Source organism: Erinaceus europaeus, chromosome 5 (genome assembly GCF_950295315.1).
Source record: "Erinaceus europaeus chromosome 5, mEriEur2.1, whole genome shotgun sequence".
NCBI classification, from domain to species: Eukaryota; Metazoa; Chordata; class Mammalia; order Eulipotyphla; family Erinaceidae; genus Erinaceus; species Erinaceus europaeus.
In genome coordinates this window covers 60,641,887-61,061,665 of record NC_080166.1, presented here as the reverse complement: position 1 = coordinate 61,061,665, position 419,779 = coordinate 60,641,887, and the positions used below count along the sequence as shown (strand labels likewise).

Below are 419,779 nucleotides of genomic sequence, written 5' to 3'. Positions count from 1 at the left end.
GTTTCCAAGAGTCTGGAACAGAGAAGTTCAGTGTAGGTGTAGGGGACCAGATTGGGTGACGAGAAGTCAAGCGTTGGACAGGGTGGGCGAAGATATCCGCGTATATTTGCAGGTACAGTCGAGCGTAGACGTGGGAAATGAACTTAGATGATGCCACATCCCGACGAATATCTGGCGGGGCGATGTTGCTAAGAACTGGCAGCCATGGAACCGGAGTGGAACGGATGATTCCAGAAATTATCCTCATGGAGGAATATAATTTGGAATCGACCAAGTAGACATGGGGGCTACGGAACCATACTGGGGCACAGACCTGCTTCACCGCCTGTGAACTGACTCCCCTGCAGGTGTGGAGCCAGGGGCTCAAACTGGGATCCTTAACGCCGGTTCTTGCTCTTTGCGCCATGTGTGCTTAACCCACTGTGCTACCACCCAGCCCTCTTTTTAACACTTAAAAAAAAAAAAGTTTTTACTTATTATTGGACAGAGAGAAATTGAGAGGGGCAACAGAGATAGACCAGGGGCTTGTGTACTGTAGTGTGTGCACTTAACTAAGTGCACCACCACCTGGCCCGCTTTCTCTCTATCTTGAAAAGGGAGTAAGGTGACTGGGCCTGGTGCAGCTGGTAATATGCATATAACCATTGACACAAGGATCCAAATTCAAGTCCTCAACCTGCACTGAGAAACATGTTGATGGTGAAGTAGTGCTGCAAGTCTCTCTTCCTCCGTCTCTTCTCTTCTCCTTCCCTTTCTACTTCTCTCTCTCATTTATTTATTTATTTATTTATTTATTTATTTATTTATTTATTTATTTATTTATTTGTGAGAAAGATAGAGGAGGAAAGAGAGAAAGAACCAGACATCACTATGGTACCATATGCTGTCCGGAACAGTACTACTACGGAACTCCTGCTTCAGAGTCCAGTCCTTTATCCACTGTGCCACCTCCCCGGCCATTACTTCTCTCTTTCTGTATCAGAAGAAAAAGAGAAAAATGTCTACCAGGAATGGTGGTGTTGTTGTTCAGGCATCAAGCCCTAGAGGTAACCCTGGTGACAAAAAATAACAAATAAAAATAAAGTCTACAGTGGGCCAGGCAGTGGCACACCCAGTTAAATGCACACACTACAGTGTGCAAGGACCTGGGTTCAAGCCCTTGGTCCCCACCTGCAGGGGGGAAGCTTCACAAGTAGTGAAGTAGGGCTGCAGGTATCTCTCTGTCTCTCTCCCTGTCTATTTCCCGCTCCTCTCTCAATTTCTCTGTCAATATCCAATACTAAATAAAGATAAAGCCTACAGATTCCATTTCTAAGCTGTGACCCTCAGCTTCCCTCAAATTCCTTCTGCCAGGAGTCCGGTGGTTGCGCAGCAGGTTAAGCACAAGGACTGGTGTAAGGATGCTGATTTGAGCCCCTGGTTCCCCACCTGCAGGGGAGTCTTTTCACAATCAATGAAGCAGGTCTGCAGGTGTCTTTTTTCTCTCCCCCTCTCTGTCTTCCCCTCCTCTCTCCATTTCTCTCTGTCCTATCCAACAATTCTTCTTCTTCTAGCATTTGCCCTTCTTCCGTAGCCAGTCAACAGCGTCAGGTTGAGCCTGATGTAAAGTTTCGAGACCTCCTTTGAATCTGGAGAGGTGGCGGTCGTTGACTATAATGACACAAAAAACAACAATAATAACTGCAACAATAAAAAACAAGGGCAACAAAAGGAAAGAAATAAATATAATAATAATAATAATAATAATAAAGTGTTGTTAAAATTTTCAGAGGCTCTGGCCGGGCTTGCTTCACGGCGGGTAACAGAGACGCGGAGACAACGGCTGGGCAGGGCAGCTGTATTTCTTTATTCAGGAACAACGATTCACAAACTAAGACAAACTAATCACCAAACAGAACTCTGCTGTCTCTTTGCGGCGGCGCAAGCACTCTCTCTTACTCTGGAACTCAGGAACCCTCTCCCTTACTCTCGAACTCAGAAACTCTCGCACTCTCGCACTCTCGAACTCCGGAACTCAGGAACTCTGTCACTGGGGAACTCAGGAACCCTCTCCCAGGGTCCCTTGGGGCGGGGCCAAACAGGCCCGCGAAATTAACAGGACTCATCCAATTCTCTTGGCGGGGGAGGGCTAGAACAAGCCAATGTAAAGCATACGACAATTCCCCCTTTTCTTTTTAACTAAATGACTATAGTATCAAGGGTGTGGGGTGAACAGAAACATATATAACCAAAACCAGCATGTTGCCAAGGGAAGGCCTGAGGGGGCCATATCTGAAAAAAAAAACATTTCTTGCCTCTGGGGGGCTACTTGCCTCGACGGGCATTTGCATGGGGGCGGAGAACGGCCTAGGGTCCCACAGGCAGCTGGCTGCAACTTACTTACTATGAAACAAAACTTGTTATTAGCATATCTACTGCACGATCTAACATTTCTAATAGAGAAGGAATTTGAGACTTTTACATATCAACAACGTCTTTTAACCTTTTGTTACACCCATTCAAGATGGAGACACACCCTAGGTGTGGGCCGGAGAGGAAACCTCAGGCATGAGAATAATTAGCATAGCCATTGTGCGATCTACCATTTCTAATAGAGAAGGTAGTGTTTTACATATCAACAAGTCTATTTAACCTTTTGTTTAGACCAACTTAGTTGAAATATATTGATTGTTAACTAATTTTTACCTCAGACTTTAAATGTAAGTTAATTTTTATCTTTATGAGAATTACGTTGAAAACCTTTTTCATTTATCTTTGACTAGTAAGAATTTTAGCCTTAAAGCTACTGTTTACCAAACTTTAAACATACACATAAACATAGTCATTAATACACGAGGAGAGAAACCTTTGTTACGAAGACATGTCATTTTAAACACGAATTTAAATCTATATTGTCTTAGTTATTGGGGGGGGGTTCACCATCCGGAGGTGGCTTCCCACCACCTCCGGATGGTGAACCCATGGAAATGGCAGCTCCATTTCCGAGCAGCTCCACTTCTAGGAATTGCAGGTTGCGATCTCTGCACAAATCTCTGCATACTCCAGCTTGTCTGCCTTCAGACCGGACCGGCGGCTGGAGATCTCGTGTGCCCAGTTTTGGCAGGGAGCCCGGGGGTCCGGGAGGCCCGGGATGGTTCCAGAATTCATAGAAAGAGGGCAGGCAGGCCATCTTTGTAGAAGGCGTGAGCCTAGGTGCCCAGGGGTGGCGGCCATGATAGAACGCCGCGGCCCTGCCCCATGGCCCTGCCATGTCTGCTGCCCTGTTTGCAGTGGCCGAGCAGCGTGGAGGGATCAAGCGTCCAGTGCCCTGCACCACGCGGTGGAGAGCCGGCTCCTGTGGGCTGGCCTCAGGCTCCAGCATGTTGGCCTCAGGCTCCAGCATGTTGGCATCGGGCTCCAGCATGTTGGCATCGGGCTCTAGCGTGCTGGCATCGGGCTCTTGCATGGTGGCGTAGGCCTCCTGCGGGCTGCGGGGCTGCGGGGTTGCTGGCGCGGTGCGCGGGGTTGTCTGGGCGCAGCCGGCTGGCTGGCTGTTTGACCAGGTGGAAACAGCAGCTCCGCGCCTTGCCTCCCGCCCGCTGGCTCTTCCCGCTGGCTGTTGTGAGTTCGCCAGAGCGAGTGGAAACCACAGAGTGGTCCAGAGATAAATGTTCCAGAAACAGCAAAACAGTCTCGTGAAGAAAGAGCAGAGGCCTTTGGAGATCTCTTCACAAGCAGAAGAGAAGGCCATAGTACATAGGTAGCCAAATTGTCTTTACTTATCTGAGAGATGCGCAGGTCAGGTCCACGTGGGCGCCATTTGTTGTTAAAATTTTCGGGGCTCTTGCCGGGCCGGCTAGCTTCACGGTGGTGAACAGAGACGCGGAGACAACGGCTGGGCAGGGCAGCTGTATTTCTTTATTCAGGAACAACGATTCACAAACTAAGACAAACTAATCACCAAACAGAACTCTGCTGTCTCTTTGCGGCGGCGCAAGCACTCTCTCTTACTCTGGAACTCAGGAACCCTCTCCCTTACTCTCGAACTCAGAAACTCTCGCACTCTCGCACTCTCGAACTCCGGAACTCAGGAACTCTGTCACTGGGGAACTCAGGAACCCTCTCCCAGGGTCCCTTGGGGCGGGGCCAAACAGGCCCGCGAAATTAACAGGACTCATCCAATTCTCTTGGCGGGGGAGGGCTAGAACAAGCCAATGTAAAGCATACGACAATAAAGAAATTTAAAAGAAAATTCCTTCTGCCACTGCCCCAAGCTAGGGTAAGGCTTCTTTTCTGGGACCGGGCAATGGCATACTGGCTTAAATGCACATAATATGAAGTTCAAAGACCCTCACAAGATTCCCAGTTGGAGTCCCCAGTCCCCACCTGCAGTGGGGATTGGTTGCTTCACACGCAGTGAAGCAGGTCTGCAGGTGTCTGTCTTCCCTCCTTTCTCAATTTCTGTCCTAACAAAAAAAAAAAATTGGGGAGTTGGGTGGAAGAGCAGCAGGTTAAGCGCACATGGCGCTAAGTGCAAGAACCAGCGTAAGGATCCCGGTTCGAGCCCCCAGCTCCCCACCTGCAGGGGAGTTGCTTCACAGGCGGTGAAGCAGGTTTGCAGGTGTCTATCTTTCTCTCCCTCTTTCTGTCTTCCCCTCCTCTCTCCATTTCTCTCTGTCCTATCTAACAACGACGACAACAATAATAACGACAACAATAAAAACAACAAGGGCAACAAAAGGAAAAATAAATAAATAAAATTAAAAAAAAAAGTCAGGAGTCCGGGTGGTAGCTCAGTGGGTTAAATGCACATGGCGCAAAGCTCAAGGACCAACTTAAGGATCTCAGTTTGAGCCCCCAGCTCCCCACCTGCAGGAGAGTCGCTTCACAGGCGGTGAAGCAGGTCTGCAGGTGTCTGTCTTTCTCTCCCCCTCTCTGTCTTCCCCTCCTCTCTCCATTTCTTTTTGTCCTATCTAACAATGACAACAACAATAATAACTACAACAACAACAATAAAAAACAACAAGGGCAACAAAAGGGAAAATAAATAAATATTAAAAAAGAAAAAAGTCTTCTTTCCTTTTGGCCTAAATAAATGACTGAATCCAGCATTTGTGGCTTTGGTCTGCCTTTACTTCTAGTTTTTCTCATTTTGGTTTATTTGTTTTCTCTCTTTCTTTCCTCCTTTTAATTTGTTTTATACTAGATAGAGAGGGTTTCATAAGAGAATGAGAGACAAATAAAGTAGGACCCTGTGGTGAGATGGCCTCAGGTTCTCCCAAGAGAGCTCACATGTTGCTGTGGGTGGGGATCAGGGTTGAAGCCCCGATCACCACATAGGAACACCTGCAGGGGGGAGCTTCCCAAGTGGTAGAACAGTGCTGCAGTGTCTCTCCTCTCTCTATTTCTCCTTCTTTGGCTCTCTCACTTTGCATAGGAGTAGAAAGAAAAAAATGGATGTCAGGAGCAGTGGAATCATGCAGGCACTGAATCTCAGCAATATCTCTGGTGGGAGAGAAAGACAGAGACAGAGAGAGAGGCAGAGAGCGGGAGAGGTCAGAGTACCACTCAAGCATATAAGGAGCAGGTATCAGCAAAACCCTGGTGTGTGTGTGTGTGTGTGTGTGTGAGAGAGAGAGAGAGAGAGAGAGAGAGGTCAAAGCACCATTCAAACATATAAGGAGTAGGGATCAGCAATAACCCTGATGTGTGTGGAGGAGAGATAGAGAGGGAGAGAGAGAGGGAGATAGGTCAGAGCACCACTCAGACATATAAGGAGTAGGGATCGAACCTGGAACCTTAGTCATGTAAGTCCTGAGCTACATCAGCTGAGTGATTTCCCCAGTTTAGTTTAGTATTGTTCCTGCCCCCAAACTATTTTATCCTACAAATAACAGCTTACTGAGTAGTTGTTGGCACAGGGATACAATTTCTTTCTTTCTTCCTTTCTTTGTTTCTGCCTCCAGGATTATTGCTGGGCCTTGGTGCTGGTACTACAAATCCACTGATCCTGTGGCCATTTTTCTGTTTTCTTGGACAGGACAGAGAGAAATGAAGAGAGGAAGGGGAGATAGAGAGGGAGAGAGAAAGAGAGACACCTGCAGACCTGCTTCACCACTTGTGAAATGACCCCCTGCAGGTGGGGAGCCGGGGGCTCAAACCAGGATCCTTGTGTGGTCCTTGTCCTTTGTGCCATGTGCACTTAACCAGGGGTGCCACCGTCCGGCCCCCAGGGATACAATTCCTCATCTCCTTTTCACAAACATCTTCACACCACACCCACCACCCACCCAAGTCTCTCTTCACCACCGTGTCTTAGAGACCTGGTTCCTTCTCACCCTACAGACATATTTTTTGTTTATTTTGTTTTTCTTGTAGATTTATTTTATATGAGATAGTCTTTCTATTTCTCCCTCAACCCTTCTTTATAATTCTACCAATTTTCTTTCATTTAAAAAAAAAAAAAAGAAAAAAAAGCACTTCATGGGGACCAGAGTTTGAACCTAGGTCCTTGTGTACTATAGCATGTGACTCAACGAGGTGTGCCACCACCCAGCCCCAAAGACTAGGAATTTTTTTTTTTTTTTTTGCCTCCAGGGTCATCGCTGGGGCTCGGTGCCTGCCCTACGAATCCACTGCTCCTAGAGGTCGTTTTTTCCATTTTTGTTGCCATTGCTGTTATTGTTGTTAGTACTGATGTCATTGGTGTTAGATAAGACAGAGAGGAATGGAGATAGGAGGGGAAAACAAAAAAGGGGAGAGAAAGATAGACACCTGCAGGTGTCTGCCTGCTTCACTGCTTGTGAAGCGACCCCCCTGCAGGTAGGGAGCCAGGGGCTCGAACCAGGATCCTTAAACACCAGTCCTTGTGCTTTATGTCATGTGCGCTTAACCCAGCATGCTACCTACCGCCTGGCTGCCAGACTGGGAAATTTTATTTTATTTTTATTTTATTTTTTAAATGAATTTATTTATTTATTTATGAGAAAGATAGGTGGAGAGAGAGAAAGAACCAGATATCACTCTGGTACATGTGCTGCCGGGGATTGAACTCGGGACCTCATGGTTGAGAATCCAATGCTATACCCACTGTGCCACCTCCCGGAGCACTATTTTTATTTTTAATTAATTTATTTATTGGATAGAGACAGCCAGAAATCGATAGGGAAGGGGAGTTAGGGAGGGAGAGAGACAGAGAGACACCTGTAACCCTGCTTCACCACTTGCAAAGCTTTCCCCCTGCAGGTGGGAACTGGAGGCTTGAACCCAGGTCCTTGTGCAGTGTAATGTGTGAGCTCAGCCAGGTGTGCCACCACCCAGCCCCGACTGTGAAATGTTACACATGCAGCAACAACTGTATTTACTGTTGACTGTAAACCCTTGATAGAATAATCTTAAATAATAATATTATTATTAAATAATAATAAAATAATAATAATAAAATTAAATAATAATAAAATTAAATAATAATAATCTTAAATAATAATCTTAAAAAGAAAGATGAAACCAGTTCATGGGGGGCCAGGTAGTGGTGCACTTGCTAGAGCACACACCTTACTAAGTGCAAGGACCAGGTTAAAGCCCCCAGTCCCCACCTGCTGGGGAGGGATTTCACAAGTGATAGAGCAGTGCTGCAGGCCTCTCTCTCTCTCTCTCTCTCTCCCTCTCATCCCCTCTCAATTTCTCTCTGTCCTAGCAAATTAAAAAAAAAAATCAGTTATGTTATTCTCTTGCTTTTAATTCTTCCAGTGACTTCTGCAAATGTTTGAGCAAAAAGCCTCTCTTGGGCATAGCATAATAGTTATACAAAGGGACTCTCATGCCTGAGGCTCCAATTAATTAAAAATTAAAAAGCTCCTGTGCTATAAAATATAGCAGGCTGATTATATATCCTAAATCTGTAGGATGAATGAAAAAAATTAAGCCATTAAAATATGACAGCTTTCCAGAACTTGCATTAATAAATACTAGCTCCACAATGGAAAATATGTATTTAGTATCTGTAAACTTTTATAAAGCTAGAGGTCATTAATTCTGAGCTATGTCAATGTCCTAACACTGACACTCTGTTTCTTCCCATAAGAGAATGTAATTATGGAATTATGGAATGTGATTCTTTTCAATTTAGTTTGACTCTGGAATCCTATGTTTATAAAAAAAAAAAATGTGTTGGGCAGAGGGTAGATAGCATAATGGTTATGCAAAGTGACTCTCATGCCTGAGGCTCCAAAGCCCCAGATTCAATCCCCTGTACCACCATAAGCCAGAGCTGAACAGTGCTCTGGTAAAAAAAAAAAAAAAAAAAAAAAAGTGTTAAGATATCATGAAATGAGGGTTACAAAAATAAGATTTAATAACTATAAAACAAGAAAAAATAGGGAGTCGGGCGGTAGCGTAGCAGGTTAAGCGCACGTGGCGCAAAGCACAAGGACTGGCGAAAGGATCTCGGTTCAAGCCCCCAGCTCCCCACCTGCAGGGGAGTCACTTCACAGGTGATGAAGCAGGTCTGCAGGTGTCTGTCTTTCTCTCCCCTTTCTGTCTTCCCCTCCTTTCTCCATTTCTCTCTGTCCTATCTAACGACAACAATAATAACTACAACAACAATGAAAAACAACAAGGGCAACAAAAGGGAAAATAAATTTAAAAAATAAATAAATAAATAAAAAGCCTTTCTCTGACAACATATTTCTGTTTGTTTGTTTGTTTGTTTTTAAAGCAGAGCACTGCTCATCTCTGGCATGATGGTGGAGCCAGGGATTGAAACTGGGGACTCAAGAATCTCAGATGTGAAAGCTTTATGCCATGATTTCTCTTCGCTCTTACCTCTCCCTTAAAAAAAAGAAATTAAATAAGTCATTTATTTATTACTGGATAGAGACAGAGAAATTGTGAGTGCTGGGAGAGATCGAGAGGGAGAGAGACACCTGCAGCCCTGCTTCACCACTCGTTGTGAAGCTTCCCCCCTGCAGGTGGGGACTGGGGGCTTGAACCTGGGTCCTTGTACACTGTCACATGAGTGTTTAACCAGGTGTGCCACTGCCTGGCCCTGCTCCTTCTTCTCCACCCAGCTTGCTGGCTTTCTACTCTTCAAGCTCAGCTGAAGCAGATTCTTGTCCAGGAAGAATCCTCTGGTGTCCTCCTTGAGTCTGGGTGTTTTTCCTGTGTGCTCTGTACCACACTGGGTCTGCACATGGAACGGTGACTTAGTTGATTGGAGAAATAGCTCAACTGGTGGAGCTATGGGTTCTTGTGCCTCTGGCAGTATATGGGAGCCCCTGTGGGGGGGGTGCTGCATTGTCTCTCCTCTCTGTTTCTCACCTTCTATAAAAAATATAAGAAGTCCCTGGGAACAGAGTTATGCTGGCACCAGACCCCCAGGAATAGTCCTAGGACAAATTTAAAAAGAAGATAAAGAAGGAGGAGAAGGAGGATTATCATTGTCACTGAGAAAAAAAATTGGAGGTAGACTTCACTTCTATTTATTTATTTTCTCCTTTTTGTTGCCCTTATTTTACATTGTTGTTGTATTTATTATTGTTGTTGTTATTTATATCGTTGTTAGATAGGACCGAGAGAAATGGAGAGAGGATGGGAAGACAGAGAGGGGAAGAGAAAGACAGAAACCTGCAGACCTGCTTCACCACCTGTGAAGTGACTTTCCTGCAGGTGGGGAGCCAGGGGTTCGAACTGGGATCCTTATGCCGGTCCTTGCGCTTTGCATCACCTGCGCTTAACCGGCTGCACTACGCCCGACTCCCTAGACTTCACTTCTATGATAGGATTGAATGAAGGGACCTGGGAGGTGGTACAGAGGATGGAACACTGGACTCTCAAGTTTCAAGTCCTGAGTTCAACCCCAGCAGCACATATGCTGAAGTGTTGCTCCAGTGTTTCTCTCACTCATTAATAAATAAATCCTTTTAAAAGGGGGGGGGGCTGGGTGGTGGTATACCAGGTTGAGCACACATGTTACAGTGCTCAAGGACCCAGGTTAGAATCCCCAGTCCCCACCTGCAGGGGGAAAACTTCATGAGTGGTGACGCAGGGCAGCAGGTGTCTCTCTTCCTCTCTACCCACTCCCCTTCCATCTCAATTTCTGGCTGTCCCTATCCAATAAATAAATAAGTAAATAAATAAATAAATATAATAAAAAAATTTAAAAAGAGAGAGAGAGAAGGAGGGTGGGAGTAGATAGCATAATGGTTATACAAAGAGACTCATGTCTGAGGCTCCAAAATCCCAGGTTCAATTCTCTGCACTGAGCAGTGCCTGGTGAGAGAGAGAGAGAGAGAGAGAGAGGAGACAGAATTTGAATTGACTAATTGGACAAAGGCTAAAGTCTGGCTGCCAATGCTGAGATTGTCAGGCCCATGTATGGAAAGTGGTCAAGTGAGGCAGATGCATCCCCAGGGGCTGGGAGGTGACCCAGAAGCCCCACCCTCACCCCAGACCTCACTGGCTCAGGACCAGGAAGCTAAGGAGCCCTTCCAGTGCTCTGTCCTTCTAACTACCTGGCTGGTCTTTATCTTGCAAAGCACTTAATGTCAGCGAGGCTGAGGCTTTAATGACTGTCATTACCTTGCCACTCGATTCTCTCTCCGAGCCTGTTTCTCCTATTCCCCCGTGGCATATGAGGAGCAAGTTTCCTCTATTTCTACCCCTACCACACTTGGCTGATGCCTGACTCACCACCAACAATCCTGGGGGGCTCCTCAGCTCAGGTGATAGAGAGGAAACTGAAAGACCACTCTTGTACTCTTTCTTCCTGCCACCCCCAAAGATTTTTCTTTCTTTCCTTTTTTTTTTTTTCTTTTTTACTAGATAGAGACAGCCAGAAATCGAGAGGGAAGGAGGTGGTAAAGGAAAGAGATTCCTACAGCCCTGCTTCACCACTCACAAAGTTTTCCCCCTGCGGTGGGGGAGGGCTCGAATCCGGGTCCTTCCATATTGTAACATGTGCGCCCAATCAGGTGCACCACCACCCGGCCCCCGAAATATTCTCTTATCTAAAGTCAACTTTTAAAGAAATCAACTGAGGTGGTTGGGCTGTAGTGCAGCAGGTTAAGCGCACATGGCATCAAGCACAAGGATCCCAGTTAGAGCCCTGGCTCCCCACCTGCTGGGGAGTTCTCCAGAGGTGAAGCAGGTCTGCAGGTGTCTGTCTTTCTCTCCCCCTCTCTGTCTTCCCCTCCTCTCTCAATTTTTCTTGGTCCTATCCAACAACAACAACAACAATAATAACAAAAACAATGATAAAACAACAAGGGCAACAAAATGGGGAAAATGGCCCCAGGAGCAGTGGATTCATAGTGCAGGCACTGAGCCCCAGCAATAACCCTGGAGGCAATAAATAAATAAATAAATAAATTCCATTGAATAAAGTGTTTCTTATACCTCTCCTTAACTTTTTTTAAAGATTTTATTTATTTATTCATGAAAATGATAGGACATCACTCTGGTACATGTGCTGCCAGGGATTGAATTTGGGACCTCATAGTCGAGAATCCAATGCTTTATCCACTGAGCCACCTCAGGACCATGACCCTACCCTAACTTTAACATCAGATTCTAACCAACAGGGACAGTCTTACCAGCTGTAGTAGAAAGTCTTTGAAGTTCCGGGGCTGGATTTTCAAAGTTTATCTCTGTGCTGAACTCATGGAATTGGAAAGACAACCTCAGGCCCAGCTCAGGAACTAGAAGACAGACGTGTACAAGCTCAGGCACTTGTCAACCAAAACAGTGTGACCTTTAAACTGAGTAGGGCATGGCTCAAAGCCAGAGGAATGACACCGGGAACTCAAATAATTAAAAAAAAAAAAGTTAAAGAAATTAAGGCTCACCCTCCCTTTGAAAAGAGATTAGGGAAGAACTCATTAAGATTCACCAGCCTCTGAATAGCACTGAGGATTGAGATGCTACAAAGCTATTTGACCTGGTGTCAAGAACAGGGGGGAGATGATACAATCAGATAGGCCAGAGAGGGACACTCCAGGAATTCTGAGAGGAATTTTGGAACAGATGAGTAGAAAATGAGGCCTAAGCAACTCAAAGGGCTGGCTCTCATTCTCAGTGTCTAGAATAAAGCTGCTTTGCAGATAAACACATCTGAACTGAAGAGGGGGCTGCAGTGGCAGACAGGATTCTTCCAGTTCCTTTGTAGCCTTACCCACCAAGCACCAAACTCACTAGCTAGAGGTTTGCAAAACGGCTCTTCCTAGAATGCACTCCTGTGGCCTTGATAGCAAGCTGGCTGGAGCTGAGGCAAAGCAGGGGGAAGTGCTGCAGGGGGGCAGAGGCCCTCCTCCCACTCCCACTCCCACTCCCACCCCCATTCCCACTCAGGGTCAAGCTGCTGGACTTTTTCTAACCTGGGCCAGGAGATTCTTAAGCCTGATGTTTCTGGTTGATAGCAATAACCAGTAGGCCTCTGGTCTCTGTCCTCGGGCTCCTGAGAGAGATCTGGGCAGGTCTGTTACAGCAAGCACATGATGGCCACTTCCCTAGTGCCTAGGACAGGTGGCTAGCCTAGGAGACCTAGAAGGAGAGGACATGGTCAGGCGAAGAATGTCCACCCTAGCTGTTGACAGTGAACCCTTAGTGGAGCTTGGGCTACTTGCCTTTAGTGTCCTGGAGGTTGGGGAGTTAGCTCAGTGTGTGACATGGGGCTCTGGGTCCCAGCCCCAGCACCATGTGGTTGATGGTACTGAGGGCAAAAACAAATGGGTTTCTAACAGATGGAGGAAGAGTGCTTTGGTCTCTTTTCTTCCTTCCTTCACTACTTTCCTTACTTCCTTCACATAATACACATAGCTTTTTTTGTATAATGTATACTTAAAATTTGCACACCTTTGTAGTTATAATTTAGTTACGTAACATTTACTTACTAGGAGCCAGGTGGAGGCACACCAGGTTGAGTGCATGTTACAATGTGCCTGGTCCCCACCTGCAGGGGGAGAGCTTCGTGAGTGGTGAAGCAGGGCTGCAGGTGTCTCTCTGTCTCTCTCCCTATCACTCTTTTCCCTCTCAATTTCTGGCTGTCTCTATCCAATACATAAATAAAGATAATACCAAAAAATGTATTAAAAGAACAAAATATTTAGTTACTGCTTTTTAAATTTTATTTATTTACGTATTTATTTGTTTTTACCAGAGTACTCTGGCTTATGGTGGTGTATGTGGGGGATTGAACCTGTGACTTCAGAGCCTCCAGCATGAAAGTCTTTGGCAGTACCTTTATGCTACCACTTCCCCACCCAGTTTACTTAAAAAAATATTTTAACAATTTTTTAAATTTTATTTATTTTCCCTTTTGTTGCCCTTGTCTTTTTATTGTTGTTGTAGTTATTATTGTTGTTGTTATTGATGTCATCGTTGTTGGATAGGACAGAGAGAAATAGAGAGAGGAGGGGAAGACAAAGAAGGGGAGAGAAAGATAAGACACCTGCAGATCTGCTTCACCGCCTGGCTTGAACCAGATCCTTACACCGGTCCTTGCGCTTTGAGCCACGTGCACTTAACCCGCTGCGCTACCTACCGCCTGACTCCTAAGAATTTATTTTAAATATATTTTTAGTGCCAGTGAAAGAGCTCACTTGCAGTGTGCTGGGTTGTGCTATATGCAACCCAAGTTTGCATATAGCACAGCCCACCACACTGAAAGAAAGAAGCCTCTGTACTGTGGTCTCTTTCACTCTTTCTCTGTCTCTATCTAATGTATGTATGTATATGTATAAAACATCCCAGAGCTCAGGAGGTGGCTCAGTTGGTGGCAGTCTTAGAAAAGTGAGGCCCTGGGTTGATCCCAGCAGGGAATGTGCCAGACACTCTGGTTCATGTTCTTTCTTTCTTTTTTTAGTTTTCTCTTTTTAAATTATTATCTTTATTGACGTATTGGATAGAGGCAGCCAGAAATAGAGATGGGAGGGGGAACAAGAGAGGGAGAGAGACACCTGCAGCCCTGCTTCACCACTCACAAAGCTTTCCCCTGTAGGTGGGGATGGGGGCTTGAACCAGGTTCCTTACACATTGTAACATGTGCAAATAACCAGCTGTGCCACCACCTGGCCCAGTTTGTATTCTCACTCTCTCTCTCTCTTTCCTTTCATGTCAGTATATAAATAAAACATTAAATATATGTTTATAATAGATAATGTATACTACACATTATATTGGAGGGGTACCTGGTTGCTTCAGCCAGGTACATGCACCCTGGTTAAAGCCCCTGGTTCCCACTTGCACAGGGGAAGCTTCAGGAGTGGTGTAGGGCTGCAGGTGTCTCTCTTTCTCCTTCTCTGTGTCCCTTCTCTATCTCTATGCAATAAAATAGACCAATAAACATTAATATATCTCTATGCAATAAAATACACACACACACACACACATATATATTCTATACCAAGTAAGAAAATGGACCAAAGCACTGCCGCACCCTGGGTCTGACTCCTGACACTGCACTGCAGATTATTTAAACTATTTGCCACGTTCTCTCCCAATATAGTACCACCTGTCATCTCTGCCACCTCCTTCCCCAAAGAGCTGTCTGTCTGTCTGTCTGTCCTTTGCTGTCTGCCCCAGGCATCACTCCCAATAGTCTTGCTTTGCAAACTATTCAAAACTCCTAAGCTTCCCAGGGCCAGTGTAGGTGGCACTGTAATCAGATTATACACAGCATGGCAGTGGGGAAAAAGTTTTCCCATTGGAAGATGACAAAGAAGCAAGGGCAGGGAGGGGCTGGGAAGACAGCATCATGGTTCTGCAAAAGCCTTTCATGCTTGAGACTCTGAGGTCCCAGGTTCAATCCCCAGCACCATTGTCAGCCAGAGTTGAGAAGTGCTTTAGTTTCTCTCTCTCTTCCCTCCCCTCCTCATTAAAATAAATAAAGTGAGCCAGGTAGTGGCTCATTTGGTTGAGTGCACATGTTACAGTGCACAAGAACCTTGGTTCAAGCTCAGTTTAAGTCCCCACCTGCAGGGAGGAAGTTCCGTGAGTAGTGCTACAGGTTTCTCTGTGTTTCTTTCCCTCCCTCCCTCCCTCCCTCTCTCTTTCTTTTTAAATTTTTTAAAATCTATATTTATTTATTTTTAATAGAGACAGAGAGAAATTGTGAGGGGATGGGGAAATAGTGCGGGAGAGAGACAGAGAGACACCTGCAGACCTGCTTCACCACTCGTGAAACTTTCCCCCTGCAAGTGGGAGACCAGGGGCTTGAATCTGGGTCCTTGCACACTGTAATGTGTGTGCTTAACCAGGTGCACCACTGCCTGGCCCCATCTCTCTCTTTCTCTTTTTAAAAATTTATTTATTTATAAAATGGAAACACAAATATGACCATAGGATAAAAGGGGTACAATTCCCACCACCAGAGCTCCTTCCCTGATAGCTTTCCTATTCTTTTTTTTATAACTTTACTTATTCATTTTTCCCTTTTGTTGCCCTTGTTTATCGTTATTGTTGTTATTGTTATTATTGTTATTGCTGTCATTGTTGTTGGATTGGACAGAGAGAAATCGAGTGAGATGAGGAAGATAGAGAAGAAGACAGAAAGACAGACACCTGCAGACCTGCTTCACCGCCTGTGAAGCAACTTCCCTGCAGGTGAGGAGCCGGGGGCTCAAACCTAGATTTTTATGCCGGTCCTTGGGCTTTGAGCCACATGTGCTTAACAACCGGTATGCCACCAACTGGCTCCCTGCTTTCCTATTCTTTAACACCCTGAGAGTATGGACCCAGGATCATTATGGGGTGCAGAAGGTGGAAGGTCTGGCTTCTGTAATTGCTTCCCCATTGAACATGGGCATTGGCAGGTCAATCCATACTCCCAGTCTGTCTCTCTCTTTCCCTAGTGGGGCAGGGCTTTGGGGAAGCAGGGCTTGAGGACACATGGTGGGTTCGTGTGCCCAGGGAAGTCATGTTGACATCATGGTAGCATCTGGAACCTGGTGGCTGAAAAAGAGTTAACATATAAAGCCATACAAATTGTAGATTAATCATGAACCTAAAGGCTGGAATATTGCAAGTGAAGATTTGGGGTCTCCGTTTTACAAATAGCTAGTAGGTCTATTCTAGGTCTTTACTAGTTTTTGCCTGAGCCTGACATCTGATATGCAGGTAGACCCAAGTTATTGTCTGGGGAGATCATGTAATGGCTGTAAAAAGGGCTAGAAAGCTGTATCAGGGAAGAGAATGGCTCCCACATATGGGAAAAGTGTATAAATATTGTTAACTGTAAACCCCATCAATTTGATCTGGGGCCCACATTCAGCATAGGAGCCTCTGTGACCTCTACATGGAACCTAAGACTTTGCAGCCTCGGGGGAGAGGGATAGATGGCCTACTAGTTATGCAAAGAGACTCTCATGCCTGAGGCTTCAAAGTCCCAGGTTCAATTCCCTACACCACGATAAACCAAAGCTGAGCAGTGCTATGATAAAAAGAAGAAAGAAAAAAGACTTTGGAGCCTCAGGCATGAGAGTCTCTTTGCATAGCTATTATGTTATCTGCCTCCACCCTCTCTTTCCCTCTCTGTCTCCCCCAATCCCTCTTGATATCTCTGTCTCTATCAAATAAATTATTGAAAAATGAAGAAACAAAATATTAGAAAGAAAGAAAGAAGGAAGGAAGGAAGGAAGGAAAGAAGAAAGAAAGAAAGAAAGAAAGAAAGAAAGAAAGAAAGAAAGAAAGAAGGAAAGAAAGACAGAAAAACAAGGGTGGCAGTGACATAAGGAAGTAAAGTGATACATGCACCATTTCCCTTCTGCTCCCTGCCTGCCTTGTGTGCCCTCTATGCCTTACATGGAACAGGGGGCCACCTACATGTGCAACTCCATCTGGGTAGCATTTAGCTTGGTGTCAAGTAATATGAACTTGATAACATCATGAAAACAGGAACCAGTGGGGGGTAGATAGCATAATGGTTATGCAAAGAGACTCTCATACCTGAGGCTCCAAAGTCCGATCCCCCACACCACCAATAAGCCAGAGCTGAACAGTGCTCTCTGGTGAAAAAAAAAAAAGGGGGGGGCGAATGGCGTGAAGTGCAAGGACTGGTGTGAGGATCCTGGTTAGAGCCCCTGGCTCCCCACCTGCAGGGGGGTCGCTTCACGGGGGGGGGGGGGGGTCGCTTCACGGGTAGTGAAGCAGGTCTGCAAGTGTCTGTTTGTGTCTCCCCCTCTCTGTCTCCTCTCTTCTCTCAATTTCTCTCTGTCCTATTGAACAACAGCAGCAGTAACAACAACAACTAGAGCAACAAAAATGGGGAAAATGGCCATCAGGAGCAGTGGATTCGTAGTGCTGGCACTGAGCCCCAGTGATAACCCTGGATGGGGAAAATGAAAGAAAGAAAACAGGACACAAAAGCCGGATACAGCTGAAAGATGAAAGATGAAACAGGCACTGCTGAAAACAATCTCAAAGACAAAACAAGAAAACACAGAAGTCACTAGAAAGTAGAAATTAAATGAAAACAGAAACGCAAATCTATCTGATTTCGATTTTCTGTTTCTATGCTTGTTTTTTCTTTGTGACACCTCTGTCACAAAGACACTCAGTGCACTGCTTTGCCACATGCATGACTCAGGTTCAAGCCCGGCCCCCATCACATCATCGACAGAAGTTTCTGTCTCTTTTATTCTCTGTCTCTCTACCAACAGGAGATGAAGGAGGAGGAGGAAGAAAAGGACGGGCAAGGAAGAAAGAAGAAGAAATTTAAAGACAGAGAAAGATGCTAGGCTAGGGAGTCAGGCGGCAGTACAGCAGGTTAAGCTCAGGTGACACAAAGCGTGAGGACCAGTATAAGGATGCTGGTTCGAGCCCCTGGCTCCCCACCTACAGGCGAGTCGCTTCACAGGCAGTGAAGCAGGTCTGCAGGTGTCTCTCTTTCTGTCCCCCTCTCTGTCTTCCCCTACTCTCTCCATTTCTGTCTGTCCTATCCAACAACAAGGACATCAATAATAGTTACTACAACAATAAAACAAGGGCAACAAAAGGGAATAAATAAATAAATATAAAAAATTATTAAAAAAAAAAGAGGGAGAGAGAAAAGTTAGGCTGAAGATATATATTGAGTAAGGGGCCAGGTGGTAGCACACCTGGCTAAGTGCATACATTACAGTGTGCAAGGACCCGAGTTCAAGCCCCCGGATCCCTATCTGCAGAGGGAAAGGTTCACAGATGGTGAAGCAGGGCTGTAAGTGTCTCTTTGTCTCTCTTCCTCTCTATCCCTTCCCTCTCTATTTTTAGTTGTCCCCATCCAATAAATAAATAAAGATAATACCAAACAATTTTTTTTTTTTGTCTCCAGGGTTATTGCTGGGGCTCGGTGACTGCACTATGAATCCACTGCTCCTGGAAGCTATTTTTCCATTTTTGTTGCCCTTGTTGTTTATCATTGTTATTGTTATTATTATTGTTATTGCTCTCATTGTTGTTGGATAGGACCAAGAGAAATGGAGAGAGGAGGGGAAGACAGAGAGGGGGAGAGAAAGATAGACAGACACCTGCAGACCTGCTTCAAAGCTTGTGAGGTGACTCCCCTGCAGGTCAGAAGCCGGGGACTCAAACCGAGATCCTTCCTCCTTACTCTGCTCCTTGCACTTTGTGCCATGTGCACTTAACCCTCTGTGCTACCACCTGGGCCCCACCAAACAATTTTTTAAAAAGATATATATTGAGTAAAGTATGTTCTTTAAGACTTTATGATGGCAGAAAGGGGGTTGAGAAACAGCTCAGGATGTTTGAGTATGGCATTTACATGCCTAGGGTCCCAGTCCCAACTCTTGGAGCCACCATAAGCCAGAGTTGAGGGGTACTCTGGTCTCTCCTTCTAATAAAAAAGATAATCAGTCAATCTTTAAAAGACAAGACTTGTGACCCAGGAGAGGACACAGTGGATCAAAGCACTGGACCTTCTAGCATGAGGTCCCAAGTTTGATCCCCAGCAGCGCTTGTGCCAAAGAGATGCTCTGCTGGGAGTTGGGAGGTAGTACAGCGAGTTAAGCGCACTTGGTCCAAAGTACAAGGACCAGTGTAAGGATCCCAGTTCGAGACTCCAGCTCCCCACCTGCAGGGGGGTCGTTTCACAAGTGGTGAAGCAGGTCTGCAGGTGTCAATGTTTCTCTCTCCCTATCTTTCCCCCCTCGCTCCATTTCTCTCTGTCCTATCCAACAACAACAATAACAATAATAACTACAACAATAAAACAACAAGGACAACAAAAGGGAATAAATAAATAAGTATTTTTAAAAAGTCTTAAGGGGCTGGGTGGTGGCACAACTGGTTGGGTGCACATGTTACAGTGCACAAGGACCCAGGGTCAAGCCCCTGGCCCCCACCTGCAGGGTGGAAGCTTTACAAGTGGTGAAGCTGGGCTGCAGGTGTCTCTCTGTCCCTCTCCCTCTCTATCTCCCCCTTCCCTCTCAATTCCTGGCTGTCTCTATCCAATAAATAAAGATACAAAAAAAAAAAATTTTAAGTAATTAAAAAAAAGAGATGCTCTGCTATTCTCTTTCTCCTTCTCCCTCACAATAAAATAAATAATTTCTGAGATTGTTGGAAGACACAGATAACACTGGGGTTCGGTGCCTGCACTAGGAATCTGCATACTCTGATCTAAGACTGGGAGCCAGGTGGTGGTCCACACTTCACTCAACCAAGTTTGCTGCTGCCTGGTCCCACATAATCTTAAAAATAAATAACTATCCTATGCAGCTATGAAGAACAATGAACCTGGGAGTCCGGCGGTAGCGCAGTGGGTTAATCACAGGTGGCACAAGCACAAGGACAGGCGTAAGGATCCCGGTTCGAGCCCCTGGCTCCCTATCTGCAGGGGAGTTGCTTCACAGGCAGTGAAGCAAGTCTGCAAGTGTCTGTCTTTCTCTCCCCTCTCTGTCTTCCCCTCCTTTCTTGAATTCTCTGTCCTGTCCAACAAAAATGACATCAATAACAACAACAACTACAACAACAATAAAACAACAAGGGCAACAAAAAGGAAATAAATATTAAAAAAAAAAAAAAAAAGAACAATGAACCCACCTTCTCTGACCCATCTTGGATGGAGCTAGAAGGAATTATGTTAAGTGAAATAAGTCAGAAAAACAAAGACAAGTATAGGATGATCCCACTCATAAATGGAAGTTGAAAAAAAAAAAGGGAAATTCAAAATAAGATCTGACTGAATTTTGTGTAGGGCACCAAAGTAAAATCTCTGAGTAGTGGGTGAGGGTGGATATTCAGCTTTACTGGGGGGTGAGGGGGATGGGACGGGACGGGACACAGTCTTTTGGCGGTGGGAATGGTGTTGATGTACACTCCTATTAACTTGCAGTCTCATAAATCACTATTTAATTAATATGAATTTTCCCTAAAAAGTGATGGAATGTCTCAAACCTTTTAATGCACAGACCATAGGCTGAGTATATATTCTTTCAATCTAAACACTTAAAATTTCAATTGTGTTATCAGACTGAATATTAACGGTGGTCTCAAATTGTTAATACATTTTTTTTTTTTTTGCCTCCAGGGTTAGGGGCTGGCACCTGCACCAGGAATCCACTGCTCCTGGAGACCATTGTTTCCCCTTTCCTTGCCCTTGTTGTGTTAATACATTTCTTTTTTTTTTAATATTTATTTATTCATTTTCCCTTTGTTTTTGCCCTTGTTGTTTTATTGTTGTAGTTATTATTGTTGTTGTTATTGATGTCTTCGTTGTAGGACAGGACAGAGAGAAATGGAGAGAGGAGGGGGAGATAGAGAGGGAAGAGAAAGATAGATACCTGCAGACCTGCTTCACCGCTTGTGAAACGACTCCCCTGCAGGTGGGGAGCCGGGGGCTTGAACCAGGATCCTCTAGCCGGTCATTGTGCTTTGTGCCACCTGCACTTAACCGCTGTGCTACCACCTGACTCCCGTGTTAATACATATCTAACAATGACTTGTTCTGTGAAATGTTGACTCTTCTAAAAGCTTAGGCCAGGGAAAAAAGAAGCAACTGGAGGTATTACTTTTTTTTTTGCCTCCAGGGTTATTGCCGGGCTTTGTGCCTGCACCAGGAATCCGCTGCTCCTGGAGGCCATTTTTTCCCTTTTGTTACCCTGGTTGTTTTACCATTGTTGTGGTTATTATTATCATTGTTACTGATGTCGTTGTTGTTGGATAGGACAGAGAGAAATGGAGGAGGGGAAGACAGAGAGGGGGAGAGAAAGATAGACACCTGCAGACCTGCTTCACTGCCTGTGAAGCCACTCCCCTGCAGGTGGGAAGTCGGGGGCTGGAACAGGGATCCTTAAGCTGGTCCTTGCGCTTTGCGCCTCTTGTGCTTAACCTACTGCACTACTGCCCAACCGCCTGAAGGTGTTACTTTATAAGACACAGCGATATATAAATAATATCAAAGAACATAAATTATAGTGATGTGTATGATACAGCAAATCCTAACAATGGGATTTTCAAAGTTAATCCAATTGCCAAATAATTTGATCATAGCAATAACTATCTATTACCTTCTTAAATCCTAAGACAAGGAGCGGTAGCACAGCGGGTTGAGCGCACGTGGTGCAAAGTGCAAGGACAGGCGGAAGGATCCTGGTTCAAGCCAGGGCTCCCCACCTGCAAGGGAGTTGCTTCACAAGTGGTGAAGCAGGTCTGCAGGTGTCTTTCTCTCCCCCTCTGTCTTCCCCTCCTCTCTCCATTTCTCTCTGTCCTATATAACAATGACATCAATAGCAACTACAACAATAACAAGAGCAACAAAAGGAAAAAAAAAAAAAAACTAAGACAGCAGGAACCTCCCATTTCCTCTATAGAGCCCATATTTCCCCTAGTCCTGGAACCTCTAGGGTGGGGCTCACTTTCCTGCATGCTTCTCTCAATTCATACCAACTGATACTGCATCTGCTGATCCCAACCTAATCAATTCAACAAGTACCACCTCAGCATGCTTCACTTCAGACTGTGTCCAGAGACCTCAGGCATGGAACGTCATCCCTTCAGCCTCATTACTCGGCTAAGACCTTTCCTTTCTCATAGGATTCTCTAATTCCATTTTAGGTGGTTCACTTCCTAACAAAGTCCCAAAACCTACTAGATATAGACCAGGTCCCACGAGATAGGGCATATGTTCACATGTATCCATAAGTTAGGGGATAATATATACCTTAAAGCAGAAGTGCACAATAGTCCACAGTGAGTCAATTAATATATGCAGCAAGCAAGTAGAAAGACCTAAAAAGATGCCATAAAGTTCCTAATGAACTAGTTTTTACTTAGACTTAAATACCCTCCTCATCTACTTCCTCAGAGTCCACAGGCAGAGTCACTACACCAGCTCATCAGTCTGCCTCACCTAATTCCTGTTACACTTCCCTCAGTTGCTCCAAAGCTAACCTTATTAAAGTGAAGGCTGCAAAAGTTGAATAAGGGCAAGAGACTGGCATACTTTAATGATGACTCTTTAGTCACTATCAGGCCACCCCATCAGCTGGGGCCCTAGTTGGGAAGTCCTGAGGTTCCCAAACAGACATGATGGGCCTAGACCTTGAATAAATCCCTCTCTTCATTGTTACTGGTCATCTCCATCGGGAACAACACAATGGACCCCTTTGTGGGCCCCCATAGGACCTTGCCCTCGATGTGGATTGACAATGGTAGAGAATGCTCCATCCTCCGAAGGGAGGCTGGACAACATACTCTGTGTTCCACTTGAGGAAGATGGGTCCTGAAATTGGGGCAGCTTGGAACGTTCCTACTCATGACCACAGAATGTGAACTCAGATCTACAGAGGTCACATAGGCTCCTAAGCTGAATATGGGCCCCAGATCACACCAAATCAATGGGGTTTACAGTCAACAATATTTATACACTTTTCCTATATTTGGGAGCTACACTCTTCCCTGATCCAGCTTTCTGGTCCTTTTTCCAGCCATGACATCATCTCCTCAGACAATAACTTGGGTCCACCTGCAAATCAGATGTCAGGCTTAGGAAATAAAAATAAATAAAAATTAGTATAGTCATGGGCCCTTTGGAATAACTAAAATAGGTCTACAAGCTATCTACAAAATGGAGACAACCACATCTTCATTTTCAATATTTCAGCCTTTAGGTTCATGATTAGTTAACAGTGTGTTTGGCTTTATATGTTAACTTTTATTTTAATTTTTAAAAAATATTTATTTCCTTTATGTTGCCCTCGTTTTTATTGTAGTTATTATTTTGTTGATGTTGTTGTTGTTGGATAGGACAGAGAGAAATGGAGAGAGGAGGGGAAGACAGAGAGGGCGAGAGAAAGATAGACACCTGCAGACCTGCTTCACTGCCTGTGAAGAAACTCCTCTGCAGGTGGGGAGCTGGGGGCTTGAACTGGGATCCTTTCACCAGTCCTTGTGCTTTGTGCCATGTGCACTTAACCGCTGCGCTACTGCCCGACTCCCTATATGTTAACTTTTTTTTCAGCCACCAGGTTCTAGATGCTACCATGATGCCAACTGGATTTCCCTGGGCAGTCGAACCCACCAACGTGTCCTGGAGCCCCACATTCCCACTAGGGAATGAGAGAGACAGGCTGGGAATATGGATCGACCTGGCACTGCTCATCTTCAGCGGGGAAGCAATTACTGAAGCCAGACCTTCCACCTTCTACACCCCATAATGACTCTGGGTCCATGCTCCCAGAGGGATAACGAATAGTAGTGCTTTCCTGACAACAGCAAGGGCATGATGGACAGGGAGTCTCGCAGGGGTGGGGAGTGGACCAGTCTGGCAGTTCACCAAAGCCCTGGGCCAGTGGACTGGGAGAGGACAGCTGGTAGGGCCAGGAGGGCAGATGGGAGACAAGGCTTGAGCACCAGCTCTCTCACCCAAGGCAGAGCCAGGGAATAGAGACGTGGTTGAATGTAACCTTGGAGACCATCAGTCAGTATCTGCTTTATTTTTTAATTTTACTGGATAGAGACAGAGAAATTGAGAGTGAAAGAGAGGTGAGAGAGAGAGAGAGAGAGAGACTCCTGTAGCATTACTTTACTGCTCATGGGCTTAGCCTTTGCAGGGGGGCCTGTGGGCTCTGGTTATTTCTATTTTTCTCTCTGTATCTCACTATGTTAATAAAAAATTAAAGGGGACAGGCAGTGGCACACCTGGTTAAGTGAATGTACTACAATGTGCAAGGACCTGGGTTCAAGCCCCCGGCCCCCACATGCAGGGAAGAAGTTTCATGAGTGGTGAAACAGTGCTGCCAGTGTCTCTCCCTCTCTATCTCCCCTTCACCTCTCCAATTCTGTCTCTATTCAATAATCAACAAATACATTAAAAAGAAACACAGTGTTGGACGCCAAACAGGAACCTCAGACATGAGTCCAGTGCTCTGGTTCTCTTTCACTTACTAATTCATAAACAAGTTATTAAAAAAAAAAAAAAAGAAGAAAAAAATTAAAGAGAAAGTAAGTCATGTGATGAAATAATGGTCACATCCACTCCAGCGCTGTATGGTTCTGCAACAGAACCAAGGAGTGTGTATGTCAGGCTGGTTACTCAGAGGCAGAGAAAGGTCTCTGAGCAGACGAGAGAAGCACTGGAGAGAAAACTCAATGTACAGTTAGAAGGCCCGGTGTCTACTCCTGGTTAGTAGCAGTGATGGAAGAAGCCACCTCCCGATTTCTTGCAGTCCCTCCAATGTTCACACAAAGCAGACATGCATATACTTTATTTTCTCAGACATGAAAGCCCTTTGCATAACCATTATGCTGTCTCTACAGCCCATCTTTTTCTCCTTCCCTCTCTCCTTCCCATTGCTACCAGGGTTGCTGTTGAGGCTGTCAGCACTATGATTCCACCATTCCCACTGGCCATTTCTTTTCTTTCTTCCTTTTTCTATTTTATTTAGTAGGACAGAGAGAAATTGAGAGGGGAGGGGGACAGAGGGACAGGAGACAGACACTTGCATCCTTCTTCACTGTTACTAAAGTTTCCCTCCTGCAGGTGGGAAGCAGGGGCTCCAATCTGGGTCCTTGTGCATGGTAATGTGTGTGCTCAGCTGGGTGCACCACTGCCTGTCCCCTTACTTTTCTTTTTAGAGAGAGACAGGTGGAGAGGGTGAAAGAGACCACAGCACCGAAGCTTCCTCCAGTGTGGTGGGGGCTGGGTTTGAACCTGGGTCTCTCACATGGCAAAGCAGCACACTATCCAAGTGAGTGATTTTTTTTAACCAGAGCACTGTTCAGCTCTGGTTTATGGTGGTACAGGGGATTGAACCTGGGGCTTTCAAGCCTCAGGCACGAGAGTCTGTTTGCATAACCATTATGCTATCGAGTCCTGGCACCAAGTGAGCGATTTTATAGACTAGGCTTTTTTCTTTCTTTTTAAAATTATTTTTTAAGTATTTATTTATTCCCTTTTGTTGCCCTTATTTTATTGTTGTTGTAGTTATTATTGATGTTGTTATTGCTGTCATCATTGTTGGATAGAACAGAGTGAAATGTAGAGAGGAAGGGAAGACAGAGACGGGAGAAAGACAGACACCTGCAGACCTGCTTCACCACTTGTGAAGTGACTCCTCTGCATGTGGGGAGCTGGGGCTCGAATTTTAACAAAACAGGATCTTTATGCCGGTCCTTGTGGTATATATATTTAATGTTTGCTTTAATTTAAAACATTTCATTAGAAGAGGGTATGGGCTGTTTGGGCGGTGGTGCAGTGGATAAAGCATTGGACTCTCAAGCATGAAGTCCCTGGCTTCCACATGACAGAGTGATGCTCTAGTTCTTTCTCTGCCTCATTAATAAATAAATCTTAAAAAAAAAAAAAAGAGGATGTGAAAAATGAAACTTGTGGCAGTTAGGAAAATGAAGTACTTGTCACTTTTGAGGTCATCTGAGATTAATGACTCACAAACATAGAACAGTTGAGAGAACATATAAGCTATTTGTGGTACTAAATACTTGTTTTTTACCAGAGCAGTGCCCAGATCTGATTTATGATGGTGCCAGGCACTGAACCTAGGTCCTTGGAGCCTCAGGCCTGAAAATCTTCTTGCATAACCACTATGCCAGCTTCTTGTCCTGTGTGCCTGCTTTTAAGGAAGATGGTACAACTAGCGCCAGTGTAGGAGGTGAAAGCAGGAGGCCCAGCAGAAAAGCTAGGGCCGGGCCAGGCAGAGTGGGATCTCAGACCCACAGGGATAAGAGTGGCAAGCATCCAACAGTGACGAGATTCTAGGAGACATCCAGAATATGGGTCTGAGGCAGTTCCATGCGGAAGGTGGGACAGATGTTCAGGTCAGGGTCAAAGAGTCTGAGTTCAGTGCCACCAGAGGCGGGTCCAAAGGCTGGGCTCTCATTGGAAACTGGAGGAAGGGGCCACATGTTAGAGCCATCTGGACTGTCTGGAAAGGCAAGGAACCATCAAGAAAACTGCCTGGGTGCTAGGGAGTCTGGGTCCACAGGCTCTGCAATGAAGGGGTACTGGGGTCCTGGAAGGGGTACAGTGGCTAGAGCACTGACTCCCAGCAGGAGGCCCGGAGGTCAATCCCTGCCATCACATATGCCAGAGTGATGTTCTCCTCTCTCTCCTCTTTCGAATGTAAATAAATACATCTTAAAAAAAAAAAAATCCAGGGAGTCGGGCAGTATCGCAGCAGGTTAAGCGTAGGTGGCACAAAGCGCAAGGACCAGAGTAAGGATCCCAGTTTGAGCCCCTGGCTCCCCACCTGCAGGGGAGTCACTTCAAAAGCGGTGAAGCAGGTCTGCATGCATCTATCTTTCTCTCCCAGTCTGTCTTCCCCTCCTCTCTCCATTTCACTCTGTCCTATCCAACAACGACATCAATAACAACAATAAAAGCAACAAGGGCAACAAAAGGACATAAATAAATAAATAAATAAATAAATTAAATAAATAAATCCAGGTGCTAGACCGGAGAAGCCAGGTGTAATGGTGGGGTGGGAGATGGGATGATGGACATGAAGTGGCGTCCATGCCTGGCAGTGGTCACAGAGGGAAAAGCAAAGTTCAGTCCGTGTGAGGGGAGGCAGCTGTGAGGGTGCACAGGGCCAGAAGGTGCGTCCTGTCCTGTCCTCCCTGCGTGGGGCAGGCGGGTGGCACCTGGACACAAGGACACAAGGTTCGAGCCCCCCATCCCCATCGGCAGGGAGGTTGCTTCTTCAGGAGTGGTGGAGCAGGTCTGCAGGTGTCTGTCTCTCCCCTGCTCTGTCCTGTCCAATAAACGGGGGAAGGGGGAGAGGAGAGAGTCAGAGAGGGAGAGGGAGAAAGAGGGAGGAAAGGAGAGGGACAGAGAGAGGGGAGAGAGACAGAAGGAGGGACAGAGTGGGAGTGAGACAGAGGGAAAGAGAAAAAGAGAGGGAGACAGAGAGAGGCAGAGAGAGAGAGAGAGAGAGAGAGAGAGGAGAGAGAGAGGGAGAGAGAGACAGAGAGGGAGAGGGAGGAGAGGGGGCGCGGAACATGGAGGGCGGCCAGAGAGGCTGCGAGGAGGCAGCAGCCGAGAGTCCGGCCGTCCTGGGCACCGGCGGCCGCGCACCTCAGAGAGCCGCAGCCCGGACTCTTCTGCGGGGCCGGGGCGTGTGGCTGCGCTGGGGCGGCGCGTCGCCGCGCTTTTCCCTCCCGGCGGCCCGTCCCTGTGTCTCCGCAGCCCGCCGGCCTCCAGCCATGGCCGCCGCCGCCCGGCCCGGGACCCGGGACGACACTCTTGCCCGCGCGGCCGCTCCTCCCGCCGCCCTCGCTCTCGGGACCGCCCTCGCCGTCCCTCCCGGCCCGCTGAGTCCGCCGTGGGCTCCGTGGGCCCCTCAGCCCCGCGCCCTTAGACAACCCAGCGCCCCCAGAGCCCCCGCGTCCCCCAGAGTTCCCCGCGCCCCCCAATGACCCTGCGTTCCCCAGAGTTCCCCGCGCCCCCCAGAGCCCTCCGCGTCCCCCAGAGTCCCCGCGCCCCCCAGAGCCCTCCGCGTCCCCCAGAGTTCCCCGCGCCCCCCAATGACCCTGCGTTCCCCAGAGTTCCCCGCGTCCCCCAGAGTCCCCGCGCCCCCCAGAGCCCTCCGCGTCCCCCAGAGTCCCCGCGCCCCCCAGAGCCCTCCGCGTCCCCCAGAGTCCCCGCGCCACCCAGAGCCCTCCGCGTCCCCCAGAGTTCCCGCGTCCCCCAGAGTCCCCGCGCCCCCCAATGACCCTGCGTCCCCCAGAGTCCCCGCGACCCCCAGTGACCCCGCGACCCCCCGAGTATCTCACGTCCCCCAGAGCCCCCCGCCCCCCAGAGTCCCCGCGCCCCCAGAGCCCCCACGTTCCACAGTGACCCCGTGCCCCCAGAGACCCCCGTGCCCCCCAGGGACACCCGCGTCCCCTCAGAGTCCCCGTGCCCCCGAGTTTCCCGCGTCCCCCAGCCTCGCGCCCCCAGGGCCCCCGCTCCCCCCAGAGCTCCCGCGTCCCCTCAGAGACCCCAGCGCCCCCAGAGACCCCGAGTCTCCCAGAGACCCCCGCGCTCTCCAGAGACCCCTCACCCCCAGAGCCCCCCGCAGTCCCCCGCGTCCTCCGCCCGGCCGTCCTCCCGGGGGCGCTGTGCTGCGCCGCGCTGCGAGGTGCTGTGCGGGCCCGCCGGCTGGCGGCGGCGGGCGCTTGTTGTGGTGAGGGGCGCCCCGCCCGCCCGCCGCCCCGCCCCTCCTCGTGGCGCCCCTCCCCCGCCCCATCTGCCGGCGCGGCGGCGGCGAGCGCGGACATCGAGCGGCGGCCGGCGGGATGGGGCGCGCGCGGGGAGCCCGCCGCCTGGCGCTGCGCTGACGGGGCCGCCGCCGCCGCTGCCGCTCCGCCGCTGGGGGCCGCCTGCCCGCCCGCGGCGGCCGCGGACATGTGCCCCGAGGAGGCCGGCGGCGGCGCGGCCGGGCTGGGCGAGCTGCGCTCGTGGTGGGAGGTGCCGGCCATCGCGCACTTCTGCTCGCTCTTCCGCACGGCGTTCCGCCTGCCCGACTTCGAGATCGAGGTGAGCGGCCGGCCGGCCGGGCGGGCGGGAAACTTGGCGGCCTCCGGGCCGCGGCCGAGCGCGGCGGCGGCGGCGGCTTTGTGCGGCTCCGCGGGCGCCAATGTGCTCGGCCGCGCTCCCACCTGCGCCGCCGCCTCCGCGCAGGCCACCGGGTGCTGCGGGCGCCGCGGGCGGGGTGCGCGCCCCGGCCTCCCGAGCCCCCGAGTCCCCCGAGCGTTTGGACTCGGGCCCGGCCGCACCTTTGTCTTTGGCGGGGGGTCGGGCGCGGGAAGTCGGAGCGGGGACCCCCGGAGCCGCCGGCGACGCGGCGCATGTGGCCCGGACCCCGGGACGGCGGACTCGGGGCGCACCGGCCCGGACGCTCAAAATGGTGGCGCGGGGGGAGGTGTCGCCGTCGCCGCCGCCGCGCGGGGGGGTCCGTGCTGACGCCAGGGGACGCGCCCTCCGCACCCGGGGGTCACGGGGGGTCACGGGGGAGTGGGGACACAGGGAGACACGCGGGCAGTGGGGGACTCGGGCAGTGTGGGACACAGGACAGTGGGGGACACGGGGACACAGGCAGTGGGGGACACGGACAGTGAAGGGAACACAGGACGGTAGGGGGACATGGGCAGTGGGGGACACGGGCAGTGGAGGGGACACAGGGCAGTAGGGAACACGGGACACTGGGGGACACGGGACACTGGGGGACACGGGCAAGGGGGACACAGGGCAGTGGGGGACACGGGACACTGGGGGACACGAGCAGTGTGGGGACACGGGCTGTGGGGACACAGGCGTGGGGGACACAGGTAGTGTGGGGCAGTGGGGGACATACAGGCACTGGGGGGACACAGGGAGATACGCGGGCAGTGGGGGACACAGGACAGTGGGGGACACAGGCAGTGTGGGGGCATGGGCAGTGTGGGTTCACTGGGGGACACGGGGCAGTGGGGGGGCACAGCCATTGGGGGGAAGGAGGGAGCAACTCTTTTCCTTTCTATTTCTCACTGTTACTATCTCCAAGAGTTCTCAGGTCCTCTCCCACGTATTAGAAATGTTTTCATAGGATGAGAATCGATTTATAACCAAAAGCCTGCGGGATCGCGGGGAATTATTGTTTTTTCAATTGCAGAGAAGAAGGGGTTGAGCTGTGGATTGAGAAGCCCCAGATTAAATATCTAAATCCCACTCCCACTGGATTGTGAACCTTCAGAAACATGACTGACTCCGCAGCAGAAGGGAACTGTGAAGCTTCAGTTGGGATTCTCCTTGAGTATTACTGAGAGGGGGGAAAGGGAGAAGGAGAGGGAGAGGGATTTACTTGGCCAGGAGGACTTTTTGTTGTGGCTCCCTGGGGGAGTTTATGACGGGAGGCCCTTCTTGAGGGGAAGACACCTCAGCTGTACCTGTTGGAGCAGCTGGGAAGAGGGGACCTGCTGCCAGCTTCATAGATTTGAAAAATGGAAATGGGGTGGGAGCAAGCAGCTCAGCACAGCTCCTCCTCTTCCTCCCTCCTCTACCTCTTCTCTTTCTTTCCTTCTCCTCCCCCTCTTTTCCCCCCTCCTCCTCCTTTTCCTCCTCCTCTTCTTCCTCTCCCTCCCACTCCTCCTCCTCCTCCAAGGAGACTAGTTTTCAGCTGTGGGAGAGAGGTCTCATTTTGGCCCTGCTGAGCAAAATGTCATCCTAGCGGAGCCTAGTGGGTTTATTAGCCCATCTGGGAAGTAGAATCCTCCAGAACTTGACTTTGATTTGTCTGGAGTGAAGCAATCTTTCTCAGTAGGTGAAGGTTGAGAGAGTTGGTGCCTAGTTCTGCAAGAGAGCTTAGAGAGCTGCTTCCAGCATGTGGGAAGTTTGGTTACTGCACAAGGAAAAAGAAAGTCAGCCTGGAGTCCAGACAATGTCTTTGAGAAAGGTGCACTTGGTGCTTGGTTGGGACTAAGTCCGGGTCCCTCTTTGTACAGATGAGGTGTCTGCAGAAGACACTTTGATTGTACAGTGGTTGTGTTCAGAGCCTCAGACATGAAAGTTCTTTGTATAACCATTGTCTCTCCTGCTCTTTCTTCCTTTTTCTTTCTTCTTTGGGGGAGAGAGGAGGAGAGACACCTGCAGCACTACCACTCTGCAGTGGGACAGTGACTCATTTTTTTTATATTTATTTTCCCTTTCGTTGTCCTTTTTATTGTTGTTATTGTTATTGATGTTGTCGTTAGATAGGACAGAGAGAAATGGAAAGAGGAGGGGAAGACAGAGAAAGGGAGAGAAAGATAGACACCTGCAGACCTGCTTCACTGCCTGTGAAGTGACTCCCCTGCAGGTGGGGAGCTAGGGGCTCGAACCAAGATCCTTGCCTGGCCTTGCGCTTTGCGCCACCTGCGCTTAACCCGCTGCGCTACCACCGCCCGACTCCTGGGACAGTGACTCATTTAACTCATTAGGGTTCAAACATATCCACAGACACTGCATAGAGAACTTGGAGGGGAGGCAGAATTCAGGGAAAACAGATGAAAGCTCATGATCCCACCTGTCCAAAAGATGAAAGCTGCAACTCATAACATTGTATCCCCCCCTTTAAAAAAAAACAAACAAACCAGGAACAAAAATTGGGAGGGAGCAGGTGTTTTTTTGTGGTGAGGAGCCCGAGGTGGTCACCCGGACCAAGTGCTGCAGTTGGCAGTGTGAAATGGCATTCTGCTTGTTTTCAGTGTGGAGGGGTGCCAGGGTCAGAGGCTTTGACTCTGCCTCCAGCTCGAGGCCAAGGCCTGTGCTCCTCCACTGAGCTGCCTCCTGGCCCTGTACCACGTGAGAGTCAGACCTGAGACGAGTGGTACTGGGGGCTGTGGCTGTGTGGCTTCCCCAGGAGATACTCACTGAAGTAGCTGTGCTTCACTGTGGGACTTGGGGAAGTGTTTTGAGCATTCTAAGGTTGGCCAAGCTGGATTATTGGCACCGCTAGGCTAGGTGGATTAAATGCATTTTCTCACTTATTTTCAGTTCCTGAGGCAGAAAACCCATCATGAATAGAGGACGATTGAATATATATTCAATATATAATACAATATTAAAAATCTTTTAAATTTATTTCTTGGGAGATGTTATAAAATGAGAGAGAGGACCCACACCAAAGCATCATTCTGGCATATGCGCCACAGGACCTTATGCTTGTGAGTCCAGGCTCTAACCACTGTGCCAGCTCCCAGGCTGCAACCCAAAGATTTTAAGAACTATTTTTTTTTCTCCAGGGTTAGCGCTGGGGAATGGTGCCTGCACTACAAATCCACTCCTGGAGGCTATTTTTTCCCTTTTATTGCCCTTGTTGTTTATCATTGCTGTTGTTCTTATTTGTTGTTAGTATTATTGTTGTTCGGTAGGACAGAGAAATCGAGAGAGGAGGGGAGACAGAGAGGGAGAGAGAAAGATAGACACCTGCAGACCTACTTCACCACCTGTGAAGTGACCCCCTCCAGGTAGGACATCTGGGGCTCAAACCGGGATCCTTACATTGGTCCTTGTGCTTAACAACATGTGCGCTAAACCCGCTGCGCCACCACCAGGCACCCAGAGTTATCTTTTCCTTTCTAGTCAAACGCTTGTTACAGTGATTATAGTGTCTTTATCAAAGTAAGGCAGGAGAGGTTAAGAACCATTTTTAGTGACCTGGCCTGGCGTTACTCACGAGGAGAGTGGACTTGGCAGCAGAAGGCCTGTCACAAATACTTTTGGCATATGTTCTCTGGAGAAGAGGCTGCGGTGCTTCCAGCTGGTTGTTTGAAATGAACCATGTGGAGTGAGGTGAACACTTTCTCCATCAGCTTGACACCACACAAGCCTACAGCTTCTCTTTTGCTTTTCCCTAAGCTGTCCCTTTTTATCTTCCATCTATCTCATTGCTGGTTGTGATTGTGTGGGGGATTTTAAGCCCCTCGCCTTAATAAGTATACTGATCCGGAGACAGATTCCTGGATTCTACTCTTGGTATCTCTCTGGATCAAGAGCACCTGGATCTAACAATTGCAGAGAGTGAGTGACTTTGTGTTTTAGAAAGAGGCAGAGACAAAGTGAAAGAGACCCTACCACCGAAGCTTCCCCCCCCCCCCCCCCAGTGCAGCAGGGCTGGGCTCCAAGCTGGGCTGCACCCAAAGCAGAGAGAGCTGTGTCCCAAGTGGGCTGTGTCCCCAGTCCCCAAACTTGGATCTTATCCTAGTGCCACTAAGTAGCTCTGTGGTTTTGGACAAGTCAGAAGACCCTAGTGACTCTGCTCATCCATCATCTCTCTAGATACCTGTTTTCTTTTTTTTTTTTTTTCTAAGTTAAAAAAAAATTTTTTTATTTAAGAAAGGATAAATTAACAAAACCATAGGGTAGGAGGGGTACAACTCCACACAACTCCCACTACCCAATGTCCATATCCCACCCCCTCCCCTGATAGCTCTCCCATTCTCTGTCCCTCTGGGAGCATGGACCCAGGGTCCTTGTGGGATACCTGTTTTCTTAGCAGACACACACGCACACCCAGCACACTTCTTCAGCACACTTGAGCAGAGAGTGGACTCCAGGGGACCCATCCACTTTGCCATCACCCCATCTCTACCACACTTGCAGAATGGCCTTGCGTCAGTCCCTTGCAGAGGAGCAAGTAGTTAGGAGACACCAGCGCTCTCTCACTGGATCCAGGATCTTGGCTGCCAGATCCAAAGTCCCCCGTACCGTTGCGTGGCATTCTTCCCAAGTGGCTTTTCAGGACTAGACGCTAGGATGGCATCTGCACAGGCCCCACAGGCCAGGTCTCGAGCTCTCGGGCTGGGTAGAGTGGCTATAGAGGGCCTCCTGCTCCAGAGAGAGTGGGTGCACCAGTCAGCTCTCCCATGGGCACTTAGCTGTAGGCCAGGTGCTAGACTCCCTCTTGCACGTGCATTGCTGGGTTTACCAAGCTTCAAACCCCAGAACCAGGTGCAGGGCACAGTGGATGGTCCCAGGGGCACTGACTGCATGGATGGTGGAGCAGAGCTGTATTGTGTCTCTCCTCTCTCTCCTTCTCTAAAGACTTATGAGAGAGAGAGAGAGAGAGAGAGAGAGAGAGAGGAACCAGAGCCATGCAGAGTACACAGAGCCAAGGATGAGCCCAGGACATCTCTCTTGCAGAGAGAGTCCCTGGGCTGCTGCTCTGCTCTCAGTCTCCTGGGCCACTTCTTCTCTGCTGCTCTTCCAAGGAGGCCACTCACTCATGGGGTCATGCAGGAGACTGTTGTTAAAAATTCGGAAGCTCTTGCCGGGCGGGCTAGCTTCGCGGTGGTGAACAGAGACGCGGAGACAACGGCTGGGCAGGGAAGCTGTATTTCTTTATTCAGGAACAACGATTCATAAACTAAGACAAACTAATCACCAAACAGAACTCTGCTGTCTCTTTGCAGTGGAGCAAGCACTCTTACTCTGGAACTCAGGAACCCTCTCTTACTCTCAAACTCTGTAACTCTGTCTCTCTGGAACTCTGGCGGGGTCCCTAGGGGCGGGGCCAAGCGGGCCCGCGAAATTAACTGAACTGATCTAATTCTCTTGGCGGGGGAGAACTAGAACCCAATGTAAAGCATACAACAGGAGACTCTGAGGTTGTCTACACGAGAGATGGGCAAATAGTTTATTAGAGGGTGATAGGAAAGAAGAAACGGGGTGACAGGGGAGGCCTCTTGAGGGGTGTGCTTTTTTTAAAAAAAATATTTTATTTATTTATGAGAAAGATAGGAGAAAGAACCAGACATCACTCTGGCACATGTGCTGCCAGGGATTGAACTTGGGGCCTCATGCTTGAGAGTCCAAAGCATTATCACTGCGCCACCTCCTGGACCATGGGTGTGCTGTTTTAAGAGCTGACAGATCGGACCTCACTGAGTAGAAGTGATTGGAAAGTAAGGGGTTTGTTGGGTGTGTGTAACGCTTGAGACCAGCTGAGATCCGAGATCAGCTTCTTTCCAAGAAGAGGACTGGACTTGGAAGTGGGGCATCTTTATGTACGGCAGTTCAGAATCCTGAGAAGCCAAGGGACCACTGTGTCAGAATTCCTCTGAAAGAGACACCTGCCTCCTCCTGTTATCTTCCAGTACCTCCTCGTCTCCCTTGAAGGAGGCGCCCACTAGCCAGAGCTTCTGCCCCCTGAGAAGGTGAGGGAGAGGGAGAGGGCAGTCAGTGCCCACTCTCTGAAGGGCAGCCCGTCTTAGTGCTTGGCCTCCTGTTCAGCGAAAGTTCAGTTCAGTCATGGTAGGTAGCTGAAAATACCACTTAGCAGTGCTCAGCATGACCTTGCCTTTTTATGAGGAGCAGCTCAGCAGGGGGTTCTTGCAGGAGTTAGGGGCGTGGGTGGGGTGCCAGCAAGTCCAGAATCTGCTATGGACACAGCAGTCTGTTACAGTCTAGTTGATGTAATTGAGCTTGAGTGAGTGAGTGCTGCTGAGGATTGAACCCCAGGTCTCATGTATGCAAAATATACACTTCTGCTGAACTACATCCCTGGCACTGAACACTTAATTATTCGTCCTCTCTCCAGCACTGCTGGAGAATTGAACCTGGGAGCTCAGACCTAAGGCCTAAGGGTCTCTTTGCAGAGCCACAAGATTACCTTTCCAGCCCTAGACATTGTCAAGAGATCAAGCAGTCAGGATCCTGGGCTCTGTCCTTCACTTGAGTTGTGTTCTCACTTTTCGCTGCCAGGGTTTGATTTGTAAAATGGGAACTTGAACCTAGGTGATTCCTGGGTTTTGTTTTCTCTAAGTATTGGGTTCTGTGACTCTAGGAATGGCTTGACTTATTTTATGTATTACATCTGAGAGAGTTTCACATGGGGCAGAGAAGAGAGAGCAGAAGTAAGAGCCCACTCTGCATGTGCTGTGTTGGGTGCTCAGGCATCAAAGCCCAGCATTCTGCCCGCCACTGCACCCTTAACGGATTCAGACGGTCACCCCCTTTGCTGCTATAAACCAGCTTACTCACTGTACCAGCTGAAAGCTGAAGGTCCTTGTTACCACTGTGGACTTGGTGACTTCATTTGTCCTCCTGGGGAAATCTTGCCTGCGAGTATAGCATTTTAAAAAAAGGCTTTCAGTTGAACATTTTCACTATTCTTAAGATCCTCAAACTCTGAGCTAAGATTTTGTAGTTTGAAATTGGAGCAATTCCAGAGGATGAGACTTGAGTTATGTTATTTCTTCTTGCGATTCTTAGTTAACAACTAACAAATTCTATGCCCTGGACTTCAGAAGTAGTCTTCCTTGAATGTGTTACTTAAGTTTCACCTTGACCTCTGTCATTAATTTATGTGTAGCATGAAGGTATAGGGCAGGGGCCTCACACACCCCAGGTTCAGTCCCTGATACTAACTACCACATGCCAGAGCTGAGCAGTGTGTTCAGTCTTCCTCACAAAGATAAAGAGCCAGTTAGGTAGCTCATCTAGGAAGGCACTTCCTTTGCCACCAGCATTACCCAGATTCAAGCCTGAGCCCCACTGCACTGGGGGCAGCTCCAGGGGTCGCTCTGGTGTCTTTCCCTAATTCTCTGTCTGTCCACCAGAAAATGTTGGCCCAGGGTGGTGTAGCAAAAGAGACTTCATGTGAGAAAGCCTTTTATTTTTAAGTAATGTCCTCCTCTCTTCTCCACCTTCTCTCTCCCAGCACTGCTCAGCTGAGGCTTAAGGTGCTGGGGGGTTGAACCTAGGACCTCAGAGCCTCAGACATGAAGGAAAGTCTTTTTTGTGGAACCATGATGCTGACTCGCCAGCCCTTCAGTAGTTCTCATGATTGAGAAAGCAGTTGTCAGGGGTGGCATTGAGATCAGGATTTTGTGCACTTTATGCTCAGGTTTCTTAGCCACAGTGCTGTTTTTGATATTTTTGAACCAAATATATAGTTTTAAATTTAGCTTCTTCTTCGTCTTTTTTTTTTGCCTCCAGGGGGCTCAGTGCATGCACTACAAATCCTTTGCTCCTGGAGGCCATTTTCCCCATTTTGTTGCCCTTGTTGTTGCTGTTATTGTTATTGTCATTGCTGTTGTTAGATAGGACAGTGAGAAATCAAGAGAGAAGAGAAAGACAGAGAAGGGAGAGAAAGACACCTGCAGACCTGCTTCATCGCTTGTGAAGCAACCCCTCCCTGCTGGGGGCTCGAGCCGGGATTCTGATGCTGGTCCTTGTGCTTAGCACCACATGCACTTAACCCGCTGTGCTACCGCCTAACCCCCTTAGCTTGCTTTTTTTCTTCATATATAATTTTTAAAAAAGATTTATTTATGAGAAAGATAGGAGAGAGAAAGAACCAGACATCACTGTGGCACATGTGCTGCCAGGGATTGAACTTGGGACCTCATGCTTGAGAGTCCAAAGCTTTTTTTTTTAAATTAATTAATTAATTAATTTTCCTTTTGTTGCCCTTTTTTATTGTTGGTGTAGTTATTATTGTTGTTGTTGGATAGGACAGAGAGAAATGGAGAGAGGAGGGGGAAGACAGAGAGGGGGAGAGAAAGACAGACACCTGCGGACCTGCTTCACCACTTGTGAAGTGACCCCCCTGCAGATGGGGAGCCGGGTGCTCAAACTGGGATTCTGATGCCGGTCCTTGTGCTTTGTACCACGTGTGCTTAACCTACTGCGCTACCGCGAGAGTCCAAAGCTTTACCACTGCACCACCTCCTGGACCACATCTTGCTTTTTTAAACTGCATTTAGCTTGCTGTTTTTCTTCTTGGGGATCACGTAGGGAGAGGACTGGGGAAGTAGAAGTAGAGGAGGTTGAAGCTGCCTGGCTTTGTTGTGGGAAGGAGGTATTGCAGCCTCCAGCTGACTTGGGGGCTTCTGCCTGGTAGAGGCCTATGTGTGTATGGGGGCAGGGACCTCAATGGGGGGAATCATGACCTGGTCAAAAGTTCAGTGGGATCAGCTGAAGGGTGTGTGTGCACGTGTGTTCACTGTTCACACTGTGTTCACCCACATATTAGGTAGGAGCAGAGGTGTTACACCGAGTCTTGTCGCATGTGTTATCATGATTTTCATTTATAGCAAACACCCTGGCCACAGGACCCTTCTTGAAGTCACTCAAAATATTTTCCCTGATTCCTCCTCTTGGGTTTTCTTTTTGGTCAAGTATAGCAAACACTTTATACACTTTGTTTTTGTTTTGTTTTTCACCAGGGTTTCACTGCTCTGGGGTGACTTTTTTTTCCCCTCCAGTGTTATTGCTGGGGCTCCTTACCTGCACTATGAATCCACTGCTCCTGGAAGCTACTTTCCTCCTTTTATTACCCTTTTTGTTTATTGTTGCTATTTAATATTATTGTTGTTAGTATTATTGTTGTTATTGCTGTCATTGTTATTGGATAGGGCAGAGAGACATTGAGAGAGGAGGAGAAGACGAGGAGAGAAAGACAGACACCTGCAGACCTGCTTCACCACTTGTGAAGTGACCTCCCTGCAGGTGGGGAGCTGGGGGCTTGAACTGGAATCCTTATGTTGGTCCTTGTGCTTTGTGTCATGTGCACTTAACCCATTGAGCCACTGCGCAGTGCCCTCTGAGGTCACTTTTAAAAAATATTTATTCCCTTTTGTTGCCCTTGTTTTATTGTTGTATTTATTGTTGTTATTGATGTCGTCATTGTTGGATAGGACAGAGAGAAATGGAGAGAGATGGGGAAGACAGAGAGGGGGAGAGAAAGATAGACACCTGCAGACCTGCTTCACAGCTTGTGAATCCCCTGCAGGTGTGGGGAGCCGGGGGCTGGAACTGCCATCTCTGCGGCCAGTCCTTGTGTTTCCCACCATGTGTGCTTAACCCGCTGCATTACCGCCCGACTCCCTGAGGTGACTTTTTTTAAGGGGGTGTGGGTGGGGGGACAAAAGAACGAAGGCATCCGTAGCACCTGCGCCTGCTTCAGTGTGTGCGTGGGGCTCAGACTCGACCTGGGTTGTGTTCCTGGCAAAGTAGTGCACTGTCCAGGCTACTAGTTCACTGATCCAAGGATAGCAAATGGTGTTGCGGGTCTGAGCTTATCCTGGCTTTGGTTTGGAGGTGAAGGTATGTGATGATGGTGAGCAAGCAGTTCACAGAGTACAGAGAAGGGCTCTGAGCAGAGAAGGGGAGAGATGAGCTTGGAGCTTCAAGAGGACGTGGCTCCCAGAGGCCCCTTGGCTTGCGCGTGCCCACCTTAAAGCAAGTCTTGAGCACCTTGGAGGCGTTTGGTGCCCACAGGAGCCCAGTGCCTTATTTTAGTATTTTTTATCACTCTATTAGGAGGTTAGTCGTTTCCAGTACAGTCTTTGACTTGACCCCCTCCCCCCCCATTCTCTCTAGCCTTTTCGACTAGGCAGTGTGGCTTGATGACACTGTCCCCTCTCCCCCCTCATTGTTGTGCTGGCCGCTGAAGTCCAGAGCTTGTTTTGTGAGGGCTCCCTGGTGGGGGAGGGACGGGCTTTCTGGCCTGCACTTGTGGCCTAGGCTCTTAGTCACTTGCTCCTCTCCAGGGAGTCGTGTCCACCCTCTACAGACCTGTGTGGAATGGATGTGGTTCACGCCCCAAATACACAGAAAACAGTATTTGATTCCCTTGTCTGGCTTAAGTCACTTTCTTCTTTAAGGTTCCACACTGTCCCCGGGAGCTCCCTGGGCTCTCTCTGGGGGCCTCTTTCCCTCAGGCGGGCTTTCACCATGTCACTGAGGCATGTGGCCACCTGAATGAAATGCTCCAGTAGTTGTCACAACAGACTGTGTGTGCCCATGTGTCCAGGCGTGTGCCCCTCCCCCACCACAGACTCCCAAAATAAGTGAAAATAGAGGAAGTGATAGGGTCACGATTACACTTCCCCACTTCCTATTTTCAGTAGCAGACCTTTGTGTCACCTCCAATTTAATAACTCCCGGGAGGGGACCAAGTTCTTACAGTTGGAGATGCTGTTAAGTGGTCCCCTTGGTTGCAGGAGAGTTTTGTTTTTTAATCTCCTGGCCAGTTCCTTTTAATGAACACCCTTCCCAGAGTGCCCATTGTCTCAGCAACAATGGCGCTGAGGGCAGTTGATTTGCTTGACAGAAAATGTGTTAAATTAACAGATCTACTTCTTTAGCAACTCTTTTCTCTTCTCCAGCTCCCATTGTGTCTCTCCTCTCTCCCTGAAAGGTTGTGTTTGCAGATTTTTAGGTGTGGGAGACAGTTTTTATCCTCAGTATCCTGGAGGTCTTTGTTCTGGGGGGACACTGCTGGGGTGGAGAGGGGCGAGAGGTGATTAAGAAAAGTTTTACCTGTTACCAAAATTAGAGGATTTAAGTTTGGAGTTTTCCCTTACACTTGGACTGTTATTATTTGGGGCTCAGTGTCTTTACAGACCTACTGGTTATATGCCTTTCTTTCTTTTTTTTTTTTTTTTTTAACTTTTTGTTTGTTTTTAAGATGGAAACTGGCAGGGAGGGAGAGAGATCACAAAGCACCAGAATTTCCTCCAATGTGGTGGTGGTGGGTGCTTGAGCCTAGGCCGCACTCACAGCAAAGTAGTGCACCATACAAGTGAGCTATTTATTACACACACACACACACACTCTTTTTTTTTTTTTTTTTTTTAAACCAGAGCTCAGCTCTAGCTTATGATTGTGTTAGGAACTGAGCCTGGAACTTTGGGGTCTCAGGCATGAAAGTCTTTTTGTAGAACCATTACACTGACTCCTCCATCAGATTTTCATCATTTCCTTCCTTCCTTCCTTCTTCAGGGCTATGACTGGAGCTTGGTGCCTGCATTACCAATCCACTGCTCCTGGCAGCCATTATTTTCTCCCGTTATTGTTGTTGTTGGATAGGACAGAGAGAAATAGAAAGAGGAGGGGAAGACAGGAGAGAGAGAGACACCTGCAGACCTGCTTCACTGCTTGTGAAACGACCCCCCTGCAGGTGGGGAGCCGGGAACTCGAACCCAGGTCCTTGCAAGTAGTACTTTGTATGCTTAACCCAGTGTGCCTGACCTCTTGTTTTTGTTTAAAAATTTTATTATTTTCAGTGGTGGGCAGAGCCCGTTGCTGTTAGTGAACCTGAATTTCATGAATAGACAACTTTGAAAAGAAGTGGTGGAATTAAAAAGAAAAGAACACACCCCAAAATCCCAGTCTCCCTTTTGTTTGTTACTATTCTTGTTATTAGTGTAAAGCTTGCTGTAGTCTCTTGCTGCCCTGGAGTGTATGCAGAAAGAGAACACACACACACACACACACACACACACACACACACCCCACACACACCACACACACACACAGTGGGGTGGTGCCAGTGAGAGCACAAAGCCTGCCTGTGTTAACCTGGTTATTGTTGGGCTTCCCCAGCAGGCAGTGACCCTGAGTGAGATGCTTCTTGCTTGGGTAAGTCAGATTTCTTCAGTAGAAGGTGCAAAATGAGCTCCTGAGACATTGCAGCACACCTTGAGTGGTGTGTGAGTGTTGCCACCAGGGTTAACCCTGGGGCGTTCTCTCCTGGCACCCATGTTTCCACCACCCCCCTTCTGTCCTTATTAGAACAGAAATTGAGAGTAGAAGGTGAGAAAGAGACACCTCTCTGCAGGTGGGAAAATGCTTGTTTTCAGAGGCAGAGGCAGAGAGGAGCACAGCACCAACGCTTCCTCCAGCATGGTGAGGCTTGGATGGAGCCTGGGTTGTGTTCATGGCGAAGCAGCGTGCTCTCCCAGTGAGCTCTTTCATTTGCCCTCGCCTCACTAGTGTTCATTTTGCTCAAAGCATCCAAAGTTTAGACAGAGTGCCAACACAGTTGGAGACATTGGATGTGGTACAAGTAAGTGTTTTAGATTCAATCTGGCATTGGTAGCTGGAAGAGGAGAGTGGTGGAGGCAGGACCAGCCTACTGCGGAAATGGGGAGGGGATGGTATGGGGAAGGGCAAAGGCAGGGCTAAATGGTTCACATTATTGGGCGGCATAAAGAAAGCTTCTGGGGGCCAGGTAGTGGCGCACCTGGTTGAGCGCACATGTTACAAGGACTCCGGTTCAAGTCTGCAGTCGCACCTGCTGGGGGAAAGCTTCACAAGTGATCAAGCAGGTCTACAGGTGTCTATCTCCCCTCCCCCCTTGATTTCTGGCTCTATCCAATAAATAAAGATTAAAAAAAGCTTCCAGAGATGTGTTTTTTTAAAAAAACATTTATTCCCTTTTGTTGCCCTTGTTTTATTATTGTAGTTATTCTTGTTGTCATTGTTGGATAGGACAGAGAGAAATTGAGAGAGGAGGGGAAGACAGACGGGGGAGAGAAAGACAGACACCTGCAGACCTGCTTCACCACCTGTGAAGCGACTCCCCTGCAGGTGGGGAGCCGGGGGCTCGAACCGGGATCCTTACGCTTGCCCTTGCCCTTAACCCAATGCGCTACCGCCTGACTCCCTTCCAGAGATGTTTTGGGGTTGCAGGTAGCAGGTGCTGAGCTAAATGCAGTTCTATTTACTGATTTACCTACCAGAACACTGCTAAGCTCAGGCTTATGGTGGTGCTGGGCATTGAACCTGCTGGTACCTCGGAGCTTTTGCAGAACTGTTATGACATCGCCCTGGCCTGCTAAAAACATCTTTAAAAGAAAAAACAAAACAAAACACAAGGGCAGTGGTAGATAGCATAATGGTTATGCAAAGAGACTCTCATGCCTGGGGCTCCAAAGTCCCAGGTTCAATCCCCTGCACCACCATAAACCAGAGTTTATGATAAAAAGAAAGAAGAAAAAAAAAGAAAATCTGAACAGGGTGGAGGGTAGATAGAACAATAGTTATGTAAATAGACTCTCATGCCCGAGGCTTCCAAATTCCTGGTTCAATCCTCCACCCCACCATAAGCCATAGCTGAGTAGTGTGCTCTGGTTTAAAAAAAAAAAAAAAAAAGAAAAGAAAAGAAAATCAGAACAATGGACCAAGATGCCTTGTGTAAGAAGTGGGGACCTCGGTGATGAATATTAAGTCCCTAGGCAGTGGCCTTGCTCCTGGTCGCTGGAGGAAGGTGATTTCACCTCTCCAGGGTCCTGTTGCCCCTACCCCCACCCCCACCCCCCATTGACAGAGTCTTTGGGAGCTAGAATTGAACCCAGCCTCTGGGGTGGCGATTGATTGTGAGGTCAGAGATGACCTGAGATAAGGCTGTGCCTTGAAAGACAAGAATTGTTTCTTCTTTTTTAAGCCAGAGCACTGCTCACCTCTGGCTTCTGGTGGTGCAGGGGATTGAACCGGGAACTATAGAACCTCAGGCATCAGTCTTTTTGCATAAGTATTATGCTGTCTACCCCTTGCCTGAGCAAAAGCTTCCAAAGGAGAGTTTCTCCTAGAAGCTCCAGGGTATGATGGAAGTGAAAGTCTAAGGAAGCCTTCTCATGAATAATGCAGTACCTACCGGTTTAGTCCCTAGAGGCCAGTTGGATGAGGTACCCTTCCTCCCTGCTCCTGACTCCCAGGACTTTTGAGAAAAATCATCTGGACCAGGCAGGAGTTGTGCAGTGGGCAGTGGATAAAGCACAGGACTTGCAAGCTGAGGTCCTGAGTTTAATCCCTGGCATCAAATGTGCTGGAACAGTGCTCTGGCTCTCTCTGGAATAGGTAGAAATTAAAAAGAAAAAGTTGGCTTGCTTTCAGACTCTGTTTCGTGCCTTACCAGTAGTCACCTGTCTTTTAAGTGTGGAGTAGGAGGCAGGCATGGAGAGTAGGGTTTTTACACCTTAAGACTGGGTTGTTCAATATTTCAGTTTTTTGTTGCTTTCTGTTTTTATAAAAGTAGAGACAGGGGAGTCGGGCAGTAGCGCAGCGGGTTAAGCACACATGGCGCAAAGCGGAAGGGCCTCCTTAAGGATCCAGGTTCGAGTCCCGGCTCCCCACCTGCAGGGGAGTCACTTCACAAGCGGTGAAGCAGGCCTGCAGGTGTCTGTCTTTCTCTCCCCCTCTCTGTCTTTTCCTCCTCTCTGTGTTTCTCTCTGTCTTATCCGACAACGACAACATCAATAATAACAATAATAACTGCAACAGTAAAACAACAAGGGCAACAAAAGAGAAAAAATAAATATTAAAAAAAAAGTAGAGACAGGAAGGTGGGGAGTCCAAAGAGACCAGCATCAGTGTTGTAGGAGTGGGGCTCAAACTTGGGTCATGCACTTGGCAAAGCAGAGCACTATCCAAGTGGGCTCTTTCTCCAGCACTGCTTTAGCTTCTTGCTTAGTAAAATGAAAATGACAGTCTGTGCAGAGCAGTGACCCCTTTTTCATGGTTAGGATGTTTACTTTTGTTCTTCCTTAACCATCCATCAGAATACATCAGTTTTTCTTTTCTTTCTTTTTTCTTTCAGGATCTGTAAGATTACTTACTTAGTGGGACTCTGGCCCTTTTGTGCTGGGAACTTGTGTACAAATAAGATAGGGATTAATGTGAGGTGTTGTCTGTAATAGCAGGTTTCACATGCCCCAGGAGGCTGGAGCTCAAGAGAAAGGCCTGTTCCTTTGTTTGTGTGTTCGCCCGACTCCCCACTGGCTCTGCAGAAATGCTGGGGGCACAGCTGGCAACTCTACCTGGCCCCTGCCTCCTCCCCCTCTGCTCTGCAGGCTGGCCGGCCTGTTGACGCCTGTTGACTCTCTGTCCTGGCCAGAGAGCTGAACTGGGTCAGGCACTTTCCCATTCTTGGAGTGTCACCCCGGAAACAGGAGGCGATCCAGTTCATGTGGCAAAGAAGCTGAAAGGTCACAGTGAGAAGTCCGAATCTCTGACAAGGGAAACTAAGACACCCCTCTCTCTGACTTACCCGCCTCCGAAGCCCCTGTCTTCTTGGGGAGGGAGTTCTAGGCCTCCTCAAAGCTATGCATTTTCTTTTAAAAAATATTTAATGGTCCGGGAGGTGGTGCAGTGGATAAAGCAGCGGACTCGGCAAGCATGAGGTCCTGAGTTCGATCCCTGGCCGCACATGTGTCAGAGTGATGTCTGTCTCTTTCTCTCCTCCTATGTTTCTCATTAATAAATGAATAAAATCTTTAAAACATTTTAATTTCACGTGGTGCAAAGCGCAAGGACCGGCATGAGGATCTTGGTTCGAGCCCCCAGCTCCCTGGCTCCCCACCTGCAGGGGAGTTGCTACACAGGTGATGAAGCAGGTCTGCAGGTGTCTGTCTTTCTCTCCCCCTCTCTGTCTTCCCCTCCTCTCTCCATTTCTCTCTGTCCTATCCAACTATGATGACATCAGTAACTACAACAACAATAAAAAACACAAGGGCAACAAAAGGGAAAATAAATAAATAAATAAATAAATTTATTCATTTGTTGGTTAGAGACAGAGAAATTGAGAGGGAAGGGAGAGATAGAGATATATAAGTTCATGAAGCTTTCCCCCTGCAGGGCCCTTGAACCCAGGGTCTTGAATTCAACCAGGTGTGCCACTCCTGGGCAGGGTCTCCTCACTCCTGTGTGCCTGCCTGCATGATATACTTTACACACCTGGGATTGTACTTTCACACACTTGCCCGAACTGGGCTTTCTTTCAGAAGACTCTGTCTTCCAACAAAATGTACTCTTTTCATCTCATGCTCTGTTGCTTTGATAGATGCAGAATATTGGCTTTGATTTGCTTAACCAATTATTTTTGAGGGGAAAAAAAAAGTGGGAGGAGGGCACTGAAATAGTTCACGTAGCCAGTGGCACTGCTTTGACATATGCACAGCCCAGGTTTGAGCCTGGCCCACACTGCATGGAGGGGAGCTTTAGTCCCGTGGTGTCTCTCCCTCTTGCTGTCTCTATCTTGAAAGAAAAAAGAAAGATTGATTTAATAATAAGAGAAAGGAGAGGCGAGAGGACCAGAGCTTCACTCTGGGGCATGTGATGCTGGGGATTGAGCCCAGCTTGAGAGTCCAGTGCTTTATCTGCTGTGCCATCTCTCAGGATGCTCAGTTGTTCAGTCTGTTCTCTATGGCATATTCAAATTATTTTTAGTCGAATATCTTAACCATGAATAGATGAATCCCCCCCAGATAAGCTTTAATCACTAGACTTTTTTTTTTTTTAAAGATTTTATTTATTAATGAGAAACATAAGAGGAGAGAAAGAGCCAGACATCAGTCTGGTACATGTGCTTCTGGGGGTTGAACTCAGGACCTCATGCTTGAGAGTCCAATGTTTTATCCACTGCACCACCTCCCGGACCACATCACTAGACTTGAGTCACTACTACCTTTTACATTTGAAATTTTAAGTTTGAACTTTTCTTAGTCACTTTTTATCTTATATTTCAAAGTGAATAAGAATTTAGTGTCCATGGCTTTGAGTATTTTTCATGCCTCAGTTCATGCGGTTAGTTTCAGGTATATAACATAGTATTTGATATTTGCCTCTATTGGAAAATACAAGTACATATAGTGCCTTTTTTTTTTTTTTTCTTGTGATGAGAACTTTAAATCTGCTCCCCTAGGAACTTTGAAATGTATAAGACAGGGAGTCCGGCATTAGTGCACCGGGTTAAGCACACGGTGAGCGAAGTGTAAGGACCCTTGTAAGGATCCCAGTTCGAGCTGCTGGCTCCTCACCTGCAGGGGAGTCCCTTCACAGGCAGTGAAGCAGGTCTGCAGGTGTCTACCTTTCTCTCCCCTCTCTGTCTTCCCCTCCTCTCTTCACTTCTCTCTGTCCTATCCAACAATGATGACATCAACAACAACAACAATAGCTACAACAACAATAAAAAAGCAGCAAGGGCAACAAAAGGGAAAATAAATATAAAAAATTATAAAAAAAAAAAGACTAGCTTGAAATGTATAAGACAGTAATGTGTTTTAAATGGGGTGGAGGGAAGCAGCACTGGAGAAGGTCTGTAGTCTGGTCACCCTGAGCTGGTTTTGATTATTCATACTTCTGAGAGAAGTGCGTGTAGTGGAGAGGACAATGGAGCAGGACAGACACAGGGTACCTCTCCACCACCCAGGGAGCTGCCCCATGCTGTCCTGGCTTCTCTGCGGTGGCAGCTGGCATTGAACTGGCCCCCACAACAGGGCACACAGTTGGCCCAGCATCACCTGCCTTGCCACAGTGCCAGCTGAGATGAGCCGCCCCACACCTGACTCTCTTCCAGAGGGGAGTTTGTATCCGTGGGCTGCCATCACCCCTGCATACACCAGCTTGTACTCTCTCCCTGTGACTTGGGTTTTGTTTAGTTTACACTTCTGGCGCTACTCAGGTGCCCTCTTTGACCATCCATGTGTGGGAGCAGAACCGAGTCCCAGCCACCACCTTGGGAGTACCACACGAAGGGCAAGCTTTGCTGTGGTCTCTCTCCCACTCTTCCTCTTTCACTCTCTATCAGGAAACAAAATCGAGTCTCATGATTTTTTTTTCCCACGATCGAGTGGAACTACCCCAGCAAAACCATGGTGGCCAAAAAAAAGGGAATCTCCTTTGGTAGTAGAGACCATTACTTATTAATATGTGAGTCTCTGGCTGGGTCTCTGCAGGTCCCCCCACCCCCTTTTTGCTAAAGTTTTTATTTATTGATTGATGAGACAGATAGAGAATGAGAACCAGACATCACTTTGGTACATGTGCTGCCAGGGACTGAACTTGGGACCTCATGCTTGAGAATCCAATGCCTTATCCACTGTGCCACCTCCTGGATCACATCCCTTTAAGATTTTTTTTTTTTTAACTTTTATTTACTGAATAGAGACAGCTAGAAATCAAGTGGGAAGGGGGATAATAGAGAGGGAGAGAAGGAGAGAGACACTACTAAACCACTTGTAAAGCTTTCCTCCTGCAGGTAGGGACTAGGGGCTCAAACCCGGGTCCTTGCACACTGTAACGTGTGTGCTCAACCGGGTGTGCCACTGCCCGTCCTGTAGCCCCCTCTCAAAATTAATGTATGAGACCATTCAGTCCTTGTCTTTCTGTGTGACCTGCTCACCTACTGTAATGCCCTCTGGGTCCATTCCAGGTTGTGGCAGATGGCAAGAATGCATTTTTTTTTTTTTTTTTTGGCTGAATACTCTACTGTGGGCATACACCATGTGCTCTTTACTCACTCCCAAATGGACATTTGGGTTGTTTCACTCCGAGTAATCAGGAAAATGCGTTTTTCTTCCTGGTTCCTGGTTTGAAACTCTGGGAACCTTTGGAATGTCCTGAGCAAGGAGGGGGTGGGGGTGGGGGTGGGGGTGGGGGGATGATGATGATAGTGCCTTTTGTCATAGTAAGATGCTGTGGGGAGTGAAGCCAGCCTTGTGGTGAGAGGGTTAGGACTCCCAGCCAGCCACTGAGCCCACCCACCACTGGCTAGGGAGACGAGGCCCCTTCAAGAATGGGCACTGTCCTGGTTGGGGGGGGGGCTGGAGGGTGCACCTGCAGAGGCCATGGGCACTTCCCACCCCTTTCTCAACCTTGCTACTGTCAAAGCCAGATCGAAGCTGCATTTCAAAGTAATGGACACTAAGGAGAAGGGTCCAAGAGCTTCAGACAAGCCTGAGCCATGCACAAAGCCTGCTCATGCTGGATGCTCCGAGGTCTCGGGTTCAGTCCTAGGCACTACCACAACCAGTGCTGAGCAGTGAGTGCTCTGGTTAAAAACCAAGATGAAGCAAAACAAAACAAAAATGCCGGGGTTTCGTGTCAGGCTTCTATAGGGGTGTGTGTGTGTGTGGGGCAGGGAGCAGTGATGTAGGATGTGCTGTGCTGTCTGTAGGTGGGCAGGGAGGTAGTACCAGAGTTAAATAGGATGGCAGGTTGCTGTCCTGTCAGTAGAATTGGCTCTTGAAGGTGGAGAGAGGTACAGCCCCACACCTCTGCTGCATCACGTATTTGTGTGCCTGTGTGTGTTGGCATCAGGTCCAGGAAGCCATGCCGAAGTCTTGCTTGTCGAGAACACTGCAGTGCATGTGGGTGCTTTATCCCTGACAAATGCCTAGAAGAGGGACTACTTACTGGCTCCTTGGTTCATTCTGCTTCTCCTGCTGAGGGGCCGCCATGGCCCAGGCCCCTCGCAGTGTTTGCCCGGGGCTCCCTTTTCTCTGCCTCCTGGCCAGCACCTGTTCTAGCTGGTCCGTCTGCAGTGGCCATCCAGTAGGTGAGGTGTGACCTCATGTGGTCTCTGTTTGCTGGCTTGCTTATTTTGCCGCCAGGGTTATTGCTGGGGCTTGGTACCTGCATAACAAATCCACCACTTGCAGTGGCTGTTTTCCTCCCTGCTCCACCTTTTTGACAGAGAGAGGAATTTAGGGGTGGGCTGAGAGTGAGAAAGAGACCCACCTGGAGCACCTCTCCACTGCTCGGGAAGCTTCCCAGGGCTTTGAACCTGTGCCCTCAGGCCTGGTAATGTGTGTGTTCATGTGCCCGTTGGCCGCCTGTGCCTTTGGGAACACGTCTGCTCAGATCCTCTGTGCGCTTTAAGCCAGATTTCTGAGCTTGTCCACTGAATCTCCATATTCAGACAGTATTTACTCTGTGACTTCTCTCCGCTTACTTTGTATATCTCTTGCTTTCTTGCTTTCTTTCTTTTTCCCCAAGCTCATTCCCGTTGAAGCCAGTATCAGCAGTAATTCATTCCTTTTTACGGCTGAGTGATAAGTCATTGTGCACAGGCTGTATTTCACTTACCTGTGTGAGCTATTTCCCCAGCCCTAAATATTTACTTTTTGGGCAGGAGTGCTGGGTGGGGGGGACCTAGGATTTCATACCTAGCAGGCATGCACTATGCCCTGACTCCTGCCCATCTTAAAACTGTTTTTATTGTTGTTGTTGTTTGTAACTTAGAAGAGTTCTGTGTTATTGATATAAGTTGCTTATCAGATATATAATTGTTAAATATTTCCTTCTATTCTAGGAGTTGTCCCTCCCCCATCACTCACGTACCGAAGCTTCCTTCAGTGTAGTGGGGGCCAGGATTGAACCAGCTATTTTGCTAGCCCAGAATCAGAGGTTTAGACTGTGATGTGTTTAGACCAGTTCTTTTTGTGTTTCTTTTGTTTGGCTATGCTTTTGGTCTAGTTGATCATGCTTTTGGATGTCACAGCGAAGAATCCTTTGCCAAACCAAGATCATGAAAACTTCTTATATATATATTTATTCCCTTTTTGTTGCCCTTGTTTTTATTGTTGTAGTTATTATTGATGTTGTCATTGTTGGATAGGACAGAGAGATGGAGAGAGGAAGGGAAGACAGGGAGAAAGACAGACAACCTGCAGACCTGCTTCACCACCTGTGAAGCGACTCCCCTGCAGGTGGGGAGCCTGGGGCTCAAACCAGGATCCTTACGCTGGTCCTTGTGCTTTGCGCCATGTGCACTTAACCCACTGCACTATACCTGACACTCTCCCCCCCATGAAAACTTCTGTATCTTCTTTGGGGAATTTTAAAGTATTAGTTTTGAACTCCTCTTGCTTTGATTTTCAGACACGGACATAGTAGTACAGCTTTGTTCTTTGACTGTCTTGTCCCAGCACCATTGGCTGAGACAACTGCGCTTTTCCATTGAGTGGCCTGGCACATTGTTGACAGCCAGTTGTCCATGAGCGTAGGTGGGTTTCTTTCTAGACTTCGAGTTCTGTGTCACTTATTACATGTCTCTCATTGTGCTGTGGCGATCCTGTCTTGATTAATGATGAGTTTACTAAGTCCTGCTTTTGTCTGTTTTTACTCCCTAAGTCCCCCCTCCCCCTTTCTCCAGAACCCTGCTCAGCTCTGGCTGATGGTGGTGCTGGGGATTGAATCTGGGATTTTGGAGGCTTGGGCCTGAAGGTCTTTTGTACTGTTCTCTAACCCCCACCCCTCTGTTCTTAATTAGGATTGTTTTTGGCTGTTTAGGGTCCCAGCAGAGTCAGTTTGTCTATTTCTACAAAGATAGCAGTTTTAGAGATTAGATAGTGTCAGTCAGTTTGGGATATGTTTTTTCTAAACAAAGTTAATTGTTGGGTTATCAGAAAATTCATGATGCATTTTTGCATGGAAAAGCATACATCGTGACCTTTTAACAACCTAGAAGCTTAAGCCAGGAACATGGGATGTTTTCCTGTTTATTTAGAGCTTTAATTTCTTTAGTGATTATTTTACATTTTTAGAATGTAAATTTTATCCTGAAATACTTTATTGTGCTTTACGTTATTGTGAATAAAATTATTTTTCTTTGGTTTTCAAATTGTTCAGTGCCATCCTATTTTCAGAAATACTTTATTCTAAGGAGAGATACAGGGAGAAAGATTTCACATGTGGGAAGGAGGGATGGATGAGTGGGTGGAGGGCCAAGTATGCACCAGAGGCCTGCTGAGCTCTGACTGATGGGGGTGTTGGAGACTAAAACTGGGACCTTGGAGTCTCAGGCATCAGAGTCTTTTGCAGAACCATTATGTTGTCTTCCCAGCCCTAATAACATTATTTTAAAATAAATTTTATTTTTACTTTTGCTCAGTGGGAAAGGAACCCAGGACCTTACACATGCATGATATCACTTCTGTGTGGCCTTCCTGGCCATTTGTTGTTGTTGTTGTTGTTTATTAGAGGAGGAGAGAGGGGAGACAGATATCACAGCTCCACCCCACCACCTGCCTTGAGATCAGATGTTTTGTGTATGTGTCTGCTAAGTCTATCTCACCCAAGGCAGCATTCAGATCCATCGGATGGTCTGTCTAGTGCTAGAGACACCCTGCCATCTCCGTGCCCACGTGTGGTGCCTGCTTGGTGAGTCCCTGGATCTTCAGTAGTCTTGAAGAAGGTTGAGCGCCATAATCTTTATGTATTAACCATCTTTGTCTCTTACTGTCTTTTTGTTCGGAATCTTTAGCAACAGGGGTGTGTTTTAAGAAATGCATCCCTAGGTGGTCTCATGGCTGTGTGGATGGTATTGTGTGTCTTATTTCTCAGCCAGTACTTGTCCAGATTGCAGCACAGTGGCTTAGGGTGGCATCCTATAAGACCAGCAGGCCTCCATGACTTCTCAGTGTGGCTTCTCGGTTCCACTGCCTTAACGTTCTCACTGTGTCAAGTCTGGAAGGGCTTCAGTTTTAGCCTTGATCCTTCCCCCAAATAAGATAGTCATGTGCCTCTAGAGCCTTGGGACCTGGCATTAACCTGGCCCCTTAGGAATGAAAGTGGTTTGGTGCAAAAAGACTCAGGCCTGAGGTACCAAAGATCCAGGATTAATCCCCAGCACCATAAGGCAGAGCTGAGCAGAACTCTGGTAAAAAAAAAAAAAAAAAGAGCCAGCGATCTCTTCCATGTTGAAAATATGTTTTAACAAGTACTTTTTTTCCCACAGTCGGCTTATTTGGAGTGGCCACCCCCCAAAAAAAAAAAATTTCATCAGCACTCCTCGCCATTCACTTTCTTTCACATTATGTGGTGGCTGATGACTTGGAAGGTGTTGTAAATACTCAGAGCTAGTTCAGTGCCATTGTGCTGTCGGTAAAGTCAAGACACATTTTTGCATAGGAAAAAACATAGGAAAATATGTCATGGCTTTTCAGCCTTTGCTTTCAGCATCACAGCCAAGCTCATTGCTTTGGCAATTGTGGTTATAATGTTGACTAAATGAAAATAATAATAATAATTATAGCAATTATTTTGTCATTACCAGTCCTGCTTCAAAATACTCTGAACAGACATTTTTATGCAGCTATGATGTCGATGTCACTCTTGGACCATTATATCTTAAGAAAGAGATGTTCATTTATACTGATGACATTTACTCTTAAGAGTTCAGTGTATGTTGATTAAGAACAAGAAAAAAATAAGAGCATTATCAGGACTGGAGAGGTAGCATAGTGGTTTTGCAAAAAACTCATACCAGGGGCTCTGAGGCCCAAGGTTCTAATCACTAGCACTGCCTTAAATCAGATTTCAGCAGTGGTCTGATTGCACGTGCGTGCATGCGCGCGCGCGCACACACACACACACACACACACACACACACACACACACACACACACGGCCAGATGGTAGCACACCTGGTTGAATGCACATGCTACAAGGCACAAGGACCTGCGTTTCCACCTGCAGGAGGAAAGCTTTGCGAGTGGTGAAGCAGGGCTGCAAGTATCTCTTTTGTCTCTTTCCCTATCACTCCCTTCCCTCTCAATTTCTGGCTTTCTCTACAGTAATCCAATAAACAAACAAACAAAACAAATAAAAAACAAGAAAGAAAAGCTTAAATACACACACACACACAAATACAATATCTTTCATACTTCTAAGAAAATTTTGACTAACTTTTAAAAAATATTTATTTTATTTATTCCCTTTGTTGCCCTTGTTGTTTTATTGTTGTAGTTATTATTGTTGTCGTTGTTGGATAGGACAGAGAGATGGAGAGAGGAGGGGAAGACAGAGAGGAGGAGAGAAAGACACCTGCAGACCTGCTTCACCGCCTGTGAAGCGACTCACCTGCAGGTGGGGAGTGACTAACTTTTTAAAGATGTATTTATTAATGAGAGAGAGGGGAGGAATAGAGAATAGAGAAGGAGACCATCACTCTGACACATGTGGTGCTGGGGATTGAGCTTGGAAGCTCCAACGCTTTATCCACTGCACCCCCTCCTAGGCTGCTCCAAGGAAAATTTAAAAGTTTCATAGTATTTTTAAAAAATTTAATTTATAAAACGGAAATATTGACAAGACTATAGGCTAAGAGGGATACATTTCCACACAATTCCCACCTCCAGAATTCTGTATCTTATCCCCTCCCTTGATAGCTTCCCTATATATATTTTCTCTGATTGTCAGAGAAATGCAAATCAAGACAACAATGAGATATCACTTCACTCCTGTGAGAATGTCACACATCAGAAAAGGTAACAGCAGCAAATGCTGGAGAGGGTGTGGGGTCAAAGGAACCCTCCTGCACTGCTGGTGGGAATGTCAATTGGTCCAACCTCTGTGGAGAACAGTCTGGAGAACTCTCAGAAGGCTAGAAATGGACCTACCCTATGACCCTGCAATTCCCCTCCTGGGGATATATCCTAAGGAACCCAACACACCCATCCAAAAAGATCTGTGTACACATATGTTCTTGGCAGCACAATTTGTAATAGCCAAAACCTGGAAGCAACCCAGGTGTCCAACAACAGATGAGTGGCTGAGCAAGTTGTGGTATATATACACAATGGAATACTACTCAGCTGTAAAAAATGGTGACTTCACCGTTTTCAGCCGATCTTGGATGGATCTTGAAAAAATCATGTTGAGTGAAATAAGTCAGAAACAGAAGGATGAATACGGGATGATCTCACTCTCAGGCCGAAGTTGAAAAACAAGATTAGAAAAGAAAACACAAGTCGAACCTGAAATGGAATTGGAGTATTACACCAAAGTAAAAGACTCTGGGGTGGGTGGGTGTGTGGGGAGAATACAGGTCCATGAAAAATGATGAATGAAATAGTGGGGGTTGTATTGTTAAATGGGAATCTGGGGAATGTTATGCATGTAAAAAAAAAAAGAAGTAGAAACGCAAAGCAGAAATTGACTGAGTTTGGAGTATGGCACCAAAGTAAGAAAGCAGTACACTAGAGTTTGCAGTGAGTACCTCCCTAATACTTCCTCTCCACTTTTCCAAGCTTCCCTATTCTTTATACCTTTGGGGATATGGACCCAGGATCATTGTGGGGTGCAGAAGGTGGACAGTTTGGCTTCTGTAATTGCTTCCCTGCTGAACATGGGCATAGGCAGGTCAATCCATACTCCCAGCCTGTCTCTCTCGTTCCCTAGTGGGGTAGGGCTCTAGGGAGGCGGTGGGGTCGTCTGTCCAGGGAAGTCAGGTTGGCATCATGGTAGCATCTGGAATCTGGTGGCTGAAAAAGAGTTAACATATAAAGCAGAGAGGGAGTTGGGAGGTAGCGCAGCGGGGTAAGCACAGGTGGCACAAAGCACAAGGATCCTGGTTCAAGCCCCCAGCTCCCCACCTGCAGGGGAGTCTCTTTACAGATGGTAGGTGAAGCAGGTCTGTAGGTGTCTGTCTTCCCCTCCTCTCTCCATTTCTCTCTGTCTTGCCCAACAACAATGACATCAGTAACAACAATAAATATATATTTTTAAAAAGGTACATAGCAGAGCAAATTGTTGACTAATCATGAACCTAAAGGCAAGAATATTGCAGATGAAGATTTGAGGTCTCCGTTTTGGAAAAAGCTAGTAGGTCTGTTTCAGGTATATTCCAAGGGGCCAATGACTTTACTAGTTTTTACCTGAGCCCAACAGCTTAGGCAAAATATATGCTGGTGGACTGAAGGTATTCCCTGGGGAGATGGTGTCATATTGGAAAAAGGACCAGAAAGCTTCATCAGGAAAGAGAGTAGCTCCCAAATATGGGGAAAGTGTATAAAAATATTGTTAATTGTAAACCCCATTGATTTGATCTGGGGCCCATATTCAGCACAGGGGCCTATGTGACCCTGTAGGTCTGAGCTCACATTTTGTGGTCACAGTTAGGAACGTTTCAAGCTGCCCCAATTTCAGAACCCATCTTGCTCAGGTGGAACATAGAGCATGTTGTCTAACCTCCCTTCCGAGAATGGAATAGTCCTTACCATTGTTGACCCACATTGAGGGCAAGGTCCTATAGGGGCCCACAAAGGGGTCGGTTATGTTGTTCCTGATAGAGATTACCAGTGACAGTGGCGAGAGATCTGTTAGAGGTCTACGCCCATCATGTCTATGTGGGAATCCCAGGACTCCCTGACTAGGGCCCCAGGTGATGGGGTGGCCAGGTAGTGACTAGAGAGTCATCATTAAAGTATGCCAGTCTTTTGCCCTTGTTCAACTTTTGTAGTCCTTACTTTGTCTACCAAGGTTAGCTTTGGAGTGATTGAGGGACCCATAATAGGAGGTAGGTGAGGAGCATGTCTAGGTCTAAGTAGAAACTGTTTCATTTGGTACTTTAAGGTATAAAAGTTTCATAGTATTTACTTACCACATTGATGATAATCTTTCATCACTGTGTGATTGTTTTTTTTTTTGTTTGTTTTTTATGGTCAAGGCTCTAAGGCTTTATAGTGGGTATATAGGCATTTCTTCTTCTTTTTTAATATTACATTTATTTGCTAGAGACAGCCTGAAAGGGGATGTATATAGAGAGAGACCGAGAGACACCTGCAGCCCTGCTTTACCAGTTGTGAAGCTTTCCCCCTGCAGGTGGGGACCAGCGGCTTGAACCCGGGTCTTTGTGCACTGTAACATGTGCACTCAACCAGGTGTGCTACCCTGGCCCCCAGGTATTCTGTTGAATAGTTGTCTTGACTCTGTGGTTTCTGGGACCCTTTGATACATTCAGGTCAGTTATCCCAGAGAACATTGTATGGTTTGGCCTTTTCTGTTTCCTTACAGTGTAGATTGAAGTTCAACACTTTTTAGCAAGGCCACTTTATAGGTGTTGAGTACTGTCTGCATCACAGTGGGCTTTTTATCATTCCCCATAGTGTCCTGGGAATTAATGGGTGAATTCTGGGGCGATTAGATGGGAAGGCAGTGTTGTTGTGTAGTGGGAGCAGACTTGCTAGGTGTAGGGCATAACCAGCAGTGAAGAATTCACTTCCACCCTCAGAACCTTGCTGTGCATAGGTTAAGAAAAAACCTTGGAGAGTGTGCCTGGTCTGAAACTCATCGTTGAGTCAGGCTCCTACCACACTGGAGGAAACTTCAGTGTTGTGGTCCCTTTGCCTCTCACTGCCTGTCTGAAAAAGTCAGCCTGGAACTTGTCCTCCCTATAAAGCAACAGTGGCAGGGACTGCCCCACTCTTTGAAGGGAGGCTGGGTCAGCCTATTCTGCCACTCAAGGAAGACTGGCCCTGAAATGAGTGCAGCCTAGAAGGTTCCCAGTTGTGACCATGGACTGTGAGCTCGTACTGACTAGGACTCAGGTCACAAGGCTCCTGTGCTAAATATGAATATATATATATATATAGGCTCTAGGTCAGGTGTATTTTATTCACATTTTCTTCAAGTCTGGGAGCTACTCTCTGCCCTAATCCAACTTTTGAGGCCTATTCTCTGCTCTTGACACCATCTTCCCAGACAATACTTTTAGTCCACCTACATGTTAGCTGTCAGGTTCAAGCAAAAACTACAAAAGTCATGGACCCCTGGGAACACACCTAAAATTGACTTCCTAGCTTCCTTAATATCCCTATTCTCAGCTTTTCTATTTCTACATCAAGATCCCATCCTGATTCCTTGGGCAGACAACCTCATCTCCCCAGAGTCCTGCTCCACTAGGGAAAGATAGAAACAGGCTGGAGTGTGGATCCACCTGCCAACACCCATGTCCAGCGGAGAAGCAATTACAGAAGCCAGACCTTCCACCTTCTGCACCCCATAATTATCTTTGGTCCATTCTCCTAGAGAGGGGGAGAAATGCTAGGGGAAGATAACCAGGACCCAGAGAGAGAGAAGAGAACAAGAGGAAGGTCATTTGAAAGTAGTGGTAAGTATGGGTGTGACTAGGCAGGGAAGAAAAGGCAGGACCATAGGGGAAAAAAATGGGTATATATATATATATAGTTAAGGAAATATAGTCAGCCCGTATCTGTGACCTTAGGAGAACTGCTGTGGTTTCCAATAGAGGGAATTGGGGACACACAACTCTGGTGGTGGGAATGATGTAGAATTATACCCCCGTTATATTTTATAAATCAACATTAAGTCACTAGTAAGAAAAAAAAGTTAGCCTGAAGCAGTGAAGCTCCTTCAGTGACTAAGGAAGGAAGGAATCTATTTAAATATAAATGCAGGCTACTATTTTACATTTAAATGGTCTCTTTTGTGATTTTTTTTTTTTTTTTTTTTTGTAAATCTCCCTTTTGGAATGTGGCTCTTGTGTGGAAAAGGGGAGCTTGTATTTTTTTGTGTTTGGGACACTATCCTAAGTGTTTCTAATATGTTTCTAAGGCAGTGGAAAGCCTTCTGCAGTCAGGGTCTTCATCAAGGGTTGCATTTGCCTTGCTGGTGCTACAGCACTGCCAGTCTGCATGTGTGCATTTGGTTGTATGGGTCAGACTGCATCTTCTGGAAAGATCCTGCCTACAGGCTTGCAGTTTTTAAATAATGCATTTCACTTTATGTCTCTTTTTGACTATAGTTAAGTAATGTTTTTATTCTTGGATGGAGGAAGGGTTATATATCAGTGTTCTTTTCACGATGGTAAGGAGAGGGAGCTAAAAAAGTATACAGGGGGCTGGCAAAAGACAGCATAATGGTTCTGCAAAAAGACTCTCATGCCTGAGACTCCAAAGTTCCAGGTTCAGTGCCCAGCACCACCACAGCCAGAGCTGAGCAGGGCTGTGGGTAAAGCAAGCAAGCAAGCAAGCAGGTGTCTGGGCCACAGAATGGACAGAAGGCCAGCTGAGGAACCTGCCAGAAGCTAGGGTGGCTCTCAGGATCCTGTTTTGGTGGCAGCTGAGATACCACTGCTGTTCACTGGGATGGGAACAGAGGCCAGGTGAAACTGCGCAAATGTGGGCGTTGAGTTTCGGGCTGATGGGTAAGACTGAAGGAAAGAGGCTGATAGCTAGTTATGGACAGAGGGGAATTGGGGTCTCAGAAGAGGGGGCCAGGCAACATGAGCAGTAAGCACCGATTCAAAGTCGGGGCTTAGAAACACAGGTCTGCGTTGGGCTTCTCCTGACATTGGGCAAAGTTCCTTAACTGTTCTTTTTTTTTTTTTTCCTTAACTGTTCTTAATAGTTTCCTTAAAAAAAAAAAAATGGGGCTATGACACCTGTTCATTAATTTATTAGAAGAAGTAAAATGCCTTAGAACATGTAAGATGCCTGCATACGCTGTAAAAGTTGTACTCAAGGGAGTTGGCGGTAGCACAGCAGGTTAAGCACAGGTGGTGCAAAGTGCAGGATCCCGGTTCAAGCGCCAGGCTCTCCACCTGCAGGGGAGTCGCTTCACAGGCAGTATCTTTCTCTTCCCCCCCTCTGTCTTCCCCATCTCTCTCCATTTCTCTTTGTCCTATCCAACAACAATGACATCAATAACAACAACAATAATAACTACAACAATAAAACAACAAGGGCAACAAAAGGGAATAAATAAATAAATAAATAAGAAGTTGTACTCAAGCCACTCACTATTTACCATATGTTCAGTACCTACTAAGAACTGGGAGTTACTAAGCAGATTATCTCATTAGCTTCTATTGGGCTGTTGGAAAGGTCATGACGTATTTTTCTTTTCTTCCTTCCTTCCTACCTTCCTTCCTTCCTTCCTTTCTTCCTTTCTTTCTCTCTCTTTCTTTCTTTCTTTCTTTCTTTCTTTCTTTCTTTCTTTCTTTCTTTCTTCTAGAGTACTGCTCAGCTCTGGTTTATGGTGGTGTGGGGATTGAACCTGTGACTTTGGAGCCTCTGGCATGAGAGTCTTTTGGCATAATTATGCTGTCTACCTCTGGCATGAGAGTCTCTTGGCATAATTATGCTGTCTACCCCCACCCTATTTATATCTTTTTCTATGAAAAATGTGTCTTGACTTTTCCAACAACCCAATCCAAAATAATTTTCAAAGTTTATTCATGAGAAAGATAGGAGGAGAGAGTGAAAGAACCAGACACATGCTGCTGGGGATTGAACTTGGAACCTCATGCTTGAGAGTCCAATGCTTCATCCACTGCGCCTCCTCCCCGACCACACCAAAATAATTTTAAGTTTATTATTTTTAAATTTTTTTATTATCTTTATTTATTTATTGGATAGAGACAGCCAGAAATTGAGAGAAGGAGGGTAGATAGAGAGGGAGAGACAGAGAGACACCTGCAGATCTGCTTCACCACTCGCAAAGCTTTCCCCCTGCAGGTGGGGACTGGAGACTCGAACCTGGGTCCTTGTGCACTATAATATGTGCACTCAACCAGGTGCGCCACCACCTGGGCCCCCAAAATAATTTTTTAAAAAATATTTGCTTATTGAGGGATAAATGGTGTCACACCTGGTTGAATGCACACGTTAGCATCTCAAGGACCTGGGTTCAAGCCCCCTGTGTCTACCTGTAGGGCGGAAACTTCTCAAGCATTAGAGAAGTACTGTAGGTGTCTCTCCTCCTCCCTATCTTCCCCTTTCCTCTTAATTTCTCTCTATCCTGTCAAATAAAGATAAATATTAAAAAAAACAAAAATATTTATTAGAAGAGAATTTTTTATTTTTATTTTATTTATTTATTCCCTTTTGTTGCCCTTGTTTTTTTTTTTTATTGTTGTAGTTATTATTGTTGTTGTTGTTGGATAGGACAGAGAGAAATGGAGAGAGGGAGGGGAAGACAGAGAGGAGGAGAGAAAGATAGACACCTGCAGACCTGCTTCACCGCCTGTGAAGGGACTCCCCCTGCAGGTGGGGAGCCGGGGCTCGAACCGGGATCCTTATGCGGGTCTTTGTGCTTTGCGCCACCTGTGCTTAGCCCGCTGTACTACACCCCGACTCCCCGAAGAGAATATTTTAAAGAAAGATTTACTTATCCCCATACTTATCAGCTTCACTGGCACATGCAGTTCCGGGGACCAAACTCAGGACGTCATGCCTGAGTGCCACCTCCCTAGCTGCTGCAAACAGTATTCTTATGAGAAGACAGACTTGGAGGACTGAATGGAGATTTGGGAGCCACCAAGCAGAGAACAAGCTTAAGGTGACCAGGGTTGAGTCTAAAGCCACCTGGCCTGTGTTCTCCATGCATGGGCCCCACACACGTGGGCTTCGCTGCAGTGGCTCCCGCGGCCTCCTGGAGCTCTGCTGCCTATCCTAGACCCACTGTTTAAGCAGAGGCTCCAGATGATTCTGTGCACGTTTGAGTACAAGAAGTGCTGAGCAGAGAGACCTGAGGTCAGGTTCAGCAGAGACAGTCACAGTGCCAGGTTCATTCAGGAGAGAACACTGGATTCAGACCCAGGATTGAGCTCTAGTTCTTTTTGCTGAGTTGGGAAAAAACCATGTTTTTTTTTTTTTTTTTTTTTTAAAGCCTGTGCCCTCTGCTAAGCTCACCCCTTCCAGCATCCCTTTGTAGTTTCTGTGAAATTCCTTCCATAGATGCTCACATACCCTGTGAGCAAGGACAGTTCTGCCGCTTTCCTTCTGATTTCATCACCTCTTCTCTTGCCTTATTGCTGAGCAAGGACAGTTCTGCCGCTTTCCTTCTGATTTCATCACCTCTTCTCTTGCCTTATTGCGCTGTCTAGAACTCTACAGGAAGTATCAAAAGGCTGTGGCCAGCACAGACGTCCTTTCCTGGTCCTCATCTTAGGGAAGAACAGTGAGATTTTAACCACTTCACCATGCGTGGCTTATTCAGTTGGAAAGATCCCCCCCTACCCTTCTGCTATGGATTTCTAATTGAATTTCATTTGGTTTGACAAAATCCTCTTTCTGGCATTCTTTCAAATCTGAGATTTGTTCAGTGGCCCAGAGTCTGGTCTCTTGGTAAATGTTACCATGTGCGCTGGAAAAGAATGTGTATTGTGCTATCTCTGGCCTCAGTCTTCTGTAACTGTCACTTCAGGCACTTGCTATCTTTTAATACAATAGGGTGGAATATGAAATGGATTTGCTCCCCTGTCTTCTAATTCATAGCTTGAGTCCTTGGACATCCTGCCAGTTCTTTCTTCTCACTGAAGAGCAGTCTCCTGATTGGAGTGACAGCTTTGAGCTGGAAGACATTATTTCATTAGCGCCCTAATCAGCCACAGAGATTACCTGATTGGCTACTTAATAATTAAATGAAGTTGCTTCTCATTCTTTGAGCATACACAGAACTAATTAAATTAACCCTTCATGGCCCAGTATGTCTGGGGTAGTCTGTTATAGAAATAGAGGAGCCTAAAGTCCTTGAAAACTGCTGAGGTAACAGCATCTATTTGAGGGAAGTGGATTATTTCAGAGGCCTGCTAAAGTACAAAGAAAACAGGGCCAGGAGCTACAGACAATCAGGATCGATCCTTCCTTCCTTCCTTCCTTCCTTCCTTCCTTCCTTCCTTCCTTTTTTAAACTTGTTTACTTATCCATTATTGGGTATAGACAAAAACTGAGATGGAAGGGGGGCCAGAGAGAGAGAGAGAGTGAGAGAGAGGTACCTGCAGCGCTGTTTCACCCTTCAGGTGGACCAGGGGCTTGCACCTGGGTTTATTCTAATTCTTTTTTGGGGTAGAGGCTTCCGATGACCCCTTTTCATAGTTAGACCTTCTCAGAGGAGACTTCACTATAAAAGAATTTCCTGGGAGTCGGGCGGTAGCACACGTGTTAAAAGCATGTGGCACAAAGCTCAAGGACCAGCGGAAGGATCCCGGTTTGAGCCCCTGGCTCCCCACCTGCAGGGGAGTCGCTTCACAAGCGGTGAAGCAGGTCTGCAGGTATCTCTCTTTCTCTTCCCCTCTCTGTCTTCCCCTCCTTTCTCCATTTCTCTCTGTCCTGTCCAGCAACGACAACATCAGTAACTACAACAATAAAACAACAAGGGCAACAAAAGGGAATAAATAAATAAGAAGAAAAAAGATATTAAAAAAAGAATTTCCTTACTATTTCATCATGTCTGTAATAGCCTGGAGAGCATAGAGCAGGGCTGGCACACTAGGTTAGAAAGCACAGGTGATAAACAAAATATAACTAGCCCTTCAAACTTGGAAGACAGCTTGAATAAGATAGCTTGATTTCAAGGGCCAGGTGGTAGTGCATCGCGTTAAGTGCACATAGTGGGAAGCGCAAGGATCACGCTTAAGAGTCCAATGCTTTATCCATTGTGCCACCCCGTAGGTTGCAAATCTCCAAAACTCATCAGTGACTTACTTACACAGTCTTGTCTTTAGCTAAACTCTACCATTTTGGCATAAGAGGTAATGTTCTCAAAGCATAAAATCAACCACTGGCCATCTTAGAGTGCCTGGTTGAAAAGCCTTTTTATTTCAGTCTGTTGTGCATCCATGGCCTATCAAGCTCCAAGACATTTTTATCACTCTAAAAGGAAATCCTGTCCCATTACAGCCACTCTGTATTTCCTCTTGCTTTCAGCCCCTGGCCCCCACTGCCCTTTCTTTCCCTGTGGAGTCTCAATTATTCTTGTGGTTTTTTTGGTGGTGTATTGAGAAGAAAAGTGCACGAGAAGCCAGAACAGTAGACCAGGGACTCCTGTTTCCCTGCTCTTCCTCTTCCTAACTGTGATGTGGGTTAGTCCCATGTATTTGCCCCCAACCTCAATTTCTTTTTTTACCAGAAGTTCTAGCCTACACTTTATTTATTCGGAGTCTTTTTTTGGGGGGTATCTGCCTCCTGATTTTTAATCCTGTACTGATTGTCTCGGGGCAGTTCTGAGCCACTTCTCCAGGTAATGAATTAAGTGACTTTAGGATTGACGTGCTTAGAATTAGAAACTAATTTTAGTATCAGCTCAAATAAGATTAGGGAGGTAAAGATGCCTTCAAAATACAAATTTATCTCATAAATAGAGACATGTTTTGGGTGACCTAATTAGGCACCTGACTTGTATTATTTTATAAACTAAAAGACAATTTTCCTATATTCTCACTTCTGCTTCAAACCCTCCAGTGGCCCCAAGACTTGCTGGGGTTCATTTGCATAGTGCACTCTTTGGCCTTGTGTACCTCCCAGGCTTGAGCCCACCTCCCACCCACTGAAGGAAGCTTTGGTGCTGTGACCTCTCTCCCCCCTCCCTCCCTGCCCCCTCACCCCCTACCTCTCTCTCCCTCTCTACTTCTGTTTGAAAACAATTATTTATTTGCTTATGAGAAAGGGGGAGGGAGGGAGAGAGAGATCCAAGCATCACTCTGACAGGATTGAGAGTCCACTGCCCCACCACCCAGGTCAGGTTGCAAACAATAACAAACTCCTGTAGTTCGTAGGGTTTTCACAAAGTCTTTCTCTCTACCACTTTTTCTGTAGCTCACATGCTGTAAACATAGCCCATAAACACAAATATTTCTAAGTCACTGCTTCCCTCTGCTGACCATGGGTTTGTTTACATACTAATAATCTTCAAGCACTCTCTGATGGAAGAAAAGAAAGTGGCCTCTTTTTTGTTTGCTTGCCTGTTTGTTTTTTCCCCCCATTTACTTTCTGATTCTGCTGTGGGAATAAGTACAGACTTCTTACTCATTACAGACTTTGTCCCTTGCTAGAGTCGTATTGCTTTTAATCTCCATGTTGTCTGCTTCCAGGTAATTTGTAACATTCTCTGGAGGGGGTCACATTTACCTTTCTTTAATCTCTTGTTTCTTGAACTACAAAAAGTAAGAGCTGGGCAAAATGTCTGGTAATTTAGATCTGACTCATGGATTTACAGGTGAGGACATTGCTCGGGCTCATATTGGCAATGAGTGGGTCCGACTGGGCTCTGAACGGAGAGAGCCAAGCCTAGCAGCTAGTAGTCATCAGACTTTGGTTTCCTCATTGTTCCCCTTTTGTAAATTCAGCCATACCAGTTAGATTCTCAAGGCCTTTGTCATCAGAGCTCATGCTCTTTTAATGTCTCCCAGAGCTTTATCCTCTAGGCACAGGGCAGCATTTTCAGAACTAGACAGTAGTGTAAAGCCACAGCTTCACTGGAGAAGTCATTTGATCTAATATTATACCTCTGCCTGCGTGGTGGAAGAGACATCTAGAGGGCAGATCTTGATGAACTTGTGCAAAGGGTATTTAGAAAGAATCGGGAGTGGGACAGCTGAGATGGAGAGGATTAACAGAAGGCTGCAGATGGTGACTTAGCACTTTGGAACGAGTCCATCAGTTCCTGCTGTCCAATCCAGTGTGAAAGATCCATCTGGGCCTCCCCAGAGCACAAGAATGTGATGTAATGGCCCTGGGACGTGAAAGCTGGGTTTGCTGAGAGTTAATTTCAGGTTGGATCAATAGACTCGGAAATGTTAGCTATAGAATTAAGACACAAAGGACTGAAGCCCTGAATTAGACGGGTGCCAATATGACTCCTGTTTCCATTAGCACAGAAAATCCAGACCCTTGTACCTTGGCCCCTTTTTAAAAGATCTTCCTTTTTTTTTTTTTTCCTCCCCAATCCAAAAGAAAAATTAAGTAGATGTCAATATAAAACAGCACCTCTCCTCACCACAGTTGATTGTCAAAACATTTTTAAAGTGGTGTTTTTGATTGTCAGAGCCAATAATTTAATAACCCGCCTCATTTCTTCTGCATGTCAAATAAATTATGCTCCATCACTGTTGTTACAGTTATGGTGTTACTTATTATAACCAGAGATGATGGGTCATGCAGTCCAGTTTGCCAACATAAGTAATAGGATTGTCGCCATAACATCTTAGTAGTGTGATTAAGTCCAGTTAATAAACTGTTCTATTCTTTATTATTTCCCTCTTTTTTTTTTTTATTAGTGACTTAACAGAGTTTTACAGCACTGTTAGATTTCTGGAGTGTAATTTTATAACCCTATACAGTCTTCTTTTCTCACAAGAAACATTTCATTGTTAACTTTTTAAAAAAAATTTATTTATTTATTCCCTTTTGTTGCCCTTGTTGTTTTATTGTTGTAGTTATTGGTGTTATTGATGTTGGATAGGACAGAGAGAAATGGAGAGAGGAGGGGAATACAGGGGGAGAGAAAGACAGACACCTGCAGACCTGCTTCACTGCCTGTGAAGTGACTCCCCTGCAGGTGGGGAGCCGGGGGCTTGAACCAGGATCCTTATGCTGGTCTTTGCGCTTTGTGCCACCTACGCTTAACCCGCTGCGCTACCGCCCGACTCCCGTTTCTTAACTTTTTTTTATATTTTTATTTATTATTAGATAGAGACAGAGAAATTGAAAGGGGAGATAGAGACAGAGAGACACCTGCAGCCGTACTCTACCGTTTGTGAAGCTTTTCCCCTGCAGGTGGGGACCTGGGCTTGAACCCAGGTCCTTGTGTACTAAAATGTGTGCGCTTAACCAGGTGCGCCACCACCTGGCCCGTTTCTTAATTTTTTTCTAACGTCATACCCCTTGCTTATACTCTTAGGGTGTGTGTGTGTGTGTGTGTGTGTGTGTGTGTGTGTGTGTATGTAAATTCCTAAAAGCCGGCCTGAGTTTGGCTCAGCTCCCATTTTGGGGGCTAGAGAGAGAGAGAGAGACCTTTGGTTCCTAGTTTATAATTCTATAGCTTCTGCTGATTATCACAATTGGGGAGGGAACATGCCAGTAGTTTCGACTTGCTCTGCCTTTAGCAGTGATTACTGGTAGAAGAGGGATATTGCTGTGGGAGGAAAAAAGAAAAAAAGGTAAGGCTTTACTTCAGAGAAGGTTGAGAAAAGTTTTTACACGGCCCTCAGGATACCGGGTGAACTCTTTGAACTAATCTCCACAGATTAGATATAATTAGCCCTGGTGGGCCTTTATGTATGGAGACAGGTGGGCTCTCTTGCCTGCTAAATGGGGACACCGTCCCTTCTCTAGAAAGGAATCCAGAGCTGCCTCCCATCTCCTGTCATTCTGGGGTGACCCATCTACTTTTGCGTCTGGTTCTTTATATCCTTTTGCAGTCTGACTTGCCAATAGCCACTCACATCGTGTTCTCCAGGCAGTGCCTGACTGCTCTCTTCAAAGCTGCCTGAAGGGAGAGTGTGTGTCCTGCCTCCAATCCCCTCTCAGAACACACAGATGTTTCTGTCACTTGGCTGCAAACACACACACTTTTTGCTGAGGCTGCAGTGTGGTTTTGTGAGGCCGGTTTGAAATGAGAGAGATGTGGTGGTGACTGAACCTCCTTATAAGGGGATCAGAATCAGAAAATTACTTTTGTGGGGAGACTAGGTAGAGAACAAAGATAGCTCCTTTTTGGTTCTGGCCTAAGAAGCCGGCTTGTGAAAGACTGGTCTTTATAAATGTGCAGATTGAAGAGACAACAAGGTACCCCTTGAACCATTAAACTAGAAAGGGCTGGCCTTCCTCAGTGTGGAGGGGCTGAAAGGCTCCTGCTGGAGGTGGGAATAGCCCGGTCAGTCACAGAAGTTTGCCCGCTTGCTTTACTTTGGGGACAGGGGCTGGGGGGGTGTCACCACAGAGTCCTCCATTGTATGGGGGTCAGTTTGGAATCGGGCCACACACATGGCAAAGCAGTGTGCCATTCAGGTGAGCTATTTATTAGTAGCCAACCCCAAACTGGACGCTAACATGTCTGTCAGGGACTGTGTGGATAAATGGTGTTAGCTCCATATGGCAGTGCACTACCCAGCAATAAGCAGGAATGCTCTGTTGTTGGATGTAACAGCTGTAACAGAACCCAGGCATTTCTGATTTACAGAGAGATAGTCTGGGCCAGCAAAGTAGCTTACTTGGATAGTGTGCGCTGTCGTGTTGTCTGTCTGTCTCTGTCTCTCTCTTTCCCTCCCTCTGTATCTCTAAAACATCTATAGTAGCTTTAAATGATAAGTAGTCTCTGGCTGCTTGGTTAAGGGGAGGGAGAGAAAAAGGGTTTGAAAAGGCCACAAGGAACCCTTTAAGAATGGTAGCTGTTGGGAGTTGGGCGGTGGCACAGTGAGTTAAGCTTAAGGATCCCGGTTCGAGCTACCAGCTCCCCACCTGCAGGGAAGTAGCTTCACAAGCAGTGAAGCAGGTCTGCAGGTGTCTGTCTTTCTCTCCTCCTCTCTGTCTTCCCCTCCTCTCTCCATTTCTCTCTGTTCTATCCAACAATAATGACATCAATAACAACAACAATAATAAACACAACAATGTTAAACAAGGGCAACAAAAAGGGAGAATAAATAAATAAATATAAAAAAATTTTAAAAAGAATGGTAGCTGATTGTCCTAGTGTGGTGATGAATTCTTTTTTTTTTTTTTTTGTTTTTGTTTTAAGGTATTTCATTTATTTTATTTTTGAGAGAGATACAGAGAGAGAAAGACACAGAGAAACACCAGAGCACTCAGCTCTGGTTTATGGTGGTGCAGGGGATTGAACCTAGGACTTTGGAGCCTCAGGCATGAGTCTTTTTGCATAACCATTATTCTATCTACCCCTGCCCCGCCCATGGTAAATTCTTATCTGAATACGCACGTTCACCTGTGATCTCACAACTATACATACACTGAAGAACATGCATCTGTGGACACAAGCCAGTTCATTGACCTGGAATAGGTGTCAACTGTACCTTATTACGGCGTGAAGGGAAATGGACTGACCATTCGTACTATCTGAGGATATTGTTATAAGGATGGGGGGCATATCTGTCATCCCCCCATCCTAAGAGTCTGTCATGCATAATCTCTACAATGAATTGAGGAGAGAGCATGATTATTCAGGTGAATTAAAGCTTTTATTGAAAACAAAGCATGTTAGGGGGTGAGAGAGATACAAGACTGACTTAGATTTGCTCACATGGTAGAGAAAGAGAGCGAGTCAGGGCAGGATAGACAACGTAATGTTGATGCAGAGACTCTCGTGCCTGAGGCTCCGAAGTCTTAGGTTCAGTCCCCCCTCCCCCCCCAACAAGCCAGAGCTGTGCAGTGCTTTGTTGTTTTTCTGTGTCTTTCTCTCTGTATCTCTCTCAAATAAAATAAATAAAATACTTAAAAAAAAAAAGACAGTACTTCTTTAAAAAAAAGGGAGGGGGTCGGACAGTAGCGCAGCATGTTAAGCCCCCCGGCTTCCTACCTGCAGGCAGTAGCTTCAGAAGCAGGTCAGCAGGTGTCTCTCTTTCTCAACCCCCCTCTGTCATCCCCTCCTCTCCCCATTTCTCTCTTTCCTATCCAACAACAACAACAACGTCAGTAACAACAACAATAATAATTACAACAATAAAACAACAAGGGCAACAAGAGGGAGAGAGGAAAGCAAAATTAAAAACAAACAAAAAAAAGCATAAAAGAAAAAAAAAAACATGAGCCAAAGGTCAAGTTTTTTAAACCCAGAGGCCCCTCCTACACTTGTAACCATTCCCATTTCTGGGTGGTGCTTCTCTCCCTCAACATTAGGAAGCGTTCTTTTGTGAGATTTTTATTTATGAGGTGGGGGTGGGGGGGATTACACGCAGTGTAAACCTTTGAATATAGTGCTGGGTGCCGAAATCCTTACACAGACCTGCATCTTATTCTTTGTAAGTATATGTGAACAGCTACCCAAATGTCCCAGCCACAGTTCAGAACGCGTAGCCAGTCCCACCTGAGCCAAGGCATAGAATTGTGTATGTACAGACTTCAAATAACTGCCACCAGAACTTTTTTGTTTTGCATTTTTATACAGTTGTTCAATCTGAATTCAGTAAGTTGAAATAGGAGTAGTGAGTGGCTGGGGATATTCCATCAGTGGTGGAGCACATGCTTCCTCTCAATGTGAGGCCCTGGTTGAATATCTGACACACAGTACCCTCCCTCCATGCACCCCAGTTCTGAACATTGGAAAGCCTATTCCTCTATGTGTGTGTGTGGGGGGGGGGGGTCGGGTCTTGGAACATGATGGCAGAGGAGGACCTATAGGGGTGAGAGTGGAGTGGAAGTCTGAGAAATGTTACTCATGTACCAACTGCTGTATTTTACTATTGACTGTAAGCCATTAATCCCCCTAATAAAAGAAAAAAAAATTCTGGGCATGGGGAGATAGCACAATGAATACTCAAAGACTTTCAAGCCTGAGTCATCAAAGCTCCAAGGTTTCATCCCCAGCTCTAGATTAGAGAGAGAAGAGAGGGAATTTAGCCAAGGTGAATCCAGCAGGTCATATACAAAGACCATATAGGAAGTCCATGGATTGTGAGCGGTCCAAGTGTCTTTTTCACAGTAGCTTTCATAGGCTTTAATCACCTGGATTCTCTGTGGTTTCTGTAGATGTGATACATTTCTGTTACTTACAATTGTTGACAGTGGGCAGGAGTGTGGGAGTGGGTGAACTGCTAAGGAGTCCATCCATAAGTATCTATATCTATGTATTTGCCCATTTTTTTCTATTTCCTGCCTTCTCTTCCTTTTTTTTTTTTTTTAAACCAAAGTACTGCTTAGCTCTGGCTTATGGTGGTGCAGGGGATTTAACCTTTGATTATGGATCCTCAGACATGAGAATCTCTTTGCATAACCATTATGCTATCTACCCCTGCCCCTTTCTCTTTCTAAGTCACACTTAAACTTATTACTACTTACAAATGCCCTTCCTTTTTTTCCTCTCCCTGGGTCCTGATGGTGTTGGGTTTTCGGGCACTCTAGCCATCTTCCCCTATCATTTCTCTTCCTCTCTGGGAATATGGACCAAGGATCTTTATGGGTTACAGAAGGTGAGCAGTGTGGCTTTTGTAATTGCTTCTCCACTGGATTTGGGCGTTGGCAAGTGGATCCATACCCCCAGCCTGCTTCTGTCATTCTCTAGTGGGGTAGGATTTCTGAGGAGGTGAGGTTCTGGGACAAACTGGTAAGATTGTCTGCCCAGGAAGTCAGAATAAAATCACAGTAGCATCTGCAAAGGCAGTTAAAATATTAAGCAGGACAAATTGTTTAATAAACAGGAACCAGAAAGTAGAAATAGAGCAGGTGAGAATAGGGATTTAAAGATTTTTTAGGAAGTCTATTTCAGGTGTGTTCTTAGGGGCCTATGACTTGAGTAATTTTTGCTTGAGCTTGACAGTTAACACTGAGGTTAGACTAGAATATTGTCTGGGTAGATGTGGTCAGAGTTGAGCACAGAACTAGAAAGCTGGATTAGGCAGAGAGTAGCTCCCAAACTTGAAGACAAAATATAAACACAGTTAACTGTTTATCCCATCAATCTGAAGGTATTCTGAGTTCTGTCAGTAGTAACCCATATGCCGACTCAACTTAAGTCATGGTCAAAGAAGGTAAAAGTAAACATTGTCAAACACAAGACTGACATATTCCTCTTGTCACTGTGTAGTTGTTGTTCACTGTTGAATGCATTCCACATGAGCAATGTTTCCCCCAGGGGTAAGACTTGGTTCTTTTGGGCATGGGAGGGTTGTTATTACAGTTGCTGAGCTTCTAAAGGGCCTAGTACCAGACCAGAGAGGTAGCTCACCAGGTAGGGCACCTGCACTGCCAGTGGCATGCCTCAGCTTCAAACCCTGGCAGCTCAGCTACAGAAAGTAAAGCAGAGTCGGTGCTGTCTCCCTTCTTTCTGTCTATCTCAGTGAAACAAAAGTGTTCAGATAAGGGAGTGAAGTGAAGTAATTGGCTTCTTTGAAAAGATGATTGTTGGCTGTTGTGTGAAGCACCGCTGTCCAGGAAGATAAGAAGTGTGGAAGCCTTTTGCTTCTGTTGGGGGAAGTCTTATATGTAATTAAACGTACCGTGAATACTGCTTCAATTGCGGTGGTCTGTTCAAGGATTGTGAACAGGGCACAGGGTTAGCTAACCTGGGAGAAACAAGGTTGGGGCCAGGTGGCATCGTCCCTGGTTGAGTGCACATGTCACAATGCACAAGGGCTTGGGATCAAGCCTCTAGTCCTAACAAGTGGTGAAGCAGGTCTGCAGGTCCCCCTCTACCACCCCCTTCCCCCTCGATTTCTGGCTGTCTCTATATAATAAATAAATAAACAAACAAACAAATAAATAAAATTTTTAAAAAAGAAAAGAACCCCACTAGGTTGTGTGTTTAAGTGTACCGTTTGCAGTCCCAGCCCAGGTGTGTAGTTAGGCTGTAGGGGTTCTGATGCAGGTAGCCCAAGAACTTTGTTTTGGGCAGTGCTATACTTTCAGGGGACTAACGGTGGTTTAACTTATCTTTGAGGGCTATAACCCAAGTGACAGCCTCCCATCCTTTCCCCAGAGTTCTGGAAATAAATACTCCCCAGCTTGCTTGCCCGCCCTCCATCCCTCCCTCCCTCCCTCTCTCCCTCCCTCCCTCCCTCCCTCCTTCCCTTCCTCCTTCCCTTCCTCTTCCTCTTTCTCTTTCCTTCCCTAGTTAAGCGCAGTCACTTCTTATCTTCCTGGTTTGGTTGTAGTTGTGTTCTGTTTTTCTCCAACAGTTTCTTTTTGTAGTCATTTGCCTAGCCCTTTTAAAATGAAGGCAGTGCAGATTCCGGCCTTTTCTTTTTCTTTTTTTTTCTTCACTTTAATATTTATTTTAATATAAGAGAGGCAGCACTCTTTAGCTCTGTCCAATGATGGTGCTCTGAATTGAACCTGGGACCTCAGAGCCTCAGTAGTGGCTGTTCACAGACCCATTATGCTGTCCCCCCAGCCAGGTTTTGACTTAACAAGCTAGAGGACATTGGCTAGACCCACATGGTATAGGAGAAATGATAGTGTCCGTATCACTTGAAGGGGAGAGCACAGTCTGCCAAGCAAGGTAGGATTCAGAGGTAGGGTTGTCCCATCCCATGAGCATCCATCTCCATATGTCTGTGCATTCTCGATTTGGATTAGTCTCCAAATGCAGCATGCTTTCTCTCATCTCTGCTTGGAGCTGAGGACGTAGGCAAGTTTTTATGGCATTGGCCAGTAAGAACATCCATTTTTGTTTAATCCAGGGGCAAGCTAGTTTGAGCAGCCCTGTCTACCTTAGCCTGCTTGTCTTCTCATCGCTGTCCTGCCCCCTTGCAGACTGACTGCATGGTGTCTCTCCAGCCACTAGTAGCTGTGTCGCTGTTCAGAGACATTCTGTAAATTGGGCTTACCACCACATCCTGTCAGCCAGCCTGATCCGCCTGTAGTATAGGCTTGAGACCAGGTAAATCCCCAGCTGCATTCTTGGGATAGTGTGCATTGGGCTTTAGGTAAGCCTGGTTCGCGTCAGCTCTGGGCTGCTTCCACCCGAGGCTTTGCCTCCCTCCACCCACCCACCCACAGTGCCCTGTGCCTGGAGCACAGCACACACAGCTGCGGGAGCTGGAGACTCAAGGCAATTAAGAATTCTCCACATGCCACTCGTCTGTTTCCACCTTTGACATGTATTTTCGTAAACTTGCCTAATGGTCTTTCACCGGATGCATGCGCTCCGTCCCCCTCTGAATAATTAATGTCCCCTTTGCATTAATTAATTACTCTTTGGGTAATTGATTTTGAAAAAACCTATATTGGTACCATTACTCCTTCTGACAATGCTTTTCGCAAATTGAGATGTCCACTGCGTCTACTTCCCAGTGTTGACTGAGTTTGTCACCGCTGAGGTCCCCTTCCTCTACAAGGAAGTCCTGTGGGACCAGCCTCAGACTCCAGAGGAAGGGAAGGAAAGGGGAGGGGGGAGTTGGAGTGTGGGGCCCCCAACATGAACAGCGCCCACTTTTGTTCTAGGGCGCTTCACGCTTCATCGGATTGAGCTGGAACATGTGCTCTCGCTTCCGGTTGGTTCTGAATTGTTGGACTTTAAGCCCACAGGCCCTGTGTGTGGGGGTGCTGTTTAATCACCTGTCACCCCCAGATGGAAGCGAGGAGCGGCCTGTCAGCATGGACTTGAGGCTGGAGTGTGGGCTCTGGAGGCTCTTAGAGACAGGCCTGGTGGATTTGGTGGCATCTGGAATGTTTGTGTGATAAGGTGGGCCTCCTCCTGGCTGCCCCCTGCCCCCTGTCGTCCCCTGCCCCATGCCTTGTGAATTAGATACATTCCCTCCTCTGCTCCCAGACGGCTCCATCGCTGCCTTCTTGACAGAGCCATCATTTATCAAGTTGTTTCACGCGTTGTCAGGGAGGGGCCACGGGGACCGAGGTTTGTTTCGCCCCTTTGTTGCAACGCCGCAGGATGGTCCAGCTTCGACTCCAGCCAACCGCTGAGACGGCCGCTGTGGAGAGAATGTTCAAGGGCTGCTTTCATCTAGCCCTGCGCCCCCTTTATTCTGCACCCCAGCTTAGTGGGCTGGGCCGGGCTGCCTCTCACAGCTCACTGTCTGCCCGGGCATGTGATGGGAGGCCCCTTCCCCTCCTCAGCTCCCCGTCCTTGAGGACCTGGGCTTTACTTCTTCTTGATTGTGAATATGGACAGATTTTTCCAAGTGGAACTGCCTTTATAAAGTGCCTTAAAAAAAAAAAAAACTTGCGGGGGAGACAGCATAATGGTTATGCAAACAGACTCTCATGCCTGAGGCTCCTAAGTCCCAGGTTCAATCCCCCGCACCACCATAAGCCTGAGCTGAGCAGTGCTCTGGTGTTTCTCCTCTCTTCATCTCTCTCAAAAATAAAATTAATTAAAAAAAATTTTTAAAAAAACTTAAAAAAATATTTATTTATGTATTCCTTTTTGTTGCCCTTGTTTTTTCATTGTTGTAGTTATTATTGTAGTTGCATAGGACAGAAATGGAGAGAGGAGGGGGAAGACAGAGAGGGGAGAGATGGAGAGACACCTGCAGACCTGCTTCACCCCCTGTGAAGCGACTCCCCTGCAGGTGGGGAGCTGGGGGCTCGAACTGGGATCCTTACGCTGGTCCTTGCCGCTAAGGCCAGACCCCCCCCCCCCCTTTTTTTTTTTTTTTAACTTATCAGGAGTTTCTTTTACCTGGTTACAAGTCTCAGTAGACATACACACAGTGGAAGCATAGACAGGTTTCCATGATTGTCAAGCACTAAGGCACCAAGTGAGAACCACTGTTTGCTGCCAGTGCTGGGGCAGCTTCCCGGCCGGCTCCCAGAGTGCTTGGCCTGAAGGATATGGCGAACACCAACTAGTGCTCATCATGGAGCTCGAGCTGAATGGCCAGGCAGACCTTCGGTGCTGTAATGTGATAGCAGGGAGGATGAAGTGGACTTTGGGGGGGGGGTATTGAAAATCAAGCTACTGTCTTTTTGTTCTAGTTAGGATTATGGATTTGTTTCTATGGCCCTGCAATATTTCCCCTCCTCAATATTTTTATTATGAAAACTTTCACATGAGCCAGAAAAGCTGACTACACGTTACATTTGGAACTAAGTGTTTTTCTCTAAGAAACTGAACAAACATTAGTGTTAGCATGATGTACTATAAAGTCATGCTAGGGGAAAATTTCTTAAATGTGAGAAAAAAAATACCTCAAACAACATTTTTAAAAAACATTTATTTATTTATTCCCTTTCTGTTGCCCTTGTAGTTTTTTTTTTTTTTTAAATATACCTGCAGACCTGCTTCATCACCTGTGAAGCGACTCTCCTGCAGGTGGGGAGCCGGGGGCTCAAACCAGGATCCTTATTCTGCTCCTTGCGCTTTGCGCCACGTGCGCTTAACCGCTGCGCTACTGCCTGACTCCCCCTTGTTGTAGTTATTATTATTGTTATTATTGATGTCATTGTTGTTGGATAGGACAGAGAGAGAAATGGAGAGAGGAGGGGAAGACAGAGGGGGAGAGAAAGATAGACACCTGCAGACCTGCCTGTGAAGTGACTCCCCTGCAGGTGGGGAGCCAGGGGCTTGAACTGGGATCCTTACGTCGGTCCTCATGCTTTGCCCCACATGTGCTTAACCTGCTGCACTACCGCCCAACTCCCAATATGTTTTTTTTTTTTAATTTTCTGTATTTATTTATTAGACAGAGACAGCCAGAAATTAAGAGGGGAGAGGATGGGAGAGAGGGAGAGAGAAAGAGAGGTGTTGTATGCTTTACATTGGGTTCTAGTTCTCCCCCGCCAAGAGAATTGGATCAGTCCTGTTAATTTCGGGGGCCCGCTTGGCCCTGCCCCTAGGGACCCCGCCAGAGTGCCTGAGTTCGAGAGTTGGAGAGTTCCACAGTTGGAGAGTTCCTGGGTTCCAGAGTGGAAGAGTTGCAGAGTTCGAGAGAGTTCCTGAGTTCCAGAGTAAGAGAGAGTGCTTGCGCGCTGCAAAGAGACAGCAGAGTTCTGTTTGGTGATTAGTTTGTCTTAGTTTATGAATCGTTGTTCCTGAATAAAGAAATACAGCTTCCCTGCCCAGCCGTATGTCTCTGGTCGTCTCTGTTACCCGCCCGTGAAGCTAGCCCGGCCCAGCTAGAGCCTCCGAATTTTAACAACAATGTTTTTTTAAAGCTGATAAAGTTTAGCCCACAGAGGCAGATATGGCCCCCTCAGGCCTTCCCTTAGCAGCACACTGGTTCTTGTTACTTGCTTGCATGTTTCTCCATGTTTGTGCCAGTTTCTTTTTATAAAAATGCCTGTATGATATAGGTTTCTGTTCACCCCACACCCTTGATACTGTAGCCATTTAGTTAAAAGAAAAGGGGGAATTGTTGTATGCTTTACATTGGGTTCTAGTTCTCCCCCGCCAAGAGAATTGGATCAGTCCAGTTAGTTTTCGTGGCCCGCTTGGCCCTGCCCCTAGGAACCCCGAGAGAGGGTTCCAAAGTGGGAGAGTGTCAGAGTTCCAGAGTTGAAGAGTTGCAGAGTTCAAGAGTAAGAGAGAGTGCTTGCGCCGCCGCAAAGAGACAGCAGAGTTCTGTTTGGTGATTAGTTTGGTTTAGTTTATGAATCGTTGTTCCTGAATAAAGATACAGCTTCCCTGCCCAGCCGTATGTCTCTGGTCGTCTCTGTTACCCGCCCGTGAAGCTAGACCGGCCGGCAGGAGCCTATGAAATTTTAACAACAGAGAGGAACTTGGTAGCCCTGCTTCACTACTAGTGAAGCTTTCCCCCTGCAGGTAGGGACTGGGGGCTCAAACATAGGTCCTTGAGCATTGTAACATATGCACTCAACCAGGTGTGCCACATACCAGCCCCAAACGGTATAGTCTAAATTCTGATGATCCTGTTCTCAGATTATAGTAAGCAGTTGATATGCAGAAAATTTTATGGTATTGCTAGTCATCAATTTAATTGGGTGGAGTGTTTCCCTTTCCTATCAGATATTTTAAGTTCATCAGACTTGTCAACTGAAAAAGAGTTTACAGTAACCTGCAAGTGTGTGTGTGTGTGTGTGTATGTATGTATGATTTGGTGCCAATATGAAGGGTCTAAAGCAAATGAGAAATTTAATTTTGAAGCAAGACTAAAATGCCCGGAGACAAGTTCTTATTGTTGGGAGTATTTTCTGCTGTAAAACTGCAATGTAGTTCTCACCAGTGTGATGTAGCTTTCATCATAGATGCCTAATGAAAAGGATTTTTCTAATGTAACCGTTGACTTCAAGTACCATTAGTACTTAGCCATATTTTAGGTTAAGACTAAAAGAGCACAGAGACCTTGCATTCATTCTGAAGATTTAATTTGTCCTGTTTGCCAGATGCTGCTGGCACACAGCAATGAATAAAACATACAGAGGCTCCTCTTGGAGTTGACATTCTGTGGTGGTGGGGGAGGCTAGACATAGCAGGTTCTTCATTTGCCTGACATTCTGTCACAGAGGTTAGTGGTCTCTGTAAAGGGTCACTCTCTGCTGCAATTACTTTGTGTATAAATGATTGGACAGGACTGCGTTTCAGTAACATTTCTAACAAAGTGGCAAGCCACAGTTAGCTGAGCCCTGTTCTCATGTGGAAAAGAAAGACAAGCAATAAACCACAACAGTTTTTTTTAACCATCTGTTAAAATAAATAAGTAGATCCAAATAGATAATAAGTCAGTGGGGGCTCCATGAGGCCTAAGTAAAGAAGTCTTGACCCAGTAGATAACAGGAGCTGATATAGTCAGTAGACGTATATCTTTGAGGAACAGTGGGCAACGGAATCAGAACCAATCGATGTGGCCACAGACCTCAGCAAAGAGGTTCATCTAGCTGGCAAGGATTACAGTGAGTGGAAGGAACCAGGTTCATTTTGTGTTGTTCCTGGAGAACAAGATCAGTGGTGCCACTTTGATATTTGTTTATTTTTCCCAGAGTACTGCTCAGCTCTGGTTTATGGTGGTGTGGAGAGGACTGAACCTGGGACTTCAGAGCTTCAGGCATAAGAGTCTCTTTGCATAACCACTACGCTATCTACCTCTACCCATGGTATCAGTTTGACAGTCAGTTAAAATAAAATGGTATTTAGGGCCCACATACTGCATTCAGTGCCACACACACAGTTTGTCACTCCTGAGGTCCCACATCTGTAGGAATACAATGAATAGCAGGAGGGTGTCAGGCAGTGGTGTCATCTTTTCTCTCTGTCTGATTTGAAAGGTTGAGGAGGAGACTCCATAGAGAGCAGCAGAATCATGTACTGTTCTCCCCTCTCTTCCTCCTACCTCAAAATGAAGTTACCTGGGCTTTGCAAGGGTGTTGTGAGTGACAAGGCATTGTGGTTTTATTTTTTTCCCCAGATCTTTTTTTTGCATAACTTTAAAAAAATATATATCTTTACTTATTGGATAGAGACAGCCAGAAATCAGAAATTAAGAGGGAGGGGGGTGATAGAGAGGGAGAGAGACAGAGAGATACCTGCATCCCTGCTTCACCACTCATAAAGCTTTTCCCCTGCAGGTAGGGACCAGGGGCTCGAACTCGGGTCCTTGTGCACTATAATACATGCACCCAACCGGGTGCACCACCACCCACCCCCCTCCCCAAATCTTTTAATTGTCAAACACAACTTAAAATATTGTACTAACCATTTGTTAAGATCTTTTATTGTTGTTGTTTAAATCATATACAGAACATTGGATATACTTTTGCCTTGTTTTATTCTAAGAGATATAGAGGGTGATGCTGGAGGTGGCACCATGGATGAAGCATTAGAGGCTCAAGCATGAGGTCCTAAGTTCAGTCCCCATCAGCACATGTACCAGAGTGATGTTTGGCTCTTTCTCTCTCTCCTCCTATCTCATAAATAAATTAAATAAAATCTTTAAAAAGAGAAGAGTCATCTAGGTATAGGTCTTGAACTGTTACATTAAGAAAAATCTAATTTACAGGACTTGTCACAGGTACATGGATGGCCACCTCTCCTCAACTTAGGTGTCAGCACACTTCACCCTCCACAAATTGTCCCCCTCCGCTGTGGGTCTCTGAGCTCCCATTGACACCCCCTCTTACTCCTTCGCACCCCTCTCTCTCCTCCAAGATGTTGAGTAGTCCACAACTTATTGACAGTTCTCCTTGCTATTCATTTGCTTTTGTTTATTACGTGATATTCATCTATAAGTGAAATCATCAGATATTTGACCTTCTGGTTTATTTTACCAACTATGCAAACGAGAGGCCCTCAGATCTTACATCTAGAAGGACTCCATCATGTGCTTGTGGCACCGCTGCCCTCACTACCCCGCCCATTGTTGGACACTTGAGCTGATAATTGAAAATTGAAAAGCAGTTGTCTGGGAGGTACCACAGTGGATAAAGCACTGGACTCCCAAGCATGAGGTCCTGAGTTCAATCCCTAGCTGCACATGTACCAGAGTGTTGTCTGGTGTTTTCTCTCTCTCTCTCTCTCTCTCTCTTCCCATCTCTCTTTCTCATTAATAAATAAAATCTTAAGAATAAATTGAAAAGCATTGGGCGGAGGGTAGATTATGCAATGGTTATGCAAACAGACTCTCATCCCCGAGGCTCCCAAAGTCCCAGGTTCAATACGCCATACCACCATAAGCCAGAGCTGAACAGTGCTCTGGTTTTAAAAAAAAAACAAAAACTGAAAAGCATTTCAAATAAACACCCCAACTTTTTTTTTTTTAATATTTATTCATTCTCTTTTTGTTGCCCTTGTTGTTTTATTGTTGTAGTTATTGTTGTTGTTACTGATGTCATTGTTGTTAGATAGGACAGATAGAAATGGAGAGAGGAGGAGAGAAAGATAGACACCTGCAGACCTGCTTCACCGCTGTGAAGCAACTCCCCTATTTGGGGACTCGAACCGGGATCCTTATGCAGGTCCTTGCGCTTTGTGCCACCTGTGCTTACCCTGCTGCGCTACCGCCCAACTCCTTTGTTTTGTTTTTCTAATGTGGTATCCTTTTCCCATTGAGTAGTTTTGACAGCCCTATCAAAAATCCACTTCATTTCTGGACTTGTATGTTATACCATAGGCCCATGTCTTTATGCTAATAAGGTAACTAAGCTGTGTTTGCTAAGTTTTAGTGTAAGGAGCTACAAGTCTTCTAGCTTTGTTTTTCTTTCAAGGTTGTTTGGAATCCTTTAGACTCTTAATTTTAGGGCGAATTTCTCTTTCTGCAACTAGACATAGGTATCACCGAATTCGGGGGTTATCTAGACAGTTCTGACATTTAACAATGTAAGTGCTTCCAGGAACATGGGATGTGGGATGCATCTCCATTTATTTAACTTCTTAAACAATATTCTGTTTTTCTTGTACAAGTCTTTACCTTCTTGATTAATTGCTAAGTATTTCATTCTTCTGGTAATATTATTATTTTTATTATGTTTATTTATTTATTTGGACAGAGACATCCAGAAATTAAGAGGTGAGTGGGAGATAGAGAAGGAGAGAGACAGAGAGACACCAACAGCCCTGCTTCACCACTTGCAAAGCATTACCCCTGCACGTGGGGACAGGGGGCTTGAACCTAGGTCCTTGTGCATTGTAATGTGTGTGCTCAACCAGGTAAGCCACCACCCAGCCCTAGCACTGTTATAAGAGGAATAATATCTGTAATTGATTGGCAGTGCACTGTGCATAGAAATGCAATTTTTGGGAGTCAGGCGGTAGTGCAGCGGGTTAAGTGCATGTGGCACAAAGCACAAGGACCAACATAAGGCTCCCAGTTCAAGCCCCCGGCTCCCCACCTGCAGGGGGGGTCACTTCACAAGTGGTGAAGCAGGTCTGCAGGTGTCTGTCTTTCTCTCCCCCTCTCTGTCTTCCCCATCTCTTTCCATTTCTCTCTGTCCTATCCAACAACAACAACATCAATAACAACAACAATAATAACTACAACAACAATAAAAAGACAACAAGGGCAACTAAAGGGAAAATAAATAAAAATAAAAACTGTAAAAAAAAAAGGAAATGCAGTTTTTGTGCACTGACTTTGTATCATGCTCTTTTGCTGAATTTCTGTATTCTGATATCAACTCTAAAACATGTTTGTAAATGAAATATTTCTTTTTCTACATATAAAATTACTATTTGCAAGTGGAAATCTTATTTCTCAACTAAAAAGTACTTCCTATATCTTTTTGAATAGAAATAGTGAAAGTGACCTCCTTGTTTTAATTCTTGATCTTCAAGGAAAGGTTTTTGGTCTTTCACCACTGCTGAGATCTTGGTTCATAAGGGCAAAACAGCAGGCAGGGTATCTGCATAGGAAGCTCATGGCATCTTGGCTTGGAATAGAGGAGAGCCAAGGAAATCACTTTCCAGTGGAGGAGCTTGAGTCTCCCAGGGACCTAGCCACGCGCTCGTGTGTGTCCTCCTTTGTGGAGATGGATCCTGTGCATGACTGTCCATCTAGAAGTAACAAAAAGCAGAGATGGGTGGTAAAGGCACAGCAGGTGTATCCTCCCACTCCCCTCCCCTCCCCTAAATGGTCAATTGATTTAAAAAAAAAAAAACTTACATGGAGGGGGGCAAGCAGTAGTGCAGCAGGTTAAGCGCACATGGCGCAAAGCACAAGGACCAGTATAAGGATCCAGGTTCGAGCCCCCGGCTCCTCACCTGCAGGGGGGTTGCTTCACAAGTGGTGAAGCAGGTCTGCAGGTGTCTATCTTTCTCTCCCTGTCTCCCCTCCTCTCTTTATTTCTCTCTGTCTTATCTAACAACAACAGCAATAATAACAAGGGCAACAAAATGGAAAAAATGGCGTCCTGGAGCAGTGGATTTGAAGTGCAGGCACTGAGCTCCAGCTATATCCCTGGAGGCAAAAACAAAAACAAACCTTAAATGAATTGTTTTTATATCTGTATGTGTTCATTTACATTTTCTTTCCCCAAGGAAAAACACTGCCACTCTAGCACATTGACACAGGCTTCTGAGCTTCCAAACTTGCTGCTTTAAGATCTCCTGTGTTTGCTGTGTACACCAACCTGTTTTCCTTATCTTGTTGAGTGAAGATGCTTCAGCTCTGTGACACCATGTGGCACTTATGGAAAGCCAGTCTGTCTTCACACCCTACAGCAGACCCTGCTGCCTGTTCTTTTGTTTCCTGATTCCCCTGGGCCTCTGCTGATATCGCTGGGTGGCTGGCTCATCTTAGAATACATATACAGCTTCCCTTGAGAAGAAGCAGGGGGTACTGATATGCCACCAAGACTTGTAAGAAAAAGAAGAAAGATGACTGAGGAGGGGTTCAGGAGTGGAATAACTTTAGCCTCTCTCCATCCCCCTCTCAATATGGAACGAAGAAGCCAAAACTGACTTTAAAAATATTACACCATAGGACCAGACGATTTAGCAGGTATACTTTTGTGTCCATCTTCCGTGGCCACTATCTGTTGTGTTTGTATCTATGCTAGTCTGAAAAAGCAGCTACTCACTGTGACAGTTACACAGTCATTGGGAGCTTACCCTGTGGTTTCTGGCATATTTATCCTTAAGTATAAGAAGTTATTTTTGCTAAATGACCATGTGTTCAGTCCTGTGGTCATTTAGAGGATCGTCATGTCTTACACATGGAAATGGTATGTGTAGTAGCAAGTCTTGAGTGCTGTTGGGAGTCTAGAATGGTGCTGGATGAGTTAGAGCTTTGTCATGAGCAGAAAATCAACTGGAGGGGAGGCACAGGCATGATAGCACACGGGTGGTCTTCATATGTGAGTCATTTTCTTTACCTTGCCTTATTGATTACGGAGCAGGCAGTGAGAGAGACCACGCAAGGTCGAGCATTGGTGCTGCATATGGCTATTTCGCCCAGTGTCCACCATTTGTAAGCAAGGATATGTCAGGTCTTCAGACTCCACAGAGGCTTTCTGTTGAGGGTTGCCTGGGGAGCCTTAACGAGGCCTTCATGGTTTCCTTGTGTCTTCACTGTCTTGCTCTGACCTCTTCCTTCCTCCCCCAAATGAGTGCATATACTTGTGTGCATATTGCCAGAGGATAAATTAGGTCAGTCCTTCTTCAGTGTTGGATCTATGACTGCTCTGTTTTTCTTGGAGGAATTTTTTACGGAGATGGGATCAGGATAAGCAATAAGAAGTCAGTTAAAGTGCTTTATGAAAGAAAGCCTTATGGAAATAAGATGGCAAAGTTCACCTTAAAGATTTGCTAAGATTTACCCATGTGTGAGTTGTAGAGTGCTAGCTCACCCAACAGGTTCTTGCCCTGGCCCGTGTGGGAAGTGCCTTGAAGCTGGGGCAGCTCTATTCCAGTCTTATTTACTGGTCAGCCTTTCTCTAGTTTGGTTTCAAGACCCCATGAAAAATCCAACAAAGGCAAATAAAATTAAAAACCATGACCTGCAGCTCCTGTGGTAACCTTGTATTTGCAAAGTTGCCATTAGCCTAGTTTAAGTTAGGTTAGTTTTTGTTTGTTTGTTTTTAGGTTAGTTTTATATCACATATGTAGTGTTCCACAGGCTAACTTCCCTACGATTCTAATACTTGGCTATAGTTAGAAATGGTAATCAATATTTCTTTCTGGGGCAGAGGGTAAATAACATAATTGTTATGCAAACAGATCCTCATGCCTGAGGCTCCAAAGTCCCCGAACCACCATAAGCCAGAGCTGAACAGTGCTCTGGTGTAATCTATACATGTATATGTATATGTATATATATGTGTGTGTGTCTTTCTGTTTTCATCATTCATTCATTCATTCATTCATTCATTCATTCATTCGTTTTTGCCCTCGGTTTTATTGCTGGGGCTACATGTCTAGACAATTCCATTGCTCCAGAGGACTCTCACTTCTTTTTAGATAGAGGAGGAGAGGCACCACAGCTCCACCCCACCACTTGTGAAGCTTCTGTGCTGATGTTCCCAGGGGCTGGCCCATGGCTTAACCCAGGTCTTCACACATGTACTGTCTACTTGGAGAACCACCTCCCAGTTCCCAGTGGTAATCACTGGTTGTAAATGGGTTTATATCCTTTGAAATCAGTCTGGGGAAGATTCAGAACTGCAGACATTACATAGAGTCCCTGGGAGCCCGAGGCAGATGTGGAAAGGGTCTATCATCTCTGTTCTCTTTTGGATTTGGTGGCTCCCTCCTGGTTGGACCTACCTCATCTTGAGATTTCTGCCTAATCCTGGGAGGCATGTAGATATGCCAGCTCTAAAGTAGGAGGCTTTTGGCTGACACTGCGTGCAGGAGCAGAAATAGACAGGGTCAGGACAGGAAGGCATCCTGCAATGTGGGGCAAAAGAGGCTGCAGTCTCCTACTGCTGAAATGGATTCACTGGCTGATGGAAGTTGACTTGGGTATTTGACCTGTTTTTCTTGGGATTTCAAAGACTGCCCAAATGCTTCACAATTCAGACTCATCTCAGTGATTGCCGGCACAGGCACACAGACTCACACTGAGGGGTGCTCATATAAAGGCAGGAGTTCTTTCCATTCCTTTGATTAATCACTTTCCCCTCCCATCCATCCATCCATCCTTCCTTCCTTCCTTCCTTCCTTCCTTCCTTCCTTCCTTCCTTCCTCCCTCCCTCCCCTCCCTCCCTCCCTCCCTCCCTCCCTCCCTCCTTCCTTCCTTCCTTCTTTCCTTCCTTCCTTCCGTTGCTGCTGATGTTTTTCTTTTAAACCCCAAAAAGAGTGTAAGTGGGCACTTCCAGTTAGAGGACTCTTGAGTTACCTTTAATCAGGACAGCATTTTGTTTTACCAGAGCTGGTAAGTTCCATGAAAAGTTCTTTCTTTTGGGTTGTTGCAAAAGTCATATGTATTTCTTCTTTTTTTGGTAACATTTTTCTTTTCTTTTTTAATTATCTTTATTTTATTTTATAGAGACAGCCAGAAATCAAGAGGGAAGTGGGGTGATAGAGAGGTAGAGACCTGCAGCCCTGCTTCACTATTCGCAAAGTTTTCCCCTGTAGGTGGGGACCAGGGGCTCGAACTTGGGTACTTGCACACTGTAATGTGTGAGCTTAACCAGGTGTGCCACCACCTGGCCCTCCTTTTTTCTGTTTTTTTCTGTGCAAAATCTCTCATGACTTTTCCTGACAACCAGCGGTATTTCCTGGCCTGCGGCCTCACTCTTCTCAGTGTAAGCATCATCTCAGTTAGATTACTCAGACTCTTCCCACAGCCAGTAAGTCAGGACCAGCACAATGGACTCAGGCTCCTACCTTTGATGCTCGTGGCAGCACACTTGCTCTGGAGGAAGAAACACGGTGATATAAACCTCTGAACAGGATTGGCAGGGGTGGGGGCACATTGGGAAACAAGGGCCAGTGCTCTGAAGACCTGGATAGGCCTTTTATTATTGTTTAAGAAGTGATTAAATAAGCCTTGTATGTCCCTCTGACTCAGTCAGTGATGTCTCTCACCATCAAGGACATCAAGATGACTGTCCTAGGTCATGGGACATAGGATGGCAGAGGACCTAGTGGGGTTGTATTGTTATGTGGAAAACTGAGAAGTGTTATGCATGTACAAACTAGTGTATTTACTGTCGACTGTAAAACATTAATCCCCCAATAAAGAAATTAAAAATAAAAAAAGATGACTGTCCTAAGAATTATAGTTTCTTTTCAGAAGCATTTTTTTGGGGGGTAGTTGAAATCTAAATGTCGGTAGTTTTTTGGATTCATGATGAAGTTTTAAATATACCTTAGAAAGGAGCTGATCTCATCTAGTTCTCGCAGAAGTGTTCTGATTTTGACTAAGTGTTGGCCTTAGGATCAAGTTCTTGGGTGCCAGGTATCATGTCAAGCTTAAGTTCTAGCCTTAGGCCACTCCCCCCACCCTCCTCTTCCTCCTCTTGTTCAATATATTTTTAGTTTACTTAATGGGTGACAGAGAAAAGACCAGAGCACTGCTCAGCTCTGGCAGATGGTGCTTGGGATTGAACTTGGGACCTCAGAGCCTTAGGCATGAAAGTCTTTTGCAGAACCATTATGCTGTCTCCCCAGTCCCATTTCTTCTTTCTTTCCCCCTATTTGTAAATGTACCAGGTATAGACACTGCATGTTAAGAGTGCCCACATGTGTCTGTTACATACTTCCAGCTTAGTATGAGTTAGCTATTACTGTCGCCCACTGAAACACTAACTTTGGATATTTTATACCAGTATGTTTTGCTTTGTTCTTTAAACCAGAGCATTGCTCAGCTCTGGTTTATGGAGGTGCTTGGGATTGAAACTGGGATCTTAGGGTCTTAGGCATGAAAGTCTTTGCATAACTGCTATGCTGTCTCTCTGGCCTGTCATTATCTCGTACAGCTGCATGGAATTCTCTCCTGCATCTAGGCCACAACTCCCTTAGCCACGCTTCTGTTGGACATGTAAGTTGTTTCAGTACATTGGCTGTTCTAAATAGCACTGCTGTGAACAGTATGCTTGGATCTTTGTGGGTGGATGTTTGTGTGTTCTTTGGCTGGCTGCCTAGAAGAGGAATTGCTGGGTTGTAGAGGAGGCTGATTTTGCAATGGTTGTCAGGGACCCCCAAACTGTTTTCCACAGAAGCTGCACTAATTTGCATTCCCACCTGCAGTGCGGAGTTTTCTTCACATCCACTTGTTGTTTCTCTGCTTTTTGATGTGGGTCATTCTCACAGGGGTGAAGTGGTATCTCTTCTGTATTTGCATCTCTCTGAAAATCAGTGGCTTTGAGCACTGCTTGTTGACCCTTTGGTGAAGTGTCTATTCAGTTCTTTCTCCATCTTTTTTACCTTCCTTTCTTTCTTTCTTTCTTTCTTTCTTTCTTTCTTTCTTTCTTTCTTTCTTTCTTTGTGTGTGTTCTGTGTATACTTTGGTTACTTATATATTCTTGCTGTCTCTCTTATGTAATACTACCTCATGAAATAAGTAAATCTTTACAGAGAGAGATACCATACCACCAACACCACAGCACCCCAGTGCTTCCAGAGCCAGGCCTCAAACCTGGGTTGCACTGCCAACAAAGCTGGCACAGTCCGGGGGAGCTATCTTGCCAGCCCCTTTCACCCTTCCTGACAGTCCTCTGCTCTGGAGCTCCCTTTTCACTCAGGTTTTCCAGATACACAATGTAATGCAACATTCAAGAAGCAGATCCACTGCTTCCAGCATCTTTATTTTGAGAGAGAGTGAAAGAATGCAGTGCAATGAGGGCAGGATTCAAACTTGGGCCAAACATTTGGCAAAGAAACATTTTGTCCAAGCAAGCTACTTCACCAACCCTGTGACTCATTTATTTATTTATTTTAAAGATTTTATTTATTTATTAATGAGAAAGATAGGAAGAGAGAAAGAACCAGTCTGGCACATGTGCTGCTGGGGGCCGAACTCAGGACCTCATGCTTGAGAGTCCAAAGCTTTTTTTTTCTTTTAAAGATCTCTTTTTTTATTTTTTATATTTATTTATTCCCTTTTGTTGCCCTTGTTTTATTGTTGTAGTTCTTATTGTTGTTGTTACTGATGTTGTCATTGTTGGATAGAACAAAGAGAAATGGAGAGAGGAGGGGGAGAGAAAGATAGATACCTGCAGACCTGCTTCACCGCTTGTGAAGTGACTCCCCTGCAGGTGGGGAGCCGGGGGCTTGAACCAGGATCCTTTCGCTGGTCCTTGCACTTTGCACCACCTGTGTTTAACCCGATGCGCTACTACCCGACTCCCAAGAGTCCAAAGCTTTATCACTGCAACCACCTCCCGGACCACGACTCATTATTATTATTTTTTTTAAGTGCTGTCAGCATGGTGTGATCAGGGGAGGCAGGCCAGCTTGGTAGTGGGACTTGTGGGAGAGGACTCCCCCCCCCCCCCCCCACACACACACTGTAAGGCTTGGGGTCCTTATCAGTAAGGCTCTGTGCTCCAGGGAAGGTTACCATGCTCTCCCAACTCCTGGCCTCCAGCAGCTTGACTTTCTTGTCTTAAACTCAGAGCCCAGCTAGTTTTCCCTGGAGAGGGGAAGGGCCATACAACTTTGATTATGTGATTACTAAACCTGAACTTTTTTTTCCCTCTCTGTCCTACACAGGACAGTCTTCCCTCTGGAGTGCCTTCTGATGTTGATGGCCTTGATCTCCGCAGTGAGGAGATCTGGTTGGTGGGTTTGGTTCAGTCTTAATTAGCCTTTTGTCCCACCCGGAGGCCCAGGGTGGGGCAGGCTGAGCTCCCTGTGCTTTATCTAGTCTTGGGCTGCTTTCCTAACTCCCAGCCTCAAGGAAATGCCCATTGCTGTGATGAGTGTTCTCTGCCTAGCCAAGCAGCTGTGCTGGCCACCTGTGATAGTCATCTGCAGAAGCTCAGTGCAGGGGGCCACTTGGCCTTCTCTGTTGTTTCAGTTCAGGCTTTTCCTCCAAAGCAACTTACAATCAATAGCCTTAGTGTTGATTTCTGCCAATCTTCTAAAACGATGGCAAATTCAAATTCTTTTTCCTCCGTGCTCTTTGGACTATATTCAGTTTAAACATTTGTTCCCCAAGCATTTGTAACTGGGATTACAGCCCTCCTCCAAGAAATAGACATGGTTAATCACTACACTAAACTCTCGGACATTTGTCTTGCATCGGTGCTGTGCCATTGTGTGTGGGAAAGGTTCTGTTTCTCTTGAAAGCTCGGATGCAAGTGGTTTTTGTGGGGAAGTTAGTTTCATTACTGACAGACCAGTTGTCCGAGTGAAAGCATTTAGTAGTTTGCAATTAAAAGATGTCTTTTGCAGCCAGGGAGATGATGCAGTGGATAAAGCATTCGACTCTCAAACATGAGGTCCTGAGTTTGATCCCCAGCAGTGTGTGTCATTGATGCTCTGCTTTGCCCGCCACCCCCCCAGATGGTCTGCCATCATAGTAGAGCCCCTGGAAAACCTGAATTCCTTCAGAAAGAACTTGAAAAGGTCAGCTCTTAGGTGTTTTGAGTACATGCTTGATTTGGTGAGTTTCACTGTCTAAAAAAAAAAAAAGTGATAAGGAAAAGGAATCTGGCAACTGATTGATTAGGTCAATTTGCATTGAAAGGAGAGGCAGAAGTCCAGGTGAGAAATGTTGTGAGTGTTAGAGCAGTTACCACGGAGAAGTGTTTGCGGACTTAAGAACACTTCAGCATCTCTGACCGGGTGAAGTATTTCCTGCCTGTATTTGCAGTCACACTCAGCTTCCTCATATAGTAATCCTCATAGATCTGGGTAAATGTCATGTGGCTTCAGACCACACTGGAGACCAGTCACACTGTTTCCCACTGAACAAGATTCTCAGTCACAAGGTCTCAACTTTGGTCCTCACCATCACATGTGCCAGAGTGATGCTCTGGTTCTGTCTCACCCCCTTCTAATAAGTAAATATCTTTTTGGACTATTTGTATTAGTGATTTAATGTTGATCTATAAAATTCTAAGATATTAGGGGTATAATTCCATAATGTTCCCACCACCAGAGTTCTCTGTTCCCACCTGTTGTAAATTAATTTAAAAAGAGGTATGGGGGTTGGGGCTGCTTGTGGCGCATATAGAAGAATTCACAGCGGGAGCTGGGAACTGCTTTAATCAATACACGGTTTATTAGGGTGAAACAGGTAAAAGGCAAAATAAGCACTTATCATCAAGGGTTAAGCGTACACTAGGTCTATAAAGACTGAATATGGTTATCAAAGTTTAGTCCCATAAGATAAACAATTATATGCTTTGGTAAAGGTTGCTCATGGCTGTAGAGGGGTCTAAAAGTTTACCCGCTAGCAGAGTCACACGTGCTCAGTTACCAGGAGTAGACATGGCGGATGGATTCCTGGGGCACCTCTGCTGAGAGGCATCTGACCAGGAGAAGCCGCAGCCAAAGAGAGCCCAAGAGTTCTGGCTGCTGTCCTTTTAAGTCTATTCAGCCTACCCACAATGCTTTGCACACCAGCAGTCTGGATTCACCTATAGTCCTCCATACGCCTGTGCAGATCACTGTATACTCTGTCAGCCTTCTGTCGCCAAAGCTGACGTCACCACTGTGTCAGGGCATATAGCATCACCACAATTCCCCACTTTTGATTATAGACATGGACAAGATGTATAGTCTGTATGAGCACAGGAGAAATAAGCAAATCTTCAGTGATTCTAGGGTTACCCCTGCAAGCTCTGCCTTCACCCCCCAGAGTGCGGGCACAATAACTGGGTATCAGATAAGGCCCTATTAGCCTAAAGACTTGTGGTCTAGTATCTGTGTCTAACCCAGAGATGGTCCATCACTCAGGGAGGCTCAGAACAGAATCTTACAGTGGCGTCCCCAAGTTCAAGTAACTCCTGGATGGCAATCATGGCATATCCAGGTTGTTAGACTGTTGCAATCCATGCTTCATGGGAGGAGTTCACAGATGAGAGGGGCTTATCTGCTCAGCATGGGTCCAAGCAGGACCTGTGAATGAGAAACTAGAACAAACACACCCTATGCCCCAAATTAGTAATTTTATTTCAATCACAAAGACTAGACAAATCACGAGGCATCCGCTGGAGAAGAAATAGCTCTGTGGAGAAAAGTAATGCTTAGCAGCTATCTGATTAGAATTATGCAGCACAAAATTTAAAATATATAAATCTCCTTGTATTCTGTTCATGTCTGAGAAATAGCTCTTTAAGGGTACATATGGCCTTCCACAATTACTCATCTAGCGTGGTCATAGTCAGTCTAATAAGAAGCACCTCAGCAGCAAAGGCAGAAAAAGTGTTCACAAACATGGGTTGCTTTCTGTGTGAGAGGTCGCATATAAAGCCTGTAACAGTGTCCACAGAGATAGGAATACATTTCAACTTAGCAAACTGAGCGATGTGTGAAACATCCATTTTTCAGAATCAACATTAAAAAGGTATACTGAGTTAAACACCCATAAAGGGAGGAGTCACACCAGTCTAGGCATAAAGAAACAATGACTCATGCTATACTAGAGAAATATCCAATCATTTAATTAGAGCTCAACACTTAGGTTCTAGAATGTGCTTGAACTAGAGAGGTTAACTAGAGAACAGTAGCAAAACATCTTTAAAAGCTATGGGGAAAGGACACCAAACACTGGTGGATACAGTTTCCATTCCTTCACTTTTGGTTAAACGACTCAGGTGTGTATAACAGCATACCACGATCAACAATGGTTTTAGGATAAACTTGTGTCAATACATACATACATACCTCATCCTCAAATCACTCTTCTATAGAGAGACTAGAAGGTTAAAGACAAGTTACACAGTTAAGCCAACCGATCATTCAGAAGGCTAATTAATAAGCAATAAACGAGAGATTACTTACTTTACTAAGAAAGTGTTGACTATCTCCAGACCCCCAAGATTAAGGCCAGTCCACTGCGCCCTCAGCCAAGCCCCTGGCTCCTGGCAGCACAGGGTCCCTGACCCAATCTCCCCTCTTTCTCCTTGTTGCGACAAAGGAGTGTGCAGCCACTGCAGTAGGAGGTTGTGAGATAGAGACACGAGACGGTGGGACAGAGAAGCTGGGAGAGGACAGCTAGTTTCCGGGTCTCTCAAGGCAAGAGAAGGGAAGTCGGGATGAGAGCAAGCTGCTGGCAGAGCAGCAGGAAGGTGCTGTTGGCTAGACTGGGCGCCCTTGGGCCACTGCCAAGGCCAGCGTAAGGGCTTTGAGAAGACCTTCGTGCCTGGGGCTCCAGGTCCCATCTCCACCATAAATAAGCCAGGGCTGTGCAATGTTCTGGGGAAATATATGCATATGTATTATTTTATTTTATTTTGTAATTTTTATTTATAAAAAGGAAACACTGACAACCATAGGATAAGAGGGGTACAACTCTACACAGTTCCTACCACCAGAACTCCATATCCCATCCCCTCCCCTGAAAGCTTTCTTATTCTTTATCCCTCTGGGAGTATGAACCCAGGATCATTATGGGGTGCAGAAGGTGGAAGGTCTGGCTTCTGTAATTGCTTCCCCACTGAACAGGGGTGTTGGCAAGTGAATCCATACTCCCAGCTTGTCTCTCTCTTTCCCTAGGGAGGCAGGGCTCTGGGGAAGCAGGGCTCCAGGACACTTTGGTGGGGTCATCTGCCCAGGGAAGTCCGGTTGGCATCACCAGAAGCATAATTTTATTTTATTTTTGCCTCACTGGAGCTCAGTGCCTCCACTATAAACCCACTGCTCCTGGAGGCCATTTTTTCCATTTTGTTGCCCTTGTTATTGTTGTTGGATAGGACAGAGAGAAATGGAGAGAAGAGGAAAGACAGACACCTGCAGACCTGTTTTGCCACTAGTGAAGCGACCCCCCCCCCCCACAGGTGGGGAGCTGGGGGCTTGAACCAGAATCCTTATGCTACGTGCGCTTATCCCCCTGTGCTACTGCCCGGCCCCTGCATATGTACATAATTATAATCTGAGTGGTGACTGCTGTAGTAGAGCACATGTGTTACCATGTACAGGAACCTGGGTTCTAGCAGGTTCGTGAATCGTGGTGTAGTGCTGCAGGTGTCTCCTCTCTCTCTCTCTCTCTTCTTCCCTCCCTCCCTCCCTCTACTCCTCGCTCTCTTCCTTCCTCACACCACCAATCAAAAATGAGCCACCAGGAGTGGTGCAGTCACAGACATTGAGCTCCAGTGATAATCCTGATGGTAAAAAAGGAAGTCATCAGGAGTCGCGCAGTAGCGCGTTAAGCACATGTGCCACAAAGCTCAAGGACCGGCATAAGGATCCCAGTTCGAAACCCCGGCTCCCCACCTGCAGGGGAGTCACTGCACAGGCGGTGAAGCAGGTCTGCAGGTGTCTATCTTTCTCTCCCCCTCTCTGTCTTCCCCATCTCCCTCCATTTCTCTCTGTCCTATCTAGCAACGACAACATCAATAACAACAATAGCTACAACAATAAAAAACAAGGACAACAAAAGGGAGAATAAATAAATATTAAATTTTTAAAAAGGAAGTCATCATCAATATTACATATTTTTTAATATACGAAGGTACAGGTCCAGGGCTGTAGCACAGCTGTATAGCACCAAACTTTCATGCATGAGACCTGGAGGTCCTAGCTTCAATTTCCAGGTGCATGACAAGAGCTGAGCAGTGCTCTAATCTCTCCCTTTCATTCAAATGAACATTTACAGACCAATGATCTAGCCTCTCTGGGAGGGGCCTGCTTTGTCATGCGTGCTGCACAGGTGCCAGCCTATCCCATTGCACTGGCAGAGACTTTGATATCATGGTGTCTTCCTCTCCCACTGTCTCTGTCTCTCTCCATCTATGCGATTGACCCAGGGCTGGCAAAATAGGTCACTAGGGTGGTGTTTGGGTATCTGCTCACTACTTGAAAGAACTTTTCAGGGTGTGTGTGTGTGTGTGTGTGTGTGTGTGTGTGTGTGTGTGTGTGTGTGTGTGTGTGTGTATGTGTGTGTGTGTACATGAATCCCTGTAGATGATCAAGAACTAGTAATGGAATGAATGAAGGTAGATGAACCCATGAAGGCAGTAATTTCTGACCAAACACGTTGGTAAAAGAAGTTCAAAGGCTGGACCTTCTTGGAGGTGTTCTTCAACTTTCATGGGATCAAAAACACATTCTTATTCTTCAGATGAAAGGGAAACTGGTATATTCTAGAAAAGTAAGACTTAGAGGTTTTTGAAGTGGTTTTAAAGATGATGAAGGAATTATTTTGTGTGTGTGCATGCGTGCATGTGTGTTTGTGTGTGTGTGAAATGATTATTTCTGGATTAAAAATGCAAATGTTTGTGGCCTAGGAGGTGGAGTGATGGCTATAGCTTTTGATTATACTGGCACTTGGCACTGCATGTGCCAGAATGATTCTCTATTTCTCTCTCCCTACCATTCTCTCTATCTCTAAATAAGTCAATCTTAAAACAAACAAAACAAACAAACAAAAAATCACCAACTTTTGGCAGTAGGGAAATGAATCCATCCAGGGTCAGGACATAATCATCAATCTATGCTTATGACAGCGAACTATAAAGACAAACTTCACAGGCTGCAATTACTGAATCATGATAAAGTTGTTGCTGTATGTGTGTGTGTGTTTTCAATCAAATCACCTCAGCAGTCATCTCAAATGAGCTTTGAGTGAGGCTGTTTCAGGCTGTTGTCCTCCTGATTTCTGTGATCAGTGAAACAAGATGGGTGAGTGTCTAGTAGTCAGTAGGCCTTGCCTTGCAGAATGACACGTTGATCCTTTGAAATTGGCCATGTGGCTTCCACGGTCTTTATGTCTGCCTGTGCCACTTAGCCTGCACCACCTTCTTAGTGCCAAGACCCGGTGACTAATCCCGGAGCTGGGAGTCCAAAGAGGATGAATTAGTCGAGGCGGTAATTTCTTCTGGCCTGATGAAATACTCTGTTCCCAGAGCAAAGTCTCCTCCCTGGCTCTCCCTCAGGACTGGCTGGCTGGATAATTGCACCACTCCCATTTCAGTCAGTGTACAGGTTATCCCCTCTGGGTCAGAGCACTCTCTTCTCTTCACAGAGACCTCACTGTCTGTGTATTTGTTGTTGTTAGTTACAGTCATACCCTGAGTCTTCCTAGCTTGTTGAATATTTTCCAGGTTTCTTTCCTTTTTTTTTTTTTTTGCAATTATCTTTATTTACTTACTGGATAGAAACAGCCAGAAATCAAGAGGGAAGGAGGTGGTAGAGAAGGGGAGAGAGAGACACCTGCAACACTGCTTTACTACTTGCAAAGCTTTCGCCCTGCTGGTGGGGACCGGAGGCTCGAACCCCAGCCCTTGCACATTGTATAACGTGTGCTCAACCAGGTGTACCACCACCTGGCCCTAGACTTCTTTTTCTTTATCATGAGAGGGACAAAGAGACCAGAGCCATCTCTTCATCATTTATGTTGACCTGTGGGCTTCCCCATTCTTATTTTGATTTTTTTGTTTTGTTTTGTTTATTGAATGATTCATTTCTGCATTGCCAGGCCTATGCATCCTGTTACTGAGCCGCACCCCAAGCTCCCAGGTTTCATTGAAAGGTTTATTTATTACTGGGGGGGGGGGGGGGGCAGAACATCACTCTGGCACAGGCAGTGATTGGGATGGAACTTGGCACCTCACGCTCGAGGACACAGCGTGCTGGATGCAGTGTGCATGGGAGGTACTTTTCAGTACCGAGGCCTCAGCCTGTGTTGTCATGTCATCATTGTTAAGGTTTTCCCGAGCTCTTAGAGGCAGCTGCACTGTATGGAGACCCACCTGTGCCTCCCTCCCTGTGGGTTCCAGCAGCCCCTACTCTCCTCTGAAGGCAGCTAGCTGTACTGGTTTTTTTTTTTTATTATTATTATTATTTTGTTTTGACCATCTTCTCTTTTAGATTTCAAGCTGCTTCCTCTTGCACCTCACTTCTTATTATGACAGAGCCTGGCAGCAGTATTTCTTCACATGCCAAGAATCTGTTCACTTCTGTGGCACCCTCCTGTCATCTGTATGTCCACAGTCGAGTGAACTCATTGCGTTTAGAGAGGCTTGCAACAGGATCAGATCTCTGGGTGCTGGGGGCTAGCTCACCTGGTGGAGCACACCCTTTACCGTGTGTGTGTGTGTGTGTGTGTGTGTGTGTGTGTGTGTGTGTGATTACATACACACACGTGTGCTTGTGCTTTGAGCACCTGCAATAGAGAAGCTTCACGAGCAGTGTAGCAGTGTGTGGTGTCTCCCTGTGTCTTACCGGCTTCCTCAGAAGGAAGGCCAGAAATTGCAGGTGTGGAGCCCTTGTGTGCTCCTCCTTCACCCCACCCTTTTTTTCCCGTGTATCTTGATTTTTGCCATATGCACATAGGAGACCGGGCATAATCAGATGTGAACAGCAGGACTTAGGGTATTAAACATCTCAGACCTTAGCTCGTTGTCTCTAAAGCCCAACCCATCTGGCCTCCATTCCACTATGCTGTCTGTCCTCACGTCTGTTTATCAAAGAAAGATAGCATGCTCTTTGCAGGCACTGAGGGGTGGGGTGGGGAGGGGAGGTGGTTAAAGCTCCTTACCTAAAATTTCCTTGTTCCTTTTTCTTTACATACAACCAGTTGTGAAATCGTACTGACCCTGAAGTTCTGCCTTTCAGCTTATCCTTTCTATTGCTGTCATATGTGTGAGAGAGAGATGGACAGAGAGAATCAGAGCAACACTCTGGCATGTTTGGTACCAGGCACTGAACTCCGGACCTCGTGTCTGAGAGTCCGGTGTTTTATCCACTGTGCTACCTACCTGGTCACTCATCCTTCTATTAAAGGGCCAGATTAGGTGTCCCCTCACCTCTCTACCCCTCCTTAACTGTGTGGTTGCAGGCCACATCCAGGTCACCCTTCTAGGCTTAGTTATTTAACTCTTTAAAAGACAGACAGACTGAATGACTGACTGACACATATATGAGGAGGAGGGGGTGGGGGGAAGGAGAATCAGAGCATCACTGTGGCATTTTCACTGATGGGAAGTGACCTTGGGACCTCATGCTTCATGTCCCAGCACTTTGCGTACTGCCCCACGACCCAGGCATCCTAACTTATTTTTAACTACAACACCACTCCCTTCTGGTGGTGGTGGTAACCACGGATCGAACCTGAAGCCTCTGGCATGAAGACGTGTTACGCCATCTCCCCTGCCAGCCCATTTGATTGAAAAAAAAAATCAAATGACTTGTAAGAAGCTGACATTAGTGCCATTTGGCTGCTAGTGCAGCCTTCTGCCTTCAGTGTGTCCTGTGTCCTGGGGGCACAACCTCTGAGGAGCACCCCTCGCCAGGGGTCATAGACTGGGACCAGACATCTGAAGCTGTATCTGCCTGCCAAGGACCTGAGTCCAGGTCTCCTCTCTGCCCAGCACGAACACCTGGGACATCTGAGAAACTTCCCAGCATGCCCTTGCCTTACAGTTTACACTCCACGGTCATTTCTTATGGACTCAGAGCCCCAACACTTTGTTGTTTGTTTGTGTTTTGTTTTGCCTTTAACTTCTGGCATCAGTTTGGGCTGTTGCTGCCCTTTCAGGAAACCCCACTCTCTTCGATACATTTTGTGGGCGTCCCTTGTGTTTCCAGGTGTCCTGCACTGTGTTCCAGCAGTCCTGCTCGAGGGGAAGAGCTGTCAGTTTCCTTTTTGTTGTCACCCTCTAGCCTCTCCAGTGGCACAGCTGTTTCAAGGACAGTTGCACCGGGTGGCCTGGTTGCGGCCAAGCAGGCCTGCTAGCCTTGGGGGACTCCTGGGACAAATCTGCTTGGCCAAGTGAAAGTGTGATAATAGGGAGTTTCGGGTCCTTCCCCATTATGCCCACTCAAGCTGATTTATACTTTACAGTCTAAATTGGCACGGGGCAGGCCCTTGGGATTAAATTAATTTATACCAAGTTAGAAAGCATCAGCTGCCCAAGTCAGGGGTGCCTTCTGGGGGCTGGTGTGCTTAATTCTTGGTGCATTCTGAGCCCACAATCCAGGCATTCTCTCTGGGCTAGCAGCTGGGGCAGTCCTTCAAGGGGGCCTGCTTTGCATGTCCTTTGTGCTCGCTTCGTTCTGGGTCCCACACAGAAGCCCGGATCTTGAAGACACTTGCTCCGTTTCAGTTGTTTGCAAATGAGGAATCAAACACAATATAACATCCACGACTCTTTTCCCTGGGTCTCTTTACCAAAATGCATGGCAGTGGTGCAGATCTGCCATCTTGGCCTTTTTAGGAAAAAGATGAAAGAAAGTCTCTACACGGATTAGTGTATCAAGCAACAACAATAACCTTTAATGTTAGCTAACAAAAGGTGGCAAGTGGGTGGTGGCTGTACGGGAAAGGAGCTAGCCGCATTCTGTCACTTGACTGCCTCTAGCCTGGACATTGTCTTTGTTTATCAAGCAGGAGGGCTCTCAGAAGGGAAGAATTGTGTTTTCCCCCAACTCAGGCCACAGCCCCCAATTCCTTTCCTCTGTTGCCTTGTCAGACTTGGGAGCTATTCCCTTGCTGAGTCCCGAGTTCTTTTTTTTTTTTTTTTTCTTTTCCCAGCAGCCACTGCACAGCTCAAAGGATTTGTTCTGGAGGGTGGAGGAGGTGAAATGATGTTAAACAGACTTGTCCCTAATGAGCTGTGACGCCAGCTGCAAAGAGGGCAAATCCTGTTACTCCCTCCAGCTACTCTCTGAAGCTGAGGATTCAGAAGAAGCCCAGCACCCCGGCTCCCTTCTCTGCGCTCATTTGCTGGCTTCCCGCCCTCCCTCCCCCCCTCATGTCTCAGTGCATCTTGGCAGAGTTCAGATTTCTGCGCTCACAGCTCAGTGCTCATGGTGAAAGGAAATACAAAAGGGGAGGAGAGCGAGCGGGTGGAGGTGATGTGGGATTTTTTTTTTTTTTAAGAGGGTATTCCTTATTGCCTTAGTCTGAGGCTTAAGCTGTGGGTTGAAGCAGCCTAAATAGTAGCGCTTTGAATAACCTGGATTTCCAAAATAGCTCTTCGGAGGGTAGTCTTATTGGCTCACAAACATAGTAGGCTGGGTATTAAGAGCATCTGAGTTGCTGTCGTTGAGAAATCTCCAAATCTTTACATCAACCCGTGGTGGTAGATACTTTTAATAGAGTTTTTTTTTTTTGCCTAAATTGTTTTTATGGCACCTGCCCTAAATTAAGTCTACAACTATCTTACCCGGATGATTCAGTGTTGTGAAGTAGTTGTTTTCATAATGCTGTGAAACAGAGCTCCAGAATCTTTTCACCTTCCAAATCTGAAGCTCTGTCCCCATCCAAGCAGGAATAACTGAAGAACTGAGAAGTCAGCTCTCGTGTTCCGCACGATCAGGACTTCCTACTTCAACAATCATTTATAATTGAATCGTGTATTCATTTGCTTGCCTCTTTGTTTATTTGAAACTGTCGGGTTAACAGTTACTAAGTGGGGGTGGAGCTCCCCCCCCCCCCCCCCCCCCGTTCATTCTAGTCTCCACTACTGCTTCATTACAAGTTCAGAGCTGCGGGGGGGGGGGGGGGGGGACAGTCAACGTTCTCGAGTAATGTGGTCACCTCCAAATTAGTGTGGGACTGCATATTGTTTGGTAATTCTCTATGCAGCTTCTGACTCGTGAGGCCTAAGAGCATAAAAGTGCACTTTAGAAGCAATTACATATTTTATGTCCGTTTTCTTAGGGATTTAGAATGGCTCTTTTCTGTGGGCAAGATGGCAGGTCAAAGACAGGGTTGAATGGTATCTCTAAACATCACGGGGCTCTTCTTGCCTCTGCTGCCCTTGGAGAGGTGGTGAGTAAAGCCCTCTAGGTTCTAGTTGGAAGGATTGTGGGGGAGATTTTTTTTTTTTTTTTTTTTTTAAGATTTATTGAGAGAGAGGAGGCAAGAAAGAGCCAAACATCACCCTGGCACACGTGCTGCTGGGAAACGAACTCAAGACCTCATGCTTGACAGTCCTGTGTGGCATCCACTCTACTACTTCCCAGACCACCTAGTTGGAAGAGCTGATTCAGTAGTCCAGCTGCTCTGCCCAGGGAGCAACTCTCTGTAGTTGCTAACTCACTGGATCATAGGCAAGCCTGTTTCCTGGCGGGGGGGGGGGGGGGAGTATCAGTCCTGCTTGACCTGCCTGCCAGGCTCGAACAACAATGAAACCTTTAGGGTTTTGGCAAAGTGTGCTAGAGAAACTGTCACTTCTGCTGATAAAGTTAAAGCAACTGTGACTGAACCCAGTCACCGGTGGCCTGAGTATTGTGGAGGGCAGGAGATATGGCCTGACAACTCTCATTCTTTACTAGACCTCAGACTTCCAGATTCATATTAACTGCAGTTGTTGACATGTTCTCATGTGGTCAGGAGACATCACTTTATCCTCTTTTTAATTTTTTAATATTTATTTATTTTCCCTTTTGTCGCCCTTGTTTTTTATTGTTGTTATTATTGTTGTTATTGATGTCATCATTGTTGGATAGGACAGCGAGAAATGGAGAAAGGAGGAGAAGACAGAGAGGGGGAGAGAAAGATAGACACTTACAGACCTGCATCACCACCTACTCCTGCGGGTGGGGAGCCGGGGCTCGAACTGGGATCCTTACGCTGGACCTTGCTCTTGGCGCCACCGCTCGACTCCCGACTTTATTCTTTCCTCTGTAAGTTATGTCATCATCTGTAAACACAGCATCTTACAGAATTAGGACATTAATTTACCCTTCAGTCCTCTGCCTCCCAGCAACCTAGAAGGGAGGAATTAAAACAATAGCTTAGGTTTGTGAATAAAAGATTGACTTGCTGCAAATGTGAATAGTTTAAAACAATTCTTAGACTTGGAAAGGCTGTACAGGGTTGCTAACTTGACCTCCACTAACTTCTACAAGTGACCACGATCTTAGTTACTCCAGATTGGAAACTCCCGGTTTACCTGAGAGTAAAAAGTGGGATTAAGGCCATTTCCCTCTTGTCACTCTTGTCTTTTTTCTTTTGTAAATTTTTTAAAGTATACATTTTATTTATTTATTTGCTAGAGATAGAAATTGAGAGGTAGGGGAAAGACAGAGAGATGCCTGCAGCCCTGCTTCACCACTTATGAAGCTTTCCCCCTGCAGGTGGGGGACCAGGGGTTTGAACCCAGGACCTGGTACACTGTAATGTAATGTGTAACCAGGTGCGCCACCGCCTGGCCCTTTCACTCGTGTTTTTTTGTTTTTATTTTAGCCTCCAAGGTTATTGCTGGGTCTCAGTGCCTCCAATACGAATCCACTGCTCCTGGAGACCATTTTTCCCATTTTGTTGCCCTTGTTGTTGCGTTTGTTGTAGTTGTTGTTGTTGTCATAACTATTGTTGTTGTTGGATAGGACAGAGAGAAATGAAGAGAGGAGGAGAAGTCAGAGAGAAAGCTACTCCCCTGCAGGTGGGGAGCCGGGGGCTTGAACCAGGATCCTTACATCGGTCCCTGCGCTTTGCACCATGTGTGCTTAACCCACTGGGCTACCACCCAACTTCCTTTTTTTTTTTTTTTTAAATAGTGAGCACAGAGTAGATGCTTGGTTTACTTGAACAGGTGGACAGTACATTTCAACAGGTTTCACAGCCCAAAACAGGAACTGTAAATCCTGCCCAACTGTCATCTACATAACTTGGTTATAATCACAGATCATAACTAGACAAAGGTCTGTGACACCTGCTCTTAGTATTATCATTTGAACATGCTTGATTGAGGTCACTGTAAAGATGTGATTCAGAGTCTTTATGTTAAAGATGAAGCTGGCTTCTGAGAGTTCCGTTTTGTATTTGAGAGCATTTCATGTCTTTTTTTTTTTTTTGCATTATTCTACTTCTTTTTTAAAAAAGATTTTACTTATTTATTAGTGAGAAAGATAGGAGAGAAAGAACTAGACGTCACTCTGGTACATGTGCTGCTGGGGACTGAACTCAGGATATACTGTAGAATATACTGGGGAGGTAGTAACACAGTGCTTATGTGGCAGACTTGATCCCAGAGGCTCTGATGTCTGAGGTTCAATCCCCTACACCACCATAAGCCACAGCTGAGCAGGGCTCTGGTAAAGATAATAATGTTGTTTTCTTAGTCCTAGGATACATGTTTCCATTCACTCAAATCTAACTTCTTCAGTGCAGTTTGTGTTGCTTTTACTTGTGCTGATGCTTCTAGCAAGTTTCTGTCCCATGATGTTTTTAGAGCATCTCAAACTTGAGGGGGTTTCAAAAAATAGAAAAATCAGTGGCATGATTATCCCTCTTTTAATTACTGGCTTGTAGTTCATGTTCAAGCCACACACCCTATCTTCTACGTGTCTCTTGTCCTCAGAGTGATTAATGAGATGTTGAATTTTTTTATTCTTCTGAGAAGGACAGCCCCATTTGTGAGCTTATAAGTATAAGCAGAGTGGGAAATGCTGTCCCTCCAGTGGCTAGCCTGCACTGAGAATGCATGCAAACTCAGCATCAGGAGACTATGGCTTGGGACATAGTCTGCCACTCCAGTCAGCCTGAAATTTCACACTGTCTCCTGTTGTTCCAGTGACTCCTGTCAGCTGACCTTTGCTAAGAATACAGTGTGAAGACCAACTTGAGTCTTTATTATCTACCTGAACCCCAAGGAAGACAAAACACATCTCACCTAGGAGCAAGGCAATTTTCCTAGACATTACCTCATTTTTCTCCAGATGATGTAAGATTATTCCCAGTTCTGGCAATCCCTTTTTATCAGTTAGGTTGTATAGTAACCCACAAATAGAAATCTCCCGTCGCTTACTATCCGTGTGCGCCTCCCCCCCCCCCCCCAAAATGTTCTGTTAAGGCTTTACAGGTGGCTGACCTGTTGAAACACTCAGGTCAATGAAAAAGTATTTTCTAATTCATTGCATGTATGCTCTTGATTCTCGTGCAGCTCAAATAGAAGGAAGGCACCAGGGTATGTCACATCAGTTATGTGCTCTGGTGGTGTGCAACTAACGCTTATGCAAAGATGTGTGTAGCTTTGTTGTGGTGTATGCAGCTTGTTGAAAACAGTGGGAGAAAGAAACCCCAGGGGCAAATGAACCATGAGCTCTTCAGTAACTGAAAGGAGGGCAAATCTGATCCCAGTAGCACTTCTGCTGCTCTGATCAACCATTTGCTTGCCGGTGACTGCAGTGGGGGGTGTTGAATTCTAACACGCTTCTCACCTGCTCATCTCCCTGTCCTCTGCAGGAGTTGGAAGCTGCTCTGCACAGAGATGATGTGGAGTTTATCAGTGACCTGATTGCCTGCCTACTCCAGGGTTGCTACCAACGAAGGGATATCACGTGAGTGATTCTGCTCTGGCTACGTATTTCTTGCAGAGAGCATTGATTAACCAGTCGCTGGGTCAATCTACCATAACAAACTGGAAGTGCTTGTTAGCCAAGATGAACAAATGGACCTCCATGCTGGTGTTTGATTCTTTCTGCATTTGGTTTTAGTTTGCCGTCTTAAATCTAGATCCCTTATTTTTATATCCACCAACTAACATACTCAAAGTATAGATTTTTTCCCCCCTCACTATATAATTTTTATCTGACCTATCGGTAAAATGTTACCATAAAATTAAAAATAGGGAGTTGGGTGTTAGCGCACAAGGTGCAAAGTGCATAGGCCAGCATAAGGACCCCGGTTCGAGCCCCTGGCTTCCCACCTGCAGGGGAGTCGCTTCACAGGTGGTGAAGCAGGCCTTGAGGTGTCTTATCTTTCTCTCCCCCTCTCTGTCTTCCCCATCTCTCTCCATTTCTGTCTGTCCTATCCAACAACAACAACATTAATAACTACAACAACAATAAAAAAACAAGGGCAACAAAAGGGAAAATAAATAAATATTAAAAATGTATAAAATATTTTTAAAAAATTAAAACTAGCTTTGCTATAGTGCCTGTGTAGACAAGGAAGCTCCCTTGTGTGGTTGCATTTTCTTGATTCCACACTAATTTCATATTTTCTCTTGCCTACTACATTCCTATCCTACTACAAGGCACACTCGAAGCTGAGACAAAATCAGAGTGTCTACTGTTTGACTGTGCAGTGTCACTCGGGGGCTTTTCAGACTCTTAATGTTGGTTCTTTCTCTTAGATGTCTGTTAGGGCTGGGAAACTAGGCCCAGTACAGATGTGGCCAGCACTTGTACTTCTTAGTTGAGTAGAAGGTTGAATTGCCCGTTCCTTCTCAGGCTGAACGCTTGCATTCCTTGAAGAAAGATTATTACATTCAAAATACATTGTCCTCTTCATTATCCAGATTGTGCTAAACATAGAAAGAAAAAGAAATCGGGAGTCGGGCGGTGGCGCAGTGGGTTAAGCGCGCGTGGCGCAAAGCGCAGGGACCGGCGTAAGGATCCCGGTTCGAACCCCCGGCTCCCCACCTGCAGGGGAGTCGCTTCACGGGCGGTGAAGCAGGTCTGCAGGTGTCTATCTTTCTCTCCCCTCTCTCTCTGTCTTCCCCTCCTCTCTCCATTTCTCTCTGTCCTATCCAACAACAAAGCAACGTCAACAATGGCAATAATAACCGCAACGAGGCTGCAACAACTAGGGCAACAAAAAGGGGGAAAAATGGCCTCCAGGAGCGGTGGATTCATGGTGCAGGCACCGAGCCCAGCAATAACCCTGGAGGAGAAAGAAAGAAAGAAAGAAAGAAAGAAAGAAAGAAAGAAAGAAAGAAAGAAAGAAAGAAAGAGAAATCATCTAACATCTTTTTTCCTATTTATTTATTTATTTCCTTTTGTTGCCCTTGTTGCTTTATTGTTGTAGTTATTATTGTTGTTGTTGGATAGGACAGAGAGAAATGGAGAGAGGAGGGGAAGACAGGTGGGGGAGAGAAAGAGAGACACCTGCAGACCTGCTTCACCGCCTGTGAGGCAACTCCCCTGCAGATGGGGAGCCGGGGGCTCGAACCCGGCGCCTTACACTGGTCCTTGTGCTTTGCACCACGTGCGCTTAACCCACTGCGCTACCGCCCGACTCCACATCTTTTCTTTTGATCATTTTTACTTATGATTAATAATAGGTCACAATATTGCAAGATTATAGTGTCTAGTTCCATAGCATACTCCTCACTAAAGTCCTGTATCTCCACCTCCCCACCTCCCAAAGAGAGCCACCACAGTTCTCACACAGTCTTGGAAATAGCTTGCTTACTTCTGTTCCACCCCCGCCTCAAATTCATGTGTATCTGATCTCTAGATTCCACATATCAGTGAAGCCATCTAGTAGTTGTTTTTCATCTCTTATTTCCGTAAGCTTCATCACCTCCAGTTCCATCCATTTTTGTCCCGAAGGACACAATCTCATCTTTTTTTTTTTTTTAATTTTTTTTTTTTCCCACCGCCCAATCTCCATATCCCACCCCCTCCCCCAATAGCTTTCCCATTCTCTATCCCTCTGGGAGCATGGACCCAGGGTCATTGTGGGTTGCAGAAGGTAGAAGGTCTGGCTTCTGTAATTGCTTCCCCGCTGAACATGGGCGTTGACTGGTCAGTCCATCCTCCCAGTCTGCCTCTCTCTTTCCCTAGTAGGTTGGGTCTCTGGGGAAGCTGAGCTCCAGGACATATTGGTGGGGTCTTCAATCCAGGGAAGTCTGGCCGGCATCCTGATGACACCTGGAACCTGGTGACTGAAAAGAGAGTTAACATACAAAGCCAAACAAATTGTTGAGCAATCATGGACCCAAAGCTTGGAAAAGTGGAGAGGAAGTATTAGGGAGGTACTCACTGCAAACTCTAATCTCATCTTTTTTTCATTGCATAGTATTCTCCAGAATATATAGCCCATAACTTCTTTAGCAAGTCATCTCTTAGTGGGCATTTTGGCTGTTGTGAATAATACAGCTCAGAACACAGCATTTCAGTGTCCATTGGATAAATGCCTAACAGAGAATCAAAGGTAATTCTGTTTTTACTTGTCAAAGGGTTCTTCATATAGTCTATGGGTGGCACCAGTTTGCATTCCCACCAGCAGTGTAACAGAGTTCTACCATCCAACTATTCAAAAGGTGCTGATTGAGGTTTTAATATTTTTCTACCATTATCAATACTTTGCATCCAGCAGTTGGGTTTTTTCAAAAAATATATATTTGTTTATTTTTGAGAGTAGGGGGAGAGAGCCAAAGCATCACCTTGGCATATGTGATGCCCAAGGATTAAACTCCAGACCTTCTACATGAGTGATCAACACTTTACCACTCCAGGACACATATTGTGTTTTTTATTAGAACAGTTCTTATAATCACCTTTATATATGTTGCTAGCCAGTTCTTATAATCACCTTTATATATGTTGCTAGCCAGTGGACACTTGTCTCTGTGTTCACCGTCATGAGTACGCTGTATTCCATAGCCTTGGGTACCCAGGCTTGTGCCTCCAGCAGCCCGTCCCTGGTTTACATTGCTGAACCTTAACAGATGTGACCAGTCAGGATTTTTTGCCCAACTGCTAGGCTTCCCTGCAGTGATTTCTCCACTTTACTTTGACCCGCCCGTGCATGAGAATCCGTGTTTGCACAACCCTCACTCTGGACGTTGCCCACTGTGTGCTGACTGTCAGACACTGACTGAGCAAGCAGGCACACATGTGCTCAGGGTCTTCCTGACTTATATTGGGGAAGGTGGGTCACTAACTATTATAGTAATCGTTGCAACAGCTGTGACAAGTGATCTTTTTCAAAGAAGATGTACTTAGTAATGCCAGAGGGGGAAGGCAAGAGAGAGAGAGAGAAAGAGAGAGAGAACCAGAGCATCACTCTGGCACTTGCAATGCCGGGGATCAAACTCAGAACCTCACATTTGAGAGTTTTGACTTTTTCCCTCTGCATCACCCCCCAGGCTACTATGATAACGGTTCAGAAGTAAAAATGCAGAGTGTTACAGAAAAGACTATTTTAAAGTAAAAATACAGATGGTGTAATATAGGTATGTGATCTGAGCTGGACCCCTTCTGGGGGAAAGCTCAATTGCTAGTGAATGCAGGAACAAATGAATGAATTCATCACAGCATTGTCGACAGAAAGAATGCTTACTTGGCATTTTGATTCCCTCAAGGACTGAGTTGAATCGGGTTTCTGACACAGCTTTTGAGCTGCATACTTTGCCCCCACATGTTAAACTTTAATTTGTTGGTAACATCAGAAATGTAAGTTCACATTGCCAGTCCCCGTCCATGGCTTTTTCAGAAAGATCTAGTGGTCTGTCACGCATCGAGGTTCTTCTAAGCCAGAGGACAACAGGGCCTTGTGTTTGTCCTTTGAATGATTCCTTGTTATTCTTTCCTGCCAAAGGCCGGCTGTCATCACTCACTATCGGGTTTCCTCACCCTCCTTAGTCTTCTCTTTACCTACTTGTCTCCAGCAAAGACTGGAGCTCCAGGGACCCACAGCACAGAAGACAAGGAGGCCAAATAGGGTGGGTCAAGGATTGGGAGGGTGTGATTTGAGTAAGCATTGGGGCAGATTTGAGTAAGCATTCTGGGCAAAGGGAAAAGCAGGAAGAAGTTAAGCAAGAGAATAGAAGTGGGCAGTCAAGGGCCAACTGACTGGACTTGGCACCTCTGATCTGGACCCAGCATTCTTCTGCAGCTGAGGAGCTAGCTCAGTGGGGAGCACCCAGGGCCCACATGCATATAACCCTGCATGTGTTGAAGCTTTGTGTGTCTGTCGGCCTATCTTTGCATCTCTCATAATGACAAAAATAGTTCAGGTAGATAAATAAAATTGGTCTTGATGCACTTAATCTAGGAGACGTGGTGCTTCGATCTTGCCATTTTCTGTGAGGAATATGCTGGTGCTGCAGAGTCAAGTGTCTGATGAAGCCCACAAGCATCCTTCCAGAGTTGCTTCTGTACACCTTCATCAAAAGCGTGGCTTGTTTTATCTCGGCTCTTTAACGTTCTGGGGATTTTCATTTTTGTTGCTGTTAGTCAAATCCTGTTGATACTCCAGTGCTATCGAAAGGGCCCGGGATGACGCTCTGTAGTGGTGCTGAGCACGGTCGGAGGACATGACGCCACAGCTCCACAGGCCAGAAGCTGAGTGCCGTTTGGGTGGGTGTGTCTGGCCTGTGAGGTCTAACTGCCAAGGCAGTGATCAAGGTGGACCCACGGGCGCGTTTCGCCAGACTCGGCTGAGGCAGGGCCCGTCCATGTGTGTGCTTCTTAACTGCTGAAGCAGTGACCGATAGAGGAGCAGAAGTCTGTGTACTCATGCCTTACCTGTGGAGGGCTGCCTGGGGTGCCATCAGAGCCCAAGTCTGCAAGCTGCTGAAAGGCAGTTATTCTGTCTTTGTGACACACAAGTCCTCCTCCCGCCCACTGCTGGCCCCCATTGCCAGCTCCACGGGTCACCCCAGCCCCTCTGCTGCTTTGCCCCCTCAGCATGGCCATGTGTCCTAAGGCCTGGGACTCTGATAGGACACAACCATGGGACCCACACTCCTTTACCACATTCTGTTAATTAGAACAAGCAATGGACACGTCCCGCCTCTGAATACCAGGAAGCAGACATCATCTGGGCCTCTTAGAGACAGCATATTCCAAAGGTATATTTATCTATGAGAAAGAGAGACAAACAGCATCTCTCTGCAGTGTCAGGAATTGAACTCAGAACCTCACGCTTCCCAATCCAACATTTTATCCATTGCACCACCTCCCAAGACACACGTGTGTTTTATTACTACAATATTGATCATATCTTATTACAAACGCCAGAGTAAAATCGTAAGATGTATGTTTGCATCACTCACCTTGGTTACAAGCATTGCAAAACAGGTACATTCTCCAAGAAGCTATTTGCCCCGTCCTCCCTCCACAGAGGATTTTTAGCAAAGATGCAGTCTATCTTTTAAAGATTTATTTATGAGAGAGGGGGGGGGGGATAGAAGAGGGAATCACAATGCCACACTGGCATGCATGATGCCAAGGATCAAACTCTGGACTTGATTTTATTTTTTCCTTTGATGCAGTCTTGTCGCAGTATCCATTATCTTTCACCTGCATTTGTTATTTATCAAGTCAAGTAGTGTGTTAATTAGAATTACAGAACTAAAGTACATTGATCATGGACTAATTTACAGAGAATTAAAAGATCTTCCATCTTCATAAAACTTGAACTCAGGCCTCTAACTCAGACCTTTTTATAGTCTCTTTTCATATAAAATCAATTCATCAGTACAAAGGGGAAAAAAAAAACCCTGCTTTTAACAGCCCAATAGAACAGTATAGAGCGAACCTGCCCTCCCGTCGTCAGAAATGGGACACAGACTGAGGCACACTGCCCAGCACTCTTGCTCTTTCCTGTTCTCCTACCTCAAAGGAGTGACTAGTTGCCTCACACTATATCTTCCTATCAGATTATGCCAGCTCATCAGTCACATGCAAATTTCCTATTCCTTTCTGTCATTTCTTTCTTTTATTTTTATTTTCTGTTTTAGCTAGAACACTGATCAGTTCTCATTTTCGATGGTTCAGGGGATTAAATCTGATACCTCAGAGTCTCAGGCAGGAGAGTCTTTTTGCATAACCATTGTGTCATCTCTCTGAGGCCTACTTGTTTCTTTTATGCCATTTCCACAACTTCTGCCTTTGTACATGTAGACATTAATATTTGGCAGTGGTACAAAGTTTGCCTAATCTAAGCAGTTCTTTTATTTTTCTTCGTTTCTTCTTTTTTCTCTCTCTTTTTTTTCTTTTATGAGAAAGAGACAGAGGAGAGACCAGCACCTCTCTTTTTAAAATCAATTAATGTATTTATTGGATAGGGACTGGGAAGAAGGAAGATAGAAAGGGAGACAGAGGACACCTGCAGCCCTGCTTCACAACTCGTGAAGCCCCCCCCCCCCCCCCCCCCCGTGCAGGTGGGGACCAAGGTTTGAACTCAGGTCCTTGCACACTGTAATGTGTTTGCTTAACCAGGTGTGCCACCCACACCCCTCTTTTTTTTTTTTAAAGATTTTTATTTCTTTTTTTATAATTTATTTCTTTATTGGGGAATTAATGTTTTACATTCAACAGTAAATACAATAGTTTGTACATGCATAACATTCCCCAGATTCCCATTTAACAATACAACCCCCACTATGTCATTCATCATCTTTCATGGACCTGTATTCTCCCCATCCACCCACCCACCCCAGAGTCTTTTACTTTGGTGCAATACGCCAATTCCATTTCAGGTTCGACTTGTGTTTTCTTTTCTAATCTTGTTTTTCAACTTCGGCCTGAGAGTGAGATCATCCCATATTCAACCTTCTGTTTCTGACTTATTTCACTCAACATGATTTTTTCAAGGTCCATCCAAGATCGGCTGAAAACGATGAAGTCACCATTTTTTACAGCTGAGTAGTATTCCATTGAGTATATATACCACAACTTGCTCAGCCACTCATCTGTTGTTGGACACCTGGGTTGCTTCCAGGTTTTAGCTATTACAAATTGTGCTGCCAAGAACATATGTGTACACAGATCTTTTTGGATGGATGTGTTGGGTTCCTTAGGATCTATCCCCAGGAGAGGAATTGCAGGATCATAGGGTAGGTCCATTTCTAGCCTTCTGAGAGTTCTCCAGACTGTTCTCCACAGAGGTTGGACCAATTGACATTCCCACCAGCAGTGCAGGAGGGTTCCTTTGACCCCACACCCTCTCCAGCATTTGCTGCTGTTCCCTTTTCTGATGTATGACATTCTCACAGGAGTGAAGTGATATCTCATTGTTGTCTTTATTTGCATTTCTCTGACAGTCAGAGACTTGGAGCATTTTTTCATGTGTTTCTCGGCCTTTTGGATCTCTTCTGTGGTGAATATTCTGTCCAGTCTTCCCCCCATTTTTGGATGGGGTTATTTGTTGTCTTGTTGAGTCTGGCAAGCTCTTTATATATGTTGGTTATTAAACTCTTGTCTGATGTATGGCATGTAAAGATCTTCTCCCATTCTGTGAGGGGTCTCTTGGTTTGGGTAGTGGTTTCTTTTGCTATGAAGAAGCTTTTTAATTTGATGTAGTCCCATAGATTTATACTTGCCTTAGTCTTCCTTGTAATTGGATTTGTTTCATTGAAAATGTCTTTAAAATTTATGCAGAAAAGAGTTCTGCCAATATTTTCCTCTAAGTATCTGATAGTTTGTGGTCTAACATCCAAGTCCTTGATCCACTTGGAATTTACTTTTGTATTTGGTGAAATACAGTGGTTCAGTTTCATTCTTCTGCATGTTTCAACCCATTGTTTCCAACACCATTTGTTGAAGAGACTCTGCTTTCCCCATTGAATAGTCTGGGTCCCTTTGTCAAAGATTAGATGTCCATAGGTGTGGGGAGATTTTTATTTCTTAATTCACAAGAAAGACAGGAGGAGAGACAGAAAGAACCACACATCACTCTGGTACATGTGCTGCCGGGGATTGAACTCAGGACCTCAAGCTTAAGAGTCCAATGCTTTATGTATTGCACCACCTCCTGGACCACCCCTCTTTTTTTTTTTAATTTGAGACCAGCACCTCTCTGGCATATGGGGTGCTGGGGTGGAACCTGGGCCCTAATGCCTGCAAGTTCTTTGCCCTCCCCAGAACCACCTTCTTACAGACACCAGGTCACAGTCCCATTGCACCACTGTCAGCTCATGCTAATATTATCTCTTTTGAAATAAGAGGTTAAGTTTTGTGTGTGTTTTTTTTAATCCTTTGCTTGACCCCCGAGAGGTTAAGATTTACTAGAGAGAGAACCAGAACACCACTGTGCCACAGACAGTGCTAGGGACAGAATTCAGAACTTCATTACCCCGCCCCATCATCTTAATTCAGGAGCTCCTATGGAGCATTCTCTGCACGTCGGGTAGTGTGAAGTCTGCACGTCCCTCAGCACTGCAGCTCAGCTAATGCGTCTGGTACACATCACTGCTGGCTAAGCCTTCCCGCTCGCAGCGTGTTGTGTGCCGGTCAGTGTGATGTCTGCACTATTCATCCCACTCCTGTGTGTTCCAAATTGGGAGAGAGGGTCTAAATTACACTCCGATGTACAAATCTATCGCCGTGTGTGTGTGTGTGTGTGTGTGTGTGTGTGTGTGTGTGTGTGCGCGCGCGCGCACTTGTTGCTGGAGTTCTGTGCCGCTTTGCAGTTTGAGACCAGTATGAGCAAAGCCACCTGAGAACATTGATGTGCAGATGTAGAAGTATTTGTTTTCATTTCTCTTTTTTTTTTTTTTGTTTTCCCCAGCGCCCTGCTCAGTTCTGGCATATGCAGGTGTGGGGCAGCGTGGGGGGGGGGGGGTTTTGAACCTGGGACTTTGGAGCCTCAGGCACGAGTCTGCAGAACTGTTTTCATTTCTCTAGGAAATCGCTGGGTCCGATGCCTAGAGGGTGTCTACACACCAGACGATTCCCAAGCCACGCTACTAGTCCTACGCCATAGGAACGACTGGTTGTTCCGTGTTTGTTGTCTTGAATGTTGCTGTTTTTAATTCTGCTGATACTCCCTGCTACCGTTGGGGAGCCACCAAGGAAAAACAAGCAAAGTTGCACAAAGGGTAAAGCAGCAAGTTAGACTTCTGTGCCGGAGAGGCCCAGGAGGTGGCAGCGCGGATAAAGGGTTGGATTCTGCAGCCAGGAGAGGGCCACAATGAGTGACCTGTTGGAGCCCCAAGCGTGAGCTCAAGCATGAGTTCAGTCCCTGGCCAGAGTTATGCTCTATCTGTCACAAATAAAAAAGAATAAATAAATAAATAAATAAATCTCTAAAAAGGGAGCAGGGGTGGTTCTGAGTTTGATCACATGTGCAAGAATCCTCTGTTTCTCCCTTTCCTTTCTCTATAATCACAGCATTTGTGTGTAGATGTAATCTGACTTCTGGAGCAGTTTGCTCAGCTTTCCCAGAATAAATATGCCAAGTTTCATTCCCTCTGGAGGACTATAAGGGTTTCTTTGTGTTTCAGTCAACACCTGTTGTATGATGACCCTTGTGTGTATTTGATTTTAGTTATTCTGATAGATATGAAGTGACATCACAGTGTGCTCTTGATTTATATTTCCCAAAGGATCAAAAGCATCTTTTCCTATGTTTCTTTTTGATTTTTTGTTCCTGTGTTGGTCGTTTTTTAAAAAAAACATTTTTTATTTATTTTTTAAATATTTACTTATTTATTCCCTTTTGTTGCCCTTGTTTTATTGTTGTAGTTATTATTGATGTTGATGTCATCGTTGTTGGATAGGACAGAGAGAAATAGAGAGGAGGGGAGACAGAGAGGGGGAGAGAAAGACAGAAACCTGCAGACCTGCTTCACCGCCTGTGAAGTGACTCCCCTGCAGATGGGTAGCCGGGGGCTCAAACTGGGGTCCTTAGGCCAGTCCTTGCGCTTTGCGCCCCTGCGCTTAACCTGCTGCGCTACTGCCCGACTCCCCTTATTTATTTTTTTAAAAATATTTATTTATTCCTTTTTTTGCCCTTGTTTAAAAACACTTTATTTATTCCCTTTTGTTGCCCTTGTTGTTCTATTGTTGTAGTTATTATTGTTACTGATGTCATTGTTAGATAGGACAGAAATAGAGAAGGGGAGGACAGAGAGGGGGAGAGAAAGATAGACACCTGCAGACCTGCTTCACCGCTTGTGAAGTGACCCCCCCTGCAGGTGGGGATCCTGGGGACTCAAACCGGGATCCTTATGCCGGTCCTTGCGTTTTGCACCACGTGCGCTTAACTCTCTGTGCTACTGTCCGACTCCCTTTAAGAAACATTTTTTACGTATTTATTATTGAATATTGTATCCCTGGAGAGTAGCTATTACTTAAATCAATGTTATGCCCTGGAAGCCATTTCATAACCATTAAAATTAAGCATTTTATCAAACGCTTCTTATAGAGCTGCTACCAGCTGCTTCACTTGGACCCAGAATCACTGCCCAGTACCCGTGTTGTGTACGCCAGCCTCACCTGGTGTATGGCTTGGATTCTGTTTACTTCACAACAGGCTGCAATCCACGTTACCAGGCCTTACTTCTCCCCTGCCAGTAGTGCCTGAATACCCTTTTTTTATTGTCAGTCTTCTAAGACAGGATGCAGATGCCTAAGTTTGCTGTTCTACACAGAGGAGAGAGGTCTGCCAGTTCCAGCCAGCTGAGACTTGTGTTAGAATCTTGTCACCACTGACCTTGCCAGAATCATGTTCTGCTAAAGCAAACAGAATTGCTCTGCTAGGGTTCTGAGACCGACCGTGACTAACTGGGAGTTTGGAAAGGGAGTGTGTGTATGCATCCCTCCACCTGCCACTAGTGGGAAAGGTATTTAGGGGCACTTGGAACTGTTTTTAGACAAGTAAGTGGGTTCTGTTCAGATCTTCTGATTTCCCTTTTCTTTGGTTGCCATTATTTGATTTTTTAAAAAATATTTTATTCATTTTACTTTTGAAAGAGATGCAGAGAGAGAGAGAAAGAGAAAGACAGAGAGAAACACCAGAGCACTGTTCAGCTCTAGCTTATGGTGGTGTGGGGAACTGAACCTGGGACTTTGGAATCATTTGATTTTTTTTAAATGCTTTTTTATTCCATTTTGTTGCCCTTATTGTTTTGTTGTTGTAGTTATTGTTGTTGTTATTGATGCTGTTGTTGTTGGATAGGACAGAGAGAAATGGAGAGAAGAGAGGAAGACAGAGATGGGGAGAGAAAGATAGACATCTGCAGACCTACTTCACCGCTTGTGAAGTGACCCCCCTGCAGGTGGGGAGCCAGGGGCTCAAACCAGGATCATTACACCAGTCCTTGTGCTTTGTGCCACATGTGCTTAGCCCGCTGGGCTGCTGCCCTACTCCCTTTTTTTTTTTTTTTAATTTTTAAGGAATGTATATTAACACCATTCCCACAATCAAAGTTCTGTGTCCTTACCCCCACCTCCCTATAATGAAGAGGGGAGAGAGAAAGAAACAAATATCACTATGGTACATGTGCCGCCGGAATTGAACTCAGCACCTTGTGCTTAAGAGTCTAATGTTTTATCCTCTGGGCCACCTCCCAGACCTCTAGCCTGATTTTTATTTCATTTTTGCTTTGCTGAGGCTTCTTTCTGATTCAACAGAAACATTGACCACCAGTGTGCACCCCCCACACACACTCACACACAGCCAATTATGCTTTGCTTGTAAAAGCCCCACCCGCCTCCCTTGGGTTTGCTTGTGGGTTTGCCTCTACACAGGGGGAGGGGGTTTCTTGAGTTGTAAGCTTTCAAGTATCTCTCTGTGATGTGATATGAAGATGCCTTAAAACATTTAGCGGGCGTCGGGTGGTAGCGCAGTGGGGGAGTCGGGCGGTAGAGGAGTGGGTTAAGCGCAGGTGGCACAAAACACAAGGACTGGCCTAAGGATCCCAGTTCAAGCCCCTGTCTCCTCACCTGCAGGGGAGTCACCTCACAGGCAGTGAAGCAGGTCTGCAAGTGTCTCTCTTTCTCTCCCTCTCTCTGTCTTTCCCATCTCTTTCCATTTCTCTCTGTCCTAACCAACAACAATGACATCAATAACAACAACAATAATAACTACAACGATAAAACAACAAGGGCAACAAAAGGGAATAAATAAATATTTTTTAAAAAACAAGAAAAAACAAAACATTTAGGAAAAGTGATCTTATTGAAACACAGTAGAATAATGGGCCTATTGGAAAGGAATCTCAAACATGTGCTTCTTTGAGACGAGAGGGGCATTCAGGAAAACTGCACACAAAGAGCAGCACTGTAGACTGGCGGTGTTTGCTGGGATAGCTGCTTCTGCTTCCTTTACCTTCCTTCCAGCCATTTCCAGCAATGCTGCCGTTCTCAGGGCATGAACTCAGCATCACAGGCGAAGTTTTTTATTGGATAGGGACTTTATTTATTGGACAGCCTGGGGCTGGAACCTGGGTCCTTGTGCACTGTAATGTTTGCGCTCAAGCAGGTGCGCCACCATTGGCCCCTGATTAGCATGTTTTTCTCCAAAGAGGCCTCAATAAATTAAGGGGAAATAGAAATTGTTTCCTGTTTGCCTAGAATCTGTGTTGATTTTTCCCATAATATATATATATATATTCATTTTGAGAGACCTCAACTAGAACACTGTTTAGTTGTGGCATATGGCCATGCTAGACATCAAACTTGGGGCCACTGGTGTGCCAATCCTGTGCTCTAATGCCAAATGAGCCTGACAACCCTTCCTCTGACTTCCTCTACAAATACTGGCTTATCAGAAGTCGTGACATGTTTTTCTTTTTTTTTGTAACATGTTTTTCTATGCATCTTTCTCCTCAAATTATTTGACAAAATACATCTGCCCACGTAACAGCACATGACCATGATGCGTTGGTGAGGGCTCTACAGTTGGTGTTCCCGTCCCCGTGCCCCCCCCCCCCCCTTCAGACTTCTCAGCTCTCAGCCCATCCACTCTCCCCCTTCCACCCCTCCACCCCCCAATATAATGTATTTCTATGTTTGGGGTTGCTTCTTCAGGCCGCAGACATTCCACAGCTACCTGGAAGACATCATCAACTACCGCTGGGAGTTAGAGGAAGGCAAGCCCAACCCGCTTCGAGAAGCCAACTTCCAGGACCTGCCCCTGCGCACCCGTGTGGAGATCCTGCACCGGCTCTGCGACTACCGCCTGGATGCTGATGATGTCTTTGACCTTCTCAAGGTGCCTGATCAGAACGCTGGCTCTGGAGATGCTAAATGAAGCCGAGCTTAGCTTGCATTCCCATTTGAGGCCCTTGACTCACGCTGACAATATATACAAAGCCATATCCACTGTCTGCTAAGCAAGCCCTGCCTCAGTGGGACTGATTGCATGTTACTCTGATTCCATATCTAGGGAGGTTACTGAACTACAGATTCTCACCCCCAACTTGGGTGCTCCCCACCAGGATCCTAATGTGTTCCCTCCCCACCCACTCCCCTCCCCAGAGTCTTCTACTTTGGTACAAAACACGGCACGCAGACCAAGTTTCATCTTGTAGACAAAACAAAAATATTGGGGCCCAGGCAATGGCACAACAGGTTAAGTGCACATAGCATGAAGCACAAGGATCCCAGTTCAAGCTTCCGGCTCCCCACCTGTTGGGGAAGCCTCACAAGCGGTAAAAGAAAAAAGATATTAGCCATATCTTTGCATTCTTACTCAGATTCTTTTTATTTATTTGTTTGTTCCCTTTTGTTGTTTTTATTGTTGTAGTTATTGTCGTCGTTGTTGGATAGGACAGAGAGAAATGGAGAGAGCAGGGGAAGACAGAGGGGGAGAGAAAGACAGACACCTGCAGACCTGCTTTACCGCCTGTGAAGCAACCCCCTGCAAGTGGGGAGCTGGGGGCTCGAACCAGGATCCTTACGCCAGTCCTTATGCTTTTGCGCCACATGAGCTTAACCTGCTGTGCTACCGCCCCTCTTATTCAGATTCTTAAATATTTGATTTATTTCTTTTAATGAGAGAGAGACAGAGCACTGAGCACTGCTCAGTTCTGGTAGATGGCGCTGAAGGTTGAACCTGGGGCTTCAAAACCTTGGACGTGAAAGTCTTTTTTGCAGAACCATTATGCTGTCTCCCCAGCCCTTTCTTCTGATTCAGAACCTCAGCACACTACATTTCCTGCATGGATTGTCTCCTCAGTCATTGTCCACAGGACTCTGAGAAGCTGCAGGAAGAAGCAGGTCCCCAGCACTGTAGAAAAGGGCTAGTAGGTGATTGGGCAGAGTCCCGTACTCCCTGGGAGAATGACATTGCAGGGGTGTCCCCGTCAGAATGACTTCCCCATTCTGTTTCATATGCCCTTCTTGAAAGTTGCATAAGATACTTGAACATTTATCCCCCTTGCAGAGCCAGGGCTTTGGGTAGGTGTGATTACCCCTCCCCTCCCAGTTCCCTTTCATTTAGGCAGAAAGAGGAGAGAGAAAGAGCCAGAGTTGCTCTCACGCGGTGCCAGGCTCAAACCTGGGGAGTACCCACACACTCAGTGAGCCCACTCTTGAGTGTTTTTAAAAATATGAGTAAAACTGGAAGTTGGGCAGTAGTGCAGCAGGTTAAGCGCAGGTGGCGCAGAGTACAAGGACCATTGTAAGGATCCCTGTTCAAGCCCCTGGCTACCCACCTGCAGGGGAGTCCTTCATAAGCAATGAAGCGGGTCTACAGGTGTTTATCTTTCTCTCCCCCTCTCTGTCTTCCCCATCTCTCTCCATTTCTCTCTGTCCTATCCAACAATGACGACATCAATAACAATTATAATAACTACAACAAGGGCAACAAAAGAAAAAAAATATGAATAAAACTTTTCCATTTAGTTTTCTTCCGGTTAAATTTTCCCCCTTCTGTTACTTGTGATTAATAGCAGGTTCCTCTTGTGGTTGATTTCATTCTTCACCTCTTTGCTGCCCTCAGGGTCTCGATGCCGACAGTCTCCGCGTGGAGCCGCTGGGTGAAGACAACTCCGGGGCTCTCTACTGGTATTTCTATGGGACGCGGATGTACAAGGAAGACCCGGCCCGAGCAGCACCCAATGGCGAGCTCTCTGCCTGCAGGTGCTTTGCGTTGAAATGAACAACATCAGAAGTCATGGCAGGCCTTGCTTTTTTGGAATATCTTTGAAAATATGTATTTGTTGATGACAGAGAGACCCTGAGTGCTGCACATGCAATGCTGGGGCATGAACTCAGGACCTCCTGCCTGAGGGTCCAACATTTCTCTCTCTCTCTCTCTCTCTCTCTCACACACACACACACACACACACACACACACACACACACACACACACACACACACACCACACACCCCACCTCTGTGCCACAGATTCTTTTCTTACTAAGCACCTGGCTGTGACACATACCTATGAGGCCATGGCAGGGAGTCACATCATCACAGTGAAGAAACGTTGATCTCTGTCTGTTGTCCTGATGGGGTTGAGCCCAAATCTGAAGATGACTCACCTAGCTGGGTGCATGTGTTGCCACGAGCGCAGCTCAGGTTTGGGCTGAGCACCATGTGAGAGGCTATAGTACTGTGCTGCTGACCTAGCGCCTCCCTCCCACCACCGAATCATCTATAATTAAAGAGACAAAAAGTCACCATAGGAGCAGTCTCATTAGGCAGACACACACACACACACACACACACACACACACACACACACACAGTTTGGCACAAAGCCCTTGATGTATGTAAAGTGTCATCACCTTCCCTTTAGATTGTTCTTTTCAGCACAACCCTTCTCACCACAAGAATCTCCCCTGCACTGGCAGTTAGAACTGGGCTTCTGTCCCACAAGTGAAAGGACACAAGACCTTAGCAAGTGCCTGAAAGGGCAGGCTTTCCCAGTTCCAGAGCAAAGCCACTCTGGTGTTGAGCTTTCCTTACCACCCCAGAGCAGTGCCTACCACTACAATAAGTTAGGTCTTTGATTTCCATTGTTTAAAATGTAGGTTTTCCTTGTGTTTGTTTTGGGAGCATCATGGGTACACTCAGGGTCTCTCGTGTACAACACTGCAACAAGCCCTCCAGGGACAGTTTCCTAATTTTTTAGAGAGCAATAGAAAAGACACTGTCCCCTATGCCCCAGCCCCATCCCTCAACTCCATGGTGTTCAGATTTGCTGCTGGGAAGCCAGTCCTGGACTTTGCACATGGTAGGACACGCCATCTACTAGGTGAGCTTTCTCCAGGGCCTAGTTCCACCCCTAGTAATGCAAGCCAAGAAGTTTTCCCTTGCCTTTCCTCTGTGACTATGCATTTAGCTTTTTGTTTTGTCTTTTCTTCAGTAAACTTGCGGACCAAAAGGCTATTACTTCAAATGTGAAAGTCCTGTTAGGACATTTCTATTCAGTCTGCTATTTCTTAGGGATAGTGAAGGACAGAAAAATGCCTCAGCTGTTCCAGGAAAAACAGGGAAAAGAAGAGGAAGACCTCCCAAACGGAAGAAGATACAGGAGGAGGTCGTAGTGAGGTAAAACCATACATTTATCTGTGAAAATCTGTGTTCATTGTCGGCCCTCGTCCTGGAGGGGACCTTGATGTTCCTCACGTCTTCATCCTTAGTCTCTCTTGAGCCATGGGAAGGACATGAGGCAGATCATGGAGACCAGGGCTAGTGTCCGTGTGAAGCAGTGCCTGTCTGTGGTAAGGAGTAGGGAAGCCTCCACTGCTGGTGCTAATGGAGGTTAAATTGAACAGGACAGCGCTCTGAACTGAGGACCCATCATGACCCACAGCAGTGCTCCATGTGTATTAACTGTTAACATTTGCTTAGACGTATATGGATTATGTATCATTCACAGCTCAGTTTAGGAGGTAACTCTTTCCCAGTAGGTAAGTTTTAGTAGTAATTGAAAAATCAAGTTAGTGTATGTTTTGTTTGTTTAGAACGCAGTTAATGGGAAAAAGAAACCCTCAAGAATTTTTATAGTTTTCATGGTTTTTTTTTTTTTAATCAAAGAAAATTAGACCCCATTACATTACAGAAGTCTTCCTTAGTCTCATCAAGAGCTTTCGTAATTTGACCTAGACTGTGTAAGTGTGCTCTTACTGAAGGGTCAGACCCGTCCTTGTGTATGATGATATGTAGACAGGCCGTATCTGTGCCAATTTTAGGAAAACAGGGCACAGAGACCCTTTTCTGATAGAGCTGTTTGACAATGTAAATTACATCCAGTGGGCCAGGCTGTATGCTTCTTTTTTTATTATTATTATCTTTATTTATGGATAGAGGCAGCCAGAAATCAAGAGGGAAGGGGGTGGTAGAGAGGAAGAGAGACAGAGAGACACCTGAAGCCCTGCTTCACCACTTGTAAAGCTTTCCCCCTGCAGGTGAGGACCAGGGGCTCGAACCCGGGTCCTTGTGCATTGTAATACATGCACGCTTAACCAGGTGCGCCACCACCCGGCCCCCGTATGGTGCTTCTAGATATCAGATCATGAAGAAGGCCACCAGAATGGCAAATTTTTTATACTTAGCAATCACTGTTCTACCACAAAACTGACTACTGATGGCATCTCCCCTCAAAGCAGTGTTTACACACATCTGTTTCCAGATTTTGTTACCACATATAGCCCAAAGCCATTTTGTACCTGTTTCCACTTGCCTACAAGTGGTAAGAATTAAGTCCCTTAGGGCTGGGAATACAGAATCATTTTAATACAAATCCATGCACTTGTGCTACCCTCTACTGGCGACTTCATTCTCTGGACTTTAGTATCCATTACAGCACTCCAATAATTTCTAACTCAACGAGACTCAGATTCGAAGTGTTTAATTTAACAACACTGCATCTGTTCAGTTGGCTCCCATAGTAGACAGCTATAATGTAGAAGGATTTTTGTTGTTGTTGCTGTCAGATAACTTGACAGAAAAATACTTCTTTAGGTTATTTGACAAGAAACCAGAAAATGCAGAGAGCACCGTGTATGATTCAGGACTCCAAATGCCAACCCTTAACACTGTTATATGGAACTGGTGGAAGGGGGAGGGCTTGGCTATTAACTTTTTTTGTTGTTGTTGTTATTGATGTCATTGTTGGTTGGATAGGACAGAGAAATGGAGAGAAGAGGGGAAAACAGAGAGGGGGAAGAGAAAGACAGACACCTGCAGACCTGCTTCACCGCCTGTGAAGCGACCCCCTGCAAGTGGGGAGCCGGGGGCTCAAACCGGGATCCTCACGCTGGTCCTTGCGCTTTGTGCCACCTGCACTTAACCGCTGCGCTACTGCCTGACTCCCGGCTATTAACTCTTAGTGACTATTTCTCAAAAATTAAAAAAAAAAATGGATTCTGATATTTCAGTTCTTCCCTTCATACCAAGATACCTACTTTTTATTTACTTATTTTACCAGAACAGTGCTTAGCTCTGCCTTATTGTAGTGCTAGGATTGAACCTAAGACTTTGTATAACCATTATGCTGTCTACCCCACCACAAGACACCTACCTCCTGATTTTAATTTATTTTAATGACCTGACCCTCATGCTATGCCTCTCCTTCCTTACCATGATCATAGGAAGCCAGTTGGTGTTGCCTTCTGGGCGAAGCACAGAACAGTTTTTGAATATGTCCTTATTTTAATCGATTTCTTTGTTCTAACTGATAACTGCTTTTCCTGTATTGCAGTGAAAAACAGGAAGAAACCTCCTTGGCATCCGAGCCTAACACAAGAAATGGTAATGACCTTAGCTGGAGTTTGGAAAGATTATCAAGCTCATTTGCATTAGTGTGATTCACTCTCTTGTTACATACAGTGACTGTCATTGTCCAGAGCATTTGAGATGATAGCAGTAAACTTGTGACTAATGTTTTGTTCTTCAGTTTGAACTATGCCTTACTCATCTTTTTTTTTTTTTAAGTTTATTTATTTATTCCCATTTGTTGCCCTTGTTGTTTTATTGTTGTAGTTATTATTGCTGTTATTGATGCCATCGTTGTTGGGTAGGACAGAGAGAAATGGAGAGAGATAGGGAAGACCGAGAGAGGGAGAGACAGATAGACACCTGTAGACCTGCTTCACTGCCTGTGAAGCGACTCCTCTGCAGGTGGGGAGCCGGGGGCTCAAACCGGGATCCTACGCCCGTCTTTGGGCTTTGTGCCACATGTGCTTAACCCACTGCACTAGCGCCCGACTCCCAACTTACTCATTATTATTATTGTTTTTATTATTATTATTATTATTATTAATGATATTGCCTCACAAAATGGTAAAATTGCAGGGTATAGTTTCACACCCACCACCAAAGGACTATTAGCATCCCTTGGCTCTCCACCCACCCGAAGACTTCTCACAGAGGTGGAGAGGCACTTTAGTTGCCTTTTTTTTTCTTTCTCCAAGTCCAGATGATTTTTTAAGTTTTTTAAAATATTTATTTATTTTCCCTTTTGTTTCCCTTTTTTTTTTCATCTTTGTAGTTATTATTGTTGTTGTTATTAATGTTGTTGTTGGATAGAACAGAGAATTGGAGAGAGGAGGAGAAGATGGGGAGAGAAAGACAGACACCTTCAGACCTGCTTCGCCACCTGTGAAGTGACTCCCCTGCAGGTGGGAAACCGGGGGCTCGAACTAGGATCCTTACGCCGGTCCTTTTTCTTTGAGCCACGTGTGCTTAGCCTGCTGTGCTACCTACCTCCCGACTCCCAAGTCCAGATGTTTTAACTCTATAGTCAACATATAAATGAAACCACTTAGTGGTTTTCTTGCATCCCTTTACTTCATTAACCATAAGTACTTCCAGTTCCATCCATTTTGTCCCAAAATATAAAATACCAATTTTTTTAAATTGCAGTATATTACTGAACATATTTATCCTATAACTTCTTTATTAAAAACCACTTATTTATTACTAGACCACTGCTCAGTTCTGGCTTATGGTGGTCCTTGGATTGAATCTGGCACCTCAGAGCCTCAGGCATGAGAGTCTCTTTGCAGAACCATTATGCTACCTACCACCACCCTTCCATAACTTTAGCCAGGCATCTGTGCTGGGCATTTCAGCTGCTTCCACTCTAACTTTTGTGAGCAAAGTCCCTATGAACATAGGGATTCATGTGACTCTTCAGAGTAGTGTTTGCATGTCCTCTGGGATATGCAAATGGCATTACTGGGTCATAGTGTTATTTTCAGTTTGACTTGTTTACAAGCTCTCCACACTGGCTCCACTGGTGTTCCCACCATTAGTGTACCAGAGTCCCCTGTCCTCCACATCATCACCAAAACTTGTTGTGTTGATCTGTGCCATCCTCCCAGATGTGAAATTGCCTTGCCCGTGCTTCAGTGTGCTGGATGTGAGGTCAGCATTAGACCTTCCCCAAGCATAGTGCAGTTGGAACCATGCGGATGGATAAGATTTGTCAGGAAGATGCCCTCTTAGCGCAGACTATCCTGTTATGCGTGGCTTTCCCACTCAGCCATCAGATCTGAGATCTAAGCACCTTCAATTTGGGGGAGTGCCAGCTTCCTGAAAGTCAGTATAAATGAAAAAAGGAATACTCTTGCAAACACTCAAATCCACACCATCTGCACAGAAAAACTTTTCTATTCAGACAAGTTGAGGGTTGTAAAATGAATCTCATAAAGGTCACAGTAATTACTGTTTGTGTCACCTGCAGGCATGCTTTTAACTTACACTTTGTAAACAGTGATAGAGATAGCAAAATCAAAAAGAATGCATTCATCACCATCTAAGTTAAAATATATATATATTTCTGGGGACCAGGCGGGTTAAGCACACATGGTGCAAAGCCCAAGGACTGGAGTAAGGATCCCGGGTCAATATCCCCACCTGCAGGGGGGGGGGGTCACTTCACAAGCGGTCAAGCAGGTGTCTCTCTTTCTCTCCACGTCCCCCCCATCTTCCCCTCCTCTCTCGATTTCTCTCTGTACTATCCAACAACAACAAGCAACAGCAATAACATCAAGGGCAATAAAAGTGGGGAAAAATAGCTTCCAAGAGTAGTGGGTTTGTAGTGCAGGTGATAGCCCTGGAATAAAAAATATATATATTTTTTTTTTATTGTGGCCTGGGAGGTGGCACAATGGATAAGGCACTGGACTCTCAAGCATGAGGTCTTGAGTTCAATCCCCGGCAGCACATGTACCAGACTAATGTCTGGTTCTTTCTCTCTCCTATCATTTCTCATAAATAAATAAATAAATAAATAAATTCTTTAAAAAAAATCTTTTTATTTCTGACTCCCTGACTTTTAGAGATAAAATTTAGGGTCAGCAGGAAGATAAGATGTTAGTGGGCTCTCTGTAATGAGACCGTTTCTTCTAGGGTCTCAGGGGCCGGGGCAAGGCACTTGGTGGCTCCTGTGCCAAACAGAAGAAGAATGGAGGCAGGTGACTGAGAGCTTTCGAGAAAGGACTTCTCTTCGAGAACGGCAGCTATACAAGCTCCTCAGTGAGGATTTCCTGCCAGAGATCTGCAACATGATTGCCCAGAAGGTATGCCAGTGGGGGCTTCTTCCTCTCCAGTGGGTATGAAGGTGCGCTACTTAAGGATTATTCTAGAACTCAGTACTTTGCACTGTGGCACAGTCTTTCATCCTTTGTCCCATAACATCCTTCAGGAGGTTATCCTGTAACCCTCAAGGGTATGTCATATCACTGTTCAAACCTACCTTCAGAGAGAGATTTCCCCCAGCGCACCGCTCATAACTGCTTTGTGGTGACATGGGGAGATTGAACCTGGGCCCTTGGGGGCTCAGACATGAAAGTCTTTTGCGTAACTATTAGGTACTTTGTCTTTTCTTTTCCATCATCTTTTATTGGCCAACACCCAGCAATGATGGGTGGTACAGTAGGTCTCAGGGATAAAAGGATGAGAACCACCGGGATCATAATCTAAAGCATCTGGAAGCACTTTTAATGAACTTCGTGAAGCTGTGAAGCTTGCAGGGGAGCATTAGTGAGGAAATTGGTAAGACGTGGAAACTTTAGCAGGTTGATATCTAGTATCCTGATGGGCAGTCGGTGAGAGGATGTTGGGAAATGAAGCAAATCATGAGGAAACAGTAGGCGCATGCTTTACAAGACTATCAGTTCTGAAACTGGAGAAAAGGCACAGAGAACTTGGCTGCAGCTGATGGGAGCTACAAAGGGCTGCACCCTGGCTTGATTGGAGATATGGCTGTAAAGGATGATGCAGAGAAGCCACTGAGTACGGGAGGCTAGCAGGTATTTATTCCATTTGTGTGGTGCATTTCAGTAATGCTGACCCTCGGACCATTTGGACATGGTCACAGGCGGCAAATACTTGGCCACCTGCCAGTAGAACCTGAGAAAAAGGATCAGATACTGCAGTACCTCCAGGGCAGTACAAAATGGCTTATGTTCGGCAGTTTCTTGTGAACCCAGTGATGCTTCTGATGTGTGCTTTAGGGAAAATTCTTTTTAGGTACTTTCACAGGTAAAGTTATCTAAAACTTCCTAGGAATTTTTTCTAAATTCTGATAACAAACAACAAAAAAAAAAGATGTGGAAATTTGCCCTACCTGTGTGTCTATGTACCATTCCTGATTAGATTAGGTCCACTCATCATTCAGTAATGTGATAGCAAATTCTTAATACAAGAATGTAAAAAATCGCCTCTTACATCAAAAGCCATGGTATGAAGCTGGTGATGATATCTCTGGAAGTTTCATGCATTGTTATATAACGATTAAGAGGATTGAGAAGAAAGTTTTAGAAGACTGTTTTGCTTGGAGGAAAAGAGATGCATTTACTAAGTATATTAATCCTAACTTCACCCTAATGCTCAGGGAGTGGGTTTGTCCCACCAGCACTTAGCATGCTCATTAAAAAATTCATATTCGGAGGTCAGGCGGTGGCGCAGCATGTTGAGCGCATGTGGCACAAAGCACAAGGACCAGCGTGAGGATCCCGGTTTGAGCCCCTGGTTCCCCACCTGCAGGGGAGTCACTTCACAGGTGGTGAAGCAGGTCTTCAGGTGTCTGTCTTTCTCTCCCCTTCTCTGTCTTGCCCTCCTGTCTCCATTTTTCTCTGTCCTATCCAACAACGAACGACATCAACAATAACAGTAATGACTACAACAGGCTACTACATCAAGGGCAACAAAGGGGGGGAAGGACGGCCTCCAGGAGCAGTGGATTCGTGGTGCAGGCACTGGGCCCCAGCAATAACCCTGGAGGCAAAAAACAAAAAAACAACTCATATTCTTGTTGTGCCATTCCCAGTCCCCTTTCCATCGGAAAGCAATAGAGGTTATCATGTCCATCTGCAGGGGTGATTGACAGGTGATTCTTGTGCATACTAAAGGTCAAACAGCTCTGAAGATGGCATAATGGTTTTGCCAAAGATATTTGTGCCTGAGACTCTGAAGTCCCAGATTGAATCCCTGGCCCCGGACATAAACCAAACCTAAGCAGTGTTCTATAACTAAATAATAATCTCTGAATATAAATCCACTTACTTTAGCAACGAAATCAGTTTTGCTGTGAACTTGAGCCATTTTACATACTCATTAGGGCTGGAAACCAGGGGCTGGGAGCACTTGTGATGAGAGCATCGCCTCATCTGATGCAAGACTCTGGTTTGAATCCTGGTGCCATGTGTGAGCACCAAGGGAAACACCACAGATGACGGAACCTTGCAGTGTTGTCTCTCCTCATTTCTCTGTCTCTCTCTCTCCCCTGCCTTAAGCATTTATACACTTCAGGTGAACACTGGGGCCAGCTATATAGCTCACTTCATAGTGCTCTTGCCACTCACATGTTAATAGGGCACCGCCCCTTTGCAAGAAAGTTCTACGGTAAGTTACAGATTTATTTGGAGAACTTTTTCTGTCAGGAATTTAAAGCGATAAATGATTTGCTCCTAGACTGTCTGAGGAAACTAGGGACAGGTGAAAGAGGCCATATTGGGGGTCGGGGGCTGGTCAGGGAGACCTTTGGCAGCCAACTGAGAGTGGATTTGCACTGTGTTCTAATGCTTGTCTTGTTCAGTCCTGCCACCGGTTCTTTGCAGTACATCTGAGTTGTTTAAACTGCCACCTTACTGTTACGGCTTCTTTCTCTTGTTCCTTTTGCGTTCTTGGTCTCTCAGATTTTTCAATTGTAAGATCCTCAACTTAGGTAATTCTTATACTGCAGAAGTAGCCCCCTTTAGCTACAAAGGGACTTGGTCTTTCTAAAAAATTCCAAAGCATGGCTAGGGGAAAGCTCAACTGGTGGAGCCTAAGGTCCCTGGTGCTCTCACTAGTCTCTTCTCTGTCTCATGTGACGCTCCCTCACACGTCACACATTTTTTTAACATCTTTTATTATTATTATTTTCTAAACTTAGGGTCTTTGTCATCATTTCCTGGCTTTAGGTAGTTGTCCAAAAAAAAAAAAAAAATCTTTGAAATTTCATGATAGGTCAGAGGTACCGGTAGCACTGCTTCACTGCCTGTGAAGGGGCTGGAACCCAGGACCTTAACCAGGTGTGTCACAGCCCAGCTCTCTTAATGGCTTAAGTGGAGTGGGGATTGAGGAATTGAAGCAGAAGACACTCTGCATCAAAGGAGTAATACCTCTTGACGACACAGAAAAAAACCTGCACACACGGTGGTCAGGGGACAGTGTGTTTTTTAAGGCAATTGGCATATAGATAGGTCATAACAGTGAAAGAAAAGGCTTGGTTGGTCGATTTTAAAGTGCTCTGTTAACACTTACAGTTTCCGTTCTTTCATTGCTCCTCCATATCCTCCGTTTTTGATAGAATGATAGAGACCACAGCACCAAAGCTTGCTTATTTCAGTGCAATGGGGACCGAGTTCAAACCTGGGTCACACCTGTGGCAAAGCATGTCTGCTTGTATTTTCGGCAGGCAGTGCGATGAGGTTATCTTAGAGCTTTGTTTGTGAAGCTAGCTCTTCATCACAACACAGCACAGTATTTTGTGATGATAACCAGCGTGTCAGAAATCAGTGAGCAGTTCTCATAGCAGAATGTAGAGAAGGGAAGAGGAAGTGGGACTGGTGGGGCTGTGGCAGGTTCCATCGGTATTTCCAGTAGCCCTGGCTTCAGCTTGTGTTGGTATGAAGAAGTGGGATCATATCTCAAGTCTAAGGGAAGCAGTCAGTGAATGTGATGTCCAGGGCAACAGCCATTTGTCTTTGGGGGTAGTAAAGGATGTCTGTGACATGGGTGATGTTATAAAGGGAAACATCTTTAAATTGTTGGCTGACAAAGGCAGGCCTATGGTGGCAAGACAAGATACACCAGTTAAGTGTACAAGAATATGTGAATGTTGTTAATTCACATAGGTTGTATATGGAGGAACTTCTGATAGTTTAATACCTTACCATATGAACAGATGATTCTTCATATGAAGGCTTGATAGCTGTAATCACTTAATTGTGAAAAAAATAAAACTTGTAACAAGTTAGAGGTTTACTATAATTGATACCTCAATGTTTATAATTGGTTTAAATATCTTTATGATTTTGTTTGAAGTTCATCTAATGTTACCTCTCGTAGCAGTCTCTACAGCAGGATCTTCAGACCAATTTTGGTTAAAATATATATTTTGATTTTTTAACTTTTTACTTTGGACTATAAACAGACTCAGGTTACTTAAACAGTTAACGCATGTTAGTGACAATGGTTTTAACATTTACAGTGCCAGATAGATGCCAGATCTGTTGTGAATTAATTTCCACAAGATAGTTTACAGGGCACTTTTGGGGGCCCTCCAAAAGCGCCCTGTATAGAGAATTTGCATTTTAGTTTTGGGGATGTATTGTCACGTTAAATATTTAGACTTTACCTTAAATAGTTAGTTATTTTTAGCAAATTAATTTTACCTTGCCTGGTAGTAATGTAGCTTCAAGGTTACACTTTTAACCGTTAAGGTAATGTTTACCAAACTTGAAACATACCTATAAACATTTAGTTATAACACACAGGAGGAGAAAAACTTTTGTTATAAAAACATATCATTTTAGGGAGTCGGGCAGTGGCGCAGTGGGTTAAGCGCACATGGCGCAAAGCGCAGGGACCAGCGTAAGGATCCTGGTTCGAGCCCCTGGCTCCCCACCTGCAGGGGAGTCACTTCACGGGCGGTGAAGCGGGTCTGCAGGTGTCTATCTTTCTCTCCCCTCTCTCTCTGTCTTCCCCTCCTCTCTCCATTTCTCTCTGTCCTATCCAACAACAAAGCAACGTCAACAATGGCAATAATAACCGCAATGAGGCTGCAACAACTAGGGCAACAAAAAGGGGGAAAAATGGCCTCCAGGAGCGGTGGATTCATGGTGCAGGCACCGAGCCCAGCAATAACCCTGGAGGAGGGAAAAAAAAATCATTTTAAAAACAAATTTATATCCGTCTTTACTCACACAGTTTAAGACAAAGCAGGGCTGCAGTACACATTGATGGGGTCATCTGTCCAGGGATGTCTGGTTGGCATCATGTTAGCATCTGGAACCTGGTGGGTGAAAAAGAGTTAAGATATAAAGCAGAACAATTTGTTGACTAATTATGAACCTAAAGGCAAAAATATTGCAGATGAAGATTTGAGGTCCCTATTTTGGAAAAATCTAGTAGGTCTGTTTTAGGTTTATTCCAAGGGACCCGTGACTTTACTGATTTTTGCCTAAGCCTGACATCTAGTATGCAAGTGGACCCAGGTTATTGTCTAGGGAGGTGGTGTCATAGTTGAAAAAAGGACTAGAAAGCTGGATCAGGAAAGACAGTAGCTCCCAAATATTGTGAAAGTATATAAATATTGTTAACTGCAAACCCCACTGATTGGATCTGGGGTCCGTGATTGGTTTTAAGTGCCTCACTTAACCATCTGAAAGCTTTAAAGACCAGTGTTGTATGCTTTCATTTAGATGTGCAATACAGGTGAACAAAGCACCAAATTGACTCTTGTGACACTGTGGTGAGGGGAAAGGTACAAGAACTTTGGAGGGTGTGGTGTATTGTACTCATAAATGTGTGCGTATGAAACTGTCAGTGAAATCCTACAGCTTTGTAAAGCAATGTTGAATCAGTAGTACATTCTAAAAGTTCTAGCCTCTCAGTAATCTTAGTAAGGATCAGGTAGCTCACCCAACAGAGTACACAGGACCTGGGCTGCAGCCCTGAACATCATGAGAGCGCCGAGTAAAGGAGAAGCTTCATGAGTGACACTGCTGTGCTATGGTATCTCTCCTGCTCTATCTCTGTCTCTCATTCTATGTCTGGAAAAAAAATTAACAAGTTTACTAAGAATGGTAAAATCATGTATATGCTAAGTCCTGGCAGCCAAAAATCCATTTAAAAAAAGGGGGGGGGGGTCGGACGGTAGCACAGCGGATTAAGCATACAAAGCACAAGGACCAGCCCAAGGATCCTGGTTCCAGCCCCCGGCTCCCCACCTGCAGGGAGTCGCTTCACAGGCGGTGAAGCAGGTCTGCAGGTATCTGTCTTTCTCTCCCCCTCTCTCCATTTCTCTCTGTCCTATCTAACAACAGCAACAGCAATAATAACTACAACAGTAAAAAACAAGGGCAACAAAAGGAAATAAATAATAAAAATAAATATATTTTTTAAAAAAGGTAAATCTCAATGTGAGCAAAGAACAGGCCTTGTGTTGCTGTGTTGGTGACTCTCAGCACTTGTTGGCTCCTCACAGGAAACCCCTGTGCTTACCAGAATAGAGAAACAGAAGCGCAGAGAAGAGGAGGAAGAACGGCAAATTCTTCTGGCTGTACAAAAGAAGGAGCAGGAGCAGATGCTGAAGGAAGAGAGAAAGAGAGAGCTGGAGGAACGGGTCAAAGCGGTAGAAGGTAGGTGGGCATGCTCTGCGGTTTGGACTCAGTTCTGTCAGTCACTGCCGCTGCCAGCCCAATTCCTCTAGACCCGGCTCACTGTCTTATAGTACTGGGTCTGTCTTTCCTGTTTCCTGCAGTGCCTGGTGTGTTGCTCTCACCTAAGTCTTAGGCATCATTTTCCAGGTCTGGCACTATTGTGAACTTAGAACGTGAGTGTTGATGCCAGTAGGACAAACTGTTTTCTCAGGCTTAGTTGGAGGTCTTGTCTTGATGAAATCAGACTTGTGTATCGTAGAAGCAAAGGCTGAACACCATCCCTGGTTGTCTAAGTAGCAGTGGTCTTCTTATGCTTAACCTGCTAAATCATCTAATAACAGATTGTTTTACTTGGCTAAGTAGAACAATGTTTCTTTTAAGTACAAGTATTAAATTCATTCATTCAGTACTCTTCTTTTAATTTTTTAAATTATTATCTTTATTTATTGGATAGAGACAACCAGAAATTGAGAGGGAAGGGAGTGATAGAGAGGGAGAGAGGCAGAGAGACACCTGCAGCCCTGCTTCACCACTTGAGAAGCTTTCCCCTTGCAGGTGGGCAGAGCCAGGCCTTGAACCTAGTTCCTTACTTGTTGTATCATGTGTGCTCAACCGGGAACACCACCACTACCCAGCCCCACCAGCCCAGTTTTTCATTCAAATGTATATATAGAGAGAGAGCACAGCACTGGAGCTTCCCCTCAAATCCCACCTGCCATATGGTCCTTGGGCTTGAACCTGGGCCAGCAACAATATGTCTGGATTACTGTATAACAGTACATGGGATACATCAAAGGCAATATTCTATAGATTTGACTTCTAATAACAAAAATGGGACTGGAAAAAAACATTTTAACAAGGGGAAAAGTTTGAAACACTGTTAGCTGTTAGATTAGAGTGTTTACAGAAGAAGAAAAGGACAAGTTTAGACAAGATAACCCCCATAAAGATCTGTTAGGAACACTCATTCTATCAGCTAACAAAATGAGAGTTATAGGAATGAAAGACTGAGTGATACTGACATAGTGAAAGATGTAATAGGCAGTGGTGTATCCAATTGAAGATATTGAATGACCCAGGTTCCAGCCCCAAGTCTCCACCTACAGAGTGGGGGAAACTTCATATGTGGTGGAGTAATGCTGCAGATGTCTTTCTCCCTCCCCTTTAATTTCTCTGTCTCTGTCCAAAATAAATGAATATATATGAGACATAGTAAAATAGAATATTCTCTCTGGTTGTTCCAATTTTAGGTTTCTATCCTAGAGAACTCTCACACCTGGGCACAAGAAGATACTAAAGATGGTCATTATAACAGTGTTTATATTATAAAATACAAAGTAGATGCAGACAACTGGAAAATGGACTGTTGAGCTGTAAGATGGCGTCTGCAAATTTATATAGTAAACCAATGTTGCCCCTCTGGATAAAGTCCCATATGAATTACTTTCCCAAAAGTTAAAGCAAATGATAAGATTTGGCAGTTTTAGCTTGAAATCACTCTTTATTTGTGAAATGATGAAGGAAAAGATCCAGGTGGTGACCCTCATGGTTTAAACGCATGTCTGAGACCTTGAGTAAGATGGAACACATCTCTTGAGAGCACTGTGAACGGCACCAAGGTAGCTCCATGGATGGTGGTGCAGTGCTTTGATCTCTGTGTCTAAATTTAAAGTTAACCCTGGGTTCTCTTCCTGTGTGCACAGAGCTGTGAGTGGGTCCACAGTGGAGTCATATGACTTACACTAGGCCTTGGGCACTATCTGTCACTGCATAAACAGAATTGAGACAAACTCACAATTTTGAGCTTAAATGGCAATGGAAACTGAAGAGTGAACACCGTTTTCATGGTTCTGTCAAGCTCAAAGCTCATAGCAACAGACAGATGAAAACTGGGGGGGGGGGGGGTGGATGGAGAATCTGTCCTGTGTTTTCCAGCATGCTGTTTTAAATTGCTCTGCACTTTTCTCCCTCTTCCCTTGACTTCTGGCCTTGTTCCTTCCAGCACCAAGTATCCATCCCATCAGGCCAATAGTGGAATAGCACATCTGTGTCTATGGTCTTAACCAAGAACAGTCTCCCTTACCGACTCCCACCAAAGTGACTAGGCAAGCACCAGACACCAGTCCTGGTAGTGGGGTCAGAGAGTAGAGACAGTTGGAGTTGATGGGTTCATTTGTTAATGCAACACTTAGAATTCAGATAACACATGAAATTCAGTATGTTTTTGAAAGTCTGAATGGTGTTTTTGTTTGTTGCTTTTTTTTCTTTTAAGAAATCCATAAAGGCCTTTATGTAATCAAAAATAATCTTCCTTCACTCTTCCATCCTTTCCATTTCCACACAATTTAGTTTTTCTCCTGTCAGCCCACCTAATGCCCACTCTGCTTCCTTCACCCCCCCCATTTGAACTCTATATGACTAAAGCGATGAATCCCACTTATTATATATGTTTCATGAAACATCTTTAGCTATATCTTAGTTACAAAAACATGTTACAAAAAGAAACTATTTATTTTTATGCTATATTAGTGCTCTTTCTTTCTTCTCTCAAAACAACTAACAAGTATCTAATTGCCCAGTAAGTACATAACTAACACTGTGTTTGTTACAGATCGAGCCAAGAGGAGAAAGCTCAGGGAAGAGAGGGCATGGCTGCTCTCTCAGGGAAAGGAGCTCCCCCCAGAACTTTCCCATCTGGACCCCAACTCACCCATGAGGGAAGACAAAAAGACTAAAGACCTGTGAGTATCTAAGGATGGCTAACAGCATCAGCCAGTAAGCTGATTAAAACTCAGGCATTGTGTGAATTCCTGTTCTCACTTCATCCTTAATCCAGCCTTTTGGGGCCGGACAAAAGCTCAAGGACCCAGGTTCAAGCCCTCACTCCACACTTGAAGGCGGAAAAGCTTCTTGATCGGTGAAGGAGGGCTGCAGGTGTCTCTATCTCCCTCTTTACTCTCAATTTCTCTCTATATATATCCAATAAATAGTAAGTTTAAAATAAATTTTTTTAAAACTCACCTGGTAATCAGTGGCATCTCATCCTGCTGTGCCATTATTATTATTATTATTAAGATTTAATTTACTGTTGTGAGATGGGGGACACCAGAACCTCAGTCTGGTGTGTGCACTGCTGGGGATGAACCTTGGGGCCTCATGCTTGGAATTCCAGTGCTTTACACCCTGTGTGCCATCCTGGACCCTGTACTCTTGTCTTTCTGGAGATTTCTTTAGGTCCCAGAAATATTCATTAGTGAGCTGGGTTGATAGTATGATGGTCATGAGGAAAGTCTTTATTAGAGTCAAACAAAATGGAGGTTACAGATGGAAACAATTTAAGAACAAAAATACAATCAAATGAGGCTTGAAGAGTGAGCACTCAACAGGTTTAAGTCACACTTGGAGCAATAGACAAGAAGCCTTTCCTGAAATATACCAATCAATTAAGTTCCAGCTCTTCTGGGCCTGTCCCATCCTTCTACTGATAAGGAAACTACCATTTCCTGTGTTGTTAAGCATACTGAATCATGTCTTCATATTTATTTTGGATGACCAGTCATACTGGAAACGAATAGAGCCTATTCCCTATTACCATCTAATTCGCTCTGTCTGAAGTTGAACGAAGCGCTAAGTGGCGCTATTCAGACTCACTGTTAATCTCTAGTTTTCTATCTTACAGCTTTGAGCTGGACGATGACTTCACTGCCATGTACAAAGGTTGGTTCCCACCCTCCACTCTTGTCTTTCTGCTGGAGACACTCCTGTGTGAATCTTAATGAAGCTCTCTTCTTTGGTGCACAGTTCTAGACGTGGTGAAGGCTCACAAGGACTCCTGGCCCTTTTTGGAACCCGTGGATGAATCCTACGCCCCTAGCTATTACCAGATTATTAAGGTAGTTATTACCCCTGCCATGACTCACTAGTTAATTCTTTGGGGGCTCTTGAGCAGTTCATAAAGGCCTGGCTCCTTTGTCTCTTAGAAATTGCGAGATGCCTTGTCCCCCACCATTGTAACATTATCTCCCCCTGTAGGTTCCCATGGATATTTCAAGCATGGAGAAGAAGCTGAATGGCGGTTTATATTGTACCAAGGAGGAATTTGTGAATGACATGAAGACCATGTTCAGGAATTGTCGAAAATACAACGGCGAAAACAGTGGTAAGTATGGGAGGAGTTTGCTCAGGATACTTGCTGCTGCTGCTGCTGATTATTATTATTATTATTATTATTATTATTATTATTATTATTACCAGGAATAAAATTCTGTTTCTTCTTATACACATTTTGGCGATTCAGACCTTTCTTTGGGAGTATAAAAAGAGTGTACATTGGGGGCTGGGTAATATTGCAGTGGGTTAAGCACACATAGTATGAAGCTCAAGCTCCAGCACAAGGATTCTGGTTAGAGCCCCCGGCTCCCCACCTGTAGGGGAGTCGCTTCACAGGTGGTGAAGCAGGTCTGCAGGTGTCTGTATTTCTCTTCCTGTCTCTTGTCTTCCCCTCCTCTCTCCATTTCTGTCTTGTCCACAAACAATGGCAGTAACAACAACAACAAGGATAACAAAAGGGTAAAAATAGCCTCTAAAAGCAGTGGATTCATAGTACAAGCACTGAGCCCCAGTGATGACCCTGGAGGCAAATAATAATAATAATTTAAAAATTAAAAAAGAATGTACATTAAAAGCCAGTGGACTGACCCCTCCATGCATACCACAGCTTCTGTGGTTGGGTTTTTGGTGGATTTGAGCCTCCTGCCTGATTTTCTATTCAGATGGATTGAGGGGCTGTCACAGCACCCCAGCTTTCTTCCTGACCATCGCATCTCCCATGTGGCCTCTGAGCGCTGAGCCATGAGCTGTCATTCCAGCCCCAGACTTTCATTTTACCCCACAAAATAGCAAACAGAGCATCAGGTGGCTCACTGTGCCTAGACATAGAGATAGCTATTTTATTTAGCCTACACTTTTTTAAATTTATGGACGTGAGAGAGAGCTAGCACATCATTCTGGCATATGCAGTACTAGAAAGCAAACTTAGGACCTCCTGCCCGTTTTAGTCTTTTGTGGTTCCGTATAGATTTTGGTATTTTTGGTATATTTCCTTAATACCACTGGACATAGAACTGGTGTCACTATAGGAAAGATGGCAGTTGCGGCCACAGTCTTCTCAGCCAGTAAAGCACAAAATCTGGGGACTGGGTAGGGGCGCTCCTGGTTAGCACACACATTTCCGTACATGGTGACTCGGGAGGGATGCCTCACAGTTTGCGAGGCAGATGCAGGTGTCTGTCTTTCCCTCTCTTATCTCCCCTCCCTACTCAGTTTCTCTGTCTTATCCAATAAAATAGAAGGAAGGAAAAAGAGAAAAAATAAGAGAAAAAAATAAGGAGGAAAAATTGGGTGCCAGATGTCTAGTGCTGGCACCAAGCCCCAGTGGTAGCCCCGGGGGCATTTACAAAGGTTCTCTTTGTCTCATGCTGTAACTTTTAACAATATTCTCCCGCCCCCATTTTTTTAAATTTGTGATTGATAGTAGGTTATAAGAGTTTATACTTTAAACTGTACAGGTCTCTAACCTCCTTTGTTAAGTTGATTCCTGGACAGTTAGCCCTTTGCCATCATGAATGAAATTCTTTCTTCATTTCTGTTTCTCACTAGTTTCCACAGTAAAATGACACTGGTTTTTGTTTGTTGATTGCACCTTTACCGGACTCTCTTTATTTCTAACACCTTTCTGGAGTAATTATTAGGGTTTCCTATGTATGTCATCATGTCTTCCTCAGATAGTGATGGTTTCATTTCCTTTTCAAATTTGACTTTTATTGGACAGGGGAGAGAGCATAATGGTTATGCAAAGAGACCGTCATGCCTGAAGTCCCAGGTTTAATCAAACTCGCTTTGCACAGGTGGCAAAGCAATGCACTATCCAAGTGAGCTATTTTGCCTGTTCAGTTGGAGTCATTTGGACATGAGCCCAAAATGTTTTTCACTTACACTTAACAGTTACCGTGTCCACTGTATGTCCATAGCTCTAAAGCGGCAAACATTTCACTCATGTTGAGTTGGACTCCGAATTTGCCCACCTCGCACTGTTAGATTTGGGTTGTCTGTCCCTATTCGAGGTGCAGAGCTAAGTCCTTTCCTCTTTCTGTAGAATACACCAAGATGTCAGACAATTTAGAGAGGTGTTTCCATCGGGCGATGATGAAGCATTTCCCTGGTGAAGATGGAGACACAGATGAAGAGTTCTGGGGCCGGGAAGATGAGAAAAGGGAGAAGCGGCGCAGTCGTGCAGGGCGGAGTGGTGCAAATCAGGTCTGGACACGGTCCAGGGACTCCGAAGGACCCAGCAGGAAACAGCAGCCTGTGGAGAACGGAGGGAAAGCTTTACCACCTGTGCGCCGACCTGCCTCTTCTGGGGAAGGTCCCAGCAGCAGCTCTACACAGCTCCCTCGGGACCCAGGCACCTCCAATGGGCAAGGCTTCTCCCGCCCCCCACACTATGGCGGGATGCCCACCCAGGCCCCACTCTTGAACCAGGTGGTAAGGGATGGCTTATGTTCTGTTCGTTTCAACTCGGCTCCACTGCCACAGGGATCGTTCCATATATGAACTTCTCCCCTCCTATGTTTTCTTTTTCAGGGTTTATATAAGGTGAGGGGCACCTGGTGAAGCACACATACAAGGACCCAGGTTCAAGGCCCTTGGACTACCTACAGGGGAGAGAGCTTCACCAGCAGTGCTGCTGGTGTTTTGATTTCTGTCTCTATCCACAATAAAATTTATAAACTAATAATAAAAGTTAAAAGAAAAGACATAAGAGAGCCAGTGTATCTCTCCAGCACATTTGATGCTGGGCACTGATTTCAGGACCTCAGGCTTGAGAATCCAACACTTTATCCATCCACTGCACTGCCAGGCCACAGCCACATATGTCTTTATGCTTCGTTTATTTTGAATTCTCCTTTCTCCTAATCATTTGAACCACTCCTCAGTGTGGGCAGAAATTCAGGCTAGAAAAACCTCTTTGTGATAAAGCACAGAGGCCGCAGTGGAGCTAGGGGCAGAGGTGACTAAGCAGGCAAAGAAAGTGCAAGGGGTTGGGGCCTGTGCCAGAGCAGTGCTCTAGTGTACCTCTCTACTTCATTAAATAAATGAATGGGTTCTTTTCAAAGAATGTTATTGATTTATTTTGGATAGAGACAGAAATTAAGAGGAAATGGAGGGCATAGAAAGAGGTAGACACCTGCAGATGGGGACCAGGGACTTGAACTGGGATCCTTATAAGTGGGAACGTGTGCTCAGCCAGGTTTGCCCTGCCTGGCTCCCTGATAAACTAATTAAATTTTAAATACCAAAAATATAACACATATTAAAAAATAAAATAGTAATGCATGGTGATACAAAAAATACATGATGGGGACCAGGCAGTGGCACACATGGTTAAGTGTACACGTGACAGCACAAGGACCCAGGTTCAAGCCCCCGGTCCCCACCTGCAGGGGCAAAGCTTCACAAGTGGTGAAGCAGGGCTGCAGGTGTCTCTGGCTCTCTCCCTCTCCGTCTCCCCTTCCCCCTCTCAATTTCTGGTTGTCTCTATCCAATAAATAAAGCTAATTTTAAAAAAAAAAAATTTATAAATCCACGATGAGGACCATTATGGACAACCCTGAGGAATGCAGCTGACGTGCCAGCCCCAGCCCTAAAGAGGGAACTGCTTTCAGACTCAGGAGGTGTCCTCAGGCACCGAGTGCCTGCATTCCTTCCTGTCTTGGCCCTCTTGCTATGCTTAAGTTACCAGTGATTATAGTGCTTGTCTTCAGGGAAAGTCCGTGCTTTCTACCTAATATTTGTGGCCCTCTCCCGTCTCCCTCCTCCCTCTCCTCCCTCTCCTCCCTATTGCCTTCACTCACTTCCCCAGAGATCAGCAGTGCCAGGACCGTTTGGGCCTCTTCGAGGCTCAGACCCTCCCAGCTTTTGCGTGCCCACCAGAGTCCCAGAGCCACACCCAAGGGAGCCAGGACAGCAGCACCCCCCTTTCCCCATGCAGGTAAGCCACCTCCGCAGAAAGCATAGGTGCAGAGAGCCTCATGGTGACTTTCAGAATGTCAGGTGTGAAGCAGGATGTCCTGCTCTTGAGCGTCAGTTCCTGTAGATAAACTTAGCACGGTACAGAGTGCACCGTAAGTCTATGTAAAGGTCTTACAGACTCTGTCGTCTTCACTTGTGTCATTGCAGCCTTCAGTTGGAATGAACAACCACCGAGGGCCCAGGCTCAGTGCATCCGAAGAGAAGGCAGTGTGCAGGGGGCTGACACATCTTTCCAACATGGGCTCACATCTCCCTGGATCTTTGCCCCTCGGACAGATGAGCGGCCCCAGCCCCGATGGGAATATTTATCCTCCAACTCAATTCCAGCCAGGGTTTATTCCTCCCAGACATGGTGGGACTCCAGCCCGACCTCCTGACTTCCCAGAGAGCTCAGAGATCCCTCCCGGCCACATGTATCGATCGTACAAATACCTGAACCAAGTACACTCTGCTGTCTGGAACGGGAACCACGGTGCTGCCCACACGGGACCCCTGGGGCCAGATGAGAAGCCCCCCATGGGGCCAGTACCCCCCCACCAGCCTCACCCTCTTGGTCACATGATGAGAACACCACTCCCCCCCACCCAGTGGACTGAGCAATCAGGCTTCCTACCTCATGGAGTTCCCTCTTCAGGGTACTTACGACCCCCCTGCAAAGCCGCTCCGCATCAACCAGCGCCCCCACCAGCAGCCCCCGCACCCAACTCTCTGTTTGGAGCGCCCAGCCAGGCTCTGCGGGGGGTCCAGAGCGGGGACTCCATGATGGACAGCCCGGAGATGCTTGCCATGCAGCGGCTGTCCTCCCGCGTGTGCCCACCTGGTGTGCCTTACCACCCCCGACAGCTGACACCTCCTCACCCACCTGGCCCCTTCTCGCAGGCGGCTCATGCGGCCTCCACCAGCCTGCCGGTCCCCAAGCCCCCCGCTGCCACCTCTGCCAGGACGCAAGACAGCAGTGAAGCACAGGAGCCAGCAAACGATTCGGGTAACGTGCACTGCCCCTTCCTGACTCTGAGCCACTAGGCTGTGATACAGGCGCCCCTCTCAGTTGGCATCAGCTGGCTTCCATACTCATGAGCTAAAGTTGAGTTGGTCACAGAACTGCCTTCAGTCTATAGGACCACAAGAGATGTAGTGCTTCCTCTTCCCTTCACTCTTTCTGAGACTCTGTATCACCTCATTTAATCTTCTGAGTAGTCACTGGTTCTAGCCTCCCTCTACTTTTTTTCCTTTTTTTAAATATTAATTTATTTTCCCTTTTGTTGCCCTTGTTGTTTTTCACTGTTGTAGTTATTATTGTTGTAATTGATGTCATCCTTGTTTGATAGGACAGAGAGAAATGGAGAGAGTTGGGGAAGAGAGGGAGAGAAAGACAGACACCTGCAGACCTGCTTCACTGTGAAGTGACTCCCCTGTAGGTGGGGAGCCAGGGGCTCAAATCGGGACCCTTATGCCGGTCCTTGCGCCTTGCGCCATGTGCACTTAACCCCCTGTGCTAACCACCCAACTCCCTCTAGCCTTCCTCTTAATCTTTGTGTCATCGTGCCACCTTTCAGAAAATCGCAGTTGTTAAAATTGTCGTTGTGAGCTAAGACCTATTGAGATGCAGCAATTCTTGCATTATTTTTTTTTGTTTTATTTTTATTTATTTTTAATATTTTTTCTTTTTTTAAATATTTATTTTTATTTTCCCTTTACTTGCCTTTGAACATTATTACTTATTTTAACATGTTGCTTATTTGTTGAACAGAGAGAGAAATCAGGGGAGATAGGAAGGGAGAGAGGAAGACACCTGCAGCCATTTCATTGCTTTTGAACCTTCCTTCCTACAGGGGCCAACCAGGGCCCTCATGCATTGTAACGTGTGCTCAACCAGGCAAGCCACCACCTGGCCCCTTTTTGTTTTACTTTTTTAGAGAGAGAGTGAGAGATCACAGCACCAGAGCTTCCTTCATTGTGATGGGGGCTGGGATCAACTTGGGCTGTGCACCTGGCAAAGCGATACTCTGACCAAGTGAGGAATTTTACCAGTCCAGAGAGAAAGCAGATCTTGAAGGGATGTCTTAGTTATGTCCAGTAATTAAACCAGAAACTGGAGAAGGAAGATGAGCTGAACCTATTTTGAAAAGAGATGCCTAGTGGGAGAGAGTGGAATCCTCCGTGTTTACCTAGAGAAAGGAGATAGATGCCTCATCTCTTGCCAAAGATGCAAGGGTTTCACGTACAGTCCCTAGTGGACCTAGAACTTAAACTCGCTTTTCAGTTTTTCCTTAAGGGGAAAGACGACTAGCAGAATTTCTCACTGTATTCGGTGACTGGACGCAAGGTGAGACCAGATTGCTGTGCCCCACCGTGGACTTGTTCTTACCTCCCATTTTGTGCTCTCCGCTGGTGCCGGGGACTGAACTCAAGTCCCCGTGCTCTAACCATCCACTCAGCTACCTCTGGGACTCCCCAAAAGGGTGGGTTTTATTTATTTCCTTATTTATTTTGTACAACATGAGTGAGCCTTTGTTGTTGGTTGGTTTGTTTTTTCCTTCTCTACTTTTATTTTTTTAATGTGGCACCAGGGGCCTTTGTAGTATTGCTAGGTCAGAAGGTATTTCCACGTTTATTTGCTTAAGGACTCCCCCTGCACTTGCCACAGGGACTTGCACCAGTCTGCATTTTCCCCTTAGCCTTGTACCAGAGGTGCTTTCTCTTCACAGCCTTGCCAATACTTGTCATCTCTTGACTGGCTGATGTATGCCAGTCTCAGGTGTGGAGCCTCTGTGGTGATGGGGCAGTGCCATTCTCAGCTTCCCAATCGTGTCCTCTGGTGGTCACTGTGGCCTCAACTCGCTGATTTGCAGTTGTAGTGAAAACCACACGTTCCTGACAAAATTCACATACATGGAGGCCCTGTGGCCTTAGCTGACTGAAACTACACAGCAGGAGCAAGGCAAAGAAAGCTCCATTCGTGGACTGATGAGTCAGCCTAGATGTGCTGGCCATAGCTCCTTCTTATGGAGCACATGCCAGGGCCTCCACTCTAACCTGAGAACACCATCCAGCTAAGGTGTATGCGTCCCTCCCACGCATACACTCTCCTACCATCTCCTCCCAGTCCTGTCTTTTGAGCTACAGAACTGACATTTTGCTCTCTGTTTTTCTTACAGCCGACCACATGCCTGGGCTTGAGGAGAAACCACCAAGCGTTGGTGCTTCGGAGGGGGTGTATCTCAAACAGCTACCTCACCCTACGCCTCCCCTACAGACCGACTGCACCAGGCAGAACTCCCCACAGGAACAGGAAACAGAGGGCCTGGAGCTCAAGAATGAGTCCTCAGAGCCTAGTGATAGTTGTAAAGCAGCGAAGGGCAAGAACGCCTGGCCGTCAGACAGCAACTATGGCAGCCTGGCAGCCCCAGGGTGTGTGCGAGACCTCGCCACACTGGCAGACCCAGGAACTCTTGCTGAGAACGGGGTGATTGCTGATGTCTCCCCCTGTGGATCGGAAGCAAAGGGCCTTGGATCAGAAAAGCCACTGTGCCCTAGAAGTAAATCGGTACAAGAGACCATACCATGTTCAGGACAGAACGCCGCCTCACCAGCCACTGCAGACCCCGGTTTGATGGGGGGCACACTGAACCCGTTCTCTTCCCTGTACGTGCCGGGCCTGGAGTACCCCAACTCTGCTCCTCACTACCATCTCAATCCAGGCCTGCGGGGTTTGGGGCCTGTGATGGGCGGGAAGCCCTCCATCTCCCATCCTCAGCATTTCCCCCCCAGGGCCTTTCAGCCTGGCACCCCTCACTCAGGGGTCTTCCCCCAATACCGCCCCCACCAGGGGGTGCGCTACTCCTACCAGCCCCCCCCTCAGCCAGCCTACCACCACTACCAGCGAACTCCTTACTACACGTGTCCCCAGGGATTCTCCGACTGGCAGAGACATCTCCCGGCCCCAGGAATACCAAGCGGACTCCCTCCCAGCCAGCCTCCCCCACCTCGGCCCATCTTCTCCGAGAAAAGTGCCATGGCCAACCTCCAAGGCTGTGAGACCATGAACGCTGCCTTGACCTCCCCTGGCCGGGTGAGTGCGGCCGCTGCTAAAGCCATGGGAGGAGTGGAAGGGCCGAACCCTGGGGTCGAGGATGAGAAGCTGGACGAGTCGATGGAGAGGCCCGAGAGTCCCAAAGAGTTTCTAGACCTCGACAACCACAACGCAGCCACCAGGCGGCAGAGCGCCCTCTCGTCCAGCGAGTATCTCTACACGCCGCCACCTGCCCCTCTGAGCTCTGGGATGGGCTTTGCTTCTCCCCCGTTCCCACCCCCTGCTGTGTTGCCCCCTTACCCCCCACAGCGCCCGCCTGGTCCCTTCCAGCCTAGGGCCTACTCCTCTCCGGTCCCCGCTCACCCACCCCACCACCCGGCAGCCGCCCAGCCCAATGGCCTCGCCCACGAGGGCCCCCTCTACCGCTGCCAGGAAGAGGGCCTGGGCCACTTCCAAGCTGTGATGATGGAGCAAATGGGCACCGGCGGTGGCATGCGAGCTCCATGCCAGGAGATGTATAGGCCGTCCGGGTAAGGCTGTGTCAGGCTCAGTGCTCTGGGAGGAGTGTTGGTTCCTAGCAGTTGGTTTCAGGTGTACGTGCTATGTGCACTTAACCCACTGCTCTAAGGCCCGCCTGCCAAGTCCCCTCCTCTCTTCACCACCTTTCTAGCGACAACTTGTTCTTTTCAAACTTTGCTCTTTTAAGAGCTGTTCCCATTATTATTATTATTATTAATTTGGTTTATCTTCCAAATAGGAGCAGAATGCTGTGTGGTATCTTGTTGTACATTTTACTAAGCTTAATTGTCTACACTCATGCCCGTGGCAGAATTTTATCTTTTTCCAGACATCAGTGGAACTGTGTGTGTCTCTTAACTCTTGGCTCCAGGAATAATGCTGCCATGAAGGGGGATGGGGAAGTGAGCATAGGTCACTAAGCGATGCTTTCATGTTCTTCCCACAAATGTTCAGATAAGGGTGGCTGAATTACATGGTACTTTAAATTGTTTTTATATGTTTACATATTTATGTGGGGAGAGAAGAGAGGGAGGGAGGGCGAGGGAACCAGATCATGTGTCACACTGACATACGCAATGCCAGAGATTGAATTTAGAATGTCATACCCCATGCTTAATCCACTCTCATAGCAGAAGATAGTTTCTTTTCTTTTTTCTTTCTTTCTTTTTTTTTTTTTTTTTATCAGAATCCTGCTCAGCTCTGGCTTATAGTGGTGCAGGGGATTGAAGTGGGACTTTGGAGCCTCAGGCAAGAGAGTCTCTTTGTATGACCATTATGCTATCTTGCCCTGCCCTTGAGATAGAGTTTCACAAGAGAGAAGCCTCAGGCCTACAAGCCCAGCACTTACTATTTGAGTTACTTCCCAGGGCCTCTGCAGTTGAAGATTTATCTTAATAAAAAGCAGGATAGACAGTGGCTTTAAACAGAAAAGTGACCTGAGGATTACAAATCTACCAAAGTGTGACTTGTTGATGGTGGAGACATAGAAATATGTTAACCTTCAAATTCAATTTATCTTCACTTTTTCCCTCGTGAAAGTGAATTAATTGGCACTTAAATGCCTTAATTTAAAACTTAATATTGAACGCTGAGCAGCTAGCTAGAATTTGAGAGCTGTCCAGATACTCTAACCAAGGTCAAATGAGTCTCTCTTTGTAAGCCTGAGTTTAAAATAAGGTGTGTCAGGGGTGTAGCACAGTTAGATGAAAACTCATTGCCCAAAACACAAGGTTCGGCGCAAGGATCCCGGTTCGTGCCCCCAGCTCTCCACCTGCAGCAGGGTCACCTCACAAGTGGTGAAGCAGGTCTGCAGGTGCCTGTCTTTCTCTCCCCCTCTCTGTCTTCCCCTCCTCTCTCCACTTCTCTCTGTCCCATCCAACAACAATGACAATAATAACAAAAAAAAAAAAAAAGGGCAACAAAATGGGGAAAATGGCCTCCAGGAGCAGTCGATTCGTAATGCAGGCACCAAGCCCCAGCAATAACCCTGGAGGCAAAAAAAAAAAAAAAAAAAGTGTGTAATACTGTAGGTAAGACCCACTCAGGCTGTTCATTAATATGAAATATAGAAGAAGTTAGCTAAGACTTTCTATTCAATTTATGAAGACTTAGCATAAACTCAGTATGTTCCAACCCTCCACAGCAGCTCTCCCCACCACAGTCCCAGTGCTCGCCCAAGACCTGACGAACGCAAGGCCTCAAACATACACCGTATCTGTGAACCAGCCCCACCCCAATATTTCAGACAGGGAAGGGGGGGGAGAGACCCTAGAGCACCTCTCTGCCACCCCAGACTTCAGTACTACATGTATTCATTTTATTTTTCCTAGTGCACTGCTCAGCTCTGGTTTCTATAGTATGTGTGCTTATCCAGGTGCACCACCACCTGGCTCCAGCTCTGGTTTCTGGTGCTTCAGGCGTCTGCTACCTCCTTGGCTCCATCATGTTTCTTTTCTCCACCTATGTTTGTCCAAGCATAGTCAACATGAGTCTCCACCCCTATGTATTAGCATGTGTCTGCTATGGTTGACATTCTCCTTAAGTAAAATCTCCAACTATTGTCACACCCAAGGGGAAAACAAGCCAGTGGCATCTGATTTAGTTTCTCCAGTCAGATCAAACTTCTTTGGTTTTTCTCCCTTCCTTTTTCACCCAGGGCTTGCATATGCCTGACCCCGGTACTGCTTCTAAGGGAGAAGGAAGGAGAAATACCATAGCCTCTCTCCATTATTCACAGAGATGTACCCTTGGTGCTTCCGTATGCTGCAAGGGTTCAAACCTAGGGCATTTCTTATTAAACTATTTCCTGGACAACCTTCTCCCCCCCCACCCCCCAAAAAAAAAAAGCCTATGGGTTTTTTATTTGTTGAAATTCATTTATTTTAGATCCAGAGCCAGAGAGAGATAATGAAAGAGACCACAGCACTAAAGCTTTCTTCACTGTGATGGTAGCTGAGCTCAAACCTCGGTCACACACAAGGCCAAGAAGCAGTGCACACTGCAGATGAGCTATCTCACTGGCCTCAAAAGAGTCTTTAGTAGTTTCCTTTCTTTGGTTTTGCTTGTTATTTTATTGTTTGTTTTTCTTCCGCTCCAGAGTTCAGACATTTGCATGGGATTGTTGTGTCCACTTTGACTCTTACTTTACAAAATCTGTTGTGTTTTCTGTCTGTGTCAGACTCAACAGACCATTTCCCCCCAGGTTTTGAATTCTGTTTTTCTATGATTTAGCATCAGATGTGGGTCAGAGTGGAAGCTCATCAGGTAAGACTAGTATCTTGCAGTGCTTGTGGCCCAGGTTCAAGTCCCAGCACAAGCTGACCTATGGTCCCAGTTAAGATCACAAAGCCAAATAAGCACACGGTAGAGTCAAGTGCGGGGTGCTCTGTAGGAGGTTTCCTGTACACACTCTGAAGCAGGCTGTGTTAGGGAGCTTCATGACGGGCCAGTCTCCCCTTGCTGTGTCCTCACCAGCTTTCCCCATGCCCTCCTTGTGCTTCTAGATTGCAGATGCAGCCGGGCCCACCGCAGTCCTCGTTCCCAAAGACCCCAGCATCAGCAGCGTCACAGGAAGAGCTGCCACCACACAAGCCCCTGACGATTCCTCTAGACCAGGTAGACATCCTAGAATGCTGCTCACTCCTCTAGGGGGTCGGGGGCCAGCACTTGCCTTCACTGCCATTGTGGGGGTTGGAATAAAGGTGTGTGAGTTTTTTTGTTGGTCTGTTTGTTTTCAGTGACCTAATTGCTTAGTGTGTTCATGTCAAATTCTAATAAGATACTCCACATTTTTTTTAAATAATTATATTTATTATTGGATAGAGACAGAAATGGGGGAGTTAGAGAAGGAGAAAGGCAAAGACACCTGTAGCACTGTTTCACCATTTGTGAAGCATTCCTCCTGCAGGTGGGGACTAGGGTCTTGAACCTGGATCCTTGTGCGCTGTAATGTATGCACTTAACCAGCTGTGCCACCGCCTAGCCCCTAAATACAGGTGTCGTATAGACACTAAAACAAAAGTGCTCCCAGTTTTTGTTACTTGGAAAACTGGGAAATGTTATGCAGGGACAAACTATTGTGTTTATTGTTGACCATAAAGCATTAATTCCCCAATATAGAAAACTTTTAAAAGGGGGGGGAGCTAGGCGGTGGCACAACGGGTTAAGCAGAGGTGGAACAAAGCGTAAGGACAGGCATAAGGATCCCAATTCAAGCCCCCTGATCCCCACCTGCAGGAGAGTCGCTTCATAGGCAGTGAAGCAGGTCTCCCCTTTCTGTCTTCCCCTCCTCTCTCCATTTCTCTCTGTCCTATCCAACAATGACATCAATAACAACAACAATAAAACAAGGGCAACAAAAGGAAATAAATATATAAATAAGTAAGTAAACAGATAATCTGGAGGCCTGGAATGACCAAATAGATCCCTTGGGTAGAGTACTGTCTGGCCAAGTGCAGGACCGAGGTTCAAGCCTACCCCCCGACACACACACACTGCATTGAAGTAACTTTCAGTCCTATGGTGCATTGCCGCCGCCCCCGCGCCCCCCCCCCCCCACACACACACACACACACCTCTTTCTCAAGTAAGAGCACCTTTGTTCTGATGTCTTACTTTTCTTTGCTCAGAGTTAGTCCAAGGAGATGAAAGCTGCGCATGAAGACTAGAGGCTGGAGCGTGTGGGACGTGGCCCCACACCCCTTTCTGCCCTCGCCGTGCCCTCCACCGAATCTCGAGGCCCCAGCAGCCCTGCTCCACAGACCACCAGCACAGCCTGCAGAGGTCCCGACTTGGGAAGGCATTGCCCTCCCTCACAGCTCACAGACAGTGCGAAGGGAACGGCGGTAGCCTTCCCCAGCCTTGAGACTCTTGTTCAGGGAAAAGCCTCTTAGACTGTGGAGAGGCCCACTTAGGAACAGAGCCATGCTCGCTAGTGCACGAGCGGCTCAACTCAGGTATATCTATTTGGGAAGGGACTCCTTGTAGTATTAACATGTTCAGAGCTGGGTCCAGTTTACAGATTTTTCATGTTGCCTTTAAAATGAGTCTTGTTGGTGGTGAATGTATTGTATGGAGTGGGGGGGCTGGCGGGGGGCGGAGAGCTGGGAACACTAGCTGCGGCAGGCACAGAGCACTGGAGTGACCTGACTGTTTACAATCATGTCACACTGCAGACACTCAGGAGCGGGGTCTGAGAATAGGAGAGCTCTGCTCTTGGCAGAAGCCACTGTCTTTCTCAGTGGTTCCCCCCCACCCATCCCCTCCGGTCAACCTCAGGGTGTGCTTGCACTGCACCTGCCCCTTCAGTGCCTCAGTATGGAGGCAGAGTGCTCTCACACCTCCTCCTGGAAGTCTCGGCCCAGAAGACTGGCTGCCCAAGTCCTGAATTGGAGAGAGCAGTGCCCTTCCTGATTTGGCCCACCAGCCCTCCCAGATAACTGTAAACCAGCACCAGGAATTGGGATCACTAGAGTGTTTGGCTCCTTAGAAGACAAGGCGCACAGTCCTCTCCTAGGCCTGCTGGGCCTGACATCTAGAAGGCATCCCATAGAGCTTTCTGGCACGAATCACATTTTACGGAAATGACTACTCAGGTTTGTATGTTAGTACCAATAAAGATATTGCACAGTTTTTGAATAGGAGAAATGTATTCTGTAGGTTTACGGATGATTGTAGGGATATTTCCATATTTAGTTTTCTTCATTTCAAGTGAATGGTAGGTAGTAAAAATAAGTCACAGTGAGTTGAAGTAGCTGTCAAGAACAAGTTTTTGGAAATCATTTCTCATACCTGTGATAGCAAACGTGTTTTACAGTATTAAATTACTTGATGGCAGTTTTAGAAGTGACTTACACTGGATTCGCCCTGTTGAGCATTCTTGATTTTGTTCTAGCTGAGATACCACCCAGAGCTTAAGACCCATGTCTTGTAAACTTTTAAATATCTCACGAGGGGGGTGAGTGGGGAAGGAAAGCACCCTTTGTAAAAGTATTTCTAAACATGCTTTGGGAATAATAGAAAAGTGTCCTGAGCAGTTGAATCTGCCTGCATTGGTGAGTTGAACTGTGTGGAGGCCAAGAGAACTCAGTTTCTCCCCTTTCCCTCAATTCCTGTTGAAAGTGCTCTCGGTGGGAAACAGCGTCATCCTGCAGCTGGAACTGCTGGCTCCCAGCTCAAGCCAGCTTGACAGTTAACACAAAGGCTTCTTGAGACGCAGGGCGCCAAAGACCTCGCATAGTTCTCTGATTAATTTGAAACTTGGAGTGCAACAAGGTCAGGTGGGGCTGCAGCCTGTGTTTTGAGGGGTGAGACCAGCATGACTTCTGCGGGAGAAACGTGCCATCAGGCCTCCCAGCTAATTGGAGCCTGCTGGAACCTGGGCAAAGCCCAGTCTTCTGCTCGCAGCTTTTCTCTTCTCACAGGGTTGTTGGCAGGAAGAGCTGCAAGCGCAGGGCCTCTGGGTCTGGTGCTGCACTGCAGTAGGGGGAGGGGGCTGTACTGCGCAGGCCCAGGGAGGAGTGCCCCCCAGCAGTAGCCAGGCTGCCTGGCTCCCTTCCTCTTGCCCTGGTGGTGTCTGAGCAGCTGTGCACATGTGGTTCAAGGACGATCTCCTCCCTCGGCCCTGGTTGCCCATTGCTAGAGTGGAGGCCAGAGCAGTACAGGGTGGTATCCGGGGCCACCTCTGGGGGGTAGGAGGGGTGGTAAGACATTCAGGAAGAGCCAGAAGCTTGAGCTGCTGGGTCATGTCAGAAGCCTGTGGACCAGGGCAGTGGTAGAGCTGTGCCGGAAGCCTCCTGTCTGGGGCGGTGCAGCTCTCAGCATTCGGGAGCTGCACGTCACACACAAACCGCTGCTCACCACAGGCAGGCACACCCTGCCCACCTGCTCTCCAGAGTGTCCTCAGCATATATACATGTGTCTATCCTCTCCCTTTGGGAGTGGCAGCTGTGTGGTACCCTGTAGCCAGACATCAGCAGTCCCGGGGAGGGACAGTCAGACATGCTGTCAGTCACACCTGTTTGTGGAGCTGGGAATCAAGAGACTGAGAATGCAGAGCCTTCCAGAAGACTTGTGACCTTGGTGTCATATTTCCCACCTCCGAATGTATTTGTTTAAAATAGTAACTATTGATAAAGCTGGCTGTCCTGCGTGCATGTAGGGGAGTGAATCCAAAGTGTTCAGATCCAGTTTCCTAGGGCTGCCTCCATCTCTGCCCTCAGGAGGGCTTCTGCCCTGCAACTTCCTGCCAGTGTGTCCACATACAGCCCTGGCTCAGTCAAGCTGCACCACTTGCTTAGACTTGACCTTTTGTCTCTCTAAGGTCATCTCAAAGCCATTCATGATAATATATCTCTGGGGCTTCACGGGGAGTCTCAATATGAGGTCAGTCCTATGTTGTCCAAATCCTGATGTCTCTCAGAGAGCTTCTGTTCTCAGAGACATGACAGGCCTGTCCCTTCAACCCCTGCCAGAGAGTGAGGCTCCACACAGGGACACGGACACCCTGTGAAAGTCCCTCCTTTGCCTCTGTGAGTCAAGGACTGTCTACCCTGGGAGTGTGTGGCTTCAGGGAGAGGATTGGGAGCGTGGACAGAGCATAGCGATCCTGACTCCTAGGCTCACAGCACTGCCCCGGAACTAAGAGTGTGGTGGGGCCTTGCCATGTGAGGACAAAAGGCTCCCCGTTCCGGATAGCCTTAGGACACTGTTTCCCTTTGAGGGTAATGGCTTGGGCCATGCACCCACACATCTTCACCTCCGTGCCACTGCTCCCCATCTCCCTAGTAGGCCTTTGCTAAACAGACTTTGGGGGTGGGAACATTCTCCCTCTTATTCTGTCCCAGGGACTGCAGCTATTCTTGCGTGTGTGTGTGTGTGTGTGTGTGTGTGTGTGTGTGGTTTCTCCAGTGCAGGCAAGGTGGGGAGCACAGGGAGATGGACTCTGAGGGGCTCACTAGTGCTGAGCCCCATTTGGTATCCTGGGCCTCTGGCCACACATTCTCAAGCCTCTTACCAGTCCCAGCTGCCCGTGGGTCATAGTGCCAGGAACCCTGCACTCCTGCTCTAACCGCTGCATGAACTTCCTCTTCCAGCTAGTGCTGGAAGAGGGGGATATGCTATTTATTTTTCTACTCTGTATATTTTGTCATGATCTGCTGATTTTCCTGTTTCACCAAGAGTGACACTTACCTCAAGAGTGAGTTAGATACTGTGTGTTGGATGGTTTTTTAAAGAGAAATTTTTTAAAAGAGCTTTCTGATCCTCTGGAGGTCTGTAGATTTATTTCCATATGAACTGGTTATTTTGTATAAAGTACATTCTTAAAAATAGCTAAACTCCTGCATGTGTGAGTTGTGTGTGTCCATGTGTCACTCTCATGGCCAGGCCCAGCACCCAGCAGGACAGAGGTGTGGACGAGCCTCTTGGTGAAGTCGGGCATAAAGCACTCTGTCCCAGCAAGGCTTGGCCAGAAGCAGCCCTTGGAGACCCCCGACGTAACGTTCACACGTCCCCAACTTCTGGTCTATCACCTTCCATATCTACAAGACACTCATTTCCCTCTTCTGCCAACACAGCAGCCCGGGTGGTGGTGCAGTGGAGACATTGCATCTGCAGGCATGAAGTCCCGAGTTTAATCCCTGCCTCTTAAGTCCAAGTCACTAACAAATAAATCTTGGGATGGGGGCGGGGGTTTCAACTGTTCCACCACTAGGAAAAGTGCACAGTTGGTTCTAGGAGAGGAATGAGCATATACTGGGTATCTGCCCACTCCTGCTCTTTCCAGTTCCTGAGAGCTTTTTAAAGACATTTATACAATTTTTAAAATTTTATTTATTAGTGGATAGAGTCACAGAGAAATTGAGAGGGGCGGGGGGAGCTAGGAAGACACCTGCAGCACTGTTTCACCACTTGCTCATGAAGCTTTCTTCCTGCAGGTGGGGACCAGGGGCTTGAACCAGGGTCCTTTATAATCTAATGTGTGTGTTTAACCAGGTGCACCACCACTTGGCCCCCTCTAATTTTCTTTTTTGCCACCAGGGTCATTGCTGGGGCTTGGTGCCAGCACTATGAATCCACTACTCCTGGAGGGCATTTCTGCCCTTTTTTTCTTTTCTTCCTCCTTCAATTTTTGTTTGTTTAATATATAAAACAGGAACATTGACAAAACCATAGGATAAGAGGGGTACAACTCCATACAATTCCCACCACCAGACCTCCGTATCCCATCCCCTTCTCTGATAGTTTTCCTATTCTTTATCCCTCTGGGAGTATGGACCCAATGTCATTTTAGGATGCAGAAGGTGGAAGGTCTGGCTTCTGCAGGTGTGGAGTAGGAGCTCGAATCTGGGTCCTTCTGCATGATGACAAGCATTTAACTGTGCGCCACCGCCCAGCTCTCTAAGATTTATTGCTTATTGATAAAAGATTGAGAGAACCAGCACATCACACTTGTAATGTTGAGGGTTCATCTCAGGACTTCATGTTCCTAAGTCCAGCACTCTATCCACTAGGCGACCCTTCCTGTTGCTATTTAAAACTGTTCACTAGTTGGAGAGTAGATAGCATAATGGCTATGCAAATGCTCATGCCTAAGGTACCTAAATCCCAGGTTCAATCCCCCTCACCACCATAAGCCAGAGCTGAGTAATGCTCTGGTAAAAAAAATAAAATTAAAAAGAAAAAACTGTTCAATGGTTATTCTGCTAAGAAATGAAAAATAGAGGTCCTGCAAGTGGTGCACCTGGCTAAGTGCACTCACCATGCACAAGGACCCAGGTTCAATCCCCTGGACACCACCTTTGTGTGAGAGGTGAAGCAGATCTGCAGGTGTCTCTTTCTCCTCCCCTTCTTGCCTTCCCCTCTCAATTTCTCTCTGCCCTACCAAATAAGTAAAGTTTAAAATAATTTTTAAAAATAAAATAAGCAGGGGGTTGGGTGGTAGTGCAGCGGGTTAAGCACACGTGGCATGAAGCACAAGGACCGTGTAAGGATCCTGGTTCGAGCCCCCAGCTCCCCACCGGCAGGGGAGTCACTTCACAAGCAGTAAAGCAGGGCAGTCGCTTCACAGGTGGTGAAGCAGGTTTGCAGGTGTCTTATCTGTCCCCCTGTCTTCCCCATCTCCATTTCTCTCTGTCCTATCCAACGACATCAACAGCAATAACTACAACAATAAAATAAGAAAGGCAACAGATGGTTAAATAATAAAAATAAACAGCCTAGGGAGTCGGGCGGTAGCACAACAGGTTAAGTACACATGGCATTAAGCGCAAGGACCGACGTAAGGATCCTGGTTCAAGCCCCTGGCTCCCCACCTGCAGGGGAGTTGCTTCACAGGCGGTGAAGTAGGTCTGCAGGTGTAAGCATGAGACTTCAAGGATCCAGGTTCAAGTTGTGGGTTCACCAACCGCAGGAGGGATGCTTCATTAGTGGTAAAGCAGGTCTGCAGGTGTCTCTTCCCCCTGCCTCAATTTCTTGGTCTCTATAGTTTTTTTTTTTTTTTAAGGAAAGGAAATTCAGGAGGTAGATCACTGCATAGACCTCATCCCTTCCATGCCCGAAGTCCTGGGTTCTATCCCTAGCACCACATGGGAGCACTGAGGTCAGAACTGGATGGCCCCACATGATGAGAGCTGTGGTAATATGGTGCACCCTCCCCAACCTCTTCTATCTTATATATAAGTCTTTGTCCCATGGGGTAGGGTGCATGGCTGCAGGCTGTTGGTCTGGCAGCTTCCACACTTGCGTGGCTATCAGCCCTCTGCTTCTCAAGGCTTTAAATACACAGAAAGGGTGGCAAAATAGCCACTTTGGACAGTGGGCTGCTTCGCCACGTGCGCAACCCAGGCTAGTCTAGACCTCATCATCTGTTCTCTCTCTAGCTCCTCTGCCTCTTTTATAAAGAAGATAAAATAGGCTGTCAGACCTGGGAGATAACATACCCAGTGGAGTGTATCTTGTTAGGTGCAAGGCCCCAAGGTTCAAGCCCCGGCAAAACGCAGAGTATTGTGAAGCTACATACATGTTGCTGGTGTGATGCTGTTATGTCTTCTGCTCCATCTGGATTTTTTTTCTTAAATTACCTTTATTTACTTATTGGATAGAGACAGCCAGAAACAGAGAAGGAAGGGGGAGATAGAGAGGGAGAGAGACAGAGATACCTGCAGCCCTGCTTCACCACTCGTGAAGCTTTCCCCCTGTAGGTGGGGACCGGGGGCTCGAGCCTGTGTCCTTGCACACTGTAACAGGTGCACCACCGCCAGGCCCTCCGTCTGGATTTTTAAAAGCATGGGGCCTGGGTAGTGACACACCTAGCTGAGTTGAGTGTTGCATGGATCCAGGTTCAAATTCTGGCCCCCACCTGAGAACAGACAAGTCTTCCTTCATAAGCTTCACCAGTGAAGCAGTGTTGCAGGTGTCTCCCTCTCCCTCTTCCCTTTGGATTTCTGTCTCCATTAAAAAGCAAGTGAAATAGCAGCCCAGAAGTGGTGGAGTCTGCACCACAATAAAAGCCCTTGTCAAGTTCCTGGCTCTTGAATTCCCAGCCAGAGCCTCTCCCATTGTAACTTGAATCCTCATCAAATGCAAACTTTAAAAAAATATATTTATTCCCTTTTGTTGCTCTTATTTTTTTTATTGTTGTAGTTATATTATTGTTGTTATTAATGTCATCATTGTTGGATAGGACAGAGAGCAATGGAGAGAGGAGGGGGAGAGAAAGATAGACACCTGCAGACCTGCTTCACCTCCTGTGAAGGGACTCCCCTGCAGGTGGGGAGCCAGGGGCTCAAGCCAGGATCCTTATGTTGGTCCTTGCGCTTCGCACCATGTGTGCTTAACCCACTGCGCTATCACCTGACTCCCTTTTTTTTTTTTTTAAAGCAAGTATTGATTGTGCTTTTAGGTTTTATCTCCTTGAACTGGGCAACTGTTTTAGAACTTAGTCGTCTCACCAAACTAGTCCTCAGAATTTAGGTGCCAATGTTAGTCTCGCTCTGTTTAGGGTGTTATTTGCCACTGAACTGATGTTTAGCCCCCAGGTAACATACTTGTGCTGCACATGGCCCGCCAGGCAGAGCTCAGGTACCAGCACCACATGGGAAGCACAATAAACCCTACCAAGTAAGCTGCTTTTATTTTTTTTATTATTCCTGGAAAGCTTCTAGTTCACTGTACAGTTGCCAACACATGCATAGCCTTCCTCATCTCAGTATGATCACTGTCTGCAAAACACCCACCCCCAACATAGCTCCTTTTCCATCAAATACACTAGGGCCTCAACCTCACCTTCCCCATCCCTCTCCTTCTGCAGGGGGGAAGCTTCTTGAGTGGTAAGCCAGGTCTGCTGGTGTCTTTCCCTCTCTATTTTCCCCTCCTCTCTCAATTTCTCTCTGACCTATCCCATAAAAAGGAAAAAAAAAAATGTGGTCAGGGAGGTGGGGCAGTGGATAAAGCACTGGAGTCTTAAGCATGAGGTCCCCAGTTGAGTCCCTGGCAGCACATGTACCAGAGTGATTTCTGGTTCCTCAACTCTCTGCCTGTCTTCATGAAAAAATTAAAATAAAAAAATATTTTAAAGAAGGGGGAAAATTGGTCCTGAGGAGCAGTGGATTTGTGGTGCCGGCACCAAGCTCCAGCAATAACCCTGGAGGCAAAAAAAGAAAAGTTTCAATTAAAAAAAAAAAAAAAAAACCTAGGGGCTGGGTGGTGGCGTACCTGGCTGAGCTCACACATTACAGTGCACAAGGACCTGGGTTCAAGCCCCCGGTCCCCACCTGCAGGGGGAAAGCTTTGCAAGTGGTGAAGCAAGTGTGCAGGTGTCTCTCTATCTCCCTTCCTCTTAATTTCTGGCTGTCTCTATTCAATAAATAAAGATGATAAAAAATTAAAAAATAAATGAAAAAAAATACCTAATCTTGAGAGTCCTCCATTTAGAAACACCCAAATGTGCTTCTCTTTTGGCTCAAAGCCACTTCCTATTACAGGGAGAGAAATGCCTTTACTCCTCAAACATTCTAGGAGCTCAGTGTGGCAATAATGTCAGCGCCTTCTTGAGTGCAGCCAACAGAGCTTCAGAAGCGCAGCCTTCATCCTGCATTCCCTGGAGCCATCCCCCAATCGGTCTGGTGACAAGGCCTTTGTGAGAGCTGGCGCAGGGCCTCCACAGATTTCAGGTCTCCCGGAAGTCCAGAACAGTGGGTGCCCTCTGCTCCAAGCCCCACTGGGCTCCGCTTGGCCACACTGCTCTATGTCCCTGGTTTCCATCCAAGGAAGATATCCGGTTATCTGTCTAGCCTCCTTTCTGCTAGCGCCTCTGAGTTGCTGGGACAATATCAGCAAGACTGGGAGCAAGCTGGCCACTCAAAGACCAGCTGGGGAAATGCCCAGCGTGGGGCCATTGTGTGCCTAGGTCCCACCCCTCCCGAGTCCACCTCACGCATACAAATGTGGGGGCCCTGGAGGCGTCCCCAGCTTGGAAAATCCCAGCCGCCTCCTAGAATCTCACACTCCACCAGCACTGCGCACAAGACCCGAGTAGCTGCAGTCTGACCAGTTGAAGCTAGGAGAAAAAAAAAAAAAACTGAAGCCACATAATCCAGTCCTTGGGCTGTAGCCAAGACTTTTGCTTTAGAGAGGCGGTGAGTCCGCACACAGTAGAGAGGTGTCTGGCCCTCCAAAGGCCGCTTGGCCTCTGCATGGGCTCCAGGAACTAAGACGACGCAGCAGGCCGCCTCACCCCTGCTCTCAGTGAGTATTGATTGCTACGTGCTCCAGGGGCCTTCCTAGGCCTTGCTCTGACAAAGGGGAAGGGGCTAGACTAGACAACTGCTCAGTCACATCAGGGCACTGCTCTGCTCACTGAGACAGAGTGCTACTTTGCTACGTGTGTCACCCAGGTTCTAGTTCTCCAGTGACCCAGTTTCTAGTTCTCCAGTGCTTGGAGGAAGTTTCTGGGCTGTGGTCTCTTTCACTCTCTCTGCCAGTCTGTCTATATCTTTAAAAAAAAAAAAAAGTTAAACAGCAAGTTAGGAAAGGCCTGCTTAGACCTTACCTTTATTGTTTGTGGGAGGGGAGAATGGTCTCAACCTTTTCAGGACACTAAGGACCTGGCTGGGTTGAGCCCCCCCCACCCCCCCCCACCCCCCCCCCCCGCATTCTCAGAGCTGTACCACTCAGACACTCTCTGTCTCTAGTCGTCCAAGTCCTTATCCTAGGGTTAGTTTCCCACACTATGCTAAAGTGATGAGGATATGGTGCAAAGAGGAAAAATAAGTCGGGCCGGGTGGTGGTGTACGTTACAGCATTACAGTGCACAAGGACCTGGGTACAAGCTTCCTGTCCCCACCTGCAGGGTGGAAACTTCAAAACTGTTGAAGCAGAAGACTACAGGCTCCTCCTGTCCTCCTCCCCTCTTCCTCCTGCTCCCTCTCCCCCCCCCCCTCTCAATTTCTCTCTATATATCCAAAAAAGATAAGGAAGGGAGGGAGGGAGAAAGAAAGAAAAGTTCAGGCCATAAGTGGCAGACAAAGGGGGTACTTCCTAAGATGGCAAAGTTCTCCAGAAAATGGGACTTGCTGGGGAGAAGTCAGAGCATGTTGTTCTCACTGCCTTGCGTCCCTGACCAGCCCCAGTGACCGCAGGGTCACCGTTTGTTAGGATTCTAAGCCAGTAGCAAAGGCAGCATTGGCTTTAGCTCCCCCCCTTTTTTTTAATGCTTGTGCAATGTTCACTTCCTTTTGTTGTTTTGTTAGTCCTTATTTCCACCAGAGTTATTACTGGGGCTCAGCTTCTGCACGATGAACCCACCATTCCTGGTAACCATTTTTTTATATAGAGATGGGAGGAGGCCGGATGGCGGTATATATAGCACTAAGCACAAGAAAATGCACTCAAGCATCAGGATTCAAGTCCCAGGCTCCCCATCTGCAGGGGGGAAGCATCACAAGCAGTGAAGCAGGGCTGCAGGTGTCTCTCCCCCTCTCTATCTCCCCCTCTTCTCTCAATGTCTTTCTGTCCTATCCAATAAAATAGAAGTAAAAGAAAAAACGGTGGTAAGGGCGGGAGTAGATAGCATAATGCTTATATACAAAGAGACTCTAATGCCTGAGGTTCCAAAGTCCAGGTTCAATCCCCCACACCACCATACGTCAGAGCTAAGCAGTGTTCTGGTTTAAAAAAAATACATACATATATATGAAATAAAGAACAGGAACAGTGGAATCATAGTGCTGGCACCAAGCCCCAATGATAACCATGGAGGAAGAAGTGGGGGGTGGAGGGGCAGGGGGGGTGCGCCTGGTTGAGCACACATGCTACATTGCGCAAGGATCTAGGTTCTAGCTCCTGGTCACCCCTGCAAGTGGTGAAACAGGACTGCAGGTGTCTCTGTGTCTCTCTTCCTCTCTACCTCCCCCTTCTCCGTTTCTTTTTTTTTAAGCTTTTTTTTTCTTTTTTTAGGTTTTTTTTTTAATATTTATTCCCTTTTGTTTCCCTTGTTATTTTATTGTTGTAGTTATTGTTGTTGTTATTGATGTCATCGTTGTTGGATAGGACAGAGAGAAATGTAGAGAGGAAGGGAAGATGGGGAGAGGAAGACAGACACCTGCAGACCTGCTTCACCGCCTGTGAAGCGAGCCCCCTGCAGGTGAGGAGCCAGGGGCTCAAACTGGGATCCTTACTCCAGTTCTTGTGCTTTGCACCATGTGTGCTTAATCTACTGCGCTACCACTGGATTACCCCCTTCTCCGTTTCTAAATGTCTCTAGCCAATAAATAAATAAAGATAATTTAAAAATTTTAAAAAGAGAGATGAGAAAGACACCTGCAGCACTACTTCACTGCTTGTGAAACCTCCTGCCTGCAGGTGGGAACTGGAGGCTTGAATCCAGGTCCTTGCACACTGCAATATGTGTGCTGTGCCAAGTGTGTCACCACCCTCAAATACTTCTTTTCTGTTTTAGTGAGATACAGAGACCAAAGTACTGCTCAACTCGGGCTTAGAGTGGTGCCAGGGACAGGGCAAGGGCCTCAGGCATGGAAGTCTTTTTTTAATTTATAAAAAGGAAACATTAGGAGTTGGGCAGTAGCGCAGCGGGTTAAGTGCCCGTGGCGCAAAGTACAAGGACCGGTGTAAGGATCCCGGTTTGAACCCCTGGCTCCCCACCTGCAGGGGAGTTGCTTCACAGGCGGTAAAACAGGTCTGCAGGTGTCTATCTTTCTCTCCTCTCTGTCTTCCCCTCCTCTCTTCATTTCTCTCTGTCCTAATCAACAACAACGACAACAATAATAACTACAACAATAAAACAACAAGGGCAACAAAAGGGAATAAATATTAAAAGAAAAAAAAGGAAACATTGACTAAACCATAGGATAAGAGGGGTACAACGCCACACAATTCCCACCACCAGAACTCTGTATCCGTTCCCCTCCCCTGATAGCTTTCCTATTCTTTATCCCTATGGGAGTATGGACCCAGGGTCATTGTGGGATGCAGAAGGTTGAAGGTCTAGCTTCTGTAATTACTTCCCTGCTGAACATGGGCATTGATAGGTCGATCCATACTCCCAGCCTGCCTCTCTTTCCCTAGTGGGGAAGGGCTCTGGGGAAGTGGAGCTCCAGGACATATTGGTGGGGTTGTCTGTCCAGGGAAGTCTGGTTGGCATCATGCTAGTATCTGGAACCTGGCGGTTGAAAAAGCCAAACAAATTGTTAAACAAGTATGGACCTAAAGGCTGGAATAGTGCAGATGAAGAGTTGGGGGCCCCTTTCTTTTGCAGATAGCTAGTAGGCATATTTTAGTTATATTTCAAAGGGCCTGTGGCTATACTAGTGGTTTTTTGTTTTGTTTTGTTGCCTGAGCTTGAAATCTGATATGCAGGTGGATCCTAATTATTGTCTGGGGAGGTGATGTCATGGCTGGCAGAAGGACTAGAAAGCTGGATCAGGGAAGAGAATAGCTCCCAAATATGGGAAAGGTGTATAGATATTGTTGACTGTAAACCCCATCGTTTTTATGTGATCTGGGGCCCATATTCAGCTTAGGAACCTGTGTGACCTCTGCATCCCTGTAGACCTGAGCTCACATTCTGTGGTCATGAGTTGGAACATTCCAAGCTGCCCCAATATCAGGACCCATCTTCCTCAGGTGTTGTATAGAGTATGTTGTCCAGCCACCCTTCGGAGGATGGAACATTCTCTACCATTGTTGGTCCAAGTTGATGGCAAGGTCCTATGGAGGCCCACAAAGGGGTCTTTTGTGTTGTTCCTGCTAGGAATGCCTGGTAACAATAGAGAGAGGGATTTATTCAAGGTCTAGATCCATCATGTCTGTCTGGGAATCTCAGGACTCCCTGAATAGGGCCCCAGCTTTTTTTTTTTCTTTTCTTTTTTCAGGTATTTTAAGATGTTATTCAGGGAAAGTGAAAAGAATAAGCACATGGGCAAAAAAAAAAAAGAGGGTCGTGGAATAGCATTAAAGCTGGGCTCTTTAATGAACTTTGAAGGCCCCACATTTACTTCCTTTTTAAAAAATTTCTTTATTGGGGGATTAATGTTTTACATTCGACAGTAAATACAATAGTTTGTACATGCATACCATTTCCCAGTTTTCCATATAACAATACAACCCCCAATAGGTCCTCTGTCATCCTTTTTGGACCTGTATTCTCCACCCCACCCACCCCCACCCCAGAGTCTTTTACTTTGGTGCAATACACCAATTCCAGTTCAGGTTCTACTTGTGTTTGCTCTTATGATCTTGTTTTTCAACTTCTGCCTGAGAGTGAGATCATCCCATATTAATCCTTCTGTTTTTTTTTTCTTTTTTAAGATTGTATTTATTCATGAAGAAGATAGGAGGAGAGAGAAATAGAGAAAGAACCAAACATCACTCTGGTACATGTGCTGCCAGGGACTGAACTCAGGACCTCATGCTTTATCCACTTGAGAGTCCTGTGCTTTATCTACTGCACCACTTCCCGGACCACAGTGGAAGTCTTTGTAGAACGAGTGTGTTGTGCTCCCACCCACTACCCAGACCTACTCAATGATGTGAAGCCAGAGAGGGCTTCATGTCCCCCAGTACAGTGCTGATCGAGAAGGCTGTTGAGGCTAACAGATGCCGTCAGTCCTGCTCTGAGGCATCCTCATTCCCACCAGATGCCAGAGCACCCCGGAAGAGCAGGCACCTCATGGCATACCCTGCTGGGTGGCAGGGTCACAGAGACTGACTGGGTACACCTCTGCCCCACACCTAGAGGAGGAGGAGGGCTCCAGGACTGAGAAACCTCTCGCCACCTACCCTGTCCCCCTTGCATTGGTCATATCTGGGGCAGGCAGTGGCACACACCGATAACACCCACATAGTACTAAGCGCGAGGAGCCATGCAAGGATCTGGGTTTTGAGTCCCCGCTCCCCACCTGCAGGGAGGCCGCTTCACAGGTGGCAAAGCAGGTCTGCAGGTGTCTCTCTCTGTCTCCTCCTCCTCTCTCAATTTCTGTCTTACCCAATAAAATGGTAAAAATGGCCACCAGGAGCAGTGGATTTGGCATGCCAGCACTGAGCCCCAGCAATAACCCTGGAGGTAATGAGAGAAAGAGACAGATACCTGCAGCCCTGCTTCACCACTCTTGAAGCTTTCCCCTTGCAGGTGGGAACCAGGGTTTTGAACCTGAGCCCTTGCACACTGCAACATGTGCGCTTAACCAGGTGAGCCACCACCTGACCCCTCATTTACCCAATTTTTCAATTCATGCCTGCTAGTTTTATTTATGGAAGAGAGGAGTGGAGAGAGAAGCCAAGCATCCCTCTAGCATATGTAGTGCTAGGGATCAAACCAGCAGCCTTGTGATCCTGGGTCTGCTCTTATGGCACCTTGTGAAGATCAGATCTGGCTGGGGGCATCTTGGGAGGTGGGTGGCTCCTCATCCTGGCTCTGTAACCACACTCATTGCAGAAGTAGCTCTGAGTGACTAAGCCCTGAGCCCAGCCTCTCACTCTAATGCTCACAGTCTCACTTGTCTAAGTGGGGGCTTTCTTCCCATCCCCTTGTCTGCCAGCAAACTCCCTTTTCCAGAGCTTACCCTGCACTCTGGACTCCAGCTCCTGCCCACCCCAGCTGAGTCTCCCACAGTCCCATGGGGCCACCCTAAGTCTATCCTACCCACCTGCTACCCAGCCCCGCTATCCACTGCTCTAATGTGCCTGGTCTGGGAACTGGTATCTTCCTCCTGGTCCATGTGACCCAACACTGACCCCTCTCCTGGTTGTTTAATCACCTGCCAGATCCTACTGATTCATGGAAGACACACACACACACACACACACACACACACACACACACTCTGATCGCAGCACTTCCCTTTATCTACTGCCAGGATGACTCTGACCTCCCTGGACTGTTCACACCAGTGGACACCAGCATCAACCTGACAGTACTTGCCTGGCTTAGCTCACATAATACTGTCCCTTCAAGCTCCATTCAAGATGAGGCAAAGGAGATAGTCTTATGATTTTTAACAACTGAGTAGTATTCTGTTGTGTGTGTACACACACACATTATACCAAGAATACCAAGAATTTCTTATTCCTCTCCTCCACCTCCTGCACTGTTCAGCTATGATTTATGGGATTAGTTTTATGGGACTTTGGAGTCTCAGGCATGAGACTCTTTTGGCAAAATCATGCTGTCTTTCTGATCCTACCACAGTTTCTTTCTTTCTTTTTTTTTTTTTAAAGATTTTATTTATTTATTAATGAGAAACATAGGAGGAGAGAGAAAGAACCAGGCATCACCCTGGTACATGTGTTGAACTGGGGATTGAACTCAGGACATCATGCTTGAGAGTCCGATGCTTTATGTACTGCGCCACCTCCTGGACACAATTTTCTTTCTTTTTTTTATGGTGTTTAATAAATATATATTTTTATATTTATTCCCTTTTGTTGCCTTTGTTGTTTTATTGTTGTAGTTATTATTATTGTTGTTGGGTAGGACAGAGAGAAATGGAGAGAGGAGGGGAAGACAGAGAGAGAGAAAGACACCTGCAGACCTGCTTCACCGCCTGTGAGGGGACTCCCCTGCAGGTAGGGAACCAGGGGCTCAAACTGGGATCCTCACACTGGTTCTTGTGCTTTGCGCCACCTGTGCTTAACCCGCTGCGCTACCACTTGACCCCCATAAATATATTTTTATTTGTTTTGGACAGAGACAGAGATTAATAGCAAGGGAGAGAGGAAAGGAGGAGAGAGAGAGAGAGAAAGCTGCTTGTGAAGCTTCTCTCTTACAGCTGGGGACCTCCCAGGTCCTTGAACACTGTGATGTGTGTGCTTAACCAGCTGTACCACCACCTGACCTCTGTTTTTATTATTATTATTTTATTTTTTTAAAGATTTTATTTATTTATTTGTTAATGAGAAACATAGGAGGAGAGAGAAAGAACCAGGCATCACCCTGGTACATGTGCTGCCGGGAATTAAACTCAGGACGTCATGCTTAAGAGTCTGATGCTTTATCCACTGTGCCACCTCCTGGACCACTGTTTTTATTATTTTTAAACAATTTTATTTATTATTGGGTAGAGATAGAAATTGAGAACGGAAGAGGAGATAGGGCTAGATAGAGAGAGATACCTGCAGCCCAGCTTCACCACTCTTGAAGCTTTCCCCTACAGGGGAGACCCAGGCTTGAACCCAGGTCTATTTATTTATTTAGAGTAGAAACAGAGAGGAATTGAGAGGGGAAGGAGAGAAAGAGCAAGACAGCTGCACATGTGAAGATTTTTCACAATATGTGAAGCTTCCCCTCTGCAGTTAGGAACTAGAGGCTTCACCACTTATGAAGCTTTCCCCCTGCAATTGGGGACTTAAACCCAGGTCTTAAACCCAGGTCCTCGAACCCTGAAATGTGTGTGCTTTACCAGATGCACCACCACCCAGCCCCTACCACAACTTTCTTAGCCGCCCATCTTGTCCTTAGGCATCTGGATCACTTCCATGTCTGGGATGTCACAGACTGTACTGCTCTGAAACTGGGCGAACATAGGTCTATTTGGATGGGTGTGCTTGTTTGTTTTGGATTATCCCCAGGAGAGAACTTGCTGGGTCATAGGGCAGGTCCATTTCGACTGTTCTGAGGACTCCATACCGCTTCCCACGGGGGGGTTGGAACAGTGTACATTCCCACCATCAGTGTAGAAGGTTCCAGGTGCACATTACAGTGTGCAAGGACCCAGGTTCAAGACCCTAGTCCCCAAATGGAGGGGCAAAGCTTCACAAGTGGTGAGGCAAGACTGTAGGTATCTCTCTGTCTCTTTCCTATCTCCCCCTCCCCTTTCAATTTCTCTCTGTCCCTATCCAATAATAAAAATAAATAAATGTATTTAAAAAAAATTAAAGGGTTTCTTTCTCTGCTTCCTCCTCTAGCACCTGTAGTTTCTGTCCTTTCTGGAACACAAAAAGGCACTCAGTCTCAGGACTGAGTAGATGGGTAGATGGCATAGAGGCTATGCAAACAGACTCTCATGCCTGAGGCTCCAAAGTCTCAGGTTCAATCCACTGATCCTCTGCACCACCATAAACCAGAGTTGAGCAGTGTTCTGGTAAAAAAAAAAGAAAAGAAAAAAACAACAACATGGCACTGTCTCTTGCCTAGCTATTAACCTGAATGCCCAAACTTCACCTGGGCCTCCACAATGGTGTCTGTCCATGCTGCCCCAAGTCCACAGCATGGTATTCACCCCCCCACACACACACACACACCATTATTCCCCTCTCCCTGGCCCCAGAATCTCCTCTGTCCCCAGAGGGAAGCCAGCCTCTGCTGTCACCCTTGCTCCCCAGCCGGAATCAATGCTGCCTCTCTGGCTCTGAAAGTCTGCAGGGAGGCTGCCTGTGTGCAGAAGCAAATGGTTTAGATCTGTTGAGAATCCCCTCCCCCAACCTGGCAGTATTTGCCCTGGCATTGATCTTCCGCTGTTTGTCTTCCCATCTGCCTCTGGTCTCAGGAGTGGGGAGTCTCCCCGGCGCCACCCCTAGCCTCCAAGCCCATGTCCTTGTTCTGCTCACTCTAACAGCCCGATGGGAGTGTGGGCAGCCAGCTGGGTGCTGGCCTATGCCCACCTGTGAAGGTGGCAGGGCCCCTCAGGAGTGAGGAAGGGACGCCAGGAGTCGCCACCTCCTGGTTCAGTAGTGAGCGTGTACCCAACACGGAAGGAAGCTCCTACCTGAAGGCAGGTGAGTGCTTGTCTCTGTCTGTGCCCAGCTTACAGCTGGAGGAAAAGGCTATCTAGCAGATAGGGAAGGACACAGCAGCACAGGGAGGATGTCCCGGACCATCAGGTGCCCCCAGCAAGTGACAGAGGGGCATGGATTGTTTGCAAGTCAGAGCTGGTGGAGGGGTGCCCACCTGTGGTCTGGGGTGTTGGTGACAAGATCTGGAGCCCAGAGGGCAGCATGGGCTGCAGGGCTGGCAGGGAAAGCCCAGTCCTGGCCCCCGGGGGTATTGTGAGCAATTTGGGCACTAGAGTCAATGGCTTGTTCCTGGAAGTGGCAGATCAGAATGGCCGCAGGGGGTGGACACTCACACTTGTGGAGCAGCTGACAGGAGAGCCAGTCCAGTAAGAGGGGCAGCACCTCAGGCTGGGTGGGGAGCTGGGGAGCACTCCTAGCATGATGGAGAGGTCAGGAGCACCTCAGGCAGGACGAGGAATACATAGGAACCACCTAACAGCCTCCTTGGCCCGGTCCTTTACTGTATTTAGGAGAAGGGGATGCCATAGCACAGCTGCACGGCCTGTGGGGCTCCACCCCATTTCATCCATGATGCTGTTCCCATGTGTTGTTGGGGCTTGAACCCAGAACCTTATGCATAATGAAGCAACACTGTTGAGTGGCCATGGGAGGTGTTTCTCTGTCAGAAAGGAGCTGCCATTTTTTTCCCCACTGTGGACTAATAAAATATATTTTTAAATTTTTAAAAGATTTTTATAATATTTATTTATTCCCTTTTGTTGCCCTTGTTGTTTTATTGTTGTGGTTATTATTGTTGTTACTGATGTCATTGTTGGATAGGACAGAGAGAAATGGAGAGAGGAGGGGAAGACTGAAGGGGAGAGAAAGATAGACACCTGCAGACCTGCTTCACCAACTGGGAAGCGACTCTCCTGCAGGTGGGGAGCTGGGGGCTCCAACCAGGATCCTTGCCGGTCCTTGCACTTTGCACCATGTGTGCTCCCTCAGCCCTCATTCTTCAGGAGGGAGAGACAACACAGCACCACTCCATATCCCTGGAGCTCCCCCTGATGCTGTGCATGTGGTTACAGGGCTCAAACCCAGAGCCTTTCTTTTTTTAATTCTTACTTTAGTGAGAGAAATATGGAGAAAAAACATGCACACACACAGAGAGAGAGAGAGACCAGAATACTGCTCAGCTCTAGCTTATGGTCATTTTGGGGATACGGTCCTGAGTCAGTGATAGTTCCCTTTGATAGTGCACTGTGGTGGTCTGGGAGGTCGCACAGTGAATAAAGCACTGGACTCTCAAGTATGAGGTCCAGAGTTCAGTCCCTGGCAGCATATGTACCAGAGTGATGTTTGTTTGTTTGTTTTTCCCTCCAGGGTTATCACTGGGGCTCAGTGCCTGCAGTATGAATCCACTGCTCCTGGAGGCTATTTTTCCCATTTGTTGCCCTTGTTGTTCATATGTCTGGTTCTTTCTCTATTTCCTCCTATCTTTCTCACTAATAAAGCAATAAAATGTATTTTTTAAAAAGGTAGTGCACTAAAAAAAAAAAAAAAAAAAAAAAGGTAGTGCACTGCACTGCTATGAATGCAATCTAGTTTTGAACCCAGCCTCTGGACCTTTGGAGTAAGTTTCAGTGCTGTGGTGTCTCTCTCTCTCTCTCTCTCCCTTTCCCCTCTCTCCCTCCCTCTCTCCCTCTCCGAAAAACAAAAGAAAAGATACAATGCTATCAATAATCAATGAATTTATTTTATTTTATTTATTTTTTTGCTTCCAGGGTTATTGCTGAGGCTTGGTGCCTGCACTATGAATCCACAGCTCCTGGAGACCATTTTTTTCCCATTTTATTGCCCTTGTTGCTTATCATTGTTGTTATTGCTGTCATTGTTGTTGGATAGGACAGAAAGAAATGAAGATAGGAGGGGAAGAGAGGAGAGAGAAAGATAGATACCTGCAGACCTGCTTCACCACCTGTGAAGTGACTCCCCTGCAGGTGGGGAGCTGGGGGCTCGAACCAAGATCCTTGCACTTTGTGCCACATGTACTTACCCCACTACACTACCACCTGGTGCCCAATCAATGAATATTTTAAAATATTTTATTTACTTTATTTTTTATTTATTTTTATTTATTTTTTTAAAAAGGAGACATTAACAAAACTATAGGATAAGAGGGGTACAACGCCACACAATTCCCACCACCAGATCTACGTATCCCATCCCCTCCCCTGATAGCTTTCCTATTCTTTATCCCTCTGGGAGTATGGACCCAAGGTCATTGTGGGATGCAGAAGGTGGAATATCTGGCTTCTGTAATTGTTTCTCCTTTTTATTTATTTTAATGACAAACCTACAGAGAGAAAGATACAGAGAGAGAGAAATACTAGAGCCCTGCTCAGCTCTGACTTACGGTGATGCTGAGGATTGAACCTGGGACCCCAGAGCTTCAGATGATCTGTCTTCCCCATCTCCCTCCATTTCTCTCCGTTCTATCCAACAATGATGTGTGTATGTGTGTGTGTGTGTGTGTTTGTGCGTGTGTGTGATGTGTGTGTGTGGTGTGTGTGTGTATGTGACACACTACCTAGCACCTATGCCCCACCCCTTCCCTCTACAACTACTGTGGTTCTGTTTTATTTTTTTTTAATATTTATTTATTCCCTTTTGTTGCTCTTGTTGAAGTTTTATTGTTGTTATTGTTGTTGTTATCATCATTGTTGGATAGAACGGAGAGAAATGGAGGGAGATGGGGAAGACAGAGAGGGGGAGAGAAATACAGACACCTGCAGACCTGTTTCACATCTGTAAAGCGACCCCTCTGCAGGTGGAAAGCTGGGGGCTCAAACCGGGATCCTTATTCAGGTCTTTGCTTTACACTATGTGCGCTTAACCCGCTGTGCTACCGCCTGACTCTCCTCTTTTCTTTTTTTTTTTAAAATTATTTATTTATTTATTCATAATAAAGATAGGAGGAGAAAAAGAACCAGACATCACTCTGGCACATGAGCTACCGGGGATCGAACTCAGGACCTCATGGTTGAGAATCCAATGCTTTGTCCATTGCACCACCTCCCGGATCACGCCTCTCTTCTTTTTAAGTTTAAACTTTATTTAACTAATTATTTATTTCATTGCCAACATGATTAGCTCTGGGGTTTAGTGCCTGAATAACAAATCTACCACTCCTGGTGGTTTTTTTATTCTTTTTTATTAATTTATTGGATAGAGATGGACAGAAATTCATAGAAGAGAGGGATATAGAATGGAAGAGAGACAGAGAGACATCTGTAGCCCTGCTTCACCACTCATAAAGTCTTCCCCCTGAAGATGGGGACCAGGGGCTTGAACCTGGGTCCTTGTGCACTGCAGTGTGTGCGCTTAACCAGGTGCACCACCGCTCCTGCCCCCCACCGGTGCTTGCTTTTTTTTTTTAATAGAGATAGAGAAAAATTGGGAGGAAAAAAGAGAGAGAGGGAGTTGGATTTTAGCGCAGTGGATTAAGCGCACATGGTGCAAAGCACAAGGACCAGCATAAAGATCCCAGTTCAAGCCCCCGGCTCCCCACCTGCAGTGGGTTCACTTCACAGGTGGTGAAGCAGGTCTGCAGGTGTCTTTCTCTCCTCCTCTCTGTCTTCCCCTCCTCTCTCCATTTCTCTCTGTCCTATCCAGCAATGATGACATCAACTACAATGGCTACAACAACAATAAAAACAACAAGGGCAACAAAAAGTAAATAAATATTTTAAAAAAGAGAGAGAGAGAACAACACTGCTCCACTGCTTGTGAAGTGACCCCCCTGCAGGTGGGGGCTGAGGACTTGAACCGGAGTCCTTGTGCCGAGTGACATGTGTGCCATACTGGATGTGCCACCAGATGGTCCCCATCTGCCATAGTTTTCAGTGTCTCAGAGACACTTGGGTCACTTTTTGTTGCTGATTCATTTGCTCCAGGTATCCATAGTTCACATCACAGGGACTCCATCTGGCAGTAGAGTTGCCCACATGTCTTCTCTCCGGGCATGCTTGTGTCTCTCTCTGTTTCTCTGAGGACTGTATTCCTGCCTTTCATGCAGATCCAAGTGTCAACATGCTCTGGATCGGATCACCCTGGGACAAGCCCACTGTTTACATTTTGTAGACCGAGCACTCTGGTGTCAGCTTCCCTCTGCCTTTGTCTCTTACACCTGAGCAGCCGAAGTCCTGTCCACACAGATCCTGAGCTGAGCAGTGACGCCAAACCGCAGCCCAGGGAAGCTGTGAGCTGCTGCAGAGGCTTAGACCAGTGTCCACTGCTGGCTGCCCTCGCCACGGCCACTGCAGGCCAGAGCCAAGGCCACGGACTTCCCTCTTCAGGATGTCCAGCCAAGACTCCAGGTAAAGGACTGACAAACCCACTATCTCTAGGCCGGGGAGCGGGGGCGGGGGAGTTGCAGTGATGACAACACAACACTGGCTTGGGGAGGAGACTCATGTTCTGACACCCATATGAAAAGATCATGTGAAGGGCTGGGGAGATAGCACAATGGTTCTGCAACAGACTTTCATGCCTGAGGTACTGGGGCCCCAAGTTCAGTCCCCAGCTCCACCATCAGCCAGCGCTGAACAGCACTCTTGTGTATATAGATATATGCTCATACTCGCATGCACGTAAAAAGCATGTATATAGCATATTTATATACACACATGTACATGTAAGAAGTGTGTGTCTGTGGGCCTGTGAAATCGCTCCCTTGGACAGTACAGTTCTTTGCCATGTGTGTGACCCAGGTTGGAGCCCAGCCCCCACCGCATTGAAGGAAGCTTTAATGCTGTGGTCTCATTCTCTCTCTCTCTCTCTCTCTCTTTGCCTCTCTACCTATAAACATTTTTTAAATAGGGCTTGGGAGACAGCATAATAGTCCTGCAAAAAACTTTCCAGCCTGAGGCTCCCAGGTTCTTGGTTTAATCTCCAGCACCACTATCAGCCAAAGTTGAACAGGGCTCTGGTCTTTCTCTCTGTATTTCTTGCTCTCATTAAAATAAGTAAAAATAGAGATAATAGGGAGTCAGGCACAGTGGGTTAAGTGCAAGTGGCCAAAGCGCAAGGACAGGCGTAAGGATCCTGGCTCAAGCCCCAGGCACCCCACCTTCATGGGAGTCACTTCACAGGCAGTGAAGCAGGTCTGCTCTCCCTCTCCTCTCTCCATTTTTCTCTGTCCTATCCAACAACAACATCAATAAAAAATAGAGATAATAATAATAAATATTTTAAATAAAAATAACTTAAAATGTGTGTACATTTTATGTGTATATACATATATGCATATTTACATATTGTTGCAATTAATTTACATTTTATAATTGTTATATTAATATAAATATAAATAATATAATATAATTAATTATATATTAACATATATTATAATATATTATAATAATATGATATATAAAATTAATATAAAAGTGTGTATATGTAGTCTTTTATATATGCATATACATATATATCTGGGGCCAGGTGGTAGCACATCTGGTTAAGCACACATAGTATGAAGCTCAAAGACCTGCACGAGGATCCAGGTTTGAGCCCCTGGTCCCCACCTACAGAGGGAAAGCTTCACAAGCGGTGAAGTGTCTGTCTCTCTCCCTCTCTATCTTCCTCTCCTCTCTCAACTGAAAATAATGGCCACAGGGATCAAACTCAGGGCCTCATGCTTGAGAGCTCAATGCTTTATGAACTATGCCACCTCCGAGGCTGCAAAAGAATACCTATTATCTGCTCTCATCACTTGTGAGTCATGCAGCTAGTTTCCTCACCATCAGCCTCTAATCTGGAAGAAAAAAAGAAAAAATATATTCAGTTCCCAGGAACCTGATAATTAAAAAAAAAATTATTATCTTTATTTGCTTATTGGATAGTAGAGACAGCCAGAAATTGAGAGGGAAGGGGGTGATAGGGAGAGAGACAGAGAGACACCTGCAGGCCTGCTTCACCACTTGTGAAGCTTTCCCCCTATAGGTGGGGACCAAGGGCTCAAACCCGGGTCCTTGCACATTATAACGTGCACTCAACCAGGTGCGCCTCCACCTGGCCCCTAGCTTGACAATTTTTAACTCCTTATTTCCTTCTTCCCAAAGTCCTGTACTGGACTAGGTTGGATGGATGAGGGTACCATGAGGAGTCACATGGGGTGTCTTGCCTTTACCTAGAATCAGTGGTACAAACACTTGAGGGGTGTGTGTGTGTGTGTGTGTGTGTGTGTGTGTGTGTGTGTGTGTGTCTGGACCGGAAGTTTCTAGCCCAGAAGCATCAGGTCAGTAGCGTGGATAGATAACATTTACCACACGCATCACTTACCTACTCTTCAACCTTCTTGAAGCCGTCGTTACAGAGGTCAGGACATATGTATGTGCATCTGCAGGACAAACAGCAATGTTCCCTCTCAGTTCTACCCCTGTGGCCCTAGAGATGCAGTTGGTCTGGGGACACTTCCACACCTAAGGGAGGCAGAAACCAGGCTCCATGGGGGCTCACGAGGGCCTGCTGGAGGCGCCACACATGGCCACTGAGGGGCAGAGCAGTGGCTTCCCAGAAGCCCTTGCAGCCTTCCAGCTTTCTTTTTCCTGTGGGGCCAGACAAGATGTCTCAGCCATTGTGAGTGGAGGCCCAACTGCCCTCCGGAACTTTGGGAAGGGGAGTGGCAGTCTCAGTCTCTATCTCTTCCCCCCCAGCCTATGTCTCTGGCGCTGTGATTTTGTCTCTGTCCTCTCAGTCTGTGTCTCTGGTCCTTCAGATTGTGTCTCTGTCCCATCCAGTCTGTGTCAGTACCATCTGTCTGTCTCTGCCTTCCCCACCTCACCAGACTATGTCTCTATTCCCCTCAGCTCGTCTCTGTTCCACTCAGTTTGTGCCTCTGACCCCCTCAGACTCTCTGTCCCCTTGATTGTCTGTCCTCTCAGTCTGTGTCTCTACCTCCAGTCTGTGTTTCTCTGTCCACCTCAATCTGTGTCTCTGCCTCCAGTCTGTGTCTCTGTCCCCTCAGACTATGCCTTTGCCCAAGAGTCTGTATTTACACACCTCACTCTATCTCTCTGTCCCTCAGTCTGTGTCTCTGCACATCTCAGTCTGTCTCTCTATCCCTCAGTCTGCATCTCTGTCCTCTCAGACTGTGCCTCTGCTCCCAATATGTCTCTCTGTCCCTGTCTATGTCTCTGTCTCCTCAGACTGTGTCTCTGTCCCTCAGTCTGTGTCTCCTCACACCTTAGTCTGTGTCTCTGCATACCTAAGTCTGTGTCTCTGTCTCCTCATACTGTGTCTCTGCACACCTCAGTCTGTGTCTATCCTCAGACTGTGTCTCTGCCCCTCAATCTTGTCCTTCTCTCCCCCCATACAGCATCGTGGCAAAACTCATCAATGGCGGCGTGGCAGGCCTGGTGGGGGTGACCTGTGTGTTCCCTGTGGACCTGGCCAAGACGAGACTCCAGAACCAGCAGGGAAAGGACATCTACAAAGGAATGTAGGTGTGGGGCTCCCCAAATGTGGGGCTTCATGAACCCCATGCTCCCTTTGTGAATGTGCCAGGTGGGGGGAACCCTGAGTGTGCCCAGTGGGGTCAGAGGGGCCTCCTCCCATGTTCTGGGGAGGCCAGATGGGGGAACTGTAGGGGTCCCCTTGGGGTTGGGAGGGCTCATCACATGCTACCTTTCTCCTGGCCTTGCTCCAGGATTGACTGCCTGATGAAGACAGCGCGTATGGATGGCTTCCTGGGCATGTACCGAGGTGTGTGTCTGGTGTAGGGGGATGCCTGGCTGGGGACAGTGAGAACAGAGAGGTGGCATGGGGATACAAGACTCTGTGGGTCTCCAGAGCAGGGCTGGCGAGGGCCCCTCTGCTCAGGAGCTCCTGGGATGAAGCCTGTACCACCAGATTCTGGGCCCTCTGCCTCTCATTCACCCTCACGTGTCACTTCCAGGGGCCGCAGTGAACCTGACCTTGGTCACCCCCGAGAAGGCCATCAAGCTGGCCGCCAATGACTTCTTCCGGCAGTTCCTCATGAAGGATGGGTATGGCTGTTGTGTGTGGGGGTGGCTGAATAGGGGTTGTCACTGTGTGTCTGTGAGCTTTGGGGTAGGTAGCAGGGAGAGGGCTACAACTGGGCCTCATTTTTCATGCTGTATGGCTGTGTACATACATGACAGGGCTAGCATGTGTTCTGGCAGATGGAGAGAGATCTGGTGTGACTGAGAGATAGATGGCAGACACACACATAGCTACACAGGCAGTTGGATGACAGACACACAAAGCTAGACAGGTGATGCATGCTTGCATGCGTGGGGAGATACATGATGATACATACATGATAGACACATACATACATAGGTAGGTAGATAGGTAACAGTTTCTGCTTGGTCATGCATGTGACCTAGGTTCGAGCCTGGCTCTCAGCACATTGAAGAAAGCTTCAATGCTATGATCTCTCTCTCTTTTTCTCTCTTTCTACCTCTCTGTATCTAAATTAAAAAAAATAGTGCAGGGGTAGATAGCATAATGGTTATGCAAAGAGACTCTCAGGCCTGAGGCTCCAAGGTCCCTGGTTCAATCTCCTGTGCCAACATGAGCCAGAACTGAGCAGTGCTCTTATAATAATAAAAAACAAATTTTTACATTTTTAAAAAAGGAAAGCAACTCTCTCTGCTCAGGTGGGCCGGTCAGCATGTGAGTAAATAACTCCTCCCTCACCCTGTCTCTCTCTCTTTCATGACTCCAGCCTCTGGGTGTTCTTAATTTTCATGTATAAAGTTTAAAATTCCTGCAAAAGGGGAGTCAGGTGGTTGCACAGTGGGTTAAGCGAAGGTGGTGCAAAGCGCAAGAACTGGCTTAAGGATCCCGGCTCCAACCCCTGGCTCCCCACCTGCAGAGGAGTCGCTTCACAGGCAGTGAAGCAGGTCTGCAGGTGTCTTTCTCTCCCTCTCTCTGTCTTCCCCTCCTCTCTCCATTTCTCTCTGTCCTATACAACAACGATGACATCAACAACAACAATAATAACTACAATAATAAAAAAACGACAGCAAGGGCAACAAAAGGGAATAAATAAATAAATATTTAAAATAAAATAAAATTCCTGAAAAGGATAGGCCAGGTGGGGTGCACCTGGTTAAGCACACATGTTACAATGCACAGAGACCCAGATTCAAGCCCCCAGTCCCCACCTACAGAGGGGTCACTTCGCAAACGGTGAAGCAGGTCTGCAGGTGTTTGTCTTTCTCTCCCCCTCTCTGTCTCCCCCTCCTTTCTCAATTTGCCTCTGTCCTATCCAACAGCAATAACAGCAGTGGAAGAAGAGAAAATGGCCTCTAAGAGCAGTGAATTTGTAGTGCAGGGCAGAGCCCCAGTAATAACCCTGGAGGCAAAAAGAGAGAGAGAGATTGACCACAGCACTAAAGTTTCCTCCAACATGGTGGCGACTAGGTTCGGGGTCATGCATGTAGCAAAGCAGCACACTGTCTAAGCGAGCTATTTCACCAGTCCTGGTTTGCAAGTGAGCCTGTGGCTTTATTCACTCAGTGTGATGAGAGACAGTGGGTGGAGACCAGACCAAAGGCCCAGGCCTGGATCAGCCAGACAACAAGCAGGGCAGAGGGTGGCATGTGGCTGATGTTGACATGTGTGCCCACAGGAGGCAGAGGGACCTGAAGTTGGAGATGCTGGCCGGCTGTGGGGCTGGCGTATGCCAGGTGGTGGTCACTTGTCCTATGGAGATGCTCAAGATCCAGCTACAGGACGCTGGCCGCCTGGGTAAGTTCACACAGGGCTGAATCCCCCAGTCCAACCTGCTTAGTGGCAGGCCGAGCATCTGGTCTACCACCAAGTCTGCAGCTAGTGTGTGTGTGTGTGTGTGTGTGTGTGTGTGTGTGTGTGTGTGTGTGTGTATGTGTCCAGGCATCTGGTCTACCACCAAGTCTGCAGCCAGTGTGTATCCAGGCATCTGGTCTACCACCAAGTCTGCAGCCAGTGTGTGTGTGTGTGTGTGTGTGTGTGTGGTGTGTGTGGTGTGTGTGTATTTTGCCATATCTGTCCTCATGTCTGCATGATTTCATTGCTCCAGACTGATTTTTAAAATTTTTTTATCTTTTTTTTATTTATTGGATAGAGATAGCCAGAAATCTAGAGGGAAGGGGGTAATAGAGAGGGAGAAACAGAGACACCTGCAACATTGCTTTGCCACTCACAAAGCTTTCCCCCTGCAGGTGGGGACTGGGGGCTCAAACCTAGGTCCTTGTACATTGTCATGTGCACTCAACCAGGTGTGCCACCACCCAGTCCCCAGACTGATTTCTTTTTTTTATCATGAATTTTTTTTATTGGGGAATTAATGTTTTACATTCAACAGTAAGTACAATAGTTTGCACATGCATAACATTTCCCAGATTCCCATATAACAATACAACCCCCACTAGGTCCTCTGAATACTTCTTGGACCTGTATTCTCCCCACCCACCCACCCCAGAGTCTTTTACTTTGGTGTGATATGCCAATTCCATTTCAGGTTCTACTTCTGTTTTCTTTTCTGATTTTGTTTTTCAACTTCTGCCTGAGAGTGAGATCATCCCATATTCGTCCTTCTGTTTCTGACTTATTTCACTCAACATGATTTTTTCAAGGTCCATCCAAGATTGGCTGAAAACAGTGAAGTCACCATTTTTTACAGCTGAGTAGTATTCCATTGTGTATATATACCACAGCTGAGTAGTATTCCATTGTGTATATATACCACAACTTGCTCAGTCACTCATCTGTTGTTGGACACCTGGGTTGCTTCCAGGTTTTGGCTATTACAAATTGTGCTGTCAAGAACATATGTGGATACAGATCTTTTTGGATGGATGTGTTGGGTTCTTTAGCATATATCCCCAGGAGAAGAATTGCAGGGTCATAGGGTAGGTCCATTTCTAGTCTTCTGAGAGTTCTCCAGACTGTTCTCCACAGAGGTTGGACCAATTGACATTCCCACCAGCAGTGCAGGAGGGTTCCTTTGACCCCACACCCTCTCCAGCATTTGCTGCTGTTACCTTTTCTGATGTATGACATTCTCACAGGAGTGAAGTGGTATCTCATTGTTGTCTTGATTTGCATTTCTCTGACAGTCAGAGACTTGGAGCATTTTTTCATGTGTTTTTTGGCCTTTTGGATCTCTTCTGTGGTGAATATTCTGTCCATGTCCTCCCCCCATTTTTGGATGGGGTTATTTGTTGTCTTGTTGTTGAGTTTGGCAAGCTCTTTATATATGTTGGTTATTAAATTCTTGTCTGATGTATGGCATGTAAAGATCTTCTCCCATTCTGTGAGGGGTCTCTTGGTTTGGGTAGTGGTTTCTTTTGCTGTGAAGAAGGTTTTTAATTTGATATAGTCCCATAGGTTTTTACTTGCCTTAGTCTTCTTTGTAATTGGATTCATTTCATTGAAGATGTCTTTAAAATTTATGCAGAAAAGAGTTCTGCCAATATTTTCTTCTAAGTATCTGATAGTTTGTGGTCTAACATCCAAGTCCTTGATCCACTTGGAATTCACTTTTGTATTTGGTGAAATACAATGGTTCAGTTTCATTCTTCTGCATGTTTCAACCCATTGTTTCCAACACCATTTGTTGAAGAGACTCTGCTTTCCCCATTGAATAGTCTGAGCCCCTTTGTCAAAGATTAGATGTCCATAGGTGTGGGGGCTCATTCCCAGACTGATTTCTCTTTCTCTTTCAAGAATTTATTCACTGGGTGGGTGTAGATAGCATAATCATTATGTAAAGAGACTCTCATGCCTGAGGCTCCAAAGTCCCAGGTTCAATCCCCCACACCACCATAAACCAGTGCTGAGCAGTGCTCTGGTAAAAAAAAAAAAAAAAAAAAAGAATTTACTTATTAATGAGAAATATAGGAGGAGAGAGAGAAGTAACCAGACATCACTCTGGTACATGTGCTGCCAGGGATCAAACTCCGGACCTCATGCTTGAGAGTCCAACACTTTATCCACTACGCCACCTCCTGTATCATAGGTTGATTTTTCTCATTCAGATATTTAGATAATTTGCTTGTCTGAGGCTCCCAGTTTGATTCCCAGCACCCTATGTACCAAAGTGATATTCTGACTCCTCTCTCTCTCTCTTTAATTTTTTTATTACCTTTATTTACTTGTTTATTTTTTCCAAGCCAAACTGTATCCAGCTTTATTAAAGATACTTTTCATAAACAATTATGGTATTTCAGGCATGACATGGGCAGACAACCATTAACAGTAGACAACAACTTTCAAACTCCCTTCTTCAATGGAATACCAAAATCAGAAAGCCACTATAAAGCCTGATGAAGGGAGTTGGGCGGTAGCGCAGCGGGTTAAGCACAGGTGGCGCCAAGTGCAAAGACCAGCATAAGGATCCCGGTTCAAGCCCCTGGCTACCCACCTGCAGGGGAGTTGCTTCATAGGCAGTGAAACAGGTCTGCAGATGTCTATCTTTCTTTCCCCCTCTCTGTCTTCCCCTCCTCTCTCCATTTCTCTCTGTACTATCTAACAACAATGATGGCAATAACAACAATAATAATAACTACTACAACAATAAAAAAGGGCAACAAAAGGGAAAATAAATAAACATAAAAACATTTTTTTTTAAATTAAAAAAAAAAACTTGATGCTCTAAACAGGGAAAGTTTAAAGTGAGGGTTGACATTTCACATTTTGCATGTTGTTTAACAAGTTTTCACAAGTCGACCCTGACTTTCAGATAATTAAATGAAAATGGTAGAATTATTCAATCTGAAAATCTGCAATCTAAAAAATATATATGTATCGCAGCTCTTTTGAGGGATGCCATCTCAATGGTGACACTGTGAAGTCCAGATTGCCTGACATACTGGTAACCACTTTTTTTTAAAGGACAATTTTTAAAATATTTATTTATTCCCTTTTGTTGCCCTTGTTGTTTTATTGTTGTAGTTATTATTGTTGTAGTTATTATTGTCATTGTTGTTGCATAGGACAGAGAGAAATGGAGAAAGGAGGGAGAGACAGAGAGGGGGAGAGAAAGATAGACACCTGCAGACCTGCTTCACCGCCTGTGAAGCGACTCCCCTGCAGGTGGGGAGCCAAGGGCTCGAACCAGGATCCTTATGCCAGTCTTTGTGCTTTGCACCACCTGTGCTTAACCCACTGCGCTAACGCCTGATTCTCTGGTAACCACTTTTTTGAGTCTGGGCTCAACAGGTCTCTGGGCAAAAGGGAGTCAAGTCTATGCTGAAGGCAGAGAGGGACAAGAGGACATAAAACGAATTTTAGTTTCTCCACACCATAAGGCGTTTGGGCCAAAGTGGTTAATGTGTCTCAACATCAAGAAATTCCTCCTTCTTCAAGCCAAAGGAAATCTCTCAGAACTAGAAGGGAAAGTTGTTTTCCCCTGTTAAAATCTAGTTTTGGAGACACTATTAGTGACATATGCCATCTCCCCAAAAACAATGAAGTGTTCTGTGTGCTAACAGCATAGCTTTAAAAAAAAAATGAAACAGGGAGTCAGGCGGTGGCGCAGTGGGTTAAGCGCACGTGGCGCAAAGCGCAGGGACTGGCGTAAGGATCCCGGTTCGAACCCCCGGCTCCCCACCTGCAGGGGAGTCGCTTCACGGGCGGTGAAGCAGGTCTGCAGGTGTCTATCTTTCTCTCCCCTCTCTCTCTCTGTCTTCCCCTCCTCTCTCCATTTCTCTCTGTCCTATCCAACAACAAAGCAACGTCAACAATGGCAATAATAACTGCAATGAGGCTGCAACAACTAGGGCAACAAAAAGGGGGAAAAATGGCCTCCAGGAGCGGTGGATCCATGGTGCAGGCACCGAGCCCAGCAATAACCCTAGAGGGAAAAAAAAAAAAAAAAGTGAAACAAATTTCTGCATTTTTATAAAACTTGATAAAAAATAGTATTTCAAACTGTACAGTCACCAGAAGTACACAGTTATCAAAAATCCACACACTTCATTTGGCATCTCCAGCACCTTCAGCTTTCTGTGCCTGGTCTGTTTTGGCATCTCCATTTTCTGCAGGATTATTCCCATCCTTGCCAGCATCAGCTTTCCCCTTTGGGTACCTTCTGTCCCTTCTTTGCAGGGGCCTTCTTAGGCTTGGGCTCTGGCTTTGGAGGTGCAGTTTTAGCAGATAATCTTGCAGATCTTCTCTGTGGCTCGTCCTTCACCTTGGCTTTATCTCCCTTGGCGTCCCCTTTGGCCTTTCTCTTGGGCATGGTGGCGACGGCGGTGGGACATGGGCACTGGGTGCGGGGACGCAGTGGCACATGGGTTGTGGTCGGTCCAGGGTTTGTACTCGCCACTTCTTCACACTGCTCCTATTACCTTAATTTATTTATTGGATAGAAACAACCAGAAATTGAGAGGAAGGGGGAGATAGAGAGGCAGAGACACCTGCAGCACTGTTTCACCACTCATGAAGATTCCCACCTGCAGTTGGGGACTGGGGGCTTGAACCCAGGTCCTTGTGCACTGTAACATGTGTTCAACCAGGTACATCACCACTTGGCCCCCCCATATATATTTACAGATATATATATAATAAGTTCTCTAATTCATATACAGTATCATTTAAAATTTTATTTATTGGGTTGTCAAAAAAGTTGTAGACCAAAAAGTCACATTTTTGCATAGAAAAGATACTTTTCTGATAATCCAGTATTAATATGAGACAGAGAAGGAGAGAGAGAACCAGAGCATCACTCTTGCACATATGATGCCAGGAATCAAACTCAGTTTAGGCCTAATGCTCTAGCCACTCTACTGCCTCTCAGGCCACTAAAATAAATACAAAAATATTTTTAATTTTGTTATAGTTTTTTTCCCCCACCAGGGTTATCGCTGGGGTTTGGTGCCAGCAATATGAATCCACTGCTCCTGGTGGCCATTTTTTCCAATTTTATTGGATTGGACAGAGAGAAATTGAGAGAGGAGATGGAGACATAGAGGGAGAGGGAGAGAGAGAGAGAGAGACACCTGTAGACCTTTTTCACCACTCATGAAGCAAACCCCCTGCAGGTGTGATGCAGAGGGCTTGAACCCAGATCCTTGAGCTGTTTGCTATATGTACATAAGTACTATATGTGCATAACCAAATATGCCACCACCAAGGCCCCAATACAAAAAAAAAAAAAAAGATTTAGAAAGAGGATTGGAGAGACTATATGTTGGTGCCTTGTCATGTGCACAGTCCAGGTTGGAACCCTGACTCGTATCAAAGGTGCCATCGCATCAGGGGAGGCTCTGATGCTATGGTGTCTTTCCCTCTCCCTGTCTCTCATTCTGTTTGAGTGAATGAGAAGAGTGGACTGGGAGCAGTGAAAGCATGCCAGTACTACAAGGTCCTGCCTCTGGGGGAAGAAAGGAAGAAGAAAACAGGAACGAGAGCTAGGGAGGCATCTCAGTGGTAAAGCACCTGCTTTGCTTGTGTGGGGCTCTGAGTTCCATCTCCAGCACCGAGCTAGAGTAACAAGGAGACCTGAGAAACGGAAGAAGTAAGTGAGACAGAGGCTGGGTGAATGGAGGAGTTAGTTGTGACTTCTTTATTATTTTTGTTTTGTTTTGTTTTTAGTGACTAATAATAAAAGAGAGAGTGAAAGGGGGAAGTAGAGAGGGAGACACAAAAACAGACACCTGCAGACGTGCTTCACTGCTCATGAAGCGTCCCCCCTGCAGGTGGGGAGCGGGAGCTTGAACGATGGTCCTACACATGACATTGTGTGCACTCAACCAGCGGCGCCAACACCCAGCCCTCACTGACTGTTATCTTAAATCTGGGCCCCTGCCATCTGCGCTGAGATTGCTGCCCTGAGAAACAGGATCAGAGGCTGACAGGAGGAGTGTTGGCAGTGCCCACTGGGACCAGCGTGGTGACAAGTGTGTCTTCCTCCAGCTACCCACCACCAGGGCCCGAGCCCAGCACCCACCCCATCCAGGTCCCACACCACCGGCTCAGCCTTCACCCCCAGGCGCCCATCCGCCACCCTCATTGCTCTGGAGCTGCTTCGCACCCAAGGCCTGGCTGGGCTCTACAAGGGGCTGGGCGCCACTATCCTCAGGTAAGGCTTCCCTCTCGAACCCAGGCCCTGGAGAGAGGGCGGGGGAGGACTCCAGGGAGTGCATCCGCTCCTGTCAGCTGTATGTACCTTCTTGAACATTAGTTAATTATTAATGAGAGAGAGACCAGAGCCCTGCTCGGCTCTGGCTGATGGTAGTGCTGAGGAGTGAACCTGGGACCTCAGAGCCTCAGACAAGCGAGTCATCTGCAGAATCATGACCTTCTTTCCCCAGTATTTTATTTTATTTTATTTTATTTTATTTTATTTTATTTTATTTTATTTTTAAGGAAGAGAGAGAAGCAAGAGCAATACTCTGGCACATGACATGCTGGAGATCAAACTCAGGACACTAAGCTTGAGAGGCCAGTGCTTTCCCCCCTGCACTACCTCCTGTGTTCATAGAATGCTTTTTTATTTATTATTTATTTATTTGTTATTGGATAGAGACAGAAATTGAGAGGGAAGGGGGAGATAGAGAGGAAGAGAGACAGAGAGACACCTGTAGCTCTGCTTCAGCACTCTCGAAGCTTTCCCCTTGCAGGTGGGGAGCAGGGGCTTGAACCCAGGTCCTTGCGCACTATAATGTGTGCACTCAACCAGGTGCACCACCACCTGGCCACTTAATTTCTTTATTTTTCAGGGTTTATTTATGAGAGGAGGAGGCAGTTGGGGGGGGAGAGAGACCTAGAGTATCACTCTGGCACATTCAAAGCCAGGGATTGAACCTGGGACCTCCTGCTTGAGAGTCCACCTCACACTCTACCCAGTGCACTGCCTCTCAGGCTGCTAGACTTACTATTAATTCAAGGGAGAGAGAACACCAAAGCATCACTCTGGCGCATGCAGTGCCGGGAATTGAACTCAAGACCTCATGCATGAGAGTCTAACTTTTTTTTTTAATATTTACTTATTTATTTATTCCCTTTTGTTGCCCTTGTTGTTTTATTGTTGTAGTTATTATTGATGTCATTGTTGTTGGATAGGACAGAGAGAAATGGAGAGAGGTGAGGAAGACAGAGAGGGGGAGAGAGATAGACACCTGCAGACCTGCTTCACCACCTGTGAAGCGACTTCCCTGCAGGTGGGGAGCCAGGGGCTGGAACCAGGATCTTTATGCCAGTCCTTGCTTTGTGCCACGTGCGCTTAACCTGCTGCGCTACCGCCTGGCTCCCAGAGTCTTAACATTTTATCTGCTGCGCCTCCTTCCAGGCTTCCAAGAAAGGCTTTCTGGACTATGGGGGGGGGGTTTTCCTCCACCCCAGTACTGTCCTCCTCCCTCCCCACAGAGACATCCCCTTCTCTGTCATCTACTTCCCGCTCTTCGCCAACCTGAACCACCTGGGCCACAATGAGCTGGCCGGGAAGGCCTCTTTCACCCACTCCTTCCTCTCGGGCTGTGCAGCTGGCTCCATTGCTGCGGTGGCCGTCACGCCTCTGGATGGTGAGTCAGGGGCTCCTGCCTATATGGAGGGTACTCACGCTGCTCTTTATTTTAGGTATTTATTAACAATTTTTATTACCTATATTTATTGGACAGTCAGAAATCGAGAGAGAAGGGGAGATAGGGACACCTGCAGCCCTGCTTCACCACTCGTGAAGCTTCTCCCCCTGCAGGTGGAGACTGGGGGCTTGAACCCTGGTGTTTATGCACTGCAATATGTGCGCTCAACCAGGTGCGCCACCACCCAGCCCCTATTTTTTTTTAAGGCTTTGTTTATTAATGAGGATAGGAGAGAAAGAACTAGCTAATTTCTCTCTGTCCTATAGAGAAACCAAACCAAAAGAAATAGCTCTCCTGGACAGTGCTTTCATATGTGTGACCCAACTTCAAGCCTGGCCCCTACTCACTGCACTGGAGGAAGCTTTGGTGCTGTGGTCTCTTTCCCTCACTGTCTGCCTCTCCTCTGCCTCTGTCTCTAAAATAAAGTCAGGGAAGGCCACTACAGGAGAGTCAAAGCCCCAGCAGTCACTTTTTTTTTTTTAATTTCTTTATTGGGGAATTAATGTTTTACATTCGACAGTAAATATAATAGTTTGTACATGCATAACATTTCCTGGTTTTCCATATAACAATACAACCCCCACTAGGTCCTCTGTCATCCTTCTTGGATCTGTATTCTCCCCACCCACTCACCCCAGAGTCTTTTACTTTGGTGCAATATGCCAGTTACAGTTCAGGCTCTAATTGTGTTTTCTTTTCTGATCTTGTTTTTCAACTTCTGCCTGAGAGTGAGATCATCCCATATTCATCCTTCTGTTTCTGACATTTCTGTAGTCACTTCTTAACTTCCACTTCCTCTAGTTTTGAAAACCCGGATCCAGACCCTCAAGAAAGGCCTGGGTGAGGACAGCTACAGTGGCATCGTAGACTGTGCCAGGTGAGGCCTCTGTCACCCGCCCACCTGTCCAACAGGTGCCCAGCCAGTCCCTGTGAGAGGCTGGCCCCCAGCCCCACCCTGCCACTCAGGGCTCTGCTTTCTCCCTAGGAAGCTCTGGATCCAGGAGGGGGCGTGGGCCTTCCTGAAGGGAGCAGGCTGCCGGGCGTTGGTCATCGCCCCGCTCTTCGGCATTGCGCAGGGTGTCTATTTCATCGGCATCGGGGAACACGTCCTCCAGTGCTTTGATTGACCTGGCCGGCCGAGCTCGGACCCTGCCGACCTGGGACGCACGGCCTGTCTGTGCTGCCTGTCACCCTTCCTCTAACCAGTGGCGCTACCTCAGTGTCCTTATTCTAATGCACAAGCAGGTCCAGCCCTCCTCGCCCCTCACCCCTCTTGTAGCTGCTTGGGGGCCCCTTCAGAAGCCAACCCCTTGACCAGTGTCACCCGTGGCCTTTCGCACCACAGATAGTAGGCCGCTTCTCAGGTTTACATTTCCCACCACACACCGGGATGCAGCATGTGTGGCATCGTTCGAGTTCACCTCCTTAAGGCTGACTTGGTTTAATGGCTGGACCAGAGCACTGATCTGGGTGGGGAAGAGGAGAGTGGTGGAAGTCCTTAGAGCTGGCACTCAGTAGTCTTGTCACTAAGAGGGGCTGAGGGGTCAGGGGGAGCTGAGCAGTCAGGCCTGTCCCCCCTCTACCTGGAGTGCAGACTCTCATGGACCAATGTACCTGAAACACTGTTAGAATAAAGCTTGACTAGTTCAACACCTCGTCTTGGAATCACTGGGAAAGCGACTGTGGCAGCTGAGGAGCTCTGTGTCTGAGTCGACCTGAGGCTGTGTAGGGGGCACCTCAGGCTGCCATGGAGATGACAGGGACGCTTCCTTTCTTTTTTAATATTTTATTTATTTTCCTTTTTTGTTGCCCTGGTTGTTTTTATCAGTTGTGGTTATTATTATTGTTAGTATTGATGTTATTGTTGCCGGATAGAACAGAGAGAAATGGAGAGAGGAGGGGGAGATAGAAAGGGGGAAAGACACCTACAGACCTGCTTCACCACCTGTGAAGCGACTCCTCTGCAGGTGGGGAGCTGGGGGCTCAAACCAGGATTCTTATGTTGGTCCTCGAGTTTTGCGCCATGTGCACTTAACCCGCTGCGCTACCGCCTGACCCCTGGGTGCTTCCTTTCTAAGCTATACTGGACTTGACACCTTAGTTCTCTCTATCCACAGTGGGGGTGCTGGGGCGGGGTGTCAGCGCACCCCCACTGTGCCAGGACAGGGTGCACTGACACATCCTCTCCCAGAGAACAGCCTTTGTAGCCATTCCGCTGCTGGTACAGGTCCTAAAGACAGGCCTGAGTGAAAGGCCCAGCTCTACCCTTCAGCAGCTGCAAGACCTGATAAAATCTTTGTGGCTGTGTGAGGACCCAGAAGTGGAAGGAAGAGAAAGGCCTCTGTGAAGGGTTCAGGCTGACACAAGGCCACCCTCTTCCCAAGCCCACCCAGATAGATGACACTGGACACCTCTTGGGGCAGCAGCCAAGAGGAGCAGGAAGGAGATTCTGGGGGTGTGGACTCAGTTGCCCAGTACTGCCGTCCGCCAACCAGCAGGTGCTATGGGTCTCTGGGAGAGGCTCCTCTGCTAAACCCCTCAGTGAGAACATGTCCCCCTCCTCTCAGCCACTGATCTGCAGCACCTCACACACAAATGAGTGCCAGGATCAGGCAGTGGTGCACCCTCTTGATATCTGGCTGTCTCTATCCAATAAATAAAGATAATAATAATAAAAAAAATGACAGTGACATGCACATGACCATTTAATAAATAAAGCACATCCATGGCTTAGCGTTTGCAATCACATTTACAGATTAGGGACGCAAGTAGGCCCAGACGGGCAGCAGTGAAGCGGGCGGGTGGGGAGGAGTGCAGGTGCTGCATGCATCCCAGCCTAAGGAGCAGAGGTTGACAGCAGGGACCACCACACACGGTGGCCCAGGATGGGGCCGCCGGAAGGAAGCAGAGAAGCAGCAGCTGGGCCAGGGCTACCCCCTCTGAAGCCCTCAGCTCTGTGCGCATGAGCAATGGGCAGCTGTGTTCCTTTCAGATGAGCTATAGGTAGGTTTCCTGATCAGAAGAAGCGAGGTTCTCTCCCAATGTTAACAACTAGGCCAAGGGCATTAGCTACAAAAAAGTATCCACTGATAACCATAGACGACTAGGACGGCAAAGTGGAAGCAACACAAATCATAGTGTTTCTCCGAGGATCAGAAATTCCTATTACGGCAGCTGGGGCAGCCGACAGGCTCCATCTCCCACCGGCTTAGTCCAGAAACTTCCTGTTGGCGTTGGCACCGAACAAGGCGCCCCGTACTTCTGGCATCATCTGTGAAGACATGAGTGCTTAGACAAGTGGGCACTGCCCAAGTCACCAGCCCCGGCATGGCTGGGAGGATGACTGGGAAGCTGAGATGAATGGGTAAAAGGGAAACCACCTGGCAGGGGTAGATAGCATAGTGGTTATGCAAAGGGGCCTTCTTGCCCAAGGTTCTGAAGTTGCAGGTTCAATCCTCCATGCCATCATAAACCAGAGCTGATTAGTATTCATGTCAACTAAAAGGTGGTCTGGGGGAGTCGGGCAGTAGCGCAGCGGGTTAAGCGCACGTGGCACAAAGTCAAGGACCGGTGTTTAAGGATCCTGGTTCAAGCCCCCGGCTCCCCACCTGCAAGGGAGTCACTTCACAGGCGGTGAAGCAGGTCTGCCGGTATCTGTCTTTCTCTCCCTGTCTTCCCCTCCTCTTTCCATTTCTCTCTGTCCTATCCAACAATGATGGCATCAATAACAACAACTACAACAACAATAAAAAAAAAAAAGGGCAAAAAAAAGGGGAAAATAAATATATATATATATATATATATATATTTAAAAAAAAAAAAAAAAAGGTGGTCTGGGAGGTGGTGCAGTGGATAAAGCATTAGACTCTTAAACATGAGGTCCTGAGTTCGATCCTGGTAGTACATGTATCAGAGTGATCTGGTTCTCTATCCTCTTACCTTTCTAATAAATAAATAAGTCTTAAAAAAATAAAAATAAAGGAGAACCACCTCCCACAAGCAAGCAGGCAAACACTCTAGAACCAGTCAGTCACTGTGTCTTTCAGGGCAGAGTGGACAGAACTGTACGGAGCGTGTGAGGGCAAAGCCCGATGGCTTCCCTCATGTGTGGGCTGTCAATAACTCAAACATTTAAAAATGTTTAAAAACTAGTGATAACTGAGGGTTGGGCGGTAGCACAGTGGGATAAGCACACATGGCATGAAGTGCAAGGACCAGCACAAGGATCCTGGTTCGAACCCCTGGCTCCCTACCTGCAGGGAGTAGCTTCACAGGTGGTGAAGCGGGTCTGTAGGTGTCTCTCTTTCTCTCCCCGTGTTCCCCTCCTCTCTCCATTTCTCTCTGTCATATCCAACAACAATGATATCAACAACAACAACTACAACACCAATAAGAAAAAAACAAGGACAACAAAAGGAGAAAAAAAAAAAACTAGTGATAACTAAATTGACTCCCAGTCTCAGTGAAAATTATGGTGGTTACTGGAGACAGGAAAGGGGGTTTCAGGGTGGGGGCAAGGATAGAAAATCTTTGGTGTAATGGCCCTGGAATTTAAATTATCTTTATTAACTGGATATAGAAAGTCAGAAATAAGAGGGAAGTGGACACAGAGAACAAGAGACACCTGCCGCTGGTGGGGACTGGTGGCTCGAACTAAAGGCCTTGCCCACTGTAACATGGGCTCAACCAAGTACGCCACCGCTCGGCTCCCTTAATGTTAATTTTTTTTTAAATATTTTTTTATATTTATTTATTTCCTTTTGTTGCCCTTGTTGTTTTATTGTTGTAGTTATTATTATTGTTATTGATGTCATTGTTGTTGTCGTTGTTGGATAGGACAGAGAGAAATGGAGAGAGGAAGGGGAAGACAGAGAGGGGGAGAGAAAGACAGACACCTGCAGACCTGCTTCAACGCTTGTGAAGAGACTCCCCTGCAGGTGGGGAGCCAGGGGCTCGAACTGGGCTCCTTACACCGGTCCTTGTGCTTTGCACCATGTGCACTTAGCTCGCTGCGCTACCGCCCGACTCCCAATGTTAATTTTTACACACACGCACACACACACGCACATGCACCTCAGTAGCCCAGGAGGTAGTGCAGTGGGTACTGTACTCTCAAGCATGAGACCCCAAGTTTAATCCCCAGCATCATATGTGCTATGGAAGGAACTGGTGTCCCCCCCAATATGATGATAAATATCAGACTTTCCCCTCCACCTTTACCAGAGCACTGCTCAGCTCTGGCTTATGGCCAAGCTGGCAGACTGAAACTGGAGCCTCTGATGCTGCAACCATCATGGTACTTACTCAGCCCCAACAGATAATATAAATCTTTTCCAGAAGTGTTGATGAGATGGGGGCCTGGCAGTGGTGCACCCAGTTAAGCGCACATATTACCAAGTGCAGGGGTCTGGGTTTGAGTCCCTGCTCCCCACCTGCAGGGAGTCTGCTTCATAAGCGATGAAGCAGGTATGTAGGTATCTCTCCTTCTCCCTCTATCTCCCTGTCCTCTCAACTTTTCTCTGAGGCGGGGGGGGGAGGCAGTGGCACACCAGTTTAAGAACAGAAGTTACAGTGTGCAAGGACTCAGGTTCAAGCCCCCTGGTTTCTGCCTACAGGGGGAAAGCTTCATGAGTGGTGAGGCAGTGCTGCAGGTCTGTCTCCTTCTCCCCTCTCAATTTCCCTGTTTCTATCCAGTAATAAAGATATTAAAAAAAAGAAATATATAAGTAAGAGTAAATCCTTCTATCTTCTCAACACAGTCTAAGTGAACACCTTGGACAATACCTGGTACAAGCAAAACACTCTATGTTAGTTACCACTGCTGGGTAAAATATTTTTTAAAAAAGGAAAAAAAATGGTCACCAGGAGCAGTGGATTAGTAGTGCCAGCACCAAGTCCCCAGCAATAACCCTGGTGGTAAAAAAACTAAAAATTAAAGTGGTCTGGGAGGTAGTATAGTTGATGGGGCACTGAACTCTCATGCTTGAGGTCCTGGGTTTGATGCCCGGTGGCACATGTGCCAAAGTGATGTCTGGTTCTTTCTCTCTCTGCCCTCCTGTCTTTTTCATGAATAAAGAAATAAAATCTTAAAAAAAAAAGAAAGTATTGTGGTCCGGAAGGTGGCGCCGTGATAAAGCTTTGGACTGTCAAGCATGAGGTCCCAAGTTTGATCCCCGGCAGCACATGTGCCAGAGTGATGTCTGGTTCTTTCTCTCTCTATGTGTCTCATAAATAAATAAATAAAATCTTATAAAAAAAAAAGTATTGGGGCCAGGTGGTGGCACATCTGGTTGAGTGCACACATTCTCATGTGACAGGCCATGGGTTCAAGCCCCTGGTTCCCACCTGCAGGAGAAGCTTCATGAGCAGGGGAGCAGTCCTGTGGGGTGTCTGCGGCACTCTGCTTGTCTCTCACCCTCTACCGTGTGTGTGTGTGTGTGTGTGTGTACGTACGTGCACATCTGGGGAGACAGCATAGTGGTTATACAGAAGACGCCCTCCTCTCTCCCTTCCCCCTCAGCTTCTGTCTCTATCCAAATAATAAATAAAAATTAAAATTAAACTTAGAAGACAGGCTGTCTCTCCTGGGAGAGAGAAGCTCAGCGTCTTGGGACTACTGACTTTTCCTGGTTGTTTTCTAGCTCATCTACGGAAACCTGGAAATAGCTCAAGGTCAGGCAGGGGGAACTACGGCAATTCCTCTAACCAATCTGGTAACCAACTGCTTCTCTCTTTTTAAAAAATTTTTTAATTTTCCCCTTTGTTGCCCTTGTTGTTTTATTGTTGTAGTTATTATTGTTATTGTTACTGATGTCGTCGTCGTTGGATAAGACAGAGAGAAATGGAGAGAGGAGGGGAAGACAAGGGGGAGAGAAAGACAGACACCTGCAGACCTGCTTCACCACCTGTGAATCAACTCCCCTGTGAAGTGCTTCTTTTTTTTTTTTAACCAGAGCCCTGCTCAGCTCTGGCTCATGGTGGTGTGGGAGACGGAACCTAGGACTTTGGATCCTGAAGCATGAGTGTCTCTTTGCAAAACCATTAAGCTATCTAACCCTGCCTGGTAACCAACAGCTTTATTGGAAGGATATGAATATCTGTAAGACAGTTGCTGTCACCTGAGAAATTTGTTTTTCTATTTTTGCCTCGAGGGTTATCACTGGGGTTTGGAGCTGGCACTATGAATCGACTATTCCTGGCGGCCTTTTTTTTTTTTTTTTTTCCATTTTATTGGACGGGGCAGAGAGAAATTGAGAGGAGGGGGGAGACAAAGAAGGAGAGAAAGGGCTGGGGAGATAATGTAAGCGTAATGGTTCTGCAAAAAGCCTTTCATGCCTGAGGCTCCAAAGTCTTAGGTTCAATCCCTAGCACCACCATAAACCAGAGCTGAGTAGAGCTCTGGTTAAAGAGAAAAAAAAAAAAAAAGAGGGAGAGAAAAAGAGACACCTGCAGACCTGCTTGTAAGGTTCCCCAATGAAGGTGGGGAGCCCGCAGCTTGAACGAGGATCCTTGCACCAATACTTGCTTTTCATACTATGTGCACTTAACACAGTGCGCCACCGCCCCCCCTCCCCAGAACAATTTCTCCTCCCACCATGGGAGTTGTCTGCACACCAGCTCCCATCATAACCCGACTCGCCCTCTACCACTGTGACATGTATGTCGTTGATGTGTCCTCATTCTTGCTAGAGAAAGGACTCTGAAGTAAGGACTCAGAAGATGGACACATCAGAATCCCTGCCCTGCTCCTGCACCCTTCCAGTGAGGCAGAAAACTCCCAATGCCAGTGTGGGTGTCTACAACTAGAAGCCTGCTCCACACTTTTTTTTTTTGTCTCCAGAGTTATTGCTGGGGCTTGGTGCCTACACTAAGAATTTGCTGCTCCTGGAGGCTATTTTCCTATTTTGTTACCCTTGTTGTTGTTACTGTTGTTATAGCTGTTGTTGTTGTTATTGGATAATAAAGAGAGAAGTTGAGAGAGGAGGGAAAGAGAGAGGGGAAGAGAAAGACACCTGCAGACCTGCTTCACTGCCTGTGAAGCGACTCCCCTGCAGGTGGGGAGCCGGGGGCTCGAACTGGGATCCTTACTCTGGTCCTTGTATTTCGCGCCATGTGCGCTTAACCCGCTGCACTACCGCCCAGCCCTCTGACACTCCTAAGAGAGCCTCCTAAGTGAGTGATCAGCCCGTCCTCAGTGGCTCCTAACAGAGAGAGGGCAGAGGGTGGATGTCTCCACACTCACCTGCTGGGCTATGAGATCCAGCCGGCTCTCCAAGGTATTGGAGACCTTTATCTTCCGGTCCCCGCTGTAGATCTCCACTCCACCGGCTCTGCAAAGCACACAGGGGTCATGGGTCTTTCACATAGAAGAGTCAGACACATGGTAAGTGAGCTGTCTTTCTCCTCTTGGAGCAGAAGCATTCTGGTGCTGTGGTCTCTGGCACATACTCTCTCTCTCTGCCTGCTCTGCTTCTATCTTAAAAAGGAAAAACAAGGGGCCGGGCAGTAGTGCAGCAGGTTAAGCACACATGGCACAAAGTGCAAGGACTGGTGTAAGGATCCCTGGCTTCCCACCTGCAGAGTGGGGGGTCACTTCACAGGCGGTGAAGCAGGTGTCCATCTTCTCTCCCCATCTTCTCTCTCAATTTCTCTCTGTCCTATCCAACAACGACAGCAGTAACAATAATAACAACGATAAACAACAAGGGCAAACAAAAGGGAAAAAATAAGTCTCCAGGGGGAGTCGGGCAGTAATGCTGCAGGTTAAATGCACGTGGCACAAAGCGCAAGGACTGATGTAAGGATCCTAGTTCGAACCCCTGGCTCCCCACCTGCAGGGGAGTCACTTCACAGGCAGTGAAGCAGGTCTGTAGGTGCCTATCTCTCCTCCTTCTGTCTTCCCCTCCTCTCTCTATTTCTCTCTGTCCTATCCAACAATGACATCAATAACAACAACAATAATAACTACAAAGATAAAACAACAAGGGCCAACAAAAGGGAATAAATAAATATTAAAAAAAAAAAAAAAGGTCTCCAGGAGTAGTGGATTCGTAGTGCCAGCACCAACTTCTAGTAATAACCCTCAAAGCAAAAAGAAAAAAACAAACAAAACAACCTTAGGGACCCAGGTAGTGGCGCACCTGGTTGAGTGCACATGTTACAATGTGCAAGGACCCAGGTCAAGTCCCTGGTCCCCACCTGCAGGGGGAAAGCTTCACAAGTGGTGAAACAGGGCTGCAGGTGTCTCTCTGTCTCTCCCTATCTCCCCTTGCCCTCTCAATTTCTTTCTGTCTATATCCAACAATAAATGAATAAAAATATCAAAAATACGCAAAGCGCAAGGACCGGCATAAGGATCCCCACCTCCCCACCTGCAGGGGAGTCACTTCACAAGCAGTGAAGCAGGTCTGCAGGTGTCTATCTTTCTCTCTCCCTCTCTGTCTTCCCCTCCTATCTCCATTTCTCTCTGTCCTATCTAACAACGACAACATCAATAATAATAATAACTACAACAACAATGAAAAACAACAAGGGCAACAAAAAGGGAAAAAATATATATATTAAAAATAAAAACAAAAAAACCACCTTAGCCACACAGGATCTACTGACTAGCTATCCCTGGCCACTGCCAGTAACATGACGGACAGGTACAGATGATTCTTCCTCCACATCTAACACAGGGACCTACATCCTGGGCTCCTGGGACAAAATCCATGCTGTCTCCTCCTCAGTGAGCACGAGCAAAGTGTATTTGGCAGGTCAGCAGCAGAGAACTGACAGGGAAAGAGAGGGAGTAGCAGGTGGAAAATCTGCCAAAGCCCCTCCCAAAGGCCAGCCCCCAGCATGCATGCGAGGTGCAGGAGACAGGAGGGAGCAGTCCTTACATATCCTCAGGCAGGTAGGCCTCCTGGTCGATCTGTACGTCCACATCTTTCTTGGTGGCGATCTTGTACATGGGGATCGCCTTCTGTACCGCGGCCTGGACCGACAGGAAGGAGATGTCTTATCAGAAGCCAACATTCAACAGGCTGAACCTGCAGGGCATGTGCGCCTGCGTGTGTAACTAGGCTGCTGCCGTGGGCAACAGGGTGTTGGTTCCTCAAATAATTGTGTAAGGACACACCTGAGAGAACCACGGCGTACAGTGTAAAGGGTGTGAGAGCAATGGGCAGGGTGGTGGTGCAGCTGGTTGAGCGCACACATGACAGTGCACAAGGATCAAGCGCCTGGTGCCCACCAGCAGGGGGGAAGCTTCCTAAGTGGTCAAGCAGGGCTGCAGGGGACTCGATGTCCCTTCTCTCTCCTGCTATCGCATCCTCCCCTCTTAATTTCTCTCTGTCCTATCAAGTCATGGAAATCAACAAAGGTGGAGGAGGAGGAGTGAGAGCAGCTACTCAGATAGCTCTGGAGCCCAGGTTCAGGCCACACAACCAGAAGAAACTCCAGGCTGTGACTGGAGCTGTTGGGAATTGATCCTGGGCTCTCTGGTATGTAAGATGCACACCCAGCTGAGCACACACATCACCATATGCGAGGAAAAGCATTTGAGCCCTGATCCCCACCTCCAGGGTCGGGGTGGGGGGCACGGGAGCCTCAGGAGTGGTGAAGTAGGTCTGCAGATGTCTCTTTGTCTCTCTCCCTTGCTACTCTGCCTCCTCTCTCAATTTCTCTTGGTCCTATCAAATCAAAACAGTAAAAAAGAAAGCAGTAAGAAAGCAAGTTTTGTTTTAGTTCTCTCTTTTTTAAAGATTTTGTATATTTATTAAGGAGAGAGATCGAAAGGGAGAAAGAACCAGACATCATTCTGGTACATGTGTGGCCGGGGATTGAACTCAGGACCTCGTGCTGAGAGTTCAGTGCTTTATCCCAGACCACAATTCTCTTTTATTTTGCCTCCAGGGTTATTACTGGGGCTCAGTGCCAGCACTACAAATCCACAGCCCTTGGCGGCCATTTTTATTACACAGGACAGAGATTGAGAGAGGAGGGGGAGACAGGGAGGGAGAGAGAAAGAGAGACACCTGCAGATCTGCTTCACCACTTGTGAAATGTCACACCTGCAGGTGGGGAGCCGGGGGCTCCAACTCAGGTCCTGTGCTCCATACTGTGTGCAGCACCACCCGGCCCGACCACAGTTCTCTTAGCTCTGTACCTTTACCAGAGGGAAGTCCTGCTTCCTGCATCGAACAATCATGCGGGGCTCCAGCAACTGGTACAAACCCTGCCAAGACACAAGCGGGTGCATCAGAACCACATTTGATCAATAAAAACAAGGTCACAACAGAGTGAGACGGCTTTTCTTTTCCTGCTGAGCTGGGCCCATGTGCATGTGTGACTTCAGGGCTCCAGACTGCCTTTCTTATTTGGGTAGAGAGATAGAGAGAGATGGAGAGACACCACAGCACCAGAGCATCCCCCAATCTCATCATATCTCCTAGAGACCTGGCAAGGCATGCACCCTACCCAGTGAAATGTCTCTCCTGGCCCTAAAACACTTAAGTCATCTACTGGGTTGTTGGAAAAGTCACGATGGATTTTCTTTTTTTTTTTTTTAATTTATTTAATTTATTTATTCCCTTTTGTTGCCCTTCTTGTTTTATTGTTGTAGTTATTATTGTTGTTGTTGTTGGATAGGAAAGAGAGAAATGGAGAGAGGAGGGGAAGACAGAGAGGAGGAGAGAAAGATAGACACCTGCAGACCTGCTTCACCGCCTGTGAAGTGACTCCCCTGCAGGTGGGGAGCCGGGGTTCGAACCGGGATCCTTATGCTGGTCCTTGTGCTTTGCGCCACCTGCGCTTAACCCGCTGCGCTACAGCCCGACTCCCGGATTTTCTTTTTTTCTATGCAAAAATGCATCATGACTTTTCTTTTTTTTTTTTAAATAATTTATTTCTTTATTGGGGAATTAATGTTTTACATTCAACAGTAAATACAATAGTTTGTATATGCATAACATTCCCCAGATTCCCATTTAACAATACAACCCCCACTATGTCATTCATCATCTTTCATGGACCTGTATTCTCCCCACCCACCCACCCACCCCAGAGTCTTTTACTTTGGTGCAATACTCCAATTCCATTTCAGGTTCGACTTGTGTTTTCTTTCCTGATCTTGTTTTTCAACTTCGGCCTAAGAGTGAGATCATCCCATATTCATCCTTCTGTTTCTGACTTATTTCACTCAACATGATTTTTTCAAGGTCCATCCAAGATCGGCTGAAAACGGTGAAGTCACCATTTTTTACAGCTGAGTAGTATTCCATTGTGTATATATACCACAACTTGCTCAGCCATTCATCTGTGCATCATGACTTTTCTGACAAGCCAATGGGTAGTTTAGGAAGCACGAGCATTCTACCAAGTGTGGCATCCATCCCAAAGACTGCCTACAGAGTACGAGAACATGAAAAGACCCTGACATCACTCATGAGATCAATACCCTCAGTGTTCTGGTGGGAGAAATAGGCTTCACGTGGAACTCAGCTTGTTTGTTTGTTTCCTTAATCAGAGCACTGCTTAGCTCTAACTTTCAGTGGTGCTGAGGATTGAACTCAGGACCTCAGAGTCTTTATGCTTTAGGCATCAAAGCCTTTCTCCTCTTCTTCTTTTTAAAAATATTTACTTTGTTTATTCCCTTTTCTTGCCCTTGTTGTTTTATTGTTGTAGTTATTATTGTTGTCGTTGTTGTTAGATAAGGCAGAGAGAAATGGAGAGAGGAGGGGGAAGACAGAGAGAGGGAGAGAAAGACACCCAGGAGTCGGGCGGTAGCTCAACCAGTTCATCGCACTTGATACAAAGTACAAGGACCGGCATAAGGATGTCGGTTCAAGCCCCCGGCTCCCCACCTGCAGGGGAGTCGCTTCACAGGCGGTGAAGCAGGTTTGCAGGTGTCTATCTTTCTCTGCCCCTCCTGTCTTCCCCTCCTCTCTCCATTTCTCTCTGTCCTATCTAACAATGACGGTATCAATAACAACAACAACAATAATAACCACAACAATGAAAAACAATAAGGGCAACAAAAGAGAAAATAAATAAATAAATGTAAAAAATATTAAAAAAAAAAAAAGATAAAAGAAAGATAGACACCCACAGACCTGCTTCACCGCTTCTGAAGCGACTCCCCTGCAGGTGGGGAGCCAGGGCTTGAACCAGGATTCTTATGCCAGTTCTTATGCTTTGCACCACCTGCACTTAACCTGCTGCACTACAGCCCGACTCCCTTCTTTTTTTTAAATCAGAGCATACTCAACTCTGGCTATGGTGTGGGGACTGAACCTGGGACTTTGGAGCCTCAGGCATGAGAGTCATAACCATTCTGCTATCTACCCCCACCCCACCCCATGAAAGCCTTTCTGCATCACCATTATACTGTCTCCCTGGCCCAGGTTCATATTTTATATCAACAGGCTGAAGACAAACATAAGGACACACTGTAGACTTGCAGACAATTGAAATGTACACAGCACTTAGTCTGAAGCCCAGTAAGGGCGGGAGCTGGGCATGCTGCACCCTGCTAAGCACACTAAACTGAGTTTGAGCACTCGTCCCCACCTGCAGGGGGGAAGCTTCACAAGTGGGGAAGCAGGGCTGCAGGTGTCTCTATGTCTCTCTCCCTCTCTATCTCCCCCTCCTGTCTCAATTTCTCTGTCCTGTCCAGTAAAATGGGAAAAATGGTCACCAGGAACCATGGATTTGGAGCAGTGGATTCATAGTGCTGGCACTAAGCCCCATTGATAACCCTGGAGGGGAAAAAAAAATGAGAGAAGCTATAAGCTGGGGGTTGCAAGCAACCTCGCCAATGATTTAGGGTCTAATGAGACCCTTGAAAATGGGGGGAGCCTGGAAACCTTGCCTAACCAAACCCCAAGCCTCCTGGCCAGTGAACACTTCTCAACTGAACAAGGGCAAGAACCAAGGCCTGGGAGAAGCAGGGGAAGGCAGGGCTGCCCCAGGCTGCCTCGTGGAGGGGTGACACGGCCACTGTATCAGTCTTACCTGAACCACCAGTCCATCCAGCAGCACCTGGTACCGGGTAGTGTCTTTCACCACCTTGCTGAGTCGCTGCTTGGCTTCAGTCAGCAGGTCCTGCAAAAGGTGGAGAAGAAAGAGGTCACCTTGAAGTCTGGGTGTTGGCCTAGGACCCATCCAGGACCTGGCCTGACTTGGGCACACCACTTCACTTCTATTGCCATGCTCCCTTGAATACACGTTCTCTGAGGTGTAAGAATAACACAAGTGCAGAGCTAAGGTTGTCAAGGGGGTGTGGGGTGGGGAGCTGTAAGGTGCAGGGAGTCCTGTGGACTTTGGTGGAGGGGTGCTTGTGCTTTGAAGGTGAGATGTGACACCATTTCCTGGAAAAAGCAGGAAATTGTGCTTCTGAAATATTTACAGTTGGTTTTAGGGTGCCAGGTGGTGGCGCACCTGGCTAAGTGCACGCATTAAAGCTGGCTTTGACCAGAGCACTGCTCAGCTCTGGTTTATGGTGGTGCAGGGAATTGAACCTGGGACTTCAGAGCCTCAGGCATGAGAGTCTCTTTGCATAACCATTATGCGACCTACCCCTGCCCAAGACATATTTTTCTACGCAAAAGTGTATCATGACTTTTCCGACAACCTAATACAGTTGAAATAAATAATAAATATATTTTTAATTATTATCTTTATCTATTTATTTATTGGCTAGAGACAAGCCAATAAATAAGAATTATTCCCAATAAGAATTTATTAAATTTAATAAATTTAAGAATTTATTCCCAATAAGAAATTAAAAGGGAGAGAAAGAGAGAAGACACCTGTAACACTGCTTCACCACTGGTAAAGCTTTCCCCCTGCAGATGAGGACCAGGGGCTTGAACCTCGGTCCTTGTGCACTGTATGTAGCATGTGCGCTCAAGCAAGTGTGTCACCTCCCGGCCACTAGAATTTCTAGGTGTAAGGACAACATTTCAGTAAGGGCTAGCAAGATGGCTGGTCTGCAGAGTGCTGCTCGGCCACGTCCACAACTGGAGGTTGGCTTCAGTGTGGCACTGCCTCTCCCTCTCTTGCTCTTTTCTTTCTTTTTAAATTTTATTTATTGATTTATTTTTCCTTTTGTCGCCCTTGTTTCTTATTGATGTAGTTATCATTGTTGTTATTGATGACCTCGTTGTTAGGACAGAGAGAAATAGAGAGAGGAGGGGAAGACAGAGGGGGGAGAGAAAGACAGACACCTGCACACCTGCTTCACCGCCTGCAAAGCGACTCCCCTTCAGGTGGGGAGCCGGGGGCTCCAGCTAGGATTTTTGAGACTGTCCTTGGGCTTTGCAGCACGTGCACTTAACCCATTGTGCTACCACCCGACTCCCCTCTTGCTCTTTCTGTCTGAAAAAGTCAGCCCAGAGTGGTGAGGCTACAGTAACAAAGAAGAAGGAAGGAAGGAAGAAAGAAAGGGAGGAATGAAGAAATACAGCCACAGGATATCCAAGTTGGCTTTCATTAACTTGGAAACAAGGACTAACCACACTCACAGTGAGTTATTTGCACTAAAATGCTCGATTAAAAAGAAAAAAAAAAAAAAACGGTTGCCCAAATTCTCACATTTAGTCATTAGAATTCTAGAATTCTTTTTCTTTTTTTAAAAAAATTTATTTATTTATTAATGAGAAAGACAAGAGGAGAGAGAAAGAATCAGACATCACTCTGACACATGTGCTGCCAGGGATCGAACTCAGGACTTCATGCTTAAGAGTCCAAAGCCCTATCACTGAGCCAACTCCTGGACCACAGAATTCTAGAATTCTTTACTGTAATTATAAAAGTAAACTTAAGCGAGTCGGGTGGTAGCGCAGCGGGTTAAGCTCAGGTGGCGCAAAGCACAAGGACCGGAGCAAGGATCCCAGTTCAAGCCCCCGGCTCACCACCTGCAGGGGAATCGCTTCACAATCGGTGAAGCAGGTATGCAGGTGTCTATCTTTCTCTCCCCCTCTCTATCTTCCCCTCCTCTCTCCATTTCTCTGTCCTATCTAAAAATGACAACATCAGTAACAACAATAGTAACAACTACAATAATAAAACAACAAGGGCAACAAAAGGGAATAAATAAAATAAATTTTTTAAAATTTATTTTATTTATTCCCTTTTGTTGCCCTTGTTGTATAATTGTTGTAGTTATTATTATTGTTGTCATCATTGTTGGATAGAACAGAGAGAAATGAGAGAGGAGGGGAAGACAGAGGGGGAGAGAAAGACAGACACCTGCTGACCTGCTTCACCGCCTGTGAAGTGACTCCCCTGCAGGTGGGGAGCCAGGGCTCGAACCAGGATCCTTACGCTGGTCCTTGTGCTTTGCGCCACTTGCGCTTAACCTGCTGCGCTACAGTCCGAGTCCCAATAAATAAATATTTTTTTAAAAAAGTAAACTTAAGCTCTAAATGTAAGGATCTCAATTCTTAAGGAACAAACGCCATTTCTGTTCACTTTGGAGACCTGTAGGATTTAAACACTGTTTACTTACTCCTGCTTCAGTAGACACTGTAACACATACTCTGTCTCCAAACCCAAACCTTTTTTTATTTTCCCCCAGATAGAGACAGAGACAGTCAAAGAGACCAAAGCACCAAAGCTTCTTCAGTGTGGTGGGGCCCAGGCTAGAGCCTGGGTTGTGGACATCGCAAAGAAGGTCCCTAGTAACTGCTCTTTAAAAAAAATACGTGATTGAAACAGAGAGAAGTGGTCCGGGAGGTGGCGCAGTGTTTATCAATAAAGCATTGGACTCTCAACCTTGAGGTCCTGAGTTTGATCCCCGGTAGCACATGTACCAGATCGATGTCTGGTTCTTTCTCTCCTCTTATCTTTCTCATGAATCAATAAATTCTTTTTTTTTAAATAAGTAAATTCTTAAAAAAAAAAAGAAAGAAAGAAACAGAGAAATTGAGATAAAAGGAAGAGACAGACAACGACACCTGCAGCCTTGCTTCACCACTCACAACACTTGCAGGTGGAGGCTGGGAGCTTGAACACGGGTCCTCGTGCACTGTAACATGTGCACTCAATGGGGTGCAACGCCGCTTGGGCCTTGTAAGAGCTCTTTAAGATCTAGAAGACTATGCCACCTGTTGCCATCTGTTAACTGGAGGGATGACATTATCATTAAACTTGACAATACAGTTTGGATATTCCAATGTCCTTTAGCATATCGACATCCTACACAGAACCAGGCAGGTGAGTAAAAATCCTCAAGGGGACTTACAAAATTTTACTTGTCAGTAACAACAACAACAACAACAACAATAATAATAATAAAGAGGGGCCAGGCAGTGGTGCACCTGGTTGAGCGCACACAGTACAGTGTACAAGGACCCGAGTTCAAGCCCCAGTCCCCACCTGCAGTGGTGAATCAGGGCTGCAGGTGTCTCTCTGGCTCCATCCCGCTCTATCTCCCCATCTATCTTGTTTATCTCTCTACCCAATAATAAATAAAAAAATAAGAGATTAAAAAAAAAAGAAACTTTGGGAAATGGTCTTTCACTATCTTCCTAGTGTGACTCAAAGCAGAAAACAATTCCTAGGAAAGTTTATTAAAGAAAGGGGCTGTCAGGCAGAGATGTAGATAGCATAATGGTTATATAAGGAGACACTCACGCCTGAAGCTCTGAGGTCCCAGGTTCAACCCCCTGCACCACCATAAGCCAGAACTGAGTAGTGCTCTAATAAGGAAAAAAAAAAAAAAAAAAAAGAGGGGCCAGGTAGTGGTGCACCTGGTTAAGCACACACACTACAATGCAGGCGGAGAGCTTCCCAAGTGGTGAAGCAGGGCTGCAGGTGTCTTTCTCCCTCTCTTATCTCCCCCTTCCTTCTCAATTATCTCTGTCTCTATCTAATAATATATAAAAAATAAATTCAAAAAGAGAAAAGGGGGAGGGGGGCTGAACCACCAGAGCACACAGCATATTATAATCTGAGCCTTGACACAGTATGTCTATGCTGATTTACCTGTCAGGCAAAACCAAGAACAAGTCATGTAGTGCAGAAAAGCAACAACTCTGGTCCCTGAATACAACCTGCACAGGCTTCTCTGTGTCTTTAGATGGTGATACCTCCCGCAGAGGGTTTTCTGAGTCAGTTAAAATCAGCCTGGGCATCTAACCTCTGCTTGGACGCTGACTTCTGGAGATAAACACAGCTCTCGAGCTCTGCAGGCCTGTATTAACCTGTTCCTGTGGGTGGAGCCTGTGAGCCGTGATTCCCTTCAGACGCCATGCACACCTCATGTGCAGCGTGACCACCGGCTGGCAGACGAAGGAGCTACCCACAGGGCACGTATACCATAGCTGACTTACCAGCACGTCCACCACACACAACCCCAGCTATTCTAAAACCGACCCCCCCACCACCACCACCACCAAGCTAATGGCAGCCAGTGGATTCTCTCCGAGGTGAGAAAGAAAACCGCTTGTCTGACTTGACAACTGCCAGGCCCCGAATACTCACTGTGATCAGGTCATCTCGGGCTCGGAGGACTTTAAGCCTGGCTTGATTCATCAAGTTGGACATCTGACTGCAAAGGGTATGGAAAATAGTCTCAGTACAGCAGCAAGATGCAATCTGGAGACAGGACACCTCACTCTCTTTCTCAATATTTTTATTTAGTACTGGATAGACAGAGACATTGAGAGAGGAGGGGAGATAGTGAGGGAGAGAGACAGAGAGACAACTGCAGCCCTGCTTCACCACTCGTGAAGCTTTCCCACTGCAGGTGGGGACAGGGGGCTTGAACCTGGGTCCCTGTGCACTGTAATGCGAGTGCTTAGCCAGGTGAGCCTGGCCCCCTCTGGTTCTCTCTCTCATGGCCTCCAGGAACTTTCTAAATTACTTACTAACAAGGGTGGGGGGTGTCTCTGACGTGCAGGATTCCACCAACTAACCTCCCCAACCAGTATCTTTATTCCATACACTCAGGGGAAGAGGAAGAAAAAAAGAAGAAAGAGAGGGGGCAGAAACAATTCGAGAAAGGGGAGAGGGCTCCCAGGTGCAGTCCCCTGCGCCACCAGAAGCTAGAGCTGAGCAGGGCTCTGGTGTTTCTCTCTGCATCTCTCAAAAATGACCTGGGAACTGAGAGTCTCAGGCATGAAAGTCATTTGCATGAGCACAAGTCTCCCTAGCCCTCACTCCTATTTCTTAAAACCACTTAATGTATTTACTGAGGAGAGAAGGACAATCATGCAACACCAGGGATCTAACTCAAGACCTCATGCATAAGAGGACAACACTTTATCCACTGTGTCTCTTCCCAGTCCATTCCTTCTTCTCCTTTAGAGACAGGGGAGACAGTATGCCACTGCTCTACCATCCATGGAACTCTACTATTGCCACTCATGATGCTCCCATGTGGTGCCTGGGCAGGAAGCCAAGGACTTCCCACTGTAAGGCTCGCACACACCTGGTACCCTGGACCTACCACCCCAGCTTTGGTGATGACTGCTATTGCTTTTGCGATTGATTTATTTCAGAAGTCTGGGACGTGGCACCATGGATGAAGTTTGGGCTCTCAGGCATGAGGTTCGGAGTTCCGTCCCTGGCATCACATGAGCCAGAGTGATGCTTTCTCTAGCTCTTTCTTTCTCCCTCTCTCACTAATAAAATCAAACTTAAAAATCTTTATTCAGGGGTCGGGCGGTAACAAGTGGGTTAAGCACACATGGCACAAAGCGCCACGAACAGTGTAATGATCCCAGTTCAAGCCCCCAGCTCCCCACCTGCAGGGGGGGGTCACTTCACAGGCGGTGAAACAGGTCTGCAGGTATCTTTCTCTCCCCGTCTTCACCTTCTCTCTCCATTTCTCTTTCCTATCCAACAACAGCAGCAACAATAACAACAATAATAACCACAACAACGATAAAACCAGGGCAAAAAAGGGGAAAAATAGCCTCCAGGAGAAATGGATTTGTAGTGTAGGCACCAAGCCCCAACAATACCTCTGGAAGCAAAAAAAAACAGAAACAAACAAACAAAACAAAAAAAAACCCACAACTTTTTTTCCTTCATAAATTTTTTAATTATCTTGATTTATTGGATAGAGACAGCCAGAAATTGAGAAGGAGAGGGAGATAGGGAGGAGGAAAGATAAAGACTCCTACAGCCCTGCTTTGCCACTTGTGAAGCTTTCCTCCTGCGGGTGGGGGCCGGGGGCTGGAACCCAGGTCCTTGTGCACTGTACTATGTGCGCTCAACCAAGCGCACCTCCACCCGGCCCCCTGAGATAATTTCCCATGACAGAGAAAAAGAATCCAGGAAATGTGGGGCCAGCCAGCCTGTGCTCTCCCTGCAGAGTTTCAAGGGCTGAGTGAGGCTTCCTTGGCCTGAGGCTGCGACCGGAGGCGACTCACATTTTCTTCTGCTGCTCAATCTGCTTTTCTTTCTTCTCATAGTATTCCATGATCTTCAGTCTCTGGGTCTGCACCAGGCGGCCCTTCTCAATGTTGAACTCTTCCTCTGCCTGCCAGAAGAGTCAACACTCATTTATTGTGCTGACCTGTATTTAAGGAGCGGGGGGTATTTATTTTTCTTCCTTCCCTTTTTTAAAAAACATTATTATTGGGGGTCAGGTGGTGGCGCAGCAGGTTAAGCGCACGTGACGCGAAGCACAAAGACCAGAGTTAAGGATCCCGGTTCAAGCCCCCGGCTCCCCACCTGCAGGAGGGGTCGTCGCTTCACAGGCGGTGAAGCAGGTCTGCAGGTGTCTTATCTTTCTTTCCCCCTGTCTTCCCCATCTCTTTCCATTTCCCTCTGTCCTATGCAACAATAACAATAGCTGTGGCAACAATAACAATAACAGCTAGGGCAACAACAAGGGCAACAAAAATTGGGAAGAAAATAAAACATTGTAAAATAAACAAATAAATGGGGGAAGAAAAAAAAGAAGCCATAGATTCTCCCCCTTCCCCTAGTCATTTTAACTATTCAGATACTAAAAGTACAAATTTTAGATTATGAGAAAGTTATCCATTCAATGCTTTCCTTTTTTCTTTTTTTATAAAAAGATTGTTTCCCTTTTTTAAATTTTTTTATATTTATTTATTTATTTATTGAAAAGAGACAGCCAGATAACAAGAGGAAGGGGGAGATAGAGAAGGAGAGAGACAGAGAGAAACCTGCAGCCCTGCTTCACCACTCATGAAGCTTCTCCCCCCAGGGGCTTGAATCCAGGTCCTTGCACATGGTGACATGTGGGTTCTACCAGGTGCACCAGCACCAGTTCTCAATAGCTTTTGAAATCTAGAACGGGGACTCTCACCTTTGCATCTATTTCTTCTGCTTTCTCATTGGCTTCTTGTTCGATAAAAGCCATCATGTGCTTAATCTGTGAAGAAAAAGAAAATATTTTTTACTTGTTTTACTTTACTTATTATTATTTTACCAGGGCACCGATCATTTCTGGCTTACTGTGGGAGAGGGGTGTTGAACCTGGGACTTTGGAGTTGTAGGCATGAGAGTCTCTTGGCAGAACCATTATGCTACCTACCCCCGCCTGAAAAGATTTTTATTTTATTTATTCTTTTTTTTTTTATCTCTAGGGTTATTGTTGAGGCTCAGTGCCTGCACTACAAATCCACTGCTCCTGAAGGCTTCCCCCCCTTTTGTTGCCCTTGTTGTTTATCATTGTTATTATTGTTATTGTTGTTGGATAGGACAGAGAGAAATGGAGAGACAGGGGGGTAGAGAAAGATAGACACCTGCAGACCTGCTTCACTGCTTGTCAAGTGACTCCTCTACAGGTGTGGGGGGGGATGACTCAAACTGGGATCCTTACACCGGTCCTTGTACTTTGCACCATGTGCACTTAACCCGCTCCCTGCACTATCACCAAGCCCCCAAAGATTTTATTTTTGATGTAAGAAAACCCAAATGATACAAATAACAATAACTACAACAACAATAAAAAAGGGCAACAAAAGGGAAAATAAATAAATATAAAAAAATTAAAAAAAAAAAGAAAACCCAAATCCAGAGCTCCAGTCTAGGCAATCACTATGACTTGCTCAAAGGGTCTGTGTCTGTGCTCATGGGAAGGATAGTCTCCCTCCACTTCCCTCTGCAGCTTCACTGAACTAAAGCTGGAATTTGAACACTTCAGCCGGCACGTTTATGAATGCTACAAGCCACATCTGGCTTCCACAGGGGAGTCCTGACTCAAACCTGTAGGACCTGCCTCTGTCACTCCGGCTGAGCTGATGCTTCCAGACCTGACCAGCTCGGCACCAGCTCAGCACCGCCTCAAGCAAAAGGCACCCTACCCTCCCTTTCAAGCCCGGGTCCAAAGAGCCTGTTTGCCTATTTACAGCAAATACAACCTTCTTCTGCTTTTAAGGGCTTGAGCAAGAAAAAGTCATTCCCTTAAGGACAATTTACTCCACCCCTGAGACAGGAAAATTTTGATCTTTGAAAAAAAAATGCTTTTCTCTCCACCTGCAGGGGGAAAGCAGATGTGTGGTGTTAAGAGGATGGAATGAACAGGAAAATAAAGGCCAGGCGGTGGCGCCTGGCTGAGTGCTAGCATCACAGTGTCCCAGGACTTGGGTTCAAGCCCCTGGTCCCCACCTAGAGGGGAGAAGCTTCACAAGTGGTGAAGCAGGGCTGCAGGTGTCTCTCTCCCTCTCTATCTGCCTCTCCCCTCTCAGTTTCTCTCTGTCTCTATCCAGTAATAAAGTAAAAAACCAGGAAGATCACTGGTACTGCTATTACAACACTACAGTATGGAAAAGGCACTGGAGTAGCTCTCTGCTGCGTCCAGTCTTTTTTGTTGTTGTTGTTGTTTCTTTTACAATAAAAATCAGAAGCAGCAGTGATACATGAACACACACAGAGTCACTGGTCTGAAGGGGTATTTTAAGATTTCTTAAACTTCTCCATAGATGCTACTTTGCTCCTTCTATTTCCCCTTTGCACAAGAACCACAAAAAAATGAAGAAATCCTCCACCTGTAAGCATATCTTAGCTTATGAATGAGAAGACATTGTTTTCAAGAGGATGGAAATAGGGAAACACACATACACACCATTGATTGCTCATCTAAGATAAGCCAGTGAGTGTACTGGGGTCAGAATTTTCCTAGTTAAAAAAAAAAAAAATCCCTAAGACTTAGTTCTCTAAACTGTGCGGATTCAATGTCAGCTTTCAGCTTCCTTCTTTAAAAATCACCTGCTTTGGGGGGACAAAGAACAAAACAAGGAACTCTTAAGCTAGAGGCTACAGATGCCACTGTAAAATGTTAAGAATTATTTTTATGGAGTAACATTCTAAAGCCTGCAAACCAGAAGAGTCACCTCTTCCAACAAAACAGCAACAAAACCCACTACCCCAAACTAATCACAGCCTGGCACAATTGCCAAGCGGTTCCGGTTTCCCTCATGACCTTAACTTCTTTATGCCAAACACTGAGACTTTGGAGGCCCTGGAGAAGAAAACCCAGCCTGCTAGAGCAGCGACCTGCAGGCTTGAGGCCCCAGGTTCAATTCCTGGTGCCACCTAATGCTGAAGGCCCCCATAATGACAAAAACAAAGGGGAAACCAGACAGAACACACTAGTCGGCCTTTTGACAAACACTGACTGCAGACTAGGGGTGGGCCTGGCCGGCCAGTAAAATCCAAACTGGCAGGAGGACAGAATAGCACAAGCTGGTGGAGCGGCAGTTTCTGCAATAAGACAAGCTTATCTGTCAGAAAAGAAATATGCACAGGCGGTGGAGCACCTGGCTAAGCGCACGCATCACAGTGCTCAAGGACCCGGGTTCAAGCCCCCAGTCCCCGCCTGCAGGAAGAGAGCTTCACAAGTGGTGAAGCTGGGCTGCAGGTGTCTCTCCCCTCTCCACTGCTGGCTGTCTCTGTCCAATAAATGAAGATTTTAAAAAATTATTTGTTTATTCCCTTTTGTTGTCCTTGTTTTATTGTTGTAGTTTTTATTGTTGTTGTAATTGATGTCGTCGTTGTTAGATAGGACAGAGAAATGGAGAAAGGAGGGGAAGGCAGAGAGGGGGAGAGAAAGGCACCTGCAGAGACCTGCTTCACCGCTTGTGAAGCGACCCGCCTGTAGGTGGGGAGCTGGGGGACTCGAACCAGGGTCCTTACGCAGGTCCTTGCGCTTTGTGCCACCTGCGCTTAACCCGCTGCCCTATCGCCCGACAACCTTTTTTTTTTTTTAACTTGCTGTGGCGGGATGAAAGCGGAGAGCTCGCAGCGAACAACCTTAAAACAGCTGTGGGGGGCTGCTCTGTGCCACAGCAAGGCCTGCAGAGGGAGCGCAGAGCAGGGCTGCTCCCCGGTTTAACTTTGCTGTACCAGGCGGCGCCTCGGACCCGGCACCCAGGGGCTCCCTCCCCTCCCAGCAGAAAACGCCCAGTACCCGGGATCTGGGACCCAGCACCCGGGGGCCCCTCCCTCCAGCAGACAGGGCCCAAGACCTGGGACCCAGCACCCAGGGGTTCGGCTCCCTCTAGCAGCCTGAGCCCAAGACCCTGTACCCAAGGTCCCGGGCGGCCCTCGGACACTGCGCTGCCCGCCGCCGCGCCCCATCAGCAGGGCTCCCATCAGTCTGCCCGCGGCGGCCCCAGACCAACCCTCAACCTCTACCTGCTTCTGCACGTCGGCATCGCTGAGGGCCATGGCGAACGACACGCTCGGCTAGCAGCGGGCTTGATGCACAGATCTAGAGGGAGGAAGACCAAGAGGAAACGCCGGGACAGAGAGCCGCCTCCTCGGCTTTATAACCCCGCTTCCGATTCCTGTCAGGATGAGCCTCTTTAGCCAATAGGGAGAGAGTAGTCCAGGAAGACCCGCCCCCGCCCCGCCCTCTCCGGTCTACACGCCTGCGCGGGCCTCCCTCCCGTGTCCTTTTACGTGCTCGCTGGGCGCGTGACTTCTGGGCTCCGGTCATTGCTGCGGTTCGGTGGGCACAGACCGGCGCCCGGCTTTCTGCGTGGGATCAGCAGGGGCGGCGGCGTCTGCACCGTGACAGCCCTGGCGTTCTGGAAACCTTGAAATGTTTCATTTACACCCCGACCAGGACTTATCCCCTTTCTTTGCTTATATTAATGGGATCAAGTTAATTGATGTTTTAATAGGTTTTATGTTTAGAATATAAAACTTTTTTAAAAATTTGTATTATCTTAATTTTATTTATTTATTGGATAGAGACAGCTAGAAATACAGAGAGATGGGAGAGATAGAGAGGGAGAGAGACAGACACCTGCAGCCCTGCTTCATCACTCTTGAAGCATTCCCCCGCAGGTGGGGACTGGGGGCTTGAACCTGGTCCGTGCACTTTGTTAACATGTGCACTCAACCAGGGGCTCCATCACCCGGCGCTAGATTTTAGACTTTAAAGAATATCTTTATTTGGGGGCCGGCGGTAGCGCAGTTGGCGCAAAGCACAAGGGCCAGCGGAAGGATTCCAGTTTGAGTCTCTGGTTCCCCACCTGCAGGGGAGTCGCTTCACAGGTGGTGAAGCAGGTCTGCAGGTGTCTGTCTTTCTCTCCCCCTCTCTATCTTCCCCTCCTCTACATTTCTCTCTGTCCTATCCAACAACAAGGGCAATAAAGAGGGAAAATGGCCTCCAGGAGCAGTGGATTCTTAGTGCAGATGCCTAGCCCCAGCTATGACCCTGGAGGCAAAAAAAAAAGAAGAAGAAGATAATACTAATGCCTGGATAACATTGCCCTTTTGGTTCCTGGAAAACAGCATGCTGATTTTTATTTATTTTAAATATTTATTTACGTATTCCCGTTTGTTGCCCTTGTTTTATTGTTGTAGTTATTATTGTTGGCGTCGTCGTTGGATAGGACAGAGAGAAATGGAAGAGAGGAGGGGAAGACAGAGCTGGGGAGAAAGACAAACACCTGCAGACCTGCTTCACCGCCTGTGAGGCGACTCCCCTGCAGGTGGGGAGCCGGGGGCTCGAACTGGGCTCCTTACACCCGCCCTTGCGCTTTGCGCCATGTGTGATTAACCCGTTGCCGCTACCGCCTAACTCCCTATTATTTTTTATTATCACATTCTTTATTAATGGGAATTAATACTTGCTAAATTTACCTTAAAATTTCATTTGGTGGTACACTCGGGTGAGTGTACTCGTTACAGTGCACAAAATCCGGAGTTCAAGCCACCACCTCCCATCTGCAGGAGGAAAGCTCGAGCAGTGGAGCTGGGCTGCAGGTGTCTTTCCTTCACTGCGCTTTCATTCTCAATTTCCCTGTCTATGAAATAAATGAATTATAAAAATTAAAAAATCATTTTAAATAAAAGAAATGTTGGGATGGTGAAATAGCATAGTGGTTATGCAAAATGTCTTTTTTTTAAATAATTTATTTCTTTATTGGGGAATTAATGCTTTACATTCAACAGTAAATACAATAGTTTGTACATGCATAACATTCCCCAGATTCCCATTTAACAATACAACCCCTACTATGTCATTCATCATCTTTCATGGACCTGTATTCTCACCACCCACCCACCCACCCCAGAGTCTTTTACTTTGGTGCAATATGCCAATTCCAGTTCAGGTTCGACTTGTGTTTTCTTTTCTAATCTTGTTTTTCAACTTCTGCCTGAGAGTGAGATCATCCCATATTCATCCTTCTGTTTCTGACTTATTTCACTCAACATGATTTTTTCAAGGTCCATCCAAGATCGGCTGAAAACGGTGAAGTCACCATTTTTTACAGCTGAGTAGTATTCCATTGTGTATATATACCACAACTTGCTCAGCCACTCATCTGTTGTTGGACACCTGGGTTGCTTCCAGGTTTTGGCTATTACAAATTGTGCTGCTAATAACATATGTGTACACAGATCTTTTTGGATGGATGTGTTGGGTTCCTTAGGATATATCCCCAGGAGGGGAATTGCAGGGTCATAGGGTAGGTCCATTTCTAGCCTTCTGAGAGTTCTCCAGACTGTTCTCCACAGAGGTTGGACCAATTGACATTCCCACCAGCAGTGCAGGAGGGTTCCTTTGACCCCACACCCGCTCCAGCATTTGCTGCTGTTACCTTTTCTGATGTATGACATTCTCACAGGAGTGAAGTGGTATCTCATTGTTGTCTTGATTTGCATTTCTCTGACAATCAGAGACTTGGAGCATTTCTTCATGTGTTTCTCGGCCTTTTGGATCTCTTCTATGGTGAATGTTCTGTCCATGTCCTCCCCCCATTTTTGGATGGGGTTATTTGTTGTCTTGTTGTTGAGTTTGGCAAGCTCTTTATATATGTTGGTTATTAAATTCTTGTCTGATGTATGGCATGTAAAGATCTTCTCCCATTCTGTGAGGGGTCTCTTGGTTTGGGTAGTGGTTTCTTTTGCTGTGAAGAAGCTTTTTAATTTGATGTAGTCCCATAGGTTTATACTTGCCTTAGTCTTCCTTGTAATTGGATTCGTTTCATTGAAAATGTCTTTAAAATTTATGAGGGAAAAAGTTCTTCCAATATTTTCCTCTAAGTATCTGATCGTTTCTGGTCTAACATCCAAGTCCTTGATCCACTTGGAATTTACTTTTGTATTTGGTGAAATACAGTGATTCAGTTTCATTCTTCTGCATGCTTCAACCCATTGTTTCTAACACCATTTGTTGAAGAGACTCTGCTTTCCCCATGTAATAGTCTGGGCCCCTTTGTCAAAGATTAGATGTCCATACGTGTGGGGCCTCATTTCTGGGCTCTCAATTCTATTCCACTGGTCAGTGTGTCTGTTCATGTTCCAGTACCAAGCAGTTTTGATGACAATGGCCCTATAATACAGTTTGAGATCTGGGAGTGTGATGCCTCCGGTTCTGTTCTTTTTTCTCAAGATTGTTTTGGCAATTCTAGGTCTTTTCTGGTTCCAGATAAACATTTGTAGCATTTGTTCTATTCTCCTAAAAAATGTGCTTGGGATCTTGATGGGGATAGCATTAAATTTGTAGATGGCTCTGGGTAATATATTCATTTTGATGATGTGAATTCTTCCAACCCATGAACATGGAATATCTTTCCACTTCTTTGTGTCTTTTTCAATTTCTTTGAGTAGTGACTCATAATTTTCAGTATACAAGTCTTTCACTTCTTTGGTTAGGTTTACTCCTAGATATTTTATTGTTTTTGTTGCTATAGAAAAAGGAACTGATTTCTGGATTTCAATTTCTTCTAACTTAGTGTTTGCATAGAGGAATGCCACTGACTATTGAATGTTAATTTTATAGCCTGACACATGACTGTATTGCCTGATGATTTCCAAAAGCTTCTTGCTGGATTCCTTAGGTTTTTCCATGTATACTATCATGTCATCTGCAAATAAGGAGAGTTTGACTTCTTCTCTTCCAATCTGTATGCCTTTAATTCCTTGCTCCTGCCTGATTGCTATGGCAAGAACTTCCAACACTATGTTGAATAGTAATGGTGATAGTGGGCAGCCCTGTCTAGTACCTGATCTGAGGGGAAATGCTTCCAGTTTTTCACCATTGAGTATGATGTTGGCTGTAGGTTTGCTATATAGGTTTGCTAGACTCCACTATCTTCAGGAATTTTCCATCTATTACCATTTTTTGTAGTGTTTTGATCATAAAGGGATGTTGTATTTTGTCAAAGGCTTTCTCTGCATCTATTGCTATGACCATGTGGTTTTTGGTCTTGCTTTTGTTGATGTGGTGGATCACATTGATTGATTTACGTATATTAAACCAACTTTGCATGCCTGGGATAAACCCCACTTGGTCATGATGAACAATCTTTGATATACTGCTGTATCCGGTTGGCTAGAATTTTGTTCAATATTTTCGCATCTATGTTCATCAGAGATATTTTTCTGTAGTTTTCTTTTTTTGTTGTGTCCCTGTCTGCTTTTGGTATCAGGGTGATGTTGGCTTCATAGAAGCTGGCAGGGAGTATTCCAGTGTCTTCAATCTTCTGGAAGACTTTTTTTTAAAAAAATATTTATTTTATTTATTCCCTTTTGTTGCCCTTGTTGTAGTTATTATTGTTGTTGTCATTGTTGGATAGGACAGAGAAAAATGGAGAGAGGAGGGGAAGACAGAGAGGAGGAGAGAAAGATAGACACCTGCAGACCTGCTTCACCGCCTGTGAAGTGACTCCCCTGCAGGTGGGGAGCCGGGGTTCGAACCAGGATCCTTATGCCGGTCCTTGTGCTTTGCGCCACCTGCGCTTAACCCGCTGCGCTACAGCCCAACTCCCTGGAAGACTTTTAAAAGTAGAGGTATTAGTTCTTCTTTGAAAGTTTTGTAGAATTCATTTGTAAAACCATCTGGTCCAGGACTTTTATTTTTGGGAAAATTTTTGATAACTGTTTCAATTTCATTAGCTGTGATGGGCCTGTTCATGTTATCCACTTCCTCTTTACTTAGTTTTGGAAGTTGGTAGGTATCTGGGAAATCATTCATTTCTTCCAGGTTCTCTAGCTTGGTGGCATATAGTTGTTCATAGAAGCCTCACATGATATGTTGAATTTCTGCAATGTCTGTTGTGATATCTCCTCTTTCATTTACTATTCGATTTATTTGGGTCTTCTCCCTTTTTTGTTTTGTGAGTCTGGCTAAAGGTTTGTCGATTTTGTTTACTCTTTCGAAGAACCAACATTTACTTTCATTGATCTTTTGTATGGTTTTCCTATTCTCAATGTTATTTATTTCTGCCCTAACTTTAGTGATTTCTGTCCTTCTGGTTGCTTTAGGATTCCTTTGTTGTTCTTCTTCTAGGTCTTTAAGATGTGCATTCAGGCTGTTTATTTGTGCCTTTTCTTGCTTCCTAATGTGTGCTTGTATAGCTATGAACTTCCCTCTTAGGACTGCTTTAGCTGTGTCCCAAATATTTTGATAGCTTGTGTCTTCATTTTCATTGAACTCTCGAAACATTTTGATTTCTTCCTTGATTTCTTCTTTGACCCAGAAGTTGTTAAGAAGTGTACTGTTGAGCTTCCACATTTTGGGACTGTTACTAATCTTTTGTTGATTGTTAAGTGTTAGTTTAATTCCACTGTGGTCTGAGAAGATGCTTGGGATGATTTCAGTGCTCTTGAATTGGCTGATGCTGTCTTTGTGGCCTAACATATGGTCTATCCTTGAGAATGATCCATGTGGATTTGAGTAAAATGTGTATTCCAGTTTCTTGGGATGCATGACTCTGAAAATGTCCAATAGTTCTAGTTTATCTATCTCTTCATTTAGCTCCCTTATGTCTTTACTGATTTTTCTTCCTGGATGATGTCAAGTTGAGATAGTGGGGTGTTGAAGTCCCCTACTATGATTGTGTTACTGTTAATATATTGCTGTAGCTCTTTCAGTAGAAGTTTGATGTATTTAGATGGCTTCTCATTGGGTGCATAGATATTAATAATTGTTAAGTCCTCTTGATTGACTGATCCTCTGAGCATTAAGTAGTGTCCATTCCTATCTTTTTTAATCTTATCTATTTTAAAGTCTGTCATGTCAGATATGAGCATAGCTGTTCCTGCCCTTTTTTGTGGGCCATTGGCTTGTATGATAGTTTTCCATCCTTTCACTTTAAGTCTGTGTTTGTCTTGTTGAGTTAGGTGAGTTTCCTGTAGACAACATATTGTTGGGTTGTGTTTTCTGATCCATCTTCCTACTCTGTGTCTTTTAATAGGTGAATTCAGGCCATTGACATTTATTGATTTCAAAGATTGAAGATATTTTAACGCCATTCTTGTAGAGTTTTAGAGTGTTTTGATATATGTCCTATTTGTGGTGGTCTGGTTGTTTATAGGAGACCTTTCAGAACTTCTTTCAGGGCAGGCTTGGTGATGGTTGCTTCCTTCAACTGTTGCTTGTCTGAGAAGGTTTTGATGCTTCCATCTAGTCTGAATGACAGTCTAGCAGGATATAGTATTCTTTGCTGAAAGCCTTTCTCATTGAGCACTCGATAGATATCTTGCCATTCTCTTCTGGCCTGTCGTGTTTGTATGGAGAAGTCTGCTGCTAATCTTATGGGTTTTCCTTTGTAGGTGACTCTTTGTTTTTCTCTTGCAGCCTTGAGGATCCTTTCTTTATCCTTATTCCTTTCCATTCTAAGTATGACATGTCTTGGTGTCTTTAGGTCTGGGTTAATTCTGTTTGGGACCCTCTGGGCTTCTTGAATCTTTATGTCTTTGGTGTTGTCTAGACTAGAGAAATTTTCAGCTATTATGGCCTGGAGAATGCTTTCTTCCTCTCCTTTTCTTTCTTCCTCTGGTAAGCCAATAATGCGTATATTGTTTCTTTTGAAGTCATCCCATAGGACTCTGTTGTTGTTTTCAGCATCTCTTAATCTCTTTTTGGGATCTCTTACTTCTTTTTTAGTTGTCTCTAATTCATCCTCAATCTTGCTAATTCTGTTTTCAGCCTCATAGATTCTTTTTTTTTTTTTTTTTTTTTGAGTTGTAGGCAGTATCTCTTTATTCATGCAGGACGCAGCACTATCTAAGCCGAGCTGAGTTAAACTCAAAGTACCTCAGCCTCATAGATTCTATTCTCTCTGCCCTCTACTGCTTTCTGGAGTTCATCTATTTTGTTGCCCTGCTCTGATACTGTTTTAGCTTGTTCAGCTAGTTGCCTTCTTAGCTCAGCGATTTCAGCTTTTAGCTCTCTAATAACCATGAGATAATTAGAATTTTCTTCCATATTCTCATTTGTTGTTCCTTCATTTCTGATTACAATTTTTTCAAATTCTTTACTCACTCCTGTTATTATTTCCTTAGCTAATGTTTGGATGTTGAACTCGTTGTTTTGTGCTTCACCCTCTGGAGGACTTTTAGCTGGACTCTTGTCCTGGTTTGAGTCTCCAATGTTTTTTCTTGTTGTTTTAACCATTTTATATATTATGTTATGAGTTCCCTTTATCAGTACTTTTCAAATCATTGATCACTATTGCCTGGATTGACTTGTGTCTAAGTAATTTAATTAAAGGTTTTACCGTGGTGGAAGTTAACAGGTTTTTCAATCCCTGAGTTGGAGCTCAGTTGTGTAAAAGCCTCTTTTTTTTTTCTTCCCTGTAGGCTATGGGAGCCTGAGGGCTTTTAAACTATCAATAGGCTTCTTAGCTTAATCACTGACTCCTGACCAAGAGATAAAGCAGGGTGTGGCAGAGATAATCCAGTGGTTATGCAAAGAGACTTTCACAGCCCCTCAGCTATGCCACCAAGGTATAGGTCTTCTCCTGAGTTTCCCCGGTTAGATCTCTGTCCCCTGGTGTCCCTCCCTATTGCTGCTCCAGATTCTGAGGGTAGTAGCAATGGAGACTCAGAGTTGCACTTGGTGAGTCTCTGGGGAGTCCTTTCCTCCCTTCAGCTGTCCCCTTGTTGTGGAGCAGACTGGAGGTGGTGTCTCCACTGATAAACTGTTGAACTGTTAGCAGTCACTTAATCTCTCCTTAGGCCCCTCTCTCCTCTCTGTCACCAGCCACGCGTGTTTGTACTCATGGGTGATTTACTGGGTTCCTGTGGTCATTCTAGTCCTGTCTTGTTTCGGTCCGGGTGGTCTCCTTTGGTATTCCTAGTTGATCCGGGAAAGGAGAGGAGAGGAGAGGAGAGGAGAGGAGAGGAGAGGAGAGGAGAGGAGAGGAGAGGAGAGGAGAGGAGAGGAGAGAAGAGGAGAGGAAGCGATCTGCTGCTCGTAGGTCCGCCTCCGGAAGTCGAATCCAAAATGTCTTTTCATGTCTGAGGCACCAAAGGTCCAAGATTGATTCCCAGCACCACAAGCCGGAATCTAGCAGTGTTCTGCTAAGAAAGGAGGAAAGGAAGAAGGAAAATCTCACTCATAGAAGCTGAAAAAATAAGAACAAATGGAAAAAAAAAAAAAGCAGAACTTGGATTGGAGTTGGTGTATTGCACCAAAGTAAAAGACTCTGGGGTGGGGGGACTGTTCAGGTCCTGGAACATGATGACGGAGGGGGACCTAAATGGGGGGTTAGACTGTTATGTGGAAAACTGAGAAATGGGGTTAGGGGATAGCATAATGGTTATGCAAAAAGACTTTCATACCTGAAGCACCAAAGTCCCAGGTTCAATCCCCAGCATTACCATGTGAGAGATACTTAGGTCTTCTCTTCAAAGGAACAACTGTGTAGTATAAAAATTCATTTTTTTTTTTTTGCCTCCAGAGTTATTGCTGGGGCTCGGTGCCTGCAGTATGAATCCACTGCTCATGGAGGCTATTTTTTTCCCTTTTGTTGCCCTGGTTGTTTTATCATTGTTGTGGTTATTGCTGTTTTATTGATGTCATTTTCCATTTTGTTGCCCTTGTTTTTTTATTATTGTTGTAATTTATGTCATCATTGTTAGATAGGACAGAGAGAAATGGAGAGAGGAGGGGAAGACAGAGAGGGGGAAAAGAAAGATAAGACACCTGCAGACCTGCTTCACCACCTGTGAAGCAACTCCCCTGCAGGTGGGAAGCTGGGGGCTGGAACCAGGATCCTCACGACAGTCCTTGTGCTTTGCACCATGTGAACTTAACCCGCTGCACTACCCCTGAACTCCCACAGAAATTCTTTTTACATATTGTTATGTATGACCACCTGTGACCAGTTGTTCTATATTTTTTAGGTCAGGTCATAATTCCTTGCAGTGCTTGCTAATCCTCCAAGAGACCCTCCCACTCTCTTCCTCTCCTTATTTAGGCAACGGGGAGGTTGTGAGCTCTGCAGCCCAGCATAGGGGTGGAGGAGCCAGGGGTGGAGGAGACAGTTCTGTGTCAGGTATAAAAGACAGGTATAAAAGATGCGAGAAGGGTGAATGGGTCGCGCTGCTGCCTGACAGCCACTGTCGGTGGCATGCCCTTTTGCAAAAGAATAAATGCCTTGCTTCAACTGCTTATCTTTTGCCTGGAAAAGTCATTTTAATTGGACATCATTTACGGCAACCACAAGCCAGAGATGAGCAGTGCTCTGGTAAAAAACAAAAAACTGAGAAATGTGACACATGGGCCAACTACTATATTTTACTGTTGACTGTAAACCATAAACCCCCACCCAATAAAGAAAAAAAAAATGAGAGAAAAAGAAAGGAAAGAAAGAGTATTTGAGGGAGTCAGGCAGTAGCACAGCGCAGGTGGTGCAAAGCGCAAGGACCTGCATAAGGAATTCAGTTCAAGCCCCGGGGTCCCCACCTGCAGGGGAGTCATTTCACAAGTGGTGAAGCAGGTCTTCAGGTGTCTTTCTCTCCTCCTTTCTGTCTTCCCCATCTCTCTCCATTTCTCTCTGTCCTATCCAACAACGACAATAATAACTACAACAATAAAACAACAAGGGCAACAAAAGGGAATAAGTAAAATTTAAAAAAATTAAAAAGAAAGTATTTGACTATAGTTAAGGCCCTCTTTTGTGCTTCTTCACCACTCCTGCATTAAGGTCACTCACAAGTAGTTTCTGAAGCATTTTGCTGACTCACCAAGGAGCAGGTCTAGTCTTGTTTGATAAGAAAGCTTCCCAGAGACAGTTCTGGAGTAGCAAGGTATTGTGTGAAAGATATAAACAAGGGGACTGGGCGGTAACACAGCGGGTTCTCACATAGCGAGAACTGCAAGGACCAGTGTAAGGATCCCCATTCGAGCCCAGGCTCCCCACCTGCAGGGGGGTTCACTTCACAGGCGGTGAAGCAGATCTTCAGGTGTCTATCTTTCTCTCCCCCTCTCTGTCTTTCCCTTCTCTGTCCATTTCTCTCTGTCCTATCCAACAACAACTATAGCAGTAATAACGATAAACAAGAGCAACAAAAGGAAAAAAATAGCCTCCAAGAGCAGTGGGTTTGTAGTGTAGGCACACCTAGCCCCAGCCATATCCCTGGAGGCAAAAAAAAAAAAAAAAGATATTATAAATAAAGATCAATCACCTAGTAGTTCTCCAAATGCAGTGTCACCCCATGAAATTCAGCTTAGGGGAGTTGGGCGGTAGCGCAGCGGGTTAAGCGCATGTGGCAGCAAAGTGCAGGGACTGGAGTAAGGATCCCTGTTCGAGCCTCCGGCTCCCCACCTGTAGGGGAGTCACTTCACAACTGGTGAAGCAGTTCTGCAGGTGTCTATCTTTTTCTCCCTCTCTCTGTCTTCCCCTCCTCTCTCCATTTCTCTCTGTCCTATCCAACAATAAAGACATCAATAATAACTACAACAATAAAAATCAAGGGTAAAAAGGGAATAAATATTAAAAAAAAAAAAAGAAATTCAGCTTAGATCTGGGGTAAGAAGGTTTACTTAAACAGTTTTTCAGAACAATTCCAAACATGCCAGTCCTAGAGAAGACTATTCACTTAGGGTATCACCAGAACCACTGACCCTAGATTTCCTGTGAGGTGAGTCACAGAAGCATGCTTTATGTGGTCACCATGTCGCCTGTTCCCAGGCTGTGACTTCAGACTGTGGCTTTGAAAAGTCTAGCCAGTGGACAGGCTGACACTTGAGTTTGTCCGGCAGGGACAGAGGGAGACTGGAGGCACATCTCTTTGAATGTGGAAGCTTTTGAAACTGCAGCCCCAGGAGATGGTGCAGTGGACAAGGTGTTGGACTTTCAAGCATGAGTTCCCAAGTTCGATTTCCAGGGCACTGCATGTAGCAGAGTGGTGACTTTTCTTTCCTTTTATTTTCTTCTATTTTTCTTTTTTAAATATTAATTTCTTTATTGGGGAATTAATGTTTTGCATTCAACAGTAAATATAAAAGTTTGTACATGTATACCATTTCTAAGTTTTCCATATAATAGAACCCCCATTAGGACCACTGACCTGTATTCTCCCCCCCCCCCCATCCACCCCAGAGTCTTTTACTTTGGTGCAATACGCCAATTCCAGTTCAGGTTCTACTAGTGTTTTCTGATCTTGCTTTTCAACTTCTGCCTTTGAGTGAGATCATCCCATATTTTTTCTTTCGTCGTCCTCCTCCTCCTCTCTCTCTCTCTCTCTCTCTCTTACTCTCTCTCACACACACACACACACATATATGTGTGTATATATATATATATATATATATATATATTGTTTTAACAAGGGTTTTTTGTTTAATTTATTCTCTTTTGTTGTCCTTGATTTCTTTTTATTGTTGTAGTTACTATTGTTGTCATCGTCACTAGATAGAACAGAGAAAAATCAAGAGAGGAGGGGAAGATAAAGATAGACACCTGCAGACCTGCTTCACCACTTGTGAAGCAACTCCCCTGCAGGTGGGGAGCCAGGGACTCAAACCGGGATCCTTAGCCAGTCCTTGCGCTTTGCACCACCTGCGCTTAACCCACTGCACTGTCGCCTGACTCCCTCTTTTTTTTATTTAATTAAAAAACTTCATTTTATGTTGGTATTCTTCATATTGTTTTGCTCCTCTTCCCCCTACCTCTGAGAGATTTGGTTTGGCCCCTGCTAGTTTCGGGGGGGCCTGCTTGTCCCCGCCCCAGAACCCCTACAGAGTTCCAGAGTTGTTGGTGAGGAGAAGGATGCAGGAGACATCTGTGTGGTGATTAGTTGGGTTAGTTTATGAATCATTGTTTGTGAATAAAGAAATACAGCTTCCCAGCCCAGCCGTGTGTCCTCGAGTCTCTGTCTCTGTCTACCGCTGCCAAGCTAGCCCGGCCTGCTGGCGCCCCCGAACTTGACAACAAATGGCGCCCACGTGGACCTGTCCTGCGCATCTCTCAGATAAGTGAAGACAATTTGGCTACCTATGTACTATGGCCTTCTCTTCTGCTTGTGAATAGATCTCCAAAGGCCTCTGCCCTTTCTTCACGAGTCTGTTTCGCTGTTTCTGGAACATTTATCTCTTGACCACTCTGTGGTTTCCACCCAACGCCAGCCCACAGGAGCTGGCTTTCCGCTGCTGGGCATTGGGCGTGGGCTCCCCCCACGCTGCTCGGCCGCTGAGAGCAGGGCACCAGACATGGCAAGCAAAGCTGCAGCCTCTCATTCTCATGGCCGCGCACCTCGGCCCGTGCCTTCTGCACGGCTGGCCCGCCCGCCCTCCTCCTATGAAGTCTGGGCAGATCCTGGACTGCCCGGAGACCGCGGGCTCCCTGCCGAAACTGGGCCCCCTGGCCAAGATCCTCAACTAGGGTCTGAAGTCAGAAGAGCTAGAATACGCAGAGATTCGTCCAGAGATCGCAACCTACAATTCCTAAAGCTGAAGTTGCCCAAGAGGCCACCACTGGACAACGCACTCCCCAAACGGCTAAGACAGTACAGATCTGAATTCGTGTTTGAAATGACATGTCTTCGTAACAAAAGTTTCTCTCCTTGTGTATTGAAGACCATGCATATGTGTGTGTTTAAAGTTTGGTAACATTAACTTCAAGGTTAAAAATGTAACTTTAAGGCTAAATTCTTACTAGGCAAAGTTAAATGAAAAAGGTTTTCAACATAATTCTCATAAAGATAAAATTAACTTACATTTAAAGTCTGAGGTAAAAATTAGTTAACAATCAATATATTTTAACTAAGTTGGTCTAAAAAAAAAACCTGTGCACACCTAGGGTGTGTCTCCATCTTGAATGGGTGTAACAAAAGGTTAAAAAGATGTTGTTGATATGTAAAAGTCTCAAATTCCTTCTCAATTAGAAACATTAGATTGTGCTATGGTTATGCTAATAATTCTCATGCCTGAGGCTTTTTTTTTCTATGGTTCCTGTTTGCCTTTCCACATTTTATTGTTTGAACTTTAAATAGCCTTGGAATCGTGCTGGAAGGGACTTCCAATTGTAATAGAGTTATCAGTTGTGGTAAACTTCTAACCTGCTACAAGTTTTGTTTCATAAGTAAGTGAATTGCAGCTGTCAAGTTCTCTACAGAAAAGCAGAATTCTGATGGCTGACATTCCCCATAGAGATAGACGTACAACAATTCACCCTTTGGCAATTCTTTGGTGGACATCTGCTTTGAACTCGCACTTCTATTGGACTCACTGGTACACTTCGGACACTTTGCACAAAACTAGCAGCTTCCCTTTATGCTGCTGGGTTTCTCAAAGACTGACTGTAGCCAGCTGCCTTGAGACTCTAGGCCTCACCCTCCCCCCATGCTAGAAAATGCCCGTCGAGGCAAGTAATGCCCCCCCAGAGGCAAAAGAAGCCCCCAGAGGCAGGAAATGTTTTTTTTTAGCTGATAAAGTTTTGCCCACAGAGGCAAAAACGCCCCCCTCAGGCCTTCCCTTGGCAGCACACTGGTTCTTGTTACTTGCTTATATGTTTCTCCATGTTTGTGCCAGTTTATTTTTTTGAAAATGCCTGTACAATATAGGTTTCTGTTCACCCCACACCCCTGATACTGTGGTCATTTAGTTAAAATAAAAAAAAAAGAAGAAGAAGGGGGAATATGTTGGTATTCTTCATGTTGGTTTGGTCCCCTTCCTCCTACCTCTGAGAGATTTGGTTTCGCCCCTGCTAGTTTCGAGCCCCTCTTTCTCCCCGCCCCCTATGCTAAGGAGGGCAGAGTTCCAGCAGCAGCCGCTGAGGAAGAAAGATGGGGAAGCACATGGTGTGGTGATTTGCCCGCTAGTGAATAAAGATTAAACTGCAGCTTCTCAGCCCAGCCGTGTGTCTTTGGTTGTCTCTGTCTACCGCCATGAAGCTAGCCCGGCCTGCTGGAGCCCCCAAATTTAAACAATTTTATTTGACAGGACAGAGAAATTCAGAGGGAATGGGTATAGAGAGGGAGCCAGAGACACCTGCAGCCCTGCTTCACCGCTTGTGAAGCTTTCCCCGTGCAGGTGGAGACCAGGGACTTGAGCCCAGAAACTTATGCAGTATAATGTGTGCACTTAACCAGGTGCACCACTGCCTAGCCCTTTATCCTTCCTCTCTCTCCCTGCCTCCAAGGTTATCGATGGGACTTAGTGCTGGCGCTACAAGTCCACTGCTCCTGGCTACCATTTTTTTCCAGTTTATTGGACAGGATGGAGAGAAACTGAGAGGAGGCAGAGATAGAATGAGAGAAGTGGGGTAGGTGCAGTGGTTTAAGTGTACATGGCAAGAAGTGCAAGGACTAGTGTAAGGATCCCCATTCGAGTCCAGGCTCCCCACCTGCAGGGGTGTTCACTTCATAGGTGGTGAATTAGGTCTGCAGGTGTCTATCTTTCTCTCCCCCTCTGTCTTCCCCTCCTCTCTCCATTTCTCTGTCCTATCCAACAACATGGACAGCAATAACAACAACAAAGACAACAAAAGGGAAAATAGCCTCCAGGAGCAGTGGATTTGTAGTGCAGGCTCTAGCCCAAGCAATAACCCCGGAGGCAAAAAAAAAAAAAGATGGGGGGGAGAGACATGATAGCCATGACAGCACTGCATTACCACTCTTTTTAAAAATATATATATTTATCCCCTTTTGTTGTCCTTGTTGTTTTGGCCATCACTGTTGTTGCCATTGATGTCATTGTTGCTGGATAGGACAGAGAGAAATGGAGAGAGGAGGGGAAGACAGAGAAGGGGAGAGAAAGGTAGACACCTGCAGACCAGCTTCACCGCCTGTGAAACGACCTCCCCGCAGGTGGGGAGCCGAGGGTTCAAACCAGGATCCTTCTGCCAGTCCCTGTGCTTTGCGCCATGTGTGCTTAACCTGCTGAGCCACAGCCCAACTCCCTCTACCACTCTTTTTTAAAAATTATATTTATTGGATAGAGACAGCCAGAAATTGAGAAAGGAGGGGTGATAGAGAGCAAGAGAGACAGAGACACCTGCAGTCTTTCTTCGCTACTCGTGAGGCTTTCTGCTTGCAAGTGGGGACCAGGGGCTCGAGCTCGGGACCTTATGCACTGTAAAGTATGCACTTAACCAGGTGCACCACTGCCTGGCCTGTTCTACTGATCTTGAGGCTTCCTCTTAGCTTTATAGGCAGGGGACTGACGCGGGCGGTGGGGGTGGGTCCCCTGTATATAGTAGGCTAGTTACTAGGTGAACTATCTTCATGCCCCCAAATCTTTCTTTTATAAAGAATTTCAGGGGTGGTCCGGGAGATGGCACACTGGATAGCATACTGGATTCTCAAGCATGAGGTCCTGAGTTCAATCCCTGGCAGCACATGTACCAAATGATGTCTGGTTCATGAATAGACAAACAAAAAAAAAATTTTTTTAATTATCTTTATTTATTGGATAGAGACTGTCAGAAATTAAGCAGAAGGGAGAGACAGAGAGGGAAAGAGACAGAAAGACACCTACAACACTGCTTTACCACTCGCAAAGCTTTCCCCCTGCAGGTGGGGACTGGGGGCTCGAACCTGGGTCCTTGTGCATTGCAACATGTGCACTCAACCAGGTGTGTCACCACCCAGCCCCAATAAGTAAAATCTTAAAAAAAAAAAAAAATTCAGGGCAGGGGAGACAGCAGAATGGTTATGCAAACAGACTCTCAAGCACGAAGCTCTCAGGTCCCAGGTTCAATCCCCTGTACCACTATTACATAGAGCCTAAGAGAGCTCTAGTAGTAAAAAAAAAAAAAAAAAAAAAAAAAAAAAATCAAAATTTATTCTGAAGCCAGAGTGGGCAGTGAAAACAGCATTGGACTCTCAGGTGTGAGATGACAGAGCAGCAGCCCTTTGGTACAGGCAGTGCTGGGGATCCAACTGGGACCCTACTCGGTGCTAGTCCTGAGTTCTATCAGCTTAACTATTTCTCCACTTACTGAGGTCAGTCTCACCTTTTTTAAAGTTATTATTAACATGTTACATCATTCATCCACTTAAAGGCTTTCCAAGTTAAACGGGAAGCACACATTCCTTTTTAAAAATATATTTAATAAAACTTTTTATTAACTTTGTTTATTGGAGAGAGACAGCCAGAAATCGAGAGAGATGGGGAAGATAGGGAGACGGAGAGACACCTGCTGCCCTGCTTCACAACTTGCATTTTTACCCCTGCAGGTGGGGATCGGGGTCTCAAATCCGGGTCTTTTGAGCACTGGAACATGTGCGCCACCACCTGGTCCCCTCCTAAAGAGGATTCTGAGTCTGCACATCTTTCCCTTTTTTTTGCTGGGGCACTGCTCAGCTTTGGCGTATGGGTGGCATGAGGGAATGAGCTGGGGACATGGGAGCTTCAGGCATGAAAGTCAGTTTGCGTAGCCATTATGCTATCTACCCCACCCTGCACATCTCTCTCTTTCCTTAGAGAAAGAGATAAAGACATACAGAGGTGGTCCAGGAGGTGGCGCAATGGATAAAGCAGTAGTCTCTCAAGCTTGAGGTCCGGACTTCAATCCCCAGTAGCCTATTTACCAGAGTGATGTCTGGTTCTATCTCTCGCTCATAAACAAATAAATAAAACTATTTTTAAAAAGTCATACAGAGAGACCAGAGTACTGCAGAGCCCTGCTGATCGTGCTGGAGACTGAACCTGGGTCCTCACAGCTTCAGGCAGGAGGATCTTTTGAGAACCACCAAGCTGTTGCCCCCAGCCCTATTTTGCTATTGTTATTATTCAAGATTTTACCCAGAACCCTGCTCAGCTCTGGCTGATGGTGGTGCTGGGGATTGAAGCAGAGCCTCAGGCAGAAGGAGTCTTGCAGAACCCCTGTGTCTCCCCACCCCACCTATCAATCTGCATAAGGGTTCCATTCCCCCGCCTTGTGCTGATCAGAGTGGCCCCCACAGGTAGAACACCCCTATCCCGGTTCTGCACAACAGCCCGGTCCGCTCTGGCCCTAGGAGTCTCCTCCACAGCAGCCGCGCTCTGCAGCTGAACAGACACTCGGCCTATGAACCCCAAAGGACGAGAGAACTCGGACCTCCATGTTCAAGCCCAGAGAGCATGTGCGGAAGTGACTCGTCAAACTTCCGGCTTCCGCTCTCTATGCTCCCGCAGCCCGGAGCCGCAGGCTACGAGACCCCGCACTTCCGGTCACTTCTGCGCGCAGACCTCCACGCCTCTATGGTCGCTGCTTCCGTTCAGGGGCCCGGCTAGCCCTTTCCCCCCGACGTCCGCATGACGCAAGCACGCCGTGGGTGACCTCACTTTCCAACATGGCGGCGGCGGTAGATTAGGGCCGTGGGTCGGAGTAGTCGCCGCTGCTGGGGACTGTGGGAGACACCCGCCGCTGCCGCCGCGTCTTTCCTCTTCTCCGGGGCAGGGCCAGGTGAGGGCAGCGGGGTTCCGGGCAGGCAGCTGCCCAGGGCGCCGGCGGGAGGCGCAGGGTGGCCGGGGTGGGGTGGGTGGCGGTGCCCAGGCCGGCGGCTCCGGGGTGCGGGTTCCCAGGTGCAGGGTGGCGACCAGGGCGCTGCGACGTGAGGTTGCACTTGGCCCGCGGCTGCTTTTTTATTTTTCTTTTAACCGGAGCCCCGCTCAGCCCTGGCTGGTGGTGCCGCGGGGGCGAGCCTGGGGCTTCCGAGCCTCGGGCAGGAGAGGTTGTTGAAGCGCCGCCCTGTCTCGCCCGGTTCTCGGGCGGCGAGCCCGCGCCGCCGCGGAGGACGGGGACCAGACTTGCTGCTGTTATGTTCTTTTGTCTTTACTCATTATTATTACTATTTTATTTATTTATTTATTTTTTGAGTTGAGACGGTCTCCTGCTTGAACTATCGGGCCAGTGCTGCTCAGGCCCCTTCCTGCCCCGGTCGTTCACCATCTCGTTTTTAAGAGGACTTTATTTATAAATTAAGACAACTTTAAAGTCCGCAGACAACAAACCGACCCTTCGCTTCTTGTTTTTTTTTTTTTTTGTTTGTTTGTTTGAGCTTGAGTTTGCTTTATGTTGCTGTAAAAGAAAACCAAAAAAGGGTTTTATTTATTTATTTATTTTATTTTTGGCCCTTTTCCTTTTGCGAAATTGGCAGTGAGCGGTCCCCTGGCGGGCTTGTGTAAACCAGAATGTTGATCTCTGCCCTGACTTGTTGTGTGACCTTGGATGAGCCGCCACACCCTTTTGGTGCTCCCCCCCTTTTTATTTTTTTTTAATCCTCCCAGAAAATTAAACACATTTTTGTGTTTGGAGAACAGAAGAGTAAAATGCCCATTTTCTGCATGTTTTCTCCTGCAAAGTGAAGCTGTTTTCCATTTGGTAATGGGCCATTAAGGGTCTCTAAAAACCCTTTCACTTGGGTTATCATGAAATGTTTTATTTCCTTTCCTTTTTGAATGAGAGATACAGAGAGAAGTAATAAATATATGGGGAGACCAGGCTACTGCTCACCTGGCTTATGTGGTGCTGGGAATTGAACCTGGAGCCTCAGATGTGCAAGTTTTGTCTTGTTTTTTAATTATCCTTTTATTTATTTATTGGATAGAGATAGCTAGAAATTGAGAGGAAGGGGGAGATAGACAAGACACCTGCAGCCCTGCTTCACCACTCGGGAAGCTTTCCCCCTGCAGGTGGGGACCGGGGGTTTGAACCTGGGTCCTTGTGCACTGTAACATAGGAGCTCAATCAGGTGCACCACCACCTGGCCCAGATGTGAAAGTTTTTCAACATGCTAACTCCTCAGCCCTAGGGCTGACAATTTCTTTACTTTTCTTACTCTTTTTTTAATTTTTAAAAATTGTTTATTGGATAGAGACAAATCGAGAGGAAAGGGGGAGATAAAGAGACAGAGACACCTGCAGCCTTGCTTCACCACTGGCAAAGCTTTCCTCCTGCTGGTGGGGAACTGGGCTTGGAACCTGGGTCCTTTCACCTTGTAACATGTAAGCTCAGCCAGGTGGGCCCCCCCCCCCCCAATTTAATTTAATTTGCCAAAGCCCTGCTTGACTCAGGCTTAGGGTGATGCTGGGCACTGGACCTGGCACTTTCGGGGCTTCAGGCATGAACATCTTTTTGCATAACCTAGTTTCTTAAAGTGAATCGCATACTCCACAGGCAAATCCAGTTGAAGAATATGAAAAGTTAGTGGTCTGGGAGGTGGCTCAGTGGATAAAGCGTTAGACTCTCAAGCATGAGGTCCCAAGTTCGGTCCCTGGCAGCACATGTGACAGACTAATGCCTGGATCTTTTTCTCCTACCTTTCTTTTTTCTTTTATTTCCTTTCTTTCTTTCTTTCTTTCTTTCTTTCTTTCTTTCTTTTTTTAAAAGAATTCATTTATTTATTCATGAGAAAGATAGGAAAGAGCCAGACATCACTCTTGTACATGTGCTGCTGGGGATTGAACTCAGGACCTCATGGTTGAGAATCCAGTGCTTTCCAACAGTATCATCTTAAATACAGGCTTCTCTTGTGGAGTATTCAACACAGAAGAGGTGTTTGAAGCTTTTGCATGGCCATTTTGTTTTATTTAAGCATGATTTTGATTGGCATCTTATTTTCACTGAATTTGTCAGCAGATTTCTTATTTCCTATCGATTACAGAATGAAATGGAGGGGGCTGTTTTCAAAGTAGTTGGTCTTTAAATAGCATTGGTACATGATTGGCACTTCAGAAATCAATCCACCAATTGTATGACTTAGTAGTTTTAAGGATGTTGGAGTGTGCGAAGCACCAGTTTTCATTGCCCAGAAATAAGAAGACCCCTGGCTATCCTGCCAATCCTCAACAGTTCTTCTTTGGTTAACATTTATTATTAGACTGAGAGGGGAGGGGGCTTGACTTCAGTTCTGTGAGAGCTGTGATGTGTGCCCCTCAGCAGTCGTTCCTGTTTCCAGCTTCCCTACCTTGGCAGCCACCGACGGACTTACTATCTGTCTTTAGAGAATACTGATTCTGGATAGTTTGTATAGATACAGTAATCCAATATGTGGCCTTTTGTTCCTGGCTTCCCTGGCATATGTTTTTAGAGCTTAGCCATGTCGTAGCATGGGTCATACTTTTTTTTTTTTTTAACATTTATTTATTCCCTTTTGTTGCCTTTGTTTTATTGTTGTAGTTATTATTGATTTTGTTGGATAGGATAGAGAGAAATCGAGAAAGGAGGGGGAGAGAAAGATAGACACCTGCAGACCTGCTTCACCGCTGTGAAGGGACTCCCCTGCAGGTGGGGAGCGCAGGGCTTGAACTGGAATCCTTCCGCCAGACCTTGTGTTTTGCACCACCTGCGCTTAACCTGCTGTGCTACCGCCCGACTCCTTTTTTTTGGCCACAAAAATGCCCCGTGGTTTAACTATGCCACATTTAAAAAAATACTTTAGTGAAGCTTTCTGTGTGGATATGTTTCACTTCTCTCTGGCCTCTATCGAGGAGGGGAACAGAATCACTGAACTTACCGGCTCCCTCTTCACACAAGCCTTTACACTACTGTGGGAGCCTTGATTGTTTGGAAATCGGACTTAGTGGGGAGGGCCAGAGGCTTTCCTCTGGAGGCAGCACACCACTGCTCTTGCCCACAGCTGAGTAAAAAGGTTTCCGGGCAGCTCAATACAAGATTGAGCTAGAGTGTGTCTGTCCACTACACAGGTCTTAGCCGGAAGGGGATTGTCCACTCTAGGACCTTAGTGGCTGTAGACTTTGCGTGCTAATTGGTTCTATCAGCTGCATTTCTCAGCTGGGTGGAGTGACTTTGCAGCTCCACAGCCTTTGTTTTGAATTAGGTTTACTTTATTGGCTAGAACAAAGAGACATCTGCAGACCTGCTTCTCCACTTATGAAGCTTTTCCCTGCAGGTGGGGACCAGGAGCTCGAACCCGGGTCCATGTGCATTGTAACATGTGAGGTCAACCAGGTGTGCCACCCCCCCCCCCCCAGCACCAGTACTTTTTATTTCACAGGAGGTAGACATACACACACGCACACACGCCACAGAACCACATAGGTTACTGGAGACGGAACTGGGGGCCGGGGGGAGGTTCAGCCATGCACGTCCTGTGCTCTGTCCTTTGGAGTATTTACCCAGGCTGCTGTGAATACTTTTCAGGGTTTGTGACTGAGTTATCTGTGGATTGTTCTTGCTCTTCATGCACTGGGACTCTAGATCTGCTCAGCAGATCCATCCGCTCAGCTCCTCTGTTCCATCTCATGATTTTAGGTGTAGGAAATGATCTGAACACAGTAAGCTTCCTGAGAACGTCAGCACTAATTGAAGCTGCTAGACTCTGCTCTCTGTCCTACAGGGCCAAGAGGGGCAGCACAGCTCTGCTGGGGGAGGGGGCAGGTGCCAGTAGGCTACTTGTACCAGGGATGGCTTCAGGAGCCTCAGTCCTGAAAATGACACTTTTACCAACTTCACTGGAGGGATTTCAGTCTTTCTCTCCACCCCCCCCCCCCCCCCCCGCCCAGGGTCCTTTATCGCGGGGGCTCAGTGCCTGCATCAAGAACCCACCCTTCCTGCATCCATCCTCTTGATTTTTTAGAATAGGATAGAAGTTGAGAGGGGAGGGGGAAACCCTGCAGACCTGCTTCACCACTTGTGAAGTGTTGTCCCCCACACACACACAGGTGGGGAGCAGAGGCTCGAACCCAGATCCTCGTGCGAGTCCTTGGCTTCGTACTGTGTGTGCGCTTGACCCAGTGCACCACCGCCTGGCCCCCTTTCATTTTTTTCTTAATTTGTTAGTTTTTCTCAAATTAAATTTGAGAAATGAGGAGGGAAGGCAGAGATAGGGAGAGAGAGACACTTGCAGCCCTGCTTCACCACTTGGGAAGCTTCCCCTTTTGTAGGTGGGAGCTGGTCCGGTCCTTGTGCATGGTCACGTGTGCTCAACCAGGTGTGCCACTGCCTGGCTCCTAAGTTTATTGGTTTTTCTTTTAAACACTTTTAAAAATAAAATACTTTATTTTAATGAGAGAGAGAGATACAGAGAGAACGAGGTAGGGGATCAGAGCGCTGATCAGTTCTGGCTTAGGGTGGTGCTGGGGATTGAATTTGGGACCTCAGTCCTTCAGGCCTGAAAATCTTTTTTCATAACCATTATGCTGTCTCCCCAGCCCTAAATTTCAACTGTTAACAAACATACATGGTCAGACAAGTTTGGGAACCAGTTTCTTATGAGTGTGAGAGATAGCATAATAGTTATGCAAAAGATTCCATGCCTGAAACTCCCAGGTTTAATCCAGCACCATAAACCAGAGTTGAGCAGTGCTGTAGTAAAAAAAAGTATTATGAAGATTGTTTTCTTTTTTCCTTTTCTAATTTTTAAAAGTTTAATTATTTTATTTACCAGAGCACTGCTCAGCTCTGGCTTATGGTGGTGCAGGAGATTGAACCTGGGATTCTGGAGCCTCAGGCAGAAGAGTCTCTTCACATAACCGTTAGGCTATCTACTCCTATGCTATTATTGAGTAGAGAGAGAAATTGAGGAGGGAGCAGGAGATGGGGAAAGAGGTTATCTGCAGCTCTGCTTCACCACTCATGAAGCTTTTCCTCTGCAGGTGGGGACCCTGTGCATTGTATTGTGTGAGCTTAACCACGGGAGCCACTGTCTGGCCCCCCTTTTTTCTTTTTCCTTTTTTTAAAATTATTGGAGACAGAAATTGAGGGGGCAGGGGGAGATAGAACGAGAGAGGGCCAGGCAGTTAAGCTCACATAGTACGAAGTGTAAGGATCCAGGTTCGACTCCCCACCTGTAGGGGTGTCGCTTCACAGGCGGTGAAGCAGGTCTGCTGATGTCTATCTTTCTCTTCCCCTCTCTGTCTCCCCCTCCTCTCTCCATTTCTTTCTGTCCTATCCAACAAGGGCAACTAAATGGGAAAATAGCTTCCAGGAGTAGTGGATTCATAGTGTAGGACCAAGCCCTAGTGGTAACCCGGGAGGCAAAATGGATGAGAGCTGCCTGCAGCCCTGCTTCAGCACTGGAGGCTCCCCTGCAGGTGGGTGAAGAGCCTTTCATGAGAATCTAAGGTAGACAGACTCACCTGCAGGGGCAGCTGGGGAAGCACTGCAGTACCGTCTCCCTCTCCCTTCTAAATTTCTCTGTCCTATCAACATCAAACAAGTGAATAAAAATTAAAAAAAAGAAAGTGGAATTGAATAGTATTTTCTGGTTATAGCTCATAAAATGTGCGTAACTCCTGTAATACAGTGTTTTTTATATCCTGGAATCATCACTGCTACTTTTTTTTTTTTTTAAATATACCAGAGGCCTGCTCAGCTCTGGCTTCTGGTGGTAGGGGGACTTTGGGACCTCAGACAGAAGAGTCTCTGTGTATAACCATTATGCTATCTTCCTGAGCCCCTACTCTTTCAAAGAACTTTAAAAAAGGGTGGGGGAGACAGCATAATGGTTATGCAAACAGACTCTCATGCCTGAGGCTCCTAAATCCCAGGTTCAGTCCCCCGCATCACCATAAACCAGAGCTGAGCAGTGCTCTGGTGTTTCTCTGTGTGTGTCTATCTGTCTCAAAAAAAATAAAATAAATAAAATGTTTAAAAAAAAAGAACTTTAAAAAAATTATTACATATGAGAGACTTTCACGTGAAGCAGACAGGCGGGAGAAAGCAGACCATCACTCTGGTGTATGTGGTGTTGGATTAAACTGAGAGTCTCAGGCCTGACAGTCTGGCGCTCTGGCTCTTGAGCACGCTCTCTCTTTCTTTGCCTCCAGGGTTATCTCTGTGCTTGGTGCCAGCACTACAAATCCACTGCTCTTGTGGCCATTTCTTTGGTTCATTGGATAGGACAGAGGCATTGAGAGAGAGGAGCGGGAGATAGAGGAGAAATACAGAGAGACACCTGTAGACCTACTTCAACACTTGTGAAGTGACCCCTTTGTAGATCGGGAGCCGCGGGATCGAACTGGGATCCTTCTGAGGGTCCTTGCGCTTCGCACTATGTGCACTTACCCCTGTGCGCCGCCACCCAGTCCAGCCCCCTGTTGGGCTCTCATAGCCGCAGCACTGGTATTTATTTATTTAGTTATTCCCTTTTGTTGCCCTTGTTGTAGTTGTTGTCATTGGTGTTGGATAGGACAGAGAGAAATGGAGAGAGGACAGGAAGACGGGGAGAGAAAGACACCTGCAGACCTGCTCCACCGCCTGTGAAGTGACTTACCTGCAGGTGGAGAGCTGGGGGCTCAAACCGGGATCCTTAATGCCTGTCCTTGAGCTTCACAATTACATGTGCGTAACCTCCTGCGCTACCACCTGACTCCCAGCACTGGTACTCTTAATAGGGATGTGTTTTCTCCCAGAGCCAGGGTCCCCCAGGCTGCCTTTTCATTCTGAGACAGTGATCCCTCTGGTGGACGGCAGGCCTGAGCCCTCCCTAGGGCGCTGTCACTCTGGTCCTGTATGTGGGTATCTATTTTTCAAGTTTTTTTTTTTTAATTATATTTATTTGTTTATTGGATAGAGACAGAAATCAAGAGGAAAGGGAAGCGATAGTGTGAGAGACAGAGAGACACCTGCAGTGCTGGTTTACCACTTGTGAAGCTTTCTCCCTGCAGGTGGGGACTGGGGGCTCGAACCTGGGTCCTTGCGCATTGTAACGTGCACTCAACCAGGTGCGCCACCACCCAGCCCCTTTTTTAAAATAAATTTTTAATAGCTTGTTTTTATATTTATTTTTATATATATATTTTTTTATATATTTTTATATATTTTTTTTATATATTTCCTTTTTGTTGCCCTATTTTTTTATTATTGTTATTGATGTCGTTTTTAGGTAGGACAGAGAGAAATGGAGAAAGGAGGGGGAGAGAAAGAGAGACACCTGCAGACCTGCTTCACCGCTTGTGAAGTGACCCCCCTGCAGGTAGGGAGCCTTCCGCTGGTCCTTGCGCTTTGCACCACGTGTGCTTAACCTGCTGCACCACCGCTGACTCCTGTCTATTTACTTTTTACAGCGCATTCAGTTGACGGGGAGAGGAGGCCGGAATGTCTCCCTGCCCTGGCATCTGGGCACTGGGAGTTGAATTGGACTGAGTGCCTCAGGCTCACACATGCAAGTCCTGTGCCATGCCCCCAGTCTCCACCTGCAGGAGGGAAGCTTCATGAGCAGGGCTGCAAGTGTCTGTCTTTGCCTCTCACTTTCTGTTCTAGCCAATAAAAAGAAAAGAAGGGAATCTGGCCGTAACGCAGCGGGTTATACACACGTGGTACAAAGCACTAGGACCAGTGTAAGGATCCCGGTTCGAGCCCTCAGCTCCTCACCTACAGGGGAGTCCTTCACAACGACATCAATAACAACAACATAAAACAAGGGCAACGAAAGGGAATAAATAAATATTTAAAAAATTATATAAAAAATCCTGGAGCGGTGGATTCCTTGTGCCGGCACGGAGCCTCGCTACAACCCTGGTGGCCACTAAAACAAAGAAGAGGAAAGGGAAGAAGAAAGTGTGTATTGGATGCACACAGATCAGTAAGGCTGCGCCTGCCACACCAGCCACTGGAATTCCTAGCCCGAGTGTGACCTTTGCCGCAGGCGAAGACTCCTGAGCTCTAAATTGGGTGTGGTGACCATCACATGAAATTAACGTGTTGCCACTGCCCTAGAAGCTTTGAGAGAGGTGTTTGGTCATGAACAATGCAAAGTGAATCTAGCTCCAGGCAGACTTTATTTATTTATTTATTTTAATATTTTTCACATCTTTTTAAAAAAATATTTATTTTCCCTTTTGTTGCACTTATTTTATTGTTATAGTAGTTGTTATTGATGTCGTTGTTGGATAGGACAGAGAGAAATGGAGAGTGGAGGGGAAGACAGGGGGAGAGAAAGATAGACACCTGCCGACCTGCTTCACCGCCTGTGAAGTGACTCCCCTGCAGGTGAGGAGCTGGGGGCTTGAGCTTTGCATCACCTGCGTTTAACCTGCTGCGCTACTGCTCAATTCCCCAGACTTCATTTTTTAGAGGGTGGGAAACCAAGAAAGAGTTTATAGCACAAAACAAATAAATCCCCCAAAACGATTGGGGACCAGGCACCCCCAGTTAAGCACACACATTACATTACTTTGCCCAAGGATCAGGGTTTGATACCCCCCCCAACACCCCATCTGCAGGGTAGATGCCTTACAAGTGGTGAAGCAGGTCTGCAGGTCTCTCCCCCTCTCAGCCTCCCCCTCTTTCAATTTTTCGATGTCCTATCCAACAAAATAGAAAGAAGAAGAAAGAAGGTTCCCAGGAGCAGTGGATTTGCAGTGCCAGCACCAAACCCCAGCAACAGCTGGTGGCAAAATAAATAAAAGGTTTATTCAATTACTAATTAATAAGAGAGTTAACCAGAACACCACTCTGGCAAATGTGAAGCTGAGAATCAAACTGGGGACATCATGCTTGAGAGCCAATTCCTGTCACTGCCCCCTCCTGGGCCACCCAAAGCTGACTTTTATGTCACCTTTTTTGCATCCAGGGTTATTGCTGGGGCTCGGTGCCTGCATCCATGAGTCCACTGCTCCTAGAGGCTATTTTGCCCTTTTTTGTCCCCCCCCCTTTCCCTTTTTCTGTCTATTAAAAATAAAAAAGCATGGGGTTAGATAGCATAATGGTTATGCCAAGAAACTCATCTGAGACTCCAAAGCCCTCGGTTCAATCCTCTACACCACCACAAACCAGAGCTGATCAGTGTTGTGGTTAAAAAGAGAAGGGGCCGGGTGGTGGTGCACCTGGTTGAGCACACATGTTAACAATGCACAAGGACCCAGGTTCGAACCCCTGGTCCCTACCTGCATGGGGAAAACTTTACAAGTGGTGAGGCAGGGCTGCAGGTGTCTATCATTCCCTTCCCCCTCAATTTCTATTCAATAAATAAAGATAATAAAAAAATAGAAAATCAAAATTATTAGAACTTTTGTTCATATTCCTCTGGCTCAGGAGTCCTGAGGCAGATTGAGCCGCACAAGAGACTAGAGAATGCATCCTGCAGCTATGGTCAGCTAACAGGCCTTACGTTCTAGCTTTATTAGCAAGAGATGAGAACTGATGCTGAAGTGGGGGTGAGGTGGGAGTGTAGCCTGTATTTTTGCCACAGAAATGACAATACAGAAACTAGGAAGAGACAGGGAAATTTGATTTTGCTCTGAAATCCACACAAATATATTTCCCACTTGGGAGAAAATTAAAGTTGTGGACCAGTGAAGTAGTCCACAGCTTTGTCATGTGCACGATGCAGGTTCAAGCCGGCCCCCACCACATTCATGGAAGCTTTGGTGCTGTAGTGTGTGTGTGTCTGCCTCTCTGTCTCGGTATTCAAAAAAGAAAGGGGGGTAGGTGGTCATGCACATGGTTGAACACTCATGTTACAATGCTTAAGGGCCCGGGTTTGAGCCTTTGATCTCTGCCTGCATGGGGACAGCTTGATGAGTGGTGAAGCAGGCCTGCAGGTGTTTCTCTGTTTCTCTTCCTATCTCCACCGTCCCTCTTGACTTCTGGCTGTCTCTAGCCAATAAAGATACTTTAAAAAACGAGTAGAAAGTAAATGAGAGTCATGGAAGGCGTACTGAGCAGAGAAGCCAGAAAGGTCCGTTTTGATGGTGCAGATGGTGGGCATCTTCGGGAGGATGCACGGCCTGAGACAGATGCTGACTGGACACTTCCTGCTCCTAGGTCTCCACCACACCTGTAAATACACCTGCCCTGGAGCTCAACCGCCGCACCGCGCCCATGGCGTCCTCCACTGCCGTGCCTCTAGGATTTCACTACGAGACTAAGTATGTCGTCCTCAGCTACTTGGGACTCCTCGCTCAGGAGAAGCCGCAAGGGCAATACCTTTCACCCCAAGGTATCATTGGTTTGGGGCAGGGAGGCTTGTATCAAGCAGCAGTAGTGACTTCACGTGTAAGACTGTGTAGCTTTAAGTAATCATACCAGTGCTAGCTAATAAGAGCAAATACTACTAGCATTTTTTAAAAAAAAAATATTTATTTACTCCCTTTTGTTGCCCTTGGTTTATTGTTGTAGTTATTGATGTCGTTGTTGGAGAGGACAGAGAGAAATAGAGACAAGAGGGGAAGACAGGGCGAGAGGAAGATAGACACTTGGCAGACCTGCTTCACTGCCTGTGAAATGACTCCCCTGCAGGTGGTTCGAACCAGGATCCTTATGCCGGTCCTTGTGCTTTGCACCATCTGCACTTAACCCACTGCACTACTGCCCAACTCCCACTAACATGCTTTAAAGAATAAACCCTCTCTTGGCTCAGCTACTAAAATAATGAATTCACCTTCTTCACCTCATCCTGGAGGGAGCTTGAAGGAATCACCCTTTGAAGTGAGAACAGCCAGAAAGAGAAGGATGAATATGAGATGATCTCACTCATAGACAGAAGTTGAGAAAGAAGAACAGAAGGGGAGACACAAAGTAGAACTTGGACTGAGTTTGGTGTATTGCACCAAAGTAAAGGACTCTGGGGTGTGTGTGTGTGTGTGTTTCTTTTTTTTTTTTTTTTTTTCAGATCTTGGCCTGATGGTGGAAAAGGAACTAGGACGGGGTTTGTGGGGGAGTGTTTTCCAGAAACTTGAGAAATTTTACACATGTACCAACTGTATAAACCACTCATCTCCCCAATTAAAACAAATAAAACAAAACAAAAAAAAAACCCTCTGTTGGGCTAGGTGGTGATGTACCCAGTTGAGCCCACATTACCATGTACAAGCCCCAGGTCCCCATCCAAAGGGGGAAAGCTTTGCAAATGGCAAAGCAGTGCAGCAGATCTCTCTCTCTCTCTCTCTCTCTTAGTCCCTCAATTTCTCTCTGTATCCAATTAAATAAACAGGGAGTTGGGCGGTAGCGCAGAGGGTTAAGGGTATGTGGCGCGAAGTGAAAGGACTGGCTAAGGATCCCGGTTTGAGCCCCCATATCCTCACCTGCAGGGGAGTCGCTTCACAGGTGGTGAAGCAGATCTGCAGGTGTCTATCTTTCTCTTGCCCTGTATCCCCTCCTCTGTCCATTTCTGTCTGTCCTATCCAACAACAATGACATCAGTAACAACAATAATAACTATAATAATAAAAACAAGGGCAACAAAAGGGGAAATAAATATTTTTTAAAAATGTTAACAAAAACAAATAGAATAAACTTTTTTTTTCCCACCCCAACCTCCAATCCATTCCCGGAAACTACTCCATTTCTTTCCCTCCATCCCTCCCTTCCACAGAAGCAGAGAAAAACAGGGAAAGAGATCATAGCACTGAAACTTTCTGCAACGTGCCAGGGCTGGACTCAAACCTGGCTTGCTCAGAGCAGCCGACTACCCAAGGGAGCTGTTTCACCCACCTAAAAGCTCCTACCCTAATAAATTTTAAGGAGCTTGACCATCTAGACAATCGCCACTGACTGGCACAGTTGGAGAATGCACTAACTAGTAAGTACATGCAGATAACCCAGCTTCGGGAGAGCAGTAGCGCTGCGGGTTAAGGGCACATGGGGCAAAGCGTGAGGACTGACAAGGAGCCTGGTTTGAGCCCCTGGCTCCCCACCTGCAGGGGGTTGCTTCACAGGCAAGTGAAGCAGGTCTGCAGGTATCTTGTCTTTCTCTCCCCCTCTCTGTCTTCCCCTCCTCTCTTCATTTCTCTCTGTCCTATCTAACAATGACGGCATCAATAACAACAATAAAAACTACAATAACAAAAAATGGCAACAAAAAGGGAAAAATAAATTAAATTAAAAAATAAATAAACCCAGCTTCTATAGACATGCTTGCTTCAGTCTCCTCAGAAATGGCAGGCCGAGGCCGCCCCCCCCCCCCTTTCCCCCCTGCACGGAAGGAAGCTTGGAGGCTGTGGTCTAGGCCTGCTTTCCTCCCCCCGCCCCCCCCCCCCCCCGCCTCTGTCTCAAAAGAAAAGGATAGGAAGGCAGAAGAGTGCCACATGAGAGAAGAGTGCCACATGAGAGGCAGAGAAGTGCTCCAGTGCCCTCTTGCACACAGATGAAGTGAAAGCCACCTGAGTCTTGCTCAGTGTTTCTCTTGTGTGAGTGTCCTAGCAAGGAGCCCAAACTGCTCATTGCTGTGGGCACGTTAGTTACAGTGAACTCCACTCATTGTCAGTGACAGGAAAGAACACTCCAACTCTTTTCAGTTACTTGCTCTTGCTAAAGTATTCATTGTCAAACTGCTGCATCGAAAATAAAATAAATAAACCTTTTTTTGGAGGGTGTGGTTCTGCAAAAGCCTCCCTCGCCTGAGACTCTGAAGTCCCAGGTTCAGTCCTAGCAGCACCATAAGCCACAGCTGAGCAGAGCTCTGGTTGCAAAGAATAAAAGTCTTTACATGGGGGGGTTGGGCAGTAGCGCAGTGGACTAAGTGTACATAATGCAAAGTGCAAGGACCAGCATAAGGATCCGGCTCTCCACTTGCAGGAGGGTTGCTTCATGAACAGTGAAGCAGGTCTGCAAGTGTCTTATCTTTCTCTCTCTCTCTCTGTCTTCCTCTCCTCTCTTGATTTCTCTCTGTCCTATCCAGCAATAACAACAACAACAAACAACAAGGACAACAAGAGGGGAGGAAAAAGCCTCTAGGAGCAGTGAATTCATAGTGCAGGCACGGAGCCCCAGCAAAAACCCTGGAGATAAAAACAAGTCCACACTGTCATTTAAGCTAGTTGATAGCTTGTTTCTGCAAGCTGCTGTTATTTTAAGATCTAAGTATTTAAACTAAAGTGGCAGTGCTCTCTATAGACCAGCTGTCTCCCGTTCCCTGGGCAGCTCCTTTCTGGAGGCCCCAGCAAGGGAAATGCAGGCCAAGGGTATTGGGAATATTGGCCAACAGCAGGCCTTGAAATTTTAGATTGAATGCATGAAGAAACATTTTCAAGTCTACAGTGAAAGTGAATTTTCCAGAGGTATTCCCTGTTTGAGAGTAGCAGCTCTTACTCAGAAGCTCCAAAGTCAGTCAGACACTACCGCCTCTTACCCATTCGCATGCTGTGAGGTTGTCTACTTAATGGAGTCGATGATAGTTGCTACGTAGATGGCAGGTTAAGCCTAATTCATTCAGATATTTCCCTGGTAGTAGCTCCTGATGAATTATGAAGACAGAGAAGAAGTTGAGAGGGAAGGGGGTCTAGAGAGGGAGAGAGATCCTCTCACTGTTCACTGGTGGTGACTCCTGATGCTGACCTCCCGCCCAGGCGCCCAGGAGGAGACTGCCTTCAGCTTGGGCTGTCCGCTTCAGGGAGATGTGACAGTTCAGGGAGATGTGACATGTGCTCTGTGGCAGTCTGCTTTCTCTGTGCCTGTCACTTCCCTTTCTTTCTTTTCACTCCCTCCCTCCCTCCCTCCCTTCCTTCCTTCCGTACCAAAGCACTGTTCAGCTCTGGCCAATGGTGATGGAGGGGATTGAATCTGGAACTTTGGAGCCTCAGGCATGAGAATCTCTTTGCATAACCATTATGCTGTCTCCCCCACACAACCCAGACATTTTCAATCTCTTTTTTTTTTAATTTTTTATTTATTTATGAGAAGGATAGAGGGAGAGAGAAAGAACCAGACATCACTCTGGCACATGTGCTGCCGGGGATCGAACTCGGGACCTCATGCTTGAGAGTCCAAAGCTTTACCACTGCGCCACCTCCCGGACCACATTTTCAATCTCTTGTGATTTACTAAATTTATAAGGCCTGCAGGGATTATGTTTGCCCCAATTGGTCAGGGTTTTTTTATTGTTGTTTCTGCCCTGAGCATAGACTTTTACCACCTGAACATCATCGAATCTGTTACTTTTTTTTTTTTTTTCACCAGGGCACTGCTCTGGGGACCCAGGAGCCTCAGGCCTGAGAGTCTGTTTACACAACCACCATGCTGTCTCTCCTGCCCATGGTTTGGTTTTTGCAATTTGGTTATTCTTATTTAAACACAAGTACAAATTCATAAATGTAAACATTGTGCAGCTAACATCTTAGAGATCATTTTTTCCCCCTTCTCTTCTTGCTTGCTTCCTGTCCTGTCACCTAGAATATAGTATAGGGTTGGTGTGAGAGGTCATTTAAGCCCTGAGCCCCCACCCCCACCCTTTCCCTGTGTTGTCTCTACCACTGTTTTTCTATCTGAAATTTGTCAGCTGGCAATCAGTGAGTGAATGAATGAATGATGTAGACCTCACTCCTCTGCCATGTTTCAGAAAAGTTTGTTGGTGTGGCGGGGCGGGTCATGTCCAGGTTCCTGAAGCAGCATGAGAGAAAGAGGTGTTGGGGATGACTTTTGTCTTGCTTCTGGCTCTGTCACACTTAACATCTTCAGTTTTCCTGAGTTATGAACATGGCACAGACTTTTTTTTTTTTTTTCCCTTTTCATTCAGTAGGACAGAGAAATTGAGAGAGTAGGGGGAGGTAGAGGGATTGGAGAGGAAGAGACGTGCAGCCCTGCTTCACCACTCCTGAAGCGTCACTACTGCAGGTGGGGAGTGGGGGCTCGAACCCAGATCCTTTCAAGTATCTGTAAGTACTGTATGCACTTAACCAGGTGCAGCACTGCCTCCCCCCCTCCCCTTCCTGGGCACAGACTTTCCCCTTTTACTCTTCACTTTGCCAGACCTACTCAGCTCTTGCAGACAGTGTCACGGACGGTGAGTGCAGTTACCCCTCTTGAGGGTGAACATCCCTCGGCAGTCCTGCCGACATGCATAGTGCTGTCAAATAGTGACTTGTCAGGTTCACCTTGTCATGTGTAAAGAGAGTGCCTTGAGGCCGGGGTGGTGGTTCAGGGTCTGGTGGCAGCACTGTTGCTTAGGGAGCAGAGTAAGCTCAGATGTGATTAGTGTTGTCACTGTCAGATGATAAATCTTGTTGAGATACTGGATGCTCATTCAGCCATTAACAATTGCCTCCCAGGCCAGGCGGTGGCATGTGGTTGAAGGAACACATTTAAAAAAATATTTTATTTTGGGTGGGGGTATAGCATAATGGTTATGCAAAGAGACTTCCATGCCTGAGGCTCTCAAGTTCCAGGTTCAATCCCCCACACCGCCATAAGCCAGAGCTGAGCACTGCTCTGGTAAAAAAAAAAAAAAAAAAAAAAAAAAAAAAAAATATATATATATATATATATATATTATTTTAATGAAAGTTTTTGTGTGGATATGTTTCGTTTCACTACTCGAAAAGCTTTCCCTTTGTCAGTGGGGAGTTGGGGCTGGAACCAGGGTCCTCTTGCATTGTGACGTGTGCTCAGCCAGGTGCGGCCCCCCCCCCTCCCCTGCAGGTGTGTGTCTGTCTGTCTGTCTATCTATCTATCTACCTATCTATCTATCTATCTATCTATCCTATCTTCCATTCCCTCTCAGTTTCTCTATTCTATCAAATTAAAAGACAAGGAGTCGGGCGGTAGTGCAGTGGGTTAAGCGCAGGTGGCGCAAAGCGCAAGGAACCGCTTAAGGATCCTGGTTTGAGCCCTTGGCTTCCCACCTGCAGGGGGTCACTTCACAAGTGGTGAAGCAGGTCCGCAGGTCTCTCCTCTGTCTTCCCCTCCTCTCTCCATTTCTCTATGTCATATGCAACAACAACGACAGCAGTAAACAACAATAACTACAACAATAAAACAGAAGGGCAACAAAAGGGAATAAATATTAAAAAAATAAAATATTGAAGAAAAATTTTAAAATGTTTACCTTTGGAAGGAACAATAAAGCTGTCTTCTAAAGTGGTGTTACCATTCCTCACTCCCACTAACGATGCATGAAGGTTTTCATTTCTCTGCATCCTTGCCCAACGTGTGTGTGTGTGTGTGTGTGTGTGTGTGTGTGTGTGTGTGTATTTGACTGTGGGAACTGGAGCCTCCTGCTTGTTGGATTTCACTGTCTGGGGCCACTTGTTTCATTCAGATAGAGATGCACATGCAGAGGGAGACACAGGAAGAGACACCCGTCACCCCCACCCCTTCACACACATGATGCTAGGGTTTGAACCTGGATCTTGTGGAGGGCCTGGCAGATGACCAGGCTGTCTCTGAGGCCCTCTGCTTTTTGCTGTAGCTATTTTAGTGGATGTGCAGTGGTATCTTTCGATGTTGTTATTATTGGTGGGGGAGGGAGAGGATGACTCTTACCTATCTGAGGCTCCCTGCTAGGTCCCTGGTACCCCTCTTGTATTGCTGTTACACTCTTGACTTCTCTCATGTCAAACTTCTTTTTTTAAAACAATACCATTTAAAAATTTTATTTTATTTACTTAATGGATCAAGGCAGAGATAAGTTGACAAGAGAAAGGAGAGCTAGGGAGAGGGAAAGAGAGAGGCCTGCTGCCCTGCTCCGCTGCATGCGAAGCTCCCCCCTGCAGGAGGGGAACAGTCATTTAACTTGAGTCCTTGTGCACAGTGACATGTGCCTTCTATCAGGTGTGTTACCACCTGGCCTGAAACTCTCTTTAAAAAAAAAAAGGTGACATTTGGGGCTAGGTGGTTGAGCTCCTGGTTAAGTGCACACTTAACCAGTGCACAAGGATCCAGGCTTGAGCCCCTGGTCCCCACCTGCTGGGGGAAAGCTTCACGAGTGGTGAAGCAGGGCTGCAGGTGTCTCTCAGTTTCTACCTCCCTCTCTCCTCTTAATCTCTTTTTTTCCCTCTCCTCTTAATTTCTCTCTCACTTTATCCAATAGTGAATAAATAAAACAAAGGTTTTCTTTATTTTTCAAAATTTTTTGAATTTTTTAATATTTAATTTTCCCTTTTGTTGCCCTTGTTTTTTTTTTTTTAAATATTTATTTACTCCCTTTTGTTGCCCTTGTTTTAGTGTTGTAATTATTATTGATGTTGTTGCATAGGACAGAGAGAAATGGAGAGAGGAGGGGAAGACGGGGAGAGAAAGATAAGACACCTGCAGACCTGCTTCACCACTTGTGAAGCGAACCCCCTGCAGGCCATAGGCCGGTACTTGGGCTTTGCACCACCTGCGCTTAACCCGCTTCACTACCGCGCGACTACTGAAACAAAGATTTTTTTTTTTAATTTATATTTATTTATTTATTTATTTATTTATTTTATTTTGTTGTTCTTGTTTTTTTATTGTTGTAGTTCTTATTGTTGTTATTGATGTCTTGTTGGATCGGATAGAGAGAAAGACACCTGCAGACCTGCTTCACTGCCTGTGAAGCGACTCCCCTGCAGGTGGGGAGCTGGGGGCTCAAACCGGGATCTCTACACCAGTCCTTGTGCTTTGTGCCACCTGCGCTTAACTGGCTGCGCTATCGCCCACCTCCCGAAACAAAGATTTAAAAAAAAAAAAAAAGGAGAAAAACCCTTGCAGCCCTGCTTCACCACTGACAGGTGGGCACTCGAGGCTTGAACCTGGATCCTTGCAGATTGTGCTGCTGCCCATCCCCCAGGTTGCTCGTGACTGACTGACCTAAGTTGCCCTTATCACTCAAGTGTTAAGCTGCTTTCCATCTGAGTGTAATTACTTGGGTTGTCAAGATGAATTTCCCACGTTCTCACTCATATGCAGCTCATGCTGCCCTACCCCGGATCTCCACAACTCGTTGATCCACACCAGGCCTGGGGTGTCTGTGCTTTGGCTATATCCTCTGGGCGTTTCATAGGACTCCCAGCTTGGGGAAGTCCCCAGTTTACATATTCACACAAAGGGTTTGTCTGTGAAGAGTCTAGCTCCCAGCCACCATTTTATTCTTAAACATTTTTATTTGTTTACTTATTTATTTGATAGAGACAGAACTTGAGAACGGAGGGGGGGATAGAAAAGGAAAGAGAGAAAGCCAGGCAGTGGTGCACCTGGTCAAGCACTTACATTACAGTGCACAAGGACCCAGGTTCAAGATCCTGGTCCCCCACCTGCAGGGGGAAAGCTTCATGCATGAGTGGTGGAGCAAGGCTGCAGCTGTCTCTGTCTCTCTCCCTCTCTAGCTTGCCCTTCCTTCTCAATTTTACTGTCTCTATCCAATAATAAATAAATAAAAGCCTATAAAAAATAAAAGAATTTGGGGGTCAGGTGGTGGACCAGGTTAAGCACACATAGTGCGAATTGCAGGGACCGGCTCCCAGTTTGAGCTTCCCCTTCTCCAGCTCCCCACCTAGGGGAGTCGCTTCATAGGTGGTGAAGCAGGTCTGCAGGTGTCTGTCTCTCTCTTCCCCTCTCTGTCTCCTCTCTCCATCTCTGTCCTGTTCAACAGCAGCAACAATAACAGCAGCAAGCAACAATAACAGCAACGGAAAAAGGTGGCTTCCAGGAGCAGTGGATTTGTGGTGCAGGCACAGGCCCCCAGTGATAACCCTAGAGGCAAAAAAAAAAAGAGGGAGAGAGACAGAGAGACACCTGCAGTCCTGCTTCACCACCTATGAAGCGACTCCCCTAGGTGGGGAGCTGGAGAAGGGGAAGCTCAAACTGGGAGCCGGTCCCTGCAATTCGCACTATGTGTGCTTAACCTGGTCCACCACCTGACCCCCAAATTCTTTTATTTTTTATAGGCTTTTATTTATTTATTATTGGATAGAGACAGTAAAATTGAGAAGGAAGGGCAAGCTAGAGAGGGAGAGAGACAGAGACAGCTGCAGCCCTGCTCCACCACTCATGCATGAAGCTTTCCCCCTGCAGGTGGGAACCAGGAGTTGAACCTGGGTCCTTGTGCACTGTAATGTGTGAGTTTAACCAGATATGCCACTGCCTAGCCCCTTAAATAGTTTTCTTTTTCTTTCTGATTCTTGTAAATTTTTATTTGATAGAGACAGAATGTGAGCAGGGCGGGGGAGATAGACAGCTAAACCACAGCTCTAAACTTTACCCAGTAATGCATTTTGAAAGCTGTGGCCCACTTGACTTTATTTTGCTCTGAGGTGGTTGAGGTTAACGGATGAAGGCCTGTTTGTCTGTGGGACGCTTTGCCTTAGCGTGGGCACAGGGCTTCCGGGGTGTGAGTGCCACTGTGTGACTCTGTATTTTGCTGAGTCCGGCCGGGATGCTGGCTAAGTGTGGATCACCGAATCTGAACAAACAGCCTTTGTGTTCTGACAGCACAGCCTTCCCTGGTTCAGGTTTTCCACACGGCTTGTGATCGAGTGTGACAGCGTGTCGAATGCAATCAGGATCACATTAGCCTCGAGAGAACGGGCCTCCTTGCAGCAGCTGCCTGTCTTTGGTCTGGCAAAGGAGGCGAGGAGAGAGCAGGACGTCCATGTCTCTTACTCTGGCCTGGTGGTAGCATCAGTGCTGCTGTGAATGGAGCTGTCCCCTTCTAGGTGCAGGAAAAAAAAGGGGGGGGTGGCGCATACACTACAGTGCACAAGGTCCCGGGTTCAAGCCCCCAGTCCCGACCTGCAGGGGGAAAGCTTCACGAGTGGTGAAACAGCTGCAGGTGTCTCTCTGTCTTTCTTCCTCTCTATCTCTCCCTCCCACTCTCAATTTCTGGCTGTCTCTGTCGAATAAATAAATACTTAAAAATTATTACTTAATTATTATTGGATAAAGACAGAGTTAAGTAATTGAGAGGGGCAGGGGAGAGACAGAGAGACACCTGCAGCTCAACTTCACCACTTGTGAAACTCTCTCCAGGTGGGGAGCAGGGCTTGAACCTAGGACCTTGCACTCAACCAGGTACAGCACCACCTGGCCCCTTAATTAGAATTCTTTATCAATAAATAGCCCCCGTGGTCCGGGTGGTGGCACAGTGGATAAAGCACTGGACTCGCGAGCATGAGGTTTGGAGTTTGATCCCTGGCAGCATATGTACCAGAGTGATGTCTGGTTCTTTCTCTCTCTTCCTATATTTCTCACTAATAAAAAAAATATAAAAAATCTTAAAAAACAATTTTAAAAAAAGAGTTTATTTAAAAAATAAATAGGGATTCGGGCAGTAGCACAGCGGGTTTAGCACACATGGCGCAAAGCGCAAGGACTGGCTTAAGGATTCCCGTTTGAGCCCCTGGCTCCCCACCTGCAGGGGAGTCTCTTCACAAGCGGTGAAGCAGGTCTGCAGGTATCTTTCTCTCCCCCTCTGTCTTCCCCTCCTCTTTCCATTTCTCTCTGTCCTATTCAACAATGACGATATCAATAACTACAACAATAATAACTACAACAATAAAACAACAAGGGCAACAAAAGGAAATAAATATTTTAAATAAATAAATAAACAAATAAATTGCCCACTGGGTATGGTTGCCCTGTACTCTTTATTTTCCTTTTTTTTTTTTTTTTTTTAAGAATTTATTTATTCATTCATGAGAAAGATAGGAGAGAAAGAACCAGCTATCACTCTGGTATATGTGCTGCCAGGGATCGAACTCGGGACCTCATGGTTGAGAATCCAATGCCCCATCCACTGTGCCACCTCCCAGACCACTTTTTTCTTTCTTTCTTTCTTTCTTTCTTTCTTTCTTTCTTTCTTTCTTTCTTTCTTTCTTTTTAATTCTTTATTGATTTTGAATTGAGACAGAGGGAAATTGTGAGGGGAGGGGGAATAGTGCAGAAGAGAGACACCTACAGCCCTGCTTCACCACTCCTGAAGCTTTCCCCCTGCAGGTGGGGACCAGGGAATTGAACCCAGATCCTTGTGCACTGTAATGTGTGCACTTAACCAGGCCAGTGCCTGGCCCGTTTCTTTTCTTTTTAAAATTTAGGATAGAGGTGGTCTGGGAGGTAGTGCAGTGGATAAAGCATTAAACTCTCAAGCATGAGGTCTTGAGTTCAATCTCCGGCAGCATAAGTACCAGAGAGATGTGTGGTTCTTTCTTTCTCTTATCTTCCTCCTCAGTCAATCAATAAAATCTTTAAGAATACAATATTAGAAAAAATTTAGGATAGAAACAGAAAATTGAGGGGGAACAAGGACATAAAGAGAGAGGGCCACCCCTGTGGTGCAGCACTGTTTTTTTAATTTCCTTTAACTTTGTCATTGAAGCTAATTAACTTCAGAATATAAAGATTGATTTAATAATTTTATTATTAATCGTACTATTTTATTAAAATCATTTTTCTCTAAATTATCATTTTGTCTGCTTTATTTATTTTTGCCTCCAGGGTTATTGCTAGCGCTCAAATCCAGTGCTCCTGGAGGCTATTATTTTTCCATTGTTGTCATTGTTGTTGGATAGCACAGAGAAATTGAGAGGGGAGGGGAAGAGAGAGGGGGAGAGAAAGAGACACCTGCAGATCTGCTTCATTTGTGAAGCAGCCCCACTGCATGTAGGAAGCCGGGGGCTGGAACCGGGATCCTTGCACGGGTCTTTGTGCTTTGTACTATGTGTGCTTAGCCCCATGCGCTACCGCCCGACCCCTTGTCTGCTTTATTTGCTTCTTAAGGCTGATTTATTATTATTATTTTAACCAGAGCACTGTTCAGCTGTAGTTACTGGTGGTGTGGGGGATTGAACCTGGGATTTTGGAGCATAAGGCACAAGAGTCTTGTTGAATAACCATTATGCTTTCTACCCCCACCCGATAGTGTACTTGCTGTGCTGTGGGCATGACCAGGGTTAAGCCCAGCCCACACCATATGAAAGGAAGCTTAGTGCTGTGCTTATCTCTTTATCTCTGTCTCTGTGTCTGAAAGAATGGTCCTGGAGCAGTCAAGCCCCAGTCATGACAAAAAAAGACTTAACTTACTATTATTTTCTGTCTTCAGTATTAACTTTATTAAGGAAATGCTGATTCACATGATGGTTGTCATGAGCTCCACTTCCATATTTCTCTTCAATGAATGTCAGTACATTAGTCGTTATTTATTAACTTTTTGGCTTTAACAGTACCCATGTTGCTTTATTTATTTTTAATTTATTTATAAAATGAAAATATTGACAAGATCATAGGATCAGGGGGGTATAATTCCACAAAATTCCCACCACCAGAACTTCGTATCCCATCCCCTCCCTTGAATGTAATCATTTCTTTATTTTATTTTATTTTTTATATTTTATTTATTTATTTTCCCTTTTGTTGCCCTTGTTGAATATAATCATTTCATTACCCTTGGCAACCCTCGGTGGCTTCTGTGATTGATTCTCCACTGGACATGGGCGTTGGCAGGTAGATGCACACCCCAGGGCTGGTGTACTGGTAGAGTGTATCAGCTGTAATGTTTAGGACCCAGGTCCAGGCCCCCAGACCTGGGGCTTCACGAGCGGGCAAACAGTGCTGCAGGTGTCTCTCTTTTTCTCTTTCCCCACACCCCTCTCAGTTTGTCTCTATCCAGATTGCCCCCCTTCTGCACCCCATAATGACCCTGGGTCCATGCTCCCAGAGGGATAAAGAATAGGAAAGCTGGGAGTAGGGCAGGAACACAGCAGGTTAAGGACCCTGGTTCCAGCCCTTGGCTTCCCACCTGCAGGGGAGTCTCTTCACAGGTGGTGAAGCAGGTCTGTAGGTGTCTATCTTTCTCTTCCCCTCCTCTCCCCATTTCTTTCTGTCCTACCCAACAACAACAACCTCAATAACAACAACAGTAAAACAACAAGGGCAACAAAAGGGAATACATAAATAAATATTTTTAAAAATTAAAAAAAAAGAATAGGATAGCTTTCAAGGGAGGGGCCCTATTTAATTTGTTTTGTCTAACTTTCACGTGATACCAGAAACTGAACCCAGGGCCTCGGGCATACAGGTATGCTCTCTAAAAATTCTTGGGCCCTCCTTAAATACTTAAGTATTCTTTCTCCCCAACAGGACTGTCTATCTCTTCATAAGTTTCTGGATTTTTTTTTTTTTTTACCTCACCTGAGAGCCAGAGTCCCTGCTCAGTATTAGTTTGCAAACAAAGCAAGGGAAACACACAGAGCCCATGGAAGACTCTGGCCTCCCACTGCAAATCTCAGTGTGTGTGTGTGTGTGTTTTAACAAAGGGGACTGGGAAGAGCGTGCGTGTGCGTGTGTGTGTGCGTGTGCGTGTGTGTGTGTGTAGACCAACATTTCCTCAGGTCAGGAAAGAAATGGCAGGAGAAAATGTCACTGTCAAGGAGCTGGGCGGTAGTGCAGCAGGTTAAGTGCACGTGGTGCAAAGCACAAGGACCGGCATAAGGATCCCAGTTCGAGTCCCCAGCTCCCTACCTGCAGTAGAGTCACTTTACAGGTGATGAAGCAGGTCTGCAGGTGTTTTTCTTTCTTTCCTTTTTTAAGATTTTATTTATTGATTCATGAGAAATGATAGGAGAGAGAGAGAAAGAACCAGACATCACTCTGGTACATGTGCTGCCGGGGATTGAACTTAGGACCTCATGCTTGAGAGTCCAATGCCTTATCCACTGCACCACTTCCCGGACCACCAGGTGTCTTTGTCTTCCCTTCTCTGTTTTCCCTTCCTCTCCATTTCTCTATGTCCTATCTACCAATGATGACATCAATAACAACAATAATAACTACAACAGTTGTCGTTAAGGTTCGGGGCTCCAGCAGGTTGGGCTAGCTTCGCGGCGGTAGACAGAGAGGACCAGAGACACACGGCTGGGTAGAGAAGCTTTATTCATGAGCAGGCAAACGTGCTCTCCTGTCTTTCTGCTCTGGCGGCAGAGAGACCCTTAAACTAATCACCACACAGATCTGTCCTGCATCCCCTCACGCGGCCGCGCCAAGAACTCTCAAACTACTTAGCATAGGGGGTGGGGAGAAAGAGAGGCGCCAAACTAGCAAGGGCCAAACCAATTCTTCCAGAGGTGGGGGGAAGGAGACCAAACCAATATGAAACATACAACAACAGTAATAAAAACAATAAGGGCAACAAAAGGGAAAGTAAACATAAAAGATTTTTTAAAAAAGAAAGTGTCACTGTCAGATACAGATTGCTCAGAGATAGGAGCTCAAGCAGCAGAGTGCATGATCATGAAAGAAAGAGCTGGAAAGAGAGAGGGAAAGACACCACCCCCCCGAAGCCTTCCCAAGTTCTTGCCAAGAGGGTGAGGAACTAGAGCAAGGCTGAGACTGAGAACCCACAGCACCCAGTACTTGGGAAGCTTGCATACTGCACGATGCTCCAGGTGTGGCCAGGGCTTGGGTCCTCAGGCACGGTGAGGTAGGAGCTCAGCCTGGAGAGTGGGAGCCACTGTCTCTTGAGATTTTTCTGTGGAGTGGAGGGGCCCCACACCAGACTGGGGCTTCTTTCTTGCTTTTTAAGGTAGAGGCCGAGGGCGAGGGAGAGACACTCCATCTCCAACTTGGCATGAACCCAGATCCTCATGTGTGGTGAAGTGCGTGCTCCACTTGGTGAGCTATCTCCTGGCCCACACTTGAACTTTTTTTGATGTGGTTGAATGTAATCGTTTCCTTACCCATGTCAGCCTCCCTCTGTGGCAGGGGCTTGTCCCATATTTATGTAAGAGGCACAAGAATGCTGTTTTCTTTGCCCAAGGTCACATGCAGTGATAACCTAGGATCCTCGACGTCACAGCGTATTTCTTTTCCGCTAGAGTAGGGTGAGCTGCCTTCCCGGAACCGGAGGTTCCCGGGGAGAGGTAGTTTCATTGAGAGGAATTTAATTGGCCTGAAACCAATTTTCTGCAGAGTATTTACTTGAATAATGTCACATTATATCCGGAGGTCATTTTATCTAGTGGAGAGATAGTCCCCAGTGTCTTGCAGTGTCATCTAAGACTATGAATCATACCCAAGAGAAAGACTTAATCACAGCAGCTATATTGTCTGGGGTTTATGCTGAGTCTGTCGGTAAATAGAATAAGCCAGTTCCAACAGGATGCTGTAGGTCTTCCTTATTACTATTTCACTTTTAAATATTTTGCTCCCAGGATCATCACAGGGACTCAATATCTGCACAAGTTCTCTGCTCCTGGCAGCCATGTTTTCCCTCTAAATGGATACTGAAGGATGAAGATAGAGAATCAGAAAGAGAGAGCGAGACCACAGCACCACCTCCCCCCATTCATGACCCTCCCCTCCTGCAGGCTTTTCCAGGTGGCTCAAACCTAGTTCCTCACACATAGCAATGCCGACTGTGCCCACCTGCTGGCCCTATCAGCTTGCTCGCTCGCTCTCTGCCTCCATGGTTATTGCTAGGGTTCAGTGCTTGCACTACAAATCCACTGCTTCTAGAGGCTATTTTGTTTTCCCATTTTTGTTGCCCTTGTGTTGTTGTTATTGCTGTTGTTGTTGGATAGGACAGAGAGAAATGGAGAGAGGAGGGGAAGACAGAAGGGGAGAGAAAGACAGACACCTGCAGACCTGTTTCACCGCCTGTAAAGCCACCTCCCTGTAGGTGGGGAGCTGAGGGCTCGAACTGGGATCCATAAGCTTGTCCTTGCACTTCATGCCATCTGTGCTGTTAACCCACTGCACTACTGCCTGCCCCCATTCTTCATTTTTAAGTAATATTTTATTGATTTTTTGTCTTTTACCTCCAGGGTTATTGATCCAGGGTTATTGCTCAGTGCCTGCACTACTGCTCCTGGAGGCTATTTTCCCCTTTTGTTGCCCTGGTTGTTTTATCACTGTTGTGATTATTGTTGTAATTACTGTGATTGTTGTTGGATAGGACAGAGAGAAATTGAGAGAGGAGGGGAAGACAAGTGGGAGAGAAAGACACCTGCAGACCTGCTTCACCTCCCGTGAAGCAGCCCCCTTGCAAGTGGGGAGCTGGGGGCTTGAACTGGGATCCTTACACAGGTCCTTGCGCTTTGTGCCACGTGTGTTAACCTGTTGCACTACCACCCAACCCCCTATTGATTTTATTTTAATGAGAAATAGAAATACACAGAAAGACCAGAGCAGTGCTCAGCTCCAGTTTATGGTGGTGCTAGGTATTGAACCTGGGACCTCAAAGTCTCTTTATGCTGTCTAACCCTGCCGCCTCATTATTATTATTATTTATTATTATTATTACATAAAGCGTTCATTATTTTCTGTGAGCGGAAGAGTCCCATTCTGCTCTAGCACTGAGCAGCAGGGATAGGCCCAGGGTCTTAGGCCTTCCATCCGGCTTTGCCTGCTGAGTCACCTACATAGTCAGATGTTGTTTTCGACGGGTTAGGTTGTTTTCGCTGGGCTGGCTTCATGGGCAGGTGACAGACGACCCGGGACTCATGGCTGGGTTGTAGGCAGTATCTCTTTATTCATGCAGGACGCAGCCCAATCTAAGACGAGCTAAGCTAAATTCAAGGTACTGTACTGTAAAACTCACAATGCTGTCTTTATATATACTTCCCAAGTAGGGTGGAAACAGGATGTGACATAGAGAGGGTGGAGAGAAAAGTGACTGGTGAAAATCAGGGTGTGATAAAGAAGGGATCAGGGTGTGACAAGGAGGGGGGGGTGGAGCAAAAACATATCATGAAACAGTGGGGATTGAACCAATGCCCTGGAGGGAGGTGCTTGTTAACAGGGGTTATGTAAATAGAATGAAGTGGTTATGTAAATAGAAAATAGTGTTAAGCAGGGGGGATTTAAACTAAATAAAACAGAAGGGGTCTCATGCATACCAACAGTCAGAGTGCACTGTGGGGAAGTGCTGAGAGGAAGCTAGACCATTGATTGGGGCTACAAGTGGTGTGTTATGTGCTTGCACAACAGGGTGTGTGTGTGTGTGTGTGTGTGTGTGTGTGTGTGTGTGTGTGTGTGTGTGTGTGTGCGCGCGCGCGCGCGCGCGCGCCTGCGTGTGTGTTTAACTTATTTGACTGCCACCAGGATTCTCTCTGGAGCTCAGTGCTTGCAGGATGAATCCACTACTCTCAGAGGCCTTTATTTATTACTGGATAGAGACAGAAACTGAGAGGGTGGGTGGGGGTAGATGGCATAATGGTTTTGCAAAGAGACTCTCATGCCTGAGGCTCCAAAGTTGGCCCAGGTTCAGTCTTGCACACCACCACCAGCCAGAGTGAGCAGTGCTCTGGTAAAAAAGAGAGAGAGAGAAACTGAGAGGGGAGAGGGAGATAGAGGAGAGAGACACCTGCAGCTTTCCCCTGCAGGTGGGGCCTAGCGACTTGATCTGGATCCTTGCATACGGTAATAAGTGTGTTCAACAAAGTGTGCCACCCTCTGGTCCCTTTAGAGGTCTGTCTGTCTGTCTGTCTGTCTTCATTCTTTCCTTCCTTTCTTTTCTTCTTTCTTAATAGAGATGGATAAAATTGAAAGAGTGAGGTGTGAGGAGGGAGGGAGAGACACACATCTGCAACACTGCTCCACAGCTTATGAAGCTTCCCTCCATGTAGGTGTGGACCAGGGGCTTGAACCCAGGTCCTTGAACATGATAACTTGTGTGTTCTATCAGATGTGCCACCAGTACCACCACACTTTTTTTTTTTTTTTTTTTAAAGCAGGATCTTGATTTATTGTGACTGATTAAGGGACATCTCCGAGGCTCTCAGGATTGCAGGGCCCGCCACTTGTCCAGGGGACCGCGGTTGGGGGTGTATTTGGCTCCACAGCCATCTGGGATGAGGCGCTTTTCAGCCACCATGTCTTCAGATTCATCTGCATTAAACTTGGTGAAGGAAGCCCCACTTCTTGGAGATTGGCATTCAGGGAACTTGAACTTGGCCCTGCACAGGGCCTTGATCACATGCTCTCTGTTCTGCAGTTTGGTGCGGATGGACTTGATGACCTAGCTGTGTGGACTCTGGCCACGGTGCCCTGGGGCTTCCCAAAAGCACCTCGCCTCCCTGTCAGGAGCCTAAGGTTAGGGACAGCAGGAGGTCAGGCATAAAATGAACACAGAGCAGGAAAGGCTGTCTACAGGGTCCCTCAGGGCAGCCTGTACAAGCATCGGGCTGCATACACTACCTACGAGGCTGCTGTTGGTGCCATGGGGAGGGCAGCATGGTCGGCTTAATTGGTTGTAGGTTTTTGTTTTTTTCTTCAAGATTTACTTATTTGTAAATGAGAGAGGGAGAGAGAGGTGGGGGGTGGGGTGGGGACCAGAGCATCATGTTGGCACATGCAGTGCTGGAGGTTGAACGTGGAACCGAGTGCTGAAGAGTCCAGCGCCTACCCACTGTGCTCCCCACCAGCCCTTCCTTTTACTTTTTTTTTTCCTTCAAGGTTATTGCTGGCGCTCGGTGCCTACACCACGGAATCCACTGCTCCTGGAGGCTATTTTTTTCCCTTTTATTGCCCTTGTTGTTTTATTGTTGTGGTTATTATTGTTGTTGTTATTGATGTCATTGTTGTTGGATAGGACAGAGAAATTGAGAGGGGAGGGGAAGACAGAGAGGAGAAGAGAAAGACAGACTCCTGCAGACCTGCTTCACTGCCTGTGAAGCAACCCCTTTGCAGGTGGGGAGCCAGGGCTCAAACCGGGATTCTTAACACCGGTCCTTGCACTTCACGCCATGTGCACTTAACCCACTGTGCTACCTACCGCCCGACTCCCTCCCCCCCTTTTACTTTTTAATGATGTCAAAGTGTCCTGAGATAGGTAGGAGGTTATCATTCCTAACTTTTATAATATTAAAAATCAGTGCTAAGTCAATAAATAGATAAAATTGAGACAAGGTGTCTCTGAGACATTTCCTCCATGGTGCCCAGTCAGAAGATAAAGAGGGCATACATAGCCTGAACCGGTTTTGCTCACAACTCCTGAGCAGCAGCACGAGCCTGCTCAGGCCTCGGCTCTCACCGGGGAGTGGCCCTGCCATCTCGGTCCTCATGAAGTCAAAGTGGCAGTTCAGTGCAGTGAGTGACGCATGAAAGATCTAACACAACACCTGTCTAAAAAGCAGGCCCGGGCGGGGAAAAGCTGCAGCGCTCAAGCCCAGGTGTCCACCGCACAGGCACGAAGCCTCAGGAGTGGTGGAGCAGTGCTGCTGGCCTCTCTCTTTCTCTCTCCTCTCTCTCCCCTTCCCTCTTCAGAATTTTCTCTGTCTCAAATAAAAAAAGAAAAATGTATGGCCGCCAGGAGTGGTAAATTCATCCTGCAGGCACCGAGCCCCAGGCATAACTGTGTAACAAGATAGAAAAAAAAAAAAAGAGGGAAAAAAAGCCAGGCACCTTGTAAATAAATACTTTCTTCCTGCCCTTCCCTCAGATAAGCTTGCTGCTCAGGACAATATCTGCAAGTAGCAGACACTTGGTAAAGGGCCTTTCAAGGTCTATTTATATATGAGAGAGAACAAGCTCATAAGTAGATAAATCTTTCTTTAACATACAGGATTTACTCAATTCTTAGAGAGAAACCAAGAGGGGGTAGGGGTAGATAGCTTAATAGTTATGCAAAGAGACTTTCATGCCTGAGGCTCCGAAGTCCCAGGTTCAATCCCCCTGTACCACCATGAGCTAGAGCTGAGCAGTGCTGTGGTGGAAAAAGAAACTGAAAGGGAAGGGAGGGAGACAGAGACATGCAGCACTGCTTAACTTCTCCTGAAACTGCCCCTGTAGGTGGAGACCAGGGCCTTGCACATGGTAACCTGGTCACTCAACCAGTTGCACTACCTTCTGGTTCCCTTCATAAATAAATATTAAAAAAAATTTTTTTGGGTGGGGGAACCCGTGTGGTTGTGCACCTGGTTAAGTGTACTTATTACCGTGCACAAGGGCCCGTCGCACATGGTCCTCTGCCCCTCTGTCCCTTTCTCTTCTGTCTCTCTCCTCTAAGTAAGAAATATGAAAAGCCTCAGGTCAGCATTGTGCCCTTATTGGACTGCTGGGAAAAGCAGGATGTTTTTCTTCCTTTTCTTTCTTCTTTTTTTTTAATTGTCTTTATTTATTGGATAGAGACAGCCAGAAATCAAGAGGGAATGGGGAGAGACACACATGCAGACCTGCCTCACCACTCGCACAATGTCCCCCAGCAGGTGGGGACAAGGGGCTCGAACCCAACCCCTTGTGTCCTGTCAGGTGTGCCACTATTGGCCCCAAGCAGGATATTTTCTGTGCAAAAATGTGTTGTGACTTTTCCAACAATCCATTACAAGGAAGCCCCAGGGTTCATTCCTCAGTGCTATATCAAAAGCAGGTGCGCAAAATAAATAAATAAATATTTGATAGCATGGAATTAATATCAGTCTTCTCTCCAATCTTCGTTTTGTTGATGGTTTTCTCAGGATTCTGATTATTGTCGTCTGGGTGGTGCAGTGGACAAAGCACTGGATTCTCATGCATTAGGCCCCAAGTTCAATCCACAACTGCACATGTACCAGAGTAATGTCTAGTGTTCTCTCTCTCTCTCTCTCTCCTTCCTTGCTATCTTTCTCATTAATAAATAAATAAAATCTTTTAAAAAAAAGATTCTGGGGATTCAGTGGTAACCCAGTGGGTTAAGTGCACATGGCACAAAGCACAAAGACCGCCTCAAGGATCCCAGTTGGAGCCCCCGGCTCCTCACCTGCAGGGGAGTCACTTCACAGGCAGTGAAGCAGGTCTACAGATGTCTGTCTTTCTCTCCTCTTCTCTGTCTTCCCCTCCTCTCCATTGCTCTCTGTCCTAACTACGACAACATCAATAACAACAACAATAAAAAACAAGGGAAAACAAATAAATATGTATTTAAAAAAAAAGGTTGTGGTTATCTTCCCCCCTATCCTAGAAGAAACTTCTGGAGAGATGTTTATTCTGGTTTTTTTTTTGGTCTGTATGTATGAATTTGCTAGGACAGAGAGAAATGAAAGGGGAGGAGGTGGTTGAGGGAGAAGTGCTTGAAGTGCTTGCAGCCTGCTTCACCCTTCGGGAAGCTTCTCCCCCATGGGAGCTGGGGCTTGGCCCCGCCCGTTGTACATGTGCACTTCACCAGCCATGCTGACTCTTAGCCCCCACATTCTTTTACTGATGCTTTTTCAAAAGAACTACTGCAAAAATGTGTTTCCTATTCCTTTCAGCCTTGAATAATGATTTTGTGTTTTCTGTTTCCTGACTTGATAGTTAAAGCACTACCATAGTCTTTATCATTTCTTTCTCCCTCTTTAAATGGTAATAAACTCTTGTGTTGGTTTTAGGGGCTCAGCCAGATGTAGCTTCACAATCTCTGGATAAAGAAACTTTATTGAAAGTCAAAGCCGAAACTGAAGAGGAGTTAAAGTCCTTGGATAAAGAAATTTCTGAAGGTCTGTCTGTTCTTGCTTGTGCCCGTTCACTGATATACTATTGTTTAGTGTGGGTTACTGTTGGCTTACTTTGACATTCGCAGCAGAGCGCTCTACTTACTACACTTAATTAGCATGGAACCACGAGTGGTGAGGTAGAAGGTATCCTTTGTCTTCCTGGCGAGAAGATATTTGGACAGGTTTTCCAGCTGAGCCCAGCTGTTCCGATGTATCCTTTCAGGCGCAGAGGACTAAATGGCCCTGTTCGATGTGGTCTGACTTGTTTTTCACTTGGGTTCCTGCGGATTGATTTCCCACACTCCGGAGTGTGTCTGGAGGCTCTCCCCAGCCAGCATGCAGTTCTGGGACACCCACGGGATGTTTTAAGTCTTGCCCTGCCCACCCCAAGTCACATAGGCTCCACAGGAGAAGGAGACCCTGAGTCTCCACAGACAGCCCTCCACCTCAGCTACCAGCTGCAAGCTCAGAGTGCTAGCTGTGTCTGCACTAATGATCATAGAGCAGAAGGTCCCCTCAGGGTCAGTCTGTTAGCTGGAGCAGCTCACAGAACTGAGGAAACCTGAGGTATGACAAGGAATGCCTAGAGCCAAGCATGGGTCAGGCCAGAAGCCTTCGTCCCTGTTCCAGGCTTGCCATTCTCTCCCCCAGTTTCCATAGGCCTGCCTGCTTGGCTGCTCTCAGAAGGCCTTTCACCTTAGGAGCCTGGGCAGGTTTCCACTCTAAAACAGGATTGACTAAATCAGGGTCTTTGGCATGTGAGCTCAACTTTTAGTCCTCAGTCATCCCCCCCCCCCCCAAGAAATCAGGGGGCAGTACTAAAAGCCTTCCCTCATGTGCATTGCTTTCCCTGGCAACCAAATCCCACCCCCTGGTGTTTCCCAAATGTCACCTTTCTTAATGTAGCAGAAGAGGCCTTTCTTATTCTCAACACTTAGGAGATTCCACGGCTCCTGGGAGCTGGGAACCAGGAGCCACAAACAAGGACCAGATACGTATGAGAAAGTGTATCTTGGTCTACTGACATGACTGATCTCGGTTACCCAAATCTGTTTTTTTCTTATAAATCACAGTATTGCAATTTGGCATCTTTATAGTTAGTGACATTAAGGGGGAAAATGTAAGTAAACTGCTCTCATTTCTGTATGCATGTGTTCTGTAGCTTCTTGGTAGAGACGGAGAGAAACTGAGAAAAAGAGACACCTGCAGCATTGCTTCACTGTTGCTGAAGCTCCCCCATGCAGGTGGGAACTGGGGGCTTGAACCAAGGTCCTTGTGCCTGGTGACGTGCACTCTGCCACCGCCGGCCCCTTATTGGTACTTTTTAAGCAGCATGGGGATGGACTCAGGATCTTGTGTGTGAGAGAGACACCAGGGAGCAGTCTCCCAGGCAGGCCCACTTTCCTTCCATGTCTTTCATTCCAAGAGAAGGGGAGGAGGGAGGTGAAGAGAGGGAGCCGTGGGAGAGTGACCCCTCAGCGCTGCTCCACCTCCACCATCGGGCTCCCCGCGTGATGCCCATGGTGCCGGGGCTCAGACTAGGGCCTCCTGCATGGGAACACCTGAACTCCAACAGCCAGGCCATCTCCTGACCCCTCTTGCAACTTCCAGTGTCATGCACTAAACCTGTGTTTTTTTCCCTCTTGCCTTCTTGTCTTTAGCCTTCGCCAGCACTGGCTTCGACCGTCACACTTCTCCCGTGTTCAGCCCTGCCCACCCAGAAAGTTCTGTAGAAGACTGCTTGGCTCACCTCGGAGACAGGGTGTCACAGGAACTGAGAGAGCCTCTCTACAAAGCCTTGCAGAAACTCCTGAGCCAGTGAGTGCCATTGCCGAGTGGGAAAGGCGGCTAAGCTCAGGAGCGCATGGCCCCGCGGTGGCCCAGGCTTAGTCCTAGGTGAACAGTGCCGCCTCTCTGCTCAGCATGCTCTTCTGCACGCCTGTCTTTTGCTTTCCCCAAGTGTTCCCCTGCTTTTGTTTTTTTTTGCATCAGAGCATTGATTTAACTATTCCAACGTGGATGTGATCACCTGTAGTGACTTGTTGAATGGTTAAGCTTTAACACATGCTTTCACTGAGCAATAAACACAAGCTTTCACCCGTCCTGACCACGTTCCCTCTAGTGGCCATCATGCACAGAGTGGCTAGGGCTAAATGCCTGGCACCCAGGAGGATGGCGCTAAACTTAGGGGTCCTCTACCTACCTGTGCAATGTCTGCCACATACTTGCAGCGGGGAGACACCTCTCAACCAACAGAATGGAACGGTTCTGTTCAAATGAAATGTGACAAACTGTGTCTTGAAAACATGCTCAAATAGAGTCAAGTCACTTGTTGCAAATGATTCATTTTCTTTCCTTAATTCTTTGCCGAGAATCATTAAGGTGTTGGTATGAATTAGGAAAACATTTGTTTTAATGAAGAATGATGGTTCTCTCTTTTTTATTCTTTTTTTGATTTTATTTATTTTTTTAAATTGTTGTGAACACTGTATTTTTTTTAAAGTTTTCTTTTTGCATGTTTTTTTGTTTTGTTTTGTTTTGTTTTTGGATAGAGACAGAGAGAAATTGAGAGAGAAGGGGGAGATAAAGAGGAAGAGAGAGAGACACCTGCAGACCTGCTTCACTGCCTGTGAAGCAACTCCCCTGCAGGTGGGGAGCTGGGGTCTTGAACCGGGATCCTTGCACTTTGAGCCACCTACACTTTAACCTGCTACGCTGCCGCCCAGCTCCTCTCTTTCCCTTTCTATCTCCCCCTTCCCTTCTCAATTTCTGGCTGTCTCTATCCAATAAATAAATAAAGATAATTAAAAAGAAAAATGCACTGTTTGGTGGGGGTAGATAGCATAATGGTTCTGCAGAGACTCGTGCCTGAGGCTCCAATGTCCCAGGTCCAGTCCCTTGCACCACCATCACCCAGAGATGAACAGGGCTCTGAGAACTATGTATATAATAGCTGCGGCATCTGGGACTGGAGAGACAGCTCAGCCTGCAGAGTGTAGGACTTGCATGCCTGAGACCCCACTACTCTGAGTTGTGCTGAAGTACTGCTCTGTCTCCCTGTCTCTTCTCATGAAATAAATATTTTATTTTGAGGATTTAATTTTCTATGAGAGATAGGTTAATATTTAGAGAGAGGTCTAAGTAGCATCCTGGCCAAGACATTACTGGGGTTGAACTCAGGACCTCATAGCCAAGAGTCTAACTAACACCTCATCCACTGTACCACCTCCTGGGCTGCCTAAACAGTTTCTGTGGATATTCCACTTCCCCCACAGCACAGTCATTTCACATGCCTGTTAACTATGGTGGCATTTCTCCATCAGCGTGGCAGGTGTGGAAATTGTGGCTTAACCCAGGAGCAGTGTGGCCGTGGGAAGCAGAGCTGTGCTGCTGCTTGCTGGCTCATTTGGATAGTCTCTGAGCAATTCTGAGCCTTTGCTCCCTAATAGATGAAATGGTAGGCAAAATATATCATTTTTATAATATAAAATACAAAAATATATTTTTATAATATAAAACAATACCTCAGAATATAATAAACCCTAACAACAGGCTACTGATGAGTCAGTGGTGGCTGTTACCAACGTTCTATCTTCACAGCCTTGAGGGGAGACCTCAGAGCAGAGGGGTATTGTTGCCAGGGACCAGGCCCCAGGGCTTCTGTCTGTGCATTGGTGTCATAGTGACCATGGGGACTGTCCTATGAGTTTATGGAAGGCTTTCTGTACTGGTCAAAAGACAAGACAGCCAGGGCAACTGAGGGAGAAAGCCCAGAGGGGCTGCTGTGCTCACCTATCCGCTGGCCTGGGAATCAAAAGTTTCTGGGTAGGGGGTAGATAGCATAGTGGTGATGCACAGAGACTCTGACGCCTGAGGCTCTAAAATGCCAGGTTCAGTCCCCTCGCACCATCATAAGCCGTAGCTGAGCAGTGCTCTGTTAAGTAAATTTTTTTCTAGACCACTAATTTGAACTGTATTCTTATATGATAGGGATATAGATACCCCCAACCCTTGATAGTGTGTGTTCCTCCATTTAGGCTGCTCCTGACATGGGAATCACTAGGCCATGCCTCCTTTCCCCTGAGCAGCGGCCTCTCAGTCTGCATTCTGTGCCATCCCTGGGCAGCAGGCACTGGCCCCTGCCATCCAGTTAAAGCATAAAAGGCTGGGGACAAGGGGGTAGCGCCGCAGGTTAAGCGCATGTGGCACAAAGTGCAAGAACTTGCGTAAGGATCCCGGTTTGAGCCCCCGACTCCCCACCTGCAGGGAAGTCACTTCACAGGCGGTGAAGCAGGTCTGCAGGTGTCTATCTTTCTCTCCCCTGTCTGTCTTCCCCTCCTCTCTCCATTTCTCTCTGTCCTGTCCAACAACAAAAGTACCAGCAACAACAATAATAATGGCAACAACAATGGGAATCGGGTGGCTGCCAGAAGCAGTGGATTCGTAGTGCCACCAAGCCCCAGCAATAACCTTGGAGGCAAAAAAAAATAAATAAATAAAGAGGGGACATCATATTATATGTATTGCCCACTTGTGAGGGTCCTGGCTTTGCCATGTGTGAGACCCAGGCTTGAGCAGTACACCACCTGGGAAGTTACATGGCAGCATGGGAAGATGGAGCTGTGGTTGGTCTCTCTCTCTCTCTCTCTCTAACTTGAGCACTGCTTAGCTCTGGCTTATGGTGGTAGAGGGGATTGAACCTGGGACTTTGGAGCATCAAACAAGAGTCTCTTTGCATAACCATTATGCTATCTACCCCATCCACTTTCTCCCTAGGCTCTCTGTCTCTCTCTTCATCTCTCTGTTGCTATCTCTTTTGGTCTGCAAAAAGCCTGCCCAGAGTGGTGAAGTCCTCCTAATGACAGGAAAGAATCCAAGCTCTTGATGCCATCATCTGTGACTGGCTACTGAGCATTGCTTCCACGCTTGCTGATTTACACACACAACATGGCCTTGAACATAGTTTGGGGGCTGAGTGATAGCTCCCCTGTAGAACACATGCATCACTCTGTGAGAGGACCTAGGTTCAAGTCCCTGGTCCCCACCTAAGGGGAGAAGCTCTGCGAGTGGTGGTGCAATGCTGCAGGGGTCTCCACCTCTCATCACAAGTCAGCGACATAATAAAGGACTACTAGGCGCAGTGATATCACAGAGGCACCTAGTCTGCAGTAACCCTGGCGGAAAAAAAAAAAGCAGTATTTGGGGGTTGGGCTGTAGTGCAGTGTATTAAGTGCACATGGCACGAAGTACATGAATCGGTGTAAGGATCCTGGTTCGAGCCCCTGGCTCCCTACCTGCGTGGTCCGCTTCACAAGTGGTGAAGCAGGTCTTCAGGTGTCTATCTTTCTCTCCCCCTTCTCTCTCCTATCCAACAACAACAACAATGATAACAATAACAACAATAAACAACAAGGGCAACAAAAGGGAAAAAATGGCCTCCAGAGCAGTGGATTTGTAGTGCAGGCACTGAGCCCCAGAGATAACTCTGGAGGCAAAAAAAATAATCACTCTCTCAGTAAACTAGTGAGTGTTATCCTCACTCATTGGTTGTTTTAGTTATAAACAGACTTAAATGGAAATAACCAGAGTTCCATTTCTTGGTCCTCTGGAATTGGAGTCACAGAACTCTATTTTATGAAGAGAACTTCTTCCCTGGCCGCCTTCTTATTATCTTTATTATTTATTATTATAGAGACAGAAATTGAGAGGGAAGGGGTGATAGAGAGATACAGACAGATACCTGTAACACCGCTTTACCACTTGCAAAGCTTTCTGCCTGCAGGTGGGGACCGGAGGCTCGAACCATTGTAGTATATGCACTGAACCAGTGCGCCCCCACCCATCCCCATGGCCTTCTTTATTCTGACTTGAGTTTGAAAAGTCTTTCAGTGACATATTTCATAACATCTTTTTAAAATCAAAAGATATTTTTTCACTGCTTAAAAAGTTCTCCTTTGTTGTAGCTTTATCCATGAGGCTTGTTTGTTTTGTCACCAGGGTTCTCACTGGTGCTTACACAACCCACTGTTCCCACTTTTCTTCTCCAGTGAGGAGTAAGAGACGTAGTGGGAAGAGAAGAGACAGCATGACCCAGTGCCACTCCACCGCTTGAGAAGCTGCCCCTGCAGCGCTCCCCTGTGGTGGCCCAGGTCTCTGCACTGACCACATGTGTGTTCTGTGTGGTGTGGTAGTTTTTGCTCACCAGCTAGTCCTCTCTTAATAAAGCGGGTCGGAATGATGATGTTTTGTTGTTTTGCACCATTAGCGACTGCTTTCCCGGCCGGCCGCTAGCCTGCCCCTCAGCCCAGGGGGATGCGTGAAGAGAAAGCCCTCCTCCTACCACATGTTAGAAAGCCCCATGGCACACAGAAACATGCGCTAAGATTTGTTGCTTGAGCCAAGAGTGGAGCCAGCAGGGTGGTGACTGTATATTTATTGATCTGTAAATTTAGGATTTTCCTTCTTTGTGACAAGAGACTTTTAAAAAAATCTCTACAGGCCACTGACATATCAGGCATACCGGGAACGCACACTGGAGGCGGCAGCCCAGGCCGGCGGCTGGAATAAGGTACTACCCGGCACCTCTTTTTCCTTCTCAGCTTTTAGTGTGTTGATGACTTGGAGACAGGCCGCTAGCTTCCTCTTGTGCTGTTATGCATATGTTAACATATGTTAAGCATATGTTAATCATAGTTTAGGAAATAAATGTGTATTAAATGCATAATGTAAATATTAGCTATTTATACACACATTTATGAGGGTATTTATACATGAGGCATGCCAATTACTTTTTTATCTTTATTTTAATTTTATTTTTTAAAAGAATTTATTTATTCATGAGAAAGGAGGAGAGAGAGAAAGAGAGAGATAAAGAACCAGACATCATTCTGGTATATGTGCTGCCGGGGATTAAACTTGGAACCTCACATTTGAGAGTCCAGTGCTTTATCCACTGCACCACCTCCAGGACCACTATCTTTATTTATTTATCTATTGGATAATCTATTGGCTAGAGACAGTCAGAAATCAAGAGGGAAGGGGAAATAGGGAGAGAAACATCTGAAGCCCTGCTTTACCACTTGCAAAGCTTTCCCTCTGCAGGTGGGGACTAGGGACCGGAACCTGGGTCTTTGGGCATTGTAACATGTGTCCTCAACCAGGTGCACCACCACCCGGCCCCTAGAGTATTACTTCTAACTGCTGATCAGTAGTACTCTCCCAAGTCCTCTAGAGCTGATGTTACCGGCAGCTGAAATGCCAGTCTCTTCCCATCCCATCCTCTGAATAGAATCAGATCGGTTCATGTCAAACAGCTGGCTCCTAGCTTTCATGTCACGTGTGTCCACAATTTGCTAACATTGCTGTATGAATCTGGCTGTCTGGTAAATAAAGGAGGCTTAAATGGAATACTCAACAGAGAGAAAGAAGCAGATCCCCGCAAAACTTACACGGCTGGGGGCACACTGGATATTAGGGGGTCTTATTTTAAAACTATTGTTGTTGCCTCCAGGGTTATTGCTGGAGCTCGGTGCCTGCAGGGTGACTCCACTGCTCCTGGCGGCCTCTTTTTTTACTTTCCTTCCTTCTTTCTTTCAAGACAAAAGTGGTGAGGGGGGGAGAAAAGGGAAAGGGGTACCTGCAGTGCTACTCCACCACTCTTGGAGCCCCCTCTACATAGGCAGGGACTGGAGGCTCGAACCCAGATCCTTGCATATGGTAACATGTGTTCTTCACTGTGTGCTATTGGCTGGCCCCAAATTTCTTTCATCTGATTAATGTTTTTCCTGCTGTTCTCTTAGAAAGGGGCTATAAAAATGTCTCGGTAGAATACCTTTTAAGCATATCAGATGAGTGGCCCAGGAGGTGGCACAGTGGATAAAGCATTGGCTTCTCAAGCATGAGGTCCTGAGTTCAATCCCTGGTAGGACATGTACCAGAGTCATGTCTGGCTTTTTTCATTCCTCCTTTCTCATTAATAAATAAAAGTCTCATTAATAAATAATTTTTTAAAAAAGTATTAAAAATAAGTATATCAAGAGAATTGGAGGAATAAGCTGACCATAAGCTTGTACAAATTGTGGTGGGGTAGACAGCATGATGGTTATGGAAAGAAACTCTCCTGCCTGAGGCTCCACCAAAGTCCCAGGTTCAGTCCCCTTCCCCCCAGATACTATAAGCTAGAGCTGAGTGGTGCTCTGCTAAAAATAAATAAATGAGTTGATTAAAGATACTTGTACAGTCGGGTATTGTAATGTATCTGTCATAAATGTAGACTGTAGAACATGTGTGTGATATGTGTGTGTGTGTGTGTGTGTGTGTGTGTCTAGATAAATAAATGGAAGATGTGCCCAAAGATTAAACCATCAAGTAGCTATCAGAGTCACGGGTGATTTTTTTTTTTTTTCTTTTGCCCTCGTGGGTATTTTTCATATGAACTTAAATCACTTATAGAAAAAAATGAAAGTAGGGGAGACAGCATAGTGGTTATACAAAAGGCTCTCATGTCTGAGGCCCTGTGGTCCCAGGTTCAATCCTTACCACCAGCCTAAGCCAGAACTGAGCAGTGCTCTGGTCTCTATCTTTCTCTCTTTAATTAAAAATAAACACTTTTTGGGAGTCGGGCAGTAGCGCAGCGGGTTAAGCACACATGGCACAAAGCGCAAGGACCGGCAGAAGGATCCCGGTTCAAGCCCCGGCTCCCCACCTGCAGGGGAGTCACTTCCCCCTCTCTGTCTTCCCCTCCTCTCTCCATTTCTCTCTGTCCTATCCAACAACAGACATCAAGAACAACAACAATAACTACAACAATAAAACAACAAGGGCAACAAAAGAGAATGAATAAATCTAAAAATAAATAAACGCTTTTTTTTCCCTCCAGGGTTATTGTTGGGCTCAGTGCCTGCACCATGAATCCACCACTCCTGGAGGCCATTTTTTCCCCCTTTTTGTTGCCCTTATTGTTGTACCTCGTTGTGGTTATTATTATTGTCATTGTTGATGTTGTTCGTTGTTGGATAGGACAGAGAGAAATGGAGGGAGAGGTGAAGACAGAGATGGGGAGAGAAAGATAGACACCTGCAGACCTGCTTCACCGCCTGTGAAGCTACTCCCCTGCAGGTGGGGAGCCGGGGGCTCGAACTGGGATCCTTAGGCTGGTCCCTGTGCTCTGCGCCACATGTGCTTAACCCACTGCCCGACCCCCATAAACACTTTTTAAAAGAAAAATGTGGGCTGGGCAGTGGTGCTACCAGTTAAGTGCACATATTACAAAGCACAAGGACTCACGGCAAGGATCCGGATTCAAGCCCATGGCCCACACCTGCAGGACAGTCTCTTCACAAGCAGTGAAGCAGGGCTACAGGTGTCTGTCTCTCTCTGCCTCCCCCTCCTCTCTCAATTTCTCTCTGTCTTGCCAAATAAAATGGAAAAAATGGCCGCCAGTAGCAGTGGATTTGTAGTGCTAGCACTGAGCCCCAGCAATAACCTTGGAGGCAAAAAAGAAAGGAAGAAAGAAAGAAAAATGAAAATTACTATGAGAGTGTAGAAGCCAGCTGGAATGTCTGGGAACTGCATGTATATAAGCAGACTGTAGAAAAACAATGGTTCAATAACAACAGTAATAACTATAACAAAACAACAGGGGCAACAAAAGGGGAAACAAATATTTTTTTTAAATAATAAAAAAAAAAAAGAAAAGACAAATTATGGCAAAGAAAACAGAGATTTCCTTTTATTCCTTTTGGTGACATTTTGAGTCACTGCTCCTTTCAGTTTTATATCATGTCTGGCGCACACCAAACAGGCAGACCAAGTCTAACAGATGTTGTGCATCAAGTCACTGAGCTCCAGGAGCCGCCAACATAGCATTGGCCTCGGGGCTTCTGTTCCCTCCGGCCCTCCCCTCCCAGCTCCCCCTAGTTTGTCTTAAGAAGTCAACCCCAGACGTCAGATCGTTTTAGTTGCGAATGGATCAGTATGTATGTCTGAGGATGCTGTATGGCCAAACCATTGTCGCACCTCCAAATACTAACAGTAAGTCTAATAGTACATGGCCCATGCCCAGCTGTCTCCTCCACACATAAGCTGATTGGGTTGACTCTCTCCCAAGTCCACATCTTGCATTTGATTGGGTTGACTCTCACGTCTTTCTCATGGTGTTTTTACTCTTATTTATTTAGGAAGTGTGCCTGGCCCTCGAGCTTGAGGCCAGGCCGTTCCCACTGAGCTACACCCCAGCACAGCCTTGCTGGCTGTTTCTCATGACCACGTGACCCATAACCACTGTGCCACCACTCATGACCGCTCTCTGCCACTCTCATGCAGTGCTGAGCATTGAACTCAGGACCTTTCATATGCAAGTTGACCACAAAGCCCCAGTTCTCTCTCTCTTTTTTTTATTGAAATTACATTTCATATGCCATAAGTTTCTAAAGTATATGATTCAGTGCTTTTTCTTTTTTTCTCCTCCTTATTCTGTGCATTCACAGAGTCATGACTGCTGGTAGCTAGTTCTAGGATTTGAGTCTTCCAGAATCAGGAAACTCAAACCTGTTAGTGGCTGTTCTTCATGTCATGCTCCCCCCGCCCCTCTGGTGGCATTCTCTGAATCTGCCTGTTCTGAGCATTCCATCTACATGTAGTCATATGATGTCTTCTCTCTGTCTTTATTATCTTTATATATTGGATAGAGAGAGCGAGACATTGATCGAGAGGGTAAAGGGGAAATAGGGAGAGAGAGATACCTGCAGTCCTTCTTCAGCACTCCCAAAGCTTCCCCCAACCCCCAGTAGGTGGGGACAGGGGCTTGATCCTGGGTCCTTAGACCTAATCAGTTTTAGGCCATCCTCCCCGCAACACTTGATTGTATTTTTGACCTGGGAAGTAACTTGAGGCCTGGCACCATGGACAGCACCGGGGGGAGGTCCAGGGGTGGCCATTGTCTCTCCCCCTTTGTCCTCAATCAGCCCCCCTCCCCGTATGCTTTCCCTTTCCCAAGGAATAGAGAACTTGGGTTCTTGGACTCCACATTTGAAGCCCCTGGGTTCGTTTTCCAGACGCGTAGTGGATGAGAGGGCATATCATCAAGGTCTCTGCTGAAGGCAGTCAGGAAAGAGGATTACAGACTTATCGCTAGATTACTGCGGAGAGAAAGTAGACACGCACGAGTTGAGCCCTTCCAGCTTTGAAATGCTGCAGGATGTGAGGGCGACCTGACCACAACATCTGTCACCCCACTGACTGCCGGGACTGATTCAGCTGGTCTGACTGGCTAGGTGGGTGTCCCCATCCTCCCTCAACGCTGCACGTGTGGCCCATCGGAAGCTGCGCGCTGGGTCAAGGGGACCACCTCCCCCAATAGAGACAGGCCAGTCTATGGCCGAGGGTGTACAAGTAGCTATGCTCCTTGGTTGGACCCTCCAGACAAGCCCCCAATACCCGTGCCGTGCCAAACAGGAACGGATCACGATGGGAAGCGGCACAGTTTCGGGTCACAGAACTTACCGTGTCTTCGAAGTTGTCAGGATTCAGACAATACTGCTTTGTCTCTTAAGATAAAACCCTGGGGCTGGTTTTAGGATTCTTTTTATGGGGCTGGCTGAGGGTGCACCTGGCTGAGCACACCCATTACCATGCGCAAGGATCCATGTTCAAGCCCTTGCTCCCCACCTGCAGGGGTACGTTTTGAGAACAGTGAAACAGGTCTGCAGGTGTCTCTCATTCTTGCTCCCTCTGTATCTCCCCCTCCCCTCTCAGTTTCTGTCTGTCCTACCTAATAAAAAATAGAAAGGGCAACAATAAAACAGCAAGGGCAACAAAAGGGAATAAATAAATATTTTTTAAAAAATAGAAAAAATGGCCACCTAGAGTGGTGGATTTGTAGTGCTTGCCCTGAACCCCGGTGAAAACCCTGGAGGCAATTAAAATTTATTTATTTATTTATTTGAGAGAGAGAGAGAGAGGAAGAGGAGAGCGAACCAGACATCACTCTGGCAAATGTGATGTCAGATACTTAACTCAGGACCTCACATCTAACGCTGCACTGCACCACCTCCAGGACTGCTACAGGGTGTCTTGTTGCTTGGTTTTGTTTTCAGTAGTGTGTAGGTGGAAACTGTGGAAAAAGTCTAACTTCTCATTTCTTTCAGTCAGGACCTCCTACATGTTTGATCTCACCTTTCTGGGCCGCTTTCCCATTAATTCACTCACCCATTCATTCATTCATTCATTCACTTACTCATAGATAGATAGATAGATAGATAGACAGACAGACAGACAGACAGACAAACAGACAGACAGCACCCCCCATACTGTGACTCAAGCCTGGGCCTTGTGCGTGACATTGTGGGCACCCTGCACTGTGATCCTTGTTCCCAGCCCCGACCTGGTCCTGCCTCCAGTCTCCTGTCCTGCTCCCTTAGCGACCACAAGGGGCTTCTGGTAGCTTTGGGCTAGACTTCTAGGATGCCAACCTGTGTGGATGGGGCTGTGTGGCATTCCTTCTTTCAGACAGTCACATAGCTCCCCTCAGGCTGTCTCGAAAGCCAGAGGATATTAGAAGGATATATTTCCTGTCCATGGGCCTCTGCAGAAATATTCTTTAATAATTTCCTTGGCAATTTGGTAGCAAGGAAGTAGAATTGATTTCATTTCCTTTAGCATATTCCTTTTCCAGTCACGAGGTGACCTTTTGCTGTGTAGACAAAAGATTGCATGCAGACAGTTAAATGAAATTTTTTATTTTTTTGCCTCCAGGGTTATCGCTGGGGCTTGGCTCCTGCGCTATGAATCCACTGGTTTTATAGGCTGTTTTTTTCCCCTTTTGTTGCCCTTGTTGTTTTATTATTGTTATTGCTATTGTTATTGGATAGAACAGAGAGAAATCGAGAGAGATGGGGAAAGAAAAACACCTGCAGACCTGCTTCACCACTTGTGAAGCAACCTCCCTGCAGGTGGGGAGCCAGGGGCTTGAACTGGGATCCTTGAGCTTTGTGCCATGTGCGCTTAACCCACTGTGCTACTGCCTGACCCCCCCAAAAAACAGTTTTTAATATGCAAAGTTTTGCAAGACATTATTATTTTCTAATATTTTGATGATTTTTTAAAAAAAGATTTACTTATTTTAATGAAAGAAAGTCATATAGAGAGACTTGGGGGTGGGGGAGAAAGAGAGACCCAACTGACCAGAGCCCTGCTCAGCCCTGGCTGATGGTGGTGCTGGGGATTGAACCTGAGACCTCAGAGCCTCAGGTAGGAAAGTCTTGCATAGCCATTATGCTGTCTCCGCAGCCTGGCTTTCACAAGTTTTTTTTTTTAATTTTTTATTTATAAAAAGGAAACAGTGACAAAAACCATAGGATAAGAGGGGTACCACTGGAAGAGTTTAATTTTCAAATCTGTTAGTTGTCACAAAAGTCATGATGCATTCTTACATAGAAAAACATGGAAAAATGCATCATGGCTTTTCTGACAACCCAATGTAGTAAAGCACATGGTATAGGTCACAATATCTATAGCCAGGGTTGTGGCCCAGTGGTAGAGAGCCTGCCTTCCATGGATCGGTCCCAGGTACCCCGAGAGTGACATATAATAAGTGAAGAAGAAGAGCTCCATGAATGGTGGAGTAGTGCTTGGCTCTCCCTCTCACTGTGTTTTCTCTCATAAAAGAAGTAAACACGGAGCTGAGCCGGTGGCTTAGCCATGGATGCATGAGAGCTCGAGTTGTGCACGGCATTTAAAATAAGTACAGAAAGATGGACAGAGAATGCTTTCCACCTTGTTGCCAGCAGCCCAGTGTCCTCTTCTTGGGAGGCCACTGTTAGCCAGTTTTCTTGTATATTTTTTAGATAACATAGAATAATACAAACGTGTGTATTTTGCTTCAGTTTATATATATATTTTTACATCCAAGTTTATCACTGGAGCTCAGTGCCTGCACTACGAATCACTTCTCCTGGAGGCCATTTCCCCATATTCTTAACCCTTGTTCTTGTTATTGTTATTGTTGTTATTGCCATTGCTCTTGTTGGACAGGACAGAGAGAAATTGAGAGAGGAGGGGAAGACCTCTGTTGGATAGGACAGAGAAATTGAAAGATGAGGGCAAGACGGGGGCCGGGGGGAGAGACAGACACCTGCAGACCTGTTTGATCTCTTGTGAAGCAACCCCCTTGCAGGTGGGGAGCTGGGACTCAAACCCAGATCCTTACACCGGTCCTTGCACTTGCTGCCATGTGCGCTTAACCCACTCACCGCGCTACTGCCCAGCCCCCTGGCTTTTGTGTTTTTTACAGAAGTGTTACCACATACTCCTGTAGCTTTTTTTCCTTCTTTCTTTTGTATTCTTGTAAATCATGATTGACTGGTCAGTGACCTAATCTTTTGACTGATATTTTACTGCTTCAACAAATTCATACAACTGAGCCCCACTGGGTCCTTTCTGGTCTTTTGCTATTAAAATGTCTATGGCCCAGTGGTATAAGAGCTATGTGCAGGGAGTCGGGCGGTAGTGCAATGGGTTAAGCACATGTGGCGCAAAGCACAAGGACCTGCGTAAGGATCCCGGTTCAAGCTCCCTGCACGCTCCCCACCTGCAGAGGAGTCACGTCACAGTTGGTGAAGTAGGTCTGCAGGTGTCTATCTTTTTCTCCTCCTCTCTGTCTTCCCCATCTCTCTCCATTTCTCTCTGTCCTATCCAACAACAACAACATCAGTAACAACAACAATAATAACTACAACAACAATAAAAAGACAACAAGGGCAACAAAAGGGGAAATAATAAAATATAATAAAAAGAGCTACGTGCAGTTAAGCACACATGGCACAAAGTGCAACGACCAGCGTAAGGATCCCGGTTCGAGCCCCCGGATACCCACCTGCAGGAAGATTGCTTTGCAAGTGGTGAAGCAGATCTGCAAGTGTCTAGCTTCTCTCCCCGTCTTCCCCCTCCTCTCTCGATTTCTCTCTGTCCTGTGAACAACAGCAACAGCTATAACAACAAGGGCAACAAAAATGGGAAAAATAGCCTCCAGGAGCAAAGGATTCATGGTGCAGGCATCAAGCCCCAGCAATAACCCTGGAGGCAAAAAAAAAAAAAAAAAAAAAGAAAAAGAGCTGTGTGCAATATTCACAGAAATTGTAGCTAAGGTCAGCGTTCTTGTTTCTTTTGTTCCAGTACCCCGTGGAATGATGGAATGAATGCCATAATGATGCACCTGGTCAGGGTGTTTTAGCCGTTAGGTGTGTGCAGAAGGCGAAGTGGAATAACTACAGGCTCTTTCCCTCTGCTCTGTATCCCGAAGGTTCTGGTGCCCCTCGTCTTGCTGCGACACATGCTCTTGGAGCTGACAAGAGGCGGTCAGCAGCCGTTCCGCACGCTGCTGCAGTTCGGCGTGATGTACCTGGAGGACTGCGCCGCAGAGGACATCATTCAGCAAGGTGGCTGGGTATGAGCTGCTTCCCCCTCTTTCCTTCAGAGAAAAATAGGCCCCTCTGGGGGTGGCTCTTTGCAGTGTGAGCTTATACAGGTAACGTCGGCTGGAAAGAAGTCAAGAGTATTCATACAGTTCAAGTTCACACTAAGATTTCACTTACAGTAAATTAACATGTGGGATCTAAAAATTAGTTCTTTTCCATGAAGATTTTACACTGACAAGTAAATGAAGGGGAGAGGCATGAATGTCTTTTTTATTTTATTTTATTTTATTTTTAAGCCCAGATCCTTGTGCTTGGTGTTACATGTGCTTAACTGGGTGCTCCACTGGCTGCCTTCACCCTTTTTCCCTCCTCGAGAGTTATTGCTGGGGCTTGATGCTATGAGTCCACTGGTTCTGGTGCCCTTTTTTTGCCTCCAGGCTTATAGCTGGAGCTGAGTGCCTGTACTACCAATCCACTGCTCCTGGAGGCTGTTTTTTCCCTTTTGTTGCCCTTGTTTACTGGTGCCTTTTTTTTTTTTTTTTTTTTTAATAGAACAGAGAGAAATTGAGATGAGAGGGGGAGAGATACCTGCAGTACCTACTTGTTGTGGGGGTAGTTGGTCCCTCTTAAGGACAGAATGTACTAGCACATTTCACTTTCCCCTTCCTCTGGCCTGAAGCAAAAGGAAATATCACCCAGTCTTTAATGTGAGTGCCTGCCCTATCTCCTGTTTCACTCCCAGAATTGAGGGGGCTCCATAAAGCGCTTAGTCAGTAATCATCGGCAGGGCAGGTCTCCTGCCCAGCTCTCAATCCGGGCAGTTTCTGCATTCATGGTCTCTCTGGAGTGTCAGGCTAGCTGAGTCCAAAGCTGGCTGAAGAGCTAGAACTGTATATGACCGCATGTCATACCACAGATGCTAGGTTGTTGGTATGTTCAGGGTGCCTCAGGAAGGTAAAATGAGGGAGCAGTTAGCCGGGGAGCAAGTTGAAACAGCTCCAGTTAGGAGCACACGTCTCTGCTGTCATGAACGGCCGTTGGTGAAGTTGATGGAACTGGCTTCAGAATAGGAGATAGGATTCTTTTATTTTCTCTCATTACCTTATTCTTATTATTATTATCTTTGTTTATTGTTTAGAGACAGCCAGAAGTTAAGAAAGCAGGGGAGGGAGTCGGGCTGTAGCGCAGCGGGTTAAGCGCAGGTGGCGCAAAGCACAAGGACCGGCATAAGGATCCCGGTTCGAACCCCGGCTCCCCACCTGCAGGGGAGTCGCTTCACAGGCGGTGAAGTAGGTCTGCAGGTGTCTATCTTTCTCTCCTCCTCTCTGTCTTCCCCTCCTCTCTCCATTTCTCTCTTTCCTATCCAACAACGACTACAACAATAAAACAACAAGGGCAACAAAAGGGAATAAATAAATAAAATAAATATTAAAAAAAACATAAAAAAAAAGAAAGCAGGGGGAGATTGAGGAGAGGGAGACACCTGCAGCCCTGCTTCATCACTGGCAAAGCTTTCCCCCTGCAGGTGGGGATCATGGGCTTGAACCAGGTCCTTTAAGGCACAAGGTAACATGTAACTCAACCAGATGTGCCACCACCTGACCCCTTACTTTAAAAAAAAAAAGTTATTTTAATCAGACAGAGCTACAAAGAAAGGCCAGAGCACTGCTTAGCTCTGGCTTATGGTGGTGCCAGGTTCTGGGGGTGGGGGTGGGGTTTTCAGGGATGGGCGGGGGGGGGGGGGGGACCTGTGACCCCAGAGCCTCAGGCTTGAAAGTTTTTTGCAGAACCATTATGCTGTCTCCACTGTCCCCAATTCCTTTTTTTTTTTTTCTTTCCCCATCCTGCTAGAGAATGTTAAGAGCAGGATCGCAGTTAATGGCCCCTATTCTGTGAAAGACTAGCTCTGTGTTGTGGGATGGGGGGTGGAATCCTCTTAACCTTTCTGAACCCCGATTCATCAACAAAGCAGGAAGAATAGCAAATAGCTTCCCTCTAACTCAAAAAAACAATGTTATGAAAGTGTTTTATGAAAATGTCCTGTTTTTATGACCGTCAAGGATCCAGGTTGCCCCCTTCCCCCCCGTGAGAGGTTGCCCCTTCCCCCCCGTGAGATCTGAGCTGGCATCCCTGCAGCTCTGTTAGAGCACAGGCCAGTTGGCACATTCTGACTCTCCCTGATTCATCCTGTTCCCTCCCTCCACCCTCCCCTTTCTACTCTCTCTGTCTATCTCATTTCCTGGGGTTGTGTAGCTTCACTGAAATAAGTCTGGCTCCTGAGAATGGCAGTGTGCATCCACTGTGGTAAGGCTCTGTTTTTATTTTTATTCTCTTCTTTGTCTTGCACTAAACGTAATACTGACCGTGACATGTTTAGTATTAGGACACAAAAAAGATAATGAGGGCAATGTCATCTAATGGCCATTGTAATGCTTATTTGGTTTTTATTCTCTTTAAAGCCTACTTCTAGTTTAAGAATGGCAAATGAGAAGAAAAAGTATCTTTTTTTTTTTAGTCAGGGTTATCTGGGAACTTTCCGTCAGGCGTCTGTTAGAATAGTCTTCACACTGGGAGAGGGCTTGGCATTGATGTAAAGAGCTAGTGCATTTAGTGTCGGCAGGGCAGGTGCGATGCCATGAAGCCTGTTTGTCATACCCATGAGTGTCGCCTGCCCTGTGTCTTGATAAGAGTGTGTAATTTCATGCATCTTGGCCATCTTCCCAAACAGAATCTCTTCCGCCGTCTTCATTTCCCATTTTTAGTCCAGTATGGCCAGAGTTGGGTGCTTTGGTTATTAGTTTGACTGAGTGTAAGACAGCAGTCGTCTCTCTGCTTTGTAAGGTGAATACAAAGCTTTGATCGAGGCGGATTTGAGAGCTTTGATCAAGGCGAAGAAATCGCGGGAAAGAGCTATTGGCACATTTTCAGAGAGAGGAGAGACTTGAGATGGGGCTGCTGAGGAAGATGGTCTTTAAGACCCTGCCAGAGTGCCTTCAGATGGGAAAGCCAAGTCTGTAGCTCGGATTCTTGAGACCCAGGCCCTCAGACAGGCTGTTTCCAGTGGCACAGTGATTTGTGATAGACATCAGCAGCTACAGAAAAGCAAAGTGAATCACAGTCAGTGTCATCGTGAAGCAGCCAGTACACATTTTAAAATCAGTCCTTGAAACAACCAAGTTGTTTTTTAAAACATGTTCCTACTGTGAAAATCAAGTTATGCTTCTGTTTTAGCTTATGTTTATTTTTATTTTTTAATTTATTTTCCCTTTTGTTGCCCTTATTGTCTTTTTATTGTTGTTGTAGTTATTGCTATTGAAGCTTATGTTTATTTTTAACACATTCTCTCTCTCTCTTTTTTTTTTGCCTCCAGCGTTACTGCTTAGGCTTACTGCCGGCAGTATAAATCCGCTGCTCCTGGTGGCTGTTTTTTCCATTTTATTGGATAGGAGAGAAAGAAATTGAGAGAGGAGGGGAAGGTAGAGAGGGAAAGAGACAGACACCCACAGACCTGCTTTGCCACTTATGAAGCGACCCCTCTGCAGGTGGGGGCCAGGGGCTTGAACCTGGGTCCTTGTGCTTGGTACTGTGTATTAGCTTAACCGGGTATACCACCACCTAACCCCCCACCATCTTCCTCCACATCTCTTTTTATTTGAAATACGGGGTTTTGTTTTTAATTATTTTGGTTATTTTTTATTATTTTTTAAAATATTTATTTATTTACTTATTCCCTTTTGTTGCCCTTGTTGTTTTTATTTGAAATACTTTATGCCTATGTCTTTGTGTGTTTGCTGGAAGGAAACACGTACTTACTTTTCCACGGACTCTTTGCCATAGAGGTAAGGAAAAGAGCTGGTGTGGAAGTGCAGGCAGTTGAGCCTGAGCTGTGGCTCCGCAGTGAACAGAGGGGTGCACAGCCTGCATGTGTGGCGTTGTACGGGCTAGGTCCTGGCTCTGCGTGCACACAGGAAGGACATGGGTGACAGGACACGGGTTGACATTGTTCACACTAGGCTTACATGTGGTGGACTTCCCGCTCTCGGGAATTTGCTTTTTCTTTTTATCATCTTTATTTATTTATTGGATAGAGACAGTCAGAAACTGAGAGGAAACGGGGAGATAGAGGAAGAGAGACACCTGCTGCCCTGCCTCACTACTTGTGAAGTGTTCCCCCTGTAGGTGGGGATCGGGGGCTTGAACCCAGGTCCTTGCACACTGTAATGTGTGCACTTACCCAGGTGTGCCACCACTGAGCCCAGCAATTTTCTGTAGCATTATTATTATGATTTTTTCCTGCTTTGGTCATCTCCAGGGCTTACAACTCCAGGATGACTTTTTTAAAAAAATATTTATTTATTCCCTTTTGTTGCCCTTGCTTTATTGTTGTAGTTATGATTGTTTTATTGTTATTGTTGATGTCATTGTTGTTGGATAGGACAGAGAAATGGAGAGAGGAGGGGAAGACGGGGAGAGAAAGACAAGACACCTGCAGACCTGCTTCGCTGCTACCGCCTGACTTTTTTTTTTTTTTTTTACACTAGAGCACTGCTCAGCTTTGGTTTATGGTGGTATGGGATTGAACCTGGGACTTTGGAGCTTCAGGCATGAAAGTCTTTATACAGAATGATTATGCTGTCTACCTCCACCCTCCAGAATGACTCAGGCAAAGGGAGGAAGAGACCACAACAGCAGCACTTCTTCATGTGGTGGGGTCCAGGCTGAAGATTTCTTTAGCAAAAAGCATAGATTTGTTTAGGAGAAAATGCACACCAGTGGCAGAGTGGGTTTGATCTTGGTCTTGAGAAGCAAATCCAGCCTGACTCCAGGATGCATGAAAAATAGGAAACATACTTAAAAGGAAGGGGGCGGATGATGGCTTGCCTGGTTGAGCACACACGTTACAATGTGCAAGGACCTGGGTTTGAGCCCCTGGTCTCCACCTGCAGGTGGAAAGCTTCACAAGTGGTGAAACAGGGCTGTAGGTGTGTCTCTCTTATCTCCCCCCCTCCATTTCTGGCTTACCTAAGATAATAAGATACATTTTTAAAAGGTGGGTATGGAATGACTATAAGTGTGTGTCTTTTATAGATGAGAAGAGGTACTGGGCTCAGTCCCTGCCACCGTGTAAAAACAAGAGCAAACAGCATTATCAACACTGTGCTCTGGCCGCCCTTCTCCTCCCCCCTCCCCTCCCTTCCTCCCGGCCCCCAGTGCACGCACTCACACTCAGGGACACACGATGTTTTACATAATCCAGATTGGCTGTTGAATCTGTGCTAAAACAACATGTCCCAAATACAGAAATCATCCATAGAGCGGGGAGGCCGCAACACAAAAGGAAAGCAATTAAACCTGAATCAGCTTTTAAGGAAAATATTAAACGAACCATCAGATAAATTTGCTGACCGGATACATTGCGTGAAAGGCAGAGTTCCCCCTCGCTGCCTCCAGGGTTCTTGCTGCGGTCACTAGGAATCCACTGCTCCTGGTGACCATTTTTCATTTGTATTGGATAGGACAGAGAGAAATTGAGAGGGGCGGGGGAGAAAAGGAGAGATGCCTTTAGACCTGTTTTGCCGCTTGTGAAGCTTCCCCCCTGCAGATAGGCAGCAGGAGAGGGGGCTTGAACCCTCACCTCTTCACCTCACTGAGCAGAATCTCCTCCAGCTCCACCCGTCTGTGCCGAAGGACACAATGTCATCATTTTTGGTTGCTGAATAAGTACTCCATTGAGTATCTGACCCTTAACTCTGTTTCGCCAGAGCCCTGCTCAGATCTGGCTTAAGGTATTGCTGGTATTGCTGTCTCTTTTTCCTCATAATCTTGAACTTTTTTTTTCAGTATAAGAATATTTATATCTGTCTCATTAAATACTTATATCTCATCAAATAAATTGCTCTATCTCGAGGAGCTGTCGGGGAGAAAATACTTGTGTAGTATTTGCTGTTGGTTTTATAGTTAAGGGGCCAGTTATTTGTAAGTCTAGAGGAAATGAGGAGAATTCAGAAGAGCCACGGTTGGGGGTGTTTTCCAATGGGATGAAATGGGGTGAGTAAATTTCACGAGAAGCAAGTGGGGTTCACTTTGATCTCCGGCACCAGCACTGTGTCAACTTTGACAAAAGTTGCCACAGTCTGGTCCAGATGGAGAGAAATAGGCAGATCAAGAGCCATGTTGTGGCCAGGCGGTGGTGCACCACGTTGAGCTCACATGTTACTGTGAGCAAGAACCTGGGTTCAAGCCCCCAGTCTCCAACCTGCAGGGGAGAACTTCACAAGTTGTGAAGCAGGGCTGCGGATGTCTCTCCATCTTTCTTCCCCTTCCTTATTGATTTCTCTCTGTCTCTACCCACTAAATAAGTAAACGAGCCTTATCTACTACCAGTGCCCAGAGAGCCAGAACAATGCCCAAGGTGCCTTTTCTCTTTCAGGAAGTAACCCGCCTCCCTGCCAACCAGCTGTTTATTGGGCACCATGGTCTGCTTGGCGAATGTTAGGCATCCCACAAGGTACCACAAGCTTAGAACACGTTTTCTGCCCTGTAATCCAGTTGGAGAGGTATGGACATGTCTGAGAAATACAGTGCCAAGTGCAGGACATACTGTGCAGCTCAGACTGGAGAGCCGTGTGTCGAGGGGAAATGAGGGAACCGGGCTTGAATCCCGAGGTCCAGATGGGACGGATAAAGCCAGATTAGAAAACTTTTTATTAAAAGGGATTTATTTATTTTGAGAAAGAGTGAGACGAGAGGAGAGTATCCCTTTAGCCCATGTGTCTGGGGAGCAAACCTGAGCCACATGCTCTAACACTGTGCTGGGCCCTCTCCCTGCAGCCAGATGAGGGGGCTTGAGACTGGAACCCAGAGGCGGGCTCCAGGGAGAGGCGTTTCTCCTGGAATGTCAGTATTGCTTTGTGTGGCTGTTGAGTGTTTATTAATTTACTACTTCAGTGTGGTGGGGGCGGGACTCAGATCTGGGACATGCACATGACAAAGCACGTGTTCCATCCAGGTGAGCCGCTTGCTGTCTCCTGCTACTTTTTTTTTTTTCCCCACCAGGGTTATTGCTGGACTGTAACCTACAACTCCTAACAGTTATTCCTTCCTTTCTTCCTCTTTATTCCTTCCTTTTTTTTTTTTTTTTTTTTTTTTGCCTCTATGGTTATTGGTGGGGCACAGTGCCTGTACCACAAATCCACTGCTCCTGGAGGCCATCTTTTCCTGTTTTTTGTTGTTGCTATTCTTGTTGATGTTGCTGCTGCTATTAGATAGGACAGAGAGAAATGGAGAGAGGAGGGGAAGACAGGGGGAGAGAAAGACAGACACCTGCAGACCTGCTTCACCACCTGTGAAGGGACTCCCCTGCAGGTGGGGAGCCGGGGGCTCGAACTGGGATCCTTGCTCGGGTCCTTGCACTTAGTACTATGTGCATTTAATCCAGTGCTACATCACACGGGCCCCCCTTTTCCTTTCAATTATACTTTGATAGGATAAAGGGAAATTGGGAGGAGATAGGGAGAGAGAAAGACAAGACACCTGCAGACCAGCTTCACCACTCTGCAGGTGAGGAGTCAGGAACTTGAACCCTGGTCTTTCCACAGGGTAAAATGTGCACTTAATTCCGCCCGCCACTGTGCACCTCCACCACCTAGCTCCCTCCCTCTGCTATCTCTTCTTCTTCTTCTTCTTCTTCTTCTTCTTCTTCTTCTTCTTCTTCTTCTTCTTCTTCTTCTTCTTTAAATATTTTTTATTTCCTTTTTGTTGCCCTTGTTATTTTATTGTTGTAGTTATTATTGTTGTTGTTGGATAGGACAGAGAGAAATGGAGAGAGGAGGGGAAGACAGAGGGGGAGAGAAAGATAGACACCTGCAGACCTGCTTCACCGCCAGTGAAGCGACTCCCCTGCAGATGGGGACCCGGGGGCTTGAACCGGGATCCTTACGCTGGTCCTAATGCTTTGCACTACCTGCCCTTAACCCATTGAGCTACCGTCCGACTCTCCCCCCCCCACCCCATTACCTCTTCTTAAGGGGACAGGTTTGAAGTAGACTATGGGGCAGTGAGAACGTTGACATTATGATCATGTGATTTCTTTAGTTGTGTTCCTGGTTTCCCTTGGGGCTTGCTGACTAAGAAACTATTTGTTTATTACATAGAGTTTCATTGTGCACAGAACGTTTTTGTCTTTTTATTTTGGTCATTGCTGGGGATTCACTGCTCTTAACTGGCTTGACATCCTTTTCAGACAGAATATAGACGGCGTGAGAGAGAGTGCCAGGCAGTGGTGCATCCAGTTAAACGTACATAGTACTAAATGCAAAGACCAGCGCAAGGACCCAGGTTCAAGCCCCTGGCTCCTCACCTGCAGGGGGGGTCGTTTCACAGACAGTGAAGCAGGTCTACAGGTGTCCCTCTTTCTCCCTCTCTATCTCTTCCTCCTTTCTCAGTTTCTCTGTCTTATATAATAAAGTGGACAAACTGTCCACCAGGAACTGTAGATAATGCTGGCACCAAGCCCTAGCAGTAACCCTGGAAACACACACGCATAGAGAATAGAATATGTCACCACAGTACCAAAGGTTTCTTCAGTGTGGCATCCCCCCAAGTGAGCGGTCTTGCTGGCCTGAAAGTCCTGATCTTCACTGAAGAATAAACTTATTCTAGTTCATATAGACAACAGTCATAATCATCACATATAGTCGGACTTAGCTTGTTGTTGATATCCAAAGTCTGTATCACAAATAGAAACACAGTCCAGGTTTTTGGTAAAATCTCCTGTGATGGTCCATTCCATCAGTTCTCAGCTTGCCTTTCTGATGGTGTCTTCAGTCTCTGGGTTCTTCTAGCTCACATGCATTTGTCTGACATCTGAGAATCTTTGTCTAGAGATCGTTTAGTAATCAGAGAGAGAGAACCAGAGTATCCCTCAAGCACACGCAGTGAGGACTGAGTTCCGGACCTCATGCTGAACAGTGGCCGTTCTGCTTCCTGGGCCGACAGACACCTGTCTTGGAGCTCTCCAGATGCTGTTGAGGTCGGGTAGTTCATGATCGCCTTGGGCCCGAGATATAGCATGATGCTTCTGCACAAGACTTTGATGCCCAGCATCACTATAAACCAGAGTTGAGCAGTGCTCTGGTCTCTGTGTCTCTCTGTATCTCTCTCATTAAAATAACTTTAATAAACATTTAAAAAATTGTTTTGTTCACTGCTTTATCATCAGAAAGAAAAAAAAGGTAGTGTGGAAGCAGAGCCATGTGTATACATGAGGCCCCCCCCCAAAAAAAAAAGTAAAAAATGATTCTCTGCATTTTCCTACTAGAAAATGCATTGAAAGGAGCTGGGCAGTGTACTAAACATAAGGATCCAGGTTCAAGCCCCCACTGTCCACCTAGAGGGCCAAACATCACGGGCAGAGAAGCAGGTCTGCAGGTATCTTTCTCCCTCTCTGTCTTCCCCTCCTCTCTCCATTTCTCTGTCCTGCCAAATAAAATAAAATAAAATAGGCCTCCAGGAGCAGTAGATTCGTCGTGCTGGCACCAAGCCGCAGCGATAACCCTTGCGGGAAGAAGAAAATGCATTGAATCCAGAAAGTGCATAGAATCTCAAAATGTATTTTTCTGGGTGCAAATCAGCCTAGAATCTGCCCACTTCCCCCTTTTCAATAACTTTTACTATCCCCCTTTTCCAGATCTGACCAGTGCAAACTACCTCAAATCTCCTTGAATGAGTGCCTTCCCCTCTACACCTCCACCCAATAAGTCTTACTCTTACGCCACTTTCAATTGTACTTTTGTTTATTACTGGATAGAGACAGAGAAATTGAGAGGAATGGGGAGATGGAGAGACACCTGCAGCCCTGCTTCACCACTCTTGAATTTTCCCCCTGCAGGTGGGGACTGGGGGCTTGAACCTGGGTCCTTGCGCACTGTAATGTGTGCGCTCAACCAGAAGTGCCACCACTTGGCCCGTTGCATTTTTTAAAAAGTATTTTCCCCCAGAACTCTAGTTTAGGGAAGCTCTTCCTTTTTTTCCCCCAGCTCACCTTATTGGGGAACGAACAGTTTCCAAGACAGGTGTTGACTTGTGGATCTCTTTTTTTAGGGCAGTATCTTTAGCCTGGAGTCAGAGGAGGAGGAAGACCCCGGCATCATCGCAGAAGACAGCAACGACATTTACATCCTGCCCAGCGACAACTCTGGACAGGTCAGCCCTCCTGAGTCTCCGACGGTGACGACCTCGTGGCAATCGGAGAGTCTGCCTGTGTCCCTGTCAGCCAGCCAGAGCTGGCACACAGAAAGCCTCCCTGTGTCCTTGGGGCCCGAGTCCTGGCAACAGATCGCCATGGACCCCGAGGAAGTCAAGAGCTTGGACAGCAACGGGGCCGGGGAGAAGAGCGAGAACAACTCCTCCAACTCAGACATTGTGCACGTGGAGAAGGAGGAGATCCCTGAGGGGGTGGATGAGGCTGCCTTCCCAACTGGGGAGCTGCGGGAGGCCTTCGGGGAAGGCCTGGCACCCCCACTCCCACATGTCGCTGCCACTTCCTCACTGGAGACCAGGGAGCCCAACACTGAGAGGCTCAGCTCTCCAACGACGTCTCTGTTCACAGAATTGAGTGATGAGGAGGTGAGGGCAGCTGCTGGGCCTGAGGAGAATGAGGCGGCGGCCATCCCTGCCCCGGAGCCTAGAGAAACGCTGCAGAGTGAGGAGCGGGCACACACGGGGAAGGATCTGCTCCCCTCGGGGTCCCCTGCCACCCTGCAGGAGAAGGCCACCCTGTTCTCCGAGGGCAAGTCAGTCCTGCTGTTCGGAGGGGCAGCCGCGGTCGCCATCCTGGCCATGGCCTTCGGGGTGGCCCTGGCCCTGAGGAGGAAGTAGCAGGTTCTCGGAAGAGAAGGGAGCCAGGCTGTGGTTGGGCGGACTGGGGGTGGGACTCTGGGGTGATGGGGGCCCTCTGCTGGCTGGGCAGAGCACAGCGTGTGGTCTTTGTGCTGGGCCTGGGGGAGAGGGTGCTCCTGTCTGCTGAGTCCCAGGGGCCTCGGCTCCCGCTGGGTGCAAACTCCCCAAGTAGAGTGCTCCTCCTCGGACAGGGCTCCTCCACCTTGGCCGGAACACCATCTTCACCGCTCTTTGTTGTAGGAGGCAGGCCTGTGCAGTGAGACTCAGCATGCCCAGCCTCTCCCCACTAATGTCAGTAGCACCCAGAAATGTCTCCTGACATTGCCAAACTCCCCTCCCCCGGGGGGTGAAGGAAGCCCCTGGAGCCACACAGCTGGAGAAGGAGAGAGGGGAGGGCTGGATGTTCCCGGCACGGGAGCTGAGCTGAGGTTCCTCTGCCCCTCACTGTTCCTGACCTGGGGTGTCCCCTTCTGCAGCCATTCCTCCTGGGCTCTCCTTTCCTTCCCCACCTTCTTGGTCCTGTGATGTGAGGGTGCTCACTCCTCCCATCTCAGCCGCCTCTCAGGTACTTCCCTACTGCCTGCCCCCCAGGTTCCTCCTGAGCCCCCCCCCCCCATGGGAAGGCGCCTTGCTGTGCACCCGACGCTCCCCCCCTGTAGCCTTTTAGTCACCTGGGGGGAGTGTGGTGCCCTGCCTCCAAGAGAGCGTCTCTGTCAGCTGCCTCGTTCAGTAGGAGGGTGGCCTCCTACCACCCTCTGTCTGTGGGTAGGGGGTGCCCGCATCACTGTTGCTGGATGGTCACTGTGACCTGGGCTTGGTCTCCTCTCAGCTAGTCTGTGACCTCTGGCCACTGGGACCATCATGGAAACAAAGCAGGAAAAGAGAAGCTTGCATTTCTCACAGGTCACACTGGAAATTTTGTTTGGCTTTCAGGGTTCAAGGACGGAGGCATCTTCCCTCTACTTCTTTCTCCTGGCCCAAGGGGTCAGAGAGAGGAACCAGAATGATCTTGTCAGTATCTGGTAGCTGAGGATGTCAGCCCAGCTTCCTTTCATGTCCCCACTGGGGGCTGGGCTGGCCGTCCAGGCCCGAGTGTCAGTGTGGCTCTGCAGGGCACAGGGCTCCAGGCTAGTCATCTCAGACTGATTTTAGGACACGAAACAGGTTACTTTTTAGATCCTGATATTTGTAATAAAACTACCTACCCAGGTCACCAAGACTGGGCGTTTCGAATGTGATTTCTTTTGGAAATGAATTTGTTGAGGCTATGTCTTCTGCCCAAAGAAGAAAAATTGTTGAAAAACTGGTCAAGGAAGGGTCTGATACGTGTGTGTGAGTGTGTGTGTGTGTGTGTGTGTGTGTGTAGATATGACAGTATATTTCCTCCCTGAATGCTGACATTGGACTAACCTCTGTTTTCCTCCCTCATTAATGAGAGAGAGAAAGACAGAAAAAGAAAACTAATGCATCACTCTGGGGTAGTTTCCAGCAATCAAGCTCAAGACTCTATTGTGTGAAAGCCCAACATTTCACCCATGGGACGATCCTGGGACACGCCACCCTGTGTTTGAATTTCCATGTTAGCATTTGCACCTGGTAAAGGCCAATTTACAAATCACCTTAACTTTTCCTGGTCCTGTAGTGCAATGTTTTCCTTTTGAGAGTTTATACTTGGAAACTTTGGGCCCTCAGTCCCCTTGACTGAACCTGAATTAAGTATGAGTCGAAACCTGGCTTGTGGGAGTCGGGTGCTAGCGCAGTGGGTTAAGCACAGGTGGTGTAAAGCGCAAGGACAGGAGTAAGGACCCCGGTTCAAGCCCCCAGCTCCCCACCTGCAGGGGAGTCGCTTTACAAGCAGTGAAGCAGGTCTGCAGGTGTCTGTCTTCCTCTCCCTCTCTCTGTCTTCCCCTCCTCTCTCCATTTCTCTCTGTCCTATCCAATAACAAACAACATCAATAACAACAATAGTAACTACGGCAACAGTAAAAAACAAGGGCAACAAAAGGGAAAATAAATAAATATAAAAAAGAAAGAAAGAAACCTGGCTTGTTTCTCAGCTGTTAAAAGCTAGAGCTTGTGACATTTTGTCTGTGTTCTCCACAGAAGGCTTTCTTAACAAGGACTGCACCTAGTTTTGGATTCTCAAGTTGTTTGGTGTTTTTAATGAGGGGCTGGCAAGTAGTAGTAGTGATTTATTTATTTTAAATAGAGACAGAAATTAAGAGGGATGTGGGAGATAGGGAGAAAAAGAAACACCTGCAGACAGGACTGGGGACTTGAACTTGGGGTCATTTCTCATGGTAATGTGTGTGCTCAACCAAATGTGCTCTACCTAGCTCCACTGTGGCCTTTCTTGCCCCTGCTCCCCCCCATTTGCAGGACATCTAAATTGAAGCCGGGGCCCGGCTATGGTGGTACACTAGGTAGAGTGCACATGTCACCATGAGCAAGGACCTAAGTTAAAGCCCAGGTCTCTCTCTACCTGCAGGTGAGAAGCTTCATAAGCAGAAGAGCAATGTTGCAGGTAGCTTTCTGGCTCTATAAAGGGGGGAGGTGAGGGAAGAGCCAGGAGTGGTGGATTTGTCATGTGGGCACTGAATCCCCAGCAACGAATTCTTGTGGCAGACAAAACAGGCAGAAGTTAAAGGGAAGACTCAGAATAAATTCAGCCTGTGAATGGGACTCAGATGCAGCATTTCGAATCTTACTCTGTGGTGCAGAGAGAGAAACCACAGCACTGAAGCTTCCACTGCCACAATGGTGTCAGGCTGGGCATCGGGCCACTCACACAGCAAAGCAATGCACTGCCCTAGTAAGCTGTTGCCACGGCAGCTGCCGAGGAAAGACTCTTATCTTTCTGAGTGGAATACATCCTGACCACGTGACAGAGAGCCATGAAAGGCCCCTCAAGAGCAGTGTCGACTAAAGAATACAGATTCCCTACCCTCCTACAGATGGCTGGGAATTCACTCTCCAGTGTGCCTTGGGGGAACCCTGGGCCATAGCTCCCCATACCCCAGTATAGAAAAATAGCTGTGACTTTTTTTTTCTCCCTTGAAATCTATTTAATGAAATATGTATGAATTTGCACTACTTTTTTTTTTAAGAATTATTTTAGTTATTAATGAGAAAGATAGGAGGAGAAAGAAAGAACCAGACATCACTCTGGTACATGTGCTGCTGGGGATTGAACTTGGGACCTCATACTTGAGAATCCAATGCTTTAGCCACTGCGCCACCTCCCGGACCACTTTTTTTTTTTTTTTTCTTACACACCAGAGCACTGTTCAGTTCTGGCTCATGATGGTGTGAGGGATTGTACCTGGGTCCAGACGCATATATCCTACATCTTTTTTTTTTTTTTCTGCCTCCAGGGTTGTTGCTGGGGCTTGTGAATCTACTACATGAATCTACTACTATTGGTGGCCATTTTTTCCATTTTATTGCACAGGACAGAGAAATTGAGAGGGAAGGGGGAGGTAGGGAGAGAGACAGAGACCTGCAGACCTGCTTCGCCGCTTGTGAATCAAACTCTGCTGGGGGACTTAAAACCCAGGTCCTTGTGCTTAGTACTTTGTGCTTAGTACTATGTGCACTTAACCCAGTGCATCACCACCCGGCCCCCTATTCTTCATCTTTTTCATATTTTCTCTATTTTTTACTTGATAGGACAGAGAAATTGAAAGAGGAGAGGGGGAGAGACACCTGCAGAGCTACTTCACTGCTCGTAAAGCTTGCCCCCTGCAGGTGTGGAGCTGGGGCCCAAACCCAGTCTTTTTGAGTTTGACCGAGCAGGTGAGAGACCTCTTCTTAGTGTTCTTCTCCGTCTCACACCAGGGCAGCCATGGCCTGGTACCAGTATGCAGGCGCGTGAGCGGTGAACCCATCAAACAGTCTTTGGTTTGTCTGTCACTGCTGGGTCTCGGGGCTAACATCCAAACCCATCACTCACAGCAGCCGTTTCTTTCTTTTCTCTTTCCATTTTATTGGACAGGACAGAGAAATCGAGAGGGGAGGTGGAAAAGGAGAGAGGGAGAGAGGAAGGCAGCTGCAGACCTGCTTCACTGCAGAAAACTCAGGGTGCAGGTAGATAGCATAACGGTTATGCAAACAGACTCTCATGCGTATGTGGGGGGTCCGAAGTCCTAGGTTCAGTGCCCCACACCACCAGAAACCAGAACTGATCAGTGCTCTGGTAAATAATAATCATAATAAATATAAATAGTCCAGCAGGTGGTGTAGTGGATAAAGCATTGTTCTCTCAAGCATGAGGTCCTGAGTTCAATCCCCGGCAGCATATGTACCAGAGTGATACCTGGTTCTTCCTCTCCTCCTATCTTTCTAATAAAATATTTTTAAAAATAAATATAAGGGAGTCGGGCGGTGGCGCAGTGGGTTAAGCGCACGTGGTGCAAAGCGCAGGGACCGGCGTAAGGATCCCGGTTCGAGCCCCCGGCTCCCCCCTGCAGGGGAGTCGCTTCACAGGCGGTGAAGCAGGTCTGCAGGTGTCTTATCTTTCTCTCCCCTCTCTGTCTTCCCCTCCTCTCTCCATTTCTCTCTGTCCTATCCAACAACAAAGCAACGTCAACAATGGCAATAATAACTGCAACGAGGCTGCAACAACTAGGGCAACAAAAAGGGAAAAAAATGGCCTCCAGGAGTGGTGGATTCATGGTGCAGGCACCAAGTCCAGCAATAACCCTGGAGGGAAAAATAAATAAATAAATATAAATAAAAATTAAATCTTAAAACTGAGAAGTACACAAACTATTGTATTTTGCTGTCAACTCTAAGCCATTAATGCCCCAATAAAGAAATTAGAATAATATTTGACAAAAAAGACAATAAAAGGGTAACATAATTTTTTAAAAAGTACAAACAAGAAGAGATAAAAGAATAGAAAAAAGGGAGGGGTAAAGCACATATGCAGGGACCCTCACACGTCCTGCTGGGAATTGAACTGGTAGAATGAAAGAAAAGACTAGGCTGGCGCTTGTCATTGGACCAGCAAGCAGAGAGTGCATCAAAGTTTCCAAGCTGTGCACAGTGCCTGGGGTCAGGGTGAAGGTCACACAAGCAGAAATCCTTCAAAGGGATTCATTTCCTTGGAGCTGTTGACCCAGGAAGGCTCTGAGCTGTCCTCCTAATTTATGAAAAGGAATCTGGTGTCCCAGGAGGTGGGTCAGTGCACAGGGCCTTGGATGGTGAGGTTTGAGTTCCTCTGACATTTGTCTGAGCAAGAAATTCTCTCCCTCTCCCTCTCCCTCTCCCTCTCCCTCTCCCTCTCCCTCTCCCTCTCCCTCTCCCTCCCTGTTGGTGTGTTATAGGTAATAACATCTTGAAACTGTTACATTGTAATTTGATGCCAGTTTGAAAGAAAATCAGAGAGAGAGATGGAAATCACGTTGGCTTGGAGATTACTAACTGCTAGGAAAATGCAGTCCATAGAGCAGGAGCAGAGTTTTGCCCACTGCAAGGGCTAGAGTACGGAGTGAGTCTCCTCTTTGGTCAGAAAGCTGGAGAGTTTGCATTTGCTATGCTGCACAGGAAGTCACTTCTCTACAGGGGAAAAAAGATTTATGTATTTAACAAGGAAGTCAAGGGGGTGGGGGGCACAGCAGTTGGGCCTGGGAAGGGCAGGGAATGTGCTGCTGGGCTGTGAGGAACCCGCTCTAGTTGCCAGACCTCTGTGCACAAGAACCAGGGATGGAGCCCCGTTCCCAGCCTGCACTGGAAGGAAACGTGAGGCAGGTCTGTGGAGGTCTCACTCCATGTCTCTATCTCACCCCTTCCTATTAACTTCTCAGTGTACTTTAAACTCAGAGGGAAAGAACAAATGAGAAGGTGTTGGGGTGGGGAGCTGCCAGCAACCCTGGATTCCTAGTGCTGGTACAGAGTGTCAGCAATCCACCTAGTGGGATCCAAACTAGAAAAGGGGGACAGGGCTAGGTACCAGAATGGTGATGTAAAGACACTCAGACCTGAGGCTCTGAGGTCCCAGGTTCAATGCCCCACACCATCAGAAGCAATAACAAATCAATGTCTTTGATTTATTTTTGCTGCCAGGATTATCACTAGGGCTCAGTGCCAGCACTGCAAATCTACTGCTCCTGGAGGCTTTTTTTTCTTTCTCTATTTTATTGGATAGGACAGAAATTGAGAGAGGAAAGGGATATAGAGAGGGAGAAAGACACCTTCAGACATGTTTCTAGGCTCATGAAGTGTCTCCCTGCAGGTGGGGAGTGGGTGCTTAAACCTTGGCCCTTGCATGGTCCTTATGCATAGTAATACCCATGCTTAACTGGGTGCACCACTGTCTGGCCCCCATGAATGAATATCTTTTTATTTTAACTTCTATTCTGAGATAGATCAGAAAGATGGCCTATGAGCAGTTGCCTGGGACTCTGGGGACATTGAGAACATGCCGTACTAGTTAGCAGGGACAGTCCAGTGTCTCCCCAGCAGGGACTTGAAGCTGATTCATACTGAATCCCGCCCCAGGCTCAGGCCTCCAGGGGTTTCCAGCTCCCCAGCTGCCTCAGGCTTTCTCAGCTCTTCACCACCATCACCTGGGCCCCCCCACCAGGTGACTTATTTCAGGTGGGAAGACACGGAGGGAAGATCTCGCAGCTCCGAAGCTTCTTCCTTCAGAGGCCGTGTCTTGCCGTCACCCAGTGGGCATCTCACCTCCTCAAAGGTCAGAAACTAGTTCTGTGCCCACCAGTCCCTGGAGTTCTGTTTGATTTCCTTGTCTGATATAGTCTCTTGCTTTGTCAAGTAGGCATTCAAATCTTCAAAATCTTAAATAATCTTTACAGGTAGGATGTAGGCGAGTAGGCAGATAGGTATGTGAGGCTTACACAGATGCAGGGAATTCTTACAAATTTATTATTTTTTTTAAATGAGAAAGCAAACAGGACTTGCATGTTTTCTTTTGTCAAGAAAGATGCCACATGGGAGTTGGGTAGTGCAGCGGGTTAAGTGCACATGGCGCAAAGTGCAAGGACCAGCATAAGGATCCTGGTTCAAGCCCCTGGCTTTCCACCTGCAGGGGGTCACTTCACAGGCAGTGAAGCAGGTCTGCAGGTGTCTTATCTTTCTCTCCTCCTCTCTGTCTTCCCCTCCTCTCCGTTTCTCTCTGTCCTATCCAACAACAATGACATCAAGAATAACTACAACAATAAAACAACAAGGGCAACAACAGGGAATAAATAAAAAGAAAAAAAAAGAAAGATGCCACATAGTTTCAAGATAGCATAAGCAGCACAAGGGTAAAGGTAACAAAAACAAAATCAATTTTTACAATTTAAATAGCATGAGTTATTTATAACCTACTAAACATAATCACCAACTTATTTTTAAAGAGTGGTTTTCTCTCTTAGAATATTTTAATGACAGCAATATAGAGAGAAAGATAGAGATAGAGAAAGAGAGAGAGCACTGCTCAGCTCTGGCTGATGTTGGTGCTGGGGATTAGACCTGGGGCTGCAGAGTCTCAGGCAGGAAAGTCATTTGCCAAACCATCATGCAGTCTCCCCAGCCCCCAATTTATTTTTTTTAACATTTTTTTCTTTATTGGGGGATTAATGTTTTACATTTGACATTTGTATTGAGTGAATACAATCGTTTGTACATGTATAACATTTCTCAGTTTTCCAGATAACAACACTTCTTTTTTAACCTTAACATTTCAAAATATGCATTTTTTAAAAAATAAACTCAAGTGAGTCTCAGAAATGTTAATTACCTCCTTTTAGTTCTAAATCTCGGCTTTGGGCAGTTTATTTAAACCTGCCTGGGTTGCCTAGAGTCCATGCCTTGGCACAGCCTCATCTACTTTGTAATGGCTTCTACCTTTAAAATAAGAGCAAGCCAGGGGTGGTTAAAAGTACTCACCAGAAGAGAGTTTAGTAGGTTCATACAAAGATAAAGATTTCAATATGGAACTCATTAATCAGGCTCCTAGATATTTGTCGAAATTGTTTTTAAAACATGCTCATACACAAAAGCAAAGCCACAGATATGTTTCATAGTATCTCTGGTCAGAATCACCCGTAACAGGAAGCAACAAGATGTCCTTCAGTAGGTCGGTGGACAAACACTTGCTTTACATTCCTACAAGGGACTGAAGTTTGAAATGCAGAGGGATGATGTATCAAGCCATGCAAAGGCAGAAGTGGGTTGTAAGTACATTAGTCAAGGGTAGAAGACTGCATCCACATGCTTCAAATTAGCTAGCATTCTGTAGAGAAAAAGGTCAAGAGAGACAATAAACAGTGTCTTTGTGGGGCAAAGAGAGAGAGAAATCAGGTACAGAGATGAATTTGGAGGGAGGAAGAACTGTTCAATTCCTACTGGAATGATGACTACATGAAATTCTGCATTTTCAAAACCTAAAGTGTCACAGCAAAAAGTAAATCTTTAAAAATCCAACTGATAGGGGGTCGGGCAGTGGCGCAGTGGGTTAAGCGCATGTGGCGCAAAGTGCAAGGACCGGCTTAAGGATCCTGGTTCGAGTCCCCGGCTCCCCACCTGCAGGGGAGTCGCTTCACAGGCGGTGAAGCAGGTCTGCAGGTGTCTATCTTTCTCCCTCCCCTCTGTCTTCCCCTCCTCTCTCCATTTCTCTCTGTCCTATCCAACAACGAATAGTATCAACAATGGCAATAATAATAACCACAATGAGGCTACAACAACAAGGGCAACAAAAGGGGGAAAAAATGGCCTCCAGGAGTGGTGGATTCATGGTGCAGGCACCGAGCCCAGCAATAACCCTGGAGGGAAAAAAAAAATCCAACTGAGAAAATTCTTTGAAAGGTTGAAAAGACACCAGAAAGGAAGCTATATGGCAAAATGATGTCAATGTGTAACACAGTCATTACCTAAGGGGGTAACTGAAAGGTGCTGAGTACAGTAATTTTGCAAAATTGTGTTTGTAATATTAAAGACAAAAAGAACTGCATAGAAAAAAAAAAGTGACTAGAGGTCAACAAAGTAGCTCACTTGAGGGGGCCTGGTGGTGGTGTACCTGGTGAAGCACATACACTACAGAGTGCAAGGACTCAGGTTCAAGCACTTTCCCCACCTGCAGGGGGAAAGTTTCACGAGAAGTAGAGCAAGGCTGAAGGTATCTTCTTGCCTCCCCCCTCCTCTCAATTTCTCTGTCTCCACCCAATAATAATAAAAACAGTAGTTCACTTGTGTGGTGTGCCGTGTCTCCATGTGAGTCATGCAGGATCCAGCCTGGCCCCCACCTCAGTGAAGGAAGCTTCTAGGATGTGGTCTCACTCTGCATGGCTGCCTCTCTCTATCTTTAAAAATATTACTTTGGGGGGGAAAAAGCATTCCATCCTTTTTGAAATATATGTTTTTTAATGTATTCATTGATAGATAGAGACAGATATTTGGAGGGGAGGGGAAGATGGAGAGGGAAAGAGACAGAGAGACATCCGCAGCCCTGCTTCACCAAGCATGAAGCCTCACCCCCATGGCCCTACAGGCCTCCCCAGGCAGACGACCACAACAAAGTGTCCTAAAACCTCCCGTCTCCAGAGCCCTGCCCAACCTGGGAAAGACAGCAAAAGGCTGGGGGTATGGATCCACCTGCCAACACCCATGTCCATCAGAGAAACAGAAGTCAGACCTTCCACCTTCTGCACCCCATAAATAACTTTTGTCCATACTCCCATAGGGATAAAGAATAGGGAAGTGGTCCAGGAGGTGGCACAATGGATAAAGCAATGGACTCTCAAACATGAGGTCCTGAGTTCAGAACCCAGCAGGATATGAACCAGAGTCATGTTTGGTTCTTTCTCTCTCTCTCTCTCCTCTTTTCTTTCTCATTAAGAAATAAATAAAATATTAAAAATTAAAAAAAAGAATAGGGAAGCTTCCAATGGAGGGGACAAGACATAGAACTCTGGTGGTGGGTACTGTGAATTGTACCCCTATTATATCACAATCTTGTTAATCATTATTACATCACTAATAAAAATGAATAAAAATTAATTTTTGTAAAAAAGGTCAGCTTCGGGTCACTCTGCTTCTAGAGCTGTCTGGCTGAGGGCGCATAAAGCAGCCCTGGGTGGCAGGAGCAGATTCTGAGCAGCTCAGGCACTGACCCTCCCTCATCGGAGGCCCCAGTCTGAAGTGCGTCTCAAAACTACCCTCTAGTAATGATGTTCTCTCTCTCTCTCTCTCTCTCTCTCTCTCTTTCTCCCCCTCTCTGTCTCTCTCTTGTGGAGTCTCAAGCTCTTTACATCAGCAATTTCATGCTTATGAAAAAAAAGTCAATGCTTTCATCTCCAGTATTAAAAGCAAACAAACCTGGCAAGTATTTTTATACACAACTAGACACAGTAGAGGGAAAGTGCTGATATTTCACCTGAAAACTTGCCTACTTAGTAAGGAAGCTCCAAGCGATGCTTTTGAAAATCCCACTTCATTGGGGAAGGTTCATGATTGACAGTACAGCTTCTGACACTGGGATACAGTTCTCTCTCTTCTCTCTCAGTCCTATCAAATTTGACAAAGAAAGAGGGGAAATATGGCCACCAGGACTAGTGATTCATCCTATAGGCACAGAGCCCAATTGATAACCCATGTGGCAATGGGAAGTAAGAAAAAAGACAGAGAGACAGACAGACTGCAGAAGTTCTTTAAACACCAGTCAGCATATGAGAACACCTGCACAGGGGAAGCTTCACAAGAGGCAGAGCCATGCTGTGGTCTCTCTCTCTCTCTCCATCTCCATCATCTGGATTTATCTCTCCCTATCCACATTTCTCCTTACTGGCTCTCATCTCTAAATTAAAAACTAAACAGTAGTAATTCATGATCCGTGGAATCTACCAGGTGCCTAACTAAAGAAAGATGTTCATAGAACATGAATTAACATATTCTAAACAACATATACTTAATGTGACATAGGGAAAAACACAAAACAATGGTTTGGGAGTAATTTGTGCAATTCACATGTAAAAATCCACTGTCCAAAGGAAAAAAAAATCCACTGTGCAAAAAGCCACATTACACAGAATGCATAGAAACAACCAGATGGGGGGGTGGACAGTAGAACAGTGAGTTAAGCGTAAGTGGCACAAATCGCAAGGACCGGCCTAAGGATCCCCGTTCAATCCCCGGCTCCCCACCGATAGGAGGGTCCTTTCACAAGCAGTGAGGTAGGTCTGCAGGTGTCAATCTTTCCCTCCCTCTATCTTCCCCTCTTCTCTCAATTTCTCTCTGTCCTAGCCGATCACAACGACAGCAATAAGAACAATAACAACAATGACAACGATAAATGACAAGGGCACCAAAAGGGGGAAAAAATAGCATTCAGGAGGAGTGTATTCTACCCCAGCCATAACCTTGGAGGCAAAAAAAAAAAAAAAAAAAAAAAAGATGGTGGTGTTTTGCTGTCGCCTTGTGGACACACTGAAGAATGCATCTGACTAAGAAAATGACTCTCCATATCTTTAGATTCTTCTTCTTCTTCTTCTTCTTCTTCTTCTTCTTCTTCTTCTTCTTCTTCTTCTTCTTCTTCTTCTCCTTCTCCTTCTCCTTCTCCTTCTCCTTCTCCTTCTCCTTCTCCTTCTCCTTCTCCTTCTCCTTCTCCTTCTCCTTCTCCTTCTCCTTCTCCTTCTCCTTCTTCCATTTGCCCTTCTTCCATAGCCAGTCAACAGCATCAGGTTGAGCCTGATGTAAAGTTTCGAGACCTCCTTTGAATCTGGAGAGGTGGCAGTCGTTGACTATGTGGGTCATAGTCTGTCTGTAGCCGCAGGGGCAGTTCGGGTCGTCTCTGGCTCCCCAGCGATGGAACATAGCAGCGCACCGGCCATGGCCTGTTCGATAGCAATTGAGGAGGGCCCAATCATAACGTGCTAGGTCAAAGCTGGGTTGACGCTTGCAGGGGTCTGTGATGAGGTGTTTGTTTAGATAATAATATATATATTTACATGGAACCTCATTTAAAAAATCTTCAAGACACTCACTGTGTGGGGCCAGGGGGCAGGACACCTGGATAAATACACACACTAGAGTGAACAAGGACCTGGGTTCAAGCCCTTGGTCCCCACCTGCAGGGAGGAAACTTCACAAGTGAAGCAGGGCTGTAGGTGTCTCTCTCTCTCCCTCTCTATCTCCCCCACCACTCACTTTCTCTGTTTCTATTCCATAATACATAAATATTTTTTTTAATTAAATGCACTGTGTACACATCCTGAGCTCTCCTTTCCACAAAACGCTTAGAAACTCGGGTCTGTAGTGTTTGCTGCCTCCTTGTGGACACAGCATAGAATGCATCTGAATAGACAAATTCATCAATTCCCTGTGTGAGCTTTATATATTCAAAGATATCTTTCTCATAAATAAATAAACTCTTTAAAAATTGTTAAAAAGTCAATGATTTCATCTCTAGTATTAAAAGGCAAAAAAACCTAGCAAGTATTTTTTATACACAATTAGAAACAGTAGAGCAAAGTGCTGATATTTGACCTGAAAACTTGCCTACTTAGTAAGGAAGCTCCAAGCGATGCTTTTGAAAATCCCACTTCATTGGGGAAGGTTCATGATTGACAGTACAGCTTCTGACACTGGGATACAGTTCTCTCTCTTCTCTCTCAGTCCTATCAAATTTGACAAAGAAAGAGGGGAAATATGGCCACCAGGACTAGTGATTCATCCTATAGGCACAGAGCCCAGTTGATAACCCATGTGGCAATGGGAAGTAAGAAAAAAGACAGAGAGACAGACAGACTGCAGAAGTTCTTTAAACACCAGTCAGCATATGAGAACACCTGCACAGGGGAAGCTTCACAAGAGGCAGAGCCATGCTGTGGTCTCTCTCTCTCTCTCTTTCTCTCCTACCTGCATTCACATCTCCCTGTCCACATTTATCCCTCACTGGCTCTCACCTCTAAATTAAAAACAAACCAGCAGTCTGTCATGATCTGTGGAATCTACCAGGTGCCTAACTAAAGAAAGATGTTCATAGAATATAAATTAATATATTCTAAACACCAGATATTCAATATGCCATAGGGAAAAAAAAACAATGGTCTGAGAGTAATTTGTGCAATTCACCTATTAAAATCTACTGTGCTAAAAGCCACATTACACGGAACGCTTAGAAACAACCAGATAAGGGCCCGGGCATTAGCACACTTGGTGCAAAGCGCAAGGACCAGCTTATGGATCCCTGTTTGAGTCCCTGGCTCCTCACCTGCAGGGGGGTCACATCACAGGTGGTGAAGTAGGTCTGCAGGTATCTATCTTTCTTTGCCCTCTCTGTCTTCCCCTCCTCTCTCAATTTCTCTCTGTCCTAGCTGAAAACAAGAAGAGCAATAAGAACAACAACAATAATAATGGTGGTGCACAGAAATGCAAGGATCCCATGCAAGGATCCCAGTTCAAGCCCCCAGCTCCTCACCACCAGCAGGAAGATTGCATCACTAATGGTGAAGCCGGTCTTCAACTGTTTATCTCTCTCTCTCTCCATGTCATCTACCCCTTCCCTCTCAATTTCCCTCTGTCCTATAAAAAAATAATAATATAAAAATGGCGACCAAGATGTGGATTCATAGTGCAGGCACCTAGCCCCAGTGATAACTTTGGAGGCAAAAAAAAAAAAAAAAGAAAAATGAAAAAGACTTTCATGCCTAAGGCTCAGAAACCCGAGCTTCAATCCCCAACACCATCATAAACCACACATAGGATTTTTTTTTTCTCAGATCTGATGGAAGGTAGGCATTGAATTTGGGACTTTGGAACCTCAGACAGGAAAGTTCCATTGCATAACCATTATGATATCCATCTACTTAGCACCACAACCATGCGGGCGGCTCCCGGCGGACCCTGCTGGCTTTACCACCCTCCATTGGAATTAGCAGTAAAACCTGTGGTGGCCAGAAGCCAGCTAAACTAGGGCCTGTCTCTTCAAAGGAAGGATGCCTGCATCCACCTAAGAGCCCTCCAGACATTGGGGCTGTATCCCCTGTCCTCCATGCTAGAGACGTACCTGACCTGGACTGGCAGTCAGCCTGCGCTTCCTCCAGCATAGGACAGCTGAGCTGACCTGAGCTGAGCTGAGCTGAGCCTTAAAGAGCAGCTGGGTGGCCATGGGAACTAGATGGATGGTGGAGTGGTGCAGTGGTGCATCTCCTTTCTGTCTGTCTGTCTGTCTCCTCTCCCTGTCTCACTCTCTGTATTTCACTCTAAACTAAAGAATAGAGCCAGAGAGATAGCATAATGACTCTGCAAAATTTCATGCCCGAGGCTCCAAAGGACCCAGGTTGAATCTCCACACCACCGGAAGCCACAGCTGAGCAGTGCTCTGGTGAAAGGGTGAAAGGAAGGGAGGAAGGAAGGAAGGAAGGAAGGAAGGAAGGAAGGAAGGGCAAACTGAGATGTCTTCCTCTATTTGTCTTAAATACCAAGGAACCAGAAACCCCCTGGCTGTAGACCCGTGACTGAAGATGTTCCTGATTCTTCAAGCAGGGGTAGGGGGAGATGCAATCTCTCATTGTGGAGAAGTTCATCTACGCCGATGACATCTGACATCTGCTGTGCAACTCAGGCATCCAAGTTCGACATCCTCGAGGAAACACTCACGAAAGACATGTCTCTGATATCTGATTACTGTAAAAAATGGCGACTAATCCCTAACACTGCAAAAACGGTATCATCTGTTTTCCATCTACACCATGCCTCGGCCTCGCGTGAGCTTCATGTGCAGCTTGGCGATACGAGAATCCGGCATGATCGCACACTGTCATTTCACAAACATCTCATAAAAACTGCAGCAAAGGTGGGCGCGAGGAATAACATCATTGCAAGACTGGCCAGCTCCTCATGGGGCGTGAGCGCTTCCACACTACGATCATCATCTCTGGCATTATGCTATTCCACTGCAGAATACTGTGCCCCAGTATGGTTCCGTAGCCCCCATGTCCACTTGGTCGATTCCAAATTATATTCCTCCATGAGGATAATTTCTGGAACCATCCGTTCCACCCTGGTTCCATGGCTGCCAGTTCTTAGCAACATCGCCCCGCCAGATATTCATCAGGATGCAGCATCGTCTTAAGTTCATTTCCCACGTCTACGCTTGACCGGACCTGCCAATATATGCGGATATCTTCGCCCACCCTGTCCAACGCTTGATATCTCGTCACCCAATCTGGTCCCCTACGCCTACACTGAACTTCTCTGTTCCAGACTCTTGGAAACAGAGTTGGCAGTCAGCTGAGGTAAAGAACAAACACCTCATCACAGACCCCTGCAAGCGTCAACCCGGCTTTGACCTAGCACGTTATGATTGGGCCCTCCTCAATCACTATGGAACAGGCCATGGCCAGTGGGCTGCTATGTTCCATCGCTGGGGAGCCAGAGACGACCCGAACTGCCCCTGCAGCTACAGACAGACTATGACCCACATAGTCAATGACTGCCACCTCTCCAGATTCAAAGGAGGTCTCGAAACTTGACATCAGGCTCAACCTGACGCTGTTGACTGGCTACGGAAGAAGGGCAAACACTAGAAGAAATTGTGGAGTGGGGGTTGCACAGTGGATAAGCCACTGGGCTCGGGAGCATGTGATAAATTTAATCCCTGGCACCACATATGCCAGAGTGATGCTCTGGTTCTCTATTTTTCAATCTCTCCTCCCCTGCACTCCCTTTCCTCCTCCTCTTCTCCTGTTCTCCTCTGTCATACACAGAGAAGAACTTATACTGAAAATAATAATGGTCCAGGAGGTAAATTCTCAAGCATGAGGTCCTGAGTTCTATCCCAGGCATCACGTGTACCTGAGTGATGGCTCTGACCCCCCATAGTAATCAATAAATAAAATCTTTAAAAAATAATCATAAGAGATCGCTTTCTCTCCTCTCCTCTCCTCTCCTCTCCTCTCCTCTCCTCTCCTCTCCCGGATCAACTAGGAATACCAAAGGAGACCACCCGGACCGAAACAAGACAGGACTACAATGACCACAGGAACCCAGTAAACCACCCGTGAGTACAAACATGCGTGGCTGGTGACAGAGAGGAGAGAGGGGCCTAAGGAAAGATTAAGTGACTGCTAACATTCAGCAGTTTATCAGTGGAGACACCACCTCCAGTCTGCTCCACAACAAGGGGACAGCTGAAGGGAGGAAAGGACTCCCCAGAGACTCACCAAGTGCAACTCTGAGTCTCCATTGCTACTACCCTCAGAATCTGGAGCAGCAACAGGGAGGGACACCAGGAGACAGAGATCTAACCGGGAAACTCAGGAGAAGACCTATACCTCAGTGGCATAGCTGAGGGGCTGTGAAAGTCTCTTTGCATAACCACTGGATTATCTCTGCCACACCCTGCTTTATCTCTTGGTCAGGAGTCAGTGATTAAGCTGAAGCCTATTGATAGTTTAAAAGCCCTCAGGCACCCATAGCCTACAGGGAAAAAAAAAAGAGGCTTTTACACCACTAAGCTCCAACTCAGGGATTGAAAAAAAACTGTTAACTTCCACCACGGTAAACCCTTTAATTAAATTACTTAGACACAAGTCAATCCAGGCAATAGTGATCAATAATTTGAAAAGTACTGATAAAGGGAACTCATAACAAAATATATAAAATGGTTAAAACAACAAGAAAAAATTTTGGAGACTCGAACCAGGACAAGAGTCCAGCTAAAAGTCCTCCAGAGGGTGAAGCACAAAACAACGAGTTCAATATCCAAACATTAGCTAAGGAAATAATAACAGGAGTGAGTAAAGAATTTGAAAAAATTGTAATCAGAAATGCAGGAACAACAAATGAGAATATGGAAGAAAATTCTAATAATCTCATGGTTATTAGAGAGCTGAAAGCTGAAATCGCTGAGCTAAGAAGGCAACTAGCTGAACAAGCTAAAACAGTATCAGAGCAGGACAACAAAATAGATGAACTCCAGAAAGCAGTAGAGGGCAGAGAGAATAGAATCTATGAGGATGAAGACAGAATTAGCAATATTGAGGATGAATTAGAGACAACTAAAAAAGAAGTAAGAGATCTCAAAAAGAGATTAAGAGATGCTGAAAACAACAACAGAGTCCTATGGGATGACTTCAAAAGAAACAATATACGCATTATTGGCTTACCAGAGGAAGAAAGAGAAGGAAAGGAAGAAAGCATTCTCCAGGCCATAATAGCTGAAAATTTCTCTAGTCTAGACAACACCAAAGACATAAAGATTCAAGAAGCAAAAGGAAAAAAAAAAAAAAGAAACAAAAATAAGAAAAAAAAAAAAGATTCAAGAAGCCCAGAGGGTCCCAAACAGAATTAACCCAGACCTAAAGACACCAAGACATGTCATATTTAGAATGGAAAGGAATAAGGATAAAGAAAGGATCCTCAAGGCTGCAAGAGAAAAACAAAGAGTCACCTACAAAGGAAAATCCATAAGATTAGCAGCAGACTTCTCCATACAAACACTACAGGCCAGAAGAGAATGGCAAGATATCTATCGAGTGCTCAATGAGAAAGGCTTTCAGCCAAGAATACTATATCCTGCTAGATTGTCATTCAGACTAGATGGAAGCATCAAAACCTTCTCAGACAAGCAACAGTTGAAGGAAGCAACCATCACCAAGCCTGCCCTGAAAGAAGTTCTGAAAGGTCTCCTATAAACAACCAGACCACCACAAATAGGACATATATCAAAACACTCTAAAACTCTACAAGAATGGCGTTAAAATATCTTCAATCTTTGATATCAATAAATGTCAATGGCCTGAATTCACCTATTAAAAGACACAGAGTAGGAAGATGGATCAGAAAACACAACCCAACAATATGTTGTCTACAGGAAACTCACCTAACGCAACAAGACAAACACAGACTTAAAGTGAAAGGATGGAAAACTATCATTCAAGCCAATGGCCCACAAAAAAGGGCAGGAACAGCTATTCTCATATCTGACATGATAGACTTGAAAATAGATAAGATTAAAAAAGATAGGAACGGACACTACTTAATGCTCAGAGGATCAGTCAATCAAGAGGACTTAACAATTATTAATATCTATGCACCCAATGAGAAGCCATCTAAATACATCAAACTTCTACTGAAAGAGCTACAGCAATATATTAACAGTAACACAATCATAGTAGGGGACTTCAACACTCCACTATCTCAACTTGACAGATCATCCAGGCAGAAAATCAGTAAAGACATAAGGGAGCTAAATGAAGAGATAGATAAACTAGAACTATTGGACATTTTCAGAGTCATTCATCCCAAGAAACTGGAATACACATTTTACTCAAATCCACATGGATCATTCTCAAGGATAGACCATATGTTAGGCCACAAAGACAGCATCAGCCTATTCAAGAGCACTGAAATCATCCCAAGCATCTTCTAAGACCACAGTGTAATTAAACTAACACTTAACAATCAACAAAAGATTAGTAACAGTGCCAAAATGTGGAAGCTCAACAGTACACTTCTTAACAACTTCTGGGTCAAAGAGGAAATCAAGGAAGAAATCAAAATGTTTCGAGAGTTCAATGAAAATGAAGACACAAGCTATCAAAATATTTGGGACACAGCTAAAGCAGTCCTAAGAGGGAAGTTCATAGCTATACAAGCACACATTAGGAAACAAGAAAAGGCACAAATAAACAGCCTGATTGCACATCTCAAAGACCTAGAAGAAGAACAACAAAGGAATCCTAAAGCAACCAGAAGGACAGAAATTACTAAAGTTAGGGGAGAAATAAATAACATTGAGAATAGGAAAACCATACAAAAGATCAATGAAAGTAAATGTTGGTTCTTCGAAAGAGTAAACAAAATCGACAAACCTTTAGCCAGACTCACAAAACAAAAAAGGGAGAAGACCCAAATAAATCGGATAGTAAATGAAAGAGGAGAAATCACAACAGACACTGCAGAAATTCAACATATCATGCGAGGCTTCTATGAACAACTATATGCCACCAAGCTAGAGAACCTGGAAGAAATGAATGATTTCCTAGATACCTACCAACTTCCAAAACTAAGTAAAGAGGAAGTGGATAACATGAACAGGCCCATCACAGCTAATGAAATTGAAACACCTCTACTTTTAAAAGTCTTCCAGAAGATTGAAGACACTGGAATACTCCCTGCCAGCTTCTATGAAGTGAACATCACCCTGATACCAAAAGCAGACAGGGACACAACCAAAAAAGAAAACTACAGACCAATATCTCTGATGAACATAGATGCGAAAATATTGAACAAAATTCTAGCCAACCGGATACAGCAGTATATCAAAAAGATTGTTCATCATGACCAAGTGGGGTTTATCCCAGGCATGCAAGGTTGGTTTAATATACGTAAATCAATCAATGTGATCCACCACATCAACAAAAGCAAGACCAAAAACCACATGGTCATATCAATAGATGCAGAGAAAGCCTTTGACAAAATACAACATCCCTTTATGATCAAAACACTACAAAAAATGGTAATAGATGGAAAATTCCTGAAGATAGTGGAGTCTATATATAGCAAACCTACAGCCAACATCATACTCAATGGTGAAAAACTGGAAGCATTTCCCCTCAGATCAGGTACTAGACAGGGCTGCCCACTATCACCATTACTATTCAACATAGTGTTGGAAGTTCTTGCCATAGCAATCAGGCAGGAGCAAGGAATTAAAGGCATACAGATTGGAAGAGAAGAAGTCAAACTCTCCTTATTTGCAGATGACATGATAGTATACATGGAAAAACCTAAAGAATCCAGCAAGAAGCTTTTGGAAATCATCAGGCAATACAGTAATGTGTCAGGCTATAAAATTAACATTCAAAAGTCAGTGGCATTCCTCTATGCAAACACTAAGTTAGAAGAAATTGAAATCCAGAAATCAGTTCCTTTTTCTATAGCAACAAAAACAATAAAATATCTAGGAGTAAACCTAACCAAAGAAGTGAAAGACTTGTACACTGAAAATTATGAGTCACTACTCAAAGAAATTGAAAAAGACACAAAGAAGTAGAAAGATATTCCATGTTCATGGGTTGGAAGAATTCACATCATCAAAATGAATATATTACCCAGAGCCATCTACATATTTAATGCTATCCCTATCAAGATCCCAAGTACATTTTTTAGGAGAATAGAACAAATGCTACAAATGTTTATCTGGAACCAGAAAAGATCTAGAATTGCCAAAACAATCTTGAGAAAAAAGAACAGAACCAGAGGCATCACACTCCCAGATCTCAAACTGTATTATAGGGCCATTGTCATCAAAACTGCTTGGTACTGGAACATGAACAGACACACTGACCAGTGGAATAGAATTGAGAGCCCAGAAATGAGGCCCCACACGTATGGACATCTAATCTGTGACAAAGGGGCCCAGACTATTACATGGGGAAAGCAGAGTCTCTTCAACAAATGGTGTTGGAAACAATGGGTTGAAGCATGCAGAAGAATGAAACTGAATCACTGTATTTCACCAAATACAAAAGTAAATTCCAAGTGGATCAAGGACTTGGATGTTAGACCACAAACTATCAGATACTTAGAGGAAAATATTGGCAGAACTTTTTTCCGCATAAATTTTAAAGACATTTTCAATGAAACGAATCCAATTACAAGGAAGACTAAGGCAAGTATAAACCTATGGGACTACATCAAATTAAAAAGCTTCTTCACAGCAAAAGAAACCACTACCCAAACCAAGAGACCCCTCACAGAATGGGAGAAGATCTTTACATGCCATATATCAGACAAGAGTTTAATAACCAACATATATAAAGAGCTTGCCAGACTCAACAACAAGACAACAAATAACCCCATCCAAAAATGGGGGGAGGACTTGGACAAAATATTCACCACAGAAGAGATCCAAAAGGCTGAGAAACACATGAAAAAATGCTCCAAGTCTCTGATTGTCAGAGAAATGCAAATCAAGACAACAATGAGATATCACTTCACTCCTGTGAGAATGTCATACATCAGAAAAGGTAACAGCAGCAAATGCTGGAGAGGGTGTAGGGTCAAAGGAACCCTCCTGCACTGCTGGTGGGAATGTCAATTGGTCCAACCTCTGTGGAGAACAGTCTGGAGAACTCTCAGAAGGCTAGAAATGGACCTACCCTATGACCCTGCAATTCCCCTCCTGGGGATATATCCTAAGGAACCCAACACATCCATCCAAAAAGATCTGTGTACACATATGTTCTTGGCAGCACAATTTGTAATAGCCAAAACCTGGAAGCAACCCAGGTGTCCAACAACAGATGAGTGGCTGAGCAAGTTGTGGTATATATACACAATTGGAATACTACTCAGCTGTTAAAAATGGTGACTTCACCGTTTTCAGCCGATCTTGGATGGACCTTGAAAAAATCATGTTGAGTGAAATAAGTCAGAAACAGAAGGATGAATATAGGATGATCTCACTCTCAGGCCGAAGTTGATAAACAAGATTATTAAAGAAAACACAAGTTGAACCTGAAATGGAATTGGAGTATTACACCAAAGTAAAAGACTCTGGGGTGGGTGGGTGGGTGGGGAGAATGCAGGTCCATGAAAGATGATGAATGACATAGTGGGGGTTGTATTGTTAAATGGGAATCTGGGGAATGTTATGCATGTACAAACTATTGTATTTACTGTTGAATGTAAAACATTAATTCCCCAATAAAGAAATAAAAAAAAAAAGAAAACATAAGTAGAACCTGAAATGGAATTGGCATATTGCCCCCAAGTAAAAGACTCTAGGGTGGGTGGGTGGGGAGAATACAGGTCCATGAAGGATGATAAATGACATAGTGGGGGTTGTATTGTTAAATGGGAATCTGGGGAATGTTATGCATGTACAAACTATTGTATTTACTGTTGAATGTAAAGCATTAATTCCCCAATAAAGAAATAAATTATTAAAAAAAAAAGATTATTCATCATGACCAAGTGGGGTTTATCCCAGGCAAAAAATAAAATAAAATAAAATAAAATAACCTTGTGCTTAGGAAGTATTTTAGTTGTTCTGCCAAAGACTTTCATGCCTGTGGCTTCAAGACCCCAGTTTCAACAGAGGACCTAGTGGGGGTTGTATTGTTATATGGAAAACTGGGAAATGTTATACATGTACAAACTATTCTATTTACTGTTCAATGTAAAACATTCATTCCCCAATAAAGAAATTAAAATAAGGACCCAGTTTCAGTTCCCCTGCACCCCACCCCATTTAGCTTGAGCTGAGAAGTGTTCTCGTGTTTTTCTGTGTGCTTTTCCCCCTGGATCTGTGTCAGGAAAAGAAAATGAAGAGGATATTGGGAGAAATACGGGAGCCCTTTGATTGGCTCTAGTTTCCTGTAAGGGGCATTCAGCTCTGTGTCCACAAGGCAGCAACATAACCCAGCAGGGCCCCTGTTGGGTGGGTCTTGCTCCCACTGCACTGCCCCTTGGTCTGGACTAGTTGTTGCTTTGGGCAGGGTGTCTGTTCCCGGGATCTGTTTTTGGAAGCTTCCTTCCCAGGAGCTAGAGAGAGGCAGGAGTCAGGGTTCACTGGGCAGAGCACCAGGCTTATGTGGGTGAGGCTCCAGGTTTCTTGGCCTGGCAGGGTGGCCACAGAGACAGAAGAAGGGCCCTGGAAATCTGCCTTTGCTCCTCCTGTCTGTGCCATGGGTCAGTCCGCATCTGTCTCCTGCACTGCTCCAACCCCCTTCCGGAGAAAAATTATTTAAGCAGCTCTGCTGGGCTGCTGGGTGGTAAGAAACCGGCTAGAGTTCCCAGACTTCCATGCACAAAGACCAGGGCTGGAGCCTCATTCGTTCCCCACCTGCATGGGGAAGAGAGGTGAGGCAGGTCTGCGGGAGTCTCTCTTTCTCTTCACATCTCTATCTCACCCCTTCCTTTCAATTTTTCATTGAACTTTAAAGTCAGAGAGAAATAACAAATGGGAGGTTGTTAGGTGGCAGGAGGGGTGTGAGCCATCAGCATCCCTGGCTTCCTAGTGCTGGCACACAGCCTCAGCAATCCACCTAGTGGTATCCAAACTAGAAAAGGGGGCTGGGGTAGATACCAAACGGTGATGCAAAGGCCCTCTCATGCCTGAGGCTCAGAAGTGCCAGGTTCAATGCCCTGCACTAACAGAAGCCAGAACTGAGCAGTGCTGTGATAAAAATAGTAATGATAATACAATAAATAAATATTTTAAAAGATTTGTTGGGGGCTGGGCAGTAGAGCAGCGGGTTAAATGCCCCTGGTGCAAAGCACAAGGGGCGGGGAATGACTGAGATGGGAGTGGTCCCACAACAAGGAGAAGGAAAAAATACATAAAAGGAGGACGGCCACAACATGAAGGGTAGAGCTTGGTTCAAATCTTACCTCTCTCTTGTGGTCTGGGAGGTGGCTTAGTGGATAAGGCACTGGACTCTCAAGCATGAGGTCCTAAGTTCAATTCCTGGCAGCATGTGTATCAGAGTAATGTCTGGTTCTTTTTTTCTCTCCTCCTCTTTCTCATGAATAAGTAAATTTTAAAAATCTTGCAGGGGTAGATAGCATAATGGTTACGCAAACAGGCTCTCATGCCTGAGGCTCCAAAGTCCCAGGTTCAGTTCCTTGCACCACCACAAGCCAGAGCTGAGTAGTGCTCTGGTTAAAAAAAAAGAGAAAAGGGAAATAAAAAACAAACCCTACCTGTGGTCTGGGAGGTGGCACAGTGAATAAAGAATTGGGCTCTCAAGCATGAGGTCCTGAGTTCAATCCCCGGCAGCACATATACCAGAGTGATGTCTGGTTCTTTCTCTCTCGTCCTATCTTTCTCATGAATAAATAAATTCTTTTTAAAAAAAAAAACGTACCTCTCTGACATGAACTTTCTTTCTTTTATTTTCCTTCTTTTTAAAATTTTTAAAAAATATTTATTTATTTATACCCTTTTGTTGCCCATAATATTTATTTATTACCTTTTGTTGTCCTTGTTGTTTGATTATTGTAGTTATTATTGTTGTTGTCATAAAGCCAATCTCCTATAGGTGGGGAGCCACGGGCTTGAACCAGGATCCTTATGCTGGTCCTTGTGCTTCATGCCACGTGTGCATAACCCACTGTGCTACTGCCCTACTCCCTCTTTTCTTTTTCTTTTTTAAATATTTATTTATTTATTCCCTTTTGTTTCCCTTGTTGTATTTAATGTTGTTGTTGATGTCATCGTTGTTGGATAGGACAGAGAGAAATGGAGAGAGGAGGGGAGATGGAGAGGGGGAGAGAAAGACAGACACCTGCAGACCTGATTCACCGCCTGTGAAGCGACTCCTCTGCAGGTGGGGAGCCGGGGGCTTGAACCGGGTTCCTTCGGCCGATCCTTGAGCTTTGCGCCACCTGCGCTTAACCCACTGTGCTACCACCTGGCTGCCTCTTTTTTTTTTTTTTTTTTTGCCTCCAGGGTTATTACTGGGGCTCAGTGCCTGCAACATGAATCCACTGATCCTGGAGGCCATTTTTCCTCCCTTGTTGTTGTAGCCTTGTTTGTGGTTATTGTTATTGTTGTTGATGATGTCATTCGTTGTTGGATAAGAGAGAGAGAAATGGAGAGAGGAGGGGAAGACAGAGAGGGGGAGCGAAAGACAGACACCTGCAGACCTGCTTCACCACCTGTGAAGTGACTCCCCTGCAGGTGGGAGCCAGGGGCTCAACCGGGATCCTTACACCTGGTCCTTATGCTTTGCGCCACCTGCGCTTAACCCACTGCGCTACTGCCTGACCCCCTTTTCTTTTTCTTAATTGTCACCAGGGTTATCACTGGAGCTTAGTGCCTGTACTAAGAATCCAGAACTTCCATCAACCATTTTTTTCCATTCTATTTTATTTATTTATTTTTACCAGAGCACTACTCAGCTCTGGCTTATGGTGGTGTGGGGGACTGAACATGGAACTTTGGAGCCTGAGGCATGAAAGTCTCTTTGCATAACCATTATGCCATCTACCCCCAATCTTTCCTTTCTTTTTCTTTTTTCTTTTCAGTTTACTTGACAGGACCAAGAGAAATTAATAAGTGCATGGGGAGATAGGGAGAGAAAGATACTTACAGACCTGTTTCACAGCTCATGAAACTTTCCCTGCAGTTGGGAACCCAGTACTTGAACCCATCTTCTTGTGTATAGTAACATTTGTTTGTATGTCTGTCTGTTTGTTTGTTTATTTGTTTTAATTAGAGACAGACAGAGAGAGAAATTACAGTACCAAAGCTCCCTCCAATGTGACTGGAGCTGGACTTGAGAGAGAGAGGAGAGAGAGACAGACATCATCAGCACCACTCCATGACTGGTGAAGCTTCCCCCCTGAAGGTGGGAGCTGGGGGCTCAAACCTGCACCCTCCAGCATGGTAACTAGAACAGCTGCACCACTGTCCGGTCTTCAGTAATCACCATCTCTGGTAAAGATGCTCATAGTAGAATTGATTTGATAGCAAGTCAATAAACATGTACTGGTATTTGTACAAACACACCAAGATAATATTAAGTGCTATGACCCACACAAGGATCCCAGTTCAAGCCTCCAGCTCCACCTGCAGGGCGGTCACAGCACAAGCAGTGAAGCAGGTCTGCATATGTCTGTATTTCTCTCCCTCTCTATCTCCCCACCTCTATCAATTTCTCTCTGTCCTACCCAATAAAATGGAGAAATGGGAAGAAAAAGGAAGAAAAAGAAAAAAAGAAGGAATAGCAAATGGGAAAAAAGCACATATTCAAGAACCTTAATAGGTGGTGCCGGTAGAAAGAAGGACAAGGCCCGTGCTTGTCATTGGACCAGCAGTCAGAAACTGGATCAAAGTTTCCAAGCTGTGCACAAGCCTGGGGTCAGGGTGGAGGTTCCTCCAGCAGAAATCCTTCAAGGGGGTTCATTCTCTTCCAGCTGTTGACTCATAAGGCTCTCAGCTGCCCCCCTCAGTGATATAAAGGCCTCTGGTGTCCCAGGAGGTGGGTCAGTGCACAGGGCCTTGGATGGTGAGGTTTGAGTTTATCTGAGCAAGAAATGCTCTAAATTTCTCTCTCTCTCTCTCTCTCTGTTGGTGTGTGATAGGTAATAAAAACATCTCGAAAATATTGCATCCTGAATTGATGCCATTTTGAAGGAAATCAGAGAGAGAGAGAGAGAGAGATATGGAAAATTGCATTGGCTTGGGGATTATTCTTTGATAGGAAAATGGAGACTCCATACTTCAAGTGCAGAGTTTTGCCCACTGCAAGGGGAGGATGGACTGAGGTGGAGTGCATCTTTTCTTTGGTCAGATCTGAAGAGTTTGCATTTGCCACGCTGCACGGGAAGTCACTCTTTTCTACCAGGAGAAAACAGTTTTGTGTTTTTAGCCAGGTAAGTCAAGACAGGGGGTTACAGAAGTTTGGCTTGGGAAGGGCAGGGAATCCAGCTGGGGCTCTCAGGTGTAAGATATCACTGTCCTGCATTAAGCCATGTGTCAGCCTGCTCTATTCTGGGCCTGAATAGAAATCTGTGGGCTCATGTTGAAAGAAGCCCTTGGTGGCTGAAGAGATAGCTTACTGGTTAAGTAAAAAGCTTTCATGCCTGAGGTTTCAAGGCTTCAGGTTGAATCCCCAGCTCTCCAGCATATGAGTTCCAGGTATGAGAGTCTCTTTGCATCAGCATTGTGTTATCTACCCCTCCCACTTCACTCTCTCTGTATCTCTGGCTCTCATGACTAAACATAACAATAAAATAAAATATGAAAAAATAGTAAATCAAAGAGGAGAGCTTGGGTGGAAGTGACTGCCTAGTAATTATCTTTCTTTCTTGAATCCTATCTTTCATGCTTAAAAATATTAACAAAGTAAAATAAAAATATTTACCCTTTTGAAAACTTTTTCAAATATCTATTTATTTTCCCTTTTGCTGCCCTTGTTGTTTTTTTATTGCTGTAGTTATTGTTGTTGTTATCTATGTCATTGTTGGTGGATAGGACAGAGAGAAATGGAGAGAGGAGGGGAAGACAGAGAGGGCGAGAGAAAGATAGACACCTGAGGACCTGCTTCAACACCTGTGAAGCGACTCCCCTGCCGGTGGGGACACAGGGGCTCGAACCGGGATCCTTAAGCCAGTCCTTGTGCTTCGTGCCACATGCCCTTAACCTGCTGTGTTACCACCTGACTCATATATTTACCTTTTTTTATAAGATCAATTTTGTTATTTTTTTAATTCTCTTTATTTATTGGATAGAAACAGCCAGAAATTGAGAGGGATGGAGGAGATAGAGAGACACCTGCAGCCTTGCTTCACCGCTCAAAAAGCTTTCCCCTGCAGGTGGGGGTCAGGGGCTCGAACCCGGGTCCTTTTGCACTGTAACATGTCACTCAACCAAGTGAGCCACCACTTGGCCCCGATATTTACCTTTTTTATCTTTATGCATTTGTTGGATAGAGAACCGCAGAAATTAAAAGGGAAGGAGGTGATAGAGAAGGGAGATAGAGACACACCTGCCACACTAGTTCACTACTCACAAAACTTCCCCCCTGCAGGTGGTGATCAGAGGCTTGAACCTGGGTCATTGAGCATTGCAGAACAAAAATATTTTAAAAAGAAATCCGTGGCTGTGAGACAGCTTAGTAGCTATCATCATTCTCTCTCTCCATAGCTACATATAATAATTCAATAAAGTACAAATATTTCAAATAAGAAGACCTTGTGATTAGGAGCTATCTTAGGAGTTCTGCCAAGGACTTTCATGCCTGTGGCTTCAAGAAACCAGTTTCAGTCCCCAGGACTCCCTTTGGATTGACCTGACAGTGTTCTGGTGTTTCTCTGTGTTTTTCTCCCTGGATCAGTATCAGAAAAAGTAAAATGAAGAGAATATTAGGAGAAATACACGAAGGAGTCCTTTGGTTGGGTCTGTTCTCCAGTAAGGTGCATTCTGCTCTGTGTCCACAAGGCGGCAACGTAACTCAGCAGGGCCCCTGCTGGGCGGGCCTTGCTCCCACTGCACTGCCCCTTGGTCTGAACTAGTCGCTGCTTTGGGCAGGGTGTTTGCAGTCTGCTCACAGGATCTGTTCGTGGAAGCTTCCTTCCAAGGAGCTAGAGAGAGGCAGGAGACAGGCTTCACTGGGCAGAGCACCGGGCTGGTTAGGCTGAGGTGCCAGGTTCCCTGGATTGGTGGGGTACCCACAGAGACAGAAGGGTCCTAGAGCTCTGCCATGGCTCCTGCTGTGTCTGTGCCATGGGTCAGTCTCTTTACTTCTTCTGCGCTGCTCCAAGTGCTTCCAGGAAAAAAGCAATTTGAGCACCTGTGCTGGGCTGCTGAGCCATGAGGAACATGCTGGAGTTCCCAGACTTCCATGCTCAATGCCAGGGATTGAGCCCTGTTCATTCCCCACCTGCAGTGGGAAAAGAGATGAGGCAGGTTTGTGGGGGTCTCTCTTTATCTCCACCTCTCCATGTCACCCCCTCTCCTCAATTTCTCAGTGTACTTTAAAATCAAAGAGAAAGAACAAATGGGAGGTGGTTGGGGGTGGGTGGCAGGGAATGCTGCTGGCAACCCTGGGTTCCTAGTGCTGGCACAGTCTCAGCACTCAGCCTAGTGGTATCCAAACTAGAAAAGGGGGCAGGCATAGACATCATAATGGTGATTCAAAGACACTTTCCTGCCTGAGGCACTGAAGTCCCAGGTTCAATGCCCCACACCACCATAGGCTGGAGCTCATCAGTGCTCCTGTTAAACAAATACACAAAGAAAAAAATCAGAAGGAAGGAAAAAAAAAAAGAAAGAGAAAAAAAAGAGAAAAGGGGAATTTAGTACAGATATTAGTGCATTGTAGTAAAGGAAAAGACTGGCGTGGGGTTCAAGGTTCAGGGTTTATGTCCTGGAACTTGATGGCAGAGGAGGACCTAGAAAGGGTTGAATTGTTATGTGGGAAACTGAGAAATATACAAAATACTGTATTTTACTGTTGACAGTAAACCATTAATCATCCAATAAAGAAATTAGAAATATAGTTTTCAAATAATAAAAAAGTGAATAAATAAACTATGGATAATTTTTAAAAGTACAAACAAGAAGCGATAAAAGAAAGTAGTAAGAAAGAAAAGGAATAGATAATGCAGTAACCCTCACAGGTGGTGCTGGGGATTGAACTGGAGAATGAAGGACAAGGCTGGTGATTTTCATTGGGCCAGCAAGCAGAAACTGCATCAATGTTTCCAGGCTGTGCACAGGGCCTGGGGTCAGGGTGGAGGTCACCCCAGCAGGAATCCTTCAAGAGGGTTCATTCCCTTGGGGCTATTGACCCAGGAAGGCTCTGAGCTGTCTCCCTCATTGATACACAGGTCACTGTTGTCCTAGGAGGTGGGTCAGTGCACAGGGCCTTGCATGTTGATGTCTGATTTCTCTAACATTAATCTGAGCAAAAAATCCTCTGAATTTCTCAGTATGTTTCTCTTCCTCCCTGTTGATGTGTGATAGGTAATAAACAACTTCTGGAAAACATTGCATCCTAAATTTATGGAAAAAATCAAAGAGAGAGAATAGGGAGAGAGAGGTGTGGAATCAAGTTGGTTTGGGGATTGTTCGTTGTTAGGAAAATGGAGACTCCATACAGCAGGAGCAGTTTTTCAATGGCTGGAGGGCAGGTGCTGTGTGGTGAGTCTCCTCTTTGGCCAGGGTTGTGAAGATTTTGCATTTGCCATGCTGCACAGGAAGTCACTCTTCTCTACAGCTGGAAAACAAGTTTGTGTATTTAGCCAGGTAAGTCAAGAGAGAAGGTCATAGCAGTTAGGCCTGGGAAGGGCAGGGAATCCAGCTGGGGCTCTTAGGTGTAAGAATCACTGCCCTGCATTAAGCCATGTGTCAGGCTACTCCATTCTGGGCCTGAATCAACAGTCTGTGGGCTCATGTTGAAAGAAGCCCTTGGTGGCTGGAGAGATAGCTTACTGGTTAAGTAAAAAGCTTTCATGCCTGAGGTTTCAGGCTTCCGGTTGAATCCCCAGCTCTCCAGCATAAGTCTGAGCTGAGCAGTGCTCTGCTCTCACTTAGATTTTTTTTTCTTTTTTCTTTTTTCTTTTTTCTTTTTTTTACCAGAGTCTTACTCAGCGCTGCATCATGGTGAGGTGAGAACCTCAGAGCTTCAGGTATGAGAGACTCTTGGCATCAGCATTTTGATCCCTACCCCTCCCATTTAATTCTCTCTGTATCTCAGGCTCTCATGACTAAACTATCATGAAAAAATAGTAAATCAAAGAGTAGAGCTTGGGAGAAAGTGACTGCCTAGTAATTATAATCTTTCTCTCTTGAAACTTATCTCTCCTGACTAAAAATATTAACATAGTAAAGTAAAATAAAAATATTTACTTTTTTCTTTATTTATTGATAGGATAGAGACAGGCAGAAATTGAGAGGGAAGGGGTGATAGAGAGTGGACAGAGATAGACACCTGCCACACTGCTTCACTACTTACAAAACTTCCCCCCTGCAGGTGGTGATCAGAAGCTCGAACCTGGGTCATTGAGCATTGCAAAACAAATATATTTCAAAAAGAAATCCTTGGTTGTGAGACAGCTTAGTAGCAATCATCATTCTCTCTCTCCATAGCTACATATAATAATTCAATAAATTACAAATATTTCAAATAAGACCTTGTGCTTAGGAGTTATCTTAGGAGTTCTGCCAAAGACTTTCATACCCATGGCTTCAAGGAAACATTTTCAGTACCCAGGACCCCCTTTCGCTTGAGCTGACAGTGTTCTGGTGCTGCTCTTTGTGTTTTTCTTCCTGGATCTGTGTCAGAAAAAGAAAATGAAGAGAATGTTAGAAGTAAGGGAGCCTTTGGTTGGGTCTGTTCTCCCGTAAGGTGCATTCTGCTCCGTGTACACAAGGTGGCGACATAACATAGCAGGGGCCCCTGCTGGGTGACCCTTGCTCCCACTGGAAAGTCCCTTGGTCTGGACTAGTTGTTGCTTTGGGTAGGGTGTTTGCAGTCAGCTCACAGGATCTGTTCTTGGAATCTTCCTTCTGAGGAGCTAGAGAGAGGCAGGAGACAGAGTTCGCTGGGCAGAATACCAAACTTTCATGGAGGAATCCCCAGGTTCCCTGGTCTGTTGGCTTGGCCACTGGTACAGAAGGTTCCTGGAGCTCTGTCTTTGATCCCCCTGTGTCTGTGGCATGGGCCAGTCTCTGTTTCCTGCTCTGCTCCATTCCCCTTCTGGAAATAAGCCATCTGAGCACCTGTTCTGGGCTGCTGGGCCATGATAAACCCGCTGGAGTTCCCAGACTTCTGTGCACAAGGACCAGACATGGAGCCCTGTAACCCCCCTGCAGAGGGAGGAGAGGTAAGGCAGGTCTAAGGGGGTCTCTCTCTCCTCCTGTCTAGGTCACCCTGCCCCCTCAATTTCTCCGTGTACTTTCAAATCAAAGAAAAGAAGAAATGGGGGGGGGTAGGTGTAGAAAAAGCTGCCGGCAGCGCTGGCTTCCTAGTGCTGGCACAGAGCCTCATTAATAAACCTAGTGGTATCCAATCTAGACCCGGGGGCAGGGGTAGATCCCAAAACGGTGATGCAAAGACACTCTCTTGCCTGAGGCTCTGAAGTCCCAGGTTCAATGCCCCAGGTTCAACCACCATAGGCTAGAGCTTACCAGTGCTCCAGTTAAGTTAAAAACAAATCAAAAGGGGGCTGGGTGGTGGCGCACCTGTTTGAATGCACATGTTATAATGCACAAGGACCTAGGTTCAAGCCCCCAGTCCCCACCTGCAGAGGGAAAGCTTCATGAGTGGTGAAACAGTGTTGCAGGTATCTCTCTGTCTTTCAACCTCTCTTAACTCCCTATTCCCTCTCGATTTCTGACTGTCTCTATCCAATAGATAAATAAAGATAATTAAAAACAAATCAAAAAAGGGAAAAACAAAAAAAAGGTGGGGGCTAGGCAGTAGTGCAGTGGATTAAGTGCACATGGCACAAAGTGCAAGGGCCAGCCCAGCATAATAATCCTGGTTCGAGCCCCCAGGTCCCCAACTGTGGAGGGGTCACTTCACAAGCAGTGAAGCTGGTCTGCAGGTGTATATCTTTTCTCTCCCCCTCTCAGTCTTCCCCTCCTCTATCAATTTCTTTCTGTCCTATCCAACAACAACAGCAACTATAACAACAGTAACAATGACAACTACAACAAGGGCAAGAAAATGGGAATAATGGCTTTCAGGAGCAATGGGTTCCTAGTGAAGGCACCGAAACCTAGAGATAACCCTGGAGGCAAAAAAAAAAAAAAGAAAAAAAGAAAGAAAAAAGGAAAGGAAAAGGGGGACTCTAGTACAAACATTGGTGCATTGTACTAAACTTTGGGTTCAGGCCCTGGAACCTGATGGCAGAGGAGGACCTAAAAGATATTCAATTGTTATCTGGGAAACTGAGAAATATACAAAATACTGTATTTTACTGTTGACACTAAACCATTAATCTCCCAATAAAGAATAAAATTTTTTTGACAAATAATAAAAAAGTCAATAAAAGGACTATAGAAAAAATTTTTTTAAAGTGCAAACAATAAGAGATAAAATTAAGGAAGAAAGAAAGGAATGAGAAATGGGGAAAAGCACATATACAGGAACCCTCACAGGTGGTGCTGGGGATTGAACTGGTAGAAAGAAGGACAAGGCCCATGCTTATCCGTGGGCCAGCAACCAGAAACTGCGTCCATGTTTCAAAGTCGTGCACAGGGCCTGGGTTCAGGGTGGAGGTCACACCAGCAGGAATCCTTCAAGGGAATTCATTCCCTTTTGGCTGTTGACCCAAAAAGGCTCTGAGCTGCCCCCCCCAATTGATATAAGGGTCTCTGGTGTCCCAGGAGGTGGGTCAGTGCACAGGCCCTTGTTGGTGATGTCTGAGCTTCTCTGACATTTGTCTGAGCAAGAAACGCTCTGGATTTCTTTCTGTGTCTCTGTCACTCTCTCTCTCCCTGTTGGTGTGTGACTGGTCTGGAACAACGTCTGGAAAATGTTGCATCCTAAATTGATGCCATTATAAAAATTATTAGAGAGAGGGAGAGAGTAAGAAAGAGAGAGAGACATATGGAAATTGTGTTGGCTTGGGGATTGCTCATTGCTAGGCAAGTGGAGACTCCAGAGTGCAGGAGCAGAGTTCTGCCCACTGCAAGGGGCGGCGGTGGGGGGGGGGGTCTCCTCTTTGGCCAGGGATGCGGAGAGTTTGCACTTGCCGTGCTGCACAGGATGTCACTCTTTTATTTTTTAATTTATTCTTATTTTTTAATCTTTATTAATTGGATAGAGACAGCCAGAAATCAAGAGGCAAGGTGTGACAGAAAGGAGAGAGACACCTGCAGCCCTACTTCACCACTCGCAAAGCTGTCCCCCTGCAGGTGGGGGCCGCGGGGCTCAAACCTGGGTCCTTGCACATTGTAATACTTGTGCTCAACCAGGTGTGCCACCACCCAGCCCCTGGAAGTCACTCTTTTCTACAGGGGGAAAACAAGTTTGTGTATTTAGCCAAGTAAGTCAAGACGGGGGTTACAGTAATTATGCCTGGGAAGGGCAGGGAATGGAACTGGGCTCTCAGGTGTAAGCTTTACTTACATTGGTGTAAGCACTGACCCATGTGGCAGGCTGCTCCATTCTGGGCCTGAAGCAACCATCTGTGGGCTCCTGTTGAAAGAAGCACTTGGGGGCAGGGAGAAAGCTTAATGGTTATGTCCAGTGCTTTCATGCCTGAGGTTCCAAGGCTTCAGGCTGAATCCCCAGCTCTCCAGCATCAGTCTGAGCTGAGCAGTGCTCTCTTCTCACTTATGATGTATGTATGTATGTATGTATGTGTTTGTATGTATATATGTATGTATGTATGATTTTTATCAGAGTCTTACTCAGTGCTGCATCATGGTGAGGTGGTGGGAACCTCAGAGCTCCACATATGAGAGTCTTTGCATCAGCACTGTGATCTCTACCCCTCCCATTTCACTCTCTCTGTACTTCTGGCTCTCATAAACATAACATAACAATAAAATAAAATATGAGAAAATTGTAAATCAAAGAGGAGAGCTTGGGTGGAAGTGACTGTTAGTTATCTTCTTTCTCTCTTGAAACCTATCTCACATTACTCAAAATATTAACAAAGTAAAACATAATTACCTTTTTATGTTTATTTATTGGATAGAGACAGGCAGAAATTGAGAGGGCTGGGGTGATAGAGAAGGGGGAGAGATAGAAAGACACCTGCCACACTGCTTCAGCACTCACAGAGCTTTCCTTCTGCAGGTGGGACCAGGGGCTCAAACCCGGGTCATTGAGCATTGCAAAAGAAAATATCTAAAAAAGAAATCCTTGGATGTAGACAGCTTAGTAGCTATTCTCAATCTCTCTCTCTCTCTCCCTCTCTCTCTTTTTTTCTAGCTACATATAATACTACAAAAAATTACAAATATTTCAAATAAGAAATTGTGTTTAGGAGCTATCTTAGGAGTTCTGCCAAGGACTTTCATTTTTGTGGCTTCAGGAACCCAGTTTCAGTTCCCAGGACCCTCTTTGGATTGAGATGAAAGTGTTCTGGTGTTTCTCTGTGTTTTTCTCCCTGGATCTGTGTCAGAAAACACAAATGAAGAGGATATTAGGAGAAATGTGGCAGCCCTTTGGTTTGGTCTGTTCTCCAGTAAGGTGCATTCTGCTCTGTGTCCACAAGGCGGCGACATAACACAGCAGGACCCCTGCTGGTCAGGCTTTGCTCCCACTGCACTGCCCCTTGGTCTGCACTAGTTATTGCTTTGGGCAGGGTGTTTGCAGTCTGTTCACAGGATCTGTTCTTGGAAGCTTCCTTCCCAGGAGCTAGAGAGAGGCAGGAGACAGGGCTCACTGGCCAGAATATCAGGCTTGTGAGGTTGATGTACCAGATTCCCTGGCCTGCTGAGGTGTCTGCAGAGACAGAAGAGTCCTGGAGCTCTGCCTTTGCTCCCCCTGTGTCTGGCCATGGGCCAGTCCCTTTCTGTCTCCGGAACTGCTCAAACCCCTTTCTAGGAAAAAAAGCAATTTGAGCAGCTGTGCTGGGCTGCTGGGTGCTGATGAACCCGCTGGAGTTCCCAGACTTCCATTCAGAAGGGTCAGGGATAGAACCCTATTCATTCCCCACCTGCATGGGAAGAAGGGGTGAGGCAGGGTTGTGGGGTTCTCTCGTTCTCTCCACCTTTATATCTCCCCTCTCTCACTCAGTTTGTCAGTGTACTTTAAATTCAAAGAGAAAGAACAAATGGGAGGTGGTTGGGGGATGCAAGGGGATGTTGCAGGCCACCCAGGCAGGGTTCCTAGTGCTGGTACTGAGCCCCAGCAATCAAACTAGAAAAGGGGGCAGGAGTAGATAGCAAAATGGTGATGCAAAGACACTCTCATGCCTGAGACTCTGAAGTGCCATGTTCAGTGCCCCACACCACCATAGGCTGGAGCTCATCAGTGCTTCTGTTATAAAAAAAAAATTTAAAAGAAGTGGGGGGTAAGGAAAGGAAAGAGAAAGGGGGATTAAAGTAGAAACATTGGTGCACTGAAGTAAAGTAAAAAGACTGTGGCATGGGGTTCAGGGCTCAGGTCTTGGAACTTGATGGCAGAGGAGGACCTAGAAGGGGTGAATTGTTATGTGGAAAACTGAGAAATATACAAACTACCGCACTTTACTGTTGACACTAAATCATTAACCCCCATAAAGTAATTAGAAAAATATTTTTCAAATAATAAAAAGTCAAATAAAAGGGTTATGGATAATTTTTTAAAGTGCAAACAAGAAGAGATAAAAGAAAGTAGGAAGATAAAACAACAAGGGCAACCAAAGGGAATAGATAAATAAATATTTAAGCAAAAGTAGTAAGAAAGAAAAGGAATAGATAATGCAGGAACCCTCACAGGTGGTGCTGGGGATTGAACTGGAGAATGAAGGACAAGGCTGGTGCTTGTCATTGGGCCAGCAAGCAGAAACTGCATCAATGTTTCTAAGCTGTGCACAGGGCTTGTGGTCAGGGTAACGGTCACCCCAGCAGGAATCCTTCAAGGGGGTTCATTCCCTTGGGGCTGTTGACCCAGCAAGGCTCTGAGCTGCCTCCGTCACTGATACACAGGTCACTGGTGTCCTAGGAGGTGGGTCAGTGCACAAGGCCTTGGATGGTGATGTCTGAGTTTCACTGGCATTTGTTTTAGGAAGAAATGCTCTCTCTCTCTCTCTCTCTCTCTCTGTAGCTCTCTGTCTTTCTCCCTGTTGGTGTTTGATAGGTAACAAATAACATCTTGAAAATGTTGCATCCTAAATTGCTGCCATTTTGAAAGAAAACCAGAGAGAGAGAGAGAGATAAAAATCCTGTTGGCTTGGGGATTGCTCATTTCTAGGAAAATGGAGACTCCATTTTGCAAGTGCAGTGTTTTGCCCATTGCAAGGGGTGCGGGGGGTGAGTCTCCTCTTTGGTCAGGGATTTGGAGATTTTGCATTTGCCATGCTGTACAGGAAGTCACTCTTTTCTATGGGGAGGCAGGTTTTTAGCCAAGTATGTCGAGAGGGTCAAAGCACTTAGGCCTGGGAAGGGCAGGGAATCCAACTGGTGCTCTCAGGTGTAAGATAATCACTGTTGTGCATTGAGCCATGTGTCAGGCTGCTCCATTCTGGGCCTGAATCAACAATCTGTAGGCTCATGTTGAAAGAAGCCCTTGGGGGCTGAAGAAATAGCTTAATGGTTATGTCAAAAGCTTTCATGTGGGGGGCTGGGCGGTAGCACAGAGTGTTAAAGAACTTGGTTTGAGCCCCTAGCTCCCCACCTGCAGGGGGATCGATTCACAGGTGGTAAAGCAGATTTGTAGGTGTTCATCTTTCTCTCCCCATCTCTGTCTTCCCCTTCTCTCTCTATTTCTCTCTGTCTTATCCAGCAACAACTACAGCAATGACAACAATAATAATAACAACAATAAACAACAAGAGTAACAAAGAGGAAAAATGGCCTTCAGTAGCAGTGGATTCTTAGTGTAGGCACTGAGCACAGCAAGAACCCTGGAGGCAATAAAAAAAAAAAAAAAGAAAGAAAAAAAGATTTCATGCCTGTAAGGTCTCAGGTTGAATCCCCAGCTCTGCAGCATAAGTCTGAGCTGAGCATGAGTCTGTTCACAGCCTCTGATTTCATTTCTTTCTTTCTTTCTTTGCTTATTTATTTATTCTTTTTCAGAGCCTTGCTCAGCCTTGCGTCATGGTGAGTCAGGAACCACAGAACTCCAGGTAGGGGAGTCTCTTTGCATCAGCATTATGATATCTACCCCTGCCCATCTCCCTCTCTCTGTATCTTTCTCTCTGTATCTCTGGCTTTCATTACTAAACATAAGAATAAAATAAAATATGAAAAATAGTAAATAAAAAGGAGAGCTTGGGCGAAAGTGACTGCCTAGTAGTTATCATCTTTCTCTCTTTCAACCTATCTCTCATTACTCAAAATACTAACAAAGTAAAGATATTTTTCAAAAAAAAAAGTCCTTGGCTGTGAGACAGCTTCTTAGCTAGTATCATTCTCTCTGTATCTCCCTCTCGCTCTCTAGCAAAGTATAATAATACAATATTAGAAATATTTCAAATAAGAAGACTGTGCTTAGGAGATACTTAAAATAAATAAGGAGACCGTGTGCTTAGGAGCTATCTTATGAGTTCTGCCAAGGGCTTTCATGTCTGTGGCTTCAGGAACCCACTTTCAGTCCTCAGCACCCCCTTTGGATTGAGCTGACAGTGTTCTGGTGTTTCTCTGTGTGTTTTTCTTCCTGAATCTGTGTCAGAAAAAAAAAATGAAGAGAATATTAGGAGAAATACGGGAGCCCTTGGTTGGGACTGTTCTCCAGTAAGGTGTATTCTGCTCTGTGTGCCTAAAATGGCGATATAACACATCAGGGTCCTTGCTGGGTGGGCCTTGCTCCCTCTGGGCTCAAATATGGAAGGTAGACAATTCAAATGCATGAACTTGCAAAAAAAAAATTAAGAAGTCATTCTACTTCTATAAGTTTGGGAGAGCTGGTTATCCTTGGTGACTAGGATCCCATGACTTTTTGGTGTGAGTGGTGTGTGACTAGAATCCTTTTATCTTACATTCATGCAAAGAAGTGCGAAAATTAAATAAATAAGTAAATATTTTTTTTTGCCAACAGGGTTATCGCTGGGGCTTGGTGCTTCTTGTGGCCACTACCCCTCCCCACCCTTTTTTTCTCATCTGATAGGACAGAGAAATTAAGAGCAGAAGGGATAGAGAGGGAAAGGTTTGGAGAGACAGCTGCAGCCCTGCTTCACTCCGCTGGCCCCGCCCACTCCTGGGAGCCTCACTGGCCACTGCAGTTTCCGCCAGTCTCTGAACAGAAGCTTTTTCCTGGGTCCTGCAGCAGTGGCACCGGGTTTGTACATCCTGCCTCGGCTCCACTGTAGGCCTGGGTCACCTGCATGGCCCCAGTGAGTTCCAGCTGGGACTCCAGGCTCCCCACCTTTTTGCCCGCTCCGCTGCCTGCAACCCCCTGGTGTGTCCCCATGCAGCTCGGAGGACTCCTGCAGCTCTGACTCCCAGGAGTCACTCCGGGTTCACAAAACCCCTCTCCCCCTGTGGATTCTGCCTGTCCTTCGGTGGGTGCCAGGGGCTGAGGCCTCAGCTCCACCCCCTGGGCTGCAGAGCAGTGCGGTGATGGGGGCACAGGGCCGGGTAGCCCAAAGCCTGAGGTCTGGGTTGCTGCATGTTGCGAGCAAGGAAATAGAGCAAGGACTCACTCGGAGCTCGTGTGGGGCTAAGCAATAATTTTTCACTTATTTTTAGATGCCATAGAAGGGTCACACAATTCACACAACACACAGTCAACCCGATAATGGCTGTTTGCAGGTAAGGATCACGACTGGAGGTCCTTCCTCCACTGGCGGGACTGGATGAGCGAGGGTCCCTGGAAGCTGGGGAAGCCGTTACTTAGCCTCGCTGCGTGTGCTTTTCTTCTTCTTCTAGCGTTTGCCAATAAATTGGCTAAGATAGAGCCATCAGCACGAGTGGAGGAATATCCCCAGTCTTGGTGATGACTATTAAAGTCTCCAACATAAACGGCTGGGTGATTCGGGCTAGGCAGGACCTCATTATGTGCCCATGAGGCACTGGGAGGCTTATATACGTTGACGAGCTGAATAGTTCCAATAGTAATGGAGTCGTAGAAGGTCGAAGAGGCCGTATGGTAAACGTCCGCAAGATACGATTTCGCGTAGATGGCTCGGCTATGTTTAGGATGGAGATTATAGCATCTTAAATCGAATCCACTGATGGTGAATCGAGCAGCTTCATCGACTGCTGTATGTGTTTCTTGTAGGCAGATAACATCTGCCTGATGCTGTATCGCCAATTGACCAATAAGAACGCGTTTGGCAAAGGACAGCCCCTCAACATTAAGTTGGAGGACTCGAAGAGCAGGACCAACAGCTTGAGAGCTGTCAGGAGCTGCTTGTTGCTGGCTTTGAAAGTGACTGGGATCCATGTGGATTCAGTCGGCTAGGAAGGATCGTCAGTTTCCCCAATGAATGGGTACTCACGGGATGCACCACGGGAAGGTCGATCCAATGTGTGTGCTTAAGTCTTTAGCAGCACCGGCAGCATCCCGGTAAGTAATGTAACGGTGAAAGTGCTTCATCCAGCTGGTTTCTGAGCCTTTACTTATACTTAGCTTGCCTCTGCTTTCAAAGTTACGTGCCCATTGACCAATCAGGTTCGGGTTGACATCTTTTCCTATGCATACATATGTCTCCGTCTTTATCACACTATGCAGGCGCACTATGGTTACTATAGTTACTAGGATTACGAGTTCACTACACTGCACCACCCAAGGCTACAGAGTATTATGCCTAAGCATAACAATAAAATAAAATATGAAAAAAACAGTGAATCAAAAAGGAGAGCTTAGGCAAAAGTCACTGCCTAGTAGCTATCATAGTTCTCTCTCAGTCTCTCTCTCCATAGCTACATATAATAACACAGTAAGTTACAAATGCTTAAAATAAGGAGACCTTGTGCATAGGAGCTATCTTCAGAGTTTTGCCAAGGTCTGTCATGCCCATGGCTTCAAGGAACCAGTTTCAGTCTGTGCCACGATACCTGATGTGGTGGGGTGGCCACTGGGACAGAAGGGTCCTGGAGCTCTGCCTTTGTTCCCCCCTGTGTCTGTGCCATGCATGTGTCGGTCTCCGTCTGTCTACTGCACTGCTCTAACTCCCTTTCTAGGTAAAAAGCGATTTGAGCACCTGTGCTGGGTTGCTGGGTTGCTGGACTGTGAGGAACCTGCTGGAGTTCCCAGACTTCCATGCACAAGGGCCAGGGTTGGAACCCTGTTTTCATTCCACCCCCCCCTGCAGAGGGAGGAGAGGTGAGGCAGGTCTTGGGGGGGGGTTCTCTCTCCACCTCTCTACCTCACCTCTTCCTTTCAATTTCTCAGTGTACTTTAAAATCAAAGAGAAGCTGGGAGGAGGTTGGATAGGAGGAGGTGGTGGGGAATGCTGCTGGCAACCCTGGGTTCCTAGTGCTGGCACAGTCTCAGCACTCAGCCTAGTGGTATCCAAACTAGAAAAGGGGGCAGAGGTAGATACCATAATGGTGATGCAAAGACACTCTCCTGTCTGAGGATCTGAAGTTCCATGTTCAGTGCCTCACACCACCATAGACTGGAGCTCATCAGTGCTTCTGTTAAAAAAAGATGAAGAAAAAAAGGAAAGGAAAGAGAAAGTGGGAATAAAGTATAAACATTGGTGTATTGTAATAAAGTAGAAGACTCTGAGGGGGTTTCAGGGTTCACGTCCTGGAACTTGAAGGCAGAGGAGGACCTAGAAGGGGTTGAATTATTATGTGGAAAACTGAGAAATGTACAAACTACTGTATTTAACTTTCGACATTAAACCATTAATCTCCCAATAAAGGAATTAGGAAAAAAATTACAAATAAGAAAAAAGTCAATAAAAGGCTATGGAAATTTTTAAAAAGTACAAACAGGAGAATATAAAAGACAGGTTGGGGGTATAGCATAATGGTTATGCAAAGAGACTTTCATGCCTGAGGCTCTCAAGTCCCAGGTTCAATCCCCTGCACCACCATAAGCCAGAGCTTATATATAAAAGACAGGAAGGAAGTGGTAGAAAGAAGAACAAGGCAGGTGATTGTCACTGGGCCAGCAAACTGAAACTGCATCAAAGCTGTGCAAAGTGACTGGGTCAGAGTGGAGGTCACCCCAGCAGGAATCCTTCAAGAGGGTTCATTCCCTTGTAGCTGTTGACCCAGGGAGGCTCTGAGCTGCCTCCCTCATTGATACACAGGTTGCTGGTGTCCTAGGAGGTAGGTCAGTGCACAGAGCCTTGGATGGTGATGTCTGAGTTTCTCTGACATTTGTCTGAACAAGAAATACTTAATCCCCCCAAAAAAGTATACAAAAAAAATGGTTATGCAAACAGACTCTCATGCCTGAGACTCCAAAGTCCCAGGTTCAATCCCCTGCACCACCATAAACCAGAGCTGACAAGTGTTCTGGTAAAAAAAAAAAAAGTATACAAAAAAAACCCTTAATCCTCCCCTCCCCCTTCCTTACTGAGGCTGCTCCTTCCTCACTTGCACTGGGTCCGATAGTTTGCTCTTTAAGACTAGAAGATAAGAGAAGCAGTTTTTTCCAAAATCATTGAATCAGTGGTTTTGTAATAAGTTTGAGTGACTTCGGTTCATTTCTTTTTTTTTTTTTTTAAAGTCTTTTTATTTTTTATTTTTTATTTAAGAAAGGATTAATTAACAAAACCATAGGGTAGGAGGGGTACAACTCCACACAATTCCCACCGCCCAATCTCCATATCCCACCCCCTCCCCTGATAGCTTTCCCACTCTCTATCCCTCTGGGAGCATGGACCCAGGGTCGTTGAGGGTTGCAGAAGGTAGAAGGTCTGGCTTCTGTAATTGCTTCCTCGCTGAACATGGGCGTTGACTGGTCGGTCCATACTCCCAGTCTGCCTCTCTCTTTCCCTAGTAGGATGGGTCTCTGGGGAAGCTGAGCTCCAGGACACATTGGTGGGGTCTTCAATCCAGGGAAGTCTGGCCGGCATCCTGATGACACCTGGAACCTGGTGACTGAAAAGACTCTGGGGTGGGTGGGTGGGTGGGTGGGGAGAATACAGGTCCATGAAAAATGACTTCGGTTCATTTCTAACACAAGTCAGAAGTAGAGAACGAGATCAAGTTCACTTCTTATTTATTTATTTTTCATTTTGTTGCCCTTGTTTTTTATTATTGTTGTTGTTATTGATGTCATCATTGTTAGATAGGACAGAGAGAAATGGAGAGGGGAGAGGGAGACAGACAGGGAGAGAGAAAGACAGATGCTTGCAGACCTGCTTCACCATCTGTGAAGCGAAACCCCTGCAGGTGGGGAGCTGGGGGCTCGAACCAGGATCCTTACGCTGACCCTCATACTTTGCACCATGTGCACTTAACCCACAGAGCTACCACCCAACTCCCATTCTTCCATTTCTATGTGTCAGTCTCTATTTCTTTATTTCTTTTTTAAAATTTTTAAATATTTATTTTCCCTTTTGTTGCTCTTGTTGTAATTTATCATTGTTGTAGTTATTATCATTGTTGTTATTGATGTCGTCATTGTCAGATAGGACAGAGAGAAATGGAGAGAGGAGGGGAAGATGGAGGGGGAGAAAGATAGACACCTGCAGACCTGCTTCACCACCTGTGAAGCGACTCCCCTGCAGGTGGGGAGCCGGGGGCTCGAACCGGGAACCTTATGCCGGTCCCTGCACATCAGTCTCTATTTCTTTTAGCATCATCTTATAGTTTCCTCCGTAAAGGGTCTTCACCTTCTTTGTGAGATTTACCCCAAGGCATTTTACCTTTTGGGGTTTGTCAATGGAATTTAATCTTTTATTTCTCTTTCCTTTGACTCTTTGTATAGGTGAAATTTCAGTGGAGTTTTTCTTTTATTCAATTTTTTATTATCTTCATTTCTTGGATAGAGACAGCCAGAAATCAAGCAGGAAGGGGGTGATAGAGAGGGAAATAGACAAAGTGACACCTGTAACACTGCTTTAACACTTGCAAAGCTTTCCCCCTGCAGGTGGGGACTGTGGGCTCCAAGCCAGGTCCTTGCACATTATAACAGGTGCGCTCAACCAGGTGTGCCACCACCCGGCCTCGCCTGTAGCTTTTATTGGCCTTGGTTTCATAGCAAGTGATGTGGAGCATTTCTTCCTGTGTCAGTGGGCCATACGTACCTGTTATTGGGAGAGCTGCCTGTTCAGTTCTTTGCCCCACTTTTTACTGGGTTGATTTTTCTCTCTTATTAAATTAAACCAGTTCTTTCTGCATAGCCATTATGCTGTCCCTCTACTCCCAATCTCCCAGTTCTTTCTAAATGTTCACTATCAACCATTTGTCTGATGTGTGGTGTGTAAAGATTTTCCCCCAGTTTCAGAGTTGCCTGCTTAACTTCGGGTAGTTGGTTTTCGATGTATAAAGCTTCCAATTTGATCTTGTCCCATTTATTTTCTCTGATTTTCCTCTCCAATGCCCAGGGACTCGAGTCTCCCAATATGCCTCTGGTGTTAAGATCCTGCAGTGTTTCGCTATATTTTTCTATACATTTTAGAGTTTCTGGTCTAATGTCTAGATCTTTGATCCATTTTGATCTGGTTTTTGGTGTGATCTAGTTTTATTTTTCTACATGTGTCTGTCCAATTCCAGCACCATTTGTCGAAGAGGCCTTCTTTTTCCAGGTTGTTCAGTTTCCATGAAAAATGTCACTGGGTCTTGATAGGGAAATTGAAATTGAAGTTGTAGATGGTTTTTGATAAAACAGCTGCTTTAATATGTGTTCTTCCACTCCAGGAACAAGGAAGGTTCTTCCATTTCTGTGTGTCCTTTTCTGTTTCACTTATCAATGTTCTGTAGTTCTCCTTATAAAGCTCCTTCCCTCCTCTGTGATGTTCACTCTGAGACATTTTTTTTTAGGTTTGGTTACCTATGGGATTAAGTTCTTCAATTCCCTTTCCTCTAATTTGTCATTTCTATATATAAATGCCACTGATCTATGGTGTTAATTTTGCATCTGGCTACTTTTCTGAGTCCTTGTGCATTGCATCAAAACAATAAAATGAAATATGAAAAAAGTAAATAAAAAGGAGAACTTTGGCAAAAGTGACTGCCTAGTGGTTATCTTTTTCTCTTTAAACCTATATATCTCATTAATTAAAGTGTTAGTAAAACAAAGTAAAATGAAATATTTTGAAAATAATTTCTTGGCTGTGAAGCAGCTTTGTAGCTATCATCATTCTCTCTCTCTCTCTCTCTCTCTCTCTCTTTCTCTCTCTCTCTCAAATCACAAAATATTATGATACCATAAATTACAAAAACTTAAAATAATGAGACCTTGTGCTTAGGAGCTATCTTAGTAGTTCTGCCAATGATTTTCATGCCTGTGGCTTCAAGAAGCCAGTTTCATTCCCCAGCACCACCTTTGGCTTGAGCTGACTGTGTTCTGGTGCTTCACTGTGTGTTTTTCTCCCTGGATCTGTGTCAGAAAAAGAAAATGAAGAAAATATTAGGAGAAATATGGCAGCCCTTTGGTTGGGTCTGTTCTCCAGTAAGGTGCATTCTGCTCCTTGTCCACAAGGCGGTGACATAACACAGCAGGGCCCCTGCTGGGCAACCCTTGCTCCCACTGGACCACCCCTTGGTCTGCACTAATTGTTCATTTGGGCAGGGTATTTGCTGTCTGTTCATAGGATCTGTTCTTGGAAACTTCCTTCCCAGGAGCTAGAGAGAGAGGCAGGAGACAGGTTTCATTGACCAGTGCACTGGGTTGGCGAGGCTGAGGCACCAGGTTCCCTGGCCTGGTGGGGTGACCACAGAGACAGAAGAGTCCTGGAGCTCTGCCTTTGCTCCCCCTGTGTCTGTGCCATAGGCCAGTCCCCTTTTGGTCTCCTGCACTGCTCCAACCTCCTTCCAGGAAAAAAAGCGATTTGAGCAGCTGTGCTGGGCTGCTGGGCTGTGAGGAACCTGCTAAAGTCCCCAGACTTCCATGCACAAGGACCAGGGTTGGAGCCCTGGGAGGAGAGGTGAGGCAGGTCTGTGGGGGTCTCTCTTTCTCTCCACCTCTCTATCTCACCCCTTCCTCTCAATTTCTCAGTGGACTTTAAAATCAAAGAGAAAGAACAAATGGGAGGTGGTCACGGGGGTGGTGGTAGGAAATGCTGCCCAGCATCCCTGGGTTCCTAATGCTGGCACAGAGCCCCAACACTCAACCTAGTGGTATCCAAAATAAAGTGGGGGGGGGGAAGATAGACCAGAATGGTGATGCCAAGACACTTTCTTGCATGAGGCTCTGAAGTTCAGTGCCCTGTACGAACACAAGCCTGCGCTGGTCAGTGTTCCACTTAAAAAAATAATAAAAAGAAAATGAAATGAAAGAAAGTAAGAAAGAAAGAAGTGGAAGGGGGAATACAATAGAAATGATTTTGTATTGCACCAAAGTAAAAGACTGTGATGGGGTTCAGGATTGAGGTCCTGGAACTTGCTGGCAGAGGAGGACCTAGAAGGGGTGGAAAACTGAATTTACAGATGACTGTATTTTATTGCCAACTCTAAACCATTAACCCCCCAGTAAAGAAATTAGAAAAATAAATTACAAATAAAAAAGACAACAAAAGGGCTATAATTAATAAACAAGTACAAACAAAAAGAGATAAAAGAAAGGAAGACAGGAATAGGATATGGGGGGAAGCACCTGTACAGGAACGATCACAGGTCCTGCTGGAGATTGAACTGGTAGAATGAAGGACAAAGCCAGTGCTTGTCATTGGACCAGCAAGCAGAAACTGCCACGAACTTTCCAAGCTGTGAACAGTGCCTGGGGTCAGGGTTGAGGTCACACTAGCTGGAATCCTTGTAGGGAGTTCATTCCCTTGGGGCTGTTGACTCCGGAAGGCTCTGAGCTCCCCCCACCATTGATACAAAGGTCTCTGGTGTCCCAGAAGGTGGGTCAGTGCACAGGGCCTTGGATGGTGATGTCTGAGTTCCCCTGACATTTATCTGAACAAGAAACACTCTCTCTCTCTGATTCTCACTCTCTTGCTGTCTTTTTTGAATGAGGCCTCTCCTGCCTCCATTGCACAGATGTCTAATATTTTCCTCTTTAAGACTAGAAGGTAAGAGGAGCAGGCCTTCCAAATCATTGACTTCATGGTTTATTAATAAACTGGAGTGATTTTGGTTCATTACAATGTACAGGTTTCAGAATTAGTGATTGAAATCAAGTTCACATTGTTTGTACTTTTTTTTTTTAAAAAACAGATCACTGCTTAGCTCTGCCTTATGGTGGTGTAGGAGATTGAACCTAGGACTTTGGAGCCTAAGGCTTGAGAGTCTGTTTGCAGAACTATTATGCTATCTACCCCAACCCTCAAGTTGACATTTTTTCTACCAACTGTGTCAAGCACTGGAGCGTGAATTGAGTGCAGATATTACTGTGTGCTGTGCTACGTGCTGGGTTCAAATCCTTGGTCCCCACCTGCAAGGAGGAAGCCTCACAAGCCAGGAAGTGGTGCTGCAGGTCTCTCTCCCCCTCTCCCTTCCCCTAGCCTGTACCATCTCCCTCCTGGTTTTTCTCTATTCAATAAGATAAGAATAAGAGAGGGATGGACAGTGGTGGATCATATGAGTGCACACAGCATACGCAGAGTCCTGGCTTCAAGCAGGCAGAAAGCTTCATGAATAGAGAAGCAGAACTCTCCCAAACTCCCCCTCCCCCTGACTTTTTACTTATTTTTTTTTTATTAATAATGGGTTACAAGACTGGAAGATTACAGGGCCTAGCTCCACACCACTCCTATCACTCAAGTTCTGTGTCCCTACCTTCCCACCTCGGAAAGATCATTATTATAGTTCTCACAAGATCTTAGAAACTTTTTTTTCATTTCTGTTTTGTTTTGCAATTTCATGAGTACCAGGTCTCTAGATTCCACAATGAGTGAAACCACCTGACCATTGCCTTTTATGTCTTGACGTAGACGACCATTTTCATAGTGCTTCTTCTTCCAGTCCAGGAACAAGGAGTTTTCTTCCATTTATTTTTTTTTAAATTTTTTATATATTTATTTATTCCCTTTTGTTGCCCTTATTGTTTTGTTGTTGTAGTTATTATTGTTGCAATTGATGTCATTGTTGTTGGATAGGACAGAGAGAAATGGAGAGAGGAGGGGAGAGGGAGAGGGTGAGAGAAAGACAGACACCTGCAGACCTGCTTCACCGCCTGTGAAGCGACTCCCCTGCAGGTAGGGAGCCGGGGGCTTGAACCAGGATCCGTATGCCGCCCCTTGCATTTTGCATCATGTGCGCTTAACCTGCTATGCTACCATCCGACTCCCTTTTCTTCCATTTCTATGTGTCAGTCTCTCTTTCTTTTAGCAATGTCTTCGAGTTTTCTCTGTAAAAGTCCTTCACTTCCTCTGTGAGATTTACTCTGAGGTGTTTTACCTTTTGGGGTTTGTCAGTAGAATTTAATCTTTCATTTTTCTTTCCTCTGAGTCTTTGTATAGGTGGAATCTCAGTTTAGGTTTTTTATTTTTATTAATTTCTTGAGTAGAGAAGGAAGGTGGTGATAAGAGACAAAGTGACACCTGCGACACTGCTTCACCACTTGCAAAGCCTTCCCCCTGCATGTGGGGACTGTGGGCTCCAAGCCAGGTCCTTGCACATTATAACAGGAGCGCTCAACCAGGTGCGCCACCACCCGGTCCCCTCAGTGTAGCTTTTACTGGCCTTTGCCTCATAACAAGTGATGTGGAGCTTTTCTTCCTGTGTCAGTGGGCCATATGCATCTGTTATTTGGAGAGCTGCCTGTTCAGTTCTTTGCCCCACTTTTTATTGGGTTATTTTTTTCTCCTCTTGTTAAGCTATAGTTCTTTCTAAATGATCAATATCAATCATTTGTCTGATCTGTGATGTAGAAAGATTAGCTTTGTGTAGTTGGCTTTTTATGTGTACAAGCTTCTAAAATGGATCTTGTCCCATTTATTTCCTCTTGTTTTCATCTCAAATTCCCAGGGATTCAAGTCTCCAAATATGACGTTGGTGTTAAGATCCTGCAGTATTTTGCCACTATGTTCAATACACAGAGAGACAGAGAGACACCTGCCACACTACTTCACCACTTACAAAGCTTCTCCCTGTGGGTGGGGACCAGGGGCTTGAGCCTGGGTCAATGAGCATTACAAATGAGAGATATTTTAAAAAGAAATCCGTGGCTGTGAGACAGCTTAGTAGCTATTGCCATTCTCTCTCTTTCTCTCTCTCTCTCTCTCCATATAATAATACAATAAATTTCAAATATTTCAAATAAGAAGACTGTGTGCTTAGGAGCTGTCTTAGGAGTTTTGCCAAGGACTTTCATGCATGTGGCTTCAAGAACCCAGTTTTAGTCCCCAGCACCCCCTTTGGATCGAGCTGACAGTGTTCTGGTGTTTCTCTGTGAGTTTTTATCCCTGGATCTCAGTCAGAAAAATGAAAATGAGGAGAATATTAGGAGAAACACAGGAAGGAGTCTTTGGTTGGGTCTGTTCTCCAGTAAGGTGCATTCTGTTCTGTGGCCACAAGGCGGCGACATAACCCTGCAGGGCCCCTGCTGGGCGGGCTTTGCTCCAACTGCTCTGCCCCTTGGTCTGAACTAGTTGCTGTTTTGGGCAGGGTGTTTGCAGTCTGCTCACAGGATCTGTTCTTGGGAGCTTCCTTCCCAGAAGCTAGAGAGAGGCAGGAGACAGGCTTCACTGGGCAGAGCACCGGGCTTGTTTGGCTGAGGTGCCAGGTTCCCTGGCCTGGCGGGGTGTCCACAGAGACAGAAGGGTCCTGGAGCTCTGCCTTTGTTCCCCCCTGTGTCTGTGACATGGGCCAGTCCCCTTCTGTTTCCTGCTGGATCATTTGGATCACCTGTGCTGGGCTGCTGGGCTGTGCAGAAGTACCAGGTTGGAGCCCCATTCGTTCCCCACCTGCATGGGGAGGAGAGATGAGGCAGGTCTGTGGGGGTCTCTCTTTCTCTCCACCTCTCTACCTCACTTCTTCTCAATTTCTCAGTGTATTTTAAAATCAAAGAGGTAGAACAAATAAGTGGTTGGAGGGTGGGAGGGACTGCTGCTGGCATTGCTGGGTTCCTAGTGCTGGCACAGAGCCTCAGCACTCAACCTAGTGGTATCCAAACTAGAAAAGGGGGTGGGATATATACCAGATTGGTGACGAAGAGACACTTTCATGCTTGAGGCTCTGAAGTCCCAGGTTTAATCCCCAGTGCCAGCATAAGCCAGTGCTTATCAGTGCACTGGTAAAAAAAAAAATGGAAAGGAGGAATAAAGTATAAAGAATGGCATATTATAGCAAAGGAAAACACTGGGGTGGGATTCAGGGTTCAGGTCCTGGAACATGATGGCAGAGGAGAACCTAGAAGGGTTTGAATTGTTTTGTAGAAAACTGAGAAATGGGTGACCGGGCGGTGATGCAGTGGGTTAAGCACACAAGGCACAAAGCGCCAGGGCTGGCGTAAGGATCCTGGTTCAAGCACCCTGCTCTCTACCTGCAGAGGGGTCGCCTCACAGGCAGTAAAGCAGGTCTGTAGGTGTCTGTCTGTCTCTCCCCCTCTCTGTCTTCCCCTCCTCTCTTCATTTCTCTCAGTCCTATCCAACAACAATGACAGCATTGACAACAACAATAATAATAACAACAACAATAAGCAACAAGGGCAAGAAAAGGGAAAAACAGCCTCCAGGAGCAGTGGATTTGTAGTGCTGGCACCAAGCCCCAGCAATAACCCTGGAGGCAAAAAAAGAAAGAAAGAAAGAAAACTGAGAAATGTACAGACTACTGTATTTTACTGTTAAATTTAAGCTGCTAATCTCCCAATAAATAATAAAAATATTTTACAAAAAAAGTCAATAAAAGGGCTATGGATAATAATAATAATAAAAGTACAAACAAGAAGAGATAAAAGAAAAGAATATAAAAAAGGGAGGGAGAAAGCACACATGCAGGTACCCTCACAGGTCCTGCTGGGGATTGAACTGGTAGAATGAAGGACAAGGCTGCTGCTTGTCACTGGGCCAGCAAGCAGAAAGTGCAACAAAGTTTCCAAGCTGTTCATAGGGACAGGGGTCAGGGTGGAGGCCACCCCAGCAGGAATCCTTCTAGGAGGTTCATTCCTTTGGGGATGTTGATTGACCCAGGAAGGCTCTGAGCTGCCCCCCTGTTGGTATCTTCTAATTCTGCTTTTAAAAACCCCTTCTGTTTCATTTGGTTTCAATCCCCCCTGCTTAACACTGCATTCTATTTACATAACCACTACCGTCTATTTACATAAATCACTTTTATATTTACATAAACCACCACCTTCCCTCCAGGACATTGGTGGTTTAGTGGCAGAATTCTCACCTGCTCCGTCCCCTCTCCTTGTCATACCCTGATTTTCACCAGTCACTTTTCTCTCCACCCTCTCTGTGTCGCATCCTGTTCCCACCCTACTGGGCTAGTATATTTATAAGGACAAGATTGTAGTTTTTAGTTTAGAGTTTAGCTTAGCTTGGTATAGATTGCGCTGCATCCTGCATGAATAAAGAGATACTGCGTATAACCCAGCCATGAGTCCCGGGTCGTCTGTCTCCCGTCAATGAAGCTCAGCCCGACACCCCCCCTCATTGATACAAAGGTCTCTTGGTGTTCCAGGTGGGTCAGTGCACAGGGACTTGGATGGTGATGTCTAAGTTTCTCTGACATTTCTCTGAGCAAGAAATGCTCCATCTCTCTCCTCTCTCTTTCTCTTTGTCTATGTGTGTGTGTGTGTTTGTGTATCTCCTGTTGGTGTGTGATAGGTAAAAAAATAACATCTGGAAACTGTTGCATCCTAATTTGATGCCATTTTGAAAGAAAATCAGAGAGAGAGTGGGGAGAGAGAAATGATGTTGACTTGGAGATTGCTAAGTGCTAGGAAAATGCAAAGTCCATAGAGCAGGAGCAGAGTTTTGCCCACTTCTTCTTCTAGCGTTTGCCCTTCTTCCATAGCCAGTCAACAGCGTCAGGTTGAGCCTGATGTCAAGTTTCGAGACCTCCTTTGAATCTGGAGAGGTGGCAGTCGTTGACTATGTGGGTCATAGTCTGTCTGTAGCCGCAGGGGCTGTTCGGGTCGTCTCTGGCTCCCCAGCGATGGAACATAGCGGCGCACAGGCCATGGCCTGTTCGATAGCGATTGAGGAGGGCCCAATCATAACGTGCTAGGTCAAAGCCGGGTTGACGCTTGCAGGGGTCTGTGATGAGGTGTTGTTCTTTACCTCAGCTGACTGCCAACTCTGTTTCCAAGAGTCTGGAACAGAGAAGTTCAGTGTAGGCGTAGGGGACCAGATTGGGTGACGAGATGTCAAGCGTTGGACAGGGTGGGCGAAGATATCCGCTATATTGGCAGGTCCGGTCGAGCGTAGACGTGGGAAATGAACTTAGATGATGCCGCATCCCGACGAATATCTGGCAGGGCGATGTTGCTAAGAACTGGCAGCCATGGAACCGGGGTGGAACGGATGGTTCCAGAAATTATCCTCATGGAGGAATATAATTTGGGATGCATTGGATCGACCTTCCCGTGGTGCATCCCGTGAGTACCCATTCATTGGGGAAACTGACAATCCTTCCTAGCCGACTGAATCCACATGGATCCCAGTCACTTTCAAAGCCAGCAACAAGCAGCTCCTGACAGCTTTTAAGCTGTTGGTCCTGCTCTTCGAGTCCTCCAACTTAATGTTATGGGGCTGTCCTTTGCCAAACGCATTCTCCTTTTGCTCACTACAAGGGGTGGAGGGGAGAGTGAGTCTCCTCTTTGGCCAGGCATGTGGAGAGTTTGCTTTGACCAGGCTGCACAGGAAGTCTTTTTTTTTTATGGGGGGGAAAACAGGTTTGTGTATTTAGCCAAGTAAGTCAAGATGGGGTCAGAGTAGTTAGGCCTGGGAAGAGCAGGGAATGGAACTATAGCTCTCAGCTAAAGAATCACTGTTCTGCATTGAGCCAACTGACAGGCTGATCCTTTCTCGGCCTGAATCAACAGTCTTGGGGCTCCTGATGAAAGAAGCCCTTGGTGTCTGGGGAGACAGCTTAATGGTTATGTCAAAAGCTTTCATGCCTGAGGTTCCAAGGCTTCAGGTTGAATCCCCAGCCTTCCAGCACAAGTCTGAGCTGAGCAGTGCTCTGGTCTCACTCTGATTTAATTAATTAATTAATTAATTAATTAATCTGTTTAGTATTTTACCAGAGGCTTGCTCAGCCCTGCATCATGGTGAGGCAGGAACCACAGAACTCCAGGTAGAAGAATCTCTTAGCGTCAGCATTATGATATCTACCCCTGCCCTTCTCACTCTCTGTATCTTTCTCTTTGTATCTCTAGCTTTCATTACTAAACATAAGAATAAAATAAAATATGAAAAAAGTAAATATAAAGGAGATCTTGGGTGAAAGTGACTGCCCAGTAGCTATCATCTTTCTCTCTTTCAACCTATCTCTCATTACTCAAAATAGTAACAAAGTAAAATTATTTTCAAAAGATGTCCTTGGCTGTGAGACAAATTCGTAGCTAGAATCATTCCCTCTGTATCTCTCTCCCTCCCTCCATAGCTAAATATAATAATACAATAAATTACAAATGTTTAAAATAAGGAGACCTTGTGCTAGGAGCTATCTTATGAGTTCTGCCAAGGACTTTCATGCCTGTGGCTTTAAGAGCCCAGATTCATTCCCTAGAACCCTTTGGATCAAGCTGACAGTGTTCTGGTGTTTCTCTGTATGTTTTTCTCCCTGGATCTGTGTCAGAAAAAAGAAAATGAAGAGAATATTTGGAGAAATATTCAACCCTTTGGTTGGGTCTAGTCTCCCTTAAGGTGCATTCTGCTCTGTGTCCACAAGGCGGCGACACAACCTAGCAGGGCCCCTGCTTTACAGGCTTTGCTCCCACTGGACTCAAATATGGAGGGTAAACAATTGAAATGCATGAACTTTCAAAAAATCGTTAAAATCTCAGTAACCTTGGGAGAGGTGGTTATCCTTGGCAACTAGGAGCACAGGACTTCTTGGTGTGAGTTGTGTGACTAGAACTCTATTATCTACATTCATGTAAATCAGTGTTAAAAATTTTATTTTAGGGAGTCGGGCGGTAGCGCAGGGGTTAAGCCCATGTGGTGCAAAGCTCAAGCACAGGTGTAAGGATCCCGGTTCAAGCCCCTGGCTCCCCACCTTCAGGGGAGTCGCTTCACAGGCGGTGAAGCAGGTCTGCAAGTGTCTTATCTTTCTCTCCCCCTCCTCTCTCCATTTCTCTCTGCCCTATCCAACAACAACAACATCAATAATAATTACAACAATAAAACAACAAGGGCAACAAAAGGAAATAAAGAAAAATGAAAAACAATCCAAAAAATTTTTTATTTTAAAAAGATCTGGCATCTTAGATTTCAAAAATGGAAATGGTCTACACACTTTAAACTCAAACTCCACAAAATATTTATTTATTTGGTAATAGGGTTTTCGCTGGGGCTCGGTGCTTCTTGTGGCCACTACCCCCCCTTTGTTTCTCATTTGATAGGACAGAGAAATTAAGAGCAGAGGGGATTGAGAGGGAAAAGTTTGGAGAGACAGCTGCAGCCCTGCTTTGCTATGCTGCCCCGCCCACTTCTGGTAGCCTCACTGGCCACTGCAGTTTCTGCCAGTCCCTCGGAAGGACTTTTCCTGGGCCCTGCACCAGTGGCACCGGCTTTGTGCATCCTGCCTCCAGCTCCACCCTAAGCCTAAGTCGCCTGCATGACCTCTCTCATATCCCCTGTGAGTCACAGTTGGGTATCCCAGCTGCTCACCTCTGTGCCTGCTCTGCTGTCTACTACCCCTAGGTAGGTCCCCATGCAGCCCGGATGGAGTCACGCAGCTCTGACTCCCAGGAGTGACTGTGGGCTCCCTGATCCCTCTCCTCATGTGGATTCTGCCTGTTCTCCAGCAGGTACCAGGGGCTGAGGCCTCAGCTCCATCACCAGCTCGGTGGTGGTGGTGGTGGTGGTGGTGGTGGTGGTGTGGTGGTGGAGGCACAGGGCCGAGTAGCCCAAAGCCTGAGGAGTTGGTTGCTGCACCACCCAAGGGTGCAGAGGTATTATGACTAAACATCACAAAATAAAATTTGAAAAATAGTGAATCAAAAAAGAGTTTGGGCAAAAGTGACTACCTAGTAGCAATTATCATATTCTCTTGAAATCTCTCTCTCATAAAAATATTAACAAGGTAAGACAAAATATTTACCTCTTTAAATCTTGATTTATTTATTGGAAGGAGACAGTCAGAAATTGAGAGGGAAGGGGGTGATAGAGAAGGAAGGGAGATAGAGAGACACCTGCCATACTACTTCACATACTCACAAGGCTTCCCCCCTGCTGATGGGGACCAGGGACTCAAACCTGGGTCATTGAGTGTTGCAAAAGAAAAATATCTTTAAAAGTATCCTTGGTCGTGAGGCAGCTTAGTAGCTATCATCATTCTCTCTCTAGACTCTGTGTGTGTGCCTCTTTCTCTCCATAGGTACATATAATAATACAATAAATTACAAATTCTTAAAAATAAGGTGACCTTGTGCTTTAGAGCTATCTTAGGAGTTCTGCCAAGGACTTTCATGCCCATGGCTTCAAGGAACCAGTTTCAGACCCCAGCACCACCTTTGGCTTAAGCTGGCAGCGTTCTGGTGTTTCTCTGTGAGTTTTTCTCAGGGTGGAGGTCACCCCAGCATGTATCCTTCAGAGGGGTTCATTCCCTTGAGGCTGTTGACCCAGAAAGCTTTGAGCTGCCCCCCTCATTGATACAAACATCTCTGGTGTCAGTGCACAGGGCCTTGAATGGTGACATCTGAGTTCCTCTGATATTTGTCTGAGCCAGAAATGTGCTCTCTGTGTGTCTATATCTGTCTCTGTCTCTCCCTGTTGGTGTGTTATAGGTAACAAATAATGCCTTGAAAAAGTTACATCCTAATTTGATGCCATTTTGAAAGAAAACCAGAGAGAGAGAGAGAGAGAAATCACATTGGCTTGAAGAGTGCCAACTGCTAGGAAAATGCAAAGTCCATAGAGCAGGAGCAGAGTTTTGCCCACGGCAAGGACTGGAGGGGGGAGTGAGTCTCCTCTTTGGCCAGGCATGTGGAGACTTTGCTTTTTCCGTGCTGCACAGGAAGTCCCTCTTTCCTACAGGAGGAAACAAGTTTGTGTATTTAGCCAAGTAAGTCAATGGGGGGTGGGGTTGTAACAGCAGTTGGGCCTGGGAAGGGCAGGGAATGGAACTGGGACTCTCAGGTGTAAGCATCACTGTCCTGCATTGAGCCATGTGTCAGGTTGCTCCACTCAGGGCCTGAACCAACAGTCTGTGGGCTCCTGTTGAAAGAAGCCCTTGGGGGCCAGGCAGAGAGCTTATTGGTTAAGTGAAAAGCTTTCATGCCTGAGCTTTCGAGGCTTCAGACTTAATATCCCGCTCTCCAGCATAAGTCTGAGCTGAGCAGAGCTCTGCTCTCTGTCTCTCTCAGTCATTTATTTATTTATCTTATTCGTTCATTTTTTTTTACCATAGCCCTGCTCAGCCCTGCATCATGGTGAGTCAGGACCCAGAGAACTCCAGGGATGAGAGACTCTTTGCATCAGCGTTATGATTTTACCCCTGCCCACCTCACTCTCTGTATCTCTAGCTTTCATTACTTAACATCAGAAGAAAATAAAATATGAAAAAATATATTAAATGAAAAAGAGAGCTTGGGTGAAGTTGCCTAGTAGTTATCATCTTTCTCTCTTTAAACCCATCTCATTACTCAGAATAGTAACAAAGTAAAAATATTTTAAAGGAAATTCCTTGGCTGCGAGACAGTTTCATAGGTAGCATCATTCTGTCTGTCTCTCTCTCTGTCACAATTTCTGTGTCTCCATAGCTAAATATATTAGTACAAGAAATTACAAATATTAAAAATAAAAAGACCTTTTGCTTAGGAGCTATCTTAAAGTGTTCTTCTGCCAAGGACTTTGATGCCTGTGGCTTCAGGAACACAGTTTCATTCCTAGCACCGCCTTTAGCTTGAGCTGACAGTGTTCTAATGTTTCTGCGTTTTTCTCCCTGGATCTGTGTCAGGAAAAGAAAATGAAGCGAATATTCAGAGAAGCACTAGAGCCCTTTGGTTCGCTCTCATCTCCCATAAGGTGCATTCTTCTCTGGGTCCACAAGGTGGCGACATAACCCAGGAGGGCCTGCTGGGTGGGCCTTGCTCCCACTGAGCTGCCACTTGGTCTGGACTAGTTGTTGCTTTGGGCGGGGTGTTTGCAGTCTGCTCACAGGATTTATTCTCAGGAGCTTCCTTCCAAGGAACTAGAGAGAGGCAGGAGACAGGGTTCACTGGCCAGAGCACTGGGCTTTCGAGGCTGAGGTGCTAGGTTCCCTGGTCTGGTGGGGTGACCACTGAAACAGAAGGGTCCCGGAGCTCTGCCTTTGCTCCCCCTGTGTCTGTGCCATGGGTCAGTCCCCTTCCGTCTCCTGCACTGCTCCAACCCCCTTCCTGGAAAAAAAGTGATCTGAGCACCTGTGCTGGGCTGCTGGGATGTGAAGAACCCACTGGAGTTCCCAGACTTCCATGCACAAGAACCAGGATGGAGCCCCATTCCTTCCCCCCCTGCAGGGGAAGGAGAGGTGAGGCAGGTTTGCAGGGGGGTGGGGGTGGATCTCTTTCTCTCCACATCTCTATCTCACCCCTTCCTCTCAATTTCTCAGTGTACTTTCAACTCAGAGAGAACAAACTCTCACTCTCCAATGCACACACACACACATTTATTTATTTGTTTATTCATTTATTTAATTTTTCCAGAGCCTTGCTCATCCCTGAGTCATGGTGTTGCAGGAACATCAGGGCTTCAGGTGGGATAGTCTCTTTGCATCAGCATTATGGTATCTGTCCTGCCCATCTCCCTCTCTCTCTGTATCTTCCTGTATCTCTTGCTCTCATCACTAAACATAACCATAAAATAAAATGTGATAAAATAGTAAGTAAATAAATAGAGCTTGGGCAGAACTGACTGCCTAGTAGTTATCACCTTTCTGGTTTTCTACCTATCTCTCATTACTAGAGATATTTAAGTAGGAAAGAAAGAGAAAAATATTTTTAAAGAAGTCTTTGGAGTGGGAGATAGCTTAGTAGCTAGCACCATTCTCTCTGTATTTCTCTCTCTCCTTCCCTCTCTCTCTCTCCCTCTTTCTCTACCCATAGCGAAATATAACAATACAATAAAATATCTAAACTAAGAAGACCTTGTGCTAAGGAACTATGCTAAGATTTCTGCCAAAGACTTTTATGGCTTGAGTCTCAAAAACCCAGTTTCAATACCAGGCATCACCATTAGCTTGAGCTAAGCAGTGTTCTGGTGTTTCTCTGCTTTTCTCCCTGTATCTGTGTCAAGAAAAGAAAATGAAGAGAATATTTGGAGAAATACAGGAGCCCTTTAGTTGGCTCTAGTCTCCCATAAGGTGCATTCTGCTCTGTGTCCACAAAGTGGCGACATAACCCAGTAGGGCCCCTTGTTCTCATTGTGCTGTCAGTTGGTCTGGACTAGTTGCTGCTTTGGACAGGGTGTTTGCAGTCTGCTCACAGAATCTGTTCTTGGAAGCTTCCTTCCCGTAGGCTAGAGAGAGGCAGGAGACAGGGTTCACTGGGCAGACACTGGGCTTTTGAGGCTGAGGCACCAGGTTCCCTGTTGGGATGAACACAGAGTCAGAAGGGTCCTCGAGCTCTGCCTTTGTTTCCTCATCTCTGTGCCATGGGTCAGTCCCTTTCTGTCTCCTGCACTGCCCCAACTCCATTATAGGAAAAAAAAAGTGATTTGAGGGGGCTGCATGGTAGCGCATTGGGTTAAGCACATGTGGCGCAAAGCACAAGGGCCGGCATAAAGGTACTGGCTCTAGCCCCCTACTCCCCACCTCTAGGGGTGTCACTTTGCAAGCAGGTGAAGCAGGTCTGCAGGTGTCTATCTTTCTCTCCTCTTCTCTGTCTTTCCCTCCTCTCTTTCTCTCTGTCCTATCCAACAACAACGACATCAGTAACAATAAGAATAATGACACCAATGATAAAACCAGGGAAACAAAAGGGAGGGAAAAAATAGCTTCCAGGAGCAGTGGACTCATAGTGGAGGCACTGAGCCCCAGCAATAACCCTGGAGGCAAAAAAAAAAAAAAAAAGCTATTTGAGCTGCTCTGCTGTGCTGCTGGGCTGGGAGGAACCTGCTGGAGTTCCCAGACCTCCGTGCACAAGAACCAGGGATGGAGCCCCGTTCCCAGCCTGCACCAGAAGGAAACGTGAGGCAGTTCTGTGGGGGTCTCTCTCTCCACGTCTCTATCTCACCCCTTCCTATCAATTTCTCAGTGCGCTTTCAACTCAGAGGTAAATTAAAAAAGAGAAGGTGTTTGGGTGGGGAGCCGCCAGTAACCCTGGCTTCCTAGTGCTGGCACAGAGCCTCAGCAATCCACCTAGTGGGATCCAAACTAGAAAGGGGCCAGGGCCAGATACCAGAATGGTGATGCAAAGACACTCTCAGGCCTGAGGCTCTGAAGTCTTGGGTTCGGTGCCATGGGCCACCAGAAGTGATAATAACAAATCAATGTCTTTGATTTGTTTATTTTTGCCTCCAGGGTTATCATGAGGGCTCAGTGCCAGCACTGCAAATCCACTGCTCCTGGAGGCCTTTTTTTTTCTTTCTATTTTATTGGATAGGACAGAGAGAACTTGAGAGAGGAAAGGGGATATAGAGAGGGAGAGAGACAACTTCACACCTGCTTCACTGCTCATGAGGTGTCCCCCCTGCAGGTGGGGAGTGGGGGCTGAAACCCTGGCCCTCGAATGGTCCTTGTGCATAGAAATGCCCATGCTTAACTGGGGGCACCACTGTCTGGCCCCCATGAATTAATGTCTTTTTATTTTAACTTCCATTCTGGGATAGATCAAAAAGATGGCCTCTGAGCAGTCGCCTGGGGACACTGAAAACATGCCGTGCTGGTTAGTGGGGACAGTCCAGTGTCCCCCAGCAGAGACCTGAAGCTGACATGCTCCGACTCCCACCCCAGGCTCAGGCCTCCAGGGCTTTCCAGCTCCCCCGCTGCCTCAGGCTTTCTCAGCTCGCCACCACCATCACCTGGGCTCCCCCACCAGGTGACTTTTATTTCAGATGGAAAGAGAGACAGAGGGAAGAACTCGCAGCTCTGAAGCTTCTTCCTTCAGAGGCCGTGTATTACCGTCACCCAGCGGGCATCTCACCTCCCCACAGGTCAGAAACTAGTTCTGTGCCCACCACGCCCTGGAGTTCCATTTGATTTCCTTGTCTGATATAGTCTCTTACTTTGTCAAGTCGGCATTCAAATCTTCAATAATCTTGACAGGTAGGATGGAGGCGAGCAGGCAGATTGTATGTGACGCTTACATACACAGATGTAGGGAATTCTTATTGTTTTTTTTTTTTTAATGAGAGAGAGGGAGCGGTTGAAAGAGCATGTGCATAACTCTGGAATTTGTGGTACCTGGTGTGGAACTTGGGTCTCATGCTAGAGGGCCCGGCACTGTAGCCACTGTGCCACTTCCTGAGCCCTGTGGCCGTGAGGCATCCGAGCGCACGGTTTGCACGGACATTGGGGAGCTCTCAGCTGGGCCTCACGGGCAAAGTGATTAAGGTTTGCAAAGACTTTTTTTTTTTTGCAAAGACCTTCAAACAAATGAGCTGGATAGATTTCACCTGGGGGAGAAGCCCTGCTAACCAGAGGAGGAAACACCTAAGAGACACCGGGACAGGACAGACAGAAGACAGTGGCGGAAGAGGAGCGGCGTCTCCACAAAGGACAACACAGTAGTGCTGTCTCCTGCATCTTTGAAATCTTTTGTAGCAAAACAGAGATGGTGAAGCTGCCGTGTGTGTGTGTGTGTGTGTGTGTGTGTGTGTGTGTGTGTGTGTGTGTATGTGTGTGTGTGTCTGTGGTGGGGGGGGCTGTCAGCAGTCTCACAATGGCCTAGGCTTTCCAGGGGGCAACCTTGGTATCAGCAGGTCTCGAACTCTTCTGCCACCCAGAAAACTCAAGCCCTCTGGGTCCCCGGGACACTTGGCTGCAGTTTGCTCTTGGCTCCTCAGATGTTCCTGAATCCTTAAATCTTTCTTTTCAGAAAAGCTTTAAGATCTGTTTCTCGGCTGCACTTAAAACCCAGGCGCCAGCTGCCGTGGTGGGTAGTCAGAGAGCCGGTGCCAATCCCGCAGGGCCCGGGACCTGCTTCCTGCCCTGTTCCAGCCTGTCCTTCTGCTTTGGGGGCTGAAAATTAAAATCATTAATCACTGCGGTTGTGTTCACGGCAGACTTGTTGCCGAGAACTCAGGAAACAGCAGGGCTAGGATCTCCCTCAATTTTATGTTCTCTCTGCTTCCTGGTGTGTCACTCAGCCCCATGTCCCCTCCTGGCACTCTCAGCATCTGGATGGCAGACAAGGATGGAGTCAAGCTGCAGAGGACAGAGGACGCCCTGCAGACACTTGCATTTTCTGCCTGAAAAACAAAGACCTGGAGAGGCTTAATGGTTTGTAAGTTTCTCTGTGGCTTAAACAACAGGTTTCTAGGGGCCTCCCTCCTCCCCCGGTCTTTATTTAACAAGAGTTAATGAAAATAAAACAGGTTGACCAAAGTAAACTGCTTCATGTTGTCAGTGCAATTCCTACAGCAGCTTGAACTGGAGACCTGGGACTCGAGGTAAGTGCGCCCCCACAGGGCTACTGAGCCAGCTGCCACCCATTTGAGTCTCCTCCAGGCTGCCTGGGCCTAAGGCTCAAGCAAGTGTGAAAAAGTTTCTGGGGGTATAGAATCCGATCCTGAGACCTGGGACATAAGAGGCGAGAGCTCTCAATGTTCCTATGGGTCACCCCTCACACCCTCCTCATACTTTTGCTTACAAGTGTCCTGCAGGGCCAAAAAAGCAGGAAAAACACTTGTCTCCTGGGGGGATCCAATCCTGAGACCTGGGACCTGAGAGGCAAGAGCGCTGAGTATGTTGCTATTGTTCCTCCCTCCCACCCTATGTGGATTTTTGCCTACAAGTCTCCTGGCAGCACAGCTTGAGCAAGTGTGAAAAGCATCTGGGGGGGGTCCTATAGGGGAGGTCTTATCGGAGCTTCCTCTCCCTACCTAGCTACCTCCCCTACATGCCTACCTCCTCTCCCTACCTCTCTTGGGGGATCCTATCAGGGAGGTCCTATCAGACCTTCCTCTCCCTACCTACCTCCCCTGCAGGCCCCAACAAGTGGGAAAAACACTCGGCTCCTGGGGATCCAATCTCGGATCCTGAGATGTGAGAGGCGAGAGCGGTAGCAGTGTTCCTAAATCCCCGCCCACCACTTAAGCGCATTTTAACTTACTTAGCTCTCCACTAGGTCTCATCTCTCTAAAGCTCAAACGTGTGAAAATGCCTTTGAACTGGCCTTTGATCGATCTGGGAGCGCCTCTGCGGGGCTATTCACCTGCCTCCTGGACTTTTTGCCCCCAAGTCTTCAGGGTGGGGGGGGGGGCTGAGGCTTGAAAAGCTGAAAATGCTTCACACACTGGGCTGTGCAGGGCACTAGGGGGGACTGAACCCTGGACCTGGGACATGAGAAACAGACCCATCTCCAGGGCTGTTCACACACACACGCACACTCACACACGCTGCCTCTGACAACTCTCTCCTTCAAGCTGTGATAAACAAGGATTGAACCCAACGCCCTGGGAGCCCAGGTGGGCTCTGAACTCACCACCCCCCAACACCCACACAACTCTCTCAACTTCCTGCAGGAGAATCTGCTACAGCAGCCCCAGCCAGGAGAAGGGGCAGAGACAGGGTGAGAATTGACCAAAGTAGAAATAGGAGGGGACCCCCTAACCCCTGAAGTGTCTCCAGGCCAGGGGCTGCTGAGGGCCTTGAGGGGACGGGTGGACGGCTTCATCCGGGTCAGCGGCCTGTGGCCAGCACTGGGCTGTGGGAACATGGCGCCATCTGTTGACGCCGGAGGTTGGTGCCCTGCTCCTGAGTCCCCCTACACCATCTGCCCGGCCCTCACCCCCAGCCAGTGCCCACTATGCCGTCTGGATCAGACAGCATGCAGCACACTCACACAGCATAACCCACGGGCTGGGACCCGGAGGCCCTGCCGTCACAAGCCAGAGCTGATGGGAGCTCTGGAAAAAAGGAAAAGGACATCAAAAAGGATTTTTTTTAAAAAAAAGATTTATTAGAGAATGAATCAGAGTATCACTCCAGCCTTGGCAGTGGCTGGGAACAAACTCTGGGCCTGACATATGCAAGTCCCTTGCTCTGCCTGTGGCCCCATCTCCCTGCCACAGGGTTCTCTCAGGCCAGGAAGAGAGCTCAGCGAGAGAGCGCAGGACCTCTGTGCCCAAGGCCTCCCATGCTGGAGGTGAGGGGCTCCCTTCAATCTGAGCCCTTCAATCCACACGTCCATCTCCAGGAAAGTGACTTAGGAGACCTTCTGCATGGGCATAGCCATAAATCCAGCCAAGTCAAAGGTGGGGCTGCACAGACAGGGGCGCTGTGATGGTGGAAGGTGGGGGAGGGACCAGGTGGTGGTCCACCAGGCGCCATGTGCTTGGACCCAGGTTCAAGCCCCAGGTCTCCACCTGCATGGGCAACACTCAGGGACAGTGGATCAGTGTTGCAGCTCACTCTATCTCTTTATTTTTTCTTTTCTTTTCTTTTTAAAAGATTGTATCTATTTATGAGAACGATAGGAGAGAGAAAGAAGGAGATATCACTGGCACATGTGCTGCGGGGATCGAACTTGGGACCTCATGCTTGCGAGTCCAAAGCTTGACCACTGTGCCACCTCCTGGACCACTACTCTCTCTCTTTCTCTCTCTATGTCTCCATGTGCATTGATATCTCCTGTCCACATTATCTCACTGGCTCTCACCTCTAAATTAAAAAACAAAACAGCAGTGGAATCTACCAGGTGCCTAAAGAAAGATGTTCATTGAATATAAATTAATATATTATAAACACCAGATACTCCATACATCATAGGGAAAAAAACAAAACAATAGTTTGAGGGTAATTGTGGCACTCACGTGTTTAAATCCACTGTGCAAATAGCCACATTACACAGAACGTTTAGAAACAACCAGGATGGCAGTGTTTTGCTGCTGCCCTGTGGACATGCTGAAGAATGCATCTGAATATAAAAAGCTGTAACTCTCCCTATACTCTCCAGGTAATTATATATATGAAACTTAATTTTAATTATATATATGAAACTTAATTTAAAAAAAGTATTTAAGAAATGCACTGTGTACAAAGCGTGAGCTCCTCTTTTTACAAAATAGAAACAAGCTAGATTATTGTGTTTTGCTGCCACCTTGTGGACACACTGTAAAATGCATCTGAATAGACGAATTCATCAATTCCCAGTGTAAGTCTTATATATTCAGATATTCGTATCACTGCACTTAAAAATACCATGGAGGGCGAGGGGGAAAGCAAAATGGTGATGCAAATAGACTTTCCAGCCTGAGGTTCTGAGGTCCCAGCTTCAGTCCCTTGAACCATCATCAGCCAGAGCTGAGTAGTGCTCTGCTAAATAATAATAATAATAATAATAATAATATAGAAGCTGGGGAGATAGCTCAGTGGTGGAGAGCAGGACTTGAATGTGTGATCCCAGGTTAAATCCCTGTCCATCCTGAGCCTGGTTGTTTCTCTGGAACCTTTTCCCTCATTAGATGTATAGAAAGTGTAGAAGGTGTTTTTTTATATTATTAACTTTTATTTATAAAAAGGAAACACTGACAAAAAACATAGGATAAGAAGGGTACAACTCCACACAATTCCCATCACCAGATCATCTCCATATCCCATCCACTCCCCTGATAGCTTTCCTATTCTTTATCCCTCTGGGAGTATGGACCCAGGGTCTTTGTGGGATGCAGAAGGTGGAAGGTCTGGCTTCTGTAATTGCTTCCCCGCTGAACATGGGCATTGACAGGTCAACCCATACTCCCAGTCTGCCTCTCTTATTTCACTAGAGGGGTGAGGTTCTGGGCTCCAGGACACATGGTGGGGTCGCCTGCTCCAGGGAAGTCTGGTTGACATCATGGTAGCATTTGGAACCTGGTGGCCTCTCTGGAGAATCCCAAATTGAAAACCTTTTTTTTTTTTTTTTTTTTTTTTTTTTTTTACTACAGCAATACTCAACTCTGGCTTATGGTGATGTGTGTGGGCGATTGAACCTGGGACTTTGGAGTCTCAGGCAAGAGAGTCTCTTTGGTTGGCTTTTTATATTTTTATTATTTATTTTCCCTTCTGTTGCCCTTGTTTTATTGTTGTAGTTACTATTATTATTGTCATTAATGTCGTTGTTGTTGGATAGGACAGAGAGAAATGGAGAGAGGAGGGAAGACAGAGAGGGGGAGAGAAAGATAGACACCTACAGACCTGCTTCACCGCTTGTGAAGAGACTCCCCTTTGCAGGCGGGGAGCCGGGTGCTTGAACCTCCTTGTGCCGATCCTTGTGCTTCATGCCATGTGCACTTAACCCACTGTGCTACCACCCCAAGAGTCTCTTTCCATAACCATTATACTATCTACCACAACCCAGAAGTACTTTTATTTTTTAACAATATTTTTATTTAGTTTTTATATTTATTTTCCCTTTTGTTGCCCTTGTTTTTTATTGTTGTTATAGTTATTATTATTGTTGTTGTTGTTGTTAGGACAGATAGAAATGGAGAGAGGAGGGGAAGACAGATAGGGGAGAGAAAGAGAGACACCTGCAGACTTGCTTCACCACCTGTGAAGCGACTCTCCTGCAGGTGGGGAGCCGGGGGCTCAAACAGGAACCTTATGCCAGTTCTTGCACCAGAAGTGCTTTTAAATGAATGAATATAGACCACCAGCTTCTCAGAAGAGGAGAAAGACCCCGAGACCACAGGGAGGTAGACAAACACACCAGAGAGCAGTAGCCTCAGAAGAAGGGCAGATCGCCTGCTCCTTGGGGACCTGATTCCAAAGACCGTATCCTAGCCGTACCTTGTGGTGAGTTCGCGGTGCTCCCATTCCGTTATTAAACCGCTCAGCCCGATTATGTCAGGAGGCCTGCTGCCTTCCCTTCTGTGTCTGAGGAACAAGCGTTTATACCTTAGCGCTCTAGAGCAAGGGCTGCCCTTGGTCAGCAGGGAGCTGCTGTGGTGTCTGTGGGAACCTCGGCTCAATCAAGAGGCCTCCCCCTCCACCAGGCTCTAGCCAGTTGGGGCCAGGGAGCTTTCTCCTCTCATTTTCTCCCTTTATTTAATAGGATAGAAACTGAGGGGAGAGAGACAGAGAGACACCTGCAGGCCTGATTCACCACTCCTGAAGCTTTCCCCCTATAGGTGGGGGACCTGGGACTTGACCCCAAGTCGTCCTGCATTTTACTATGTGTGCTCAACCAGGAGTGCCACCACCTAGCCCCAAACCATTGTATAAACTCGCTATTAACTGGATCCTGCTTGGACAGTGAGGTTGTTTTGATGCTGTTTTCTGTGACAGTGCTTATTTAGATTACTCAGTCTTGACTGGAGAGCTGAGACGCTGAAGATCAAAGCCCGCTCTGGGCGCCTGGCTTTGCTGGAGGCACCTGGGCCTCTGAGCTGAACATCTGGGTCCTCTAGCACCGAGAGGTCTCTAGACCAGTGTCGGGAACAATGTCTGCCCGATCCTGTCCTTTATTCCCCTCCAAAATCAAATTCCAAAGAACAGCAGCACAGGGAAAGTTTCACAGGGGATGGAGCTAAGCAGTGGCGTCTCCATGTCTCCCTTCCCTCTCACTCCCTGTCTACTTGGATCTCCCTAAGTGTCCCCCACCCCCAATTAAAACAAGGAGTCCGTCATGAGCAGGAACTCTGCAGACACCTACTTACACAGAGACACTCATGGTTAAATAAAGAAAGACATGCTAAGTAAACACACATAATAGCCTGTCTCCACACTGACTGCCATCTAAGCAGAAGGAAGCATTTCATGGATAATCTGTATAGTTCACAGGGTAAGATCTGGGGAAATCCTGGGCTCTCGATAGTCCACAAGTCAGAGACACCTGACTGCAACGCTCTGCTGCCACCTCCTGGCTGTGCCACAGGATGGGGAGGGCTGCCATCTGGGGTGGGGTGGGGTGGGGTGGGGTCGGCTGGGGTGGGGTGTGGATGCCTGGCTCAGGGGTCAGGAAGTATGTGCCTATGAAAACAACTGGCTCAGACATCATTTTCTCCAATTGTGACTTTTATTTTTCTTAAAGAAATACGTCTGGGGCCACTCGGTGGCACACCTGATTAAGCGCACACATTACAATCCTCAAGGACCCGGATTCAAGCCCCAGGCCCCCACTTCAGGTGCAAACTTCACAAGTGGTGAAGCAGGTCTGCAGGAGTGTCTTTCTCTCTCCCTATCTCCAATTCCCCTCTCATTTTCTGTCTCTATACAATAATAAATAAATATGTCCTAAAGTGAGCTGTATCTGTTTGGATCCATATCAGAAAGGAATATATTGCTCCTAAAAGATTGGGGAAATATATATTCACAGATATAATCAGCCCATATTGGTGACCTTGGGAGAATCACTGCAGTTTACCGTGGGGAAGATGGGACACAGAACTCTGGAGGTGGGAACGGTATGGAATTCGATCCCTACTACCTTACCATTCTGTCCATCAATGCTGAGTCACTCATGATTAAAAGAGCTCTCTGCCGTTTGTAGACTAACAAACTGACTGAGCTGACTGAGCTCAATCTGCCTTGTTTTCTTGCCGACACAACTCACTGAAGAAAAGGTCAGAACTGCTTAACCTCAGGCCCTGTCCTCCTCATGAGGTGGACACACACACCCAGGAGCAAAAAGCAAATGGCTGAGGACAGCTTGACCCTGGGATGGGTCAACTTGGAACCAACGTCAGAAGACACAAAGCTGGGGGGCTGAGCAGTGGTGCACCGGCTGAGCGCACACGTTACAATACACAAGGACCTATGTTTGAGCCCCCCAGTCCCCACCTGCAGGGGGAAGCTTCATGAGTGATGAAGCAGTGATGCAGGTGTCTCTCAGAACCTCCCCTTCCCAGAGCCCTGCCCACTAGGGAAAGACAGAAACAGGCTGGGGGTGTGGATCCACCTGCCAATACCCATGTCCAGTGGAGAAGCAATTACAGAAGCCAGAATTCCCACCCTTCACACCCCATTAAGAATTTTGGTCCATACCCCCCAGAGGGAGAAACATCAGGGCAAGATTACTAGAGGGCTCTGAACCCCAATTCCATTAGGACCTGGAGAGAGAAGAGATAAAAAGAAGGACATTTGGAAGTAGTAACATGTATAGGTATGACTTAGAAAGGAAGAGAAGGCAAAGCCATAGGAAACATAGGCAAATATATGTGCATATATATGAATATCGATATTATAGAAATAATAGTCTATATCTATAATATAGAAATAATAGTCCCCATCTGTTACCTTGGGAGAACCACTGGTTTCCAATGGATGGAATGGGACACAGAATTCTGGTGGTGAGAAAGGTGTTTATTTCTAGTGCAGACACTGAACAAGCAATAACCCTGGAGGCAGAAAAAAAAAAGGTTAAATTTATTTGTTACATTTGAGAGAGTTTCCCATGAGGCAGAGAGAGGCAGAGCACACCGCTGCAGTGCCTGCGTGCAGGGGTCAAACCTGGCTCTTCAGGCATGAAAGACTGACAGTCTGCCAGTTGAGCTACTGTCCTAGTTTCGGTTTGGTTTGCTCCCATGACAAGCACCAGTGTAACTAATATCAGAGCCCCCCCCACACACACACCATTTCTAGGAGGCAAACTTCCAAGTCTAAAGGGACAGTGACCTGTCATTTGGAGACATTCTACCGACAGCCTGCTTCTCAGAGGGCCTCCTGTCCTCTGCGTGGCTCAGACGTGTGAGGGGGAGAAGGTCCTCAATGTTACTTATTGGATTAAAATGAAATGAGCCCTTCATTAAAAGCACAAACCAGAGTAGTCAGGCGGTAGCACAGCGGGTTAAGCGCATGTGGTGCAAAGCGCAAGGACCAGGGTAAGGATCCCAGCCTGCCAACCAGGCCAGGGAACCTGGAGCCTCAGCCACATAAGCCTGGTGCTCTGCCCAGTCAACTCTGCCTCCTGCCTCTCTCTAGCTCCTGGCAAGAAGCTGCCAAGAACACACCCTGTGAACAGACTGCAAACACCCTTCCCACATGAACACTCAAGGGGAGCAAGGACGCCCACCAGTGACAGTGCTGTGAAATGTCGCCACCTTGTGGACACGATGTAGAATGCACCTGAGGGGAGAGGAGCCAAGCAAAGGGTTCCTCACCAATATTCTCTTCATTTTCTTTTCCTCACACACATCCAGTGAGAAGAATACACAGAGACACACCACAACACCACTCAACTCAAGCTTATGATGCTGCCAGGTATTGAGACTGAGATTTTGGGAGGGATTGATAGCATAATGTTTATGGAAACAGACTCTCATGCCAAAGTCCCAGGTTCAATCCTCCACCCTACCAGAAGACAGAGTTAAACAGTGCTCTGGTAAAAAAATCAAACAAACAAAACCCTGATTTCTTGGAGTCACAAGCGTGAAAGTCTTAGGAAGAACTCCATTCATAGCTCCTAAACCCCAGATTTTATTCTAAACATTTGCATTGTATTGTATTGTATTGTATTGTATTGTATTGTATTGTATTGCATTGCTTGCACTGCATTAAATTTAGCTACTGATAGAGAAATAGAGAATGTTGCTAGCTAGTAAGCTGTCTCCCAGCCCATGGAATTCTTTTATAAATAAGTTTATTTTACTTTACTTTGTTAATAAGTTTAGTAATGAGACACGGGACCCTTCTGTCTCTGTAGACACCCAACCAGGCCAGAAAACCTGGTTCCTCAGCCTCAAAAGCCTGGTGCTCTGCCCAGGGAACCCTGTCTCCTGCCTCTCTCTAATTCCGGGAAGGAAGCTCCCAAGAACAAATCCTGTTAGCAGGCTGCAAGCACCCTGCCCAAAGCAACAACTAGTCCAGACCAAGGGGCAGTGCAATGGGAACAAGCCCACTCAGCAGGGGCCCTGCTGTGTTATGTCGCCGCCTTGTGGACACGGAGCAGAATGCACCTTATGGGAGACTAGAGCCAGCCAAAGGGCTCCCGTATTTCTCCCAATATTCTCTTCATTTTCTTCTCCTGACACAGATCCAGGAAGAAAAACACAGAGAAATACTGGAACACTGTCAGCTAAAGGTAAGGGATTTTCCAGAGACTCAAACTTGGTTCTTGAAGCCACAGGCATGCAAGACCTTGGCTGAAGAACGATTTAAGATAGCTCCTTTTTAGGGATTTCCCGGGGAAGTGCTGGCTTTACCACCCTCCATTGAAATTAGCAGTCAAACCTGTGCCTGCTGGAAGTTCGTTAGCCTAGGACCTGCACCTGGGACACCCATCAGTGGAATTGGCAGGAGAAGAACCTGTGGCCAGATTCTCCCAGGAGTCATCCCTTAAGTGGTAGAGTCTTGGCCTAGCTAGCTAGTGCTGCAAATACCCTATCACCATACAAGTCAAGAAGGAAAGAAAGAAGGATGCCTGCATCCACCTAAGAGCCCTCCAGACATTGGGGCTGTATCCCCTGTCCTCCATGCTAGAGACGTACCTGACCTGGACTGGCAGTCAGCCTGCGCTTCCTCCAGCATAGGACAGCTGAGCTGACCTGAGCTGAGCTGAGCTGAGCCTTAAAGAGCAGCTGGGTGGCCATGGGAACTAGATGGATGGTGGAGTGGTGCAGTGGTGCATCTCCTTTCTGTCTGTCTGTCTGTCTCCTCTCCCTTTCTCACTCTCTCTGTATGTCACTCTAAACTAAAGAACAGAGCCAGAGAGATAGCATAATGACTCTGCAAAATTTCATGCCCGAGGCTCCAAAGGACCCAGGTTGAATCTCCACACCACCAGAAGCCACAGCTGAGCAGTGCTCTGGTGAAAGGGTGAAAGGAAGGGAGGAAGGAAGGAAGGAAGGGGAGGTGGAAGAGAGGAAGGAAGGAAAAGAAGGGCGAACTGAGATGTCTTCCTTTTTTGTTGTTTGTCTTTCTTTTTTTTTTAAAGATTTTATTTATTTATGAGAAAGATAGAAGGAGAGAGAAATAACCAGAAACCATTCTGGCACATGTGCTGCCAGGGATTGAACTTGGCACCTCATGCTTGAGAGTCCAAAGCCTTATCACTGTGCCCCCTTCCAGACCACCACACTATTCATTAATTCCACAAAGAACCTACTTTAACTCAGAAAGGTTGAGAGCACCTCATTCCAAGAAAGACTTTTTTTTTTTTCTTTTTAACCACAACCTTGATAGGCCAACTGGCTTATGGTCCTGTGGAGGATTGAACATCACACTTCAGAGCCTTAGGCACAAAGGCACAACACTCTGTTTACAGGGGCTGGGCGGTAGTGCACTGGGTGAAGCACACATGTCGCAAAGTGCAAGGACCAGCTTAAGGGTCCTGGTTCTAGCCCCTGACTCCCCACCTTCAGGGGGTTGTTTCATGGGCAGTGAAGCAGGTCTGTAGGAGTCTGTTTTAGTCTCCCCCTCTCTGCTCACCTCCTCTCTCAATTTCTCTCTGTCCTATGCAACAATGACAACAATAGTAATAATAACGACAATAACAAGGGTAATAACAAGGGCGAAAAAATGGGAAAAATGGCCTCCAGGAGCAGTGTATTCCTAGTGCAGGCAGGGAGCCCCAGCAGTAACCCTGAAGATGAAATAATAATAATAATAATAATGCCAAGGAGCTGGATATGGTTGAGCAACCACAGTGGAATATGACAGAGGCACAGTTTCCCACTGACCCCACCCATCAATATATTTTTGCACTGCACTCCAAATATATATTTATGTCACCAGGGTTATCTGCTCCACGGCTGGTAAACCTTCCTACACACAAGCTGATGAGGTAGCCAAAGGGATTGAACTCTCCTCCCTCTGTGCTTTACTAGGGAACCACCCCACCCCATTTTACATTTAAAAAAGAACAAGTGTAGGGTGTGGGTGTTACCATAATGGTTATGCAAATGTCAGTCTAATTTCAAGGCCTGAAACCCAATCCCTCATAACATATGCTAGAGCTAAGCAGTACTTTACTGTGGCTAAAAAAAAAAAAGAAAAAGAAAGAAAGAAAGAAACAAAAGAAAAGAAAAGAGGGACAGGGTGTGGTCCACCTGGTTGAGTGTGCAAGGACCCAGGTTCAAGTCTCAGTCCCCACCTGCTGGGGAAAGCTTTGTTAGTGGGGAAGCCTGTCTGCATGTGTCTCTCTATCTTTCTGTCTCTCTCCCTATCACCTTCTAACTGCTTGATTTCTGGCTGTCCCTATCCAATAAATAAATAAAGATAAAAAAACAGAAAATATAAAAAGAAAAGTATAACTTAAAAATCAGCAACAATGCCTGGTGAAATAGCTCACTTGAAAGCATTTTTTCCATGTGTGCAACTCAAGTTTGATCCCAGCGTCCACCAGATTGAAAAAAAGTTTCAGTGCTATGTGTTCTCTCTCCCTCTCTCTCTCTCTCTCTCTCTCTCAGATATACACACTCCCTCTGTCTCTGTTAAATGAAACTAAAACCAGCATGGATACAATGAAATACAACCCCATAGTTTAAAAAGATGAGCCTGTGTCATTTGAAAAATAAAAACCAAAAAAACTGACAGAGCTGGTGGCTATGCTAAGCTAAAAAGAACTGAGAGACAAGTCCAAGATAATACTCCTTATATGTGAACTTATAGAACCAAAGCAAAGAAATGTACAAGAAAAGGATCACCACACAGGAAGCTCTGCCCCAGAGACCCCTGGTGCACCGGGCCCACCCACCCAAATGCCTGACTCTAATTCTCACCCACATGCTCCACCAGGGGTCCCCACATCTCCTTAAAGCAAAAAGCACCCCCCAAGGTGCTCTCCAACCCAGAAATCCACCTAGAGCATGACTGACCTGGTGCATGTGGCTTTCAAAGCTGCAGACAAGTCAGGAAAACACTAAGTCTAAACACTTCAGTTCAGTCAAGCAGCTCACAAGATCTTCAGCAGCAGAAATGGTGGCCCACTTGCCCCATGCCTTGTATCTGTGGCCGGGCTGTAATGTCTTCTGGGGGTCAGCCATTTCAAAGCCTGCTTCCCTAAAGCAGACCAAGCCTTGCTCACCTCTCCCGGCAAAGCCAAAATCAGATTTCAGTCAAAACGAGACCAGTCGCCTACCAAATCCAGGCTGACATTTTACAATGTCTATAGGGGTGGTGCTGGTGTTAGATTTGGTAATCCAAGAAATTCACCAAGAGACCAGGGTGATGTAAAGACAAAATGTACTAGCCCAGGATAGGGCTAGGGCTGAGAACCCACAGCTGTATTGGGTGCTCAATCCTGATTACAATTTCTTTTCTTTTCTTTTTTTTAATTTATTTCTTTATTGGGGAATTGATGTTTTACATTCAACAGTAAATACAATAGTTTGTACATGCATAACATTTCCCAGTTTCCCATTTAACAATACAACCCCCACTATGTCATTTATCATCCTTCATGGACCTGTATTCTCCCCACCCACCCACCCACCCCAGAGTCTTTTACTTGGGGGCAATATGCCAATTCCATTTCAGGTTCTACTTATGTTTTCTTTTTTTTTTTATTTCTTTATTAGGGAATTAATGTTTTACATTCAACAGTAAATACAATAGTTTGTACATGCATAACATTCCCCAGATTCCCATTTAACAATACAACGCCCACTATGTCATTCATCATCTTTCATGGACCTGTATTCTCCCTACCCACCCACCCACCCCAGAGTCTTTTACTTTGGTGTAATACTCCAATTCCATTTCAGGTTCAACTTGTGTTTTCTTTTCTAATCTTGTTTTTCAACTTCGGCCTGAGAGTGAGATCATCCCATATTCATCCTTCTGTTTCTGACTTATTTCACTCAACATGATTTTTTCAAGGTCCAGCCAAGATCGGCTGAAAACGGTGAAGTCACCATTTTTTACAGCTGAGTAGTATTCCATTGTGTATATAGACCACAACTTGCTCAGCCACTCATCTGTTGTTGGACACCTGGGTTGTTTCCAGGTTTTGGCTATTACAAATTGTGCTGCCAAGAACATATGTGTACACAGATCTTTTTGGATGGATGTGTTGGGTTCCTTAGGATATATCCCCAGGAGGGGAATTGCAGGGTCATAGGGTAGGTCCATTTCTAGCCTTCTGAGAGTTCTCCAGACTGTTCTCCACAGAGGTTGGACCAATTGACATTCCCACCAGAAGTGCAGGAGGGTTCCTTTGACCCCACACCCTCTCTAGCATTTGCTGCTGTTACCTTTTCTGAGGTATGACATTCTCACAGGAGTGAAGTGATATTTCATTGTTGTCTTGATTTGCATTTCTCTGACAATCAGAGACTTGGAGCATTTTTTCATGTGTTTCTCAGCCTTTTGGATCTCTTCTGTGGTGAATATTTTGTCCAAGTCCTCCCCCATTTTTGGATGGGGTTATTTGTTGTCTTGTTGTTGAGTCTGGCAAGCTCTTTATATATGTTGGTTATTAAACTCTTATCTGATGTATGGCATGTAAAGATCTTCTCCCATTCTGTGAGGGGTCTCTTGGTTTGGGTAGTGGTTTCTTTTGCTGTGAAGAAGCTTTTTAATTTGATGTAGTCCCATAGGTTTATACTTGCCTTAGTCTTCTTTGTAATTGGATACATTTCATTGAAAATGTCTTTAAAATTTATGCGGAGAAAAGTTCTGCCAATATTTTCCTCTAAGTATCTGATAGTTTGTGGTCTAACATCCAAGTCCTTGATCCACTTGGAATTTACTTTTGTATTTGGTGAAATACAGTGATTCAGTTTCATTCTTCTGCATGTTTCAACCCATTGTTTCCAACACCATTTGTTGAAGAGACTCTGCTTTCCCCATATAATAGTCTGGGCCCCTTTGTCAAAGATTAGATGTCCATAGGTGTGGGGCCTCATTTCTGGGCTCTCAATTCTACTCCACTGGTCAGTGTGCCTGTTCATGTTCCAGTACGAAGCAGTTTTGATGACAATGGCCCTATAATACAGTTTGAGATCTGGGAGTGTGATGCCTCCGGTTCTGTTCTTTTTTCTCAAGATTGTTTTGGCAGTTCTAGGTCTTTTCTGGTTCCAGATAAACATTTGTAGCATTTGTTCTATTCTCCTAAAAAATGTGCTTGGGATCTTGATGGGGATAGCATTAAATTTGTAGATGGCTCTGGGTAATATATTCATTTTGATGATGTGAATTCTTCCAACCCATGAACATGGAATATCTTTCCACTTCTTTGTGTCTTTTTCAATTTCTTTGAGTAGTGACTCATAATTTTCAGTGTACAAGTCTTTCACTTCTTTGGTTAGGTTTACTCCTAGATATTTTATTGTTTTTGTTGCTATAGAAAAAGGAACTGATTTCTGGATTTCAATTTCTTCTAACTTAGTGTTTGCATAGAGGAATGCCACTGACTTTTGAATGTTAATTTTATAGCCTGACACATTACTGTATTGCCTGATGATTTCCAAAAGTTTCTTTCTGGATTCCTTGGGTTTTCCCATGTATACTATCATGTCATCTGCAAATAAGGAGAGTTTGACTTCTTCTCTTCCAACCTGTATGCCTTTAATTCCTTGCTGCTGCCTGATTGCTATGGCAAGAACTTCCAACACTATGTTGAATAGTAATGGTGATAGTGGGCAGCCCTGTCTAGTACCTGATCTGAGTGGAAATGCTTCCAGTTTTTCACCATTGAGTATGATGTTGGCTGTAGGTTTGCTATATATAGACTCCACTATCTTCAGAAATTTTCCATCTATTCCCATTTTTGTAGTGTTTTGATCATAAAGGGATGTTGTATTTTGTCAAAGGCTTTCTTTGCATCTATTGATATGATCATGTGGTTTTTGGTCTTGCTTTTGTTGATGTGGTGGATCACATTGATTGATTTATGTATATTAAACCAACCTTGCATGCCTGGGATAAACCCCACTTGGTCATGATGAACAATCTTTTTGATATACTGCTGTATCCGGTTGGCTAGAATTTTGGATATTGGTCTGTAGTTTTCTTTTTTGGTTGTGTCCCTGTCTGCTTTTGGTATCAGGGTGATGTTGGCTTCATAGAATCTGGCAGGGAGTATTCCAGTGTCTTCAATCTTCTGGAAGACTTTTAAAAGTAGAGGTATTAGTTCTTTTTTGACGGTTTTGTAGAATTCATTTGTAAAACCATCTGGTCCAGGACTTTTATTTTTGGGGAGATTTTTGATAACTGTTTCAATTTCATTAGCTGTGATGGGCCTGTTCATGTTATCCACTTCCTCTTTACTTAGTTTTGGAAGTTGGTAGGTATCTAGGAAATTGCCCATTTCTTCCAGGTTCTCTAGCTTGGTGGCATATAGTTGTTCATAGAAGCCTCGCATGATATGTTGAATTTCTGCGGTGTCTGTTGTGATTTCTCCTCTTTCATTTACTATCCGATTTATTTGGGTCTTCTCCCTTTTTTGTTTTGTGAGTCTGGCTAAAGGCTTGTCGATTTTGTTCACTCTTTCGAAGAACCAGCATTTACTTTTGTTGATCTTTTGTATGGTTTTCCTATTCTCAATGTTATTTATTTCTGCCCTAACTTTAGTGATTTCTGTCCTTCTGGTTGCTTTAGAGTTCCTTTGTTGTTCTTCTTCTAGGTCTTTGATATGTGCAATCAGGCTGTTTATTTGTGCCTTTTCTTGTTTCCTAATGTGTGCTTGTATAGCTATGAACTTCCCTCTTAGGACTGCTTTAGCTGTGTCCCAAATATTTTGATAGCTTGTGTCTTCATTTTCATTGAACTCTCGAAACATTTTGATTTCTTCCTTGATTTTGTCTTTGACTCAGAGGTTGTTAAGAAGTGTACTGTTGAGCTTCCACATTTTGGCACTGTTACTAATCTTTTGTTGATTGTTAAGTGTTAGTTTAATTCCACTGTGGTCTGAGAAGATGCTTGGGATGATTTCAGTGCTCTTGAATTGGCTGATGCTGTCTTTGTGGCCTAACATATGGTCTATCCTTGAGAATGATCCATGTGGATTTGAATAAAATGTGTATTCCAGTTTCTTGGGATGAATGACTCTGAAAATGTCCAATAGTTCTAGTTTATCTATCTCTTCATTTAACTCCCTTATGTCTTTACTGATTTTCTGCCTGAATGATCTGTCAAGTTGAGATAGTGGGGTGTTGAAGTCCCCTACTATGATTGTGTTACTGTTAATATATTGCTGTAGCTCTTTCAGTAGAATTTTGATGTATTTAGATGGCTTCTCATTGGGTGCATAGATATTAATAATTGTTAAGTCCTCTTGATTGACTGATCCTCTGAGCATTAAGTAGTGGCCATTCCTATCTTTTTAAATCTTATCTGTTTTAAAGTCTATCATGTCAGATATGATAATAGCTGTTCCTGCCCTTTTTTGTGGACCACTGGCTTGTATGATAGTTTTCCATCCTTTCACTTTAAGTCTGTGTTTGTCTTGTTGAGTTAGGTGAGTTTCCTGTAGACAACATATTGTTGGGCTGTGTTTTCTGATCCATCTTCCTACTCTGTGTCTTTTAATAGGTGAATTCAGGCCATTGACATTTATTGATTTCAAAGATTGAAGATATTTTAATGCCATTCTTGCACAGTTTTAGAGTGTTTTGATATATGTCCTATTTGTGGTGGTCTGGTTGTTTATTGGAGACCTTTCAGAACTTCTTCCAGGGCAGGCTTGGTGATGGTTGCTTCCTTCAACTGTTGCTTGTCTGAGAAGGTTTTGATGCTTCCATCTAGTCTGAATGACAGTCTAGCAGGATATAGTATTCTTTGCTGAAAGCCTTTCTCATTGAGCACTCGATAGATATCTTGCCATTCTCTTCTGGCTTGTAGTGTTTGTATGGAGAAGTCTGCTGCTAATCTTATGGGTTTTCCTTAGTAGGTGACTCTTTGTTTTTCTCTTGCAGCCTTGAGGATCCTTTCTTTATCCTTATTCCTTTCCATTCTAAGTATGACATGTCTTGGTGTCTTTAGGTCTGGGTTAATTCTGTTTGGGACTCTCTGGGCTTCTTGAATCTTTATGTCTTTGGTGTTGTCTAGACTAGAGAAATTTTCAGCTACTATGGCCTGGAAAATGGTTTCTTCCTCTCCTTCTCTTTCTTCCTCTGGTAAGCCAACAATGCGTATATTGTTTCTTTTGAAGTCATCCCATAGGACTCTGTTGTTGTTTTCAGCATCTCTTAATCTCTTTTTGAGATCTCTTTCTTCTTTTTTGTTGTCTCTAATTCATCCTCAGTCTTGCTAATTCTGTCTTCAGCCTCATAGATTCTATTCTCTCTGCCCTCTACTGCTTTCTGGAGTTCATCTATTTTGTTGCCCTGCTTTGATACTGTTTTAGCTTGTTCAGCTAGTTGCATTCTTAGCTCAGCGATTTCAGCTTTCAGCTCTCTAATAACCATGAGATAATTAGTATTTTCTTCCATATTCTTATTTGTTGTTCCTGCATTTCTGATTACAATTTTTTCAAATTCTTTACTCACTCCTGTTATTATTTCCTTAGCTAATGTTTGGATGTTGAACTCGTTGTTTTGTGCTTCACCCTCTGAGGACTTTTAGCTGGACTCTTGTCCTGGTTCAAGTCTCCAATATTTTTTCTTGTTGTTTTAACCATTTTATATATTATGTTATGAGTTCCCTTTATCAGTACTTTTCAAATTATTGATCACTATTGCCTGGATTGACTTGTGTGTAAGTAATTTAATTAAAGGGTTTACCGTGGTGGAAGTTAACAGTTTTTTCAGTCCCTGAGTTGGAGCTCAGTGGTGTAAAAGCCTCTTTTTTTTTTTCTTCCATGTAAGCTATGGGAGCCTGAGGGCTTTTAAACTATCAATAGGCTTCTTAGCTTAATCACTGACTCCTGATCAAGAGATAAGGCAGGGTGTGGCAGAGATAATCCAGTGGTTATGCAAGGAGACCTTCACAGCTCCTCAGCTATGCCACTGAGGTATAGGTCTTCTCCTGAGTTTCCCGGTTAGATCTCTGTCTCCTGGTGTCCCTCCCTTTTGCTGCTCCAGATTCTGAGGGTAGTAGCAATGGAGACTCAGAGTTGCACTTGGTGAGTCTCTGGGGAGTCCTTTCCTCCCTTCAGCTGTCCCCTTGTTGGTGGAGCAGACTGAAGGTGGTGTCTCCACTGATAAACTGTTGAACTGTTAGCAGTCACTTAATCTCTCCTTAGGCTCCTCTCTCCTCTCTGTCACCAGCCACACGTGTTTGTACTCACGGGTGATTTAGTGGGTTCCTGTGGTCATTGTAGTCCTGTCTTGTTTCGGTCCGGGTGGTCTCCTTTGGTATTCCTAGTTGATCCGGTAGAGGAGAGGAGAGGAGAGGAGAGGAGAGGAGAGGAGAGGAAGCGATCTGCTGCTTGTAGCTCCCTGATTACAGTTTCTACTGGGCTTAAATAGGGCTCAGTGTGACAGGTGGTAACAAGCTGTTACTTTGAAAACCCCTTCTATGAGATGCATCTTAAGTAGATTTTAAGTTCCCATTTTAGTTTTAGGTCTTAAGTTTTAAGTTCCTCTTTTCTCTTAGAAGTTAAGTTGTTTGCTGAGTGGAGTGAAAAGTCCTTTGCCCTTTTCCCGTTGAAAAACAGGACTAATCAGTGGAGGCCATCGGGTGTTTTTGCAGAGTTCTGCATGAGGTCTAGCCTTATCAGGACCTTTGTACGGCTTTAGAGGTATACTGGTCTCCAGATGGTGTGGTCAGATGGTAGGGGGATGAGGAGACCTAAACCCTGGTTAAGTCCTATTGGTTGTGTGGTTTTGCAATGCTTAAAATTTGTCCGCGCTTTGCTTTGAATAGATCCCACTTTTTGCTTGGTTTAAAATGATTGGATTCCGCCTTTTCTATAACATGTAATTGGATGTAAGTTGAAAAGGTGATGTGTTCCCCTCCCCGAGTGTATTCTGAATTCCTATAAATTGTAGGACTTGAGCCCTGTTCAGGGTTGAGCTTGGTGGACTGCTGCCAGTCGCCATCTCTGCCCGGATTTGAATTCGTAAATAAAATCTTTTGCTTCCTTGCAGTGGATGGTGGTCCGATTTTGCCCGCTAACACTCAGGACAAGGGGCCTACATGACAAGCATCATGTCAGTTTAGTTAAAAAAAGTTTTTCCAAGCCATAGCAGGAGGAAGGGGGGGTAGGGGTTGCGACCCTTGGTTATCTATCTCCCCTTCTGTCTGGTCAGCAGGATGTAGCAGGTTGGGGAGTGGCCTTTGTAATTGTCTCTCCTCAGCAGGAAATGTTTCCTTAACTGATCCTTGTCAAACAAGTAGTTTACTGGCCTTTCCAGGGGGCCCATTTTCTCGAATTTTACTTTTTTTAACCCTTTTATTTCTGGAACAATGTTTTACCTTCTAACACTGGCTGTGTGAGGGTTAAGAACATGGAGGCTGGGACTGTCGGGGTTCTCCCCGACAGGTAGTCGCGAGGAGGGGAGATCTGGGCCAGCCGGACCCCCCTTCTGGGGCTGAGTGGGAGGGAGAGTGTCGACAACTTGAGAAAAGACACCACACCAAGTCGGGAGTTCTGTCAAGGCAGTGACTCACTTTATTGAGAAAAAGACCATTTTTTATAGGCAGGGGGTAGAGGCAGGGATGGGAAGATAGGGTGAGATGACGTTAGAGGTGGTGTGAGGTGGCGTCACCATCAGTGGGGCCTATGCTCTTTACGCATCATCAGCTGGAGGGCAGAGGTGAATTTAGGTTCGGCCTACAGGAAATGCTGTGTCACTCTGAGGAAGTTAGTGACCATCAGCGAAACTCGAGCCAGGCTTACGGAATGTCTGCTGGGCCTAGAATGGGGCCAAGCAGACCCCAACATGGGGCTTGAATTCTTAACTATGCATCTGCTCAGAAGCTAGCCTGCTGCTTCCCCTTTGCATAGGTTCCCCTCTGGGAGCTGGGGATGGGGGCTGGGGGTTGGATTTTGGCTTTCTGGGTAGTTTCTTTTCTCCTCTTCTAACTGCTCCTCTTTCTTTTCCTTCTTGTTACCAGAAAATGCTTGGCTAGGTTTTATGGTCTGCTGAAAACTGAAGCTGGGAGTTCAGTGCCTCAAGCATGAAAGTCTATTGCAGGGAATGGGGCGGTAGCAGAGTGGGTTAAGAGCAGGTGGCACAAAGCACAAGCACCAGTAAAGATCCTGGTCCCAGCGCCTGGCTCCCCACCTGCAGGGAAGTCACTTCACAGGCGGTGAAGCAGGTCTTCAGGTGTCTATTTTTATCTCTCCCTCTCTGTCTTCCCTTCCTCTCTCCATTTCTCTCTGTCCTATCTAACAATGGTGACATCGATAACAACAACAATAACTACAACAATGAAAAACAACAAAGCAACAAAAGACAAAATAAATATTAAAAATAAAGAAAGTCTATTGCATACAATGCTCTGAATAGTTTTCATGACTGTCTTCAAAGCAGTCATTTCCAACTTCATCTGTTCTTGACATTAGTAATAGCCAATGTATAGGTCACACAGCAAATAGTTGTTTTTCATCTCTACCAACTTGTCCTGGGTCTTCCTATTTATTTATTTATTTACCAGAACACTGCTCAGCTCTGGCTTCTGGTAGTGCTGCTGGATGGGTGCAGCTTGAGCCTGACACTCTCCAGCCCCAGGCAGGAGAGTCTCTTTGCATAACAATTATGCTAACTCCCCACCCTAAGTAAATCTAAAAAAGAAAGGTAGGGCAGGCAATGGCTCCCTGGAATTGCACTGCTGTACCCTGTGAATGGGCCAGGTTTGAGCCTGGACCCCACCTCATTGAAGGAAGCTTTGGTGTTACGGTCTCTTTCATTCTTTCTGCCTCTGTGCTCTCTATCTAGATCAAAGTTAAATCAATAGGGGACCAGGTAGTGGCACATCTGGTTAAGTGCACACATTACAACGCACAAGGTCCTAGGTTCAAGCTCTCAGTCCCCAACTGCAGGGAGAATGCTTCGCAAGTGCTGAATCAGGGCTGCAGGTGTCTCTCTGTCTCTTCCCCTCTACACCTCCCCATCTCCTCTTAATTTATCTCTGTTCATCCAATAATAGAGAAATAAACAAAAAAAAAAATAAATAAAGAGAAGTTATGAAATAGAGACTCAGTGGAAATTGATGGTGCAACTGAAAACATAGTCAATATTCTTCAGTTCCAAATGGATGAATCAGGAGGTGATTATAGCCCTGTTCATCCCTTCCCCCCCCCCCCACGGCCCAGCATTCACAGTTGTCTTTCTGCCACACACCTTCCCCATCTATGACCAGTGAATTTCTCTTTACTGACAGAGGCAGTTCCCACATTCTCCTGCGCCTTGACTCCAGAGCATTCTGTTCCTGCCTTGCCCAGATAAAGTTCACTCAGTCCCCTGTGTGTTCCTGGGGAGAAGACATTGGGGCTCTAGAGAAATCCCCATCTCTGACCACACATCCTGCCATAACTAAAGTCCTTGCTGGGAGACTCAATTAGCATTTAATCCAAGTACAGATGGCATGGTTATGCCTAGGTGGTGGCACATTGTATAAATAATATTAGTGTCTCAAAAATAACGTCCCAGATTGGATCTTTCTCCCTCTCCCACCCCTCTCTCTCTCTCTCACACACACACACACACACACACACACACACACACACACACCATACATTTTTTAAGAAAACCTAATTTGTTTATATTCATTTTGGATAGACACTGAGAGGGAAAAGGAAAAATTGAGAGTGGAAGAGAGACCCTAGTCAGCACTAGGCAAGACCAACTAGGCAAGTTGGTCCCTGCTGTGTTCTGTCGCCGCCTTGTGGTCACAGAGGAGAACACACTTTGTAAGGTCACCACAACCCTAAGCCACCAAAGGGCAGAAGGTAGATAGCATCATGGTTATGCAAACAGACTCATGCCCAAGGCTCCAAAGTCTCAGGTTCAATCCCCAGCACCACCATAAGCCAGAGTTGAGCAGTGCTCTGGTTAAGTTATATATATACATATAGTCATGAAAGATAGGTTTCATGAAAGAAAGATGAGAAGTCCTAGGCAGTCCCTTCTGCCCAAGAAGAAGAAAAGGCTTCCATAACTATCAATATGGCTCTCTCTCTCTCTGTCTCTCTCTCTCTCCCCACCACCCATCAGGGTGGTGTGTGGTTTTAATAAATAACATCTTGAAAATGTTACATCCCCTATTGATGCTATTTGAAAAAAATCAGAGAGAGACAGTGAGAGAGAGAGAGAAATCACATTGCCTTGGGTTGCTCAGTGCTAGGAAAGTAGAAAATCCATACAGCAGGAACAGAGCTTTGGGCAGTACAAGGGGACTGTGTCAAGGTCTCCTCTTTGGCCAGGGCGCTGGAGAGTTTGCATTTGCCATGCTGCACAGGAAGTCACTCTTTTTTTTTTCTACAGGGGAAAAACAGGTTTGTGTATTTAGGCAATTAAGTCAAGAGAGGGGGTCACAGCATTTGTTCCTGGGGAAAGGCAGGGGAGTGGCAAGAATTTTGGTCCATATCCACAGAAGGGGAATAATTATAGCAGAAGGTGACAAGAGGGCTTTGTACTCCAATTCTATCAGGACCTAGAGAGAGAAGAGGAAAAAAGAAAGGACATTTGGAGGTAGTAGCAGGTGTAGGGGTGACTTAGAAAGGAAGAGAACTTGCCCTCACTGCAGAGCAGCAATGGTAGGAACTGCCAGCACACACACATGCACGTGAGCACCCAGGCACACACACTCACACACACGTGTGCCCACACACACACACACACACACACACACGTGTGCTCACACACACAGGTATCCATTTTCACCTTCTTAATTCAGAGTCAATAGCTCTCTAAGTTGTGTAAATATTCTCTAGTCCCTCCCTCTTTTGAACTTAAAGCTATATATATATATGAGCTCCAGGGTTATCGCTGGGGATCCATGCCTGCACAGTGAATCCACTGCTCCTGGAGGCCATGTTCTCTGTGTTTTGTTCTTTTTGTTGTTGGGTACGACAGAGAGAAATCCAGAGAGGAGGGGAAGACAGAGAAGTGGAGAGAAAGATAGACACCTGCATGCAAGGATCCAAAAGACAGATGCAATTTGTTTATCACTGTTGTTGTTATTGTCATGGTTGTTGAATAGGACAGAAAGAAATGGAGAGAGGAGGGGAAGACAGAGAGGGAGAGAGAATGATAGACACCTGCAGACCTGCTTCATTACTTGTGAAGCCACTCCCCTGCAGGTGGGGAGCCAGGTGCTTGAACCCTCCCACCACCACCACCAACCCAGGTCTTTAAGATGCCCCAGGTATTTAAGCTGGTCCTTGAACTTTGTGCCATATGCACTTTACAAGGCACCTCCAAGCCCCCTAGTATTACTGTTTAACCAAAGCATTGCTCAGTTCTGATTGATGTGCTGCAAGGGATTGAACCTGATCTTTGGAGCCTCAGGCATGAGAGTTTCTTTGCATAACCATTATGTCATCTACCCCTGCCTTTGAAATGTAATATTTCATACTAGCAAAGAGAAAAATGCCCCTTCTGTGGTGGCCCAGGAGGTGACTCATGCGATAAAGCTTTGAACTCACAAACATGAGGTCCCAAAACCAATGTGTAATCACAACTGACAATTGACGCTTGGTTCTCTCTCCTTCCCTTTTTCTCACTGGAATGAACAGTAAATATGTAAACAAAATGAAGCAGGGAGGGGGATACCATAATGGTTATGAAAAAAACTTGTTTCTCTGCGCTCCTCTCCCGGATCAACTAGGAATACCAAAGGAGACCACCCGGGACTGAAACAAGACAGGACTAGAATGACAACAGGAACCCAGTAAATCACTGGTGAGTACAAACATGTGTGGCTGGTGACAGAGAGGAGAGAGGAGCCTAAGGAGAGATTAAGTGACTGCTAACAGTTCAGCAGTTTATCAGTGGAGACACCACCTTCAGTCTGCTCCACCAACAAGGGGACAACTGAAGGGAGGAGAGGACTCCCCAGAGACTCACCAAGTGCAACTCTGAGTCTCCATTGCTACTACCCTCAGAATCTGGAGCAGCAATAGGGAGAGACACCAGGGGACAGAGATCTAACCAGGAAACTCAGAAGACCTATATCTCAGTGGCATAGCTGAGGGGCTGTGAAAGTCTCTTTGCATAACCACTGGATTATCTCTGCCACACCCTGCTTTATCTCTTGGTCAGGAGTCAGTGATTAAGCTAAGAAGCCTATTGATAGTTTAAAATAGCCTACAGGGAATGAAAAAAAAAGAAAGAGGCTTTTAAACCACTGAGCTCCAACTCAGGGATTGAAATACCTGTTAACTTCCACCACTGTGAACCCTTTAATTAATTTACTTAGACACAAGTCAATCCAGGCAATAGTGATCAATAATTTGAAAAGTACTGATAAAGGGAACTCATAACATAATATATAAAATGGTTAAAACAACAAGAAAAATATTGGAGACTTGAACCAGGACAAGAGTCCAGCTAAAAGTCCTCCAGAGGGTGAAGCACAAAACAACAAGTTCAACATCCAAACATTAGCTAAGGAAATAATAACAGGAGTGAGTAAAGAATCTGAAAAAATTGTAATCAGAAATGCAGGAACAACAAATGAGAAAATGGAAGAAAATACTAATTATCTCATGGTTATTAGAGAGCTGAAAGCTTCTTCTAGCGTTTGCCAGCTGAAAGCTGAAATCGCTGAGCTAAGAATGCAACTAGCTGAACAAGCTAAAACAGTATCAGAGCAGGGCAACAAAATAGATGAACTCCAGAAAACAGTAGAGGGGAGAGAGAATAGAATCTATGAGGCTGAAGACAGAATTAGCAAGATTGAGGATGAATTAGAGACAACTAAAAATGAAGTAAGAGATCTCAAAAAGAGATTAAGAGATACTGAAAACAACAACAGAGTCCTATGGGATGACTTCAAAAGAAACAATATACGCATTATTGGCTTACCAGAGGAAGAAAGAGAAGGAGAGGAAGAAAGCAATTTCCAGGCCATAGTAACTGAAAACTTCTCTAGTCTGGACAACATTAAAACATAAAAATTCAAGAAGCACAGAGGGTCCCAAACAGAATTAACCCAGACCTAAAGACACCAAGACATATCATACTTAGAATGGAAAGGAACAAGGAAAAAGAAAGGATCCTCAAGGCTGCAAGAGAAAAACAAAGAGTCACCTACAAAGGAAAACCCATAAGATTAGCAGCAGACTTCTCCATACAAACATTACAGGCCAGAAGAGAATGGCAAGATATCTATCGAGTGCTCAATGAGAAAGGCTTTCAGCCAAGAATACGATATCCTGCTAGACTGTCATTCAGACTAGATGGAGGCATCAAAAACCTTCTCAGACAAGCAACAGTTGAAGGAATCAACTGTCACCAAACCTGCCCTGAAAGAAGTTCTGAAAGGTCTCCTATAAACAACCAGACCACCATAAGTAGGACATATATCAAAACACTCTAAAACTCTACAAAAGAATGGCGTTAAAATATCTTCAGTCTTTGATATCAATAAATGTCAATGGCCTGAATTCACCTATTAAAAGACACAGAGTAGGAAGATGGATCCGAAAATACAACCCAACAATATGCTGTCTACAGGAAACCCACCTAACTCAACAAGACAAACACAGACTTAAAGTGAAAGGATGGAAAACTATCATACAAGCCAATGGCCCACAAAAAAGGGCAGGAACAGGTATTCTCATATCTGACATGATAGACTTTAAAATAGATAAGATTTAAAAAGATAAGAATGGCCATTACTTAATGCTCAGAGGATCAGTCAATCAAGAGGACTTAACAATTATTAACATCTATACACTCAATGAGAAGCCATCTAAATACATCAAACTTCTACTGAAAGAGCTACAGAAATATATTAACAGCAACACAATCATAGTAGGGGACTTCAACACCCCACTATCTCAACTTGACAGATCATCCAGGCAGAAAATCAATAAAGACATAAAGGAGCTAAATGAAGAGATAGATAAACTAGAACTATTGGACATTTTCAGAGTCATTCATCCCAAGAAACTGGAATACACATTTTACTCAAATCCACATGGGTCATTCTCAAGGATAGACCATATGTTAGGCCACAAAGACAGCATCAGCCAATTCAAGAGCACTGAAATCATCCCAAGCATCTTCTCAGACCACAGTGGAATTAAACTAATACTTAACAATCAACAAAAGATTAGTAACAGTGCCAAAATGTGGAAGCTCAACAGTACACTTCTTAACAACCTCTGAGTCAAAGACAAAATCAAGGAAGAAATCAAAATGTTTCAAGAGTTCAATGAAAATGAAGACACAAGCTATCAAAATATTTGGGACACAGCTAAAGCAGTCCTAAGAGGGAAGTTCATAGCTATACAAGCACACATTAGGAAACAAGAAAAAACACAAATAAACAGCCTGATTGTACATCTTAAAGACCTAGAAGAAGAAGAACAAAGGAACTCTAAAGCAACCAGAAGGACAGAAATCACTAAAGTTAGGGCAGAAATAAATAACATTGAGAATAGGAAAACCATACAAAAGATCAACAAAAGTAAATGTTGGTTCTTCGAAAGAGTGAACAAAATCAACAAACCTTTAGCCAGACTCACAAAACAAAAAAGGGAGAAGACCCAAATAAATCGGATAGTAAATGAAAGAGGAGAAATCACAACAGACACCGCAGAAATTCAACATATCATGCGAGGCTTCTATGAACTACTATATGCCACCAAGCTAGAGAACCTGGAAGAAATGGGTGATTTCCTAGATACCTACCAACTTCCAAAACTAAGTAAAGAGGGAGTGGATAACATGAACAGGCCCATGCCCATCACAGCTAATGAAATTGAAACAGTTATCAAAAATCTCCCCAAAAATAAAAGTCCTGGACCAGATGGTTTTACAAATGAATTCTACAAAACCTTCAAAGAAGAACTAATACCTCTACTTTTAAAAGTCTTCCAGAATATTGAAGACACTGGAATACTCCCTGCCAGCTTCTATGAAGTCAACATCACTCTGATACCAAAAGCAAACAGGGACACAGCCAAAAAAGAAAACTACAGACCAATATCTCTGATGAACATAGATGCGAAAATATTGAACAAAATTCTAGCCAACCGGATACAGCAGTATATCAAAAAGATTGTTCATCATGACCAAGTGGGGTTTATCCCAGGCATGCAAGGTTGGTTTAATATACATAAATCAATCAATGTGATCCACCACATCAACAAAAGCAAGACCAAAATACACATGATCATATCAATAGATGCAGAGAAAGCCTTTGACAAAATACAACATCCCTTTATGATCAAAACACTATAAAAAATAGGAATAGATGGGAAATTCCTGAAGATAGTGGAGTCTATATATAGCAAACCTACAGCCAACATCATACTAAATGGTGAAAAACTGGAAGCATTTCCACTCAGAACAGGTACTAGACAGGGCTGCCCACTATCACCATTACTATTCAACATAGTTTTGGAAGTTCTTGCCATAGCAATCAGGCAGGAGCAAGGAATTAAAGGCATACAGATTGGAAGAGAAGATGTCAAACTCTCCTTATTTGCAGATGACATGATAGTATACATGGAAAAACCTAAGGAATCCAGAAAGAAACTTTTGGAAATCATCAGGCAATACAGTAAGGTGTCAGGCTACAAAATTAACATTCAAAAGTCAGTGACATTCCTCTATATAAACACTAAGTTAGAAGAAATTGAAATCCAGAAATCAGTTCCTTTTTCTATAGCAACAAAAACAATAAAATATCTAGGAGTAAACCTAACCAAAGAAGTGAAAGACTTGTATACTGAAAATTATGAGTCACTACTCAAAGAAATTGAAAAAGACACAAAGAAGTGGAAAGATATTCCATGTTCATGGGTTGGAAGAATTCACATCATCAAAATGAATATATTACCCAGAGCCATCTACAAATTTAATACTATCCCCATCAAGATCCCAAGCACATTTTTTAGGAGAATAGAACAAATGCTACAAATGTTTATCTGGAACCAGAAAAGATCTAGAATTGCCAAAACAATCTTGAGAAAAAAGAACAGAACCGGAGGCATCACACTCCCAGATCTCAAACTGTATTATAGGGCCATTGTCATCAAAACTGCTTGGTACTGGAACATGAATAGACACACTGACCAGTGGAATAGAATTGAGAGCCCAGAAATGAGGCCCCACACCTATGGATATCTAATCTTTGACAAAGGGGCCCAGACTATTACATGGGGAAAGCAGAGTCTCTCCACAAATGGTGTTGGAAACAATGGGTTGAAACATGCAGAAGAATGAAACTGAATCACTGTATTTCACCAAATACAAAAGTAAATTCCAAGTGGATCAAGGACTTGGATGTTAGACCACAAACTATCAGATACTTAGAGGAAAATATTGGCAGAACTTTTCTCCGCATAAATTTTAAAGACATTTTCAATGAAATGTATCCAATTACAAAGAAGACTAAGGCAAGTATAAACCTATGGGACTACATCAAATTAAAAAGCTTCTTCACAGCAAAAGAAACCACTACCCAAACCAAGAGACCCCTCACAGAATGGGAGAAGATCTTTACATGTCATATATCAGATAAGAGTTTAATAACCAACATATATAAAGAGCTTGCCAGACTCAACAAGACAACAAATAACCCCATCCAAAAATGGGGGGAGGACTTGGACAGAATATTCACTACAGAAGAGATCCAAAAGGCTGAGAAACACATGAAAAAATGCTCCAAGTCTCTGATTGTCAGAGAAATGCAAATCAAGACAACAATGAAATATCACTTCACTCCTGTGAGAATGTCATACATCAGAAAAGGTAACAGCAGCAAATGCTGGAGAGGGTGTGGGGTCAAAGGAACCCTCCTGCACTTCTGGTGGGAATGTCAATTGGTCCAACCTCTGTGGAGAACAGTCTGGAGAACTCTCAGAAGGCTAGAAATGGACCTACCCTATGATCCTGCAATTCCTCTCCTGGGTATATATCCTAAGGAACTCAACACATCTATCCAAAAAGATCTGTGTACATATATGTTCTTAACAGCACAATTTGTAATAGCCAAAACCTAGAAGCAACCCAGGTGTCCAACAACAGATGAGTGGCTGAGCAAGTTGTGGTGTATATACACAATGGAATACTACTCAGCTGTAAAAAATGGTGACTTCACTGTTTTCAGCCGATCTTGGATGGACTTTGAAAAATTCATGTTGAGTGAAATAAGTCAGAAACAGAAGGATGAATATGGAATGATCTCACTCTCAGACCGAAGTTGAAAAACAAGACCAGAAAAGAAAACACAAGTAGAACCTGTAATGGAATTGGCATATTGCACTCAAGTAAAAGACTCTGGGGTGGGTGGGTGGGGAGAATACAGGTCCATGAAGGATGATAAATGACATAGTGGGGATTGTATTGTTAAATGGGAAACTGGGGAATGTTCTGCATGTACAAAATATTATATTTACTGTTGAATGTAAAACATTAATTCCCCAATAAAGAAATAAATAAAAAGAAAAGAAAAGAAAAAAACTTGTATGGGGCCAGGTAGTGGCACATGGAAGTACAAGGTCTCATGCAAGGATGCCAGTTCTAGCCCCCATTTCCTCACCTGCAGGGCGTTCCCTTCACTAGTGGTGAAGTGGTCTTCAGCTGTTTATCTTTCTCTCTCCCTCTCTATCTTCCCTCCCTACTCAATTTCCCTCTGTCCTGTCAGAATGCATAAATAAATAAATAGCCACTAGAAGCAGTGCATTCAAAGTGCAGGCACCTAGTCTCAGTGATAATCTTCGAGGCAAAAAAAAAAAAAAAATGAAAGAAAAAATTGAAAAGACTTTCATGCCTGAGGCTCCAACAACAGAGGTTCATTCCCAACACCATCATAAGCCATAGCAAATTTTTTTTTACTCAGCTCTGGTGGTAGGTAGAAACTGAATTTGGGACTTTGGAACCTCCACCAGGAAAGATCCTTTGCACAAACATTATGAAGTGTATTTATCTGGCCCCACCCACTTGCTTGTTGATAGCTAATCTAGCCTGCAGTCCTGAGGGACCTCCTAGTGCCTCAGGCATGAGTCTCTTTGCATAACCATTATGTCATCTACCCCTGCCTCTGAAATGTATTTTTTCACAGTAGCAAAGAAAAAAAATAGTCTGTTCTATGGTGGCCCAGGAGCTGAGTCATTGGATAAAGCTTTGAGCTCACAGACAGGAGGGACCAAAATATATATATTTTGCATCACAATTGCAAGAGTGATGATTTGGTTCTCTCTCCTTTGCTTTTCCTTCCATGAATAAACAGTAAATACATAGAAAAAAAACAAAACTTGGGTGGAGGCCCTGGAGGGGAATACCATAATGGTAATGAGAAAAAGTTTTATGGGACTAGGTGGTAGCGCACCGAAATACAAGGTCCCATGTAAGGATCCCAGTTCTAGCCCCTATTCCTCACCTGCAGGGAGTTTCCTACACTAGTGCTGAGGCCAGTTTCAGCTGCTTATCTTTCTCCCTCTCTGTCTTCCCCTTCCAATTAATTTCCCTATGTCTTATCAAAAAAATTAAATAACGTAAAAAAAAAAACTGACCACAAAGATCTGTGGATTCATAGTGCAGGCACCAAGTACCAGCAATAACACTGCAAGCAAAAAAAAGGAAATAAAAAAAGGAAAAAAAAACTTATATGCTTTAGGGTCAAAAACCCGAGGTCAATCTCCAGGAATATCATACACCGTATTTAGCATTTTCCCCCCACATCTGATTGAAGGTAGGCATTGAATTTTGGATTTTGGGACTTCTGGAGGCGGAGCTATGAGCAGTAGCAGATCTCTTTCTCTCTCCTCTCCTCTCCCGGATCAATTAGGAATACCAAAGGAGACCACCCGGGACCGAAACAAGACAGGACTAGAATGACCACAGGAACCCACTAAATCACTGGTGAGTACAAACACGTGTGGCTGGTGACAGAGGAGCGTAAGAAGAGATTAAGTGACTGCTAATAGTCCAGCAGTTTATCAGTTGAGACACCACCTCCAGTCTGCTCCACAACAAGGGGACAGCTGAAGGGAGAAGAGGACTCCCCAGAGACTCACCAAGTGCAACTCTGAGTCTCCATTGCTACTACCCTCAGAATCTGGAGTAGCGACAGGGAGGGACACCAGGGGACAGAGATCTAACCAGGAAACTCAGGAGAAGACCTATACCTCGGTGGCATAGCTGAGGGGCTGTGAAAGTCTCTTTGCATAACCACTGGATTATGTCTGCCACACCCTGCTTTATCTCTTGGTCAGGAGTCAGTGATTAAGCTAAGAAGCCTATTGATAGTTTAAAAGCCCTCAGGCTCCCATAGCCTACAGGGAATGAAAAAAAAAAGAGGCTTTTAAACCACTGAGCTCCAACTCAGGGATTAAAATACTAGTGAAACAACAGTTAACTTCCACTACTGTTCTTCTTCTTCTAGCTGTGGACCCTTTAATTAACTTACTTAGACACAAGTCAATCCAGGCAATAGTGATCAGTAATTTGAAAAGTACTGAGAGAGGGAACTCATAACATAATATATAAAATGGTTAAAACAACAAGAAAAATATTGGAGACTTGAACCAGGACAAGAGTCCAGCTAAAAGTTCCCCAGAGGCTGAAGCACAAAATAACAAGTTCAACATCCAAACACTAGCTAAGGAAATAATCAAATGAGTGAGTAAAGAATTTGAAAAAATTATAATCAGAAATACAGGAACAACAAATGAGTATATGGAAGAAAATACTAATTATCTCATGGTCATTAGAGAGCTGAAAGTTGAAATCACTAAGAACGCAACTAGCTGAACAAGCTAAAACAGTAACAGAACAGGATAACAAAATAGATGAACTCCAGGAAACAGTAGAGGGGAGAGAGAATAGAATCAATGAAGCTGAAGACAGAATTAGCAAGATCGAGGACAAATTAGAGACAACTGAAAAAAAAGTAAGAGATCTCAAAAAGAGATTAAGAGATGCTGAAAACAACAACAGAGTCCTATGGGATGACTTCAAAAGAAACATTATACACGTTATTGGCATACCAGAGGATGAAAGAGGAGAGGAAGAAAGCATTCTTCCATAATATACACGTTATTGGTATACCAGAGGATGAAAGAGAAGGAGAGGAAGAAAGCATTCTCCAGGCCATAATAGCTGAAAACTCTAGTCTAGACAACACCAAAGACATAAAGATTCAAAAATCCCAGTGGGTCCCAAACAGAATTAACCAAGACCTAAAGACACCAAGACATATCATACTTAGAATGGAAAGGAATAATGATAAAGAAAGAATTCTGAAGGCTGCAAGAGAAAAACAGAGTCACCTACAAAGGAAAACCCATAAGATTAGCAGCAGACTTCTCCATACAAACACTACAGGCCAGAAGAGAATAGCAAGATATCTATCGAGTGCTCAATGAGAAAGGCTTTCAGCCAAGAATACGATATCCTGCTAGACTGTCATTCAGACTAGATGGAGGCATCAAAAACCTTCTCAGACAAGCAACAGTTGAAGGAATCAACTGTCACCAAACCTGCCCTGAAAGAAGTTCTGAAAGGTCTCCTATAAACAACCAGACCACCATAAGTAGGACATATATCAAAACACTCTAAAACTCTACAAAAGAATGGCGTTAAAATATCTTCAGTCTTTGATATCAATAAATGTCAATGGCCTGAATTCACCTATTAAAAGACACAGAGTAGGAAGATGGATCCGAAAATACAACCCAACAATATGCTGTCTACAGGAAACCCACCTAACTCAACAAGACAAACACAGACTTAAAGTGAAAGGATGGAAAACTATCATACAAGCCAATGGCCCACAAAAAAGGGCAGGAACAGGTATTCTCATATCTGACATGATAGACTTTAAAATAGATAAGATTTAAAAAGATAGGAATAGCCACTACTTAATGCTCAGAGGATCATTCAATCAAGAGGACTTACCAATTATTAACATCTATGCACCCAATGAGAAGCCATCTAAATACATCAAACTTTTATTGAAAGAGCTACAGCAATATATTAACAGCAACACAATCATAGTAGGGGACTTCAACACCCCACTATCTCAACTTGAAAGATCATCCAGGCAGAAAATCAATAAAGACATAAGGGAGCTAAATGAAGAGATAGATAAACTAGAACTATTGGACATTTTCAGAGTCATTCATCCCAAGAAACTGGAATACACATTTTACTCAAATCCACATGGGTCATTCTCAAGGATAGACCATAAGTTAGGCCACAAAGACAGCATCAGCCAATTAAGGAGCACTGAAATCATCCCAAGCATCTTCTCAGACCACAGTGTAATTAAACTAACACTTAACAATCAACAAAAGATTAGTAACAGTGCCAAAATGTGGAAGCTCAACAGTACACTTCTTAACAACCTCTGAGTCAAAGATGAAATCAAGGAAGAAATCAAAATGTTTCAAGAGTTCAATGAAAATGAAGACACAAGCTATCAAAATATTTGGGACACAGCTAAAGCAGTCCTAAGAGGGAAGTTCATAGCTATACAAGCACACATTAGGAAACAAGAAAAGGCACAAATAAACAGCCTGATTGTACATCTTAAAGACCTAGAAGAAGAAGAACAAAGGAACTCTAAAGCAACCAGAAGGACAGAAATCACTAAAGTTAGGGCAGAAATAAATAACATTGAGAATAGGAAAATCATACAAAAGATCAACAAAAGTAAATGTTGGTTCTTCGAAAGAGTGAACAAAATCAACAAACCTTTAGCCAGACTCACAAAACAAAAAAGGGAGAAGACCCAAATAAATCAGATAGTAAATGAAAGAGGAGAAATCACAACAGACACCGCAGAAATTCAACATATCATGCGAGGCTTCTATGAACAACTATATGCCACCAAGCTAGAGAACCTGGAAGAAATGGGTGATTTCCTAGATACCTACCAACTTCCAAAACTAAGTAAAGAGGAAGTGGATAACATGAACAGGCCCATGCCCATCACAGCTAATGAAATTGAAACAGTTATCAAAAATCTCCCCAAAAATAAAAGTCCTGGACCAGATGGCTTTACAAATGAATTCTACAAAACCTTCAAAGAAGAACTAATACCTCTACTTTTAAAAGTCTTCCAGAAGATTAAAGACACTGGAATACTCCCTGCCAGCTTCTATAAAGCCAACATCACTCTGATACCAAAAGCAGACAGGGACACAACCAAAAAAGAAAACTACAGACCAATATCTCTGATGAACATAGATGCGAAAATATTGAACAAAATTCTAGCCAACCGGATACAGCAGTATATCAAAAAGATTGTTCATCATGACCAAGTGGGGTTTATCCCAGGCATGCAAGGTTGGTTTAATATACATAAATCAATCAATGTGATCCACCACATCAACAAAAGCAAGACCAAAAACCACATGGTCATATCAATAGATGCAGAGAAAGCCTTTGACAAAATACAACATCCCTTTATGATCAAAACACTACAAAAAAATGGGAATAGAAGGAAAATTCCTGAAGATAGTGGAGTCTATATACAGCAAACCTACAGCCAACATCATACTAAATGGTGAAAAACTGGAAGCATTTCCACTCAGATCAGGTACTAGACAAGGCTGCCCACTATCACCATTACTATTCAACATAGTGTTGGAAGCTCTTGCCATAGCAATCAGACAGGAGCAAGGAACTGAAGGGATACAGGTTGGAAGAGAAGATGTCAAACTCTCCTTATTTGCAGATGACATGACAGTATACATGGAAAAACCTAAGGAATCCAGCAAGAAGCTTTTGGAAATCATCAGGCAATACAGTAAGGTGTCAGGCTATAAAATTAACATTCAAAAGTCAGTGGCATTCCTCTATGCAAACACTAAATTAGAAGAAATTGAAATCCAGAAATCAATTCCTTTTACTATAGCAACAAAAACAATAAAATATCTAGGAGTAAACCTAACCAAAGAAGTGAAAGACTTGTATACTGAAAATTATGAGTCACTACTCAAAGAAATTGAAAAAGACACAAAGAAGTGGAAAGATATTTCATGTTCATGGGTAGAAGAATTCCACATAAGCAAAATGAATATACTACCCAGAGCCATCTACAAATTTAATGCTATCCCCATCAAGATCCCAAGCACATTTTTTAGGAGAATAGAACAAATGCTACAAATGTTTATCTGGAACCAGAAAAGACCTAGAATTGCCAAAACAATCTTGAGAAAAAGAACAGAACCGGAGGCATCACACTCCCAGATTTCAAACTGTATTATAGGGCCATTGTCATCAAAATTTCTTGGTACTGGAACATGAACAGACACATTGACCAGTGGAATAGAATTGAAAGAGGCAGCAGAGTTCTGTTTGGTGATTAGTTTGGTTTACTTTATGAATCATTGTTCCTGAATAAAGAAATATCGCTTCCCTGCCCAGCCGTATGTCTCTGGTCGTCTCTGTTACCCGCCCATGAAGCTAGCCTGGCCAGCTAGAGCCTCCGAATTTTAACAACAAATGGCACCCACGTGGACCTGACCTGCGCATCTCTCAGATAAGTGAAGACAATTTGGCTACCTATGTACTATGGCCTTCTCTTCTTCTTGTGAAAAGATCTCCAAAGGCCTCTGCTCTTTCTTCACGAGACTGTTTTGCTGTTTCTGGAACATTTATCTCTTGACCACTCCGTGGTTTCCGCTCGCTCGGGCGAACTCAGAACAGCCAGCAGGAGGAGCCAGTGGGAGGGAGGCGAGGCACGGAGCTGCTGTTTCCACCTGGTTAAACAGCCAGCCAGCCGGCTGCGCCTATTCAACCCCGCGCACCGCGCCCACAGCCCTGCAGCCCGCAGGGGGCTGACACCAGCACACAGGAGCCCGATGCCACCACACAGGAGCCCGATGCCACCACGCAGGAGCCCGATGCCAACACGCTAGAGCCCGATGCCAACACGCAGGAGCCCAATGCCACCACACAGGAGCCCAATGCCAGCACGCAGGCCAGCCCACAGGAGCCGGCTCTCCACCGCGTGGCGCAGGGCACTGGACGCGTGATCCTTCCACGCTGCTCGGCCACTGCGAACAGGGCAGCAGACATGGCAGGGTCATGGGGCAGGGCTGTGGCAGCCTATCATGGCCGCCACCCCTGGGCACCTCGGCCCGCGCCTTCTACAAGGCTGGCCCGCCCGCCCTCATGCTATGAATTCTGGAACGATCCCGGACCTCCCGGACATCCCGGGCCCCTTTCCAAAACTGGACACGCTGGCTGAGATCCTCAGCTCTGGTCTGAAGACAGACAAGCCGGAGTACGCAGAGACTCGTGCAGAGATCGCAACCTGCAATTCCTAGAAGTGAAACTGCCCAAGAGACCACCATTGGACTATGCAACCCCCCAACAACTAAGACAATACAGATTTAAATTCGTTTTTAAAATGACATGTCTTCGTAACAAAGGTTTCTCTCCTTGTGTATTAATGACCATGTTTATGTGTGTGTTTAAAGTTTGGTAAACAGTAACTTTATGGCTAAATTCTTACTAGACAAAGTTAAATGAAAAAGGTTTTCAACGTAATTCTCATAAAGTTAAAATTAATTTACATTTAAAGTCTGAGGTAAATATTAGTTAACAATATATTTTAACTAAGTTGGTCTAAAGACCTGCGCAAACCTAGGGTGTATCTCCATCTTGAATGGGTATAACAAAAGGTTAAATAGACTTGTTGATATGTAAAACTCTCCATTCCCTTCTCTATTAGAAATGGTAGATCGCACAATGGCTATGCTAATTATTCTCATGCCTGAGGTTTCCTTTCCTGCGCACACCTAGGGTGTGTCTCCATCTTGAATGGGTGTAACAAAAGGTTAAAAGACGTTGTTGATATGTAAAAGTCTCAAATTCCTTCTCTATTAGAAATTTTAGATTGTGCTGTGGTTATGCTAATGACAAGTTTTGTTTCATAGTAAGTAAATTGCAGCCAGCTGCCTTTGGGACTCTAGGCCGTTCCCCACCCCCATGCAAATGCCTGTCGAGGCAAGTACGCCCCCCAGAGGCAAGAAATTTTTTAAGCTGATAAAGTTTTTCCCACAGAGGCAAGAAATGGCCCCCTCAGGCCTTCCCTTGGCAGCACACTGGTTCTTGTTACTTGCTTACATGTTTCTCCATGTTTGTGCCAGTTTCTTTTTTTTAAATGCCTGTACGATATAGGTTTCTGTTCACCCCACACCCTTGATACTGTAGTCATTTAGTTAAAAAGAAAAGGGGGAATTGTTGTATTCTTTACATTGGGTTGTTCTAGCTCTCCCCCTGCCAAGAAGATTGGATCAGTCCTGCTAGTTTCACGGGCCCGCTTGGCCGTGCCCCAAGGAACCCCGAAGATATTCCAGAGTTCCAGAGTTTGAGAGTGCTTGGCGCCGCCGCAGAGGAAAGAGGCAGCAGAGTTCTGTTTGGTGATTAGTTTGGTTTAGTTTATGAATAATTGTTCCTGAATAAAGAAATATAGCTTCCCTGCCCAGCCGTATGTCTCTGGTCGTCTCTGTTACCCGCCCGTGAGGCTAGCCCAGCCAGCTAGAGCCTCCGAATTTTAACAACACAGAAGTTTGGCCCCACACCTATGGACATCTAATCTTTGATAAAGGTGCCCAGACTATTAAATGGGGAAAGCAGAGTCTCTTCAACAAATGGTGTTGGAAACAATGGGTTGAAATATGAAGAAGAATGAAACTGAATCACTGTATTTCACCAAATACAAAAGTAAATTCCAAGTGGATCAAGGACTTGGATGTTAGACCAGAAACTATCAAATACTTAGAGGAAAATATTGGGAGAACTCTTTTCCGCATAAATTTTAAAGACATTTTCAATGAAACAAATCCAATTACAAAGAAGACTAAGGCAAGTATAAACCTATGGGACTACATCAAATTAAAAAGTTTCTGTACAGCAAAAGAAACCACTACCCAAACCAAGAGACCCCCTCACAGAATGGGAGAAGATCTTTACATGCCATACATCAGATAAAAGTTTAATAACCAACATATATAAAGAGCTTGCCAAACTCAACAACAAGACAACAAATAACCCCATCCAAAAATGGGGGGAGGACTTGGACAGAATATTAACTACAGAAGAGATCCAAAAGGCTGAGAAACACATGAAAAAATGCTCCAAGTCTCTGATTGTCAGAGAAATGCAAATAAAGACAACAATGAGATATCACTTCACTCCTGTGAGAATGTCATACATCAGAAAAGGTAACAGCAGCAAATGCTGGAGAGGGTGTGGGGTCAAAGGAACCCTCCTGCACTTCTGGTGGGAATGTCAATTGGTCCAACCTCTGTGGAGAACAGTCTGGAGAACTCTCAGAAGGCTAGAAATGGACCTACCCTATGATCCTGCAATTCCTCTCCTGGGGATATATCCTAAGGAACCCAACACATCCATCCAAAAATATCTGTGTACATATGTTCTTGGCAGCACAATTTGCAATTGCCAAAACCTAGAAGCAACCCAGGTGTCCAACAACAGATGAGTGGCTGAGGAAGTTGTGGTATATATACACAATGGAATACTACTCAGCTGTAAAAAATGGTGACTTCACCGTTTTCAGCCGATCTCGGATGGACCTTGAAAAAATTCATGTTGAGTGAAATAAGTCAGAAACAGAAGGATGAATATGGGATGATCTCACTCTCAGGCCGAAGTTGAAAAACAAGACCAGAAAAGAAAACACAAGTAGAACCTGAAATGGAATTGGCATATTTCACCCAAGTAAAAGACTCTGGGGTGGGTGGGTGGGGAGAATACAGGTCCATGAAGGATGATAAATGACATAGTGGGGATTGTATTGTTATATGGAAAACTGGGGAATGTTATGCATGTACAAACTATTGTATTTACTGTTGAATGTAAAACATTAATTCCCCAATAAAGAAATTAAAAAAAAAAAGAATTTTGGATTTTGGAACCTCGGACAGTAAAGAACCATTGCATAACCATTATGATATTCATCTACATAGCCCCAAAACCATTGTGGTGGCTCCTGGGGGACCCTAGGTGCTCTAAGGGGACACTCGCATCTCTGAGGGGATCCTGGTAGCTACTGGGGTACTTTCATGGCTCCCGGGTGACGCTCGAGGCTGGGGGAGTGCTGGCTTTACCACACTCCATTGGAATTAGCAGTCAAACCACAAAGATCAGTGGATTCATAGTGCAGGCACTGAGTACCAGCCATAACACTGCAGGAAAAAAAAAAAAAGGAAATAAAAAAGGAAAAAGACATATGACTGGGGGTCAAAAGCCTGAGGTCAATCTCCAGGAGCATCATACACCATACATAGCATTTTCCCCCCAGATCTGACTGAAGGTAGGCATTGAATTTGGGATTTTGGAACCTCGGACAGGAAAGTACCATTGCATAACCATGATGATATCCATCTACGTAGCCCCACCAGCATTCTGGCAGCTCCCGGGGGACCCTGGCGGCTACACTACCTTCCACTGGAATTAGCAGGCAAACCTGTGCCTGCCCTGTGCACAAGGCTAAACGCACATAGTATGATGCATAATGACCCACAAAAGGATCCAGGTTCAAGCCTCTGGCAAAGGGGTTGCTTCATAAGTAGTGAAGCAGTTCTGCAAGTATCTCTGTCTCTCTCCCTCTCTACCTCCCCCTCTTCTCTCAATTCTCTCTGTCTCATCCAGTAAAATGGAGAAAAATGGCCTCCAGGAGCAGTGGAGTCGTAGTGCCAGCAGGAGCCCCAGCAGTAACTCTGGAGGCAATAAAATAGTAAAAATTTAAAAAAGAGAGAAGCTCTAGGGGGCCAGGCAGTGGCACCCTGGGTTAAGAGCACCCATTGTCATGTGTGAGGACCCAGGTTCGACACTCTTCCCCACCTGCAGGGGGGAAGCTTCATAAGTGATGAAGCAGGTCTGCAGATGTCTCTTTATTTCTCGCTCCACATACATCTCTCCCTCACCTTCCCAACTTCTATTTGTCCTATCAATTAAAAAATCATAATACAGTCTTCACCACTGTGTCCTCATTTGCTACACACTGAAGACTTTGCCCCCGGGAATGTCCCGTAGCCACTGCACCATCTCTTGCTCACTGTCTGTTTGTGGAAGGGACTCAGAGCCCAGCAGTGTAAGTGACCTGGATCAGCCCTGTTGTCTCCTTGCCAAGCACCCACCTGCTTCCACACCTGCAAGGACACAGCCCTGAATGTCAGAGAACATATCCTCTTCGCCAGCAAAACCACGTGCTACAGGAAACCCCACTCACAGAGTCTGCCTCCACTGCATGTCAGCACATGGGTCTAGCTTCTGCCCTTTGTGGGACACAAAAAAATGTAGCCCACTTTCCCCAACTGTCCTCTTTGCATTCTGGAAACAACTGTGCTGTCTTCAGATACGCCATCCCTCCTTCCCCTAGCCCTTACACAATCACAAACCAAGAGACTCCTTTCCCTGTTCAGACCCTCAGTAAGACTCAATTGGGATCCAGACCACAGAGCAAACGCTCTGCTGTCTATGCACTCAGGGCAACAAGAAGTTGGGACTCTAAGAGAGATGCTTAAACACACACACACACACACACACACACACACACACACACAACCTTATTACAAGGTGGGGAATTACAGACTCTGTGAGAATATGAGACTATAGCCCCCCCTCACGCAGTCTATGAAGTGGAAGGAAACACACCTGCCTAGACTCTGCCCAGGGAAGGGGGCCCATGAAATCAGGTGCAAAGGATTTCAGATGAGAAGATGAAGAGGTGAAGAAAACGCTCCCAGCAGACTGAGGAATTGGTCAGCCATATTTTCTGTTTTGGAAATAACTCTGGCATGTCCCAGTTTGGAGAGAGCTGGGAGAGAGATGAGAAGACATGTATTTGCGGTACAGTCCCGCGAGGGGCCTCCGGGTCCCGCTGGAGAACTTGTGGGGACAAAGGAACCGTTCATTTTTTATCTTTACTTATTATTAGATAGACAAAAAGAGAAATTGAGAGGGAAGGGGGAGAGAGACAGAGAGACACCTGCAGCCCTGCTTCAATACTCACAAACCTTTCCCCCTGCAGGTGTGGACCGGGGGCTTGAGCCTGGGTCCTTATATACTGTAACGTGTGTTCTCAGCCAGGTGTGCCACTGCCTGGCCTCAATGTGTCGTTTCTTTTAAACGGTGAAAGTGACTAAACTGGCATCGTTTAGGTGAGGGGCTTTAGGGCAGGATTTTCTGCCTGTAACTGATTTTCCTGCCAGGGTGCCTGCTTACAATCTGATCCTGGTTTCTGATCCTGGTTTCTGATCACAGTCAGAATCATCCCACAGCCTGTGACAAGGTGAAGGCTTATAGCATTGTAGGAGCCTCATGGGGCTTCAGAGATTTCAGGAAAGGAGACTGAGTATCCACTCAAACTAAATTGGCTTTGTCTTTTTCTCTTACCTGACTCAGAGCCTAGGCTCAGAGGGAGCCGCGTTAGTGCCCGGACAGGCGCCGTGCATTGTGCAGCAAGACTGCTGGCAGAGAGTGTCCGCATGGCCTTGCACACCTTGCCTCCCCTCACGTCCTTGAGCCTGCACAGGGCAGCTCTGCTTCCACAGGTGATGGGAATAATGAGCAGATGGAGGGGCCGCCTGTTGGACAATCAGTTCACCAGCCCCCAGCGGCAGGGAAAACTCTCTGACTTGTCCTAAGTGTCTTGTCCTCTCAGGAGGCCCCTCCGTCGGACTGTACCCCAAATACATGTCTTCTCATCCCTCCCCCAGCTCTGAACAGTTCCTTTGTCCAAGGGGCCCCCGGGTTTGGAGAAGTTGTGGGGACAAAGGAGCTGTTCATTTAAAAAAAATATTTATTTATTCCTTTTTGTTGCCCTTTTTTTTTTTATTGTTGTAATTACTATTGTTATTGATGTCGTCATTGTTGGATAGGACAGAGAGAAATGGAGAGAGGAGGGGAAGACAGAGAGGGAGAGAGAAAGACACCTGCAGACCTGCTTCACTGTCTGTGAAGCGACTCCCCTGCAGGTGGGGAGCCAGGGGCTCGAACCGGCATCATTAGGCCAGTCCTTGCACTTTGAAGAACTGTTTATTTTTTATCTTTATTTATTATTGGATAGACAAAAAGAGAAATTGAGAGGGAAGGGGGAGACAGAGAGGGAGAGAGACACTTGGGACCCCTCGAACCTTCCGCCAGTCCTTGCACTTTGCACCACCTGCACTTAACCCACTGCGCTACCCCCCTAACTCCCCAAGCTCATTTATCCTTAAGAAAGTCTGAAGTGATAATCTGATGACACTGCAGGTTTCCAACTGCTGAATTCCCTCACAAGCATTATTCCCTCACAAGCATTATTTCATGTTCTTGTTGTTTGTCTGTTTAAGGTAAAGACAGAAAGATAGTGAGAGGTCCCAGCACTGAACCTTCCTCCAGTGTGTGGTGAGGGAACCAGCTGGCTGCATAGAGGGAAAGCAAGCACTGTGCAGGTGAGCTATCAGTGGCCCTCGGGGTCTTTCTCCAGAAGAATGTTTCTTCTTTTCTAGAAGAATGTTTCTAGGATCGGCTTTTAGTATGCCCCGCGGCTTTCCTCACTCAGGAGGACCAGCTGTGAGAGGCTGTGTTTTGTGTTAAAACACTACTTCCCATTAAAAAAATGTGGGTGCTGTGCTTGAAGTGGAAGAAAGGAAGGGAAGGGAAGGGGAAGGGGAAGGGGAAGGGGAAGGGGAAGGGTGAATGGAGCTTGGCTGTGGAGCGCCTGGTGGAGCCCACAAGTTGCCCTGCACAGTTCCAGCCCCCAGACCCCACCTGTGGGGGGAAGTTTCACAAGTGACAAAGCAGTGCTGCAAGGGTCTCTTTCCCTCTCTATCTCCCTTTCCCCTTCTCAGTTTCTCTGTCTTAGCAAATCAAATACATGTTTTTTTTAGAAAAAGGTGTGGGCAAATATTATGTTGGCAACTATTAATTGAACATTTGTTGATATGTCCAGACTGTCTATTACTCACACCTTTATATTCTGCTCTCATTTTTAAAAAATTATTGGAGAGAGACAGAAATTAAGAGGAAAGTGGGAGATAGAGAGACAGCAGTCCGGGAGGTGGCACAGTAGATAAAGCTTTAGATTCTCAAGCATGAGGTCCTGAGTTCAATCCCCAGCAGCGCATGTACCAGAGTGATGTCTGATTCTTTCTCTTCCTATCTTTCTCATTAATAAATATTTAAAAAGAGAGAGAGGGAGAGAGAGACATCTGGAAGACCTGCTTCACCACTCCTGAAGCTTTCCCCCTGCAGGGGGGGGCCAGGGACTTGAACCCGGGTCCTGTGCAGTGTAATGTGTGCGCTTAACCAGATGCGCCACCGCCTGGCCCCTTAACTAATTTTTTAAAATATTTATTCCCTATTGTTTTTTATTATTGTTGTTGTTGGATAGGACAAAGAGAAATGGAGACAAGGGGAAGACAGAGAGAGGCAGAGAAAGATAGACACCTGCAGACCTGCTTCACCATCTGTGAAGCGACTCCCCTGCAGGTGGGAAGCCTGGAGCTTGAACCGGGATCCTTAAGCAGGTCCTTGTGCTTTGCTCCACCTGTTCTTGACCTACTGCACTACCACCCAACTCCGTCCTTAGCTAATTTTTTTAAACATTTATTTATTTATCTATTCCCTTTTGTTGCCCTTGTTATTATTGTTGTTGTTGATGTTGTCGTTGTTGGATAGGACAGAGAGAAGGGGAAGAGAGGGGGAGAGAAAGACACCTGCAGACCTGCTTCACCTCTTGTGAAGTGACTCCCCTGAAGGTGGGGAGCCGGGGTCTTGAACCGGTGTTGGCATGCTTCTAGTTCTGCTTCTGGGATCCCTTCTGTTACATTGCTTGACGTTGTGGTCTATTTACATGGTCATTCTGTTACATTGGTTTGGTCTCACTCCCCCTGCCTCCAGGAGATTTTGGTTTAGTCTTTGCCTTTTCACACTTCTTGCTTCTCCCCGCCCCCTATCCTATATACTTCCTGGGTTCCTGACTGCCGCTGGAGGAGAGAGAGGCAGGACAAAAATTGGGTGGTGGCACCAAAGTAAAAACCCTGTGGTGAGGGGTAGACATGCAGCTTCCTGGACTGGTGGGGGGTGGGATGGGTCACTGTCTTTTGGTGGTGGGAATGGTGTTTATGTACACTCCTAGTAAAGTGTAGTCATATAAATCACTAGTTAATTAATATGAGAGGGGGAAAATTAATTGTATGTCTTGAAGTTTTTAAAACACAGACTGAGTCTTTTTAATATATAGGCTGTGTATTTGATATGCGGACTCTCTCAAAAGCCTAGACCAAGTAGATCAGAAGCAACCAATGGCACAGCTACATACAAGATACTGGGTACTATACAGCAAATTCTAACAAAAGGACTTTTCAAAGTTAACCCAATTACCAAATAATGTGATGATAACATTAACTATCCATTGTCTTTTTGAACCCTAAGACAGCAGGAACCTCACATCTCCACTATAGAGCCTATATTTTCCCCAGTCCTGGAACCTTAGGATAGGGCCCACTTTCCCGCATGCCTCTCCCAATCCATATCAAATAATATTGCATCTGCCGATCGCAATCTAATCAACACGATTGCCACCTCAACATGCTTCAGCTCAGACTGTGTCCAGAGAATTCACATGTGGAATGACAACCCTTCAGATTCATTACTCGGGTGAGACCTTTCCTTTCATAGTATACTCTAATTCCATCCCAGGTGGTTCACTTTCTAACAAAGTCCCAAAACCTAGATATACACCAGGTTCTGTGAGAGAGAGCATATGTTCACACGTATCCGTAAACTACTGCAAAATATATACCTGAAAGCAGAAGTACACTAGAGTTTGCAGTGAGTACCTCCCTAACACTTCCTCTCCACTATTCCAAGCTTTGGGTCCATGATTGCTCAACAATTTGTTTGGCTTTGTATGTTAACTCTCTTTTCAGGTTCCAGATGCCATCAGGATGCCGGCCAGGCTTCCCTGGACTGAAGACCCCACCAATGTGCCCTGGAGCTCCGCTTCCCCAGAGACCCACCCTACTAGGGAAAGAGAGAGGCAGACTGGGAGTATGGACCAACCAGTCAACGTCCATGTTCAGCGGGGAAGCAATTACAGAAGCCAGACCTTCCACCTTCGGCAACCCACAACCACCCTGGGTCCATGCTCCCAGAGGGATAGAGAATGGGAAAGCTATCAGGGGAGGGGATGTGATATGGAGATTGGGTGGTGGGAATTGTGTGGAGTTGTATCCCTCCTACCCTATGGTTTTGTTAATTTATCCTTTCTTAAATAAAAAATAAATTTAAAAATAATGGGTGGTGATTGGATTAGTTTCTTGAACCGTTCGCTCGTGAATAAAGAAATACTGCTTCTCTGCTCAGCCATGTGTCCCTGGTCATCTGTCTCACACTGTGAAGCTAGCCCGGCATACTGGCACTGTGAACACTGACTGACAAACCGGGATCCTTATGCTGGTCCTTGAGCTTGGCGCCACATGCGCTTAACCCACTGCACTATCGCCCGACTCCCCCCTTAACTAATTTTTTAAAAGATTTATTTGGGAGAACCTCTGAGCCTCAGGCAGCAGTGTTTTTTACAGAGCTATTATGCTGCCTCCCCAGTCCCAAGAACCCATTCTTAAGGGTCAGATCAGTCGAGTGAACCCCAGCCATTGGTGGGGTGACAGATGTCACAGCCAGATAGCCCTCATCCAAAGGTCCAATGCTTTATACACCATACCACCTCCCAAGCCACTTAATCTATTGTTTTTAGATTTACCTGTTTGATGAAAGGCCAAGGCAGCACTCCAGTACACATCAGGGATTGAACCTAGGACCAGATTGGCAGCATGTATGCTCACCCGCTGCCTGACATCTTCACCAATTTCTATTCCCTATTTTGCCATTTTGACCAGAGCACTACTTAGCTCTGGCTTATGGTGGTGTGGGGTTTGAACCTGGGACTTGGAGCCTCAGGTCTCTCTGACTGAAATAGTCCCACTGTACTCAAGTGGACTGTAGCCACGGTAAAAAACTCCCAGCTTCTAGAATGTCGTGAGACAAGACTGGGGTGTCACTGAGGTTAGAACATTCGGGTTTGGATACAGTGGGGTCTTTGTAGTGCTGGTGTGGGAAGAAGAGATGAGTTCTGCTTTTAAGATGAAGTTAAGATTTGATTTAGCTTGTGGGGGGGGAATCACACCAACACATCTAGACTTCATTAAAAGTGTGGCCTGGGAGGCTGGCAGCACAATCGATAAAGCAAAGGTCCTGGCCAGAGTGCCACACATGCTGGAGTGATGCTGTGGTTCTTTCTCCCCACTCTCTCTCTCTCTCATATATATATATGTTGGGAAATTGTGCAGATGTGGCTGAACACTGGCAGGGCCCACAAACCACTATATTTCCATGCAAGTATTATTTACAGATCTCCATGTTATCCCCTCAGGGTATTGCTAATTCAGTTAAAACCACTGCAACAGTTGCTAAGGGCACTTCCACCTTCCCAACATGCCTTTTGCTTCTCTCCACCCTTTACTAGCCAATCCCATCTTGACTTGCCACTTCCGGAATTCTCCCATAAAAGCCTCTCCTGTTTCCCCTTTCGTTCTCTTCTCTCTTTTCTCTTTTCCATGACCCGACCCGGAGAAGGGCTGGCGGGCATAGTGGGAAGCGGCCATTTTGCTAGCTCCACATGGCCTAAACCACTGTGCTCTCACCCAATTCTGGAGCGTCTGCGTGAATAAAGATTTGCATTCTCGCTCCGCCATGAGTTCCTGGTCTCTCTCCCCTGAGACGCAACCCAACATATATATTTTAAGAGCTAGTCTAGGCTTCTTTGCAGCTTTAGGAACCCCTCTCCCACTAGCTTAGTACTGAGTAATTGCATCTGACTGATACTCGCCCCCATGAGTGTCTCTGCTGACTGAGTCGTGTGGATGAGTCCCTGAGCCATCTCCACTACAATGTGGAGCCTTAAGGGGAGAGAACAGTTCAAAGCAAGATCTTTCATTTTTCTTTATTGGGGGAATTAATGGTTTACATTTGACAGTAGCTGGTACATATTTCTCAATTCACCACATAACACTGTAACCCTCCACGTAGTTCCTCCTCCGCCATCAAGTTCCAGGACCTGAAAGCAAGAAGTCTTAGTCCCCAGTGGTGGTGCAGAAAATAGAAAGCCAACAGCCAAGTGTGGGATAGCGCCACAGCACAGAGGAGAGTTAGACCCCTAGCCCTGACACTGTGCAAACTCAGCACTGAGCCCCGGAGAGTCCTTCTCTGTGGTGATGAATTTGAACTTAAGAGACAGAAGCGTGTTTTGGGTAACAGCTGTTTGTTCCTTCCTACTTCACTACTCTTACTCTGTCCTCCTGGCATTGTGTTGAGGGGACCAAGAACACTGCTGTAAGGGGTGTGTGTGTGAAGATGACGTCACTGTGCTCTTATGACCAGTGTGTATATTTTTGAGTTTTTGAAGATGTAATCTAATGAGAGCCCAACACACCGCACAGGTCTAGCATGGGCTGGTGCTGAAGACTGAGGCTGGGTCCCCCAAGACCTCAGGCACACAGGTTCCATGCTCTGGTGTGGAGCTCTCTCTTGGGCCGTGCTGTCACTTCTTATCAGGATGACAGGAACGGCCTATCACTGGTGACAGGAGTTGGCGCAGTCGGTAAATGCCAACTTGCCCTGGCTGGTGCTGACAGTCCCTGAGTGGCCTGTTTCATTATTACTTGGATTGTGTCCCTAGGAACAACAGCCCACAACTGTTGGCGGGGATTTGGGGGGGGGGTTTAAGCACACTCTACCAGGTGTGAGGACCGGGTTTCAGGCCTGTGACCACAACATGGGAGCACCAAGCAAAATGGGAAGCTCCTTCAGTGGTGGAGCAGTGCTGTGGTGTCTCTCCTTTCTGACACTGAAGGGAGAAGGAAAACAGAGACCCAGTCTGCTGACAGCTTTGTGCAGCACACACACACACATACAATAAATAGAGAGCTAGGCTTCCTTCATCCTCTCCACCTGGAAACCTGTTCTCTGGAGGTGCAGAGGAGGGGGCTTCTTAGACAGGAGCTGAGGGGGCTTGGCTGAAAAACAGAACCCTGAGTTCCTCACCCTGCCTCAGAGCTTCCAGTTCTCTGTCAGCTCGACATATTTTTTTATCATCACTTCAACTTCGAGAGAGAGAGAGAGAGAGAGAGAGAGAGAGAGGGAAAGGAACTGGGTTTCAGGAAGTAAAGATGGCCTGGGTCCTCACTCATTGCCACCTGTCTGTCTGGGGCTCTTCTGGCTGGTCTCAGAAGGTGAGGAATATAAAGGACAGAATAGGAGAGGGGAACCAAGGTGGAGGAGGTCAGGTTTTAGAGGGCTGGTCTTTAAGAGACAGTTAAGGCAGAAAGAGAGAGAGACAACACCAAAGCTTCCCCCAATGCAGTGGAGGCCAGGCTTGAACCTGGGTCACACACACACCACAGAGCAGTGCACCATCCAAGCGAGCTATTTCACTGGCCCTGCCATCTGGTTTTTAAACAGAAAGGCTGTTACTTTTGTTCCTAAGGGGTAAGCATATGTGTGCCCCATCGCCAGTCCTTAACCTCAAGCTCAGTATCACCAGCTAGAAAATTTCCCCAAGGCTGCACCTGAAAAAGAAAAAAACTGATATTTTTTTTTCTGGTTGAAACACATCTTTCTTTTTCCCCAGAGTACTGCTCAGTTCTGGTTTATGGTGGTGCTGGGGATTAAACTGATGGCCTTTGGTGCCTCAAGCATGAAAATCACAGCTTTTAATTTTCAAGTAGGTACCTGGACAGCTCCGATAAAGGCACAGTGTGTCTTTTGACTCAAGTACACAAAGGTAGAAGATCCTAATGGAGCACCAGCTCCCAACATCACCTTCACCAGCAGTGATGGGTAAGTGGTGAGCTTTTTTGTGCCCATCTTCTCAAAGAACTCTGGATAGCCAAGGCTCCCTGTTCAACAGCTGTCTGCCGTAACTACCTTGGCAAGTGTTAAGTCACGCTGCTGCCGTCGGCCGCTCAGTCCATCTCCTGGAGGAAGACGCACACAGTTAGCAGGCCTCCCAGATGACCCAGACTCGGGACTGGGTACCTAGGGCCCAGAGCCAGTGTCCTCTCCACAGAAATGGAGGTGTTGTTGGCACAAAGACCCACTGGAGGGGCTGGGCGTACGCACACACACTCACACACTCACACACACGTACACACAGGGCCTTACATCTTGGACGAGGTTGTGCACGTAGGCGAGCAGGTTCTGGTTAATGAAACGGACGGTGGTGCGGAAGATGGTGCCCAGCAGAGAGGGGGCGTGGGCTGCCACCCTCCTGGCCAGCAGCAAGGCCAGCGTCAGCGTCAGCCGCTCCACGTCTAGCTCCCGGGGGCCCGCATGCATGGCCTGGTCCAGAGCCTCGGCCAGCCGCGCTGCCCTCTCCTGGGTGGGGGGTGGGGGGGGACAAGAACAGAGGGTTGCAGGGTGCCGCCCAAGCTCACGCTCCCCTTATAGCTAGGCCTCTGCCGCGGCAGGAAGGCGGCGATTCTGAGCCTCGCCTTGACGCTGTGTACTCTGGCTCTGAAGGGGCTGCATGGCACCATCCCAGGGCACCCGACCCATGACTTAGAAGCTGTGGGTATGCGTGCCCAGTGTAGGGAGGTGGGTGAGGGGCATCTCTGACAGTGCCACCTTCAGGGAACCCTGAGCTTATCACTGCATAGCTGGCACTGTGTGCCGGGAGAGGGGAGAGGCTGACAATTGTCAGGTGAGTCTCTTTCCATGCGGTGGGAGCTGGGCCCAATCTGGGTCCATCTGGGTCTCACTCAAGACCACACAGTGCACTGTCTGAGGGAGCACCTCACTGGCACTCCTGCCAGCCTCTCTCTGTACACCAGCACACGCCCGGCAAGTGCCAGGAGCCTCAGCAGCAGTGTGTCCCCTGCCCGACCCTGTATCTTTCTTTCTATATTATTATTTTTGGATAGGGACAGAGAGAAATTGAGAGAGAAGGGTGGGATAGAGAGACAGACACCTGCATCCCTGCTTCACCACTTGTGAAGCTTTCCCCCTGCAGGTGGGGATTGGGGGCTTGAACCTGGGTCCTTGCACACTATAATGTGCAAGGTGTGCCACCTCCTGGCCCCTCTGGTGACATTTTCATTCAAATCCCTAGGACTGAAGGAAGAGGAAGTGATTTCTGAAGGGAGAGGAAGTGGTTTCTGCATCACCAATGTTTTCTTAATCTTTGAGGGTAGGGAAGGTGGCTTGATGTGAAGGGGTCCCTCACTCACCCCCTCAGACAGGTGCCCGTCCCTGAACTGTGCAGCCAGACGCTCCACCAGTGCCGGGGGGATCCTGCGGTCCATGCTGTCCCCGATGTCCGCCAGGCGCCGGGCGATGGCCTGGATGGCCTCCTCCTGGCTCTCGGAGTCTGTGCGTGCAGGCGGGGTAGAGGGGGCACGTGGGCGTCAGACCCCAGTCCCTCCCTTCTCTCCCTCCACACCCCCTCCCCATCCACAAGGCAGAAATCGGGGCTTTGGAGTTGCCTGCTCTGTGTCTCCTGCCCGGTGCACAGAGCTCCAACAGCAGTGCAGAGCACGTGCTCAGAATGAATAGGGCTGGGTGGTGGCGCCAAGGTTAAGCGCACATAGTATAAAGCGCAAAAGCCTAGGTTTAAGCCCCTGGCCCCCACCTGCAGGAGAGAAGATGCAGGTCTCTCTCTGTCTCTCTCCCTCTCTGTCTCCCCCTCCTCTCTGTTCTATCCAATAAAATGAGAAAAATGGCTGCCAGGAGCAGTGGATCTGCCCCAGCCCTGGAGGCAAAAAAAAAAAAAAAAAAATCAAAAAACACAGTGAGGGAATGAAACACCTCTGAGCAGGTAAGTGTCAGCCCATGTCAGCTCTAGCCAGCCTTTTCTTTGCCTGTACAACTCCCTGGGGTGTCTTGCTTACGGGATAGAGAGCTGACACACTAAAGGCATGGGACTGGGGCTGGGCACAGAGGCCAGCCTGGGGGAACAGCCTTGGATCACTCCTGCACCTCCTTGGCCTTCCTGAGAGTCATCTGCTCTCACTCTGCGAGGGCCGGGCAAAAGACACAGCTGGATGCTGACAGGTGGGGCACCCCAGGGCAGGGCACAGCCAGAAGAGGGCAGCACAGCAGTCCCAGCCATGGCCAGCAGAGGGCAGTGCACCACAGTGCTGGGAGCTCGCAGGCTGGGGGGGGGTGTCAGGGCTGAGGCTTGGGGACTCACCCCCAAGAGAGCTGTGCACCCAGCCAGGGCCCATCTCATCCAGGGCTTGAGTCTGAAGAGCCCCCTCCCCAGGTCCCAGCACGATCACCCTGGGCCTGAGTCTCCCCATATGTGGTTAGGCGCTGCAGGGCAGAGGGGCACAGGGTGCAGCAGAGTGATGGCATCCACGGTGAGGGGCAGGTGGCAGGGCTTCTGTCCGTGCCCTGCCTCAGCAGCCTCCTCTGCCAGCCTACCTGCCTGCTCTTCGACCCCAGGGCCGAGGCTGAAGCGGCTGCCGTCCGTCTGCAGCTCGTCATCAGAGACCTCCAGCCGGTAAGGGAGCACCCCAATGGCCCCCTGAGGCAACTTTGGCCCTGCAGGCCGAAGACCCTCGTACTGAAACCCGGGCAGGAACATGGGATGGGGCAGCTCAGCGCGCAGCGTCTCCAGCTCCTGGTGGAAGCCATCGCCGTCGCAGCAGTTCTGCAGGAAGCTGAACACCAGCAGGTTGGTGACAGGCGTGTCCCAGAGGCCCGGGCCGTTGCTGACCTGTGGGCAGAGGGCAGAGGACGGTCAGGGTCCGGCCACCCTGCCCGTCAGAGTGGCCAAGGCGGGAGAGGAGGACGCTGTGCATGGCTGCCTTACTGTGGGTGCACACGGGTTCCAGCCCCATGCCATTGGAGGAGGATTTGGTGCTGTGGTTCCTCTCTCTCTAAGGGGGGGGGGGAGACAGCTGTTGTCTACTTCAGGACAAAGTGGTGATTATATAAATAAATACGGGGAGAGACAGGGCAGGGGTAGACAGCAGAACGGTTATGCAGAGAGACTCCAGTGCCTGAGGTTGCAGAAGTCCCAGGTTCAATCCCCTGCACCATCATAAGCCAAAGTTTAAAACAAAAAAGTGAAAGTGGTCTGGGAGGTGGCAGTGGATACAGCATTGGACTCGTAAGCACGAGGCCCTGAGTTCAATCCCCAGCAGCACGTGTATCAGAGTGGTGTCTGGTTCTTTCTCTCTCCTGTCTTTCTCACTATTAAATAAATAAAATCTTAAAAAAAAAAAGATATCTCCTGGATGGTTTTGCTCATTTGTGGAATGCATAAAAATCAAAATACATGAACTTGTGAGAGGGAAAGAGGAAGGCGTAACCAAACTGTCCCTAAAACTGTTCTCAGCTTCCTCCTGAGGGCCTGGTGGGGGTGGGGGCAGAGCTCTGGTGGGGGGTGTTGTGTGCACCTGTCCCGCTGGGCTTTCACGCTGGCGTGATGTGCCGCTGATTCACCAATACCATTACATTCAATGGGGGGAGGGACCTAGGCAAATGCAGGCAAGGCACAATTCCAACTGTGGCACTGAAGGCAGGGCAAGGACCACTGGGACCTGGGTGTGTCTGCTCCCAAGACCATGGCAGCTTTCAAAGTCTCGAGTCAGAGGGTCCCTCTGTCCATCCACTCAGTAGACCAGCAGTAGACTCAAATGCGGTGGGGGTGCAGGACTCAGGCCAGTTTCCTTGTGTGCAAAAGTGCTAACCAGGGCTGGCTCCGGGCCCTGCCCAGGTCCCCTCTCCAGGTGTCCACCCCCCAGGCGGATAGCGCGTCTGACCTGAGAATCCATGGTGGTGGCTTTAGCGTCTCCCATGAGCTTGTGACTAGCAGGGGTGCCGGGTCAGCAGCCTGGAAGAAGACACAGCAGACATGGGGTGGGTGGTTGTCCCCTTCGGAGCCCCTCAAGAGCTACTGTGTTTGCAATTCTGTGGGTGGGCAGCCCATCACACTTCTGCAGGGTGCTTGGGGCTCCCTGGGACCAAGGAGGCAGAGGCTAACAGCCCCCTCTGGGGTGGAGGAGCTGCTCTGTGGGGGTGGGGGGTTGCAGGTGCCCAGGATGGGTCTGGGGAGGCTGGAGGCATGGATGTAGCTGAATAGGGGTGCACATCTGGCTTGGTTTCCTCCGGAAGGACTTTTTTTTTGTTTGTTTTTTTGAGCAGAGCACTGCTCAGCTCTTGTTTATGGTGACGTGGGGGAATGAACCTGGGACTTTAGAGCCTCAGGCATGAGAGTCTCTTTGCAGAAAAATTATGCTATACCCCCACCCTTTCCTTAAATTTCCTAATTTAAGTAAATTAAAACAAGTCTGTCCCCCAAGGTGTTTTTTTTTAGAATGATGCTTTATTATTTTTTAAATTTTATTTATTATTGGATAGAAACAGAGAAATTCAGAGGGGGAAGAGAGAGATGGAGATGGAGCCAGAGAGACACCTGCAGCTCTCTGCCTGGGGACGGGGGACTTGAATCTGGGTCCTTGTGCACTGTAGTGTGTGTTTAATGTTCTTTTAAAAACTTATTTATTTATTTTGGGTAGAAAAAGTGAAAGAGGGCAGTCGGGAGGTAGTGCAGTGTGTTAAGGGCACATTGTGCAAAGTGCAATGACTGGCATAAGGATCCCAGTTCAAGCCCCCGGCTCCCCATCTGTAGGGGGGTTGCTTCACAGGCGGTAAAGCAGGTCTGCAGGTGTCTGTCTTTCTCTCCCCCTCTCTATCTTCCCCTCCTTTCTCCATTTTTCTCTGTTCTATCCAACAACAATGACAGCAATAGCAACAACAATAAACAAGGGCAACGAAAGAGAAAAAATTTAAAAAAATAAGTTTCTTTAAAAAAAAAAGAAAGAAAAAGTGAAAAAGACTACAGCAACAAAGCTTCTTCCAATGTGCTGGGAAGTGGGCTTACACATGGCAAAGCAACGCACTGTCAATGTGAGCTATCCCCCACCCCCCCTCTATGGGAGCACAGCCAGGCCCGTGGCGGCTCTTTGGAGCTGAAGGCAGTTACTGCGGCCCCTTCCGTGAGTACTTCTGTGAGTCATCTTCGGGGCGGGGCCGGTCCCACAGCACCCAACACCTGCAGCTCTGACCTGACCACGGGTGAATTTAACCCCCCCACACACACTTTTTTTCAGGTTTTTTTAAAGACTGGATTTATTAGGGGCGGGGGGGGACGGGGAGGCCAGAGCAGAACTCTGGTACGTGCGGTGCTGGGGATCAAACCAGGAATCTCAGTCTAGTTCTCTACTAGTTCCGACATTTCTCCAGGCACAGAGATTTCCTTTTTTCCTTCCTCCTAAGAGAGAAAGGTGGGCCAGTGAAGTAGTTCCGTGAGTGCCCCAACTTGGAGCCCTGCCTCACTGCACTGAAGGAAGCTCTCTCTCTGAAAATGTCATCTATGTGGTGAAGCCCTAGAGACAACTGTAAAGACAGACAGACAGACAGACAGACACACACACACACACACACACACACACACCTGGTGGACCAGTGATCAGCTCTGGCATACGATTGTGCCAGGAACTGAACCCAGAACCGTGAAGCCTCAGGCACGCAAGTCTGGTGCTCTGATGCCGAGATATCTCCCTGGCTCCTCCTCCCCTCTGGAGCCCCAGACTCCCATCACATACCTAAGCTCAAGTTTCTGTCTGACCTTCCTATGGGGGTGAGGTTCTCGGACACAATTTGTGGGGAGCACCTGGCTGAGTGCACGTTACAGTGCGCAAGGACCTGGGTACAAGCCCCTGGTCCCCACCTGCAGGAGGAAAGCTTTGCGAGCAGTGAAGCAGGACTGCTGGCGTCTCTCTCCCTCTCTTATCTCCTGCTCCCATCTCTATTTCTGGCTATCTCTATGCAATACATAAAGATAATAATAAAAAAGAGTCACAAGGAAATTTGCACCTCTCCTGTTGATCTGTGTCATGTGGCTTTCATCAGCAATCCCCGCCCAGCAGAGTGAAGGACTCTCCCTCCCTAACAGGAAGCAGGGGATGGGTGCACCGTCCACCCCATCCCGGCCACTCACAGACGTCCTTTGTGTATCTGGAGAGGATCCAAAGGCCGCCCAGTCTGCCTATCAGACAAGGTGCCAGCTTCTGGGTCAGGTGGTCAGGTCTGTCTTTCCCTGTGGCCTGGCCATGGCTCACTGACAGACTCCATTCTTTGGTGGCCTGGGGGCTGGGGCTCAGGGCAGCCCTCCTGGGGAGGTGTGATGACCACTGTGCTGAGCTTGGCCTGTCAACCTCTAGAGTCTGTCACAGCTCGTTCAGAGACGCTAAGCTCCCTGGTCCCACTACCAAGCTGTTCTTTTTTTTTTTTTTAATATTTATTTATTTATCCCCTTTTGTTGCCCTTGTTTTATTATTGTAGTTATTACTCTTGTTATTGATGTCATCATTGTTGGATAGGACAGAGAGAAATGGAGAGGAAGGGAAGACAGAGATGGAGAGAGAAAGATGGACACCTGCAGACCTGTTTCACCGCCTGTGAAGCAACTCCCCTGCAGGTGGGGAGCTGGGGGGCTTGAACCAGGATCCTTATGCCTGGTCCTTGCGCTTTGCACCACATGTGTTTAACTCGCTGCACCACCACCTGACTCCCCAAGCTGTTCTGTAGACAATATCCTGGGCTTCAGATAAAGGGGAAAAGTTGCAACCCCTGGCTACAGAGCACTGGGCTTGCGAGCAGGAGACCCTGAGTACAACCCGGGCACTGTGTCTGCCATAGGGACACTCTACTTTCCTCTTTATCTACCTTTCTGTGTGTGTGGTCATCATCAGGGCTTTACTTCTCTGACTCAAATGTTTTCAGAGAGAAAGAGATGGGGAGTGGAGTGCTGAGTGGTGGTGCACCAGGTTAAGCCCTCACGGTACTAAGCGCAAGGACCCACAAGGATCTGGGTTCCAAGGCCCACTCCCCACCTGCGGGGGAGGGGAGGGCGCTTCACAGGCCGTGAAGCAGGTCTGTGGGTGTCTTTCTCCCTCTTTACCTCCACCTCTTCTCCTCATTTCTCCCAGGAGGTGGCTCAGCTGTACAACACCCACCTGCCCTGCCTGTGTGAGGCCCTAAGTTCAATCCCCAGTACCACACGAGAGTAACAAAGACAGAATGAGCAGACCACGAATGGGTGTTGGGGCTGTGTTTTGCGTTCTCTCGCTCTTTCTCTTGGTCCTCTCTCATGAAAACTGGGTTGGGGAGGTGACTCAGTGGGAGAGTGTGGGCATGACAACCCCAAGTTCTGGCACGGGCACCGCATTTCACAGAAAGGTTGACTTGGTGGTGTGGTACACATAACTCACCAGTGAGGGCGCCTGCAATGGGACCCAGGTTCAAGACTCTGGTCCACCGTGAGAGGACCAATGGCAACTGAGGGACTGCCCCTTTACTGGGTGCCCTCTTAGAGTGGCACGCACACTCCACAGCAGCAGCTAGAGAGAGACAAGACGCCACTCCTTGTGTGTTGTGGGAGGCCAAGCTTACGCCCCAGGTTAATGTTTGACTAGCCTGCTCTGCTTCATTGCTACCCTGGCATGTGATGATCACCCACTCACACGCTGCACCCAGGGCCCAAGCTCAGGTCACCTGAGTCCACTCTGGTGATGTTGCTACAGAGGAACTTTGTCAAAACTTGATTCAGTTTTGTTGAACACAAATGTACACTTTTCCTTCTTTCTTTTCTTTTTTAATTTAATTAATTTATTTATTATTGGATACACAGAGAGAGAACTTTTGTCTGGGTTCAAGTCCTGGCATCTCGTGGGAGACCCAGGGTGCTGGGAAGCCACACAGAGGGTGGAACAGTGCTGTGATATGGAGCTGGGTAGTGGTGCGCCTGGTTAAGCGCACAGAGTGCAAAGTGCAAGGACACATGCAATGATCCCAGTTGGACACCCCGGCTCCCCACCTGCAGGGAGCTCGAACTGGGATCCTTATACCAGTCCTTGCGCTTCGCACCATGCAGGTCTGCAGGTGTCTTTCTCTCCCCCTCTGTCTTCCCCTCCTCTCTCCATTTCTCTCTGTCCTATCCAACAATGATATCAATAACAACAACAATAATAACCACAACAACAATAAAACAACAAGGGGAAAAAAAAAGGTAAAAAGAAAACAAAAGAAAAAGAAAAAGGCAGCCTCCAAGGAGCAGTGGATTTGTGGTGCAATAACCCTGGAGGCAAAAAAAAAAAAAAAAAGAGAGAGAGAGAAAGAAAGAAAGAGGAAAAAGAAATAGCGAAACAAGGACTTTTGTAGAACATCAAATGGCAGGAAGAATGAACAGGTGTCTGGGATTTGATGGAGCCAGTGAGGTGACACTGTCTCTAGGCAGTGGGTCTCCTGGGTCCTTGCCTGCACCACCGTGCCCTTGAATGCACCAGGACACCAGCCTAGCACTGTAGCTGCACTAGTCACGGGTAGACGGGGCAGGGAGGGCAGGCTGGGCTGCCCACTTTTGCTCAGACATCCGGCCCTTCCCTTGGCCCCCTGGCAGACCACAGGGGCTCCCCCAGGTCGTGCACTTCTTTCTTTGGGTTTCAGTTCTCAGCAATCTTCACACTGCCCAGGGGCTGCAGCCAAGCACACTGGCCACTCCACTTCCGAGAGAGAGAGACAGAGAGAGACAGAGAGACAGAGAGAGACCTGGTGTAACCAGACTTCTGCGGGAGCCACCCAGCCTAGCAGGTGGGAGACTGAGAAATTTAAGCAGCAGAGCCCTTCGGCCTCAAAGACACCGGAACCATTCATATTCATCGAACCCAGGCCCTACTAGCAGCTTGTTCACTCTAGATCAACAGAATGATCTGACACTTTATATACAGAAAAGCCCAAAGAATCCATCAAAAAACTACTGGTATGGGGGCCAGGGGGTGGGGTCACACCCGGTTGGGTGCACATGCTACAGTGAGCAAGGATCCAGGTTCAATCCCCCCGCCCCCGTTCCCACCTGTATGAAGCTTCATGAGCAGTGAAACAGGGCTGCAGGTGTCTCTCTCTCACACTCTACCTCTCCCTTCCTTCTCAATTTCTCTGTCTCCCTCCAATAAATAAACAAATAAATAAATAAATAAATAAATAAGGGGAATTCTAAAGAATAAATAAAAAAGCAAAAGACTTCTGAGAGGCATGGCCCTGGACTAACAATAAACAGCTAAGACTCTCCACCCAAAACAACAAATACTGAAAACCACCGAATCCACAAACTTCACTAAATTGCAGCTGAGATGTCTGCAGACACCAAGGCCTCAGGTGGGTGCTGGTGTGCACGGATGGGGTGAGAGGGGCGCAGGACTGAAGCCAAGCACCTGGAGGCTGGGAGCTCCAAGAACAAAGGGCACCATTTTGCCTCTGAGAACAGCAGTCCTCAAGCCGTGCAGGTGTGGACTGTGATAGGGGCATCCTCTGAGCTTTAGCTCCTGGCCTGGGGCTGAGAGCCTGCTGACCTGGCGGTGGGGACACAGAGTTGCAGGGATTTGCCAGACAAGTCTGGTTCCCCCCCACCCGCAACACAAACTCAGGCAGTCATTCAGAAAGTGATTGGCAGCAGCTGGCAGGTAAAAGGTGATAGGCAGCAGCTGACGGCCAAATGGTAAACTGAGTCCTGCTTCTTCAAGCACAGTTGCCACCTAGTAGCAGCCCTCCACGCCCCCCACCCACACCCACCCCTCCACCCTCCGGTTTGAATTCAGACTGAAATCCTACAGAGAAGCCAAATAAACACACTACAGAGAGTTACAAACAGCTCAAGGGAATAACAAGAAGCATAACCCCTAGGGCATGTGGCATGCTCATGGTGGGAATGGTATGGGATTGGAGCCTCTTCTTCTTCTTCTAGCGTTTGCCCTTCTTCTGTAGCCAGTCAACAGCGTCAGGTTGAGCCTGATGTAAAGTTTCGAGACCTCCTTTGAATCTGGAGAGGTGGCAGTCATTGACTACGTGGGTCATAGTCTGTCTGTAGCCGCAGGGGCAATTCGGGTCGTCTCTGGCTCCCCAGCGATGGAACATAGTGGTGTACCGGCCATGGCCTGCTCGACAGCGATTGAGGAGGGCCCAATCATAACGTGCTAGGTCAAAGCCGGGTTGACGCTTGCAGGGGTCTGTGATGAGGTGTTTGTTCTTTACCTCAGCCTCTAATACCAGTCTTCTCAATCAGTATTAAACCATCAGGAGAGGGGGTCGGGCAGTAGCACATTGGGTTAAGCACACGTGGTGCAAAGTGCAAGGAATGGTTGAAAGATCCCGGTTCGAGCCCCCAGCTCCCCACCTGCACGGGAGTCACTTCACAGGCAGTGAAGGAGGTCTGCAGGTGTCTATCTTTCTCTCCCCATCTCTGTCTTCCCCTTTTCTCTCCATTTCTCTCTGTCCTATCCAACAATGACATCATCAACAACAATAATAACCACAACAATGATAAAACAACAAGGGCAACAAAAGGGGAAAAAACAGCCTCCAGGAGCAGTGGATTTGTGGTGCAGGCACGCCAAGCTCCAGCAATAACTCTGAAGGCAAAATAAAAAATAAAAATCACTAGGATAAAGAGAGGAAGAAAGAAGCTGACCCAACCCCCACCGCCTAGTATATAAACAGGTGAGACCTAGTAATCTCAATAATAGCACCACCTGCTGGCTCAGCAGTAACCAGCACAACAGTGTGCAAACAGCAAAACAAACTCCAGAAAGTGACAACTCAAGACAGACAGAAAGGAAACAGAAGGACCCCAGGAAATTTCAGAGGAATTTTAGAAGGACTCCAGGAATTTTCAGATGGACCATCAGAGGGAGACCACAGAAAACTCATTCTGAGATTTCTCCAGGAATCTAAGCACAGTATGAGAAACATACTCCAGGTTCGAGTCCCCAATCCCCACCTGCCGGGGAAAGCTTCACGAGTGGTGAAGCCGGACTGCAGGTGTCTCTCCCTCCCTATCACCTTTTTCCCTCTTGATTTCTGGCTGTCTCTATCCAATAAACAAATATAATAAAACAAATAAATTTTAAAAATTTAGAATGACAGCACATTCATGCATGAGAATGGGGATTCTAGCCCCTAGTCCCCACCTACAGGGGGAAAGGTTCATAAATGATGGAGAAAGAAAGGAAGAGGGAAAAAAAAATTATCTGTCAGATTTTATGAGCTCCTGCTCTCACTTAAGACCAGTTTTGTTGTGCTTTTATGATAGCCTCAACTCTCTTACCAATCTTTCTTTTATATATATATTTTTCCCTTTTGTTGTCCTTGGTTTTTATTGTTGTAGTTATTATTGATGTGATCATTGTTGGATAGAACAGAGAGAAATGGAGAGAAATGGGGAAGACAGAGAGGGGGAGAGAAAGACACCTGCAGACCTGCTTCACCGCTTATGAAGTGACTCCCCTGCAGGTGGGGGGCCGGGGGCTCCAACAGGGATCCTCACACCGGTCCTTCCGCTTCACACCATGTGCACTCAACTTGCTGTGCGCTGCACCACCGCTTGACTCACCCTTATCAGTCTTTCTATTCACCCCGCCCCACTGAAAATCCTTCTTCCTCTTCACCAACATGTTCACACAGCTGTTCTTTCTGGTTATTTTCAGATTCTTTCCATCCATCGCATCTTATGTAAGAGTTGTTTGATCTCACCGGTTTTTATGCTTTATTTAATTTTATTGGTAAAGCTCCTGTTTTTTAAATTGTCACCTTTGTTTATTTATTGGATAGAGACAGCCAGAAATTAAGAGGGAAAGAGTTGGTAGAAAGGAAGAAAGACAGAGACACCTGCAGCCCTGCTTCACCACTCGTGAAGTTTTCCCCCTGTGGGGACCTGGGGCTTGAACCTGGGTCCTTGCGCATGGCAACATGTGCGCTCATCCAGGTGCGCCACCACCCAGCTTCCGATCTCATCGATCTTTCTGCATCTTCATCATGTGCCTATCTCTCTTATTAAATGTACTAATTTTCTACGTGAAAAAGAGACAGCACAAACAAAACCACTCACAGAAAAGGAGAAAATGTCTGCAAATCATCCAGATGGCAACTAGCCAGAGAACATGCTTTTAACACAGAAGATTAAAGTGGGAGGACAAATTATGCCTAGGAGGTGGCGCAGTCTCTAGAGTTTGACCTTAAGCATGTGGTCTCAAGTTCAATCCCTGGCATCACATGTGCCAGAGAGATGCTCTGCTTTTCTCTCTCTCTCTCTCTCTCTCACTCTCTCATTAACAAAGAAGTTTTAAAAAATAATCTGGGGAGGGGGGTGGTTGGGCACAGCAAGAAGCACATGGACCCAAACAAGGATCCCAGTTCAAGCCCCCGACTCCCCACCTGCAGGGGAGTCTCTTCACAGGCGGTGAAGCAGGTCTGCAGGTGTCTGTCTTTCCTCCCCTCTCCATTTCTCTCTGTCCTATCCAACAACAACAATGGAAAAAAAAAAAAGGGGGCCCTCCAGGAGCAGTGGATTTGTAGTGCAGGCACCAAGCCCCATCAATAACCCTGGAGGCTAAATAAATAAGTAAATAATTCAGGGGAACTGGGTGGTGGCACACCTGGTTGAGTACAGACATTACAGCACATAATGACCCAGGTTCAATCCCCCAGTCCCCACCTGCAGGGGGAAAGCTTCATGAGTGGTGAAGCAGGACTGCAGGTGACTCTAAGTCTCTCTCCCTCTCAATACCTCTCTATCTCTATCCAAAATACATTTTAAAATATTAAAAAATAGTAATAATTTGGGGGGGTTGGGTGGAGGTACATCTGGTTGAGCACTCATGTACAAGGACCTGCGTTCAAGTCCTAGGCCCACACCTGCAAAGGAAAAAAGCAAAAGCTACGAAGCAGTGCTGCAGGTGTCTCTCTCTGTTCCTATCTTCCCCTTCCCTCACAATATCTCTAACCCTATCAAAATAATAATAATAATAATAAATAATTTGGGCAATTTTTTGGGGGGGCCACTGTGGTTATGGCTCCAAGGCTCTGTGCTGTGTGAGTCCATCGCTCCCATCAGACTCATTTTTGGGGGGCAGAAAGTGAGAGAAAGAGACACTAGCCCACTGCTGTGGGTGCTCACACCTAGTGCAGTTTCCCCTTTCCCTGCAGTCACCTCTGGGTGACTGGGCAAAGCATCTCAACAGGCCTCAAAGACAATATACCAGCGAGCATATGGGGTGCCCTGAGAAAGTCACTTGCCAAATGAGATGTTTCGGATGATAACAGGCACTGGTGAGGGTGCGGAAATTCCCACAGGCTGTGCGGAGAGCTCTGGCCACCCTGTCACTCAGCAACTTCCCCCCACCCCCACCCCAGGAGCACAGGAGCCCTCGGCATTGCACGAGGTATTCACAGCCACGAAGGAGAAGTGACCCAGATGTTCAGCCAAGGTACCAATACTCTGTACAGAAGCTGGGCTGGGAGTGAGAGGGCTCCAGGCCACTTACTCTGTACCACCGTTCCCTTCCATCCTGCTTTGGGGCTCAGAGGCCCTCCCTCCCTCCCAGTGAAAACCCACCTCCAGGGGCGGGGGAAGGAGCTCAGCCAGTACAGTGCAGGTCTTCCTGTGTGGTCCCAGGCAGGGTTGTTTTGTTTTTTGAGTCCTGAGAGCAGCAAGGGCAGTGGGGGAGGAAAACAAAAAAGACTAAGTCCACCTGGGAGAGGTGGAATCTCACAGAAAAGAGATCTGATCTCCCTCTTCCATGAAATATATAAATCTTTCATTTAAAAAAAATTAAGATTATGGCATATACTTTTTATTTATTTGCTTATTTATTTTATTGCCAGAGCCCTGCTCAGCTCTGTTTATGGTGATGTGGGGATTGAACCTGGGACTTTGGAGCCTCGGGGATGAGAGCTTCTTTGCATCACCATTATGCTCTCGCCCCAGCGGTTTCTTTTCTTTATTTCTTCCCCCCACTACCACCAGGGTTATTGCTCACTGCCTGCACCATTCTGCCTCCCACGGGTCATTTTTCTCTCTCCTCCAGAGAATGACAGGCGCAGAGGGAAAAAGAACCAAGAGAGGAAAGACACCTGCAGCACCACAAGTGAAACTCCCCTCTGCTAGGTTCTCCCAAGTGGTGGCTCAGGGCTCAAACCCAGGTGCATATACATGTGCTCCACCAGTCCCCCAAACACATAAATCCTAATGAATTTCCCACCTTCCCACATACCCCCTGGCCACCCCTCTTGAGGGGAGGGCAGAATCACAAGGAAACCAGCTTGTCAGAACTCTCTGGGGGTGGTTCTCAGGGCCCTGTCTGGACCCAGCAAGTGGAATAGGACAGGAGCAGCGGGGCACCGGGCTGTGTGATCTTCCTGCGAAACTTCCCCATTCTGTCAGTGAAGACAGGAAGAGAAGAGGGGAAGGAGGGGGACCTGCTGGGTGGTTCTGGGGGAAAATCCCAACGGGGATTCACGGCCCTGCCCTGGGCAGGTCACTGACTGCCTGCACCTTCAGGTTAAATCAAGCCTGAAAAGCACAGGTTCAAGGCCGGAGTCAGCTCTGCTGAGACACAAGGCGGTGGGGGGAGGGTCGTCTTTCTGCCGGCCCCCTCGGCCCCCAGCAATTCCTGCATGTTCCCAGTTAATGAATGCATGCATGAATAAATGAATGAATGAACGGGAGGGACCCGGACACTGGCAGCGCCCAGCGAGCCGCCCAGACCCCATGGGGGCTGCAATGCTAACTTGCCAGGCCCCAGAGCCGGCCCCCGGCGCGGGTGCTCGCGCCCAGGTCTGCACCCCGCCCCGGGCTGCGCGCCCCCCCGAGGAAGGCCAGGCCCCGGGGTCTGGGGCTCCAGAGTTCGGATCGCGCAGTTCGGGGTCCGATTTAGGGGGTTCGGCCCCCTCCTCCATCGGCTGGAAAGGAGACACCTTCCCCGCCTCGTCGCCGGGGTCAGGGCGCGGGGACAGGCAGGGGTGGGTGCGGGCCGCGGGGACGCCGCGGCGAGGAGACGCACAGCACCCTGGGGCGCACCAGCCCGGCCCGCACGAGCTGGGGGGCGCAGGTCTGGGCGCGGGGACTCGGCCGGGGTGGGAGTACTCACCACACAGGCGCGGGGGGCCGGGAACTGCGGCCGGTGGCGGGCGCGGAGCTCAGTCCCCGGGAGACGCGGAGCCCAGCACCCAGCCGCGTGCCCACTTCCTCTATGGGTGCCGCCGCTATAGTGCTTCCGCAGCCCCGCCCCCGGCCTCACGCCGGATCCTGACCCCGCCCACCCCCCTCCCCTCCCTGCGTGCCCACCCCGATCCTCTGGGACTGCCCGGGAGCCACGCCCCTTAAAGCCACGCCCCTGTCCAGCGAGCCCCGCCTACCACGTCCTCCCAGCCCCTCTGGGCCCGCCCACTCTCCACGCCGCGAGCCCCGTCCATCATCCTCCCCGCCCAGCGCGCCTAGGCACCGCTCACTTCATCCTCCCAGTCTCGCTGGGACCCGCCCACTGGCCCCGCCCACCACATTCTCCCCGCCCACTGGACCCGCCCCGCTCCAGAGCCACGCCCACGGCATCATCCCAGTCGTTCTGGGCCCGCCCACTCGCCCCGCCCCTGCCTGGCAGGCGTGCCACGCGCCCCTCCCTCTCCTCCGCACCTACCCCGTTGTCTGCGCGCGGATTCCCGCGCACACGTGACTCCAACAAAACAGAAACCCGGCAGCGGGTTTCTGAGAATAAAGAGGGGAAATGAGGAGGACGCCGGGAGCGCGCAAGGTTGCGTCTGCATGGACACGGAAACAAACTGGCTCTAAAGTGCTGTGAGCCAGTGACCATCAGGGAGAGGGCTCAGCAAGGAGGAAGGGAGGAGAGCGACCAACACCACGTGCTCACACGACAATGAGCAAAGGCACACTGGCGGCCACAGAACCGGCGGGAGAATCCCGGTTCGAGCCCGGCTCCCCATCTGCAAGGGAGTCGCTTCACAGCAGGTGAAGCAAATCCGCATGTTTTTCCTCTTGTCTTCCTCTCCTCTCTCTCCATTTCCTCTGTTCTATCCTACAGCAATAGAAACAATAACGATGACGACAAGAACAAAGGCAACGAAATGGGAAAAATAGCTTCCAGGAGCAGTGGATTTGTAGTGCACTGAGTCCCAGCAATAACCCCTGGAGGCAAAAAAAAAAAAAAGCAAGTCACACTGGTTGTATGCCTTGTTGCTGTTGGTTTTTCCAGATCTATTATGATGACGACCCTGGAGGTGGTTCAAAGTGTGAGAGATGGTTCTCTTCAAAAGAACATGAATAGAACAACTGTTTAGTACAAAAATGTTTTTATAAATTGTTATCTATGACCACCTGTGGCCAGTCGTTCTGTATTCTTTAGGTTAGATCATGGTTTCTTGCGGTGCTTGCTAATCCAAACTCTCTTCCTCCTTTCCTTATTTAGGCAACAGGGAGATTGTGAGCTCTGCAGCCCAGCCCAGGGGTGGAGGAGACAGTTCTGCGTCAACTCTGTTTCAAGTGAATATTTTTTTTAAAGTTAAATATTTTTATTTATTATTAAATAGAGACAGAAATTGAGAGGAGAGGGTGAAGAAGAGTGACAGAGAGACACCTGCAGCCCTGCTTCACCACTTGTGAAGGTTTCTCCCTTGCAGGTGGGTCCAAGGGCTTGAACTTGGGTCCTTGAGTATAGTAATGTGGGCCACCACCTAGTCCTTCAAGTGAATTTTTATATCTGAGGTGCATATCCACATGGTAAAAGTATATATAAATCACACACACACACACACACACGGAGTTTTCCCCTTGTTGTTATAGCCTTGTTGTGGTTATTATTGTTATTGTTGATGCCGTTCGTTGTTGGATAGGACAGAGAGAAATGGAGAGAGGAGGGGAAGACAGAGAGGGGGAAAGAAAGACAGACACCTGCAGACCTGTTTCACCACCTGTGAAGCGACTCCCCTACAGGTGGGGAGCTGGGGGCTCAAACCAGGATCCTTATGCCAGTCCTTGCGCTTTGTGCCACATGCACTTAACCCACTATGCTACCACCCGATCCCCAGTAAATATGTTTTAAAACAGTGTTAGGAGGTGGGGACGGGGGTGGGGGGGGCGGCCAGCACTGACCATGGTTTCACAAAGAAAGGGTGGAACTGGGCTGGAGAGGCAGCATAATAGTCACACAAATGGACTTTTATGCATTCAACTTCTCACATCTTTCTACTTCTGCTCTTCTGCCTTCCTAAGCAGGCCCCTGAGTAGAAACCACTGTTTCCCCACTTGCTCCTCAGCACTAGCCTGACCTCCACAGTGCACGTGTCCGGTCCAGTAATACTTCTCCAAGCACTGCTGTTTTGTCCTCCTCCTCCCCATCCTCTTCCTCCTGCTCCTTCTCTTTTTCTTCCTCCTCCTCTGCCTCTTCCCCCCTCTTTCTTCTCCTCGTCCTCCTCCCCCTCCTCTTCCTCCTCCTTCCCTCCTTTTCCCTTCCCCTTCTCCCACTCCGACTGGCACTGGGACTTTGCTGGTGCAGTTTCTCTGCTCCAGACACTGGAGTTTCCTCCCTTGCCATAGCACCTCCCAGGTGGTGGCAGAACTTGAGCCAGAGCCACACACAAGGCAATGCAGAAGCCCTACCCAGTGAGCTAGCGCTTCAGCCTGTCACTTTCCCTGAGTGGGATGATTCATTCCTAAGATAGTGCTGCGCCACAGGGCTGGAGAATGTTCTCCCATATGGCATTGATATCTTGCATGCAATCCTTTCAGCAATGCCTACATATCCTGGCCAAAATTTGGAACCCCAAATTTCCAATAACAGTTTAAGAAAGTTAAACTGGGTGAGGGTGGTGGGTAGTGGCGCACCCAGTTAAGTGCACACAGTACTAAGTGCGAGGACACATGCAAGGATCTGGGTTCGAGCCCCTGATCACCACCTGCAGGGGACAAGCTTTGTGAGTGGTGAAGAAGGGCTGCAGGGGTCTCTCTGTCTCTCTCCAATTATAAATAAAGATAGTGGTTCAAAAGGTGCCTCAGTGGATAAAGCACTGGACTCTCCAGCATGAGGTCCTGAGTTCAATCCCCGGCAACAGGTGATGCCTGGTTCTTTCCTCCTATTTTTCTCATAAATAAATGTATTTAAAAAATAACAAATAAGAATATTTAAGAAGAAAAAAAAAAAGCATAAGCTACAGAGAGGGAAGAAGAGAGGGAGGGAACCCAGAGCATCATTCTGGAATATGCAGTGCTGGGGATCGAACTCAGGACCTCATACTTACAAGCCCATGGCTGTACCACTGCCTCCTAAACTGCAGCTGAGTAATGTTGTCTAGGTGTCTGTCTGTCTGCCTGCTTGCAAGTACGGTGGCTCATTTTCCCATCCCTTATCCCCGCAGGACCCTCCAAGACCCAAGTAAGCATCCCCACAGCTCCCACTCTGTGCCTGACTTAGGATTCTGCCCTGTGAGCCCCTCTAAAGGGACCCAGAGTATGGGAAGGGCAGCTGAGGCTCCTCCCTGGGCCGCTGGCCTGGAGGTTCCTGAGGAGACCTGGCCCCGCCTGAGGATGGAGCTGCTCTGGGCCTCCCAGGTGCTTTCCACTCAGGGCTGAGTGCTTTTTGGGGGGTGGGGTGGGGAAAAGTGGGGTATCATGGAACAGAAGGCTTTGGGAACACACCCTGCACAAGGCAGGGTAGGGCAGACGGGGCTGGGGCTCAAGAGCTTCCAGCTAGAACCATATGGTGTGATGTGCAGGAAACGCCAGCAGCTGGCTGGTGACTCAGCACCTGCATGACACTGGAGACCAGGGGATGCCCCACAGTCTCTCAGAGCCGGTCCCCAACTCCCCCCTTGGCTCACAGGCAGCAACAAGGTCCCCACCCAGGAAATAAGTCCGAGTGGCTTTCCTAGAACTGGTGACTCCCAAGACTTTTGTCTTTTGGCCAGAGGCAACCAGAAACTGCTATTTATTGTTTCTCTATTTATTTATTTATTATTTTCTTCCTTTCTTTTTCCTCTAGAGTTATTGCTGGGGCTCAGTGCCTGCACTACGAATCCACTGCTCCTGGAGGCTCCTCCTCCCCTTTTGTTGCCCTTGTTTTTTATTGTTGTTGTGGTTATTATTATTCTTGTCATTGATGTCATTGTTGGATAGGACAGAGAGAAATTGAGAGAGGAGGGGAAAACAGAGAGGGGGAGAGAAAGATAGACACCTGCAGACCTGCGTAACCATCTGTGAAGTGACTCCCTTGCAGGTAGGAAGCCAAGGGCTCGAACAGGGATCCTTACAGCAGTCCTTGCGCTTCACGCAGTGTGCACTTAACCCACTGCATTACAAGCCCGACTCCTATTAGTTTTTTATTTAAATTTTGTTTTGGTATTATCTTTATTTAATATTTTAATTAAAAAATTTTTTTTGCCTCCAGGATTATTGCTGGGGCTCAGTGCCTGCACTACATATCCACTGCTCCTGGAGGCCAATTTTTCCTTTTGTTGCCCTTGTTGTTTATTGTTGTTGTTTTTGTTATTGCTGTCATTGTTGTTGGACAGGACAGAGAAATTGAGAGAGGAGGGGAAACAGAGAGGGAGAAAGAAAGACATCTGCAGACCTGCTTCACCACTTGTTAAGCGACCCCCCTACAGGTGTGGAGCCGGGGGCTCGAACCGGGATCTTTAGGCCAATCCTTGTGCTTTGCACCATGTGTGTTTAACCCACTGCGCTACCACCTGCACTCCCTCTTTTAAAAATATATATTTTTTATTTATTAGTGAGAAAGATAGGAGAGAGAGAGAAAGAACCAGACATCACTCGGGTACATGTGCTGCCAGGAACTGAACTCAGCACCTTATGCTTGAGAGTCCAATGCTTTATCCACTGTGCCACCTCCCGGAGCACATATTATCTTTATTTACTAGAGACAGCCAGAAATAGAGAGGGAAGGGGGATAGAGGGAGAGAGACAGAGAGACACTCGCAGCCCTTCTTCGCCACTTGCAAAGCTTTCCCCCTGCAGGTGGGGACTGGGAGCTCGAACCTGAGTCCTGGCTTGCTGTAATGTGTGCACTCAACCAGGTGTGCCAACACCCACCTCTAGACTTATTATTTTCCAAATCACTTTATGAGGGGGTGTTGATGGATTACTTTACAGTTCCTGCCACATGGGTACAACCTCTCATCTCCCCATGATAGGTGGCCGCAAATATTTTATTTATTAACAGGATGGGTGGGGGCGCAGGCAGTGGCTCATTGGGTAGACTGCCTATGTTACCATGCACAAGGACCTGGGTTCAAATCCCTGGTCCCTACCTACAGGGAGGAAGCTTCATGAGTGGTAGAGCAATGCTGCAGGTGCCTCTCTCCCTATCTAATTTCTCTCTGTCCTATCAAACGAAAGAAAGAAAAAGCCCCCTAGTTTCATCTGCTCTACTCCTACTTTCTGGTTCCTGTTTATTAAACGATGTGTCCTGCTTTATATCTTACCACTTTCCAGCCACCAAGTTGCAGATGCTACCATGACGCGAACCTGACTTCCCTGGGCAGACAACCTCACCAATGTGTCCTAGAACCTCCCCTCCCCAGAGCCCTGCCCCACTAGGGAAAGAGAGAAACAGGCTGGGGGTGTGGATCCACCTGCCAACACCCATGTCCAGCAGAGAAGCAATTACAGAAGCCATAACTCCCACCTTCTGCAAGCCCCCAAAATTTGGGTCCATACTCCCAGAGGGATAAAGAACAGGGAAGCATCCAGTGGAGGGGATGGGATACAAAACTCAGGTGGTGGGAATTGCATGGAATTGTACCTGTTATCTTACAGTCTTGTTAATCATTATTAAATCACTAAGAAAAAAAAAAGTGGAGGTGGAAGGCCAACAGGAGCAGTGAATTCATTACATAGGAACTGAGACCCACTGGTAACCCTGATAGCAATAAAAATTAATTAAAAAATGAGTGAACCCTGGTCCAGGAGGTGGTGCAGTGGATAAAGCATTGGGTTTTCAACCATGAGGTCTTGAGTTCGATCCCCAGCAGCACATGTACCAGAGTGATGTCTGATTCTTTCTCTCTTCCTATCTTACTCATGAATAAATAAATTCTTTAAAAAAATTAGTGGGGGGAGTCGGGCGGTAGCGCAGTGGGTTAAGCACACGTGGTGCAAAGCACAAGGACCAGCATAGGATCCCGGTTCGAGCCCCCAGATACCCACCTGCAGGGGAGTAGCTTCACAAGAGGTGAAGCAGGTCTGCAGGTGTCTGTCTTTCTCTCCTCCTCTCTGTCTTCCCCTCCTCTCTCCATTTCTCTCTGTCCTATCCAACAACGATGACATCAACAGTAATAACTACAACAATAAAAAACAAGGGCAACAAAAGGGAATAAATACTAAAAAATTTTTTTAAAAAAATGAGTGGGGAGTCAGGCGGTAGCGCAGTGGGTTAAGTGCACGTGGTGCAAAGTGCAAGAACCAGCTTAAGGATCCCGGTTCGAGCCCCCGGCTCCCCACCTGCAGGGAAGTCGCTTCACAGGCGGTGAAGCAGGTCAGCAGGTGTCTGTCTTTCTCTCCCCCTCTCTGTCTTCCCCTCTCCATTTCTCTCTATCCTATCTTAACAACGACAATATCAATAGCAACAGCAATAATAACTAAAACAACAATGAAAAAGAAACAAGGGCAACGAAAGGGGAAATAAATAAATAAATACATATTTTTTTAAATGAGTGAACCAGGGAGTTGGGCGGTGGTGCAGCAGGTTAAGTGCACATGGCGCAAAGCACAAGGACCATTGAAAGGATCCCGGTTTGAGCCCCTGGCTCCCCATCTGCAGGGGAGTCGCTTCACAGGCGATGAAGCAGGTCTGCAGGTGTCTGTCTTTTTCTCCCCTTCTTTGTCTTTCCCTCCTCTCTCCATTTCTCTCTGTCCTATCCAACAACAACAGCATCAATAACCACAACAAGGGCAGCGAAAGGGAAAATAAACAAATATTAAAAAGAAAAAATGAGTGAACCAGAGCACTCTGGCACATGCAGTGCCAGGGACCTCAATCCTTCAATCCCAAATATCACCTACTGTGCCACCACCAGGCTTCAGCCTTTTCTCTCTGTTCTATCCAACAACGACGACATCATCAATAATAACTACAACAATAAAAAAGGGCAACAAAAGGGAATAAATAAATATTTAAAAATTTTTTTAAATGAGTGGGGAGTCGGGCCTTTTCTGTTCTGGGCTCTTCTGATGGTGTCATACCCAGCCCAGGCACAGTGTGGGGATCTGGGTACAGGGCAGGGCTGGCCTGGGAGTACGGGCTTGGACGCTTCCTGTGAAGACGTGAGAAAGAGGGGTTTATGGCAGAGGCAGTGAGAGTCAGGAGGACTTGTGTTCTTAGAGATACGTCTCCCCACGGGGTACCCTGGAGCTGCACCTGGGCACAGAACAACTTTACCTGTTTGCAGGTCCGCAAAGGCTGGAGACTCATCCCTGCTGCAGTCCAAGCAGGCCAGGAGGGTCAAATCCAAGGTCAGCCAGCCAGCCAGGCTAGGGAGGGGTCAGACTCCTGGCCCAGTGCTGTCACAGGGCCACCTGGCCTCTAAGAAGTGTCTCCTCCGGGCCCGGTAGGGGGACAGGCAGGAGTGCGGACTCGAAGGGTCACCTATTTGGTGTTTTTTTTTTTTTTTTTTTTAATACTGAGAAAGTGAAAGAGACCACAGCGCCAAAGCTTCCCTCAGTGCCATGGTAGCTGGGCTGGACGCTCGTTTCTCATGTAGCAAAGCAGTGCACTACCTCAGTGAGCTGTTCTGTTGGCCCTTAGGGTCATCTTTACTACCACCAAAGAGAAAAGGTGACGAAGTGGGGTGGCACACTGGACTCTCAACCATGACGTCCTGAGTTTGATAGTCTACATCGCATGTGCCGGAGTGATGCTCTGCTTCTCTCTAATGAATGAATCTTAGAGAAAAAAGGAGGAGGGGCCAGGTGGTGGTGCACCTAGTTTAAGCACTCACATTAGAGTGTACATGTATGAGGACTCAGGTTCCAGGCCCTGGTCCCTACCTGCAGGGGGAAAGCTTCACAAGCAGTGAAGCAGATCTGCAGGTGTCTTTCTCTCTCCTACTCTATCTCCCCCTCCCCTCTCAATTTCTCTCTGTCCTGTCCAATAAAAAAAGAGGCGGGGTAATGGTCACCAGGAGCGGTGGATTTGTAGTGCCAGCACCAAGCCCCAAGATAACCTTGGAGGCAAAAAAAGAAAGAGAGAGAGAGAGGGAGAGGGAGAGGGAGAGAGAGATGAGACTGGGGAGGAAAGATGGATGGGAAATGAGTTCAACTGTGTCCTTGTCCAAGTCCCATGGGCCAGAAGCCCATGGGCTGCTGGGATTCTATGGAGCCCAGACCAACATGCACGGCACCCCCACTCTCTAGTCCCCAGGGCTCTCCAAGGTCTGAGCAAGCAACCCTGAGGGCCAGCTCTGTGCCTGACCTGGGACTCTACCCCGGGACCCAGCAGAAAGGGGTGGGCCAGCTCTTGGAGGTTGCTGGGTGAAGGAGCCATGCCAGCCAGGGGTGGGGTTGGAGAGGCCCTTTCACTGCAGCCAGGCCTTGTCCTCTTCCTTCTTGGCCTGTGTCTGCAGGAGTCTGTCATAACTTGTTCTAGAAGGCTTGTGTCACGGTTCTCTAATTTTCAGGAAATTTCTTCTTTTTAAAAAAATATTTATTTATCCGCTTTTGTTGCCCTAGTTGTTTGATTGCTGTAGTTATTACTGTTGTTGTCATTGTTGGATAGGAGAGAGGAAGGAGAAGGAAATGGAAAGAGGAGGGGAAGACAGAGAGGGGGAGAGAAAGATAGACATCTGCAGACCTGCTTCACTGCTTGTGAAGCGACGACTCCCCTGCAGGTGGGGAGCCGGGGGATGGAACCGGGATCCTTATGCCGGTCCTTGTGCTTTGCGCCACGTGCGCTTAACCCGCTGTGCTACCACCCGACTCCCTATTTTCAGGAAATTTCTCCCTGAAGTTTGGGGTGAGGGGGCCTGGGGGCCTGGTATCTCCTTTGAAGTCAGTTAGTACTTGTGTCTTGTATTTGGCTGATCCCATTTGGGTACATGTATACTGATGATGGTTATGTCTGCTTGTGGGACTGATCCACTTGCCAATGTGTGGTGTCTGTCTCTATTTCTTTTTTTTTTTTTTCCCTCCAGGGTTATTGCTGGGCTCGGTGCCTGTACCATGAATCCACCGCTCCTGGAGGCCATTCCCCCCCCTTTTTGTTGTTGTTTTTTTTCTTGTTAGTTCCTTTTTATTTTTGCCTGCAGGGTTATCGTTGGGACTCTGTGCTGGTATGAATCCACTGCTCCTGGAGGCCATGCTTCTCCATTTTAGGACAGGACAGAGAGAAATTGAGAGAGGAGGGGGAGGGAGGGAGGGAGAGAGAGACTTGCAGAGCTGCTCAACCACTTGTGAAGCTTCCCCCCTGCAGGTGGGGAGCGGGGGGGGGGGGGGGTTGCTGGAAACCAGATCCTTGTGCAGGTTCTTGCACTTAGTACTATGTGCACTTAATCACCTGGTCCCCTTTAATTCCTTTTTAAAAAACTGTCTTTTTGTTTGTTTGTTTTTGAGATTTTATTGACTGACAGAGGAGAGATACACATAGAAATAGAGCATCACTCTGGCACGTGCAGTGCTGGGGATCGAATTCTGGACCTCCTGCTTGAGAGCCCAATGCTGTAGCCACTGCACTACCTCCTGGGGCTACATTTCCTTGTTTCAGGCACTAAGTTCTTCACCCATTTCCAGCTGTTTAACTGGTACGAGGCCCCCAGGTTCAATTCCCAACACCACCATAAACCAGAGCTAAGCAGTGCTCTGGTAAAAAATAAAAGGAAGAGGAGGGAGTAGATAGCATAATGGTTATGCAGAGACTCTCGTGCTTGGGTCTCTGAAGTCCCAGGTTCAATCCCCCGCACCACAATAAGCCAGAGCTTAGCACTGTTCTGGTGTTACTCCCTGTGTCTTTGTCTCTCTGCATATCTCTCAGAAATAAAATAAATACTTAAAAAATTTTACAATAAACTAAAAGGAGGCATGGGGGGAGTTGGGCGGTGGGTGATGCACCTTGTTGACAGCCTATGTTACAATGTGTAAGGACCTGGGTTCAAACCCCTGGTCTCCACCTGAAGGGGGAAAGCTTTCTGAGCAGTGAGGCAGTGCTATAGGTGTGTGTCTTTCCCTGTCTCTCCCTTCCCTCTCAAGTTCTCTCTCTCTTAAAGATTTTATTTATTTTATTTCATTTTTAATTTTTTATAATTAAATTTTTTTATTAATTTATTATTGGATAAAGACAGAAATTGAGAGAGGAGAGAGAGAGAGAGGGAGACAGAGAAACATCTGCAGCCCTGCTTCACCATTCATGAAGCCTGCCCCCTGCAGGTGGGGACCAGGGGCTCGAACCTGGGTCCTTGTGTATTGGATTGTGTGAACTTAACCAGGTGCGCCACTGTCTGGCCCCTATTTATTTTTTTATTAATGAGAAAGACAGGGAGAGAACCAGACCTCACTCTGGTATATACAATGCTGGGGATGGAACTCAGGACCTCATGCTTTATCCACTGTGCCACCTCCTGGACCATGAGTTCCTCTCTCTATTCAATAAATAAAAATAAGATACTGGAGAGGGGGGGAAAAAAAGCCTTGCACCAAAGTTAAAGACTCTGGGGTGGGTGGGACAGCTCAGGTCCTGAAACATGATGGCAGAGGAGGACCTAGTCAGGGTTGAACTGTTATGTAGAAAACTGAGAAATGTTATGCATATGCCATGAACAGCTATTATATATATTAAAGATTTTATTCACTTATGAAGAAGATAGGAGGAGAAAGAACCAGACATCACTCTGGCACTTGTGCTACTGGGGATCGAACTCGGGACCTCATGCTTTAGAGTCCAAAGCTTTACAACACAACTGTTATATTTTACTGTTGACTGTAAACCATTAATCCCCAATAAAGAAATTTTTTTTAAAAGCCTGGCAGGTTCCTAATTTTGTTTCTGATCATCTAGCTAGGCTCTGAGGCCAATCTCATTACAAAACTTTTTTTTTCAGGGAGTTGGGCGGTAGAGCAGTGGGTTAAGTGCACATGGCACAAAGCTCAAGGATCGGCGTAAGGATCCCGGTTCGAGCCTCCAGCTCCCCACCTGCAGGGGAGTCGCTTCACAGGTGGTGAAGCAGGTCTGCAGGTGTCTATCTTTCTCTTCCCGTCTTCCCCTCCTCTCTCCATTTCTTTCCATCCTGTCCAACAACAATGATATCAATAACAATAATAACTACAACAATAAAACAAGGGCAATGAAAGGGAATAAATAAATATTTTTTTAAAAACCTTTTCTTCCTTTGTAAGTGAGAGAGAGGGAGCGAGAAACACCTGCAACACTGCTTATGAAGCGTCCTTCATGCAGGTGCAGGTGGTGATTGGGGACTTGAACCTGAGTCTTTTTTTTGTCTCCAGGGTTATCACTGGGGCTCAGTGCTGGCACTATGAATTCACTGCTCCTGGCGGCCACTTTTTTTTTTTCCCTCCAGGGTTATTGCTGGGCTCAGTGCCTGCACCATTAATCCACCGCTCCTGGAGGCCATTTTTTCTCCCTTTTTGTTGCCCTTGTTGTTGTAGCCTCGTTGTGGTTATTATCATTGCCATTGTTGATGTTGTTTGTTGTTGGATAGGACAGAGAGGAATGGAGAGAGGAGGGGAAGACAGAGAGGGGGAGAGAAAGATAGACACCTGCAGACCTGCTTCACCTGTGAAGCGACTCCCTGCAGGTGGGGAGCTAGGGGCTCAAACCGGGATCCTTACGCAGGTCCCTGCGCTTTGCACCACATCCGCTTTGCACCTACTTTGCACCACATCCGCTTAACCTGACCCCCCTGGTGGCCATTTTTTCCATTTTATAGGACAGAACAGAGAGAAATTGAGAGAGGAGGGGGATATAGAGAGGGAGAGACACCTGCAGCCCTGCTTTACTGCCTGTGAGGTGTCCCTGCTGCAGGTGGGGAGCTGAAGGACAGAACCCAGATCCTTGGACTTCATACTATATGTGCCTAAACCGGTGTGCCACCATCTGAGCTTCCTCCGAACCTGAGTCTTCACGCACGGCATGGTGTGCTCAACCAGGGGAACTGCTACTGATAAACCAGTCTTTTGTTTGTCTCAACATTTATATATTTTAAAAAATATATTTATTTATTCCCTTTTGTTGCCCTGCCCTTGTTGTTTTATTGTTGTAGCTGTTATTAATGGAGAGAGGAGGGAAAGACAGGAGGAAAGATAGATAGATACCTTACCTGCAGACCTGCTTCACCGCTTGTGAAGTGACTCCCCTGCAGGTGGGGAGCCAGGGGCTCGAATGGGATCCTTAGGGAACAGGATCCTTAGGCCGGTCCTTGTGCTTTGCACCATGAGCACTTAACCCATTGTGCTACTGCCTGACTCCCTTGATAAGCCAGTCTTTAGAAGCAAAGCAAAATGATGCCTGCAGAATCCAGCATGGTCGGGGCTGGCCCAGACAATGCCAACTACATGTTTCTCCCACAGCCGAGGTCGTGGCTCAGCATCGGCTGTGAGTCCTCTCTCCCATGTCTGCCTCTCTCCACCTTTGGAGCCACTGGTTTGTAATAGCACCCACACACTGACCTGGGTGGACCAGGTCACTGCTGCCCCAGTTGGTACCCTGGAGGGAGGCATGAGCTCTATGACAAGCTCTTCGGGTGGCCGTGTGGCCTCCTAGCCTGGTGACCAGTCTCCATGTAGTGTCTGCTTCAGGGGAAGTCTAGGCGACCGGGCACTGGTGCTCCTGGCTAAGGACCTGGGTTTGAGCCCCTGCTCCCCACGTGCAAGGGAGAAGCTTCACAAGTGGTGAAGCAGGGCTGCGGGTGTCTCTCTCCCTATCTCCCCCTCCTTTCTCAATTTCTCTCTCTCCCTATCTTCCCTTCCTCTCTCAATTTCACTGCCCTGTCCAATAAAATGGAAAATATGGCCACCCAGAGCAGTAGATTTGTAGTGCCTGCACTGAACCCCAGTGATAACCCTGGAGGCAAAATAAAGAAATAAATAAATAAAAGGCACAAACCAGCGATTTGGAGGCAGCTCAGCTGGTACAGCATGCACCTTATCATGCTCAAAGGTCCAGGAAGCACCATGGACAGAAGAGCAGAGCTGTGATGTTTCTCTTTTTCTAAATGAAAACTAAAAAGAGCGGCCTGGGAGGTGGCACAGTGGATAAAATGTTAGACTCTCAAGTGTGAGGTCCCAAGTTCGATCCCCAGCATCCATGTACCAGAGATGTTCTGATTTTCTGTCTCTTGCATAAGTAAATAAATATAAAAATAAGTAAAAGAAGGAGACCTGGTGGTGGTGCACCTGAGTAGACACACATACTACCACGTGCAAGGACCCCGGTTCGAGCCCCGGCTCCCCACCTGCAGGGGAGT

The 419,779-nt window shown here is 46.3% G+C and overlaps 5 protein-coding genes and 2 pseudogenes across 21 annotated transcripts; 3 read left to right on the top strand and 4 right to left on the bottom strand.

The window, feature by feature from the left end:
• Positions 1-28,654: 28,654 nt before the first annotated feature.
• LOC103126527 (chromatin remodeling regulator CECR2) lies at positions 28,655-148,254 on the top strand. 3 transcript variants are annotated; one of them, XM_060191406.1, is made up of 18 exons: positions 28,655-28,945; positions 102,219-102,313; positions 115,466-115,649; positions 117,381-117,520; positions 118,839-118,937; positions 121,093-121,142; positions 123,747-123,916; positions 130,093-130,246; positions 132,879-133,008; positions 133,947-133,984; positions 134,069-134,160; positions 134,300-134,426; positions 136,422-136,810; positions 138,189-138,317; positions 138,506-139,343; positions 141,517-142,921; positions 145,913-146,024; positions 147,038-148,254. In XM_060191406.1, exons 1-18 carry the CDS (start codon positions 28,814-28,816, stop codon positions 147,041-147,043), a joined length of 4,290 nt encoding a protein of 1,429 aa, XP_060047389.1. In that variant the 5' UTR covers positions 28,655-28,813; the 3' UTR covers positions 147,044-148,254. The 3 variants fall into 3 exon arrangements, with proteins under 3 accessions (XP_060047389.1, XP_060047387.1, XP_060047390.1); XM_060191404.1 differs by having other exon boundaries at positions 118,833-118,937; XM_060191407.1 differs by lacking the exon at positions 138,189-138,317 and having other exon boundaries at positions 118,833-118,937.
• Positions 148,255-164,452: 16,198 nt separating this feature from the next.
• Positions 164,453-183,883, top strand: SLC25A18 (solute carrier family 25 member 18). 2 transcript variants are annotated; one of them, XM_060191410.1, is made up of 10 exons: positions 164,453-164,639; positions 168,857-169,018; positions 172,015-172,137; positions 172,345-172,400; positions 172,594-172,684; positions 174,298-174,416; positions 180,567-180,732; positions 182,019-182,173; positions 183,035-183,110; positions 183,219-183,883. In XM_060191410.1, the coding sequence occupies exons 2-10, from the start codon at positions 168,999-169,001 to the stop codon at positions 183,358-183,360; spliced, it is 948 nt and encodes a 315-aa protein (XP_060047393.1). In that variant the 5' UTR covers positions 164,453-164,639; positions 168,857-168,998; the 3' UTR covers positions 183,361-183,883. The 2 variants fall into 2 exon arrangements, with proteins under 2 accessions (XP_060047393.1, XP_007537502.1); XM_007537440.3 differs by having other exon boundaries at positions 168,718-169,018.
• LOC103126523 (non-histone chromosomal protein HMG-17-like) lies at positions 178,151-178,890 on the bottom strand (annotated as a pseudogene).
• A 1,042-nt stretch (positions 183,884-184,925) lies between the features above and the next one.
• Positions 184,926-206,988, bottom strand: ATP6V1E1 (ATPase H+ transporting V1 subunit E1). Its single transcript, XM_060191411.1, has 9 exons — positions 206,840-206,988; positions 203,508-203,573; positions 202,600-202,709; positions 200,705-200,771; positions 196,232-196,321; positions 193,386-193,454; positions 192,118-192,212; positions 190,476-190,563; positions 184,926-185,504 (listed from the first exon to the last, which is right to left on the bottom strand). The coding sequence occupies exons 1-9, from the start codon at positions 206,870-206,872 to the stop codon at positions 185,442-185,444; spliced, it is 681 nt and encodes a 226-aa protein (XP_060047394.1). The 5' UTR covers positions 206,873-206,988; the 3' UTR covers positions 184,926-185,441.
• A 17,141-nt stretch (positions 206,989-224,129) lies between these two features.
• BCL2L13 (BCL2 like 13) lies at positions 224,130-283,373 on the top strand. Of its 14 annotated transcripts, none has more exons than XM_016194455.2 (8): positions 224,130-224,283; positions 234,550-234,724; positions 255,738-255,845; positions 257,504-257,660; positions 262,341-262,410; positions 271,141-271,284; positions 277,686-277,763; positions 281,357-281,493. In XM_016194455.2, the coding sequence occupies exons 2-7, from the start codon at positions 234,607-234,609 to the stop codon at positions 277,749-277,751; spliced, it is 663 nt and encodes a 220-aa protein (XP_016049941.1). In that variant the 5' UTR covers positions 224,130-224,283; positions 234,550-234,606; the 3' UTR covers positions 277,752-277,763; positions 281,357-281,493. The 14 variants fall into 14 exon arrangements, 9 of the variants coding, with proteins under 9 accessions (XP_016049941.1, XP_016049940.1, XP_016049942.1 ...); XM_060191397.1 differs by lacking the exon at positions 277,686-277,763 and adding an exon at positions 229,741-229,905 and having other exon boundaries at positions 224,144-224,283; positions 281,357-283,373; XM_016194454.2 differs by lacking the exon at positions 277,686-277,763 and having other exon boundaries at positions 281,357-283,373.
• On the bottom strand, positions 252,535-252,650 carry LOC132538847 (small nucleolar RNA SNORA70; annotated as a pseudogene).
• A 106,002-nt stretch (positions 283,374-389,375) lies between the features above and the next one.
• BID (BH3 interacting domain death agonist) lies at positions 389,376-406,562 on the bottom strand. Its single transcript, XM_016189354.2, has 6 exons — positions 406,435-406,562; positions 395,215-395,285; positions 393,869-394,163; positions 392,674-392,813; positions 391,610-391,822; positions 389,376-391,422 (listed from the first exon to the last, which is right to left on the bottom strand). Exons 2-6 carry the CDS (start codon positions 395,248-395,250, stop codon positions 391,411-391,413), a joined length of 696 nt encoding a protein of 231 aa, XP_016044840.1. The 5' UTR covers positions 395,251-395,285; positions 406,435-406,562; the 3' UTR covers positions 389,376-391,410.
• Between the last annotated feature and the right edge of the window lie 13,217 nt (positions 406,563-419,779).

What these genes read in the sequence shown, in the direction of transcription:
- LOC103126527 (XM_060191404.1), top strand. Translation starts at nt 28,814, where the DNA reads ATGTGCCCCGAGGAGGCCGGCGGCGGCGCGGCCGGGCTGGGCGAGCTG. An exon ending in CAGGAGGAGGTCGTAGTGAG is followed by an intron (nt 118,938 to 121,092) that starts GTAAAACCATAC and finishes CCTGTATTGCAG; the next exon opens with TGAAAAACAGGAAGAAACCT. An exon ending in GCTATTACCAGATTATTAAG is followed by an intron (nt 134,161 to 134,299) that starts GTAGTTATTACC and finishes CTCCCCCTGTAG; the next exon opens with GTTCCCATGGATATTTCAAG.
- SLC25A18 (XM_060191410.1), top strand. Translation starts at nt 168,999, where the DNA reads ATGTCCAGCCAAGACTCCAG. An exon ending in AAGGACATCTACAAAGGAAT is followed by an intron (nt 172,138 to 172,344) that starts GTAGGTGTGGGG and finishes GCCTTGCTCCAG; the next exon opens with GATTGACTGCCTGATGAAGA. An exon ending in CTGGGCGCCACTATCCTCAG is followed by an intron (nt 180,733 to 182,018) that starts GTAAGGCTTCCC and finishes CCCTCCCCACAG; the next exon opens with AGACATCCCCTTCTCTGTCA.
- ATP6V1E1 (XM_060191411.1), bottom strand. Translation starts at nt 206,872, where the DNA reads ATGGCCCTCAGCGATGCCGACGTGCAGAAGCAG. An exon ending in AGGACTTCCCTCTGGTAAAG is followed by an intron (nt 192,213 to 193,385) that starts GTACAGAGCTAA and finishes CTGTCGGTCCAG; the next exon opens with GCCGCGGTACAGAAGGCGAT. An exon ending in TGGATCTCATAGCCCAGCAG is followed by an intron (nt 185,505 to 190,475) that starts GTGAGTGTGGAG and finishes ATGTCTTCACAG; the next exon opens with ATGATGCCAGAAGTACGGGG.
- BCL2L13 (XM_016194454.2), top strand. Translation starts at nt 234,607, where the DNA reads ATGGCGTCCTCCACTGCCGTGCCTCTAGGATTTCACTACGAGACTAAG. An exon ending in GGATAAAGAAATTTCTGAAG is followed by an intron (nt 255,846 to 257,503) that starts GTCTGTCTGTTC and finishes TCTTGTCTTTAG; the next exon opens with CCTTCGCCAGCACTGGCTTC. An exon ending in TTGCAGAAACTCCTGAGCCA is followed by an intron (nt 257,661 to 262,340) that starts GTGAGTGCCATT and finishes AAATCTCTACAG; the next exon opens with GCCACTGACATATCAGGCAT.
- BID (XM_016189354.2), bottom strand. Translation starts at nt 395,250, where the DNA reads ATGGGAGACGCTAAAGCCACCACCATGGATTCTCAG. An exon ending in CCACCACCATGGATTCTCAG is followed by an intron (nt 394,164 to 395,214) that starts GTCAGACGCGCT and finishes CTCTGCCCACAG; the next exon opens with GTCAGCAACGGCCCGGGCCT. An exon ending in TGGGGTCGAAGAGCAGGCAG is followed by an intron (nt 392,814 to 393,868) that starts GTAGGCTGGCAG and finishes CTGCACGCACAG; the next exon opens with ACTCCGAGAGCCAGGAGGAG.